Source organism: Crinia signifera, chromosome 2 (genome assembly GCF_055691185.1).
Source record: "Crinia signifera chromosome 2, ASM5569118v1, whole genome shotgun sequence".
Taxonomy (NCBI): Eukaryota; Metazoa; Chordata; class Amphibia; order Anura; family Myobatrachidae; genus Crinia; species Crinia signifera.
In genome coordinates, this window is record NC_139218.1 from 238,136,527 (window position 1) to 238,647,280 (window position 510,754).

At 42.3% G+C, this 510,754-nt stretch overlaps 2 protein-coding genes across 4 annotated transcripts in view; both read left to right on the forward strand.

The window, feature by feature from the left end:
- LOC146060647 (S-adenosyl-L-methionine-dependent tRNA 4-demethylwyosine synthase TYW1-like) overlaps positions 1-21,553 on the forward strand; it is a 173,954-nt gene extending 152,401 nt beyond the window's left edge. Inside the window, exons 14-16 of the mRNA XM_083174075.1 lie at positions 5,500-5,610; positions 12,651-12,818; positions 21,204-21,553. Coding sequence (XP_083030201.1) covers positions 5,500-5,610; positions 12,651-12,818; positions 21,204-21,425 — 501 coding nt within the window. The 3' untranslated portion in view covers positions 21,426-21,553. The remainder of the gene's footprint in view (positions 1-5,499; positions 5,611-12,650; positions 12,819-21,203) is intronic.
- Positions 21,554-182,602: 161,049 nt separating this feature from the next.
- On the forward strand, positions 182,603-452,718 carry CALN1 (calneuron 1). Of its 3 annotated transcripts, none has more exons than XM_083174080.1 (6): positions 182,603-183,284; positions 259,709-259,836; positions 284,567-284,710; positions 308,544-308,656; positions 424,889-425,045; positions 450,223-452,718. In XM_083174080.1, the coding sequence occupies exons 2-6, from the start codon at positions 259,716-259,718 to the stop codon at positions 450,348-450,350; spliced, it is 663 nt and encodes a 220-aa protein (XP_083030206.1). In that variant the 5' UTR covers positions 182,603-183,284; positions 259,709-259,715; the 3' UTR covers positions 450,351-452,718. The 3 variants fall into 3 exon arrangements, with proteins under 3 accessions (XP_083030206.1, XP_083030207.1, XP_083030204.1); XM_083174078.1 differs by lacking the exon at positions 182,603-183,284 and adding an exon at positions 183,973-184,138; XM_083174081.1 differs by lacking the exons at positions 182,603-183,284; positions 284,567-284,710 and adding an exon at positions 183,969-184,138.
- Positions 452,719-510,754: the final 58,036 nt, after the last annotated feature.

Consider the following 510,754-nt stretch of genomic DNA (forward strand, 5'->3'; position numbering starts at 1 on the left):
TGCTCATGAGTTTATGTACAGACAGAGCCGTAATGCCATTCCCCAAGAATGAGAATGAGTGAGTTTTGTGTTTACAATATTCAGCATCGGCTACGTGAACTGCAGGCGGCTAGGGGACCGGGACACTACACGGCCCATTTGCTTGTATTGTACAGTACTGTTGGAGCCAATACAGTGTGTGTGTGTATGTATGTGTGTATGTGTATGTGTGTATATATATATATATATATATATATATATATATGTGTGTATATATGTGTATATATATATATTATTTTTGGTGAATGCAGTCAATATTACATTACATATACCTAATATTCACATTTGTTTTGTTTTTGATTTGTGTTTGTTTTTTTTCTAGCACAAATGCAATGTAATGAATTGTAGTGCTAAAAAATCCCAAACTGTTTATACTGAGGCCGGCATTCATTAGCTGCCCAAATATTCCATGTCAGGAATATTTCACTGCATTCTACCCACGTCTCCAGCATAGTGATTATTTATGAGCAGGGCTTCAGAAATATTAGTGGGGACTTGTGAAAAATGTGTGACTCACACATTGACTGCCCATTATAATCGTTCCAATACAGCTAAATGCATTAACCATGTTGGATTTGTTGAATTCTTTTACATCCGACCATCTGAGATATATATATATATTTTTTTTTTCTTTTTTTTGTGACTGCCTCAAACCCAGTATTTATATAACCGGAACATATGATCTTGTTTTTCTAACAATAAAAGAAACATAAAAGCACACCAGGTTTAAGCTCCTCAACCACACGAAACCGAAAACAATAAAAGCTAAAGAGTGCGCTAATCGGATTTTCTTCTAAAATAGCTTCATCACATGTAGGAGTGAGGGAGAAAAAGAAACCTATGTATGTAGGTGCTGTGCTTTGTCTCTCAATCTATAAATCTGCTATGTTTTATATTCTAATATTGATTTTCTGTGTGACCATTACTATATTTTAGCTCAGCGTAGGAGTTAGAATTATAATCCAGTCATTGATTTTGGATAAGGACAAAACGTTTCCAACAAATGAATGCATATTAAACGCGTACAGTGGTTGCAACAAATTACACTACTAGAATACAAAATAATTAAAACCTATATTTAAAATTTAAATTACAAGTTTTATTATAATGTGCACAAACAAATAGTGTTTAACCCGTTACATGCCAAAATCTGTGACCTGTGCAAAATATCCGCTAAAAATGCCAGCGTAACATCTTCTAAATTCAAATAAATAAAAAATGTTGTATAAAAAAAAAATAATAAGATATCCTACATACAGATGTAGGGGCTGGCGGTGGATTCGCCACGCGCTAGCCCTTGCCATACTTTGGAAGGGGACGCGCGGACGTTCCCTTACAACGGAGCTCCCCTCGCCGCCGGGCCCCGCCACGTTCCCCCACCTCCCCGCTCCCCCCTAAACCCTAACCCTACCCATCTCCCTGAAACGGAGATGGGCAGGGTTCCCGTCCTCCACCGACGGTAAACTGGGATGCGCGTGCGTGTGGGACGCTCTCGTGTCCCAGTCAGATGTAGCGTCCGCTCGCCAGTGGGGGCGTTCTGGCGGGCGCTGGATGAGCAGCTCTACATCTGTAAGGTAAACATTGGGCATTGTGATGAATAAAAATGTTTGCTTGGCAATATTTACACCTATTTTCACAAATTCACTTGGCATCAAAGGGTTAAACAGCATTTTCAGTGGTTTCAAATATTTTAAAGGGTGCTCAAAGTCACAAGTGGTAATACAGTAAACTATAATAAACAGTTACAGCTCACAATCAGGTCAATTTTATGCTTTAAATACTTGTTTTAAAGTTTGCTAATCTGCTCTAATTTTTCACATGAATGTATGTTCATTTTTATGTGTTTTTTTTTATTTTATTTTTTAACCTAACCTTTGTCATTGAAGTGTGCTAGAAGTAGTATACACATGACCAGGGAATGGGAGAGTCTACAACAGAGTTTTGTTTGCAATGGTATAACTTGAGTAATAATAGAAATCCAAAGTACAATGGATCTATACTGCTTTGAGTTCAATTCTTGCAGTAGTAACAAGTTTGTTAGTGTTCTGTATAATGTAATCAATAGGAGCACTCATGAAATACATATGAACACAATGTACTGCAGGGACGCTGCATTCTTTGATAAAGGCAAAGACCAAGAATAAGATTTGTTTTTTTGTATATAGTGGGTGTGTGTTTTCAGAATACATTTGTATGAACTCTAGGCAAATTATTGTTATTATTATTTTATTTTTGATAGCTGCCACATGCAACAGCAGTTGACATACTGTAGGCAGCATACTGTATTATGATGTATGAAGGAATTTATTCTATATGCTAGATCAGAATAAAAATACGACTTTATACATGTAGTTAACCAAGACACTGTTTTATTTCTATTTGTACAGTGTCCCTGATGCAAGCATTACACATTACAGCAAAACACTTGCATAATTACTTGGCATTCAAATTCAGTGTCTGAGATTTGTACACAATTTGTTTCATGTTTTTAAAACTTTGTTTCATGCGCAAATAAAATATATTTGTGTGTATTTCATGTGTTTTGTTGTGCATATACAACATAAAGGCAAGGTACCTCATTCAGATATAAAAAACTCCAGGCAGTTAAGGCCATGTGGTGTTAATAGGGTTCATGTTGGGAACAGCTGGAACTATGACCCATCAGACCACGGTACATGTTTTCAGTTCTCTAGGGTTCATTTACTAATGTCACAAGCCCAGGTGAGATGCTGAGGTTCTTCTGGTGGGTCTACGGCTCCCATATCCCATCGAAGAGGGAACCTGAGGCTATTGAGAAGCTGATATTTTTGATCATTAAGCACATAGCCGGCTACTGCGCAGTCCGTGGTGAGTGGTAATGCGCTCCATTAGGTATTCCCGGTGCACGGCTGACATAGTAGATCAAGGAGTGTTGAATGTTCACACTACTTCGCAAATGGAATGTGCCATCCATCACCCACAGTCATGCCTCATTCGAACTTTGATCATTCATATTCCTTGCCATGAGGAGCCTAGCCACTGACTTGTGTGATTTCAGATTAAAACTGATGTAGATCTGGGCATTTCTAAGGTGTCACCGTATAGTGGCAATAAATTTACTTAGTGCTATCCCATGATTTTGTTTGGGGGTGGGCGCTTCAGTTTGTTAATGATTTGGGAAAAAATATAAATATATCATATGTATTTTTTTATATATTTTTTTTGCTTGGTGGGAAAGAAATAACAACTGGTCACACATCTTTGTTCCAAAATGACCTGTACAGCAGTTTGTGAAAAGTTAGGTGTTTTGTTCTATGTTGTAAGTGAAGAAGGCAGCTGACTACCGCTACTTGATCTTCGATGACAGCAACTTGAGTAATTTGTCATTAAGAGTAGCTGATATTGCTAATTTTTGACAATTCTGCTTCAGGCATTTTAGTGGCAGTGCAAAAACAGTTTTTTGATTATGCTGTTGGACAGAAAAATATTTTCATGAGGGTAACTGGTAATAGGCAGCCTTTTTAAATATTGTGTAGTTATATGATAACATTTCATATTTGTGTGTATAATAAATATAATGTGTATATGTGTATGTATATATAATATATGTAAGTATGTTCGTGTGTGTAATTAGTATATTATTACACACAAAATGGTAGAACAGTCCTGAACTCAAGGCTAGATTAATGTAGAAATACTTGCAAAGGTGCCTTTCCGAGAACCAATCAGGTCCAGAATATAAACCAAGCAGAGAGGCGGCACTCCAGACTATTTAGGTAAAGTAAAAGTCCTTTATTACGTACTACGGTGGGGTGTTAACTCCGCAACGCTGTAGCTGCTTACCAGTTTTCGCTACCAGTCTCTGTTCCTGTCCTCCAGTATCTGACGCCATTTCCGGTGGAAGTGACGCCCTGGGTGACTAAGAGTCATTCGGGCAACACTGGAACCACAACACGATGTTACCATGGTGACTAGTTAAAAAAATTGCACAAACAGGTGTGTACAATGTAAAGCATAAAACAGTGTAGATTAAAAAGCAGCTAGCATCTTATATAATATAGAGGCAGGGACTGCATACTTCCACATGAGGGTGATGCGAAAGATCAAGTCCAGGATTTAGAACAGCCGCAGGGCCAGGGAGTCCCAACCCAGGTTTTCCTAGGATGAATTAGGAATCACTGGCTGGTTAGCCGCACCTGGTGCTTCCTGTTATGTGTGTTCAAGACAGAAGATTGGTGTTCCCAATGGCAGTTAGTGCCTGGGAAATAGACTTGTGGGGGTCCAGAGATTATGTTACTGCTGTCTACCTGCTGAGAATAAAGAACCAGACTTCTAACCGGTTTATGTAACACCTTGTCACTATATAGACCAGTGGTCAGGGAACTCGGTCCTTATTACCCCACGCAGTACATGTTTTGCAGGTCTCCTCACAGAATCACAAGTGAAATAATTAACTCCTTATAAAATGTGTCTGTGAGTAATTAGTACACCTGTGCACCTGCTGGGTTACCTGCAAAACATGCACTGTGTGGGGTAATGAGGACCGAGTTCCCTGACCACTGATATAGACATTGGGCTGCTCCTACCCAAGGATTGCCCTTCTGTGCACAATAAGTTTCTCCACTAGCCTCCAAACATTGAAGTATTCCCTGAAAACTCACCTCTTCAGGCAAGCCTATCATATTTAAGTTCCACACACATAACTGTCTGAGGCACTTATGTATTATATAGCTTTTCTTCTGGACTTGCAACTTGGTAGGACTGCTATGCTATTACTGGTGCCTGTCGTTGTTTTTCCCTCCTATGTCCCTAGGCCCTCCTACCTCCAAGTCCGCCTGTTGTTACCCAGTTTGTTTTATCACTGTCTACTATTGTAAAGCGCAATGGAATCTGCTGCACTATATACGAAACTGTAAATAGATATAAATATAATAATTGGGGTAACAGGGTTGTAGTCCATTGAAATCTGTCCTGGTGCCAGGCCAATAAAGTTAAACACAATGCACACTTACTCCAACAACATGGATGGATTTAAAACCGGGACTCAAGGCTGAAGAAAACCTTCTTTTGTTTCATAGTTGCAAAGATAAAATACAAGTAACAAGTAGTAGTAGCAGCAACTGTTTCAACTGCTCTCAACCAGTTGTTTGATCAGAAGAAAAATTGCTGAGACCAGTTGAAACAGCTGTTGGGACAGCTGCTGCTACCTGTATTTTATCTTTGCATCTATGGAATAAAAAAAAAATTTCCTCAGCCTTGAGTGCCAGTTTTGAAGCTTCCACGTTGTGGGGGTAAGTGTGCATTATTTATAGGCATGTATTTGTGTGTGTGTGTGTGTGTGTGTGTGTGTGTGTATATGTAATATACCATTATGAAACTATTGGGTAGACCATTTTGAAAATGGGTAATTGATCTGCTAAGTGTTAAGAAATGTATGTTTGTCGTTTTTAGAATTTAATTCATTTTAATTTATTTTCATAGCAACAAAGAACAGTATACAGGCTGACTCTTGTGAAGGCTTGGAATGTGGATGAACTGAAAGCCTACTCGGACCTGGTGAGTCTTGGCAAACCGGACTTCATTGAAGTGAAGGTAAGGTGCTAGATTAAATTTTTTGGTGATGTGGTCCATGATGATGCTTGAATGTTATAATTGTATGTGGACTTGATGGTCATTAAAACGGTCTTTACGGTCATGGGTTTTTGTAAACCCATGCATGTACAACCAGGTAATGGGTTCTCTTTCTGTGTATTCTTAAAGCTTGTGATTTACAGTTATCTTCTGATCAGGAAAGTAATTTGTGAAGTTGCTAATTTGTGAAGTTGCTATGTGGTCAGCTGGGAAACATTTTAGATTGTAAGCATGCATTACATTTATAATCTGCTGCATGGTGCTGTTAACATCACTACTATAAATTGAGACTTCACTTGGTATAAACTTTTGTTATTTGTAACAGTCTAAATTCCGTTAACTTGCACATTTTGAGCATTATTTTTCAAAATAACAATTATCCCTAGAGTTGTCTAAACCACTAATAAATGGCAAATCATGAACTGCAGCCCCCTAGTAAAATCCGCCACCTATTCACTGTCAGTAAATCTGATTAAGTTCATGTTACTTGCAGTGATTTCCTATTCGACATCCACCTCAGTCACAAACTCTACAGGCATTCCCATTAAGTGGTGTTTCCAAAATCCGGAACTGCCAGACCAGCCTGCGGTAAGTAGAGGGTGTGCTGTCCAGTAGGAAGCCATTTATTGCCCTTCATGCCCCTCAACCAAGCTTCTAGGAGCTGCAGCTGATGCAGTCCATAAAGCTGCTTTTGCCTTGCTCATGTGCAGGTCCCGCACTTGCCACATCCTTTGTGTCGGAACCAGGCTAACTGGCTGTCTCCTCTTTGGAAACTGGTGGCATTAGTGTCCCTACCACCAGGAAGTAAGAGCCGCTTCTGAATAATACTCCAATTTTATGTACAGGGCAGGCAATATCAGATATATATGATATATATGCCAATTTATTCATTTAATAGACTACATAATGACGCTACAAAGAATCCGTATCAGAAGATCAAAATAACATACACTAGAAATTACAAATAATTAAAAAAATAGCAATTGAATGATAAAGTGTAAACGGGTCACCACTGATATCTGTTTTGTTCCACACAACTAAAGGGATACAATTGTGAAGGTTTGGTGTCCAGTACAGTATGTTTTTTTATTTTTATATTGTTTTTGTTTTATTTATCATGGAATTGGGTTTTAATGACCCTCGCTCTGATTGAGTGGTTTGTTATTAAGGTGCTTAGCATTAATTACCTTTAATCAAGTATGTCCATATAACTGGTAAAAGGTTTTTTGTTTTTTTTTTACACTTCCCGAACTATAAAAAGTGTGAGGTAATTTTTGTTAGGTTTTGTTTTTACTAATTTTATATTAGTGTGTTATTTTAACTTACATGGCGTGGGAAGCTATTGAGAATGCAACTGCCCTTTAAAGTAATACTTTGTCCAGTAGAAGTAACCTGCCTTCTTGCAGAATAACTGCCTTGAGAATAGAGTTAAGGAAGGGCACCACCTAGTGGCTGGAAATACACAAGTCCTAGCTTTAGTTTGAGTATACAGTTAAGACGAGGAAAATCTGACTTATACAATAAATGTAATGAGACCGTTTTCTATGTTAAGCTTTATATTTTTTGACAAGTTATCCTGTGCGTTTCCTCGGAATGGGCCATTCCAGCAACAATATTTGTAATCCTTTACAATGTCTCTATTATTATTATTATCAAACCAACCAATCAAGCATGCAAGGAACATAGCCATACAGGGGGTTGTAATAATATTTAGTACAAGTAGAATGTACAAATTGCATGTATGAGCATTGGTTCATGCCACCACATGGCTGTATGTAGATCAGAAGATTTTTGTATGGCATATAGAGTATATTACATTGCTGATTAGTTCAGCTTCCCCCTAGCTATTGTGTTGGCTACCTTGCACAGTTTGTGCTGAAGTCTCTGTCTAGGCTTAACACAGTGTGCCACATACATATTTATGTTCACATTTTTGCAAATCCATAAATAAAACATAAAAAAATTATATAAGAAAGTGCTACAGCTTTTTCATTTTCAAATTACTTTTTTTAATTCTTCTCTGTAAAAATATAAGGACAGTTCCCATTAAGTTTGTTGCATGATATTTACACTTTTAATATTTGCTTGCAGACATCAGGAATCACATACAGTAGTGTACTCAGGTTATCTGGGTTGGTTTTACACTTAGGGCAGTAAAGTAAAGTTTATCCCACAGAAAATCAATAATGAGGCAGGAACAGGATGCCAGATACATTAAGAAATGTATTGCTAACTCTTGAATAAAACATAAATAACATAATGAAAATAGATTTTCCCACCAATGGATCTGTAGTACAATTTATAGATGTTTATCATCCCAATTTTCTGTGTTTGTATACAATTCCCCCAAATAATTCCTTTTTATAAGAATCAATTATCAAGTATATAGAGATCTGTAGAATATGTACAGTTCTCACTAATATAGCACATCCAGTGTACTGAATTATAATGTTCAGAATTCCAGTCTGAGTAAATGCAAGCCCTTCGATTCTGGTGGTGGCATAGTATGTATAAGGATAAGTTGTATTAGACCCAAAGATCAGTAGTCTGAAATCCTAGATTGAGCCTTGATGGGACCTGGGATCTAATAGCTAAGATCTCTTATCTTGACTGCCAAAACAGCCTGGACTCTTCATGGCATGGGTTCAGCAAGGTCTTTGATACGTTCTGATCAATGTTGACATAACAAGATATGTCTTTTTCGGCTTTATCCTATTCATTGGTGCTCAATGTGCTGCATAAAACCTTGCAATGCAATGCTTATTTGTTCTAGTCTGACATTATTAACACGTGGTAAAATTAAATGCAACCACAGATGGCTGGGCTTTCATTGACATCATCTGGTCATTACACCTCTCTCTCTCATCCATTTCTTAAGGTGCATACACACTACAATTTTTTTTACCAATTTTGTTGAAAGACATTTCCATTGAACCCAGTGTCCTGGAAGAAAGATGTTGACAAAAGATACTGACGACAGACGAAAGATCTAGCTACAGTTTATAGGCTCTTTTTGAAAGGATTCCAAATTGAGCTGCATGCACAGTTGACAAACAATCTTGATGAACTGGCGGGTATGCGCATCATCATTCATTGTTCGTCTGTCTTCAATATCTTTCATCCAGGACACTGGGTTCAATGGAAATGTCTTTCAACAAAATTGGTCAAAATAATTGTACAGTGTGTATGCACCGTTACTCTCACTGTGGGCCAGATGCACTAAGCTTCAAAAGTGATAACATGGATAGTGATAAACAGCCAATCAGCTCCTGTCTGACATTTTTCAAACATAGTCTGTGACATGGCAGGTATGAGCTGATTGGCTGGCGGTTTATCACTCTCCAGTTTATCACTTTTGAAGGTTAGTTCATCTGGCCCTATGTTATGCTTCTGTGTCTGCATTTTAGTTCTCTCCTCTCTTTAGGTGTCTCCTGTCCCCAATCTCCTTATCTTTTTTTCTTTTTTTTTTGTCTTAGTACCTTTTCCTAAGTGGGTTTTTCTACAGTTCTTTGTTATGTCGCTGACACTGGTGATCACATGCGCTCTGCATGATAGACCTAGCCCATGCATACATTAATTGTGTTTTTAAATTTTATGGCTGGCTAGCTTTAATTATGTATTTTGGGGGGTATTCAATCCCATCAGAAATAGTCAGAATAGTAGAGTTTCGCATTTTTTCCTTTTGCTCGACAGCCAAAATGCAACTCGACAATTTGAGTTTCCACCTATTCAAAGTGTAAATCATTAGTGACTCCTCCTGTCGACATTTGATAAATGAGGTGAGCTGTAGGCATGCCGATCTCACCTAACCGCCTTGACAGATTCTTTATAAACCCAATGCATTGTGGGTAAAGTAAACAAAATATGGTAACAACAAACAAAGCATCATGGGATAACCTGAACCTTGGATACAAGGATCCTAAGTGAGGTGATTGGTCCATCCATATTGCCTCATAAATGCATAGCTTAAAAAATTGTATACAAAATACACATGAAGGAAAGAATAAAGTTAGAAAAAGCACCATGTAAAGCAATAAGGCCATATGAACTGTACAGTAAGTAGTTAAATAGAATATCCCCATTACAATAATGTTGAAATGTACTGTATAAGAGGTAAAAGGAATTTAAGCTATTCTAGAGATACATATGTACAGTAATGTGCCACTCATTGAACATCTACACTGTTCATAAGTTTTGTTTCATAATATCAGGTAATCCTCAAGCATACTTATAGAAGGCTACTGAAATAGATGCTCAAGCAGCAAACTTTGGAAATCTGAAGTACAGTATGCATTGCAATAACACAACATTTCTATCACTATTGTAAAGTAAACCATGGAATGAAAGTATTAAAAAAATAAAAAATATGAGCTTAGAAGAGTTGCATAAACAAATATATCTTGTGGTTTAAGAATGGGCATGCTTATGGGGGCAGATTTGTAAATCAAAAGTACCCCATCACGACTCCTGAAAGAGGCGAGTTAAAAAAGGAAAGAAACTGCCTTGAAGCAGTCGAGCACCTAAACAATAATCCACATTGAATAGGCATGTGAAAATATCCTGAGAAATCTCACCCAAATATGCTCGACAATTCGAAAATTGTTCGACAAGCGAGCAAAACGAATCCACAGATCAGACAAGCTTACCTTGAAAATCGAGAAAGTCAGAATGAATAGACGAGCTCTGAAAAACGAAATTTCCATTCGAACAACTTAAAAAGCTTGAGCAAATGACATGCTCGACTAGGATTGAATAACCCGTTTTGTCTAGGACATGGTCAGAGTTGCCAGTACTCAGAGTTGGTTGGATCTTGGGTCCGTTCTTTCTCTGAGATAAATGGGTGTTTCGGGGGAAACGGGGCGAACACAGAACTCTTCTGTGGAAATGTTAAGATTACTTTTTTCTTCATTGTATGTGGTCTGTTCATATTGTTTTATTTCTTCCCTATCGAATTTATACATCTTTGGTTGTGGATAATGTTTCATTATAGTTATTGGTTTATTATTAAGAGTACGTATGAGAAGTAACGGAAGTGTTTGGAGAATGTGTAGATTTTTGTGTGTGTGTTTTGCTGGAACTCTGTAACATCACGGACACTGGTGGGAGGTTTCAGACAGCGGTCACGGAGAGCTCACTTTTAAGAATGAGACATAGGGGTGACATTTCATCGGATGAGAGAATCAGAAAGTGAGAGATTTGGTCAGAAATGTCCAGGTTTTTTAAAGCGGCAATCATTTACACTGCAAAACCAGTTTGATTTTGTAAACTTACCTCTTTAGCACGCTCTTAAAGGAGTTCTATCCTCCTTTCATAATTTAACAAACTGTAGAAAGCTTATCTTACCTTTCTTTCACACTGAACTGCTTAATGCCATTTATAGTATAGTGTTGACACCTCAATAGCCAGTTCATCTGGCTATTTGGGGCCCCTCCACACATTCACATTCAAAACTGTAAGCAAAAATCAAAACATGTCCCTACTGCGGATCTGTGCCCTATCCTTCTACTTGCTCCCATGCAGTGAATGGTTGTCAGCACTCTGATTGATGGATAGTACCAGACAGCATTCTCTGTCTATTGTCTCCCAAAAAGCTGAGGGTGCACACAACCCACGACCGAATGAGGGGGGTCCTTGGTCAATACCCATTGAGTCCATAAGTTAAGATGGCCCTATATCAATAGCTTTTTTTTTTTTCTGGCTGCAACAGCATGGAGGATGCTACAGAGCCGAAGGACCTCGCTGAAGTAATGTTAGATACAAACAGCATATTTGTTAGGCATATTTGGATACTTACGATTCACCCGCATTTCTCTAAATAATATGTGCCACTGGTAATAAGGGGCCCTAAATGCCAACCCAGTACATTATTTTACTGCAGTACGTAAGTAAATTGTGAGCTGAACAGGACAGTGTTCAGTTACCAGGTTTTACAGGGAAGGGGGTATTAATGGGCCTTTTCAACTTTTACTATGCATGGTAACTGTAAAATAGAGCAAACCCTTTAACTAGTGTGCTTTGAGCTCATGTCACAGTCCTTATGCACTGTACAGTATATACGACTTGTCTTTCAGTACACTTGTTTTTATCTATACTTAACAAACCAAAAGCCACCAAAGCGTTTTATATATCTCGTTGGTTAAATACTGTGAAACAGTAAAAGTGTTTTACCAGCACATGCAGTCTTACCTTAGTCTGTGCAGAGAAATTTCTCGTGCTCCTAAATCTGTTGGAAAACTAATTGAAGTGGAAGCAAACAATCATGCCTGACCTTCCAGATTTAATATTAAATATACAGTAGTACATAAATGGAACAATGCTTATCAACCGTAATAATGGTAATTCTATACGCTTAATGTGCCTTAAAATCTATTTAATGCTATTTAAAGTAATTCGAATAACATTACCACATAATAGCTTCTGTAATAAACATCTGAACCTTGGTTATTAAATAAGAAGCAAGATTTAGTTATCAAAGCAAAAATAATCCCAATACCCTATCTTACCAACTAGTGAACACTTATGTTTAGCTTTAGAGCAGGCATGTCCAACGTTGGCCCTCCAGATGTTGTGAAACTACACATCCCAGCATGCTTTGCCACAGTTTTGATATTAGAGAATGCTAAAACTATTGCAAAGCTTGCTGGGATGTGTAGTTTCACAACATCTGGAGGGCCAACATTGGACATGCCTGCTGTAGAGGATAACATAACTACTTTGCGGTGAACAAATTCAGAAATCCCCTATTAGAATTTTTTCCCTCCAGAGTTACTTTTTTGTCTGGGCAATGGCCAATCTTGATGGCTGACTTCTCACATAAAATTTTATTATGGTACCCCAACATAACCGCCTGATACGCCGAAAAAAATAGTGAATCGGAAGCATTGAATACTAGTAAAAGTTTGACTGGTAGCCATGTGTACACATAATGCAAATATTGCAGTATAATTCTTTCATTATTGCTTAAAAACCAACAAACCATTTGTTTTGTGTGTGTTACTCAGGGTGTTACCTACTGTGGAGAGAGTTCTGCCAGCAACCTAACCATGGCAAATGTTCCTTGGCATGAAGAAGTCATTAACTTTGTGCAAGAATTAACAGACCTGCTGCCCGATTATGAAGTAGCATGTGAGCATGAACATTCAAACTGTATACTGATTGCTCACAAAAAGGTAGGTACTTTTTTAAAGGAAATAATTCTACCACAGTGGACTTTTCATTGTTTGAACACCAGTTTTTGCCTATCTAACCTTCATGATTCATTTATTGATTTTGTACCATTTAGCATTCAAGTTCTTATTTTGTTTATCATTGACCGTGATCTGGTATTTACTATTTTGCTGCTATATAGTAAAACTTTGTGGTTATTTATATACATATTTCAGAGTCTCCCTTTTCTCCTTAACTTTGTTTCTGTGCTGCTTCATTATGCATGGAGTTTCCTAACCTGTTTAGTAATAAGAAAATGCTGTTGCTCCTTTCAGCTCTGAAAGCCTGTAATCAAGTGTACATCCTATAGCAGCATCTACTGCCAGTCGCCCATCTGAGAGTTTATGCAAATGGTTTATACCACTTTGCATAAACTAGCAAATGTAACCCAGGATTTTGAGCCCATTAGCTGCTTCTATGCACTTGCCCCCTGTCGGAGTACCGGCGGTCAGGATACAGATGTCGGTATGCTGTCCATCAGCATCCCGATTGTCTGGCCGTCCTATCATATCACCCCATTCTATTTCTTAGTACACACAGCGCCTTCATGGTTCCTGCATTTCAGCCGACTGGTCAGGTGAGCAGCAGGAAGAGGGAGTGCTGGGCTGATGCTAGCAGCCCACTGAGATTGTAAGTAGGTTGGTTGGTCTGTGGAGAGGGGTCAACTACTCTATAAGATACCCTTATGTGTGTGCTGCTGTTAATGAGCTGCTTCTCTTTTGTAGAAGCTCTAAATGCTGCCTGGTCTGAGTGCAGCAGCTGCATATTAATATGAAATGTTAATGGTGTATGATGCACTATATCTGTGTTCTATTTGGGAAGGTCACAAGAACAGGCAGCCGATGCTGCTTCTGGAGACTCTGGGACCACAGCCACAAAGGGTCTACACATGTTTAAGTCACAGGTATCCCTTTCACGCTCATGTCTTTTGGTGCCTTGTGGGCAATGAGGATACACCAATGCATCGCAGACAGAAAAGTGAATGACATTTGTGACAGACATGGCACATGCTTTCTGATTGGGCGGAGAGGTTTGCTCTTCACCTGTGTTTTGGATTTTGCAAGACACTCACTGTCTGCTGATCCGCTCTGCCAGTCCCTCCATTGGTAACCTGCATCTTACCATATTCAATATAAAACACTTCTACTCACATATAAAGCTATTAACCATACTGTACCAGCTTATATCTCTCTACTTCTCACAAAATATCTCCCAACTTGCTCTCTCCACTCTGCACAAGATCTGCGTCTCTCTTCTGCACGGATCACTAGCTCCCACTCACTGTTACAGGACTTTCATAGAGCTGCTCCCACCCTATGGAATGCCCTTCCACGCACAATAAGACTCTCCACTAGCCTCCAAACTTTCAAGCGTTCCCTGAAAACTCACCTCTTCAGGCAAGCCTATCATATTCAAGTTCTATAATACATAACCCTCTGAGGCACGTATATGTATTATATAGCGTCCCTTCTGGACTTGTAACTTGGTGGGACTGCTATGCTATTACTGGTGCCTGTCCTTGTGTTTCCCTCATATCCCTACAGTAAGCTTGCAGCAGGGCCCTCTAACCTCCAAGGGCGGTATTCAATGAGCCTGATTCACCATGTTTTTATGGCGAATTTGTGCTGTTTGGCGATTTTTTGACAAAAACGGTGAATCACCCTATTCAATGACCACATGGCGAATACATTTGAAGGTTTTTTTTCGCCATGATTCACCGAGTAGCAATCGCTATCTTTTTATGGTGAAGTGGAATGTGAACTTTTAAAATAAAGTGTTTTGTTTTTTACATTTGGTGTCAAAAAATCAGGAATTTTATTCTGAGGAGGGGCATGCTATTTTTATTCATGTGCTGTAAGCACATGAATATATATTTATTTAAAAAAAAAAAATTTTTTTTTTTACACAGCAGCCAGCAGGGGGCGCCGGAGCCGAGCCGCTCATTACATATTCATATATTCACTGCACCCGATGTTACGATCGGGTATAGTGAATATACGCGGCCCCCTGCTGGCACCCCCGGGGGCAGCCTGTGCTGCCTGGCACCCGGGGAGCCCACCTGCCCCCCACAAACGTTCAGGGGCAGGCAGAGAGACTTCCATCTCTCTGCCTGGCACCCTCCTCAGGCTCCCTGCGGCATTCGCTGCAGGAGCTCATATTCGCCTGTCAGGGGCAGCGAGCCCCTGACACGTTGAATACCGGAGCCCGCCGGCTCCGGAACGTGGCGAATGTCCAGCGAATCCTAAAAAGGATTCGCTGCACCTCGCAGGTATTCACATTGAATACCGCCCCAAGTCTGTCTGTTGCTACCCAGTTTTATACTATTGTAAAGCGCAACGGAATCTGCTGCGCTATATAAGAAACTGTAAATTAATAAATAAATTCTACAGACCCATAGCTCTGCTGCATGACCGACTCCTCCATCTAAGGCCCCATGGGCGATCTTGACTGGCGTAGTGGTGTGTGCTCATTTCAGTCAACTTCAGACATAGGGCCTAATACAGGGTAAATTAGTTCTCAATATGGGCAAAACCATGTACACTGCAGGTGGGGCAAATGTAACATGTACACCGAGAATTAAGTTTGGATGAGGTGTTTACCCTGCACAGAAACAAAATAACTCACACAAATCTAACCTGCTCTCTGACCATATTACATCTGTCCCACCTGCAGTGCACAAGGTTTTGCCCATTTTGAAAACAAAATTGCCCTGCGGTCAGGTCTGCCTATAGGCAGCTAGAGGTTTTCATCACGTCTCTCCATGGATCCATCTGTATTGAAATAATGGAAATACAAAAGAAAGATACAACATAAATGTGTAGAAATAATTACTTCCCCTAAGTAAAAAGGAAAAGGCGCACTGCTTTAGGTCTTAAGATTGTGTCATCTACTTCTGTTCCCTGCCCTTCAAAAGAGTTTAATTTTCCAGGTCATAGCACCTTCTGTGGCACACAGGGCAAACACTGTTATGGAGCCCACACACGCACCGATGCCGGCGGTGCGATGCTATGCGATGAGGTGAGCGCTCCCACGGCACCTCATCGCACAGTACAAAAAGTATGTGCTGCACATACTTTTTGTACTAGCTTTTTATAGTATAGCATCGCATTGCATGCACAAGGCATACGATGCGATGCTATGTGTGCTAGTTAATCCCACAGCGCACGCCGGGATCGGTGCGTGTGTGGGCTCCTTTAGTCTGTAGCCATTGTGTCAGGCAAGAAACATGGAAGGCATGGTGGCAGGATGATCCAGCCATTCCAATATCCGTATCAGAGAGGCAGATGGTGCAAACCTTACTCCCACTGTGTGTTGCAGTATGTGGGAATACTGGGCACAATGGGCATCAGGAGGGTCTCCAGATAGAGAAGTGCTGCACTTATTGCAGTTGCCCAGTTCCTGATGATAGTGCAGCTGTTTTCTTCCCAATCATTGTTTTCCATTGGATGGTCTGAGGCATCCTGACCTCAACCATGTCTCACTGATTTTATGGTTCCTTAATTTCAGATGTTCTAGGCGAGTATAATGTAAAAAATTACATAAATAAAGGCAACAGTTGTACTTCAGAGTTGAGTATTGAACCCGGGCAATGCCAGGTATCCCAACTAGCAAATGATGAAGAAAAAAAAAATGAACACATACATTGAATTTTAAAAACTAGCACATCATAGATTTCCATGCCGGAAGCATTTGTATTTTGAATACCCCAATTGCTGCTTACAACCTGTATGCAACCAAACACCCCCCCCCCCTCGTCGCCATTTCCCCTCGGATGTGCCTGCAGCTGGAGAAATCATTCGATGGTTGTCGAACATCAAATATTTCTCCTGCCTTTTGCAAATTTCGTCCGTGAAGACTGACTTATATTTGTGGGCAGCAGGATGTAGACAGGGCGGGCGGCTGACGTCCTGTGACATCAGCCGCCGCACTACCCCGACACACCTCGTCCCGCCCACAATCACATGGGAAGGGGCCAGCTTTAGCGGGCAAAGCCGTTTGCTAAAAAACTCTGCACATGCGCATAAACCATTTTGCGCAAGCGCATTACAAAAACAGTGGCCCCTAGTACGAATGCACGAGGGGGCAGAAGCAATTAGAATCACCTCATATATGTAATGTATATACACTAAGGGGTCTATCCAAATACTGTAGGTGGGGATTGGGTCCTGCAAGCTGTGTGCTTACAAAAACCTTTGGGCGTGCACGCCATTTGCAATTAAAGTTTGTACTCAGTTTTTAGTTGAATTCATTTGTAATAAATTCAGTTGCTTTATTAAGCTCAAATCATTCATTTGACCCTTTTTATTTTTTGAATAGCATCCAGAACGTTCCTTATGCTCCTTACCAGCCTTTTATGTGATTCTGCTAACAAGGTCGTCCCTTTTTGGGGGTCCAGGAAAGTCTCCTCACTTTTTTTCTTACACATCTTCCAGGTGGCATTTTGTAGATAAATTGCACGCCCTCGCTGCGGCTACCATGAGCAGACATTTGTAATTGGATCTTATTTCATGCAATGTCATATATAATATGCTATGGCAACTGAGTTTTGTTCATTGTACACCTTCCTTACATGCTATACTAGAGAGGGACTTTTGACTTTCTGACTAATGGTCCGGAGCATTAAGGGTAAATATCCGGTTTCCAGTAAAGGAATTTCACCTTCTCAATGTGAATGTCACAGTCACTCTCCTGATGATATTCTGTTCCATTATTTCTGGCACACATCTCACAATAATAATGGGAACAGCCAAAATGTTGGCAACCTTTGTACAGTTTGGGAAGCTGGTATCAATGCCTGCTATTACAGGCTTTAGCTATTTCTGTTGTAGCTAAGTAAGCACTCTATCATCCCCTTGGCTTCAATGGCCGTCTTGTGTTAATTCTGAATTTTATCAGCATCCTAATCATTATTTTACAACAATTTTGAGTTTCTAAAGGAACGCAAAATCTTTTGTATACAATATTATCAGAGCGGTAATTACCCCAGCATTGTGCAAAAATGTGATCTTTAATCTAATGTTAGTGAGAGATTAGTTCTGAAATGGATGTGGTATGCTTTGCAAAAGCACACTGCTTTCCTCTTTTGTATTTCACTGCCAGGGCTAACAGGAAGAATTTGGCCTCATGTGTTTTTCCCACATATTCAAATTTATTGGATTGGTAGCGATAGGTCTGTGTTTTTTCAAGATTTTGCAGCTAAATTTCCACCCCTATAGGAAATGCTCATGGATATATTTAATAAATGTTGATAAATTCAGGACAATCTATTATGCCTTTCAGGTGCTAAAACACATTTACTTTTATAAATACAATTTTTGTAAATGAAATTTAGCATTCAGTTCAGGCTCGAATATCAGATGTACAGCTCATGGACAACTTGTTTTTCTACTTGTATTTAGTATTTGTTTTTTCTGTATACAAAACTCAAACTTGATGTTTTCCATTCACTATTTGAACAACCAGTTTGGATGAGATCATTTTTGGAGAGCCCTTTCTTGGAATGTTTTTTTTTTTTTTTTCTACTGGGATAGTTACTATAGCCTGTACAAAAACTAGGATGCCCCTGTTAAATAGACTATTCTATGACATTTTATAAGCTGTGCACTGCCCTTCATTTATTTATTTTAGTTGCCACTACAACAAGTGAATAATCATAGGGTACGGCAGAGTTCTCTGTAATTGCTCAACATTGTTGTATGCAGATGTATGCCCCTAACTGTATGCTTGATTACTTAGTCATGGACATATGTATCTTCCAGTACATACAGTATGTGTCCTCTGGTCACACCAGATTGTGTGAGACTGTTAGTGTTGGCTGTTTTGCTTTGGTTTTTTTTTTACTCAAAAAGGCTTTTTAGTCACAACCTGCAGTAGACTGCGCATGTAGTGGTCATTGTTTGCATGCCGCAAGATACCTTAGCAATGCCGCTTGCAGTTAGGAATCAGTAGTATTGACAGGGAGAAGCTATTTTTGGGAGGTACAGTAGTTGCAAGTTTCTCCAAAAATGCAGGCCTGTTTGACTGACTACTGGGCATCTAAGCATGTGATCTCATACACATAAAACATGGTGCTAGCATTGCTATTCTGTGCAGCCATGGAGGTATTCAGGGATCCAATGTTCGTTTGTTGCACAAATGCAAACAAAATCTGTCTCAAATGTGCAAAACCATGTTGCATTGGGGGGGGGAGGGGGGTGCGGATATAACATGTGCAGAGAGAGTACCCCACATTTTTGAGTGGGATACAGTTATATTACTGGCAGTCGGGATGCCAGTGGATGGAATCCTGGCTGCCATCAGAACACCAGTGCCCGAACTTCCATGTTAGAATGCCGACACCAGAATCCCAACAGCTGGCATCCCAAATAGTATGTTTGGAAGGATATGGTCAGGCCGGGGAAGTGTGTGTGTGTGGTTTAAGTTTAGACACTAGAGGGGAACTTCGAGTTAGGTTGCAGGGGGGGGGGGGGGGGTAGGGTTAGACTGCAGGGAGGGAGGGTTAGGTTTATGTACTTGGAAGGGGGGTTAGGTTTAGGCGGCAGAGTATGGGGGTTAGGGTGCAAGCAGGGAGGGATATTGGGAGAGGTTTAGGTAATTTACGTAGCCCCTGTCATTTATTCAAAACCACTCACTTTACTAATTCAAATGTTATCTGCCTTCTATAATGTCCACACCATTGCAACAGTTTTGGAATAATTCAATTGTGGTCCATACTGTATGTTTTGTCTAATATTATACTGTTGACCGTCCATGCTGTAAGTCAACAGCAAGACAGTGACTGGACATTGTATTTAAAGCATTGTAACAGTGTCACCTTTCTAAAGCTATATATAGCAAAATATATAAAACTGCTCAAAAACAGGGGTCTCTTCCACGTATGTGTAGTTTAAATATACGATTAGGAAGAAGTGTACATTCAACTCCTGTGGGGCTGACGTTTCGGTCCCTCAGGACCATTCTCAAGGCAGCAGCAATACAAACAGCGTAGCAGAGTGTCTAACAGGTAACAGGGACCTGTTAGACACTCTGCTACGCTGTTTGTATTGCTGCCTTGAGAATGGTCCTGAGGGACCGAAACGTCGGCAGGCTACTCATTTGAATAAACCTAATGACTTTACCTTGGTGACCTTATCCAAAAAATCTGGTGAGTGCTGTTTTCCCCCTTGGGGAGTTTCTATAGAATATCTATCTATATCTAGATATTTATCTAGATATTTATATAGAGATATATATATATATATATATATATATATATCTTTATATCTATATATCTTTATATCTATATATATATATATATATATATATATATATCTTTATATCTATATATATATATATATATATAATCTATATCTGCAGGTATACTAATTATTAATTAATTGTATTAACTGATCCTTGTTAAACACAACCTGGTTTGATTGGTTTGTTTCCTTGGTTTAAGTTTGCAGATTTCTTTAATTGAATGGAAAAATACCCATTGTGTTGGCAGAACTGTCCCTGTAAAGGCTTTGGGGTGTATTCAATCTCTGCTGCTATTTCCATCAGGGGAAATAGCTGTGGGTGCCTTTTCAATGCAGTCCTTTCTGACCACATTGAAGAGGCAGCTCGTCAGAATGGACCCGACTTTAAAAGCAGTTGTGCCCTTTTTGCCGAAAACGGCCTTGTATTGTCGAGATCACAACCAGATCTCAACAATTCACTGACGTTTTTCAGACACGCCCCGTTTTGCCAATCAGCAGGTGGGACATTGAATCCCACTTGTCTATAAACTGGCGAGGGGGGCAAAAATAGGCCAGGGTCCCGGCCGTCCGGAAATACCTTTTTATCTGCTACCCAGATAAAATATACCGCATTCCTGCTATTTGGTCTTCATGATATTTTAAGTTGTGTAGTGCATTTGTTTAAAGCCCCATACACACTAGACAACTTTTTAAAAGACATTGCTCATTTTGGCTTTCTGAGCAATACGTTTTAAAAATTTGCTTTGTGTGAATGCTCAATATCGTTAACTATGTGCGCGCTCGTACATCATTAACAACCACCCCCGTTGTCTGTGCAGCATGCCCAATGTTGACTATATAGTCAACAAAGTGTGCTGTCAGCAGGGGCCAGGTGACATCCCTGACGATATTGTTTACATATATCGTTCAGTGTGTATCGTTCATTCATAGAGCCGGTTGGCTCGTATGTACAGGGCTTAAGTATTTTTGTTTTAGTAATGCTAGCTAATGCTATTTTGCCAGCCAAACATTTTAAGCATTTGGTACTCTTCATTGTTATTCTATTCAAAATATAATACTATGTAATGTAATTTCTTTCTAAAATTATTTATTTGATTATTTTTTTTCCAGTTCAAGATTGATGGAGAATGGTGGACCTGGATTGATTATGACAGATTCCAAGAACTGATACAGACATATGAGAAGAGTGGCGGGAACAAGACATTCACAGCTTTGGACTACATGGCCAAAACCCCAAAGTGGGCTCTGTTTGGTTCCACAGAGAGGGGCTTTGATCCTGTAGATACGCGTTTTCAACGGAAAAATAAAACAAAGGACATATCTGGTTGTTAGTTTACAATTGCATTTCTTATGAAACTACTAGATCTACTCTGGCGCAATGTGTCTTTTGTTGTTTGGGTTCTTCCTTTTTTTCTCTCCCTTTATTTTAACTACAGTTAGGGAAATATTAGAGCTGTAATAAGGACATTTTAATGTTTTTTTTTTTTTTTTTTTTTTTTTTTATACTGAATAAGGATAATATCCACAAATTTGTGTCTTGAAACTGTTTTTAAATTAACTTGACTAACATTTTTGTAACTAGTTGACTGAATGCTGTGTCCATATTTTTATTGTGGCAGTCATTTAAAAGACCTAGGTTGCCTTGGCCTTTTAAATTATTCTTGCTTTAAAAACACAGGCAAACTCTCACTAGAATTGCGTCTGTGCGTGCGTCTCACAGGATATTACATAAGGCCCTGTATCTTCATGCCAAAGGAAACAAATGTTAATTATAATACATTGAAATCTTTTTTATGAAAGTGAACACATTTAGAAGACTTGAAACTGGTACCAAGCTCAATTTAGATTAATCCACACCATAAATTTTTTTTTTTCGATTTTGAGAAAATACTGTTTATTAAATATAGTTTATTTTGCCTGTCAATGAGACTATATAACTTGCCTTTATTTTAATAAATGTGTATATTGGGTGTCAATTATTATTAGCCAGTAATACTAAGCTCCTATTAGTTTTCTTTAGCAGTTTTTTCGGTACTTGTTTCCTAGCACGGCCACAACGATCTTAATCGCGGTCATCGGTGGTAAAATGGGGGCCATCGCGGGCATCACGGCCGCTAAAAAATCGGGTGCGATGGGCCAGACGCGATGCCCGCGAGTTCCCCATAGAGAACAATGTTAAATGCCTCAATTTACCCGCGATGACCACGATTTTCCATAGGAAACAATGTGAAATGGCTCAATTTAGCCAAATTATCATAGGAACAATAGTAAATGGGCCAAAAACACCCCTGAACATTGAAATGTCCCCCCAAAAGTAGTTGACGCCACCCCGCCATCAACGTGAACCCGAAGCGTGGCGAGCGCAGCGAGCCCGCGACGGGCGGCGGTACGCGTCCTCCGACCTTTTCATGCCCTACTATCCACTAGGGCGTGGAGTGAGAATAGAATAGTGTGGCGAGCGCAGCGAGCCCGAAGCGTGGCGAGCGGACGCGGATACCTTCACAGTTATACGCGTCCCCTCGCGGGCTTCCCAGGTGTCCATGGCGACGCGGACACCTGGGAAGCCCGCGAAGGGACGCGTTTACCTGGGAAGGTATCCGCGTCCCCTCGCGGGGCTCGCTGCGCTCGCCACGCTTCGGGCTCGGTGGCTCGCTGCGCTCGCCACACTATTCTATTCTCACTCCACGCCCTAGTGGATAGTAGGGCATGAAAAGGTCGGAGGACGCGTACCGCCGCCCCTCGCGGGCTCGCTGCGCTCGCCACGCTTCGGGTTCACGTTGATGGCGGGGTGGCGTATACTACTTTTGGGGGGACATTTCAATGTTCAGGGGTGTTTTTGGCCCATTTACTATTGTTCCTATGCTGATTTGGGTAAATTGATCCATTTAACATTGTTTCCTATGGGAAATCGTGGTCATCGCGGGTAAATTGAAGCATTTTTAGGTGCACGCGACGCGACCGACCCGATTTTTCACTGTTTTCAATGCATTTCAATGGAAAAATCGGGGGCATCGCGTTGGTCGCGTCGCAGGCCACTCAAATTACCCCCGATGGCTAAGATTTGTGGCCGTGCTAGGAAACAAGTACCGTTTTTTCTCTCTCCATTTTTCAAGGTAAAGCCCTAAATACGGATGTCAAATTTATAAGGGACCACAAGTGTGAGTGTAGCATTTTTGTGGGACCTTTAAATGTAGCTGTTACAGGATGCAGTGCAGGGATCCCGACACCTGTCAGAATGCTGACACCGTGATCCTGATGACCGTAATTGCTGGTTAGGGTTAGGCTGCTGTGAGGAAGGGTTAGGGGTTAGGTTGTGGGGGATGGGTGGTGGTGGTGAGGGCGGGGGGGGGTAGTATAGTTGAGCTCACCTATCGGGATTTTATGCAGTCAAGATGGTATTCTAACCTCCACCATCTTCACTGCTGGTATCCTCTATTAACACCATGATTTAATTGCAATCTAAATCTGTACCTGCATTTGCTGGCTGCGGCTTATCTAGTATTTTGTTTTGCCTGCCTCAGGTAAGTTAAGCAAAGTCCCTGGAAAAAAGCACAATTTTGCAAGGAAAATGAGGATGCAGCAGCCAAAAAGCATAAGTCCTCCAAAAAACACACAGATTCAGTGAAACCTCTGTGCTTTCAGGACAACTTGTGTGTTTTTTTTTATCAAGTACTCTGTTATATACAGTAGGTATATTAGGATATCGGTATTTGAGTCTCAGCAAAAAATTATGTTTCCAACAATGCTAATGCCATGCTTACTCCTCTGTACAACTAAAAGTATTCTATCTTGGGATAAGTTTAAATTATAAGCAAATGTAATACCCAAATTTACTCAATGCCCAAAGGTATATAGAAATATATAAATCTTCCTGGTTTCCCTAAATGTTTTTTTTATTTGTTAATAGATGTATTAGAAAAAATGGAAAATCTTAATTTTACTAGAAGCTGTTTCTCGAAGTAAAGCAATAATGTATTTTTGGTTGTAAGAGCTTTTTCGTTTTACTAGGAAAAGGCTTCTATAAAGCTTCCATCTAATGAGCATATTCACTGAAAAGTTTATTTGAATTTTTTTTTGTAAAATAATAAAGTTGTTGGCTATAATCGGTGTTACTTTTTTTATTGAGTCATTTTTTTATTAAGTATTCAAATAGAGAAGAAGAACAAGCTAACATACAGGTCCTGACATAGACAAAATGGGCATAAAGCAAGTGGGCGCAGACAATAATTTGTACATACGTATAATAATAGAATGAAATCGGATGAATGAAAAAGTACTGACCTTCGTCTATATAAATGAAACATGGTTGCCCGAAGGAGCCATCCAGGCAACGAAGACAGCAGGAGGTATAGGAGCACAGTAATAGTCCTAGTATTGGAAAATATACTGTATCCCAATAATTTAGGAGAGATCAACTATAAATTAGATGGGTTTAGGATGGGCTGGTTCGGACTCAGGTGAAATCTCCCAGTGCTTGTAGCAATTTGTATGGGACTGTAGATTCCCTCTCCTCCACCAACGTCTGCCAAGAACTCTATACTAAGACCTAAAATACACCTACTTATTACTAACAAAATAAATTCCCCAAAACAAACCTCCCCATAACCCCCCACCCTGTATAACCTACCCCCAAGTTAGGCATACCTGGATCCCATACCCACCAACCCCTATCTCGCTAACTACACTTTCTAAATCTAACCCATTAAACTTAAATAGGTAGTAAGTTAGTGGTCTTAACCAAAACCTAGTCTGTGTTTGCCAAACTTACCAAAAAATAAAAATAATCTAACCTACCTCCTCTATCTCTCCCCCCCCCCCCCCCCCCCCAATTGAAGGATAACCATTTCATGGACTAATTGGGCAATGGACTTGTAGCATCATAGCATCGAAAGCAATATTAATGCCCTGGTTATAATTCAAGTAATGACCTTAAGCTAAAGAAGCTGGAACCCAGCTCTCCCTCAGCAAATATATATGCAGTTCGCATATAGTTGGAATAAATCCAGGATAGTCAAATATTGAACTGAGGAAACAGGAAGCTGTAATCTGGTATTGATCCATCCATAGGAACATGAAGGGGCAGTGACACAGTGGTCATTTAGTATACAAAACCAGGATCCATCTAGGTCACAGGTTCTCAAACTCGGTCCTCAGGACCCCACACAGTGCAAGTTTTCCAGGTCTCCTTACAGAATCACAAGTAAAGTAATTAGCCCCACCTGTGGTTCTTTCAAAATGTGTCAATGAGTAATGAATGCACCTGTGCACCTGCCGGGTGACCTGGAAAACGTGAACCGTGTGGGGTCCTGAGGACTGAGTTTGAGAACCTCTGATCTAGGTCATTAAATGGTGCAGTTGTAAACAACAGAATAGTCACTGTGACAGCATATTTGGAACAGGATATATAAATGCACGGTATTATAAAAAATAACAAAAGATACAAAACAGGTATAGAAGACATCTTAAATTTGTAATATCACGGAAAACATTAATCCGGCCAGCTGTCAATCCCTGAATCCTGGAAAATAGAGCGTCCACCAAAGTCATTTAGCAAAAGTCTGGATGGCACCATTTAGTAGGAGGCAAACTGTTATCAGCTTCCTGATATGCTCATCCCAAGTCAAAGGGTGTATAGGAGAACATCCAGGATATGGTAACATCATAGTCCAGGATCCCAAAATTGAAACCAGAGGTAAAGGAGGGTGCTTTATGTGAACCGAAATACTAATAGGAGAGTCCGGTATGGGGCAGCCAAAAGTTTCTATTCCGGTGAAAATCCATTTGAACATACATGGCCAGAATATAAGCACAGTGTAGCTCTCATCTGTGGTATATGATGAGGGAGGGACAGCACCCTGTGTGCCGTCTAGCTTGTCAAGGAGCCTGTTAGTAGAAGCATAGATTGCATGCAGGATTTGTGAGAAAGAAGCTTCCATGTTCACATATATATATGGAGAGAGAAAAAACGTGTTTTCTGCCAATGCAGTGATATACTCTGTCATACTATGTTTTATGCGAAAACTGTGTTATAGCGATATAACACATCTACTCTTGTGAGTGTTTTTTACCCATCAGTAAAGGATTGTTGTTTTAACCCCTTCACGACATTTGACGTATATATACGTCATGGCCGGGAAGTACTTCCCGACACATGACGTGTATATATACGTCATGACTTCAAACTGTCACTGCGTCTAGAGACGCAGTGACAGAGGGACGATGTCTGCTGTCCCTGACAGCAGACATGTCCCTGCATGCCCAGGGGGGGCTGCGATGCCGCCCCCCCGTCGGCGATCGCTGTGATTGGCTGTTCAGTGTGAACAGCCATTCACAGCGTTTTCTGTGTCACCGGCGAATAACGTTCGCCGGTGACACGGGATCGGAGGTGATTGGTGCTGTAAAGTACAGCACCAATCACCGCGGGGTGTAAGGGTGACACTGGTGTCACCCCACCTCACCCCGCCCGCCCCCAAAGGCCGTGATTGGTTCGTCGGACCGACGGACCAATCACAGCCATGGAGGGGGGTTTAAACTAACGGTGACTGCACTGCAGACGCCATTCCGGTCTGGAATAGCGTGCAGTGCGGTCACCGTGCCCAGCTGCCGCCATACACTGACCAGAACCTTGCTCAATACTTACCTGATCACTGCTTGGGATCTTGCTTCATCTTGTGACATCCTGTGCTGTGTTGTGCTGCTGCAGTGTCATCAGTGTCATCTGATAGAGCGAGAGAGATAGAGAGGCCTAGTGACAGAGAGTGCTATATTTTGTGCTGCTGCAGTGTAATAGAGTTATAGATAGAGAGATAGAGAGATAGTGACAGATTGTGCTATATATTTTTTATATAACTGACTGCTGCCCCCCCTTTTGTGCTGATCAGTATAAATTAAATGATCAGCAACTTTTTGGGGGCGCAGGTTTTTTTTTATATATATATATACCTGTCAGTGCTGCTGCTGCAGTGTCATAGAGTGAGAGATAGAGAGATAGTGACAGAGAGTGATAGAGACTGCTATATTTTGTGTCTGCTGCCCCCCTTTTTTGCACCCCCAGCAACTTTTTGGGGGTGCAGGGGTTATTTTTCATATATATAACTGTCAGTGCTGCTGCTGCAGTGTCATAGAGTGATAGATAGAGAGAGATAGTGACAGAGAGTGCTAAATTTTGTGTCTGCTGCCCCCGCCTTTTGTGCTGATCACTATATCTGAGGTGATCAGCAACTTTTTGGGGGTGCAGAGGTTTTTTTTTTATATATATACCTGTCAGTTGCTGCCAGTTGCACTGTCAGTTGCACCAAAGGTTGTGCACCTGCTGCCCCTCACTGGTAATCAGTGTCGCATCACTGATCACCTTTTTTTTTTTTGTGGGTGCTGTGGGGTCTTTTTTTAATTTTTTTTTTACACACACTGTGATTTTGTGGGTGTCCTGTGGCCACTGTGCGCTGATCAGTGACGTACATCACTGATCAGCTTTTTCGGCACAGGGTTGATCTATTTTTTTTTTTTTGATCAAATTCCTGTTGCCTTTGAGCGCTGTTCAGTGACGGACGTTACTGACCAACATCTGTGCTCAATTTTTGGCGCAGGACCTTTTTTTTTTTTTTAACCCCTTCAATTTTTTTTTTTTTAACCCTTCAATTTTTTTTTTCTGCACTACATACACACTACACACTACATACCCCCCGGGTTGAAATAAAGTTTGTACCCCCCCCTACACTATACACGTGTTGAAACATTTCACTACCAGTAACACAAAAATAAAAATGGCATCCCAAATGTCATCCCAGTCATCCAGAAGAATGTATTCAGTGGAGGAGGCATATGCCATGCTTGCCTCTGACTCTGACACAGCCAGTGAGGCAAGCGGGGAATTTGAAGGATTCGTCTTAAGCTCCTCTTCCTCCTCTGGTGACGCCCCCGTAGAGCAGCTGAGACCCCCCCCCCCAATAATTGATCTCGTATGGACCCCACCACCAGACAATTTTGAGCCCCAGGTTCCTGAGTTTTTGGCCATGCCAGGAATCCAATTTGATTCCACAGGTCTCAGAGAAATTGACTTTTTCAAATTATTTTTCTCTGATGATTTTATAAATTTAATGGTGGACCAAACTAATTTATATGCCCAGCAGTTTATTGCTCAAAACCCCACGTCATCATTTGCTAGGTGGACCCCTGTAGATGCAGTAGAGATGATGACGTTTTGGGGTCTGGTGTTTCATATGGGCATAGTAAAAAAGCCACAAATTAGGTAATATTGGAGTACAGATGTTCTGTACAGCACCCCATTTTACCGTATGGCCATGACTCGGGCTCGTTTTGAGGCAATCCATAAATTTATACATTACACCGATAATGCACAGTGCCCACCCAGAGATGATCCCACCTTTGACAGGCTATTCAAAGTCAGGCCGGTCATTGATCATTTCAGTGCCAAATTTGCAGAGCTATACATCCCTGATAAATGTATTAGTATCGACGAGTCCCTTATACATTTTAAAGGAAGGGTTAAATTCCGCCAGTACCTTCCCAGTAAGAGGGCAAGGTATGGCATAAAAATGTATAAGCTGTGTGAAAGCACCACAGGGTACACCCACAAGTTTAGGGTATATGAAGGGAAGGATTCAAGAATTGAACCGCCAGAATGCCCCCCCTCCCTCGTAGGTGTTAGTGGAAAAATTGTCTGGGATTTAATGCACCCCTTCCTGGATAAGGGTTATCACGTCTATGTGGATAACTTTTACACCAGCATCCCCCTGTTTAAGGCCCTTGGTTCAAGAGGTACAGCAGCTTGCGGTACTGTGCGCAAGAACCAAAGAGGCCTCCCCAAAACGCACATTGCCCAAGTACTAAGAAGGGGTGAAAGCAGGGGAATATGCACCGAAAATATGTTGTTGGTCAAATATAAGGACAAGAGGGATGTCCTTATACTGACAACAATTCATGGAGACAGTACCACCTCCATCCCTGTACGAGGTACCAGTACCCACACCTCAAAACCAAATTGTATCCTAGATTACAATAAGTACATGGGCGGAGTGGATCTTTCAGATCAGGTACTGAAGCCGTACAGTGCCCTGCGGAAAACAAATATCTGGTACAAGAAGCTGGCCGTGTATATCATCCAGATGGCACTGTATAACGCTTACGTGCTATTCCGTTCTACCGGCCAGAGGGGGACATTTATGCACTTTCAAGAGGAAGTCATAAAGGGCCTAATATTTGGGAACCAGCAGGCAGAGGGCCCCAGTACTTCTAGTACTGGCCCCCGTATTGTACCAGGGCAGCATTTTCCCAACGAAATCCCCTCCACTGCAAGAAAGGGCAGGACACAAAAAAGGTGCAAAGTTTGCTATAAAAAGGGAATAAGAAAGGAAACTATTTTCCACTGTGAAACTTGCCCCGACAAACCCGGCCTATGTATAAAGGAGTGTTTCAAAATATACCACACATCTATGGATTATTAGGTTCATCATTTCACCGTGCTTCGGGGGTCTTGCTAATGCCACATAGCACCCACCATTCATTCCACCAGAATCTGAGCTGCAAAATCCAAAAATCACTCCTTCCCTTCTGAGTCCTGCCATGCACCCAACTGGTATTTTTTGGTCACATGTGAGGCATTGCCGTACTCTGGAGAAATGGGGGCACAGATTTTGGGGTGCTTTGTCTCCTTCATTCCTTGTGAAAATGAAAAATTTTGAGCCAGAAGTACATTTTTGTGTAAAAAAATGTAATTTTTCATTTTCACAGCCCAGTTGTACCAAAATTGGTGAAACCCCTGGGGGTTTGAAATGTACACTATACCCCTAGATGAATTCCCTGAGGGGTGTAGTTTGCAAAATGGGGTCACTTGTGGGGGGGTTCCACTGTATTGGTAATGCAACATAGCACCCACCATTCATTCCACCAAAATCTGTGCTCCAAAATCCAAAAATCACTCCTTCCCTTCTGAGTCCTGCCATGCGCCCAACTGGTATTTTTTGGTCACATGTGAGGCATTGCCGTACTCGGGAGAAATTGGGGCACAGATTTTGGGGTGCTTTGTCTCCTTCATTCCTTGTGAAAATGAAAAATTTTGAGCCAGAACTGCATTTTTGTGTAAAAAAATGTAATTTTTCATTTTCACTGCCCAGTTGTATCAAAATTGGTGAAACCCCTGGGGGTTTGAAATGTACACTATACCCCTAGATGAATTCCCTGAGGGGTGTACTTTGCAAAATGGGGTGACTTGTGGGGGGGTTCCACTGTATTGGTGCTTTGGGAGTCTTGCTAATGCAACATAGCACCCACCATTCATTCCACCAAAATCTGTGCTGCAAAATCCAAAAATCACTCCTTCCCTTCTGAGTCCTGCCATGCGCCCAACTGGTATTTTTTGGTCACATGCGAGGCATTGCCGTACTCGGGAGAAATTGGGGCACAGACTTTGGGGTGCTTTGTCTCCTTCATTCCTTGTGAAAATGAAAAATTTTGAGCCAGAAGTACATTTTTGTGTAAAAAAATGTAATTTTTCATTTTCACAGCCCAGTTGTACCAAAATTGGTGAAACCCCTGGGGGTTTGAAATGTACACTATACCCCTAGATGAATTCCCTGAGGGGTGTACTTTGCAAAATGGGGTGACTTGTGGGGGGGTTCCACTGTATTGGTGCTTTGGAAGTCTTGCTAATGCAACATAGCACCCACCATTCATTCCACCAAAATCTGTGCTGCAAAATCCAAAAATCACTCCTTCCCTTCTGAGTCCTGCCATGCACCCAACTGGTATTTTTTGGTCACATGTGAGGCATTGCCGTACTCGGGAGAAATTGGGGCACAGATTTTGGGGTGCTTTGTCTCCTTCATTCCTTGTGAAAATGAAAAATCTTGAGCCAGAACTGCATTTTTGTGTAAAAAAATGTAATTTTTCATTTTCACTGCCCAGTTGTATCAAAATTGGTGAAACCCCTGGGGGTTTGAAATGTACACTATACCCCTAGATGAATTCCCTGAGGGGTGTACTTTGCAAAATGGGGTGACTTGTGGGGGGGTTCCACTGTATTGGTGCTTTGGGAGTCTTGCTAATGCAACATGACACCCACCATTCATTCCACCAAAATCTATGCTGCCAAATCCAAAAATCACTCCTTCCCTTCTGAGTCCTGCCATGCGCCCAACTGGTATTTTTTGGTCACATGTGAGGCATTGCCGTACTCGGGAGAAATTGGGGCACAGATTTTGGGGTGCTTTGTCTCCTTCATTCCTTGTGAAAATGAAAAATTTTGAGCCAGAACTGCATTTTTGTGCAAAAAAATGTAATTTTTCATTTTCACTGCCCAGTTGTATCAAAATTGGTGAAACCCCTGGGGGTTTGAAATGTACACTATACCCCTAGATGAATTCCCTGAGGGGTGTACTTTGCAAAATGGGGTGACTTGTGGGGGGTTCCACCCTATTGGTGCAACATAGCACCCACCATTCATTCCACCAAAATCTGTGCTGCAAAATCCAAAAATCACTCCTTCCCTTCTGAGTCCTGCCATGCACCCAACTGGTATTTTTTGGTCACATGTGAGGCATTGCCGTACTCGGGAGAAATTGGGGCACAGATTTTGGGGTGCTTTGTCTCCTTCATTCCTTGTGAAAATGAAAAATCTTGAGCCAGAACTGCATGTTTGTGTAAAAAAATGTAATTTTCCATTTTCACATCCCAGTTGTACCAAAATTGGTGAAACCCCTGGGGGTTTGAAATGTACACTATACCCCTAGATGAATTCCCTGAGGGGTGTAGATTGCAAAATGGGGTGACTTGTGGGGGAGGTTCCTAACTTTTAGCACTTATGGTGCCTAGAAACCTACATGGTGCCTAAAAAAAAATCTCATAAAAAGGAGGCTCCAAAATCAAGTAGGTGCTCCTTCTATTATGAATCCTGTGGTTTGGTCAACGTGCACACTAGGGCCACATATAGGATATTTTTGAAAACAAAAGAATTGGGGGAATCAATTTTTAGTCACATTTCTCTAGTAAAATCTACTGTATTCGTTAGAAAAATGTATTAAAATTGAAACTCTGCAAAAAAAAAGACATTTTGAAATTTCACCTTCACTTTGTTTTAATTCCTGTGAAACACCTAAAGGGTTAACAAACTTCCAAAATGCTGTTTTGAATACTGTGAGGGGTGCAATTTTTGAAATGGCATCATTTATGGGGGTGTCTCACATACAAGTCCCTCAAAGTCACATCAGAACTGAACTGGTCCCTAAAAAAATCAGTGTTTGAAATTTTCTTGAAAATTTGAGAATTTGCTAGTCATATTTGAAGCCTCCTAGTGTCCAAAAAAATGAAAAGGAGGTTGAAATAATGATTGCAACATAAAGTAGACATATGGTCTTTGTTAGTTATTAACTATTTTGAGTGGTATGATTATTTGTCTCACAAGCAGAAAATGTGACATTTTGCATATTGCTAAATTTTCCATTTTTTCACGATATTTTGGTATTTTTCACAAAAAAACACAGACTGTATCGACAAAAATTTACCACTAACTTGAAGTACAATGTGTCACGAGAAAACAATCTCAAAATCACTGGGATAAGTAAAAGCAAAAAAAAGTTATCCCCACTTAAGTGAGACATGTCAGATTTGAAAAAAAGGGCTCTGTCATGAAGGCACAAACTGGCTCTGTCATGAAGGGGTTAAAATCTAAAATACTACACTATGGTGCGCCTCCTTTCTTTCTACTTTTCTATGCATACAGCTTGGGCTAGTTGGAAGAGCCCTTTGTAAGGAGAGCAGCACAAGCCTGAAATAAATATCTCCTGGATGATATTTGTGATCTACAGACGATCAGCGCTTTAAGGATACTCTTTGTTGCAGATTGTGGACTTCCTAAAATCCTGTAGCAGCGATTGTATGTAGAAAGATTATTTATTGATTGAATTTTTATTACTATTACTGTTGTTATTTATTTTCTGCAGTTCTTAAGTGTATATAGCAGTAATGTCACGTTCTGAATATAGAACAAAGCGGAATGATGAATGTCATAGGATTTTTAATGATTGCTTGAAAAAAAACCCAAGGGGGGACGGTGAAAATCACAAATGAGGACATGGATATTGAATCCATTTGTGATTATCAGGAAAAACTCCTAATTAAAGAAATGAGATTAAGTTGGGAGGTCACTTCTATAGAAAATTATTTAGAAGTAGGACGGATCCCGAGGGGTCTTAGGATTCATAAAAACCCCACCTTTGGCAATGAAAGAGCAGAATTTAAGGAAAAACTGGTTTAATATTTTGGATAATTGCTCAAAGGAGCTTATGAAATTAATAGTCCTTGAAAGAAAAAGGGAACTTACTGAATTGGATAATGAAATGAGTGCATTGTTGGTAAAAATAGAACCAATGAAAAATCTGGAAGATTATAGAGAGATTAAATAATCAATTGATATTAAAGTGGACAAATTAGAGAAGGATATAATAGAGACAAAAGTCTCAAAATGTAAAAGAGATCTAATGGATTATAAGAATGATAAAGTAAGAAATTGGTCAAATTATAGAGAGAGAGTGAGAAATGGTGAAAATAATTCATGGAAACAGGTACCGTATAGAAGGAACTATAGAAGAGAGGAGAATAGAGAGAGAGAAGGTAGATTTGAAATACCCCTGTCAAATAGATATGAAAAAATAGAATCCCCACAGGTTCAAAAAAACGAGAGACAGAGAAATTTCTCCAACAAAGAAAAATTCCCAAAAAGAAGTTTCAGAACAAATTGGAGGGACACCCAACAGGAGAGCCCCTGCCCACAAAAAAGAAAAAAAGAGGTACACGACGGGGAAAGAGAGGAGGAAAACGGAAAAAGGTGGAGAGGGGGGAACAATCGATAAATCACGGTATTTTCAATTTGTCTAATTATAATCTTAAAAAAGAAGATATACCGTATTTATCGGTGTATAACACGCACTTTTTTCCCCCTGAAAATAGGGGGAAAAGATGGGTGCGTGTTATACGCCGATATGCGTGCTATACGGCGGTAATTTCACCCGGCGGGTACCTGTAATGCCTGTAATGCCGGGTGTTGCTGTTATGCGCGTTGCTGTCATCCACGGGACGCCTACTAATCACGCGTTCTCTGCTGCTGCTGCTGCTGCTCAGCGTCGGGTCCTCGCAGCAGCAGCACGCTTAAAACTCCTCCCTGTCATCCACGGGGCGCCTACTAATCGCGTGTTCTCTGCTGCTGCTGCTGCTCACCGTCGGGTCCTCGCAGCAGCAGCACACTTAAAACTCCTCCCTGCACAGTGACTCCTTCCTCCCTGGCTACAGCAGCGTCATCAGCCTTCCCAAGCGCTGGCTGTAGCCTGGAGGAGGAGAAGGATTTCTGTGCTAACTGTGCTGCCCTGCTTCTGTTATTCAAGGTGGATTTTTTTTTTTCTTTTACAGATAATCAATTATGTTAATAAACACTGTAATAAAGTTTTTATTTAGAAATCCCCTCTTAAAATGAAGGTGCGTGTTATACGCCGGTGCGTGTTATACGCCGATAAATACGGTAAATCTTTTAAAAAGAGGACTAAATTTCGCACCTAGTGAAGGTCCCAAGGACTTCGACTTATTTATTGACGCTAATAAATTTATACGAAACATGACACTGAAGCGCCATTTTTTAAAATCAACTAAAACAATAGATAATGTAGAACCTCTAGAAGGTGAGAATATGTCCTTGACAAAATTGAAGAAAAAATCATCTTTTTATCCCACCGAATCAAGGGGCAATTATGTCGATGCATTTTTTGATTTAATAAAAAAAGATCTCAGTGATCTGGGACAAAAGCCAAAAAATAAAACAAAAAATTTGAGTAATTTTGAAATAAAAGCAATGAAAGACCTAGATAAAAATGAATCCATAATTATAAAAAACGCAGACAAAGGTGGAGGAGTTGTTGTGTTAAATAAAGATGATTATTTAAAAGAAGCTTGGCGAATTTTAGGTGATGAAAAAACATATGAGAAGGTAAAGACAGACCTAACAGAAAAAATGGTTTCTGAAATTAATACTGTGCTCAGAAAAGGATATAGAGATGGTTGTATTTCTGAAAATGAACTGAATTACTTGCTGGTTGATTCACCTAGAATGCCAATTTTCTACTATCTACCGAAATTGCATAAGACATTAATTAACCCCCCAGGTCGCCCTATAATATCAGGGATCGGCTCTGCCACCTCAAAACTCTCAGAATTTGTGGACCTGTGTATAAAGGATTATGTTACAACATTAGACACTTATATAAAGGATTCGACACAAATTCTGAAAATCCTTGATGAGACTAGGTGGGATCCATCTTTCAGCTGGTGTACAATAGATATAGAGGCATTGTACACCAGCATTCCTCATGAAAAGGGATTAAGCGCAGTCAATGAGTTTCTTCTTAAAGACAGTAGTTTGAAACAGGAAAAAAGGGAATTTATTGTTGATTGTATGCGTTACATATTGAAAAATAACTTCTTTAGGTTTCAGGAGCAATACTTGGTGCAGAGGTGCGGCACAGCAATGGGCACGCCCTTTGCGCCAAGTTTTGCCTGCCTGTACCTGGGAATTTGGGAGCATAAATTTATCTTCAATACTCTGACAAACCCATTCTTACATCATATAAAAATGTTTAAAAGATACATCGATGATGTGCTAATAATTTGGGGGGGGGACCCCAATTGAATTTGGTGATTTTGTTAAGTTCCTGCATGAAAATGACATGAATTTAAGGTTTACGTCAAACTTTCAAAAAGAGAAAATAGAATTTCTTGATCTAGTCCTTGACACCTCAAAATGTGATTCTGATAATAAACAGATTAATACGTACACATATATTAAAAGTGTTGACAGTAACAGCTATGTCCACTTCGAGAGCTGTCATCTGGACAAATGGAAGACAAACATACCATTCTCTCAATTTGTTAGATTAAGGCGTAATTGCCAAGAAGACACAAAGTTTTTTGAGCAAAGTGAGATATATGGTAAAAGATTCAAGGAAAAGAAATATCCAGAAAAATTTATTAAAGACAGCGTAGCTAGAGCTAATAATATTCCAAGAAAAGAGTTACTAAAATATAAAAAAAGGGAACCCTTATTCTCAAACAATGATTTTTTTTGTACCCTTTGTAACCAAATATAATGATAAAAGCGGTGAAATTAAAAGGATTCTTAAGAAGCATTGGGGCATTCTGTCTCTTGATCCGATCCTTGGGAAGGTAATACCATCACAACCCCAAGTGATCTTCAAAAGAGCCCAAACATTAAAATCACGACTAGCACCAAGTTTCCTTCCAGTAGCTACCAATGATGCCACATGGTTGGGATCATCAAAAGGATTTTTTCCATGCTCCAGATGCTCAGTATGCCAATTTGCCAGCAAGGAAAGACTCACTTTCAAAAACCAAACTGATAATAAGAGCTATCAAATTAAAAGTTTGATGAATTGTCAGACCTGTAGCGTAATATACATGTTAGAATGTGAATGTGGAGCCAAATATGTTGGTAAGACCAAGCGAAATCTAAAACTACGTGTCTTAGAACATAAAAGAAGTATTGTAAATAAAGATCCAAATTCAAGCGTTGCACGCCATTTCTTGAATTGTCAAAAATCCAGCTTAAAAAACTTTTCCTTTAAAGGAATTGAACATGTTAAACTCGATGAGAGAAAGGGAAGTCTCCAAATTAAATTAGCAAAAAGGGAGACCTGGTGGATACACCAGTTAGGTACAATGGGCCAAGGAGGCTTAAATGAAAACTGTGACATTGTACCCTTTTTGTAGAGGTCGGAATGATGGACCCCAACCGATGGTGATAGGTATCTGGATGAGGGGGATCAGTAGTTGTTGGATGGAAACATCCCTACTGGTTCCTAATTAACTCATCTTTGATGCCGTTACCAAAAGGTGTCCTTTCATGATCGACCTTATAGTTGAAGATTATTAAATAATTAGGAATGTACAATATGAATAACTGCATCTTCCCTTTTTTCCATAGATTCATATCTCTTTCTCTTTTTGTCCTCTAAGTATATATATATTTTTCTTTTTTTGTTCTTATATTTATATTCCATTATAATTTATCTCTTTTTTGCACCTTTTTGCACATTTTTGTGTATAATGTATGTATGCATATGTAATTATATATATTTTGTATTTTTTATCTATATTTGCAATCATGTAATTACCAATTTAAGTATACCTCTAGAAAAAGAAACCAGTTTTCATGATAAAGAAATTATGTCAATATACCTTTAAGACAGACATTGAACCACTATTGTATTATTGCTAGATGAATTAACGTGACATATGAAATTGTATAAATTGTTCGTTATTTTTGTATTTTATATGTGCTATTTTATGAAATTTTGTATATGTAATGATTAATGTATATTATATGTATTGGTGCTATAGCTAAATAGCTCAAGGGTGCTGCCTAATTGAAATGCCGTGCTAGATAGAAATAAATAGTATATATCTGAGTTTTCGTTTTTAAAATGGCCGCCATGTGAACTGGGGATAAAATCGCCCAAAAAATGGCCGCCGTAACTACTATTAGATATACCATCTCAACTGAATAATCACTGTGATCAGTATGTCTAGCCTCTAGTGAGGAAAAAACTCGGGTACTTGTTTCCTAGCACGGCCACCCCGATTTACATCGGGGTGGTCGTGTCGGAAAAATCGGGTCGATCGCATCGCATGCGATTTGGTCGCATGCGATGCGATCGACGCGACCGACCGATTTTCGACCCGATTTTTTTATTGAATGAAATGTAAATCGGGTCCCTGGGACCCGATTTTACATTGGATTCAATGTAAAATATTCCCAACCCCCCCAAATTTAATGCTGTAAACCCCACCCCACGATAGACGCCAACCCGAAGCGTGGCGAGCGCAGCGAGCCCGCGAGGGGCGGCGGTGCGCGTCCTCCGACCTTTTCATTCCCCTACTATCCACGTCGGCGTGGAGTTGAGAATAGAATAGTGTGGCGAGCGCAGCGAGGGGACGCGTATACCTGTGAAGTTATACGCGTCCCCTCGCGGGGCTCGCTGCGCTCGCCACGCTTCGGGCTCGGTGGCTCGCTGCGCTCGCCACACTATTCTATTCTCAACTCCACGCCGACGTGGATAGTAGGGGAATGAAAAGGTCGGAGGACGCGCACCGCCGCCCCTCGCGGGCTCGCTGCGCACGCCACGCTTCGGGTTGGCGTCTATCGTGGGGTGACGACGGGGACATCTATAATGTGAAATGGGTCATATTGGCCCATTTCACATTTTTCACATTTTCTCAAGATTTCAATGTTAAAAAATATTTTAACATTGAAGCCTATGGAAAAATCGGGGGGCATCGCGTCGGGACCAATGTTAATGGTCCCGACCGACGCGATGCCCCCGATATTTTACCTTTCCCGACACGATTTCAATGTTAAAATATTTTTTAACATTGAAGCCTATGGGGAAATCGGGGGCATCGCGTCGGTCGCGTCGGGACCAATGTTAATGGTCCCGACCGACGCGATGCCCCCGATATTGTGTCCTAGCCGGCAAAATGGACCTGATTTCAAAGGAAATCGGGTCCATCGTATGGATCGTGTACCTTAACTTAAAGGTACACGATCCATAAGATTGTGGCCGTGCTAGGAAACAAGTACCAAAACTCGGCACTCCCATAAGGCAGCGCTCGTAATGACGCGATGTTAACAAGCACCAATCAACACTGCTATAAATATGCATGAAGTCCGTGACTTAAACACACCCACTGACGAAGTCCCTATAGGACGAAACGCGTTTGGGCGGAGCTGAGAGGACGCTTGCTGTGACGCGGTGACGCTGTGACGCAGCGAGGTCCAGGAGCCAAACTGGAGAGAGAAAAAACGTGTTTTCTGCCAATGCGGTGATATACTCTGTCATACTATGTTTTATGCGAAAACTGTGTTATAGCGATATAACACATCTACTCTTGTGAGTGTTTTTTACCCATCAGTAAAGGATTGTTGTTTTAAAATCTAAAATACTACACTATGGTGCGCCTCCTTTCTTTCTACTTTTCTATGCATACAGCTTGGGCTAGTTGGAAGAGCCCTTTGTAAGGAGAGCAGCACAAGCCTGAAATAAATATCTCCTGGATGATATTTGTGATCTACAGACGATCAGCGCTTTAAGGATACTCTTTGTTGCATATATATATATATATATATATATATATATATATATATATATATATATATATATATATAATACGGTTGGCTGGAATATATAAGTAGAAAAAAAATGCAGAGTAAGATCTCAGGACCCAGTCACAGCCAGCAATCACTAGCAGAACACAGGCTACAGACTGTCAGCAGGGCTCACTATACATATATTATATGCATGGAGCAGAGCTGTCCATATATACATGTAAATTGCTGTCCAGGACAGTATACCCTCCAAGATGGCCACCGCTCAATTAGGCCACACCCCTTCACCTTTGAACATGGATGCCAGCAGCCCTCAGCGGAGGAGGATGAATAAACACTCCCCCACCATATACCGCTACAGCGGGGAGACAGGGCGTGTGGCAGGCCGAGATCGCTGAGCCGGGATCCTGCAGGCGGGCGCCGGAGGTCACCAGGGAGGTAGAGATTGCCGAGCCGCTATAATAAATCTACCCCACAATTCCAGGCACATTACAACTTCCCTTGTTGTAAGGTGAACCTTTTATAGAGAAAAATTGGGACATGCATCTTTTATCTTACACCCTCCTACTGCTAGATTTCAGTCAGAGACCTGAATAAATATCATTGACGTTTGCTACCTGTGCAAGGCATTGGAAAGTGCTGTTCAAGATTTCTGTGAGCTAAGGACTGCTTACTATATATACTGTATTGCAGGGGTGGCCGGACTTTTGTAACATGGGATCTACCTTTTGTACACTTACCAGTGATCTACCTGCATCTCCCCCTGTGCAAAATATTCCGCTCCCAGTGCAATATGCACCTTAAATATTATGATACACAGAATATTCCAAAATTCACATTACAGTATGCCACATGGAATGAGGCAACATTCACATTGTGCCACACAGCATGAGCAAAAATTAACATTCTGCCAAACTGTACGAGATAAAATTCATTATGCCACAGAGCATGTGCCCAAATTCACATATTACAACATGGAATGCGCCAAAATTAAGATTTTGCCACATGCAATGAGCCGAATTCCACGTTATGCCACACAGAATTACGCAAAATTCTGTTAAACGGTGGGAGGGGGTCACAAGTGTAACTTCATCCAAGTTGCTGTCTATGATGGAATTTTGTGCTCCCTTAAAAAAATATAGATCTATAGATACACGCACACTTTTAAGGGAGACACAAAACTTCACCACAGGCAACAACTGGGATAACATACACTTGTGAAGAGACCCCCTCCCCCTCACATTGCATAACAGCATATAGAACCCCCCCCCCATGCAGTAAATGACCCCACTTTAAAATCTTACTGTAAAATAGTCTGTCTGGAATGATCCCTGCTGCTTGGGTGCAGATTTTTTGCGTGCCTCTGCCGCTGAGCCTCCCCGCTGTCACTGAGTACTCCTGCCCCCGGCAATCCTTCAGCAGAAACTTGAATAGCACACTATTGGCATTTGATCGCGATCGACCGGTAGATCGTAATCGACTGTTTGGCCACCACTGCTATATTGTTTATCACAGCTGTCGGTACTTATGTAATATCTGGGCTCCCATTTTTCTTATGAGACCGTGTCCCCTTGCGGGGCTCGCTGTGCTCGCCACGCTTCGGGCATGGTAGCTCGCTGTGCTCGCCACACTATGTAAAATCAACTCCATGCGTAGTTGGATAGTAGGGGTATGAAAAAATGGGGTGCATTTAACATGGGAGCCCAGATAATACATAAGTACCCAGCTGTCTTAATAAAGTGTATATTGGGTGATGATGATTCAAATATTGGAATTTCTTCTGTGGACATCCTCATTCTGTATAGGCTTTCCTCTTGGGGGTGGTAGGGGATAACAAGTTATCAAAGGTGGGGGGCGCAAATGATGAGTTGCCTTATCAAAGCTGCTGTGTACTAAAAAGGGTGGTCAAACCCGTAAAGGTGGACAGGACAAATGGATGGTGTACACTGCGCTAGTGAATGAATATTACAGTTACATTCATAGATAGGTGCCAATATTAATCAACAAAATCAAGTTATTAATACATAATAAAAAATGTAGATAAAAACTGAATGGACGTGAATAACAAGACTAAGTGGCATTGAGTGCTCAAATATATGGAGCTTCTGGGAGGGAATGACACCTTGAAAAAGCCTTTTCTACAGGCGAAACGCTTTGGTGGAGGAGAGGGAATCTACAGTCCCATACAAATTGCTACAAGCACTGGGAGATTTCACCTGAGTCCGAACCAGCCCATCCTAAACCCATCTTGTCCTTTCCCCAAGTTTTGGAGAGTTTGTCCTGAGTCCACTGTGCCAGCCTTACCATCTGGCTGGGGAGTGCTACCCCCTAAAGACATCACCATCCTACTAGGAACAGGACCCCCCATTGAACGGGACTACAACCAGGACATCCTTAAAGGCACCATAGGAACGGATCTCATCCTTTACTCCCTAAAGAAATACGGTACCGTAGGGACTGATCATTAACTGTCATTCCCTCCCATAGGCTTTCCTATATTCTACTTGTAGAGTGGGAATTTAATTGGTTACATAGAGTACCTCTCCTTTTCTAGGTTGATAGCAACTGTTTCAGTACTGTACATAAGTCATATTTCTGTAGTGGTAGGTATAACATTGTAACGTTTTCTACTTTTAATTGTCACTTGCTCCTGAGGAAGCCGAAGGTGTATATTCCGGGGAAACGTGTTGAGCTTTTATATTTGTTGACTCCATCCATCCACCTGCTGTGACCTGTCCATCATCCCTCTGACGTCCCCCACAATATTTGAATACAAATCGTTTTTGGGTTATCTGCATTATCCCTAATTATTCCAGGAAAGAGGAAGACCGTCAAATGGGAACCTTGAGCCCTTGAAAATATAGGGCAATCCAGGACTTTTGAGCCACATATTCTGGACAAACATCCTACCAGAAGAAAACGGATGGTAATTTATCCACCTCACTTGTCAGCCTTGTCTATTAACAAAATCTTATTATGCAAAAGTATTCCTGTGATATTATTTTTAAGAAGTGCACAATTACTTTTTTAAATGTCAAAACGATGCACTTATTTAATTTTTATCTTTATTTTTATTTTTTAATAAAAATGTGTTTAAATGTACTTAGAGAACCTTGTTGTCTAATAATTGGGACAGCCAGCGCTGGCACTCACCCTTTTTCTTTAACCTATTAGGGTTTGACAACCCTGTGCCAGCAGCTGTAGTTTGCACACCACTCACCACCTATTTACCACTGAATGTGTGTTGTTTGTGATAGTTTGTGTCTTTGAATCATGCTCCTGTTTAGGCACAGTAATACACCTACTGTGTGAATAACATGCATAAGGGGTGTAGATTTATATTGGGGGATACCAAATAACCACCTTTCTCTGAGTGACCAGAATCTTAAGGCCCCCATACATTAGGCTGACTTGTCCTAAGGACAAGTCAGACCTGATTTCCCTGGTAGCTCCCCTGGAGGTCTCACACGTGATGAGGCAATTGAATTTATCACATGTAAAATCCATAGAACTTTAGGTGTAGAGAGCCAGGCAGGGGGATGCCAAGGGAGCCGGGATTCGGACAGAGGGAGTCAGGATCTCGGAGTCCCTGCATCGGTTCCACACATCGTAGGTGCTTAAAAGCACCCATGATGTGCTGCTGATGGCTGCACATAACATTTATCTGATGTGCAGCACGTATGATTTCTGGATCCAATGCGCAGGGGGCCGACTTTTAAGGCCCGATCCACAGGAATCTAGTGAAATCAGGCCCAAATCGCATAGTGTATGGGTAGCCTTTAGTTTCAGCACTGATGTAATGGCGATTTTATCAAAAGTCACATAACTGTCAGAAGTGTATCTGATATGCCATCGGGTTTATTACATAATGGTCATATGGCCCTGTATAGGGGGGCCCAGAGATTTGTTGCCGGCCCTGCCTTCCCTACCCTTAATCATGTTCTACCTGGCATGTTTGAGGTAGTTCAGGCATTTCTGCAGAAGTTTACTAGCATGCTAGTACGTGCGTGCGTGCGTGCGTGCGTGTGTGCGTGCATGCGTGCGTGCCTCTCTGACACTGGCAATGGCTTTTCTTTTGCTGTAATATAAAAAGCTTTGAGATTACATTTAATCTTTTTTTCCACACAACATACTACTAAGCTTATATTATCAGACAGATGTTAAAGTACTTTGATTCATATATTACATATGTTTTGTAAATATTGATATACAGTATAACTGGTTTTGTAAGACCTACATCAAAGAAATAAATTAGATTCACTTAAAAATAAAAAATGCGCTTAAAAATAAAAAAATAAAACTGAAATCCATTTCTTTCAAAGAGCAAACCTCCTTCAGTGATGTCTTGTAAAGCTTCTGCGATCTAGTTGTGTCCTTGTTTTCCAACATCAAGTAACATAAAATGAGATTGAACAGCCAGTTGTCATTGGTTTTATATGCCAGTGAAATTACAGTAACACATTTTGACTCGGTTTGAAATGAGAAATCTTCCATGTGTCAGCCGTGGGAATTTAGGTTAGTGTAGTAGCGCTGGGATTTAGTCAGTCAGCTGTTCTACTATAAGCACTACTAGCGTTAACAATACAAGATGCTTAATAGGCTAGACGCTTTAGATTTGTGATGTATTGTAAATACTTTAATATCTGGGCCGTCAAAAATATATCATTCTAGTTATTGTATATCTTCATTTTTCTTCAATAGCGTATCATCTTTCTCCAGTTAACTATAATCAATTCCAGATGTTCTAAATAAAACAACAGGCTGTGTTGCATATTCTTCAGTTATTTCTAGAATATCTATGCACACGTCCCAAAATCACAAGACCGTACTAAAGATGCTTCTTAAATCATATCTGCTTTTGTCTGATATATTGCATTTTAAAAGCCTTTGTCGTTTATCATTTCCAGACTGTTGTGTCTTTACCTTGTGCAGCAGGTCAATTGCAAATTCTTTTGGACAGAGCTAATAGCAGCATGTTATACACTTTAATTTGTGTACACATGGACAGACTATAGATGGGAAGACAATACTTAAGGCTTTTATTAAAAGGTTGCCGGGTACTGTATTTCCCAGGCTAGTAGTTAGATGGAAGATAGAAGGAACAAAAATGCAGTTATCCTTCTGTAGAGAAATGTAGGAACATTGTGACTTCCTAATGATCTTATTAATGATATCACATTGGCACATTGGAACACAGGTTATAGCAGTCCATGTCTGGATATTACTTGCCCTTCTGTACTAGTACACACCTGGTGTGGGGAATGTCACTGGAACATTTTGTGAAATAGAACTGTATATTTTGAGAATATAATTGAGTGTATTTCTTGGCATTCTAATTTACTCATCAAAAAATTGGGTTAGTAGATGAGCGTATGTGATTTTGGGATAAGATCGCATGTCTCCCACATGTACTCTAAACCATGCAGTGTGTCAAATGGATGAACTGATATAGGGCCTAATTCAGAATGGATTGCTCATGTGAGAATTTGCCGTGGAGTGTGGGGAGAAAGCCGATGTCCACACAGAAAGAGATCATGGGGGAAATTTACCATAATAGGCATATTTGTAGGCATTCATATTGAAATACGTGATTTTTTGGCATTTAGGGCCTTATTCTAGTTCACGCTTTCTGACAAAATCCTTCTTAGATGGACAAAACCAAGTGCACTGCAGGGGGGCAGATGTAATATGTGCAGATAGAATTCGATTTGGGTGAGTTATTTTGTTTCTGTGCAGGGTAAATACTGACTGCTTTATTTTTACACTGCAATATAGATCTCACTTTGAAGTAAAACCCCACCCAAATCTGATTCTCTCTGCACAAGTAACATCTGCCCCCCTGCAGTGCACATGGTTTTCTCCATCTAAGAAGCATTGTGTCAGAAAGAGTGAACTAGAATAATGCCCTTACTATGGCTGGTATATGGCCATTTGTATTCTTTCTACAGGCATATTCGTATTCCTAATGAGGAATACAAATGTATACACCAATGAAAGAATACAAGTAGGAATCACCATTCAGTCGAACAGTGATTCCTAATTTACTAACTGGTCATAGTTAATATATGGCCGGTAATTCTGGGGAACATATGCCTGCAACTCATTTTCCAGGCATATTTGGCTTTAGCCTGCACGGATTAGTCAGAAGCCTGCAGGCTTCAGTGTAAAAAAAAAAAAAAAAAAAACTGGAGTGGGGACCCCCCTACAACTGTAACTCAAAGAGCCGGTTCTGATTTAACAAACAAAAGATATAGGGGTTCCCTTGAATTTTTAAAACCAGCACAAGGCTCAAGGGCAGGTCCTGTTTCCCAAATTATGGGGGATAAAATGATTAGGGGTCCCCTGTATTTTGAGAACCAGCATTAGGCCCAACCAGCCAGCAGGGTAATGCTACAGCTGGGGGAAACTTTATTTTAGTTCCCCCTGGCCTAAGCATTAAGCCCCTTACTGGTCAGCAAGGGGCAGGGACCCTGAGGGAGTGGGGGTCCCCCCACCAGAATTAACCCTACCTGGTCTGAAACCCAGGGCTGTCCCCAGTGCCCCAAGGCGGTGGACACCAGACTGATTCTAGTGTAAATAATATATAAATCAACTATTTGGTTCTGCTGTGGTACCCAATAAAAACACATGTAATATCCATAAGGTGCATAAGGAACATAGACTGTGTTACTGTATATTTCTCTTAGAGAATACTGGATTTTTGTGTTTTTATCTATACTGTTGGATCCCCACAGGGGACATTGTTGGTGTGATTGAAATATAGTTATTGATATTTCAATGAGCCTTCACGGAAGGTAGCAGAAACTTTCATAGGAAGCAGCAGGGTTGTTATTTAATGTATTCCCTGAATTCCTGGAGGGGGATGCTACTGGAATAACCAGAGACGGCTCGATGGACTAGGAAGGGACATTGGATGGAATCTACTAATAGACAGCTCAATTAATCTGGGGGAACTCGCGACCAGCGCGAGACCCCGCTGAACCCACTCAAAAATGGTACTTAATAAAGTTTTCTTGCTCGAGGGCAGAGCGGGCTAGGAGTGGGGCGCGTGTTGAGGAGAATAAAATGAACAGCCGTTTTTCTAAGTGCGCAGTTCCCCTGAGAGAAAGACGGGTACCGGCAGAGCTGTGCAGCAGGCAAGGCGGACAGCCGTGCTAAGGAAGAGAGATACCTGCGGCTCCAGTTCCCGTGACGAGTCCCCCCGATATCCACGAGCAGCAGTTCCGGTGTCCGGCTGTGCGCAGAGTCCAGTAGTCAGCAAGGAGACGGACGGCGCCATTGAGTCTACCGGAGGAACGGTGAGAGGAAGGAGGCGGGCGCGGCAGTGGAGAAGCGGGAGTCCGTGACGTGCAGTCTGTGACGGCCGGACTTGAGGAGAAGGAGACCTGGGCCGACGCCGACCGCGTCATCCAAGAGGGCGGAAAGGAGGCGTCGTCAGAGGCGGTAATCAGCCGGGTCCTGCAGTATAGAAGGGGACGGCGAGAGGTGTGGTGAGTGGTAACTCAGCCCTTATTGCAGTACACTCCTCCCATTCCAGTCTTCAAGCCTAGCCTTATCCTAGCCCACACACTTATGTTGAATATAGACTGCATACTGAACAGTCTCACCTGTAGACCATACTGTGCATGAACTGCTAATGACAAACCCCTCTGGGAAGGGCAGCTTCATATCCTCAGCTACCTCTCGGCAGTAATAGGCATACAAGTAAAGGCAGAAGCACACTGACAGGGACAGGTATATTGCAAGGTTAATGCAAGGATTAGGGGTGTTAAACCCGGCTCAGCAGCCAGGGGACACATTCCTGAGTCAGACTCATCCAGAGAGCCTCTGTACTGCAGAACTATAGTTCAAGTCATTTCAACTTGGAGAAAGGGATAGCCAAACCCGGCTACTTTGGCCTGGGGAAGCTAGATAGAAAAAGTTAGAATACTTACTACATTGGTGCAGGAGATTGCCAAACAGAGAGAATACTACAGAGATTGTATGCAAGGAGCCAGCAACTAGAAACCGTAGCCACGGTAACCAAAAAGCTATAGCATCTCAAGTAAAGCAGCTTCTCCTGTCACCGGGCTTGCCCGCTATAGACAGATTGTATTAATAGTAGCCTGTGCCTAGTGGAAACCTATAGTCAGGGGGACAGCTGTACAGTGAGGAACTAAGTTATTCCGTATAACAATCTGGAAGAGTGCTAATGGGCTAAACCCGGCTCTAGCCAGGGGACGCCCTGCAGGACCTCCTGTGATTACCGTATCGGTATTCCTACAGTACTCTAATCTCTACACCCTACAGTTAAACGTGGCTGGTTTATAACAGAACTACCTATATACTTACCAGCGACAGAAGATAAAAGGATTCCTTTCTATCGCATGTAGACTTGTGGGACTCAGGTTATTGGGTGATCACCTAAAGAAAATAAAAAGCGCTTGTTAGTCTTATAGTATATACCTTAGAAGGGATAGAGGGAGTTAAGATATTATTGCGCAATAATAGAGTGGCAATAGACTTGATACACTTATTTAACGTTTACAGTAAATTAAATACTTGATGTAAGGTAATTGCAATATCCGTTTCTAGGAACCTTGTTTATTGCCACTAAACGTTTGTATTAATTGCATCTCTCGGTTTCAGTAAATACGGTAAGGTGTTATGTTTGTTTAATAGAGGAAACCTTGGCAGAAGGAGATTTACGGAGGAAGCATACATGTTCCGGCCTAATAAAAACAACTCGTGTACTGTATTGTTTATCTAATGCCAAGAATTGCTACTGTGTATAGCTATTGTTCTGCAAGAGTATTTGTTAACTCGTAAAAGATAACCAAATTGTAATAAAAAGTTCTAAACCTTTCTGTGATCTTCTGTGGAGAGAAACAACGCATCGCCTTACCACAAGGTACTACACACACACACAAGAAAAGTAGAACTTTATGATCCCATATATACTGATACTCCCCTATAGTACCTTGACCTGAAGAATCGGTTCATAGAATTCAAGTTTGAGTACCTGTAGAAGGAAATTACACTAGCCCATAGACGCTCCGTTTTTGCCGGCTCCGTTCTGTACTATGCGATGCGTGCGCCCGCGCATCGCATAGTACGGTACAAAAAGTATGTGCTGCACATACTTTTTGTACTAGGTATACATCGTATCGGATCGCAGTGCATGCACAATGCATGCACAAGGCATGCGATCCGATACGATGTGTACTTTAAAAGTAAAAAACGGACCGCAAAAACGGACTGTGTATGGGGGGCTTTACCAGCTCCTATGGTGTGGACCGGACCTCTTGGTTCCATGTAAGCATCCACGTATTTGGCAACACAACAAAAGCCATACGTGAAGCCAACATGGACTCGGAGAGGCACAGAATGCTGTTGTTTACATTCTGCACTCCTCCCTCCAAAGTTTTGTTAATCTCATCTCCCGATTTGCTGCATAACACACTTTGGGGGAAGGAGTGCAGAATGTAAACAACAGCATTCTGCGCTTCTCCCAGTCCGTGCTGGCTTTGGGCCTTATTCTAGTTCACTCTTAGAGGCAAATTCCTTCTTAGCTGGACAAAATCATGTGCACAGGTGGGGCAGATGTAACTTGTGCAGAGAGAATTAGATTTGGGTTGGGTTTTTCTTCAAAGTGAGATCTATATTGCAGTGAAAAAATAAAGCAGTCAGTATTTTCCCTGCACAGAAACAAAATAACTCACCCAAATCTAATTCTATCTGCACATGTTACATCTGCCCCCCCTGCAGTGCACATGGTTTTGTCCATCTGAGAAGGAATTTGCCTCTAAGAGTGAACTAGAATAAGGCCCTTTGCGTACGATGTTTGTTGTTTTGCCAAGTAGGTGGATGCTTACATGGAACCAAGAGGACTAATCCATGCAATAGGAGCTGGTATGTATAATTTCCTTCTACAGGTACCCGAACTTGGATTCTACTGGACAAGTGGACTGATTCTTTGTGTCAATGTGTGTGTCTTTTAATTAGGCTATTGGTTATTACTGCAGACAGGGCATCCCAGCATCTCATCTTGCACTAGTGGTCAATCTCCCACAACAGGTATGACAGGTGTTGAAGAATATCTGGCTGCTCCCAACTTTATATTATACACTGCACATAAGGTGTGGTAAGCAATATTGCTTTACTTACCCTACACTAGCACAAAATTCCCTCCCTCTTTCCTTCTCTCTAAACTTGGAGGCACAAAAGTCAGATATGTAGAAGTCTGTGTCTAGCTGAACGTTCCCCGTATGTGCCCTATTAATTTCAGCTTTCTATTGTGATCCAAACATTGTCACACCTCTGATGGCTATTGATGCCACAATATCTCCTTTGCAATGCTGGGGAGCAGCTACTGTTTGTCCTGAAAATGAGTGCCTTTCACATTGATTATTTACTCCTCTGACATGCTCTACCAGACTCTCTTATACCCCTTTCAGACATACTACCTGGGATTTTAGACCCGGTTAAAAACCCAGGTTTTTAAAAATCCCTGGACAATTGCAGGTGCGCAGGACCCGGGATTTTAGAGGACTAAAATCCCGGGTAGAGCCAATTAGACATACGCTAGTCCCGGGATTGTGCGCGTGCACGTGAAAAATCTCGTGATTTTGCCATATGTCTGAAAGGGGTATTATTTTTGCAAGTTTTCATTTGGTGAACGGTGTTTCTGTGACCTCAGCTTTTAGTAAGGTAGTTTGTTTATAATTAGTTATAAAAGAGAGTCTCGTATACAGACATCCTGAGCTTCAATCTTAGGGGAGTATTCAATGCTCCGGAGAGCGCAGGGGCAGTGAACACTTTTATGCGTTCACCTGCGCTCGCTGGGCTTTCATTGTCCTCCCTGTCTGCCGCCAGCCCTCCTTTTCTCCTTATTCAAATTGTCAGAGGCTCACTGCCCCTGACAGCGAACCGGCGGAAGGCAGAGGGATGGCAACCTCCCTGCCAGCACCGCACGCAGCAGCAGGGGGGGGATGGCAGCGGAGGAGAAGGAGGGCTGGCGGAGAGAGCCCTCCTAAATCAAGAGCACCTAAATCAGGCATGTCCAAACTATGGCCCTCCAGCTGTTGTGAAACTACAAGCCCCATCATGCCTTGCAACAGTTTTGCTATTACAGAATGGAAAAACTATGGCAAGGCATGCTGGGATGTGTAGTTTCACAACAGCTGGAGGACCACAGTTTGGACATGCCTGACCTAAATGAAGCTGCTGGCGGGGAGGTGCTGGGAGTGCAGTGAATATTTAATAAGCGGTCCCCCTTCCCCTGGATATTTAATGGGGAACAAAACACAAAAAAAATCTAAATATATTAATGTGCAGCTTGTCAAACAAAAAATAGCAAGATCCTGCGAACAATAAATAAACTGATTTTTCTACACCAAAAAAATGAAAAGAAAACATTTATTTTATAAGTACACATTTCAGTTCTACAAACAAAGAATGCAAAATGATGAGATCACGGTAAAAGCAGTTCTCCATTTTAGCATTGAATACACTTTCGGCGAATTTGAGTCAAAACCCTATTGAAATACACCAGCGAATATGAAACGGAGAATTGGCCGGCGATATCACTGTTCGCTTTCGGCGAACAGTGAACACTGACTACAGTGAATATAATTTTCAGTGAAAAAATTCACAATTTTGATGAAAAACAGCCCTGTTCACCAAAAAAAGCGGTGAATCAAGAGCATTGAATGTCTACCCTTAGACTTGGCTTTTAGTACTGACTGCTTTTGGAGGGGAAATTAGGCGTTATCCAGTCAATAGATCGACTACTGTTTGTTGACAGGCAATAGGTTGACACATGAAAAAATTCGATTAGCAAAAGGGCGGCATGTTAATAGTCCACACAGGAAAATTTAGACCCAAGTTTTTCATGATTTTTGTTTGACTTGTTCTTATATCATGATCCAAGCGGGGATAAAGTGAGAATTTAATAGTGTGCCGAGCGTAGTGAGGCTCTGTGCCCGAAGCATGGCGAACACAGTAGTACACTAATACGATGTACATGTAGACACATGTCGATGTAGCCAATAAAAAAAACCTGTGAAACTTGACCTTTTCCTGTGTCTACCATTTACATGTTCACTTTTTACTTGTCAACATTTTTCTTGTATCGGCCTGTTGACTTATTGACCGTCAACCTAATAATCCACTCCCAGTGAGGCACCAATCACTATCTAGTCTATGGATGGCCAGAATGAAGAAACCTCACTGCTCCAGAGTCCTTTTATAATGGCAAACATGAATGTTCTGCCACTTAAGTGACTCTACAGGTGTCAGAGAAATAATTTAATAATAATTTATTATTTATCAATAATCTAGAACAGTGTTTTTCAACCACTGTGCTGTGGCACACTAGTGTGCCTTGAGCTGTTCTCAAGTGTGCCCCCAGATCCAGAGATGCCCAAACCAGGTTACAGCCACCACCAGTTCAACTGTTATTTACTGGTCTCTTCTTTTCATGTAAAGGGCCAATGTATTTTATTTTTGTTACCTGTGGGGTCCAGTGTGCTTGATTTCTATATGGGGGGGCAATAGGTTTGTTTTTTTCCTGTGGGGGCCAATGTGTTTTGCCCTGTGGGGATCTCATGGTGTGCCTTGGCAATTTTAAAATCTTATTTAGTGTGCCGCAAGGTAAAAAGGTTGAAAATCACTGATCTAGAACCCTGTGCAATGAGCAAGTCCTGATTTGCTTTGTTTTGCATATAGCTGTCCTGATTAGCACAGTACTTTAAGGATGTTTTTTATTATATACTCTTCTTATCCTCCTACTCTACTACCTCTCCTCTTGATCCTCTACCTGCACAAGTCATTAAAAATCTATCTCCTGTGCTTATTCCAACCTTAACTAAAATCTGCAATCTCTCTCTTACTACTGGTACTTTTCCGTTTCTGCTCAAACATGCAGCGATTACTCCCATTCTGAAAAAACACAATTCTGACCCTAACTCTCTCTCTAACTATTGTCCTATCTCTCAGCTCCCATGCCTCTCCAAGCTACTCGAGAGACTTGTCTACTCTCGCCTAACAAACTTTCTTAACTCCAACACCCTATTAGACCCACTTCAGTCAGGCTTTCGCTCTCAACACTCCACTGAGACAGCACTGACTAAAGTGGTGAATGATCTGGTAACAGCTAAGTCTAAAGGCCATTACTCACTGCTTATTCTTCTAGATCTTTCTGCTGCGTTTGACACTGTGGATCACACTCTCCTTTTACAAACACGACACTCCCTAGGTCTTAATGATACAGCCCTTTCCTGGTTCACATCTTACCTATCTGATCGCTCTTTCACTGTTCGCTTCTCTGACTCTACTTCCTCTTCACTACCTCTGTCAGTCGGAGTTCTGCAAGGCTCAGTCTTAGGTCCTCTGCTATTCTCAATCTATACCTCCTCGCTTAGCAAACTAATCAGCTCTTTCGGATTTCAGTATCACTTATATGCGGATGATACTCAAATCTATCTATCAACCCCAGAGTTGTCACCAGTGGTTTTGGGCCGAGTCTCTGAATGTCTCTCTGCCATCTCACTTTGGATGTCTTCTCGCCAACTCAAACTCAATATTTCCAAAACAGAATTACTTATATTCCCACCTGCCAAGAACAATTACCATCCTGATATCTCCATCACTGTTGACAACTCGACAATCTACCCTACCCCACAAGCTCGTTGCTTAGGGGTCATCCTCGACTCTGACCTGTCCTTTGTTCCCCACATTCAATCTGTCTCCAAATCATGTTACATGCATCTAAAAAACATATCCAAAATACAGGTCGAGTATCCCGTATCCGAATATCCGTTATCCGAATTATTCCGAAATACGGACATTCCAGAAAGTTTTTTGCTTAAAACTCACTGGGGACATTTGTAACAGCATCACTGGGGACATGATATGTAACTGGCACTATATATGTGCAAGACAATGATTGCTTGGCATTCAAATTCAGTGCTGAGATAGTACACACATTTTGTTTCACGTTTTGAAACCTTGTTTTTTGAACAATTAAAATATATTTGTGTGTATTTTATGTGGTAAGAAAATATATTTGTGTGTATATTATGTGTTTATACAGCATAAATGCAAGATACTTCAAAATACATCATTGAAATATTAAACTATTCCGAAATACGGAATAATCCGTTATCCAAAATTCTCCTGGTCCCGAGCATTTTGGATAAGGGATACTCAACCTGTACGACCGTATCTCACACAAGACACTACTAAATCTCTTATCCATGCACTCATTATATCCCGCATTGATTATTGCAATAGTCTCCTAACTGGACTTCCCAAGAACAGACTCTCACCACTGCAATCCATTTTAAATGCTGCTGCTAGGCTGATCTTCCTTGCAAGACGCTCATCGTCTGCTGATCCGCTCTGCCAGTCCCTCCATTGGTTGCCTGTATATTACCGTATTCAATATAAAACACTTCTACTTGTATATAAAGCTATTAACCATACTGCACCAGCATATATCTCTGCACTTATCACACAATATCTCCCATCTCGACCACTCCGCTCTGCACAAGATTTGCGTCTCTCATCTGAGCGGATCACTAGCTCCCATTCACTATTACAGGACTTTCATCGGGCTGCTCCCATCCTATGGAATGCCCTTCCATGCACAATTAGACTCTCCGCTAGCCTCCAAACTTTCAAGCGTTCCCTGAAAACTCACTTCTTCAGGCAAGCCTATCATATTTAAGTTCTACACGCATAACCCTCTGAGGCACTTATGTATTATATAGCTTCCCTTCTGGACTTGTAACTTGTTGGGACTGCTATGCTATTACTGATGCCTGTCCTTGTGTTTCCCTCCTATATACCTAACAGATTGTAAGCTTGCAGCAGGGCCCTCTAACCACCAAGTCTGTCTGTTACCCAGTTTGTTTTATCACTGTCTACTATTGTAAAGCGCAACGGAATCTGCTGCGCTATATAAGAAACTGCAAATAAATAAAAAATAATAAATATATATATATTATCTGGTTAGTTTTATTATGTTACACTGTAAAATACGAAGAAATCTGCACCATTTGTACATTTGTCAGTTATCTTTCTCTGAAAAAATTTATTTTATATTCAGAAATATAGTCTAAAAATAGCAACTGCACCAACCTCTTACGAGCAAAATGATCAATTGTACTGTAAAATCCTTTAATAAAAATATATTGGAAATAAAATACCTCATGATACAATTAAATCCGTTCCCAAATTCGGTGGAATATGAAGAGCTAAGATGCCTGGATCTTTGAGGTGAGGTGACTATATAGAGTGCATTACCATACAGAGACCAGGCTTGTCAGATCCAAAGGATCTTAGAGTATTTGTTTCTAATGTTGGTTATCACTATGGGTTTTTGCTTTTTTAAGTATTTCACCTCTTCCTGTAAAATTGTTCTGGAGTTTACAATTCTGCTGCAGAGGAGATATTTTCTTTTTCGGTACTATAACAAGACTAATAACAGCAGGCCACTAACAAAATAACACATCTGGGATATAATGTCTTGTTTGTTTAGTGCTTTGTCTTTAAAAGAGTGAATAATAGCAAGACAAAAATCAATAGTGAGGTAAATCAATAATACAATGCTCATTAACATGTTTATCACATTTAATAGCTGCTCTGAGAGACTTCTCCGTTGCACTTTGATGTGCATTTCTCTTGTCTTGCACACATGTGATTATCTCTTTGGAAGCAGTTAATACAGTAATCCTTTGCCTCAGGCAATCATTGGGGAGCTTAATGTATGATCATTGAGCAGGCTTTAATCATGTTTGCAGTGGCACGAATGAGCTTCATTGCAAAATCATCTTAGATTGTTTTTTAGGAATGATGGTTGAAGAGTATGATACAACTAGAGTCCATCGCTTGGCGATATAGAAGTATTTGTGATTGATGATCTGCGGGGAGCATGGTACCAAATCCCACATGTGCCATCACACCATTATTATTTAGTATAAATTCTTAGTATATGGTGCTACTAGGAAATGTCATTAACTAACTGGAAATAAATAGTAAATGTAAGAGTCTATAAGCACCAAACTGACTTTGGAAATAGCTGTATAGAAGAGGGATACACCTACACTTCTGCAACACAGCGTGGAAACAGATACTACACCACTTTAATGGGCGGCCAACTACCACTTTCTGACTGTTGGGTGATTACATTTTTAGAATAAATGAAATACAGTAAATGTTAGATTGAAGGTAAATAGAAAATGAGTATACACAGGAAAAGGAGTATCACTATGTGGTGCACCAAGAGAAATCACAGTAAAATATAACCTTTATTATTTAATTGGTAAAAAGCATTAGCGAGATAAAAGACAAGATACGTACAGATACAAACATTAAACATGTAAAAATAAAAAGGATACCACTATCCTCACGACGTGGGACTCCACTATTCCACTTATGGGGATTTTAAATTTTCACTGTAATAGTGTCAATTAAATGTGTTTTATTTGTTGCAGTTTATTAATATTAGGTATGGGAGTTGTGGTATCTGATTGGGTTAATAGATAACAAGCCGTCTGTTCAGTAGGTCAGACTGCTATATGACAGCTATGTCTGAAAAAGACCCACGGTCCTCTACTCAAACAGAGGAGTATTATACCATAGAGTGATATTTTATGCGCCAAACAACCACTGCACCTTGGCAAGTGGTATCTCACTGTGCTGGTGTACTGCGTCTGATGCTGTCAGTACGCATTCACAGACCGGGCGAATCGCCAGACGCCAGCCGGACTGTCAGCTCCGTGGATGACGAGGTAGTCGGCAATGAACGCCGCTCGGTCAGTCACCGTGTCTGTGCTGAGGATAGCAGTGCAGACGTCATACGCCGCGTATCCAGCAGCCGCACGTGGTGGTATGGCTGACCGAGTCCAGTCAGGTACCACTAAATATTACGGTATCTCACAACAATTTAAATACACATTTATCAAAGTGGGGAAGGGAAAGTGGAGTCAAAACCATGAAGTGTGCGGTCGGCGCACGCTTCGCTATGGAGCTTCGTCAGGGTCCTGGTAGAACTAAAATCAGCTTCAGTTCTGAAGTAGGTGTCGGAATTGTCGAGGAGACTGAAGATGAAGTAGAGGAAGGGAAGAACAGGGCAGGAACACTGGTGAGGTAAAGAGGTAGGGTGAGTACGTGAGGAAAGAGGGCCCTTCTCAAGAGTTAACAGACTAAAAGGAGGTGGATGGACGAATGAAAAACAATAGGATAAGTAGGAACGGATGGAGCGATAGGGTAGGCAGGATAGGAGGAGCAAAAGTCCCAGCTTGCGGGGGAGGCTTGCTGGGACTCAAAGTGCCCCAGTATTAGACAATAGATTATTCTTTTTTTTACACTTTAATCAGCTCGATGCCCACCGCCCAGGGGCATCGAGGACAGCACCAGGCTTCAGCCTGGTCAGGTAAGTCCTGGAGGGGGGGACCCCTTCATTGGGGGGGTCCCCACTCCCCCAGGGCCCCTGGCCAGGCTGACTGGTCGGTAGGGTTAATGTTTTGGCCGCGGGACCTTATATCATAAGTGTCCCCCGGCTGTGACATTACCCTGCTGGCTGGTTTGGCCTGGGGCTGGTTCTTAAAATACGGGGGACCCCTAATCATTTTGTCCCCCGTATTTTGGGAACCAGCTTCGGACCTGGAGCCTGGGGCTGGTTGTTAAAAATCGGGGAACCCCTATTTGTTGGGTTCCCTGATTTTTAATTACCGGCCCCGGCTCCGTCAGCCTGGTGCTGGTTACAGCTGTGGGGGGGACCCCACGCTGGTTTTTTTTTAAATATTTATTTTTTTTTCTATTTTTTTACACTAAAGCCTGCACGGATCTGACTGATCCGTGCAGGCTTCTGCCAAATACGACAGGGAAAGCAAGGTGTATTTTCCTGTCGTATTTGCGTGGGTGTTTTACACCACTTAGCAGCCGTATTATCAATACGGCTGCTTAGTAAATCAGGAACCACCATTCTTTTGAATGGTGATTTCTGTCGTATTCTATCGATGGTGTAGACATTTGTATTTGTAAATACAAATACGAATGTTCCATCTTTAGGAATACGAATTGTTGTATTTTCGGGATTGTAAATCCCGAAAATACAAATGTGTAAAAAATAGGTGTATTTCTGCCTACGAATACACCTATTTTTTACGAATCCATTTTGGTAAATTTCCCCCATTATCTCTTACAATATAAAAGTGTGTCTCCCACAAGGAATCCTTCCTGTGAACAGCTGCCCACTCTCTAGTGTTTGGCTGTTTCTCCCCCTATTCTAGTACTTGATTCCTGGGGGCACCTCCAACATTAAGTAACTATCGTATATTATCAATATTAAAATAGGTTACATTGGTTATTCATAAATTATTTTGCTCTATGTTTGTTTTTGTCCTGTGCATGATACAAATTCCCCTTGCTACAGGCTACTGATGACGTCAGCAGCCCTCCCTCCCAACATACGAGGACACCCACAAATGCCCGCCGCCTTTCAATCAACTTGCATACGGCCAACACAGTCATTCGATAATAGCCAGTGCTGTGAAATGCAGACATGCGATCAGGTCTGAATTGGGCCCTGAGTTCAGGAATTTAGGTAGATCTTTTGCACCAAGGATAGGGCTGGAGCAAATGTCTGCTGTTACTGATGACTGCTGGTTTCACAAGTGAATGGATACCGGTATGGCAACTGCTGAGTTGCGTATTCAGCCATACACGTTACAATATTCCCATGCGTTTTGAACTAGATTGCATCGTATCGCATCGGGACCTAGTTTAAAAAGCACTGGCTACACAGACTTTAAGTGCTGTGCGATTGGATGCCCGAGGAGTGTGCATCGCATTGCACACTACCCTCGCACCGTGTATGGGCACCTTTATTGTTAAAACACTTTCATTAGATTTAAAAAATAAAACTGAATGTGTAATATGAAATCCTGTGTGTAGGATCTAGGCACATTTGAGACACTTTTTTGCCATTCAGTTTCCCTTTAATTGTACAGAATATTAAACATTGCATTTTTTTTTCTATTGAGATTTTTGTTCACCAAAGTCTTTTGGCTTACAATCTTCTTCCTCTCTCTTTCATGTCTAAAAATGCAGATGGCCCTTTCTCTAAATGGCACATGAAAAGCTGTGCATTACTTTTGAACTACATGATGAAGAACCCATTCATATTTTTACTGCCAATAAAATGTTGTTTCTATGGACACTAACGAGTCTTACAACTGTTGTTGAAAATTCAATATTGGACACAAATGTTTGTAATGAATATAGCAGAAGAGAGATAAAATGAATGGTCTCCCCGCAAGTGTAATCAGGAGTATTCTTCAAACTTACCCAACATCTTTTTTTGGATAGTCATTGTTTACACACTCAAAAAAATAGTAATTAATCTTGCAACTGTGCTTGTATTGTAATCCACATAGTAATGATTGTGTATCAAATAACCAACAGAAAATGTTACCCATTTCAGAAAATAACTTGGCATTCCTTAACACATAATACAGATACAAAATACAGTTATGTACAGTTTTGGCATTGATGCTCCAATTACGTGAGGTGGCCAAAATTCTGGCAGACCGCATTTTGACAGTCAGAAGACCGATAATAGGGTCCCAGCTGTTTATATCATGATGGATCCAGGAGGTTAGGGTTTGCCTGCGTAGATTGAGGAGGATAGAGTAAAAAGGTGGCCATACATCAGAAAGACATTGCACCCATTTATACAATCTCAATGGTTTGTAAAATGGATTGTATGCAGATTGTGTGCACATCGTGTGTATACAGTCATACAATCACACAATCTCCTGACCTCGGGAGATTGGAGGATTGGTCCTCTGATCTGATGTGTTGCACGTCAGATCAGTTGGGAATGGGAGCAGATTGCATGTGCTCTTAAGCACATGCAATTTGTCTTTACATGGCTCATACAGCCAGAGTCATGTGACACTCCCTCCCTGACTAGCAGAGAAGAGAGGTGCAGCTTCCCGGTGGCCATGGCAGTGAACATGCTGGGAGCCGCAGAAGTTTCCAAGTGGCAGACGGACGGGCTGCTGAATAGAGCGGTGGACGTCCTTTTGCACAATTCTGTCACTGCTCTGAAAACAAGAGGATTTAAGAGGATTGCTGCATTAGGGCTATTTAATAATGGCATAACACAGCAGATGTGAGCAGATTGGTAGTTGTGGCAACCTTTAAATTTAAAAAATAAATAAAAAAACAGGATTTTTTGTACTCTTATACTTTTGATCCTAGTAGGCCAGCCCCCTATTTAAATGAAGCTTCAATCATACAATCATGCAGCAGATGGATTGTATGATGGATTGTATGACAGATTGCGAGTACATTATGTGTCCAAAAACCACCAAGCGATCCTTCACTCCCCTTCTTCTTTAAGTATGGTCACTCAAAAAAAGGGGGATAGGAAGACACAATAGTGCAAATACCTTTTTATTTTATTTTTAAAAAGCATAAAATTAAACAATCAGATTTCGAATCAAAGGACTCTCACCATGTGGTTTTGTCCACAAGAGATGCAGACAAAATAGCGCAAGTGTGTAAAACCAAACAGGCGTCCCTGGGTGCTGGTCCACAATGGGGGTCCTTAGAAAAACGTCCTCTGCCTTCCCAAACCAACCGGTTTCGATACTGGATGTATCTTTCTCAAGGTGATGTTAATCACCTTCTATATACTAACCATGACGTAACTCCAGATTAAGGCTGCGCTGTACACCATACACTAGAATGGGCTGCTGTACATTGTAACCAGCAGTTTTGGCCAATCTTTGAATAAATGCCACTAAAATTATATGTGTTTTTTTTTTTAAACTCTTTATTTAGACAAATAGAGCCAGATTAACATTTAGCATATTAGAGAAGGAATAGCTGTATGCAAATAGCTCATACATTAAGATACAACAATATTACGGACAAATAAAGTAAAGGAAGGAAAGGGGACGGGGGGAGGGGGGGGGGGGTCAGGTCATGAATGACAGTAATAGATATGTTATGGTGGTTTCTGAGGGGCAGATTTATTAAGCTTGGAGAAGAGATAAACTGGAGATAAAGCTGAGAAAAGGTAAAAAGGCACTGGCCAATCAACTCCCAACTGTCTTTTTCAAACACAGCTGATTGGCTGGTGCTTTATCTCCTTGTACCTTTTCTCTGCTTTATCTCCAGTTTATCTCTTCTCCAAGCTTAATAAATCTGCCCCTTAATTACTGGAAAGCTCGATAGCAGCGTTGTATAGTAAACGTGGATAGAGCTGAGGACATCATGCGAGCAGACATACAATTGGTAGATCAACAATATCGACAGCTCCTGTGCGTCTTATCAGACTCAGTTAGAGGTAGGATGGTTTGCTAATATCCAGGGGCTCCAGATTAGGTTACATTTATGGGGGCAGTCATGGATGTAATAGCTGATCTTTTTGCATATTTGCTATATATCCAATATAGTTATTTAGTGCCTGTAGGGTAGGGGGAGAGGATGACTTCCAATTTTTTGCTATAAGGGATTTTGCAGCAGCTAACACATGAGAGAATAGTTTGTTCATGTGGGGGTCTAGGTTCTGAAAGGGTCGGGCCAGCAAAAAGGACAGTGATATGTATTTTATATTTGTCAGCAGAACGGGTTCAGGTCTTTTTGCCAGTAGAATGGCCACAATATTTTCCACAAAAATATACAAATACATTGTTTAAAAATCATACAATGTTATTTCCTTTTTTTGTTATAAATTTGTGGTTATAATTGATTTTGTTATTTCCTTTGGTTGATGGCCATCCATATGTAAAAGACCATTGATGGTCCACAATCATCAATGGTTTTTGGTTAATGCAGAATACTGCTGCCCTAGGTCCTGATTTACCCACAAGCCAGTTAGTCATAGTCATCTATGAGCAAAACCACTGATGGTCATCCATTGTATATTATGCTGCCATCAACAAGCATTTGAACTATCACCATCAATGTGGAACACACCGATGGCCATCCCTACTTTTACATAGTTAAATATATGGTCTATTATTTTCCATGCAATTAGCCAATTGAAAAGCAGCTTATAATTCATTAATCTAAGCTTAGACTGCTGCAGTAGGAACCCTAGTAAGATAGAGATTATATAGACCAAGGTGTGGATATAATAAAATGTTCTTCAGTATACGAAATACAAACATAGAATGCTATCTGCAGACAAATTGTAATTTCTCAATGAACAGGATGAAATCAAAAGACTATGAATGGATATTGAGATTTTATGCAAAATACAGTAAAAGCTGAATTCTATTTTGCTTACGGTCACTACTGAAAAATGCTTTCCAGAAAAATCTTGAAAACCTGGAACTTAGGGCAGCAATGTGCTGTGTGCCTTCAATACAGGGCCTAATTAAAGGTTCCCGGTGCTCTAGGCTAATGCACACGTAGCTCTTCTTGTAATGCTGCTAACACACATGTATGGGGACTCAGGGACTCGCCAGTCATACTGCCCAAAGAGGTTATACAACTGGCATGTAGGATCTAATGCTTGTGGTGAGGAAAGTAGGCTTTGGCTTTAGGCTGTCCAACTGGCGCTGTAGCACAATCTACATAAATATACAAAAGACGGTGACACCACTTAGCGCTAATTGTGTGATAAAATTTATATAATAAAATACATATCCTTGTTGAGGAAAACAGCAATCCTGATGTGGCTCAGGGATGATGGATATCTAAAAACAACAAGAAATGATACACCCCTTCTCCCACGTTGGGAATTAGAATAGGGGTATATCAAAGAAGGCGATCATTGTGCAGTATCCAGGGGGTAACAATAACTTTATTTGATACAGGAAACTCACAGATTCGATGATTAAAAATCGCATATAAAACAAGGTCTTTATGTAGAGCTGCTGCAGGGTTTTTCTCCTCCAAAACGGGAACTGGATGTTTCAGGTAAGTGGAAGACTCCGGGCACCGGTATCCCAGTCCTCTATCAGTCCAGGTTGGAGGTTAGCAGTCCAGCATCAAAGTTTCTAAGTGTATGCCTCACTTAATGCATTTCGGACAGGGGTTGTCCTTCTTCAGAAGTGTGAGGCATACTGAAGAAAAAGTCCATTTATACCAGTGTTACCTATAATTGGGGGGATCCTATTGGTGGTTCCCTCCCACATGACAGCAGTGCACGTGGAGACGCGGGGCAGCAATGGCAGCCGTCGACTTCCGCCGGAAGTGACGCACCCGCGTTGTACACGGCTTCTCCTCTTCATTCGCGATACCTCACTTCCGCCGGAAGTTGTATCCCCGACGGCGTCCATGGCAACAAACACTTAGGACGGAGGTATATGTATCCAGGCGTCACGTAGCCATGGATACAGTGGCCATTTTATATCGCTTGAATGTTTGTATATCTAAATGAGATCGAGAAAAGCAGCATTAGGTACAAATAAATATATGGTATAAATGCATAAATATTTTAAAAAGGGTAAAAATGATACAACATTAAAATACAAATAGAAAGAGTAAAAACTGCGCGGAGTGACTTTATTCTAAAAAGCTTTTTAGCTCAAAATCCGTATTTAGACCAGAGGGAATGAGTGTTTTCAATTTAAAAATCCATTCCATCTCTGTTTGTGAGAGTCTTTTTTCTATATCTCTGGTCCTAGTTTTAGGTAGAATTTGAGCAATGCCTAGGAAATTTTTTATATGGCATTCGTTTTTATTGTGAATGAGTTTGAAGTGGGATGGGACTGAATGGGTGTCTAGTCCTTTACGGATATTGTATATATGTTCGGACATACGGACACGAAGGTTCCTGGAAGTTTTGCCCACATAGAACATATTACATGTGCATTCCAGGAGATAGATTACGTTCCTGGAATTGCACGTAATCAAATTATTAATTTTATAAATATTGCCATTCACTGTGAAAGTTAAAAATTTGGATGTGTCACTCCGCACAGTCCTGCACATTAAACAAGACCCACACCTGTGGAATCCCCTAGTACGTATACTTTGACGGGGTTCTTCCTCTATGCTACTTTTCACCAATTTGTCTTTTAGACATGGTGCCCTTCGATAAATAAAACTAGGGCATTCTGGAATGTGATTAGCTAGTATGGGATCTTGAAGAAGTAATTTCCAATTTTGATGGAAAATTTTCTCGATGTTTTTAAAGGATGAGCTATATTGGGAGATGAATGACCATTTGAATTTTTCATCAGTATCCTTTTTTGGTTTTTCTGTTAAAAGGTCATTTCTATCTATATTATGTAATTTTTCTTTTGCCTTGTTAATTTTGGTAATTTCATAGCCCTTATTTACAAATCTATCTGTTAGTTCATTTATTTGCTCTTCACAGACTCCATTCTCAGTGCAGTTCCTTTTTATTCTGGCAAACTGACTGAAGGGTATCCCATCCAGCCAGTTTGCATGGTGTTCACTTGAACGGTCTATGAAGCTATTTGAATCCGTGGGTTTACGGTAGCATTTAGTTAAAATTTGATCATTTTGAATATAAATAAGTAAATCTAAAAAGGATAATTCACTTTGGCTAATGTTAAAAACCAATTTTATGGAGCGGTCATTGGTGTTTAATGTTTGACAAAAATTTGCAAGTTCCAATTCGGAACCGCTCCAAATAAATAAAACGTCATCTATAAAACGTTGCCAGGATACCAGGTTCGCCCCAAGAATGCCATCATGCCAAATCTGCTCTTCCTCCCAATGTGCCATAAACAGATTTGCATAACTTGGGGCGAACCTGGTACCCATAGCAGTCCCCATAATCTGGAGATAAAAATTCCCATTAAAAACAAAATAATTATTATCAAGAATAAAATTAATACTTTCTATGATAAAATTTTGTAACGGTAAAGACAGGTCTGATTGATTTAAAAAGAATAAAACCGCATTAAGACCCTTTTCTTTGTTAATGATGGTGTATAAAGTGCTAACATCAGCGCTTATTAAAAACATCCCATCTTTCCAAACAGTACTAGATAATTTTCTTAATACGTCTCCCGTGTCTTTAAGGAAGGCTCTGGTTTTTCGTACCAGTGGCTGTAGATAAAAATCAATAAAAGCAGATAAGTTGGAGGTAATACTATTGCAGCCAGATATTATGGGCCTCCCTGGAGGATGTAGGGGATCCTTGTGTATCTTAGGTAAGACATACATTGTGGGAGTCGAGGGATTTTTAATATTAATAAAATCAAATTCTTTTTTATTAATCACATTATCCTCCAATGCTTTTTGTGTTAGTACAAGTAATGCTTTTTCTATTTTTAGAGTAGGGTCAGATTTTAATTTACGGTATGTATTTCCATCATTGACCTGTCGATATATCTCAGTGATGTAATCGCTTTTATTCATCAGGACCACTGAACCGCCTTTGTCGGCCGGTTTTATGACCAAATCAGTGTCTTCTTTTAATGATTTAACGGCCAACATTTCTTTTCTTGTTATATTGCACTTTTTGTTATTTTGATATTTCTTTTTATCTTTATCCATCTCAATCCCCAACAGTTTTTCAACTTCATTACAGACAATTTTGTTAAAACAGTCAATGCAACTTCCCTTGGCCTGGGTGGGGTAAAAAGTGGAAGGAGTTCTAAAGTGCGTTGTGCCTATTTGAGGTACCATAGTGTCATCGTTTTTACTAAGGAAGAACCTTTTAACTGTCAATTTGCGTACAAACTTTTGTATGTCTAAATAGATATCAAACGCTTTAGGGCAATGTGATGGGGCAAATTTTAGTCCTTTCATAAAGTAATGGTTCCAACAGTATGTTACATTGGCACAACCATTGGCGCAGTCACCTTGAGAACTTTACCCCCCACAGTACAGCGAGATAAGTGATATCAAAGAAGTGTGAAATTATTTTTTTCCTCGGCTGTCACCTGCAAGATCCCCCCCAGCCCTGGTATCCTAGACTGCAGCCTAATCAGCCTATTGGTTAATCAAGCACTGATTCAATATGTGAAATATCCATATACTGTAGTTATTTTAACCTTTTTTAAAGACACATTTAAATCCCCAGTTTCTGCTTTTAAATGGCAAGAGAGTATTTCATTATTTCAGAAACTCATTTCTGTGTTCCCTCAGGCTATGCTTAAGTATTATATCAATGGAATCAATGTTTGCTAAGTGCTTAGCAATGGAGACACATAATGGGAAGTGCAGTTAAGACACAATGTTGGATAATGTTGGACCTAGGGGCAAAGATACAGTGATGGGCAAAACACCATCATTTTTAGTGAGCACTCCATGTTGAAGTTCAAGAACTGAAACATTTCATTTTGAAACTAGAAAGCTATTGGTTTTTTTTTTCTTTCCTCTGTAACTGCAGTTGTGCTAACTGTCAAAATATCATGCTTGTGAGAAAATAGCTGTTTACGTGCAGGCCGGAGAGCGGGCCAGCCTGGCTACTGCTCGAATGTGGCCTAATTGTGCAACATTGCACAACCCCTTGACAACAAGGGGACAGATCAAGGGCGACCGCTCTCCTCTGCACATCATGCAGGGACAGAACAAGGCTGCAGCTATGAATTGGAAGTATTGTGTATGCAGCTGGTGATGCAGTGTGCAGAGACTCGTGCTCCTTCTGCCTTCTGGATTCGGCCCACAGTGGTGGCAGACTGCCTTTTTGTTCTGTTATAATATCATCTTATTTCTTATAGCAGTGGTGTCAAAATCATGGCCGTCCAGCTGTTGTGGAACTACACATCCCAGCATGCCCTGTCACAGATTTTATATATTGGATAGCTAAAACTGGTGCTGGGCATGCTGGGACGTGTAGTTCCACAACAGCTGGAGGGCAATTGAAGTTGACACCACTGCCTTATAGCGTCAAAAGACAACCTATAAATTACGATACCTATCATTGTAAGTATAGAGACCTCTCTGTTTGTTTTACTTTTCTTACTAAAATTTAGTGAATCAAGAATTTTTCAGAATCATTACTTGTTCATGATACCAGCAAGTAATCAGAGTTTATGAACAGCACATATTTATTTTATTTGTGTCGGTTTCAACAAGAACACAAATTAGGGAGGCCCATGCACTTGGACATTATGGCTGAGCAGCTGCTCATAAACCTAATCACAAAGGTATAATGCAACCCGGTACTTCCGATGGCGTAACGAGCGCAAAAACGGAACTTTAGAACAATTGCGGTGGTGGAGTAATGAATCTGGACTTACACTTTTCAGATCCGATAAACGTGTTTGGATTTGGCTATTGCCAGGAGAACATCTGACACCAGAGTGTAGAGCTGTGGTTCCCAAACCTTGTCCTCAAGTTCCCCCAACAGTGCACGTTTTCCAGTCACCCGGCAGGTGCACTCATTATTCAGGCACATTTGAAAAGATCCACAGGTGGAGCTAATTATAGCACTTGTGATTCTGTGTGGAGACCTGCAAAACGTGCACTGTTGGGGGTACTTGAGGACCAGGGTTGGGAACCACTGGTGTAGTGTATCTACAGAAAAGCATGTAGGTGGTGTTTTGCTGTGAGGCTCTTTTTGCTGGGTTGGCATTGGCCCATTATTTGTAATGCATGGTCACATTAACTCTGATAAGTATAGTGACGGTATTGATAACTGTGCTCCCTACATTGTGGCTTCATTGCCCACCCACCTGCATTCTGCAGAAAACTTCATAAAGAAGCAAAGCAGGAAAGAAATAATGGCAGGATCGGTACAGTACCTGTTTCAAACATCTACTCCATGTTTGAAGTAGTGCTGCTCTGCTATTTTGGTATGTCCCCCTTAGGGAGACAAAGGAATGGCTGAGGGCTCACTCCATTGCAGTAGTTTATATTATAAGACAATTGCTGCTACAAATTAGTTCCCTTCTGTACATCTACACATTGGCGGATTCAGGGGGGGGGGGGGGGGGAGGCACCCGGGCACGTGCCCCCTCTGTCATTTCATTTTGTAGCTGAGGACCAGGGCTTTCCAACGAGCCCAGCCCGTGTCTCTAGCCCCCCCCCCCCCCACCGGGAAGGGAACCAGAGATATCGCCTGGCAAAGCTGCAATGTTTTTCCCCATAGGATAATAAGGGAACCGTTAATTGCGACCCCCACCCAGTTCTGACGGCTGCCAGTTATCCCCCTGGCATCACAGAAGCTTGTGGTTGATCTCATTCAATTCCAAATCGCTGGGCCTTCAATATTTTTTTTAAATGTAATTTCATGGCTGTTTATGTTCTTTGAGGGCAGATTACTCTGGAACCAAACGTTCCAGTTTAACTGGGCCAAAATCATTCAAAGCCCACTCAAAAGTTCTTCAATATGACACTTGTCTCATGTAAATGGGTCAGTTGGTTCTGAAGATATAACCGGTTAAATGAGATAACTGGTTAAAGGGGGGAGGGGTAGTTTTCTCTCCCCCTCATACCAGAACATGCAGGGACTAGGTTGGTGTAAAAGGGGCCAACCTGGGAATGCATTTTCTGGTGTGAAAGGGGTATTATTTCAAATAGACGGGACCTGCAGTGTTCTGAATACAGCCAGGCTCTGCCACTGTCAGTGGCTATCACTTCTGCCTGGCGGTGGCTGTCCCCCATTTACCGCAAGCATGTATTCCCCCTTGGCAATGAGCATGTAATCCCACATGGCAACGAGCATGGAACCTCTGGCAATGAGCATGGAACCCTTGGCAATGAGCATGTAGAACAGCAGCACTTAAGTAGCATAATTATTAATAGGCATTATGGTGTTTGGCATAATACATAATGGACATAATGGCGTGTAACTTAACGTGTAATGGACATTATGGTGTAAATGTTTAATGCACGCCTTTGGTGGACAATGTCCCTGTTTATGAAGCGTATTGTGAATTTTGGCTTAGTCTATGTGGCATTATGTGAATTTTGTCTCAATCCATTTGGCATTATGTGAATTTTGTCTCAATCCGTGTGGCATTATGTGAATTTTGTCTCAATCCGTGTGGCATTATGTGAATTTTGGCTCAATCCGTGTGGCATTATGTGAATTTTGTCTCAATCCGTGTGGCATTATGTGAATTTTGGCGCAATCCATTTGGCATTACGTGAATTTTGGCTCAATCCATGTGGCATTATGTGAATTTTGGCTCAATCCGTGTGGCATTATGTGAATTTTGGCTCAATCCGTGTGGCATTACGTGAATTTTGGCTCAATCCATGTGGCATTACGTGAATTTTGGCTCAATCCGTGTGGCATTACAGTATGTGAATTTTGGCTCATTCCATTTGGCATCATGTGTAAGGGGCAAGTATAATGGGATCTAGTATTTTGTTGCATAATATGTAGAAGTTGTATATGGTGTTGTACACTACACTCAAGGACATGCCCCCCGTTCAGTGGCCACACCCCCTTTTCCGGAGCGCGCCTTTGGCGTGCGCACAACTACAGTCTTCGCTTTTGTCGCCATGGTGGCCCTGCATACTTTAAATGCCAGGGCCTATTTTTAATCCCATTCCCACCCTCTCTCTGCCGCTCTCTTAGCATTTACACTGGCACCACGAACACCGCCCCTCCCCCACCCAAACCCTCTTTTATCCTGGTGCCCCCCCCAGTCATTTTATCCTGGATCCGCCCCTGCATCTACAGTATGTATCTGAAGTGTAAACACCTACTCTCAGCATCCTCATACAACGTAATACTGATTGACGCCCTATCAATCACACCAATGAAACTTGCTTCAGCTTTATAGTAGACGCAGTTTCTTTGTACAAATATGGCCTCCTGTGTGAGTGGTTGAGCAATTATGCAATTACCTGTCTAGCTTTTTCCATGGTTTTGATGCATGCTGCAGTAGAACGTATACTGTACACTTTGGGCTGAGGATCCTATGCAGTCTGCATACAGTCGGCCACCTCCACATCCGCCTGACATCAGCTGGTGTGAAATTGTGAGAGTGAAAATTAGTTTGATTTGGTGGATTCCAAACCTGTGGGTGCTGTGTTACTAAGATGGCATTGGAGATATCAAATTTGTTAGGCCCCCAACCAATTTACAGGAAATGTACTTTGTGAATGGAGATCGTCTCAATACATTGTGCGATGTAAGGGGTATGACTAAGAATGACATACACTGGATCAGGGCTATTTTTCAGCAGGCTCCAGCAGGAACTGAGGCCCTTATTCTAGTTCACTCTTTCTGACAAAATATTTCTTAGATGGACAAAACCATGTGCACTGCAGGTGAGGCAGGTGTAAAACCCCGCCCAAATCTAATTATCTCTGCACAAGTAACATCTGCCTCACCTGCAGTGCACATGGTTTTGTCCATCTAAGAAATATTTTGTCAGAAAGAGTGAACTAGAATAAGGGCCTCAGTTCCTGCTGGAGCCTGCTGAAAAATAGCCCTGCACTGGATATAGATGAAGTCTGGGTCTCTGTTTTGTAGCAGGTAAACAGAATACCAGGATAAAAGCTCGGCAAGCAATGTTACAGCATCAGAGAATTTTCCACAGATTTCGCAGTCAGGGTCCACTCCAAAGCACCTACATTAATATTACTTTACCAGTCTATCACCCAGCTACTTTTCAGCATAGTAACCAATGAAATCCTGCCTTGGACACACATATAACAGGAAACAACTGGTGCTGCTAATCAGCCAAACCTTTATTAGACTAGTTTAGGAAACCTGGATCTAATTTCCCTGCTTCTGCTCTAAAACCTGGACTTGATCTTGCCGATTACCCTTATGTGGAAATATGCTGAGCACTCTGATTATTGGACCGTCGCTACTAATCACATAAGTCTGCCTGGTCAACCTGCACTAATCATATAGGGGAAGATGTACTAAGAGTGGAGAGTGATAAAATGGAGAGATACACAGTATCACCCTTTAGAGTGTAATTTCTCTCGAGCAGGACCCCCTTCCCTCATGTGCTTTTCCTTCTCTTACTTATACCATCTTTGATGGCACCAAATCCTGTGGTTTTCTGCAATGCTGATACTTATTTCAGAGTACTCTGCTGATGCAGCTGTGTCTATGTACTGTACCCTGTAGTTGTCCTCTACTGTATTCAACTGTAAGTCACTGTTTTTCTTATTTGTTTCTGTACTCTGTAATTGGGTGCTGCGGATCCCTTGTTGTGCCATTTAAAGGATAATAATAAATAATAATAATAATCTGCTCCGAACTTCCAGGTTGCAGGCTGTGTTTGAAACAGGAGTTGATTTTTACTTTATGTCTCTTCACTTTATCACCCTCCAAGGCTTAGCACATCTGCCCTTCAGTGCACTGCTTACAGGGCAGATTCTGTTAGCTGTTGTGTGTGTCTGTGCACATTTACAGAAAATACCGTAGATAAAACATTGCTCATTTTGCTTTCCCCACTAAGAGCACAAACAAAATTAAACAATGTATTTATTCCCTTACATCTCATAGACTTTTAGAAGTTTATAAGAAATATTTAAGATTGAAAATGAGATGGAATACGTCATTTTTTAAATCTGTGTTCATGGGGGTCATATTCCCCAAATGTAAAACACTGGTGCAGGAGACATACTGTAGGGCATAATTATCTATAGGCAATACCCAAGGTATGTTTCTTTAACCTGAAGCAATAAAAATGATTGATTGCCGTTTGTCATGTCACACTGGTAACATTCCCCATGGAGGCATCACATTCAAGGTTTTGACATGCCATATGCAGGCATAATTGTGTAGCTTTCCTTTTGGGAGGAAGAAAGGAATAGTTTAATTTTTATTGAAGAACCTGGGAATCTTAATAAAGATTTACAAATTTGTTCGGAATTAAAATAATAATAATAATAATAATAATAATAATAATAATAATAATAATATCCAAAATAGCAAACCAATGCAGGAACAACAGTATTTCCTTGTTTATGCATATAACAGCAGTTGAACATGGATCCAGTCTGGGTTTTGGTTGAGGTCAGGACCGCAGCTAAGTTTATTAGTTACACCCATACACCCAGGGTCGGACTAGCTCGGCAGGGATCCGGAGAAATCCCTGGTGGGCCCTTCCGATTCGTAGCCACACCCTATTTTGCATGCGGGCGTGGCTACCCTCACTATCTGCCGCCGCCGCCGCTTCAGAGGGGAGGGGAAGAGAACGCTCAGCACAGGGCGCATATTTCCTAGTTTTTTCCCTTCACTCTGTCTATGATTTTGTCCCTGTCCCTGCCGTCAGCCAATTGGAGCTTGCAGGCCGGCTCCTGATTGGCTGCGGGACCGTGAGCCAATCAGAGATCGCAGCCCGGCAGCCAATCAAGAGCCAGCCTGCGAGATATGATTGACTGACAAGGAAAGACTTATAAAAACAGTGAGGGGGAAGGAGATATGAGTCCTGCGCTGAGCGCTTCCCTCCCCTCTGAAGCGGCGCAGTGGCACTGGTGGCAAGAGACACAGGACAGCAGGCCAGGGGGGCTCCAGCCTGGGGTGTGGGCAGCAGGGGCATGTTCTGAGCTCTCCCCCCCTAGCAGCAGCAGCATCAGCAGATGGACAATGGTGAGTTGCTGGTACTGTGGGGGCATATGTGTTCTGGCACTGTGGGGGCATATCTGGCACTGTGGGGGCATATGTGTATTTGGCACTGTGGGGGAATATCTGGCACTGTGAGGGCATATGTGTATCTGGCACTGTGGGGGAATATCCTGCACTGTGAGGGCATATGTTTCTCTGGCACTGTGGGGGCATATCTGGCACTGTGGGGGCATATCTGGCACTGTGGGGGGCATTTGTGTATTTGGCACTGTGGGGGAATATCTGGCACTGTGGGGTCATATGTGTATCTGGCACTGTGGATATCTGGCACTGTGGGGGAATATCTCCCACTGTGGGGGCATATGTGTATCTGGCACTGTGGGGGCATATGTGCCTCTGGCACTGTGGGGGCATATGTCATCTCTGCCAGATATGCCCCCACAGTGCCAGAGACACATATTCCCCCATAGTGCCACTGTGGGGGCATATGTTTAATTGACATCACATTGTGCGGTGTAATGGGCATCATGGTATGGGGCGTAATGGGCTTTACGGTGTGGGGAGCATTGGGTAATTGCCATCACTGTGTGGGGTGTAATGGGCATCAAGGTGTGTGGCATAATGTGTAATTAGCATCACAGTGTGCGGTGTATTGAGTAATTAGCATTGCGTCGTGGGGCGTAATGTGTAACTGGCATTACGGCATGTGGCTTTATGTGTAATGGGTATTACAAAGTTCGACAAAATGTGCAATGTGCAGGTACACAATACATTCATGGTACAGACTACGCCCCCTTATGATACACCCCTACTTTTTCACAAGCATTCCATCTTCCAGGAAGTTGGGGGGGGATTTTGACACCATGAATTCCTACACCGGGTGACACCAACCCTAGTGATGCCACTGCTCACATTGATGACCACACCTACCAGTGGTTGACCACACCCCTTCAGTGGGCCCCTGCAGCTACATTTCCCTGTTGTGCCCTTAATGCCCCAGTCCGACACTGGTTACACCTGTTAGCTGCGCATAATAATGCTGTCTCTACACATATATAGGACTCCTGATGCTGGATACATTTTGGATCTACATTAACTAATGTGTCAACATGGTGGTTACCAGTGGCGGCTCCAGAGGTGGGGCTACAGCGCAGTTCAAAATTCAAATAGAGGAGAAACACCAACTGCCACCAACTACTATTCCGAACTGACTCACTAGCAGTTGGTCTTTCTTCTCTATTTGAATTTTGAACTGTGCTGCAGCCCCACCTCTGGAGCTGCCACTGCTGGTTACCATTACTGTGTTCCATCACTGGGTTTAATAACAACCATGCAAAGTTTGTGTGTAATGTTGTGTAGACAGAGTGGATAGTTTTGTATCACTATATATTTGTATTGAAAAGCATCTAAAATTAGAACAAAAAGTTAAATCCGTAAAATCCCCTAAAACTCAAGGGGACTATACAGTTACTCACCCATTCCCTTACAATTACCATACTGCCTCTTCTATGTTTCCACTTTGACCAAAGCCTATACGTGTAATACAATATGTTGCCTGCCGATTGAAGCTTACATTTGCACTTCAAGTAATGCTATATAATCAGCCACACTTGCCAACTTTGAATAATTGCCCTCTGGGGAACCCCAGGGGGCACAACCATGGGGTAAGTGCACAATGCCGCAATTTTTGTTTCAATGCAAAGGGCATCATCATGTTTCCGGAGGCTTTTTTTTTTAAAGTCCAGAAGACTCCAGAAACTTATCACTCTTCTAGACATTCCAAGAAAGCAACTAGACATGAACAATCATGAATTGCACATCATTTCCAGGTGATAAGACCTAAGACCTATGTCTTCCCACTGTCATGTTTATGTAAGACATGAAATAGATTGAGGAGACAAATGAGATACTATAAATAAGCTGGTACTATAGCTTGACTTTGGCATGATCCTTGACTGTTTCACAACAGGACTAGAAGTAGTAAGCATCGCTTCCATGATGTAGAGAATCCCACCATTTACAGCATCTATTCTAATTGTATTTGCTCCTACAGCTGCAATTTGTATTGCAAAGAAAAGCTCTTTTGATAAGAACTTGGTGGCTGTGAGCGTTGGGGCATATCGATATTGATTGGATCCCTTTCTGGGTAAAATGCGGAGAGAAGCACATAGGCTTCTATTGGTATTACAAAAGGTGGCATTATCCACCACATTCCGGTGCTTTGTCCATATGGGAAATGCAACTAAAGACCAAAAACTACAATTTTCGTGGTTTTGGATGCATTTTTCATATAGTAGTGTATATTGTAAAAACTGAATTTATGCGGGTGATTCTAAAGACAGAGAAGTAGGATTAAACCTTGATTTGTACTTGAAACACATGGGGGCACTTTTGCCCACATACATGTAGCCTCCTTGAGCGTTAAACAGCCCTTCAAGTATGGCCATGCTTGTGCTCCAGTAAAACACTGTAGTGTAGCATTTCATATCAGATACGTCTGCAGTTACACAGAATATAGGTACACCCAGGGCTATTTTTGTGCAGGCTCCAGCAGGAACTGTGGCCCTTATTCTAGCTCACTCTTTCTGACAAAATATTTCTTAGATGGACAAAACCATGAGCACTGCAGGTGAGGCAGGTGTTACTTGTGCAGAGATAATTAGATTTGGGTGGGGTTTTACTTCTGCCTCACCTGCAGTGCACATGGTTTTGTCCATCTAAGAAATATTTTGTCAGAAAGAGTGAGCTAGAATAAGGGCCACAGTTCCTGCTAGAGCCTGCACAAAAATAGCCCTGGGTACACCGCATATACTTTTAATCAGCAGAAGCTGATTGTGCTTTAAGTTTTGCCAAGGAAACACATTGTAACAGAATAAATTGCACGCAAAGATGCTCAGAGCTAGCGAGTCACATTGAGCTAACGCGTTATGTGCAACACAACTTGAAACACAGGGAGGATAGATGTACTGTATGTGGACATATCTGTCTCTTTTAAAGACCACTTTACAAAGGTTTAGAAGTTAAGTACATGCATTGTTTGAAGAAAAAGATCTATAAGAATGAGTAACCTCTATTCATTGAGACAACATAGAAGCATGGTGCTCAGGAATGATTTGTCTGAGCTGGAATGGCTTGGAACACTGTAATAGAAGGAAATAATTGAAAAATGATAAACTAAACTAAGTAAACATTATATTTGGATGAATATAAAAGGATCAATTTAAAACAACTAAAGAGCATAATCTGTCAGTAGCAGATAATGGAAAATAGTTAAAAAGAATAAAATAGAAATTATATTGCTGTAGTTGTGTAAGCGTTGCCTGAAGCTTATCATTTAGAAGTACAAATATTTGCTTAGCGACAGCCTGGTCTAGAATTTCCTAATATCCTTAAAAGATTTCATAGTGTTGATGCTTTGGGTGTTAATAGTCTATTACTGTTTTTACCCTCATTAATCTGTCTTGATACTAGATAAAATTTAAAAATACACTGCTTAGTGGGTGGGTGGCCACATTACTTATATGTTGTGTACAGCTCTCTATTGTGTCCCATGCATATTTCTTTTTTGGCCTAAATCAGAGGCGGAACTACCATTGGTGCAGCAGGTGCAGTACACCGGGGCCCCTGAGGACTGAGGGGCCCACTGCTGCCCTTGTCACTCTTCCTGTCACACACCATTTTTCCCTGTCACTCCCCTTGACTCTCCCTGTCATCCACTGCCGACTTGCATATTGCAAACTTGGGTTGGGGTTGAGGAATGGGGCCCAAATATATTTTTGCACCTGGGCTCACCACCAAGTTCCGCCACTGGTCTGACTGATTAGTATCAGTGTTGCCACAGCTCCATGTGCATTTTTTTCCCAAACAAAAAATGTGAACCAATAACTTTTTTACTACCACACAATCTAAACTGGGTTTACATCTTGGTTTTCATAAATGGTGCATTGTGAATAACGGTATGAAATACTGCGTTTGATATTTGAGTTAGGGACAGATTTATAAGCATGGAGAGAGACAAAGAACCAAAAAATCAGCTTCTATTGTAACTGATATTTTTGAAAAAAAAAAAATGGACAGATGTATTAAGCCTGTAGAAGTGATAAAGTGGAAGGTGATAATGCATAGAAACATAGAATGCATTAGCCAATCAGCCCATAACTGTCATATTCAAACCCAGACTGTAACTTGACAGTTGGGTGCTGATTGGCTGGTGCGTTCTCATCTTCCACCTTATCACTTCACCCGCTTAATACATCTACACTACAGTCTGTAAAATGACAGGAGATAATTGGTAGGTACTTTATTTCTCTCCACTATATCTCTCTCCAAGCTTTGATAAATCTGCCCCATGGACAATAAAAAGGTTGACACTGGAAAGTGAACACTGTTAACTTAAGGCCCCCATACATTAGTCCAATTTGCCTTAAGGACAAGTCGGACCTGATTCCCCCCTGCAGCTCCCCGGGAGGGGGACACACGATTTGGCACTTGATGTGCCAAGTTTTGCAAATGATACATCGCATGCGATGTATCATTTGCAACTCCAGGGGAGCTGCAATGTGAAGGGAGCAGGGGGCAGGGGGACATTGAGGCGGCTGGGGGGACGGACGCTGCGGCAATTACTTACAGCTGAGCCGGGCAGGGGGAGCCGGGAGCTGTCTGTACCGAAGAAAAAAAAAAAGCCCATACAATGAATGGGCAGCCTGTGATTGGCTGCTGAGCGCTCTATCAGCCAATTGCTGACTGGCTGAGAGAGCGCTCAGCCAATCACAGGCTGCCCATTCATTGTATGGGCTTTTTTTTTTTTCCTTCCGTACTGACAGCTCCCGCTGGCTCCCCCTGCCCGGCTCTTTGCCGCCTGTGTCCCCCGCAGCGTCCCCAGCCCCCCCTGCTCCCTCTACCGCCGCGCCGCCCCACTAGGTCCCAAGTCGGGTGGTCGGACGTGCAGCAGGTCCGACCACCCGACGCAGATCCGATGCGCACAGGACCGCGCATCGGATCTGAGGGGACATCAAAACTAGCCGATTTTGGTCCGATTTCGGCCAGATCCGACTGATCTGGCTGAAATCTGACCAAAATCGGCTAGTGTATGGGGACCTTTAGAATGCAGGCTGCAGACCTCCTTATAATGGTATTTACAGCATTTTAGGAGTGTCAGCTCAACAACTTCAAACATGATGGCAAATCATCAACTGCCACTGTGATGTTAGTGTATTAGAATGCTTAATATTTGTAGACACTTACTAATATGTGTAAGCCTAAATCTTCGGTGATGGTCCCTAGGACCAGGGGAATGCTGGGAAGTGGGTGTTCCTGTGGCAGTGTTTCTGGAGTTGGATGGAATAAAACAGCACAGCAGTGACCTCACATCTGTGACCTTATGACTGGATTTGCAAACATATGAACAAAACATGGTGTCAGAAGAAGTTTAACTTGGACTGCTAGTGCTCTCAGAGTGAAAGATCCTGCAGCAGTCTGTAAGACTGTGATACTCAGTGTCTGCAAAGCCTGCCGTGTGCTCCTCTCTTCAAGCAGGGAGTAACCATGGATAAACAGGCATGCTGATGTCTGGTAACTTGTCTGAGAACTGGAAAAGATTTAACCAAAGGTTTTATATATATATATATATATATATATATATATATATATATATATATATATATATATATATATATATATATATATATATATATATATATATATATCTGCATGTGGAGCTGATACAGAGGCTGACAAAATGAATACATCCATTTTCCTCCCTGTGATAGGAGAGGATGTGCTGGACATTTATAATAGTTTTCAGTTTGCTAAGGGGCAGAATATGGTGCTATCTTCTATAATGCAGAAGTTTGAAGATTACTTTGTGCCAAGGAAAAATGTGACATTTCAAAGATATAAGTTTTTGACATGTGATCAGAAGTCTGGAGATGGATTTGATCAGTATGTTACAGAGCTGCAATTTACTGATTAGAGATCGTATTGTCTGTGGAATACCTGATAATGGACTCAGAGAGAGACTGCTGAGAGAGCAAGACCTAACACTAGACAGGGCAGTGACTATGTGCAGATCTGCAGAGATAACTAGATTTCAAGCCAAAAAGTTACACAAGGAAGATGATGGTGCCGTACATGTAGTGCAGAAAACAGAGCCAAGCAAACTTCCATTCTCAAGAATGAAGCAGTCTAAGCCACAGTCTAATAAGGAAATTTGTAGTAGATGTGGAAATGCTCACAATCCTGCTTATGGTAAAACCTGCATGAAATGTGGTAGACTTAATCACTTTGCCAAATGCTGTAAAATGAAACAACCAAAGTGCATGCTTTTAAACAAACAGAGGAGTTCTTTGTGGATTGCATTGAACTTTGCAGTGCAGATAAGAAAGAATGGATTGTCCCTTTAACTGTGAACGAGATTGCCATTCCTTTTAAGCTTGATACTGGCGCGCAGGTGAATTTAATATCAAGACTATAAGACTTTTAGAGTAAAACCTAAAATTCTTCCAGCCAAAGTGAAAATTACAGGGTACACGGGATGGAAATTCCTGTGAAAGGTACATGCTTGGTGACTGATATATATGGGACAACAGTTTAAAACATCTCTACTGATTGTGGATAAAAATGTGCAACCGATTCTAGGATTAAGTTCCTGTGAGAAACTAAGCTTGCTAAAAAAAAGTTCTTACGGTGACATCACAAGTAGAAGATGACCGCAAATCAATGTTTACAGAATACAGAGACTTGTTTGAAGGTCTAGGTTGCTTGCCTGGAGAGTATAAAATAAATTCCATGATGCTGTACATCCCTGTAGAAAAGTGCAGTTTGCTCTGAGAGAAAGACTGAAACAAGTGTTAAATCACATGGAAGCCTTGGGTGTGATACAGAAAGTTGATGAGCCTACTGACTGGGTAAGCTCCTTAGTAATTGTTGAAAAGAAAAATGGACAACTCAGAATATGTCTAGACCCCAGAGATTTAAACAAAGCTATTAAACAAGAATATTTCAAACTACCAACTAGAGATGAAATCATGTCGCAATTTGCGGGAGCAAAATGGTTCAGTAAATTGGACGCATCATCAGGATTCTGGCAAATGAAGGCCAGCTCAAAGCTTTGTACATTTAATACACCAGAAGGTCGATACAGATTCCTTCGACTACCATATGGAATTTTGCCTGCTCCAGAAGTATATCACAAAAAGATGCACATGATTTTTGAACATATTCAAGGTGTTGAAACAATGATGGATAACATTATTGTCTGGGGATCTACAAAGGATGAGCATGATTCTAGATTGAGACAAGTAATGGAACTCGTCAAGAAAGTGAATCTAAAGCTAAACAAGGACAAATGTGAATTTGGCCTGAACACACTTACCTTTATGGACGATGTTGTCTCGGATCAAGGTGTAAAACCAGACCCAAGGAAAATATCAGCCATAGTGAACATGGAATGTCCTAACAACAAAGACGACGTCAGAAGATTCCTAGGAATGATTTCTTACTTAGGAAAGTTTATTTCTCAACTATCTGAATGAACAGATGGTTGTTGGCCAAAGATAACGAGTGGATGTGGTCACATGTACAAGAAGAAAGTTTGCAAAATTTGAAACAGATCATTACAGAGAAACCAGTTCTAAAATTCTTTGATCCTGCGAAAAGAATAAGAATTTCAGCAGATGCTTCACAATTTGACCTAGGTTCAGTTTTGTTACAAGAACACGAGGATACATGGCAACCAGTAATCTATGCATCCAGAGCACTGACAAGTGCTGAAACAAGGTATGCTGAGATAGAAAAAGAACTTCTAGCGATCACAGACACATGTGAGCGATTTCATCAATTTGTGTATGGTCAAACATTTACAGTGGAAACTGACCACAAGCCATTGGTAGCTATCATGACTAAATCATTACATAACTGTCCCATGAGAATTCAGTGCTTATAGGACTATAGAAATATGATGTACACTTGCTGTACGTTCCCGGTAAATACATGTACACCGCTGATACACTTTCTCATGCTCGTGGACAAAAGTGAAGGCTCCAAAAGTCTGATGGATGAAGAGATAGAAGCCTATGTTAATTTAATCGTAGCTTCTCTACCAGTGTCTCTTGTAAAACAACAATAGATTAGGAAAGAAACTGAGACAGATGACACAATGAAAGTGTTGAAAGATATCATTCTGAACGGTTGTCCAGCAGAAAAACATGCATGCCCACTGTCTATTCATGATTATTGAATGTACCGCAGTGACCTTACAGTTGTCGATGGTATTATTTACAAAAGGCAATAGGTTTGTCATACCTGCACAACTTAGAAAAACTATGCTGTTCAAGCTTATATGAAGGCCACTTAGGAGAAGAAAAATGCAAGCGGCCAATTATGTATTGGCCAAGAATGAACCAAGACATAGCACAGACTACAGCTACATGTGAATTACAGTATGTTTTACGTATAGACCAAAACAACAAGTCGAGCCACTGAGTCATCATGCAGTGCCAGAGAGACCGTACCAGAAAGTTGGCGTAGATTTGTTTTATTGTAATGGGAAAATGTACATTGTCGTGACTGATTATTACTCAAACTACCCTGAGGTGAAGACACTACATACAACTAATAGTAAAGCTGTAATCAGTTGCATTAAGTCAATCTTTGCGAGGCATGGTGTTCCTATGGAAGTGTTCACTGACAATGGTTGTAAGTTTTCCAGTGCTGAATTTAGACAATTTGCTGATGAGTGGGAATTTGTCCATACTATGTCAAGTCCCCACTATCCACACTCAAATGGGTTGGTGGAAAGTTCAGTAAAAACTGTAAAGAGTCTCATGAAAAAAGCTCAAGAAGGTGAAGAAGATTTAGACAAAAGTATTTTAATCTACCGCAGTACACCTTTACAGAATGGACTTTCTTCTGCACAAATGCTGATGGGAAGGAGGATTAGAGAAAATCTCCCGATACATGATGAACTGCTTAATACACATAACTCAGCATTGGTCAGACCTGAGTAAGGAACATCAACAGGTAAAACATAAACTGTTCCATGATAGGCGAACAAAAAGCTTAACTGATCTAAAATCGGGTAACCAATTCCATCTCAGAGATCATGAGAAAGGTATTTGGGTGCAGAAAGGTATTGTACAAGCACAAGTAGCACCAAGATCTTATACTATACGTACAGAGCGTGGAACGGAAGTAAGAAGAAATCGGGTGGATTAAAGATCTCAACCTAACCATAATGAAGGTAACATGACTGAAGAATACCATTCATCTGACATGTATGATGATCCTGATAATGGTGAACAAACCACGATTCTAGAAAGGTCCAACATGGTCGATGAAACACAGACATGGTATGAAAGACCCAAAAGGGAAATACGCAGACCTGAGAGACTCATTGAAAGGTGTTAGATGATGTTCTTAATATGACGTTGTTAACTAAATTGTTGCATTGAAGCGGACAGAACTTATCTTTAAAGAAAAGAGGATGTGATGTTAGTGTATTAGCATGCTTAATATTTATAGACACTCCCCTACTTATATGTGTAAGCCTGAATCTTCGGTGATGGTTCCTAGGACCAGGGGAATGCTGGGAAGTGGGTGTTCCTGAGGCAGTGTGTCTGGAGTTGGATGGAATAAAACAGCACATCAGTGAACTCACATGTCTCTGTGTCCTTATGACTGGATTTACAAACATATGAACAAAACAGCCGCCATCAGTTCCCTTGTCTACTTTTTCCTTGCTGTGTGTGTGGTGTGCGCTTTAGGCTCAGTATTTTGAGGCCGTCCTCTGCTGTGGACTGCTATTCAGGCATGTGCAAAACTGCTTGCTTGCTGGTGCCAGGCACCTGTATTGGTTTCCAGAGCTTGTGTTCCATTGGCTGTACAGTAGTTCCTAGGAGGTGTTTCAGAATCTGTTTGGCTATCCGGTTCTTCTTGGGGTCTTCCCTGACATTCAGAGTATGCCCTAATGATCTGGTGCTGGGAGTGGTTGTTCTGCAGCCCAAACCTCTTCATTACTGCAATGCCCTGGCTTAATGATGTTTACAGACACAAATGTCTTTATATATATATATATATATATATATATATATATAGAGCAGGGTAGGATTGTTTAGATCCAATAAGGGCACTCACCAGCGTCTCATCATGTAGAATTTATTGGTACATTACCAGTCACAGAAAGGATGTAGGTCTACGTTTCGGCCACCAGGTGGCCTTTCTCAAGACACACAACAATTGACGTCTTCACAGCATGAGGGTCAGGATACACTGACACTGTTTCCCCTTGTTCCTTATAAAGCACAGGTCTCTGATTACATCTAGCTCAGCTGTGTTCAGCTGGTACGGGTGCCTGAGTGTCTCACCACTCGGCGCCCCATGTGACTGCAGCGTGCCTTCTGATAGGCTAATAGCGGCAGTTAATCTCAAAAACAAAATGGCCGTGCGTTCCAGACGCTGTCTGGTGCGTTCCAGACGCTTATTCGTGGTCTGGGGATACTCCATGCGGGCGCAGGTGCCAGTATGCACCTACCTAGATAGCGCTGGGCATCTATTCAAAGGATACAGTATGAAACAAATATGTGTAAGGCGCACTCAAGCCCAGAAACGGAGCCAGACTGCTCACCATGCACAGTAAAAAAATGGCTGTGCGTGTCAGCTGCCGATTTTGCGTTCCAGCAGTTTAGGGCAATTTCAGTAGTGTCTTATATATAAGGAAATCTGGGGGACAGTATCAGTTAACAGTTCCCTGGAATATACAGTGATATTAAATAAATGTTATCATGACATTATTTATAAAAAAACGTCTTTGTAAAAAAGACTAAAAATGAGGATACAGTTGATAAGGAACTTGTCTATTATATGTCAAAAATAGGAGGGGGAAATTACATGAATTCTCTATCTACTATATGGTGCAATTCATTCGTTTAAGAGCTTGTCAAGAGGAGTTAATTCACTCAGTTGCTCTCGCCTGAGTGCAACATATCTCAAACTTGAATATGTGCAGAAAACTATTTCATATATATATGCACTTATATATCATTGAAAATTATATAATAATAAATCAATACTTAGGGATAATTAAGCAAGGTAGGGGGGATGTACTGATGGTCCGTACCACCCTCTTCAGCTCCACACCATTGATCACCACAGGGTTAGATTTTCCAAAAAATTATGTAAATCAAAGAAAACAATTGAGTGGGTTGTTTTCGTTTAAGCCCCTTGGGGCTACTGTATCAAGATCGAAGATCCATCGAGCTTCTAGTTGTTTTAGGGTCTTAATCCTGTCACCACCTCTTGGGGGTGCAGGGACGTGGTCGATGAGCATAGACTTGATTGTTGCCACCTGGTGTCCAAATTCCATGCAATGTTTGGCAACCGGTTTATCTGTTGCACCAGTTTCAAGGGCAAGCCGGATGGTGTAGCGGTGGTTTGCCATCCGCTCTCGGAAGGGTCTTGTCGTCATCCCCACATAGTATGAGCCGCATGGGCATACCAAAATATAGATTATGAATGCTGACATGCAGGTTAGCCGATGTTTAATTTTGTAGCGTTTCCCACTATGCGGGTGTGCCACTGTGTCTCCTGCCAGCATTGCATTGCATGTAGTGCACCCCTTGCAGCGCACACATCCCGGCTTGGCCGAACGTAGCCATTGTGTGCCCTTTGCTGTGGGTTTCATAGTTGGGCGCATGAGAATCTGTTGGATGTTTGCATTTTTGCGGTATGCCATCATCGGAGGGGGGTAATTGCGCAGTTTGAGTGACGTATCGCTTTCGAGTAACGGCCAATACTTATCGTAGACCGCCTTGGCCTCATATGCTGTGTGGTCGAAAGTGTTGACATGTACCAATCTGCCATCCTTACCCTGTATTTCTTTGGGGTTAAGGTGGCGAGCTCTAGCTTTGGTGAGACATCTCTCGATAATCTGTGGTGAGTACCCACGTTGTAAAAAGCGTTCTTTCATCTCTGCAAGTTGTCCTGTGGCCAGTTCCATTGAGGAATTGGTGCGCAGTACCCTCAGGAACTGAGAAATAGGCAGGCTCTCCTTGAGTTGGACTGGGTGCTGGCTTCTTGCTTGCAGTAGGGTATTCCTATCAGTTGTCTTACGGTATAGCGTAAAGCCCAGTTTATTCCCATCTTTAAAGATCGCCACGTCAAGGAATGTGATGGTATGGTGGTCAATGGTGTGGGTGAAGCGGATAGGCTCTGGTACTAGGTTAAGACCCTGTATCATCCCCAAAAAAGTCTCTCTTGTTCCTGACCAAATCAAAAAAATATCGTCTATGAAACGAAAATAACATAGTAATTTATTGCCGTGCGGCGAAACAATATACTTCTTTTCATAGTTGGCCATATACAAGTTGGCGTATGCGGGCGCCAGGTTCGACCCCATGGCGGTGCCGTTCACTTGTAAGAAGTGTTCGGCACCGTACATGAAGTGGTTCTTTGTGAGAACTAGTTCTGTTAACAACATAATGAATTCAATGGGAGGCTGCGTATGCTGGCTAGCCACCAAGTGTTCCCTTATGGCCCGCATCCCATCACTGTGGGGTATCACTGTATAAAGTGATTGTACATCAAGAGTGGCCAACCATGTTTCCGTATCTGGGAGCTGAACACTGCGGATTTTATCCAAAAAATCCGGTGTGTCCCTGATATAGCTAGGTGTCCCATGGACAAGCGGCTGCAGAAACCGATCAACATAAATGGCTAACGGTTGCAACAGTGACCCCCGGGCCGATATAATCGGTCGACCGGGGGGACTGTCCAATCGTTTATGCACTTTAGGTAAAGTGTAAATGATGGGTGTCACAGGGTGATCAACCATTAAATATTTGGCCGTCTTGGCCTCGATCCACCCCGCTGACACTCCCATGTTGATTGAATTATCAATCTGCTGTTTAAGTGACACAGTTGGGTTTTCACCCAATTTGCAATATGTTTCTGTGTCACTTAACTGGCGTTTAATTTCGGTGTCGTAATCGGACCAATCTTGTACAACAACCGCCCCGCCTTTGTCCGCGGGGCGTATTACCACCTCAGTATTAGCTTTGAGAGAGGATAATGCTTGCCGTTGTTTGTATGTTAGATTTTGGTATTTCGGTTTTACGACTAAATTCTGTTTCATGTCATATTCAGTCATTCTAACGAAGGTATTGATGCTGGGGTTAGTGGCCGGTGGATCAAATGTACTAGATTTCAGATTTTTTGGTAGTACAGATCTGGTCATTTCGGGTTGTGAGTCTGGAAAAAATTCACGTAGTCTGAGTTTTCTACCAAAACGGTAATTGTCCACTACCCAGTCAAAATGGTTGTGAGGGGTTGTCGGTACAAAAGAAAGACCTAACGACAATACTGAGGTCTCTTCTTCTGTTAATTTGTGTTTAGACAAATTAAACACTAGGTCTAGGTCCGTGTCTTTTTGTCTTTTTTGTCTCCACCCACCGCGCCTCTGATGGGACCTATAGCGCCTCTGCCGCCCTGGTTGCGTCTGGAGTTGGGGGGCCCTAAAAAAAGACCCTGTTCACCCCTGTTGTCACTGGAATCAGTGAATTCCCCTTCAGAAGAGGATTTGTTAGAGTAATTATTGGGGTTACTGCGCTGTCTGCGGTATCTGGGTGGTTTACGTCCTGTTGGTCTTTGCCCCTCCCCCACAAGCCACCTATAGACTGTATGAGTTTTATAGTCTGTATTTACGGTCTCAAGCTTCTTTCTCTTAAAGTGTAATAGTTCTTGGTGGTATGTTTCAATTTGAGTTTTAATTTTGTCCAACCAGGCCTCCGATTTGTCACTATTGAGTTTTTTTAGGGAGGTGGTCTTAAAACTTTCTATCTCAGCACGCACTTTAGATAGTTCACTCCCCACTTCACCAACAACCAACAGCAGTAAATCAGCAGAACACTTGTTTAAAACACCACACCACCTTGAGCAGAATGATGGATTATTTCTGCCCAAGGTGGGTATATTGGCTATACGGAAACCGCGGGGAATCTTCTTGGACCGATGGTATTCACTCAGGAATTGACCATGCAGCAGGAGATCTGTTTCACGTCTCCTTAATCTTAATAGTTTGTGATACAGATCTGTTGGAGTTTCTGCTGGTAATTCTGCAAAATCTATCTGATCAAAATAGATCTTGTCAGCATCATCGTCTGTTAACGAGATAAAGGTATTCTGCGCTGCTGCTAGTAAATCATCGTCCAAAAAGATGCCCGCGTTCTGTGACATAGTCAAATATCTCTAATCTAAGGTGCAGGAACAAGAGGACCGAGTTAGAGATCAACAATTTTTGAGCCACAAAAATCAAGAAAAACTATCAATGATAATAACTATAATTTATAAAAATTGCAAAAATAGCAAAAATAGAACCAAGGAAAAAATCAACAGAAAAAAAGTACATATAGACAAAGTCCGTGATCAATCCTGTATTAATCCAGAACTGTTATCCTTGACATCCAGCTGTATTCAATGAAGATATAATACAGAAATGTTCATTTTTGTTCGTGGGTGCAGGATAAATTGAACCCAGGTTACAAAGTCCAGGTCAACACAATATATATTTCGAGATTCCGCACTCCCAGCCAGCTTTGAAAAAATGTGGGGTGCTCCTTTAAGGCGACACAGATGTGTCCCAAATATAGAGCAGGGTAGGATTGTTTAGATCCAATAAGGGCACTCACCAGCGTCTCATCATGTAGAATTTATTGGTACATTACCAGTCACAGAAAGGATGTAGGTCTACGTTTCGGCCACCAGGTGGCCTTTCTCAAGACACACAACAATTGACGTCTTCACAGCATGAGGGTCAGGATACACTGACACTGTTTCCCCTTGTTCCTTATAAAGCACAGGTCTCTGATTACATCTAGCTCAGCTGTGTTCAGCTGGTACGGGTGCCTGAGTGTCTCACCACTCGGCGCCCCATGTGACTGCAGCGTGCCTTCTGATAGGCTAATAGCGGCAGTTAATCTCAAAAACAAAATGGCCGTGCGTTCCAGACGCTGTCTGGTGCGTTCCAGACGCTTATTCGTGGTCTGGGGATACTCCATGCGGGCGCAGGTGCCAGTATGCACCTACCTAGATAGCGCTGGGCATCTATTCAAAGGATACAGTATGAAACAAATATGTGTAAGGCGCACTCAAGCCCAGAAACGGAGCCAGACTGCTCACCATGCACAGTAAAAAAATGGCTGTGCGTGTCAGCTGCCGATTTTGCGTTCCAGCAGTTTAGGGCAATTTCAGTAGTGTCTTATATATAAGGAAATCTGGGGGACAGTATCAGTTAACAGTTCCCTGGAATATACAGTGATATTAAATAAATTTTATCATGACATTATTTATAAAAAAACGTCTTTGTAAAAAAGACTAAATATGAGGATACAGTTGATAAGGAACTTGTCTATTATATGTCAAAAATAGGAGGGGGAAATTACATGAATTCTCTATCTACTATATGGTGCAATTCATTCGTTTAAGATCCGCATACGCCAACTTGTATATGGCCAACTATGAAAAGAAGTATATTGTTTCGCCGCACGGCAATAAATTACTATGTTATTTTCGTTTCATAGACGATATTTTTTTGATTTGGTCAGGAACAAGAGAGACTTTTTTGGGGATGATACAGGGTCTTAACCTAGTACCAGAGCCTATCCGCTTCACCCACACCATTGACCACCATACCATCACATTCCTTGACGTGGCGATCTTTAAAGATGGGAATAAACTGGGCTTTACGCTATACCGTAAGACAACTGATAGGAATACCCTACTGCAAGCAAGAAGCCAGCACCCAGTCCAACTCAAGGAGAGCCTGCCTATTTCTCAGTTCCTGAGGGTACTGCGCACCAATTCCTCAATGGAACTGGCCACAGGACAACTTGCAGAGATGAAAGAACGCTTTTTACAACGTGGGTACTCACCACAGATTATCGAGAGATGTCTCACCAAAGCTAGAGCTCGCCACCTTAACCCCAAAGAAATACAGGGTAAGGATGGCAGATTGGTACATGTCAACACTTTCGACCACACAGCATATGAGGCCAAGGCGGTCTACGATAAGTATTGGCCGTTACTCGAAAGCGATACGTCACTCAAACTGCGCAATTACCCCCCTCCGATGATGGCATACCGCAAAAATGCAAACATCCAACAGATTCTCATGCGCCCAACTATGAAACCCACAGCAAAGGGCACACAATGGCTACGTTCGGCCAAGCCGGGATGTGTGCGCTGCAAGGGGTGCACTACATGCAATGCAATACTGGCAGGAGACACAGTGGCACACCCGCATAGTGGGAAACGCTACAAAATTAAACATCGGCTAACCTGCATGTCAGCATTCATAATCTATATTTTGGTATGCCCATGCGGCTCATACTATGTGGGGATGACGACAAGACCCTTCCGAGAGCGGATGGCAAACCACCGCTACACCATCCGGCTTGCCCTTGAAACTGGTGCAACAGATAAACCGGTTGCCAAACATTGCATGGAATTTGGACACCAGGTGGCAACAATCAAGTCTATGCTCATCGACCACGTCCCTGCACCCCCAAGAGGTGGTGACAGGATTAAGACCCTAAAACAACTAGAAGCTCGATGGATCTTCGATCTTGATACAGTAGCCCCAAGGGGCTTAAACGAAAACAACCCACTCAATTGTTTTCTTTGATTTACATAATTTTTTGGAAAATCTAACCCTGTGGTGATCAATGGTGTGGAGCTGAAGAGGGTGGTACGGACCATCAGTACATCCCCCCTACCTTGCTTAATTATCCCTAAGTATTGATTTATTATTATATAATTTTCAATGATATATAAGTGCATATATATATGAAATAGTTTTCTGCACATATTCAAGTTTGAGATATGTTGCACTCAGGCGAGAGCAACTGAGTGAATTAACTCCTCTTGACAAGCTCTTAAACGAATGAATTGCACCATATAGTAGATAGAGAATTCATGTAATTTCCCCCTCCTATTTTTGACATATGATAGACAAGTTCCTTATCAACTGTATCCTCATTTTTAGTCTTTTTTACAAAGACGTTTTTTTATAAATAATGTCATGATAAAATTTATTTAATATCACTGTATATTCCAGGGAACTGTTAACTGATACTGTCCCCCAGATTTCCTTATATATAAGACACTACTGAAATTGCCCTAAACTGCTGGAACGCAAAATCGGCAGCTGACACGCACAGCCATTTTTTTACTGTGCATGGTGAGCAGTCTGGCTCCGTTTCTGGGCTTGAGTGCGCCTTACACATATTTGTTTCATACTGTATCCTTTGAATAGATGCCCAGCGCTATCTAGGTAGGTGCATACTGGCACCTGCGCCCGCATGGAGTATCCCCAGACCACGAATAAGCGTCTGGAACGCACCAGACAGCGTCTGGAACGCACGGCCATTTTGTTTTTGAGATTAACTGCCGCTATTAGCCTATCAGAAGGCACGCTGCAGTCACATGGGGCGCCGAGTGGTGAGACACTCAGGCACCCGTACCAGCTGAACACAGCTGAGCTAGATGTAATCAGAGACCTGTGCTTTATAAGGAACAAGGGGAAACAGTGTCAGTGTATCCTGACCCTCATGCTGTGAAGACGTCAATTGTTGTGTGTCTTGAGAAAGGCCACCTGGTGGCCGAAACGTAGACCTACATCCTTTCTGTGACTGGTAATGTACCAATAAATTCTACATGATGAGACGCTGGTGAGTGCCCTTATTGGATCTAAACAATCCTACCCTGCTCTATATTTGGGACACATCTGTGTCGCCTTAAAGGAGCACCCCACATTTTTTCAAAGCTGGCTGGGAGTGCGGAATCTCGAAATATATATATATATATATATATATATATATATATATATATATATATATATCGTGGTAGGCGCGGCACTCTGTTCTTTCAGAAAGAAATTAGACAATACAGTGTTTGTATATCAACGTTTCAGTGCTTTATTGTATGCACTATCTTCAGGAGACCTGTAGGTATCTTTGGGGGGGGGGGCAAATTATATTTTCTAGGGGTTGTAGATCTCCAATTTACATCAGTTATTGCTTGCTCTTTTTTTTTCGTTATTGGAAATGGTATAATTTTTACATTCCAGTTTATTTCTTCAATTGTTCATTTCAACTATGGCTTCTACTGTGATACAACACTATGCCAGTGTTTATACACTTGAATTTGAACAGTCTTTAGTCTAATGGGTACATTTACTAAGATGGGAGTTCTATTAAAGATGGGATGTTGCTCATAGCAACCAATCAGAGTCTAGCTATTATCCTCTAGAGCACTGGTTCTCAACCTCGGTCCTCAGGATCCCACACAGTGCTTGGTCTGGGCCCCTTTATAAATATATAGTTTAGTGGGGGTGTGGCTACAGAGCTGATGGAGTAGTCTGTGCTCTCCTGTTGCACTAAAACCATTCATCCTGCACAGCGTCCCCAGCCCTAATACTTGCACACTGCCTGTGGGAAGGTGAGAGGGGAGCAGCGGCACCCACCAGACCCAGTTACGTGGCAGATTCCTGGAGTTACGGGCTGTTGCAGCTCGAGACCCGAAAGAGTGTGAAATTTGCAGGGTGCGGCCTTTCCCTTCCTATGGAGCATAGCCACGGCTGTCTGAGCTTGCTGGAGGGAGCCACAGACGCAACAGGGCGGCCACTGACTAGTTTGCCAGAGGGTTCCTGAGGATTGCTGATTGTGCCTGGTCCCTGAGGTCTCTCATTACACTTATATTTGCCTCTATGGTTTAGTGATCCATTATAATGCTGGTGTTTATAGCTGCTGGTCTTCTCTATACACTTGGCGGTGTGCTAGCCACTGCTATCTTCCCTTGTGGCCCATCTGCAGTTACACTTTTGCTGATTCATGTTATTGAGATACCAGCCAAGTGTGTTTTTTGTTTTTGTTTAAACATGGCAGCTTCTTTTCAACATATCCTGCATGCGGTCTATGCCTCTACTGATAGGCTTTTCTCCTGTGCCTATGATAAGTGCCACTGTGTTTGAGGGGGATACGCCTCTGTGTACTGATCCTGTGGTCTTTTCAGCTCCTGTCTTCCCTTTCCCTTGTGGACCTGCCCAATGTAATTTTTAATATTTGATATGTGATAATATGATTCTGCGTTTATTATACTGTACGTTGTCTTTTATCTTGCCAGAACACAGTGAGGACAGTGCTGGGAGTGACACAATTAAGAACCAGTCAAGAATAATTAATAAAAATAATTTTCATTAATAAAAAATAGACAATTTAATACATATAAAGACATAACAAATGTAAATGCAAATATAAAAATATAAAAAAAATTATCAACAAAGTGATGAATCAATATAGTATGTACCGGCCAATACAGTAAAAGAAAAAAAGAAAAAAATCAATAAAAAGAAAAAAATATTTTGTTTTTAGTTAAAAAAAGGAGATATAATTGATCCAATGATAATTGGAGTGAAAGAAGCTGTCATGGTTAATATTGTTAGTATAGTTGCAATATTCCTTAATAAATGCCAACCAGTTGCTGAGAATGGTTTAGTAGGTTATTAGAGTGATTAGCTGATATGCAGCACTTGCAAAAGAGGTCACAGTCTTTTATTAATTAGGCAAGTCAGTTAGTAAGATTTCAAGCAGTATTTGTAGTTGACCAAACTGAGAATGTAATGCACATATGTATTAAAGTGCCAGGGAGACAGTCGTTCATTACTCACAGAATGCAGTATCTGTTGATACATTTTGTATTTGTTGATACATTTTTTTTATATATTTATATTTTTTATGTCTGTATATGTATTAAATTGAAGAAAAGAAAAATAGAACCAGTCTTTACTGGGGCTTGGAACTTGGTGGGCACTCAACACGAGTGGCCTCTCAGCAGCTGCAATAAACAGGTTAGTTACTCCTGTATGATAAAACGTGTAAAAGAGAAGAAAAGAAAGCAGCACTGGAAATAAAAATTAGAATTAAATAATTGGATGATCTTTACATAATATTTAATTGGCAATGAATTAGGAATAATATAACAATTAATACAACTCAGTTAAAAAAGCACAGTAAATATAAAATGCCCACTTCCACAATGTAGCAGCATTAATGGAGAGTCAGTTCCTAGTAAGGCCCAAAGGATCAAACAGTATAAGAGTGAATAGTTACCGCCCCTGGTTTGATATGCTGTTGGAGGTGTCCATAGGTCCAAGTAATCGGCCCAAACATGGCAAAAATAACCAATATCCACTGAAAGGAAATTCCTTTGGGGAGCACACAGGGTGTGTATATCCTAAATCACTGAGAAATGAAGTCTGAGGAGCGGTAATGATTGGATAGATGGTGTCCAGGTAATGAAATGGTGAGCCTGGGTTTGCATATGTATTAAATTGTCTATTTTTTATTAATGAAAATGATTGTTATTTATTATTCTTAATTGTGTCACTCCCAGCGCTGCCCTCACTGTGTTCTGTCTTGTTTTCTATTTGGGAGAGCGTGATTCCATGGTTGGTTAGCAGCTGTAGTGATACATAACCCCTTAGCGCTTGATTTGTTCTCTTCCTATTTTGTTTTATCTTGTCACTTTGCCCCTTCTTTATTATCTTACTCAGTCTGCCCAAATGGTGGTATTGTGCTTTGCTATTAGTTTTGTATTGTGCTTTGCTATTAGTTTTGTTATATATCCTTATTTTCTTTTATTTGTCCCATTCTACAACATTGTCCTGTTCTGGCTATACTCACTGTTACGGACTTGGGGGTTACCCACCGTGGAAATCCGGAGACAGTACGTGAGGATGCAGGAGGCAGGGAGCTGGAGATCAGGCGTGAGCCCGTAGCCGGGACCGCTGGTTAGAACGGCCACAGCGAAACCCTACACTGACTCTGTTGAGTCCCCCGGGCAGATGGAATACCCCTGCGGTAGTGCTAGGCTTCGCCTGTAGCCGCCGCGTTCGAAGGAGCCGGTTAAGCCTGCTCCGACCCCGATGCAGCCAGGTGTTATGTGGTGACAAGGGGTGAGCGATCGCCAGGGGGTATCTCAAAAGGCAGATCTAACTAACGGGCCTACCTGAAAAAACCCCTGACTAACCGGCACCAGGCCAAGGACGGGACAGCGCGACCGAGTCGCAAACACCAGAACAAGCAACAATAGGGTGCCACCAAACCAAACACACGCCAACATAAAAATAGTACTCTTAAAGTGACGGTACCCCAAAATAGACGTAAACCCACAGTTGTGGGCCTCTCCGAACCACGGAGAGCAGAACCAGGATAATAATGATTATAACTAAGGAGGAAGGGCCGCTTGCCCGTAGGAATAAAGAATAAGGAACCAGGCTCCACTGGAGCACTTACGTGACCGGCCCAAGACTGGACACTGACCGCAGCAATCGGGCGGCTGGATAACGGCTGGACTACGACTGCACAGTGACCGCAGTGAGACGGCAGCTGGACAATGGCTGCACCACGGCTGGAGGTCCCTGGACTAGGACAGCAAGGGGACAATGATATTTGATCCAGACTGCAGCAGGATAGGACACTTGACTGGACCCAGACGACACAGGACAAGACTGTAAACAGGACCCAGACTGAAGTGAGGACTCCGACAGAATCCAGACTGAATGGAACAGGAGCAGGACCTAGGACCAGAGAGCAGTATATCTGCAGCTAACAGCAAGCTATCACTGGCACAGATCCCCAGGAGAGCATGGCTTATAAAGGCCTCAGGTGATTGAAACAGCTGGTGAATCTCCAGGCTGCTCCTGATTAACGAGCTAATACCTCACAGCCTGTGAATAATAGCTCAAAGAACACAGGGCTGTAATGGCAACAGGCCTACCACTGGAGGCCACCAGTGAGTCAAAAGCCAAACAGAAACAAAACAGATTGAACCATAAAACCTGGCTCCTGACAGTACCCCCCCCTTGAGGAGGGGTCAACAGACCCCAAAATCCAGACCTCCAAAAAATAATGAGCATCTGGACCCTGGAAAGAAGGGGCAAAAGCAAAACTAAAACAGACACAAGCTGTAACCACAGCTTTGACAGTGCACTCCTGAGGGTGACCACAGGGCACAACAGAAAAAAAAAAAAAATGATGATCCAGGAGAAAGATTAATGTTTCTTTCTTCTCTTTTTCCTAGACTTCGAAGGAAAAAACAATTTCAGACCCCACACATTATCAGATCTGATGGTACCCTCTCCCAAGATACCGCTATGGGTTACCAAATCAGAATCAGAGTTGAAGTCTCGATCTGAGGAGATCATGAGAGTCTTTTTAACAGATGGAATCTCAGAAAGGGAAGAATGTCTTAATTGGCCATAGGCAGAACTCTTATTGGATTCCCTAGACCCAGAATTACAGGTACCAGATGTGTCCAAAAAATTTTTGTCAGGAGTCAGTGAGACAAAACCAATAGCTAAACTCCTGGATTCCGGACCAAGCGATGAGGCAGAAGAATGAACAAACAGAGACTGTGAGTCTCCAGAAGCCAGGTCCTTAAGCCCCTGGCCTATGCTGGGCACCACATCTCCAGGAGCTGGTGGAACCCCATCCCCCTCCTTGGGACTGAACTTCTTAACAACCGCATCACAAAAAGAGGAGAGATCCTGAAGGCAAGGGTCACAACACCTGATCAGCTTGTCTGAGGTCTACCCCTAAAGGAAGAAATGAGGAGGTATATAATATTAGTCCAAGTGACCCCTGAAGCTGGTCCTGATTCAAAAAGGGAAGTATAGTGTTTAACCAGGGCAATAAAATGGGCAAGATCTCCATCAAAAATGATGGACATCCACCTCTGGGACCTCAGAACTGGAATTCTCTATGGGAAAAACAACCTTTGGGTCTAAGATTTCTGAAGCCTCCCGAGAAGCTGGCAAGACAGAAATGCTCACTGGGTTTGCGGCCCTCAAGAGCCTCGCTGAGGCTGTGGTCTTTGGGACCTCAGACAAGGATATGGCCACCCCTTCCGGGGACACAGCTTCTATGATACCACTTGAGGCTAGATGGACTAAGCCCCCCTCAGGGCCCGGACTGACAGAGTCCCCCTCCGGGACCGGACTGGCAGAGTCCCCCTCCGGGACCGGACTGGCAGAGTCCCCCTCCGGGACCGGACTGGCAGAGTCCCCCTCAGGGACCGGACTGACTTGCTCCCCTTCTGGGGCGAAACAGACTTGCCCCCCTTCTGGGGCGAAACAGACTTGCCCCCCTTCTGGGGCGAAACAGACTTGCCCCCCTTCTGGGGCGAAACAGACTTGCCCCCCTTCTGGGGCGAAACAGACTTGCCCCCCTTCTGGGGCGAAACAGGCCTTTGGGCCCCCACTCGGGGCTACGGCCTTTGGGCCCCCACTCGGGGCTACGGCCTTTGGGCCCCCACTCGGGGCTATGGCCTTTGGGCCCACACTCGGGGCTACGGCCTTTGGGCCCACACTCGGGGCTACGGCCTTTGGGCCCCCACTCGGGGCTACGGCCTTTGGGCTGAACACTTTCCGCACGGTTTTTAGGAAACCCGGAAGATCCCTTAGGATGGGATCGTCAGCCTCTATGAGAGGTTTAACCCACTCCAAAGCTCTTCCTCTAAAGCATGATAAGAGATAACGGACAGCAGAAGAAGGAGTTATCTTCATATTATGTAAGAAGTCCATTTTAGCGAGGAATTGCTGAGCAATTGGTCGGAGCTGGGCCAAATCTCCATCGAAGTATGGAGTGTTATGAGTATCATCAGACACGCCCGACGGGCCTTGGGCATCAAATTGGCTCGACTGACCTCGAGCACCACAAACGTTCAATGAGCCCCAAGCGCCCTTGCCGCTAGATGAGCCCCCGGCATCGGACTCGCCTAAGGAGACCGGGACTCCTGGATCCACAACCTCAGAGGCAACACCGAGAACCCCAAGATCGGGGAAGATGTCACTAGAAATCCCGGCTGAGACTGATGTCAGGGATTCTTTTTTCGGAGTTATGCCTCCCAAGGCCTCATCAGGAGCAATGACCTCGATAACTCCATGTGGGGTTAAGTTCCCCAAGACCCTCTTAGGGGCGACTGTTTCAAGGACCCCCTCTGGGATTATGCCACTTGAAACCCCTTTTGAGGGAAAAAACCTGAGACTCCTCTACAGGACTTAGCAACTCCAACATTGAAAGAACGTTGAGCTCCCTGACTGGAAGACTAGCATCCAACGTCTTTCTGTCTGGAATCTTTGTGGATGAATTCCACATTCCCGTCTGATTCCGTACCACAACATGGGGCGCTCTAGTCCTAGGACCCCAGTTGTAAGTCGGAGCGCTACGTATGTGGGGGGTGTGGTCAGGTTCCTCCTGCTTAGAGGAGACAGGTATAGATGTAACCTCCTGATACCACTTGGATTGAGGAAAATCCTTCCCGGTACCACCACCAGGTCTGCGCAATTCGCAATACTGGAGAAAGTGGCCTGATTCCCCACAATACAGACATAGGTTAAAGTTTTTACGCCGTCGCCGCTCTTCTGGTGTGAGCCTTGGCCTTAAAAAACTTCTATGTCCCTTCTGAATCTCCTGATCTGAAGTTTGACTGACTACCCCCTTAGCCAGGGTCTCCCTAGGAGCTGGTTGAGCCCCAAAAACCTCAGACAGATCCAGGAAAATTTGGGTTAAAAGATCTTGCAATTGCAGAAATGACTGCTGTAGACCCTTAACCCGCTCAGGTTTTAATTCTGTAAAGGCCGTATTTAAGGCCATCAAGGAAGCTTGCAAGGCCTGCATGATTAAGTACAGCAATGAAACAAACAGACAAGACCAACTGGGCAAGCTAAATAAAGCAAAACCCTGTAACGGGCAAAATGCGGGAAGAAAAAAAAAATCTTAATATGGACAAATCTATAAGTCCCGCAACCAATCAAAAACACCCAAATCACCTTGAAACAAAATTTTATATATGCATGTATACCTATGACTACTGTGAACACATGCATATATCGGTATGGCCAGTGATAATGTTACGGACTTGGGGGTTACCCACCGTGGAAATCCGGAGACAGTACGTGAGGATGCAGGAGGCAGGGAGCTGGAGATCAGGCGTGAGCCCGTAGCCGGGACCGCTGGTTAGAACGGCCACAGCGAAACCCTACACTGACTCTGTTGAGTCCCCCGGGCAGATGGAATACCCCTGCGGTAGTGCTAGGCTTCGCCTGTAGCCGCCGCGTTCGAAGGAGCCGGTTAAGCCTGCTCCGACCCCGATGCAGCCAGGTGTTATGTGGTGACAAGGGGTGAGCGATCGCCAGGGGGTATCTCAAAAGGCAGATCTAACTAACAGGCCTACCTGAAAAAAACCCTGACTAACCGGCACCAGGCCAAGGACGGGACAGCGCGACCGAGTCGCAAACACCAGAACAAGCAACAATAGGGTGCCACCAAACCAAACACACGCCAACATAAAAATAGTACTCTTAAAGTGACGGTACCCCAAAATAGACGTAAACCCACAGTTGTGGGCCTCTCCGAACCACGGAGAGCAGAACCAGGATAATAATGATTATAACTAAGGAGGAAGGGCCGCTTGCCCGTAGGAATAAAGAATAAGGAACCAGGCTCCACTGGAGCACTTACGTGACCGGCCCAAGACTGGACACTGACCGCAGCAATCGGGCGGCTGGATAACGGCTGGACTACGGCTGCACAGTGACCGCAGTGAGACGGCAGCTGGACAATGGCTGCACCACGGCTGGAGGTCCCTGGACTAGGACAGCAAGGGGACAATGATATTTGATCCAGACTGCAGCAGGATAGGACACTTGACTGGACCCAGACGACACAGGACAAGACTGTAAACAGGACCCAGACTGAAGTGAGGACTCCGACAGAATCCAGACTGAATGGAACAGGAGCAGGACCTAGGACCAGAGAGCAGTATATCTGCAGCTAACAGCAAGCTATCACTGGCACAGATCCCCAGGAGAGCATGGCTTATAAAGGCCTCAGGTGATTGAAACAGCTGGTGAATCTCCAGGCTGCTCCTGATTAACGAGCTAATACCTCACAGCCTGTGAATAATAGCTCAAAGAACACAGGGCTGTAATGGCAACAGACCTACCACTGGAGGCCACCAGTGAGTCAAAAGCCAAACAGAAACAAAACAGATTGAACCATAAAACCTGGCTCCTGACACTCACCTTTTATATAATCACCATAACTGCTTGTTTTTTTTTATTACTATTATTCTGTTGTGGGTTATGTTTTTATTTTTGGAGGAATTTTTTTTTAATTACTCAATTAAAAAAAAAAAAAAAAAAATATATATATATATATATATATATATATATATATATATATAGTTTAGTGCGTGCATGTACCAGATAAATAACCCCAATGCATTGTAGAAAATACACAATAGTTGGTACTTATGTATTATCTGGACTCCCATGTTAAATGCACCCCATTTTTTCATACCCCTACTATCCAACTACGCATTGATTTTATATAGTGTGGCGAGCGCAGCGAGCAACCGTGCCCGAAGCGTGGTGAGCGCAGCGAGCCCCGCGAGGGGACGCGGTCTCATAAGAAAAACGGGAGTCCAGATATTACATAAGTACCCAATAGTTCTGTGCAATAAAAGGTAACATATGTATGATAGGTAATTCATGTGCACAGTCTGGAACCTGATCCTTAAAGGAGGAGGTAGACCTCCTGGTAATCCGGGCCACTGGGGAGGGGTGGGTGTTCCCCTGTTGGCCAGTCCAACCCTGTCCATGCAAAGGGCAATAAATCAGCCCCAGTGCTAATTGGACTGTTTGTCCAATTTTTTATAGATTACAATTACAGTGTACCTCAATTTAATTCTCCAATAACAGAACAATGGATTTATTTTTACCAAACACATACATTTCTGTTTTCAGTTGTGTAGACATTAATTTCTGTTATATATCATTTAGAAGTTATTTGCTTGTTAAAGACTCCTTACAACCTGATACATCAATATGACTGGGTTTAATGCTCTTCTTAGACATGTAAAATAAGTAGATGAAGAAAGCGTGTAATCTTTCTTTTTTAGAGTTGACAGCTCATCTCATGACTGTTCTATAACAGAAACACATTTTGTGATGGAGGAACTGGGAATTGTGTTCTTTTGATTTCTTAACAGCTTTTATGGCATTTTCAATACATTGTTAATAAACAAAGGAGTAAACAAAACATAATAGAGAGCAGGAAAACAGAGAAGAAAATTGGGAATCTTGTATATTTCAATAAAAATGTACCTGTTTTATGGCTTCCATTCATATTTAGGTGTATTAATTGTTTCTTTTGTTTTAAGTCAGGAAACACAAGTGCCATTGTCCTAGTATTATAATTTATTATTACATAAATATGCCCAACAGTATAGAAAGGCATCGTTACAAAAAGTAGTCTATTGGTCAAAAATGAAAAAAAAAGAACAGTGTATTCTGTACTTCTTTTCTGCTTCATTTTTGCCATATCTCCGCTCCTCTTCCCCGTCTTTTTCCCCGCTCCTCCTCCCCGCCTGTTCCGCACAGTGTCCTGGTATTTTAGTCTTAAAATAAAAAGGTTCCTTACCCTCTCTCACTCTCAGTGAGGTGCGAGTTTCTTATAGGATTGGCTTTGTGTTGGTCAGGCTTTAAATTAGATTTCTGTAGTACATTGTTTATATGATGCCATAAATGCTGCTTAAGTTGCATTACATCTGGGAGATGACTGCATGTGCAGAACACTGGGAAAATGTCCGCCGTGACATTTTACTAGTGATTTCTGCAGTGCTGCTGCTGCTGACATGGAAGTCTAGAATGTAAGGACTGGAAAATGGGCACACTCATTCTAAATATGCCAGAGAGTGAAAGCCACTTTTTCTCATATACTGTATGGTGGATTTTTGGCTGCTCTGGTTGTATAATCATAACCTTGGATGGACACACCCAACACACATTATGTGCACACCTATGATACCTTTCCAGTTATGTAAGTTTAATTTATATAGTGCACTTTCTCCAACAGGACTTTCTGAAATCTGAAAGAAAAACAAGATACCCAGCGCAAAAGTCCTCAAAGTAAATATATGTCCACAGTATCAGTCAATGTGTGCAATCTTCTTCCAAAGGATCGTACCAAGATCCGAGTAGTACACTTGCAAAAAAACAGAGAAGAGACGCAACCATGAGCATATAATTCAAGACAATTTTACTGCACAATAAGGCTCACGTACATTAAAAGTTTAAATGAATATGCTTGCCAGCCTAGTAGAAGCCTAATCTCGGTGGACCTTGGGATGTACCAGAGCGCCGCCGCTCAGCCGCAGACCCATTGATCTTTGAACCAAGCCACAAAGACCTTGCCACACACGATCAGGAGCACCGGAACCACAAGTGGAATATAGGACGTCACTCCGTCAGCAGGAATAAGCCACGCCCACGGCAAATTTATCTAGCTCTCATTCCTTTTTTCCCCAAAAATGTAACAGTGTAATTTGGGCTAGGTGTAATGAGGGAGATTACTAGACTAATGATGGAGAGAGAGAGATTGCGTTTATTTCAGGGAGTCTTCTGCCGAATGCAGGAGGGTAGGCAACTATGGGTAGGGGTGGGGTGTGCAAGTACACAATGGGCCCCTATTGCTTAAAATAAAGTATATTCTTATATACAAGTACACACCCACACACTATACACCCACACGCATATACAAGTATACACCCACAACCAGGGGCGGGCTGGGCCGGGGGGCAGAGTGCCGTGTGCCCCCCGGGCCGCTTGATCAATTAGCACTGCGGGCCGCCTGGTGCTCCAGCGTGTATTGTCCTCCTCCCGCTGTCAACGTCACAGAGCGTGGCTTTAGGAACATGGCACCGGCCTCCTGCACTGAGGACATATCTAGTGCAGGAGGCCGCTAGAGAGGGCTGTGCTGTGGGTGGGAAGTAGGAGCAGAGGCTGAACTACTGACCCATGGAGTTCTTGGGGCCTGCTGCGCTGCAGCCTGCACCGTTTCATTACTTTTTATATGTTTTTTAAACTTTAAGCCAGCACTGCTATAACGGAGACGCTGGTGCCTCTGTGCCGCAGCAAGGAGAAGGTGTTAGACACTCAGCGCCGGCTCAGCAGGGAGCTAGAGGAAGAAGCCGACATCGCGCACTCACCAGGTCCACTATGGTGAGGGGGGAAGACACCAGCCCCACTATGCTTCGGCAGGTACTGTAGATGGAGGAAGAAGCTGGCGCTGCTCAGCCCCGGCGGGCTGGAGAGGGGAGAAGACGCCAGAGCTCAGAGAGGGATTAAAAGGGGGGAGGAGGGTGTCTCATGGCCCACTGTTGATAATTCCACTGATGCCGTGGAGGAGGACTGCAGAGGATGTGGCCACTGGCCAGAAGAACTGGGGAAGGGCTGCTCTGTGAATGTGGTCAGTACTTTCATTACAGTGGATTATTTTAAAGCTCTGTTATGCTGCTTTCACACCGCAAAACCTGCTTTAGACCAGGTATTTAAAACGTTTTTTTAAAACGGGTCAGAAGCAGTTTACCCCCTTTCACACCGCACCTAAATGCCTGGTCTAAAGCAGTTTTGCGGTGTGAAAGCGATGTTAATAACGGTAAATTCTGGGCAGCCTCCCCTCCAGATGACAGATGATTTGGATGACACCTGGGCAGCCTCTCGCCCCCCCCCCCCAATACATTAATCATTTGTGCGGGAGGACCCGCAGGCAGCCTCTCGCCCCCCCTCCCCCGGAGATCGGAGCACGGACCGGCCACAGTGCACGGGGAGCAGGACAGAATGAGAGCCCCTGAAACACTCACCGCAGGAGCCGGCTATCTGCAGCACTCCGGTCTCCGACGATACAGGCGAGAGGACGCACGGTATGGACACGGGGGGGGTGGCGGCGGCGAGGGGGACGAGGGGGAGAGAGGCTGGCCGGGGTCCTCGTGCCCACGGTATGGACACGGGGGGGCGGCGGCGAGGGGAGAGAGAGGCTGCCCGGGAGTCCTCCAGCCCCGCAGCATGGATCCTACCTGGGCAGCGCAGCGCAGGGGGTCCCTACAGTGTATGTTATATCAGTGGCGGGGTCCCTGCAGTGTATGGGAACTAGTAACTGCAGGGACCCCGCCACTGATATAACATACACTGTAGGGACCCCCCAGCGCGATTATTCCCCTCCCTGCGCTGCCCAGGGGGGAGGTGGGGGGGTAGTAATCCCGTTTCAGATCCGTTTTGACACCAAAAAAAACGGGTCTGAAACGGGTAGGACCCTGCTTTTTTACCGTTCCCAAAAACCGTTTTTTTGGAAACGGTAAAATCACTCTGCACCTTTCAGACCGCACAGAATACCGTTTCAAAACGGTTAAAAATCGGCAATATACCGGTTTTTTAGTGCGGTCTGAAAGGGGCAACAGTAACTCTCATCCATGTGTCTCATCCATGTGTCTCATGCTATCAGCCATATGTCCCCTCCTCACACCCTTATCTCACTGCACTCTTCCCATTTGTCCTGGTGCCCACCATTCATAAAGTGTCTCCCACAATCTCACTTACTCTCCTATCCCAATGTCTACCTCCCTAGTTTCAACCCTCGCTTAACCAGCCCACTGCCCCATCTAATTGCTTCTCAGCAAGAATTCCCTTCCAGCCAATCCAATCACAGTACCCCCCATTTAGCCCAGTGTACCACCTCTCCAGCCTAGTGTTCCATCCTCTCCCACCATCTCACTGCTCCCTTTCCATCCAGCCCAGTGCCCGAAATATATCACCCACAACCTCTCCCAGTCACCCACTCACTCTCTACTTCTGACACCCACTGCCTTTCCCTATCACTCAATCTGTCTCTACCTGACACCATCTGCCTCTCTGTGTCACCCTCTACCTCTCTATCTCCCACTATCTCTCCTATCATCTACATCACCCACTACCTTTCCCTGTAACCCATTGCCTCTCCCTGTCACCCCACAGCCTCTCCATCTCCCACAATCACGGCAGATCACCTCTCATTCCCATACCCTCTTCCTGTCAGGTTGGCATGCGTTGGGGACGAGTTATGAAAATTATGGAGAGGCTCATGAATGAATGGCATTCACATTGAGGCCATGCCCCTTATAGTGAGGCTACACCCAGTTATTTTGATTTCCCCCTACTTCCCTTGTCATAGGGCAGCCTATGGTGTCCTTGTATTATTATACACCATTGTATATATACAGTATATATATTTTTTTATGAAAAACCTCCATTTAATGATGCGCTGTTACTTATGGGCCAGTGCTCTGGACTTGTCCCCCAGACTAAAAGTTGCCAGCCAGCCCCTGCCCACAACACCTGCAGGGGATTACCAACATTAGTGTACCTTTGTGTGCCTACTGTCCTTCACCAGCCTTTTTTTTTAATTAGTATCTAAGTAGGAGATACAGTACATAAAAGACAATAATAATTATATCTTAACTGGGGGATAAATACTTAAGTATATCTGCTGCTACATCATCATGAAGAGGATTCCGTGACATTTTGCAAATAAAGAAAGATAAATAAGAGAGAATAAAATGAAAGAAGTAAAAAACAAAATAAAACCAAAAAATAAGAACAAAATAAAATACTGTAAAACCAAAAATAGTATATTAATTCCTAAATGCCTATTTCAATTGTTTATCTTGGTTGTACTTGGGAATGTATTGCTCTACCTATTAATGTCCCTGTTTTAAATGTTTTATGTTTTACTTAGAAACATAGAATTTGGTGGAAGATGATAACCATTTGGCCCATCTATTCTGCCCTAACCATATGTACATGCACACACTTACACACTAGGGTTCATTTGTATCAATAGCTAATTAATCTACCTCTATTTATTATTGTGAGAGGAAAGCCATGTTTTACCCAGTGGAAAGCCATGCAGGCATATATACAAACGCCACAAAGTTAGGGCCATGTTGGGAATTGAACCCATGACACTATTGCTGTATCTATCAGGTTGGGTACATCCAACTTGGGTACTGCCCACCACCGTGACTCCACTGAATTAATCAGAAAAAGAGAAAGATAAGTGATGGAAGAAGTTAGGGGAGGAGTAGATATGTGAGGGGCACACTGACAAAAATGGGTTATTAAGCAAATCTAATAAACAATATATACACTATACAAAATGAAACAATATATACTATACACTAAGCGTGCAGCCCCCGTGAAAGGGACTGCAAGCTTAAATGCATTAATCAATTCATGAACTAAGGGCCTTATTCTAGTTCACTCTTTCTGAGAAAATCCTTCTTAGATGGACAAAATCATGTGCACTGCAGGTGGGGCAGATGTAACTTGTGCAGAGAGAATTAGATTTGGGTGGGGTTTTACTTCAAAGTGAGATCTATATTGCAGTGTAAAAATAAAGCAGTCAGTATTTACCCTGCACAGAAACAAAATAACTCACCCAAATCTAATTCTCTCTGCACATTTTACATCAGTCCCCCTGCAGTGCACATGGTTTTGTCCATCTAAGAAGGATTTTGTCAGAAAGAGTGAACTAGAATAAGGCCCTAAATCTTCACTATTTATTCATATCAGTTAATTTGGTGTGTGCAGAGCCCCTACAATGTCTGTTTAAACAATGTGGTCACAAGCCATAGGGCACCCCAAAACTTAGAAAAGTGAGTGCCAATGTTTAGTGTATATATTGTTTATTAGATTATTTTTTTTTAATTAGTCTTATTGTGGTCACATTCTCTCATGCATCCTGTTTTAACCTATATTTCATAGCTTATTTTTTTTCGTTTTAATATAAATTTAATTAGTGATGTACTAAAATACAGAAAATAAAAAAACAGTAAGCACACACACAATGAAGATCCTGCGCAGAGGATCAAAGACTGATTAAGATATAATCAGAAACCACATATAGAGGCATCACTATATTTTAACATTAATTATAAGAATGAAGAAAGAAGAGACCACAGAGGGGGATAGCTAAAGGATATAACATGATAGCCTAAGAGAATAAGGGACATTTATTGGGAAGGAAATATCTACAGAAAATCTAAAGGGAATTAGAATAAGAAAATATGTATGGAGTTAAGGGAGGAGAGGAATAATGGGAAAAGTATAGAGGAAAGAGAATAGGGACGAAAGAAGAGAGAAAGAAAGGGAGGGGGAAGAGGAGACGAAGGGGGAGGTGTCCCACCGACTGGTTTATCTAAACTCTATATGATGTCAAAAATAAAAATTTGGTGGGTCAAAGCCTCAGTTCCTATACAAAAAGCTGTGGGTACATTAAAATGACTGGTCCAAGGTTCCCATATCTTAATAAATTTTTTTGAGGAACATTTCAATATGCTGGTGATATACTCCATCGAGTGGATATGCCAGATCTTAGCAATTACCTCAGTCAGAGGAGTAATTGTTGAAGATTTCCAATGACTCGCTATACAGGTCCTGGCCGCCAAAACCATGTGATTAAACAATTTGTTTTGGGCCCGAGTTGCGTCCGGGACATCCATCGAAAGGAGAAAAAAAAAACAGCTTTAAAGGGAACATTGAGAGATAAAATAGAATTAGCCAGAGCTAACAATTCTTGCCATAAGGGAACCAAAACTGGGCAATCCCACCAGATATGAAAGAAAGTGCCATCCGAGGTCTTGCATCTCCAGCATAGGGGTGATATAGCTGAATTCATTTTATTAAGCCGAGTTGGGACATAGTACCACCTATAAAGAAGTTTGCATGCATTCTCCTTCAACCTTACACAAATCGAGCTGTAAGAGACACTAGAATACATGTCTGTCCATTCTTCATCTTTCAGCGTCTCACCCTGGTCAGATTCCCATGCCCTCTGAAATGAATTTCTAACATTAGAGGTTTGAGGTAAAAGTGAGAGGTATAAAGTCAAAATAAGGCCTTTGGAAGAGGCCCTGCGAAAGACCAGGTATTCTAAAGAGGTAAGTGGTCTGGCAACCAGTTGGGTGTTAACTGAGGCGTGAAAATGGCGCAATTGGATATTGAAAAAAATTCCTGTGAGGGATGGGGTGTTTTGTTTGTATGTCCGCAAATGTAGGTGGCAGTTTGAGAGATGTCGTTAAGGAAATTAATCCCGTTTGTCCACCAGTCTTTAAAGGACCCTGGGGAGCAACCCGGGCGAAAATTGGGATTATCAAATAGAGGGATGAGGGGGCTGGGAGAGGGTGCAAGCTTTAATAATCTATTAGCCATGTCCCAGATATCTAGAGAGTGAGAAATTATTGGGTGGAATCTTATTAATTTTGGGCGGATAGTTCTAGATACCCATAAGAGGGAGGAGATGGAGTGAAGTTTGAGAGCTTGAGATGCGATTCCGACCCAGACCCTCTCAGAGCTGGGCTTGTTCCAAAGGACACACTGGGCCAGTCCCGCCACCAAATAATATGATTTGAAGTTTGGGACACCCAGACCACCGCCGGAAGAGAGTCTTTGCATAACTACACGTCTCACTCTAGGCTTTTTTTTTACCATATAAAGTCCATAATATTCTGCTGCAGAAGTTTAAAAATGCAGGGGGGGATGTGAACTGGCAAAGTTTGAAAATAATAAAGTAATCTTGGTAGAAGGTTCATCTTAATAGCATCAACTCTACCGATCCAAGAGATGTGATACGCACCCCAATCACCTAAATCCTTTTGTAAGCGAGCAATTAATTTAGGATAATTGGCTCGGTAGAGTTGGTGATAATTTTTAGTAATGGCAATGCCCAGATAAGTGAGCTGCTGTCTATTCCAGCGGAAGCCATGGGATGACACCAGCGCGTCCTTTACATGTTGAGGGATGTAAAAGTCCAAGACCTCAGTTTTAGTGGGGTTGATTTTATAGCCAGACAGTGCCCCAAAGATCTCTATCTCTTGAAAAAGGTGGGGAAGAGAGTTAGCTGGATCGGAAATAGTTAATAAGACATCATCCGCATAAAGGGCTATTTTATGTTCTACTTCCCCTATCTTGATACCTCTAATGTTAGGGTTGGCCCTTATACATGCAGCAAGAGGTTCGATCGAGAGGGCAAAAAGGGGGCACCCCTGATGAGTCTCGTTAGTAATAGAGAATGGAGATGAAGCTATCCCGTTGGCCAGCACAGCAGCACTAGGTTTTTGGTAAAGGGCCGAGGTTCCTTGAAGAAATCTGTCCGAAATGCCTACTGAGCGGAGTGTATGAAACATAAAGGGCCACTGAATCCGGTCGAAGGCCTTCTCAGTGTCTAAACCCAGTATCAAGGCTGGCGTCTTCTGTTCATGAATAGCATGGATCAGGTCCATTGTACGACGCATATTATCAAAAGCCTGACGACCGGATATAAAGCCCACCTGGTCGAGATTAACCAAATCTGGGAGCAGGGGCCCCAATCTGTTCGCCAACACCTTTGCATATATCTTGATATTAACATTTAACAAAGAAATAGGTCTATAGCTGGAGACCAAAAGGGGGTCCCTATTTGGTTTAGGTATTACTACTATGTTGGCCAAGGAGGTCAGCGCATCAAAGGAGTCGCCATCTAGAAGACCATTAAAAAAAGGATTTCAAGAAAGGGGTGAGAACTGCAGCAAATTTTTTTATAATATTGAGGGGTAAAACCGTCTGGACCCGGTGCAGAGGAAGATTTAATGCCGCGTATAACTGAGAGGATTTCCTCTGCAGATATATCAGCACACAACTTGGACAGCTTTTGGTCAGTGAGAGTAGGTAGAAGGCCGTTGGAAAGAAATGTAGAGAGAGAGAAGGGGAACCAGAGGTGGGATTGTTAATGTTATTTTGAACTACAGTAGATCTGAGAGATCTTTTAAGTTATACAGTTTCTTATAATAATTATGGAATTCAGCAACTATCTGTGTTGGATCATAAGTAATATTCCCAGAACTATGGCCCTTGACCATGGCAATCAAGCTAGAAAGTTTCTTCTGTTTATTTGCTAAAACTGAGTCAGCTTTGTCAGCCTAGTCATAGTATTTTTGTTGCAGCTTTTTAAGAAGATTAGCAGATCTTTGAGATAAGATTGTATTAAGACTCCCTCTAAGAGCATTAATTTGTGTGAGCAACGAGGGCATTGGGTTTTGTTTATGTTGGTCAAGAAGCAAATAAATCTCCTGTTCAAGACAAGAGATCTCCCTTTGGGCTTGTTTACGCCAGTAGGCAGCTTTACTAATCAGTTTGCCCCTAATCGTGGCTTTATGAGCTTCCCAGAATCACCCCCTTTGCAATTTCATCAGTTAGATTCGTATCGAAATACTCGGAGATAGATGCTTTAATGTCTTGCAAAATAGAGGGATCCAACAATAAATTATCGTCTAGGCACCAGGAGCGAGATCTATGTTGGAAAGTTAGCGAGTCTAGGAGGATGTGAGGGCCATCATGGTCGGTCCACGAAAAGGGGGATATACCTGCTGCCGATACAGAGAATGCTATAGAGCGAGAGACAAAAATCATATCAATTGTCGAGTATAGTTGATGAGGGCCGGAGAAATGAGTGTAGTCTCTGGCAGTTGAATTCTTGAGACAACAAGAGTCAAGGACCGATAGTTTATCTAAGCCTATTCGGAGATTATGTGATGCGTGTAGAACTTCTAGGGAGTGTTTAAGAGGGCGTACAGCTGATTTGTCCAGACAAGGATCTATAACCGCATTAAAATCACTGCCTAAAATTAAATGTCCTTGCGTGACTTCAATTTGTTTAAAAAGCTTAGAAAAAAGAGGCTTGGGTTGGCATTGGGGGCATACAGATTGACTATAGTGATTTGTTCTGAGCCAATGGAACCTATAAGAACCAGAAATCTACCGTCCGGGTCTGTTATTTGTTTATTTAGAACAAAGGGGACAGATTAAGCAAATAGAATAGCGACCCCCCTCTTCTTACAACTGGCCGAGACAAAATGTGTTTGAGGGAAATATCTACCCTTTAGTTGGGAATGATCACCTGTGAGGTGGGTCTCTTGCAAGAGGACAATATCTGCCCTTTCGCATCTACAAGCACTTAAAACCTGGGTGCGAAGTATGGGTGAATTAAGCCCATTAATGTTTATTGATAGCACTTTTAATCCCATGGCAAGAAAAAAAAGGTAGCTACAAGACGGGATACGGGGGACCCCTTGCGGAAAAGAAAGAAAAAAAAAAAAATTAGACTAGACAAGGAAAGAAATATACCAGAAGAAAAGAGAGAAAAAGGGAAGATTAGGAGAGAAAAAAAGAGAGAAAAAGTAGAAGAAAAAGTAAAGACCTAAAAAGGTCGAAACCCTGACAAATATAAGCCCTATAAGAGGGACTAAACATTATAAACTTTAATTATAGTCTATAACTGAAGTAGGGATAGTGTATATGGAGAGAACCCATACACACCTATACTTAAATATGAAGGGGGGAACTATAGTTTTCCCTTGCAAAGAAACCCAGCCAGGGACCCCCACACACATCTAGAACTTCAAAACGAGACTTCCTGAGGAGGCACTCCGACAGGCTTGAGAAAATAAAGGTGGTTAAGTGGCTGGTGCCTTCCAATGAAGGAGCGGGGTCCCAGTCCTTAGCATGTACAGGTTGATGGGGGCGGCGGCACTCAGCAATATTTAGACACGGAAAACCAGCAAGTGACTTGCCAACGTTTCAAAGCCGTGTGGCTTCTTTATCACAGTATGCCTTGATAAAGAAGCCACACGGCTTTGAAACGTTGGCAAGTCACTTGCTGGTTTTCCGTGTCTAATTATTGCTGAGTGCCGTCGCCCCCATCAACCTGTATATGTATATATATATATATATATATATATATATATATATACACAATACATAGCTCAAGTGAATCTTATTAAGGAAAACAATCTCCGGTACTTGTGTATTTTGGCGGCGCCCGTCGTGGGCATCGTGTGCCTTAACTTTAAGGCACAGGACGCGACGCGATGGACGCGATTTCTCCATAGGCTTCAATGTTGAAATATTTTTAACATTGAACCCGATGGAGAAATCGGGTCCATCGCGTCGCGTCCTGTGCCTTAAAGTTAAGGCACACGACGCGACCGACGCGACCGACACGATTTCTCAATATTTTTAACATTGAAATACTGTCGGTCGCGTCGGACTTGTGCCATTATAATGGCACAAGATCAAATGTAGTTGATAAAGTCCATCTAACATAGAAAACAATGGGAAATGGGCCAATATGGCCCATTTCTCATTGTATATGGCCCCGTCATGTCCAAATATAAATGCCCCCCATTGTCAGCGGCACCCCAGTATTGACGCCAACCCGAAGCGTGGCGAGTGTAGCGAGCCCGCGAGGGGCGGCGGTACGCGTCCTACGACCTTTTCATACCCCTACTATCCACGTCGGCGTGGAGTTGAGAATAGAATAGTGTGGCGAGCGCAGCGAGGGGACGCGGATACCTTCACAGGTATCCGCGTCCCCACGCGGGCTTCACAGGTGTCCGCGTCCCCTCGCGGGGCTCGCTGCGCTCGCCACGCTTCGGGCTCGGTGAATCGCTGCGCTCGCCACACTATTCTATTCTCAACTCCACGCCGACGTTGATAGTAGGGGTATGAAAAGGACGGAGGACGCGCACCCCCGCCCCTCGCGGGCTCGCTGCGCTCGCCACGCTTCGGGTTGACGTCAATACTGGGGTGCCGCTCACAATGGGGGGGCAGTTATATTTGGACATGACGGGGACATATACAATGAAAAATGGGCCATATTGGCCCATTTCCCATTTTATTCCATGTAAAATGAACTTTATCAAGTCCATCTTATCTTGTGCCATTATAATGGCACAAGACCGACGCGACCGACACGATTTCAATGTTAAAATATTTTAACATTGAAGCCTATGGAGAAATCGCGTCCATCGCGTCGTGTGCCATGTTAATGCACACGACGCGACGCGATGGACGCGATGGACCAGATTTTTCACACACGATGGACGCGATCCTCATCGTGGGCGCCGCCAAAATACACAAGTACCCAATCTCCTATCTAGAACATCCTAATCAATTATAGCAATAACACGAGCATGTAAAAAAAGCATTCTGTTAATATATTGAAACATTACAGTTAATAAAACCAATATTTAGCAAAACATATTCAAAAGGGTAGCTAGTAGTAGCGGACAACTTTAAATGGGGTAGGATTACCTAACCCAAGTCCCGATCAGGACCCAAAAGAAAGACAATATAAACTTAACCACTTTTCCACTGTTAGGAAAGAGAAAGGGAAATAGACAAACCCCTTACGGCAGGGCTGGGCCACACCGGCCCTCTAGATGTTAGTGAACTACACATCCCAGGATGCTTTGCATTAGTTTTGCTATGTGGCCATGCTGAAACTGATGCAAGGCATGCTGGGATGTGTAGTTCACTAACATCTGGAGGGCCGGTGTTGCCCAGCCCTGCCTTACGGGGTTGTTCATCATTGTTCAGGGAGGAGCCGGATCCTCCCCTCTACTCCTACGGACTGTAGACCACTGGGCCCCAGTGGTGACTTTTAGTTGGAAGGGGAAGTTCCACCGGTACCGTATGTTATGTTGACGTAGTACTCTGGTGATGGGTTGAAGGTCTCTCCTTTTTTGTTTAGTGGATGGGGCTAGGTCCTGAAAGATCTGGATGGAGAGGTCTTTGAAAGAGATTTATATTGTATCTCTGGTTGCCACCATCACTTTTTCTTTTGTACGGTAATAGTGTAATCTAGTGACAACGTCTGTAGGTGGTTGAGCAGGAGCAGGTTAGATGTCGAGGAGGAAGTCCTGTCGAGGAGGAAGTCAGCCAGCAGGAGATCTGGAAGAATATGTCTGAGATGGTCCTGTAGGAATAATGGGAATTCAGAAGGGAGGATAGTTTCAGGGACATTTCTAATTCTGAGGTTATTCCTCCTTGATCTGTTCTCCATTACCTCCTGCTTTTCTTTGAGATCAGCAATCTCGGAGTGGAGAAGGGAAAGCTCTCTGTCTATCGTACCCTGGAACTTGCAGAGCTCATCTGTCTTTGATTCGAGAGCGTCTGTGCGGGTACCAATTGAAGTCAGTTCAGATTTAAAGTCGTCTACGGCTTTTTTGAGCTCCTGTTGGAAGGTAGATTTGATTCCCTCGGCTAGGGTGTTAAGAACAGTATGAATGGATGGGTCAATGTCTGTTTCGGGGGAAGATTCGGGAGAGGATGAGCTGTGTTTTTCTGATGAAGGTTGAGAGCCTTTATTCCTGGGGGTAAACATGGCTGGAGTAGAAGTTGCTGGAGTTTTTTTTATTTTGTTGGTCAGATTAATAAGATGCTCCAAGGATAGGTGTAGTGATGAACGGACTCACACTCTACTATCATACATGATGCATGGGGGGGTCCCAAGGTACACCTTCAGCCCATAATGAGGACATATAGGGTAATATGCTAATGAGAATTCAGATCAAATGACTTGCAGATCTCTCTCCAGGCACAAGAGGGAGCCCTTGTTTAAGGTATTGCAGTGATATAGGGAAAAGTGTTAATATGGGCTTTTTTTGAGGTGTTAAAGCCTACAGAATACTGGGCCTTATTCTAGTTCACTCTTTCTGACAAAATCCTTCTTAGATGGACAAAACCATGTGCACTGCAGGGGGGCAGATGTAAAATGTGCAGAGATAATTAGATTTGGGTGAGTTAATTTGTTTCTGTGCAGGGAAAATACTGGCTGCTTTATTTTTACACTGCAATATAGATCTCACTTTGAAGTAAAACCCCACCCAAATCTAATTCTCTCTGCACAAGTTACATCTGCCCCACCTGCAGTGCACATGATTTTGTCCATCTAAGAAGGATTTTGTAAGAAAGAGGGAACTAGAATAAGGCCCATAGTGAGGTTATTTCGATAGCATACCCAGAGTCCTTAAGTCAAAAAGCCAAAATGTCAAAATTAGAAAGCCCAGAAAGTTAAGCCTCACAGTTTGAGTGAACCGGTGAAGGCAACCCAGAGGGTACCCCGTAGAGGGCTAACATATAAAGAAGGTTATATAAAAAGCACTGTGGGTACTTAAATGGGGGCTTGAGTGTTTGAAGGGGGGCTCAGATCCAGGAGCACCCCCAGGTGTGCCGAGGGCCCTCGCAATAACGGCGAGCCCCAGGTCTGAGTATAAAATATTCCCTTGGTGGACCTCAATAGTGGGGGGATTCCTTAGAGGTAGTAAATTAGGACCCTCTATTAAAGTAATAATGTGGGGTCACCGCATGCTTACTAGACCTCCTTCAGACCCCAAGGCCTTGCTGTGCCTAATTTCGGCGGTAATAGCGGACTCTGGGAGGAGAGATGGGATGTGCCGGACCAGGCCCCGGACTCCAGAAGCCTTCTCCCCAGGTCGTCCCCAGGCACCCAGTGGGAGGCGCGGCTTTGAGGTGAGCGACGGGCATCAGGCGCCGAGAGCAGGCCGCGTCCCTCCAGATCTTCATAGCTTATGTTAACCACTTCCCTAGATGATTAGTGACAGGTGTGTTGGTAACTGCTCACCTTTAAAACCATAGTCTGCTGGGAGCTTTAGACCAGATAGCATGCCTGGAATCAACTATTAATAGTTACATAGTTACATAGTAGGTAAGGCTGAAAAAAGACTTGCGTCTATCTAGTTCAACCTGGTATAGATATCCATTGCTGATTTGGTAGGTTCTGATATTTTACAGACAAATTATATTTCTTATTTGTACCCATGGATGTTTTTCTCCAGTAAATGTTTGTCCAACTTTGCCTTGAATGCATTTAATGAGCCAGCCGTTACCACCTCTCTGGGAAGAGAGTTCCAGAGTTTGACTGTTCTGACCGTAAAGAAATTCTTTCTACTAGCTGAATGAAATCTTTTTTCTTCTAATCTATACTCATGCCCTCGTGCCCTAGATTCCTTTCTAGTAGAAAAGAGGGTGTGTGACAGTTCCTTATATTGGCCCTTGATATACTTGTACATGTTGAGCATGTCCCCCCTTAAACGTCTCTTTTCTAATGTAAATAGTCCCAAATTGCTTAATCTCTCCCCGTATCTTAAATTCTCCATTCCCCTAATAAGCTTTGTTGCTCGCCTTTGGACTTTTTCTAATTCTATGATGTCCTTTTTATAGTGTGGGGCCCAGAACTGCACTCCATACTCGTGGTGAGGTCTCACCAATGCTTTATACAGTGGCATAATTACCCTTGAGTCCCTAGTTTCCATTCCCCTCTTAATACATGCCAGAATTTTGTTGGCCTTTTTTGTAGCTACATTACAATGGGCACTACATCCCAGTTTGCTATCTATTTGGACTCCTAGATCCTTTTCAAGTATGAAATTACCCAGTTCCTCTCTGCTAAGGTTGTAACTTGCACACTGGTTGTGTCTCCCAAGATGCATAACCTCACATTTTATTGTGTAAAAATGTTTATTGTTAAATGTTTATTTATAATGTGATAGCTATGTGTATTGTAGCCATTTTGAGCAATAGTGTTAGAAACCTGCAGAAAAGTGGGGTCCCGTGAAGGGGGCTGCAGGCTTAAATGCATTGATCAATTCCTGAACTAAATCTCCACTATTTATTAATATCAGTTAATTTAGTGTGTGCAGAGCCCCTACAATGTCTGTTTAAACAATGTGGTCACAAGCCATAGGGCACTCCAAAACTAGGAAAGGTGAGTGCCGATGTTTAGTGTATATAATATATATATATTGTATATAATATATATATATATATATATATATATATATGCTGTATGCGCTTTCCACATATAGTTGATTTAAGTAATAAGGGAACTCATTACCGTAATTTGAGGGAAATACATCCCCCCCCAAAACAAAAAAAACAGCTCCATAATATGGATGTTATTGAGACCTTTATTGTTGTTATAATTATAAACTTCTAATACAGCATTACATTGATTGAGGTTTTTTTGCTACTGTATATTGTTTCTTGATGATGGTCTTCTTTGCTTTAATTTTGTATTGTGTATTCTGATATGATCTATATATATATTTTCAGGCCTGTGCACTAACATCAAAATGAAAGAAATCAACTCCAGTGGGTGTGAAGTCTTAAGGGGTTATGGTATTTAATCTCATGGCAGTCATTTAGATTAATGGCCTTTATATGACATCAAGGATAAAGACTATTTTGAAAACTACAGACAAGAACACTGTGATTTTTATTAAATGCTGTGTTTATGCCATCAGTGGTCCAGGGATTTAGATGAGACATTGTTCTCCAGGGATGCAGTGTTTAAAAGCTAATTAATAGCAAGGAGCTGTGGCTTATGCGCTGGTATAGTGTGACAGCTGACATCAATCACTGCTCGGAAAGGTTGTACTCTTATTTATCACACTTGTCATGTTCCTGATTTAAGAGGACAGGATCTGTTTTCATGCAAACCAACTGTATCTACTACGGAACATCTTCTGTCTCCAATTTAGAGTTCATTATAATGCATAGGGATTGCCAAATTGAACTTTATACTGTACGTCTAAGCATAAAAGTGACCTTCAGCCTTCTTGCTTTACAGTACATTGTGTACACTGTAGTAGCAAAATAATTACATTAAAGTCAATGTTGAGTATGGAACAATCTCTATTGGTATTCAGTTTAATGCTATTTAAAGGTCACAGATGAACACTAAAAGAGGACACTAAGTTTATTATAAAGTATATTTGTTGGACTACTTTTGCTGGTTTTGTTCAGGAAATCGTGTAATAGTTGGTCAATGGTTATACTTCCCCTCCATGTACAAAAATTGCGAGACGCAATGTAAAAGGTAAATGCCCTTCCATGTACAACAGATCTAAGAAAGTGATATCGGTACTTATGTAATATCTGGACTCCCATTTCTCTTATGAGACCGCGTCCCCTCGCGGGGCTCGCTGCGCTCACCACGCTTCGGGCACGGTGGCTCGCTGCGCTCGCCACACTATATAAAATCAACTCCATACGTAGTTGGATAGTAGGGGTATGAAAAAATGGGGTGCATTTAATATGGGAGTCCAGATAATACATAAGTACCGTGATATCTTTTATGAAAGCAACATTTCTGAGTATAGCACTACCACAGCCCCAAAATATGACAGATCTAGAGAACATCTGCTTGGAAGTGTGGGCCAAAATACCTGCTACAGTGTGTGCAAACCTGGTCAATAACTACAGGAAACATTTGACCTCTGTAATTGCCAACTGAGGTTATATTACAAAGTATTGAGTTTAACTTTTTGATTCTCCAAATATTTATTGTTTAAAAATCATACAATGTGATTTCCTGCCCCCCCCCCCCCCCCCTGACATTCTGTCTCTCACAGTTGAAGTGTACCTATGATGGAAATTACAGACCTCTCTGATCCTTTTAAGTGGGTCAACTTGCACAATCGGTGGCTGTCCAAATACTTTTTTGCCCCACTGTATTTCCTAAAGGCCAACTTTCTTGCTTGCACAATGCTTGCTACTTCTTTCGCAAACCACACTGGCTTCCTTTTCCTTGTGTTTTTCCTTACTCATTGACACAAAGTTCTGTTGCTTTTAGTATTGTACTTTTTAATTTTTCCACTTCTCCTGCACTCCTTTGAAGTTCCTCCAATCTGCCAAAGAATTGCTTACAGAGTTTTCCATCTCTAAAAAAAATCAGCCTTCCTAAAATCTAACACTGTTGTTTTTGTGTGATGAATCAGTCTCTGTCTTTATTCTGAACCGTACTGCTTAATGGTCACTGGATGCCAGGTTTCACCCACATTTACATCAGATATTCTGTCACCATTTGTAAGTATTAAGTCCAATATTACATCCTTACGAGTGAGCTCCCTCACCAATTGCTTGACGGATGCGCCTTGGAAGGAATTCAGAATGTCCCTACTTCTGGTGGAATGTGCAACAGACACATCCCAGGTCACATCAGGTAGACTAAAGTCTCCCATGATTATTACCTCTCCTTTTAATACCAAGTTCCTCTTCCTGGCTTGGTGGTCTGTAGATCGTCCCTATATGAAGAATCGCCTTTTCCCCTGTTTCTATGGTTCCCCAAAGGGCCTCAGTTTTTTCTTCAATACTTTGTATTAAGGTAATGTTTATGCTATTTTTTATATATACCTTGCTACCCCTCTTCCTATTCTTCCCATTCTGTCCTTTCTAAATAAAGTATATCCTGGTATAGCTATGTCCCAGTCATTGCACCATGACTCTGTAATTGCGACAATATTCAGTTCATCTCTTGCCATTATTGCAATTAGTTCTGGGATTTTATTTCCTAAGCTCCTAGCATTTGCACACATAGCTCTTAAAGTGGTGTTCACCTGGTGCTAGCTATGTTCATCTTTCTGCCTATATCTATTTGGTCTTGATCGGCATTATCTTCTGTTGCAGTGGATAGGCTTCCTATTCCATTTGCCTGCAGAGACTATACTTTTAGGTTGGGGGAGCAGATTTCTTTATTATTATTTGGTCCACTGCCCCACTCTGCTAGTTTAAATCATTGCAATCCTCTTCCCCAGCTTCCACAAGCACACTGGTAAATACAGTATGACCACAAGCATTCAATATTACTGGCTTGTAGTGACAACTTTTCTAAAATAGACCTGTCCCAGCAATGTAATCTTTTCTGGGTTTCAAAACCGGTGTTTGAATTACACGTGTGAAAATTGGCCTGTGCATGTGCAAGTCCCTCTCCATGGATATTTACTAAAATCTCACCATGGAAGGGAAAAGTACATATTTTCTTATCTGTTGTAAGAGCACAGTGCTATGCAAAACCATCCACAAAGCCACTCATCTGCTGGTAATACCAGCAGATGAGCAGCTTTCCCGGCGATGATGCGGGAGTGTGATGATATTTGAAAGCTTATTAAAAGCCCCCGGCGATGATACGGGGGGCTTTTAATAAGAATTGATTAATATCATGTTTACTATTTGCATCTACACTGTATTGTACATCTACATTTGTGTACATATCTTTACTATGCATTGTCCACATTGCTTTACTATACATTTTCCCATTCCCACACTGTTTGGCTTTGTTGGTCATAAGAGTTGGTAAGCAAGCAATTGCGTATTGGTTTGTTTTTATATACCAGTGCATATGCAATATACCCAATAAAAACTGGCATAGTGTCCCTATTTATTATTATTATTTTATTTACAAGTGTTTCGCAACACCGTACAAAGGAACAGTACAGAGAGACAAAACTTCCCGTTACAGTAAATAAATAACAGAAATAGATTAGAGGTAAAATTAATGCCACAGTTCAATACAAATTACAGCTTAAATGTAAGTAGTGAGGACTTGATCAACATACTACGTACATCTGCTTTAATTCATTGGCACTCAGAGCTGTAAATAAACTACTGTAACAAGAACTTTACAGCAGTTCACAGCAGGTTTTTCTAATAGGGTGTGATTTTCTTTAGAGACCTGTAAGTTCCAGAACCCCTAACACCAACCCCTTTCACGCATACCACCTGGCCAGCTTGTCCAACATAAGGGGCCCTGTTTTTGAAAGAATTTTAAAATCAACTAGCTGACAGGTGTATGCAATCAGGCTTGATTTAGATTTGACCACACCTAATTTTTAGCCCAGATTCAATGGAAACATACCTTCCTCTTCTATATCTCTACCAGGTATATTCCTGCTGACCCTGTGACACTAGTCAAAGTTACAGCAATGCTTGGTAATTATGGGATTCAGATCGGATCAAAATTGAACATATTGGTAAATACAGTTATAGGAGGTTAAGTATTAGTGTGTGTGGTCTTTTTCCAGTGATCTTGCCTAGCATGTCTTACAAGTCCATGTCTGCCAATTTGTGGTGAGTTTAAGTCCCCTGCTAGTCAGCAGGGGACTTAAAGATAATATGACCACCTATAAAAACTATATCCATCCTGCCATTATTCCCGGCTGTAAGAATTTTCCAGTAACTTGCTTTTTCTCTGGGTTTTCATTAGCAGTGCTGTATTGGGCTGCTTACAGTATTTTATTTCAGTATTCCATACATGACAGCACAGATACATGTTTAGTGACAAGTCATTTCATTGGCATGAGGATGCTTTTCAAAACTGCAGCATTTGGCAACTTATACTTACTCACTGCCAACTCAACTGGGCAGCCAAGCAATTTTCTGGAGCTTGCTAATAAGAGGCAAAGGAAAACAGTGAGCTCTTCATATATTTTTTCATTGTGCAATTTTAAGATCACAAATACCCATCAAGAGATCCCTTTGTACCATTAATTAATTAAGTAATAAATTGACAATATTGACAGCTGTGGGGATATTTGGTTTTATGAAGCCTGTATTGCAAGAGCCAGCTCTAGGAATAGACAAACTAGGCTTATGCCTAGGGCATTTAGAATGCATAGGGGCATGCAGTTCATACAACTGAACCAGAAGCAGAGAGAGTGCCAGTGCAGGGAGTGAAGACAGTATGGGGTGTGGCGAGCATTAACAAAAATGACCACCTTCCCTAAAGGGGGGCTGCTGAGCATGCCCAGCCACAACAACTCCTCTTCGTTTGCAGAGTCCAACAGAATGAGCTTGCACTTGCTGGCTCCCTATAGTAAGCCTAATCCTTAGTATCTGCAGAGTTCAGACCGATGAGTGTTGTGCAGGGGGGAGGAAAAGGCTTCAATAATGTAAGCAGCATTACTGTGTGCAAATATGTGTATAAGGACATTACTATTGTGCGGGATAATGTTTAAGGGATAATATATACTATGTGAAATTATGTATATAAGTGTAATTATTTCTGTGTGGCATGATGTGTATAAGATGCACTATTTTGTGGTGTAATGTGTATATGTGGAATGTGTGTGGTGCAGTGTTAATGAGGAGACATACCGTGTGGTGTAATGTGAATAAGGAGCAATGGAGTCATGGGTGGAACTACTGACAGCACTAGTGGGCACTAACCAAATATCTTGCCTAGGGCATCAAATTAGATAGGGCTGGCTCTTACTGCAAGGAAAAATAAATGTAAATACTTACACTGGAGAGCTGTAGTTTGAACTGTTATGGGGGCCCCTTTGCTACCAGCAATAATAGAGCAACATCCAAATGTCTACCATTCACAGCACTCTTCCCCCCTTTAAGAAACACCTAACCTAACATCTCTTCAGTAATCAAGTAAGAGAACCCCCACTTCATTAATCATGTAACAGCACCCCCTCCCATCCCTTTTCAATGAACATTAGACATTAGATTAATTCTCGTCCTAGGCTGCCTTTCACTATTCATTGCTCCCAACCTCCTTCATATTGTGGGCCCTCTCATGCTCCGCTATTCCTGGGAATGTCACTTTCAGCATCTGCCTGTTGGGATGCATGCCTCCGCGAAACCACGTCCAATCCCGCAAAGCATTGCCTCTTTCATCAGTGGCAGATGTACCAGGTGTAAAGGATGCCAATGCTGTCACTGCAGCTGTTCAGGGGAGAGTCATTGCCGCACCTGGGGAACGACGGCACCTGGGGAACGACGCCACTTTTTCTTGAGCCTTTCAGGGCAAGCTGGCACTATAATTGTTAGTGACATTGAGAGGAAATTTCTCTACCCGAGCCACCAATTTCCATTTCTGGCACAGGGCACCAAAATGTCTAGTTACGGCACTGATGGTAGATAAGCAATAAATTTAAATTGCAATCACATTTGCTGAGTGGCTAAATAGTAACTGTTTCATGTTTCATGCAATATATTCATTAAGCTGAAACCCCATTAGTACACTCACAAGCATAATAGTGTTGTTTTGCCCTATACTGTACAGGGTTACCGTCTGCAAGAAAATACTGTAACTATCAGGCTGGGAAAATTACCAAGATATTTAAAAGTTTCAGATATATTAACACTAAAAAGAAGCAGGGAAGTTATTGAAAAAGTACATCCTGGGTTTAATGAGGCAGCCCCCCGCTGGTTTTTGCATCCTTTGATTTGACACTGCTTTGAACATATTCTTTTCCCAGAAGAAATAAGAATAACTACTATTTATAGTGCACCTTTGCATTTTTAGGTGATTTTTAAATCAACATTTTTTTTTCATAGAATTCATCAATGCGAATGTGTCAACATTATATAATATACTTTCCACTGTATTTTTCCTGTTGATTTGTATTTCTGGGTACTATACCAAAGGATTATTAATAAGACATTGCTTATTAATATATATATATATATATATATATATATATATATATATATATATATATATATATATATATATACAGCCAGAGAAGGTGCTCTGAAGTCTTCCAGCTTTGGACTTCAGAGCTAACACACCTACCTAGGACCATTGTAAATTCCTTTGTGGTTGTCTGAATCTTTCAGAACCTACTGCTGGGCTGTTTAATCTGTTCCTGATTGTATGAAGGAATTCACTGTTTTGATGATCATCGATCTGTTTTGAATTTCATATTGGATTCTTGTTTAACTAACTCCTAAGAAGGAGATGCTCCTACCTACCCTTATGGTTATATCCATATTGACATCTTACTAGTATCATTCATTTTGAAACTACTATTCGCCCCTGATGAAGTCACCTAGCTGACGAAATGTGTTGGGCCAGATTCATATGTTTTGATCACATGCTGTGAATGAACCACATACAGGATACGAACTGAATTGTATTTGTTTATTTTTAAGGTAAAACCTGTTATAAATAAATATTTTTTACATGATATGCATATTAGTATATCATAAGCGCACTCTGTACCCTCTCTTTGTTCATATATATATATATATATATATATATATATATATATATATATGCTTTTACATGGTGTTGTCCATCTAAGAAGGATTTTGTCAGAAAGAATGAACTAGAATAAGGCCCTTTATGTAGGATGTTGCAGGTGCAATCATACCTGAATGACCCCCCCCCATAGTCTTTAGGCATATAATGTTCCTATAAACCAAAAGGAAAAAATGTAAGTCACGCTTAACTGAATATGTTTATGTTGGATGCGCAAGAAGATGGAGCAATTCCCAATGGCAGATTAACTCCCAAACATTCCAGAAATCTCTGTTACTGTGGGACTACTTCTAGCAAATTCCTTTGCGTATAGTTATCCTCCAACTCAAACACCTGCTTTCTATACATATCCTGGAGGGTTTGATACTAAATCCAGGCGGTCGGAATCCCGGCATTCAAAATCACAACGCCGGAATCCCGACCGCCGAAACCCGACAAGGGGGGGACGTTGATCGTGGACACCCGTAGAGGGAGAAAATGTTGGGATTTCGGCGTCGGGATTTTGAACGCCGGGATTATAACTGCATCCCATCCTGGACACTCCCTGCTGAACTCGCTGCTTGGACACTGCTTGCTGCACTTACTGTATTCCAAGTTTTTGTTTTTTTTCTACACATCTTTGTATCACTTCTGTGCCAAATTTATTTTATACTAGCTGACCCGCCTGGCGTTGCCCAGGAAAACCTTGGGTTTTTATTATTTCCAAAATTGCTGAAAAATGTCATCTTACAGTATGCTGTGCCAAAGACCTAAGATTGTAATTAGTTATAGATTCCACCATAATGTTAGAATGTGCTTGCATTGATACTCAATGATGGCAATGAAATCAGGTGTGGTGTTGTTGTTTGAAACACAGCGCTCCTGAGTTGATAACTTGTATGTGTTGATAAATTCCACATCCACTCCTGAGATTTAGCACCTATGACATACCTTCCAACATCTGAGGGTCAGAAATTGGTACAAAATCAGAAAGGGACGTGGCCACAACTCCATTTCTATACTTTCAATGGTACAGTTTTAGGGTGTGTAATTACAGGCACTGAGTGCATGGAGACCGGGGTGGGCATTACTTCCCGCGCCATAATTAATTAAAAATTCACCACTCCCTGCCACTGACGCTCCCCTCACCGATCCTGCCAGCAACAGTCTCTGAGGTCTGGAGATCTGTAAAGCACATGCACCAGGCATCTCTACCAAACAGTGGGGCAGCCACTGAGTGTGGGAGCAGGTCCGCGGGCCTGGCCACATGACATCATGACTCGATGCACGCTAACCGCACCACTGCAAAGCACCACTGGGAACGGGTGCAATGGGCCAAATTCTTTCCTACACCCACCAGGACAATACACCGATCCAGCCATCGCAGTCATAAATGGGTGCATTGATAAGGTTTGGAGTGTAATAAGTTGAAGAATAAGACTGAGAAAAAGATTTGCCATGTTAAAGTGTACAATTTACACAATAAATTGTGAAAACATATATACGTGTACATAGAAGTACAATTAAAAAATGAAAGTAGGATTAAAAAATAAGTTCTGATTCAAACTGATAATTGTTTGGATGGGGGTGGGTTTCGAAACAAATCTATAGGTGGGTGGGAGTATGGATATTGTGGGCATAATTGGTGTTTGGTACACCTACAGGGGGTCCTCAATTGATGGGATTTTCAGTACAGTGTCACAGTGTCACCATAGCGGGATTCCCAATTGGGGTCCAGGTGGTCTTTCAGGGACCCTTACAATCCCATAGGTCTCTCCTCCTTGAGCCTACAGTCTCCCTAATGATAGTCAATCACTGAGGGAGACCGTAGGCTCCAGGAGAAGAGACCAACGGGATTGTAAAGGGACCCCTAAAAGACCACCTAAACCCCAATTGGAAATACCCCTATAGTGACACTGAAGTGAAAATTTCTCATCAACTGGGGACCCCCTGTGGGTGTATAAAACACTAATTATGCCCACAATATCCATACCCACTCCACCTATAGATTTGTTTCGCAACCCACCCCCATCCAAACAATTATCAGTTTGAATCAGAATTTATTTTATAATCCTACTTTCATTTCTTGATTGTACTTCTATGTACACATATTTATTTCACGATTTATTGAGTAAATTGTACACTATAACGTGACAAATCTTCATCTCAGTCTTATTCTTCAACTTCTTACACTCATAACTTCAAACAAATACATGCAGCGCTCATGCCCATCGACCAAACATCATCTATGAGCCAAAAGAGTCTGGGAAACCCTTAAGGCAGAGCAGTGCCTAACAGTGCAATGGCCAGGCCAAAGATTTCTCAGTGCAACTGGCCGGGGTGCGCAGAGATGGATATGGGAAAAAAAGAAAAGCCGGTACATTAGGTACAGTTTTTATTAGCCGGTACAGACTGTTAAATAAACGGCAAATTATTTTTTTATGTGTTTGTGTGTGTTACTATTTTTGTGTGTGTGTTCTAGTGTATGTGGTTGTGTGTGTTGTGTTGTATGTATCTGTCCAATGCGTAAGTGTGTGAGGTGTGCTATGTATATACAGTATGTGTATGTGTGTGTTGTGCCTTTGTGTATCTGTGCAGTTCTTAAGTATGTGTTTTGTGTGTTGTACTGTTTTTTGTGTGTGTGGTGAATGTGGGTGTGTGTTGCGCTGTTAGAGCTATGTTATGTGTGTGTGTGTGTTGAATGTATCTGCCCAATGTGTAAGTGTGTAAGGTGTGCTATGTATAAATGTGTGTGTGTAGTGTGCTGTGTGTATCTGTGCAATGTTTGTGTTCTTTGTATTGTACTGTTTTTGGGTGCGTGTTGTAGTGAATGTGGGTGTGTGTTGTACCGTGAGTGGTGTGTTATGTGTGTTTGTTGTGTTATGTGTATCTGCTGACTGTGAGGTGCACTACATATATATGTGCGTGTAGTGTGCTGTCTGTATCCTGACAATGCTTAAGTGTGTGTGTTCTGTGTGTTTCTGTATCTGCACAATAATGAAGTGTGTGTGTTCTGTGTGTTTGTTGTACTGTTTTTGGGCGTGTGTTGTAGTGTATATGGGTTTGTGTTGTACTGCATGTGGTGTGTTATGTGTGTGTTTTGTTGTGTGTATCTGTCCAATGTGTAAGTGTGTGAGGTGCGCTACCTATAGATATGTGTGTTGTGTGCATACGTGGTGTACTGTGTGTGTGTGTGCGCGTGTACAATATGTACGTGTGTGTGATGTGTGGTCTATGTATATCCTCAGTTATTCCTAATTGTTTAAAGCCTTCACCATAATGTAAGAATTTGTAATGCATACTCAATGACAGCAATGATATCAGGTGTGGAGTTGTTCCTTCGACAACGGTTTCCCCGATCGTCAATCTTTTCCCCAGATCATCAATGAAGGCAAATTAAAACTTGGTGTTTTTTAAATTTCTAAGTGAAATTTCCCAAAACCGGCTTCGAGGTGCACACCACCAGGTCCAGAGGTACCTTGTTGCCAAATTTGGCAGCTCTGAGTGCCACGGTGTGCCCGCAATGCAACGGACACGCACACAGACTCTTCAACTTAGTTATTATATAGATTTGTAGCATTGTAATTTGTACCTGCATTGTCATTGTTTGTACCATTGTTTCACAATCATACAATTTAACATTATTTTTTGAATGTTATGTTCCTGCACCCATAACAGCTCCAGGCTATTCATCTTCATAATACCTATACTATTGTAAGTGTGCCTATACAGTATATTTACTGGCACTGTTCCTTTTACCTGCATTTTTTGCATTTTAACTGCATTGTTTGTGTATCTCACACTCTCTAATACTGCTGCAATTTATTTAATCTACACTGTGGGCCTGATTCTGGTTCACTCATAAAAGCAAATTCTCTCTCTAATTGACAGAGCCATGTGCATTGCAGATGAGGCAGATGTAACATGTGCAAAAAAGTTAGATTTGGGTGGGGTTTGTACTTCAAACTGATATCTATATTGCAGTGTAAAAATAAAGCGGCCAGTATTTACCCTGCACAGAAACAACCCCCCCCCCACACACACACAAATCTAACCCTCTCTGCACATGTTACATCTGCCCCCCCTTGCAGTGCACATGGTTTTGTCCATTAGAGACAAAATTTACTTTTTCTAGTGAACCAGAATCAGGCCCAGTTTCCTCTCTTTTTCAACTCCCCTCTCACACAGCAACTAGATTCTCCCCTCTTCTCTCACCTGTTCCCACTGATTTCCTCCCCTTATCCTCCCCTTATTGCCTCCTCTGTCTCCCTTACACCCCTCTGGTATTCTCCCTCTCATAATTAGTTCCACTATATTCATATTATTTTTTGTGTGTGTCAATGTCGACAACTGTGGACATTGACACACAATAGCACATAGCTTGCCATGCGTTGAGCACAGTACCTCGCACGTATTCTATTCTCCCTTCCCTGGGATCGTAAAGTATAAACAAGTCCTTTTTTTTTTTAAATGTGGGAAAAACTCATGTCGACCATTTTCATGATGACCTTTTCCATGTCGACCTTTTGCCTGTGTTGCCCATTTGTCTATGTCAATCTAATGCATGTCAACCTTTTTATTGTGTCAACCTTTGGCCTGTCAATCAATAGTCGAAATAATGATTGTAGACCATATGACTGCATCCCCTGCAAGTTTCCCTGCAATAGTCTGTATAGCTTGGTGCTGGTTGCAGTGGGGACCAGACCAGGCTGCATAGTGCTAGTGCTAGTTATTGAATTTAAGAGGGAGGGGGTGCCACACAGTTTAGCATTTATTTAGCTAACAAAGACAGGTACAGCAGCCATCTGCCATCTATTTTTACTGTAGTACCTCCAATATTGTAAGATTTAAGAACACAACAGGTTTCCAATCTAATTTGTGTTAACGTTAGAAACCTCAAACTGCGAAACAATGTTCCTTAAAGCCGTCTCAAGAACAATTTGCAGTATGTATAATTTGGATGTAAAGCTTTTACTTTGTAAAAGCAAAATAACAGTAACAATAATGGTGCTGGGAGTTAAAACAAAAGATAATGGGCCTTATTCTAGTTCACTCTTTCTGACAAAATCCTTCTTAAGCCCCTTTCACATTGCAGTTTTAACACGGCATATTGCCAATTTTTAACTGATTTAAAACGGTACCAGCTGCAATATGAAAGCTCCACAATCAATTTACCGGTTACAAAATACCGGTATTTTGAAACGTGTTAAAACCAGGATCCTACACGTTTCTGAGCCGTTTTCCCTGTAGTCTGAACAGCTCAGAAACGGTATTTGCTACAAAGGATAACCACACTTGATCCCCGCCCACAAGCAGGAAAAAAACATTTAAAATTACATTGTATGGCTTTCTATGGGTGAAACGGGTTGAATCTGAAGGTACAAAAACAGTATTGAAACTGCAATATACCTTTACAACATGCAGTATGAAAGGGATTTAACTGGCTTTTGACCCATTTTAAGACACGTTTGCAAAAACGGGTTGAAAGCAGGTTTTTGCAATGTGAAACCAGCTTTAGATGGACAAATCCATGTGCACTGCAGGTGGGGCAGATGTTACTTGTGCAGAGAGAATTAGGGTGAGGTTTTACTTCAAAGTGAGATCTATATTGCAGTGTAAAAATAAAGCAGCCACTATTTTCCCTGCACAGAAACAAAATAACACCCAAATGCTGCTTTCACATTACAAACCTGCATTCAACCCGTTTTTGTAAACGTTTCTTAAAACGGGTCTAAAGCCAGTGCACATGTTACATCTGCCCCCCTGCAGTGCACATGGTTTTGTCCATCTAAGAAGGAATTTTGTCAGAAAGAGTGAACCAGAATAAGGCCCAATGTCCCTATGCATTATATAACCCTGGGAAGACATTCGCTCTATTTTATGCATGCTATTTAAAAAGTATTTGGCTAATCAAACACTCTAAAGACAATATAAAACAATGAAGCTCCGGATACAAATGTATTTATGTTATAACAAATGATTACCATACAGTTCATCTTGCAGTACGCTTTAAATCATTTATTTCTGCATTGTGTTGGCAGGATTCCAGCGAAAATGGAATTTATTGACTTCTATGGACCCCGTGAATCTATTCAATTTCAACATAAGAAAGTCTGTCATACCATATTGCGCCAACAAGAATCAATGCAGGCCAGCATGTGGTAATCTGTTACCCGCTTTCATGTGCGTTGCCTTAATTATAGCCAGTAATTATGCTGGCATGCTAATCTATTAGCAACCATATCTAGTAAATGGTTAATATATCACAACAGGTTTCCAGTATTTTTCCATGCTATTCCTGCAAATGAGCATTTCTGCCAATATATATATTACAATGAATTGTTATTCTGCTGCTATATCCACTGTTGTGTTTAACATTTATAGCGCATATAGCAGCCATTAATAATTTAACTCCGTTTACAGTATATTATTCCAACGTGTTCTGCTATGAGAACAATGATATTTCCATTACTCAAAAGAGTCAAATTATCAGATGCTGCTGAATGGTTTATTACATCTAAAGATTAGACAAATGTAATCTTTAGAGATCCACGAAAGCATACTGATAATGCTTAGCTTTAACTTTCATATGGCTTTCATAATCTGAGAGACAAGAGCAGTGCCTAGCTTGGCAAAAGTAACTGGTTCAGGGGGTGCTGGAGTAACTTAGGACACTGAGACTAGATAGCAGATAGTCTCTGGATACTGATGAGCGGTTGGATAGCTGATAGTAACTGGATAGCTAACAGCAACTTGATATCGCATAGGGACTGGATAGCTGATGTGCAGCAGACTCCCATGGTTTGTTGTGGAGGAAGTTGTCTCATCGAGGAGGAAATCCTGTCATTGGATTTTAATCCCTTGAGAGGATTGTCATTGGATGAGAGTAAACAGCAGAGGTGTATCATGTGATCAAATTTAGATGGCGACACCCAGACATGCCAGAGAACAAGCCGTTGTTTGCGACCCCTGCTGCCGGACTTGGCCAGTCAGTCACATTTCAATCAAATGAAGGGAGCAATGTGCCCAAAGGATAAGTATGCATGCCCTGGGTGTGAGAAATGTAGATCTAGCAAAATATTGGTTGGTAGAATTACTACCATTAAGGATCCAAGAAGAAAGTTGTCTCTGAAATATATGAATGTTTGTGTTGACTTCTATTTCCAAAAGGAGGGTTTTATTAAAGGAGAGTTTAAGTACTATATAGAGATGTGCGGGCTCGGATTTCAGAGATCCGAGCCCCCACGGACTTCATCATTCCGAGCCCGATTCCGAGCAGCGCTCGGAGATTCCCTCCTGACTCGGTCCGTCCGCGTGATTAGAACGTCATCTCCCGGCGTCGGATTTCGCGAGGCTTTATAAGCGGCTGCCGTGCGCGCCATCTTCACTCCAGTCAAGTAGTGGGTTGGGAGAGGGTGTGTTGGTGCTGCTGCTGGAGCTTAAACTTGAGGTTGACCTTGAGCTTTTGCAATCGCTGGTGCTGTCTCTCAGTGCTGCTGTGTAGTAGTCTAACTGTGTACTTGTAGTACTACTGTCTCCTCTGTGCGGTCTACCTCTGGTGTGCTGCTGTGCTGTAATTAATTATTTTATTTGCTGGGACTGTCTCCCTCATTGCTGCTGTGTACTCTGTTCTCTGCTTAGGAGAACAGTCTAACTGTGTACTTGTAGTACTACTGTCTCCTTTGTGCGGTCTACCTCTGGTGTGCTGTGCTGTAATTAATTATTTTATTTGCTGGGGCTGTCTCCCTCAGTGCTGCTGTGTACTATGTTCTCCTCTGCTTAGGAGAACAGTCTAACTGTGTACCTGCCTGTAGTACTACTGTCTCCTCTGTGCTGGGGCATACCTCTGGTGCTGTGCTGTGCCATTCATTATATATATTAATAATTAATTATATTAAATAAATATAAATAAATATATAGTCCACTGGTGCTGCCTGCACTGAATCTGCCAGTCTGGTGGTCTGTGGTCTGTGGTCTGGGGCTCACTGCCTAATAAATAATACTGCCGTATATCTAGTTACCTGTGTGGTCTGGGGCTCACTGCCTAATACTGCCGTATCTACCGTCTGGTCTGGGGCTCACTGCCTAATAAAATAAAAATACTGCCGTATATCATATTATCATTATCTACCTGTGTGGTCTGGGGCTCACTGCCTAATAAATAATTAAATACTGCCGTATATCTCTACCTTTGTGGTCTGGGGCTCACTGCCTAATAAATAATTAAATAGTAAATACTGCCATATACCTCTACCTTTGTGGTCTGGGGCTCACTGCCTATGTACCGTCTGGTCTGGGGCTCACTGCCTAATAAATACTGCCGTATATCTACCTGTGTGGTCTGGGGCTCACTGCCTAATAAATAATTAAATACTGCCGTATATCTCTACCTTTGTGGTCTGGGGCTCACTGCCTAATAAATAATTAAATACTGCCATATATCTCTACCTTTGTGGACTGGGGCTCACTGCCTAATAAATAATTAAATAGTAAATACTGCCGTATATCTCTACCTTTGTGGTCTGGGGCTCACTGCCTATACTGCCGTATGTACCGTCTAGTATGGGGCTCACTGCCTAACAAATACTGCCGTATATCTACCTGTGTGGTCTGGGGCTCACTGCCTAATAAATAATTAAATACTGCCGTATATCTCTACCTTTGTGGTCTGGGGCTCACTGCCTAATAAATAATTCAATACTGCCGTATATCTCTACCTTTGTGGTCTGGGGCTCACTGCCTATACTGCCGTATGTACCGTCTGGTCTGGGGCTCACTGCCTAATAAATACTTAAACTGCCATCCTGTCTGCAGCTGCAGTGCCACTCTTACATGAGCCACGTGTTTGTGCCGCACACTTGTGTGGCTTAGCATAGTTATCCAGCTACCTTGGTGCAAACTTTTGCCCTAAAAACAATATTGTGAGGTGTTCAGAATATACTGGAAATGAGTGTACATGAATGTTATTGAGGTTAATATAGCGTAGGAGCAAAAAAAACCCCACCAAATTCTGCGATTTTAGCTGTTTTTATGCTTTTTTAACAAAAAAATCAGAACCCAAAACCCAAAAAATCCAAACACAAAACACTTAGGAGGTGTTTTGCCAAAACCCATTAGAACCCAAAACCTCAAGGTAATCAGAACCCAAAACCCAAAACCCGAAAAGTGGCCGGTGCACATCTCTAGTACTACTGTATATAGGAAAAAAGACTGTACACTAAATATTTTAAGAAATTATTTGCAAATACCTGACCAAATCAGACCCATCTCATTATAATATGTTGCAGCCTGCTAAACTAGTTTATGCCAGGGGGGCACTTTTTCAATAGATTTTGTAGTTCTACAAGTTCCTGTGTGGTAAATAATCAATGCAGACTAAGTAAGTGCCAGACAAAGTATGACAAGGTCATTACACAGCAAATTACAGACTGACTAATAGACCCCATAACATCCACCACTGTGCGCTGATTTCTCCCTCTGGCACATGAATGATTGGTTTGCTGCTTTGTACAAGAATAACCATTTTCAAAGTAAAAATTGGAGTTTAGGAGGACCCATGAGTCTGGTTTAATGATTTTCCTGACCTCTATATTTTGTGAGGATTTACTGCTATTTCTGACTACACTTAGGAATGATTGTAGAGCTCTCAAGAAAGAGCACATTCTACAGCACCCCAAATAAAGCAAATTTTGCCAAGTATTATATCCGTCCTTCCTCATGTGTATAATAAAACAATCAGCCTTTATTCTGTACCCACAATCCTTTTTTCTGTTTCTTGGCACTGATCACTGCTGCCATGCAATATATATAAACTACTCCTTAGCCATTGTTCTCAGTTCAGTGTGACAAGTGATTGGCTGTCCAATTCTCTAACAGTCTTGTTCGATTGCTTTTCGCATGTTGAAGCAATGAGTAAATGGGAATGGGATGTCAATCCTTCCACATTCAACAACATCTGGTATTTTCTATTTATCACTCTTTTAATAGACTGAAGTTTATTGAGGAGATTGAGTCATACTAGTCAAACTACAATTAGGATTATTGAAGTAATGTCCGCGATTTAATTGAATTGTAATTGTATTTACCAAAGTAGGAGGATTGAGTGGTGTGTATATATTTTTAAATACATAATAATGAAACAATTTATTAAATATAGAGTTATGTAGGTTCGATCACAGCTTACACTTCCACATTCGCATTCTTGGGGAGGCAGGTCGGGAAAAAGATGGGACACACAAGCATATAGTAGAGTAATGTCATATTCTTGTAAATACAGTATAGCCACAGTATATCTTCATACATAAATACACATGGCTGTCAGTATCTTTTTGCAGGTGCTGATGCAAAAGATAAACCTGGAGTTTACTATAAGTTATAGAATGTGACACATCTTAACCTGTGAGTGCCAACAGATCTGTGAGAGCTGTTCAAAATATCCACAAAAATTCCAGCGTCACTCAAACTTGTTATCTAAATTAAAATAAAAAAATTTGTTTAAAAAATATTTATTTTTCCTATACAGGTTGAGAATCCCGTAACCAAAATGCTCGAGACCAGGAGAATTTTGGATAACGGATTATTCCGTATTTCGGAATATTTTAATATTTCAATGATGTATTTTGAAGTATCTTGCATTTATGCTGTATAAACACATCAAACACATGAAATGCACACAAATATATTTTATTTGTTCAAAAAACAAGGTTTCAAAACATGAAACAAAATTTGTGTACTATCTCAGATATTGAATTTGAATGCCAAGCAACCATTTTCTTGTACATATATAGTGCCAGTTACATATCATGTCCTTGATATGTCCTCCCCCCCCCTTTCTGGAATGTATGGTTTCGGAATAATTCGGATAACGGATATTCGGATACGGGATACTCAATCTGTATAAGGTAAACATTACAGGCCATTATGATGAATACAAATGTTTGCTTGCCAATTTTCACACCTATTTTGACAAATTAACTTGGCACACAAAAGGTTAAGATACAAACACACAAATTAAACTTAACCTTTATTATAAAATGCATATATGAAGCTGTTTATAGCCATGTAATTAGTGTAGAATGATAATAAACATATAATATGGTCAGAGTGATATATTATTGTTATACACTAGATGCCAATGACTGTGGCAACCTGTCACTGTGACCCAAATCTATCTGGAGGAGCAGTGTAAAGTTGACCTCCTGATCTGCACCTATATGAATAATGATGTCAATATAGTCAATATGTCAAAATATTGTACAGACAGTTTTGAAAACCATAAGGCATACAATATCAATCCTATGTTTAATCACATCATACCATCAATAAAATATGCATAACCATCAATTATATAGCTGTGCATTAAAAGCATGAATAACATTGCATCAAAGGCATAAGTCAATGGTTCCCAAACTTTGCACCTAGGCACCATGTGGTGCCTTGGAACACTTGCAGGGGTGCCTCGGGTTGGCGGTCCAAGACCAACTCAAATGATGTATGGCCAATGTAATAGGCAAAACCAGTGCTTGTGGCTTCCCTTAATAAAATATTTGGACAACCAGTAGCGAATCCTGTCCCTCACCACATAACTAAAAGACAAATAATCACAAATTACCTCATTTAATTTTTTTTCCTGAATTTCTCAGTAAGAAACATTTGGCCTAGGGGTGCCATGAAAATAAATTCTTATTCTCTAGGGTGCCATGGCTCAAAAAAGTTTGTGAACCCCTGAGATATGAAATGACGAGCCAAATGTGTGTACTGCAGTATCTACTGTATGTGTCAGATAAATTTACAGTGGGGGAAAAAAGTTAACCAAAGGTGATGAGCTTCTTCTGTCCCTTATGTGTTGCAGTACAGTTAAAGGGGGATGAAGGCACTCCCTGGGAAACATACAGATGACCAGCAATTGGGATACTAGAATACCAACTCCCGGTCCCAAAGGAGGAATTCCCGACAAGGGTCAGACAAGTAATCTTACTTTCCCTCTGCCCTCCACAACACTAACCCTCCCTTCCTGCAGCCCAACCCCACCCCCCTGTAGCCTGATCCTAATCTTCCCTGCTAGTGCCTAACCCTAACCCCCACTCCCCGCCGCCTAAACCTATTCCCCTGCCCAACAGATTAACCCCCCTTTCTAAGTGCCTAAACCTCCCTCCATGCAGCGTAACCTTAACCTTTCCCTCCCCTCCCCCCCACAGCCTAACCCTAAGTCCACCTTCTAGCACCTAAACCTACCCCCCTGGCCTAACCCTAACCCACGCCGGCATACTTACGTTTGGCATCTCCGCTGCCGAAATTCCAATGCTGGCATCCTCATTGATGTCAGGATTCCAGCACCAGTTTCCTGGCGGCAGTCGAGAAGTCGGCATTGGTATTGTAAATGACAGAATCCCGACCGCCGCCATGCTGAACGCATCCCCTATATATGATGAATATATTGCCTGCATTTGCTCTCAGTCAGAGTTATAGGAAGTCAAATGAAGCGAGTTACCTTGTTTCAAAGCTGATGAGAAATAAGAATAAAAAAAAGTAGGTACCTGTATGTAAAGAGTGGCAGCATGAGCTGATGTGTATCAGGAGGGTCCCAATGGGGTACACAAAAGCATATGATGCACGTTTTGCTGTAACTGACTTGTACACAGCATAGACATGTACCGAGTAAGCACACAGTATGCATGAAAACGAGCTTACAGTATCCTGTGTGTGTTGCCTCATCTCATACATGTTCCCAATGTTATGTTATTCCCAGCATTTAAAAAATAAAACATATAGCCTACATTGCTGACAGTACTTATTCCATATGGGCTACTCTAGGCTTCCTTTTGGGGTACAAATTTGGCAAAACAATAAAGGCATAGTCTCACTTATTCTGTTCATAAAGGGACAACAATTTTGTTAAAAAAACACAATTTTTTAATAACAAAAAAATATTCAGTAGCAAATAAACTGGGACGCTTTGGACCCAACATATGTACTAGGAAATGACAACAGCCTGTTTATGAGAAGTGGGACAGTCTCCATATTTACCTAATGCTAAAGAAATATAATGCTTCTAGTCCACAATAATAAAATTCAAATTATCAAAGTCGATATAGTTCATACCATACAATAAAGAAGGATCTGTAAATTGCTATCTGTGCTACATAACCTTTTTCTTGGCACTGAAAAAAAAGACTATAAATGAGATATATATACATCTAATCTCATTTAACGCATACTGCTTCACAATCTTTATCTGTACCTCTCAACCTGTCTGGTAGTCAACATATAACAAAGACCTTTCAAAGGACAAATTCACTGCAGATGCATCAGTTTAAGAAGGTATAATGCTAAATGGCAAAAAAACATGTATTTAAGAGTAGTGCAAACTCCTAGAGTGTGTCTACCGGAAGTTAATACGGCCCGGGGCTAGGAGAGACGGAAAAGGAAGAAAGGGGCTGATTTCCGAATTTGACCCTGTCTCCGATGGTGGAGATTTGTGCATGCGCATATGTTCTAATGCACATGTGCAGACCCCCGCAGTGAATGCCTTTGGGAAATTTTTCATTAGCCAGTGCGCTCACTGCCTGATTGGCAGGCAGGTGGTGTACCGGGGTGGGCACCCGGCGTTTCATGGGTGTGCTGACAGAAATGGGGGGCGTGCACATAAAAACACAGGGTGGACCCCAGCGAAAGCAGCATGCGTGCCCCTACCTGCTCGGGTCATGCGGATGATGTCACATGACATCAGTGCCAATCCCCAATTTGCAGAAGACTGTTCATCTGAAATGTAAGTCCTGGGTAATCATTCAAATGATTTCACCTCTGTACGGGCGCATCCGCTCGCAGTATAGGGTGACGTCAACCTGCTCGCTAGGCTCCAAATATATGCAGACTAGCGAGCAGGCCTGAATCAGGCCAAAAAATGCGGGACTGTTTCCCTGGAATCCGATAGTTGGCATAGACGATATGCTCCTGGTGATTGCTTTACATGAACTCACCCCCGCATGCATGCACTTGCTCCAGGCACCATGACAAGGTCCACAATCACTGAGTATATGTACAATGAGATGTATAGTAGCACCCCACACCCCATACCTTCCGAAAACTGTATAACACAACAAATATAAACCGTATACACACAGTACAATGATATGGCAAATTATCCAAACAAGTGGCCTATAAACAAATGATAATGATCACAATAAATGCAGAAAAAAATACACACTCATCTTCCTGATTTAACCTTATTTAACACACACACACACACACACACACACACACACACACACACACACACACACACACACACACACACACCCCTTATTATGACCAAATAGGTGTAAAGATTTGCCAGGCAAACATTTGTATTCCTCATGATGACCTGTAATGATTACCTTATATTATATATTATATAGAAAATAGAATCCCCCCCCCCCCCCCCCCCCACAAAAAAAAATATTTGAACTTAAATAACAAATGTGAGTGACGGCATTTTTAGCAGATATTTTGAACATCTCTCACAGAGATGTTGGCATTCAAAGGGTTAACATGTGACTTGTGCATGAGTTTCTGGGATTTGGAGTTGTGCTTCTGAGATAACATTAAGAATAGAACACAACAGAGATAAGTGGGATAACATTAAGAATAGAAAAGAACAGGACTACAACTGCCAGCAAATCATATAAAAAATGACATTTGACTGCACTTTCAGACACAAGGGGTGAAATGTAATAGGATGAGAGATTCAGAAAGTGAGAGATTTGGTGAGAAATCTCCAGTTTTTTTTTAAAGCAGCAATCATTTACACTGCAAAATCAAACTGGTTTTGCAGTGTAAATGATTGCAGCTTTAAAAAACCTGGAGATTTCTTACCAAATCTCTCACTTTCTGAATCTCTCATCCTATTACATTTCACCCAAGAATTGCAAGCAATTGCGAGTTACCTTGAGGCTTGACTTCGTATGTATGTGAAACTGATTTATCTGAGTTCAGAATGCTCATCTCTAGGTAACCCTGGGATATGGCAGTTTCTGTTCTAGCGTTCAGTTTTATTTGACAGGTGTTTGGTTCTTGTTGGCAGATTACAAACAAGCAAACAATAAAAAATCGCCAAAAGATATTTGTTATAAAAGGAAAGTAAATATATTATATGCCAGTAAGGAAACGTAAATATAACGGTACATATAGTTATCATTTAGAGCAGTGGTAGCCAACTCCAGTCCTCAAGAGCTACCAACAGTTCACATTTTCTAGATCACATAGCTGGTGCACAGATGCACTCATTACTGACTGGTACATTATAAATGATCCACAAGTGGAGCTGATTACTTTACTTATGATTCTGTGAGGAGACCTAGAAAATGTTAACTGTTGGTAGCTCTTGAGGACTGGAGTTGGCTACCCCTGATTTAGAGCGTATTACACATTTTAACAACTATTGCATTATTGTATACAGGTTAATACTAAACATACAGTACTCACCATCTTGGATATTTATTGTAAGTAATTCAAGATTAAGGCTGTTTTCTCCCCAAGGATACTATACTCAGATGGGTAGTTATTATTACATGCTGCTTTTCTACATGGATATAAAGGTTGTGCATTATTCCAATCGAAAAAGCATCATCCAACTCAGTTTATTTTATAAAATGCAAATTTAATTACCGTATATACTCGAGTATAAGCCGAGTTTTTCAGCCCTTTTTTTTGGCTGAAAAAGCCCTACTCGGTCTATACTCGAGTGTGAGTCTGGGGCAGTAGTGTTTTACCTGTTAGAAACCCAGGGTGACATTTATTAGAGGTCGATGTTGGGTTTTTGGTGATTTTTATCGCAAAAACGGCCGTTTTCGCACTTTTTTCCGAATTCACATAATTAATGAGATGCGAAAATCGGCAAAAAATGCGGGATTTGCAGCGAAATCGCACTTTCTGAAAGTGCGATTTTTTTTTTTTATTATTGAATTCGCATCCAGATGTTTTCCCATTGAAAAATATACAATTTGCATATTTAATGAGATGCGAATTTGGAAATCGCCAAAAAAAATGGTCTAAACATCAAAAAAAAAATAGACCTGATCCTGACTGGCGATTTTGTTAGAAACATGGCGATTTTGTCAGAACCATGGTTCTTTGGTAAAATATGTGTAAAAGTTTAAAAAAAAAAAAACGCATGGGGTCCCCCCTCCTGTACATAACCAGCCCCGGGCTCATTGAGCCGGTCCTGGTTCCAAAAATACGGGGGACAAAAAGCGTAGGGGTCCCCCGTATTTCTGAAACCAGTCCCGGACTCTTGGACCGGTCCTGGTTCCAAAAATACGGGGGACAAAAAATCTGGGGGTCCCCCGTATTTTGAAACCAGCACCGGGCTCCAACAGCCCGCAGTGTCATGCCACAGCCGGGGGACACTTTTTACACAAGGTCCCCCGGCCGTACCATGAGCACTGTGGCTGGTCAGCCTTCGACAGGGTACCTGGAGGAGTGGGGCTGAAGCCCGGGGCTGTCACCGGCGTCCCTGGCCATTGGACGCCGGCCTGATAGCGTTAAATTCACATTCCTAACATTGCTTAATACAGGAGAACTACAAGTGCCAGCAGACCTTCCCCGCATGCTGGGACTTGGAGAACCACAAGTCCCAGCATGCGGGGCATTAATGGGCCCGCTGGGACTTGTAGTCCACCTGTAAAAAGAATGTTAAAATAAAACACACACACAGAAAAGTAAAACTTTGGCCCTTATTCTGGTTGGTGCGGTAATATCCGCGTGCGTTCGTGCCTGTCGATGTTTTGTGTCTGCGCATGTGCAGAGGCGTCTCTGCGCATGTGCGAGCCGGACGCACGGCCACATTCCGCATGAAATGTGTACACTACGAACAGGGGGTGGAGAGGGGTGTGAAGGGCTGTTTGGGCTCATTACCATATGTTTACACCCCGCGTTTCATGGGCGTTCCCATGAAAACGCTGGGCGTACGTATGGTAATGCGGCCGTGACGCACGTGTAGGGGGCGGACATATGACATTGCCGGATGTCAGCTGCCCGCCCAGATCCCTGCTTTTGCACAGAGAAATGCCCATGTGGTCTGAGGTTGCGGGAGCTGCCTGGCCACTCGGTCCTGCATTCGATGTTCTGCGACCATCGAATGATGGGGGAGGTTCCCTGAGATGGAAGTGAAAAAACCAACACACTATATAGAAGGATTTGGCATATTGGATACGAGTGATCAGCGATCCAGCCGGGACTTGAGATAGTATGCCGACACTATAAGAATATACATCTTTAGACCCTAAGGGAATACAGGTTGTTTGCGTGTCAGAACCATTCAATTATCCTAAAAATCAACACGAACTCCCGTCAAACAAAACCGGATATGACGGAAGCTCTCCATGGTTACCGTCAAACAAACTCCAGGACGCGGCGGTGATCACTAAGGTTACCACAAAACTTCCGGCAAAGACGAGACAATACATCACTTCCGGTGACGCTGCCTGCAGACGGGCGGAAGTCATTTACGGACGAACTCAGAGGATAAAAGGAGGAATAGGACGGCATAGCACACACGCAGAAAGGAGCCTTGATAAAGACCGTATACCGGTCGAAACGCGTCGGCGTTCCCCAGAGAGGAGTTACGGGCTGTTTTTGGTACTTACCCGCGGACTTGTGGACCAGAGTATATGCTGCCCGGGCTGCTGCCCTGATTTCACTAATACGCGTTTGAACTGTTCTTTTACCAGACAGTTCCACCACATCTGGTAAAATCCAATACAGCTGTTTGCCTCAAAGGGGGGGACTTTTTGTGCTTGTGTGCTTAAATCTTGTTACTTGTTTAACAGATTTTTTATGTATTAGGAATTTTTCTCTTTTATGTTGTTGAACAAATTAAAACTGTGCTACACTATTACTGCACTTTCTTTTGCATATGAATCTATGATATTCTGAATTATATTGAATGGAACTACATTGATTCCAAAGGATCTATTATAATATAAGGTACGCGCAGGTGGAGGTTTTAAACACCCTTTTTTTGTCACACTTATGCTCGATATAAGTTTTAAGTCAATAAGTTTTCCCAGTTTTTTATGGTAAAACTAGGTGCCTCGGCTTATATTCGGGTCGACTTAAACTCGAGTATATACGGTATATTCTCTGAAATCAGTCCCATGAAAACCTTGGGTCTGTTATAGGCAGAGCTGGATTATCATTATACCCCTTTCACATTACAGCGAAAACCCGGTATATAACATTTCTAGCTGTAATGTGAAAGGTGCATTCTGAATTTACCGGTTTTAGAAAATCGGTAATTGAAAACGGGTTAAAAGCAGTGTCCTACCCGTTTCCGAGCCATTTCAGTGTGTACTGTGAACGGCTCTGAAACGGTATTCTGAACACATGACTGTTATCAGGCAGTTGATAGGCTATTTCCCTGCCTGATTACAGTCAGGGACCCTGCAGAGGATGGGCAGATAGCGACGGGGTCCCTGCAGAGGATAGGAACTAGTTCCTATTTCCCATCCTCCACAGGGACCCCACCGCTGGGTGGCACTGGGGAGACTCTCCCACTGAACATTGACAGGCAGTCCTGCAGCACAGCAGCAGCTTCAGGGACTTATTCTCCGGTAATACACGGCAGCTCATCACCACCTTATGGCTGCCTGCATAGGCCAGGCTGCTGATCAGGAAGGGGACCGCTCCAGATTGGCTAGGCTGAGAGCCGGTATCAGACAGCCTGCGCCGCTCCACCAGGTACAAGGGGGGCATCAGCCCATCAGCTCCCTCTCCCTGTAGGACACGGTGCACAGCACGCTGCACCTCTTCTTGGGCTTGTACCTCCAGGGGCCCATCTCCTTGATCTCTGTGACCCTGTCTGTAGGGGGGGGGGCCACAGCACCCGCTCCTCGGGACGCTGCTCCGAGCTGCCCACTGTCTGTGAGTCCAGCACCCCGGTCATAGCATGCAGGCACAGGGGCTTTGGCTGTAGGCTGGGGCTATGCCCGGGGTGCTGGACTCACAGACAGTGGGCAGCTCGGAGCATGGTTAAAGAATACTTTTGGACCTCGGCGTGTATTGTTATAGGAAGTAAGACTATGAGTAGGTATATCGAAAATATAAACAGTTTATTCAATGAGGGGGTTACACACCAGTGCACATAAACTGGATCAGATTCCTGAGTAAAGAATCCACTAATTGTACAGTTCAAAAAATACTGAATAAAACCTATGTATACAATATGTAAATATACTCCTAGAAACACAATAAATATATAAGAACAGGTTTCATATGCAGAATAAAAAATGTATATATAAAAAACACAGAATAAAAATAGATAGAATGCTTCGCTTATAGGTAGGAAGTGAGGTAGGTCTCAGAAGCTGCCCAACATGTTTCAGCAATTGTGACTTCCTCAGGGGGTAGGGACAAACTGGCAAGCACTCCAATTTAACAGGAAGGCAGAGTTACCTCACTTCCTGTTGTCTCATTATTTAATTAATACCTAAGTGTGCCTATACATAGTAACTAATGTATTCTGTTAGAAACCCAAAGTGCATAGTGCGATTACAATAAGTCCATATTCAAAGTCTTATAGCTAAGTTTTATAACTCAGCAGAGCATCATCCAAATTATATAATTGGTATGTGTGATACGGCGCTGTGGGGCGAGAAGTCACTTCCGCCCCACATCCGCCATCATCACCGTGCATCTGCGCATGTGTGTGTGTTGTCCCAGCCTAGGAATGCTCAGTCAGAGGCTTTGTCATACAATGCTGTCCGTCATCCATGAGGGCAGGCCGGAACACGGACTTTCTCCGGTTACTGTGTGGAACGCAGTTGATACGCAGGGATTGTTTGTGCAGTGCTGTCTGTCATCTATGTGGGCGGACTGGAGCACGGACTTCCTCTGACTGCTGTGTGTAACGCATTTGGCACGCAGGGCTTGGTTTGGAGGACCTCTAGTGATCACATGTGTAAATTGGCACTTTGTCTTTTTTAATCTCATGTAGCAGTGATCGTAATTTGTATAACAAAGAAAGGAGACATAGTTATTCTCATGCAGCCGGGATCGTAATGGGCATAACACAGCAAGGAGATTTGCTTACATATAATTAGTGCTCTCTGTACAGAAGAGTGGACGTACACAGCCTATATACACAAATAAATATCCTGGGCGAAATGTAATAGGGTGTGATTTTTGGACATGTGCGATTTTGGGTCAAAAACGGCCGAAATCGCACATTTTCCGAAAATCGCACATTTAATAGGTTGAAAATCGCGGTAAAAAATCGCACTTTTTACCGCGAAATCGCACTTTTAGAAGTGCGATTTTTAGTCACATTTCAATTCGCATCCAGATGTTTTCCCATTATAAAGTATACAACTCGCAAATGTAATAGGGTGTGATTTTTGGTAAATGTTACCAAAAATCGCAAAAAAAATAGACCAGGTTCTGACAGGCGAATTTGACAGAACCATGCACAGATCATTGAGATCTGTGCATGGTCCTGTTAATAAAAATGTGTAAAAGTGTTTTTATAAAAAAAAAACGGCGTAGGGTCCCCCCTCCTAAGCATAACCAGCCCCGGGCTCATTGAGCCGGACCTGGTTCCAAAAATACGGGGGGACAAAAAGCATAGGGGTCCCCCGTATTTCTGAAACCAGCCCCGGGCTCATTGAGCCGGACCTGGTTCCAAAAATACGGGGGGACAAAAAGCATAGGGGTCCCCCGTATTTTGAAACCAGCACCGGGCTCCAACAGCCCACGGTGTCATGCCACAGCCGGGGGACACTTTTTATACAAGGTCCCCCGGCCAAAACATGAGCACCGTGGCTGGTCAGCCTTGGACGGGGTACCTGGAGGAGTGGGGACCCCCCCAATAAAGGGGTCCCCCCCCCCAGGCTTCACCCGTCCAGGGCTGAAGCCCGGGGCTGTCACCGGCGTCCGTGGCCAGTGGACGCCGGCCTGATAGGGTTAAATCGATCATACATATCATTACATTGCTTTATACCGGAGAACTACAAGTGCCAGCAGACCTCCCCCGCATGCTGGGACTTGGAGAACCACAAGTCCCAGCATGCGGGGCATTAATGGGCCGCTGGGACTTGTAGTCCACCTGTAAAAAGAATGTTTATAAAAAACACACACAGAGAGAAGTACAAGTTTATTACACACACACACCTCACTTTTACACCAGCGTTACTTACCATTCCTGGATCCAGCGCTGGTCTGGCTGCTTTACAGCCGGCTCCCCCCGCACTGACAGGCAGCGGGGAGAACCGGCTTTCTCCGTTGCCTCTAACAGCTTCTGTAGCGCTGTTCCAGCGCTACAGAGGCTGAGAGCGCGATTGGCCGATACGTCTCCATGGAGACGCATAGCTCAGTCCTGATTGGCTGAGCTATGCGTCTCCATGGAGACGCATAGCTCAGCCAATCGCGCTCTCAGCCTCTGTAGCACTCGGACAGCGCTACAGAAGCTGTTAGAGGCAACGGAGAAAGCCGGTTCTCCCCGCTGCCTGTCAGTGCGGGGGGGGAGCCGGCTGTGAAGCAGCCAGACCAGCGCTGGATCCAGGAATGGTAAGTAACGCTGGTGTAAAAGTGAGGTGTGTGTGTGTAATAAACTTGTACTTCTCTCTGTGTGTGTTTTTTATAAACATTCTTTTTACAGGTGGACTACAAGTCCCAGCGGGCCCATTAATGCCCCGCATGCTGGGACTTGTGGTTCTCCAAGTCCCAGCATGCGGGGGAGGTCTGCTGGCACTTGTAGTTCTCCGGTATAAAGCAATGTAATGATATGTATGATCGATTTAACCCTATCAGGCCGGCGTCCACTGGCCACGGACGCCGGTGACAGCCCCGGTCTTCAGCCCTGGACGGGTGAAGCCTGGGGGGGGGGACCCCTTTATTGGGGGGGTCCCCACTCCTCCAGGTACCCCGTCCAAGGCTGACCAGCCACGGTGCTCATGTTTTGGCCGGGGGACCTTGTATAAAAAGTGTCCCCCGGCTGTGGCATGACACCGTGGGCTGTTGGAGCCCGGTGCTGGTTTCAAAATACGGGGGACCCCCAGATTTTTTGTCCCCCGTATTTTTGGAACCAGGACCGGTCCAAGAGTCCGGGGCTGGTTTCAGAAATACGGGGGACCCCTATGCTTTTTGTCCCCCCGTATATTTGGAACCAGGTCCGGCTCAATGAGCCCGGGTCTGGTTATGCTTAGGAGGGGGGACCCCACGCCGTTTTTTTTTAAACTTTTTTTTTTTTGCACAAAATCGCATTTATGAAAATGCGCACATTTTCATGACTAAAAATCACCCGAAATCGCGGCAAATCGCATTTTTTGCCGCTAATTCGCATCTCATTACATATGCGAATTCGCTGCAAAAAACGCGATTTTTAAAGGTGCGATTTCTGGCGAGTTTGGAACTCGTCCAAAAATCACACCCTATTACATTTCGCCCAGGTGTGTTTTCCATACTCTCACAATGAACCCTTTTGTGAGAAATGGATCTAATAGTTTGTAATTAAATATAGTTCCAGACCGGGTAATGTCTGTAATAAATTAATCTGGTCTAAATAAGACCTGTATCATCTATGGATTTCTTCCCTGGGGTTGCAGATATACTGAACAATCAGTGGGTATTTATATGTAATACATTACTACAGTCAAACTTTGACCTGTCGCACCTATGGATTTTTTTCATGTAGTGAATTGTAGTGCAGAAACAGTGAATACACCAAAATTTAAAATATTTGGTACAGTTAAATAACGGATTCTTACTATGCAAGTTTTTCCAGTGTTACAGGAAAGTTAAGGCATGTCAGATTCGTACGTTGCAAGGACTACCCTTATTTATGTGACCTGTCCGTCTTAAATATCATGGAAGACTTCACTTGGAATGAGAATTACTTATGGGCCACCATAGACATACAAATGCTGCATGTCTGCACTGGATATACTCCCATACATAATGTATAACACACAACGGTTACCAGGGATGATATCAGAAATTGTGAGGTCCAATGAAAACAAAGCAGAGAAAAGGCCGAGAATTATTCATATGCTCCAAGAATGACCTTTAGGAGGGATCAGAGTAACAGGAGTAAGAGATACACTCAGGGTAGGGAATAGTGTAACTTGTGCCTTATCTATAAAGTGGACATTTGCCTTTGAACATTGATACCAGACACCAAAATATATATAAGCCTTGCCAGACAAGACAGAGACAAATGTTGTTCCAAGGGCAGTGTCTTCTTCATATAGATTATTCATATCCTTTAAAATTTGAAGTAGCAAAGTATCCAAAGATCTGGATGTCCCACTTGTGAGCATATTACATAATAATTAAAGGTGGCCTTCACAGTACTGCTTAACTGATTAGGCACATAGTACAAGGCATTCCTCCCAACATTTGAAAGTAGAAAGTTAGGATCTGCCGCGCTGAAGGGAGCAGGGTTACCAGTGGGGGTGTGGCTTCGGGTAGAGGGGCTTGGTCTATCACCTCGTCCTCTGTTTTGGCATTTTCAGGGGTGTGCCCACTGCTCCCCTAGCAGTTGGGAAGCCCCCAGGTCCCCCCGTCCCTCCCTGCACTGAAGAGATTACCTGTACAGGCACCTGGCATCTCTTCAGCGATCACCACTGCTTAGCAGAGCAGAGTAGCGGTGATCAGGGCAGCCGAGAGGGGGAAGGAGTGGGTACCAATTACCCAGGCCCAGGCTTGCTGGAGGGGCCCGGCAGGGGCCCTGGTCCGACCCTTCCCTTCCCCCTCCATCCCTCCCAGGCAGAAGCAGCAGCACACACCTTCAGCATGTGCTGTGCTGATAGCAGACTCAGCATGAGCGTCTCACTGACATCATGATACTGTAGCTCATGCTGAGCCTGCTGTCAGCACAGCACATGCTGTAGGTGTGTGCTGCTGCTGAGTTTAGAGTTTTTAGAGTTTTCTTTCACCCCCTGTAAACAATTTTAGAGTTTTCTTTCACCCCCTGCAAACATTTTGGGGCGTGTCCTAAGCGAGGGAGGTGGCCACATCTCCCACACGTAGGCCACACCCCCAAAATTTTACCGAGGCCCGGCATTCTTCTCGACTGCCCTGGCGGTGATATCTGGCTCCCGCAACCGCTCCCCCCACCCGTGGCTGAGAATGTATTTGCAGCCGCCAATTCAGAAACACTTACTATCAACTGGATTTCTCCACCAAGTTTAGACTTCCTCGGCACTGCGATGACCATGGGGAAATCGAGGCCACTGATCGGTGACCGTCAAATGATTTCTCCTGCAGATGAGACATGCTGCGGGGGGGGGGGATGTGTCTTTGTTACACAGCCCCTTGCATGGTTTCGAGGGGAATTGATGGCAGGGGAGGCGAGTACTCGGCAGGATGATGTCACAGGCACTCGGTAAGCTGCGACAGGGGGTATAAATTGGAGGCTGGAAAGACAGAATAGACTGGTTTAATATCTACGGTGCATTGCTGTTATTAAAGTGACACATTATCTCACATCCACTAGTAGTATTTACTATATAAATATATTTCTAAAAGGGCCCAAATCATGCACTGTTATGGTTAGCCAAGCCTCTGCGGCAGCTGACCACACCCACTTTAGAGGCTGTCTATCCCACCATATGTATCCTTACCACAGCATTCCCCCCATGGGCCCTTCATGCCCCAGTCTGACATTGCACATGGGACATGAGTCTGGTTGAACCCCTATTTTATGATGATGACATGGTTATAGTCTTACAGAAAATACATCTTCCAGACCATGTGATTTTCTACATGAATAGTGAATACCGGTTCAATACACTGTCAGTCCTGGGATAAGTTTCTTCAGAGGTTCCCCATTACAGAGAAACTACCATATACTGTAGGTAAGGTGTATTTTGAATGTAATGGAGATGACTGCTCCTAGAGTGAAATCAGTGGGGTACGCAGGGGGGGGTTTTGAGTACCCAGAAACCCTCCAAGGAATCTAAGGGCCCTAGACTGAAAGCTGAGGGTTCCCTCTTTCCAAGGGTGCAAGAATTTAAAAAATCGGCCTTGGGGAACCGGAGATCTGACTTCAAAGCAGTGGTCCCCATCCAAGTCTGTTAATTGCACTTTCCAGTCAGATATTTCAGGTTCTGTCTGACATAGAGTTTTCCTATGGGTATATTCCAAAAGCTGGGACTTTCCCCCTTTGATGGACACTAGTAGCTTGTCATTACTTTGCCCAGAACCGGAGATATCAGCCTTCCAGCAGCTGGTTACTGCTCCAGCTCCACACACCTGGTATTCAGTTTGTATCCTTGTTGGCGGATTGCTCTGCCTCCTGAACTCTGATCCCATAGTCCCCAATATCATTTGGTAGGTGGATTCTCTAGTTTTTAATTCCAATAAAAGCTAAGAAATCTAGTTCTGGGAACAGAAGATATATGCAGTCAAGCAAGCTGTCCTCCCAGCAGAAAATTATGAATAATAAGCACACTCCACTATACACCCCTCCTCTGTGTATTAAACATCCTCTACCACCCTGGAAGTTATGTATCAGTGCCCCTTAATTCAGCCCAATTCCCCCTTCTCCCACCTCATCTCCCACCATCTGTGCAGTAAAGGGATAATTAGTGGAAATTACTGATCCAGGCCCTACATGCTGAGTGGTTGATATAATACCCCCTACCTCCCGAGGGACATCAAAGCTTCCCCCACCCTTACCGCTGGAGGATCGGTAGGGGCCCCAATACATTGCTATGCCCAGGGGTCTACACTGTTGTTATGTATGTATGTATGTATGTATATATATATATATATATGTATCTTATTATCTTATTATTATTTTTATACATTTGGTCTATCTATAATACAGATGGAGCGGGAAACATCTTTGGCCGGCGCTCGCCAGATCCCTTGCACTGGTGAGCGCCGGCGATAGAGACTGGGACGCGCGTGCGTTTAACACGCACGTGCGTCCTAGTTTCCCGTCGGTGGGGGGACGGGAACCCTGTCCATCTCCGCTTCAGAGAGACGGACAGGGTTAGGGGGGGGGGGGTGCGGCAAGGCGGCGAGGACCATCGGTGAGGCTGCGGGGACCCAGGGGGAGCCCTGTTGTAAGGGGACACGCGCACATCTCGTGCGGGTGCTTTCCCTTACGGCGACTGGCGGGGGATGGCGGGTGGCGACTCTTCCGCCATCCCCTGCAAAGATGTCTCCCGCTCCATCTATACTTTAACTGACCCGGCATATACTGGGTCACCTAAGTGTCCATCTCCTTGCTTTGCTCCGCCCCTCTCTGGAAACCCCCTTCTGAAAATCCTGCGTTTGCCCCTGAGTGACATGCCCATCTTTTGAGGAACCATGCCCCTTTTGCACTTGGTAACGCTTCTTGTGAAGTGTGGCCCCTTCATTTTTGTGTCCATGTACAGCACACACTCATGAAACCCTAAGAAATGTATTCTACCAACATCTGTGTAATACTGTTTCAGACAAGAGTCTGTACCAAAACAGCTCTTATACAGAAATAATCAACAGAAGGTGGGGGACATATAGAAATAGCTTAAACCAACTCCAAATGCTTAATCTACTCCCTTAGCTATAGAACAGCTGCAAGTTCTCAACACATCACTAGTTCCATGAAAAGGGGCTTATCTAATTAATGTCAAATTTGCATTATCTTTCAGTTTTTGTTAACTTAAACTTTATTTTCGTGAACCGCATACTGTTGTACTAATTCAAGTTTCTCACTGGTCTTGAATTATTGAGTATGAACCTTAAAATGCAGTGTTATTGTACAAGGCCTGTCCCTAGTTGTATATGCGCAGTGGGATAACCTTGCAGCCTGGGCCATGGGTCAGATGGAGCTGCAGCTCCAGGCCTCCACATAAAAATAGGCCCAACATAATGACAGCATGGTGCTCACCAGACAGGAACCTGCTGGCCATAAAGCATAAGTAATGAAAATGACATTGCTTTTTTACACCTTTATGCAATACTTGTACTTTTATATATTCAGGGAGACGTTGGGGTGAATAATGTATGGGTCCGCATTGGCTGCCCCCCCCCGGTGGCGACTCTGGCAGCAGTTATGATTAATGTAATGTCTGCACTAGGCATGGAGTGGGTTAAACATCCAAGCTGTGTGTACCTTGGAAAGCATGTGACTCGGTTACCCAATAAGGATCCAGGGAACGGCAGTGTTTGCTGGGATATTAATGCAGGAAAGGGAGGAGTCTTCCTCTCTTTCCTGAATTGGTTTTCCCACCCTCCCTCCCCTTTAGGCTTGTGGTTGCGTGGGTGTTAATCGCGTTGGCTGATAGGCGGGAAATAACGGCAGGTTTATGGAATTAGTTCTTCTTTAATTGATGATGCAGCGTATATGTTTGTTTTGTTCCGTGCGCTTGCCTCTCATTGGCTCAGGCCTTTTGCTTGATCACCCGCTCAGGGGCAGCGACCCCACCTGGATGGGTGGTAGTTAATGTAGTAGGGCGAGTGGATACCGCTTGTTAGGGTAGGTTTGTTTACATATGCAGATTGTGGGGTGGAGTTTAGTTAATTAGCCATTCTTTCTGGGCCACCATTAATTAATTAATAATTAACAAATTAATTTAGCTTAAAAGGTTTAAATAAATCAGCTAACAATTTCTGCCAAACCTATGTCTCCGAGTCTTTATTTCAGGTTTAGTGTTAAGTTACGAAATGACACAGTCGACATGGAGAAAGAAAAAAAAGCACCACATCCACTTCAGGCTCGGGCACTATTCTTTTCTCATTCCATGCCCTAGTGGATAGTAGGACATAAAGTACCGCCTGTCGGCACATGTTGGCTCAAAAAAAACCCTGAAAAACCCATGTTGACCTTTTGACTGTTGACCTTACCATTGCTGGCCTAATGCTTGTGTCTACCTTTTGTCCCTGTCGACCTTAGGCATGTCAACCTTTTTCATGTGTCAAAGTAAGGCATGTCGACCTTCAATGGTCGACCCAATGTATGTCAACCTTAATAGTGTCAACCTAACGACCGTATAACAAGTGAATCTCTAGATTCACGGCGCTGTCTTATTCTAATTAATGCATAAAATGGCGAATACGGTAGATGGCTTCTCCCCCAAGACTTCAAAGGTCCAGACTTCTTCTTTTATTAATTAAAGTAGCATAACTGACCTTACTAGAAGGCCCTATAGGCACATAAAGGTATCTTTTGCCTTCTAAATACTTCATACATTTACTCCCATATCTCACCTGCAGACACTGCCCTATGTTCACTGAAAGGTATCTTTTAAGGCGTCCTCCCCAGCAGGTGAAAATTATCTAGGTAAGTTTAAAGGAATTTCTTTAAAAATTCCACTTTATTCCAAAAACACCACGCAATTCAACAAATTAGAGGATAAAAAGTACACAGAGATGTATACCACAACCCACCGCTCACCCGGAATAAGCAGTGGTAGGTTCCTTGAGATGACTGCACAGGACCAAGACAACAGGACCGCAAGGACACCAGCCTCCATGGCACCAATGCGTTACAGGCTTAAGCAGCCCTTTTTCAAGGTGTGGAGGTATAGAGCAATGATCAGGTATATATATCTGTATTATTCTAGGGTTCCGGTAAGACCCGTGATAGACAAACCAATAAACATACATCAATACTGGTAAAACTTAACATACAATCCTAAAATCAGAAAGCACAATACATATTTAAAACCATGATCACAATATACATAAATATTAAAAGTTATATACAGAGAATGTGATGAACCTAAAATGATCCAGTACCCATATTTTCCATAAGCTTGTATATTCACGGTGCCAAAGTCCGATCACATGACCGCAAAATCAGATGCAGAAAGAGGAATTATTCTTCAATATCACTTCCGGCTCCTTGGAAAGCAAGCCACGTACCTTGAGCCACACAACGGCCGGAGGTTGGACGCACAATGTTCACCGATATAATTTCCGGCTCCTTGGAACGCAAGCCTCGTAGCTTGAGCCGCACAACAGCCGGAGCTTGAGCCGCACAATATTCCGGTCTGGTGGAACGCAAATCCTTTGTTATACCACTTTGTTGCAATCTTATAAAGTGTCCATTTTCTTTTCAATTAGGTGTGGTATAATGAATAAACAAAAGTTCATAATCAGAGTGGCTGTTTTATCAATAAAAGAGTCCTCCATTTTATATTTTTAGGTACCGGAAAAGGAATAGAGAAATGAACACAATTCGTAATATATCAATATTAACCAATTAAGGGAAAGTGGAAAAAATATTGGTTATGACAAGGGAATGAAATAGCTATTATCAAAAATGTATATTCCCACACGTTACAACCCATAAAGAATCTCACAAACACTTCATAAAAAGCACTTAATCTCGAAATCTGCATTTAGGCCATGGGGTGCCAAAGTCTTTAGCTCGTATATGGTTCTCATTTCTGTCTGTGACAGAACCCGATCAATATCATTATTCCTCCAATGTGGTTTAGCCACTTTAATCCCACAGAATGAAACAAGATGTTCAATATTAAAATTATGGCATTTTTTTAAATGATCAGCCACATTTTGGCCTTCTAGCACTTTTTGATATGGCGCACACGTTCTGCCCATCTAGTTTTTAAAGCCCTAGAGGTCTTGCCGACATATTGCTTATTGCACTTACATTGAAGTATATAAATGCAATTTTTGGTGTTACAAGATATGAAGTTGTCAATATTATACATTTTATTCCTTTGTTTGGAGCAATACTCTTGGGTTGCTGTCACCGAACCTCTACATGCCCGACACATGCTACATAAACCACACCTAAAAAAACCTTTTGATTTGATATAATTATATGGGGTGGGTGTATTTATGGCACTGTTTACAATAACATCTTTTAGATTCCTCGCTCTTCTATACACAAAAGTTGGATGCAGTTCTATATGTTTTTTAGGTAGAGGATCGTTAGCCAAAACCTTCCAATGATCACCAATAATATTTTCAATTTCCTTATATTGGGTAATAAAAGTCACACTCTGTTTCTGTTTTTGAGGTGATTTTGACGGTCTCTTCCCATACTTCTATCCATCAATAGATCTCTACCCTTATTTTTAGCTTGCTGAATGTTTCCCATATCATATCCTCTGCCCAAAAATTAAGAGTCCAAACGTTTGGCATTAAATTCATAGGTAGACAGTTGGGACCTTGTCTTGAAGACAGTAATTAAACTGAAAACATTGTCTGCTACAACAGTAGTCATTTTCTTTACTACATGAGTCCGAGTGCCGCACCTCCATTGCTTGTGTTATCTTACCTGTGAGGGCACCGGATCAATCTATTATTTGGAGTGCCGGACCTTTCCAGGATATTTATATATATATATTGCTGTCAACCGATGGCAGTGTTTCAGTGATACACAGACACTAGACATATAGATGATATGTCTTTCTTTATTTTCTTTTATTTATCCACTTGTTTATTGATACTGTTGTAACTATCAGTATTGCTGTGTTATTTATTTGTTTTTGTGCATTTACCCTTGAGCTTATCTTTCCTGTTAAATGGCTGGGAAGAGATCCAGGGTTTTAGTAAAAACTGTATATTCTGTGTGTATCTGTGATTTGTTATTTGTTCATATTATCTTTGAAATCACTTTCTACAGGCCACAATGTAGAGGGAATGAGGAAATGCAGAGGGGTAGATCCACTTAGTTAGATTTCAGATGTTTCTTTTTAGATACTTTTCAAATGAATGACATATTGTCTAGATTTAAAGCATATCAGTGAACTGCAGTGTGCTAAACGTAAAATGAAATGCTCAACATCTTAGTGTAAATGGTTAAAGCTCCATAATATAATCTACTTTTCTGACATAACACAGCAAGCAACACTGACTAAGACAAATCTTTCATATTTGTGCATTAAAAGCCAATGTGAACAAAGTACACTGGCAGCTAGACCTGGGGTCCCCTCAACTGTGTCCGGAACTGTAAACTCTGCTGCTGGTAATCTGCAGTCTATTGATTTGTGTTTAAGTACTGTGACAGGAAGCATGACCATGTAACAGCTGGTGCCTGACTATATGTTAGGGGCATACTTAGTACATACTTGCCGACTTTTAAAATAGCCTCTCTGGGAGAAGCCCGGAGAGGACAGCCGGATCTCCTGGTCAGGGGGCGGGGACAGGGCTGATAACTAAAAGCCCTGCCCCCAATCCATGCAAACGCCACCATTCGTGGTTCCGCTCGTAGGAGGCGGGGCTAAAATGCTGTGATTTGCATCATTTTAGTCCAGCCCCCTCCCACAGACCCGCAAATTTCAGCATTTCTTTCCAGGCGGTCTCTGAGGGCATGCAGGAGATTTGCCCACCTTCCTGGGGGCCCATGTGATAGTCAAAACCAGTGCTGGTGGCTACCAATAATAATATTTATGGACAAACAGAAGTGAAGCCTTGCCCACCACCACTTTATGATGACAAGTAAGCAGATTTACTCAATTTAATCATTATTTTCTGAATTGCAGAGCAGTGGTGAGGATAGAGCAGAGGATCAGAAAATATCTCAGATAAATGTATAAAAAATGCAAGCATAAACAAATAAAGTTACTATACACTCACACACACTGCTTTTCACTGACACTTCATATATAGGGCATGATGTACTAAGACGAAAATGTGGTAAAACCCCTGTTTTACCGCATTTTCCAATGTACTAATACCTGACCACCACATCATCGCAGGGCAGGGTATCGCCACCTTTGGCAATACCCTATAGAAGCCTATGGGCTTCTATTGTCACCCGCTACCTGCTCCCCGAGCAGCATGTCACAGCCGGGGATGTCCTTCCGGAGAAGGAGGAGACACCGGGTACCGCCTCAGAGCCCAGGAGGTAAAACCCAGCACACCACATCACAGGTATCGCAGGTGGCCTCCATCACCGCACTGTGATGCTAGCCGCATATATTAGTACGTATGCGCTAGCATCGTGGTGGGAGCATGGCAAGGGCCGGCGATGTATGTTATTACATCCCGCCCATATACTTATATATAATATAAATACCACATTGTTAGCTCCTCAGAGCAGGGCTATTTTCCCTCTTGCTTCCTCAAAGCCCTCTTCTACTTACATTTCACTTACAGCTCTCTCCTGCTACTTACTGTACAGCTAACCTGCAGGATGTACTGAATTGTAATGCTTTTTGTTACCGGCACCCAATTTTTGTTATTTAAATGACAGGTACTGTAAAAGCAGGGATTTAGGGACATTTCTGTGTGAAAGCAGTATAAGACATGTATTATTCAAGTTTCCCTGGTTTTAGAGATCAGTGTTGTTGTTCTAGATTACTCAAAAGCAAAACATCTTGAGACCATGGACTCTGGGAAACAGTAAAATGGTATAATACATGTGGAGATGAGCACCGGGCATTCGCTTAGACTCTTAATTTAGCTATTATCAACAGAACCGTAAAACATTGTCTTACTTTTGTTTCAACAATTCATTTCCTCATGTATAAAAGGAATAAAAAAAGCAATTTAAATAAATAATGGTAGATGACTGCCCCACAATGTGAATGTCATTAGTTTAGAACGAATCTATTTGAACATTTTAGAGAACAATGACAAGAGAAAACGTGATGCACTTACAGATGAGTTACAGCAGGAGTGAAAAACCTGAGAATCAATGTTACCAAAAGAAGAGAGAGTTTGGACTGACAGACGATCACTGTAATAAACACAGTGCAGACGTTTATGGTAAAATATATTGGAGGTAGCAATGGTAAAATTATCACCAAATTGTCTTATACAGTATGTACACTGAGTGCAATCAATTCATCCTTAAATCCAGTCAATTAGTGATTATGGATTTATTGATTGTGTGGTCACTTCTATGATCCATTTTGTTATTTGATGGCAGCAATGGTTTATAGTCTGTTTGACTCTCTCATTTAAATCCAGAAAACGGTTGCACCTCTTATTTACTGTCCCTGTCAACTTTTTCAATGTTCACGTTTCTCACAAATCCAGTCAAGATGGATGGTGCTGGAACCAGTGGCGTAACTAGAAGTTTTGATGCCCCAAGCCAAAAATAGTGTCCGGCGCACTGGGTGTCATGCTCGTTGCCAGAGGTTAATGCTACTTGCTAGGGTTTTCATGCGCTGGGTTTCATGCTCGTTGCCAGTGGCATTTTTTACCTATGGGCTGCAGGGCTGCAGTCCCCCCCCCCCAGGTAAAATCTGCCACTGTAGTGAAGCCAGGTGCACCCTGTGAGACTTCACTGTGACTGGCAGTGACTTTCTATTGGAAGTCCGACCTGCCAGTCACCAAGGCAGTGCCATGGCAGCCCATAAAATCCGAAATCTGTGCATGTGCAGTACCCACGTCTGTACTGCCCATGTGCTGGTCCCGGTGCCTGTACAGGTGCCGGGACCATGATTTCCCTTCTATGGGTTGTTGCTGAAACAGCCCATAGAAGCTGTGGCCGCATGGTCAGTATGGAGGTCCGTACTGCGCATGTGCCAGTCCCCGCGCCTGTCATCTTAGTACAAGCGCCGGGAACGCGAAGGAGCCAGGAGGAGCAGCGGTGGAAGGGGGGTTTGCCAGAATTGTGACCAATGGCAGCCCCCCTCCTGTAAAAAGGTACCAGCCGCCACTGCTTATAAGGGAGCTAAATATGACTTATGTTGCCTAGCCTTAGCACATATAACGTCGTACTTACAACTTTATGGCTGCTCCCTCTGGGCAGGGGACAGCTAAATGTATAGTTATGGCACATATGAACAATAATTGCTTAGATGGCCTATTTTATAGGTTGCATCCTGTATATAAAATATGTATTTATAACCAGTGGCGTAACTATCAAAACCGTGACCCCCCCCACAGTAAAGCTAACAAACACCCAAACTGTCTGCTCTATGGGGGCGGACATTTTATGAGAACAGTCTGCTCTATGAGGGCGGACATTTTATGATGGTTCATTTCAGCAGAAAGCCAGGAGGGGAGACGGCTGCGGGTCCCTGGCACTGAAGGACAGCGGAAAGTAAGGCACGGGGGAATGGGGTGTGTTTGTTTGGCATTACAATAGCCCAGCAGACCCCTGGCGCCCGCACTTACACAGCACCCCCCCACGACCGCGGGGTCTGCGGAGCAATTGTTACGCCACTGTTTATATACAGAAAAAAGAAATAAATGGATTGAGCGCTGATGTTGTTCTCATGAAATATAGTCAATGTGAAAATTCACAAATAAATGTCACCAATGGGGTCCAAGATGAATGGGAATCCTTAAATGTAAATGGATCCTCAATAAACCACGTCCTCTCAGCAGTGGGGTATGATATGGAATGACACAAATGGGAAAATATAGTGCATAACTTTTTAACCAGTGAGCTTTAATAAAAGATGTGCACTTACAATTAGAAGAAAAAAATACAAGCATGTATTAAAAAGGTCACTCAAGGCAAGGCTGCGGTCCAGAAGTAAAGTCCAAGGTGCAGAGTCCCACCAGGTCCGGTAACTGGCAGGGGCTGGATCCTTAGATAACCACAGGGCAGAGTCCTTGAGTGCAATATTTAGACAGAACACGCCACTGTTTATAACCAAAGTCTATGGATAAGATGGTGCATTTTTGTGTGTACTAATGGTTTTAGCAACATTCATGTCTGTAAAAATATTGGGAAAGTTTGGATCTCTGATAATGGTAACTATGAAACTCACCTGGACATGTAGTTGATGTAGACCATGTCTCATTCCTTATGCACAATGGGGGTGATTCAGATCATCTTGTAGCGGGCCAAATTCTGCCCCTTCCACAATGTTTGGGGTTTGTGCATGTGCAACGCATTTATGCACATATGCAAACCCTATATGCAAACCCTGGGAGTGAACAGCTTTGGTGGTTGGCGCTTACCCGCTCGCTAGGCAGCGAATATACGCTGCCTAGTGTGCAGGTTTGAATCAGGAACAATGGGCCAGATGTATCAAGCCTCAAAAAGTATAAAGTGGAGAGTGATAAACAGCCAGCCAATTAGCTCCTACCTGTCATGTTACAGTCTGGGTTTGAAAAATGACAGGTAGGAGCTGATTGGCTGGCTGTTTATCCCTCTCCACTTTATCACTTTTGTAAGTTATATACATCCGGCCCAATGTGAGTAAATGGAACTACTGGCTGGAACTACATTGGTTTAACAATTTGGCCCAAAATATTACATTTAAAGACATGATTAAATAAGAAATAGAAATGACTGCTGGACGGCTTAAATTATTCGGCAGAATAACATGCAGGAAGATAATTCATCACCCGCCATCTTAATTCATTTGATGGAAGATAAGGGCTCTTCTACCTATCATCTTGCCATCTTATTGCCTTTCGCTAAACATAATGTATTTTCATTCCATTTGCTTTTCACTATCTGTGTCTTTTGTTAACCTAATACCACCCTTTAACTTACCCATTTAAAAAAAATATATACTTCTATCTTCAGTCAACCAGATTATAATCAAACTTTCATTTAAAAAAAGATTAAATAAAAAAAGCACTACAGTTGTTATTCTCTTGAATTTGCAAATTACTTTGACATGCTATGTATTACGGACAGTCTATATGTCCAAGTTACCTAGGGGTTTATTTACTAAGATCTGTTGATGATGGGATGTTGCTATGGGCAACCAGATTCTATCTAGTATCTTCTAGAAGGTGCTAAAATATATATATATATATATATATATATATATATATATATATAAGAAGTAGATTCTGATTGGTTGCTATGGCCAATATCCCATCTTCAATAGAACTCACATCTAACCCTCTGGAGCAGTGATAGCCAACTCCAGTCCTTGAGAGCTACTAACATTTCATATTTTCTAGATCACCTCACAGGTACACAGGTGCACTCGTTACTGACTGACACATTATAAATGATCCACAGGTGGAGCTAATTACTTCATTTATGATTCTGTGAGGAGACCTGGAAAACTGTTGGTAGCTCTGGAGGACTGGAGTTGGCTACCCCTGCTCTAGAGTTTCCACGGCACTATATCAAATATTCTAGAATTCAGCTACAATGGAATGCCAGATGCAGTATATTCAGTTGATTATAGAGCTCACACAGTGGCATGATCCTTCACCAAACATATTTTTATCAGCCTTATAAAAACCAAAAAGACTTTTTTGTACTTGTGTATTATCACGGCGCCCACGATGTGCATCGTAGGGCAGGTCATTGCATTGCATGCCATATAGTGGCATGCGATGCGTTTTTTAATTGTACAAGCACCCTGATGGGTGCTTACAATGTGAAATACCCCCCCCCCATTGTCAATACCACCCCCAGTATCAACGGCAACCCGAAGCGTGGCGAGCGGCGGCAGTACGCGCCCTCCAACCTTTTCATACCCCCACTATCCACGTCGGCGTGGAGTTGATTCTAGATAGTGTGGCGACCCGTCGAGCGCAAAGCGCGGTGAGCGTAGCGAGCCCCGCAAGGGGCAGCGTATTACTTTACATGTATTCCGCGTCCCCTCGCGGGGCTCACTGCGCTTGCCATGCTTCGGGCTTGCTGCGCTCGCCACACTATCTCAACTCAACTCCACGCTGACGTGGATAGTGGGGGTATGAAAAGGTCGGAGGACGCGTACCGCTGCCCCTCGCTTGCCACGCTTCGGGTTAACGTTGATACTGGGGGTGGCGTTGACAATGGGGGGGGGGGCATTTCACATTGTAAGGACCCATCAGGGTGCTTGTACAATTAAAAATCGTATACTATCGCATCGCATGCCATTTAATGGCATACAATGCGATGCGATATTTTATTGTACAATATCGCGTCACATCGCATACCATACCATCGTATACCTTATTTTGTGTAATGGTATACGATGCGATGGGCTCCGTGATAGTACACAAGTACCAACTTTTTCTGGGCAATATGAACATTTTGAGTATACACCTATAGATGTTGGGCAAATCTAGCATCCACAATTGTCATGGAAAAACAGCCACCCTATAGAGGTCCTGGTTTATTATTCTGACATTGCTTTCCATCCCAGCTCTGTTATCATGTAACATATGATATTACATCCACGTTCCAGTACATAAAGCTGATGGTCCTTCGGCCAGTATCCTGTTGGGATTTCATACAAAACCTGATTCTTCAGTCACTTTGGTTACTGCGACATCTATGGCCCTGCCTTGATGTATAATAAAACCAATCTGCACAGTCACAGCCAAGTAAGTCACCATTATGTATAATGAGAAGGGCAGGGGTCATAATTAGTTATGTTATAAACACTCCAATTTCATGTGAATTATTCAAATGAACGATACACGGCCATTGTTATATATAAGAGTAAATGAGTGGCTTTACTTGCTTGAATTTGTTATACTGTAAATGTGCAAACAAGGAACCAAAAAGATGAAGGACAGAGCAAAAGAGTGGGCAAAGGTATAAAGAAATTACCATTTTTAATTATTAAAATAGAAATATAAATGGATGGGTATTTCAGAAAACTATGGCTTAAGCCAGGGGTGTCCAAACTTTTTGCGACGAGGGCCAGATTTGGTGAAGTGTAAATGTAAGTATGAATAATTATTAACATCAGAATGGTCCCCCACTCTGCCCCCATTCACTCGATGTCCCCCAGCCTGCCCCTTCACTGTATTTCCTCCAGCCTGCCCACATTCACTGTATGTCCCCCAGCCTGCCCACATTCACTGTATGTCCCCCAGCCTGCCCCTCCTTCACTTTATGTCCCCCATTCGCTGTATGTTCCCCACTCTGCACCCATTCACTCTGTCCCCCAGCCTGCCCCCCCCCCTTCTCTTAATGTCCATCAGTGCCTCCATTCATTGTATGTTCCCAAGCCTGATCCTCCTTCACAGTATGACTCCCATTCACTGTATGACCCCCATTCACTATGTATCCACCAAACACTGCTGTCACTGTGATAGTGGAGTATGGTGATATACGAATGCAGCAGCAGGGGTAGGACGCCAAACAGATCTGACTGTGGTGGCCGGCACCTACTCACTGCAGCAAACAGCATGTTACATAGTTACATAGTAGGTAAGGCTGAAAAAAGACTTGCGTCCATCTAGTTCAACCTGGTATAGATATCCATTGCTGATTTGGTAGGTTCTGGTATTTTACAGACAAATTATATTTCTTATTTGTACCCATGGATGTTTTTCTCCAGTAAATGTTTGTCCAACTTTGCCTTGAACGCATTTAATGAGCCAGCCGTTACCACCACTCTGGGAAGAGAGTTCCAGAGTTTGACTGTTCTGACCGTAAAGAAATTCTTTCTACTAGCTGAATGAAATATTTTTTCTTCTAATCTATACTCATGCCCTCGTGTCCTAGATTCCTTTCTAGTAGAAAAGAGGGTGTGTGACAGTTCCTTATATTGGCCCTTGATATACTTGTACATGTTGAGCACGTCCCCCCTTAGACGTCTCTTTTCTAATGTAAATAGTCCCAAATTGCTTAATCTCTCCCTGTAGCTTAAATTCTCCATTCCCCTAATAAGCTTTGTTGCTCGCCTTTGGACTTTTTCTAATTCTAGGATGTCCTTTTTATAGTGTGGGGCCCAGAACTGTACTCCGTACTCGAGGTGAGGTCTCACCAATGCTTTATACAGTGGCATAATTACCCTTGAGTCCCTAGTTTCCATTCCCCTCTTAATACATGCCAGAATTTTGTTGGCCTTTTTTGTAGCTACATTACAATGGGCACTACATCCCAGTTTGCTGTCTATTTGGACTCCTAGATCCTTTTCAAGTATGGAATTACCCAGTTCCTCTCCGCTAAGGTCGTAACTTGCACACTGTATGTCCCCCAGCCTGGTAAAGGTACGCTCACTGGGGCCCCACCTATAGTGTCCTGTGCTGTGCTTCCCACATCTAATGCTCTGCCCTCTTCCAGCTGGAGGGCAGCACGGGCCGCATTTGGCCCCCGGGCCTGACTTTGGACATGCCTGGCTTAAGCTATAAAACACATGGAGACATCCATTTGGAGTGCAAATGTCATTTCTAGGAAGTGTATGGAATGCAAAACATAATTTTCGCTCAAACAGAACCCGTAAGTATTGGTTTACTGCCATTCAGAACTTAACTGAGGACTAATGAAGAGGGTATGTATATTGTAGCTATGACCTTTCATGACAACAGTAACTATCCGAAATGCGTTGCCTTGAGGTCATGAAGGAAACATAAGGGGGGTTGCTGTACCCAGACCACCTGTTCTAATGTCATCTACTTTGAAATAATTAAATAAAATCTATAAAATTAACCCAATTGATATTTAGATGCCCCATCACTAAATGATAATTATGATGTCAGGCATCTCTCATTATATTTTGATTGGCCTCTGAAAAGGTAAATTCTGGAAATTATTGAATACTATGCTAATAACATATTAGACATATCTGAATATAGCTGATCTCCATAATACAACAATGGCAATATTTGTTGTTTTTCTAAAAACCTACAACCATTGGCAGGATGTAACACAGTCGTAGTTTGCCAGATTGTGAGTGATGCCAGCTGAACTTGGAATTTATTTTTATAATGGCAATCCTTACAAGGCATGCTTTTGCCTTGTGAATAATGCCAAACTCGGACTCTGGGCCTTATTTTGGTTCACTCTTTCTGACAAAATCCTTCTTAGATGGACAAAACCATGTGCACTGCAGGGGGGCAGATGTAAAATGTGCAGAGAGAATTAGATTTGGGTGAGTTATTTTGTTTCTGTGAAGGGAAAATACTGGCTGCTTTATTTTTACACTGCAATATAGATCTCACTTTGAAGTAAAACCCCACCCAAATCTAATTATATCTGCACAAGTTACATCTGCCCCACCTGCAGTGCACATGGTTTTGCCCATCTAAGAAGGATTTTGTCAGAAAGAGTGAACTAAAATAAGGCCCTCTGTTACATACTGCCATATGTGTTCTCCCGAAACAACTGTAAAGAGACTTTTTTTGCTGTTGTTTTTGTGCTGTAACATTGGTTGTGAGTATTTTGGTTTCATCTTCTTATATATTGATGAGTGCACTGCTTGAGCTTTGTTGTGGCCGTCTGGTTCCTATAGTGACTCAGTAGGGTCTGGTGTACGCAAAAGGGCACATTTTTTAAGGAAAAAGGCAAAGCACTGGGTGAAAGCTCTGCCAGGCCATGGTTGCATACCATGACTGTCATGGTTTGCTCCATTTTGGGAGTTTTTGAATATCAGCACCTTTTATGCTTTAGAAACATAGAAACATAGAATTTGATGGCAGATAAGAACCACTTGGCCCATCTAGTCTGCCCGTATTTTAAACAAGTCAAACATATTTGATCTCTATTGTTTTGTAATGATATCAATATGCCTATCCCATGCATAATTAAATTGCTCTAATATATTTGCCTCTGATTGGAGGCTATTCCACTTATCTACTACTCTTTCTGTGAAGTCATTCTTCCTCAAATTTCCCCTGAATCTTCCTCCCTCTAGTTTCAGTGCATGTCCTCTTGTTCTACTGCTCCTCTTCCTGTGAAGAATGTCTCCCACCTGAAAGTTTCTATCATGTCCCCCCTTTCCCTTCTCTGCTCCAAAGTATATATATTAAGATATTTTAGTCTTTTCTGGTACATTTTGGGCCTTATTTTGGTTCATTCTTTCTGACAAAATCCTTCTTAGATGGACAAAACCATGTGCACTGCAGGGGGGGCAGATGTAACATGTGCAGAGAGAATTAGATTTGGGTGAGTAATTTTGTTTCTGTGCAGGGAAAATACTGACTACTTTATTTTTACACTGCAATATAGATCTCACTTTGAAGTAAAACCCCACCCAAATCTAATTCTCTCTGCACATGTTACATCTGCCCCACCTGCAGTGCACATGGTTTTGTCCATCTAAGAAGGATTTTGTCAGAAAGAATGAACCAAAATAAGGCCCTTTGTGATGTAGGCCATGCACCATTTTAGTTGCTCATCTTTGTACAGTCTCTAATGTATTTATATCCTTCAGGAGATATGGCCTCCAGAACTGAACACAGTACTCTAGATGAGGTCGTACCAATGACCTATACAGTGGCATTATTACTTCTTTATTTCTACTGCTGATACCTCTCCCTATGCAACCAAGCATCTGACTTGCCTTCTTCATTGCTTTGTTTCATTGCCTACATGCCTTTAAGTCCCCTGAAATAGTGACACCTAGATCCCTGTCTTCCTCAGTTGTTTCCATTATAGTGCCATTTATACTATATTTAATCTTTGGATTTTTGAGACCCAAGTGCATGATTTTGCATTTTTTGGTATTAAACTGTAGTTGCCATGCTCTTGACCATTCCTCTAATCTACCTAGATCATCACTCATTTGTTTTACCCCTCCTGGTGTGTCTACCTTGTTGCATACCTTTGTGTCATCTGCAAAAAGTCACATTTTACCCTCCATTCCATTTGCAATATCACCAATAAAGATATTAAAAAGCACTGGTCCAAGTACAGATCCCTGGGGTACCCCACTTGTAACCTTTCCCTCCTTTGACTGTACTCCGTTTACTACAACTCTCTGTTTTCTGTCCTGCAACCATGCTCTTATCCATTTAACTATCTTAAAATCCAATCCCAAGCTTTCAAGTTTATTTAACAATAAAATATAAACTACAACAATCGGGCGCGATATTTTTCTATTTACACTCCACTACTTATTTACTAAACCGAATGACATAGGTTACATATAAACTACTATGGCTGCTCCCAAAGGCAATTCTGGATATTTTCGCTTAAAGATACAGAAATTTATTGAATTATAAGGAAGGAAGTTAATTGGCTTTGTATGTACACTATATTTAATCTAATTCAAAAGAGAGCGCCACACACCTGAACATATGTCTTAGAAAATTCATATAAAAATGTATTTATAAAAAAGAAGAAAAGGACATTGAAATCACAAATAAAATAACAGAATACAATATCACAGATATAATTAACCCAATTGGGAATACAATAAAAAAATATATATTAGCCACTTAATCATAGGTTACTATTAAACCCAGCTCTTAGACAATGTCCCTGCATATGAAAAGAAAAATATCCATCAGATGTTACTTCCGAAGAAATAAACATATATGTGGGGCCAGTTAGGAAGGTGATTCTTTAAGGTCTTGGAAAACTTATCCTTTTGTAGAGGAAGATGTGCACATCTAAATGCTTTGTTAGACCGTTATTTGTTGCCAAAGGGTTTCTCAGGAGGAAAGATTGCGCTATTGTATATATTGAGACCAGTACCTCTCTGAAGTTGCGGGTACTCAAATACAGTCCCTGCGGTAGCCTTCTGTGTCGGGGTGCTTCAACCCGCCCGGCTCCAGCTGTAATCAGCGAGCCGATGATGTATTTGGCGTGGCGGGGAGCACCTTTACTGACCTTAGATGTTGTGTAGGTCCACAGTGTCCGGCTTTCCGAGTAGGCAGGTATTGTGAATCAGCTGTAATTGCCGCTTTAGAAAATGTCTCACTCTTTATATTGCGCCGTCTCCTGAAGTGCAGAAAGGATCTCAGCAGGCAAGAGGGGGGATTAAAAGTTGTAGATAAAAATCCTTGACGCGTTTCTCCGCAGGAATATAATGGCGGTTTCTTCAGAAGGAGCATCCTTCTGAAGAAACCGCCATTATATTCCTGCAGAGAAACGCGTCAAGTATTTTTATCTTCAACTTTTAAACCCCCCTCTGATGTAAGGCTCACTGGTCGATAGTTGATTACCTCTTCCTTTCTTCCACTTTTGTGCAGTCGGACTACATTCACTGTTTTTCAGTCCTCTGGGATTACTCCAGTAGCTAGTGAGGTTGAATAATTCTCTTATTGGTTTTACCAGTTCCCTTTTAAGCTCTTTTAGTATCCTTGGATGTATCCCATCTGGCCCCATTGATCCACTTTCAGTTTTGAGAGTTCTTTGAGGACTTTCTCCTCTGTAAATGTACTTGTTTCTCCCTCAGTTTTCTGACTATACTTACAACTTAACTGTGGCCCCTTCCCCTCTCTTTCAGTAGTGAATACTGAGCATAAATAATTATTAATATGATCTGCTTTGACACAAATGACCACCAACATTACAAAACACAACCTAATTTTCTACATGAAAAGTTAATACGAATCTGCCTGGAAAAAGTACACCTCTAACAAAGGAATCAAAGTTAAAATATTAGTATAGCCAGGTGTAAATTATAAACACATTCAATACTTTAATTCCAACAACCACCACAAATAAAACAAATCCCATCTTGAACTTTGTAGATATATTTAATAAGAAAGTGGAATTACAATTTCAGAATTGGGTGTCTTTATTATATGTCTGGTTTTCATCTGTTTTAATGTTTTCTTAGAGTTTCATTGCACTTTACAATTTATAGTTGCTGTCTTGATTATGATGTATAGTGTTCTGAAGCTAGCCTAGTCAATAAATTCCAAGAAATTAAATGCATTTCATTAGAACGAACTCCATACCAATCTATAAAACACAAAGCAGTGTACACAGCTGGCTTCACATATGTCATTTATAATGCATTAATTCAGTGCTTTCCAAACTTGGTACTTGTGTATTTTGGCGGCGCCCACGATGAGGATCGCGTCCATCGTGTGTGAAAAATCGGGTCCATCGCGTCCATCGCGTCGCGTCGTGTGCATTAACATGGCACACGACGCGACCGACGCGATGGACCCGATTTCTCCATAGGCTTCAATGTTAAAATATTTTAACATTGAAATCGTGTCGGTCGCGTCGGTCTTGTGCCATTATAATGGCACAAGATAAGATGGACTTGATAAAGTCCATTTTACATGGAATAAAATGGGAAATGGGCCAATATGGCCCATTTTTCATTGTATATGTCCCCGTCATGTCCAAATATAACTGCGCCCCCATTGTGAGTGGCACCCCAGTATTGACGTCAACCCGAAGCGTGGCGAGCGCAGCGAGCCCGCGAGGGGCGGCGGTGCGTGTCCTCCGACCTTTTCATACCCCTACTATCCACGTCGGCGTGGAGTCGAGAATAGAATAGTGTGGCGAGCGCAGCGAGCCACCGAGCCCGAAGCGTGGCGAGCGCAGCGAGCCCCGCGTGGGGACGCGGACACCTGTGAAGCCCGCGTGGGGACGCGGATACCTGTGAAGGTATCCGCGTCCCCTCGCGGGGCTCGCTGCGCTCGCCACGCTTCGGGCTCGGTGGCTCGCTGCGCTCACCACACTATTCTATTCTCAACTCCACGCCGACGTGGATAGTAGGGGTATGAAAAGGTCGTAGGACGCGTACCGCCGCCCCTCGCGGGCTCGCTACGCTCGCCACGCTTCGGGTTGGTGTCAATACTGGGGTGCCGCTGACAATGGGGGGCATTTATATTTGGACATGACGGGGCCATATACAATGAGAAATGGGCCATATTGGCCCATTTCCCATTGTTTTCTATGTTACATGGACTTTATCAACTACATTTGATCTTGTGCCATTATAATGGCACAAGTCCGACGCGACCGACAGTATTTCAATGTTAAAAATATTTTAACATTGAAGCCTAAGGAGAAATCGTGTCGGTCGCGTCGGTCGCGTCGTGTGCCTTAACTTTAAGGCACAGGACGCGACGCGATGGACCCGATTTCTCCATCGGGTTCAATGTTAAAAATATTTTAACATTGAAGCCTATGGAGAAATCGCGTCCATCGCGTCGCGTCCTGTGCCTTAAAGTTAAGGCACACGATGCCCACGACGGGCGCCGCCAAAATACACAAGTACCCCAAACTTTTTTGAATCTCAATGTCCTAGAGTATCAGCATGGTTTTCACAGCACCCCAGGATAAAATTCTGTTACTGATAAAATTGGAAAAACAGATTTCATTAAGTAATTGTGCCTACCTGTCCTTAAGTTCAGTCATGTGGTGGTGTACATAGTTGTTCTTCTGATGGTCCACATATCTTATAATTGTCAGCCACTGGTACAGGATTCGTCTTTGACCAAAAATAATTTAATTTGTTCCTGGACCACCAATCCAAACCGCCCCTGGTGAAAAACCTTGCAGATCCCCAGGATGCTTAGGTAATTTGGGAGCCAGTGTATTAATCTCCACACAGTAGTACCCCTTATACACATTATGCCACACAAAAGTACCCCTTATCACACTGCCCCATACAGTAGTGTCCCTTAGACATGTTATGCCACACAGTAAGCTTTTTAGTCACAATATGCCACACAGTAGTACCTCTTATAAACACACACAGAGTAGTTTCCCTTATTGACAATGCAAATCACTAATCATATTGCTAGAGGGGGGGGGGGGCATTACAAGTAAGCTATTAATCTTGCTACAAGATTGATCATTTATTTTCATGGCATCAAATACTTCAGACTCCAGCATAAGCTTTTCAACCTCACCTTGAAATTTCCACTTTTTTCATACATACTTTGTGTAGTGAAATTGAGCTGCTCCTGGTGTGTGTCTTGTTTCTTCTCATTTCTCAATCCCCCCGCACTGTTTTTTTTGTGACAGTTGACACTAAGGATGTCCAAACACCAAATTCTTGACATGCCAAACACTGAATCCCACACAAATGAATGTATTCAGAGAACTCCAAACAGCAAAATGGGACGTAGCCAGCATTCCGAGTGTATACAAGTCACCATCCTATTGCATCTACAACCATAGGCGAATCTGGAATTATGGTAATGGGTGGTCCCAGAACCAGACATAATAGCAGGGGGACCTTTGCGCGGCGTAGCCGCGCTGCAAAAAGGGGGCGTGGCCCCATGGAAAGGAGGCGTGGCATCACAAAAAGGGGTGTGGTATTACACTTTAGACCATACACGGTAATGCCCATTACACATTTTAGCAAACTCCGTAATACCCATTACACATAATGCCACACGCCGTAATGCCAATTACACATTAGGCCACACACCATAATGAGCCTTCGCTGCTGCTGCAGGGAGAGATGGAGAGCGGTGCAGCTGCTTCTATGGGGAGAGGAGCAGAGCGCAGCGCAGAGCATGCTCCCACTCCCCTCCTGGTGTCCCCTCTAGCCGAGTGGACATTTGAAATATTATGCGCGCTGTTGTGCGTGACATCGGGGGAGCACACCGGGCGCCGGCACCACATGATTAAAGGGGGGGCGGGCTAAGGTGAAAGCGGGGAGAAGAATTGGAGCGGAAGCTGCAGGGGTGACAGTTATTGACAGCTGGGCAGAGAGCAGGGGGCTGCCCGGCGGTATTCAGAGCACTGCAGGTCACGGCTGTTTGAAATAATACCCCTTTCACAACAGAAAATGCAGGGATTTACCCGGGAATGTGGTACCAGGATCATGCAGGGACATTCCCAGGCTGACCCCTTATACACCAGCCTAGTCCCTGCATTTTCTGGTGTGAGGGGGAGAGACAAACACTCCCCTCTCCCTACACCCCTTTAACCAACAAGCTATATCTTCGGAACCAACTGACCCATTTACATGAGACCAGTATCATATTGAAGAACTTTTGAGTTGGCTTCGAATGATTTTTGGTCCCGTGAAACTGGGCTGTTTGGTTCCAGAGAAATCTGCCCTCAAAGAACATAAACAGTCATGAAATGACATTTAAGAAAAAAAACAAAAAACGGTTTAACCTCAATATCCCTGGAACCAATTAACCCATATGGATCCAGCCTGGTATCAGATTGAAGGCCCGGTGATTTGGGTTTGACTGACATCAACCTTGAGCTTCAGTGATGCAGAAGGGGGAACTGGCAGCTGTTGAACTGGGTGCGGGTCGGAATTAGCGGGTCCAATGTTATCCTATAGGGAAAACGTTCCAGCTTTGCCTGGCAGTATCTCTGGTTCCCAGGGGGCTAGAGACACGGGGCTGGGCTCGTTGGAAAGCCCCATCCCTCAGCTACAAAATGGGCTAATGGGTGGTCCTGTGCACCCTCGGACCACCCCCTAGATTCGCCTATGTCTACAACCCTGACAGAGAGATGCTTCTGAAAATAGGTGAGGAAGCTGCTAGACCTGCCTGCTTATTGTAAAGTCCCAAGTCCCATGCTGATTGGTGAAACCATTTGCTAATAAGTACAAAATATTTCCAATTTGCTGTAACACATGCCATCTTTAGTAGAGTTTGGACAATAGGAAATGGACAGTTTGCTCACACTACACGTAAGATGGAAAACAGTGGAAATGCATTATAAACAAGCATTAGATTGAGGTTCCCAGCAAGCCGCACTCCTATACACGTGCCTATTAGCAAATACACCACTGTGATGGAGCATCTAGCAATGTGGGATCAGTGCACATGTTTAAAGTAATTGTCCATGTTTGCACCGTGGTTACACAGTAGACTACAGAGTTAAATTATTAAAATGAGCTGTTCAGATTAAAAGTAAAGGAAGAACCTTTTATTATTATTATAATGTTTTTGGTATATTTGATGCATATTGGATCATAGAAGAAGAACAAATTATAATAACAATGAGATCATAAAAAGCATATTGTATATCTGCATTAACCTAATCCCATTTCATGATATGGTACAATAAACCTGTTTGTTAGTTCATTTATATTAAGGAAAAATGTAATAAAGACACAGTTGTTTATTACTTCTGTTTTGTTTCTTTGTTTTATTATATGTTTTACTGCCTGTTAGCAGAAACAGTTCTCCCTAGAAGAATGTAAAATAAAAAAAGTTGTTGCTGTATCCTTTTCTAGCCTATAACTTGTATTATTGAACTTTTCTGTATGATTTGTTAGACTATACAACGTCTTACAACCTTTTTCACCAGCAGCATTAATATATTGTGTGACTGTGTAGGTAAGGATGTAGATCAGCGGGTACAACAAATATATATTCTGTCAATAATACTGCATGTATAGCCATTCACCTGCATATAGAAGATATTCATTTAAAACAGGGGTGGCCAAACCGGTCCTCAAGATCTACCAACCTGTATTTCAGGCCACCTGTGGATCTGTATAATGTGTCAGTTAGTCAGTTAGTTCAACAATAGCTGGAGGGCCGAAGGTTCCCCATCACTGGCTTGCACCTATGCATAAGCTAGGTGGACTGAAAAACATGGACTGTTGGTAGATCTTGAGGACCGGTTTGTCCACCCTGATTTAAAAAGTATCTGCCAATAACATAGACTAGACAGATATAATATTTTCTGGACCAGACAGTTATGGGGAGGAACAATACATACTGTATGAGTTTGACCTAAATTGTATTCCGACCCAGTGGGTGTAATGCAGGCATGTCCAACCTGCGGCCCTCCAGCTGTTGTAAAACTTCACATCCCAGAATGCCTTGCCACAGTTTTGATATTAGGGAATGCTAAAACTATGGCAAGGCATGCTGGGATGTTTAGTTTCACAACAGCTGGAGGGCCGCAGGTTGGACATGCATGGTGTAATGTTTAGGTAGAGCACAGATTCTCAAAGTTGGTCCTCAGGACCCCACACAGTGCATGTTTTGTAGGTCTCCTCACAGAATAAAGTGAAATAATTAGCTCCACCTGTGAATCTTTTAAAATGTGTCAATGAGTAATGAGTGCACCTGTAGGGTGACCTGGAAAAACTGTGTGGGGTCCTGAGGACTGGGTTTGGGAACCACTGAGCTAGATAATACTCCATAAACTAGCACCACTAGTTTTATTCCATATATGGCATTTTTTTTTACCAACATTTAAACAGAGAATCTTATTATGCTTAAAGTCACACCAAGGCACTCTGGAGCCACCCCATGCCCTACGCCCGCATAGTTGTGCGCAAGTGCCCAGTGAATAATCTTTCTGCTGTGGCTGCTCGCACACAGTAACTGCATATGCGCATAAATGACTATGCACATGCGCAGTTATGAAAAATCGCTCAGATTTTTCGCAACTGTGCATACGCATAGTCATTTATGCGCATATGCAGCTACTGTGTGTGAGCAGCCACAGCGGGAAGATTGTTCACTAGGCACTTGCGCACAACCATACAATGCTGGGCATTCTCATGGTAATTCCCTGACAACGCGGGTGCGGGGGGGGGGGGTGTTATCGGTTGTCAGCTGCCCGCCCGCTTCCCGCACAGGGCGCCCGCAGATCTGAGACACCGCAGAGGTGTCTCAGATCTGCGATCGCTGGAGAAATCATTCGATGGTCGCTACCATCAAATGATTTTTCTCCCCGCACCCAAGGCTGCAAATGGATGTTTATGTTAAATGTCTTTATATCATGTTTGCATGATTTAATTATTAAATAGTATTAACTATTCTAGTGCAGTGTCCATGTTCTTGTTCTATTCAAATGTCTCTGTGTGGCTAAGTACCCACATCTCACTGCAGCTCTGAATAGGAAAAGAACTATTGATTTCAACACACCAGGTGTATCCAGCGCACAGCCAAAAGAAACCCTCCTTTATTTCCTGTTTACTGTATGTTAAACATCCATTCGCAGCCAAGTGGGGGATCGTGGCATGCAAGGAGGGGGGTGGGCTGCCATGCAGGCGGGTGGCAGGCGGCCTTTGTTGGACTTGCAAGGCAGCAAAATTCACAGCCTTGTGAGCCAAAAAGAATAAGGGCTTCTATCTCTACAGTAGGTTAATGTGCCCCTCTTAAAATAGACTTTTATTTATGTCTTGATGTGAACTACATATTTTTACTTTCATGTAACTATTGTGTGAATAGAAGCATCAGGACTAATTTAATGTCATTTCTATCTATTTTGTTAGGTACTACTGTAAATTGAGTGAAACTGTATTTGTGGTTATGTTGTATGAGATGTTGTGTAGTGTCTTTTTTACAGGCATTGTCGAACTGGGACATGAAGGGCCAGGACCTGATTAAAGGTTCCAGGTGCCCTAGGATAATACACATGTAGCTCCCCTTGCTGCTAAACACACGTGTATGGGCACTCAGAGATCCGCCAGTCATACCGCCCATGTGCATGTAATCAAGGTGATACAACTGGCATGTACTGTAGGATCCAATGCTTGTGGCGTGTGAACGAAACTTTGGCTTTAGGCTGCCCATCTGGCATTGTAGCACAATGTTCACAAATGAATGGTTACATCACTAAGTTACATTGGCAAAGCCATCTGGCATTCACCTTAAGAACGCTCTCCCATAGGACGGGTGATAGTCAACAAGAATGTAAAATATTAGACGTTAATTCTATCTCTCGGCTGTTACCCCCCTCCTGGTGCCCTAGGCTGCAGCCTAATCAGCCTATTGGTTAATCAGACCCTGTGAATGGCCAACCAGGGGAGTTGCAGTGTTGGGGGCCCACACTTAAAGTTTATAGTTAGTTCCCAGAGGGTGTGAGGTCAGCCCTCACAGAGGCTTACCAGGCAGAGGGTTTCTCCAGAACCCACACCAGCAATGGCTGTAGCACAATGGCTGTGGCCAGTATATTGCACATCCGCAGGAGTCCCGGCACTCAAGTAAACACGTGGTAAGGACATGCTACATATTAGTGTTATAATTGCATCCTGCAATGCGAATTTGGCTGGTAATACATCAATGCAACTATTGGCATACAAATATGTGTCAGGAGGCAGTTCAGCAACAGTCAAAAATGAATTATGTTTACTTCGGACAATCAGGGGCCGTTTTCTTGAAAGCTGTATTCTCATAGGAACTAGTCCTTCAGCCACTGTGGGCGAGGCCACTGCTAGAGCAACAAAATACCCAGCTGACAGAAAATCATCTCATTGGGAAAAGTTAATGGGATCATTCATCATTGCAGCTATATATGAGAATTAGGTAAACACGGTATCACAGTGCTGGAGCAATGTGATATTTACATTTACTAAATAGACCCCATATAAATAAAAAGACATCAAACTATGCTTATAAAAAACATTATTACAGTATTCTGACTCCATGCATACTTTATGGTTGTCTGTCAAACATGTACCAGTTATGAATAGCCTCATAAGTGTTTGACAACCACTGTTGTGGATCCTGCAGCATTTATGTACTGAAAATGATAATAATCTCCTATTCTCAAACATATTTTTCCTATTTGATAGAAAACAATTGTCATCATGTCTGTAAACAATATGACACAGCTGTGAGAGTTCAGGCTACAAATATTACTGTAGCCAGGGGCGGATCTACGATAAAATGACAGGGGGGGGGGGCACCATGATAAAAGTGGGTTTAGGTGGGGGAGGGTGCCAGTGTACATGCTAAGAGAGCGGCAGAGAGAGGGTGGGAATGGGATTAAAAATAGGCCCTGGCATTTAAAGTACGCAGGCCCACCATGGCGACAAAAGTGAAGGATGTAGTTGAGTTTCCGCGCTCCGGAAAAGGGGGTGTGGCCACTCAACAGGGGGCATGTCCTTGAGTGTAGTGTACAACACCATATACAACTTCTACACATTATGCAACAAAATACGAGACCCCATTATACTTGCCCCTTATACATGATGCCAAATGGAATGAGCCAAAATTCACATAATGCCACATGGATTGAGCCAAAATTCACATAATGCCACACGGATTGAGCCACAATTCACATAATGCCAAACGGATTGAGCCACAATTCACATAATGCCACACAGATTAAGCCAAAATTCACAATACGCTTCATAAACAGGGACATTGTCCACCAAAGGCACGCATTAAACATTTACACCATAATGTCCATTACACGTTAAATTACACGCCATTATGTCCATTATGTATTATGCCAAACACCATAATGCCTATTAGAAATTATGCTACATAAGTGCTGATTATCTACATGCTCATTGCCAAGGGTTCCATGCTCGTTGCCAGAGGTTCCATGCTCGTTGCCATGTGGGATTACATGCTCATTGCCAAGGGGGAATACATGCTCGCGGTAAATGGGGGACAGCTGCCGCCAGGCAGAAGTGATAGCCACTGACAGTGGCAGAGCCTGGCTGTATTCAGAGCACTGCAGGTCCCGGCTATTTGATATATTGTAATACCCCTTTCACACCAGAAAATGCATTCCCAGGTTGGCCCTTTTTACACCAGCCTAGTCCCTGCATTTTCTGGTGTGAGGGGGAGAGCAAACCACCCCTCCTCCCCTTTAACCTGTTATTTCATCTAACCGGCTATATCTTTGGAACCAACTGACCCATTTACATAAGACAAGTATCATATTGAAGAACTTTTGAGTGGGTTTTGAATGATTTTGGTCCAGTGAAACTGGAACGTTTGGTTCCAGAGTAATTTGCCATCAAAGAACAAAAATAAAAAAATCGGTTTACACGCAATATCTCTGGAACCGATTGACCGATATGGAACAGCCTGGTATCATATTGAAGGCCCAATGATTTGGAATTGTGAATGAGATCAACCACAAGCTTCTGAGATGCCAGGGGGGAACTGGCAGCCGTCGGATCCGGAATTGACGGGTCCCATATTATCCTATGGGGAAAAAACGTTACAGCTTTGCCAGGTGATATCTATGGTTCCCTGGGGGCTAGAGACACGGGGCTGGGCTAGAGACAGGGGGGGGGGGCACGTGCCCAGGTGCCCCCCCTAAATCCGCCACTGACTGTAGCTATACCTAACTATAACACAACAGACACATAAATGTTGGAGAAAAGATGGCAATAATTAATATACATTTCATTTTATATTTTAAAGATACAGCATGCCCCCTCCACAGAGCGAATGACAGATTGTCAAACTGGCACTGTAATTCCAGCTCATTTTACGCTGTAGCTGGGAATGGCAGTCAGTCTGTGATGTGGTACATGGTTCCAAGCACTGACAATAAAATATCCATTGTAACTAGGTATAACAAGAATAGAGGAGGCAGGTATTTGGTGAATAGACCAGAGGTGAAGCTTGGATTTCTCAATACATGGGAGGGGTGCACCTTACAGCATAGAATTTGAAGCATAGAAACATAGAATTTGACGCCAGATAAGAACCACTTGGCCCATCTAATTTGCCCCTTTTTTAAACCTGTTACCTCAAACCATATTTGATCCTTATTTTTTTGTAAGGATACCAATATGCCTATCCCAAGCATGTTTAAATTGTACTACTGTATTTGCCTCTACCACCTCTGATGGTAGGCTATTCCACTTATCTACTATCCTTTCTGTGAAGTAATTCTTCCTCACATTTCCCCTGAATCTTCCTCCCTCTATTTTCAGTGCATGTCCTCATGTTCTGTGCTCCCTGTGAAGAATGTCTCCCTCCTGTACCTTGTTAAAACCCTTGATATATTTGAAATTTTCTATCATGTCCCCCCTTTCCCTTCTCTGCTCTAAACTATACATAGTAAGATCTTTTAGTCTTTCCTGGTACATTTTGTGATGTAGGCCATGCACCATTTTAGTTTACCTTCTTTGTACAGTCTCTAATGTATTTATATCCTTCTGGAGATATGGCCTCCAGAACTGAACACAGTATTCCAGATGAGGCCATACCAATGACCTATACAGTGGTGTTATTACTTCTTTCTTTCTACTGCTGATACCTCTCCCTATACAACCAAGCATCTGACTTGCCTTCTTCATTGCTGTGTTACATTTCCTACCTGCCTTTAAGTCCCATGAAATAGTGACACCTAGATCCCTCTCTTCTTCAGTAGTTTCCATTATAGTGCCATTTATACTATATTTAGTCTTTGGATTTTAGAGACCCAAGTGCATGATTTTGCATTTTCTGACAGTAAACTGTAGTTGGCATTCTCTTGACCATTCCTCTAATCTAGCTAGATCCTCAATCATTTGTTTTACCCCTCCTGGGGTGTCTACCCTGTTGCATAGCTTTGAGTCATCTGCAAAAAGGCACATTTTACCCTCAATTCCATTTGCAATATCACCAATAAAGATATTAAAAAGCACCGGTACAAGTACAGATCCCTGGGGTACCCCACTTGTAACCTTTCCCTCCTTTGACTGTACTCCGTTTACTACAACTCTCTGTTTTCTGTCCTGCAACCATGCTCCATTCAACTATCTTAGAATCCAATCCCAAGCTTTCAAGTTTATTTAACAGTCTGCGATGTGGGACAGTGTCAAAAGCCTTACTATAGTCTAGATAAGCTACATCTACAGCCCCACCTTGATGTATTACTTTAGTCACCTAGTCAAAAAGTAAATCACCGACCCCCGTTTTTGTTACTCTGGTGGTCTAGGAGGTGCTGGGCCTTCTTGACTACTCTTTCACCGGAGCTGGGTGTTGTATGTAATGTTGAAGAGCAGGCCCTGGCTCCTGTTACTGAGCAAGAGAAGGCACTTTAATGTCATGCCTCGGCTGGGCTGGGGACACCTGGGTGCAACCCGCATCCCATAGTGCCATAGTCTATCTAAAGTATCAGTGCCACTATATCACACAGAGTATTTTTTCACTTCATATACAGACGACAGGCAGGGTCCATTAATCACCCATGAATCGTTAATGATATTGAACGTACACACACTGGACAATATGCACTTGATATCGTTAAGGATGCCTATATAGTTCATATCATTAACGATATATCGCTCAGTGTGTACCCAGCTTTATACTTCAACTAATCTGCTAAAGAACCAGACTACATCAGTAAGCAACCATGATTTCTTCAGAGAGACTCCCAAATGCCAGGGCATGTCTGCATTGTTACAAACACACCCAGAAAATGCCAAGTTTCCACCCCTAAATGCTGGCTTCCTGTCAATCAAAGTGCAACTGTAATGTGACTGCTATGTGTACGGCTATTTATTCTCAATATATGTTTGCTAATGCGCAATGCAATCATTTGACTATCGACCATATTGCGAATTCTTCGACCCATGACTTGTTTACCCTCAGTTTCTCAAGGGGATATGTTTCAAGTCTTCTAAAGAGTGGATAAGTAGACAAGTGGAGAAGGTATTTGTAGAAGATACCCATAGAAACCAATCAATTCCATGAAATCACATTGTACAAAATAATACAAAAATGAATATTAGTATTCTGAACCTGCACATATCTTAACATACATCGATCCTCCGTGCGCTTTAAATCGCTTCTCACATTTTGTGAGTGCCATGTGACTCGGTTGCATAAGGCATTTTTTTGGTAAATGATGCGTTGGTACTTGTTTCCTAGCACGGCGCCCATCGCATACCTTAATTAGTGGTATGCGATGGGACCCGATTTTCGGGTCATAAGAGCAGCACTGTACAATTTTAATATTGCATTGCATGCCATTACAATGGTATGCAATGCAATGCAATTTTAAATTGTACAGGCACCCTGATGGGTGATTACTATGTTAAATGCAACCCCATTGTTAACGCCACCCCCACTATTAACACCAACCCGAAGCGCGGCGAGTGCAGCTAGCGCCCGCGAGGGGAGGCGGTACGCGTCCTCCGACCTTTTCATACCCCCACTATCCACGTCGGCGTGGAATTGATTTTATATAGTGTGGTGAGCGCAGCGAGCCTCCGAGCCCGAAGCGTGGCAAGTGCAGCGAGCCCCACGAGGGGACGCGGAATACATATGAAGTTATCCGCCACACTATATAAAATCAACTCCACGCCGACGTGGATAGTGGGGGTATGAAAAGGTCAGAGGACGCTGCGCTCGCCACGCTTCGGGTTGGCGTTAATAGTGCCGGTGGCGTTTACAATGGGGGTGCATATAACATACTAATCACCCATCAGGATGCATGTACAATTAAATCATTTTTTTGATCGCATTGAATGATGCGATGTGATCGATGCAATCAAAATGATGTAATAAGATTAAAATCGTGGGAGCCGTGCTAGGAAACAAGTACCGATGCTTTTTCATTGATTATGAACACCATGGTATACGCATTGATAGAAGATTATCTGAATCTTTTCTCTTCATAATAATAATAATAAAAAAAAGCACACAGACACACCATGGTTTCTATCCTTACTCTCATTTATTGAATATTGTTTATATGGAACTTATATTTACAAGCAATGACTGATTTATTGCACACTGCACACTGACCATCGTGGATAGCTACAGCCTGGTGAAGGCAATGGGGGTCCAGGAACTGGACTCCCATGATTCCAAAGGGTCTGGGGCCACTGGGAATATTGGAGCCCATCACAAGTGTTCCTTTTATCCCTCTGTCGCCGTGCCTGTCCAATGGGCATAGCGGGAGGAGAATAGAATAGCATGTGGAGTGCAGTGAGCCATGCAAGGGGACGCAGTGCACTTGTTCACTATGTACACATATTCAATCTCCATGCCAGATGGTTCTGCTAATGTAACTTACTGATGGAACCATTACTTTGTGTACATTGTGCTACAGCACCAGCGGGGCAGCCTAAAGCTAAAGTCTCCTTCTCACACCACAAGCATTAGATTCTACATGCCATGCCATGTACATGAGCAGTATGACTGATGAGTCCCTGAGTGCCCCCATACACCTGCGTTTAGCAGCATTACTGTATGTATTAGCCTAGGGCACCTGGTACCTTTAATCAGGTCCTGGTTATACTGTTTATAAGAATATTTTTTGCACATTTTTTGCACATTAGAGGGAAAATTTACTAAAACTTCCCGAAAATGATACACAGAATCGATTGGTTGCTATGGGCAACATCAGCTCTCTTCATCAAGGGAAGTGTGTGTGCCCTGGGCTTCTATCTCCTGTGGCCAAACTGCTGGCTGTGGCGGATGCCTTTTTCTAGATTCAATGGAGTGCAGGAAGCTGCAAGACTTATACGGCCTACACACATGCCGATATTAAGGCATTTTCTAAGCGACTTTGCTTAGTTTGGCAAAGTCGCTTAGCAAATGCCCTCACATCGGTGTATGTGTGGGGGCTATATCGGCAGCAGTGCGCATCCCCGTGCTTCTTTATCGCTAGCCGAGATTGATGGACAGTGTCCATCAATCTCGGAATCGGCAGGGTTCTCCCACCGGAGAACACTGGCGCTGTCTGCTCACTTAGCACACAGAGCTGACAGCTCGCTCTGTGTGCGGGCTGTCAGCTCTGTGTGCTATGCGATAGCAGCGCAGCACAGCCCGACCTAGCATAGCTAGGTAGCCCTGCACACATCGCTATGTGTGTAGGGCCCATTAGAGGCAACTTGGGGCCCCTGCACGGATGGTAGTTAGGCTACTGGATAGATATCTCTGCTATTAGGGGTTTTTGTTCACTTGATAGAAGTGAACCAAAGAAAGAAAAAAGCTTTGTGGGCGCACTCTTATTGTATGTAAATATGATATTAGTTTAAAATTTAACTTTTATTAAGATCCTTATAAAATAAAGTAACAAGAGCCGTTACATGGAATGAAAGGACAGAGAGAATTTATAAAGCAAAGTCTATAGTTAGATTTATAAAATGTAGTGTGATAGCACTAGTAGCTTATTCACACATTAATCTCCATTCCGCGCATTGGTTCCTAATCATCATTGGTATGTATACACAATGTGATTATAGGCGAAATTGAATGGTTAGTATCCCTCAATTGGGAGGCTGGAATTGCCTTAAGGGGATATCGGTTGCCCCAGCAACAGGATTTATTGGTATTTGTAGCTTGTATTGCTCATACAGTAGGCGTATCCAGTGCAATCTATTTGGGGAATACACTTGTCCAATTTTTGGATACCACACCAGTGATTCTTCAGGGGTCTCCCACCAAAATACTGAACTGGCCCTTCACTGCTTTGCTTCCAAGTTCGGGAAGTTTTTGGGCAGTTCCAGTGAGGTAAGCTTGTCCGACTAACAAGCTTAAGTGCTGGGAAACTGGCGATCCAGTGCCCACCAGCTCCCTCACCAGTTTGGACACCCCAGCCCCTCACCACGGACCCCCGAGGTCCCTCCACATCCAAACGCCAGGACCCGGTGTTTAAGGTACTGGTGTCCCCTGCCTGCACCTAGCGGCAGAGTGACACCCACTTCTCTACTAACGCACTAATTCAGTGCCCAGTTTCCCAGCACTTAAGCTTGTTAGTCGGACATAAACTCATTATAAGGACTGCCAGCACCTCTGGCAACAGCGCTGGGTTACAGTGCTCCTCTCCTTTCTGCAGCAAAAAGCACAATTTCAGTGCTAAAATATCCAGGACATTAGTCTGCTGATAAACCTGTAATATCATTAACTGCAAAGTACCACTGACAATAACGCTGGGTTACAGTGCTTTTTTCTCCTGCAGCAGCAGCTCCCAATGAAATAACTTTGTTTGCCAGGGGATATTAGTGTTGAGTGGCTGGTATACTCCAGTACTTGAATACAGATTAATAACATTTATCTCACTGCCTAAATACTGGTGACCATTAATTTGTGACTACACCACCCAGACTGTGATTTAAGTCCTGCAAATAATAATTTAACTCCTTATCCACCTATTTTTCTTTGCTCCTCACCCAATTCTTTCTCTCCCCCCCTTCTCCATCCCCTGCTTTCCCCCCCCCCCTACCTAATTTTTTCCTCTTCTTTGTATTTTACTTCACTTTTATTTTTATTTTTATTTTTTTATTTCCTCACTTTATTCCTTTTTATAAATTATTGAATTTTGTGACTGTTTAAAATTTCCAAAGGTACACATGGCTCCCAATAAGGGTAAATCTCTGTTGCCACGTACAGTTGTAATTTGCCAAATACTGACCTCCGTGATTTCCTTTGTAAACCATATGGTATAAAATCAGCGATAAATGCTCTAATTGCAGTTAACCAGGCAATTGCTGAATGGGAATTTAGTCCTAATTATACCACCATACCTCACTGGAACTGCCCAAAAACTTCCCGAACTTGGAAGCAAAGCAGTGAAGGGCCAGTTCAGTATTTTGGTGGGAGACCCCTGAAGAATCACTGGTGTGGTATCCAAAAATTGGACAAGTGTATTCCCCAAATAGATTGCACTGGATACGCCTACTGTATGAGCAATACAAGCTACAAATACCAATAAATCCTGTTGCTGGGGCAACCGATATCCCCTTAAGGCAATTCCAGCCTCCCAATTGAGGGATACTAACCATTCAATTTCGCCTATAATCACATTGTGTATACATACCAATGATGATTAGGAACCAATGCGCGGAATGGAGATTAATGTGTGAATAAGCTACTAGTGCTATCACACTACATTTTATAAATCTAACTATAGACTTTGCTTTATAAATTCTCTCTGTCCTTTCATTCCATGTAACGGCTCTTGTTACTTTATTTTATAAGGATCTTAATAAAAGTTAAATTTTAAACTAATATCATATTTACATACAATAAGAGTGCGCCCACAAAGCTTTTTTCTTTCTTTGGTTCACTTCTATCAAGTGAACAAAAACCCCTCATTCGGTTATAATACTGAATTTTGGGGCGCACCACCAATCAACGACTATCAGAATTTACGATGGATAGTCCTTCATATTGGTTCTCCAATTAATACTTTAGCATAATTTTCAGTCTGTGCGGGTTCTACCACACCCCCCCTTACCATCTCTGCTATTAGGTAGGTGGTGTGGCAGGTAAGTCCAAGTGCCCCTGAGGGGTGACATTTAGCAATTTAGGGGCACCAAAATAAAATGATGTTGAACCCATCTCTGGTTCAGCTTATCCTTTTTTTTTTTACACATTTTCTTTCTTATGCCATAATATAAATTATTGCTCCTAAGGTATAAAAGATTAGAGATAATGTAGATCAAATATCTGGTGCCCTCAACCTCCCTTCACAGTAAAATTAATTGGCAAAATCAGCATTTTACCATCAGCTTGTATCCTGGAATGACAGTGCACATATGGGTCTACACAAGTAGCAATTTTCAGCCATTTTCGAAGCAATCTGACTAGATCACTTAGAAACTTGCCACACACCGCTGTGTGTGTAGGAACCAGCAATAGTGGTGGACGGACCTATACAGCAATATAGCTGGTAGAATAAAATATGAGCAGGGACCATATAAATCGTCATCGCCAGTGTTCTCTCACCGGAGAACAATGGCGCTGACAGCTCGCTCAGCACACAGCGCTACACATCACTGTGTGCTGAGCAGCGCTGTGTGCTGAGCGATCTGAGTGATCTAGCATAGTTCAGATCGCTCATAACACTGACTATGTGTGTAGTCCCCAATAGGCTTCTCCTTTCTTCTCGACTCCATTCTTTGCAAATAATGGAACAGGTCAAATGCAGCAGACAACAGATCACAGTGCATGTGCAGGGGAGAGGAGACTGTGAGAGTGACACATGCATGCTGGAGCTGTCCAATAAATGAAGTGCTGAACTGAGATATTCAACAAGTTAAGCCTCCATCATACAGTGGCACCCTGTTGGTGGATCTTTAGGCACTCGTTGGGCGCTAAGCAACCTCTTTGGTCGCATAGCGATACATCTGCTACTTGATAGATGGCTTACTGTAAGCCAGGCTTGTCCAAACTATGGCCCTCCAGCTGTTGTAAAACCACAAGTCCCATCATGCCTTGCCACAGTTTTTCTATTAGGGAATGCTAAAATTATGGCAAGGCATGCTGGGATGTGTAGTTTTGCAACAGCTAGAGTTTGGACATGCCTGCTGTAAGCAATCCTTCTAAGCAATGCCTTGAATAAATTAGATGAAAGAGGGGGACTAGTTAAAAACTGGAACCAGATCAGACTCTGGAACGCCAGACCAGACAGGCTCCATTCATCAAATTGCCATTCCAGAGCTTTTAGTGTCCCATTCTGGTGCAGCGTTCCCGAGTCTGATCCGGTCCAGTTATCATCTAATTTCGTAATGATAACAGTACAATACCGAGAATTATAACATGGACAAAATTTTATACATATTGTGAAAGTATGTTCACATGTCAAAAGTTTCACCAGGTGACTTATGTTGCCATTATGAATAGAGACCATGTTTACTGTCAACCTGATATACAGGAAAAGGATGTCCTGATGATGAAAATGTACCTGAAACTCCAGTTTTTGGAGTTCTGACCGTATTTCCATGTGGCCCAAGCTCCGGAATGTGAGTCATGATTAGTACATCCCATTCTTTGTCTTGATTGAACTGATGAGTATAGATTTCAGTGGACTCTCTTTGGCATATCTACTAAAGTGCGGGCTTATAGAAGTGGAGATGTTGCTCGCAGAATGTAAGCACATTCACCATCTGCCTAGCTAGACGATAATAGCTACAATGTGATTGGTTGCTAAGGGCAACATCCCAATTTATAAAACCCTGCACTTTAGTAAGTATACTCCTCTGAGTTTATACTATCTCTGTATAATATTTGTATAACATTTCTGCTTGGCAAAATCTGTTTTTGCCACCCTAAGCCATTGGGTCACTAATGTATTCATTGTGTGACCAGAGTGTGTGTGTTTGTGTGTGTGTATAAAATATATTCCTTATATTTATAAGCTTCAATCACACTAGTCTATGACTCATGGAACTCTGGTTCTTTTTTTCATTTATGTTTTGTTGAAAGGCTTTCCTCAGGGCACGCATACATCTCTGTGGCGCATGTATAGAGGGAGGGTGATTGGCAGCCAGAGCAGCAAGCTGTGTGTTTTGGATGCACCTGACACTGTAACATGCAGGTATAACAGGTTGCAGCACAGAGTACACATGTATCTGCCTCCCCCCTACACATACATGTGAATCTCATCTCCTGCTCCTCCTCCTCCTCCAGTGAGAGCGACTGAGCCGGGGAGACACTGAGCACCTCTCCTCCACTCAGCAGCACCAGTAGCAGCAGCAGCTATAGGAGCAGGGGCAGCAGCGCACGTCCAGGACCAGGCAGCAGTCAGTGGCAGCGCTGCCTGCAGGAGGACTCCCGTCCACGCTCTCTGCACCGCGCTCGGCTCTTTGAATTGCCCGCTCCTCCTGCCAGTGAGCTCCGTGTGCCGGAGCAGGGCATGCCTGTTCCGGCTCCATAGGAGAGCCAGCTCCGACACCGCGGGGTCAGGGGAATGGAGTTTTCAGCAAGTGCAACTCGTAGTTGTCCCTCGCAGCCGCTGGATGTATGGAGAGTTGGTGCCGCTGGCTACACAGCACATGAGTGATCGGGAGCCCTGTGTGACACACGCGTTCCAGAGCTGGCGATGGGCAGCAGCCTGTGAGAGATGCCTCGCGTGTACTGAATGCACTGCTGCTGCCACTGCTGTCCCGCTCCACGCGTTCCCCACCACGGGCACAGGACACTGACCTGGAGCAGCCGCCGCCGGGAGCCAGGATCCGGAGAGAGCAGCTATTAGGGTCCAGCATATAGCAGAACACTGACAGGTGAGGAGCCCGCTGTGCTGCTGCCACCTCACATTTATGAGAGGCTCCTACCCATGACACATGTATGAGAGGCTCCTACCCATGACACATGTATGAGAGGCTCCTACCCATGACACATGTATGAGAGGCTCCTACCCATGACACATGTATGAGAGGCTCCTACCCATGACACATGTATGAGAGGCTCTTACCCATGACACATGTATGAGAGGCTCTTACCCATGACACATGTATGAGAGGCTTCCCCCACAAACACATGTATGAGAGGCTCTTAGCCCTAACACATGTATGAGAGGCTTCCACCACTAACACATGTATGAAAAGCTTCAACAGATGACACATATATGATAGGTTTCTACCCATGACACCTGTATAACAGGTTTCTACCCATGACACATGTATGAAAGGCTCCCACCCCTGACACATGTATGATAGGTTTCTACCCATGCATGACACATGTATGAGAGCTTCCACCCCTAACACATGTATGAGTAACAGACTTCTACCCAGGGACATGACACATGTATGTGTGAGAGCTGCCTGCAGAGAGCATGAGGGGCAGAGTATGTACTAATGGGCGATGTGCGAGGAGACCTGTTGGCATAGCAGTGGGAAGCTGCATCGGCGCCGCCGCTGCTGCTGCTGTGTAAGGTGCTTTCATTTCTAATTAGGGAGATGTGTTGTTGGCAGCAGGTAGCGGCAGTAGCGCGCCCATGTGCAGTGGCCAGGGCTGGCGGTAACTCAGTGTCCGCGGCTGCAGCAACTGGAAGTATGGAGCTGTTCCTGTCCCTGGTAACGGAGCCGGCCGCGGTGTCACAGGCAGCTGCCCCGCACTATGGCATACTGGAGGCACAGTAAGCATTGCACCCACATCTGCTGCCCTCCCACCCGCTGCTCATACAGCGCGCCGCTGCGCGTTACACATATGTGTATGGAGGGCAGGCGAGGGGACTGGTTTAGGGGGTGGGGGGGACAGCACACCTGTCTGTCATATAGAACAGGCTCATACTGTATATGTCATGCTTCCATCCCCGCACCAGTGCTCACATGTTCCACCAGCAGCAGCAGCATGGTATGGGCAGATGGCTCACTGGGCAGTATCTGTGTGTGTGTGTGTGTGTGTGTGTATATATATATATATATATCACACATATAGATGTGTTTGTGTGTGTGTGTACACACACACACACACACACACACACACACACACACACACACACACACACACATATATGTTTAATAAAGATTGTGAACATGCATGTAAAAAGGAAATGGAAGGATTGTGAACATGCATGTAATAAGGGGTATCCTTTGATTATCTACAGTGAAATGAGAGGAAATATGGAATATTTGGACAGATATATAAAATACTGTACACACCCTAGCAGCAATGTCCAGCTTATAGATCTCAGTCACTGACTGTAGTGCTTGGATAATTGTGATGATATGATGGTCAGTATGATCAGGGTTAAATAACTGTAACACAACCCCCATAAGAGCAGGAGAACCGAGTTGCTCTAATCTAAAGATGATTTGTGCCAATCACCTGGAGTATACAAAGATGTAACATGCTACATAAGGATCACAGCTTTCTACAATGTGCTTGTCAGATAAGACAGTATGGATCACACCATATTTTTGTGATTTTATCCAGTGTCTTATCTGGCCGGTGTTGTCTCAGCAGCGGACACCTGGAATATAATGTTATGATCCTTGTCTGCAAATTGCAGTGATTGCACTCTCCTCACATCCTCTTCTTGACATCATTGGTCTCTGAGTAAAGGTAAATATGCTACACAGTATGAGAACTCCTGCTCTGCGCTCTAGGTAAACACAGGCTAATGGTGTGCAATGAAGCGTTCCTGATCTGAAGCACTATAACCTCCTAGTGTACAATATGTTTCGAAAATACCTGTTGGAGTAGAATACGTGTCACTACTACCATGATGCCAAGACCTCTTGTGACCCCAAAATAGTACAATTATGTGTACACTAACTCCCGTCTTGACAACATGATGGCTACATTTTAAATGTTTTGCCAATGCCTTCCCATTTCGAAATTAAATATTTGTTATAATACAACCATGAGCATAATACATGTTTTTAATATAAATATTTATATATATATATTTGTGTGTGTATATATAAATATATATATATATATATATATACAGTATATATGTGTGTGAATATATATATATATATATATATATATATCCCTGCAGTTCAATAATGACTGCTATAATAGTAAAAATAATAAAGGTAACATAACAATGTATTGTTTTGAATAGTGATTATCTTTTAGCAGTATTTTCTTTGATAGATATAACAATCAGCTAGTGCAAATATATGCAATACTTTGCTCAACCTACACTGGAACCCCATATCGGCTTCAATTTGCACTGTGAGGGGTCTCAGACAATTTACAGTAACAGGAATGTTGCAGCATGCATCTAGGCGAGATCTGTTCTCAGATCATAATGACTTCCAGTAGCAGCTGACCCAGGCCAGGTTCCAACTTGCTTCCTGTAGGTATAAAAACGACACATCTTAGTGCCAATCTATTTAGGCACCAGTGCTGTTACTCATGCTCTGAGCTGCTTCTGCTACGAGCCAAAGATGAGTCATAACATTTGTGCACAGTGGCATACTGATTAAGACTCAGCTTTATCATGATGAAAACTTTGATTGGCGAACAGTGCTGTGACTTCAAGGGAAAGTGCAGGTTCCTCAGTGAGGTAGATGATCACGACTTAAATGAGAAATCCTTGAAACCTTATGCAGCCCACACACGCACCGATTCCAGCGTGCGTTGTGGGCTTAACTAGCACACACAGCATCGCATCGTATGCCTTGTGCATACGATGTGCATGCGATGCGATGCTGTGCTAGAAAAAGCCAGTACAAAAAGTATGTGCAGCACATACTTTTTGTACTGTACGATGAGGTGCCGCGGGAGCGCGCATCCCATCGTACAGCATCGCACCGCCGGCATCGGCGCGTGTGTGGGCTGCATTAGAATTTGATGACTTCTGTTTAAATGCGTCATTTATTATTTCACTGGATGACACCGTGCTAAATGTTACCTTTAAACAGAAATGATGGCCACTTAAGTTAACAATAGTTATACATAGCAATAAAACAACATAATTAATCTATGTTGTTTTTTGAATAACAAACCTTTCTGCTAGCAGGGTTTCTTGTAATTGTGTAGGCATTTCATTTATAATGTCACTTAGCTACTATAATTATTTTTAAAAGGCGTTCGCTCTCTGTACAGATCTGTCTGCTTCACAAGACTCATTCAGCCGGGAAAAACAAAGTATAGACATTTTTACAATGGATCTTAGCATGTTTATAATGGCTACATAATATGGGTGTGGTATATACAGTAGCTCACAGACAATGCCTAGGTCAGCAGTTATTAAGTTGTTATGCAGAAGTTCCACACTGACAAATGTCTGACGTAAGCAAAAGGTCGACACATGTGTTTAACACATGAAAAGGCCGACATGAGTTTTTCCCTGTTATTTTGTTGTCATTGTCGCCTACTGAGCATGAGGACCCCCAACTATTGTACCGCTTCTCCTCACCATGCTTCGGACTAGGGGCCTCACTTACACCTGCGCTCAGCAAACTTTAACATTCCCAATGTTGATCTTGTACATGTTAACCTTTTGGTGCCGACCAATGAATGAAGTGCAGGGGAGGATCGCTAAGCACACATATACATACATATTATCATGTATGTAATGTGTGCTTAATCGATCCCCTGGGGATAGCCAGTGCTGACTGCATCAGTAACCAGCATAAGTCATTGTACACTGTTAAGCTCACCCCGGGACTCCCATTGGCTAGTTTTACAGGAGCCCAGAGAACGGGTTCAATAGTGTGTAATGGCTTTAAGGTGGCCATACACTACTGCGATTTTGAGTGTAATCGGACAAATCGCATGTGTTTTAGATCATCTCTGATCCGATGTGTAATCCCCTGCATATTGGATTGGAGCCCCTAGATTGCAAATGTTGCACGTAGGATATGTCGGATTGGACAGCCTCCGTCAGCACTTGCTGGGATCGCATGTGATATATCACACAACAAGCAATATATTGCATGTGTTCATGCTGCCCTGGAAGGTTCCAGGCAGTTCAAGGAGGAACGCGTGTAACTTCTCCCCTCGGAGAAGTTGCACAAGTGTATGGGGGCCTTTACTCTTGTTTAGCAGCACCCATTGAACTCAGTGCTGGCAATCCCCAGGGGAACAATGCAGCACATAGATTAAATACATGATAACATGGATGTACTGTATATATGAGGATAGTGATCATCCCTCCCCTGTGCTTCATGGTTAGCGCTGCAGCCCAGGGGTTTTTCACCTTTGAAAAAGCCAGTGTAACTGGCGAAACGCATCAGTGTACTAACCTACCAGCCTCTCCTTGGTGTGTGTGACTACTCTTGGACTAAGGCCGTAGGACCACAAGTTCTTGTAAAGACCCACCAACTACTTCCTAAGAACTCCCTCTGGGTAAAGTAATCTCCACTCCAGGAACTCATTGCTCTGTTCGAGCCAACTACAAGTGAGATCTGCTTATAGTGAGTGTATGGAGGAATGTTATAAGTTAAGCAGTCATTCTAGAGACCGGACTACACCATACAACAATTCACCAGTGTGAGAGATTGCCTAAATGACCACGCCAAAGATTCATGTTTATTATACAAGTTTTAACTCTTGTTTTTTAATGTCATTTAATTTATTTTTAATTGTTTTAACATCATTCTTTGAATAAATATTATTATTTAAATATCCCATGGATTTTAATTTGATCCTTACTCAAAACTAGCACTGTGTTCCCTTGTGGTTTTGTTTTCAGGTATTATTAGTGGGAGCGACTCTCCCCACTTTACACAGCAGCTTGGAATTTTTACCCATTTCAGTGCCTGTATCCCATTAGGGGGAACCTGTACATCCTATTGACTGTTGACCTAGACATTGTCTGTCAGCCCACCAAATTGGGCAAAAACTTAAAAATTTTAATAAAGTACACTTTGTAGTCTTTAAAGCACACAACATAGGATAATTGTGACTTTATACACTAATTACAAAACTTTTTTGAACAAGTACTAGTGTTGGATGCATACTCATTTCGTTACTTCAGGTATGCCTACTAGATTTCTCTGCAGCACTAATATCAAAGATTGGAGAGCGATACAATTGTGAGCAAATAAAGGATTGACTTATCAGCTCCTGACATTTTTAAACACAGCCTGTAAAATGTAAGGCAGAAGCTGAACTGACTGGAATTTTATCTCTTACAATTTTATCTCTCTCCAAGCTTTGATAAAGTGTTATCAATATACATTTTGTATACTTTTAATTACTGTTATTCTTTTGAATATTAACCAATAAAACAGGGAGACAAAACTTGGGTACACACTATGATATGTGTGTACCTGTCAATACTGTTGGTAGCGGGGATCCAGTGGATGATGGCATTGGCAAGTGCATATACACTTTCTGATGCTGGAGGGTGGGAGCTACAGTGTGGCAATGTGGAGTGTTGGCCATGCTGCAGCTGCTGTTCTGAAGACACAAGGGAGGGAGTCATTAACAATGCGTGGGAGTGCGCATCGTTAACGATGTTGAGTGTGTACACTAGATGAGAAAGTAAAAATTTGTGCTCCAAAGGGCCCTTCTGAGGGATATCTTTCACTTTCCTGTCTAGTGTGTATGGGGCTAAAACATGAGGCATTTGAGGTTTCCAGAGATTTTGAAAGTCACTTCATAAAATGAATTATTTCCTGAAGCTCTACATAAAGCAGAAGAATTGTGCAATTCTGTGCTCTTGAAATAACCATGTACGACTAAACTGTGTATACAGTCTGGCAGCCTTCTTCATCCATCATCCGCAGCCTAAACATACAGCTATGGTGTTAGTATAATTTACATCTTTTTATTTTAAACTAGAACTCTTGTGGTGCCAATTTTATATTGGATGTAAATTTATATGTATAGTAGATGGCGTTCAAACTAATACGTCTCCCATTGAATAAAATTAGGGAAATGTGTTTTTTAAAGCAGTTCTTGTGTATTTAAATAAGAGAGAGTATACTAATAACATTAATATTTATTGAAGAGAACTGCCACATACTGTACACACCTGCTTGCATGCCATGAAATTGTATTAGTGTACTGATTTGCTATGTATAGAGAGAAGTATTGCTGTGCAATTTTATTAGTTCATTGTAATGTTTCAGTTTTGTCATGCTTTGCGGTTTTCAGGTTTGAGATAGTTATTCATCCTGAGAATGACATTTTTCCTATACATATTTATGAATGTATTGAGGGTCATTTGTAGGTAGCTATAGATAAGTTATGTGTGGATCTTTCTATAGGTGATACGTTTATTTGCTTATCTTTGTATGTACTGTATATACATCAGTCATTTTTTGCTGAATATTTTTGCGATTCCAGGGATCGGCTGAAAATGATCCCATTTATTCTGTAGTTATTTAATACAGTTAAGGCAATTAAAAACAGCAAAGTTTATGCTGAATCCTGATATCCTGTTGATTGCAGTTTGATTGAAAATATTCCCCCCCCTGACATTGTGATTTGATGCAGAAATGAGATCACTGATACTGGTTTATTTCTTCTCATTAAAGCTCTGTATTTTTTATTCTTTTTACAAGATGACATTTGAAGGTCATTTCAGTGTTCTGTTCCGGTGGCTATTTTAGTTTCTTTATTGCTCTGGTCTATTTCTGCATTTTTATCCTAGAATGTTCTTCTATAATCCTTAAAATTTATGGATATACATTGACTGAGATTTTTAAATAAATTATGTTAAATGGTTTGAATTTCAAGATGTTATGTGAACTGAAATGTACACTTAGGAGGTCATTCTGATTTATTTGCTTCCCCGCGCATTTGCACGGGGGACCGATCTTTTGTTTCTGCGCATGCACATAGCCATTTATGCACGTGCAGACTCTGTGTGTGAATGGACGTTGCGACTTGCATAGTCTCCGGCCCGTTCACACAAAGCAGTGTGGGTGGGGGGCAGGGAGCACAGGTCAGCCCTTGGGAATGCCCAGCATTTCATGGGCATTCCCATGCTAATGGTGGAGTGACCCGGGTGCCGGGGGCGGGTAATTGACGTCACTGGGTGTCAGCTGCCCTCCCTGTTCACGTAGCTGGGCGTTGCAAATCTGAGTCACCAGAGAGTCACTTAGATTTGCAAGCACTTCGAAATCATTAGATGGTTGGCGACCATCGAATGATTTTGGCCTTGCATGCAAGGCTGTGAATGGATGTTTATGCAAAACATCCATCCGCATGCCTGCAGGGAAATCGGCGTATAAGCAGGGGGCGGCCATTTGTGCGGGCACCCATTCTGCCCTATGCCACAGAACACAAAAGTACTGTGTAGATCTAATCAGTGGAAATTGGTAACAACCGTTTCTAGTCTTTTAGACTTGCAGCATACTCAGAAACCATAAGGAGTATAGTAAAGTGAGCTTAACATAAGAACATAATGCAAGATTCTATTACACATGACAAAGTGGTACTTTGGTATTTTAAAGATTTTCATCAGTTTTAATACTTCAATTTTTACTGAATGGATTCTGCTGTGATCATCTCTTTCCAAGTAGAATCTGAAATTGTATATACTGAGAGCACAAAAATCTGATATTGAAATGGTTTTGCTCTGGTTATCTGGTTTAAAAAGTGGTAGATGAAATACATTAAAAGAGATAATGCAAAGTCTGATGTATTACAGATGACACCATCTCAAGCAATATCTGTTATCTGAAGTCTATAACTTTGTTTAATTTATCATCATATGAATATTTAATTTGGACTCTACAAAAGTGTAGGGCTCTCATTATGTAAGTATAGAAGGATTGATAGTAGTATATTATTTGAGCCCCAGGCATCCTTACTGTACATTTAAACTGATTTTGAATGTATAATGCAGTGGTTCCCAAACTGGATGTTGTGGCACCCTGGGGTGCCTCGGAACACTTGCAAGGGTTGATGGCCCAGGATCAATCCAGATTATTTATGGTCAATGTAATATGCAAAATTAGTGCTTGTGGCTTCCAGTCATAAAATGTGTGGAAAACAGAAGCAAATTCTATTCCTCACCAAGTAACTAACACAAGTATTACTTATAAAAAAAATTGACTTTATCTAATAGTTTTTTATTTGATTTCTGAATATGAAACATTGGTGTATTCGTGCCATGAAAATAATCCCTATACTCTAGGGTGCTGTGTTCCAAAAACTTTAGGAACCACTGGTGTATTGCACTCAAAATCAGCAGAGTCTGCTTACCTGCGCAGTTACATCTGCATGACATATGTCTTCCATTCTACTTTTATAATCTGTTTCCTTGTACTATGGAATTGGAAAAAGCTGAATAGAATAGTGGTTCTTTTTCTTTAATTCTATAATTTTATTTGCATATGGTTACACTTTACTAAACCATTCAGAGTATTGCTCCATTGCATTTCCAAAATACAGGTTGAGTATCCCTTATCCAAAATGCTCGCGACCAGAAGAATTTTGTATAATGAACTATTCCGTATTTCAGAATATTTTTATATTTCAATGCTTTATCTTCAGGTATATTGCATTTATGTTGTATAAACTCATCAAACACATGAAAAATTGTATTTCACTATCTGGAATGTATAGTTTTCGGAATAATTTGGATAAGGGATATTTGGATAAGGGATACTCAACCTGCATTCTATTCTGAATAACTAGTGGCTAACTTGTCAACCCTTACACCCAGGGCCGCCGAGAGGCAGGTGGAGAGGGTACAGTTTACCTGGCCCGGCTGGCCAGGGGGGCCCGGACACACACATACCCTTTTTTATTTTGCGGCGGGTGCATAGGCGGGGTGGCCGAGTCTGAAGGAGAGCGGTGTCAGCTTACCATAGAGGCGACGGCACTGCGTGACAGTTATCAGGACGGGAGTTCGGGACACAGCCAGCAGTCCTCCACCGCTGTGGAGCTGTGCTCACACTCTGTGTCTGTGTTTGCAGCTGTAGCAGCGTGTGTCCCGACTCCTGTCCAGACAACTGTGTCACGCAGTGCCACTGCTGAGCGGCCGAGGGACTGACTTAATGCACACAGGGAGGAAGAGGAGGAAGGATACAAGGGATGGCAAAGGGAGCGATCGACTGTCGGGGGAGGGCAGGTCTGAACCCACACACACACACACACAGTCAAACACTTTAAAAAATACATATATTATTTGATTGGCAGCAGGCGCGAGGGTGCGGGACGGGTGCGCAGGCGTGTCTGTAGGTCAGCTGTATAGCAGCGGTGCTTGGCTGCATGCAGAACACTTTTAACAAACTAGCCGTTCCCCTGCTGTCCCTTGCAGCCAATATGACCTGCACGGTGCTAACACATCCACAACCCCCACTGGCATGCTTCCCGACCCAGACTCCCCACAGCTACCATTCCCCATGCCCCCCGATTCCCAGACTCTGCTGCCACGAGAACAAGCAGTGCTCACTCAGGGGCCCACTCCAGCGCGACTCCGCACAGCTCCCCCCCCCACATCCTACGAGTGTCCTGCCACTGCTTTCATGGAAACACCTGTGGCTAAGCTATGCCACCTGGCCTCCTCACATCTGATCTCCCTCACCGACAGTCCGGCCTCCACAATCAGGCCAAGCTTCTGTACTCCCTCTGGACTCGGGAGTAAACATACATATCAGCGCTACAGTGAGTAGGTGAAAGCCTGGACTGGCCCAATTGTTTTTTTGTGGGGAGTGTTTGATAATTCTATTTCTTGCCCAGTCCCCTAGGTTTGCCTTGGTATAATTATAAGGAACCATGTGGGACTACATATCCTAGCATGGACCAACCTCCCCCTGTGATTTATAGCTCCACGACAGCTGGGGCGGGGCACAGGTTACCTCATTTGGTGTGGTATGATGGTCAGTATACAGACCAGTACTCCGACAGGGGTGGAGTGGAAAAAAAGCCCCCTTGCCCTGTTGGTCGGGATCCTGACTGTTGGAGCTGTTGAACAGTCGGGATTTCAGCTTCGGTAAACTGAGTCACCCAGCTCTGACTTTATCTATGGGTGCACTTTCAAAAAAGGTTGATGCAAATACACTTGCGGTCCTGTCCACCTCCTTCTATTGAGGTGGTACATGGTCTCAGGCCTGTTAAGGCAAATGTCTGAGACCGTTTAGGCTCATTTTAACTCTTCTCCATGAGGGGGACGAATTTTCTCTCTGTGAGGGTTCAGATTACTTCCCTCTGTGAGGGGTAACAGCCAATAAATACATTATTGCATTTTAAGCATATTTATTATTACAACAGCATGTTGTAAATCAATTATAACTCTTTGATGGTATAACATAATCCTTGGCAATGAGCATATAGGTACGTGGCACTTGTGTGGTATAATATGTAATTTGCATTACGGTGTGTGGTATAATGTGTAATAGGCATTACGGCATGTGGAATTTGTAATCGGTATTATGGCATGTGGCATAATTATGAAAGGGGCATTACGGTGTCTGGTATGTGTAACAGGCATTATGGTGTGTGGTACAATGTGTAATGTGCAGTACGGTGTGTCGTAAAATGTGTAATAGGCCTTATGGTGTGTGGCATAATATAGTAATGGACATTATGGTGTGTGGTATAATGGGTAATAGGCATTACGGTGTGTGGCATAATTTTAAATGGCCATTATGGTGTCAATTTTTGCTATGTGACTTTGGCAGACAGAGACGGGGACTATGGAACCTATTCTGGTTGATTCGCAACCAGAATACGTTTGATACCCGGGTGGGGTTTGGTGGACTCACAAGGCTGTGAATTTGCAGCGTTACGAGCCAACCAGAATAACCCCCTATGTATGTGGTGTGCATGTGCTGAAAGCATACACCGTCCATACTCTCAGGAATTAGGTGGCACTCTCCGGATTTTTTACAAATTGTATTATTGCTATACAAACATAGGTGGGCCGATGTTTCAGCACCACGTAGGGCATTTGACTCTTTGTGAACATAGAGCATTGAGAAAAACGCCCTAGAGTCTTGAGAAAAACGCCCTCCAGGGGGGCCCCGGGAAATTGTTGTACCGGGGCCCAGGATTTCTCTTGGCAGCCCTGCTTACACCAGATATGCACAATCTTGGACTGTAGTATAGTATATATATGTATGAGCTAATAAATGTTAGAAATAGATTAAAGCTCATCTACAGATGGAGCCGCTGCTGTCCTTGCAGGGGCTCGCGCACCCTGTGGCAACGGAGCCTGCCGGGGTCCCCGCCGCCACCCCCACCGTCACCACCAGTCCCCCATCACCGCTCGTCCCAGCCCCTATCGCCGGCGCATGCCAGAGAGGAGTCTCTGCCGAGCGCCGGGCAAAGTTAAAGCAGGCTCCATCTGTATGGGCAATTTCTCCACTTTATCTCTTTAAAAGGTTTGATAACTCTCCCTTTTGATGTTTTTGACAAAGTATCCTGAAATCCTTGTGGTTTTGTAGTGGTTTACTGGCAGAACTGAATCCTAGAGATCTACTAAGCTCAAACCACAATTAAGAATAGAACACTAAGGGGGTCCATTTATCATTGATCGCATTTGCAATGCGATTTGGGCGTGATACAGTATTAGCATCCAAGATCGCTTTGCAGAAGGCAATTACATTGATGGAATTTATCATCTGGCACTCATTGCTCCAAAAGGGCTCCGTTTCTGGTAAGGGTTGCAGGGAAAGACGCTGCCAACTGCAACATGTGAAGTGTAGCCTATAGTTTACAATAGTCTGCCACCACCTTCAGATGCAGCATTGCAAATCCCATATAAACCTATCGGAGCTGCGGCTGTGCTTGGAAATGGAGAGATCACAGCAGGTATCAGAAATATTTGCTGTGGTCCATTTTACATACTTTTAAGGTGTACTTAATATATGTGTGGATATGCCTTAAAAAGGGGTGTTTTCAGATAAATAGCTGCAAATATTGTTTGATAAAATAGGCCACAAAGGACTTAAGCAGCAGGTTAAGATACAGTTGCAAACGTGACAATAGAACCCACCAGACAAGTAAGGTTTTGACAACAGAGATAGCGCAAACATCATGCATTTTGAGCTATCAGTAGTGTTGGGATTACTCTCCTGATTGGCCAGATCGATGCAGCTGTTTTATGGCCGTTTTGCAGATTTCCAATCAGAGAAACACTAGTATTGTTTATATACAGTGTATGAATAACTGTGAGCAGCAACAACAAGAAGTATATTATCTTTGTAACTTTGGGGGTTATTCTAGTCCATTCTTTCTGACAAAATCCTTCTTAGATGGACAAAACCATGTGCACTGCGGGTGGGGCAGATGTAACTTGTGCAGAGAGAATTAGATTTGGGTGGGGTTTTTCTTCAAAGTGAGATCTATATTGCAGTGTAAAATCATGCAGTCAGTATTTTCCCTACACAGAAACAAAATAACTCACCCAAATCTAATTCTCTCTGCACATGTTACATCTGCCCCCCTGCAGTGCACATGGTTTTGTCCATCTAAGAAGGATTTTGTCAGAAAGAATTAACTAGAATAAACCCCTTTGTGACATGATTAACGTCCTAAAGTGGACATAAAATATAGTGTTTTCTTTAATGTCTAATGATTTAAGAGTCTAATACAGGGGTGGCCAACCGGTCAGAGGTAAAGAGCCGAAAAATATCGGTAGTCAAGCTAAAGAGCCGACATCATGCGCCTAAGGCGCATGCGCCAAAAAAAGGGGCATAGTTTATTTTGACCCCTTGGGTGGGTGTGATACAAATATGCTTCCAATAGTGCAGTGCCATATATACATATGCCCCCAATAGTGCTAGATACACATATGTCCCCCACGGTGCCAGGTATGCACCACATGGTGCCGGGTATGCCCCTATGGTGCCAGAAAGCTGGTATGCCCCCACAGTGCCACAAACTGCTATGCCCCCACAGTGCCACAAACTGCTATGCCCCCACAGTGCCAATTTCCCAGAAGCAGCACTCACCGTTGTTGTTGTTGCTGCTGCTGCCGGGCGGGGAGAGGACAGTCTGGTGTCCCCCTGCAGTCCTCCTGTCATGTCACTGATGGGAGGAGAGCACAGCACACTGCGCGTCTCCTTCCCCCTCACTTCCCTGTGACTGGGCTGTCCACCTATCAAAGCTCGCTGGCCGGCTCCTGATTGGCTGCTGGCCCGCGAGCTCTGATTGGCGGATGGCCCAGTCACAAGGATGCACAGTAAGGGGTAGGAGAGATGCGCGATGCGTGCTCTCCTCCCCTCAGAAGGAGAAAAGATTCAGGGAACCGGCAGCAGGGGGACTGGGACGGACGGTGGGCAGCAGTGGGAGCAGGAGCCTCACTTTACAAGGGGGAGAGCCGCATGAGGCTCAAGAGCCACGGGTTGGCCACCACTGGTCTAATAGATATACTGTAATGGTAATGTGCTTACAATCCATTTTCTAAGGATATTGGATGTTTCTCTGACAATAAAAGGGAGTTGCAGGCTGTGTCTTAATTTCATGAGCCTAATGCATTATTTCTTATTATAGTATCCTAACGAATACTGAGGAGATGACGTTGCAACTTATCGACAATAAACTGATATCAGAACAGCCAATTATGTAATGTGTCCATTATAAATTATTCTGGTTATTGGAAGACACCTCTGATTTTTGCAAGCTACGTAACGTGCAGCCTTGTTTTTCCATATACAGTAAATCAGGGGAATCCATTGCGTTATCAGGTGACACTATTATCTTGTTAACATTTAGCTGTGTAGAGTCGCACCACTATATTCTGTAAAGCTCTACATCTGGTAACAGTAATTTGAATATTTGAAATGTAACTGTAATCAGGATTTCTCAATTACGTTAATTCCTAGTAAAATGTTTAGTATTGTGCAGAAGTGGCTATAGACAGTATTTTTCCCACTTGCTTGGTGTCTGCATATTTCCCATCTGTCCCTGTTTTGGAGAGGGAAGATATCCAACATTTAATTTGGCAAAGAATTTATGTACATGCTCACACCTTGGCAGATTATGTAATTCAACATTAAAAACTGTTACTGTATACAACTAGAATGTACCACACATGTAAAGATTATATACATGATTGAGAAAAAAATATTTAGCCAAATTGTGCTGACTATTAGAACAGTTGTTCGTATAGAGCTATAAAACAGGTTCAGGGCATATTGTATGTGATACATACTATCGCATGATTAGACATGTTTGGGTTTATGACCCAGTGTGCGTGGCCGTTGGCCACAGTATGTGCAAGCCACAGGTAGGAAGAGATCTCTTCAGGTCTCTCTCCTGGTACACCTTGCCGAAAGGCTTCTACTGGCATTGCTATCTACGGTGTTGTCTTTCAGGTAAAGCTCCAGAAAGTTACACTTTCTGTAGCCTGAAACATGTGGGGATTGCAGCAAACCTGTGATTACTGCAGTTTTTGGATGTTTTACTGCCTTCTAGTTTAGTTTTCGCACGTCCTTCCCACAATGAGAGTGACAGAGATTAAATGTGCATACACTGTAGACCAGGGGTTCTCAAACTCGGTCCTCATGACCCCACACAGTTCATTTTTTCCAGGTCACCCGGCAGGTGCACAGGTGCTTTCATTACTCACTGACACATTTTTAAAGATCCACATATGGAGCTAATTATTTTATTTATGATTCTGTGAGACCTGCAAAACATGCACTGTGTGGGGTCCTGAGGACCGAGTTTGAGAACATGTGCACTAAACGATGTATGTAATGAAAGATATTGGTGAATAATTTCCCTTGGACTTTCCCAGTGTCCAGGACTGACGATATTGTGGATACACACTGAGCGATATGATGAACGACAATCGATCTAGCTAGACTATAGCTTTTTGTGGAACGCATCTTTAATAGAGCTGCCTGCACAGTTCATGTACAACTTTGATGAACGAGGGGCGGGACTGTGCATTGTCATTTATGGCTTACACGCTGGCCGATATTTTCACCAATATCGTTGAGAAGGGCCAAAATGAACAATATTGGTCAAGAAATCATATTTATCTATGCTCCTAATATATTATTTTAACATCTTGGGACAAGAGTGTATTAGATGACTCGGGCAGAACAGTAGAACAGTAAAAGCACGTACTGTGTTAGAGCTTTGGCATCTAGCATGCTCTCCTGCTAATAACAAGTAGCTGCCCTTCACAACTGATATGTAAGTGACAGTATGGGTCTGATTCAGACCTGTTCGCTAGGCTACGTATGCTCGCAGCATAGCGAACAGGTAAATGCTGCCTGCCGACCAAATGCCCACCGCACGAATCCCTGCATTTTGCATTCCACTGCTTGGTAAGATATGAAACATTGGTAGGGAAAAAGTATTTTTCACTAGGGCAAAAGGACGTAGTCCATAAACATTGAGACTGAGGGGTAGATTAAGATAGGTGAAGTGATAAAGTGTATGGTTTTTATCACCGGCCAATCAGCTCCTACCTGTCATTTTTTAAACCAAGCCTGTAACTTCACAGTTAGGAGCTGATTGGCCGGTGATAAATACCAGACACTTTATCACTTCACTGAGATTAATAAATCTGCCCCTCAGTTTCTAATGCAGCCCACACACGCGCCGATGCCGGCGGTGCGATGCTGTACGATGGGGTGCGCGCTCCCGCGGCACCTCATCGTACAGTACAAAAAGTATGTGCTGCACATACTTTTTGTACTAGCTTTTTCTAGCACAGCATCGCATCGCATCGCATGCACATCGTATGCACAAGGCATACGATGCGATGCTGTGTGTGCTAGTTAAGCCCACAACGCACGCTGGAATCGGTGCGTGTGTGGGCTGCATTAGATTAAGCAGGTTGTGATAAGCATCCTCCAAAGATGTTGGTTCCACTTGTCCTGTAAGGAATTTTATCTGCATCTGCTTCTGAATAGCATTGTAAGTCACCCACAACATACTGTAAGTCATATATGTATAACCACTGACTTCATCAAAATAAGCTAGATCAATCATACAGTATATAGGTATGACTGATCACAGGACATGATACATTTTAAAATAGCGTTATTTATTATATGGTATAATGGTTGCTCCAAGATCAAAAATGATCAACTGGGAAACAATGTCTTGTTTTACTTTATCACTTCAACAAGCTTAATAAATCTGCCCCTCAGTCCTGCATAAACCTTCCTTGTCCCACTATCGGATAACCACATCCAGAGGAGAGACAGGGGTGTTTGTCACTCGCACAGGACTGTCCTCTGATATTAAAGGGACATGTCTAGGACCCCCCGTAAATGACTAGTAAAGTACTATGTCTTTTGTAGAGACTTGGGAGGTGTGCTACCACTGGACAACAAGAATGTATACAGAAACAGCGTTTCAGAGGAAACAAGAAAAAGGTTGTCCCTGGTGTGGTGCACCTATTACAGAAATAATGATACAATAATATTTAACTTTTATTTCATTGTCTAAAAACTTGCGAAATATAAAACACACAAAAACAAAATAAGAGTGATAGACAAAAAGATAGAATAGGTGTGTTTAAAAAAGGGTGGCTGATTGGCGACGCACTGTCGTCTGTTCTGGTTAAATTATAATATAAGTGTATCCTCACAGGTTTATAGTATTGTGACCGCTCAGAGCAAAAGATACCAATATCCGGCTCTCTGAATAGTCGGTCAAACTGCCTTAGCACTGTATGTCCTGTGTCTCTTATTTATCAGGATAAATGCTATATTGCTAATTACTATCCTAAACAAGGGGTTCTCACGGAAACAGTGTTGAATTGTGACAGTCTCAGGGTTATGGGAACTAGAGTCACCAATTCTGCAAATCAATTGTAGAGTGTTGTGAGCATACAAATATGGTGTGTTACAAATATATTTTGGAGCAACCACCTGCTATTCACAGCACTATGGCCGTGTATCTGTGCTGCGCCCACACCTTAATACTGTATATATGTCCTAGATATTTGTGTCAGCATGACCCCTGATTCCTAGGGTCACCCAGACATTCATATAGATATCGCTGTGTTAATGAGTGGTTGTAATTCCACATATAGGAGGCGATTGTTTAAGGCAAGACACAGTCTAGGGTGCTGATGGAGAAGGTGGTCATAACAAAAAGACACAGAAATTGAGCGCAGTCTAGGATATTTATTATGATCACGTATAATGTGCCCACGTTATCCAGGGTTCCCTGTATTTATATGTGGTTGTAATTCCACATTAAATTGTGTTTTAGGAGTGGTCTTAATTCCACATCGACAGACAGGTGTTTTGGAAGTACACAACACAATTTAATTATTGTTGAAATTAGTGGTTATAATTCCACTACACAGAGAACCAGAGATAGGGCACAGTCCAAGGTGTTTGCGCAGTTACATGTGTATTAAAAGTGGGCAGGCGGATGCAATGCCCCTCAAGTAAATAATAATTACAGGTAGTTTGCAGTAAGAGTGCCCACTTTGTAGATCTCAAATGAGTGAACACTGTGCTGGCTATGACTCGCAAATAGCTGTAGATTCCAGCACCGTGGCTGTGCATGCTGAGTCCCCAGGGTTAGTGTTACACTGTTTGCTACAAAAGATACATTGTATAATTACAGTGTCAAATGTATGTTGTCAGCGCTGTACTGATTCAGGGGCACAGTCACCTAGAACTACGTGTCAGATCTGCTGTCTGGATGGACAAAAAAGAGTCCAATTAATCAACATCAAAATGTATCAGCAGTCGACCATGCAGTGTCGGCACCTGACTTGGTTAAGACTCAAAGTTTATTATCAGTATTAGCACCGTGGCTATGAGTCTACAAGGTCAGTGCTGCAATGTCACACATTCGTAGGGTGACTCTAGTCTATGCCTGAACAGCAGTCAATCAATTCAAGAGTGCATGTCAAAAACTGCCACCTGGGTAGACTCAAATGTCAGTCTAATACCCGGAATATATTAGCAGTTTGGCAATGCAACTTGTAAATTTAAAGTGTTGCAGGCAGAACCCTGTAATCGGGTTTCTGGCTAGTAACCTGTGGGAAAGAGATACAGATCAAAATGCATTTCTATCATAGTGCGTCGCTGTTTGGCGACGCACTATGATAGAAATGCATTTTGATCTGTATCTCTTTCCCACAGGTTACTAGCCAGAAACCCGATTACAGGGTTCTGCCTGCAACACTTTAAATTTACAAGTTGCATTGCCAAACTGCTAATATATTCCGGGTATTAGACTGACATTTGAGTCTACCCAGGTGGCAGTTTTTGACATGCACTCTTGAATTGATTGACTGCTGTTCAGGCATAGACTAGAGTCACCCTACGAATGTGTGACATTGCAGCACTGACCTTGTAGACTCATAGCCACGGTGCTAATACTGATAATAAACTTTGAGTCTTAACCAAGTCAGGTGCCGACACTGCATGGTCGACTGCTGATACATTTTGATGTTGATTAATTGGACTCTTTTTTGTCCATCCAGACAGCAGATCTGACACGTAGTTCTAGGTGACTGTGCCCCTGAATCAGTACAGCGCTGACAACATACATTTGACACTGTAATTATACAATGTATCTTTTGTAGCAAACAGTGTAACACTAACCCTGGGGACTCAGCATGCACAGCCACGGTGCTGGAATCTACAGCTATTTGCGAGTCATAGCCAGCACAGTGTTCACTCATTTGAGATCTACAAAGTGGGCACTCTTACTGCAAACTACCTGTAATTATTATTTACTTGAGGGGCATTGCATCCGCCTGCCCACTTTTAATACACATGTAACTGCGCAAACACCTTGGACTGTGCCCTATCTCTGGTTCTCTGTGTAGTGGAATTATAACCACTAATTTCAACAATAATTAAATTGTGTTGTGTACTTCCAAAACACCTGTCTGTCGATGTGGAATTAAGACCACTCCTAAAACACAATTTAATGTGGAATTACAACCACATATAAATACAGGGAACCCTGGATAACGTGGGCACATTATACGTGATCATAATAAATATCCTAGACTGCGCTCAATTTCTGTGTCTTTTTGTTATGACCACCTTCTCCATCAGCACCCTAGACTGTGTCTTGCCTTAAACAATCGCCTCCTATATGTGGAATTACAACCACTCATTAACACAGCGATATCTATATGAATGTCTGGGTGACCCTAGGAATCAGGGGTCATGCTGACACAAATATCTAGGACATATATACAGTATTAAGGTGTGGGCGCAGCACAGATACACGGCCATAGTGCTGTGAATAGCAGGTGGTTGCTCCAAAATATATTTGTAACACACCATATTTGTATGCTCACAACACTCTACAATTGATTTGCAGAATTGGTGACTCTAGTTCCCATAACCCTGAGACTGTCACAATTCAACACTGTTTCCGTGAGAACCCCTTGTTTAGGATAGTAATTAGCAATATAGCATTTATCCTGATAAATAAGAGACACAGGACATACAGTGCTAAGGCAGTTTGACCGACTATTCAGAGAGCCGGATATTGGTATCTTTTGCTCTGAGCGGTCACAATACTATAAACCTGTGAGGATACACTTATATTATAATTTAACCAGAACAGACGACAGTGCGTCGCCAATCAGCCACCCTTTTTTAAACACACCTATTCTATCTTTTTGTCTATCACTCTTATTTTGTTTTTGTGTGTTTTATATTTCGCAAGTTTTTAGACAATGAAATAAAAGTTAAATATTATTGTATCATTATTTCTGTAATAGGTGCACCACACCAGGGACAACCTTTTTCTTGTTTCCTCTGAAACGCTGTTTCTGTACACATCCAGAGGAGACCAGTGTTAGTCTACATCAGGGGTGCTCAAAAATGTTGCTCTCGGACCCCATCAGACAGTACAAATGATTACAGGACCTGAGCAAGTTACTACTGAATTGCCACCACATGTGTGGTCAGTGAAGTAAAGTGATTGCTATTGTGACAGGGAGGCAGTAGGTAATTGGGGGGGATGGAAGATGGAAGCAGTGGGTGTTTACTTTATGAGTTATACCCTGTCCCCCCTCCACAGACACATTTGCCTGATGGTCAGCAACATAGTTGTGACCCCATGCTGAGGTGGTCGGGTCCCACTTTGGGGTCAGGACCCACAGTTTAAGAACCGCTGGTCTACAGTATGTATGTCAACCTTCCCCAATACCCACCTTTCTGTGTATATGTATGCCGGTATTAGTTAGGAGTAATACCATTTCTGCATATAAAAAAAGTTGTTTAAATGAAATATTTTATATTCATTTAGTTTTATTTTTATTCAAATCCTTTTACTTTCACTTAATTGCTTGATCTATTTAAGTTTTAACATAAGCATTTTAAGTAAAAAAATTGTGTTCCAAAAACACTCAATAAAATAATTTTTGATATGAAAACCAACTGAAAGAGTCTGATTATGTGTGATGGTGTGTACACACGGTACTTTTTGCCTTCCGATGTTGACGATATAGTCAACATCGGATCGGAATCAGATGCAGATCGCAAGGATTTTAACCCTTGCGATCCTGATCCGATTCCGATGCGCATTCACGTATCGCAAGGCAGAAAGTCTTGTCTGCCTTGACAATATAGTGCAGATCTGCACTATATAGTCAGACTTGTATGCAAATCGGATGTGCCCTAAGATACTATCCACGATCTGATCTGATCGTGGATAGTATCTTAAGGCACATCTGACCGGCCGTGTGTACACACCATTAGTTTTGAGGCGTCTCATGCGCAAGGTGCCACCGTAAGGTGGAAAACAAAAAATCCCCCAAGATATGAAACATTTAATAACTCTATTTCAGGCGCATGCTGTAGCTTTTATTACATTTCTTATACAAGTGCTGTGGATTTTCTGTGTAGTTTTATCTTTGTCAGGGAAAACTGCATTGCCGGTGTGCTGTGTCCCTACTGCTGTATTGTAATGATTTCTTGCAGATCTTCCCCACCCCATGTCAGTAGATCTATAACTGTCAGTTTTATTAGGTCATGTGTGACCAAGGAGAAATTGTTGCCTGATAAAGTAATCTGTCTACAGGCTGCTTGTGTTTACAGTTATTGACAATGCAAATTGTGATATGAAAATTATGTCAGTGTTAATCTTTGTTCCCATTATACAGGAAGGGGATGCTTAAAGGGAACATTACTCACATACACGTCTTCTATTCTGAGACACCAGGGTGATATTAAAATAAGTTTACCTACATTTTACATGTTTCTTCAGAGAGATATGTCGGTGGAGCTAGGAGATAGGATGTTACCCATAATCAGAGACTATCTATTATCTTCTAGAAGGTGCTAAATATATAAGAAATAATATCTGATTGGTTGCTATGGGCAACATCACTTCTTTAATAGAACTCCCATCTTAGTAAATTTACCCCTGGAGTCTATGAAAACATACAAAACATAAGGACACCCCACAATCATTCCACAATCTGAAACATGTATCAAGTCTTTTAAAGAGTGAAGAAGTGGAGGAGTGGATAGGTTGCCCTTAACAACCAATCAGTTTCTATCTATCGTTTTATAGAATGTATTTGATAAATGCTAGCTAGATGCTGATTTGTTGTTATGGACAACTTCTCTACTTGACCGCATTTCCACTCTTTAGGAGGCTTAATACATCTCCCTCTTTGAACCGCTGGAAACTGAAACATGGCCATCCTGCATCTGGCTTTGCAGCCAAGGAGCAGTCGGTAAATGCATGAGCGTTTCACTGCCCCACCGCTGCATTGTTCGCATTTCTCCGCAGTTCCCTTGCCAATGTGCGTTTGCAGCCATGCACACAACGGGAAAATCACTCACCATCGAGTGTTTTTCCACCTGCTTGCAGCACCGAGTAAGTCTAGACTTACTCAGTGCTGCAGTGGTCATGTGGAAAACCCCGACTGGGGAATGCCTGCGGTTTCCTGGATACTCCCAGTAAATGCTGCATTTTTTGCTCCCAAATGTCAATCATCCTGCACCATCGCAGGCTCCCTTCAGATGAATGGCTCATGTATGCGAATATCATTTGATAATGGAAAACGCAGCCCTGCGAGCCAACCTGAATTGGCCCCACAGTGTGATGAAATATTGCATCGTGTGTATGACTGTAACCTGATTTAAGCCGGGTTGTATTCCAATTTTGTCTCAGTATTGAGTAAATGTTAAATTGTGTTGTAATGGCCTCTGTGCACTGCTTACATGGTACAGCAGTGAGATGGTGGTACTTACAGTTATGCCCAAGTACATCGTGGCTGCGTTGCGCATAAGGTGCGCCATGCAAATCGCGCATGGATCGCGCCTGCTCCTTGCGCTATAGTCCCGTTATAGATCGCGTTATAACGTAACGTAATCTTGTAAATGTAACCTGCACTTACACTCATTGACCACCAGATGTCACTTTTCCCAAACAGTACAGCGCATGCGTAAAAATCTCCTCTACAAAACAGTGGCCACCACGACTTTTCACTACGGATTTTGTCCTTACTTTACGGACAGAGTGTTTGTATTTACTCGCAGAAGCAGCTACGTACGGTCATTTATGTAATTGGTACAGAAGCCATGCTAACCTTTGCTATTGCTGGATGACTACTTAACACATTATTTTAGGTGTCTATCATTGTGCTGTACTGCGCCATGAAAACAGCGCAATCTACTGGGCATGTCTCATACTTGACTATACAGTATATTGTACACCAATGGAGCAGCTGAGATCACAGGTTTCTGTGGCCTAGCGGTTAAAGACACAGTTACTGTATACTGCTAGCAGCAATACTGGTTCGATCCACAGTGTGGTACAGGTTTTTTTTTTAAACGTACTACTTTTTTTTTTTTCATTTTTTTAACAATAAAGTAATTTGGTGTTTTGCAAATTCCTTTTGCACAAAAAAATTAACAATGGCAGGCTGCAATTTACATGATACAGTTATTGTCGTTACATACTGTAAGTTACAAAGAACATTTTTATTTTCGCAAGAGAAAATTTTCCACTTCAGGTAAAAATCCTTAATTTAGGGAAAGAGTACTTACTTTACAGAAAGAGTTCTTGGATTAAATTCGCAGGAGGAGATATGATCAGATATACATGTCATTGGTACAGATTGCTACTGTATAAATATGGAATCCATGCTAACCTTTACTTTTTTTTAAATGCACTATTTTTTTTTTTTTTTAAATCAATAAAGTAATTTGGTGCTTTGCAAATTCCTTTTGCACAAAAAAAATAACAATGGTAGGCTGCAATGTACATGATACAGTTATTGTCATTACATACTGTAAGATACAGAGAACGTTTTTTTTTTCTCGCAAGAGTAAATTTTCCACTTCAGGTAAAAGTCCTTAATTTAGGGAAAGAGTACTTACTTTACAGAAAGAGTTCTTGGATTAAATTCGCAGGAGGAGATATGATCAGATATACATGTCATTGGTACAGATTGCTACTGTATAAATATGGAATCCATGCTAACCTTTACTTTTTTTTTAAATGCATTTTTTTTTTTTTTTTAAATCAATAAAGTAATTTGGTGCTTTGCAAATTCCTTTTGCACAAAAAAATTAACAATGGCAGGCTGCAATTTACATGATACAGTTATTGTCATTACATACTGTAAATTACAAAGAACGTTTTTATTTTCGCAAGAGTAAATTTTCCACTTCATGTAAAAATCCTTAATTTAGGGAAAGAGTACTTTCTTTACAGAAAGAGTTCTTGGATTAAATTCGCAGGAGGAGATATGATCAGATATACATGTCATTGGTACAGATTGCTACTGTATAAATATGGAATCCATGCTAACCTTTACTTTTTTTTTTAAATGCACTATTTTTTTTTTTTTTTTAAATCAATAAAGTAATTTGGTGCTTTGCAAATTCCTTTTGCACAAAAAAAATAACAATGGCAGGCTGCAATGTACATGATACAGTTATTGTCGTTACATACTGTAAGATACAGAGAACGTTTTTTTTCTCGCAAGTGTAAATTTTCCACTTCAGGTAAAAGTCCTTAATTTAGGGAAAGAGTACTTACTTTAAGGAAAGTTCTTGGATTAAATTTGCAGGAGGAAATATCAGTTATACATGTTGTTGGTACAGATTGCTACTGCATAAATATGGAATCCATGCTAACCTTTACTAATGCTGGAAACTTTCACATGGTATATTATTTACGGAGGTGTCTATCATTATGCTGTACTGCGCCATGAAAACAGCGCAATCTACTGGGCATGTCTCATACTTGACTATACAGTATATTGTACACCAATGGAGCAGCTGAGATCACAGGTTTCTGTGGCCTAGCGGTTAAAGACACAGTTACTGTATACTGCTAGCAGCAATACTGGTTCGATCCACAGTGTGGTACAGTTTTTTTTTTTAAACGTACTAATTTTTTTTTTTTTCATTTTTTAATCAATAAAGTAATTTGGTGTTTTGCAAATTCCTTTTGCACAAAAAAATTAACAATGGCAGGCTGCAATTTACATGATACAGTTATTGTCGTTACATACTGTAAGTTACAAAGAACATTTTTATTTTCGCAAGAGAAAATTTTCCACTTCAGGTAAAAATCCTTAATTTAGGGAAAGAGTACTTACTTTACAGAAAGAGTTCTTGGATTAAATTCTCAGGAGGAGATATGATCAGATATACATGTCATTGGTACAGATTGCTACTGTATAAATATGGAATCCATGCTAACCTTTACTTTTTTTTTTAAATGCACTATTTTTTTTTTTTTAAATCAATAAAGTAATTTGGTGCTTTGCAAATTCCTTTTGCACAAAAAAAAAATAACAATGGCAGGCTGCAATGTACATGATACAGTTATTGTCGTTACATACTGTAAGATACAGAGAACGTTTTTTTTCTCGCAAGAGTTAATTTTCCACTTCAGGTAAAAGTCCTTAATTTAGGGAAAGAGTACTTACTTTAAGGAAAGTTCTTGGATTAAAATTGCAGGAGGAGATATCAGTTATACATGTTGTTGGTACAGATTGCTACTGCATAAATATGGAATCCATGCTAACCTTTACTAATGCTGGAAACTTTCACATGGTATATTATTTACGGAGGTGTCTATCATTATGCTGTACTGCGCCATGAAAACAGTGCAATCTACTGGGCATGTCTCATACTTGACTATACAGTATATTGTACACCAATGGAGCAGCTGAGATCACAGGTTTCTGTGGCCTAGCGGTTAAAGACACAGTTACTGTATACTGCTAGCAGCAATACTGGTTCGATCCACAGTGTGGTACAGGTTTTTTTTTTAAACGTACTACTTTTTTTTTTTTTCATTTTTTAATCAATAAAGTAATTTGGTGTTTTGCAAATTCCTTTTGCACAAAAAAATTAACAATGGCAGGTGGCCATGTACATGATACAGTTATTGTCGTTACATACTGTGTTGCAAAGAATGGGGTTTTTCGCACAAGTAAATGTCCCACTTCAGGTAAAAGTCCTAACTTTAGGGAAAGAGTACGTACTTTAGGGAAAGAGTACGTACTTTAGGGAAAGAGTACGTTTTTTATCTAAAGAGTACTTGGATTAAATTCCACATCTTTTTGGTTATGCATGTCGTTGGTACAGATTGAGTTTGAAAGTCAATGCATGCTTCTGCACCTTCCCCCACGATCATTCCCATTGAGCTCACTGTTTACTGTAAACAGTATGTCTGTAGCAAAACACCTCCCCCAGCTCCTATGTGCATAGTCACATGAGTAAGTGAAGAACTACTATCAATGTTGCAAAATGACTATGTTCACCCTATTGTGTGTTTGTCCCTACATTGTGTACTCAATCCGGGATTGCAATTGCAGACAAAGCAGTGTCATTTTCTGAAGAGTTTTAACTTAATAAAGATACTGTATTTAGTATGCGCTATTCACATGGTACTGTATTGTTTCCATGCTACAGTAGGCACCTGCTGCCCTGTGGTACAGTTTGAAAGTCAATGCATGCTTCTGCACCATGCTTCTGCACCTTCCCCCATGATCACTTATTAGTAGAGACAGGATTATATGCCACATAAAAAGCTTGACATATGCATGCAAATATGCATGAAAAATACTTAAAATATGCATGAAAAGTGTTAAAATAAGCTACATTCAATAATAAAAAAATTAATTTTAACTTATTTATTTAAAAATCAGCATACAATTACTGTAGTTGCAAATAAACCTCCAAAAAAGGCCCACAGCATTTGCAGATGTCTAGTGCTGTTCACAGGAGTTTTTTTCTTCCTGGCTGTTACAGCAGACTGCAGCATCCAAAGCTTTTCTTGCATCAATATATGGACCCTCATCTCCAGCTGTCACGGTTAAAGGTTCTGATGGGGTCGTGTGGTGATCAGGGACTGGAGACGAGGCAGCAGCAGTAGGGTTAAAACGAGCGGGTTTAATAAAAGATTTCATACAGGGACTCAAATACTTCTTTGAGGAAAAGACAGGCAAAATAATAATAAATAACAAGGATGAATGTCCAGATAAAAATGATGAGGAATATCCAGATAACAATGAGGAGGAATATCCAGATAACAATGAGGAGGAATGTCCAGATAACAATGATGAGAAATGTCCTGATAAAGAAGTGGGAAGATGGCAACAATAGTGGATCCGGTGACTGAAAGAATTATGAGGAATGGCTGACCTGAGGATGCTGGAGACGAAGTGCATGGCACAGAAGACTTTTTGCACTGACACTGAGCTACCAAGGCAGATCCCCTTTATGCAAAGAGGGCGGCTGCCATTGGCTGTCACAGTGAAACAGGTGAGAATACCTGACCTGGCCCAATCCCCTGTTTGCCCTCAAGCAAGATGGCGGCGCTGGCCTCCCGGCATCTATAGCCTTAGAGCGGGACCATGCTGCAGATTCCCATGTTGCCTTCAAACACTGCCAGACCTCTGCCTGCCGCCTCACCTGACATGGTGGCCTACACACGCCAGCCGGCGGCGGACACGGGCGGGTGAGTACAGTACCCGCCGTGTACCACCGTGTCGGCGTGTGACAGTACCCCCCTCTTTTCGGGTAACCTCAGGATGCTTGTGCTTCTTATGGGAATTCTTCAGAAAAAAGCCTTTAACGTGATTTGGAGCGTGTAAATCAGCCTTATCTACCCAAGAATTCTCCTCTGGTCCGAAAACAGCCCACTCCACCAGAAATTGATGCCGGGAGTTGCGATAACGAGAGTCTATGATTCGTTTGACTTCAAACTCTGCATCTTTCTCTGTATTGACTTTTGAGGGTCTGGGTACTTTCCTTTGGATGATGCTCAATTTTAAAGGTTTAAGAAGAGATACAAGGAAGGAATTGGATATCTTCATGGAAGATGGAAGTTGCAATCTGTAAGCCACCGGATTGATTACTTGAGTGATGGGAAATGGCCCAATAAAGTGTGGGGCAAATTTCATGGAGGGTACACGAAGATTGCGGGTGGACAGCCATACTCGATCCCCTACCTTTAATGGTGGAACCGCCTTTCTTTTCTTGTCAGCTGCCCTTTTATATCTGGAAGAAGCTTGAAGAAGAGCTTTATGGACCTCAGCCCATATTTTTGCAAAACCATGAAGAGAAGAAGCAGCTGCGGGAACCTCTGGGGACGGCAGACTTGTGAAGTCAGGGGACCGTGGATGCTTGCCATAAACTGTAAAGAAAGGTGTGGTACCTGAAGAGGAATGGTAGGAGTTATTGTGTGCATATTCTGCCCAAGGTAAAAGATCCTTCCATTCATCCTGAGAGGAGGACATGAAGAGTCAAATGAATGTCTCTAGATCTTGGTTGACACGTTCGGTTTGCCCGTTAGTCTAAGGATGGAAGGCGGTGGAGAATTTCAGTTTTACTTGAAGAGCAGCACATAGAGCTCTCCAGAATTTGGCGACAAACTGAAGACCCCGGTCGGATATAATTTCTTTTGGCAGACCATGAAGCTTGAAGATGGACGATATGAAGAGTTGAGCAAGCACAGGAGCAGAAGGCAGGGACTTTAGGGGCACAAAGTGGGCCATCTTTGAAAATCTATCGACTATCACCCAGATGACAGTATACCCGCCAGATGGCTGTAGTTCAGATATAAAGTCCATCGAGAGATGCGTCCACGGTTCCGTTGGGATGGATAGTGGTAGCAGAGCTCCAGCCGGAGGATTTCGAGAGGTCTTGTGCTGAGCACACTTGACGCATGATGACACAAAGTTTGGTACATCCTGACGAATGGTCGGCCACCAATATGAATGCAGGAGAATTTGCAAAGTCTTTTGAATACAGGAATGTCCAGCAAAACGGGAGGCTTTTTGCGTAAATTGGGTGGCACAAAGAACTTGCCTGAAGGAGGTGTAGGATGAGGAGTGACATGAGCGAAGACTACTCGGTTCAGGATGGGCTGCTTTAGAGATTCAGAGTCTGAACTGGCATCGAAGGAACAAGATAAAGTGTCAGCCTTGTTGTTTAAAACCCCTGGACGATACTTGATTTGGAAGTTAAATCGTGCAAAGAACATAGCCCAGCGGGCTTGTCGAGAAGTGAGACACTGGACATGACGTAAGAAAGAATCTGAAAAGACTGTAATCTGGTGATGAGCCCCCTCCAACAGGTACCGCCACGCCTCAAAGGCTAACTTAACTGCTAGCAGCTCCAATGGGGTAATTCTTTTCTGCCGGAAGAAATTTCTTGGAGAAATATGCACAAGGGTGAAGCTCTGAATCCTCTCCTTTTTGCAAAAGGACTGCCCCTACTCCTTCTGAAGAGGCATCAAAGAGATGCGTCCACGGTTCCGTTGGGATGGATAGTGGTAGCAGAGCTCCAGCCGGAGGATTTCGAGAGGTCTTGTGCTGAGCACACTTGACGCATGATGACACAAAGTTTGGTACATCCTGACGAATGGTCGGCCACCAATATGAATGCAGGAGAATTTGCAAAGTCTTTTGAATACAGGAATGTCCAGCAAAACGGGAGGCTTTTTGCGTAAATTGGGTGGCACAAAGAACTTGCCTGAAGGAGGTGTAGGATGAGGAGTGACATGAGCGAAGACTACTCGGTTCAGGATGGGCTGCTTTAGAGATTCAGAGTCTGAACTGGCATCGAAGGAACAAGATAAAGTGTCAGCCTTGTTGTTTAAAACCCCTGGACGATACTTGATTTGGAAGTTAAATCGTGCAAAGAACATAGCCCAGCGGGCTTGTCGAGAAGTGAGACACTGGACATGACGTAAGAAAGAATCTGAAAAGACTGTAATCTGGTGATGAGCCCCCTCCAACAGGTACCGCCACGCCTCAAAGGCTAACTTAACTGCTAGCAGCTCCAATGGGGTAATTCTTTTCTGCCGGAAGAAATTTCTTGGAGAAATATGCACAAGGGTGAAGCTCTGAATCCTCTCCTTTTTGCAAAAGGACTGCCCCTACTCCTTCTGAAGAGGCATCGACCTCCAGGATGAAGGGCCTATTCACATCTGGCTGAAGAAGGATTGGGGCGGTTATAAAGGCCTGTTTTAGTTGTCAAAAGGCCTCGGAGGCCTCGGGTGGCCATTGGGCAGGATTGGCCCCCTTTCGGGTGAGTGCAGTCAGAGGTGCTGCTATGGTGGAGAAATTTCAGATGAAGTGGCGATAGTAATATGGCGGAGGCAGGGAGTTTGGAAGAGGATGCTTGTGACTCACTCAGAAGGACGGGTATGACTCGAGATAAACAAGAAGAAAAGCAGTCTTTACTCCAGGCCTTAATCTCCATAGTTAGCCACTCAACATAGGGGTTGTGCAAGGTAAGCAACGGCATTCCCAGAACTACAGCGTGAGAGGACTGTGGAAGGACCAAAAACTCTAACCTTTCTTGGTGCAGCGCTCCAACTTGAAGATGTACTGGTACAGTCTGAGAGGTAATTTGACCACTGGAGATGTGGCTACCGTCAACGGCTGTCAGGACCAAAGGCTGCTCTAATGGCTGGAGGGGTATGGAGAGCTGTGCAGCGATATCGGCCGAAATGAAGTTTCCCGCTGTGCCTGAGTCTAGCAGAGTCTATGGTAGAGGGAGATGGCAATAACACTCCTAATCTACGGTAACCTCCCTCATGGGGATTAGAAGCGGTCGTTTCCCGGACGGAGTGGACAAGAGGCTAGGAGATGGGAGGAAGAGGCACAGTACATACAAAGATTGTCTCGACGTTGTCGGTTCTTTTCTTCAAGGGAAATGTGAGACCAGTTTATGTGCATTGGTTCTTATGTGGCAGAAGTAGTAGACAATCCACTTTTTACAGGAGTAACAGCAGGGGAGGGACGAGGACAAAGCGATCAGAACGAGCTCTCTCCAGTTGTAGCTCTTGAATCCGCAGATCAACTTTATTGCACAAGAAGATTAGATATGTCAGGGTGGAGGGTGTATCACGGGTGGCCAATCCATCCTTGAGGCGACCGGCTAGGCCATTCCAGAAAGCAGAGACGAGTGCCTCTTCATTCCATCCTAACTCAGATGATAGCGTCTGGAATTGCACAACATATTGACCCACTGGTCTGCTATCTTGACGAATTCTCAGAATCTCTGTAGCTGCAGATGATACTCGACCTGGTTCGTCAAAGATTCGCTGGAAGGAAGTGATAAAATCGTCATAATTATTCAGCAGAGCATCTGCTCGTTCCCACAGAGGCGAAACCCAATCCAGGGCTGGACCAGAGAGGAGTGAGACGATGTAGGCCACTCGTGCCTTGGCAGTTTTGAATTTGGATGATTGGTGAGTGAAGTGCACATCACACTGATTCAAGAACCCGCGACATCCTTTAGGAGACCCATCATATTTGCTGGGGGTTGGCAGATGCAGATGAGGAGGAATAATAGACCCGGCTGGCAGCGTGGCAGAGGAACTTCCTGAAGGAGCTTATGATGTTGCTGCAGCAACTGGAGGAGCAGCTGGTGGAGAAGTCAGCGTTTGTAGGAATTGCGCCACTTGCCACTGTGAGGACTCCAACTTTTCCAGGCGGACCATGATGCCTTGCAATACATCTGCCAAAGATCCCTGCCAAAGATTTTCACCCGACTCCATCGGGTCAGTGCAAACTGTCACGGTTAATGGTTCTTATGGGGTTGTGTGGTGTTCAGGGACTGGAGACGAGGCAGCAGCAGTAGGGTTAAAACGAGCGGGTTTAATAAAAGATGTCATACAGGGACTCAAATACTTCTTTGAGGAAAAGACAGGCAAAATAATATTAAATAATAAGGATGAATGTCCAGATAACAATGATGATGTCACGATCACCATGGCTGCTACCCAGTTCCCCTGTGCTGTGCCTAGCCCTGGGTCCTGTATCAGCGTGTCGTCTACCCTGGCGCTCACCTCCACTCCTGTTCCTTGTACTGGTGGGGTGCATGTTCCCGCACTGTCACCACGTGGTGACAGTGGTGCTAAGTGCTCCGGTGCCATACAGGACATAGGTGGCGTGAGACATGAGCCGCCATGTGTGTCTGTGCCTGGTTAGGCCTCTGTCTGGAAACGCCGGCAACTGCACAGCTGCGCACACTCACCACCGGCTGGTTTTTGTCGCCTCCGCTGGCGGCCGCCATCTTTTGGGATCCTGCAACCTGTACTGTGCGGCTCCACCTTGCTGTCAAACGGCTATCCAATCGCCGCACAGCTCACTCCTTAAGTACTGACTTGCCCTGCAAGACCGGCAGCCAGTACAATGATGTCCATGCCTAAGCATCATTGCTCACTCCTGGCTGTCTGTAGTAGTTACTACAGTTCCTGCGCCTCTGGTGAAGTTCTCTTCTATTCCTGCTGATCGTCTCACTGCTACACCTGTGTACCAAGGAACCTGCTGCCGCCAATACGGACTGGACAAGGTTAGCCCCCCAAAGGGGTATTATCTTTCTCCTCAATCCTGACGGTTATTCTCCACGGTTACTCCTGGTTCTGCAGCCACGATCCAATTCAGCAAGGACATTCAAACTTCATCATTTAATCTTCATCCAACCATCCCATTATTCTTCCAATCATCCAATTGTTCTTCCAACCATCCAATCTTCATTCAATCCTCCAATTGTTCTTCCAATCATCCAATTGTTCTTCCAACCATCCAATCTTCATTCAATCATCCAATTGTTCTTCCAATCATACAATTGTTCTTCCAACCATCCAATATTCATCCAATCATTCAACTCTTTATTCAATCATCCAATTCTTCATCCAATCATCCAACCCTAAGAACAATCATCCAATTCTTCAATCAATCCTCCAATACTTCTTTCAATTACCAAGCATCTCCATCCTCTTCAATAAAGTATTGTATTATTGATTTTTATCATTCCATAACTTACAGTATATTATTGTGCCAGACACTTTTTAAATAATGGGCTGGGTTATGTGCCTAAAGGTGGTCATACACGCTGCAATTGCGCTCCCGCGGGCATCGCATCGCACAGTACAAAAAGTATGTGCTGCACACACTTTTTGTACTGCTTTCGGATCGCATCGCACACACATTACATGCATGCCGTGCGATGCTATCTAGCCCATAACGTATGCGATTCTCATAGCGTGTATGGGCACCTTTAGTGCCTGCAACATTTTGTGGACACAGCACTGAGATGGTGTATGCAAACATGTACATGCACCCGAGATCCTCCATAGGATTGCATGCTGCATACGCTCCCACAATCGGGCTGCAGCTTGTTGCATTGGCAATGTGAAAGGGCGCAAAATTTATGGTTTGCATGAGGGCGAAGGACACCCTAGCACCGGCCCTGGTGCCCGGGAGAACTTACGCAAGTTTTGACTGACTGCGCTATTTCCATAGCTTAAGCTTATTCCATAGCTACGGTAACTGAAAAACGTCTATCAGTACTCTATTCATAAACTACTGAGATCGCATTGCATGGATTGCATGGCACTAATGTGACCATGCACAGAGTGGCTGGGGGAGGTGTTTTGCTACAGACATACTGTATACAGTAAACAGTGGGCTCAATGGGAATTAATGCTAATGAGTGATCATGGGGGAAGGTGCAGAAGCATGCATTGACTTTCAAACTCAATCTGTACCAACGACATGCATAATCGAACAGATCTACTTGTGTGGAATTTAATCAAAGTACTCTTTCCCTAAAGAATGTACTCTTTCCCTAAAGTTAGGACCTTTAACTGAAGTGGGAAATTTACTTGTGTGAAAAAAACCCCATTCTTTGCAACACAGTATGTAACGCCAATAACTGTATCACGTACATGGTCACCTGCCATTGTTAATTTTTTTGTGCAAAAGGCAAAAGGAATTTGCAAAGCAAATAAATTTATTGATTAAAAAATTTAAAAAAAAAGTAGTACGTTTAAAAAAAAAAAAAATTGTACCCCACTTTGGCTCGAACCAGTATTGCTGCTACAAGTATACAGTAACTGTGTCTTTAACCGCTAGGCCATAGAAACCTGTGATCTCAGCTGCTCCATTGGTGTACAATATACTGTATAGTCAAGTATGAGACATGCCCAGTAGATTGCGCTGTTTTCATGGCGCAGTACAGCATAATGATAGACACCTCCGTAAATAATATACCATGTGAAAGTTTCCAGCATTAGTAAAGGTTAGCATGGATTCCATATTTATGCAGTAGCAATCTGTACCAACAAATTGTATAACTGATATCTCCTCCTGCAAATTTAATCCAAGAACTCTTTCCTTAAAGTAAGTACTCTTTCCCTAAATTAAGGACTTTTACCTGAAGTGGAAAATTTACTCTTGCGAGAAAAAAAAACGTTCTCTGTATCTTACAGTATGTAATGACAATAACTGTATCATGTACATTGCAGCCTGCCATTGTTATTTTTTTTTGTGCAAAAGGAATTTGCAAAGCACCAAATTACTTTATTGATTTAAAAAAAAAAAAAAAATAGTGCATTTAAAAAAAAAAGTAAAGGTTAGCATGGATTCCATATTTATACAGTAGCAATCTGTACCAATGACATGTATATCTGATAATATCTCCTCCTGCGAATTTAATCCAAGAACTCTTTCTGTAAAGTAAGTACTCTTTCCCTAAATTAAGGATTTTTACATGAAGTGGAAAATTTACTCTTGCGAAAATAAAAACGTTCTTTGTAACTTACAGTATGTAACGACAATAACTGTATCATGTAAATTGCAGCCTGCCATTGTTAATTTTTTTGTGCAAAAGGAATTTGCAAAGCACCAAATTACTTTATTGATTAAAAAAATGAAAAAAAAAAAAATAGTACTTTAAAAAAAAAAAAACTGTACCACACTGTGGATCGAACCAGTATTGCTGCTAACAGTATACAGTAACTGTGTCTTTAACCGCTAGGCCACAGAAACCTGTGATCTCAGCTGCTCCATTGGTGTACAATATACTGTATAGTCAAGTATGAGACATGCCCAGTAGATTGCGCTGTTTTCATGGCGCAGTACAGCATAATGATAGACACCTCCGTAAATAATATACCATGTGAAAGTTTCCAGCATTAGTAAAGGTTAGCATGGATTCCATATAGCAATCTGTACCAACAAAATGTATAACCAAACAGATCTGCTTTAATTTAATCCAAGTACTCTTTCTCTAAAGTACTGTAAGTACTTTTTCTCTAAAGTAAGGACAAAATCTGAAGTGGGAAGTTGGACAAAATCTGTAGTGGGAAGTTGCGTGGCAGCCTGACATTTCGTTTTGTAGAAGACAGATTTTTTTTTCTTTTATAAATTGAAGAATGTTGATTGGCCAGCTTCTCACAGATCAATGTCAACTGCAACATCATTGTATTCAGCACCGTAGTCTTAACGTGGAACATTTGTCACCCAGTGGTTAAACTATGTATTACATGGTGTGGGACATAACGCAGGACATAACGCAATCTACAACTCGCGACTCAGAGACCTCAAAAGCGCGTTGTAAACCACGATGTACTTGGCCACATCTGTAAAATATATAACAATAATATTAAATATAGTTTCCAAGAATATTTTGTATATTTGTTTTAGATGTATTACCTCATGAGGGAATTATGTTAGTTCAATTTCCTCCCCCCACATATTCCAGCATTGATTGGGGAAGAGGTGTACTGTACTAAGCCTTGGAGGGCGATAAAGTGGAGAGAGATAAACTAACAACCAACCACCGGACTACTTACAGGTTGTGTTTAAAAAATGAGAGGAGCTGATTAGTTGGTTGTTTATCTCTCGCCACTCTATAACTCTTCAAGGCTTAGTACATCTGTCCCTGGGAGTTCCTCTTCAACGACCACCAGTCAGCGGTGTCCTGTTGCTTTTCTTCACATTCATTCATTGTATCTCGGATCCATTGTTCAATACTTTTCTGTTAAACATATCATTTCAAATTACTGTGTGCACTAATCTGAAATGCTTGTTCAATTACAGTGTGTGCCCCTGAGGCACTTTATAGCTGTCTGATTACAAAGACAGTCCTGTGTCTATGCTGCAAATGTTAACTCATTTGTGATTCAGCTATTTTTCACATCATCTGGAAGATCTGGACAAAATACTGGTTTATGAGCTATTTTTACTCCATGAGTCCTTTAACAATCCTGACCGTGTGACTGTTCTATAATATTACAAATGTAAATACAGCAATAATAATATATTATACAAACTAGTAAGCCTGCTCGAAGCAAAAGCCTCAAAAGTCAGCAGATGGCAGTGTTTCGGTGACTCACGGACACTAGACATATACAGTACATATATATAGACATATATATATATATATATCTGCAATTTTGCAGTGTATCTGTAATTTTCAGGGTGTGATATATCGCATTTCAGAATGAATGTTGATTGCATGTCTTTGGAAACACCCGTAAAGTCAGCCTGCAAATTTATTAGCATTGTAGGATTATCCCTTTATTTAAAGCTTTCCACCTAAAATACTAATTTGTTTATTTGTGCTGTAATTTAAATTAAGCGAAGAGACATCTGTCCGATTTAGACCTGATCTCTGGGTTTTCCGAGCCCAGCGATCAGGTAAACGCTGCCTGGCACACACGAATCCACACCCATGTGCACAGTTGCGAATCCATTTGCAGCAGTGCACATGAGGGGAAAACCATTAGAAATCACTCACCATCGAATGGTTTTCCCCTCTGTTCGCAGCACCAAGTAAGCCAATGCTGCACTGCAATGGCGGTCAGCGGCCCTCCCACCCAATGGCTGGGGAACGCCTGTGTTTTCTAGAGCAGTACTTGAAATGCAGGGTTACAGGCCCCAAATGAGGGCAGGGTGTCAATCACCCTGCGAGAAGCCAGAACTTTACCATGCGCATGTGCAGTCATTCAAATCCGCAGCCCAGCGATCTAGTCTGAATCGGGCCCAGTGTCCATTTTATGAGTGTATCTGTGCATATTCCAGAACCAGGGCAGACGTAAGGCTTAGCAAAGTCCTAGGTAAAACTTTAATCTGTTGCCCCCACTCAACCTCACTCTGCCACCGACACCCACTTCCGATACCCTCAACTGGAAGTGTTCTGGTGGCATCTTAGACGCTCCAAAGCTGCCACCTGTTTTAAGTACAACAAAGATTTCTTCCTCATAGACATCCTTAATTTTGTGATTGGCAGATTTGGTTGTGCCCTCCCAGATCCTGGAGCCCGATGCAGCTGCCTAAAGGTAGAGCAGGTCCCATCCAGAACCAAATGCTTTACTTAAGGGCAACACAGAGTTGTAGGTATCTCGGGTGCATCGCCACTTTCTTAGGTCTGACTGGGCTGTAATCTAGCAGGAAGAGTTCAGAGCGCGTGTTATGGAATCACCAGCTTGGCAAACATGGAAACATAGAATTGGATGGCATATTAGAACCATTTGACCTATCTACTCTGCCCATTTAGTTACAGTCTATATTTTTGCACTGGGAACTGAGCAAGTGCGCATAAATAGTGATGACTGATTTCATAGTATGCGCTGGGTTGGGAGTGAATCGATCACATAGTTGTACATAAATCTGTCAGCGCATTTCAAACCTTTCTGTCAGTCCATGGAATGAGTGATTCTTGGTGTGAGCTGAGCATACACATAGCACATAGAAATAGATGTATCTACAGAATGCAGCTGCAGTTATACCATGTATGTGTAAGAATCAAGCCTTTAGTACTGGGCATGAAATGCTGGAGCAAATGCATGTGATTTTAAAGGTCATAAAAATATGTTTTGTGACGTTTGAAATCACACCCATTTGCAATACATTGGAGTCAAAGAGAGAAAGATACCTTGATGTGATTTGAACCTCCTTTTCAATTGTTGGGGGACACCCATAAAAGAAACCTTTATATGTTTCTCCTATTCCCATTGTAAGTGAGTTAAAGGTACGTCTACCAATCCCAATCACTGGGTGAACCCTGATGAAGGTCTCTTCCAACATAAAGATACCTTTATGTATATAATATCGCATTCACAAATGTGAGTATGGTACATCCTCTATCCCTTTTTGTCCATTCCCCACTTATTGAGGTCGACATTTCTATGCATGTGGCTATTTCCTTTTCTTCTCTTTTCATATGAAACATTGGTGAGGAGAATCCAAGAATAAAGGGAAAGAGACCACCTCACGGATAGCGCTTTGATACATCTCAAAACCCTTGTTGTATTATGGTCCTTGTTTGGTTGAACAAGTCTGGTTTGTATTGGAGCTGCATATATGTGTATTTGCGCCCTGATTTTCTCTGCCTGTCACAATCATTTTGGAACAACTGCCCTTGTCAAGAATGAGTTTAGTGCAGAGAAGGTCACTAGAAATATTGCTAGGATTGATGTGCAGGACATCAAACCTAGCAAGTAATCGCCCATACACACCTAGTGATGTAGGCATTTTGACATTGGAGAACAGCTAATCAGCTTAAGACTTGGCAAGTGTTTTGATAGCTGTGCTGGTCCAATTTACTAGTATTGTGTGTGGCCAATGCAGGGAAGTGTGGCCAGCCCTCCGCCTTAGGAAATATAAAAAATATTAGTTTCTGTGCATCCTCAAAGCTTCCACATGCACTGCACTAGAGGAACACTGGTGTGCGGACAATGGACATGGATATCAGGTTGTACTCGTTCACCCTCAGCACATCACGCAGGGAAAGTGAAGACTGACTGCAGCACACACAGTAGCAGCGTGTTCCGTGTGATGGTCTGGGGAGAGAAGCTGCAGTAGTCAGTCCTCTCTCCTGCCCCATGTGTCACTGTCTACAATGGGGAAGGGAAAACAGTGAGACCCAGCCAGGCCCACACCCCGGCCCTTTCAACAGACATGTTCTGACCCATTCTGTGCAGTCTAGCTGTAAATCTGGAAGAAAAACCCAATTTGTCTTCTGCAGCCAAGTGGTTAAAGGGAAATAGCTGTAGTACAGCTGTCAAAGTACAGTTAGTCACAATTGGTAAAGTATGTAATTTGTTTTAATGGCCCTTATAAACATACCAATACTAACAATGATTTAAAACCATGCATGCTGTCGGTCCTGGCTGGTGCTGCCATTAGCTGGACTAAGATGATCACCTAAAGTGCTCACCTTTCAGATGTACCTGAAACAGTTAATGATGGCCACATCACAGGACTTTTTGTTTTCTTTTCTGCGCCCCTTTGATTTTCTGACCCAAGTGGGTTAAGAAGGTTATGTTATAGGGGCTCCTATTATACAAATATATATATATATATATATATATATATATATATATATATATATGTAGGGAAGAACAGGCGGCACTCCAAGGGTTTGTGTAAATAGTTGTATTAAAGCTGATACGATACGACACAGGTGTCGTATCAGCTTTAATACAACTATTTACACAAACCCTTGGAGTGCCGCCTGTTCTTCCCTACTTACCTCTTCATCGTGGAGGGCACCGAGGTCGAAACTGCTGAAGGGAGAGTGCCGGACCGCACGTTACTTTGTATATATATATATATATATGTACAATACAGTAGAACTATTAGACAATTTATTGAAACTCCCCCTACTATCTGTTAGAAGAAAATGATCCCTTTCTCTCACATAATCGCACTCAGCAGACTCAAAAACTGAAATAAGTTTTGTTTATAGTTAAAGGACTGTACTCCATTAGTATCCTTCACTCATCATGATGCAATCATGTATATATGTGAAGAAAGAGTATTCATAACCTGTGTTAACATTTCTTTTCAACACGCTATAGCTAAAGATCAAAATTCATGGATTGCTCTAATGAGCACAAAAAAAGACAACCAGTGGAGAAGTAAAAAAATATTTAGTTTTTGAGACTTTTCTACGTATGTTAAGATCCGGGCCCTTCTCTGTTAAAGCACTGGGATCTGTAGGGGGTGAAGTTCTATGCTGTGGTCTATGGTCTCGGGAAGGGTGGTGAATTCTCCACATCTTAAAGTCATGTAGTTAATAATAAAATGAGTACATGAAATAGTGCTACAATGGGATTGGTGCCAGATTAAATAATTAATTCCTGTAACTTTAGCGATTTATTAGACTTTTTAACTATTACAATACAGATGTGTCCACGTACATCTAGCATTCTTTTGCGTTAGACAGCCCATCTAGTCACGCCATGCCATGGTGCGACTTGGTAGTGCAGAGTGTCTTTTTTGTGACTTTTTACGTTAACATGCCTCCTATTTGCAAAACTGCGAACCAAATGCACAAGCAGCGTTTGCTGAATAAAATGATATGCAATATCCAAATATTATTTGTGACTGCGGCTGTATCTGAATAAGAAATGGAATGCTACAACAGAAACTGCTTGTGTGTCCTGTTTGTTCTGTTTTGAAAATAATGCATGATACAATAATGCATTTTAATGGAAAAAGTTGCAAAAAAGGCGCCTGGCGCTACAAAGTCACAGGTAGCTCACGCTTTATATATAATGTGACTTGTATCACATGGAGAATACACGTATGTGGACACAACTGTTATTCCAAATCTTTGTCAAATTGTATAAATCTTAAGGTGCCCATACACAGGGCTATATGTGCGATATGATCTAGTACAAAAGTACTGCCTGTACATACTTTTTTGTCTTGCGATATGAACGACGCAGTAGCCCGCATGACATCGCAATCTAAAAGAAACAATGTGCGAGTTGAACTGTAAGCAATGCGTTTTGAACTAAAAAGTTCAAAACATATCCGAGAGTTGCACCCTGCGTGGGCACCATTAAAACAGTAGGACATTTTATTGCATTATATAATTACTTTCTAAGGTAAATCTCAATAGAGATTGTCTTGCATATGCTATTAATGGCTCTAAACCTGATTCTAGAGCTGGGGAATAAACTATGCATAACAATGTAGGTTATTCTGGTTGGTGCGTAATTTTCCGAATTCTTTCTGAGCGGTCCGCGCGCTACGCTGTGCGGACATGGTACGAAGAAAAACCCACCGGTCCTCCGCATTCGGACGGACCCACACTTTAAGAAGAGGGCGTGTTTACGGATGACATCCAAACCTTGCGTGTGTGGTGGACACACACATTCTGCACGGTCTTACAGCGTCTGCACGGTCTTACCGCGTCAGAACGGACGGGAACCTGCCCGTACACACCGATGTAATTGGTGAATGTAAAAGTGACATGTACATTTATATTAGTGATAGCAAGTTCTGTCCATTGCTTGCAGTGTAAATGTGTGTAACAAATGCAGCCGTGCTTTCAGCATAGATTTGTGTGTTTGGTAATGGTCCATTTAAGCTGCAAGGTTTCCAATTGAAGCAATGAAAATAATGTAATTAATGAGTAATGAGTAGAGGAGTGGATTGTATTGTGTTCAGGTGACATTGGTTCAGGTGCGGGAGTAATAATTGGGCGATCCGAATGCCTAGCGCATGACCGAGTGGTGTCCGCAAAGAAATACTTGCTTATGGACACTGCATATTTCTTGCCTTTTGGTTCGTTTGCAGTCAGTGTTCAGTCCGAATGCACGCCTACCAGAATTAGTGCACTCCCTCGTGTACGCCCATGTTTACGCCCAGTTTAGCCCACTTTGAAACTACGCCCCTGTGTACTTCCGAATGACGCCCATAATATGCCCATATCTCCCGAGTGAATGCGGTGCACATTTCTGTATGGTATTAGTGAGAACAAGTACGGAGACCATGCGTGGCACATGCGCATAGCGTTGCCCACGCATGCGCAGACGGCTAAATAACGCCATCCGAAAGAATTCGGAAATTTACGCATCGACCAGAATAAGGCCCAATGTTATTTCTGGGTCAGTGCTATAAAGCATCTGTATAGAATGTACACTCCAAACCCTAGAGTCTTCTGCATTCAGCATACAGAACATGTGCTACAGAGAGCTACCACCTGTAGTCATTTTAAATTCTAAAACACATTTGTTCCTTACACTCATTTTCGGTGTTCCTTTGAAAAACCTAAAATGGAAGTCGTTCACTCTCTTCATTTACATACTGTAGTTCTCATGATGCTGATACTGTGGAGAAAAAAACAAACAATTATTTTAACAATGAAAGGTTTTTAGTCATGAACAAAAAATTGCTCAGGCATTTATAGCAAAGCAACTTGTTCCAATTGCCTTGTCTTGCCCACCTTGAGATTACGTCCGCTTGTTCAACCGCTTCCTTCTTTCTGAAATAGGTTTTTCTCTTGTGTCATATTAAGAAACATGTTACTGTTGATTAATGTTCTGTCAAAAATTCATACAGCAAAAATCAGTCAGATCACACAGGTGGGAAAGAACAGGATGGATTCTAATAATATTCCTTCAATGTAATTTCACCACAAAGCAACATTTACATACAGACAGGGTAGTGAGATTTCAGGAGTGTGATTTAGAACATAGCTGGCCCAGGAATAGATTGGTATAAATATTCCATAGTGATTTTATTTATTCCATATTGAACAGCTTTTCTGCTTGGAAAATAACTCTTGGGTCAAGGGGAACTCTGCCATTAGTAAAATGTTACATATGATTTAATATATGTGCTTTAAAACACAGTTTGTGTTGTCTACAACAAAAAATGACATGGAGTCAAAACATACAAAACAAGCACACTTTTGTAACAATACAGTACTGCACATGTTCTCAAAGTTGGTCCTCAGGAACCCCTACACAGCGCATGGTTTGCAGGTCTCCTCACAGAATCAAGTGAAAAAAAATAGCTCTACCTGTGGATCTTTTAAAATGTGCCAGTCAGTATTGAGTGCACCTGTGCACCTGTTGGGTGACCTGGAAAACATGAACTGTGTGGGATCCTGAAGACCGAGTTTGAGAACCACTGCAGTACTGCATATCCAAATAAAGTGAATGGGAGTAAATGGAGGAGATAATGGGAAAAAATTACTAAGATGGGAGTTCTATTTAACATGTGATGTTGCTATGGGCAACCAATCAGAAGCTGCTACTTATTTATTTAGCACCTTATAGAAGATAATAGATATTACCTGATAGGTTGCCCATAGCAACATCCAATGTGAAATAGAACTCCCATTTTAGTAACTTATGCCCTACTGTAAATCCTTTAAATATAGGCAAAAGCATACAAACGTAAATATTAAAATGATCAGGCAAGCAGGCAGTATAACAGCAATAAAATACTGTATAATCAAAACATCTTTGTTTTAAATCAGAACACTATTACCATACAAACTGTTTAATATATGTCACAACTACAATATATAGTTCATCAAGGCACATCATTACTGAATTCGTTTTGTATAGTTCTCACAATACAAATATAATTTAAATTACAACATCAGTGTAATCAAGGCCAGCTCAAAACAGATACTCGTTAGACATTTATATAGTTGAGATCTGGGTTTCAGCATGCTCTTTGCCAACCACTTTCTTGTCTTTTCTCCCCAACCCCCCCCCCCCCCCCCCCTCTATGTTACACAACACCTGGGCGCAGCATCTTAATAATAAACACAGCTGAGTGACTTCTGTTCTATAATTACCGTTCCCATTGTAGCATTGGGAGCTGTCAGGGGTGGTGGTTTGGGGCTGAGACTTCATCCACACATTGGCCCTTATTCAGATCTGATTGCAGTACAAATTTGTTTGGAAATTGGCATACCCTCCAACAGTACCAAATTTGCCGGTACAGTACCTTTTTTTAACGGTCTGTACATCAAATTCAACCTGTACCGAATGTACCATTTTTTTAAAGAATTGTCAGCGGGGCAGAGATCGCTGTCTGTGCGCGCTGCCCGGCTGGATCTAGTCTGTACCATTTAGTTAAATCAGCAGCAGCCTTGCCTTGTGACGATGCTCAGCTTTGTCGCTATTATCAATTCTTCCTAGTCTGGACGGCCACAAGCCAATAGGAGCTCGCGGTCCAGCAGCCAATCAGGAGCGGCTACCGGATCACGAGCTCCTATTGGCTTGTGACCGTCCAGCGGTGGGAGAATTGAAAATAGCGACGGACCAGGCTGCTGCTTTGACTATACAGCCGGGCAGCGCACAGACAGCAGTGCACTCTCTGCCTGGCTGTCATTTCTTTCAACTGTGTGAGTCCAGCGGCTTATCAAATAAAACCCATTATTTAAATGGCCTGCATTTGTAATAATGTCTTAATGAATGTTATCTTTTACAGCATAGACCAGTGGTCTCCAAACAAACAAAACCTCCTGGAGAGATACATAAATTTGTCCAATGCCCCTGATACTATGCCGCACACCGTAATGCCCCTGCACAATATGCTGCACACTGTAATGCCCAACACATTATGCCACACACCGTGATTCCTCTGACACATGATGCTGCACACCACAATGCCTACGATACTATGCTGCATACTTCCCAACTTTTGCAGTGGACAAAGGAATACATGCACCGTTTTTGTCACTGTGAGGGCATGACCAGTGCTGTCTGATCTCCACAGGACCTTCCCCCAAAAATGGGATGTTCCGCAAAAATCGATACAGTTGGGAGGAATGCACACACTGCAATGCCCAACACATTATTCCACACCACAATGCCCCTGACACAAGATTCTGCACACAATGTCCCACAGTAAGGCTTCTAATAAATTGTAAATTACCTGCTTATTGCCAGGGGTCAATACTCATTGCCAAGGGGTCAATTCTCATTGCCAAGGGGTTACTGTCCTTTGCCAGGGGTCAATGTCCATTGCCAGGGGTTAATGTCCGTTGCCAGGGGTTAATGCCCATTGCCAGGGTTAATGTCCCTTGCCATGGATTAATGTCCTTTGCCAAGGGGTCACTGCCTGCCCACCTCCATCATCTTCCCCCACACCCCTCCGCCTCGAAGGAAACAGAGGCTAAAAGTCATATTTGACTTCTAGCGTCTGACACACCACTGAAGAGTTACCAGGAAGTGCCAGGAGCACTTAGTGCTGTGCTTCCTGTCAGACGCTAGAGGTCAAATATGACCTCTAGTGTCTGTCTCCTCAAAAGTGAGCAGTGCGTGTCTGCGGGGGGGGGGGGGGGGGGGGGACGGATGGACGATATTGTCGGTGGTGGAGGAGTGTGTGGGGGAAGATCGCGGCAGAAGCAGGCGGATGGACGGGAGAATAACAGTGGTCGAGCCTCCAGGCTCAGGCGAGCTACCGGTAGCTAACGAGCGACAGGTTGGCGACCACTGGCATAGACTATATGAGTTCTTATTGTGTTACAAAAATTATTTGTGAATGTTGAAATGTGCTCTTATGTGCTGCAGGAACAAGCTGTACAAGCTATAAATATACCTTAATCATAATGTAGTACTGTGGTTGCATATACTGTACTATTTTAATGGTGCAGTAAACGGTCATTTTAAAAAAGAAATACAAATATGTAGGTGTAGATAAGCATTGCTTCTTGATGTGCTAATTGGAAGTCCTGTGTTTTTAATGACACAGTGCATTTGGCCAAGTGGTGCAGCTAATCTGTGCAGACTTCTCTGTTGGAATCTGTACCTTCTGTACTCTAACGTAGCAAGGATAGACAGCGGCATTAGCAACTACAGAAATCAATCATGCTTATTCTGCATTAGCAATTCTCCAATTGTAGTCTTGGCCTGTGCTGGTAGACGAGCAAGATAATAGCAAAAATGTGCATTTTTAACTGCTAAAACAAAACACAGCTGATGATGGATTTGTTAAAACAACAAAAAGATCAACCAAACAAGAAAACATTTAGGAATCAAGAAATGGAAGTAAATAAAGTGTTTGATGCCTAATTGAATGCAAATTGGCCATTGTGTGCACAGAAATAAAAGTGTATAATTCACTTGTATAATTCTCATGTAGAGTGCTTGTAAAATGGTGATGGTGCAGCATATTAGATTACTTTCCCGGATTGGCCTGGAGGCTCCTGAAAATCTAGTGGCTATACTGGTCGTCCAAAAGATTGGGCAAGTCTCCCGGATGGTTGGCACTCCCCTCACACCCGCACATTACTCCCTGCCATTGGGAAGGGGACAATTACGCTATTCATGCCGAATCTTATCCTCATGACTCCACCCCTTGCAAAACACTTCAGGGGGTCTCTGCTGTATGTAGCAGGAATCACACCTGCTGGCACGCCCTCTCATATACCGAGCAAACCCCCCCCCCCCAACAATGCTAACCTGACAGCCTGAGAGTTGGCAAGTATGCCTTGCAGATGTGTTCTCATACATTATTGGATCAGTAGGACCAAACAGACCCTCTCTGCACCACACACAAATGTGTCAAGGATACGGAGTCAGTATATGGAGCACAACAGAACTTAGCATATAAAAAGCTGCGGCTGTTGTATTGTAACCCTTTGGGGCAAATGGACTAAATCTTTTCTAAAATTAAAAATAGATCATGTTGCCCATGGCAACCAATCAGATGTTTTTCATTTTCTAGGATGCAATAGACAAATGATAGACAGACATTGTTGTGCGCAACATAACCCCCTTTCATTTTAGTCCATTTACCCCAAAGGGTTACAGTGCATCAGCCGCAGCTTTTTATATGTGCTCCATATACTGACTCAGTGTCCTTGACACAGGTTTGTAGATAATCACACCTGTACAAAAATAAAGCTACAGTACCTCTCCATACACATTGCTGACCCAAGAGGATACAGGCATGTGGATAGATGAGGTAAAAGAGAAGTTGTTTTCGACATTATTGTCATGGTTATGGTCTAATCAAGATAATAATAAAGGATTACTCCACAAAAAAATAATATTTTCAATAATATTGCTGCCAGGATTTGTTCAGTAAGCACACAGGAGTTTAATATTTATATATATATATATATATATATATATTATGCATGAAAAGCTTTAGCCTATTACATACAAGAGATCAATCGAGTGGGACCCCATCAGCCATAAGAAAGAATTACAGGACCCCAGCTAGTTACTGCAGAAGGTCATAACATCACATGTATAGTCAGCAGACAGCACCTACATGGCAGCATTGTGGAGGCACAGAGTGATGTGAGAAGTCTAAAATAACAGACAATTCAACAGACTTTTCAGACTCCTTGAATCACTGATAGAGATTATAAAAGTCATCAGCCTGATGGTCAGCAACATGGATTAGCGACCCCGTGTTGAGAAGGTCGGGACTCACTTTTGGGTCATGACCCACAGGTTTAACTAATTGTCTTCAAACTTTGCACACTACCATATCATGTTAAGGTACAATCTAAGTTCAAAGATGGGTTTAATCGGACGATCCCCTAAGGGTGCTGTCATAAGGGTCCATGCTATTTCTGTTGATTTCATGCATTGTGATATGTCATTGGAAAGCTTATGACTTTCTGTAGAGCTGGCCCTAGGCATAGGCAAACTAGGCAAATGCCTAGGGCATCTGGAATTCATAGGGGCATCATGCATTCTATGCCTAGGGCCGGCTCAGCTTGAGAGTGTGCAGCAGGGAGACTGTGACACTGTCAGCGGCTCTGCTGCCCTAATGCCGGGTCTGAATTATGGTAAGGTAAAGTGGGAACCTGCGAGCAGATAAGAAGCTTCTGACCGGAGCAGCGGGGTACAGCTTCTAAGGACTCTGCTCTGACTGTCTCCAACACTTGCAATGAGACAGGCAGTAGGAGATGCTGCGAACATTCATGATGTACCCTCCCTGCATTGCGCCCCACAGACTGACAGGCAGGACACAGCGCAGAGTCACCTCCTGGCCGTTCCGCTTCCCCAGCCTACTGACAAATGGAAACCCGGGACACACGTGATGTGATGACATCACTCTCTGTGGCAGGGAAGACATATCTATGCCCTAAGTATATCCTGTAAGCATGTTTTGCATCTGGCTTTTTTTTTATAGTATTTTTCTTCCTTTCTTCTCAACTCAGTCCTCTCTCTTACTGGCACACAGCTAAAATTGACCTTGTCACAGTCTGTCACGCCACAGCCATTATCCCCACTTATCACTACCACCCCATACCCACTACCCCACCATCCTGCTCACAGCCTTTCATCCAACATCTATCATCCCCATTCATCTTGTCACCCCAACACCCACTCCCCTCACCTTCCTGCTCATAGCCTTTCACCCCAAGTCATTATCCCCACTCATCCTGTCAGCCCACATCAGCTATCCTCAATTTCCTGGTCACAGCCTTTCACCCCACAGCCATCATCCCCACTCATCCTGTAACCCCACACCCACTACCCCACCATCCTGCTCACAGCCTGTCACCACACAGCCTCCATTCCCACTCATCTTGTCACCCCCCACCCGCTCCCCCCACCTTCCTGCTCACATCCTGTCACCCAAAGCCATTATCCCCACTCATCCTGTCAGCCCACACCAGCTATCCTCAATTTCCTGGTCACAGCCTTTCACCCCACAGCCATCACCCCCACTCATCCTGTAACCCCACACCCACTACCCCACCTTCCTGCTCACAGCCTGTCACCCCAAAGCCATTATCCCCATTCATTCTGTCACCTCACACATGCTATCCTCTCCTTCCTGCTCCCAGCCCGTCACTCCACAACCATTGTCCCCACTCATCCTGTCACCCCACGCCCGCTACCCTCACCTTCCTGCTGGCAGAGGGGCAATGGGCTAGAGACTGAACTACTGTAGCAGAGGTCTTTGGGGGCACCAAGCAAAATCTTGCCTAGGGCATCAATTTGGTTAATGCTGGCTCTGACTTTCTGAATACAACCAGGAACGCTGAAAGCACTGCTTGGCCCTGGTAAAAAAATGGGGCGTGTCAACAGGGGGCATGGTCAATTGGAGCGGCGTGGCCACACCCCTGCAGGGAGTCTGGGCTGTGTGCCGGCACACAGGGTTATGCTCTCCCCCGTTTAGCACATGCCACTGAGTAGCGAGTACTGAGCAGGGGAGAGAGGCTGTTCTGCTGTGTCAGCCTCTGCTCTTTACTCCCACAGCACGTTCTCTACTGCGCTCTACAGCTGATATGTCGTAATACACATTGCTAAAGAACTGTATCAAAATTTGTAACCATTGAAACTAACCATATGAAAGTGTCCTTACTATATACCAGCCCCATAAAAAAGCTATAGGGCCTACTGTACTTCAGACCTGTTAGCAAGGCATGGACAAAAACATGTGCAGAGAGAATTAGAGTTAGGTGGGTTGTATTCAAACTGAAATCTAAATTGCAGTGCAAAAATAAAGCAGCCAGTATTTACCCTGCACAGAATCAAAATGACTTACCTAAATCATACTCACCCATACACACTGAGCAACTTTGAGCTGAAAGCAGTTCAGTTTACTCGTTTGAGCAGCGATGAGCATTGATGCGCGCTCCCTCATCATTGCTGACCAGCCATTCATCTGCTGGTAGCACCAGCAGATGAGCAACTGGGTGGAAGTCTTTCCATAGCGTCTTGCCAAGGGAAAATCGCTAAAACAGGCAAAAACCGCTCAGTGTGTATGCACTGAGCATTTTTCAACCCATTGATTTACTCCATCATTGGTCAGCGTACACGCTGGGCAAAATCGCCCATTGTGTATAGACCATAACTCTCTCTGCACATGTTACATCTGTCCCACCTGCCGTTCTGCAAACATTGCTGCCTTGCTAACAGTTTGGAACCAGGCCCATAGTGTCAATTCTTCTGTCCAAAAGATTAATACTGTATAATCATGTTTCCTATTGATATGTGTATAAAATTATACTGTATAATGTATACACTGTCACACTGTCATGTGACATCAGCCGCCCACCCCAAGGATGCGTGGGCACACCTGAGTTCGCATGGGTACACCCACTGTTTCCATGGGCACGCCCATAAAACACTGGGCAGTCCCCTGCATCTACATATTCGTGCATGTGCAAATGCGCACCATCGGTTGGGGGAGGCAATTCGGACTTCAGCAATCATGTCTAAATCGCCCCCTCGGCCCTTACTTTCTCTTGAAGAGCCAACCAGTGCAGATAAAAGTGTTAAACATCCAGTTGAATTGAGAATTTAGTGTAACTGATATAATGAGTCAGGTCAGTGTGCTTGAGGTATCAGTGACTCCTTACCTTGGAGTCAATCCAAACACTTCAGGGCATGCCATTGAGGGAAGAATTGTGTTAAATCTAAAAGCATTTTGGGAATATTTTTAATATCAGTATTAATAAGTCAGCTGGATGGTGGCCAGAACAAAGCTGTGATCCTTTTTTCCCTTCGGGATATTCTCAATGTTTCTTTGATGTAACCGATTTGTCTGAACAAGTCTTTTTTCCAATGTTTAGGATTAAATGGTTGATTGTAATTTGCTCTCATATATTACCAGATTTTGATTCCAACCAGCCAGATTGGACAGATGATATGCCAGATAATTATGTAGTGTTTGCCCAGCTTTACATTTCTATTCCAGGTTGAAATATCAGAAGATGTCTTAATGAGAGAACCAAAGGACAGTTATTGAATTCCTCATGCCAGTTAGTAAAACCTCATGGTATTGAGGTTATCGAGGTGCAAAAAATAAAAGGAATTTAAACCAGGTGCTGTTTTAAGTTCCTTATGGATTAAATGCTGTTCCAAATTTGTTTCTGGCTGAGGTTCTTTGCGAGGATAAAGTCAGATTTTTCGCTCTTTCTATAATTTTTTTACTTTTTTTTAGAGCTTCTTTCACTACTGCATGCCCCTACACTGGGTATTTGGGAAACAAGAAGACCTCATAATTTAATTAAAGATTTTTAAATTGCAACTCAAGGTTAGCAGTGGCCTTTTCTGCTGCCACAATACGTTTTTTTTTGTGGCTCTGTGAGCTTTCCAATCTGTCCAGACTACAGCTTGAGTATCCCTTATCCAAATATTCGTTATCCAAATTATTCTGAAAACCATACATTCCAGAAAGTGAAAAAAAAATATTTTTGCTAAAAACTTACTGGGAACATCTGTTTTGACACTACTGGGAACATGATTTGTAACTAGCACTATATATATGTGCAAGACATTGATTGCAAACATTGTTTTAAACCTTGTTTTATGCACAAGTAAAATATATTTGTGTGTATTTCATGTGGTTAATGTGTTTATATAGCATAAATGCAAGATACTTCAAAATACATCATTAACATTTTAAAATATTCCAAAATACGGAATAATCCGTTATCCAAAATTCTCCTGGTCACAAGCATTTTGGATAAGGGATACTCAACCTGTACTAGTTATTCACACTTGGTAAGCTTAAAAAAAATGTAATGTGATCTTTTGTACGTTTTACAGAAGTGGAGAGAATAAGCTGAAGGAGTACATTAGGCACTTGTGTAGAGTTCTTTTGTGTGAAGATTACAATGATCAATTTTGAAAATACAAAATATGTATCAGGTGAGTAACAACCAGTTGATAAAGCAGCTGTTTGAAGGTGGATGCTACCACTTTAAATACATTTTGAATTTAATATCTGAGTTATTAATCCAGGTGAATGGAGTTCATGAGCTCTAATCGGTTTCTATGATAGGGTGGTGTCTGGAAATAAAAAATAATCTACACAGAGATAAATTTTCTGAATAAAGGAATAAAGGGACTATTCTCCAGTCCCTTCTTCAGCTGGCTGCCAGGAGTTGACTAGTTGGTGTTGTGGTGGATTTTGAGTTACTGTAGTGGTGCTATCTTGCAATTTAGTTTTTACAAGAGGGAAGGCCTACTACAATGCGGTTGGCATGAGCCAGCACATCCTCTGTAGCTACAAGAGGCTACAGAACCAGAAGTTAGATTGTGGATGATGGAAGACAATGAACTGTGCTGTGTTATCTCAGTTGTCAGGACCCAGTGTACAGTGAAAGTATGGCAGTACGCTGAGCTCATTGTGTAACCTGCAACATGTCCAGCCGAAATGTGCTACTCTCCTTGCATCTTCTGTTCTCTGTCCTATAGAGCAGTGGACATGCCCCTGAGTGTCTCCTGTGCTGAAACTGCATAGTACAGCAAGGACCCTGCTTTGAATACTGTGTCACCACCACTAACTATATTATATACTAACTATATCATCCTATATAATATAATCTAAATGCTGCCCCTCATCTCTATGGTACGCCAATAGGTGGTCGGCCGATTAAGCTCCCATGCATACACACTCTCACTCAGCATGACAGATCCCAGCAGCTCTCATGCTGATGGCTGGTGACTAGTATATTTTACTGGCTGGCACAGCTGTGCTGGATTAGATAATGTGCTGTGTGGCTATACTGAAGGGATTTTAGTCAAAATAGTGTTAGCAATTGCATAAATGTATTTTTACATTTATTGATTGCACTTTTAGTTTGACCCTTGGATACTATTTAAAAATACTATTTTGCAACACAAATACAGCTAATAACATGATACTTAAGTATTTGATTAACCGAGTGGTTTCATCCAGCTTTGCTAAGTTTGAGTTTTCCCGTATGTTGGAGTTTTCTATTGATTTGTTATTTAAATCTCCATAGATAGTTTGGATAAGTATGGTGTATATAGCTAGGCATACAATTGACAATTTTCTGGCAGATCATCTGTCTAATCTGGCTGGTTGGAAAGAAGACTTAGTAATGGATGAGAGCAAATGAGGATGGATCATTTCCTCCCATACACTGGAAACTGACAAAAAATGTTGTTCAGACAAATTGGGTAAATCCACGATTTGACCAATTTGTCTGAACAACCGTTTTTATCCTTTTTCTAGTGTTGAATTGTGCATCCATACATATAAGATTTTCATTCCAACCAACCAGATTGGATGGTCTGCCAGATAATTATAAGGTGTACAGTATGCCTAGCATTAGCATAGATGCACTGCATTGTCCTGTATTGTCTCTGTATTCAAAGGATGAATGCAATTGACATTGTCGATTCACAAATTTGTATAAATACACTTTTAAAAGTCATTGTTTTCTGCTGTGAGATTTTAAATGAGAATATGTAGAAATATTATTATTATAATGATTACTAGCTCTTTATAAGATCAGCTCAGCCTTAGACCTCAGTTGCTACACAGTAACACCCATCACACTCAGTCAGCCACAAGTGGAGATATGGATGAAATGCTTAAGGGGGAGATTCTCTAAAGCAAAACTGCGGAAAAAAAAAACGTTATCGGGGTATTTACCGCATTTCTGTTTGCTCTGTCCCCCCACCGCAGTTGCAGCGCTGTGGAGGGAATAGCCAGCAAAAGCTGGCGATTCCCTGCAGAAGACTATGGGCTTCTTACCACAGTGCGTTAATGATCACATATGCGATCATTAAGAATGCGGTGGCTGGCGAAGGGGGGCGAAACAGGACTGCGGATGTTAGAACATCCCACCCTATATCTCTGAATAGCCTAAAGTTGCTCAAAGAATAGTTTCTATCATTGCACAACTGTGTATATTTCAAAAGCTAAAAGTAATACAGTAGTTTGTTTTGCATTTAGTATTTACAAATGGCTATATTTTGTAATAAGTCCAGCACAGTTGTGTCCTGGAAAAATGATATGGGCTTTTCAGTGATGGAACGTGATCTGTAGACTGAATTTTCAATAAATTAGAACCATTCATTTTGCAGAGGCGTAAGATCACTCAAACAAAAGCAGCCGCATTGCTGCCTCTGGACATTTTCAAATGTCCATTAACAGGAGCTCAATCCATTACACGCTACTATTATAATGTCTCTCTTCAATGGGTCTGAGAGGCAACAATTATGGTTTCATTTTTTTTTTTCATTTCGGCTGTACGGTAACATTATAAGTAGCATTTAATCTTCATGAATTATAGATTTGGTACCATGAGACTGAATAAAAGACAAACACAAACTCAATTGTCAAAGTGAGTAGGGCATTTTAAAGAGTTTAGTTTCTGTAAATTGTGATTGATGTCTAGCGTTCAACCCCCACTGTTGTCTGCCATTCGTTGACATTACTCTGTGTGCAAGCATGTTATTTATTGGCTACTATTAAACATAAAATATATTTAAGCTGAATTTGAACACAGTTCAGAGTGATGGGTGACTTCATTTGTGGGCTGCATGTAGGGCCATAAGAAGTGGGGTTTGTGTGGGTGGTACCAACACCCAGGGCACACAGCCATGCTGTATATAGAATACCACCTGGAGCGTTTGGTTAGCTCTTCACACTTCTCCTGCCAGCAAGTCTTCATGGGTTCATTGACATAGCTGCTACAGGACAGTAGGAAATACTATTCTGGTACTGGCTACATGCAAAAGCAAACAGTATTTAGCTTGGATGCAAAACATCTGAATGTATTTCTTTGGTTTATACTGTTTACTCTGTCAGCCCCAGTGTCTGCTTTCCATTTGAGCAGTTTTATAGCTTCATGAGACTAGGCAAATGGAGAGATCAGTTATACAGTTATAAGGTAAGAGCTTATAGATAGCACTTCAATAATCAAATTTAATAATGCTCTGTTCTGTATAATCCTCTCTTGATGGCAAACAAATATTGCATCCTAGCACGTCACACAGTAGTTATTTTGAAGGAACTGCAATGAGTTAGTGACTCTCCTTCATGTATTTTGAAGCTGCCCAATGATTTTTCATTTATGGAAAGAGGTTTTCAATCTAATTTGCTGTCAATGAGACATATCTTTCAATTTCACCTAAGATTTCTCTCCATCATAATCCTCCTCAGCTTCATTCTCAAAACATATTTTGCAGGCCATATACTGTACTAACTGCCACTAGAGAAGTGATGGCCCAGTTTTGGAGAAATACTGCCCCACCTCCCTTTTCCAACTTTATAGAAAACATCCAATGAACCTATAATACACCCACCTGCCCTGCATAGTCGCATTGGAAGTGGTCACACCAATTTGATGCTACAGGTATATGTCAAAAAGCACACTGTGCAACTCCGGTCCCTCTGCTTTGTGGTTCCCTCCCCCAGTGCCAATCGATGAGCCTGACAGCACCCTCAACCAGTGGCTCAGGTGCTGGGAAACTGAAGTAGTGAGGGCTGCAATGTTCTGACCATCCATGTTGTACTGATATTCATAAAAAAAAACAACAACAGTTTTTGCAAAAAAAAATTTGTCCGATAAGTGCCACAAGTGTCCCTATATACATGCTTACTTACAATCCTGTGCCAAATGAATATTCCAGATTCCTGCGTTTTTATCCTCCAAATTTCTTCAACACCTCTGATCTTTCCTTGAGAACCAATGCCAATTTAATACCTAATTGGACAGTGGGTGATCTCCTAGATCAAAGGTGGTCAACCCATGGCTGTTGAGCCAGATGCTGCTCTTTTCTTAATGAGATGTGGCTCCCACACCCACAGCACTGCCATGGTAGCTGGCACACAGCAGAGTAGCGCACAATCACTTTGGTCTCTTAGCTCTTCCAACTGCCCCCACGCTGACGCACCACGAGTTCTCTAGTGAGACAGGTGGGCGTGTTTTAGCTTTCTCGTTTTGGCAAACCCATCCCTCTTGCTTATATGAAATTATAAAAGGAGAAGCCAGGGCGGAGCCTATTAGTGGCCATCTTTTCATCAGCTCCTCAGTGGTGTGTTTATGCTGCTCTTTCCAGTGCTTCACAATGTCGGACCAGCTTCTTTCCTAGACTGACTTGTAAGTTATTTTAGTCACTAGTGGTGGAGACTGATTTAGGCTTAGACTGTAATAGAGTGCTGAAAACATATTATAGCAAGTCTCACTAGGTGGATTGTAGTGCTTAAATGGGTTGGTAAGTTTAAAATAAATGTATCATAATGTGCCTTATATGCATTATCTGGGCTACTGGTTTAAAATAAAGATGATAAAAAACATAAATGTGCTGCTAGTTTGAAGTTGAGGTGTCAGAAGTTGGTTTTATATAGCATAAATGGTTTTATATAGTCTTGTAGCTAGGCCATGCCCATTTTTTCCATAGTATCGGCTCTTTGTCTTAGCATCACTGCCTCTGATTGGTTTGCCACCCCTGTCCTAGATATTTCTTTTTTGTTTCCCTTCTCTCAACTTCTCTCAAGAATTATTTTCCATACCCAACTCCCCAATAATTTCAATATTTTCGATTCCAACACTGGTATAACAGTTGAAAATGTCCCCATGGAATTATCTGACCTCTGAACTCGGCTGCGGTGGCTCATGTAGTTTCGAGCAATGATAAAATGATATTTCATTTTTGTAGGGGGGGGGTGTCTTAGAATGCACCCCCTAACTATATGAGGTGCTATCATGCTGGGACTTGTATTTCTGCAAAGAAAAAAACACATGGTGTAGATGCACGCTCCACATTGTTCATCAAAATTCAAGGTTCTTGGTATCTTGGCCAATAAATATTTGCCCACCTAGCAGCTTCACTGTGAGCTTGTTATCTCTGGTGGGTCCCCAATACTAAGCTTGGTTCATGGGTGTGGGACCCTCATAAAGACGGCAAAAGCCTGTCACCCCAGGGCAGCACACAAAAATCTAAAGTGTTAGTGGGTACTTGTTCAGTTTCACGGTGGCAGATATCGCATGCTAGGGGACGCGGATGACTTTACATGTATTCCGTCATGAGCCCCGCGAGGTGACGCGTAATACATGTAAAGTAATCCACATCCGCTCGACACGCTTCGTGCTCAGTGGCACAATGCGCTCGACACACTATATAAAATCAACTCCATGCCGTAGTGGATAGTGGGGTTATAAACAAGTACTAAATCACATCGCACATCGCATCGTATGCAAATTGCATGCAAATCGCATGCAATATATCTGCCGCTGTGAAACTAAACAAGTACCTGTTAGTGTGTTAAAAAGAAGGAAGCAGAAGCTAGGGGTTAGAAAGTGTTATAAAACTGATAGTGCTAGAAAGTATAATATTAGTGAAAAATAAATAAACAGTGCTTTAGACTTACTGCCTGATTGTAAATCAAATGCTCAGAAATGAAGGGGGGGAAGATTTGGGTATTTCTCTCTCAGGTCTTCAGTGGAGACAGATTTATACTTTATCTTATCATACTGTATGTCCCAAAAGTTTGAATTATTTGTAGATACTGTACACAATAAATTACTTTAGAAAGTACCTCCAGGAAGTTTCAACCTCCATCATTCAAATGCCTGGCATGTACTCTCTTGCATTCCCAGTTGTAAATTTCCCATTAGGCACCTGAGGTACGTGCCTAGGGGCAGCACATTTGGATACTTGTGTTGGTGCTGTCAGCTGGAAATGTACCATTAACTGCAATAGGTTTGCACTACACTGTACCATATGCCATCTAGAATGCAGTGCAAATAAGTAGCACATGAACATACTGCACCTGTAAACTGTCCTTTTTAGAAACTATGTATTCATATTTAAAAATAAAAAAGTATTTTGTTTATTATTTTATAATGAGGGTTTATGACCAATCAATGAACATAATAATAAAAGGAAGCAAGGTGGTTGGCACATAATGTTGTGCCTAGGGATGCCCTCATCCCTAAATCTGCCCCTTTGCTTTGCCCTCCATTGTTGGACACACATTGGGGTACACACACTCCTGTTTACCACATGCTCTGTCCTAGTCCAGGAATATTTGCCCAGCAGTCCACCCCTGATGGCGACGCTGACTCAAGGTTGGCTGCAAAAGATGGTCAACAGTAGAGTTCATTCATATGGTTTCATGATGTACACATTCATTCATAAGGAGCAGATCTAGAATATGTACTTTCTAGATGCAGACTTGCATCAGTACTTTGTTAATAGTACTATAGTTACAGTAGAACTAAAAAGTGCAGGCTTCATTCAAAGAAAAAAAAAAACCCAGTGTGAAGCAAAGCAGATGCTCTTTGACAGGATGCGTATAAACTGATTAAATAACATTAATATTTGTGCTTTGTGTCAACATCCAAAACGGAGTTGAGGCTTCTAATTTTAAAACACCCATTACTGGTATGATGATGCATCAACTGCAATAGTATACTAATTAAGATACCAATGTGTATTGTACAGCATCTGATTTGGACCTTATAGCAGGCCAGTAATACTATACAGGCAATTGTGAAATTAGATTATTTTGAATAACCATAGATGATAATACTTAAGCTTTGTACACATGGGGGCGATTTCAGCATATATCGCAGGCAATATGGTCGCTGAGTGACCATATTGCCAGTGATTGGAGTGTGCACCGGCGATAAATCGCCATATACGTGCTCCCGTTTTTAGCCCCCTTATGATCGCTGGTCAGCTGATTCCCTCTGCGGCTACCCCGGCAGAGGTTCCCTTTCATCAGTGACCATTTTTGGTCACTGAGCAATATATCGCCCCCGTCTGTACACAGTTTAACTGATTTAATTTCATAGCGGTGTTGTTATATGTACAGTAGGTATTTTATTGTTTTCTCTCTCACTTATTTTGAAACAAAATACATTTCTGTCTGACATATAATAAAAAAGCAACAACATGGCTGACAAATGAATGTTCTTTATTGAATTTGCGGTTAATTGGTCATTACACAATTTTAGATCTAAGAAGACTGAAGTAGACTGGAAATATAATTGAGATTACAAAACAATTTAGAATATATATTAATTATTTATGACTTTTCTCACATTCTACCTAAAACCGAACACCCTCTGCAAGGCTGCAAAAAGCCTGCAAAAATATTGTAGATTGAGTGTGTGTGCAGTCTGTGAGTAGCCCAGAACCCACTCAGCCAGTGCCATAGACACAGGCTGATCGAGGCCGGAGCTGACGTCACACGCCTTCCCTGAAAGCACCTGGATTTTTTCTGACACTCCCATGATGGTTGACCCATGAGGAAGGTGCTAGTAAGCACCGAAACGACTGTTTGTATTGCCTTCCATGATGCTACAATTTACTTGAGATGCCATCCTGTCTATGAATGGTGGTGTGGATCTTTATGCATGGGCACATGGACTGTATTGACTTATGTATCATACAGGGTTTATTATTATTTGATATTCTGGAACCCTGATTGAAGATTTCCATATAATATATATATATATTTTTTTTTATTATTGTTATTACTTTTTTTTTTGTACCAAGCCAGAGCCACTTGCTTGTCGTCGACCATTGAATGGTTTCTAAAGCGTTTGGAAATCGAAGTCACTCTCTGGTGACTCAGATTTGTGGCGCCCTCATACGGGAAGAGAGCGGGCAGCTGACATCCGATGACATCAGCTGCCCACCCCTGGCACCCCCGGAGCAGGCGAATTACCATGGGTGCCCATAAAACACTGGGTGTTCCCATGGGCTTTACCTGTGCTTGCCGCCCCATGCCTCCAAGTTGCCACATCGGTTTGCAAACAGAACCTGCACATGTGCAAAAAAGTGCTTACTGTACATGCATGCGTAATAGCAAAACATCACTCCCCTGTGCAAACGCACTGGGGAGTGATCAGCCTAAAAGGACCTCCAAAGTCTCGATAGCTATGATAATGCATCAATCTCTGAACTGAGCCCTTTGTCAGCTATTTATAAAAAGTAACATACTGCAGTCCCCAAAGAAAGATTACGAGGAGGTTTGTTTTTCTATGTATTTCTTTTTTAAACTGTACACCGTATTCCAAGAAACAAGACTATTTTATTACAGTACATTAAATAGAATATGTGTTATTTTACAGTAGTTGCCTTGCAGGCAATGTACTGAGTGAAGTGAAGAGTATCAGTAATTACCCACCGGCGCTGCACCTTCAGGAGCTGCAGCCATAACTTCTTTCTCTCTTACCAGTTTTGTTAATGTTTGCGGAAGGTAGAAACATTTCGGCAGGTGTTTATTAGTAGAAATTAAGCAATCAGTTACTGTGTGTTCTACCGTCATGACTAACAGAATTGCATAAACTCTAATGTTACTGCTGATTGCTTGGCAGATCCAATTTAACACCTGTTCAGGCCTAGTTCAGCAAATAATTAAAGTAATTACATCCATCAAAGGAATTTTAAAGCCTACATTTTGTTGTATTTTCTTATTCCTCATATCTTGCTGACATACTTTGACGAATTTCAGTGACTGTAATGTTATGTGATTGCTACTGTAACAAACACACTGAGGGCCAGATGCATTAAGCATTGAAAAGTGATAAGGTGGAGAGTACCAGCCAATCACCTCCTAACTGCCAAAATACAGGCTATGCTTGAAAAATTACAAGAGCTAGTTGATCGATAGTTTATCACTCTACACTTTATCACTTTTCAAGTCTTAGTACATATGGCCCTGAATGTATAGTACTTCATTTTTGTTAAATACCTTTTTATATTCTTTAGTGTAGATATTAATTATTTATGACTTTACTCACATTCTACCTAAAACCAAACACCCTGTGCAAGGGTGTACATTTTCCCGTCACGGCTGGGGTATGGCCCTCTTCAGCACATAACAAATAAATAACTGTGCAAAGCCATGTTAATAAAGGTACATTACATTTTTCAGTTGAGGGTGTATTACAGATGGGGCAGGTCCCATCTCGGCAGGGGATGGCGATGGCGACGCCATCCCCTGCCGTTTTGTTTTAGATTTTAACAGATTTTTCTCTACTTAGTGTACCTGCTGGTGATAATTTAGTTGTCCTAACTTTAACTCTATATTCAGTTTGGGAGTGGGTACTTAACCCCTTCCCGACAATTGACGTACATTTACGTCATGGTCGGGAAGTACTTCCCGACACATGGCGTAAATGTACGTCATGGCATTTAACTGTCACCGCGTCTATAGACGCGGTGACAGTTTCAACATGTCTGCTGTCCCTGACAGCAGACATGTCCGTGCATGCCCAGGGGGGGCTGCGATGCCGCCCCCCCGTCGGCGATCGCTGTGATTGGCTGTTCAGTGTGAACAGCCAATTACAGCGTTTTCTGTGTCACCGGCGAATAACGTTCGCCGGTGACACGCGATCGGAGGTGATTGGTGCTGTAAAGTACAGCACCAATCACCGCGGGGTGTAAGGGTGACACTGGTGTCACCCCACCTCACCCCGCCCGCCCCCAAAGGCCGTGATTGGTCCGTCGGACCGACGGACCAATCACAGCCATGGAGGGGGGTTTAAACTAACGGTGACTGCACTGCAGACGCCATTCCGGTCTGGAATTGCGTGCAGTGCGGTCACCGTGCCTAGCTGCCGCGATATACTGACCAGAACCTTGCAAAATACTTACCTGATCCTTGCAAATATCTTGCCTGCTTCATCACTGCTTGTAGTGTGCTGGATGCTTCCTGGATCCTGTTACTTGTGACTTCCTGTGTTGTGAACTTGTGCTGCTGCAGTGTAATAGCGTTAGTTAGATAGAGAGAGATAGAGAGAGATAGTGTCAGAGAGTGCTATATTTTGTGCTGCTGCAGTGTGATATAGTTATAGAGAGAGAGATAGAGAGAGATAGAGAGAGATAGATAGAGAGAGATAGAGAGAGAGAGAGATAGAGAGGCCTAGTGACAGAGAGTGCTATATTTTGTGCTGCTGCAGTGTGATAGTTATAGATAGAGAGATAGAGAGAGATAGAGAGAGAGAGATAGAGAGAGATAGAGAGATAGTGACAGATTGTGCTATATATTTTTTATATAACTGACTGCTGCCCCCCCTTTTGTGCTGATCAGTATAAATTAACTGATCAGCAACTTTTTGGGGGCGCAGGTTTTTTTTTATATATATATATACCTGTCACTGCTGCTGCTGCAGTGTCATAGAGTGTTAGATAGTGAGAGATAGAGAGATAGAGAGAGATAGTGACAGAGAGTGATAGAGAGTGCTAAATTTTGTGTCTGCTGCCCCCGCCTTTTGTGCTGATCACTATATCTGAGGTGATTAGCAACTTTTTGGGGGTGCAGAGGGTTTTTTTTTTTATATATACCTGCCAGTTGCACTGTCAGTTGCACCAAAGGTTGTGCACCTGCTGCCCCTCACTGGTAATCAGTGTCGCATCACTGATCACCTTTTTTTTTTTGTGTGTGCTGTGGGGTCTTTTTTTAATTTTTTTTTTACACACACTGTGATTTTGTGGGTGTCCTGTGGCCGCTGTGCGCTGATCAGTGACGTACATCACTGATCATCTTTTTCGGCACAGGGTTGATCTATTTTTTTTTTTTTTTGATCAAATTCCTGTTGCCTTTGAGCGCTGTTCAGTGACGGACGTTACTGACCAACATCTGTGCTCAATTTTTGGCGCAGGACCTTTTTTTTTTTTTTTTAACCCCTTCAATTTTTTCTTTTTTAACCCCTTCATTTTTTTTTTTTGTATAAAGTATTTTTTTTTTCTGCACTACATACACACTACACACTACATACCCCCCTGGTTGAAATAAAGTTTGTACCCCCCCCTACACTATACACGTGTTGAAACATTTCACTACCAGTAACACAAAAATAAAAATGGCATCCCAAATGTCATCCCAAATGTCATCCCAGTCATCCAGAAGAATGTATTCAGTGGAGGAGGCATATGCCATGCTTGCTTCTGACTCTGACACAGCCAGTGATGCAAGCGGGGAATTTGAAGGATTCGCCTTAAGCTCCTCTTCCTCCTCTGGTGATGAGGGACCCCCTCAAAGACGCCCCCGTAGAGCAGCTGAGACCCCCCCCCAATAATTGATCTCGTATGGACCCCACCACCAGACAATTTTGAGCCCCAGGTTCCTGAGTTTTTGGCCATGCCAGGAATCCAATTTGATTCCACAGGTCTCAGAGAAATTGACTTTTTCAAATTATTTTTCTCTGATGATTTTATAAATTTAATGGTGGACCAAACTAATTTATATGCCCAGCAGTTTATTGCTCAAAACCCCACGTCATCATTTGCTAGGTGGACCCCTGTAGATGCAGTAGAGATGATGACGTTTTGGGGTCTGGTGTTTCATATGGGCATAGTAAAAAAGCCAGAAATTAGGCAATATTGGAGTACAGATGTTCTGTACAGCACCCCATTTTACCGTATGGCCATGCCCCGGGCTCGATTTGAGACGATCCTTAAATTTTTGCATTACAACGATAATGCACAGTGCCCACCCAGAGATGATCCCACCTTTGACCGGCTATTCAAAGTCAGGCCGGTCATTGATCATTTCAGTGCCAAATTTGAAGACATGTACATCCCAGATAAATTCATTTGCATAGACGAGTCCCTTATACATTTTAAAGGAAGGGTTAAATTCCGCCAGTACCTTCCCAGTAAGAGGGCAAGGTATGGCATAAAAATGTATAAGCTGTGTGAAAGCACCTCAGGGTACACTCACAGGTTTAGGGTATATGAAGGGAAGGATTCAAGAATTGAACCGCCAGAATGCCCCCCCTCCCTCGTAGGTGTTAGTGGAAAAATTGTCTGGGATTTAGTGCACCCCTTCCTGGATAAAGGTTATCACCTCTATGTGGATAACTTTTACACCAGCATCCCCCTGTTTAAGGCCCTTGGTTCAAGAGGTACAGCAGCTTGCGGTACTGTGCGCAAGAACCAAAGAGGCCTCCCAAAAACGCACATTGCCCAAGTAATGAGAAGGGGTGAAAGCAGGGGAATATGCACCGAAAATATGTTGTTGGTCAAATATAAGGACAAGAGGGATGTCCTTATACTGACAACAATTCACGGAGACAGTACCACCTCCGTCCCTGTACGAGGTACCAGTACCCACACCTCAAAACCTAATTGTATCCTGGATTACAATAGGTACATGGGCGGAGTGGATCTTTCAGATCAGGTACTGAAGCCGTACAGTGCCCTGCGGAAAACAAAAATCTGGTACAAGAAGCTGGCCGTGTATATCATCCAGATGGCACTGTATAACGCTTACGTGCTATTCCGTTCTACCGGCCAGAGGGGGACATTTATGCACTTTCAAGAGGAAGTCATAAAGGGCCTAGTATTTGGGAACCAGCAGGCAGAGGGCCCCAGTACTTCTAGTACTGGCCCCCGTATTGTACCAGGGCAGCATTTTCCTGATGAAATCCCCTCCACTGGAAAAAAGGGCAGGACACAAAAAAGGTGCAAAGTTTGCTATAAAAAGGGAATAAGAAAGCAAACTATTTTCCAGTGTGACACTTGCCCCGACAAACCCGGCCTATGTATAAAGGAGTGTTTTAAAATATATCACACATCTATGGATTATTAGGTTCATAATTTCACCGTGCTTCGGGGGTCTTGCTAATGCCACATAGCACCCACCATTCATTCCACCAGAATCTGAGCCGCAAAATCCAAAAATCACTCCTTCCCTTCTGAGTCCTGCCATGCACCCAACTGGTATTTTTTGGTCACATGTGAGGCATTGCCGTACTCGGGAGAAATTGGGGCACAGATTTTGGGGTGCTTTTTCTCCTTCATACCTTCTGAAAATGAAAAATTTTGAGCCAGAACTGCATTTTTGTGTAAAAAAATGTAATTTTTCATTTTCACTGCCCACTTGTATCAAAATTGGTGAAACCCCTGGGGGTTTGAAATGTACACTATACCCCTAGATGAATTCCCTGAGGGGTGTAGTTTGCAAAATGGGGTCACTTGTGGGGGGTTCCACTGTATTGGTGCTTTGGGGGTCTTGCTAATGCGACATAGCACCCACCATCATTCCACCAGAATTTGTGCTGCAAAATCCAAATATCACTCCTTCCCTTCTGAGTCCTGCCACTTTTTGGTCACACATGAGGCATTGCCGTACTCGGGAGAAATTGTGGCACAGATTTTGGGGTGCTTTGTCTCCTTCATTCCTTCTGAAAATGAAAAATTTTGAGCCAGAACTGCATTTTTGTGTAAAAAAATGTAATTTTTCATTTTCACTGCCCACTTGTATCAAAATTGGTGAAACCCCTGGGGGTTTGAAATGTACACTATACCCCTAGATGAATTCCCTGAGGGGTGTAGTTTGTAAAATGGGGTCACTTGTGGGGGGGTTCCACTGTATTGGTGCTTTGGGGGTCTTGCTAATGCGACATAGCACCCACCATCATTCCACCAGAATTTGTGCTGCAAAATCCAAATATCACTCCTTCCCTTCTGAGTCCTGCCACTTTTTGGTCACACATGAGGCATTGCCGTACTCGGGAGAAATTGGGGCACAGATTTTGGGGTGCTTTGTCTCCTTCATTCCTTCTGAAAATGAAAAATTTTGAGCCAGAACTGCATTTTTGTGTAAAAAAATGTAATTTTTCATTTTCACTGCCCACTTGTATCAAAATTGGTGAAACCCCTGGGGGTTTGAAATGTACACTATACCCCTAGATGAATTCCCTGAGGGGTGTACTTTGCAAAATGGGGTGACTTGTGGGGGGGTTCCACTGTATTGGTGCAACATAGCACCCACCATTCATTCCACCAAAATCTGTGCTGCAAAATCCAAAAATCACTCCTTCCCTTCTGAGTCCTGCCATGCACCCAACTGGTATTTTTTGGTCACATGTGAGGCATTGCCGTACTCGGGAGAAATTGGGGCACAGATTTTGGGGTGCTTTTTCTCCTTCATACCTTCTGAAAATGAAAAATTTTGAGCCAGAACTGCATTTTTGTGTAAAAAAATGTAATTTTTCATTTTCACTGCCCACTTGTATCAAAATTGGTGAAACCCCTGGGGGTTTGAAATGTACACTATACCCCTAGATGAATTCCCTGAGGGGTGTACTTTGCAAAATGGGGTGACTTGTGGGGGGGTTCCACTGTATTGGTGCAACATAGCACCCACCATTCATTCCACCAAAATCTGTGCTGCAAAATCCAAAAATCACTCCTTCCCTTCTGAGTCCTGCCATGCACCCAACTGGTATTTTTTGGTCACATGTGAGGCATTGCCGTACTCGGGAGAAATTGGGGCACAGATTTTGGGGTGCTTTTTCTCCTTCATACCTTCTGAAAATGAAAAATTTTGAGCCAGAACTGCATTTTTGTGTAAAAAAATGTAATTTTTCATTTTCACTGCCCACTTGTATCAAAATTGGTGAAACCCCTGGGGGTTTGAAATGTACACTATACCCCTAGATGAATTCCCTGAGGGGTGTAGTTTGCAAAATGGGGTCACTTGTGGGGGGGTTCCACTGTATTGGTGCTTGGGGGGTCTTGCTAATGCGACATAGCACCCACCAAAATTCCACCAGAATCTGAGCTGCAAAATCCAAAAATCACTCCTTCCCTTCTGAGTCCTGCCATGCACCCAAATGGTATTTTTTGGTCACATGTGAGGCATTGCCGTACTCGGGAGAAATTGGGGCACAGATTTTGGGGTGCTTTTTCTCCTTCATACCTTCTGAAAATGAAAAATTTTGTGCCAGAACTGCATTTTTGTGTAAAAAATGTAATTTTTCATTTTCACTGCCCACTTGTATCAAAATTTGTGAAACCCCTGGGGGTTTGAAATGTACACTATACCCCTAGATGAATTCCCTGAGGGGTGTAGTTTGCAAAATGGGGTCACTTGTGGGGGGGTTCCACTGTATTGGTGCAACATAGCACCCACCATTCATTCCACCAAAATCTGTGCTGCAAAAATCACTCCTTCCCTTCTGAGTCCTGCCATGCACCCAACTGGTATTTTTTGGTCACATGTGAGGCATTGCCGTACTCGGGAGAAATTGGGGCACAGATTTTGGGGTGCTTTTTCTCCTTCATACCTTCTAAAAATGAAAAATTTTGAGCCAGAACTGCATTTTTGTGTAAAAAAATGTAATTTTTCATTTTCACTGCCCACTTGTATCAAAATTGGTGAAACCCCTGGGGGTTTGAAATGTACACTATACCCCTAGATGAATTCCCTGAGGGGTGTAGTTTGCAAAATGGGGTCACTTGTGGGGGGGTTCCACTGTATTGGTGCTTGGGGGGTCTTGCTAATGCGACATAGCACCCACCAAAATTCCACCAGAATCTGAGCTGCAAAATCCAAAAATCACTCCTTCCCTTCTGAGTCCTGCCATGCACCCAAATGGTATTTTTTGGTCACATGTGAGGCATTGCCGTACTCGGGAGAAATTGGGGCACAGATTTTGGGGTGCTTTGTCTCCTTCATACCTTCTGAAAATGACAAATTTGGAGCCAGAACTGCATTTTTGTGTAAAAAAAATAATTTTTCATTTTCACTGCCCAGTTGTACCACAATTGGTGAAACCCCTGGGGGTTTGAAATGTACACTATACCCCTAGATAAATTCCCTGAGGGGTGTAGTTTGCAAAATGGGGTCACTTGTGGGGGGGTTCCTAACTTTTAGCATCTTATGGTGCCTAGAAACCTACATGGTGCCTAAAAAATAATCTCATAAAAAGGAGGCTCCAAAATCAAGTAGGTGCTCCTTCTATTATGAAGCCTGTGGTTTGGTCAACGTGCACACTAGGGCCACATATAGGATATTTATGAAAACAAAAGAATTGGGGGAATCAATTTTTAGTCACATTTCTCTAGTAAAATGTACTGTGTTCCTTAGAAAAATGTATTAAAATTGCAAATCTGCAAAAAAATGAAATTTTGAAATTTCACCTACACTTTGTTTTAATTCCTGTGAAACACCTAAAGGGTTAACAAACTTCCAAAATGCTGTTTTGAATACTGTGAGGGGTGCAGTTTTTGAAATGGTATCATTTATGGGGGTGTCTCACATACAAGTCCCTCAAAGTCACATCAGAACTGAACTGGTCCCTAAAAAAATCAGTGTTTGAAATTTTCTTGAAAATTTGAGAATTTGCTATTCATATTGTAAGCCTCCTAGTGTCCAAAAAAATTAAAAGGAAGTTGAAATAATGATGGAAACATAAAGTAGACATATGGTCTATGTTAGTTATTAACTATTTTGAGTGGTATGATTATTTGTCTCACAAGCAGAAAATTTAACATTTTGCAAATTGCTAAATTTTCCATTTTTTTACGACATTTTGGTATTTTTCACAAAAAAACACAGACTGTATCGACCCAAATTTACCACTAATTTGAAGTACAATGTGTCACGAAAAAACAATCTCAAAATCACTGGGATAAGTAAAAGCAAAAAAAAGTTATCCCCACTTAAGTGAGACATGTCAGATTTGAAAAAAAGGGCTCTGTCAGGAACGCAAAAACTGGCTCTGTCAGGAAGGGGTTAAAGGAACAAGACCATATCAATGTTTTCATTGAGGCCTCTGGGACTTTGGAGTTGTGATGAGTTTAAAATTGGCAGTGGAGACTATGGTTCTGAACATTGTTCTTAATGTTTCTTAGATGTTCTTGTATTCTCAATTTAATGTTCTTCTTTATTTTCTCGATGGACAACAGGTTACAGCAACATCGGATATGACGTAATTTGAATCACAGTTGATGATGTCTTTCATTTTGTTTTTAGATGTAAATCTGTGGTCTTTTTCAATGTGTTACAGCAATTGCAATTGTTGCAAGGGGTCACTTGCCTATTTGGAAGGGAGCTCCTCGCTTTCTGTGCTTTTTCAATCAGTTTCAATTTGCTCGGAGCAAGGATGTTTTTAAGGTTGAATTTGACCACGGGTCTTTGCGGAAGATGTGGGCCCAAGATGGGGTCTTTCAGCAGAAAATGCTAGTGTAGTTGAAGACACTTTTTGATTTTTAAGTTTGCTTGGTTAAAGTTTGTGATAGAGAACCTATGCTGTCTGTTGGAGGGGGGACTGGTTCTTTATCTTCTAGCAAGGTTTCTCTCGCTAGTCTGGATGCTCTTTATTGGTCTTAGATTATTCTATTTTTTTTGTAGCCCCAATAGAAATGGCTCCATTAGTATGTTGGATTGAGCCCAATATGATTCTACAGAGCTGCAATTTTTTCTGATTCGGAGGAATTGGGAGTAAGGTACAGTACATTTTCCTTCCATTGGGGTAGGTGACAACTCTCCGATGGAATATAACTGTTTATGTCTGTTGTTTTAAATGGGTCATGGTGGTGATCTTTTTCTCATTCTTGATCTCAAAAAGGACATCTAATACCACTTTTACACCAGAATGCTGGTTAGGACCTGGGAAATTGAACACAGGAAATTGCCAGGGCATACCCTGCCTCAGATCCTATTTACACTGCACTTCAATCCGGGTTATTCCCGTGTAATGCCCTTTTACACTGAAAAGAGATCAGCTCTGTCTTTCCTTGCTGGTGTCATTAAAAACAGACCTTTTGGGCTGTTTGAGATGAGGTCACAAGAAAGGGAAAAGGGAGGGGATGGGGTCTGCTCCCAGCATTGCAGCAAAGATGGCAAATAGTCAGGCTGAGGGTGATGCTGTGGGACACACTGTGTGACAGCCAGCGTGTGTTGCTGCAGATGAGGCTCTAAACACACTGGGGAGGGGCTTCCAGCACAGACTGTTGCTGTAGTGTAGGGTACAGGCTGGCATGTAGTGTAGGGTACAGGCAGGCGTGGTAACACCGCTTCTGCTGCTGCTGTAATGCTCCATGTGCCCTGTGTGGGTCTCCGGCAGATGACATCATCTGCCAGAGCCGCAGAAGCACCAATCAACTCTTTGCAGACTTCTCCCCGCCAAATAACCCGGGTAATGACCATTTACACCACCCTGAGCCCCGGATAAGCCCGTCCCCGACCCTGAACATTTGCCGGGTCAGATTACCAGGGAACAGTACCCGCGTTATTTGTTTTCAGCCCATTTACACCGCACCCCACCCCGGACTGGAGCGGCAATATCCCGGGTCCAAAATGGGTAAAATGGGTGTAAGAAGTCAATCTTGGTCTGATTGTGCTTATAAGTGAATTTAAGGTTGTATACATATATATTTGGTAGAAAATATGGGCTGTGACTGAATCGCCTGAATTGAATCTCCGTCTTACGGTACCAATTTTGGACACCCTTCTGCACTGCCTTGGTAAAATTGCATTTTATGACATTTTTTATCTATAAATATGGCCGAGATAATTAATTCTGCTCTGTGGTAAATATAAATGATAGTTAAAGCCAATTTCATTTGATATTTTGTAAGTATATTTAGAATTTTTTGTACTTGTTTTTGAAAATGTCAGCTCTACAGTAGGTAATTAAGTATATAGCAAAGTTAAAAACGTCTAAACTGGATGGAAGACCTATGCTAAATTATTCTTCTCATTTATACTACACTGTATTCATTTTTGATAAGTTGAATTAATTTAAATGCATTAAAGGGTATATTTAAACTAACTGTACTTAGTGATGCCAATTTAAAGCAGTATGGCATGCATGTATTAATGGAGACCTGAAATTAGATTGTAAAAGAAAAAAGTGCAAGTCAAAGTGTAATAACCTAGAAGCGAAATCAGGAACTTTTGCTGTGTGAGAGGAATTGTAAAAATACATTCTTGTTTTTTATATTTTAAAAAGAATGATATAATGAAAAAGTTTTTACAGAAAGGTTATGTTATTCTTTTCACTTTAAATTCCCAAAATATATTTGTACTAGCAGGTGTCAGCGTACCTGTCCCATTCTTTGTATTAATAGAATATATATATATATATATATACAGATGGAGCGGGCCTTGCTCTTGTAGGGGATAGCGGAAGATTCGCCATCCCCCGCCAGCCGCCGTAAGGGGGCGCCCGCGCGTCGCCTTACAATGGGGCTCCCCCCCGGATCCCCGCCGCCTTACAGCGGGGCTCCCCCCGGGTCCCCGCCGCCTCGCAGAGGGTGGCCCCGGGTCCCCCCGCCGCCTCGCCACCCCCCCTAAGCCTGTCCGTCTCCCTGAAGCGGAGACGGACAGGGTTCCCGTCCCCCCCGCCGAGAGAAACTGAGACGTGCGTGTGAAACACACGCGCGTCTCAGTCAGATGGGGCGTCTCTTCGCCAGATTCTGGCGCTGGCGCAGTGCCAGCAATGAAGAGACCAGCTCCATCTGTATATATATATATATATATATATATATATATATATATATATACTACCAGAAGAATAGAAACAAGACTGCGCTAAAATAAAAGACAATGTAATAAAAAATTATCAGTTTTTTTTTTAAATAATAATGGACATAAGTAATAAAAAAAAACATTTACTTGCTTAAAAATAAATATTGTCACTGTTCACGGTGAGGTTAGTAGCATGGGATGTATATGTTAAAGTCACTGTAATGGTTTGGATGATGATATGGTTAGTAAATTAGACCTCAAAAACTTTCCATTAGAACATGTTCTTCCTTAGTTGGTATCAGTGGCGCCAGAACGGGGGGGGGGCGAGGGGGCAGCTTGCCCCCCCCCAAAATTACTGAGGCGCCAGTATCATCCGCCCGGCCGCCTATATTTCATACCAGGCGCCGGGGATGGCTGCTGCTGCTGCCGCCAGGGAGATGTGCATAAGACGCGCCAGCCAATCACTGCCGGCGCATCCCCTCCACATACACTGTGATTGGCGGGCGCGTCTTCTACACATCTCCCCGGCGGCAGCAGCAGCAGCCATCCACGGCGCCTGGTATGTAATATAGGAGGGCGGGCGGATGATGATACCAGAGGCGTAGCCATCACGCCCGCTCAGGTGCCCAAGTCAGTGCGGCTCCCCCGCCGGCTGCCCGCTGCCCCCAGGAGACGTGGTATATTTAAAAGTCACTCACATCTCCCGCTGGACCGCGCTAGCCAATAGGCGCTCGCGGTCCAGTAGCCACCAGTTGATTGCCTGCTGGACCGCAAGCGCCTATTGGCTAGCGCGGTCCAGCGGGAGATGTGAGTGGCTTTTGAATAGCAGCACTGTGCACAGCAGGGAGCCGGGAGCCGGCAACCCCGGCGACAGGGGGGAGGGTGTGCGCGGAAAGCACCGCTGCTGCTTTGCCGACTGGGGGTGGGGTGCACTAATCTCTGCACTATCCTCGCCCACCCACCCACCCTGCTGTGCACTATCCTCGCCCACCCACCCACCCTGCTGTGCACTATCCTCCAACACCCACCCACCCATGCACTATCCTCACCCACCCACCCTGCTGTGCACTATCCTCACCCACCTGTGCACTATCCTCACCCACCTACCCTGCTGTGTACTATCCTCACTCACCCTGCTGTGCACTATCCTCACCCACCCTGCTGTGCACTATCCTCACCCACCCACCCTGCTGTGCACTATCCTCACCCACCCACCCTGCTGTGCACTCTATCCTCACCCACCCACCCACCCTGCTGTGCACTCTATCCTCGCTCACCCACCCACCCTGCTGTGCACTATCACTCCCACCCTCCCTGCTCTGCACTATCATTTACTCACACCTTCCCGCCCTGCGAGCAAATTTCAGTCCCCCTTGGCAACGAGCAATTTCAGTCCCCCTTGGCATCGAGCATGAAGCCCATGGCATCGAGCATGAAGCCCCTGGCACCGAGCATGTAGGTAAGTGGCACTTATGTGTTAAATGTGTAATGGACATTACGATTTGTTAAATAGTGTGCGATGGGCATTGCGGTGTGTTAGTATGCGACGGGCATTACGGTGTGTTCTATAGTATGCAATTGGCATCATGTGTGGCCTTATGTGTAATTGTCATTATGGCATGTGGCTTTATGTGTAATTGGTATTACAAAGTTTGCTAAAATGTGCAATGGGCATTACGGTGTGTGGTATAATGTTGGGCCGTGCCCACTTTTCACGGAGCAGGAGCCTCACCTACTACAAATTGGGGGGGGGGGGGGCCGCGAAACATGCCCTTGCTCCGGGCACTGTGGCACCTAGCTACACCACTGGATAATACAAAAGAAATATAGGGGCGGGCGGGCGGCTGATAATAAATCAGTTATATAGCCTGGCGGGCGGGTGGGCAGCTGATTAATCAGTAATATAGCCGGGCGGGTGGCAGGGAAGATGTGCGCCCGCCAATGCTGCTTCTCTCACCCTCCCTTCCCCAGTGACTGACACATCCAGGGGTTGTCATTTACCCCTGGATTCACACCCAAACAGGTTTATGTAATTATGTCTGATTATCATAATCAGACATAATCACATAAATCTGTTTGGGGGTGACACTGCCACTTTTTCCACTTTTTACGAGTAAATGACAACCCCTGGATTAATGTCAGTCCTGGTGTCTCTGGCCACATGTATATGCCGCTGCCCGGTGTATAATGCCCACGTGTATATGCCACTGCCCTGTGTATAATGCCCATGCGTAAATGCCGCTGCCTTGTGTATAATGCCCACGCATATATGCCGCTGCCCTGTGTATAATGCCCATGCATATATGCCGCTGCCAGTGTGTATAGTGCCCGGGGGTAACATATAGCAATTTAGGGGGCGCCAAAATGAGATTATATCTTGCCCCCCCCAACCTAAAAACGTTCCAGCGCCTCTGGTTGGTATTAGAAGTTAGTATTAGAATGACATCATGATGGAAACAGCATATTTAGAGAAAATCATAAATGTTCATATATTTATTCCCTCCTATTGGGGTGGGTGCAGCAAGATTGGATTAAAATAAATGCAGTAGAATGTGCATAGGTGGCCACCTGGATGTTGGTTTGAATGATGGTTCCTGGCTCGGTTAGCACTCCAATCAGCCCAAAAAAATGGAACTCCACCTTTGCATGTTTTGGGGTGAAGGTGGTTGTAGGTGAAAGAGCTGATACCAGACAAGTCCTCTTATGCATTTCTCTGCCTTTGAGACTCGGCAGCTTCCTCCGAGAGAGGCTATACTCTCTATAGTATATATTTTGTAGCTTGACCACATTGGTCAAGCTACAAAATTTTCAGGCAATCTCTCTGCCTTGAAAAACAAATATGTGGGGAGTGCTATTAACAGCGTCTGGCAAGGGGTTGTCACTCCCCTAATAGTCCAGGAAGAAATATATACAATCTCTCTGCCTTGCTCACCTCTACTTGTGTCATCTCTCCCAGCCCTCCAGCACTTTCCACAGATCACCCACCGTGGCTTCTTCCTCCTCCCCTAGCTTCACCATAGGGTTTCTTGGAGGATCGATTCTTCGAAAGCAAGATGTAGTTTCACTTGCTGCCAACAGATGGCAATGTAGGTCCACTCAAAGCAAATGCTTCAAAACCTAGTAGATGTAGTTTCACTTGCTGTAAATAGATGGCAGTGTTTCGGTGACACACGGACGCTAGACAAATATATAGATGATAATTAGTTAAGGCAGAGGAAGAGACTTTCATTCCAGATCCTTAGCATATTCCAGCTATATTTCTCACCCTCAGAGGTTGCTGAATTATAATAGTAAACTGCTGTGTTTAAGCAAATTTGGATTTCAAGCTGTTGTTCTGCATTACCACTATGGGATGCAAAACAGAGAAATTCAATTGTTGCTCCGTTCAGGACAAATCTCCTTATCCTGATCCTGAGACAAAGATATCAAGACTTTACACAGAATTAGCCGCTATTTGTAAATGAATCTTGTCTATTTGAGAGCTTAAAATGTAATGGTGACCCTGATCAGAGCATGGACGCCAATTAAAATATTTGAATTGCCCCCGAAGAACAGTTATTTATTTCTAGCATTTCTTTGATTTCTTTTTATCTTTTGTCTCTCAAGATGGTTGTCTAGAATCTCTCAACAACCAATTGCCAAATTGGAATAAAACAATTAGAGAAGAACTCTATTTGTTTGATTTGTAGTTGCTTCATTGCAAAATTGATTTCTTGTGGTATGGCTAAATTTGGCCAAATTAAGAAAAATGCGTATAAATGTTGTTTTTACAGTATTTAATGGAAATATATTAAAGTGCCTGGTAAAAAACTACTCCAAAATGAGTTAATATAATTGTTAATGTGTACTGTCTGTGCATTTGCTATCATTGATCGCTTCTACTGTATTGATCTCTTATCTTGGGAACAAAATAAACATGTAATAACTGTCTAATGGGACCTAAATACGTAGCAATTTAGCAGCATTTTCTAATCTCACCAGATTGCTTAGAAATTGCCCCTACATCGCACTGTGTGGAGGGGCCATAGCAATAGCAATGCTCGGCCCTGCGTGGCAACATCACCAGGGCTAGTGTTCTCACTGGAGATCACTGGCTCTGACAGATCACTCAGCTGCACATTGGTATGCAGCAGTGTGCTGAGCGATCTAGCATCAGCACATCTCCTCATGTGTAGGCCTCATTACAGTACTTGAAGACAGAAATCAGCATTGAGAAGAAGCATATATCAAAATGGTCTTTGCCGAGAGGCAAAGAGAAGTAGACTAAAGAGTCCACTCCACACTTATTAAATAAATAAATTCCAGATAAAATTAAACCTTTATTTAATATTCTTCAAAATTTCTAGGCAAAATAAGACTTATTTGCTATTTCTTAACATATTTTGTCTAGTGTGGATTCAAAACCCATGTTTCTCCTAGAAAATAATCTGCTTGTATACTAGAAAATACCATAGGATACAATTGGATGCAATCAGTAACTATTGTAATTTTTTATTTAAGTGATTACAATACATTTTCAACTTAAATGTGAATAAGTATCTGTCTAATCCTAGTATTGTACATTATGGTATATTTCATTCTTTAAGAGTAGAGCCAATTGCATTTGTGCTGTATTCCACAGAAAGGTGTTAGGATACAGAAAGTAATTCAGTGTTAATTTTTATTTTTCTAAGAAAGATACAGCATAATTATATTTTATAACAGATAAATGATAAAATCCAAAGCTACATATTATAATATCATTATCTAGTTTATTATTAATTTATCATTTTAATTTAGTGAGTGACTTTTTTATGTGGGTTTTTTAATATTTGCATAGTCATGCTCAGGTTGCATATTTAGAATTATAAACTAGATTTAATTAGTTGTTCTTTTTCTATCGTGGACTTAATTTATGATTGATGGTAAAGTTTCCATTAGCTGAAGGTTGTTGTGTCATTTTGTTTGAATAAATAATTAATGCATTAAGGGAGTTTTGCATAAGTGTTAATATTTGTTTGAGTTTTGAGATATATATATTCCTCCATTGATGTCCGGCACTCCCATAATGGATAAGTCTTCTTAATCACCCGGTGCCCTCCAGTATGGGCCAAATGGTCCTTCTATAGCCAGTAATTCAGGCGGCACTCACAGATTTCTAACGGTGTTTGAAGTGTTTAAATAAAGGTCCAACATGTTTCGGGCGTCCTGGCCCGTCCTCAGGGATCAATACACACAGTGCACATAACCAATAAATACAGAAACCGGACTGCCCCTACCGCCGGGTCAATCCAGCACCCATCAGCCACCTGATGTGCGGCGCTGAGGGCTTCTATCTGCAGGCAGCTGATAAAACCTTCCCAGACACGGCGTTCTACTAACACCTGCCGTGCCGTTATTGAGGAGTGCACCCTGCAGACATCTATTGGAGCCTTACAAACGTCCCACCAAGTACTGCCTAGGTTCGGTAAGCTCCGGGTCAGAGACCTTTTGAACATCATAGGTGCGTGGAACTACAAGAACATTAATGCAACAAGTGGTGAGATATCTTGTTCTACAATAATCATAATATTGTCTGACTTTACAAAGGATTATTGACTTTTATCAGTCCCAGAATTTAAAATAGAGACTGTGGTGCACACCAGTCTCTGGACATTGACACTAAATTAAGGGACATTGCCCAAGGGTACGCTATATATTAGTTTTATCCAAGATAGCTTATAAACATCATTTTAATATTGTTCCTTTAATAAATTTTATACATTGGTATACATGCGCTTTCATAGTAATGTTTATTCTGTAATATTGTTGTTTTTTGTTGGGAGCTGCATATATATACCAATTCGAAGCACCCCAGTGAATTGGGATATATATCCACTTAAGCAATTTATCTGTATATTTTTTTTTTAAATCTGCGCCTGATTTTTTAGTTCTTCACAATAGTAGACAGTGATAAAATAAACTGGGTAACAACAGACAGACTTGGAGGTTAGAGGGCCCTGCCGCAAGTTTACAATCTGGATAGGTTAAATGAAAGACCAGATTTTAAAAGTCGTTAATTAATCCGAGTGGTACCTTTAGAGGAAATTGCTCTCTTCCATTTTTCAGAACCCTACTAGTTAACATGATTGTCTTTCTACCTTCTATATACTGTATGTTCTATTGACACTAAAATATTAACTATTCAGAACCTATCTATAGGGATTAGTAGTCTTCTACCTTGTTATTGCCCCTGTGTTTCTGTATGTGTGATTGCCTCTGTGTTTCTGTATGCGTGAACAAGAAAGAGATACAGTTTCACTCACTGCCAGAAGATGGCAGTGTTTTGGTTACACATGGTATATGTGTATGTATATATATATATATATATATATATATATATATATATATATATATATATATACACATATATTGTAATAAATACTTAAGGAACAATCTCAAACAGTATTTCTTATTTAAATGCAGGAAGAAAATGCCATTCCATCATGTCACTGCTGGCTTGTTGTACAAGGGGAATAACTACTTGAACCGATCACTGTCCGCAGGAAGTGACAGTGAGCAGCTTGCGAGCATCTCAGTGGAAGAACTAGATGGTAAGATTAGTAATATAAATTGTGGCTATAATAAAACACTTAGAAAAACCAAGGCTATGGTTTTAAAGAACTAAAATACATGTAGCCTCTACTGTGCAATACATTTTAAGGATTACAGTAGTTAACATAGAATGAAGCTGGAGCTCCAGGGTGCTCTAATCCCTGCATTACAATAGAGTTTTTAAACCTTGAATTACAATAAATGACTGTTTTAATGGATAGTTTTGGACAAATGACATTTTAGTATTTAAGTTATAGTTTTAATAAATCATGTTTCTGTTCAATTTCAGTAAATAAGGTGGGGCACTAGGCCACGCATTTGTGACTTGTGAGGGAACTGTGTTGCTGCAATGGTAAAGGATTGCAGCAGGAGTAAGTGCACAGGGTGTGCTGCGTATGCTTGCCAGAATGGCAGGCTAATGTAACCTTCATGAAGTAAAGGTAACTGAACTGCAGAAGCTCTCTGTATTGTTCCATATCTGTCAGTTAGGAATGTTGTGGTATCATGAATTGGGATGCCTTAAGGAGATGATCCTTGAAAATATTGTGGTGTTTTGCCACAATTTTGTGCTCTGGAATGTCGGAAAGTTTGTTGTGCAAACACATAGGATGGAATACATACGGATGATGGGGGATGGGATGTTGATGGTCAGAAGATTGACACTAGCATCCCAATGGAGGAAATCCCAATAGGGGTCTTGTAAGTATTCTTACCTTCTCTTTCCCCCCTTACCCTAACCCTCTCTTCTTGCAGCCTAAATGTAATCCACCTCCTGCAGCCTAACCTTAACCCTCCCGGTTAGTTCCTAAACTTCCTATCCACCCTCACCATGCACCCCCCCTAAAACCTCCAAGATACCGTAAGGCTGTATCTCACGCCTTCTTATGTATTTTATTTACATGCCTATTTATACTCCTCACCTAGATTTCTGGGGGCCCTTACTGAAATGCATTTTTATGAACTGGAAAGTTATAATTGGCTCTGGAAAATTTAATGAAAGTTGCATTATATGAGACCAAAGGTGGCCAAACCTGTCCTCAAGATCTACCAACAGTTCATGTTTCTCAGAATGAATGCAGCATGTTTAAAAATGTGACAGTTAGCAATGGCTACAGCTGTGCATGCATGGGGCATGGCTATGTCTTTAGACTTGGCTGACCAATACTTGGCTGAATAAAGCCAGGGGAAATAGATGCTTGAAGTTAGCCAGCCATAGAACCTGTGTAATACATTAGTGTCCCAGTTTAAAGGTATAGTATATTAAGCCTACAGTAGACAGATACATCTCCTTGCATTTCTTCAAACAAACCAGCAGTGCTATACTTACCACTGTGAAATGCACACTTTCATTGTAACTGGTAGAGCAACATGAAGATGTATTGTATTAACTCCTCTTGGAACAGTCTTCATATCATGCGACGGTATTGAGCACTTTCCCAGCAGAGGTGGCAAATCATCTTTTTCCTACTTGTTTCAACTTGCAGTTTATAATACATTTTGCTTGTAGTGTGTTAAACTTGGTTACAATACAGCATATCAGCACCATGAAATATTTACGTCCTGCACAGCCAGACAGTGAGTTTAGACGTGCCTTGGCGATTTTACGTTAAAAGCAAAAATATTTAATAAACAGACCCTCATAACCCCAATCCTCCCCAACATTATTTAATTCCATTACCATTTAGTAAATGGTCCGTAGCATTGATTCTGTTATTTTTACAAAGGTATGATACAAAATAAATATAAGCTTATGATTTTTCAAAGATTGACAAGTTTCTTTTAATATGAGTAGGGACTGTAAGGTGTTTCATTATTAAGGCAGGTTTGAGAACTTTTTGTTGTGTTAATAACACTATATTATGTTTCTAATATTATTACTATAGTTTTGTGTTGCAGTTACTGAAGCTATATTACTTGCAGATTTTTGTTTTGCATGTGTGAGCCATTGCAACGCTTTTTTATCAAATTATTTGGATTCAGTGTTTATTTACCATCACATTGAAAGTTTTGATGGGGCGCAAGACCAATCATTATTCCGATAAGCATCCCTATCGATATGATAATATTTATTTTAACTTAAGGTTTTAGTTTAGATGCACATTTGAGCTGATCACTGCTCATTTAACATTTGGAGAAAGGAAACACTTTTCATTTGAAATTGATTTATACAATTGGTGAGTAGGAACTTCCACATTTGTGTAATTTATTCTAAAGACACTCTATGGGGTCAATACTATTATCCTCAGTAATTTTGCGGGTGCTTATCATCGCGGCAGCCGAAATTTGCACAAATATGCTCTCGGGAGAGATTGGGTGCTATTGCCGCAGTTTAAATGCCGTTGTCACAACTGTACAACTGATATTAGTGCATGCCGAAACCATTATGACTTTAGCCAACCAATGGCAGTATGGTTGTAAAAGAGTACATGGAAATGAGGAAATTAGGTAAAAAAGATCACATGGCCAAGGCTAATTATGAGATCAATGATCAGTTAATCAGATACTTCAATTTAAAACTGGTTATGTTCACATCAGCTGCCACCATGAAGAATTACATTTAGAACCCTTATGTTTTGACAATTACAATACACAGTTATTTTTTCTCAAACAGTAATGTCAGATGTGTAGCATAGACATTAGCAGTCCTACAGGTTCAAGTATAGGTTCATGGATTAAACGTTAGAAATCATGCTATTAAAATTACTCCAATTTGTGTAATAATTTAAAAAAATATTAACCCTTTGCATGACAAGTGAATTTGTAAATAAAGCTGTAAAAATTTCCAAGCAAACATTTTTATTCATTATAATGACCTGTAATGTTTACCTTATATAGGAGATATAATCTTTTTTTACATAACATTTTTATTTGTATTTATATAACAAATATGAGCAATGTTGGCATTTTTAGCGGATATTTTGAACATCTCTCACATAAATGTTGGCACTTAAAGGGTTAAATAAAGGACACCCTGATTAATACTGTATATAAAAGTAGTTTTAAGAAATAAAAAAGGGCTAATACTAAATAACTAGCAAATAGTAATGACACTGTGAATTTCACTATGGAAATGGAATGGTGTGCCTTTGTCTAAGGGGGCTTTCCAATTACCTTTGATCACTGAGCATGGATAATTGGCTGTCGGGGCTATCCAATTGGCGAGGCCAATTCACCAAAAGCAGCCCAGCTTTCAAGTGAAAACAGGGCTGTGGCAACCAGAAACACACAGGTTTTACCGCTGCTACATGTTTTCGGGAGAAAATGTGTTTCTAATTGTGCATTATAATTGGATAGCTCTATAAAAAACATTGGCAAAACTTGGTGAAAAATAGGAAAAAAATGTGTTATCAGGAATAATTGGATTCCCCCCTAACTATCCTTGAAAATGGACAATAGGTGAGAGGAGAAGTCGAGTCTCATGCTCTGCAGGCCAGTGCCGTAAGTAGACATTTTGATGCCCTGTACCAGAAATGTAATCGTTGCCCCCCCATACTCAAAACAAGGACAATGCGCGCACAAAGCAAATGTTTAGGGCATGGCTTTGTGGGGAATTAGTGACTGTTATTCACATAACACCACACAGTAGTGCCACTTCTACACAATTTGCCAGTTAGAGCCCCTTAGATGCACTGTACCAGGTAGAGCCAATTAGAGGTACTGTGGCAGGTAAAGCCCCTTAGATCTACTGCACCATGTAGAGCCCCTTAGACACACTGCACCAGGATTAAGCAGACCTTTAATGCCCAATACACATTGTCATACATTGTAATACCCATTATAAATTATGCCACAAATTATGCTACACGTCATGCTGCCCAATATTCCTGCTTATGCACCTAATGCCACCAGTAGTGCCCCTTACACAGTGCCTCAGTAGTGCTCATTACACATAATTCCCCCAGTAGTGCCCCTTACACAGTGCCCACATTAGTGCCCCTTACACATTGCCCACATTGCACAATGCTCACATTAGTGCCCCTTACACATATTTCATATTAGTGTCACAATGCCCACATTTGTGCTCAACATGTAGTAGGGGAGACCAGAGATCTCACCGCCGCAGACCTGTATATGGTGTGCGCCCAGCTCTGTTTGGCTGGCCGGCCGACGTCACATTTGAAATGTACGTGGCCCTGGTGTAAGCCGCTCAGCAGCATAGGAGCATACATATAGGGCATTGGTGATGAGCGGCGGTGGGTGGCCCTTTCGGTGGTACTGCCAGATGTGCTTCACAACTGGCTAAACCTAGTTACTGCACCGCTGCAGACTTTCTCTAGCTCCCACTCTCTTGATTGATTTTCTGTGAAGATGCAAATTTCCTCTTGTCACACCAATTACTTTATAAGAGGTTTAGTTTTCTCAGTCAAGGGGGAAAGGTTGCACCACACTTGAAGGAATTCGGGGTCAATTTTGGCCATTTTCACAAGCCTTTATTGTTGAGTATAGTATTATTAATGATTTATTTATTTTGTCTGATTCTAAATATGTTAACTTACAACATTTGACCAAAATCAAATGTAATAAAGCGCAACGGAATATGCTGCGCTATATAAGAAACTGTTAATAAATAAATAAATAAAATCCAAAGCTGTAATTAAACAGAATTATAAAGTAGGAAAAATAACAATAAGTTTTTTAAGGATAAATATTTATATCAATATAGAGGTTTTTTTTTTTTAAGCATTCTACTTTGATTAATGGTTTTAACTGTGTGATCAACATAACTGTCCCCTCCAACATTTCTGACATACATCATGGCTGTGTGTTACATATTAGTAAGCTCCTGCTACCCTTCCTCCACATAACTAAATAATCTAATGTTGTTTACTTACGTGCCTGTGGGGAGGACACACTCCTTATTAAATCCAAATAATGAAGTAGAAATTAACTGTAGAAAAATGTAGGAAACACAGATGGAGACAAAACACTAACAGTGTTCCCCTCTTTAAACACCTGGGAGCACTAAAAAAATGTACATGTTCCAATGTTGTTTTGCTTAGGGCAAACAGTAGTTAACAGTTGTCAGCATCGCTGAACTGAAGATAGTGGCAGCCAGATGCTCATCTTTCTGTTCAAGTTACGTAAGGAAGGGCAAGAGCAATGTGTATTTACAAATGCACACATTTATTGCAAACAACAAACTTGTTTTTAAGTTTTTTATGCTATAAATATATGTAAAGTACTTAATTATTTAAAAAAATAATAGTTTTCCTTACAGTGTTATATAAAACAGAATATGGTGCTGTATATAAATCAGAATGCAGTTGTAAACTTTCTAAAGTACGGAATCAAAATTCCTCAGCTTGAGCATTTTTCTTAAATTACTCTTTTAAGATATATTAAGTTGACTATGTCCAACACAATTTAGATTAAATATATTATAAATGAAATCCATTTTGTCATCATTCATATTGTTGACATGATCGTACCATCTACTTATAATGTTGACTTATATTGTAGTGTCCAGTCTAGCATTCCAGGTATTGTCCGGGTCCAGTTATTTCCCATACCCAACAATTGTAGCAGTAATTAGACAATACTCCAACCTATGGAGTGCTGGAATGCTGGACTGGACACTACAAGCTCCGGAATGCAGAGTTTGATGTCCGGTCTTGTCAGGTGTCCTGTCCGGGGGGTGGCCTGTCCAGTGGGGCTGTCACCAGGGAGAGGAGGAGGAGAATAAAGCTTCCTTGTATGGCCAGGGTATGTAGCAAAAACCATAAGGGTCCAGACCATACAGACCATACAGGAAAGCTGTAATCTCCCTTTCCCCATGTCGCTGGTGAAAGCTATCACAGTCACCCCCCCCCCCGGACAAGACACCCCACAAATGCCCCTCCCCCCTCCCCTGGACTGGACACTACAAGCTCTGTGATGCAGAGTTTGATGTCCGGTCCAGCGTTACAGGGTCTTGCCTGGGTCCGGGTTTTACTTAGTCCCAGAATTGTTTATCTTGTAACCTGGGAAAGAAGTTCAGGTTCGAGTTTGCTTGTGTTGCAGAGGATTGCATACAACCTGAATACTGATTTGGCATAAGTTGTTACACATCTCAGTCTTTTGGGAATACGCCCCTAAACACCTGAGGCATCCAGGTGCACAAGTTGGGATCCAGCCAGAGAAAACCACTCCCCCAGTGGCTATTGTTCAGCCAGAGATAATGGAGAGATGCAGCATCTCGAGAGGGAGAGTAGGAGACAGTCGGGAGGTGAGTGCACCAGCGGGAGTGACCAGCAGTTACATTGCCCACGGTAGAGAACAGGTGCCCCCACCACGACAGCCGCACAACATCACAGGCTCAGATCCTCCAGAGTCGACAACTGATTCCTGACGGCAAGGCATCACAGTGCATGAAGGTTGGGCCTTGCATGCTCACTACAGGCTATCATATGAACCTGCTGGAGCTGGTCTCTTGTACATGCGGTAACTATACTTTGCAAAAAAAAAACCTTTAAAGAACTTTATTTACCTGTGAGTCCAGACTGACCTATAAAGAAAATAACATCTAAATGGAAAAACGATATATAAATTGTGAAACCCCATGATAAAAACAATGCATATTTCACGAACTGGACTGGACATTTTTTTTTTAATGAAATAATACCACCACAAGCAGACAGAAATCAGGTAGTTATTGTATCAACTACAGTAAATCACTCATGTGCTGATGATACATTGTTCTAAAAACAGAGAGTTACTAAGAAACCTTTTTTCTTCCTTGTACCTGTGTTATAAATTGTGTTTGCCCAAACCTTTGGCATGTGTTGTTTGTTTTATGGAGCCTGAGAGTGCCGCCGTCACCCACCGGAATCGGTACATCTGTCAGAATGAACTTAGGTCTACAGTCATTAGGTCGACCCCACTAGGTCGACTGGCAGGAAGGTCGACCTGACTTAAGGTCGACATGGGCCAAGGTCGACATGACTTAAGGTCGAATTTGCATAAAGGTCGACATGAGGAAGGTCGACTGGTCATAAGGTCGACATGGGTTTTTCACTGTTTTTTGATCCGAATGTCGACACAGTCGACATGGACACAGTTGGCAATGAGAATCGGACCCTCGCATCGCTCGCTTCGCTCGCAATGCTTCGGGCACGGTGCCTCGCTGCGCCCGGCACACTATTTTATTCTCCCGCCACGCCCTAGTGGATGGTAGGGCATGAAATACCGCCTGTCGGCACATGTCGGCTCAAAAAACAGTGAAAAACCCCATGTTGACCTTATGACCAGTCGACCTTCCTCATGTCGACCTTTATGCAAATTCGACCTTAAGTCATGTCGACCTTGGCCCATGTCGACCTTAAGTCAGGTCGACCTTCCTGCCAGTCGACCTAGTGGGGTCGACCTAATGACTGTAGACCTAAGTTCATTCTAATAGATGACCGCTTCCCCACCCACCCACCAACATATATATATATATATATATATATATATATGTGTATATATATATATATATATATATATATATATATATATATATATATATTTATTTTACAGATGTGCATATTCTGATTTACTCTGATTTACTCTGATTTCAAAGCAGGATCTTATTGGTTATCAACTGTCAACAACTGCCATGTGATTTAGTATAGCCAATAAGATCCTGCTTTGAAATCAGAGTAAATCAGAGTAAATCAGAACCTGCACATCTCTAATATATATATATATATATTCTCTTTCTTGAATGTAATTACTGGGGAAACAGCACCCAGTTTGCTAGGGCTGCAACCTGGGACCAATTAATAGATCCAGGGTTTTAACAAGTGTATTGCCTGCTAACAGTGGGACTAGCACCCTCATTTTTCTTCTTTTCTTGTTTCTTTCTTGTTATTTACTCGTTCTAGGGCTTGTTTTGTTCTACAAGCTGATAAGCTATGCTTAGAAAATAAGGACAGCAGAGTAAAGTAATACATACAATGAATATTTACATATTTAACATATATTATCATTTAATTTTAATATTTTATCCTATACCATTACCATCTGATCATGCATGATTTCCATAGGTTGGGTCGATGTAGTAGCCATATTTGCATTTAGTTTACTTTAAAATAAAATGGTTTAGGTACTTGTTTACTTTTCAATTTTTGTAAATGGTAACCACCTGTGGCTTTATCCTACCTGTCCAGGTATGTCTCAGATCACTTTAAATGTTACATCCCATTAATAGCCCGTTCTCACTGCCGCAAAAACCTAGGATTTTGCCAGGGAAGCAGTAATTTAACTGTCTCAGTGTAAATGGGTGCGAGTGAAATGCCTGGGTGTAATGCCCCTGTAATTGCACATGGGCTTTTTGCAGGGTTATTCTTGGGAATTACATAAGTGTCCACCAGTGTGAACAGGCACAACCCGGGTTTTTCACACAGGCTGTTAAAATGCAAGCTGATTGAGGAATAAGATAAGATGACATGTGGAGGGATGAGGAGGTGCTGGAGTTGCTGGTTGTGAGAGGGGAGGAGGAAATAAAGAAGCAAGTGACAGGCAATGTCAAGGATTCTACAGTGTACTACAACATATCAAAAATACTATCCACCAATGGCATCCATAAAACCGAGCAACAGATTGTGAACAAACTTAAAGCACTTTGTAAGCAGTACTCCAAGGTGCATGATCTCAGGTGGAGGAAGAGTGGTGGTGCCAGTATGGACAATCAAAGCTGCTCTTTAAACAGCCAATAAAAGCTGCTCTTTCAACAGCCAATATTAGCTGGTCTTAGATTCCTCAAACTTGTTGGCAGGGCAGACCAGGGAAGCAGTGTGAACGGGGCAGACACAGGAATTTCATGGGTCTAATGTGCAGTAGGAACGGATCTGTGAGCTGTGATGTTCTGTGCCCTGGCAAAAACACAGCAACAAATATCCGGGTATTCGCAGGGGTGGCAATGAGAACATGGTATTATATTAATTTACTGTAACATGCATTGGTGCAATCTGGCAGACTTTCATGCGAAACAGTGAACTACTCATACATTATTAAATGAACAAATATGTTTTTATGGAAAGCTGAAATTACATTAAACGTTACCCTCCTCTACAGTGTATAAAACTATGTCATGTTTGGATCCAATTTAACTGTGTAAGTTAAATGAAAATAAATCTTATTTTTTAATCAGATTTTCATTACCAGATTTTAATAAATCTCTTTCACAATTATACTTAAAATTTCCCTTTCTTTGTGATAGAGGTGTTTGAGATTGTTGAATGTTTGATTGGTGTTTTTAATCTTTTATTGAATGTTTAAATGTTGAAACATGCAAGTATCTATTTATCTTCAAGCCAAGTCCCTGAGAGTTGTGACTAAATTAGTCAGCTGTGGAAGTTGAATCACCTTTTCATATAAACGATCTGACTACAAAGATGAATGATAATGTAACAGACTGTATTTTTAAGTAAATGACTGATCTATTTCTTATGAGGTCTGAAATTAATTTTTATTTTTAGAGAAGTACATTTTTACTCTAAATGTAAAATCTAATTTGATATATATTCCTTCTAAAAATTTCTCACAAATAATAAAACTTTCATAAGTGATAATTACTGTTGTGTAGTTTAGATTGCTTTATGATGAGGTTTTGGCAGTATTTAATTACCCACAGTAAAGTATACCCAATAGCCTTGTTAACACATTAAAGTAGCTTGTTAATGGGTGTTAACATGTAGAATCTTTAAAAGGTTCAGTTAAGGTTCAATTAAACTAGTTTATGTGACACCGGAAAGGGAAACAGCAAGCACCCACGGGTGGGGTCCCCTCTAATTGTCTGGCCTGCTTGCAGGGGTTTCTGGCTTCCTGTGCAGCCAGGGCACCATCGCCGGATTGCGGGGAGGTGACAGTGAGCAATCCTGCACTGGGTCAGCTCCTGCCAGGTACTTAGCTCCCTGTTGCAAAGCAGGTGTATCGAAACCTGGACAGCTGTGCAGGTAGGGAACCGAGCTGCGGATTGATCATTGCAGCATCTGTGCCTTTGTGATCAGCCCCTGTGTGTTTTAACTAGCGTAATGATACGCACCTTCAGTCCATAGATGTGAGGTTCCAGGAAGCCCCGGTTCACACTCAGTAGCCATTTTGTTAATCCGCTCAGTTCACAAGTGTGGCCTGCCCGTACTGTATGTCATTCAGACTGTAGCGTAATTCTGTGTTTAACCTGTATAGCATAATGAGATGCATGTACAGCAGTGCCCTTACACAAATTTACCCTATGCCGCCATAGATGTGGGCTCCCATGAAGTCCTGGCTGACACCCGGTCACCATTTTGTTAACCCCTCAGCACTTGAGTCTCGCCTTCTCGTACTGTATGACATTTCTTCTGTAGCGTAAATCTGTGTTTACCTAGTGTAGCGTAATGAGATGCATGGACAGCAGTGCCCTTGGATCCACAGTTGACTATGCTGCTTTTGCACCACAGCGGCCCTTCGCAGCGTGCCGTTTGCTGAGAATGGGAGTACTGTACGAGTATCTCACATGCACGTTTGTCCCATTCTCGGCACAGTACTGTATACTCACTTATCCCCACAGCCTACTATAAATAGCGTAATAAGATGCACGTCAATGCAATAGTCTTTTTAGAAAAAAATGTCTATCTAACAAACTGAACAGTACAGTATTATACAGTAAAGTAGTTCTTGCACTAAAGTGCATTTCAATTGACACTTCACGTACTGTTCATGTTATCCGGATTATTTTTCTGTAGCATTGCATTAGCGATTGCTAGTATTGCACCCACGCGATAAACCCATACACGCCAAACACCAAGCTGTGCTACTTATTGCGCTGACTTGTGACTGCCTTGATTTGGCGGGCGAAACGCCATAGACAGGCTAAATGAGCATGGCTCTATCTGTACAGTAGTGTGCCCAGTTCATATCTTATTATGCCTACGTTCTTATCCCCTGGTACCACCACTTACTGGTAATTATACCACGATAATGACCTCTGGTCATATATTATAATATCAGACCATTTAGTCTTTTCTGAAACTGCATTGGGACCAACTGGATACACCCTCCACCCTCCCCTATGCAACAAAATTGTTCCTAAGTCCAACTCATCTACACTATTCTATTGGCTGTTTAGAATATGAGACAGACCTATTTAATATGAAATGACCCTTGCATAGATCTGTTATTTTTGTATATAGAGGAGATGGATATCCTAATGCTGGCTAAAACTTAAGGCGTCTAAAACAGAAGTTTAATTTGTCCCACTTTCGAGAGACAACAGTTCCCCTCAAATCTCCTCCTTACTTGTAAAAGAACAGATTCATCTTTCGCCATACTGTACCTACTTTGTTGCTGTAATACTTTAGTAAACCCTCTGCTTTAGTCCCATCCCACACCAAATCAGACTCTCCCACAGCCTTTAAATCTTAAATGCTCTCTGAAATCGATACATTTATAAGAGCTTACCCCAGGGCCGGCGCCACCACTAGGCAGGACTAGGCATTTGCCTAGGGCGCCGGCCACTGAACCGCCGAGGTACCATAGAGAGGTACCAGAAAGCAGGGAGCGGGGAGCAGGTGAGTATGTAATCCTCCTCCCCCTCCCCGACCCCCATCCCACCCGTTAATTAACTCTGCCTCCCCACGCCGCCCGCCGCCCGCTTCCTGCTCCCCGCTGGGGGGATTGCAGCGCGGCAGTATCGCCCGCACACACCCCCCCCATGCCATATCGCACCCGCCGAACCCGAGACCCCCCCCCTCCTTGCCGTATCACACCCGCCGTACCCGAACCCCTCCCCCCCCCGTGCTGCAGTATCGTCCGCACCATTCGGGCGGCGGGCGGCACAGGGGGTTTTTGCCTAGGGCAGGCGGGGGGCTTGCACCGGCCCTGGCTTACCCTACATCCTACAGTAATGCATTCTCTCAAGTGTGATAATCTCTACTCTGAATCTCACCCACTTTTCTTTCTTATACCCCTTTTAGACATACTACCCGGGATTTTGGCCAGGTTTACCCGGGATTTTCAACCCAGGTCACTGCCGGGATTTTAGAAACAGACCACATTTCACACTACACCTCAGATCCGGGAAAAACCCGGGTATACCCCTTTCATACATAAGCTAGGCTTTTCAAGCATTTCAGTGTTTCATCATTAAAATGGGCAAAGACCTTTGCAATATTTGCATACACTATGGCATCCTTCAGAGTGCCTGTGATTTGAGATTTGATCTCCTCTTCTCCACGCACATGTAACAGCTCCCTGACCTCCTCTTCCTTCCAATGATGTGCCATGCCACCTGACTTCCCACAGGACTCTGCACTCTGTTGCTGCAAAGGGACCAAAGAAGCAACATGCATCCACTGATTCTGCAAGCGCCTCCGCACATGTGCCAGAGGCGCTTTCCTCGGCTGCAGCTGATGACCTCATCAGAAGATGCCTCGGCAGCAAAAAAAAGCCACACCACATGTTTAAAACAGAAAAACCCGGGTAATACCATTCAGACATGAGCCAGGTATTATACCCGGGAGTAAAATACCAGGAAAAACCCTGGTCAATTGCAGGTGCTCAGTATCTGGGAGTGAAGTCCCGGGTATACCCTTTCAGACATACGCTAGTCCCGGGTTTGGGCGTGTTCATGTGAAAAAACCCGGGATTTTTGCGTATGTCTGAAAGGGGTATTATTAGCTCTTCCATTTATAATGTACTCTCTCATGAGCAGGAACCTCCTGGCTCTATGTGTTCAAATTATTAGAATCTAATTACGTGTAAAAATTCAGTATACATCTTTACAATTCATCTATACAAGTTTAGTGAAATGATAGCTATACACACGTGTTGCAAAGGTAAGCTTCTCCTTAAGGAAAAGCTAGTTCATGTTTTTGAAATTGTAATTGTACATTTTTGAGTGGAAACTATAATTGTAAGCTAGCAAAGCTTTCTGAGACCTAAGTTATGAGGAACACTTAATAGCACTTCTGCTTCAAGGAGAGATTTTTTTTTAACAGTTTCTTATATAGCGCACACATATTTTGCAGCACTTTACAGTGAATATATGAACATTCACATCAGTCCCTGCCCCAGTGGAGCTTACAATCTACATTCCCTACCACACGCACACAGACATTTTACGGTTCATTTTTGTTTGAATCCAATTAACCTGCCTGTATATTTTTGGATTGTGGGAGGAAACTGGAGTACCCAGAGTAAACCCACGCAAACACGGGGGGGAATATACAAACTCCACACAGTTAGGGCCATGGTGGGGATTGAACCCATGACCTGAGCGCTGTGAGGCAGTAATACTAACCATTACTGTCCGTGCTGCCACAAACTGAAAGTATGCCTAGGTTAGTGGGGCTGCAATAATCAACAGTCACTTCCATCGATGTAATGGGTTAATTTTATTTAGATGGGAGTTCTATTGAAGATGGGATGAATCTAGCAACCAATCAGATTCTACTTCTTATTTGTTTAGCACCTTCTAGAACAGGGGTAGCTATCTCCAGTCCTCGAGAGCTACCAACAGTTAACATTTTCCAGGTCTCCTCAGAGAGCATAAGTGAAGTAATTATCTCTACCTGTGGATCTTTTGTTATTTGCCAGTGAGTAAAAAGTGCACCTGTGCACTAGCTCGGTGGTCTGGAAAACATGAACTGTTGGTAGCTCTCGAGGACTGGAGTTGGCTACCCCTGTTCTAGAAGATAATAGAGTTTAATTGGTTTCTATGGGCAACATCCCATGTTCAGTAGGGCTATTTATACTCCGTTTTCACTGCGCAAAAACCTGGGTATTTGCCAGGGCAAGCAGTAATGTCCTGTGTCCTCTCTCAGTGTGAAAGGGTCTTTGTGAAATTCCCGGGTGTTATGCCTTGGGAATTAGACACAGGTTTTTTGCAGGGTTTTTCCTGGGTAATACATGGGTGTACGGCAGTGTGAACAGCACAGACCTGTGTTTTTCACACATGATGCAAAAAAACAAGCTCATTGGGGGATGTAATCATGTAATATGTGACAGCCAGCCAATAAAAGCTGTTTTTTAAACAGCCAATCAAAGCAATTTGTACAAATTTCCCAACACCCAATCAAATTCCACACACTTGTTGGAAGGTAGACCATGGAAAGCAGTGTGAAAGGGGCAGACCCAGGAAATTCCCGGGTCTGAGGTGCAGTATGAAGGGGGTCTGTTGAGCTGAGAAGCTCTGTGCCCTGCCAAAAAATCCGTCAAGAAAAACCCGGGATTTTGCAGGGGCAGCAATGAGAATGCAAAATTAGTAAATTTATCCCAATATGTATGTTTTTCTATAAAAAAATCAGATTATCTTTATTTATGACTTAAATGAAGTGATGCCTATGAATCCTATTGCTACATGCGACATTTTGCATTTTTATTTTTCCTCTGAAAATGGGCTTACTGTAGTGGCAATAACAATATCAAAGAGGATTTTCTTCTGTGTGTCAGCCATTTTGTGCTTTGTAAATTTCTTTTGCTGCGTTCAAAATACTAATTATTCCTTCAGCTAGCCATGCTTAAAGGTGCTAGAATATGTATTTTGAGTTTGCAGTTTTCATTTAATCTTTATTGCAGAGTATGTAGTTCTGATGTACTAGGTCTTATATCAGAGATGACAAGAATATTTGCTTTTTTGATGACAATGACCTTTATTTTCTTGTACTGTCATAGCTAGAATGTGTACTGCAAAGCATGCCATATAAATATGTCATTAGAAATAACTTACTAGACTTTATGTGATAAAACCCATTCATTGACTGCTCATGAATGCTGAGTTTTTTGCCCAAAAAAATGGTCTGAAAGAAGTGCTGAGTGTATTATTTATGCAGTTTACGAATCAGTTACCTTTACCATCGATAACCAACCAACCAAAACTATGAGTTGTTAGATGTACTTAAGGTGCCCATACACGGCACAATTATTGTATACAATACCTACTTTATATATATCATAGGACCCAATGAAGTCTAAAACAGCTATGTGTCACAACTATCCCAATTTGAGTAGGACAATCCTAAGCTGTGTATCCAGGAATGGATAGAGAGTTTATGGACCTCCAGTTAATTTTTTTTCTTTGCTGCAGCATTAACTCAGTTGTAGCTGTTGGGTCCCAGATGTCCCTCTAGATCAATGGATTTCCGCCTTTTTTCTCTTCCATACCCCTTGATTAGGCTTTTCATTTATGAGTTTACTAACTAACGAGTGGAGTGGAAGTGAGCGGAATGCGTGTCTTTACATCAAGGAGTGGCAGGGGAGTAGTGTGCGGTTAGAAATCAGGTTACTGTGTGTGGCCTTTGGCTGTGTACTGTCTCCAGGGTTCCGGCTAACACCTGTAGGAATAATGCTGCTGCTTCCTCCATCTGTGTCAGCATGGGGCAAAGGACCACTGATGTGTGAGGGCAGTGCGGCTAGCTCCAATTGGATTGCTGGTCGGGCAAAAGGACAAGAAGACGCTGATGGTGCTGCAGTCTGCACCAGAAGTGATGCGACTAGGTTTGTCTCCGTGGCATTGGGAGACTTCTTCCACCATCTAAAAACGTCTTCTTACCAATCACCAAAATTATTTTCAAGTACCCCAAATCAGTCTGCAGTGTACCTGCATGGGTACTAGTACCCCAGGTTGGGAATCGCTGCTCTAGAGGTTGGATTTACAGAAATTGATATTGAGCAGCCTATTGCCACTTCATGTTGGTATCGGTCTGACTGATTGCTTGTCTCGCACTTTGATGCCAGCTGCATGGGATTATAATGCAGTTTCTCTGATGGCGGGCAGCTGTGACTTTACACCCTGGTGATTCCAGAAGGAACAGGCAACAGGACAACTGGAAGGTTTCATTTCTCACTCCATCAGAAAATAGCACAGCCAATGGAGGAACACTTCTGTAGCAGAATTCAGCCAGAAAGTTCATCTATTGCTAATGGTTCAGGTATGAGCCAGCAGGCTCCTGGATGCCAAATATACTTGCCCGAATTGGGAGTAGTGGAAACCTGTTGCTTTGGTGAGTGGGTGCAGGCCTCAATCATAAGACGGAGTTCAGACAATATCCCTGCCTAAGAAATGCTTGGAGATTAGCGGATGGAAAAGGTATCAAACTATCAATTGTAATACTGTCTATTCCCTCTATGTGTATACTGTGTATGATTGTTTCAATCAATTTGCACAGCGGGTGCTCCCAGGAATATGTATTATTTGAAACAAAAAAAAAGGAAAAATTAATTCCTACATGGTGCACTCAGGACAATGATAAATTGTTTCGATCAATATTCTCGTTATATGACAAATTGGCCCAAGGAAATGGTTATAAATTGCAACTTTTATTGTTTGTTAAAACAGTCCACTATATGTGATTTTGTTGAAAGGTTTACATGTATTTGAGTTTGGTTCAGTACAATTTATTCGATATATAATTCCTCAACCAAAAGGGGTATCATGAAGCCCAATACTCCCCAGGGATGTGTAATTCACTCTGAATGGTATTTATGATTCAGCGTAGCATGTGTCAACTCATATAACTTGGGAGTTTCCACCCCAGTATTATGATAGATTAATACTGATGTATTACATCTGTGGATCTGATGTATTAAACTGTCTCACTAATGCTGCTATGAGATGAAGTAGTTGAATACTGTCTACAATGTTTCTCAATAAAGATGGTTACAATATGAGTCTGTTTATAACAGTATCCACTCTGTTTCCAATTGCCCACACTTAATATGTGTTCTGTAGTGAGATAGATTTTTCATTCATTTGCATGCCTTAGCTTATCTCTGTTCCCATGTCTCATGGGTCATTATGTCATTCCGGTCATATGGAAAAATACATAAAGGTGAGTAATCACTTATAAATCCACATTTAGAGTGATGTACATATTACTACAAAGCCATCAGAATATATAATGATGTTGGATTTAATGATTACACTCAAACAATGGTATATTAGGCAGACTGAGGATAGCAGCAATATAAAACATACCGTCCATTAATTATTCATTGCTTTCCGCATCCACGACAAAGTCTGCACATTAATATGAATCACAATTAACAAGCCATCAATAATGATGTCATATATAGGACTTTACTGACATTTTTCATTGATTAATGGTGCGGGATCTGTGCAACTTGCAAAGAGAGTGTTGCAGGAAGACCTCTGACAGCATTTGGATTGGGAGACACTGAAGAATTGTATTGGCCAAACACAAACAATAACATTCTATTAGCCATAGTGCATCCTTTACGAAGTGTGCTTCCTTTATGCCTATAGTGCACACAAGAGGCACTATGGTGGCCCAGTGCAATCCCTGTCTTAATGTTAGGACTTTATTTTTTTTGTCCTGTGTAGTACTGGTGTACACCAGTAGAGGCTGCTGCCTGTAATCAGTCTTTTTTGGACTATTGACCTGCTACCTGTAATTTTTGACATTCCTGGATCTGGTGTTGCCTTCTGTCTGAACTTTGGACTAATCTGTCTGCAGCCTGCCCCTGATATACACTTTAACTTAAACTTTGCTTATCCACCTGTCACTGCTGTCTTCACATTAGTGTGCATATATATATATATATATATATATATATATACAGTATATATATATATATATATATTATACACTGTGGGGCTGATTCAGGATTGCTTGTAGCGATACAAATTTGGCCCCAGCACCAATGGTCTGCGTATGTGCAAACCCTGATAACAAACAGCTTTGGCGAGGACACGCGCCAGGCCGTTCACTGCTGGGAGGGAGGGGTGGACACAGGGCAGGGACCAGGGAAACGCCCAGCGTTTTACGGGCATCCCCATAAAAATGCTGGAGTGTTCCCCTGGAAATGCAGGCGGGCCGATGCCTGCCGAGGACGGGCTAACGTCACAGGTTATCAGCCGCCTGCCTCGTCTTCATCCTAGTGCCTGTAAATAAAAGTCAGTACAGACTTCAGTGGTCGGCAACTGTTGGCTAGAAGCATATTGTTACAATCTACTTTTTTATATGTGTTTTTGTTTTTATAATCTTTTGCCAAATGAAAATTTTCAAATGTAGAAATATTTTTTTTTTAGTGGTTTTAGTTGTGAATTCCAGATTCAGGTAACTTATGTGAATAAATTTGATAAATTCCATTCATTGTCCATGTTGCGGTGACATATTAGTCACCATGTTCCTTTGTCTGATTTTCCCGTATGTGGTCATCTTCCCATTTGGTGGCAAATAAGTTTGCATAACTGGCTTCAAATCATGTTCCCATAACAGTACCTTTTGATTTGTTATTAGAAGTTGTTATTATTGGCCCTCATACAATTATGCTGGAGTATTTAGTCTATGTCATCCATGATCAAGTCTGTGCATTCAGTGGTGTTCATTGTGTGGAAAGATTAATGTATGAAATGATTGCATCCTTTTCATGTCCTATGCACATCTACAGTAATTTAATTTGTGTCCAAAATATATGTCTTTTCATTTTAGGTTGTTGTTAATATGTAGAATACTGTATGCGTGGTGATTCCAGCCAGAGCTGGGGGCTTTGGGGGTTAGACTGCAGAAAATGAGGGTTAGATCTAGGGTTGGGAGAGAATTAGTATACTTACCCACCAGGTCTCAGGATTCTAGCCATTGGGATGGCACTGTTGATTATTAGCAGTTAACGAGCATTGATGGCTGCTGAATATACATTATGACTATATAGCCAAATTGACCTGCATGTTCAATGCAGGTCAATTTGGCTATATAGTCAAACGACCCCCAAGTTCGGTGGGTCCCGGCGATGTCGCTGAACGAAACTGATAGAATCGCCAGCCCCTGCAAAGATGGAGCCTGCTCCATCTGTATATCAGCGGTGGCGGCCAGGGTCAAATAGAATGGAGCTTTACCTATACAGTCAGAGGCCATGTCGTACTTGTTGACGTCTTTGGCCTTTTCTTGGTTATTGAAATGTTTACTGTCAGCCCTGGTTCTAATGTACAATTTAGCCTATAGTCCATGTAGTCTGCATACTCCTATGCTAAGATGACCCTTAGATAAGCCCTAACACTTTTGCCCCAAAATACTGGGTCATCCAAGTACTTGTGAGCATTACACTCTATGGGTACAGTGATTTCTATAAGTTGTATCCTTAACAAATAAAATATTTTTGGTCCTATTGTTTACCTGCAACAATGTGGAGAGTCCCAACTTGCCAGAAAGAAAGTTTTTGACCTAATTTTTTTAACATAATCTATATTAAAATTGCCGTATATGTTCGTTATATTTTGAATTTATAGTTTATTTTAACTATACTAACCTTCATTAGGCCTTTTAAATGAGTTACCTACCAGATTTTTTTCTAGCCATAATTAATTGCTAGCAGATTCTTTAGTGTGTTCATGCTGCAATATTCCCAATTTATTTAAATGTAAAGCAATTGTGTGCATATCATTAGGTAACTAATTAGTATGTTCCAGTTTTACTTTTGCAGACATTATATTATGTACTGTGCTACTTAGAAGTCTTTGATCATTCTTTTCCCTTCGAAAGGCTGTTTCTTCGAAGACTTAAAACAAAATATGTTACAAAAACTATTAAATGCACATGAATGAATTTTACCACTATCCAATTTTATAAAACAGAACTGAGAATGATTGGTTCCAAATGACTGAAATTCAGAGAATCTCAAAATTTGCAAAGAAAATAACTTCTCTAATGTTGTGCAGGAAAACCAAAAGCTACAAATCAAAATATCCAAAGTATAGGGCTTTATAGAATGTACTGTACTTCCTATTATACAAAGGTGCACTGTGACATTTACCAACCATGTTTTTTGTATAGTGTAAAGAAACTTGCATTATCCATAAAGAAGGGATTTGGAGTACGATAGTTGGAAAGGGTACATCCTACAGCAGGCATTCCCAACCAACAGTGCATGTTTTAGTGATATCCAGGCTTGAGCACAGGTGACTTAATTAGTACCTGAGTGATTCTGATTAAACCATCTGTGCTGAAGCCTGGAAATCACTAAAACCTGCACTGTTGGTGTGCCTTGAGGACCGTGGTTGGGAATGCCTGCCCTACAGGCCCATACACACTATAAAATTATCTTTCTAATCTGGCTGGTTGGAATAAAAATCTGGAAATTTCTAGGAACAAATTACAATCAACCATCTCCTACCAAAAGCTTATAAATGGACAAAAGCAGTTACAGTATCTGTGTAAATTGATGTAAACAATTTGTCTGACTGACCATTTTTGTCTGTTTTCTAAATTTAGGAGCAAATGGTCAATTGTCATTTGCTCCCAAAATCCAGACAGATGGGAAAGATAATCTTATAGTGTGTATGGACCTTTAGGCAAGTGTCCAATTAGCTGCAGTAATTTACTGAATTATATATCCCCCCTTTAAGGCGAGGTGGCAACAGGGGAAAGTTACTACTCCGCTGTGAAAGCAAATGGATAATGAAATTAGATACCCTGGCCCCACGGGGACTTAATGAGAAACTAGGGATGCACTGTTTCCTATAATATATTATGAAGTTCAAATTAACTTCTTATGATCTATAATGGATATTGAATATTATACTATTTTTATACAATTAAATACTTTTTCTCAACCCTTATTAACTGTTATTTATTATATACATCTGTCTTTGGATTTATCTCTGTTGCGCAGCAAAAAATATTTTTTGTATATATTTTTCTAAACACTTGTTATGTGATTATATATATGTTATCTTTTTTTATTTTCTTTGCACTGTTATTGTGGGTTGAATTAGTTAAACTGATTGGTCTGGCCCCTGCTCTCCCTGTGGACTTGACGATTAAGTCTTGACTCACAGGTGAGCACAGGTGTTCACACTGATTGGTGAACGCTGCTCATTGGTGGAGGTACTGAGTGTGATGAATAAAGTTTGGTTTGTTTGCACTTGTAACTTATCCCTGACGACGGGAGTATCGTCTCCCGAAACATGTTGGAATAAACTTACCTGTTTTTCATGAAGACTCCTGAGTGCCGCATATTTCTTCCTCTGTACATGGACATACTGTTCAATGAAGGCACCTGAGCATTTGGTTCAAGCTGAACATTGGGAGTGCCGGATATTGCAACTATCTATATATATATATATATATATATATATATATATATATATATATATATATAAAACGGCGATAATGCACGCACCCACGGAGACTAAATAAACTTTAGAGACACTCAATAGTGATCAAACGTTTTCGATGCTTTAATGCATCTTCATCAGGATCCATGTTATTATATGTTATTACATGTATCTTCAGTGCACATTGAAATTGTGCATGGTGTGATTTGAATGTCATAAATTGCAACAGCCACCACTGTATTTTGATGCGTTTGTGGTAAAGGAAAGGAGAGTGGGTACAGAAATGTTTAATAACATGGACAAGAAATAATTTTAATTGCTTAAAATATAGTTTCATTATAAACTGGATTATATTACATAAATCAATTTTGATCAGTTGTCCCTACAGGATAGTAATGTATTTTTAGGGGTTTATGACATATTAACCATTTAAATGCCAACATCTCTGTGAGTGATGCTCAAAATATCCACTAAAAACCTCAACATCTCTGTAAGTGATGTACAAAATGTCGGCTAAAAATGCCAGCGTCACTCACATTTGTTGAATGTATTCAAATAAAAAAATGTTGTTTATAAATAGATTATATTTCCTCTAAAAGGTAACCATTACAGGTCATTATGATGAATAGAAATGATGGTACTTGTTTCCTAGCACGGCCACACCGATTTACATCGGGGTGGTCGTGTCGGAAAAATCGGGTCGATCGCATCGCATGCGATTTGGTCGCATGCGATGCGATCGATGCGACCGACCGATTTTGGACCCGATTTTTTTTTTTAATGAAATGTAAATCGGGTCCCTGGGACCCGATTTTACATTGTATTCAATGTAAAAATATTCCCAACCCCCCCAAATTTAACGGCGTACACCGTACCCCACGACAGACGCCAACCCGAAGCGTGGCGAGCGCAGCGAGCCCGCGAGGGGCGGCGGTGCGCGTCCTCCGACCTTTTCATTCCCCTACTATCCACGTCGGCGTGGAGTTGAGAATAGAATAGTGTGGCGAGCGCAGCGAGCCACCGAGCCCGAAGCGTGGCGAGCGCAGCGAGCCCCGCGAGGGGACGCGTATACCTTCACAGGTAAACGCGTCCCTTCGCGGACTTCACAGGTGTCCGCGTCGCCACGGACACCTGTGAAGCCCGCGAGGGGACGCGGATAACTGTGAAGGTATCCGCGTCCCCTCGCGGGGCTCGCTGCGCTCGCCACGCTTCGGGCTCGGTGGCTCGCTGCGCTCGCCACACTATTCTATTCTCAACTCCACGCCGACGTGGATAGTAGGGGAATGAAAAGGTCGGAGGACGCGCACCGCCGCCCCTCGCGGGCTCGCTGCGCTCGCCATGCTTCGGGTTGGGGTCTATCGTGGGGTGACGACGGGGACATCTATAATGTGAAATGGGTCATATTGGCCCATTTCACATTTTTCACATTTTTTCACTATTTCAATGTCAAAAAATATTTTAACATTGAACCCGATGGAAAAATCGGGGGCATCGCGTCGTGACCATTGTTAATGGTCCCGACCGACGCGATGCCCCCGATATTTTACCTTTCCCGACACGATTTCAATGTTAAAATATTTTTTAACATTGAAGCCTATGGGGAAATCGCGGGCATCGCGTCGGTCGCGTCGGGACCATTGTTAATGGTCCCGACGCGACGCGATGCCCCCGATATTTTATCCTAGCCGGCCAAATGGACCTGATTTCAAAGGAAATCGGGTCCATCTTATGGATCGTGTACCTTAACTAAAGGTACACGATCCATAAGATTTGTGGCCGTGCTAGGAAACAAGTACCGAAATGATTGCTTGGCAATTTTTACACATATTTTGACAAATTCACTTGGCATTCAAAGGATGAAATGTAATAGGGTGATAGAATCAGAAAGTGAAAGATATGGTAAGAAATTTCCAGGTTTTTTAAAGCGGCAATCGTTTACACTTAAAACCAGTGTAATTTTGCAGTGTAAATGAATGCCATTTAAAAAAAAACTGGCGATTTCTTACCAAGGAGGAGATTCTCTAAACTAAAAAATGCGGTAAAAACCCAGTTATCAGGGTTTTTATCGCATTTTGGGATGCTCTAAACATCCCTGCCGGGTTACCGCGACAGGGGGCATTGCCAGAATGGCGATGCCCCATAGAAGCCTATGGGCTTCTACCGCGACCCACCGCCGCCCGCACTGACCCACTGCAGCCCGCACCGACCCCTGCCGCCCCGCACCGACCCCCCTCACCTGTGTTCGAGCAACACAGTTGTGCTGCCCAGACTTGTGACCTCCTCCTCCCTGCATTATAATCCTCTTCCGGGTGCAGGGAGGAGGAGAGCCCAGAGCAGCAGCAGCAGCGCCGGGTAAGGGAAGGAGGGGGGTCCCGATGGGACCCGCTGATTCACCGCAAAGGACAGCTCTTAACGCAAGAGCTGTCCTTTGCCATAATTATCGCATATGTTAGAGCATATGTGATAATTATGTATGCGCTAAGTGGTGAAGGGGGACGGAGCTGGGTTGCAGATGTTAGAACATCCTGCCCCAAATCTCTCACTTTCTGATTCTCTCACCCGATTATATTTCACCCAAAGGGTGAAATATTGCCTTTCCTTTATCTTTATAGTTTTGCTACTAGATTATTGGTGTGAATGTCAGCATAATCATTTTACACAATAAAAAACAGTATAGGCTTTATTCTAAGAAGTAAGCCCGGACTTTAACAATAGGGCAATTTCATATTTGTATAAGCAGACAATTAATGTAAATTTTCTGCAAAAAAACCCCAAGTGAAAACGAATTTCCTTTCAAAACTTTCAATTCGTTATTTACTAAAGGCTTTGTTACACTGGTGATTTTCTCTGTGCATTTTAATTAATGGCTAAATACCATGCCATAGAAATAAATGGTTTTATATGTCAAGCTGTCCCAATAGCTATGTTGAAGCCAAAATTGTTGGGTACAGATTTTCAGCAGAGAAAGATTATTGCTGGAAAACAATGTAAACCGCTGAGGTCATGTCACATTGAGAAACCAAACTGCTAAAATCTTTCATTTTATTAATGAATTCTATTGAAGATAAGGGTCTTAAGCAGGCATTGATTCTACAATTAATGCCAGCAACAAAATTACTGCTAGATATTATTGGCAGTATGACACAATGCAATTTTTTTGGTCACCTGCCTGGATTTGCAGGCCAATGAAAGAATTTCAAATTTATGCAGCATAATATTTTCTTTTATTACTGCGAGTTGGTAAATATATTATTGTATATGCTTATTATTACTAAATAGGTTATTATTTTGAAATCCGTATTTTTATTATAAATGGAAAATGTCCTAATTTTAGAATATGTATAGTACTAAATAATATTGAATCATTGTCGTGCTTATAGTTACAGCAGAACTATATTAAAAATGTATTAAATATTCTTATAGTTATGTACTGACATCAAAATAAAGCCTATATCAAGGTTTACATTGTACTGTAAATCTCAAATTCTATATTTTACATGACAAATCCCATAATGCATGTCAGGAAGAGCAATTAAATATATTTTGTAATGACAGAGCTTTAGATTAAATTTCATAACATATCTACTGTATGCTTTTATTAAATGATTTTGAAAAGTGTACCTTCATGTACTTGAATTTCTATTTTAATGTGTTTTCATTTAACACAATGAAGTCAAATGGAGCATATTGAGAATTTTTCCAATCTCTTAAAACAGAAATCCGTGAAGCCTTCCGAGTATTGGATCGAGATGGGAATGGTTTCATTTCAAAACAAGAACTGGGCATGGCAATGCGATCATTGGGTTACATGCCTAGTGAAGTTGAGTTGGCCATCATTATGCAACGTCTTGATATGGATGGTAAGTGGCAATGAGCAGTTATCCTAATTTGCAAGCCTAATAATAGATGCTGCTAGACTGGAATAAAAAAAATGCTTGCAGTATTATCCTTTTTTTGATCCATACAAATAGAATGTATTTTAGTAATGTCTCTACATAATGTTGAGTTTTAAAAGGATCCTTTTAGTGATCCTTATAGCCAGGGCTTAAAGTAGTCTTGGAGAGGTGGTGGGTTTTCTTTCCCCTACCCCCCCCCCCCCCCTCATTAGGCAGATCCTAGACCAGTGCCACTGAATTTGTGCCCTACCTCCCACAAAGAGATAATGGTCCCACAAGGAAGGGGTGTGGTCACACAATAGTAACTCCAATTAAAATGACAACACACAGTAGCACAATCATGTACGCATTACACTGCATGTACTGTAGTGCCCTGATTCATATTAAATCACACTGTAATGCTCCTTAAACAAATAATGTCTACAGTTTTGCTGCTTATACACAAATGTCTCTGTCACTCCAGCAGCTCAATGTCCATGTCACTCAGCAGCTCCATTTTCTGTGGCACATAGCCCTTTATCAAGACAAGGTAAAGGTGTCTTGATAAATGGCTATGTGACGGAAACGTTGACCAACCCACAACTACTTGTGTCTTCAACCTTTATTATTATTCGTTTCTGCCGCTGTGCAGACTTGAAAAAGCTTATGAGTGCCCCCTCTTCGAACTATATATATATATATATATATATATATATATATATATATATATATATATGCTGACTCATACGTAACTTGCTTGGCCAGCCTTTCGATTTTTCTTCTTCATTTATTACTGCTTTTAGATTTCATAGCCAAACAATAACCAAAAAGTTAATTTTCTAGTTTAATCTCTAAAGATATTAGTTCATCCAACACCATCATACCTCTATCATTCACATTTGTGATTTGACTGTTTAATGGGTTACCCTTGAATCATGGTACATCTTTCCATTTCTCAGCTGTCGATAAATACATAACTGCTGCATGGCCATTATTTATGTGCTAACTTGAAAACAGCAAACGCATAAATTGAACAAGGCCCCAAAGCATAGCAGTGGTAGTTTACACTTGTTAAACTTATTACATTTTTGGATTTGCTATTGATGTTCTATTTTATGCTTTCTGAATGACATTGCAAGGAGAGATGTAGCCTGTAATTTATCGCACAAGTTCCAATGTCTGACAACCACTTGCATTTTAAGACTGGAAGTGAGTGCTGACTGGAGATATATTGTTAGAAATGTCATTGCATAATGACTTCCCTAACCATATTATATCTTTGAATGCTAAATGTAGAAAATAATGATTCCTGAGTAAGTAATATAAAGAAACCAAAGTTCTTTAAATGTAAGGCAGAACCCAGACATTACAATGTGTTATGAAAATTGAAGCTATAATTATTTTACGTATCCTTCAGCAAAAATAACTTTTATTTTATTGATGTATTTCATAATCTGATAATAGTGGTGTGATTATTTGTATTAAGCTAAAATGATATTCTTTAAGTAACAAAAATATGTATTATAATAAGCTATTCTATGGTTTACATGGGAAACAGTAAAATCTGGAATTGTGGTGTCAATGTGCAGATCGCATACATACAGTAGGTATTTCTGTCCCTCAATGTCCACAACATCAATTTATCACTGCTTACTTGTTTGATGCTCCATATAGTGGTACCCCTCAAAATCCAAATCAGTAACAAAAAGAATGAAATGAAGAGCTAATGACAAAGAAAGAGACAGACGACAAGGGAAAGAGAAAGGAGGGAGTAAGAGTCTTGGAGATGGTTTTTGAGAGAAAGCCGGGGAGAAGAGAGAGATGTGGAAGTGAGTGAAAAGGTTATCAACGTGGAAAGAGATAGGGGAATGGGAGATAGACTGGCATAGAGAGTAGAGACGCTAAACCAGATAACTGAAAGCCTAGGTAATATTTGTGGCAGTTCGTGCTAGGTTAATGGGTGAAAACAAAAATATAATATTCTTTCTATTGGGACTACAGGTACCAGCAAGCCTGCTCCAGCATGCTGCCAGTTGTGGAAAAGCAAGTGCCAGAATGCTTTAACTGCCTGTTCCCACCTGTAGTAAGTCTGTACAGAAGATGTTAAAATAATGACAGTATGTCATACCAAAAGGGGAAATATACTTGTACAAATGCATGGATTGGATCTTCTTTGGTCAAATAGAAGTCCAGTGGTCTTCAAAAACAGAAAAACACATATACCAAGATCAAATGGACAGTACTGTGAATGCTTTACAGTAACAGCTTGTAATTAGAGGTCATTGCTAATAGGAATGAATGCGGAATGCACTGATTGTCTGAGAGCATGGGAAGTGGAGCTTCTGAGCCAATCAGTGCATCGCCCAATCTGGGCTGACCAGTTTAGGACTCTCAGCTGGTTCAACATAGTGCTGATTTTCAGAAAGTCGTGAGACTCAGAGCAATTTTTCCACCTCAACTTCCAGTAGCAGGCCAAGCTGAGAGGTCTGGGGGTTAGTTATGGCTTAAGGGGTGTGGTATTTTTAAAAGAATAACTATTTCTTTACTGTTTTATAAAACACAACAAAGCTTGCACAAATGCTGCGCTTCAGCCAAACCTGCTGCTCACAGGCATGTCTGTTTATTTCTTCTGTTGTGATGCAATTTTTCTGCAGTTCTATCGGTTTTAACAACATGATTCATATTAAATACTGGATTTCTATTGCAGTTTATGTAAAGAATATGCTGTTTGGTCTAAAATTCGAATTGCTTTCTAAAGTCGGATTTTTCATAGGATTTCTCTGGTTCTCTGGATTTTTCATAGGATTTCTCTGGATATTTACTAAATCAATGCAGTACAGGTTGAGTATCCCTTATCCAAAATGCTCGGGACCAGGAGAATTTTGGATAACGGATTATTCCGTATTTTGGAATATTTTAATATTTAAATTATGTATCTTGAGGTATCTTCATTTATGTTGTACATATACATCAAACACATGAAATAAATACAAATATATTTTATTTGTGCATAAAACAAAGTTTCAAAACATGAAACAAAGTTTGTGTACAATCTCAGGCACTGTATTTAAATGCTAAGCAATCATTGTCTTGCACATATATAATGGCAGTTACATATCATGCCCTCAGTAGTGCTGTTACATATGTCCCCAGTAAGTTTTTAGCAAAAAATAAAAATGTTGTGTTCACTTTCTGGAATATATGTTTTTCGGAATAATTCGAATAACGGATATTCGGATACGGGATACTCAACCTGTATCACTCAAAAACACCATATTGTTCTTTAGTAAATTTAGCCCAGAATGAAAGATTTGAATGGCACAAAGACAGCGAACAACGGTATGACTGAGGCAGCTGAGTATTGCTATTTCCATTAATTATCCATACTTTTTGATAAATAATACCATTAGGAATTACAACCTATTGGTCACAACAAATCAAAAAGATATCTTGCTTATTTCAAAAAGGTACTGCTACAGACCGGTAAGCTTAACATCAATCAAGGGGAAATAATTTGAGGGAATTTTAAGAGATAGATCCAAGACTCTTTGGCATAGTATAATAAGTGGAAGCCAGTATGGGTTTGTTAAAAGTCATTCATGCCAAACCAAACTAATAAGCTTTTCTGAGGAGGTCAGCAAGAATTTAGATATTGGAATGCATTAGACATGGTCCACCTGGATTCGGCAAAGTCCTTTGATTCCGTACCACACAAGAGCTTGATTAATAAAGGAGGTGGGACTAGGGGGAACAATCTGTAGCTGGGTGAGGAGCTGGTTGCAGGATAGAGAACAGAGAGTGGTGGTTAATGGAGAATTTTCAGGTTTGGTACCAGTACTAAGTGGGGTACCACAGGGATCGGTGCTTGGGCCTCTTCTATTTAACTTATTCATTAATGAGATAGATGAAGGATTACTCTGCAACTGATCCATCTTTGCAGATTACATAAAACTGTGTCGGGTGATCAGTACGGATAACAATGTCTTTACATTACAAAGGGATCTAAATTATCTAGATGAGTGGGCAAAAAAAATGGAAAATACGGTTCAATGTGGACAAATTAAGGTTATGCATCTCGGAAAAAATAACCAATGTGCTATGTATAACTTAAATGGTGTACAGTTGGGGAAATCAGAGTTGGAAAAGGACTTAGGAGTCCAAATTGACAGTAAACTGGGCTGCAGTGCTTAGTGTCAGGTAGCAGCAAATAAGATACTAGCCTGTATAAAAAGGGACATGGAATCTAGGGATGTCAATGTAATCTTACCATTATACAGGGCACTTGTTAGACTTCATCTAGAATTGGAGTGCAATTCTGGTCCCCACACTACAAAAAACACAGCATAGGCAACCAAACTAATAAAAGGGATGGAGACGGCTTAGGCTATGAGGAAAGACTAGCCAAACTAGAAATAATCACACTAGAAAACAGAAGCCTAAGGGGTGACATGCTTAACATGTACAAATACGTTAAAGGACAATTGCAGTGATCTGTCATGCAGCCTATTTACTTCAAAATCAATTACTAGGAGACAAGGGCATGCATTTAGAATGGAGGAGAGAAGGTTTACAACACTTAGAAGGAAGGGCTTTTTTAAAGTCAGGGCTGTAAAATTATGGAACTCTCTTCCATGTGAGATGGTGTTGGCAGATACAATAAAGTCATTTAATTTAAAGCTAGACAATCATTTATTAGATAAAAACATCCAGGGTTATAACCGGTAATCAATGGTTAACTGGAAGTATTTTTTCAACATAAACTACTATGTAACTATTTAACTATGTAAGATTAGTGGCTCCCAAGCTTGGTCCTCAAGGAGCACTAACCATTGAGGTTTTAAGTATATCCATGGCTCAGCAGAGATGGTGACTTCATGTGTACCTCAGTCATTATGATTTAATCTGTGGCCTAACATGGATATATAGTAAACACCTTGTTAGTGCTCCTTGGGGACCATGAAGGTTATTCAGACCTGATCACAAAGCTACATTTCTCTCAAATGGACAAAACAATGCTGCACTGCAGGTGGGGCAAATGTAAAATGTGCAGAGAGAGTTTGATTTGGGTGGGGTGTGTTGAAACTGAAATCTAAATTGCAATGTAAAAAGTAAAGCAGCCAGAATGGGTATGGATCATAGAATAGACAATAGGAAGGGCGTCAGGAGGTCGTCATGGGATTAGGTCGACAGAGTCAGTATGTCGACAATAGCACTAGGTCGACATGGGGAAGGTCGACGGTCAAAAGGTTGACATGTGGCTTTTCACTTTTTTACCTGAATGTCGACACAGATGACATGGCATGCTTCGGGCACGGTGCCTCGCTTACCTCAGCACACTATTTTATCCTCCCACCACGCCCTAGTTGCCTCAACTCAAAATAAGTTAAAAATATAATGTCTTTGACTGCCGACCTTTCCCATGTTGACCTAATGCTTTTATCGACCTACTGACCCTGTTGACCTTACCCAATGTCGATCTTCAGTCATGTCAAGATTTATGCATGTCGACCTTCAGTGTTCAACCTAATGACTGTCGACCTTCCCCTTGACCTAGTGTCCATATGCCGCCAGAATTTGCTCTGCACAGAAACAAAATAACTCCCCCAAATGCAATTCCCTCTGCACATGTTACATCTGACCCACCTGCAGTGGTAAGGCACAATTAACCTTGATGGACCTACAAACACTTATTTTGACATGATTTTGAAGTGGAACTTTTGAAATGAAAAAAAGATCACATGGCTGAGAATTCATGCAGCAGCCGATTATCGATACACTGCGCATGCGTGCGGACACCGAACATATACATGGGGCCCTGCTGCAATGAACTCCTGTTTTCTGTTTTCTTACCATTCACAATGATTGACAGGGAGTGGGCGTGTAGTGGTGGAAGCCAACCATTTTTTGGTAATGAAAAGAAAATCGCTGAGCGTGCCGAAAAAGCGTGGGAGTGTCAGGGAAAATGCTGGTGTGCCAAATCCTGTTAGGGGAGGGGAGGGTGTGTGACAGCAGACCGGATGTGCCTTTATTTATCACAGCCCCCGTAAGTCCTGGGTTATGTGGCGGCTTCGATGACTTGTGGCCAGCAAAAAATTCATTAGATGGTGGGCCTGTTACAATGGGTTTGGACATTTTTGCTCAGTTGCTGTACACATCCATTCGCACAGCATACGCATTAACTTGCAAGGCGGGTTTTCCCTGGAGCAGGACGGAGGCTAAACTGATTGCTGAACGTACGCATTCACGGCCGTCCATTGCTTCATAGTGTTTGCATAGCTCTTGCAGTTTACACTTTGGGCAGTATTCAATGCTTTATGCGAGCTGCGACAGCGAGCAATGATGACACACAGTAAGTATTTCACTGACCCTCTGCCACACGCTGTTTCCACCTCGTTGGGTTTTTACAGCAATGTGGAAATGGCATGTACGGCCGCCAAAACAGCGAGGCTTGCGGCTACATGCAGCGGGCTCCCTGCATTAGCCGCAAGCCTTGTAGTTTGGAGGATATCCTCGCCGTCATCTGACAGTGAGGGTTACCTCAGAACGTGGAATAGGGTGAGCGGCCGGCGCGGGGGTTATACGGGGAGGGTGGCTGTTTTTAGTGATGCCTGGTATTTAACCCCAGCATTGAATACGGCCCTTTGTGTGGCACGCGTCTGCACTGACAGGCAATGCAAAGTCCTCTGTGTCTCAGGCACATTTCCACTGGGGACTGAATGGGCATAACTGGGCTGTAATAGGCTGTTCCCAGTGGTCAGATAGGGTTTACTCACAGATTAGTGGCCTGTGCATGGTTGTGTGTATATGCACATAGCAGTGTTTTCCAATGTGTATTTTTCATCTATTAAAAGGTCTTGTACAACTATGCATTGATGGTAATGATGACTAAACAAATGTTAAGCTAAGGGAGGTTTGGCTGTGAGATACAAGTTACTCTGCATATGGGGCGGAATACTTTAAGCCTTGTTTTAGATTTAGACCTGTCTCAATTCACAACTGAGTTTCCCTAAATATTGGATATCATGAAAACAATAGTACTTGCCTACTGTATGTGTGAATTTGAAAAGAAAAAAACCCTCTTTTAAAAATTTTTTTGACTGCTATTAAATAGTTAGATACAGTACTTTATACACAGTCACCAACAGTATTTTTGGGGTTTTTGTGATTTTTTTTTGTATTATATCGTTTTGCAGATGTACAGTATTTACAGTAGATGATGTATTTCAACAACAGTACCCTTTATACTCTTGAATTAGGACTTTAAAAAGCTTTCTCTTTCCCTGCAAATGCTTGCTGTTTGTGGTAGCGGAATTGACTTATCACTCAATACTAGCCCCTGGAGTTAAAGATGTCCTTTCTAAACTGGTTGTCATATCATTATAGAGCCTCTGCTTGTAGTCTAGGGTCAAAATACATCAATAAAGCTGCATGGACACACTACGCTGGTAATGTATACATTAGAGTCCATGGGAAACTGTCAAACCAATTACACATCTTGGGAAATGCTTTTGGTAACTCTATAGTAAAGGGATGTGAAGCTGATTGTACAAGAGAGATTGCTTTTCTAACAGATTCCTTCCTTGAACAAACAATGCAGTATACACATAAACAGTGATGGATAGTAATTATTTGTTGGGTGATGAATTTTAATAAAAGCCATCCAATGAAATTGAGAAACATTGGATAGAAGATGTATTAACGTTACCAAATATAAGATTTGTTTTATTCAATATCTAAATTATTTTCGGATGTGTTAGGGGTGAGCCTATGTTCTCTACTTTGCAATTTTGTTAGGGCAGAGGAGCTGCAAGAAACAGAAGAGATGAGTTTTTTTGCGGTCATTTTGTTTAGTGAAATGTGAGTTAATATGGAAAAGGTTGTGTTCGTTTTGGGAAGGTTGTGTGTGATTAATTGTGTACAGAAGTTCAATTAATGTATTCCCAACGTTAAGACAATAACAATGGTTAATGAAACAATTGCCTAATCACAGAGGTGGTGTTCTCCTGAGATCAAAGATCTGCTGCTGAATTTGTAATACAGCAGTGCATAGTAATGTAATCCTGCACTTCCCAGCTCAAGGTTGTCATCTTCCACATGGGTGGCCTAAGATCCTTATCCTAAATGTCCTTGCTTTACCGCTTACTGTAACTGGATAGGTTTTTTTCCCAAAAATCTTTTTGAAAATGTAATAATTTTTAATGATCTCTTTAAAACTTATCTAACATGATTTTATAGATGGTCATTGCACAAGTTCCTTCCAATGGCTGTATTAGTTAAATTAATTTGCAGACAACCAGAGATTGTGCCTGCGGCACATGTTTGTGCATGTGTACTGATGGAGCTACGCTTGTGTGATGAGCCAGCTTTCCAATATATTAACAATGTTAAGGGTGTCCTGAATTCCAAGAAGATTTAATGCATGATTCCATACATAAATGTCCAAAAAAGAAAATAAAATAAAAGATGGCAAGGTGGTAGAGTTATTTCTTCATGTCCACCAGCACACTCGCCCATTTTGCGAGGAAGGTCGAAGGTAAAACCAAAGATTCTTGCTATACTTCTTACACAACATTATAAATAACCTGAATATGATTATATTCTGACAGCGAAAATAACTTAAATCAGGGCTTGACAAATGTTCTTAAAATCTAGGAGCCAGCATGAAAGTGTAGGAGCCATTTTAAATTCTGCTGCCGCTGGCTGCAGGACTGCTCAGAACTTCCTGGACACTACGGATTGCCCGCCCCACTCACACCACCTGAGCGCTCAGCGCAGCACAGACCCCATCGCTGCCCAGGATTCAATTTCCCCTGGCAGCTCCCCTGGAGACCTTGTGAATGATTAGGCACTTGATGTGCCATTTTTTTTACATTGAGATAAATCACATGCGAAATTCCCGGGGAGCTGAGGGAGCAGGAGAGTTAAAAAAAAGACAAAAGAAAATTCAAAAGTTCTGTCGGCCACTGATTCGTTAAGAGTGCTCTCTCTCAGGTAATCAGCGGCGAGGCAGCATGGAGGTTGGTACAGAATGACAGGAGATACACTAGGTCCAGTCTTCTGTGTGGCAGGGTTTGTGTAAGAACCCCAGTGGAAGGACCTGCAGATTTACTATAAATTAATTGTTTTGCATATTAAAAAACCCAAAAAAACAAAACACATTTGATTTCATATCCAATAAACTATTGAAATAAGATTAATGTTTAAAAATTAATTTAAGGGTCATAACCCTAGTCTGGCTTGCCTGTTGCATCCCTAAATAGTGAAAATAAAAATTACATTTGTACCTTGTTGAAAACAGCATGCACCCTCTACGTTTTGAGCTGGCATCATCTGATCAGTGCTGCTCCCACCAAACCTTCCATTGGCACTACAGCCCTTACTGGCACCAGGCAGGAGAGGGGGAAGGGGGAGGTCAGGTATTGCTGCCCATGCTGACCTCCAGCAGGAGGAGGGGGGGGGTCGGGCTCTACCTCCCATCATTACCAGAAGGAGGTGAGTCAGGCTCTGCTGCCATGGACCTGTATCAGGTGGGGGGAGGGGGGGATGCTGCTGTCGCTGGCCCTCCAGCAGAAGGGGAGATGGGGGGTTGGGCTCTGCTGCCCGACTCGAGCTGCCACTGACCTCCAGCAGGAGGGGGGGAGGCTCTGCTGCCCGCGCTGCCAACGACCTCCAGCAGGAGGGGAGAGGGGGGTCCTAGATTCTGCTTCCCTCTCCCTGCAAAAAAACTAGTCGCCAGGAAGCAGAATCTGGTCGCCATGGCGACCTGGCCCCCGGGATTTGTCGAGCCCTGACTTAAATAGTATACAATTTTTTGTTACATAAAACTATAACAGTTATTAGGACAAGACAAAGGGGGGAAAGGAGGGGGGAGGGAGGCATTGGCAAAGGTAGAAGTGAGGCCTCTTGTGGTAAGGGCATCTTCTCCAAATGTGGAGGCGAACAATGTGTCAAAATTTGTTTCTTGGCTAGAGTAATAATTACAATTAATATAGAGGACATTTCTGAGACAGAGGGTGGCAGGTTTAATTTATCAAAGTGTAATGGAACAAAAAAGTGAGATGAGAGTGAAAAATAGAATTGATGAAACAAAAAACTTAATGCCAAAATTTTTGTATCTTCGGACATTGCCAAAATGGGCTAAAGAGGCTTCACATTTATTGCAGCTGCCAGACTGGGATGCTTTTAGAGTTTAACTGATTCCTATTAAGGGCTTTATTTATTGACAACCACGCCAGATATGTGCCCCAAAAGAGGTGGTTAGTACAGATGTGAAATGGTATCTTAGATTTTGGGGAATGTAATAAGGCTCTTAGGTCATATGGGGAGACCAGGGCCCGCTCACAAAAGTTTTACATTGTTAAACACTGCGATATAACAAATAACCAGCAGAGTTTTGCTCTCAGTATAAAGGAGCCCATACACGCTCCGTTTTCGCCGGCTCCGTTTTGTACTATGCGATGCGCGCTCCCGCGCATCACATAGTACAGTACAAAAAGTATGTGCTGCACATACTTTTTGTACTAGGTAAACATCGTATCGTATCGCACTGCATGCACAAGGGATGCGATCCGATATGATGTGTGCTGTTTCAGCACAGAACGGATCCGTGAAACTTACCGTGTATGGGGGGGGGGGGGGGGGGGGCTTAATACTCATCTATGGTCAAGCAACATTATTCATAATTGTTTTATTACCAACTGCCAATGTCTTAACATTGACAGTACTGATTCTGTGTCCTGAGCTCACTCCACTGTGCATGCTCTCTTGTGGTTTCTGTGTGCCAGCATTTAGACACAATGATGCCTCTGTGCAGTAGGCCCAACATACAGTAGCTGAAAAACGACAGCGTATTAGCTGGAAACAGCAGAGTGCTTACAAAGAGCAGACTGCTGATCCTGGCACAATGCCCCCTCTTCCTAGGAACTTCAGGTTTCATTAGGTGTTAAATAAACATGTTCAAGAAGTTCCTAGGATTTTTTCACTCTTCTGTGAAGGCCCTCAAACACTATGCGATTTTGGGCAGATTCCATGCGATGGGCCAATAAATTGCTTGAAATTGGCCCAAAATTGCATTTGTGTGACATTTGATCCAATCCAATGCGCGATCCCATGCACATCGGACAGGAGGTCCGACGTGCAGCATGTACAATTACGTCCGACCTCATGCCACGGGCAGGCAGCGGCGGCTCTCAAATGAGTGGCTGGTGGGTGCAGCGGGGGGGGGGGGGGTGTGCCAGTGAGGAAGCAGTCCAGTCGCGGCGATGATCATAGCAGTGGGGCGGGAGGCGGTGATCATCATTGTGCATCGCTGCTGAGGGCTGACTGTTCAGCTTCTGGCCGCCGGGAGTGAGTCCGCTGATTGGGTGACAGTGCCCTATCTCAGCCAAACAAAAGCTGGACAGTCATTTCACACATTTTAAAATTCTAATAGCCGCTGCTGCCAGCCTGCTGCGGCGCTGCACACTGATGATCACCGCCACCCGCCCCACTGTTCTGATCGCGGCTGGACTGCTTCCTCACCGATACCCCCCACTGCACCCGCGGGCCACTCATTTGAGAGCCGCCGCTGCCCGCCACCACTGCTCCTCACACAGGAACAGTTGCTGCCTCCCGCCTGCTCTGACCGGCACTGCCGCTGCCTGCCCCACTGCTCCTCCTCCCTGCAGTTCCCCGTTTTTTTTACATGTGATAAATCGCTGGTGATCAACTTGTACAGCTAGCACTCCAAATATTAGCTGGATTTTATCGCAGGATGGCCTTGTGCATGTGCTCTATATTCCAAATGGAGGATAAGTGTCAGAGACCAAAGGTGTCTGGCACTTTAAGAAGCGCAATCCTGCTCAGTAATTTGAATGTCCTTGCAAGTTTAATACAAAGTATAAATCATTTTATTTAAAATAACACATTAAATGGAAGCAACTTCCATACAATAATAATTCATCAATAATTGTGCACAATATAACATACAGACAGGACAAACAACATATAACATATAATAAAAGCTTGAATTAGCTGGGATTGCCGTATGTTTCAGTCAATCAATTAGAGCATATAGAGGCTTTTAAATAGATTCTATTAGAGGCAGTGGGTGATTTTTCATAGTTACCAGTCCTGCAAACACTTGAATCCCTTGCTCTATATTCCGTATGCATGCGCAGTATACCGATAATCGCATGCACTGCTAAATCATGTCTGAATAACTTCCAATTATGTTGTTGCTCTTTACCAAAAATGTACAAAAACTCTTCTAAATATTAAGTTACTCACTTTGTTGTGTCCGTTTGTTTGTAAATGATATCCAAATGTGATTTGTAGAGCCTCCCAAAAGGCTGGATGTGAACTGAGGACCTCTATCAGAAACAATATTTTTCTGGAAATTCAGAAAGTCATATTGGCCCTTATTCTGATCGGTGCGGCCGGAGCCGAGTATGCGTCCAGGACCGTGCGTGCGAAACCCCGCCTTCCATACGGATCGCCAACTCCGTCCGTATGCGGTAAGAAGCTGGCCGAACGGACCGCACGTGTATTTTTCACGGAATACGCCTCCTCCATCTAAGGGAACCTCCCCCATCATTCGATGGTCTCAGACCATCGAATGCAGGACCGAGTGCTCCACCAGCACCCGCAACCTCAGACCACACGGACATTTTTCCGTGCAAAAGCAAGGATCTGGGCGGGCAGCTGACATCCGGCGATGTCATATGTCCGCCCCCTACACGTGCGTCACGGCCGCATTACCATATGTACGCCCAGCGTTTTCATGGGAACTCCCATGAAACGCGGGGCGTATGCATATGGTAATGAGCCCAAATAGCCCTTCACTCCCCTCTCCACCCCCTGTTCGGAGTGTTCACATATCATGCGGGATTTGGCCGTACGCCCCGCTCGCACATGCGCAGAGACGCCTCTGCACATGCGCAGACACAAAACATCGGCGGGCCGAACGCACACGGATATATCCGCACCGATCAGAATAAGGGCCTAAGTGTTCTTGAAAACAAGGCTGTCTATGATTTGTGGTCAATTTGGTCAATGGCATTATATGGGATATTTTAGAAAAGCAGTCAATAAATGGCAGAATAGTGGTGAAGCCTTTTGAGGAAGGTAGCTCACAAATAAAGGTTAACTTAAAAGTCTGTCCAAGATCTGAGTGGCTGCATTTGTTCACTAGAAACTTTGTGTTGAACTTTCTTTATTCTCTTTTCTGGCAAAGACAGATATTTATTTAGTTTTTGATGGTGGATTCACGTTTGAAAAAAAAAAAATTCAGTGTACTGTAATTTTGGGTATAAACTTGAGTTATTGTATGCATATACTACCCAGACTAGTAGGCTGACTGAGAGGGTGAACCAAGTACTTCGGGTGCTATGTGTCATGATTGGATGGCATTCTGCCGCCAGCATAACTGTAAATAATAATATTATTGATAAGTGACCTGCATTTGCCTGGTGTGGTTATGAAGAAATTGTGTGTGCAAAGGTCATGATACCAGTGCCTCTACAGCGAACAGCTGGGCTAATATCTCCTTGCAGACACTGAGCTTCAAAGAGGGTCAATAAGGCCCATATCAGAGCTGGGATCTGGAGGTAAACAGAGCTCAGATCTGGAGATGTGCACGCTGCCCTGGCCATTGTGTGGGTTGAGGGCACATAGATTCTTAAACAGACCAGATTTTGCCTGATAGTTATATGGATTATTGATCAGCCCATATTGCTCAGCTTCAAAGGGACTGAAGTTCTGAAAGCTGACCCCCCCCCCCCCTCCTCCTCCTCCCTCAGTTTTAGACTACTTGGGATTGAGAGGAGTTATGGGTGAGCCCATTGTCCAACACTGGGATAGTTTGTAACAGAAAGGGGGGAGAGTATTTTGGAAGGTATAACTACCCTGCTCTACCAGAGCAAAGGGTTTATTGTCATGGAATGGGTCAGATCGCTAGATGCTCTGTCTCTGAAAGAGCGCTACCTTAATAATTAATAATTGTGTAGGAAAGTAAAGGCCGAAGTGTACCTTCAATTATCATAATTCTGTGGCTAGTGGCAAAATTGTGTTGAGATACACCTTCGCTCTGGTATCTAGTAACGGTGTCACGTGGAAGGGACTCGCATCTGCGGAATTGCTGTACCTAGGAACATGACACTGTGTGTTACATCTTCTTAACAGCATGGCCAAAACTCTTCTCTAAGTGGAGTTTGCATGTTCATGGAGTTTCATGCAGTTTTCTCATTCATTATCCATCACCTTTGTGTTTATGTACTACACCTGAAGGTTTTTTATTTGAGAATGTGCAGCCTGAATCAAGAGAAGTGTGTTATGGCTTAGAGGAGTCTGGAGGAAAGTATAGTCGGCACTTTCTAGAGCAGGCATTCCCAACCACGGTCCTCAAGGCACACCAACAGTGCAGGTTTTTGTGATATCCAGGCTTCAGCACAGATGGTTTAATCAGAATCACTCAGGAACTAATTAAGTCACCTGTGCTGAAGCCTGGATATCACTAAAACCTGCACTGTTGGTGTGCCTTGAGGACCGTGGTTGGGAATGCCTGTTCTAGAGCATTATCTTTACTCTCTGCCGGCTACCTGCCCTGTTTTGGCCCTTTTAATAATGTATGCTGTCTTTGCCAATACATGACCTTGGAATGAACTTTTACTAATGTAGATGTCTGCCTGGTATGACCATGGGACTTGCATCAACCTTGTTTAATTAACAGAATACAGATTTTTCACCCATGTCTCCTGTCAAAACTGGTACTTACCCAAGGGGCCATCCTTGTGCCATAACAGCAAAGTCCATATACCCTTGAGGAGACACTGGTGAACCCCTGTACTGCTTTAACTTTTTGTGCATTTGGGATACATTGCCCCAGATTGGGATGACGAGATTGACAAACATTTGACCAGGTGAATGGTTCATAACAGTATAATGTTATTGTCGTGTCATAATTTTGTCCCACTGTGGATTCTGGATGTTTACTCTGGTGGTGGTTGACAACCTCACTGTCTACAGCACTCCGGCTGCATAATCTTTTATTTGTGCGCTTTACTGTTTGAGATATTGTTTTGTGAAGCCACTGTGGATTGTCTAACTCTAACCTCAACTGCTGTTTCGCTAGCTGGCCTGTCCCTGCTGGCCATACATTTTAGGATCTTCCTGTTTGTTCTACTTTAGTATTATGCTGCTGTTATCTTTACTGAGGTCAGCTAACACTATTGCAGCCACTCACAAAAACCATACTACTTGCATTGCATGAATTCATTGTCCAACTCAGGTGCAGGGGGCTCTAAATAAATCATTCTCTGGCACCTGAGCTTTGTCAGTTCAACTTGTAATCTTGCAATTTATTTCTTCTTGTCATCAGCTCTGACTACTTACTCCTTTAGACTGTATATACCACTGCTCATCACCCTGCCTAGATTCACCAACTGAGCAGTGTGTTTTATGATCAGTTCCTCAATGCTGCCTGTATTGTGCACATTACACTGTGCACTGTAAGTGCAATTACTTGTTACTTTATTACAAGCAGTGTGTATGTTTCCAAGCACTAATGCTCTTGTTTTGTTCTTGCTATTCAGATTGGTGTTCAGTATTCCCCAATTACTCAACTGTTCTATTTTGTCTCAGCATAAATACTTGTCTGTAGACTTACAGTACCCTGCTCATACATACCTGTGAACTTGCCTGTACTTGTGTGAGCAGTTTCCACCAGTATATTTCTGCATGCAGTTCGCCATCATCTGCTAAACATAGTAAAGTCTAATGGTTTGTACACTTGGTACAATTCAGCATACAATTATGACTATACAGTATAGTCAAAATTGCATTGGGATCACATGCATTTTTTAACCTACTATCCACGTCGGCGTGGAGTTGAGAATAGATTAGTGTGACGAGCGCAGCGAACCACCGAGCCCGAAGCGTCCCTTCGTGGGCTTCACCGGTATCCGCGTCCCTTCGCGCGCTTCACAGGTATCCGCGTCCCCTCGCGGGGCACGCTGCGCACGCCCCGCTTCGGGTTCGGTGGCTCGCTGCGCTCGCCACACTAATCTATTCTCAACTCCACGCCGACGTGGATAGTGGGGGTATGAAAAGGTCGTAGGACGCATACCGCCACCCCTCGCGGGCTCGCTGCGCTTGCCACGCTTCGAGTTCACGTTTATAGTGGGGGGGTGGCGTGGGGGTGCATTTAAGCACCCATTAGGCTGCTTAACATTGTATAAGCACCCATTAGGGTGCTTATACAATGTTTAATCGCATCGCATCGCATCGTATGGCATTGTATGCCATGTACAATGGCATACAATTTGAAAATTGGATGCCATCGTACACTAACCAACGAAATCGCGTCGCATCGCATACCATCGCATGCGTTATGGTATACGATACGATGGGCGCCGCCAAAATACACAAGTACCCAATTTATTAAACATTGTAACAAAAAGGTCATCTTATGGTTACATAAACATCAGAACATTATATTTGCACACTTCAGGTAAACATGTTTCTAGAGGACTGAGGAAATGTTATGTAGCTTGAATTCTAGATAATTTGCTGGCACCAACCTCTTTAAATACATATTAGCAACTTGTGGCATTAAGAGTATCCCAAGAGTAGTTACATACCTTTTTAGAGAAGCAAAATACAACTTGTTTTATGGGGTTAACCTTAACATGCCCTCTCCAGAAGGTCGTTTCTTGGGCCAGACGAGCCATACAATTCAATACAACCACTGTCTCTGTCAGACAGTATTCTATTTGGTCTGGCCGTCCGCATGGATTACCGTTGAAAATGCACCCCCCCCCCAAAAAAAAAAAAATAATAATAATGGCTACCTCATCATAAGTGAAACTTCTGAAGCATCCCAGAGGAGGCAGTGGTCGTTTTTGGAGGGTAATATACTAGACAGAGTCTAGGAGGAGACAGACATGAACAACAATGTCTGGATGGCAGCAGTGGGAAGAGCACCACCAGCATGATGAAACAGCCCCTGACAATGTGCAGTTAGTGTGACAATTGTAAGCAGCATTACTATGTCAGGGATGCCATATAATGTTGTGCTGTTTGCATTAATGGGGGAAATTTACTAAAGGAAATTTGTAAAAAATAGGTGTATTTGTATCCAGTGTATTTGTATGATAGCATATCAATACAAATTGCCATATTTTCGGGATAGTCAATGTCAAAAATAAGTGTATTTCTGGATACAAATACACCTATTTTTTACAAATTTCCTTTAGAAAATTTCCCCCAATGTGTTGTGTTGGTTTAAGATAGTCTTTCCTGCAAGGCTATGCCCATTGCAGAAAGACTAAGCCCCCTTGCAGTGTGGCCACAACTCCTTTTGGGGGCACGTCTTTTTGTGCGTTCGCACTGAGAGCCAAATTGTCTAGAAACATCCATGCCTTTACAAATCTTAGGCTAATATATATGCTTGTGTATAAGAAACCTTATGTTTTATGTAGTCTGGTATATATCTGCAGGAAGTAATTCTATGCATGCATAATTTAATTAAGATAGTTGTCTATTTCAGATTAAGAGGGAGCTTTTTCAAGCAGTGTAAAGCATTAAGAATCAACCAACTAGTAGAGAAGTTGAACCTACCAACCTGTGTCAGATGCAGGGGCAACCATGTAGTGCAGCTGCTTTTACCAATCAATTAGATTTGAGGTAGCATGTACCAAGTACTTTTCACTGCCCTACTTCTTCACTCCTTAAACTGCTTGATTCATTGATTCCTTAGTTTTAAGAAATTTAGATGAGGAAAAAGTTTCCCTTTTTACGGTTGTTTTGGTAATTTACTGTTGTGTTGTCATGAAATGAGTTTGTGCAGTTTGTTTTAAGGCAAAGGTGTTTTTACAGTATTTGTCAATACTATTTAAGCACAATTATAGTTAATGGCATTAGTTTGTTTTTGAACAAGTGCATATATTTAAATAATACAATTATTTTTTTTCTTATAGCAAAAGAAAGCTCTGTCATAATTACAATGTAATTATTTTGTAAATTAGCCTAATCAACCATACAGTCATGGGGCTTAAGTCTGTTATTGGAAACATTACCAGAATTGTACTTTTTTTTCCCTCTTTTTCTTCTTCTTCCTCTTTTTCTTCTTCTGCTTCTTCTTCTTCTTCTTCACACCAGAACATGAATAGTAAAGGGACGTTTGAGTCCCGAAATGTTGGATATGCTGATTTGGTGACCACAATACACTTTCTGATTAATTTGCTCGGAGTGCCGCTGTTTGTTTTATTGCTATTCTATATCCGGTCAGCCAGTTCAGCAGTTCTGGATGTTCTATTATATTATGTGTTCCTGCACTCCTCTTAGAAAAAAAAAATAATAAACTTCCTTGTGCTCTACAGAAAGTGGCACCCCTGGTACCTTCCAGAACACTGACAAGTAGCAGTATCAGCTTCCTCCCAGATACACAGAGCACTGCATCAACTGACTTCTCTGCCCCCGGCAGTGCTACTGCTGTCAGCAACTGTTGTGGGCGTTATGTATAATCAGCGCTGCTAATGAGGGCAACAGTGGGCATTATATATGAGCAATGTTACTAATGTGGGATACATTGGGCATTATGCATAAGCAATGCTACTACTGTGGCCAACAGTGGACATTATGTGTAAGCGGCGTCACTACTGTGGACATTATGTATGTGTAAGGGTTCTACTACTGTGGGCATCATGTATGTGTAAGGGTTCTACTACTGTGGGCATCATTAATGTGTAAGGGTTCTACTACTGTGGGCATTATGGGCCAGATTCTCTAAGCTTTAAAAGTGATATAATGGAGAGTGATAAACAACCAGCCAATCAGCTCCAACCTGCCATGTCACAGACTGTGTTTGAAAATGTTAGGCAGGAGCTGATTGGCTGGCTGTTTATCACTCTCTATTTTATCACTTTTGAAGCTTGTCGAATCTGGCCCTATATGTTTAAGCAGCACTAATACTGTGGACATTATATGTTTAAGCAGTGCTACTACTGTGGACATTTTGTGTAAGGGGCACTACTGTGAAGTTGAATGTGAATAAGGGGCACTAGGTGCTGTGCACGGCCATAAATAGGTGTGTGCCAGTGGTGCCTTGCCCACTTGCACTGTGGGTATACCATCTGGAAGCACCACTCCCCACCATTTGCCAGTTGCCACTGCTATCGGAGCTTGTGGTCCGGCAGCTACAGTTATTGATTGGCTGTTGGACTGAGAGCTCCGATTGGCTCATTAGCTGGTACCATATTTGAAAATCAATTCCACGCCTATGCAGGCTCAGCTGGGCTCAGCGCTAGACTGGACTGGATTACACAGCAGTACTGGGGGCATACTGCGATGGGCACTACTGGGCCATTGTTTAAGGGGCACTATGGGTGACATTATGTATATAAGCAGGAGTACTTGGCGCATTGCGCATAGCTACAAAAAGAGGTGTTTTCTGGGTATTTTTTGGCCATTTTTGTATCTTTTGTATCTATTGTATCTCCATTTGGGTATTTTCTGGATGTTATACCTTTTGGTGCAATCACACTAGCTGCACTTTGTTTTAATTGTGCACGATTGTTGGTACTCTTCCTTTGACTCTGCATTGCGCATAACATAATGTGTAAGGTGCATCACGATGTGTGCCATAATTTGTAATTGGCATTACTGTGAAGCATAATGTGGAATCGGCATTACGGCATGTGGCATAATGTGTATAATAACGGTGTTATTGGTACTGTTATGTGGCCATGCCCCTACACATTTTTTTTGCACAAGCTTTTGGCGCGCACTCTCCCTTTTTTCTCTGTAGTGGTGGTGGGGTCACAATTCCATTTCTGGCACAGTTACAGCTCTGGTGCTGTGTGATGAGAATAAGATTGTGCTATTCTGTGTCATAATTTGAATTGGGAGTACTATTTTGTGGCCATGCCCCTTCCTTGTGAGACCACACATCTTTTTTTTTGGTGTGCTCTATTTTGGTGGCCCTTTGTAAAGTATGAGGGGGCTCAAATTTAAAGTTTGCAGGAGGGCGCCAAAAACCCTAGCACCGGCCCTGATTATAATTATTGTTCTGGAGCAGCAAATGATATTTATTAGTTTAATACAGCATGCTCTGACATGCCCTTTGTTAATTATATTCTTGAATAATTGACAACATTCTTTGACGCTGTGATTTTTTATATATATTTTTTTTTACATCCAGGAATACTTTTGGCTAATTATTTAAAAGTTGAAAATTAATTATTTAAGTGGTGCTTTGCTAATTAGATATTATTAAAGTGTGTGTCTTTTCTTGTTTAAGGTTGGTAGGAACAGATGCCCTAATTACTTGAAGCTGTACTTTTTCCTGTCAGAACTGTTGTAAGCACTGAACACAATTTTTTATTACTTATAATTACAGTGCTGAAAATTGTAAATTAGCCTATAAATAGCTCTAGAACTCACCCAGAAGAGCAGTTTGATATAGCTGAATACACTTTGTATTCTTGTGTAGAAAGTAAAAGTTGAGATCTAAATAGGTGCAAGTGATGACCTACTGCAGACATTGTGCAATTATTATGTCAAAGAAATTTTTGAGATAAATCACTGCACTTGGGGGCAGGCTCAAATACTGTCCGGTAAGTGTATCACCTAATACACTGGGGATATACAAGTACAGAAAAAATACCGACAGTGTTTTCAAGCGCTCCCTGTGTTTCTGTGTCCCAATTCCACTCCGTCCTAGATGTCTCTGTCGTTTTATTCATATGACATGGAAAGGAGAGAGAAACCACATATAGTGTGATATCTTCAAATGCAGTTTCTATCACACAAGAAATGTATATGGTGAAAACCGTACCCCGTGCTGTGGTCCACTAATTTAATGGTGGACTATTCACACTTTGGGTCTGAGGGAGTGATGTAACTCCAATGGATGCTTCAATCGTCTCCAAGTCGTTCCATATAGAAAAACCAGAGAGATATACTTCCAAAATGGTGAAATTCGTTTGTAATGAGTTAAAAAACAATATATAAAAATGGGTGTAAACAATGGACTCTCACCGGATGGAATGGTCCACTATAAATAGCAGACATACAGCGCATAAGATGGTAAAACCACAGGCGTCCCTGGATGCTTCCTGTAAATCTCCCAGTCCTGGTGTATTGTCCAGTGTCCACAGGTCCCCTCTGCCAGAAAACATTGTGCAATTATTATCTATATGCACCAATTCCGTGGACTCAAATTACAGGACTCTAAACCTTACCAAATTATCATGAGCTAAAGATTGACTTCAATCATATCCTACCTACTAAACATGTCAACAGATCTGGCAGAAATAATATAATGGTCATTTTAGGCAGGAGCAGACTAGCCAAAAGGGTACATTGGAAATTCCTTGTGGACCCAATGACTGAGGGACCACAACCTCCTGTAATGTTAGGTTCCAGACTGCTATACATTGTTACTATATTGTTATATAGAAAATACAGTTCGGTTAGCAGATCTAATGTTTTCTTGCGTGAAAAGAACATTTAAAATACAGCATATGCAGTTTTAGAATGTAGTTGTACAACCCTAAAAAGTAATGAACACTCTTCCTGATAATAACTTACAGTTACTTGGGACAGTGCATCCAGTAAGTATTCACAGTACTTAACTTTTTCCACATTTTGTTACAGCCTTATTCTAAAATCATATAAATTTAATTGTTTCCCTCAAAACTCTACCTGGTAATGACAATGTGAAAAGTTTTTGAAATATTTTGCAAATTTATTAAAAATAAAAAACTAAGAAATCACAAGTAAATAAGTATTCACAGTCCTTGCCATGAAGCTCAAAATTGAGCTCAGATGCATCCTGTTTCCACTGATCATCCTTCAGATGTTCCTACAGCTTAATTGTAGTCCAACTGTGGTAAACTCAGAAGTTCAGAACCACCAGGACTTTTGAAAGAGCTGGCTGGCTGTCTAAACTGTAAACTGAGCGATCAAGGGAAAAGGGCCCTAGTCAGGTAGGTGACTCTGTCAGAGCTACAGCATTCCTTTGTGGAGAGTGGAGAACCTTCCAGAAGGACAACCATCTCTGAAACAATCCACCAATCAGCCCTATATGGTAGAGTGGCCAAACGGAAGCCACAAACACATGGCAGCCTGTCTGGAGTTTTCCAAAATGCACCTGAGTAAATGTCTGGTGTCAGACTCTCACTAACAGGAGAGCCTTATCGGAGTAGCAGCTTACAAAAATAATTTAGCGCAAGATGAAGGCCATATTGTAATATATATATATATATATATAGTAAAGCAAGGAAGGGTGTCACTCCGGGGCTTCTTGCGTAGCAAAATAGTGTTTATTAGGGCGTTATGTCAACGCGTTTCGAGTATAACTCGTCATCAGGACATTAACACATACAATAAAAACATTGCATTAAATACATACCAGCGTGTGGGTGTTCCCCCTCCGTCGGCGGTCCTCCGTTCCGGTCATTGCTCTGGCTTCCGGGTTGTAGCCCGGAAGTGACGCTACTCCGGCGGTGGAACGCAAACCGGCAGCCGGGGGGACACTGTGTGAATAACAAAAAACTTTATTAATACGTGACAGTGTAATACAACGCTTAGCTTAAGAAAGTCATAAGCACTGTCATCATAGGTGTATATTTACTAAAATCTATACATTTAATAGGACAGGTACAGAATCGTGTGATAACCTAAGAAAGGGATAATCAGTTCATTTAATAGTCGTGATTGTGCAATAATATATATATATATATAGACGTCCAGGAATCGGCACTCCCAGTGAAGGTAGATAACTGTAGCCGGTGCCCTCACAGGATAGGGTATGTAGGTGGAGATGGTGCGGCACTCACGGCGAAATAAAGTCACTCTTACAAGAGATGTGATCAACGTTTCAATTTTTATGGAAAAATTGTCATCAGTCCTGATATATATATATATCTATAGATATAGTGGGTCGACTGACTGGCACTCTCCTCTCCTGGGTCAGCCGCCCTGGTGCTCGGCTAAGCAGTAAATAGATGGACAAAAAAGCAGGCACTCCAGGGACTTGGTGTAAAAAGTATATTGAAAAATCAGCAATAAAACACAGCCAACGTTTCGGGGCAACAACGCCCCTTTGTCAAGGCAATATTAATGGTGAAACACATGTGTTTCACCATTAATATTGCCTTGACAAAGGGGCGTTGTTGCCCCGAAACGTTGGCTGTGTTTTATTGCTGATTTTTCAATATACTTTTTACACCAAGTCCCTGGAGTGCCTGCTTTTTTGTCCATCTATCTATAGATATATATATGAAAATTTAGGTTTTACTATATACATTTAAAGAAGGTCTCATACAGGGCAGTGTAGTACTATTTCATCTGTATTGGATTTATAAGCCTTTGTGGTGCCTTGCCACACCCCTTAAGTATGGGTCCAACCACTACATTCCCTCAGTGTGTCCTTACCAAAGTCCAACACTGATTATAAACGTTATAATAAACAATCTCTATCAACCTTAAATTTAATAAAAATGGAATAAAAATTGAATTTTTATAAAACTAAAAACAGTAGCACAAGCACAAGGGAAGTGTATAGCTATTAAAGACCCATTCCAAAGGAATCCTTTTCAAAAATATTCACACTGTTATTTTCTGTAGGGTAATAAATGTTACACCAAAAGGGATTCTTAACAAAGCCCTACAGAACACTAGGATAGAGTTCGAGTGATTGATAAGCATAAGAAGTTTATAAAAAGATAAAAGAATTGGCAACAAAACTTACAAAAGTAAGTTTCTGTTAATTTGAAGGTGTATGGATTCAGTCACATGATATTGTACACATGTGGATAATATGCATTATTTGTTGTAGGTGATGGCCAGGTAGACTTCGATGAATTTATGACAATTCTTGGTCCAAAACTTGTATCCACAGAAGGTCGGGATGGATTTCTTGGAAATACAATAGATAGTATATTTTGGCAGGTAAGTCAGTATATTTTTCTATATTACTGGGACTGGATATTACAAAATATGGAATTCATAAGGTATAAACTATATAATAGTTAATATGAGCATTATTGTATATATCAACATGATATTTCCACCAATGTGTGTATATTACAATTGTGTTCTGTATACAACTAACCAAGTAATACAATTGATGATGAACTCTTTATTCATTGAAAAATATCCGGCTGTCACTGTGCATGACAAAGACTGGCACAATAGCAAATACAGATGGAGCCGGCCTCGCTCTTGCAGGGGATGGCGGAAGATTCGCCATCCGCCATCCCCCGCCAGCCACCATCTGATCTGCGAAAGGGGACGCATGCGCACGAGATGCGTGCGTGTCTCCTTCCGACGGCGCTTCCCCTGGGTACCCGGGGTCCCCACCGCCTCCCCACTCGGCCGCCTAACCAAGTTAACCCTGTCCGTCTCCCTGAAGCGGAGACGGACAGGGTTCCCTTCACCCCGCCACCCGGAAACTGAGACGCGCGTCTCAGTCAGATGGAGCGGATCGCCAGCGGAGACAATCTGGCAATTTGCCAGCAAGAGGGAGGCCGGCTCCATCTGTACAGCATATATGAAAATCACAAACATCCAAGCAATGCCTTTTATAAGCAATATTTGTATGTATGTGAGATCAATGTTACTAAGTTATATCAGGGTTGCCGACTTTCAAATTCTCCTCTCCAGGAGAAGCCCGGAGAGGAGACCTTCATTACCCGTTCGGGGGCGGGGCTTGAATGTGACGTCATTAAGCACCGCCCCCATTACGGAAATAGTCTAAATCATGGAGGGGGAGGGGCTAAAAGGACACAAGTGTGAGACCCGCGGATTGCGGCATTTAAATGCCGCGATCGGGGGGCTCAGTGGGGGTCCCCCTGACTCCAGGAGGGTTGCCCACCCTTCCGGGGGGTCAGGAGGGGGACCCGATTTTCGGGATACTCCCGGTAATTCCGGGAGGGTCGGCAACCCTGAGTTATATCAAATATCATCCGTAAATAATTAGAAAGTTATACGGATGAGTTAAGAAGTTAACAAATAAAGGGTGTTTTTAAAAGATAATAAAACTCCTGAGAAATGTTCAGGTGCTGAGTGCTGCATGTAATGTTACAGTGCAGCACCCAGCTCTGGTCACTGAGCAGGATTTAGCATTTCGGTATCACTCCTTGTTGTGTGGCTGCCATGCACCCCTGTAGAAAAACCACTGACTTCATATGTCAATCCATTTTTAGTCAGTCAGTATTGTGGTTTTCCTTTTAATTAACATGCAGTATCTACAGTATGTTCTTAACAAATTAATGAGTCAGATACACTTGGTTGTTATAATACTACTATTAAAACACAATATTTGGATTTACAGTAACTGCTTACATTTTATTGTGTTGAGACAATTTTCTCAGGTTGTCAGCTCTGGAAATAAATCTTAGTAGGGGCAGAACTGGGTTGTAAATAGTTAGTGTGAAATGTCATTGGGGGTTGCAGTTTTATGGTGTGTACACGTTCTGAGATTTCCTTGCTATTCAACTTAAGATTCACTTGATATGCAATCTTTGCTAACTGTACTATTTACATACAATTCATGCTATCTACATTCGATTTGCACTATATAGACATTGCTGCCCTGTCTATATGGGTTTCGATTTGTGCTGTCGATGGAGCGCGCATCGGGATCGCAAGGTAAAAAACCTGTGCGATCTGCATAAGATTTGGACTATCTAGCCAAAAATCTAATGTCAAATCTCACCGTGTGTACAAAGCATTAGTCAATTTTAGACTTTGTTAGTTTTTTTTTACAGTAGATCAAATGGCTTTTTCTTAACCCTTTCACACATACCCGTCACTCATGCTGAAGTGGGTATTGTCATGAGATATTGTTCACATAGACTGAGAGAGATACATTTATGAGTGATAAAGTACCAATCAATCAACTTCTGTCATTTTTCAGTTTGTAATATGTAAGGTAGAAGCTGATTAGCTAGTACTTTATATCTCTAAGTTGTATCTCTCTCAGAGCTCTGATAAATATACTCCTTAGCATTAAATAAATATTGTAGGCTTTTAAATTGTAAGTAAAAAGTTTTTTTTTCTAACCAACTAGAATAGATAGTATTTCTGATTATGTTTATGTGCCAGTACACATTATCATCTATTTAATACACTTTTAAAAAATAAATGTCATGCTTAGTTTCAGTGGTAATTGAAAAGTTATAGATTAGCATGATAAAAATTTCTCCTTTGAATGGAAAAAAATACATCAAATAAAAAATTCCTTTAAAAATAACGTACTGTACAGCCATTTTGTTTTTCTCATGCAAATTTCCAAATGTGAACTTTGTCTTTACAGAATATTACTCCCAGCGTCCAGCCAAAGAAACATTTTGCCAATTAAATTTTGTATGTTATAACAGTAGGGGTCTAGTTAACTCTCTGAGTGTCAACAACTCTGTGAGAGATTTGCTAAATATCTGCTAAAAAGGTACTTATATGTTAGTTGGGCGCCCACTATAGTTAGTACGCTCATACCCCCACTATCCATGTCGGCATGGAGTTGATTTTATATAGTGTGGCCATCGCAGGGAGCCACCAAGCCCGAAGCGTGTACTAAGTACTGCTAAAAATGCCAGCGTTGCTCATGTTATATAAATTCCAATAAACAATGTTGTGTAAAACAAAAATATATTTCTTATATAAAGGTAAACATTATGGGGGAAAATAAATAAGATGTGAAATACACTTCACAGGTCATGTTGCTATGGGCAACCAATCAGAAGCTACTTCTTATTTATTTTTCACCCTCTAGAAGATAGTAGACAGGATCTGATTGGTTGCCCATAGCAACATGACTTGTGAAGTGTATTTCACATCTTAGTAAATATCTCCCTATAGGTCATATGATGAATAAAAAGGCTTACTTGGCAAATTTCACACCTATTTTGACAAATTCACTTGGCACTCAAATGTTTAATAAGCAAAGTGAAAACTGGCACACAAAAAACTTTTTTGCTTTGTTTGTATCTCCATATTTAAGATAGTTTTTGTGGTAAAGATCTGTTCCAATGAGGGGATTTAAGACATAAGACATGTTTTGTGCATGAATTGATCATTTTTGGTGACATCAGCTCAAAGATGACCAGAGAAACGGGCTGGCAACCAGAAGAGGGAGCCACCGTGGAGAGCAGAGGGGATGGTGCCAGTGAGAACAGGAATAGAACACCTCTTCCCTGTTTTCCTATATTTATATAGTTAAGAACCATATAGTAATATACCATTCCTGCACAGCCCCCATTACAGTATAATCAAATAGAGGTAGCAGGACTCTAGGGAGAAATTAAAAGGTGGAGATGTTAGTGATTAGTGATGCGGCATGCCTTTATTCTGTGTCCAGCAGCGGCTGTATCTGCACACAAAATGATACGCTACAGTGTTTTACTGGAAAATACTGTAACATTCCATTTCTTAAGCAAATACAGCAGCAGACACACCCAGAATATAGGCATGCTGCATAGTATTTTTTATCAGCAGAAGCTGCAGTACATAGTATTCACATAACAATGCGAATAAGACACATTTTCAGCAAAAATAGATGCCCAAGGCATCTTAAAATGTGTGGCGTATTGAGACAAGATGTATGGGGACATGTTGTATCGAAAAGCTATACCAATCATTTCATACTGTGTTACCTTTGCATCCCTTGGTGCAATATCTGTGTTTGTAAATCATTTTACTAAAGGTTTTTAGCAATTGCATACAGTTTTGGTATTGAGACATATTACTAATATTTTTATTTTATATAAATTGATACAGTTCAATTTTTACAAGTAATTACTAAATGCATAGAAAATGGGATTGCATTTTTTTTATAATGAATATATTGCATAAATACATATTTTAGGGTAGATTGAAGTGTGAAAGGAGACAGTGTTGGGTTTACCAATAATGTTCTATGTAATATGCCACTTTTTTTGCATTGTTCATGGAAAAGAAAAACATTCTGCCATATTGTGCATCATTTTAGTACTATTTTCTATGTTGTTACCAATATGCATTTTATGCTTCTCTTTAATCATGTATTTGATTGAAGTAAGACACATCAGAGTTATTTTAACCCCTTCCTGACAGAGCCAGTTTTTGCGTTCCTGACAGAGCCCTTTTTTTCAAATCTGACATGTCTCACTTAAGTGGGGATAACTTTTTTTTGCTTTTACTTATCCCAGTGATTTTGAGATTGTTTTTTCGTGACACATTGTACTTCAAATTAGTGGTAAATTTGGGTCAATACAGTCTGTGTTTTTTTGTGAAAAATACCAAAATGTCGTAAAAAAATGGAAAATTTAGCAATTTGCAAAATGTTAAATTTTCTGCTTGTGAGACAAATAATCATACCACTCAAAATAGTTAATAACTAACATAGACCATATGTCTACTTTATGTTGACATCATTATTTCAACTTCCTTTTAATTTTTTTGGACACTAGGAGGCTTACAATATGAATAGCAAATTCTCAAATTTTCAAGAAAATTTCAAACACTGATTTTTTTAGGGACCAGTTCAGTTCTGATGTGACTTTGAGGGACTTGTATGTGAGACACCCCCATAAATGATACCATTTCAAAAACTGCACCCCTCACAGTATTCAAAACAGCATTTTGGAAGTTTGTTAACCCTTTAGGTGTTTCACAGGAATTAAAACAAAGTGTAGGTGAAATTTCAAAATTTCATTTTTTTTGCAGATTTGCAATTTGAATACATTTTTCTAAGGAACACAGTACATTTTACTAGAGAAATGTGACTAAAAATTGATTCCCCCAATTCTTTTGTTTTCATAAATATCCTATATGTGGCCCTAGTGTGCACGTTGACCAAACCACAGGCTTCATAATAGAAGGAGCACCTACTTGATTTTGGAGCCTCCTTTTTATGAGATTATTTTTTAGGCACCATGTAGGTTTCTAGGCACCATAAGATGCTAAAAGTTAGGAACCCCCCCACAAGTGACCCCATTTTGCAAACTACACCCCTCAGGGAATTCATCTAGGGGTATAGTGTACATTTCAAACCCCCAGGGGTTTCACCAATTTTGATACAACTGGGCAGTAAAAATGAAAAATTACATTTTTTTACACAAAAATGCAGTTCTGGCTCAAAATTTTTCATTTTCAGAAGGTATGAAGGAGAAAAAGCACCCCAAAATCTGTGCCCCAATTTCTCCCGAGTACGGCAATGCCTCACATGTGACCAAAAAATACCAGTTGGGTGCATGGCAGGACTCAGAAGGGAAGGAGTGATTTTTGGATTTTGCAGCACAGATTTTGGTGGAATGAATGGTGGGTGCTATGTTGCACCAATACAGTGGAACCCCCCCACAAGTCACCCCATTTTGCAAAGTACACCCCTCAGGGAATTCATCTAGGGGTATAGTGTACATTTCAAACCCCCAGGGGTTTCACCAATTTTGATACAAGTGGGCAGTGAAAATGAAAAATTACATTTTTTTACACAAAAATGCAGTTCTGGCTCAAAATTTTTCATTTTCAGAAGGTATGAAGGAGAAAAAGCACCCCAAAATATGTGCCCCAATTTCTCCCGAGTACGGCAATGCCTCACATGTGACCAAAAAATACCAGTTGGGTGCATGGCAGGACTCAGAAGGGAAGGAGTGATTTTTGGATTTTGCAGCTCAGATTCTGGTGGAATTTTGGTGGGTGCTATGTCGCATTAGCAAGACCCCCCAAGCACCAATACAGTGGAACCCCCCCACAAGTGACCCCATTTTGCAAACTACACCCCTCAGGGAATTCATCTAGGGGTATAGTGTACATTTCAAACCCCCAGGGGTTTCACCAATTTTGATACAACTGGGCAGTGAAAATGAAAAATTACATTTTTTTACACAAAAATGCAGTTCTGGCTCAAAATTTTTCATTTTCAGAAGGTATGAAGGAGAAAAAGCACCCCAAAATATGTGCCCCAATTTCTCCCGAGTACGGCAATGCCTCACATGTGACCAAAAAATACCAGTTGGGTGCATGGCAGGACTCAGAAGGGAAGGAGTGATTTTTGGATTTTGCAGCTCAGATTCTGGTGGAATTTTGGTGGGTGCTATGTCGCATTAGCAAGACCCCCCAAGCACCAATACAGTGGAACCCCCCCACAAGTGACCCCATTTTGCAAACTACACCCCTCAGGGAATTCATCTAGGGGTATAGTGTACATTTCAAACCCCCAGGGGTTTCACCAATTTTGATACAACTGGGCAGTGAAAATGAAAAATTACATTTTTTTACACAAAAATGCAGTTCTGGCTCAAAATTTTTCATTTTCAGAAGGTATGAAGGAGAAAAAGCACCCCAAAATCTGTGCCCCAATTTCTCCCGAGTACGGCAATGCCTCACATGTGACCAAAAAATACCAGTTGGGTGCATGGCAGGACTCAGAAGGGAAGGAGTGATTTTTGGATTTTGCAGCTCAGATTCTGGTGGAATTTTGGTGGGTGCTATGTCGCATTAGCAAGACCCCCCAAGCACCAATACAGTGGAACCCCCCCCACAAGTGACCCCATTTTGCAAACTACACCCCTCAGGGAATTGATCTAGGGGTATAGTGTACATTTCAAACCCCCAGGGGTTTCACCAATTTTGATACAACTGGGCAGTGAAAATGAAAAATTATATTTTTTTACACAAAAATGCAGTTCTGGCTCAAAATTTTTCATTTTCAGAAGGTATGAAGGAGAAAAAGCACCCCAAAATCTGTGCCCCAATTTCTCCCGAGTACGGCAATGCCTCACATGTGACCAAAAAATACCAGTTGGGTGCATGGCAGGACTCAGAAGGGAAGGAGTGATTTTTGGATTTTGCAGCACAGATTTTGGTGGAATGAATGATGGGTGCTATGTTGCACCAATACAGTGGAACCCCCCCACAAGTGACCCCATTTTGCAAACTACACCCCTCAGGGAATTCATCTAGGGGTATAGTGTACATTTCAAACCCCCAGGGGTTTCACCAATTTTGATACAAGTGGGCAGTGAAAATGAAAAATTACATTTTTTTACACAAAAATGCAGTTCTGGCTCAAAATTTTTCATTTTCAGAAGGTATGAAGGAGAAAAAGCACCCCAAAATCTGTGCCCCAATTTCTCCCGAGTACGGCAATGCCTCACATGTGACCAAAAAATACCAGTTGGGTGCATGGCAGGACTCAGAAGGGAAGGAGTGATTTTTGGATTTTGCAGCACAGATTTTGGTGGAATGAATGGTGGGTGCTATGTTGCACCAATACAGTGGAACCCCCCCACAAGTCACCCCATTTTGCAAAGTACACCCCTCAGGGAATTGATCTAGGGGTATAGTGTACATTTCAAACCCCCAGGGGTTTCACCAATTTTGATACAAGTGGGCAGTGAAAATGAAAAATTACATTTTTTTACACAAAAATGCAGTTCTGGCTCAAAATTTTTCATTTTCAGAAGGAATGAAGGAGACAAAGCACCCCAAAATGTGCCCCAATTTCTCCCGAGTACGGCAATGCCTCATGTGTGACCAAAAAGTGGCAGGACTCAGAAGGGAAGGAGTGATATTTGGATTTTGCAGCACAAATTCTGGTGGAATGATGGTGGGTGCTATGTCGCATTAGCAAGACCCCCAAAGCACCAATACAGTGGAACCCCCCCACAAGTGACCCCATTTTGCAAACTACACCCCTCAGGGAATTCATCTAGGGGTATAGTGTACATTTCAAACCCCCAGGGGTTTCACCAATTTTGATACAAGTGGGCAGTGAAAATGAAAAATTACATTTTTTTACACAAAAATGCAGTTCTGGCTCAAAATTTTTCATTTTCAGAAGGTATGAAGGAGAAAAAGCACCCCAAAATCTGTGCCCCAATTTCTCCCGAGTATGGCAATGCCTCATATGTGACCAAAAAATACCAGTTGGGTGCATGGCAGGACTCAGAAGGGAAGGAGTGATTTTTGGATTTTGCAGCACAGATTTTGGTGGAATGAATGGTGGGTGCTATGTTGCACCAATACAGGAGAACCCCCCCACAAGTCACCCCATTTTGCAAAGTACACCCCTCAGGGAATTGATCTAGGGGTATAGTGTACATTTCAAACCCCCAGGGGTTTCACCAATTTTGATACAAGTGGGCAGTGAAAATGAAAAATTACATTTTTTTACACAAAAATGCAGTTCTGGCTCAAAATTTTTCATTTTCAGAAGGAATGAAGGAGACAAAGCACCCCAAAATGTGCCCCAATTTCTCCCGAGTACGGCAATGCCTCATATGTGACCAAAAAATACCAGTTGGGTGCATGGCAGGACTCAGAAGGGAAGGAGTGATTTTTGGATTTTGCAGCTCAGATTCTGGTGGAATGTTGGTGGGTGCTATGTGGCATTAGCAAGACCCCCGAAGCACGGTGAAATGATGAACCTAATAATCCATAGATGTGTGGTTTATTTTAAAACACTCCTTTATACATAGGCCGGGTTTGTCGGGGCAAGTTTCACAGTGGAAAATAGTTTCCTTTCTTATTCCCTTTTTATAGCAAACTTTGCACCTTTTTTGTGTCCTGCCCTTTCTTGCAGTGGAGGGGATTTCGTTCGGAAAATGCTGCCCTGGTACAATACGGGGGCCAGTACTAGAAGTACTGGGGCCCTCTGCCTGCTGGTTCCCAAATACTAGGCCCTTTATGACTTCCTCTTGAAAGTGCATAAATGTCCCCCTCTGGCCGGTAGAACGGAATAGCACGTAAGCGTTATACAGTGCCATCTGGATGATATACACGGCCAGCTTCTTGTACCAGATTTTTGTTTTCCGCAGGGCACTGTACGGCTTCAGTACCTGATCTGAAAGATCCACTCCGCCCATGTACCTATTGTAATCCAGGATACAATTAGGTTTTGAGGTGTGGGTACTGGTACCTCGTACAGGGACGGAGGTGGTACTGTCTCCGTGAATTGTTGTCAGTATAAGGACATCCCTCTTGTCCTTATATTTGACCAACAACATATTTTCGGTGCATATTCCCCTGCTTTCACCCCTTCTCATTACTTGGGCAATGTGCGTTTTTGGGAGGCCTCTTTGGTTCTTGCGCACAGTACCGCAAGCTGCTGTACCTCTTGAACCAAGGGCCTTAAACAGGGGGATGCTAGTGTAAAAGTTATCCACATAGAGGTGATAACCTTTATCCAGGAAGGGGTGCACTAAATCCCAGACAATTTTTCCACTAACACCTACGAGGGAGGGGGGGCATTCTGGCGGTTCAATTCTTGAATCCTTCCCTTCATATACCCTAAACCTGTGAGTGTACCCTGAGGTGCTTTCACACAGCTTATACATTTTTATGCCATACCTTGCCCTCTTACTGGGAAGGTACTGGCGGAATTTAACCCTTCCTTTAAAATGTATAAGGGACTCGTCTATGCAAATGAATTTATCTGGGATGTACATCTCTTCAAATTTGGCACTGAAATGATCAATGACCGGCCTGACTTTGAATAGCCGGTCAAAGGTGGGATCATCTCTGGGTGGGCACTGTGCATTATCGTTGTAATGCAAAAATTTAAGGATCGTCTCAAATCGAGCCCGGGGCATGGCCATACGGTAAAATGGGGTGCTGTACAGAACATCTGTACTCCAATATTGCCTAATTTCTGGCTTTTTTACTATGCCCATATGAAACACCAGACCCCAAAACGTCATCATCTCTACTGCATCTACAGGGGTCCACCTAGCAAATGATGACGTGGGGTTTTGAGCAATAAACTGCTGGGCATATAAATTAGTTTGGTCCACCATTAAATTTATAAAATCATCAGAGAAAAATAATTTGAAAAAGTCAATTTCTCTGAGACCTGTGGAATCAAATTGGATTCCTGGCATGGCCAAAAACTCAGGAACCTGGGGCTCAAAATTGTCTGGTGGTGGGGTCCATACGAGATCAATTATTGGGGGGGGGGTCTTAGCTGCTCTACGGGGGCGTCTTTGAGGGGGTCCCTCATCACCAGAGGAGGAAGAGGAGCTTAAGGCGAATCCTTCAAATTCCCCGCTTGCATCACTGGCTGTGTCAGAGTCAGAAGCAAGCATGGCATATGCCTCCTCCACTGAATACATTCTTCTGGATGACTGGGATGACATTTGGGATGACATTTGGGATGCCATTTTTATTTTTGTGTTACTGGTAGTGAAATGTTTCAACACGTGTATAGTGTAGGGGGGGGTACAAACTTTATTTCAACCAGGGGGGTATGTAGTGTGTAGTGTGTATGTAGTGCAGAAAAAAAAAAATACTTTATACAAAAAAAAAAAAAATGAAGGGGTTAAAAAAAAAAAAAAAATTGAAGGGGTTAAAAAAAAAAAAAAAAAGGTCCTGCGCCAAAAATTGAGCACAGATGTCGGTCAGTAACGTCCGTCACTGAACAGCGCTCAAAGGCAACAGGAATTTGATCAAAAAAAAAAAAAAAAATAGATCAACCCTGTGCCGAAAAAGATGATCAGTGATGTACGTCACTGATCAGCGCACAGCGGCCACAGGACACCCCCAAAATCACAGTGTGTGTAAAAAAAAAATTAAAAAAAGACCCCACAGCACACACAAAAAAAAAAAAAGGTGATCAGTGATGCGACACTGATTACCAGTGAGGGGCAGCAGGTGCACAACCTTTGGTGCAACTGACAGTGCAACTGGCAGGTATATATAAAAAAAAAAAAACCTCTGCACCCCTAAAAAGTTGCTGATCACCTCAGATATAGTGATCAGCACAAAAGGCGGGGGCAGCAGACACAAAATTTAGCACTCTCTATCACTCTCTGTCACTATCTCTCTCTATCTCTCTCTATCTCTCTCTATCTCTCTCTATCTCACTATCTATCACTCTATGACACTGCAGCAGCAGCACTGACAGTTATATATATGAAAAATAACCCCTGCACCCCCAAAAAGTTGCTGGGGGTGCACAAAAGGGGGGCAGCAGACAAAATATAGCAGTCTCTATCACTCTCTGTCACTATCTCTCTCTATCTCTCTATCTCTCACTATCTATCACTCTATGACACTGCAGCAGGTATATATATATATATAAAAAATACCCTGCGCCCCCAAAAAGTTGCTGATCAGTTAATTTATACTGATCAGCACAAAAGGGGGGGCAGCAGTCAGTTATATAAAAAAATATATAGCACGATCTGTCACTATCTCTCTCTATCTCTCTCTCTCTATCTCTCTCTATCTCTCTATCTATAACTCTATTACACTGCAGCAGCACAAAATATAGCACTCTCTGTCACTAGGCCTCTCTATCTCTCTCTCTCTATCTCTCTCTCTCTCTCTCTCTCTCTAACTCGATGACACTGCAGCAGCACAACACAGCACAACACAGCACAGGATGTCACAAGATGAAGCAAGATCCCAAGCAGTGATCAGGTAAGTATTGAGCAAGGTTCTGGTCAGTAAATGGCGACAGCTGGGCACGGTGACCGCACTGCACGCTATTCCAGACCGGAATGGCGTCTGCAGTGTAGTCCCCGTTAGTTTAAACCCCCCTCCATGGCTGTGATTGGTCTGTCGGTCCGACGGACCAATCACGGCCTTTGGGGGCGGGCGGGGTGAGGTGGGGTGACACCAGTGTCACCCTTACACCCCGCGGTGATTGGTGCTGTACTTTACAGCACCAATCACCTCCGATCCCGTGTCACCGGCGAACGTTATTCGCCGGTGACACAGAAAACGCTGTAATTGGCTGTTCACACTGAACAGCCAATCACAGCGATCGCCGACGGGGGGGCGGCATCGCAGACCCCCCTGGGCATGCAGGGACATGTCTGCTGTCAGGGACAGCAGACATCGTCCCTCTGTCACTGCGTCTCTAGACGCAGTGACAGTTAGAAGCCATGACGTATATATACGTCATGTGTCGGGAAGTACTTCCCGGCCATGACGTATATATACGTCAAATGTCGGGAAGGGGTTAAGCTGTGAATTCTACAATAATGTAGAACTAATCACTTTATTTTCTGCAAGTGACAACTTTTTGCAGATGCACTTTTTTTAAGTACAAATGCAGTTGAAGATGCCTGTAGTCTGCAAACAAAGGTCTAGTTTTAAATTCAAGCTATTATATACATTCTTCCTTGCAGAACAACAAGGCAGCCATTTGTGTCATTAACTGTAATTTAATACAAATTGCACCAAATTATCTTATTGTCACTTAGAAAATTCACATCAGCAGGATTTCATCTCTCTTTATCTGTCTCTAGGAGAATATTTATCAAAGCTTGGCAAGAGATAAAATTGTGAGAGATACTGTATACTGCCAACCAATCAGCTCCTGTCATTTTTCACATCCTGGGAAATGTAAATTAACATCTTATTGGTCTATACTTTATCTCTCAAAATAGGGAGCTAAACCATGCCTCATTACTTTTCAGGGTGTGCAGCCTAATTATGGAAGGTGTGGCCATGCGCCCTTAAAATAAAATACAGTAAAACAGCACTTTAAGCAATTTCCTGGCCACTCTACAGCCTATCCCACAGCAAGTGCTGGGTTGAGAAGAGCTACTGCAGCTGGTGCTGCCACGTAATGGGGGCCTCACTGGGCCCCTCCATCAGTACAAGGCCAGGTTGAATACTAACCACCTCTCTCTGCGCCACTGACTGCATCTCTCTCCAAGCTTTGGTAAATACTAGATCATAAACATTACCAATCATAACTACAGCCATTAGACTCATTTATTGGTTTGTGAATTTTTTTCTCCTTTTATTGACGATACACTCCTTTTTTGTTATTGTATTTTGTGTAGTGAAATTAAATTGTGTGAAGAATAGTTTACTCTTTATTGTTTGTAATCCTTGCTGTTATCTTCAAGGCTGAAACAGAATAGATCACTGAAGCGCAAACATTTTCAGAAGGGATTTGCACTAGACATAAATAAATAGCTTGTTCATGTTGTTTACAAAGGAATGGACATTGTTTTCTAGCAATCTCTGGGGCAAATTCAGTTAAGCATTTCTGGCAAGCCATGGTAGCGGATTCCTGCTGGCAGCACAATAGGCTATTGGCAGTATTCAATGTGAATACTGGCGACGTGCAGCGAATCCTGTTTAGGATTCGCTGCACATTCGCCACTGCTCGCCACGTTCCGGAGCCTTGCCGGCTCCGGAATTCAACAAGTCAGGGGCTCACTGCCCCTGACCGGCGAATTTGAGCTCCTGCGGCGGACGCCGCAGGGAGCCTGAGGACGGTGGCAGGCAGGGAGATGGAAGTCTCCCTGCCTGCCCCAGAACGTTTGTGGGGGGGAGGTGGGCTCCCCGGGTGCCAGTCAGCACAGGCTGCCCCCCGGGGGTGCCAGCAGGGGACCGGGTATATTCACTACACCCGATCATGCATATGTAATGATCGGGTGAAGTGAATATATGAATATGTAATGAGCGGCTCGGCTCCGGCCCCCTGCTGGCTGGTCTGTGTAAAAAAAAAAAAAAAAAAAAATGTAATTAAATATATATTCATGTGCATACAGCGCATGAATAAAAATAGCATGCCCCTCCTCAGAATAAAATTCCAGATTTTTTGACACCAATTGTAAAAAACAAAACACTTTATTTTAAAAGTTCACCTTCCACTTCACCATAAAAAGATAGCGATTGCTACTCGGTGAATCATGGCGAAAAAAACCTTGAAATGTATTCGCCATCTGGTCATTGAATAGGGTGATTCACCGTTTTAGTCAGAAATTCGCCTTACAGCACAAAATCGCCATAAAAACCTGGCGAATCAGCCTCATTGAATACCGCCCTATGAGTAGACATCAGCCACCATGAGTTAGTAGGTATCATGTTTTATTAATACTGCCCCCAGTATTTACTACTAATATTTTTTTTTAACTTCAGATATAAAACACATCAACACAAATATCTGGATACCTTTGAAATATATATATGTATACGTTAATGTATATACAGTACAATAACTATTTTCTAAATCGCGCCTCGACCCTCTCCTGCTCTTCTGTTTTTCTCTTTTCTTCCCATTTTCTTTCATGCCTCTATATGTCTGGGTCTCTCTCTTGTGCCTTTTTCTTGCTCTGCTCTCTCACCCCCCCCCCCCCTCTCTCTCTCTCTCTCTCTCTCATTTTTATAAACCAGTGATTTTAGTATATAGATTATCCTTATTGCATTTCTTTTTCTTTTCTTCTTTACTGTTGGAGTTATTGAGAGGACACCCCTTTTAATTCAGTGTACAGTATGTGGCCTAAGCATCTCTGTGTGTCTTTTCTATTTTTCTATATTGTTATATATATTTGGCTGGGGATAATATTGTGAAGTTATGTTGGTTCATTTGTCTTTGTTTTCAATAGGTATATTTGTGGTCAGTTAGCGTGGAAACTTACAGATGCGGTATAGCTATGTACAGTAGATGCAGCTCCAATTAGTGTAATACATTTTAAAACAAATTTACAAATACCAACACATATTTAGAGGGTCGATCCTATTAGGTCCGTAGGGTGCGAGGTGCCATTCTGTGCCATTTTTTTGCATTTAAACGCTGAAAATGGCACCTGATTCAGCCTGATCCCGCACCCTTCGATGGGCCAAATTTGCTTTGAATTGCTCGCACCCCTATGGAGGTGCGAGCGTTTTAAGTGAATTCAGCCCATCGTGAGGTGCGCCCGGTGCCGTGATGATTCGCACTAGCGAATCATCCCCACCCAATAGGATCAACCCCTTAACCTACATTAATATGATGAACAATAGATGATTCCAACAAAGCTTATTTGAGTGTCAGAAACATCACAGGTAAAGTAATGGAAGGTACCAAAGAGAATTGCTTCAATCCAGACTTCATCTCAAGGAGGATGCATTACACTATATTATCATTATTGTTATTTGCTACCTGTATAAAAATTGTAGTTTCTATGAAGATTCTGACTTTAAGATGTGTCACAGATGTACACAAATCACATGAGAGATAAACCCAAGGTAAGTTTGTGGCTGATGTGTGTATTTGCTATCACTTTGCAAGTTTCACTGATTTCATCAGCTAGTGTACTCCCTTTGCCTTTATTTTTTGTAGTGTATGCACACACATACACACGCACGCACGCACACACATACACAGATCACTGTCTTTGTTACCCACTCACATGGTTGAATTCCCATTTCTCACTTACTGTAGGTTGGGAAGTATCAGGGCCAGATGTACTAAGCTTGAAAAGTGATAAAATGGAGAATGAAAAATCACCAGCCAATCGGCTTGTAACTTATGTCACCTGCTGAAATTGAAAAATTATAGGTAGGAGCTGGTTGGTGGTTTATCACTCTCCATTTTATCACTTTTCAAGGCTTAATACATCTCTCCCTCAATCCTTAAAATGCAGTGTAACCTCAGAAAACAGTACTTTTGGTAAACTTACCACAGTATATGTAGATATTAGGGATATCTGCTATGAAACTGCGGCACAGCAAGCCCCACAGCATTCCATTATGCAGCAATGTGCCCATCTGTTGCAAGCTATGCAAATGCATACCTTTCTGGTACTTCTACCTTCTATAGATGGCACTGGGATACATATACTATCCCGGCATTTAGGATGTCAGCGGTCAAAAGTTCCTGGCATCCCAATACAGAGAATTTCAACAGGTTCTCCGTAGGCACCCTAACCCTCTCCCGTTACCCTCATTACTCTATCCTTTCTTTGCAGTAGCCCCTTTCCCCCGTAGCCTGACCATAACCCTCCCCATTTGTGTCTATCCCTGTTTCCTGGCCGCCTGCTCCCGCTCCCCGCACAAGGGATGCCAGCTGTTAGGATTCCAGCATCGGCACCCTAATCTGTTTAATATTATGACGCCGGTCTTCTGATGGCTGTTAGGATGCCGGCATCTGTATACTGAGTGGTGGCATCCATGACCACCATATGTTGATGAATCCCATGGTGTTACCTGTAGAAGTCTGTTGTAATATTTATTCAAATCTTCCTCTTTTAGGAATTTCATAAATCCACTATTGTATATATTTTCTTGTTTTTATGTGTTATTTCATATTGAGCACTGAATAATTGGGTATTTTTTATGGTCACCCACTTCTTGCGCATGCACATGTTCATTATGGTTCATGGGTCTTAAACGCATAGGTCTATACTCAACGATTTGTCCCAGCAGCAAAGTATTTATGTATATTGACATTGAAAAATTCTGTTCTGCATGTAAAATAGGGAGGGGTGTATCTCAAAGTGTTTTTTTTTTCATACTTTTCCTGTATTGGACCCCGTTGTGGGTTGGAAGCAGCAGTGATGTCAGAGGCAGCGGATCAATTATTTTCTTTTGTGAATAAGTCCATATTCAGTTGGATATGCTTTACCTGGTGCAAGCTTCCAAGGTGCGATCAATTGAGCATCTAAGTTGTATTTGCGCATCTGAAGATACTGAAGTGAGGTGTTAACTCCTTGCACAGGCTGGTGTAAGAATATACACCAGAGAAGAACTGGTAGCAGTATTTACATAAAGTTACAGATGCAATACAAGTAAAAGACACACCAGACCAGAAACATTCCTACTACCTTTTCCAAGACAGTAGCAGCATAAAGCACTATACTAAACCTAAATACAAGCATACATCTTACAATGGAAGTTGCCAAGCAAGAACACTAGTGTTTATCAAAAGCAATACCTACCATCTGCATACCTGTATTGCTCATCTGGCAAACACAATCTGGCAAACACATTCTTAGTTTTAGATGGTTTTCTAAGCACACACATTCTTGCAGCACTCTAAGCTATGCAATGCTGAGAACAAAGCAAAGTACTGTAAATTCATATCTGTATGAGCCAAGGCACCACATTTAGGGGGACATTTACTAATATGTGTATTCTAATTCACATGTGATGTTGCTATCAATTTCCCCCCAATTGTTTTAAGTAAAAGTAAAGTTGAGTATACTCTGAGTCAGCTCTACAGTAGGGCCGACAGATGACATAGCTAACGAGAGCCATACTGCTGAATGCAGCATGAATGCCTCCATTATGCCATCACCAACTTGGCCGTTGGCAGATATATCACGAATGGCATCGGCAAGTTTCTATGCTATTTCCATTGCTCATGATGTTAGGCAGGGTAGACATTATCTAATGTATACCCAGCTTAATACATGACCTCATGTAGGAATTACAATCAATCCACTCCCTTTGAATACAGTATTTTCTTTTTTTTTCTTCTTTTTTTTACATTGAGCACTAAAGAATTGGGGAGTTTTGTATCAACACAATAAGAATCATCTATAATATATGTTTGTTGCAGTCTGCTTTAGAAGTATCAAATATTAGATTAACACATTGAAACAATGATTATGATTATTAAAGTTATAGAATATTTATAGTATGATATGTTCTCTGATGACGGGGGGATGTTTTGCAAACCAGATGTAGTGTACAAGTCGAAGTGTTAATTAAATGCTTTGGGTATGCTCATTGCTTATTAATTAAAGTGTTACCAGACACCAACAAATTAACTCATTTAATCAAGTGAGAAGGAAATTTGCCATTCGGGTGTTGACTCACTGGAACATCTAACACACTAAGCATATCTATTGCACAACAGAGACTGAAGTCAGTGAGAAGAGTTCATGCCTATTAGTCACATGTACCTTCCTATGGTACAGTACCTGTCAGTAATGCTAGATGACATTAGGCAGTTTTTTTATAACTATTAGCACTTACATTCTGGACAGAGAGCTTTGTGTTGACAATTATGCATTTAGAAATGGCACAACTGTAAAAATAAGAATCATACAAAACATATGGTGAGAACACACCACACACATATACCCACTAAAAAACGCACACACTAGATTTTTAACAGTTTTATTGTTCTTCATAGGAATACAATATTTTTGTTGAAATAAGGTATCATGGTACTGTATTTGTAATTACAAATACAAAATGATTTTTCCTTGAACATACAATATAGTACTGTAAATTATAGGCAGATTACTTTATCCAAAATAATGTATAAGAAATTAATTACAATGGAACTCTGCCTATTGATGCAAAGCAAAACCAATTCAGCTAAGAATTGATTAAGCCCAATGACATACGGTGGTAGAATGATTTGTTTTCTAGGCAAGTTTCATTTTACAATTTTCTCAGAAGGTTGAGTTGCCAAATATAAGGTCAAATATAATTTCAAAAGCCAGAAGCTATATAATTTCTTTAGTAATTATTACACAAAATTATAAGTGATCAATATTGTGAAACAGATTTCAAATATTATTTAATGCAGCACATTTATCATTTTAATACAAAGTTATCTATAATATGCAGTATACATAATTAAAAATATTTTTCTACGATTGTAAAATAGTTATTTAACATTGGTTCATATAATCTAATATTAAGGCTCACATAGGGGTATATTCAATGCCCCTGACAATGAGCTATCAAAGTCAGTATTCAACTCCCTCCCCTTAACTTGCGGTTTCCACTTGGCTTGTTCCCTGAGGCAAGGTGCAAACAGCGAGTGTGGCCATTAAAATGGCGGGGCTCGCCACAAAATGTAGCGGACTTGCTGCATTTGCAGCGAACCTCGCCATCCTCTCACGACCGTACACTGAATAAGGTGAGAGGGTGACGAGGGGGTTTGACAGCAAGAATGGCTTGTTTTTGGTGAGGAAAATCCATCCTCACCGTACAATCCCCCTCGCCCGGCGCATTGAATACCGCCCTTAGGCTTGATGCACAATAGTGAATGTTTGTCTTTGTTATGCATAACTACACCACCAGACACTTGGGCCGATTCAGAGTTGGTCAGAGACATGGCTGGGGCTGCGTCCTTTGCAGAAGTCGTATCTGGGTCTTTAGCCTAATAAAACTACAAAGCCCCTTCCTGGTGTTCAAATAAGGAGTGAGATACAGTACCCACTGTCAGCATCTATATATATGCTAATAAATTGCTTAAGATAGAGACCCAGTGTTGGCTGGTGCTGGAAAAAGATACATTGTGTTGGGTGGAGATGGACAAACACAGGGAGGCTGGAGAGAAACAAGGGAAGATAAAGCGGTGTAGAATGGGGAGCAGAGCAATGCAAACTACACCACCACCATGGGGCCATGCCTTTTTTCAGGTGAGATCAATATAGGTCTAAGGATCCAATTGTATTGGGTAGTTCTCTGGTTTCAGCCACACTTGTGACACTCCTAAAAGAGGAGGCGTATAAACTTGGAGTATGGTAAAAAATTATATACTGTAGATCTTTCAACTTGTGGTTGGCCTCGCAAAAAAGTAATTTTTCCTGCAATGGTTGCCTTTATATAGGATCTATGTATGGTCATGCTTCCTTTGAACATAAATATACACACACACACACGTTTAGCTCCTTCCTATCACACACACACACACACCCGTCTGACTTTCCTACTTTCCCTAATGGCTTTATTCTTAGATCTCCCACTCTTTACCCAAAGCCCTAGTTCAGTGTTCCCATATCCACTCACCATGATGCTCCCCCACTAGGGAAAGACTCATCTGATCTCCACTCCCCGGTACCTGGACACTACACAGCAGTTCTCACACCCCATCAGAAGGCCACTAGCACACCGGAAGAGGTTGGTGCATGGCACAAAAATTCTTGCTAACAGAGCTTGGAAAAAATGATGATCATCATACAGAGGCTTTCTTTTAAGAAGAAAACGACACAGACTGGAACTATCCACGCAAGATACTGTTTTACCTATATTTTGTATATATTCGAGATGTTTTAGTGGTTGTAGCACTGTTAGTGATAGAACGGTGACCTGCAGCAGAGGTAGTGTTAGATCTTTAGTGTTCCCTTTTATCTATAAGACTTATACCCCTGGCTGGATTTGGATTGGCCACAGGTTCTGTGAGCTGTTTGAGTGCAGCCTGTCAGCAGCTCACACTTCCAGACTGTGAATGAATTCAACACACATAGCGGATGATTCTGGTTTGCTTGATATGCTGCGAAGCCCACAGCTAACAAAGCTACAGAGATGCCGCCTCGACGATCACCCCCCCCCCTTGCGCCACTGATCCCCCTTGGTACCATGCAAGAGTATATGTAACGAAAACACATTACCTTGCATGCCTCCACTGCAGGAGAAATCATTTGGTAGTCGCCTACCATCGTATGATTTCTCTTGGCTTTGCAAATAAAAGTCAGTCCACGTTCGCCGGCACACCAATTACCAGCAGCTGGTGCGCTGGCAAGGACAAAGAAATGGCTCCTTCTGTAGTGCTGTTTGTGTCAGAAATGGCTATCTGTGTAGTTTATTTTACTTTTTTATTAGTCTCCAGCCTGCTGTCCCTAGAGGATGGCCAGCTGTGATCGACTACACTGTGCAGCTGTGCAGAAGCAGGATTATTTAGAGGATGGAGCACAGGCATCGAAACTTAAGGCCCCATACACTTTGCAATTTAGGCTTGATTTCACCAGATTCCGATGGATCGGGCTGTAAAATCGGCCCAAATCGCATGTGTATGACATCTGATCCAATGCGCGGTCCTGTGCGCATCGTATTGAATCCGGAGATCATACGTTCTGCACATAAGATAAATGTTATGTGCAGCTATCAGTAGTACATCGTGGGTGCTTTTTTTAGCACCCACGATGTATTGCATCTGATGCAGGGGGTGGGGACTCCAAGAGCCAGGCGGTGGGAGCTATGAGGGGGGGACATGAGGAGCAGGGTTGCAGAGAGGTTGTTGGCGGGAGCCGGACAATTGAAAAAAAAAAACCATACAAATAAATAGACAGTGGCAGATGGGATGCAGTTAAAATCCCGGCGGTCGGGATCCCGGCGTTCAGAATCCCGACGCCGGAATCCCGACCGCCGACATACCGACACATTCTCCCTCCTGGGGTGTCCACGACACCCCAGGAGGGAGAATAAATTAGCGTGCCGAGCGTAGCGAGGCACCGGGCCCGCTGCGTGGCGAGCGCAGCGAGCCCGCAAGGGGGGGCGATCCACGTCCCCCCCTTGTCGGCATTTCGGCTGTCGGGATTCCAGCGTCGGGATTCTGAACGCCGGGATCCCGACCGCCGGGATTCAATGCTGAATCCGGGCAGATTGACTGAGAACTTTCTCAGCTAAGCAGTGGCCGCACATTCATTTGTATGGGTATTTTTTTATATTATCCTGCAGCCCAGTTCTCGGCTCCCTCCACATGCAGCTCCCTGGGAGTTGCATGTGGTATGTGATAAAATCGTACTTGAGCCCTCCTGGGGAGCTGCCGGCGAAATCAGGTACGACTTTGGACAAGTAGGCCTAATGTATAGGGGCCTTAAGAGCCTCACTTTTCTGATGCATGACTGGGTGCAGAGGTAAAGGCAGGCCCCACAGCAACTGCTACCATGGCTGTTACACCATTGCAAATGACATTTTAGAGAATCATTCATACAAATGCATTTACCAAGTTACACCCTCAAGTAAATGATGTATTGTATGACTTTGTTGGGCTGTAGAGGAGATAATATAAAATGTGTGTCCTTATTTTACCTAAGCCATTTACTGCATTTAAGAAATTAGACTTCCTGTTAGAACCCTTACTTCACATATTTTTGGTTTATTGTAATACAAATTAATTAAATTAAAGTATCAATGGCAAATCTAGTGATAGTGATATAAAAATGTACTCTATTTAAAACAGATGATTGAGATAATGCTTTATGAAATCCCAACATAATATGATGTATTTTCCTTATATCACCATCGGGTAGCCTCTTCAATGAATTGCAGCTTGAGATACGCATTTCAATGCTTAATGCATTTGTATGGATTTACAGCAGCATCTACTGTATTTCACTATCATTCATATGGTATACTGGGTTCTCAATACATTGGGGAAGAAGAGGTCCTCCACAGGAGACAGGCAGATAGAACTCTTTACAGTGGGTGTACTGGCTCCTCCCCTCTACTTCCTCCTCCACCTCAGTTTACAAAAATGTGCCCTCAGAGAGGCTGCACTTACAGAGCTCCTGAAGAGTGTTTTTCTTCATTTAATTCTGTTTGTTATTTTGAGGAGCTGGTTTTGGACTAAACAGCTCCCTGCTTTGTGGGAAGCCAGGGGAGGGTTACAGTTTCTGGCCTTTCAAGGTACCGAACTGTCCCTGCTGCAGGACCACTGTCCTGTGTGGTTGATTGTCGTGGCGAGCATTGCGCTGCAGCACTTCACACCCCCAGCTTGCCGCACACCCTCGCTCAGTCCGAAGACGTCTGCGGTGAGTGTTACCCTCGGCCCCCTCTAGTGGGGTACCCCGGTTGATGTGCGGCATGATGACGGCGTCGGCAATGGCGGTGTCCCTGCATGGGAACCGCACAGCCCTCTGTCAACACTGGATGCTTTACCCTGCCTCTAGACCATCAGGGCAGGTGTTAATGTGTTTGCTAGGATTAGCAACAGCGCCAGTATAAAGATTAGTAAAAGCACCAGCACCATTGTAAAGGGCAGGGCTTTACTCAAAGTAGGGACACCGCTCTCACACCAATTTCCTGCTTCTCTCTGCATGCTTTGGGGGCCATTATACAGCAGCAGACACTCCTCAGTGGTGCTGGGAGCTCATGAATGGGTTGGAGCGAACTTCAGCAGAGACAGCAAGTGAATTTAAGCTTATAAAACGCTCATTACAGTGTTTATAGCCTTGCATACTTATATAGCTATTTACTCTGTGTATTTATATCTATTACTGCTAACGATCTCCTCAATCTAGGAGATCAGGTTAAGGGTGTGCTGGTCCCCCCAATATCTCTGAGTCCTTTCCCCACTTGCTTGTTAAGCATTTCTGGGCACACATCATAAGTGTTAGAGACTGCACATAGGGCCTTATTCTAGTTCACTCTTTCTGACAAAATCCTTCTTAGATGGACAAAACCATGTGTACTGCAGGGGGGCAGATGTAAAATGTGCAGAGAGAATTAGATTTGTGTGAGTAAATTTGTTTCTGTGCAGGGTAAATACTGGCTGCTTTATTTTTACACTGCAATATAGATCTCACTTTAAAGTAAAACCCCACCCAAAGCTAATTCTCTCTGCACAAGTAACATCTGCCCCACCTGCAGTGCACATGGTTTTGTCCATCTAAGAAGGAATTTTTCAGAAAGAGTGAACTAGAATAACCCCCCTAGTTTCTATACACTTCACATTGACTCTGACTGTTAGGTGTTTCCTGTGTGTGTTGTGGGGTGATAAGATTTATAAGATGGTTAGAAAGTTAACCTGTATGATTTGCAGCACTGTTTGCCCCTGCATCTACTTCACAAGACACAATGTATGTCTCCCCAGACTAGTGGGGGGTCATCACAGCTTAGTGGTATTCCCACACCACTGTGTGGAGGATCACAGGGGGAGCCTCAGGAAACAGCCTGGGCTAGCAGCATTAAGAATATGCTGAAAGCTGTGTCCACGCAGCTGACTGCAAGTACCCTGCAGACTAAGAAAATGCAGCAGGATTTAGCAGTCCTTTCTGCCAGGGTGGATATCCTCACTCCTGTGGGTGGCTTGTCACGCAAGCATGGTTTAGCTGCAGTTATGCCTTACTCTGAGGAGGAGGCTATAGAAGAAGGGGAGGATGTGGATGATCCCCTAACAGATTCTCAGGGGTCTCAGTCTCTGTTACAGAGTCTTTAATTTAGCCATCAATTTAAGTCCTTGACCTTCCTGGCTGCACCTGTAGAAGGTGATCCCTTTTTTGTGTCTCAAAAAAGACAGGATTTGGTATTCCATGAACAGGCTGATTTGGAAGATGCTTTCAAATTGGCTTGGAAAAATCCTGAAAAGAGATATCAAGTGTCCACTTTCCCCATTGATGCTGCCGGCAGGTGGGTGTGGGAGGAGCCTCCAGTTGTAAATGTGTCTATGTCCTATTTGTCAAAAAAAGATGGTACTCCCAGTGCCTGGGACTTCCACACTTAAGATTCCAGTGGATTAAAAACTAGATGGTACCCTCAAGTGTACGTATAGAGCCAGTGGGGCGGCTTTGCGCCCGGTACTTGATACTTGCTGGATGACAAAGTCTATTCATACCTGGATGACCCAAATCCAAGGGAGGGATTGCTCGGTGATATGTCAATGGCTCAGGTGGCTAGTTACTCCGTCACATACAAGATGTGGCTAAGGTGCTTTGTGACGCACAAAAGGAGGTGCGCACTATTAATGCAAGTAACTCAGCCATGGCAGTTTCCGCCCGCAGGGCTCTATGGCTGCGTCAGTGATGCTGACTCCAAGCATAGCATGGAGAACCTTCCGTTCAAGGGAGAACGCCTGTTTGGTAAGGAACTAAATGAGTTGATTTCTAAGGCTACTGCCGGAAAATCCACTTTTCTCCCAACTGCCTCTAGCCAGCCCAGACGGCCCTTTTCAAGTCAGAGTCAGCAGTCCTTTCGGACCGGCAAATTTCGCCCTAAGGCGAGAGGTGGCTCTAACGCTAACAGAGGCACGCGTGGTAAATTCAGAAAGTGAGGGTCCTCTGCACCTTCAGACTGCAGCTCAGGCATAGCACCCCAAAAGTCCTCAGCATGATGGGCTATGCCCACCACGAGATCTACTTGGGGGCATTGCTGTCGTTTTTCAGCCAGGTGTGGGAGGATTCCTGCCTCAGTCATGGGTAATTATTTTGCACGGCTACAAGCTGGTGTTTGACAGGTTGCCGCCACACTGATTCTTTCAGCTCCCGGCTGCAGCAATGGATCAGCTGGTCCTCAGGCATGCTGTACAGAAGCTGCAGGACACCCAGGTTATAATACCTGTTCTGGAAGAGGAACAGGGCAAAGGGTATTACTCCACCCTGTTATTAGTACCGAAGCTGGACGGCTCGGTGAGACCCATCCTCAACCAGAAATCCTTGAACCCCTTTTGAGGGTGTTCAAGTTCAGGATGGAGTCTCTGAGGTTGGTTGTGGCCGGCCTCAAAGGAGGGGAGTTCCTAGCGTCCTTGGACGTTAAGGACTCATACCTTCACATTCCCATATGGCATCCGCACCAGGCTTACCTCAGGTTCACAATTGGAAACAAGCATTTCCAGTTCCAAGCCTTGCCTTTCGGCCTGTCCACGGCTCAGTGCATCTTTACCTAGGTGATGGCGGAAATTATGTCCTTGCTAAGGGCTCAAGGGGAAAGTGTTATCCCATACCTGGACAATCTGCTGATAAAGGCGAGAACAGAGCAACGGGGCGGAGGGCGAATATCACCACCACAAAGCGGGTACTGTCTTTGCACGGGAGGATTTTGAACCAGCAAAAGTCCTAACTGATCCCATCCAGGCGTCTCCAGTTCTTGAGGATGATTCTGGATTCAGTGGAACAGAAAGTGTTCCTGCCGGAGGAAAGGATGGTAGCCATTCAAATGCTGGTAGTGGCAGTCCATACACCGGTACTGGTGTCAGTCCATCAGTGCATCCATCTACTGGGAAAAATGGTGGCCTCCTTTGAGGTGCTCCAGTTTGGAGTTTCCACTCCTGGACTATCCAGTTGGATCATTTGGCCAAATGGTTGGGTTCCCACCTGCAGATGCACAGGCGTATACATCTGTTGGCCCAGGCAAGGCTGTCCTTGCAATGGTGGCTTCACCCACAAGACCTCTTGGCGGGCAGATGTTTTGGGATCTGGGATTGGGTCCTTCTGACGACAGACGCCAGTCTCCTCGGCTGGGGAGCAGTGACACAGGGAAGACGTTTTCAGGGAAAATGGTCTCTGTGGGAGTCCAAACTTTACAGTAGGAGCAAGTTTCATCTTTGCTCCTTTGCCCATGACTAGCCATGGCTAGCCATGGCTATTCTATTGTTCTCAGCTGCAATACGTATTGTATTGCAGCTGAGAACAATAGAAAAGCCATGGCTAGTCATGGCTAGCCATGGCCAAAGGAGCAAAGATGAAACTTGCTCCTACTGTACATCAACCGTTTGGAACCCCAAGCTGTCTATTATGCGCTCCTGCAGGCAGCCCCCTTGTTGCAGAACCTGGCAATCCAAGTTCAGTCAGACAACGCAACAATGATTGCATACATCAACTGGCAGGTAGGGACAAATAGCAAGTCCTGCATGAGGGAGGTATCCATGATCTTGGTTTGGGCAGAGGCTGACGCCATGACCTTGTCGGCCATATTCATTCCGGGTGTGGACAACTGGGAGGCGGACTTCCTCAGTCGTCACAAGTTGCACCCAGGAGAGTGGGGTCTCAGTCCCCAGGTGTTTGCGCAGATTGTGGATCGGTGGGGATTACCACAAATCGACCTGATGGCGTCCAGGATCAACAATAAGGTGGACAAGTATTGCTAACGGTCCAGTGACCCTCAGACAGTGACAGTCGATGCACTAGCGACGATTTGGTAATTCAACCTTGTTTACCTGTTTCCTCCCATCCCTTTATAAGTCGTGTGCTAAAAAGATTTCGAAGCCAAGGAGTGGATGCGATTCTGGTGGCCCCGGACTGGCCTTGAAGGGCATGGTACGCAGATCTTCAGGCCAAGGTCGTAGGGACCCCATAGCATCTACCTCTCATAGTCGAGTTGCTCACTCAGGGGCCCTTTGTTTACCACTACTTAGTGCGGCTTTGTTTGACGAACTGGAGGTTGAGCGACAGATTTTAGCTGGAAAAGGCCTTCATGCTTCTGTCATTTCCACCATGACCCAGGCTAGGAAACCGGTGACGGCTTCCCATTATGATAAGATCTGGAGAAAGCATGTAGCCTTGTGTGAAACTAATTTGTTTCCACCTGCGGATTTTAAACTGGATAGTTTTCTACGGTTTCTGCAGTCAGGCTTGGACCTGGGCCTACGGCTCGGTTCCTTAAAAAAGTACAGATTTTCCGTTTTCTTTCAAAGGAAATTAACTAACATTCCGAAAGTACAGACCTTTCTCCAGGGGGTTTTAAGGATTCAACCCCACTTTGTGCCACCTACGGCTCCCTGGGACCTTGATGTGGTCTTACAGTTCCTGCAGTCGTCTTGGTTTGAACCACTGGCATCAACTGATTTAAAGTACCTCACATGGAAGACTGTGGTGCTTCTGGCTCTGGCGTCGGCTAGACACGTGTCAGAGTTAGGTGCTTTATCTTGCAGAAGTCCTTATCTGGTTTTTCATGCAGATAGGGCAGAACTGAGAACAAAACAGCAGTACTTGCAGAAGGTTGTTTCAGCTTTTCATCTGAACCTGGCTATTGTGGTTCCATCTAGTAAGGGTCACTCTGGGATTCCGGAATCCCTGGATGTGGTTTGAGCGCTTAAGGCCTATGTTGGTAGAATGGCCAGGCTACGCAAGACTGATTTGTGCTTTATGATGCCCAGAAAAAGGGTTTGTCGGCCTCATAACACTCTATTGCACGTTGGATTTGTATTACTATTCGTCAAGCTTATGGAGCGGCTGACTTACTGCTTCCATCTTCTGTGAAGGCTCATTCCAGGAGAGCGGTGGGTGCATCCTGGGCGGCTGCTCGGGTTGTGTCAACTCTGCAATTATACAGAGCTGCTACTTGGTTTGATGCCCTGGCCAAAGAGGATACCCAGTTTGGGCAGGCTGTGCTGCAGCAGTCTACCTTCGTACCCTCTTTCTGCAAGCTCTGGGACATCCCCAATGTATTGAGAACCCAGTATACCATATGAATGATAGTGAAAATAGGATTTTTATACCTACTTGGAAATCCTTTTCACAAAGTTCATATGGTATACTGGGAACCCGCCTCTGTGCGGAGTTCTACTGCATCTGTTTGTCACTTCAAGGGGTGACTTATTTTGACTTGTTGCCTTTGTTGTCACTTAGGTGATATTTGCTTGTAGTGTTCTACAAGGAGTTAACTGTTTTATTTACCAGTTATAAATGTATAAGGGTGTGCTGGTATGAATCTCACCGCACTCACATATACTTATATCCTTATCTCACACACGTTCATTCTCCTCGGCCACAGTTTTTACCGTAACTGAGGTGGAGGAGGAAGTAGAGGGGAGGAGCCAGTACACCCACTGTAAAGATTTCTATGTGTCTGTCTCCTGCGGAGGACCTCTTCTTCCCCAACGTATTGAGAACCCAGTATACCATGTGAACTTCATGAAAAGGATTTACCGGTAGGTATTAAAATCCAATTTTTATTATACACCATATGATTTTTTATAGTTGGTTAGTATTTTGATAGCATTGTGAAAGCTCAAATTCCAATTCTATTTATTTCTGAGACTATAGGAGGACGGGATGCACTAAGAGGAAAATGCGGTAAAACCCCTGTTTTACCGCATTTTCAAATGTACAAATGTACTAATACCCGGCCGCCGCATCATCGCAGGGCCGGGTATCACCACCTTTGGGTGGCGATGCCCTATAAAAGCCTATGGGCTTCTATTGCCGCCCGCTGTCCGCCGCAGACTCCTACCCCCCTCCCCATCCTCCATGAAACTCCTTCTCCTCTCCCTAGCATATGTCACAGCCGGATGTCCAGCTGCACGGTGGGGGGAGGAGGCGCTGGGGACAGCCGCGCTGAACCGAGATTAAATGGAGACCCCGTGCACACCACATCACAGGTATCGCGGGAGGTCTCTGTCACCGCACTGCGATGCTAGCCACATATGTTAATACATATGCGCTAGCATCGCTGTAGCGGTGCGGTGAGAGATGGCAATGTATTTTAATACATCCCACCCAAAGAGCTCCACATTGTGCAACAGATGTATTTGCTGACTGCTTGTTTTCTCTGTTATTAATTTCAAACAGTATAATTTTCCCCTCTGTACCTGCTCATTTTATTGATAATTTACAAGCGTGTTAACGTGTGAATGTTAACGTATGTCACTGCCCATGTACATGCATAATCAGTTATTTTTATCTAAGGAAAACATTGAGGGTCTTATTAGAGGTGTACACAATGGCGATATTAGACGTAATGGAGTGTTTTGCTGCTACTGTAAATGTGTCTACACCATGCATGTGACCAATGGCGGTGTTTACGAATTAAACAATCCTTTTTACATCATGCGTAGATAGTGTCTCAGTCCTTACACAGATGTACACATACAGATGGAGCACCTCTCTTCTTGCTGGCGGCTGGCGATACTACGTAAATTTCTGTTCCACCCCCCTGCAAAAGTCTGTAGTGATTCATTTTTATCCATTGACCACAAGTGACTTAAGAATGTCATTGAATTGTGCTGACTTGTAACAAATCAGCAATCCAAAGCTGGTTTGGCATAACCGTACATAAAGAAGTCACCTTTGAGCTCATCAACATCTGCTCTCGAATTTTAATTACATTTCTTTGCATCAGGGTATCACATAACATAAGCGGTTATGGCATCTGTACAATATGGTGTGATAGTATCCAAGGACCTTTGGAAACAAGTTGGGTGGTTTCATCATAAAGGTTTGTCAGTGCTACAGACATACACATACACAATTTATGGCTTGACTGATTTTTATTTAAACACTAAAAATATAAGTAGCAGTTTTTAAGTTATGTTTAGGTATCATATTACTAGAAGTTCCATGACCACATAACCATGTATGTAAAATGAACATAATCATATAAAATGTAAAATTTTGATAAAGCAGATTACTATGCAGTGTCCCAATAGCACACAAAACAAGTTAACAGAGGTTTTGCCAGGAAAGTACTAGACGTTGTGCATCTGTCACAGGTCCAGATGCTCTAAGCTTCAAAAGTGATAAAACGGAGAGTGATAAACAGCCAGCTAATCAGCTCCTGTCTGACTTTTTTCAAACACAGTCTATGACATGGCAGGTAGGAGCTGATTGGCTGGCTTTTTATCACTCTCTATTTTATCACTTTTGAAGCTTAGTGCATCTGGCCCTCAGGCTAGCACATATCGCAGTGCAATACCTGTGATGTGGTGTGCGGGGGGTCTCCGTCACATCCCGGCTCAGCGCTGCTGTCCCTGGCACCTCTCCCCTGCAGCTGAAAGGACATCCGGCTGTGACATATGCTAGGGGGAGGAGGAGTTTCACGAAGGACAGGGGGGGTAGGAGTCTGCGGCAGGCGGCCTATGTGACCCTCTGCTTCAGAGAGAAAATGCTCTGTTCCTGGACTTCCCTGGTAATGCATGATTGCCATCACCTGTAGGGAGCTAGGTAATTGCTAAGAAAGGTGTTTCCCCACAGGTGATGGCAATCATACATTACCAGGGATGTCCTGGAACAGAGCATTTTCTCCCTGAAGGAGAGGGTCAGGTAGGCAACCATGATTTATAATAAAAACCTTTATTATAAATACAACAGCATGGTTGCCTAGCTGACCCTCTTCATGATGGAGAAAATGCTCTGTTCCTGGGCATCCACAATAATGTATGATTGCAATATGCCGGCGGTCCGAATCCTGGCGGTCAAAATACAGATGCCGGAATCCCGACTGCTGCAATGCCGGCATTTTGTCCCTCTATGGGTGTCCACACACCCATAGAGGGAGAATAAAATAGTGTGCCGAGGCCAGCGCAGCAAGCCTGCAAGGGGGGGGGGGGGGGGATCCACGCCCCCCTTGTTGGCATTGTGGCGGTCGGGATTCCGGCTTCGGTATTTCGGGATTCCAAATATCGGCATATCATACCGCACCCAGGTAGGCAACCCTGTACAAAGCACATAATTTCCCTGGGGACTGCCCTATTTATGTATGTGTATCATTTTGTCTTAGATCTGGTTGAATTAATAAAAACAAAACTGTTACAGAAACAAAAGGCTGTAAATCGTTTACTGTAGTTGATGGCAAGAACCTCCAAGAGGGATTTTCTTACAAAGTCTGTGCTGATTGCAACTACTGTATAGAAAACAGCAAACCATAATATCCCCCCCCCCCCCCCCCCCCCAGTAACTGATTGGTGCCAATTAAGCCCTAAAAGATCACAGTCCCTGTCTGTGGGATTTGATTCAGAAGTACAGCAGACAGAATCTGAAATATTCGAGTCTTTAGGAGACTTTAGAGGAATAAATCTTTTATTCAGATATTTCAGATAGTATTATTTGTTGACCATTCTATCTAATTTCAATTTATAAAATCATGAACATGTTAAGATGTTAAGGAGCAAAAATCATTACAAGATATTTTACAAGTAACAAGGACAAAGTTTCCTTTTAATAAAATAATAGAGAATATTTTTAGGGATGAATGAAAACATTCTGCTAAACAACTGTGCAATACAAGTGGGACTGCAGTAGAGGAGAGGAAAACCTATGGGAGAGCAGAAAATTTTCATTTTAATCGTTAATAAAAATCCTGAATTTGTATTTTTAAGACTTCTGGGTATCCTCCTACCCGGGGAGCAGCTGCAATTCCCCTCCAAGATCTCCGCCAGCGAATTAAAAAATAACAAAAATGGAGTTTTCTTCAGTCACAGATTCTCAGAATGTGCTGCATGCCATATGGGTAGATAAAGTGTACTATATTGTGTACAAAAAAATGGAGCAAAAGAGGGTAAGCAGCGCTGTACAGTATGTTGAATAAAATTAAATAAAAAGTGATAATCAATTGGTTAATCTATCACAATAATTTAATAGCTTATATATGCTAAAAGGTGTTTTCCACCAACAATGTTGAACATAAATGACATAAAAAATGCTCAATAATCAATAAATGAGGAACGTAATAAAATGATGCAATAGTCCTCACCAACCATAGAACTCTGATGTAGTGGAAAGTCCCGGATTTGTAAGTCCAAGGATTTGTATATCCAAAAGGAAAAGCTTACTTCCAAAGCACTAGTCCAGGGGGAGAACCACTGTTTTGGGATTTTCTGGGGACACCTCCCAACATGACCCTCTCCAGGAGGGACTGAGGGGTAAATTTATTAAGCTCGGTGAAGTGATAAAGTGGTTTTTATCACCAGCCAATCAGCTCCTATCTGTGAAGTTACAGGCTTGGTTTGAAAAATTACAGGTAGGAGCAGTGGCGTAACTATCATTTGAGTCCCCCCCCCCTTCCCCTGGCCGCTCATGCCCCCCCAGGCCGCCCATGACTCCCCCCCCCATTACCCGCAGATTTACCTGTATTCGCCGCTGCGGTGGTCCCGGCTCCCCTCCCCTCCTGGCTTCATTCTGACCATCACAAAATGTCCGCCCCCATACAGCAGACAGTTTCAGAGAACTGTCTGCTATATGGGGGCTGACATTTTATGATGGTCCGTCTCCAGTCCATATCATCAGAATGAAGCCAGGAGGGGAGCCGGGACCACCGCAGCGAATACAGGACCGCAGCGAATACAGGTAAAGCTGCAGGGGATGGGGGGGAGCAATACAATAGCCCCACAGCCCCCTGGCGCCCGCACTTACACAGCGCCTCCCTGCGACCGCGGGGGCTGCGGTGCTATTGTTACGCCACTGGGTAGGAGCTGATTGGCCTGTAAAAACCAGACACTTTATCACTTTACCGAGCTTAATAAATCTACCCCAGAGTGCTCTATTCCTGGACTTTAATCTTAATTTATGAACACCATCACATGTGTTGAAAATCCTTTCTTATCAATGACCCTGCTTAAAACAGGTGGAGGCAATCATACATTAAGAAGGAAGTCCAGGAACAGAGCATTGTGTCCCTCCTGGTGAGGGTCATGTTGGGACGCAAGTGTATGCATAACTGCATGACCAAACTACATGGGTGTTAAATCATACAGGGCAGACTGCTGCATTTATGGTGAATCACACTGTCCAGTTGTTTTTGATCAGGATGACAATAGTGATATTATTCACGTAGAGGAATTTTATATACACTTTACATTAAGTGAAATGTAATCAAGAAGATTTGCATGTGCACATATGATTCCCTTCACTTTGCTGCAACAGTAAAACCTGCTGCCTATAGAAATTTCTATGGTATTTAAATTTAATGTTTCCGTCTCCATTCTATCATTTAAATTGGACTGTGAGCATTATCTAAATATGGATATCAAATTAAAGAGCTTCTCGTAAAACATTAACAGCTGTATGTGGTAAGCAAGTTCAGACAATTATTGTCTACAGTATGTGCTACAGCTGTGAGTTCCTGGTACATTATTTTGTTAATAACTACTCAATTTTCTTTTCAAATGTATGACTCACGGTAATAAAAATAGAAATAGAAATCTTACAGATTAAGGGGGAGTTCAATTGCCGGCAAATGGTGCAAATTGCCGTTGCCGCGGCATTTAAATCTCGCACTCTTCATCCGTCCAACCAAATGTTCAATTCACACAAAGGTGCTTTGTACCAGTGACACCTCCAGAGGTGGGACTTCAAGGCAGCCCAACATTGAAATAGGGGGAGGGGGGAACACAAACAGTTATGTTATAGGACTAATGGTCGACAGTGACTCGGTGGACATCTGAAAATGGTCAACATACCATAGGTCCACACTGATAGAAGGTGGACATGTTGACACTCAAAAGGTCAACACAAGTTTTTCACGTTCTTTTGTCTATGTCATCATAGATACCATATAAGTCTACCGCATGCCCCTCCATGGCTTGCTGCTCTGGCCATGCTTTGGGCACTATTTATTTATTTTATTAACAGTTTATTGTATAGTGCATACATATTCTGCAGCGCTTTACAGAGAATATTTGAAAAATTCACCTCAGTCCCTGCCCCAGTGGAGCTTACAATCTATGTTCCATAACACATGTACACACACAGACATTCTAGGGTTCATTTTTGTTGGAAGCCAATTGACCTACCAGTATATTTTTGGATTGTGGGAGGAAACTGGAGTACCCGGAGGAAACCCACGCAAACATGGGGAGAATATACAAACTCCGAACAGGCAGGGCCATAGTGGGTACTATTATATTCTCACCCTCCCGGCCATTCTGACTTTATCTTTTGAGTTATACTGTTTTTTTTTTATTTACGTGCATTCTATTTTGTTATGTATGTATTCCCAGAGCCAGCTGCTATCACTTTCTATGGATTTACTGTGTAATTGGTAATGCCACTATATGTATTTTTGTTTATTGCTAACAAGCTTTAATTAAAACAAATTATTTCAAGCTGGATGTCATAATTTTTGTTGTGAACTTGAAAAGGATTTGTGACTAAACTGGTATCTCTTGATATGCATAACAAAGCTTGTAACTCTGTCTTTCGCCACCTGGTTTTTAAATAAAATTAAATTGTAGTCCTTTATCATAAATCTTCTGATTGTTTTTCAGAGATCCTATTGGAATTGCATTGCTTTAGAAGACGTTTAGGTATTTAGATGATTGCCCAACGCTGCAGCTGCCATAAAACATTTTTTTTTATATATAATTAGGTTAAATTATTTATTTTTTTGGTTTGAATGCTTGACTGCAAATCATTATAAGTAATTTATTTTTCATTTAAATGTTTTGTTTCACAAACAATATTAATTTCAAAATGATAAAATGATTGCTGTACCATCTATTATCACTCATGTATGATCTTTGCTTTATAAAAGTTTCATGTAAGCTTATAGTTTTAGGAAATGTTTAGAGCAAGGGCGCCCAAATCTTTTTCTTGTAGTGCAATATTAAGAAAATGAGTCTGAGTGGAAGGCCACAATTTTCTCTAGCAGTTACTGTAGCTTCCCGGCAATTAGGCAAGGGCTCTTTGCTGGTAGAATCTTAATCTGAGAGACACTAAAACGAATTCAATTGAAATAAACATGTTTGTGCAGCTCTGTCACCCAGCCTACTCCTGCGATCAGGTCTGAATTAGGCCCATAGTCTCCAGTTTTCCCTACTCTGCAACATTTTAAAGGATCAGATCTGAGGTTCATCTAATGCATGGGTCCTCAAACTGCGGCCCACCAGATGTTGTGAAACTACAAATCCCAGCACGCCTTGCCACAGTTTTGCTATAAGGGAGTGTTAAAACTGTGGCAAGGCATGCTGGGATTTGTAGTTTCACAACATCTGGAGGGCCGCAGTTTGAGGACCCATGATCTAATGCATCGGAAGTGTTCACCATTCTCCCTCCCCAACATCATTGTACCCATGTGATATGTCATGGTCGCTCTAAACTGTTTTTTTTTCCTCTTGTCCAATTCTACTGTATGTGTTTTACACTTATTGAAAACTATTTTATTTCCCCTTCAAATGAGTAATGTTGCCCTATCACACATTGTTGTACCATCTTAGCCTATCCAGTTTCATTGACTATTCCTTTGCCATATCCGAAATGCCAGGGATTAAATTGGTCCTGGAGAGGTGGTGGAACTCATTTCCCTCTGCCACCTAATTCTTCCCCCTCCCCCTCTCCCCAAGAGGCAGAACCAGGACCAGTGGTAGGTTTTTGTCACCCCCATGCAAACAATATTGCTTTTCCATTATAATTTTATAATTACTGTGCAGGGCCATGGTGGAAGTTGAACTACTTTCACCTCGCTATTACAGGTGGTGGAACTCCACCCCCCCCCCCCCCCCCACACACACACACACACACACACACACACACTCACACACTCACACTTTAACCTCTGCTTACCTTGTGGGAAATAGATAGTTACAACCTGGTTATTGCTGATTTTACACTGGTGCAAGTTTTCAAATTGGTGAGCCTGTATAAATGTCACTGTGTGCACCTTGCTGTGCCAGAGTATTACTTCTTATCCCACAACTCCACAATCCTGCCCAAATATGTAATTTATCTGATTCTGATCTCTCCCTGCTTATACAGTATCTTGTTTCTCATCCTTTGCTTGTTAATCGGCTCTGATCTTAAGCTTTACTTCTGTTTTTAAATGTTTTCAAATCTAAGCCTGTGGGAACAATGACATACAACAATACCAATATATACCTCACATACAAGTACACCATAATATCCACACGTATACCTACCATATATTGTATCCATGTAATATACAGAGATATTCCCTATATAATGTACTAAGACACCACTGCTAAAATGTACAAGACACCCACTATACAACATACATCCAATATACCCAAAGACCCCCTCTTATATAATATACAACAACAACACCATCCATAATGCACAAAGACACCCACCATATAACATACAGAGACACCCACCATATAATATATAGTGATATACCCATATAATAGATACTATATAAACACTACTGTATAATATACAGACACACCCACCATATAAAATATATAGACACTCACCATATAATATACAGAAAAAACCCCATATAATATATAAAGAGAGCGATATACCCATATAATAGATAGAAACACTACCATATAATATACAGAGTCAACCTTTGAGTCCCTATATTATACATATACACCACCCCATAATATATAAAGAAACACCACCTTAATAGATACCCACCATGCACAATTGAAGTGTCCAGTTCAGCTCACTGGTAAGCCCTTATATTAGTGTCCATTCTACTTCTTCACATGTTCCTGTGGTCGGACTGTGGTCGGTCAGTGGCTGTGTCTTTATTATGATACAGTGTCTGTCTATTACCAATCAGGGTATTTAGTCACTCTATTGAGGCTGCATCGTTAACAATCATAGGTGCTCTCCTAATTCTTCCTTCCCCGGTGTCGCCTGGATGACACCTGGTAAGAAACTGCTGTGGACACCTATACTAGAGTGTCCTGACAGCCCTCATGGGGCTGAGCAGTGTTCTGAACACATAAATACAATACCAATCAAGATCAGGGTAGGAAGAATACCTTCCCAGCATTTTTCTGCCGGCCTGCCTAGGTAGAGGGACAGAGGGACAGTCTGCACCATTGAAAGTTGGGGGCTGGGTCGACGCTCCCTCAAATTCTGTGTTCAGGGCACTTACCCATCCTCCTCTCCCCCAGTTGCAGCTCTGACAAAATCTATCCATTTAACCATCTAATGACAAGCCCTTATTAATAAAAAGTTTGAAACTCTAGTTTCTTTTTCAGGAGAAATAAGCTGGTATAAATTTTTTTTATGATATATCTTAAAATTAAGGGACATTTGTACAGCTGAAAGCACAACGGCTATATATGATTGCAATTCTCCCATAACACCATCACATCTGTACGATTTTCAAAGAGAGCATTTTGTATCAGTGCTATAACTTAGGGTTAGCTCAGCACCCCTGCACTAAGGGTAAAGCTAATACTGTAATACTAATAATATGAATTTCCTTAATATATGGACTATACCCTGTATTAACATGTGTTTATGGCCATTTAGAAGGTTAGAATAGACCAGTGGTTCTCAAACTTGGTCCACAAATTTCAGGTGCACTCATTATTCACTGACATATTTTAAAAGAACCACAGGTGGAGTTATTTCACTTCATTCTGTGAGGAGACCTGAAAACATGCACTGTTTAGGGTCCTGAGGACCGACTTTGAGAACCTGTGGAATAGACTATATTGCTAGTACCAGAATTCTATGGATTAATTGCACTGGGTAGGAAAAATGTAATTGTAAAACATGTTTTCACTTAGCCTTGGTTATAACTAGGATAGAAATGCACTCCAAGAGCACATGGTGGCAGATGGTAGTCCTACTTCTTATTTGGCAGCCAGAAAGAGCAGGAAGGAGAGAAGCTGATCTAGCTGTATAAGCAATACTATGTAATGCATCTCTTATCATGGCATGATATCCTTACATGACCTCAGGCTACTGTAGAATAAGACAATCTTGAGTTACATTAATGTCATTAATAATGATAATAATAATACTAATGACTCTTTATTGATAAAGGACTGTATTGAAAGTTAACCCCACCTCATTCCACCACCACAATTTTATGCTCAATAACCCCCCCCCCCCCCACACACACACACACACACCATTTTGGCAGTTAAGAAAAAAAAGTTGACCAAAAAAAAAACACCTGGCCTAGCAGTGGTATTGTCCTACGTATCTGAGATTATATGATATTTTGAAGGATACTTTAATTATATTTTACTACACGGTCTGTAACAGGGGCACACAAAAACAGCCTGTGGATCAAAACTATGGGGTTTATTCTAGTTCATTCTTTCTGACAAAATTCTTCTTAGATGGACAAAACCATGTGCACTGCAGGGGGGCAGAGTTAACATGTGCAGAAAGAATTAGATTTGGGTGAGTTATTTTGTTTCTGTGCAGGGAAAATACTGACTGCATGATTTTACACTGCAATATAGATCTCACTTGTTGACATAGGTCCCGTTGGAAATGGGTGCCATCCATAGAGAGGGAAGGATTCATTCTAAACTCCCCTAGATCTATCTTTGTCTTGATGTCTGACATAGATGAGATGTGTTTTTCTGTGCATGAATCCCGATTGCGTTTATACAGTCGAGATTTCAGATGCATGTGTAAATAAATGTGTATTTAAAATGTATTGGACATTACTTAGAGGTTGCTATTCAGATACACAGAGAGGGGCCTTCTTATGGGCGTGTTTTGGGAGTGTTGCTGGTGTGACGCTGAATATTGACAAATATCTGGGGGGGGGGGGAGGCCATCTTAACGTATACTCAAACTGGGCATCACAGTTCTAAGGGCCTTCAAGCAGGTGGGTCTGGATTAAAGGGTCGACAGTGCCTAGATAGACAGTCAATAGGTTGACACCAAAAAGTCAACATGCACAAGGTCAACATTGACAAAAGGTTGATATGGAAATGTTCAACACAATAAGAGGTTTCTCATGTTTTTTATGTCATCGAACACGTGAACCCCCAATTCGTGTAGTGCATACTGTACCCTCGCATTTCAGGCCAGACGCCTCACTCCGTTAACACTGCCCTTGACACACTTTACCATTTCCATGTAGAGTCCACATAGATGATAAAGTATGTAAATGTCTAGAAAATGAAGAAAAAAAATCATGACAACATGGTAACCTTTAAGGTGTCGACCATTAACATGTGGACCTTCTTGTGTCGACCATTTGTCAATGTAGACTGAGTGCATGTCAGCCTTTTGTCAGTGTCGTCTTTGTGTATGTCAACCAAATGACTGTGTATCTAGAGACTGTCAACCCATAATCTGGATCCCCAAGCAGGTACTGGTGCTGGTTACACAGTCAGAGCAGCAAGACAGCATCCTTTACCTGCCTCCCAGCCTTCAGCCAGACAGTGAATGGCTTTAGTAGAAAAAAATTGTCTTTGGCGCTAGAGGTTAAGGTAGTGTAGCTTGTCACCCTGCAGCCCCCACGTAAGAGGGTTGCTAGCCTCCACAAATGTTACAAGATAGAAAGAAAACGTGGGGCGCTCAAAGGTGAACAAGATGAATACACAATTTATTAAAAAACAAAAAACAAACACACTTAAAATGACAATACATTAATTAAAAATTAATTTGTATACACTGGATGTGTATGCATTTACACAGTGAGCCTTTGTTGTATAATGGCTTTTTGCTAGGTGGTAACCTTATATCCTTTGGACTTGTAATGAATTAGCAGTTAATAGACCAGTTCAAGCCCAACTAATTCTAAGTAGTGGGTCCGGTTTCCTTTGAACCATATATCATCCAATTTCGTAACCAGTATACACACTGTCAGATTTGGGCAGCACCACAATGTCTCTGTGTAGATGATATTAAGTAGGCACCAGTTGAATTTAAAGAGAATTACCTCCTTTTTTGCAGAGTGATAGTGCTTGGCATCAATATCCGTCCTGTATATTCAGGTTACTCTTACCACTCTGCAGGGCACGCTATTCAGGGCAGTTTCCAAAAGTGTAGTGAGCAGTTGCGCCCGCTGCGTCCCGTTTCTCTCGGCTGAACCCTCTATGTGGATCCAGACGGCTGTAATACTCCCGCAAGAGCCATCTCCTCGCCACAGCTGGTGGTTGGACTTGAGCAAATCCAAAAAACTTGATGAGGTGGGGACCACTTCAGGACACTCTGCAGACAAGAAGACACAAACCCCATGTCAACCTTTTGTCAACCTAGCCCATGTCCACCTAATGCTTGTGTCGACCTAATGACCTTGACCCATGCCGACCTAGACCCATGTCGACCTTGCTGCCTGTCGGCCTAGTGGTGTCGACCCAATGCTTGTCGACCTAGTTGTGTAGACCTAACAGCCCACACCCCTCCGACTGCAGGAGGAGCATGTTATAATATATATGTTTTTTAATTGGTTCCCTTGAATGGCTCTGTAGGGGCCCCAGTGCATTGCTTTACCCAGGGCCTACAATGCCTACAATGCTGTTGAGATTGCCCTGTTGGGGGGGGGCATTATGCTGTGAGTTACATCATTGTGGCCACATACCCATGGCCTTTTGATTACTTGTATTGCTCTAAACAGATGTCTGGCTATGGCATTCTATTTTTTGCATTGATTATTGCTATTGAAAATGTGCTGCTGCAGCATTACAGTTCATATTTATAATATTTTGCAAATGAAGATTTTTCCATGGAAAGAAACAATCTCTTAGTGAAAAGTGACAATTATATATTTAGCATAAATACATAAATCAAGTGCATTTTTATTACACTGCAAGCAAACTGTCAGCACAAGAATTGTGCCTTGCTTATATTATAGATTAAAATCATAGATCTGAAGAATGAACAGTGATACTATTTAATTCCATGGAAAAATATCTGAGAACATTTTATTGCTGATTATTGTTCTGATTATTGTCAGAATTTGTTCTAGTTCTGTCCGTATACAAAATCTTATTAACAATTATTGGTTATAGATTAAAGAGATACAGTAGCTATATATATTTGTCAATTAATGGCATAGGGGAAGAGGGTTTGGGTATGAAATGGGGGGTCAGCATACAGTAACAATGGTCAGAATCCTGACGTTAATATACTGACAGATTCCAATCACTAACCCACCAATCAAACAGCCTGAGCCTAAAGGTGGCCATACACATGCAGATTTATCTTCAAATCTGGCAGGTTGGAACAAAAACATGGTTATGGATGAGAGCAAATGACAGTTGACCATTTGCTTGGAAATGCTGGAAAATTGACAAACTGTCACTCATCCATAACGATGTTTTTGTTCCAACCAGCAAGATCTGAAGATAAATCTTACTAGTGTATGGGCACCTTAACCCTAATCCTCCACCTAGTTGATGTCTAACCCTAAAACTAATCTTAAAACCTAATAGTCACCTTTGGGATCCATTGGCATTGTGAACATTGGGATGTTATTGTCAGGATTCTGACTACATCCTACTTGTGACCCTTCAGCAACATACAAAAACTGAATGCAAGTATCCATTACATTGTCAGAAATCCAATTTTTATACAGAGAAAACTCACTGGTCATCAATCCATGTCCATAAAGATATTTCACAATAAAAAGATAAATCCCCTATCCTACCACCACTTCTCAATTATATTACCTACACTACCTCTCAGATTATTCATCTGACTATTAAGATTAAACGAGGCACCACAAATATACTAATATTAGTATGTCTTTATAAATAATAAAGATGTTTAAATGCATTAATTGGGTTAATTAATTAAATGCATTAATTGGGTTAATAAAGCAGTCAGTATTTTCCCTGCACAGAAACAAAATAACTCACCCAAATCTAATTCTCTCTGCACATTTTACATCTGCCCCCCTGCAGTGCACATGGTTTTGTCCATCTAAGAAGGAATTTGCCAGAAGGAGTGAACAAGAATAAGCCCCATATACCTGACTACCAATCTTCAACTCAGCCACTGCAGAGGCATCTTCTCAGTGGCTGTGAGCAGTCATGTGTGCTTCAGCTGTGTTCCACCAAAGCCCAATAGCAACTGTATGGTGCCCGATTATACTATATCACTATAACCTATTGTGGCAGGAGTGTCACAGGGCCACAGCAGTTATTAAGGTGCAAAATGAGTTGGGACATACTCACTTGTAACTTGGACGGAGAGTGTAAGGCATGTCTGGTCCAGGTTTTGTAGCTGGCCGGGGACTGACAAAATAGGAAGGCCCCACCACCACCTATTGTTACACAAACTATTTTAGTCAGATATTTTGTCTCAAGTCTGCGCCTCACGTATGGCGATAAATTTGATTTGCACAAAAAACCTAAATGACACATTGTTAAACACTGCAATGCCCATTACATTTTATGTCGCTCACCTTATACAGCACACCGTAATGGCCATTACATATTATGTCCCACACTCTAATGCTCATTACATCTTACACCCCACACCGTAATGCCCATTACATATTAAGTCATACACCATAATGCCCATTACATATTATACATATTATACAACATGTCATAATGCCTAATACAGATTATGCCACACACACCATAAAGCATTTAACACAATATGCCAAACACCATCATGCCAATGACATTATGCCACATACCTGCCGCTTACCTACATGCTCGTTACATGCTTGCTGCCAGGATTTCTTGCTCGATGCCAGGGGTTTTATGCCTGCTGCCAGGGGTTACATCTTGTTGCCTGGGGGTTACATGCTCCTTGCCTGGGGTTAAATGCTTGTTGCCATGGAGGGAGGGGGTGAAATGCTTGTTGCCAGGGGGTCACATGCTCCTTACCATGGGTTTCATGCTCCTTGCCAGTGGTTTTATGTTCATTGCCACGGGGGGTGGGTTTAAATGCTTGTTGACATGGGGAGTTTACTTGCTCATTGCCATGGGGGAATAGGAGCTTCTTGCTTGTTGCCAAGGGGGCCTTACTTGCTCATTGCCTAGGGGGACTTACTTGCATGTTGCCCAGGGGAGCGCACTGCAGTCAGTGTTACATGCTCATTGCCAGGGGTGCGCAGTCCAAGTCAGCACTCCCAGAATCTGCACTTCTGGGTAGCACTGGGCACTCTGCGCTCTCCTGTCACCTCTAGCGTCTGTCCCTGCCTCTGTGCATCCTCCTATGGCTGTTTAAGTGGCAGGCGGTGAGCAGCAGATGACTCTCCACTGATTACATAATGTGGCTCCAGCTGACGGTGTTTTGCAGAGTGGACTGTGCCCTCCCCTCTCTTCAGAGTGGCAGGGCCCAGGACAGCTGTACCTAGGGTTGCCACCTCATCACTTTAAAACTGGAGACATATTAATTACACAGGTTCTGTGGCTGATTAAAAAAATACAGTTGGAATGAAGCCTGATGGCTGTTTAAAAAAAAACAGTTGAAATTGAGTCTTGAAGTGAGCCAGCCACAGAACCTGTGTAATTAATATGTCTCCAGTTTTAAAGGGATGAGGTGGCAACCCTAGCTGTACCTGTTGCATCCACATGACGGAGGCCCTGACCACAGGTGACCATTTAGCCCCTTGAAAACAAACTTGCCCAGATGAAATATCCAACCGGTCTCAAGTTTCATAGCCTGATTCCCAACCCCTATAGACTTTGGTACACAATGTTAATATGTATCTCTGTGTTGCAAGGAGATGATTAGCTTGGCACTTTTAGCCTTGGGCTCCTCACTAAGGGGCAGATGTATTAAGCCCTAACAAGAGATAAATGCAAGGGTGATAAGGAGAGATAAACGTCCAGCCAATCTGCTCCTTACTGACTTTACAACACATGCTGTAACATGGCAGTTAGCAGGTGATTCGCTGGACGTTTATCTCTCTGTGGGGCAGATGTATCATAGCAGCGCTTATCGCGCCGCTATGATACTTCCTGCTTCGCCTCAATAGCGAGGCGAAGCAGGAAGGGACATCGACAAGATGTATTAACATCTTGTCTGCCGAAGTGGGGGAGCGTTAACTCCCCCCTCCGGCGATGTCCCTTTCTGGAGATAGGGCATAGCATAGCATAGCGCCCCTGTCCTTTACCGCATCTCACCTGCTTCATACATGGGGGAGAAGCGGTATCAGTGCACATAACGTGCGCTGATACCCCTTCTCCCCCATAACGACCCTTCATACATCTGCCCCAGTATTACCCTTGCATTTATCTCTTGTTAAAGCTTAATACATGTGCCCCTATATTCTATATTAATGGCAGCTCTAATGGCAGACTTGTGAGCGGTCATACTTTCTTTGAACATTCATTATTTTTTTCCTATGTATGACAGCCCAGAGGAGAACATCAGTTTATATATCAAAACCTTAGAGTAACATTTTAATCTGTGATAGATATAATAGGTTTTAAAAGACTGAGGGTGTTGAAATGTACCTCCTAGTCTCATGAATTGGCAGGTGGTATATTTGCACATAATACATCCCTTTCTGATAACCAGGATTTTTTTATTCTCATCAATTCTCGGGGTACCATCAGTTCTGTCTCTAAAATTCTTGCCACGAATGTAACAGGTCATCAGTTTAATGTTGTTCAATACAAGTCCCTATCAGTTTGGACTAGGGACCATAATGCTTTAAACATTTTAATAATGCCCCCACTAGCTTGATTAAATGTGCATACCCATGGGCACATAGGTTATCAGAGCCAGCCTTAGGCAAAGGAAAACTAGGCAAATTCCTAAGACATTTGGAATGTCTAGGGTCATACCTTCCATGTTCAGGGCTGGCTCAGCTTGGCAGCATCAGTTTGAGAGGTACCTGATGGGTGGGCAGTAGATTTGCTCTGGCTACCTGCTGTTTACATGGCCTATCTTTCCATTGCTCATGCTGGGGGTTACAGTAGATTAATAAGGGAATGGGACAGCGATAGTTCTGCTAATGTTGCATCACAGTGACTGCTCTCATTTCATCCCAATGAGCAGGATGCAATTAACAAGGCTTCTTAGCATCTGAGTACTGCCATAGACCCAACTCTGTCAAGCTGGGTAGTGGGAATTATTTGAGGGAAAAATGAAATCCAGCAACTATAAGTTAATAGTAAGTTGTGTTATTCTAGCCTTTTTGGGGAACACACTTTCACTATTTGAATAATGTGGAGATGGGGGTGCTAATGTTCTTGCTGACGTAGGGCATAAAAGTAGCATTGCTATGGGTGAGGGGTGATGAGTGCACATTGACCCTTGGACCCAGGAGCAGGGCAGGCAACAAAGGGAGTCAAAGGGAACACCTGTACTGGGCCTCAAGCTTGTGAGGGGCCCCAAGGTTCTGAGGCGCTCAGGGGCTGTAAGCATTACTGCGGCAGTGCAGTGCCTACCACTGGTTTATAAAGGCACCCCCTGGTTCCTGTAAGGGTACTTACTCGCACTGTCCTCCGGTATTAGTGAATATCAATTATGTTTCTTTTGTAACAATAAATAAAAAACACATTCAATATGCAGTATACTAAAAATGTTTTGCTCAAGGGGGCGGCATAAGGGGGGCCTGCCAGAGATATCAGTGTACCGGGCTCCAAGCTTTCTGTTGCCGGCCCTGCCCAGGAGTCCATGTGCACTGCACACCTTGCACCCTTTAGTTCTAGATATGACATTTGTATTTGCAGCTATATCCTCTAAGGGCTGTTTCACACAGTACGGTTCCTGCCGCACGGTGAAATCCCGTACGGCCAGGGAGCCGTGCCGCACTCAGCAGTTGTGAATGGACACTATTGTGTCCATTCACACGGGACGGCCACGGCCCGGCCGCACGGCTGCAGCCGGATCCCCCCACTGGAAGGGACGGCTGCCGGGCTGTGGCCATCCCTGCCATTATAAAATTCTGAGTGCGGCGTGGCTCCCTGACCGTACGGGATTTCACCGTGCGGCAGGAACCGTACTGTGTGAAACAGCCCTAAGGCAGTGGTTCCCACCCTGGTCCTCATGTTTTTCAGGTCATCGGGCAGGTGCAATCATCATCAGACACATTTTAAAAGATCTGCAGGTGAAGCTAATTGTTCCACCTGTGATTCTGTGTGGAGACACCCCCAAAAAATATTCAATGCTAGGTGTACTTGAGGACTAGGGTTGGGAACCACTGCTCTATGGAATTATACTCCAGTTTAGTCAAATTATTTGGATATATGCATTATACAGAATGTTGTGTAATTTTCTAGTAATCACATAAATGTGCATATAGATTCATTATACGATTGTGGTTGAAATATAGGCTTAGTTGTATCTTAAGGACTTTGGTAATTTGTTACTTAAGTTTAGTAGTGGATAATGTGACAGTACCAACAAAGGACAGGCCTTTGGAAAAGTACCTGCAATTTGGAATTGGTAAATGTTGTATTAGATTAATAACTAAGGGGGTTATTCAAACCTGATCACTGATGGGCGATTCTGCAGAGCGCTGCAATCAGATAGTTGCCACTCAGACAGAGTAAAATCCCACCATGTGCAAGAGACCGACATTACACACCCTCCCTAAAAACACCTGGATATGAACGCGTTTTTCTGACACTCCCTGAAAACGTCAGGTTGCCTACGATAAACAGCTATTTCCTGTCAGTCAAGTGACAAGAGGGATACGATTAGATTTATATTTTTTGTCGCTGCGTGACCTTGCAAATCTTACTGTGATTTGTTTGCATGTCCAATCATTCGATAAGCTATCATCTCTGAATAACCCCATACGTTTTTCAACCCATGGAAAGACTGTACTGTACGACCTCCTCCTCTGCCATTGCTGCCCACATCTTGTGTAGGGATCTCCTGCTTCAGCCCCTCTCGTCCTTGTGGGATGGGGAACCTTCAGCCCTCTAGCTGTTGTTGAACTACACATCCCAGCTTGCCCTGCAACAGTTTTAGTAAGGCCAAATAGCAAAACTGTAGCAGGGCATGCTGGGATGTGCAGTTCAACAACAGCTGGAGGACCAAAGGTTCCCCATCCCTGCCCTAGAGGGTGGTTGCCACTAGTTGTGCTGTTCCTCAGTTCTGTATCACTAGCTTTTGAAGTACTCAAAATCTCGTTACCGCCTCAACTTTCTATGGGATAACTTTTTACTATTGTTGCATCTTTTAGAGTTTTCTTTCCACTGGTACACATTGTGATTTTTATAATCCATGTTCACATTATTCCTCTTATCATTTTTGAATTTAATTAGTGCTTGTTTATACACTTGTAGTTGATCATTGAGCTTTTCATACCAGTTGCTAGTGGTATTTGCCTCCAAACTTGGTTTATGGATAGCTTCAAATGCTGCATTGTCTTTTTTAAGGTGTTCATTTCTTTATTCGATTCCTCAATAATAGTATGAGATCCATATAATATTTATTTAATTTCCTGCCTATTTCTCACAGAATGTCAGGTCATTGCGGCCAATAGTTGTGAATTTCTCATTCTTAGTCCACATGGTATATTTTTTTAGCACCATAGTAATCACTGTAGTGATAATACTGAGGGGTAGATTTATTAAGCTTGGTGAAGTGATAAGGTGTCTGGTTTTTATCACCGGCCAATCAGCTCCTACCTGTAATTTTTCAAACCAAGCCTGTAACTTCAGTTAGGAGCTGATTGGCCGGTGATAAAAGCCAGACACTTTGGGGGAAATTTACTAAAGGAAATTTGTAAAAAAATAGGTGTATTTGTATTCAGAAATACACTTATTTTTGACATTTACTATCCCGAAAATACGGCAATTCGTATTCGTATTGATAGCACATCAATACGAATACGAATTGCCATATTTTCGGGATAGTAAATGTCAAAAATAAGTGTATTTCTGAATACAAATACACCTATTTTTTTTACAAATTTCCTTTAGTAAATTTCCCCCTTTATAACTTCACAGAGTTTATTAAATCTGCCCCTCAGTTTCTAAGATTAAGCATCCTCCAAAGATGTTGGTTCCACTTGTTCTGTAAGGAATTTTATCTGCATCTGCTTCTGAATAGCATTGTAAGTCACCCACAACATACTGTAAGTCATATATGTATAACCACTGACTTCATCAAAATAAGCTTGATCAATCATACAGTATATAGGTATGACTGATCACAGGACTGGTCACACAACTGCGACTAATCACACATCCTGGAGGGACCAATGATATATTTTAAAAGAGCATTTTTTATTATATGGTATAATGTTTGCTCCAGGATCAAAAATGATCAACTGTATAAAAGCAGCACAATTTATCATAGCTACAGTATGAATAAAGATATTGTGTAAAATGTCAATAAAATCATCTTGATAAATGAGAGCTGTTGCTGACCAATGTTATATCATTTGTAGAATATGAACTAGTATCTCGAATTAGATATAAAATATTTTGATAAAAAAAAGTTTTTTATTCTAACTCTACTTCAATTTATTAACCCCTTCCTGACAGAGCTAGTTTTTGCGTTCCTGACAGAGCCATTTTTTTCAAATCTGACATGTCTCACTTAAGTGGGGATAACTTTTTTTTGCTTTTACTTATCCCAGTGATTTTGAGATTGTTTTTTCGTGACACATTGTACTTCAAATTAGTGGTAAATTTGGGTCGATACAGTCTGTGTTTTTTTGTGAAAAATACCAAAATATCGTGAAAAAATGGAAAATTTAGCGATTTGCAAAATGTTAAATTTTCTGCTTGTGAGACAAATAATCTTACCACTCAAAATAGTGAATAACTAACATAGACCATATGTCTACTTTATGTTGACATCATTATTTCAACTTCCTTTTAATTTTTTGGGACACTAGGAGGCTTACAATATGAATAGCAAATTCTCAAATTTTCAAGAAAATTTCAAATACTGATTTTTTTAGGGACCAGTTCAGTTCTGATGTGACTTTGAGGGACTTGTATGTGAGACACCCCCATAAATGATGCCATTTCAAAAACTGCACCCCTCACAGTATTCAAAACAGCATTTTGGAAGTTTGTTAACCCTTTAGGTGTTTCACAGGAATTAAAACAAAGTGTAGGTGAAATTTCAAAATTTCTTTTTTTTTGCAGATTTGCAATTTTAATACATTTTTCTAAGGAACACAGTACATTTTACTAGAGAAATGTGACTGAAAATTGATTCCCCCAATTCTTTTGTTTTCATAAATATCCTATATGTGGCCCTAGTGTGCACGGTGACCAAACCACAGGCTTCATAATAGAAGGAGCACCTACTTGATTTTGGAGCCTCCTTTTTATGAGATTATTTTTTAGGCACCATGTAGGTTTCTAGGCACCATAAGATGCTAAAAGTTAGGAACCCCCCCACAAGTGACCCCATTTTGCAAACTACACCCCTCAGGGAATTCATCTAGGGGTATAGTGTACATTTCAAACCCCCAGGGGTTTCACCAATTGTGGTACAACTGGGCAGTGAAAATGAAAAATTATTTTTTTTACACAAAAATACAGTTCTGGCTCCAAATTTGTCATTTTCAGAAGGTATGAAGGAGACAAAGCACCCCAAAATCTGTGCCCCAATTTCTCCCGAGTACGGCAATGCCTCACATGTGACCAAAAAATACCAGTTGGGTGCATGGCAGGACTCAGAAGGGAAGGAGTGATTTTTGGATTTTGCAGCTCAGATTCTGGTGGAATTTTGGTGGGTGCTATGTCGCATTAGCAAGACCCCCAAAGCACCAATACAGTGGAACCCCCCCACAAGTCACCCCATTTTGAAAACTACACCCCTCAGGGAATTCATCTAGGGGTATAGTGTACATTTCAAACCCCCAGGGGTTTCACCAATTTTGATACAAGTGGGCAGTGAAAATGAAAAATTACATTTTTTTACACAAAAATGCAGTTCTGGCTCAAAATTTTTCATTTTCAGAAGGTATGAAGGAGAAAAAGCACCCCAAAATCTGTGCCCCAATTTCTCCCGAGTACGGCAATGCCTCACATGTGACCAAAAAATACCAGTTGGGTGCATGGCAGGACTCAGAAGGGAAGGAGTGATTTTTGGATTTTGCAGCACAGATTCTGGTGGAATGAATGGTGGGTGCTATGTTGCACCAATACAGTGGAACCCCCCACAAGTCACCCCATTTTGCAAAGTACACCCCTCAGGGAATTCATCTAGGGGTATAGTGTACATTTCAAACCCCCAGGGGTTTCACCAATTTTGATACAAGTGGGCAGTGAAAATGAAAAATTACATTTTTTTACACAAAAATGCAGTTCTGGCTCAAATTTTTTTATTTTCAGAAGGTATGAAGGAGAAAAAGCACCCCAAAATATGTGCCCCAATTTCTCCCGAGTACGGAAATGCCTCACATGTGACCAAAAAATACCAGTTGGGTGCATGGCAGGACTCAGAACGGAAGGAGTGATTTTTGGATTTTGCGGCTCAGATTCTGGTGGAATTTTGGTGGGTGCTATGTCGCATTAGCAAGACCCCCCAAGCACCAATACAGTGGAACCCCCCCACAAGTCACCCCATTTTGAAAACTACACCCCTCAGGGAATTCATCTAGGGGTATAGTGTACATTTCAAACCCCCAGGGGTTTCACCAATTTTGATACAAGTGGGCAGTGAAAATGAAAAATTACATTTTTTACACAAAAATGCAGTTCTGGCTCGAAATTTTTCATTTTCAGAAGGTATGAAGGAGAAAAAGCACCCCAAAATCTGTGCCCCAATTTCTCCCGAGTACGGCAATGCCTCACATGTGACCAAAAAATACCAGTTGGGTGCATGGCAGGACTCAGAACGGAAGGAGTGATTTTTGGATTTTGCAGCTCAGATTCTGGTGGAATTTTGGTGGGTGCTATGTCGCATTAGCAAGACCCCCCAAGCACCAATACAGTGGAACCCCCCCACAAGTCACCCCATTTTGCAAAGTACACCCCTCAGGGAATTCATCTAGGGGTATAGTGTACATTTCAAACCCCCAGGGGTTTCACCAATTTTGATACAAGTGGGCAGTGAAAATGAAAAATTACATTTTTTTACACAAAAATGCAGTTCTGGCTCAAAATTTTTCATTTTCAGAAGGTATGAAGGAGACAAAGCACCCCAAAATCTGTGCCCCAATTTCTCCCGAGTACGGCAATGCCTCACATGTGACCAAAAAATACCATTTGGGTGCATGGCAGGACTCAGAAGGGAAGGAGTGATTTTTGGATTTTGCAGCTCAGATTCTGGTGGAATTTTGGTGGGTGCTATGTCGCATTAGCAAGACCCCCCAAGCACCAATACAGTGGAACCCCCCCACAAGTCACCCCATTTTGCAAACTACACCCCTCAGGGAATTCATCTAGGGGTATAGTGTACATTTCAAACCCCCAGGGGTTTCACCAATTTTGATACAAGTGGGCAGTGAACATGAAAAATTACATTTTTTACACAAAAATGCAGTTCTGGCTCAAAATTTTTCATTTTCAGAAGGTATGAAGGAGAAAAAGCACCCCAAAATCTGTGCCCCAATTTCTCCCGAGTACGGCAATGCCTCACATGTGACCAAAAAATACCAGTTGGGTGCATGGCAGGACTCAAAAGGGAAGGAGTGATTTTTGGATTTTGCAGCTCAGATTCTGGTGGAATTTTGGTGGGTGCTATGTCGCATTAGCAAGACCCCCCAAGCACCAATACAGTGGAACCCCCCCACAAGTGACCCCATTTTGCAAACTACACCCCTCAGGGAATTCATCTAGGGGTATAGTGTACATTTCAAACCCCCAGGGGTTTCACCAATTTTGATACAAGTGGGCAGTGAACATGAAAAATTACATTTTTTACACAAAAATGCAGTTCTGGCTCAAAATTTTTCATTTTCAGAAGGTATGAAGGAGAAAAAGCACCCCAAAATCTGTGCCCCAATTTCTCCCGAGTACGGCAATGCCTCACATGTGACCAAAAAATACCAGTTGGGTGCATGGCAGGACTCAGAAGGGAAGGAGTGATTTTTGGATTTTGCAGCACAGATTCTGGTGGAATGAATGGTGGGTGCTATGTTGCACCAATACAGTGGAACCCCCCCACAAGTCACCCCATTTTGCAAACTACACCCCTCAGGGAATTCATCTAGGGGTATAGTGTACATTTCAAACCCCCAGGGGTTTCACCAATTTTGATACAAGTGGGCAGTGAAAATGAAAAATTACATTTTTTTTACACAAAAATGCAGTTCTGGCTCAAAATTTTTCATTTTCAGAAGGAATGAAGGAGACAAAGCACCCCAAAATCTGTGCCCCAATTTCTCCCGAGTACGGCAATGCCTCATGTGTGACCAAAAAGTGGCAGGACTCAGAAGGGAAGGAGTAATATTTGGATTTTGCAGCACAAATTCTGGTGGAATGATGGTGGGTGCTATGTCGCATTAGCAAGACCCCCAAAGCACCAATACAGTGGAACCCCCCCACAAGTGACCCCATTTTGCAAACTACACCCCTCAGGGAATTCATCTAGGGGTATAGTGTACATTTCAAACCCCCAGGGGTTTCACCAATTTTGATAAAACTGGGCAGTGAACATGAAAAATTACATTTTTTTACACAAAAATGCAGTTCTGGCTCAAAATTTTTCATTTTCACAAGAAATGAAGGAGACAAAGCACCCCAAAATCTGTGCCCCAATTTCTCCCGAGTACGGCAATGCCTCACATGTGACCAAAAAATACCAGTTGGGTGCATGGCAGGACTCAGAAGGGAAGGAGTGATTTTTGGATTTTGCGGCTCAGATTCTGGTGGAATGAATGGTGGGTGCTATGTGGCATTAGCAAGACCCCCGAAGCACGGTGAAATTATGAACCTAATATTCCATAGATGTGTGGTATATTTTAAAACACTCCTTTATACATAGGCCGGGTTTGTCGGGGCAAGTGTCACACTGGAAAATAGTTTGCTTTCTTATTCCCTTTTTATAGCAAACTTTGCACCTTTTTTGTGTCCTGCCCTTTTTTCCAGTGGAGGGGATTTCATCAGGAAAATGCTGCCCTGGTACAATACGGGGGCCAGTACTAGAAGTACTGGGGCCCTCTGCCTGCTGGTTCCCAAATATTAGGCCCTTTATGACTTCCTCTTGAAAGTGCATAAATGTCCCCCTCTGGCCGGTAGAACGGAATAGCACGTAAGCGTTATACAGTGCCATCTGGATGATATACACGGCCACCTTCTTGTACCAGATTTTTGTTTTCCGCAGGGCACTGTACGGCTTCAGTACCTGATCTGAAAGATCCACTCCGCCCATGTACCTATTGTAATCCAGGATACAATTAGGTTTGGAGGTGTGGGTACTGGTACCTCGTACAGGGACGGAGGTGGTACTGTCTCCGTGAATTGTTGTCAGTATAAGGACATCCCTCTTGTCCTTATATTTGACCAACAACATATTTTCGTTGCATATTCCCCTGCTTTCACCCCTTCTCATTACTTGGGCAATGTGCGTTTTTGGGAGGCCTCTTTGGTTCTTGCGCACAGTACCGCAAGCTGCTGTACCTCTTGAACCAAGGGCCTTAAACAGGGGGATGCTAGTGTAAAAGTTATCCACATAGAGGTGATAACCTTTATCCAGGAAGGGGTGCACTAAATCCCAGACAATTTTCCCACTAACACCTACGAGGGAGGGGGGGCATTCTGGCGGTTGAATTCTTGAATCCTTCCCTTCATAAACCCTAAACCTGTGGGTGTACCCTGAGGTGCTTTCACACAGTTTATACATTTTTATGCCATACCTTGCCCTCTTACTGGGAAGGTACTGGCGGAATTTAACCCTTCCTTTAAAATGTATAAGGGACTCGTCGATACAAATAAATTTTTCAGGGATGTACACCTCTTAAAATTTGGCACTGAAATGATCAATGACCGGCCTGACTTTGAATAGCCGGTCAAAGGTGGGATCATCTCTGGGTGGGCACTGTGCATTATCGGTGTAATGTATAAATTTAAGAATTGTCTCAAATCGAGTCCGGGGCATGGCCATACGGTAAAATGGAGTACTGTACAGAACATCTGTACTCCAATATTGCCTAATTTCTGGCTTTTTTACTATGCCCATATGAAACACCAGACCCCAAAACGTCATCATCTCTACTGCATCTACAGGGGTCCACCTAGCAAATGATGACGTGGGGTTTTGAGCAATAAACTGCTGGGCATATAAATTAGTTTGGTCCACCATTAAATTTATAAAATCATCAGAGAAAAATAATTTGAAAAAGTCAATTTCTCTGAGACCTGTGGAATCAAATTGGATTCCTGGCATGGCCAAAAACTCAGGAACCTGGGGCTCAAAATTGTCTGGTGGTGGGGTCCATACTAGATCAATTATTGGGGGGGGAATCTCAGCTGATCTACGGGGGCGTCTTTGAGGGGGTCCCTCATCACCAGAGGAGGAAGAGGAGCTTAAGACGAATCCTTCAAATTCCCCGCTTGCATCACTGCCTGTGTCAGAGTCAGAGGCAAGCATGGCATATGCCTCCTCCACTGAATACATTCTCCTGGATGACTGGGAGGACATTTGGGAGGACATTTGGGATGCCATTTTTATTTTTGTGTTACTGGTAGTGAAATGTTTCAACACGTGTATAGTGTAGGGGGGGGTACAAACTTTATTTCAATCCGGGGGGTATGTAGTGTGTATGTGGTGCAGAAAAAAATAAATACTTTATACCAATAAAAAAAAAAAAAATGAAGGGGTTAAAAATAAAAAATTGAAGGGGTTAAAAAAAAAAAAAAAAAGGTCCTGCGCCAAAAATTGAGCACAGATGTTGGTCAGTAACGTCTGTCACTGAACAGCGCTCAAAGGCAACAGGAATCTGATCAAAAAAAAAAAAAAAATTGATCAACCCTGTGCCGAAAAAGCTGATCAGTGATGTACGTCACTGATCGGCGCACAGTGGCCACAGGACACCCACAAAATCAGTGTGTGTAAAAAAAAAATTAAAAAAAGACCCCACAGCACTCACAAAAAAAAAAAAAGGTGATCAGTGATGCGACACTGATTACCAGCAGTGAGGGACAGCAGGTGCACAACCTTTGGTGCAACTGACAGTGCAACTGGCAGCAACTGACAGGTATATATATAAAAAAAAAACCTCTGCGCCCCCAAAAAGTTGCTGATCAGCACAGATATACTGATCAGCACAAAAGGGGGGGTAGCAGACACAAAATATACACTCTCTATCACTCTCTGTCACTATCTCTCTCTATCTCTCTATCTCTCTATCTCTCACTATCTCTCACTATCTATCACTCTAGGACACTGCAGCAGCAGCACTGACAGTTATATGTATAAAAAAAAAACTGCACCCCCAAAAAGGGGGGGTAGCAGACACAAAATATACACTCTCTATCACTCTCTGTCACTATCTCTCTCTATCTCTCTATCTCTCACTATCTATCACTATCTATCACTCTATGACACTGCAGCAGCAGCACTGACAGTTATATATATAAAATAAAACCCCTGCACCCCCAAAAAGGGGGGGTAGCAGACACAAATCTCTCTATCTCTCTACCTCTCACTATCTATCACTATCTATCACTATCTATCACTGTATGACACTGCAGCAGCAGCACTGACAGTTATATATATATAGAAAACCCCTGCACCCCCAAAAAGGGGGGGTAGCAGACACAAAATATAGCTCTCTCTGTCACTATCTCTCTATCTCTCTCTATCTCTCTCTATCTCTCTCTCTATCTCTCTATCTCTCTATCACACTGCAGCAGCAGCAGGAAGTCTCAGGAAGTCAGATCCAGGAAGCGTCCAGCACGCTACAAGCAGTGATAAGGTGATCAGGTAAGGTATTTGCAAGGATCAGGTAAGTATTAGCAAGGATCAGGTCGGTATTCACGGCAGGCAGGCACGGTGACCGTTCTGCACGCTATTCCAGACCGGAATGGCGTCTGCAGCGCAGTCACCGTCAGTTTAAATGTCGCGCCTTGGCTGTGATTGGTCCGTGGGTCCCACGGACCAATCACAGCCTTGGGGGCAGGTGGGGTGAGGGTGGGGTGAGGTGTCATCGTCACCGATGACCCCCTCATGCCCCCTGACGCCCGGCGGTGATTGACACCTGTGTTACCGAGCGTCCGATTCGCTGGTAACACAGGAAAACGCTGTGAATGGCTGTTCACACTGAACAGCCAATCACAGCGATCGCCGACGGGGGGGCGACATCGCAGCCCCCCCTGGGCATGCAGGGACATGTCTGCTGTCAGGGACAGCAGACATCGTCCCTCTGTCACTGCGTCTCGAGACGCAGTGACAGTTTAAACTCATGACGTACATTTATGCCATGTGTCGGGAAGTACCTCCCGGCCATGACGTAAATGTACGTCAAATGTCGGGAAGGGGTTAAAGAAAAAATCATTTATACTGAAAAAATAATACATAATCACGTTTTCTGACATATTGGGAATATTGGTAGAACTATACTGCCCTTTAGCAAAAAGCATATATGAAGAAGAAATATATAGAGTATTCTACAGTCAAATTCTAAATACAGTGTATTGCATACACAGATCACTTTATGACTCATTGCAGTGACCTATACAGACTGCCACTCTGTTTATGAATAGGTGATGATGAAGAATACTAGTAACTACAAAGAAAATATCTCACCAGAATATCTTTCTTTCCAAGCCCAAAACCTTTATTATGTGTTAAAATAACTGCCTTGTATGCAGTTCACATACAATAGAACAGTGCCCTAATAGTTCTCTGTGATAGCTGAGGTTTAAGAAAGATAAGGCAGCTGCAGGAAACGCTTGTGTGACTACATAACCATACTAAATAAATGGTACTAAGCCTTGCATCATTTAACAATTTGGAGCAGCTATTTATACATTTGCTATATCATGAATTGGTTGTCAATGTTGTCATATGTGATCAAAGCTGCAACTAGACATTTTGGTGCCCTCTGCCAGAGAGTTGGTTCCCCACTCCTATACTTAAAATAGGGACAGTGCATGCTGAAGACATGGTAGAAAAATATAGGGGTGTGGTTTCATGGGGAAGGGTGTGACCACATAATGGTACCAATTCACATTGCACCACACAATAGCCTTTTATTCCTCCTACACCACTTAGTAGAACCCCTTGTACATGTTACTCCACACAGTAGTGCCCCTTATACACATTATGCCCACAGTAGTACACCTTATAGCCCTTTATACATGATAAGCAACAAAAGAGCCTTTTTATACACATCATACTAGAGCCCCTTACACTTATTGCACCACAGTAGATTCCCTTATACACATTATGCCTTGTGGAGCCCCTACACTTTTCTCCTCCTCCATATCACCATTCCTCCCCGTTCCTTCCCCCAACACCCTTTCCCCCGATTGTGAGCCCTATCCTGTTTCCCCCCAGTGTCAGCCATGCCCTTTTCCCCTTTGTCAGCGCTATTATATCTATCCTTCCCCCTTGTGTTGGGTCACATGCCAGTGCCAACTTAAAATCCCCTCCGCATCCTCTCTACGCTGCCCTTAGCATACCTTCCATACTGCACTGTTTCCCATGCTTTGGTGTCTCAGATACCTCAGTCAATCACAGCACCGCTTGCCGAACAGAGCGTCTATGGCACAAGGGGGAGCCCCGATCAGCTTGGCACTCCCCCTTGTGTCCTAGACTCAGGTATTTGCTCTGCCGGTGGCTGGGAAACAAAGTGCAGAGCAGAGGGGACGCACTGTCACTTGCTCCACTGCTGACAGGGCTGGAGGGTGTGTGCCATAGGATGCACCCACAGTGCAGGTGAACTGTGGGCAAGGTACCACTGGCACACACCTAGTTATCCTATTACATGGATGAGAGTCTCTGACTATGACTACCCAGCATTGCCAGCTGTAATGGATACAGCTGCTAGCATTGCAGGGGTCGGTGCATACATAGTAAGCTAATTGGGGTGAATGTGGACTGTGCACCAAGAGGGAAAAATTCCTTGTTTATTATGCACCTCTAAACCCCTCTGGTTCCATCCCTGTTTGTGATTGTATTCTGTTAGTATTCAGATTCATTGCTTTCTCAACATTTGTATGTTTATTTACATTTTACATACTTTCTACTCCTTGATGTACCCTTGGAATTGTTTACATCACAATGTATGGTTGTTGTTTAACCTCAATAAACACTGATTGCTTAAAAAAATATTCAGATTTAATTTGCAGAACAAGATGGGGGAATTGCTTTACTCTATGATTTAAAACATTACCATGAAGTTACAAAGCGTGCACTTTTACCCTTTTTAATAAAAAGCATGGAGTCTTAATGCCTGGTTTCCCCACTTCCTCTCCTCTGACCTCCCTATTACTAACTCAGCCTCCACTAATTTCCATGCCCTCTCCTCCTCCTTTGGCATCTCTCAGTGGATCTCCACCCCCACTCCTCAAGGCCACTCCTTTAACCTTGTCTTCTATTACCAATGTGATGCTTTTAACTTCTTTAACTCTACCTACCCCCTTCAACCACTATCTACTCCCTTTCACCTTTTCATCTTCACCAGATGCATATTGGGTCTCTCGACTCTATCCTACACTCACTTGATACTCTCCTTTCTCCATCACGTTGTTACACCTGCCTCACCTGCAGTGCACATGGCTTTGTCCATCTAAGAAATATTTTGTCAGAAAGAGTGAACTAGAATAAGGGCCACAGTTCCTGCTAGAGCCTGCACAAAAATAGCCCTGCCTGTCTCCCATTTTACTGGCATCTTTCCCTCACTATTCAAACATGCTCCTGTCTCACCTACTCTTAAAAAAAAAAAGAAAAAAACCCTTGAACTTTTCTCACCCGTTAGCTACCGCCAAATCTCTCTTCTCCTGTTCACCTCCAAACTACTCGAGCAGCTGGTTTACAGCTAACTCATCAGCTGCCTCTCTGACAACTCCATCCTTGATCCTCTTCAGTCAGGCTTTCACTCCACTAAATCTTCCCTTATCAAAGTCATCAACTCCCAGTAACTCCAGTCATTTAAGTGCTTTGGGTGCCCTATTTAATTCAGGAAGTGCTAATAAGAAATTGGGAGTACAGTATCTCAGAGGAACATTACCCTGGCTCCTGGCTAAGTACTTGTGTAAAATTGCGTCACGGTATTCTTCCTCAGTGTGTTCCAGCATACCTACTCCAGTTTTCTGCAAAGCATTCATCTGCAATGTAATTCAGCAAACTAGCTTCTGTATTTCCTCACAGAATATATCACTGCATCTTTCTCCAATACTGTTCCAGCACAGATTCAGTGTTTCCAGTAGCTAGCTTCAATTGTGATTCAGGCACCCAGTTCCAGTGTAATTGCATTCTGCTCCAATATTTCCTACAATACAGCTACAGCCATAGACTGTCCTGCTAGTCTGTAGCTGTTATAAATCTGCCCTATGAATTCAACTGCATCCGTCTGTTGCTACTACTAGTGGCCTGAATCAGGAATAGCATTACTAGGCCAAACAGATTCACTCACACTTCTGCACATACAGCTAGCCCATAGAGCCCCAATCTGAATTGGCAAACCCCTAGTGCATGACAAAAAAATGCCGACATGGAACACAGGTGATTGAACATAAATGCAAAAAATGTTTAAAAATTCATGAAGATATTCCTAAAATAATGCTCTGACATGTTGCAATCACAGCTTCTCCTGGACCATACCCATAATTTTCCTATTTCCAAAATTGCACCTAAGTAGTCAAATAGAGGCACCATTTTGAGAATGGATTACTATCATTTGAAAACTCTAGCCTATCCATTTGATTTTGCAAAGTTAGAGCTGGGGAATTTGCAAGTATACAGAGAAGCATTTAAAGCCACATTGACCCTAGAGGCACTGATTCTTTAAGGTCACTTTGTCCTAGAGAAGAGTAAAAATGTAATAATGATGGGGTTTTGTCTGCTCAGTGATTGTCTCATGTGAGGGACCCACAGTGATTTTTTATAATAATGATGAGGAAGTTAAAGTTTTGTTCATGGAAACTACTTAATGTTTTATATTGTTCTAGTGGTGGCTTGCCAGTATCCGGCAAGTTTGCCTATTTATAGTAGCTGCAAAGTATTTGCAGTCACTTTTAAACCTCTTATAAGAGTGCTTTTGGTTTTTCTATTTTGTATTCTGCACTTGAATATACCTTCTCTTATCTTCCCCACCTACTGTGTTTGTTTATTCATTGTGTCATTGCACCTTATTCTGGTTATTCACATTCATTTCTGTGCACATGCAGACGCAGGGTGTGTCTGGCCACGAGGAACAGGACTTTGGGGGGTGTGGGGGGGCAGGCCATTCCCATGAAAACACTGGGTATTCCCATTGAAATCACCCGGTGACACGGGTGCGGGGGGTGGGCAGCTGACATCACTGGATATCCGCCCCTTTTCTGTCCAGTGTGCACGCATATCTAAGTGACCTGAGTCACTTAGTTATGTGTGCGCCCTCCACGTCATTCGATGGCCGTCAACCATCAAATTATGTGGATATTTACACATAAGCCGCAAATGGATGTTTATGTTAAACTTCCATTTGTTGCCCTTGCAAACGAACCCGGCATATGGGGGGGGGGGGGGGGGGGGCGGCAGTCCAGCATTGAGGGGACGTCATCTGAGGGCAAATTCACAGCCATGCAAGTGAATCAGAATAAGGTCCTCCAAGGCCTTCCAAGGTTTGGTACAGTTAGCTTCTATTTACCTGTCAATAAGTGACAGTGTTATGAAAGTAAATGGGAAGGGCCTAAACTTGGCAAATAAATGAATATTGACTGTTATCTATTTTGCTAAACATACGGTTGATATTGCTTAAATTCAAGAAAAATCGTCTGTTCCCATTGTTATGTATCCAATTACCCAGTCAAAAAGGGTGGGATTGTCCAGATATCTAAAACAATGGCAGACACCTAATTGAAGGTAGAGCATTACTTTGCAGATCCCATATTTCTCTCCAGGGAGACCTCATTCCCTGTACCAAGCTACCAATACTACTACTGCACATGCACAGTCCCATCGTGTCACTATTTTAGAGCCCCACATTGCGAGATGCAAGTCTTCCACTTAGATTTAGATGGATCTGCAATATATTGCTACCCTAACCACTGTTCCACCATATATGCTGTGTATTATATATGGGGGGTTGCACAGGTTCACTATATGCAGTGCAGCTGCTGCATGAGAAAATGGGAAGTGCCCTGCATCCATTCAGATGCTACAGTATGTGGCACTCCTTCCTTCTATGTGGCCCTTCTTTTTCTAAGTGACCATGCTGGTGCTTCCCCTTGACATCAGGAGGCATGTGCATCTGAGTTACATCATTGCATATACATCAAATTTCTTCAAATTTTGCATTGATGGAGACTTCTGAAATTGTCATTTTGCAACAAAGAAAACACATTTTTTAAGAGCTTAATTCAGTATGGATCCCAAATCACAGAATATGAGAATTTTGAACACCTACGCATCTGCAGTGTTCGTATTGCGCATGCATTGGATCAATTTGCGAGAAAATTGATCCATAGAAGTTAGGCATAGAAGTTGCCACAATTTGATTGACAGGAAGCTGACCTTTTAGTTGCAAAAACATGGCATCTTCTTGGTAATTCCAAGGTGTTTTTCAATGGGGGTCTCCGAGATCAGCGATGACCACTTCCAGCATAGTTCTTGAGCAGATTAGTGGAAGCCCTATACTGGCTCAGATGGAAAAAAAAAAACGTTTTGATGGTTCAGATTTTGTGAATGGATCTAGGAATACATTGTTATTTTTGATGCATTCGCAATTTTTTGTGTTTTTTTCTTTCTGTCCGGGTGATGGCTTTCTGCTTGCAGTCCACTGAGTTTTCTCCAACTAGCGATCCATATTGAATTATGCCCTGTGGGCCTGATCCAGATTAGATCGCTAATCAGAGAATCCGCAAATCGAGCGATTCTCAAACAAATGTTCATGCATACCGTACGGATCCCGAGGGTAAATAGTGACAGAAATGCATATGGATCATAAATGGAATCCCCTTGTCATTTGACTTATGGGGAGCTAGGAGTGGGGGTGGAAACCCAGCGTTTTTTGGGAGTGGCTGGAAAAATGCAGACATGCCCAGGTGTTTTTGAGGAGGGTGTGTGACATAAACAATGACTTCTTCCACCCTGTCTCAGTTGCAGATTAGCGTAAACCTCAGATTTACAATTGCACAGAATGCAAAAAATGTTCAATGGTTTAGGAGTTGTATATGGATTTGTAAGTAGATTGCGATTAGTGATCCAAACACAATTCTCCAGCATTTTTGCAAAGGGTTAATTTTGCTCTTAATGTCTGGGGGGCATGTATCTCTTTACAGTCCAAAGCAAATTCTCACATTAGCACTGAGGTCTGAATCAGACCCTATGTGTGAGATTTAATAGGATGAATGATTCAGAAAGTGAGAGATTTGTTGAGAAATATCCAGTTTTTTTAAAGCGCAATCATTGACACTGGAAAATCAAACTGATTTAGCAGTGTAAATGATTGCTGCTTTTAAAAAAAACTGGAGTTTTTTTTTTACCAAATCTCTCACTTTCTCAATCTCTCATCCTATTAAATCTCACCCTATATGTGGTTTGTAAACAGTGATACACTATCTGCTAAAGCCGTTCAGGAAACAACCATCCTGATTTTTTCTACAGTACATTTAAAAATCACAAATCATACAAAAGTTGCAGTTTGGAAAGCTGCAAAACAAATCTCCAGAAAAATTTTAGGGTTTTCAATTTTCTTTAGCAATTTTGTACGTTTTACTAGAACAGATTGTGCCAACTACAATTTTGTCAGTTATAGTATTTTTCGGTATTATATACATTTAGGACTTTTATGCTTTTTGCAGACAATCACGACTCTAATGTTTTTACTTTTGTTGGAATCATGAATTATTAAGCAAAACAGTCGGTAATGATTATACGGTAGACTTTACCCCATGTTTTCTAATCAACACATGCCCGACTTATATGTACACAGAACAGCACAGATAAGTCTAATTGCACAATTGAAAATAATGTCTGCAATGATCTTGCTTCATATGAAAAATAATTTATGCTTCCAATCAATTTAATATTTTTCTAGCAACAAAATGTAAAGGATGTTTTGTAATAAAATGTGTCTTTCCCCAAATACAAATTCCACGATTGGTTTAGCATGGAAATTTAAATCTGTGTTGAACCAGCTGTGACATAGCAGAATTGGTATTTTAGGGTATATATGAGAACAAATGAAAAACTGATGCCAATGTGACTGATTGATATATCTTAAAATAGTGTAGGCATCGTAAGAACAGGTTGTACAGATCAGTGCTATTGGCTGAAAACCAGCACTCTCTAGCCAAAAGCTGCAGTACAAAGATGCTAATTTGCCAATAAAAAAATCTAAATAAAAGGCTCCACTAGGAAATACATTTGCTACTGATCACTTGTTATGCTAAAACCATTCATTTTAGTACCGTATGTTACAACATTAAATGTTACATTCATTTACATCTGACTTCCTGCATTACACGACTCATTTATATTGTTTCACTTTACATCTCTACCAATGCCTTCTTTATAAGTATGTGTTTCTTAGGGTCTATTAATACAGCTGAGAAAATTGATGTTTTGCCGAAAACAGGGCTTTTCTCGGCTTCATGTTATTCCCACAGTGGGTTAGTGTGGACAAATTCCTGACTTCACCAGCGGTGCCCCCACTCCATGGGTGAATCACATAACTATACTTTTTTATGGGGAATGCAATTCATAAAAGATTGGAGAGCTCCGCTTTCTGTTCCACAGCTGTGTGCACTCTCCATTTCAGGATGGTGAGCCTCTTTCTCACCTTCCACACTGGTGTGTCTGCATAAGAGACCCGCCGGCTGTCTCCAAGCAACACAGAGAGGACCACAGTCAAAGACCACACCACTGGAGCCCAGGATACTGGGTTGCTGGAAAGGGGAGTATATATGAATTGCTACTTATCAAAGCCATATATCGCTATCAAGTGATGAAATGTACAGTCATAAGTTACAATTAATTTTTGGTTATATACATGAATATACCCCTCTATCTGTATAACAATGCACAGATGTTACATTAATTTACTTGTCCTCTTAGTAGAAAGGGAGCATTGCATTTCTGCACTTGTTTGATATAGGTTATTGCCCAAAATATTAAAGTGGCTGGAAGGCTAGCTTTCATCAGGTATTTAGGATATGTCGGAAATGATCTGTTTGGAGACAAAGATTCAGCCAGATACTCTGCATGTTAGAGCTGCTTAGCTCTGGGATTTTATGGCAGCTTACAGTATGAGTAATCTTGAAATTGTCTACACAATGTATACTTTACGCCAAATGTAAAAGCCTGTGATTTGCGAGAGCTTTCCAGCACGATGAAAAGCTTTAGGTTAATCACAAAACAATCCTGGTTATGTCTTTAAAGCACTTGCTACATGTGGTTGCATCAGATAAGACCACACCAGGCTGGGCTTTCCATAACATGGTCATACCTGATGCCAGCAGTCAGAGAGGAGAGGGCATGTGAAAATGCAAGTTCATGATGGTTGCAGAGTTTTAATCATTGATGGTCTGATATCTCGCCCATTGTAATCCTTTGTCAATTGTTATTTACACCCATATATTACCAGATTTATGTTCTAGCCAGCAAGACTGGACAGTAATGGTCAGTTTAAAGCCCCGTACACACTAGACACTAGATGATATCCTTAACGATCTTTTACATTCACATTGAACAATATTGTTAATGATATCATTTAGTGGCGTCACACGTCTTCCCTGCTGAACATGCAGTTGTCAATATTGAGCTGCTTGTTCTGGCGATGGAAGGACACTGGCAGTGATGTGTGGGGGCTTGCATTGTTAATGAGTGTTGAGTGTACACACTAGACCGTATGAACAACATATTGTTAACAATATCGTTATTGTTCATATTGTTCAGAAAAGATTGTCTAATGTATATGGGGCTTTGGTCAAATCCTAATTAAATCATACAAAAGATGCAGATTGGAAAGCCAGGACAGTTCCTAGAGCCTGGTGATGGTTTTGGAAATATGGGGGAACACTATTCAATTTTTGACCTGTATTTCTGGAACCAGGACCGTCTCAAAGAGCCCGGGGGCTGGTTATGCTCTGGAGGGGGGACCCCATAAAGTTTTTTAACATTTTGCGAGAAACCACACATTCCCCTTACTAAAAGTTTGCAACTTGATGAAAACAATTGCTAGAAATCGCAATTGATTTTAGTTTTGTGCAAAAAAAAATCCTATTACATTTGTCAATTTGAGGCAAAAGACTTGGGCAATTTTTTTTAAGATGCCTTAAAAATTGCACCCTATTACATTTGGCCCCCTATTGCTGATGTCCAAAAATTGGTACTCAGCAATTTTCGGAGATCTGCATATGCGTGCACGTGCATTTAATTTACAGCAACTGCAGTTTGAGTAGCGAAGGGGGCAGCAACAAAACAAAGTCACCAGGACCCACTGAACAGGCAGGTCCTTTGACTATATAATCAAATTGACCTGCATATCCACAAGACATTAATTAATTACTTAATGATATTAAGTGTACACGCTAGACAATATTGTGAACGATATCGCTCTGAAGCCCCTTCTGAGCAATATTGTTCACAATATCCTCTAGTGCGTATGGTAAACATCACCTTGAAATTTGTTAGAAAAAATCCAAAACTTAATTAAAACAATAAAACTCTAACATATATTGTATTCAACAATAAAGGTTGGTTCCTATGAAATTAGTGTCACACGAAGACCATGGGGGTTATTCTGGTTCACTGGCAAAGGCACAATGACTATCTAATGGATAAAACCATATGCACTGCAGGTGGGGCTGATATAACATGTGCAGAGAGAGTTAGATTTGTGATCAAATAATGCATTTCAACCATTATTACAGTAACTAGTAACCCACTGGCCAACCATGTTATCCACTGGTGACTGTGCCCAGAACATTACTAAACCAAGTACCTAAAAACTGTCATTAAGGAACACAGAGGGGAAATGTAATATGATCTTTTATGTTTCTCTGTGTTTCTGGCAAGTTTAAGGTCACAATATTTAATAGAATGTGAATACATGTAAACTCTCCAATTATTAATCTTGGCACAACCAAATTTAGCATCCCTATTTTTACTGTGGTAAACCTAAAACTCACAAGATCATATAGGCAGTGCCTTGCAGAATAATATTCCAAATAATAGATGTCCTCGGGCCAGAGAGATCTATGTGATTTCAAACTTGAGGCCTAGTAACACACACACATGTGCTTCACAATCTAAAGATATAGACGATTTTCATAAAATGATATAAACCTGGCCACCACATATATTTACTTTTACCTTTTTAATTAAACGTGATGCCATGAACACAAAAGAATCTTTATTAATATGTATGTTCTAAATGAAAGGGTTGGACAATGGATGACTGATTATTATTTTCTTTTTAGTAACAATAATACAGTGTGATCCACAATATTGCGTGGTCTTTTTGTTTGGTACTTATGTATTATCTGGACTCCCATGTTAAATGCACCACATTTTTTCATACCCCTACTATCCAACTACGCATGGAGTTGATTTTATATAGTGTGGCGAGCGCAGCAAGCCACCGCGCCCGAAGCGTGACGAGCGGACACGGTCTCATAAGAAAACTGGGAGCCCAGATATTACATAAGTACCTTTTGTTTGTCACATCGGATTGGCTGGATCCTTATTTACTGGAAATCCAGCTGGATAGTAAAGGATTGTGGTTTGAGCGGTGTTGGTAACACTTGTTGAGCACCAGTTATATTGAATAACATACTGGCTGTATACAGTATGTTTCTACTGCTGGAGCCAGCAGTAGAAAAGACATTAGTCACACTGTCATGTCTTCTACTCTACAGAAAACATAGAAGAAGTGAATGGATATGAAACTGGAAGAGATAATTGTATTATTGATTTGATCGATTAGAAGCATTTTGGCTTCTATAGGGAGTATTCAATAAGTTCATTTTTTTCCATAGGTGAAAAAAACGGAACTAATCCAACCCCCAACTTGGCATTGAAGGAAAAAAGCCTCAAAAAGGATAAAAAAGGATGCAATTTTGCTGGATTGGTGGCTTATTTGCAGATCAGGTGCTTTTTGCCACTTCAGAATTTTCATCTAGGTGATGGAGAAAATGGAGAAACGTGCCAATTTTCCCCCTAAGCCTTATGTAATTAGGTGGCCGATAAATGTTGATGGTGCTCTGGGCTACACTTGGGGTTTGTCACAATGTATGAATAATTATTTTATTTAAAAAAAAGTGTATTTAATGTAAATTCTGATGGTGGTAATGTTCTTCCTCGTGCCTCGTGGCCCGCCACAATGTTGTACAGTAATTATGCTACATAGGCACTCATTCAGTCTCAGGGACTTGGTGGGAGAAATGTTTGCTGATCGTAGCCCACTCTTAAGGAGCTAAGCTCGGCATGCATTTATTTCCCCACTGAGTCTCTGGGGCTCAATGAGTGACTATGTAGCATAATTGTATGTAGCTAATTGGTTGTTGCATTCTCAGCTTTCATTTTATCACTTCTCCAGGATTAATACATCTGCCCCATCCTGCTGCTTGCTCAGTCAAACTAACAAACTGGGCTAATGCTTTTAGTTGTTGCATTGGTTAATTGCCACACTATGTATTTGTGCTAAATTAACAAAACTAACAAAAATTAGACACCATAGAATTTGCCATTAGCTCTTTTTAATGTTGCTGTTGGCAGTGTTAACATTTAAAGAAATGTTTTACCAAAATAAATATATTTAGTACATTTTTATTATGTAATGTAAAATATGCATACAAATACTGTATATAACATCTTATTTTTGCCTTTCTAAGCATGGAATACTAGTAAGCATATCTGCAGTTACTTTTTAAGTACAAAATTCTATTTATTAGTAACAACTGCTGGTGGGATTGTGTGATAATTATAAGCCAGCCGTGAATTGGCGTTCTTCTCTGATCCGTAAAGGCAGTTAGGTCTTTAATTGCCTTATTGGCTGCCTTCCTGCATGCAATTTTATTTAGCTATTCTACATCTGTGAACACATAGTACTTACCAGAAGCACAGAACAGAAGCACCCTTTGACATGCTAATTTGATCAGTATTTTTCTTTATATTTTAATTTTTTTTTATTTTGTATCTAAATAGAAACTTGTGCCATTTAAATTAAAATAATATTTAAGATAAAAGTTAATATCTTTGTCATTTAATCACCTATTTTTTTTACATTAAATATGTTTACCTAACACTGTTTTCCACCAAATAATTAATGTCTGTGTTTAGTATCTTGTAGTTACTGTATATGCTATTTATCTTTCCTCTGTTGCCAATCTATGTATTACAGTATATAACATTAAGTAGAAGGTGTTGTTGTTCAGACACAGTACAGTCTTTAGAAAATAACATTCAATAAATGCCACTATAAAATACTCAATTCAATAAAAGACTAGTAACTGCATCCCAGTGCTAGCGCTGAGGCTGCTTCCAGTCATAATGATAGTACATCAATATATTCAAAATGTGGACCATGGAGCAGAAAGTTTAAGAAAGGGCACCTGTAATCTAAATATTTCATAATGTTAAGAAAAGAGGTTACCTTTAAAACAGACAGATCAGGACTAAGGGCCTTATTTTGGTTCATTCTTTCTGACAAAATCCTTCTTAGATGGGCAAAACCATGTGCACTGCAGGTGGGGCAGGTGTTACTTGTGCAGAGAGAATTAGATTTGGGTGGGGTTTTACTTCAAAGTTAGATCTTTATTGCAGTGTAAAAATAAAGCAGTCAGTATTTTCCCTGCACAGAAACAAAATTACTCACCCAAATCTAATTCTCTCTGCACATGTTACATCTGCCCCCCCTGCAGTGCACATGGTTTTGTCCATCTAAGAAGGATTTTGTCAGAAAGAATGAACCAAAATAAGGCCCTAAGTGTAAGTCTTATAGCTAAGTGTAATATCCTCTGAGTTACTGGTGGTATGGAATTTGTGTAAGTTGCCTGGTTTGTTTTTAAAGCAGCAATCATTTACAAGGCAAAACCAGGCTGGTGTGAGGTCAAAGTTAGTAGAGGTAGGGGTGTTAACCATCTAAGAATCTCCTCTCTGTTAAATCATTTGCAGTAAGTTAATTACATTTAATTATAGTTATAATAATTTGTAAAATAATAACAGTCTAGTATCAGCTACCAGCATTTCTGACAAGCACATGCAATCTCCAGTGCCATTACCCTCATCATCAACCTACTCAGTAATGATTGGGGTTAGTCCATTTAAAAATGTTTTGTGGGGGCCAAAAAAACCAAGCACTTCTGCCACTTGTTGGGAGTGTACAAGAACAATTCCATTTTGCACCCATTGTGGACTATATGAATGAAATTAATCAATAACTTTCAACCCTTGACAGGAATACTTTGGCTATTAATAATATTTGCAAAACAGATTCTTGTGATTTTTTTAAATTATTAATTAATCAAATGAATAAGTTTCAACCATTTTCAAGAATCCATGGCTATTAATATTGTACTCTTGTTTTATGAATGGACTTTCTCTTAATGGATGCAAAACACATTCTTGAGATTTTTTTGTATTCTGACTGAATTAAAATAGTAAGATTGTGCTTCCTGTCTTAGCGGTTTAACAACCTCTAAGGGTCTGATAAGTCTATATTTAGCCTAAAAGAATGCAAGAATTGAGTCAGTTCTTGGAACAGTTAGCAATATGTCAATGGCTGGGTTTTCTACCATATTAAAATCCCCACTTATGATTAATAAATAGTGTGTTCTGCTTTGAAGAATATGGCCAAGGTCTTATATTAGTTCCTAATTTTATTTGATCGAATCTGAAATTTGAGTAAAACCACAAACTGCAATGAAAGCTGTCACAGTGGTGACAAAGAGCAATGGGGAGTATCATGATCATCTGTATTTCACTACTGATTATAAACATTAAAAATTCATGTTTAAAGCAGGATCTGTTAATCTTGATTAAACATCTTAAAATAGCTGTTTTCTCTTTCTTGTCATTAAAAACTGCAATTGGATAACAGAATGAAATACATTTTTTTGTGTATTTTACATTATTGGCATCAATAATAAATGTTTATGTAAGAAAGTAAATGACATTGCAAACTAGACTTTAAGATCATATTTGTATTCCCTTCTGAACTTTGTGATTTAAAATACTGACACTAATTCAGTTCACATGTCAATTTTCTCCAAAATAAATTATGACTTTCTTTTAATGCAAAGTTACATTTATCATAAAAGTAAATGCTTCATCTGTTTCTGACATAATGGATAACATTTAGGAGAGTCACAGAAATATAATTTAAAAAAATTCACAAATGTCTCATGTTACTCAGCCTATGTCAAGTTTATCTAATATCGTGGTAACTTGCTGTCAAAAGTGTAGCATCGTACTATGGCAAAGTACTCTTAATTGATTAGTAGTTAATATACCAGAACTGGAATTACTGGTTCAAAATGCGCTTTATACTGATGCCACTATGCATATAATAATAATAATAATAATAATGACAAACAGAAAAGAGGTATAATCAACCCTCACGTCTGCCACAGTTAAGCAACAGAAACAGAACACAACAGTCTAATGTACCAAGTATTTATGACAAGAAAAGTAAGTATAGTGTAGGTGCACTGACAGTCACAATATCTGTTTTTAAGATTTAACTTTTATTATTATTCTTTAAAAAGGTGAAATATTAAAATATATGAAAGAAATAAATAAAGAAATATAGAATTTTAAAATATCAATGACCACTGCTCCCCAACCTAGGTTGTTGCAGGGTTTCTCTTTTCCCTGTAAGTTTCCTATATGTTTTAATTTTAGCACTTTCTCTTGTAATTTTAGGAAGAGATGTCTGTGCTTATGTTGCGAACTCCTATATTGTTACACTGATGTATCAGAGTTTAGTGTTACAATGCAGGTTCCTAATAATGTGTATCCATTCCTGTTTTTTCAAACAAATCCTTACACATAAGGTCCTGACATTTTGAATATTTTCTATCAAGAGTTCGAATATAAAACTGATGTGTAAATTGGAGTTATGTTCAATCGTGATAATTCAATATAACTAACTGGCCTCTCCTATTTCTGCAGACAGATTTTTGTCAAAATATATATAATATATATATATATATATATATACAAACTCCAAGAAATGATTGGCACTCGGGAGGCAGAAATAACAAAATAAAGGATGTGTATTAAAGCTAAGCTTTCGGGGTTTGACCCCCTTCGTCAGAGCACAATCCTACAGCAAGCAAACAGTGCACAATGACCACATAAATACCTTCTTCCCCGTGAGTACCTCCGACATTCCGCTTGCGTCATCAGCAGCCGCACACGCAGACGCCGGGACACAGACGGCAGCCGCCTCACTTCCTGGTCCGGCAGTCAGCGTGGTTGCCTAGCAACCTCCGGCTGTTTGCGTTCCACTGTGGTGTGACGGTGACATGCTCATCTTCCGGGCGCTGTGTCACTGCTGCTGAGAGCTACGGAAAGGCATAGAAGGACACAGATTAACATCATTACTACCACCAAGTATTACATAAATATATACACTAATATATATGAATGAAAAAACATCATAAACAGGAAAAAAATAAGGATAAAGAAATATAAAAAGATGGAAAAGAAATATATATAAAAAAATATATATACATACATAAAAAAACCAGAAGCAGTACATAGAAAAATACATGGAAAAAGTACATAAACGATGCAGGGACAAAACTTACAATGATAGCAAGTTAAGCTTATTGCCAAATGGAATCACGTATGGTCACACCAATTTAAGAGGTTACAGCGTTCCAACTAATTTTATCGTTGAGACCAAACGGGTGAATCGTGTTTAAGCGAAAGATCCACCTAGATTCAGCGATGAGCAAACGCTTTGCCCGATCACCTCCTCTAGGTGAGTCCTTGACAGTATCAATCATAAAGTACCTCAATGAAGATAAGGCATGACCTGCAGCCTTAAAATGCCGGGCCACCGGCTGGTCAATGGTTCTCCCACCGATCGCCAAACCAATGGCCGATCTGTGGAGACCCATTCGCACCCGAAACGACTGTGTCGTCTGGCCGACATAATAAAGGCCACAGGGGCACAAAATAATATAAACAACAAATTCAGAGCGGCAGGTCAAAACTGACCGAATAGCAAACATCCTATCTGAGTGTGGATGTTTGAAATTCTTGCATGTCACCATGTGTCTACAGGTGGTGCAGTCATGGCAGCTGTAACAGCCAGGAGGCTTCACATACACATTAGGGGCCCGGGGTATATTCATCCCGGTAATGTCCGTCTTGACAAGACGGTCGCGTAAATTACGACCCCTTTTGAAAGCTGCCAAAGGCCGCATCTCCCTGAACACAGGCAAGTCGGGATCACTTTTAACAATAGGCCAGAGCGCTTTAGAAGCTAGATGAATTACTGGACTGGCTACTGTATACGTGCTGGTCCAGGGCAGAACCATCCCAGACTGGCGTTTACTAGGCTGGAGTAATTTAGAGCGAGGCATAGCCAGAACTTGCAATTTCTGTTGCTGCAGGTGGTCATAGTCATACCCACGAGCAGCAAATTTGACAATGAGTTGGTCGAGGCGTTTGGAGACAATCAGGGGGTCACTGATTACTCTAGCCACCCTCAGCATCTGAGAGCGAGGAAGACCTCGCTTGAGAGCCGGAGGGTGGTGGCTAGAGGCCATCAGAAAAGTGTTGCGATCCACATTTTTATAATAAACATCTGTAGATAACCGGTTATCAGTGTTCGCAACGGCTACATCAAGGAACTGTGCCTCAGACCCACTGCAAGAGTAGGTGAACTTGATGGTCGAGTCCCTACCATTAACCTCAGACATCAAATCATCAAAACGCTCCTGTCCACCCGTCCACAAGATGAAAATGTCATCAATGTAGCGGGTGTACAGGAGCATATGCTGTTTAACATCAGGCCTACCAAGGAACATCTCATCCTCCCGGTCAAACATGTAGATATTAGCATACGAGGGTGCTACCGCCGACCCCATGGCGCACCCTCGCAGCTGCAGGTAAAAATTACCATCGAACAGGAAGAAGTTACGCTCCAAGGTAAGGCCTAGTAACTTCAAAAAAAGATCATGGTTAAAGCAAGAATTATCCAGATGCCTGTCTAGAAATGACCGTACTGCCCTTAACCCCCCGGAGTGGGGTATGGACGTATACAGACTTGAAACGTCCAAACAGCATAGTAAAGTCCCAGGTGGCACCTCAGGAAATTGTAGCAACAGGTTGAGGAAACTGGTAGTATCCTTAAGGAATGACTGTTGCAGACCAAGCAATGGCTGCAAAACATAATCTAATAATTGTGACACTGACTGGTACAGAGAACCACGAGCTGAGATAATGGGACGGCCCGGTGGCTTCCTGGGGTCCTTATGCACCTTAGGTAAGGTGTATAGGACAGGAACCACCGGAGCCGCTACCATAATACGCTCACAAACCTTGGCAGATAACTGACCCTCAGCCACAGCAACTTTAAGAATCTGTCCCAGTTCATGCTGGAACTTAATGGTGGGGTTTCCTGGATGTTTAGAATAAACTGCTTTATCGGCCAACTGCTGATAGATCTCATCTCGGTACTCTTGAAGATCTTGGATCACAATGGCCCCGCCTTTGTCGGCGGGCCTAATTGTGATATCTTGATAGCTGCCAAGATTCTGGAGGGCTTTAGCCTCAGCCGAAGACAGATTCTTAGAAACTTTTCCAGGAGCAGCCAGGAATCGGTGAACGGAATCGTCCATCAGACGTCCAAACGTTTTAATCGACGGGTTCGTCTACACAGGGTCAAATTTGGATCTTGAAGAAGATGCAAGAAATTGGTCAAAAAAAACTGTTTGGGTCATGGATGGTTTAGCCTGAAAGAATTCTTGGAGGCGAAGTTTTCTCAGTAATCGATGGTGGTCACATCGCCAGTCGAACTCATCAAAAAAGTTATTGGGCACAAAAGAAAGTCCTTTGGATAGTACAGCAAGTTCGATGGGTGTTAGGACACGGCTGGATAAATTGAAGATTAGGGTTTCTTCTGACCCGGAATCCGGGGCGGATTTCTTCTTAATTCTGTGGTTTTGCTTACCCCTGCGGGTGGCCTGCCTCTTCCGCGTTTGCCCTTGGAGGAGGCTGCCTCGGCTAAAGGGACAGCTTGACTATCTGTGGCGTCATCAGACTCGGATATCGCAAACTCACTATCACTCAGACCCTGAGGGTTCTGGTGCGGGTTGCGATTCCTGCCATATTTCTGCTGCCACGGTTTACGCCGCCGTTGTCCAGGGTTTTGTCGATGTTCAGGATAATCACCTGACAACCAGCCGTAGACCCTATTATCATCGTAATCGGAATCAACCGCACTCCGTTTACTGCATTTAAATTTCAACAGGTCTCTCTTATAGGCCTCACACTGTTGCTCAAGTTTTAACAAGCAACCTGCATTAGCTGGATCCGCAAGAGCCTCTTGGTGCTCATTCTGGAATGCAGTGATTTTAGCTTTAGTCACTTGTAATTCTCGGCCTGATTCCTCGATAACGAGGACCATCAGGTCCAGAGATGCATGATTCAGAATCCCAACCCATTTGCGCACAAAATCAGGGCTGTGGCGCCCAATAGTGGGAATGTTCTTGATACGAAAGCCACGGGGCAGTTTCCTGGCCCGGTAGTAATCCGACAAGGAGGATCCATGCAATTGGAAATCAATCTCCCGCCGGCGTAATTTGAATAAATGGTGTTGTAATTCCTCGATACCATGATCGACTGCAGCAAGTGCAGGATCAATCTCAAACAGGATATCATTGATCTCTGCTGGTGTGTATGTAAACGAGGTTCCAATGGCAATAGAAACATTCTGGCATCCAGGAGCATCCTGGGATGTCGGTACTGCTGAAGGCTCCATGATGTTAATTGAAGGAGCAGAAAGTACAAAAGTAGATGCTGTGCAATCCAGGACAAATCCACAATCGATCAAAGGGGTGCCTTGCAACCAATCACTGCATACAAGCAATGAAATAGATAAAGTTCCAAACCTGCCGGCACTCAAAAAGGTATCAGACAACGGGCCTCGGTGCCCCAACGGCAATCACATACAAACTCCAAGAAATGATTGGCACTCGGGAGGCAGAAATAACAAAATAAAGGATGTGTATTAAAGCTAAGCTTTCGGGGTTTGACCCCCTTCGTCAGAGCACAATCCTACAGCAAGCAAACAGTGCACAATGACCACATAAATACCTTCTTCCCCGTGAGTACCTCCGACATTCCGCTTGCGTCATCAGCAGCCGCACACGCAGACGCCGGGACACAGACGGCAGCCGCCTCACTTCCTGGTCCGGCAGTCAGCGTGGTTGCCTAGCAACCTCCGGCTGTTTGCGTTCCACTGTGGTGTGACGGTGACACGCTCATCTTCCGGGCGCTGTGTCACTGCTGCTGAGAGCTACGGAAAGGCATAGAAGGACACAGATTAACATCATTACTACCACCAAGTATTACATAAATATAAACACTAATATATATGAATGAAAAAACATCATAAACAGGAAAAAATAAGGATAAAGAAATATAAAAAGATGGAAAAGAAATATATATAAAAAAATATATATACATACATAAAAAAACCAGAAGCAGTACATAGAAAAATACATGGAAAAAGTACATAAACGATGCAGGGACAAAACTTACAATGATAGCAAGTTAAGCTTATTGCCAACTGGAATCACGTATGGTCACACCAATTTAAGAGGTTACAGCGTTCCAACTAATTTTATCGTTGAGACCAAACGGGTGAATCGTGTTTAAGCGAAAGATCCACCTAGATTCAGCGATGAGCAAACGCTTTGCCCGATCACCTCCTCTAGGTGAGTCCTTGACAGTATCAATCATAAAGTACCTCAATGAAGATAAGGCATGACCTGCAGCCTTAAAATGCCGGGCCACCGGCTGGTCAATGGTTCTCCCACCGATCGCCAAACCAATGGCCGATCTGTGGAGACCCATTCGCACCCGAAACGACTGTGTCGTCTGGCCGACATAATAAAGGCCACAGGGGCACAAAATAATATAAACAACCTCAGACATCAAATCAAAAATTGTTTAAAGTGATCCCGACTTGCCTGTGTTCAGGGAGATGCGGCCTTTGGCAGCTTTCAAAAGGGGTCGTAATTTACGCGACCGTCTTGTCAAGACGGACATTACCGGGATGAATATACCCCGGGCCCCTAATGTGTATGTGAAGCCTCCTGGCTGTTACAGCTGCCATGACTGCACCACCTGTAGACACATGGTGACATGCAAGAATTTCAAACATCCACACTCAGATAGGATGTTTGCTATTCGGTCAGTTTTGACCTGCCGCTCTGAATTTGTTGTTTATATTATTTTGTGCCCCTGTGGCCTTTATTATGTCGGCCAGACGACACAGTCGTTTCGGGTGCGAATGGGTCTCCACAGATCGGCCATTGGTTTGGCGATCGGTGGGAGAACCATTGACCAGCCGGTGGCCCGGCATTTTAAGGCTGCAGGTCATGCCTTATCTTCATTGAGGTACTTTATGATTGATACTGTCAAGGACTCACCTAGAGGAGGTGATCGGGCAAAGCGTTTGCTCATCGCTGAATCTAGGTGGATCTTTCGCTTAAACACGATTCACCCGTTTGGTCTCAACGATAAAATTAGTTGGAACGCTGTAACCTCTTAAATTGGTGTGACCATACGTGATTCCATTTGGCAATAAGCTTAACTTGCTATCATTGTAAGTTTTGTCCCTGCATCGTTTATGTACTTTTTCCATGTATTTTTCTATGTACTGCTTCTGGTTTTTTTTATGTATGTATATATATTTTTTTATATATATTTCTTTTCCATCTTTTTATATTTCTTTATCCTTATTTTTTTTCCTGTTTATGATGTTTTTTCATTCATATATATTAGTGTATATATTTATGTAATACTTGGTGGTAGTAATGATGTTAATCTGTGTCCTTCTATGCCTTTCCGTAGCTCTCAGCAGCAGTGACACAGCGCCCGGAAGATGAGCGTGTCACCGTCACACCACAGTGGAACGCAAACAGCCGGAGGTTGCTAGGCAACCACGCTGACTGCCGGACCAGGAAGTGAGGCGGCTGCCGTCTGTGTCCCGGCGTCTGCGTGTGCGGCTGCTGATGACGCAAGCGGAATGTCGGAGGTACTCACGGGGAAGAAGGTATTTATGTGGTCATTGTGCACTGTTTGCTTGCTGTAGGATTGTGCTCTGACGAAGGGGGTCAAACCCCGAAAGCTTAGCTTTAATACACATCCTTTATTTTGTTATTTCTGCCTCCCGAGTGCCAATCATTTCTTGGAGTTTGTATGTGATTGCCGTTGGGGCACCGAGGCCCGTTGTCTGATACCTTTTTGAGTGCCGGCAGGTTTGGAACTTTATATATATATATATATATAATTGTCCCACGAATATAAGAGACTGGTGCGGGAATCATTTTTGTCTTTGTGTGTGGTAATGTACCAAGTATATCAATGGTAGATTGTTAAAAAGGACAATATACTGTAGTACTCCTAAAGAGTAATTAAGGCAGATTGATTAATGAATAAAGAAAAAGCAGTGAAATTGAACAATTTCTTTTTGCAGTGTTTATTAGAGAGGGACAAATGTTGGGAATATTACGAAACAACAAAAATTGTAATGCCCTGTTACATAATACTTGTTGGACTGAGGAAAAAGTCTGTAAGCGGCTATACAAAATTAAGATAAATAAATCCCCAAGGCCAAATAGCTTACACTCAAGGGTTCTATTGGAGCTGAGCTCAGAAATAGCTAGACCATTATACTTAATATTTACAGAATCAATTTCAACAGGCTTGGTATCAAGGGACTAACGGATAGCAGATGGTGTGTCATTATTTAAAAAGGGAAGTAATACACATCCAGGAAATTATAGACCTGAAAGTCTGACATCAATAATGGGGAAATTGCTGGAAGGTATATTAAGGGATAGCTTTGAAGAGTACTTGGAGTGCAATACGATTATTAGTAGGAACCAGTCTGTATTTGTGAGGGATAGATCATGTCAAACTAACTTAATTAACTTCTGAGGAGGTAGTTGGGAACTTAGACCATGGCAACACGGGGAATGTGGTCTAATTAGATTTTGCTAAGGCTTTTAATACAGTACCTTACATGAGGGAGCTGGGTCTAGGAAGCAATATTTGTTCTTAGGTCAAAAATGTACTGTATAATAGGGAACAGAGAGTTGTATTAATATAAGCATTTTCAAAATGGACTACAGTAGTAAGTGATGTACCTCAGTGGTCTGCAAAATGGAAGATGAGGTTTAATATAGATAAAAGTAATGTTATGCATTTTGGGACCAGAAACAAAAGTGTGATCTGTAGATTAAATAGGATAAATGTAGGGGAATCAGTAAATGGAGAAGGATATGATGGTGCTCATTGACAGTAGATTAATCAACAATGTCAGCGGGCAGCAGCAGGGCCATCTTAACATATAGGCTTAATGGGTTAGCTGCCAAAGTACCTCCAATTCTAAGGGCCTTCAAGCAAGGGCAGATTGGGATTTGAGCATCTGCCTCCTGATCTTCTTGGGAGGCAGTGGAGGATTTAAGAGCGGCTTGGTTGCATTCTCTTTCACCAATAAGAATGCAACATTCTTTAACTGCTTCCCAGCCTGCAGTTAGACAATGAATGTCTGTCAGCATGCCGATTGGTGGATGCCTGGAACAGTCTGCCTATCCTATTGCTGACCACCATTTATTCGAAGGAAGCAAGTGGAGAGATGGTGCAGGACTGCAGGAAGGGCATGTTATGATTTGTTTTAAATTTAAGTTTCCGTAATGGTTGGGTAGTACGGGCAGTAAAGATAAGGAATTCTCTGCCACAGAAGGTTGTGAGTGCAGACCAGTGTTCCCTCTAAGCTGTGCGCTCGTGCGCGCGCACACAACTCAACGAGTGTGCGCACAGACATGACAACAGAGCGCACAAAGCAGAAGTGGTCCCTTTTTGCAGTTGTGCACTCAATTAATGTGTGTTTCACCCATTAACTACATCATGTGCTGTGTTTTGAATGTTTAAATGTTTAATATCATATTGAAGTAAAGTTAACACAAATGCTGAACATCATTTTCCAGTTATATATAAGTGACGCACAAAAATAAAAATTTCCTTCAAAAGTTGCACAGCCTTCGTAAAATTAGAGGGAACATTGGTGCAGACTCAATTGATAAGTTTAAGAAAGGGTTAGACAAATTTTTAGCAGAAAAAAGTATCCATAGTTATATCCATTAATTATTATGTATAGTATTGGACCCACAGAGAAATAGGAGAAACATTTTGGGTCATCTGGGATTCTGGCTTTAAAATAGACAGGTAGTATCCTTATGTTGGTTATTTATATTTATAAATATAAGCTGCATCACCAGCGGAGATCAAATATATCGGATGAACTTCATGGACAAATGTATTGATTTAAACCTCAGCAATTATGTTACTATGGGCCTTATTCTAGTTCACTCTTTCTGACAAAATCCTTTTTAGATGGACAAAACCATGTGCACTGCAGGTGGGGCAGATGTTACTTGTGCAGAGAAAATTAGATTTGGGTGGGTTTAACTTCAAAATGAGATCTATATTGCAGCGTAAAAATAAAGCAGCCAGTATTTACCCTGCACCGAAACTAAATAACTCACCCAAATCTAATTATTTCGGCACATTTCACAGCTGCCCCCCTGCAGTGCACATGGTTTTGTCCATCTAAGAAAGATTTTGTCAGAAAGAGTGAACTAGAATAAGGCCCTATGTTACCATGGTTTTAGCCAATGTAAAATGAATGTTTCTAAATTGTATAGCTTTCAGAGCTTTAAGGGAAATAAACAAAGTCTTTTATTCCCAAAGGTAACAAAAACATACTTCTGCAAAAGAACAAACCCATTTTTATGAATCTAGAAAAGTACTGTAGACTAAATGATCATTAAAAATACAACACAGTATATGTGACCCATATATAGCCAAGTGTCATTCCCCTGGTTAATTACATCTATTTCTCAAAGTCAGGAATGCCCTTGATATACAACTTGGCATGAGTGTTCCACTGATTCTACAATCACACTTTAAATAATCCTTGCTGGAATTAAACCTTCTCACCTTGTGCTATAGAAGATACCCAGGCATCATTCCTTCTAATTAAACCGATATCATAAAAGGTCTTAATGATCTACTTGTGCTAATAAATTACTCACCCTTGAGACTCACAGGCCTAAGTAAACTGCTACCTTGGACTTACAGATAACTGCCAGTTATTTGAAACAGTTCCCAAAGCTGGCTATATGTCTAAGGATTAAACTGGTTAACAGCAATTTACACCTAAGGGTTTTGCTCTGTGTATACCTTTTAAGATGAGTTCAAATGTGCAATTATATTTATCCGATCAGGATTTTTGGCTCCATATTTTTTTCCTATATATGTATTTATGTATTTATATATTATTAATTTCTTAATGTTGAACGAGTAAGTATTTTATAACCCTTTAATATAACGGCAAATGCTGAAATAATTGCACGACAACACAAACTTGTGAATGAATGACAATGCTTTACTTAAAGATAGCTTGATTAGGGGGCGTGGCCTGGCTGTAGAAGGAGCAGGACGTGTACAGCCTGAGCTCCGGCTCTGTGACGGCCTAATCTGACCATAACCATAGGCATCTGTGCCCATCCATCTCCCCAGGCACATTCACCCGCTTGTAGAGACCCATTGAGAGGCGTGGGAAAGGCTGCGGAGTCGGGGGACCTCTCTAGGAGGTCCCCGCGGATTGCGGCCTAGTACCCCCTAGGAGCCGGGGCCTCAATTACGCCTGTCGCCCGCCGGACCCCCAGAGATCGGACGGAGACTCCCCAGAACCAAGCGGGCGGCCACCTGCCCGCCGTGAAGAACCCCCAGCCCAGCGGCACCCGAACAGCAAGCGGCGCCTCCGCCTGAGAGGTAGGAAGAGGCGCTGTGTACAGCGGCGCGCAGGTCGCGGCCGCCATATTGGATGGGGCAGGCGCAGCAGCCGGATCCCCGCACAGCACAGAATCACAGCTGTGCACATTAGAGATTGCTCCACCATACCCACTCCGGCTGCTACAGCATCTCCCCCCCCTGCATTCACAGAGGGGCAGTCTGGGTCGAATAAATCTGACCCCCTCCTCCCTTTCCACACCAACACACTTATACTGGGCCTGAGTAACGATCCCCAGAGGAGATTAGTAAAAGAACTCTGAGCGTTCCTACCTCTCCAGGAGACCCTAGGCACCCCAGGGACCCCCAGAGACTGTCCTGCTTCCAAATACCCACAGAGAAGTCGGGGTGGAAGCTGCAGGGTAACCTGTGACACCCGGCAAGCATAATACCAGACCCTCAGTCTCTTAAGACACCTTTAAGCATAAAGTCCAGCAGCAGGGATCAGATATGTGTTACCTGATGCTTAAAACAGTGCCGCCCCATTAACAAATCACATTCAGACCAGCTTACTGTAAAATCAACCCTCCATTGTCAAATCACAAGACAGAGGATAAATATTGCAGTTATTCTGGAAACAGACTGGGAAACTGGAGATACACTATCTAGATTAGCCCAACAGCTCCACCAAGTGACATAAGGGCAGAACAACACCCAGTGACTTTTCCTTCATTTCATTATTTAAGCATCAATGAGCAGCACCAGTGTAAAGGTGCTTCCATAATGTATTAGGGAGGTGTGTGCAGCAGCGTAAAGACCCTCCGACCATAGTAGCTCCCACAAAGGGCCCAAATAGATGTGAAAACACCACAAGTAAAAATGTGATGCATTAACAGGCCACGTGGGGGAGGCCTTACGCAAAGTAGCCCACCAACTATGCATACACTGAAGTGAATCCATGTATTGATTGCTTAGACTCTCCACACATGACTAAACGCCGCCACAACAAACTCAAAGAAAAGACGACAACCAGACCAACACAAGCACAAGCCTTCAGCTCTCTGTTTGGTACAGCGTCACGAGAACCCAGTACATTGTCGAACATTGCGCACGCTTCAATTCCAAATACAGTAGACCAAAATACCCAAAACTCTCCATATCTGACTACTTCATCTGAAGTCGACATGGCCTCATCAGACTTAGCCTCCATACTTTCCAAACTCAAGGAGATCCCTACTCGGCAAGAGATGCAGGAAGATCTTCTCTCCTCCGAAAGGAGGTTACAGGAGTCCATACAAGCCCAAATTGCATCAATCAAGACAGATTTCAAACATCTGGCCAACCGAGTAGTGCTCCTAGAAGAACAAGCGGAGGAAGTGGATACTCGGATGTCAGATATCCACGATCTGGTATCGCGACAGTCTAGGGCCCTGACTGAAATGGGCCGCAGACTAGACGATATGGACAACCGCGGGAGAAGAAATAATCTAAGGATTAGAGGCATCCCAGAAGACACCCCCCCTCAAAACATCGAAAGTGTCCTGTCCAAGATCTTCAAAAACCTCATAGAAGCAGACGAAGATCACCGAATAGTCTTTGACAGAGCTCATCGGGCCCTTAGACCTAAGGGAGCCCCATCTGAGAAGCCAAGAGACATTATATGTAGATTACACTACTTCCAAGAGAAGGAGGAAATCCTAAGGGCAGCGCGTCTTTCTCCAGGTCCAACCTTCAATGGAAACGACATCCAAATTTTTCAGGACCTCTCATGGACTACCCTACAACAGAGGCGCTTGTTACGCCCCCTCACTGATGAGCTTAAGAAAAGAAACATCAAGTTCAGGTGGGGATTTCCAATAAGTATACAAGTAGTCCACAAGGGTAAAGTCAATACTCTACAAGACCCTGAGGGAGTGGAATCCTTTTGCAAGTCCCTAGACATCCCTGCTCCAGTACTGTCAAACTGGTTGGACCCAATGGAGTTGTCGACCCAACCGAGGCCACGCAGAGAACGCTGGCAAGAAGTCCAACATGCCAAGAAAAAGAAGTCGGGGTCTCAATCGTCCACGGCGCCAAGTGGCAATCCAAAGGACCCTCTTTTGATCCACCAGAAGTCACCCTTGGCCTTGACATCGGACACGTAAATATCTATCTACCCCAGAAGAGACTCGTTAGATTCTCTTAGTGTTCATAAAAGGCCAGGGTAGAAATATGACTATCCTCTTCTGATATGCTTTACTTAAGCATATACATATGTAGTTCTTTTGGTTATTTTGAACATGTTAGCGACACTCTGGGTTGGTCACCACGCGGCAGACTAGAAGGCCCCTCCTACCTAGCTTAAGGCGGCTACATGGATTAACCTCAAGGCCACCAATAACTCAATAGATGTTTCTGGATTGAATGGTTGAGACTAGTCTAATAGGAGACCGCGCAGTGTGACCCACCCAGATGTAGTGGCGAGTTATAGACTCAAACTTGGTATTAGTTATTTAATTTAAGTTATACTGTCTAAATGTTTTTTCTTCAGAATGTGTTGTGAAGAGTTTAAAACGTTTTATTGTATGCTTCCTCTTGGAGGTTGCTTGCTTTTGCCTCCCCCATACCCCCACGCTCTGCTGTAGACCCGTAGCCCATGGGACGACACGGGCTTCCCATGGCTACAAATGCAGAGTTCCCCAACCCTCGGGCTTGGGTTTATTGCTTACGCAATAACAGTTTCACTCCCCTAGTTGTTAAATCTCCTTATATGTTCTCCTATCTTTCCCCCTTTCTTGTCCATAAACCCTTACTAGGGGGCCCAAGAGAAATAAATTTCCAAAGGGTTAGACATGGTGGTTAATCTAAAGATAATATCGCTGAATGCGAAAGGTCTCAATACCCCTGAAAAAAGATCTAAAATCCTACATCTAATGTACACTGAAAAAGCGGATGTAATATTTTTCCAAGAAACACACTTTAAAAGAGAAGCAGCACCTAGGCTGTCATCTCGCCACTTCCCGACGGGATATTTTAATAACTATTCAGATTCCAAAACCAAAGGAGTGGCGATCTTATTCTCTAAAAATGTTCAGCTTTCTGATGTCTCAGAATTTCCTATAGGGAATGGTAGAGGACTGCTAATTAAGGCTACCATTTACAACCAGATCTTCTCCTTCATCAATCTTTACCTCCCGAACAAAGGACAGATACGCTTCTTTAAAGAGGCAATGGAATCAGTAGAAAATAAGTTAGAGGGAATAATAGTGACTGGTGGGGACTTTAATTGGGCCATCGAACCTACTATAGACACAACAAACTTAACTACTACCACTTCTCAAAAAGACATAAGACGTTTTAAATCCCTCCTTCACGATTTTCAATTGATTGATACCTGGAGGCTTCTACACCCTAGGGACAAAGATTTTACTTTTTACTCTCACCCACACAGATCATACACCAGAATAGATTACCTTTGCCTGGGACATAGATCACTGGAAGTGATTAAGGAAGCCTCGATAGGGCAGATAGTGGTCTCTGACCATGCGCCTGTTACACTAACCCTGACACTACAAAATCTCCCCTCACGTCAATGGACCTGGCGGTTTAATGAACAGTTCCTAAGGGATGACGAATGCAGAAAACAGATTAGGGATGCAATAGGGGACTATATCGAGACAAACGTGACAGACGAGATATCGCCAGTCACAATCTGGGAGGCGCATAAGTGTGTAATTCGAGGTAAATGTATACAATTAGGCTCGTTTTTGAAAAAAAAGAAGGCAGAATGCAAGGCGGCTCTAATAGACAAGATCAGGACCTTAGAACTAGCTCATAAATCCTCCATGACACCCGATACCTTCCTGGAATTGCAGGAAGCAAGACTAGCATTGAACAGCCTGCTTAACGAGAGCACCCGTAGAGCGCTCAGGCGGTGTAGGCACAAATTTCATAGATGGGGTAACAAACCTGGAAAGCACCTGGCGAGGGCCTTACGTACACAGAGATCTTTGACCTATATAAAAGAAATGAAAGACTCTAAGGGCCAGACACATGCAAGCAACTCACAAATAGCGCAGATATTCCATAAGTATTATACTGCTCTTTATAACCTTACTAAAGATGCTCATCCAGGAGAGGCGTCGAAATTAGAAAATGATATACAGAAATACCTCTCAGAAATTCAATATCCCTCCCTCCCACCAGATTTAACATCCACGCTTAACGAACCGTTCACAGAAGAAGAATTAAAAATAGCACTAAAAAACACTCCCTCAGGCAAGAGCCCAGGCCCTGATGGTTTTCCCATAACATACTATAAAACTTTCCAAGAAAGGCTCCTCCCCCTCTTTTTGCGGGCGTGTAATGCTGTCTCCACAGAACAACCGCTATCACATCAATCACTAACTGCCCACATCACGATTTTACCGAAGGAAGGGAAGGATCCTACACTCCCTGCAAGTTATCGCCCTATTTCCCTCCTTAACATAGACACTAAGTTATTCGCAAAGCTCCTGGCAAACCGCTTGGCAGCTTTGGTTCCACTGGTGGTACATGAAGACCAAGTAGGGTTTGTGAGAGGCAGAGAGGCAAGAGAAAACACTATCAGGGTCTTTGATATAATTGCTCACGCCCAAGCAACCCATACGCCTGTCATGTTTCTCTCCACCGACGCTGAAAAAGCGTTCGATAGGGTGGATTGGAAATTCATGGAAATGATATTAAGACACTTAGGAATAAATGGGCAATTTTTACAAAAGATTTTAGCCCTCTACGATTCCCCCACGGCACAAATAAGAATAAATGGCACATTATCCCCCCCAGTGTCCATTTCAAATGGGACAAGACAGGGTTGCCCCCTGTCTCCCCTAATCTATGTTCTTTGCATGGAAGCGCTGGCTAGGGCAATTAGGAGCAATCCAAATATTAGTGGACTTAAGGTAGGAAAGACCGATCACAGACTAGCGTTATTCGCTGACGATCTATTAGCAATAATCTCGAGCCCAGTGGTGTCCCTGCCGAATCTCATGGAGGAATTTTCACGTTACGGGAAATTATCCAATTTTAAAATAAATTACTCAAAATCCATAGCTATGAATGTATCCCTCCCGTTCCCCACAGTGGAAGCCCTTAAACCCAAATTCCCTTTCTTATGGGCTTCGTCTCACATCAAATATTTGGGCATTCACATTCCAAATTCCTTGTCCTCCGCTGTATCTCTTAACTACACCCCCTTACTTCGAACTATACGCCGAGAATTGTCTCAATGGGCATCACAGAAATTCTCTTGGCTGGGGAGGATGAACATTATTAAAATGAATGTCCTTCCTAGGTTCCTATACCTCTTTCAGACAATCCCTTTGAGGATCCCGGCTCAATATCTAGGAGAAGCTCAGAGAGTTATAAGCCAATTTGTGTGGGGGGGTAAGAAGCCTAGATTTAAACACGCATACTTATACTATAGCAGGGATAGAGGGGGACAACGACTGCCAATGTTACTAGCTTACTACCAGGCTGCAGCCTTACATAGAGTGATGAATTGGTCTAGGGCGGACTCTAACCCCAAGCAATGGGTAGAGTTGGAAATGCATGCATCCACTGCAAGCTTACAATATATCCCATGGCTGGCTAAAATTCCTTCAATCAAACATCCCACGATAGAACCCACTCTATTGATATGGAAGAATCTTAGATATAAGCTTGGTATCACAACCCCAGATACTCTACTTCTCCCCTTTATTGATAACCAAGAATTCCCACCGGGGACCTCTGGGCGACAAGCATTTGGGTGGAAGCAACAAGGCCTCACTAGAATTATACACTTATTGACAGGTGGGAAAATTAAACCCTATGCAGATTTGAAGGCAGAAAAAAAATTGGCTCAGTCAGATGCTTGGTTTTATTTTCAAGTAAGACATTTTATACACTCGAAAAGGCTAGAAGGCACACTTAAAAAAGAACTTACACAGTTTGAAATATTATGCTCCCGGCCCTCTGAACCTACGCATGCCCTATCAGCAATATATAGAATAATACTACAGGGCCATTTCCCTGATGTACCCGCCTTCTGTGAGAGATGGGATGGAGAACTGACTCCCAGGGGTATTACAATAAATTGGGAGAAACAATTAGAGGTCATGGCGAGTTGCTCTTCGAGCCTTGAAGTGATAGACACCCAATATAAATTACTAACCCGATGGTACAGATGTCCAGACATTCTCCATAAAATATACCCTTCGGTGTCGCCCAAGTGCTGGAGATGCGGCGCCTCCAGCGGCACTCTGATCCACATTTGGTGGGATTGTGCCAAGATCAGACCCTACTGGGAGAAAGTTATACAAATATCCTCTACTATACTTGGTTTCCAGGTTCCGGAGGGACTTGATTTCTGGCTACTAACACATACCAAACTACCATTACATAAATACAAAAAGTCCCTATTAAAACACCTGAATAATGCAGCTAGGGCTGTAGTGCCGACACACTGGAGAGACACAGAGCCTCCTACAATATGGGAATGGTTTTGTAGAATCGACTTTTATTGTACTATGGAAGACATCTATTTTGATGTTTTAGGCAAACAGGCAGACTACATGTCGACATGGCTACAGTGGATCGATTTTAAATCAACGACAACATACAAAGACCAAGCCCACACAGATTCACGCCCCTTGTCACGAGAAATTATGGCACTCTCCCAGTAAAGAGAACACACGAACTGGAGACCCTCAAGACATAACGCTACCTGACCGACCCATGAGTATTGAGATAATTTAAGGCCCCCCATCACCACACTCTTCCCCACCCCACCCCTTCCTAGGCGTTCTCTAGCCGCGAACCCTCCTATTCCCCCCGTCCTGTCTGTTCATCTCCCCCCCAGACATACGCCTCTCATTCTTTCAATTATTGTTGAATGGTCTAGTGGAGAATATAGGTTATAAGGTCTCAATCAATCTTACTTAGAAGGACTGTCAATTTATGGCCAGCATGTGCTGAGAGGAGAGGCTGAGAAGTTCCTATTCATGATATGCTTTGCTTTACAGTATACTGGCCATACCCGTGTCTGTTGAGACATTGTACCTTCCAATTCTCCTGTAAGATTGTAATGTCTGTATTTTTGTATTTTCTTGAAAACTTTAAATAAAGAATATATAAAAAAAAGATAGCTTGATTAAATGTATTTGCAAATGCAGACTAACATGAGAAACATAAAATTGATTGGCTAATACTTCAACAATAATTCTAAATCAAAATCAAAATGGAAACCTAACATGGACAGTAATCAGCCAGTCACCTTATCCACACATTACCCGACACCTCCAGCCCCTTCTCCACATATTTGCCTCTTCTTCCTAAACTGCCTAGTCACTTGCTCTTGCTCTGGAATTTTTAAACCTTCATTTAATTTCATTACTCATATGTATGGGTTTTAAAGGAAGAAAAGTATTCCTATAATTGGGCATTCTTTGGATTAATAATCAAAATGGTAAGCATTAGCTTAGCTAGTCAAATTGGTTGCAGACAATTATTCTTTATTAAAATTTAACTTTGGTTAGTCCAATAAAAAGGCTTTTTCGAAGCTAGCGAGATATAAACAAAAATGTGTATAAAGTGTTGAAAAAACAAGTGAAATTTATTGATGTACTGTACATATGCACTGTGTCCTGAGCCCAATTATAATTAACATAAGTATTGTAGAAATCTAGTCAGTAATTGATACAGTGTTTATATTAAACATAACATTGTTCCTGCAGTGTTACCAATTGTTGCAAACAAATCGCCGGGTGCGCGCTCCCGTTTTCAGCCCCGTTCTAATCGCTGGTCGGAGGAGCTTGCTCCTCCGACCAGCTGATTACATCTGCGGCACCGCCGGCAGAGGTTTCCTTTCATCATCAACCATCTCTGCTCGCTGATGAAAAGGAGACACTGAGCAATATATTGCTACCAATATATTGCTCAGCAATATATCTCCCCCATGTGTATGCACCTTTAGTTATAATAATATGTACAATCAAGGAGTATTGTGTCTGGGGAGCAGTACCCTTGCCCTCACTGACCACTGTGTCCACATTCAATTACAATGTGCAGATTTTATAACCACATTAAATGTTTGCAAGGTAGTTGTTATAATAGCACTGATCTGAATCTACATATAGCGCTCTTTTGATCCCAATCAGTATAAAAGAGATGGTATAATGTCCAGATTGGTTAATACCTTGAATATAATTTATGCAGAAATAGGGATCCAACTTATCTGCACTAAGTCACCTTATGTAGCAGTATTATGGTAAATAGCGCTGTCTTTACTCTGTTCTCAAGAGCAACGCTGATATCTCTGCTAGTCAGTGCTACTGAACAGTACGCTTTCTCAGGTGCTAGCCCCTGGAGCGCCCCAGGCGGGGGGGAGGTGAGGGGGGATGGATGATGCGGCCGCTGCGGGAGGGGGGGGTGGATGATGCGGCCGCTGCGGGAGGGGGGGTGGATGATGCGGCCGCTGCGGGAGGGGGGGTGGATGATGCGGCCGCTGCGGGAGGGGGGGTGGAGGATGCGGTCGCTCGGGGGTGGGAGCGGTGCGGCGGCAGCCGCCGTGTTTGCTGGGGGTGTGTGGGAAGCAGCTCATCTGCCGGGTGCGGTGTCTCTCCACAGCGGTGTTAGGCGGGTGGGTTGTCAGAAGTGACAGGGGGAGGGTGTGATGCATCGGCAGCTCCGGACTACCGCCTTCCAGTGGCGGGCGCCCTAGGCAAATGCCTAGACCTGCCTAGTGGTGGCACCTGCCCTGCTCTTTCTGCACTGTTGTATGTTACAAGATTATCGCAATATCCACTTTAATATGTGTTTGTGTCCACACTAGTGAATGTCGATAAGCAGCGGTGCTGTCCTTGCTGCTGACTCAGTCCACATAAATTTGTGTTCCAAAACCAGCTTTTTAATATATGTGAGATGGATGCAGTTCACATCACAGCGGAGTCTTTAAATACAGCAGCAATGTGAAAATATGCCAATGAAGGAAAAAGGCAGCTCCTGCCAACATGACAGATCAGAGACATATATACTTATTCTATTCCAAACTACATATAGGGGTATTTGTAATGACAAAACAGGTGAGCTATGATGGCAAGCAGTGCCTATTGCTCACCGTCATAGCCTGCTCTCAGTATTTAACCCACCCCCCTGGGGAGGTGGGCAAGTCCCCTGCTTTCCCTGGAGGTCCCCTGCACCCTACGATTTGCCACCCGCAACAGAGTACAAGGAAAAAGCAGCAGCAAAGTTGGGAAGTATGCCTCAAGGAAAAGTATGGAGGTGTGGTCTTAGAAGTTCCACAGCCTCCACCTGCATTAAGTACAACAAGAATCTTCATAGACATTCTTGATTTTTTGATCAGAGATGGTGGCGCCACCCAGATCCCAGCGCCCTAGGCAGCTGCCTAAAGCTACCTAATGGTAGAGCCGGCCCTGGGTGGAGATGGCAAGTGCGGTCATCAAAATGGTGAGGCTTGCGGCTATATCCTTTACAGAAAAAAAGAACCAATGGAATCCTTCTGTACACTAAAACAATTTAATAAACAATACACAAATCACAAAAGCATAAAACAATAACTTTGCATGCATGCAAAAAGCAAAAATGTAAAAAAAAAAAACATTTCAATGCGATTGCATAGTGGTAAAAAATGTAACTTATAGTTACCAAGTCCTGATTGGATGGTGTGGTTGCTGAGGTTGGACCGATATTACAGTCCCGCAGTTCGTAGGGATTTTTTCCGAAAGCACAGTTAGGTTGAATGTGGGCAAACAGATCCCTTTCTCACTGCCCGGTGCGAGATGACCAATAGTAGTTGGTGGCGTTGGACTTTTATTGCTGGATGGCACTGTCTCCCACGAGCTTATTGTGTACGTCAGGCAGGTCGTCTTGCGGTGTCAGGTGTTGTACAGCTACTGCTCCAGCCAGCACGCCGACTGCAGGCTGGCGTGCACCGGCTCCTGCGCTTGTACCTCCTTGGTTCGTGTACTCAGCTCTCATGTGTGATGTTAATGACACTGTCCTCCGTGCGTGCGGCGGCTCCGTGCCAGCTGTGGATGTCTGCAGCAGGGATCGAGCTCCCAGGGGAAAGATACAGCCGATTGGCCGGTTGGTGTTGCCGGTCAGGTGCCGTTGGTATGCCCCTCAGATCCTCAGCTGCAATTGCTCATGTTAACTCCTCACGAAGACGCGTTTCGCCGCGCTCAGGCGGCTTTGTCAATTCAGGCTATATGCGTTTGGGGGAATGAGGATTTCCCCGGAACATGGAGTAGGCCGAGCGGCTGGTGAGGGGGTTAAATGGCGAGGATTGTTTATTTTCGGCCATAAAAACCCCCTCGCTGGCCGCATTGAATATACCCCATAAAGTTTGAAAACACCCCATGTTTGCTAGATATTTATAAATATTAAAAGACACAAAAGATGTGCTGACTGCGAAGAACTGATGATAAAAAAGAAAAGTAAAACACCTCTTCATGGTAGAAATGTATTTGGGTACTTGTATACTATTAAGGCTCCCATCGCATGCCATCGCATGCCATATGTAATGGCATGCGATGCGATTTTACCGGGTTTTTAATGCATATGTGAAAAAATCGCATGCGATGCGATCGCATGTGATGCCATTTTTCACAAAAATCATGGACATGTGTTCAAATCATGTAAAATGCACCCCAAATGGCATTTTTCACACTGTATCACCCCCACTATCAACGCCAACCCGAAGCGTGGCGAGCGCAGCGAGCCCGCGAGGGGGCGGCGGTACGCGTCCTACGATCTTTTCATACCCCCACTATCCACGTCAGCATGGAGTTGAGAATAAAAAGTGTGGCGAGCGCAGCGAGCCACCGCGCCCGAAGCGTGGCGAGGGGACGCGGATACCTTCACAGGTATCCGTGTCCCCTCGCGGGCTTCACAGGTATCCGCATCCCCTCGCAAGGCTCGGGCTCGGTGGCTCGCTGCGTTTGCCACACTTTCTATTCTTAACTCCACGCCGACGTGGATAGTGGGGGTATGAAAAGGTCGTAGGACGCGTACCGCCGCTCCTCGCAGGCTCGCTGCGCTCGCCACTCTTCGGGTTGGCGTTGATAGTGGGGGTGATACAGTGTGAAAAATGCCATTTGGGGTGCATTTTACATGATTTGAACACATGTCCATGATTTTTGTGAAAAATGGCATCGCATGCGATCGCATGCGATGCGATGCGATTTTTCCCTGTACGATGCCCATCGTGGGAGCCGTGATAGTTTACAAGTACCTGTATTTGTATTGCTATAAATATTCTTCATCCCAATTTATTTTGCTATTTGACAGAAATTAGAAAATCTAGAGGTGCAGATGGCTTTCTCAAAGCATCCAGAGCCTTTGTGTGTGTCACTTTCAATGCCTTGCTCAATTCATTCACCTCTTTCAGCAAGTGGAATTTCAGTCCAGTGCAGACAGCAGCAGCAGATTCCTATTTTAGATTCGTCTTCATAGGACATCTTGAACTTGGCCGCTAGCTGCTTCTACGGAGACATTTTCAGAGAGCAAAAGGGAATTCAGACTTTATTCCCAATTAAAACGCACAAGCTCATTCCTCAGAGAATATGCTGCAAAATGGAGTTTAAATTAAAGATGTAAAGATCAAGTTAGACATTAATTCATTTTCATTTGGAACTTTTCCAATTCCCTCTTCAGCTGGGACATATTCCACTTGGAGAACTATCATATTCTATGATCCTTCAAATTTTATTAAAATTATGTGATTCTTAGGGTCATTTATGTGGTAATGGGCAGGATTTGCTTCTGTTTGTACCCATTTTGTGACTGGCAGCCACGAGCACTGGTTTTGCTCAAAAATAACAAACCATTAATAATTTGAGTTGGTCCTTGTCCACCAACCACGGGCACCCCTGCCTGTGTCCCAAGGCACCCCTGGGAGCCACGGCACACAGTTTGAGAACCACTTCCTTATAGAATCATTATACCATAGTGCCCATCATGCAGTTACAGTATGTGTGTGGTTCTCTGGGCAGCTGCATCCCAACTTTTCCAGGGAGAGGGACATTTGAATGGATATTAGGGAGCATGGCTATGGGGCATAGCCTAATGGGAAACACTGTGCCCACAAGTACTGCATACTGTACTTAGAGTCCCTGGAGCCTATTCTGCAATTTGCAAGTTCAAAACTAGAGATTAACAGTGTTAAATAAGTATAATAAAGACTACATTATAGAGCTAATGTTTCTAGCATTTAACACACAAGGGGCGAAATGTAATAGGTTGCGATTTTTGGACGAGTTCCAAATTAGCCAGAAATCGCACCTTTAAAAATCACGTTTTTTGCCGCGAATTTGCATATGTAATGAGATGCGAATTAGCGGCAAAAAATGCGATTTCGGGTGACTTTCAGTCATGAAAATGTGCGCATTTTCAGTCATGAAAATGTGCGCATTTTCATATATGCGATTTAGGGTAAAAAAATAAAAATAAAAAATAAACGGCGTGGGGTCCCCCCTCCTGAGCATAACCAGCCCCGGGCTCAAAGAGCCGGTCCTGGTTTCATAAAATCAAAGGAACAATCAAGTTGGGGCTCCCTGGATTTTATAAAACCAGCACCAGGCTCAAGGGCTGGTCCTGGTTACCAAAATACGGGGGACAAAATGACTGGGGGTCCCCCGTATTTCAAGAACCAGCACCGGGCCCAACCAGCCAGCAGGGTAATGCCACAGCCGGGGGGAGACTTTTTATACAAGTCCCCCCGGCCAAAGCATTCAGCCCTCTGACTGGTCAGCATGGGCAGGGGCCCTGGGGGAGTGGGGACCCCCCCAAAGAAGGGGTCCCCCCCCCTCCAGAACTTACCAGCCCATGCTGAAGCCCGGGGCTGTCCTCGATGCCCCTGGGCTGTGGGCATCGAGCTAATTAATGGTGTAAAAAAATAGAGAAAATCCTATTGTGTATTGCTGTGGAACTATGAGTCCCAGCAAGCCTGCACCAAATGCAGGGACTTGGAGAACCACAAGTCCCAGCATGTGGGGCAAAAAAGGGCCCGCTGGGACTAGTAGTCCCACAGTACTACAAATAGTTAAATAAAAACACACACACACAGACAGTACAACTTTAATACACACCAAGCCAATTCATCCAATACTCACCTATGTTGACATGAAGCTTCGGTCCCCTTGTCCAGTAGAATCCAGAGGGGAGGCTGTGGAGAGAAATCATACTCACCACAGACGTCTTCAGCGCTTCCCCGGGAGCCCTGCAGCATTTTTCCCACGATCACCGTCCTCCGGTGTTCTGTTTACATCTGGGGCTCCGCCCCCAGACCGGGACTTAGCCCCGCCTACCAGCCAATGATGGTCCGGGAAAACCCCCATGCTGGACCATCATTGGCTGGTAGGAGGGGCTAAGTCCCGGTCTGGGAGCGGAGCCCCAGATGTAAACAGAACACCGGACCATGTGAGAAGCGCTGAAGACGTCCGGTGAGTATGAATTCTCTCCACAGGCACCCCAGTGGATTCTACTGGACAAGGGGACCGATCCTTCGTGGCAACATAGGTGAGTATTGGATGTATGGGCTCCGAATGTAATAAAGTTTTACTGTCAGTGTGTTTGTGTACTTTTTTAACTATTTGTACTACTGTGGGACTACAAGTCCCAGCGGGCCCTTTATTGCCCCACATGCTGGGACTTGTAGTTCTCCAAGTCCCTGCATGTGGTGCAGGCTTGCTGGGACTCATAGTTCCACAGCAATATACAATAGGATTTCAGCTATTTTTTACACCAATCATCAGCTCGATGCCCACAGCCCAGGGGCATCGAGGACAGCTCCAGGCTTCAGCATGGGCTGGTAAGTTCTGGAGGGGGGGGGGCCTTCTTTGGGGGGGTCCCCACTCCCCCAGGACCCCTGCCCATGCTGGCCGGTCAGAGGGCTGAATGCTTTGGCCGGGGGGACTTGTATAAAAAGTCTCCCCCCGGCTGTGGCATTACCCTGCTGGCTGGTTGGGCCCGGTGCTGGTTCTTGAAATACTAGGGACCCCCAGTCATTTTGTCCCCCCGTATTTTGGGAACCAGGACCGGCCCTTGAGCCTGGTGCTGGTTTTATAAAATGCACGGAACCCCGACTTGTTTGTTCCTGTGATTTCTGAAACCAGGACCGGCTCTTTCAGCCCGGGGCTGGTTATGCTCTGGAGGGGGGACCCCACGCCGTTTTTTTTCCCGTTTTTTTTTTTTAAACCTATTTTTGGACAGAACCATGCACAGATCACAATGATCAGTGCATGGTTCTGTCAAACTCGCCAGCCAGAACCTGGTCTATTTTTTTTGCGATTTTTGGTAACCTTTACCAAAAATCGCACCCTATTACATGTGCGAGTTAGATGCTTTCCAATGGGAAAACATCTGGATGCGAATTGAAGTGTGACTAAAAATCACCACTTCAATATGTGTGATTTCGCGGCAAAAAAATGGGAAATGCCCGAAAACGGCATATTTTGTGGGAAAAAACGCAAAAAAAAAAATCGCCACCCATTACATTTCGCCCAAGGAGTCTGTATTTTCAAGGTGTTTTAATATACTCAAGATTTCTGTACAATATACTTCCTCCTTTCTCACCCTTAAAGGTTGCTTCCCGTGTGGAAGATGCAAAATTTGTCCCTTTTTTCAAAAGGGTGTCTGTTTTGGACCAGAAAACACACCCTTTAAAATTGGTCAATTTATAAATTGTAACTCTAACTACATTATCTATTTGTTGACATGTACCTGTGGTTACCAATACGTGGGTAAAAGAAAATGATGCCTTAAAACACGTATCCTGGAGCACATCAGAAATATTAAGCACGGCATTACCAACCACAGCGTGCCCAGGCATTTAAAAAATCAACATAATTGTAACCCAGCAGGCCTAAAAGTAAGAGGGATTGAAATGGTACCCCAAAATAAAAGAGGGGGTGATCGAGACCGCGCTCTGTTAAGACGCGAGACATATTGGATCCTTACCCTAAATACCCTAGTCCCGGGGGGACTTAACGAGGGGTATGAGATCACCCTGTTCATAAACAAATAAATATATGTTCCTTTTCTCACATAAGAAAATTTTCTAAAATGGGTTAAAATTGCCTATAGTTCATTGTGCCCTGTACTTGCCTTATCCTCTTATAATTGTTTTTTTTTTTTGGTGTATTGTTATGTCCAAAAACCATGATTTGTTTTTAACTGTACATACAGTATAATGTTATTTCAAACTTTCTATTATATGTTGTGCACGTGTCGGCACTTAAATATATTGTGAGATGTGCACAATCCAAAGTGTGCCCCATAGAATCCAAAAACATTATTTTTAAGGAAGAAAAAATAATTTATTGCTTTTGTCGACATAGCTCTGTCGGTATTGGCGCAAGAAATATATAAATGGGACCTCTATTCTTGTCCCCTTGGACTCTATGTGTTTACAATGGAGATTTATTTCCTGCATTTGCCAACTTGTCCAATTACATATATATATTTTCTCTCCATTAACTGCCGAACTAGAGATTGTCGGAAATTAATTGTCCTCATCTTAGAAAAGGACCTCCTCTGTATTCGGGTGGATAACACTGGATTGAGCATATCATCTGCTTCTAAAAATGTCTATTTGGGTCATAACTGAGGAGAATATAAGATACAGAATTTCCTCCTCCCTTGTAGCTTTGTGCTGTATGTCATGTGCGGTCATTTCTCTGTAAGACCGGTATCGTATGTGCTGGTGCAGATACGTGCATACTTTGTTCTCATTGTTCACTGTGTTTTTAGTCTGGAGCCGCCGGTCACCAGGCACGCCCTCTGACGAAGTTGATTACGAAACGCGTTAGGGCGGGCCTTGGTGACGGCGAGCTCTGTGTCTGTTGGGATTCCCCTGCCGCATCTGACCCTATCCAGCCTGACGGTACACCGCTTCCCTCGCAGAGTGTTCGGTGAGGTTCCGTGTCGTGCTGCAGTTGCCCCGGATGGTGGTAGGAGGCTTGCCTGGCTTGTTATATTAACATCATGTGGTAACCAGCCCACTGCTGCTTTTAATACGGTACGAGTACTGATTGACTGTACCGTGGATATTTTATATCTATTAAATCACATTGGTTTTACACTATGGAGCGCTCCTGTGTTTCTTTTTGTACAGATTGTCGTTTGTTCCTGTGAGTCCCAGGAATTACTTTGGAGGAAGCTGCAGTTCGAATTTGGAACTTTTAGTGTGGTTTTTAAAAAGGGTGTTCATATCCTTTTTTCTTCTGACTGGTGCTAGCTGACCACTCAATTAGCGCTGATTGGATCCACCTATACCCCACCTTTCCACATATATATATATATATATATATATATATATATATATATATATATTGGTTTTTAGGATGCTGAGGCTTCAAAGCATAAGATCTGTGAATTGGTAAATTTTTCTGTTTCTCTTTGTTGGAAGAGGGTTTTATATGGCTCAGGTGCTGGCATGCTTAAAATAGTGATTTGCTCTTTAGGGCAATGGTGAGATTTCAATGTTTGGACCATGAGTAAGAACCTAAGGCCCGATCCAGTAGTACATGCTGATTCAAAAGCCCGTGCAGATCCCTGATTATCGGGAATCTGCGCAGATGCAGGACCTTTCTGCACATGTGTAGAATGGGTCCTGAGGAGTTGCACACAGTCTCACTTCTTCCTATAAATCAGGAATCTGTGTGGGCATTTGAATCAGCCTGACTGACAGGCACAGGTGTTCGAGGGCGGTATGGGGATGGCCAGCAATTCTGTAAACAGGGCATGTTGCGACCGTTTTCTGGGAGTGGCAAGGCAAAGGTCTGTGCCTCTGAATGCATATTTCCTAGCCTTACATGGTGACTTGCAAGGGCCATCATAACACACTGCAGGCTTTCTCAGCTGGCTATCTGTAGTAAACCTTGTCTTTACGTTGATCTCAGGCTGTGACCTTGTTTGCAATGCTGGTATTGCAAGTGCATATTTAGTGTGGCTTTGCAAATCCATCTACTTCTGAATCAGGATACTATATTTCAAAAGCAGCAGCAGGGTGGTGGTGGGGGGGGGGGGTGTCGCTAAGCACATACATGCATGTTATCATGTACAGTATGTAATATATGTGCTTGATCGATCCATCTGGAATGCTGAGTGCATCGGACTCCAAGCTAGTCTGACTATACCTGTTAGAGACTTTATTTTCAGACTAGGTGTTACGCTGCCCGGGCCTGGGCACCAGAGACAGCACGGGTTCCAGACAGAGAGATGATAAGGCGTGAGCCCACAGCCGGGACCGCCGGTTAGGACGGCCACAGCGGGTCCTACACTCTCTCTGTTGAGTCCCCGAGGCAGGTGTCAAACCCCTGCAGAGCTAGGCTTCACCTGTGGCCGCCGCGTTCGAAGGAGCGAGTTAAGCCCGCTCCGACCCCGATGCAGCCAGATCTTATGTGGTGACAAGGGGTAAGCGACCGCCACGGGGAACACTCAAGAGGATAAGCTGACTACTGGACCTAACTGGAAACTGGCCCCTAACTGCCGGCACCAGGCCAAGACGGGGAGTGCGACCTAGTCGCAGACACCAGCGGATAGAAGGGAGTCCCCAAGAATACTCCAAAGGGACCGTGACTCCCAAAGCAGGGATCTGGAAGAACGGTGACACTCCTGCCTAAACGGAACACTAATGGCAGAGGGGGGCCAGGGAACACATACAAAAGGACGGGGACAAGGAAACAAAGAAGATGACAAAGGACAGTCCCACGGAGGGGCTAGCCACGGAGGGCCGGAGAACCAAGGAAGATAAAGACCAGAGCTCCACTGGAGCACTTACGTGGCCCACGAAAGATGGAGACAGTGGGTCCGCTGCAGGCTCACAGGCTGATGGAGGAATACAGCAGAGGAGTCCGGTGAAGTGCTGGAAACAAGGGATCCACAGGAACACACAGCTGACAGGCTGGGAGACAAGACAGGCTGCAATGGAGATCTGCAGCCAGGAGAACTGGGACCAAGGACCCAGGGGACCGGAGAGTGACAGCAAATAGCACAGGGTGCATAAAGCTATAACCGGCGTCTGTGCCCAGCAGACGCCGGCTATTTATTTAAACTTCGCGCCGCCTGACTGACGTCAGGCGAGCGCGTCTCTGGCCGCCGGGCGGAAGCTCGGGGACGTTGCCTAGCAACGCCCCGACGCTTAGCCTCAGAATGAGGCTTGGGACGCTGCCCGGCAACGTCCCCCGCCGCGTCAGATGACGCTGCGTCCGCAGCGTCAGATGACGCTGCACTCGCCGTCCATCCGGGTGCAGGGATACCCGGACGGCGGCGTGCAACACTAGGGGCTAGATTCTCTAAGCTTCAAAAGTGATAAAATGGAGAGTGATAAACAGCCAGCCAATCAGCTCCTACCTGCCATGTCACAGACTGTGTTTGAAAAATGTCAGACAGGAGCTGATTGGCTGGCTGTTTATCACTCTTCATTTTATCACTTCTGAAGCTTAGAGAATCTGGCCCTAGATGCCCAAAGTTAGACAAGTGCAAGAAGTGAGTGCACTGAATGGCGAATTGACATTTGTTATTTTCTATTCATTTGTGTTGTTTCATTTTTGTTCAATGTAAAGCACCATTCTGTTTATTATCGCAAAATCTGGATTCTGATTAACCCCTTCAGTGGTGTTTTTTTTGGGGTGAGCGCTCCCCACTGGGCGAGTTTGGGGAGCGCTCCCTTAAAAAAAACCACCAGGTAGCTCCCTGCCCGGCTCCAAACAGTGGCAATCCCGAGAATATTCCGTTCTTGCCAGACTGGGCACGGAGGCACAGCCTGGAAAATTCTCGGGATTGCCACTGAAGGGGTTAAGCACCCAGACAAAGCAGATGTTCCCCCTCTGCCAAGCTAATTACCCCAAGTCTGTTCAAAATATGTGTGTGTATGCAAAAAATACTATGGGGGAAATTTAATAGCATGAGAGATTCAGAAAGTGAGAGATTTGGTAAGAAATCTCCAGTTTTTTAAAGCAGCAATCATTTACACTGCAAAATCAAACTGTTTTGCAGTGTATATGATTGCCGCTTTAAAAAACCTAGAGATTTCTTACCAAATCTCTCATCCTATTAAATGACACCCTGTATATACAGTACTTCTGCTACTTGAACCGTCGAATTCGTACATGGGTGTTTAAATCTGGTTCTTACATTAGCTAGTGCCCCACCATACATTGACCTCACTGCACATCACTGCAATCAACATACTGTACATTTTGCAAATTAAAACCATCCTAATTGTTTAAAAAAAAAAAAAAATCTGCAATGAAACTTTCTTGTTTTGTAGAATAAGCACCACTGAAATATTGTAAGCTTATACCTAATGATGCTGAATGTGCCTATTACCCAGCTGTCCCTATAATCAGCTATTGGTTTGTAAGAAGCCAGTTGGCTTCAGATCATTGTGTGTACCTCTCTCTGTGTACTGTGTCCTTACATTACCAAGAAATGATTCGATAATCTGTTCATGAGTATGTCATTTTCTATGACAGGTTTCTGAATCATGCTTTATTCATTCAATGTTCTATACATTTTCATTTACAAAATGTGTTCTGTGCTTGACCATTTCATACTAAAATTGCTATAACTACAGGATTGCTCTAATTTTATAGTGATGTGAAGTACATATTTTGAACTACCATTGAAACCAGCAAAATATAGAATAAATCATTTGCTTGGGTGGAAAATGGTGCTACTAAATATTTTTTCTTACTGAAAACTTAATGAAAATTATGTTTGTAACGCACATACTAGTTATAGGCACTTTCCCATATAATGTTTTACTGAGGTAAAATAATGGTTCCTTCAAATGTAGCAATACATCATACAATTGGATATATAAATGAGCTGCAGTACATTTATCAGTTTTGTCCAATAGTGGACAGTAATGAAATAAAAAAAAACTACTGTATTTTTTCTGTTATGAAACAAATATATAAGGAACCAAAAAGATACCCTTGTAATATGTTGTTGATAAATTGTGGTCGAAAGGGATTTTTGTATTGGTGCAATGAATGTTCAAAAAAAATTGTCCTCATCAGTGGACTAGGCCATGTGCTTTATACATTACACCACTTTGGATGGGCCACTGCTTATGGGCCAGTGCTTGCCCCCTTGGGCTTAAATTTTACACCCAGCCCCAGTAACATGGAAAAGCAATTTTTATGCACCCTGTAAATAACTGTCCCATTAAGAAAACTCTGAGTATTTCCCAGCATCCCGCATTGGCCGCCAACCTCAGAGGCTATTACATTTGGCCACTGGGGTTTGTGAACGTATTGTTAGTAGTTGTAGTATTAGGGACTGGGATAGGATAATAGGAAACTTGTAACAAATGGTGGTGGTAAAAGTAGTAGTAGTAGTAGGGACTGCGTAGGGGTATTAGTAAAGATGCAAATGGTAGTTTAGTATAAGCAGTATTGACACAGGAGACAGGGGAGTATACTTGGAGGAGTGAGTACCTACAGCTCAATGAAAGTGTGGTGCGGGGAGGCGGCAGCAATCGTCGGGGACCGGTGGGGAAGTGGCGGGGACCGGCAGGGAACTCCATTGGAAAGGTACACGTGAGCATCTTGTGCGTACATGTCCCCTTCCGGCGGCTGGCAGTTGGTGATCGGACCACCAGACCCCGCTGAATGAGCGGCACTACATCCTTATATCTTGGGTCACAATATTATTGCTACTCGACTGGCTTTAATGTAAATTGGGAAATATCTAGACTCCCCCTCCCTTTACTAACATCGAATCTAATGCCCAAAGAAGTATGAAGGGAAGACTTTCGATACCCTTATTTGTTATGTGTCCCATTCCTACTAGTTACATGGAGACCTTGGTTTGTTTCTTACTTGGAACACCTTTGCCCTTGTTTCTGTCCCGCTAGTCTATTAGGGGTGTGGTATAGCTCACAGACAATGTTTAGGTCAACAGTCAATGGGTCAACAGAAAAAGGTTAACATGCTCAAGGTTGATGTTGACAACAAATGAACATTGAAATGGAAAAGGTTAACACCTAAAAAGGATCCCATAAGTATTTCATGTTATTTGATGTCAACATCGACATCTGAGCACGTGGTTCCTAAATGAGTGTTCTGCACTTAGCTCCCCATGCTTCAGGCCAGGTGCCTTACGTCACTAATGCTGCGCTCCCACACTTTACTGTTTCTGATCTGAAGTCACAAGGTTGGTAAAGTAGAAAAGAGTAAAAAATATAAAACATACCAAAAAACTCATGTCGACCTTTTCATGTGTTGACCTTTTCCATGTTGACCTTTTGGTGTCGACCTGTTGACTGTAAACTAGAGATTGTCTATCTATAAGATGTTTAGCTCCTTCTGTATTGTACCTCCTGATCTTATTTGTAAGCCCCATGGCTCCATCCATAAAGTGGACTGTTTTTGTGGTTACTGTCTAGTCTTTCTTCACTTTCCCTTTTACCCACCCTTGTTCCACTTATCCTACCTGTTCATTTTGAATACATGAGTTTCTAGCTGCTTCAGTTTATGCTTTGAAGTTAAATTTTTTCTTTATCAACAAAAATAATTACTTTTGTAAAAAAAATACCAGTCCATTAAAGACTACCACTTTTCACGTAGTTTTGTCTGTCCTTACATTCCCAACTGTTTCATCTTCATACAGTGTAAGCTATCAGAAGAAGGGACCTACTGTAATCTCTCATGTTGATTTTTCCACCACCCTGTCATCAAGATGTCCGTTCTTGTGTTTGCTTCTTAATGCTGTGGATTATTGTTGGATTAAACAATATTGTGGTTTAGTAAAGCATTTTAGTGCTGTTTAACTTGTAAGTAAGTAGGTTTTATTAATATAGTGCACTTTCTCCAAGAGGACAATTATTATCATTATTATTATATTTTTATTTATAAGGCGTCACAAGTGGTACGCAGCACCGTACATATAGAACACATTAGAACAGTACAAGGGGACACAGAACTAGACATAAAACAATTAAAGCACAATTCTTAGTACACAATACAGCTGAAATATAGGGAAGTGAATGAGAATAGATGCAGGTATAGATTGTAGGCGAGTAAGAGAGCTGCAATTGAAATGCAAGAAGATTGCTGTGAGAACAGCAGGGAAGTGGACCCTGCTCTGAGGGGCTTACAATCTAGAAGGAGGGGGAGACAGACAGGTGACATGAGGTGCAGGTAAGGAGACCTGAAGGCAAGAAGTGAACATGGCAGGGAGTACAGCTAGGGTTGCCACCTCATCCCTTTAAAACTGGAGACATATTAATTACACAGGTTCTGTGGCTGATTAAAAAAATACAGTTGGAATGAACTCTGATGGCTGTTTAAAAAAAAAACAGTTGAAATTGAGTCTTGAAGTGAGCCAGCCACAGAACCTGTGTAATTAATATGTCTCCAGTTTTAAAGGGATGAGGTGGCAACCCTAAGTACAGCCCTAGATAAGTCACATAAAAGAAAGCCTTATGAGTGCAATAAGCACAATGCAGTGTTGGTGCAGGCATTTTGGATAGTAACTTCTACGAGTTGTGTTTTCCACCCTAACAAGGTGCCAGGTGAGGGAGCCATCTTAGGCGCACTGCATAGGATTACCCTGGTTGGAAAAGGTTACCCCAAGAAAAAATTAGGTTAACCATGTTTTATGCAGAATATTTTTTTACTGTATTGCACTACAGAATACTTTGCTTCCCTAGAAGTAAATGATAAACATAATAAATGAGCTAAACTAATCAGTCACAGGATTTTCTACTTAATGTATATTTGGTGTGACACATTCACTGCAATAATCTCTACCTGTATGTATATTTGATTGTAAATCTAATGTGTAAATTTACTAACCTTCTACAAAGGAAAAGAGGTGATGATGCTGATAGCAATCAATCAGATTATGTCTATCCTTTCTCTATTGCATCCCAAAAAATTATAGACAGTAAATTTACCGCTACATCTTTACCCCTACACCATACACGCTGCGATTTCAGCATGCGTTTTGACCTTTTAACATTCAAAACGCATCGCATCGGCTTAAATCGCACATTGTACCTGCAGACATTGCATCGCATCCACTTCAAGTGCCAAAATCGCATGGCAGCTTGAAGTTCAAAACGCACAGCACACAAAATCGGTGCGTGTATGGGCACCTTTTGTCCTTTTACACACTGGAGCAGATGCACCAAGGTTCAAAAAGTGATAAAGTTTAGAGTGATAAACAACCAGCCAATCAGCTCCTAGCTGCTATGCTACAGGCTCGATTTAAAAAATGATAGTTAGGAGCCGATTGGCTGTTTATTTATCGATAGACTCTCACTTTTTGAAGCTTGGTGCATCTGGCCCAATGTGTTATTTATATATCACATCCTACCATCTGAAGTAGGCAAATCCCACGTTTAGTGTAAATGTACCTTAGATACTGTATATTGTAGTCTATTGTATTATTATATTTATTTACTGCATTATTTATAATGGAATTGTTTCAGTAGATATTAATAAAAACATATGGAGTATTTAATCTAATGTTTGACATTCTTTATATAGTCCTAAATATTCAATATTTAGAAGCTGCACGGTACCATGTATTCTCTCCTTTTCTACTTCAACATTACCTGCATCTTGGCATGTATGCATACAATGGTAATCAGGGCCGGTTCTACCATTAGGCAGCTTTCTGCCAACCATTAAATGATTTCTCTCCCCTTTGGAAATAAAAGTAATTCTAAAGTGGCTTTTATTTCCGTCGGAGTCTGCTATGGAGGGAGCAGGTGCTGAGGTCATGTGACGTCAACTGCCTGCCTCTGGCAGGCATCGGCCCACCAGGGTTGCCCTGCTTCGGCCCCTGCCCACACTCAGCCCTCCCTCCCCGCAGTTCCGGCCCAGCAAGTGTGTAACTCGCAAAAGCCTTTCAGTGCAAGGGTTTGCACATGTGGAGAAATGCGCATGCGCAAACCCTGACCATCAGGGCTAGGGCCGAAGTTGGATCGCTACGTTACGCTGGTAAACTTGCAAGAAACTACCTTCAGGCTTTCACCTGGGGTTCTGGAAAGTCGGTATTGATCTGTGGGTGGTGGGAGCAGTTAGTTGAGGTTTTTTCTAGGGTGAATATAAACCTTGCACCAGCCCTGATGGTTATGTTATGGGCAGTATGGATGGTGTAATGGTTAGCATCACTGCCTGACAGCACTGAGGTCATGGGAACGATCATGGCTGTAACTGTGCAGAGTTTGTATATTCTCCCTGTACTTGCGTGGGTTTACTCTGAGGGCTCCGGTTTCCTCCCACAATCCAAAATTATACTGGTAGGCTAATTGGCTCATAACAAAATGAACCCTAGAATGTCTGTGTGCGTTTACATGTGGTATGGATTATAGATTGTAAGCTCCACTGGGGCAGGGACTGATGTGAATGTTTGAAAATTCTCTGTAAAGCGCTGATGAATATGTGTGCGCTATATAAGAAACTGTTAATAAATAAAAAAATACATGTTCATAATGCAAGTATAAAAATAAAATATGTATTTTCTCCAAGTTTCAGGACCATGGCCAGCACCTACCTATTTTACACTGAAACTGCATGTTGAACAAAAATGGATGAAATAAATACAAGCTCATCTGTATACTATACTGTGTTTTGTAATAACAGAGTAAAGTGTTGTTGACAATCAGAAAGACTTAGCACTTGTATTTGTCATGTTATGTGTGCAAAGCATAAACCTTCTGTACACTCAGAAAGAGTTACTGAAATAGTTGGATGCAATCTCAGTTTAATATATTTAAAATGAGTCACTGTTTAACGGTGACGCAAGCAGGTCCTTTGTTTCATGCCTGTTCCCTTTTTTTCTCACAATCAGTTGGCAGTTTTCCATTTATGCAACAATTGATTCCAGAGGGAGCATAAATGACTCAGGATGCAAGAATAGCACATATCAAGCAACTGTCAGTTTTTTAAACATGATTTGAAAGCCATGATAGGCAAAACATGATTGGGACATATATGCAATTGTAATTAGAGGGTATACTAAAAAGTGCATATTGCTCATTCCTGGAGAGCAATTATACAGTGTAGTAGCCGTTGTCATGGTGGGATTCCATAAACCTGAAAGAAATTATTGTGTACTGTACTGTAGTAAGACATCTGTATGTTCAACTCCATGCCACCCCTGCCCCTCTTCCTGCTGTCGCCACCTTCTCCCTTTATATTTAGCCCATGTTCCTCATCTGTCCCTTCTGTTAGTCGTGATGTGCACATGCTGCAACCACTGTTGTAACTATACAAACCTGATAATATTATTTAATTAAGTTATATAATTAAAGACATTTTTAAATCATAATATGTTTAAGCAATGTAATATTAAATTCTTATGAAGATTTTCTAAAAATTATTTAATAATATAAATAATAGGATTTAAAATTGTTTATAAAGGAACAGCTAAGTCTTCAAAAATACTGAATATTGAATGTTTTATTTTTATGTATAGCAAGGATCCTTCAGAATATGGAGAATTTAAAATCATATACAGTAAATAACAGTCTGTGCAATTAATTTTTTGCCTTATTTATGAGACATGCTTTTGAAATCCCCATTTGGCAGAAGTTTTAAGGTTGAGCTAGGTTTTTCTTCATAGTATAGACAACATGCAAACTTCAATCTACGTCTCACAGTTTGCCTCATCACTCTCCAAAACTCCCAGGGCGAGATTTATTGTGAATACATAAATAGGGGGAGGGGGGTTGGGGATATAGTTCTGCACAAGATAAATGAAAAAATGGATCGGGTGTCCCCAATATTAGATTGCCGTGTTGTAATTGCAATTAGTACATAACTGGGGGTGCTGCCAAAGACAATGGTGGTCATACGAGAAGCAAAAAAGAAAAGGATTGTCTTTGTTGCTGGCGCACTAAAGAAGAAAAACTGTGTTATATTAAAATTTAACTTTTAATGATATCAATAAAAAGAAAGCCATTAAGGTGAAATAAGGTTTACATACATGACTGACAAAAACATTGAACAATAATAAAAATGCACGTGCAGTGTGTGTGTCAATTATCTGGTGTGTAATTGGGTATGAGTGTTACTGTTGGTAAAGAAAATTGTACACTATGGTACACGGAATGCTGAGGTCCACAATGATGATACACAAATTGCTGCGGCCCAGATTGGATGTTGGGGGTCGCTTGTGACAAAGGTCGTGTGGGTGGCCAGACATTAAATCATGTCTGGCTCCTCTATTGTTTACGACTATGTATCTTGATAATATCGAATGCGTCTCATACAGACTGACAAGATGAGATGGCGAATGTCCACTGTATCTCCCAAGGAGATTTTTAGTTTAATAAGAATAATTAGTGTCCCGTACTTAATATACAGATCATACTTATAACAGTTCAATACGTAGGTAGAACCATGTGTCCTGCGTAGACATAAGTTTTAGTGTGCACAATTCGGCAGGCAGATATAATTCTGTGTCCAGATGTGCACAGTGTGCTATAGCCATTCAATAGTTGGCTAGCAGGACTAGGACACAGAATTATATCTGCCTGCCGAATTGTGCACACTAAAACTTATGTCTACGCAGGACACATGGTTCTACCTACGTATTTAACTGTTATAAGTATGATCTGTATATTAAGTACGGGACACTAATTATTCTTATTAAACTAAAAATCTCCTTGGGAGATACAGTGGACATTCGCCATCTCATCTTGTCAGTCTGTATGAGACGCATTCGATATTATCAAGATACATAGTCGTAAACAATAGAGGAGCCAGACATGATTTAATGTCTGGCCACCCACACGACCTTTGTCACAAGCGACCCCCAACATCCAATCTGGGCCGCAGCAATTTGTGTATCATCATTGTGGACCTCAGCATTCCGTGTACCATAGTGTACAATTTTCTTTACCAACAGTAACACTCATACCCAATTACACACCAGATAATTGACACACACACTGCACGTGCATTTTTATTATTGTTCAATGTTTTTGTCAGTCATGTATGTAAACCTTATTTCACCTTAATGGCTTTCTTTTTATTGATATCATTAAAAGTTAAATTTTAATATAACACAGTTTTTCTTCTTTAGTGCGCCAGCAACAAAGACAATCCTTTTCTTTTTTGCTTCTCGAGATTTATTGTGTTTACCCTTTTTCCGAAAATGCGATTTAAACTCAAATCGCCATATATCACCGTTTTTTAAAATCGCATTTTTTTCCAGAATTCGCATTTTTAATGAGGTGTGTATTCCGGCATGAAAAGTGCGAGAAAGTGCGATGAAGGGCGATTTTCGGGATGAAAAGTGCGATTTTTTAGTCATGAAAAGGTGCGATTTTTTTAAAATGTGTGATTTTGAGAAAAAAAAAAAATTGGCGTGAGGTCCCCCCTCCTGGACATAACCAGCCCCGGGCTCATTGAGCCGGACCTGGTTCCAAAAATAGTAGTCCACCTGTAAAAAGAATGTTAAAAGAAAACACACACACAGAAAAGTACAACTTTATTACACACACACACACACAAACACCTCACTTTTACACCGCTATACATACCGATCCAGGATCCAGCGCTGGTCTCTCTGCAGCAGAGCCGGACAGCCCGCGCTGACAGCGGGCTGAACCGGCTTCCTCCGATGCAGCTAACAGCTTCTGTCGCGCTGTCCCAGCGCAACAGAGGCTGAGAGCATCTCCGGCTTATGTGTCTCCATGGAGACGCATCGCCCAATCACTCTCTCAGCCTGTGTCGCGCTGGGACAGCGCGACAGAAGCTGTTAGCTGCATCGGAGGAAGCCGGTTCAGCCCGCTGTCAGTGCGGGCTGTCCGGCTCTGCTGCAGAGAGACCAGCGCTGGATCCTGGATCGGTATGTATAGCGGTGTAAAAGTGAAGTGTTTGTGTGTGTGTGTAATAAAGTTGTACTTTTCTGTGTGTGTGTTTTCTTTTAACATTCTTTTTACAGGTGGACTACTAGTCCCAGCGGGCCCATTAATGCCCCGCATGCTGGGACTTGTGGTTCTCCAAGTCCCAGCATGCGGGGGAGGTCTGCTGGCACTTGCAGTTCTCCTGTATTAAGCAATGTTAGGAATGAGAATTTAACCATATCAGGCCGGCGTCCAATGGCCAGGGACGCCGGTGACAGCCCCGGGCTTCAGCCCTGGACAGGTGAAGCCTGGGGGGGGGGACCCCTTTATTGGGGGGGTCCCCACTCCTCCAGGTACCCCGTCCAAGGCTGACCAGCCACGGTGCTCATGGTGCGGTCGGGGGACCTTGTGTAAAAAGTGTCCCCCGGCTGTGGCATGACACTGGGGGCTGTTGGAGCCCGGTGCTGGTTTCAAAATACGGGGGACCCCCAGATTTTTTGTCCCCCGTATTTTTGGAACCAGGACCGGTTCAAGAGTCCGGGGCTGGTTTCAGAAATACGGGGGACCCCTACGCTTTTTGTCCCCCGTATTTTTGGAACCAGGTCCGGCTCAATGAGCCCGGGGCTGGTTATGTACAGGAGGGGGGACCTCACGCCATTTTTTTTTAATACTTTTACACATATTTAACCAAAGAACCATACACAGATCACAATGATCTGTGCATGGTTCTGACAAAATCGCCATGTTTCTGACAAAATCGCCAGTCAGGATCAGGTCTATTTTTTTTGGAACTTTAGACCATTTTTTTTGGCGATTTCCAAATTCGCATCTCATTAAAAATGCGAATTGTATCTTTTTCAATGGGGAAAACATCTGGATGCGAATTCCGGAGTTAAAAAATATCGCACTTTCAGAAAGTGCGATTTTGCGGCAAAAAACGCGATTTTGCGGCAAAAAGTGCGATTTATGCCGCAAATCGGCACCCATTAAGTAGTCGATTTGGGGGAAAAAAAAAACGTCCATTTTTGCGATATAAATCGCCAAAAACCCAACAGCGATCTCTAATAAATGTCACCCCCAATCTTCCGCACTATAGGCACTATCCTATTAGCCTCAATGCTGATTCAGCCAATAACAATGGATGGATATTGCAAATAATAACCTACAGTATTATTGCAGTATCCAATTAGCATCCGAAAATATACCCACATTCCGGGGAAAGTACGTGGGATCAGGGCTAATAGGACAGCCCACAGCGAACCTATTAGCAGCACTGCTAAAATGATATCTGCTCCAGCTGTGTTTTTAGCAGTTATTATGGACATCTATAGATAATCAGGAAGATAATTTATTCCAGAGATTAGAAATAAAGTCTGGGTGTCGAGTAGTTGTATGGTGGAACATCAAAGCCTACTCATTTCTCTATGGAACAGGAAAGTAGATGTCAACAACTACACTTAGCTGTACAATACAGTGAGAGACAGAAAGGAATAGTTAGACACAGTAATACAGACAAGACTGAACAATATTTGCCTACTTTTTAGACTTCCTGGATGGGTGCAATGACATGACTTGCATCAATACAACCCTGACCACACCTTTGCAATGAGAAAATTAGCAACATTCAACATGAAGCCCCAACACCCCAATGGGCAAGGCAAAGACATACTGTAGCATATTCCATCATCAAACCAAACCCTACTCAATACACAGGAAAGAAAACAGGATTTAGGAGGAGTATCTGCTCTCCCAAGAGTCTGAGAGGGCCCCTAAATTGTGTGAGTCTGTCAGACATTCTGAGAGTAGATCACAATCGAGTTTTTGCGATTGAACTCATAGAACGCATTCATTACAGCACTATCAATTCATTTCAAATTGATTTACACTACATTAATAGAGTGTCTCATACCACATGGCGTACTGAGGACACATCTGTACAAACAGTCCTCAATCTGGCCTTGAAAGTATTAACAAAAAAAATAAGTCAGTACAGGGTTAACCATTGTTTAACCTTGAAAGTATACTGTGCAGTGACATAGAGAGGGCTGTTAACACCTGGCGTAAAAAGTTCATGAATATCCTAGAGTTCATTTCACCCTGAAACGTGGCTTCTTCCTCAAGGCCAGGAGACTGCTGCTAACTACCCTTCAAGATTTGCAGGCGGCTGAGCAAAAACATAGACGTTTGTATTAAAGCATGATACAAAATTGTCAGTCACACCTAGGCTGGAGCAACATCTGTGACATGAGAAGAGATCATTTATGCCGCTCATGACTGATGCTATTTTTATTCGATCAGCATGAAAAGCTATTAGCCTCAGAAAGGGAGGTCACAAAAACAGATGGATGGACATCCAGTAATTTGATTGTAGCACCGTTGAGAGTATATTATTTCATGCATATACAGTACACGTTATGGTAATTTTTTCCTGTTCAGTGTTTTGGTTGACATCAAGCAGAGTGGGTCAAGAAAGAAACGAAGTCTCCTAATTAATCATTTTAGAGATTTTGGTAACCTAAAATCATCCATTTGAAAGCATTGAGGAGAAAACAGTTTTAAAACAGCCTCATCGTTATTTTCATTTATTTTAAATGTTGTATCCTTTTACAAGATTAGTAGTGACCGTCCAATGTCTATGAATTAGGCTTCTTCCTAACTATCAAGGTCTACTCTTCTGCAACTGCAGGTGGTGACTATTGCCAGTCAGTGATTGCAGGGCTTCTCTGGTAAAGTATGTCTCACTCAAAACATGGGGGAGTTTTGCACAGCTACAATCTCCTTTTGCTATTATCATGCGAAGATGGTTATAGCGGGGGATATACATATAGTGAAATAAATTTACATTAATTAAATCAAAAAATGTGTGTAATACTGTGTGAGGGTGTGTTATAAAACTTTAACCTAAAATGCGGATGACAATCCTTCATCCAGTGGTAAAAAAATTGATCTCCAGTGGGACTTCTAGTTGCTCCAGAGAGGCCAGCAGAATGCATTCTTTTGGAGTTTTATAACTCCAAACAGAGGAGGCTAACAGAAATACTAAGACCTGTCACACTATAGGCCACATAAGACTGGCATATTAATCAACTAATTGATATTGGTATATTCCTAATAAGGGTCAAAGAATACCATGTCCCGATAACAGAAAATCTAGGAGACGTCTTTATAAAGAAGAAATTGGTCCACTTTATTTCATAATCTTTGACCAAAAGACTGTTATATTCCCCTGATGAAGTCTCTATGAGACGAAACGCGTTGGGATTCTCTACAAGAGTTTTTATCATGACAATCCTGTGAAGTCGAATAAACAAATATTGGAAAAACATCTGCTCACTTCACTGGATGTGGATTTTGAATAAGTGTATTTGGACATTTAGCATTTCAATTTTGCGCCATACCACTATTGGGTAAAAAAAAAAAAAAAAATATATATATATATATATATAATTTTGGTTTCTTTAATAAGTGAAAGCAGAAGTCAAAGGCATGGCTTCTACTTCTGTGCATATGGGATTCAGATCATGCAGATGCATCAGGACAGGCCATTCCAGCTATAATATCAGCTAACTGCCCTCAAAGTTGGCTTTCAGAACTTTGTGATCCTACTGTATGAATATGGAATTGCTTAATCATACTTGGTGGAAGATTTCATTAACCATGGTACAATACCAAGGGTAGAAACTTGACTTAGCCTTCGACTTTAATACCCAAGGCTATTCAAGTAGCCTCAGGACTTTCGAAAGTAGTAGTAGTACGTTTATTTATAAGGTGCCACAAAGTGTCCGCAGCGCCGTACATAGCAAACAAAAAACAAATTACGTATAGGGTGTGTTGATAAAATACAGCATACATAGGTGTATAGCTGGTAGAACTAAAATCAGCATCAGTTCAGAAGTAGGTGTCGAAATTGTCGAGGAGACTGAAGATGAAGTAGAGGAAGGGAAGAAAAGGACAGGAGCACAGGTGAGGTAAAGAGATAGGGTGAGTACGTGAGGAAGGAGGGCCCTAATCATAAGAGTTAACATACTAAAAGGAGGTGGGTGGACGAACGAAAAACAGTAGGATAAGTAGGAACGGATGGAAAGGCTTGTTAATGCCCATTAACTTAATCTGTTAACAGGGGTTAGCGGGCGGTAACTCACAGAATTTGTGAAACTTTCTTGAATTCATGCATTAACCCAACGGCTAGTCATGTGTAATATAATTTACCCCTTAGAATTGTGCTAAACATATATACATTTACTTAAACATTTGATTGTTGTTTTGCATATTTAGGAAAAATTCAATTATGTGTGAAGGGGCGTTTCAACTACACCAATGGCAGCTAAAATTGTCCTACCCAATTTTCCCTTCTTTCACCTAGAAGTAATGGTAGTGAACACTTTTGTGTAAGTTCCCACCGCAATAAAGTGCAGAGAGTGTCAGACGAATTTTAGTGTTATAGACATATTGCAACAGCATTAACTGCATTAAGTAGTTAATTGTAACATATATATGTGCCTCCTAAACATTAAGATATATAGAACAGTGACAGAATAATCCTAATCCTCTCATTCTCTACCACAATCTAACCAAAAGCATCCACTATTGGTGACATGCCCCCCACGATTTGTAACTACAGTATGTCACTGAAATTGTGACAGTTGGACTCTGAGGTATTTACAGTCTAGATAAGGAAACCCATTTAACTACAAGTTTTAGCTATTTAACTCATTGCAGATGATAAATAGTGCTCCAGCCAATCAACTTCCAACCAACTGTCATGTGTTGGAAGAATGATCTGACTGGCTGGAGCACCATTTATCAAATGCAGTGAGTTTTAAATAGCTTAACCTCATTGATAAATGGGCTCCAAGGTAAGGTAAAGGTGAGTCAGATGATGATAAATTTAGTGAAGTCATACAAACTTGATTCAGACTACAGTATAATGATTTAAAAATACACGGTAGGCAGACTGTGATATAAGCTACACAGACATGTGGAAAACAAGGTAGTGTTCTGTGAACAAATATATATATTATACTAACCTTCATGAACTATATAATTCCTTTCTCAGATAAAACAATTGGGTTTCTACAATGATATCCTTTGCAAATGTTTTGGAAGCCTATTTAAGAAAGATGGTGGTATTAATAGCTAATTATAGTAAAACAGTACTTTTTTTTTAAATGTAAAATTTGAATATCATCTAGGTAAATTTTTATAGCGCTTTTAAAATGTATATAAATGTTTTTTTTTTTTTCATTTTCAATTCTTTTCATGTGAAAGTTGAAATAGAACTCCATGGGGGAGATTCTGTAAACTAAAAATGTGGTAAAAACCCCGTTATCGGGTTTTTACCGCATTTTGGGATGCTCTAAACATTCCCCGCCGGGTTACCGCGACGGGCGGCATCGCCAGAAAAATCTGGCGATGCCGCATAGAAACCTATGGGCTTCAACCGCGACCCACCGCCATCCTGCACCGACCAACCGCCACCCTGCAGCGACCACCGCCGCCCCGCACCGACCCCCCTCAACTGTGTTCGAGCAGCACAGATCTGTGCTGCCCAGACCTGTGACCTCCTCCTCCTCCCTGCACTATGATCCTCTTCCGGGTGCAAGGAGGAGGAGAGCCCGGCGCAGCAGCGCCAGGGAAGGGAGGGAGGGGGGAGCCGCCAAGACCACTGGGACCCACTGACTCTCACCGCAAAGGACAGCTCTTAACGCAAGAGCTGTCCTTTGCCATAATTATCGCATACTTTAGAGCATATGCGATAATTATGTAGGCGAAGGGGGGCGGAGCTGGGCTGTGGATGTTAGAACATCCCGCCTCATGTCTGGGCTTACAGTCCCACTGTGCATTTGTGAACAACGCACACCGTTACATACTGACTGAAAGAATGCATCCATAGGCTCCCACTGTATTGGCGGGACACCCAGGCAGAGCAGTCAAAGAGGATGACTACTGCCTGCAGAAGGAGTAATCAAAGTAATACAGTGAGGAGAAATGGAATGGGTTATGTAAGGAAAGGGGAAGTACTGAGTACTAGCACTTATATAATACAAATATCATAATGTAATGACAGTCAAATTCTGCTCCTCCCCCCTGTGTCACAGATCTACAGTACACAGTGAGGGGGCAGCGATAGAGACAGTCTGGGAATATGAAAGTGAGGTGTGGAAACTGTTTGGCAGGGGGAATAGGGATAAGAAGCGGGTGGAGAGAGATGGGGGGGGGGGGGGGACAGACAAGGAAAAATAAAGCCATGAATGCCTAACATTACAGCTACTATTGATAAAAACAAAATACACCAGGATTTACTAAATGGATAAATGAGTTCTCAGCATATGTTTGTTACTGTATAACAGTTATATTATGTTCATGATGTTTTCAAACGGTTTTCCTACTGTAGTTTTACAGGGGAATAAATCAGTTGCATATGAAAAAAGAGGCAGGGATAAATGTATAAAATCTTTTCTGCTACATATTTTGTGCATATACAATGAAGGTTGATAACAGATTCAATTATTATTTATTCTTTATTTTATGAGTACTGTATATTTAACATTATAATGCTTTCTTTCTTATAGACTCTGCAAAGCCAATAGCTAGTTTTCAGGTATATTGATTGTTACTATAATTATAATAATTATCATCACCTGTTTTAATGGTGCCCTGTGGCATCCCCCCAAAAATAAAAGGGCAGCAGATGCCCTGTCTATACGCCCCGATTAAGGTTCCAGCCTCTCACAGGATCTCCTCTTCCTGACGTCCCTGCCTTGGTGATGCCAACAATCCCAGCATGCACCTTTGCTCCCACAGTTCCTGGGAGAGATCTCATGAGATCTTGCTTGGCCCCAACTCCAGCAGCACTAGGAAATTCTCCACTCTCAATGCAGTCTATTGTGGTGGTACTGTGCCCCCTTCGTCCCTGTCCCCCCCCCCCCCTCAATACCCAGTGGTCCAGGCTGCAGCCTAATCAGGCCCTGCCTGTACAATAGTTCCAGTACAACTGTAAATTATGTTTGTAGCTTGGTTGTGTCGTCTTCCTCTTCTACTTCTTGACCTACTGTACAGTATGTAATATAATTAGTTTCATGGAGCATCTCCTTCACGTTAGGCTCAACTACAAAAATCCCATTTGACAGCACAAGTTATGTTACAGGTGTTTACCTACAATCCTTAAATGTGAGGGAGACACTCTTTTTTTCAGGTAGTCGCACAGACCCAAGAAGAGTGGATGGATCTCACACCTGTTTCCTAGTAAAGTGGGAGAAAGGAGAGATAATCCCGACATATATAATGTACAGGTGAAACAGTCAACATGACTTTCGGTCGACAGGTCGCGAGGTCGACATTGGTTTTTTCACTGTTTTTTGAACTGACATGTGCCGACAGGCGGTATCTCATGCCCTACCATCCACTAGGGCATGGCGGGAGAATAAAATAGTGTGCCGAGTGCAGCGAGGCACCGTGCCCGAAGCAAAGCGAGCGATGCGAGGGGCTGCGGTTCTCTTCCAACTGTGTCCATGGCGACCTGTTGACCGAAAGTCATGTTGACTGTTTCACCTATGCATTATATATGTCAGTATTTTGACCTTGTCGGGATTTTAAATGTTGGGATTTTGTCCTTGTCAGTATTTTAAATGTCGGGATTTTGACCTTGTCGGGATTTTGTCCTTGTCGGTATTATGACCCATTCGGGATTTTGACCCTGTCGGGATTTTGACTGTCGGGATTTCATACTGAAGCCCCTGAAATTTAGTTTTTTTTTTATAGAACTGCAGCTGGAACTGACAACTGTAACTATGCAAACCACCATGCTGTGTGTTCCTACAATACTATACTACAGTACAGGGTACAGTACTTTCAGTGTGAAAATTTTATGTTTACCTTTCCCTGCAGTTTGACATGCAAAGGATAACACTGGAAGAACTAAAGCACATTCTATATCATGCATTCCGGGATCATTTAACAATGAAGGACATTGAAAACATAATCATTACTGAAGAGGAAAGTTTAAAGGAAAATTCGGGAAACTATCATACAGAATTTGAAGGAGGTAGGTTGTTTTATATTCTGTAATTAATGAAACAAAGGAGATACTTTGTGACATTTCATGAGGTCAATGTTGTATTCATATCACCATGATCTACATATACAGTATTAAGAGAATAAGGCCTATATTCTTCTATTTAAATTTACAATAATTGTTATGCCTTTTTGACCCATATAATGTACTTACTAGAAGCAAATTCAGTATTCTTAAAACGAATATTAGCTAACTGATATTAATTGAAAGCATTGTACTCTTCAATATAATGTAATCCACATAATAGGATTATACTGTTCCGCTTTTTTTTTTTTGGTAAGATACCGTGTAACTATTCTCTGGGGCTCTAAGGGGGTGTACAAATTACAGGGCCTGTTGTGAATATGGGGCTGCAGGGGTTAACCCAAGTCAGTGTGGCCCTGCCCATCTGGTGGTGCTGCGGTGTGTAGCTATTACAGAGGGCCCCCGTATTTACAATGACATCTGCCCAGGCACCCACACACTTGGCCATAACCCACTCATAGTAGAGACTAGGCAGATCCCTTGGTGGCCAATGGATAAAATAACAGATGATGATTGGTTTCTTTGGGCAACTTAACTTTATCTCTCTTAACTTGATACAGTACATCTTCCCATTAGAGTTTTAAGAAAAATATATATTTTTTTAAATCTCTGCCAGTTCTTCTGAATACACTGCACACAAACAAGAGAATACAATTACATGGCTATCAACACATACCAAAGATAACTATCTAGATTTATTGGATATCCTGGACTTACAATGTTACAAATGTCATCATATCACAGGCTGTCAAAATCTCTCTGGCATTATATTCCCTGTGGCTCAGATTCTTTTTTGCAAGCAGGCAGTAACGTAATTGGCAAAAGGCAAGGCTTGTCGATTTCCAGTAGTATGTTTCACAGAGTAAAGGGCCTGGATAATGAGCAGTCACCGCAGCAGTACTGTTACCGTGTAACTCCACTTTTACAGAAGCTCACTATTGTTTTTTGTAAAAATGGGGACAGACATTATTTTAATACATACAGAAATTAAACTATTCCATGTATTCTGAAAGTGCTGTATAAATATGCACAAATGTAGCATTACTTATCTATTTATTGGAAGCATTCATCACTAACCACTATTTGCATGTTATTTGTGTGCGATCAGGACCTAGTTAAAAAAGCACGGGCTACACAGATTTTCTGTGCTGTGCAATGGGATCGCACAGCACCCTCACACCATGCATGGGCACCTTCAGGGCCGTTTTTAGAGGCGGACAAGCCGTGCAGCAGCCCGGGGCGCCGCACGGCTTGTCAGCCTCTGTTAAACAGCCGGGGCGCCTGGCAGTTCCCCCCAGCGCCGCCTTTGCCCCCTCTCCCTGTCCGCGGCGCCACAGCTTTTTAATTTCCCAGGGGAGGGGAGGGGAGCGCATCGCGTCTCTCCTTCCCCTCGCTCACTTGGCTGTCAGCCAATCAGAGCTCGCGGGCGGCAGCCAATTAGGAGCCAGCCCGCGAGCTATGAATGACTGACGGCTCAGGCAAACACTGTGAAGGCGAGGTGCGTGATCATGTGCGCTCCGCTCCCCTCCCCTCCGAGTCCCCAGGAAAGCAGCAGCAGCAGCGCAGCAGCAGCCAAGACACAGACAGTGAGTTGTGGGGGCATATATGTGTGGCACTGTGGGGGCATATCTGCCACTGTGGGGGCATGCCACTGTGGGGGCATATATGTATGGCATTGTGGGGGCATATCTGTGGCACTGTGGGGGCATATTTGGCACTGTGGGTGCATATATGTATGGCACTGTGGGGGCATATTTGGCACTGTGGGGGCATAGCTGTCACTGTGGGGGCATATGTGTGGCACTGTGAGGGCAAATCTGCCACTGTGGGGTCATATATGTTTGGCACTGTGGGGGCATATCTGTGGCACTGGGGGAATATTTGTCACTGTGGGGGCATATATGTGTGGTACTGTGGGGGCATATATGTATGGCACTGTGGGGGCATATATGTATGGCACTGTGGGGGCATATATGTATGGCACTGTGAGGGGCGTATCTGTGGCTCTGTGGGGGCATATGTGGCACTGTGGGGGCATATGTGTGGCACTGTGGGTGCATAGCTGTCACTGTGGGGGCATATGTGTGGCAATGTGGGTGCGTATCTGCCACTGTGGGGGCATATATATATGGCACTGTGGGGGCATATCTGGCACTGTGGGGGCATATTAGTAAACGGCGGCAGCGGTGCGTGGGGCAGAATGTGTGGTACTTATGTATTATCTGGGCGGCCAATTTTCTTCATCGCATGCGATGCGATTTTTCATTGTAAAGACCCGATTTTTCATTGTATAGCCACCCATGGGTGATTTCATACCCCCACTATCCAACTAAGCATGGAGTTGATTTTATATACTGTAGTGTGGCGAGCGGACGCAGATTACTTTACATGTATTCTGCGTCCCCTCGCGGGGCTCGCTGCACTCGCCACGCTTCCGGCTCGGTGGTTTGCTGCGCTCGCCACACTATATAAGATCAACTCCATGCATAGTTGGATAGTGGGGGTATGAAATCACCCATGGGTGACTATACAATTAAAAATCGGGTCTTTACAATGAAAAATCGCATCGCATGAATTGTATGCCACTATATTGCATGCGATGCGATGCAATACAATGAAAAAATCGGGCGCCCAGATATTACACAAGTACCGAATGTGTAATAGGCGTTACGGTGTGGGGAGTATTGCGTAATTGCCATCACAGTGTGGAGTGTAATGGGCATCACAGTGTGGGGTCTAATGGGCATCATGATGTGCGACATAATGTGTAATTGTCATCATGGTGTGCGACATAATGTGTAATTGTCATCACAGTGCTACGTAATGTGTTATTGGAATCACGGATAAATAGTGTATAATGATTTAAGTAGGCTGTCATTGGCCTTGATCTGTGAGGTGTACTAGGTCACTGTGTGGCCTTCAGCTGGCCAACTTAAGTGCGGGAGGACAATGACAATTCCTGCGGTAACCAATGTCTGGTCATGCAGGTCGCAAAAGTGAGATGTAAGGTAATTGTTGTCCTGCTAGACCAAACCCCTTATATTAAGCCACGCCCCTTTCGACAAATAAACCACACACCCTATTTTGGCGCGCGCAATTTCTTCTGTACCATGTTATATATTTGGGGGGGGGGGCGCATTTTTATTTCTTTGCCCTGGGAGCTAAACTGTCTAGAAACGGCCCTGGGCACCTTTAGGTCTACAGTCATTAGGCCGACCATTATAGGTTGACAGTCACTAGATTGATACATGAAATAGTTCAACTTGCATTAGGTCGACATGGTTATTGGGACAACACAAGCATTAGGTCGACAGTCATTAGGTTGACCACTATAGGTTGACATTCACTAGGTTGACACATGAAATAGGTCAACACAAGCATTAGGTTGACATGGAAAAAGTTGACATGAAAAAGGTCTACATGAGTTTTCATGTTGTTGTTTTTTTTAAATAGGTGGTTTTTCCAGACTTCACTATCCAAGTGGACATAGAATGAGTACATGATAGTGCCCAAAGCGTGGCGAGTGAAGAAAACCATGTGAGGGGACCCGGGACACTTATATTGTGTCCATGTTGACTTAAGTTAATATACACACCAAAAAAAAAGCATAAAAATACTCATGTAGACATTTTCCATGTTGACCTAATGACCATGTCAACCTATTTCAATCACCTATAGTAGTCAACCTAGTGACTGTCGACCGAAGTTCTATTGACCCTATGACCCATACTCTATGTATTATGTGTACTCTTTCGTCACTCTTATTTACAAATGTAATTTTTCACATATTAACAACTTATTTTTTTAAACATGTTGGTGACATGGGGGTATTAAATTCATTCAGATTTTGCAGATAGATGAAAAAAGTAAACTAACTTGATGCCCAAGTATTGAATTACGGCCAATTTCACCAATTTTAAAGGACTTTTTGCAACTCTACATTTTCTTTTAGGGAGGCCAAAAAAGGCACGGGCAAAAAATGCCTGAAAAAACAACAAAAATGGCTGCAATTTCACCCAGAACGTGTCAAAAACACATGTACTGTAGCTGTGGCTAATTCACGGATCTAGGTGTTTTCCGTCTTTGGGCAGTATTCAATGAAAAAAATTCTCTGTGCATGGCGAGAGATTTTTTCTCTCGCCATGCACTCTCCCTGTTCTGGAGCCTCCTGCTCCCACTATTCAATGTATTTAAGACTCGCCGCCACTCGCGGCGAGTCTTAACCCCTGCAGCGGACGAGCGTCCGCGGCAGGGAGCTTTCAGGGAGCCGGGGGACGGAAGCAGCCAGAGAGATTAAAGTCTCCCTGGCTGCTCCAGAGGAATGTGGAGGGGAGGAGGGCTCCCCAGGACCCAGGCAGCACAGGCTGCCCCCCCCCTATAGCCAGCGGGGGACCCAGTATTCACTGCACCCGATCGTGCATATTAACGATCGGGTGCAGTGAATATATGAATATCTAATGAGCGGCTTGAGCGCTCCGGCCCCCTGCTGGCTGCACTGTGTAAAAAAAAAACAATTTGAAAAAAAAAAATTTTTTTTAAATTAAATATATATTCATGTGCTATAAGCACATGAATAAAAATAACATGCCCCTTCACAGAAAAAAAAAACCTTATTTTTTGACACCAAAATTAAAAAAAAAAAAACCTTTTAGTTTAAAAGTTCACATTCCAGCTCTCCATCAAAAGATGGAGAATTTCTACACGGAGAGAGACGGCGAAAATCACTTAGAAAGACGGTGAATATTTCACATTGAATAGGGTGGTTCACTTTTGGAGAGCAAAATTCTCCGTCCAAGGCGAAAAAAGCAAAAATTCTCCATAAAACATGGAGAATTTTTCTCATTGAATACTGCCCTTTGACAATTTTTTTGCCTAGGCCATCGGCCTTCCATTTGAATAGGGTGAATCCTGATTCTCCCTAAATATCTGAGAAAAGAGCTGATTTTTTTTGGCTAGGCAAAAAATCGGCACTAATTGAATACCCCCATAGATGCTACCATCTGTTCTATGAAAGGGTGAAAATTCCACTTTGTTTTTCTGTCCGGTAACTCTATCACCCTGCCAAGAAGCAGTAACAAGCAATAATGCCATTTAATGAAAGTAGTTCATTAATTCTTTTGAGAAAGTGATTCCAGAGTTAGTCTGGGTTAATATTGCAAAAATACCATCCCTCTTCCTCGCCATATTTGTTGTGGCTTGTATTTGGCTAATGCCTAATAGTTTTGAGGTGTGCTCGCAGACTTACCAGATACATTATGGGCATACAGTCAGAGAACAACACATTTACTTCCCCAATTATTTGTATGGTTTTCTAAACCCCATTGGTTGTGATCTTTGGCCTAAGTGAAACAAATCCAACATATACTCATAACCATGAAGGTAGTGGGTATGGAGAAGAGTAACAACCCTAGTGCTGTGTCCCCTTCTTAAGTATGTTTTTACAAAAGCAAACAAAGCTATGTACAGTTTTCTTTTTGGTTGAAGCTATGTTTCTTTGTTTATTGTAAGTAATGCAATATACCTTTGTATCATGAGCAGGCCACTGTATACCTTTTTTTTTTATGTCTGCACCTTCTTTGTCATGCTGTCATACTGGTCTGTATTTGTTCTCATTTTATTGCTGGCGTATGTATGTTTTGTCACTGTAACTCGCAGTTGCTTCAGTAATGTGGCATGTTACAAATAAATGATGATGATGAATCGGGAAAATCTAGTGGACCTCCCCAACCTTACTTCGTGAAAGTGCACAATGGGAACAGTTTACCCTCCCTGCTGGGTCAGGACAGAAAAAGAAGATATTTTTTGGAGATATGTATAGCCATACCTCATTCCTTCCTATGGCTTCTTTTCCTATCCTATCTTTAGAGGATGTCTAATTAAGTTAATGGGCATACCGTACTTACACAGCTAAAGGGTATGATCCTCAAACAAAGGTTTATTTTCCAAAGAGTGCCGTTTCTACCAATAAGACACACGATAGTTAAATATTTAGAGGGAGAGGCATACCCAACTTACAGCTTTACTGGCTGTCAAACTCATGTAGCGGTTTCTTTGTGGGTGTCCAGAACCCTTAAGTGTTCTGGACACCCACAACAAAGCCGATATATGGCACTCTTTGGAAAAGAAACCTTTATATGAGTACCGAATGCCCCCAAATTTAATTAGACATCCTCAAAAGATACCATTATATGCGGAAGTTACTCCACTGTGGAGTGAGTACACTACACTACTCATATAGTGCTATTGATACATAGTTTCCAGTAAACAATATTCCCCATTTTGAATATAGATATACTACACTATGGCCCTTATTCTAGTTCACTCGCAAATTCCTTCTCAAATGGACAAAACCATGTGCACTGCAGGTGGGGCAGATGTAACTTGTGCAAAGAGAATTAGATTTGGGTGAATTATTTAGTTTCTGTGCAGGGTAAATACTGGCTGCTTTATTTTTACACTGCAATATAGATCTCACTTTAAAGTAAAACCCCACCCAAATCTAACTCTCTCTGCACAAGTTACATCTCCCCCCCTGCAGTGCACATGGTGTTGTCCAGCTGATTACCTCTGCGGCTCCCCCGGCAGAGGTTCCTTCTCATCAGCGACCAGAGATGGTCGCTGATGAAAAGGAGACACTGAGCAATATATCTTCCCCAGTGTGTACGGGGCTTGAGGCAATTATAACAGTGGCAGAGATATATTCTTAGTAAAGGAGAGAGGACCCTGCTCCTTAGAGCTTCCATTCTAAAGGTCTGCAACTCCCAGCATCTGATAATCACAGGACCACGCATCATCATACCTAAACCCCCTCACAATATGCACAAAAAACACACACAATTCAGGCCTGAAATCGTTCTGTATGGCCAGCATTAGATCTGATGTTGCTGCTAACGACCAGCATGCTGGGACACATAAGATCTATCGTGTGTCAGGGAAGCTGCAGGGGAACTCGTGAGATGATTCCGATCTGATCCTGGTCTTCCTAAAAGTAACTTGTTTCTTTTTCCACCTATGAATGCCCAATTCAGAATAAAAATTATACATTCATTATTTGAGTTCTTACTTTAAAAATATCTTTACATGAAAATACTACACCTGGGTGTAGGCATAGGTTGTTTTTTTTTTACTAGAGACTTATGTCGTCTCTGTGTCTGTGCAATATATTTATACAATAAACATAAAACAAATAAATGTATATCTTTAGCAGAAATGATCTTCTTTAGAAATGTATTGAATAGAACAAAAAAAACTATAAAACATTTATTAAAGGCATAAGCATTGAAATTGGGTACCACATTTGCATTCTAAAAGAGACTTAGGAGGAAATTCACTAATATGGGAGTTCTATTTCAGATGTGACGTTGCTATGGGCAACTAATCAGATTCTATCTATTATCTTCTAAAATGTGTTAAATAAATAAGATGTAGATTCTGATTGGTTGCCCATAGCAACATCCCAGGTGAAATAGAACTCCCATCTTAGTATATTTACCCTTAAATCAAAGAAAACCCTAATGTGTATGTTTTTCCTGGGTATAAAGGGCCCACAAGGGGAACGCAGTGTTAGGGGCCCATATTTATGGGGTGTGGTCATACTTCAGATGGGATGTGGCCAGCTGCCATAGAGGCTGTGCTAAGCATTACAGAGTGTATGGTCTGGGCCCCTTGATATATATATATATATATATATATATATATATATATATATATATATATATATATATATATATATATATAAAGAGTAGATGGCGGCACTCACGGCGTTTAAGAAATAGATGACGCTGCTACAAGCTGAAGCTTAACGTTTCAATTTGTGTTAGGAATTTTCATCAGAAGCTTCTGGAAGGCACCTGGCAACAGAAATCAGCTGAAATCAGCTGAGCGGAGAGTGCCGATTTATTGGACTTTATATATATATATATATATATATATATAGATATATACACTAATACACATATATAGATATATACACTAATTACTGTTTACTAGAGCATGCATGATAATGGCAGATTAATAGCAGCATTGCACTGTTCAAAATACACCATAATCCTGTGCAGTATAATGTAAAATATGTAAAATGTATGATTCAAATGTCTTCAATCGATCCCTGGACGATAGTGTGGGCTCTCGGGCAGTGAGGGCCACCCAGGGGTTTTCCCTGAGGGGCAATCCAGCTCTGTGTATCCATGTGATAGGGATATAGGAATCTGTACTGGAGCAGGTACTGATGTAATAGATTAAATATTCTTAGTAAATGCGCTGCATAATTTGTGATCACTACAGTATATGGCAAACTGTTACTAATCATAATAAATTGAAACTGGTGTCCGGAAAGCCTTTCAGCTGAAATGAAACTTGTGAAACTGGAATCCTGCCCTTTCTGAATCAAACTGTATGTGAAGGGATAAAATGTACCCAAGACCTAGAAATAGCACAGACGTAACTTTCCAGCTGCTTTGTTATTGAATGCATTCCTTTCAGTTACCACTGCCAGGCAGTGCAGGACTGACTTATCCAAACTAAATATTGTCCTTCTGGAACCCTTATTGTGCACCAGCACTTCATTGTCCATCTGCAAATGAATTCATTCTGTGGAGTTTATATTGTTATAAATTGTATAAATTGTATGTGGAGACAAATCCTCCTTGTTATACTCTATAAAGGCAATCGCCGCCTATTGCAAAGCCAATTAAGGCAATTTATAACAAGGTATCCTTCTCATTTTTCATCAGTGTTATATTCTCAGTGATAGAGGCACCACCCTGATGGGATTTATCCGCTGAGCTATAAAAAACGCATCCTGCAACCACATCTGCCTACACATTTTTTAAATCTATAAACACACTCTTTATCCTCTTTTTTCGTCACCATATTTGTATGTGTATGTCTTGATCTTAACCCCTTACTTTCGCTATGAAGGTGGGCATCTCCTTATCCGAACTACATTAAAAAACATATTAGGACCTCCCACGGTTTTAAAGAAATGGTCTACATTGACACGCCATATAAATTGTTCATATAGGAGTGCATCCGCTCACAACTGCTTTTTTCTTTCTTCTTTTTTGACTATTGTTATATCTCTTATGTTATCTCTTATGTTATTTTGACCTAATTCCCACAGAAAATATTGCAACAAAACCATTATCATCCCCCATATTCGCGTACTCATCTTCATGATATCTATGTAGTTACTTAAATGTTTAAAAAAATCATGATCAAAAAACTAATGCCAATTACAGTATGTCCATGCGTATGTAATTGTATTCAGCTATGTGGAGTGTATTCATGAAGTAAAGTACATAAAAGTAACACAACAAATACAAATTACTAAAATACTTAGCTTAGCTTTGTTATACAGTACAAGGTAAATTGTGTCCCGGCATACAGAGGGATGTATTGGCATCTCAGTGTCAGGATGCTGGTTGATGGAAGACTGGTGGTGGAATCCTGATAGCTGACATCCTGAACGTAAGTACTGGAACAGGAGTATGTTAGGGTTGGCTGCAGAGAGGAAAGGTTAGGTATGGGTTTGAGGTTAGGGTTAGGCTGTGGGTTGTCGCAGGGCCATCTTAACATTAGAGCGGGCCTCTGGGCAAAATAATTATGTGCAGCAGCGTCCGGCCAGTCTTTTCAAAATCAGCAGCGCTTCCCGCCCTGCAAATAGCACTACAAGCTCCCAGCCGCCGCTGCCTGGATCCCCGCTGGTTGCCAGGCAGAGGCTGGATGCTGATTGGCTGAGCGTCCGACCAGTCAGCGTCTGGCCAGTCTTTCCAAGATCAGCAGTGGTTCCCTCCACCCGCAGCCGCATCAGCTCCCCAGGGCAGTGTTGGCTTGACTATATTATGACATTCATTACAGGGAAGTAAGTAGAGATTTGTGAGCAGGACAGAGGGCATGGCATTGAGGGTAGCACTGTCGCTTGACTACATTATGACATTCATTACAGGAAAGTAAGTAGAGATTTGTGAGCAGGACAGAGCGCATGGCACTGAGGGTAGCACTGTCGCTGCCCCACAGTTCCTGTATCCGGTTAGAAGGAAGCCTGAAACAGTACCCTGCAGCCAGTGTCACTGCTACAGTCGGCAGCCTTCCTGTACAAGCTCCTGCAGTGCTGCTGTTCTTCCTGACATTGGTCACTGCATAGACCCCCCCACCCCTGTCATGACATCATGTGGTCAGGCAGGGGGTGTGCCTGGCACAGAGAGGAGGAAAATGCTTTTAATGGCACTGCACATACTTTATGATACATGTGGGTAGTATATTCAGTACAGTGGCTTTGCAAGGAAACCTTCTCAATCTTTTTGTGTGCCCTCATTTGTAAAAACAATTGTGACCTTACATGGTTTTATCTACTGTGCCAATCCCAAATTATTTGCATACCCACCATGCATTTTAAAATTTTAATTGCATTTTTTCTCACATCTTTGGTCTCAGATTTATATATAAACAATCATTCATTAAATATTTTTTTTTTGTAAAATGCAATTAGTAAAGCAGCAGTAAGTTTGAAAGGTCAATATGTTCTAAATAATTATATTGATACAATTTGTAAAAGCATAATACTGATTATAAGAAGCTTTAGTGTATAAAAATATAAAAGCATTAAGTGAAATATTTTCTACATTCTCCTATTTAATGTCCTGTCTTAAATCTTGACTTACATGGCTAAGGTGGTTCTTTTGCTTTTACACATTCTGTTCACAGAAACAGGGGCACAATGCAGAATGTTTTCATCATTCGTGTCCTGCTTTTACCTGCATGATTTCTTTGAAGATCAAAAGTACTGATCTGAAGAGGGAGATGACTGAAGGCATCTCAATTTATTTTGTGCTAGCAATTGTTTATACAGTATATGTAAAAATTCAGTCTAGAATAGTTTCATTTTAATTGCCAGTTTGCTTTCTGAAAATGGGCATTGTCCATCCTTTTATGCATGGTATGCCTAAAAAAAACAGCATTAGAAACCCATCTACTAAAAATGATTACTCAATTGCTGACAAATATATGTGTGCGTGTGTGTGTCACCACTGTGAAATTACACACTTAGCAAAGTGAAAAAATATCCCCGTACCGGATAATATAAAATGATTTCTTATCTGAACCTAACGTAAAATGAGCCCATCTGGGTCCGTAACTCTACAAGTAACTGATTTCAATGGAAGAGGCAAAGTTTAATACAACCACAGTGTAGTAAAGGGTACTTGTTTAGTTTCACGGCGGCAGCATGGCCGCGCGCTACTTCCGGGTTTGGCGCTCGCCAAACTTTCTAAAATAAACTAAATATACTCCATAAAGGTTTAGAAAAGTGTGACAACAACCGTGCGCAATTAGACACAATGTGCAGCTAGTGTTACCACCTCAGGGTATAACATCCAAAGATACCCAAAATGACAAAGCAATATAGAGGATACAGGTGATTAGACACAAAAGCGCTGAGAGTGAAACCTTTAAGGGGTATTAGCAATCAAAACAATATCACCATTTGACTTGGTAGGTACTGCATAGGTTCAATATGCACAGCTTACAATCTGCAATGATAACCACCTCTTCTCACAATTCTAGTGATAAAGGTGGAGACAGAAAAAAGCGAAATAGTGCAAATTATCTATTATGATATAGAATTCTATCCTTGACTGTTTCCTGTTTGCCTTGTGGTGATACCATATCATGCTGTTTTAACCGTCTACATGTGTAAGTGTGGACTGATATTAAATTATTTTTAAACTGAGGATAATTTGCACTATTTCGCTTTTTTCTGTGTGTACACAGCATTACCCTGACCCTCCAGTCATTGGCACAACTTTTTTTTACTGAGAGGGGGGCACCAAATGTAATCTTGCCCTGCAATTGGCATTGTTGCACTCCCCCCCGAGTCCGGACGTCGGGCTAATGTCTGTCAGAATCCCATCTGTCGATGTGTTATACCACACCCGTCTCTGTGGCCTACCTCTCCCCCATCTGTCTCACTGTAGCCTACGTTCCCCCCTTTTGTCTGTAGCCTGCGTCCCCCCCTGACGCAACTGTATAAAATGTATCAACATGCCCTTTGAGGAGGGCTTCTCCCGCGGTACTCAGAGGAAGGATGACGCCGGCTGGTGGCTGCTCACAGGTGTTACTTGTGCAGAGATAATTAGATTTGGGTGGGATTTTACTTCTGCCTCACCTGCAGTGCTCATGGTTTTGTCCATCTAAGAAATATTTTGTCAGAAAGAGTGAGCTAGAATAAGGGCCACAGTTCCTGCTAGAGCCTGCACAAAAATAGCCCTGCAGTATATATAATATACTGTAAAATTTCAGAAAAACAAAGTTTCCCTTTTAAATCAAGCTCTGAGAAGAGATCATCCTTCCCTGTCAACAGATCCCGCCTCTCAGCAGACCCCGCCCCCTATTAGGGCTGCTTCCAAAAATTTCCCGGGCTGGTTTTCTAACCCAATCTGCCCCTGATGTGTCCTCATACTTGGTGGATATGCTTTTTGCTTAATTTGTTACAGAGATTGTCAACGTTAAGTCCAAAATAAGAGGTCTAAGCTAGAGAGTGCGTCAAATAGTTATGGGGGGTTTGTGCATATCAAAAGGGAGGCTGCCAGACACAATATGGTTGCATTTCTAATCAGGGCCGGCTCTAGCATTGGGAAGCTTCAGGCAGCTGAATAGGATTCTGGGATCTAGGTAGAAGGAGCCAATGAGCTGCCTATAACACCCCGAAATTATTTATTGGCATATCATAAAATTTGCATATTGCCACAGCCCTAGAGGCTAGAGCAATACATCCCTATGAAATAACAGTATTACACAAGGGGGATAGTTTTTGTGTTTCCTTGATACAGATATTATTCTAAGAACCAGACCTGGTACCTGAGGAAATAAATAACATCAGGGAAGTGATTTGCAATTTTTTAGCGCTATATGATTGGTGAAGGGCCTCCCTATCTGTCTTGATCTTCACATATAGAGGGGTGGTGCTTCCCTCTTGGCCTCTTTCACCATACATTTCAGCAGCTTGCGCTGTAGGAACCCCCTTCCCTCTTTCAAACTTCTGCCTATAACACTATTAAGGATATTTATGAGGAAGACATCCTTGTTGTACTTAATGAAGGTGGCAGCTGTGGATGTTCTAAAATGTTGCACTCACAGTTTCACTTGAGGGGCTGCAAATTAGATATTGGTGGCAGTGTGGTGTTGAGGAGGGGGCAGTAGGTGAGGTTTTGCCTAAGGTAGTGAGAAGCCTTAAACCGACCCTGAGTTTTGTAGATGCAGAAATTCAGATGTTTTACCACCATTGAAACATACAGAATTTTTTTTTAATTGATTTATAATGCACCTGTCACAAACAGTCTCAAGATTGAGTAGGACCAAGAAACAGCTCTCATCTAGTGCAGTTTAAATGTAAGGGAAATAATTCCAATAAGCCATGGTAATTTACCATGGCCAACTAATACCCAAGAGGTATCCAAATTGCTACAAAAGCTGGCACTATCTGGGATTTTTTCCAAAAATTAAAATTTTCATGATCACAGCCACAAATACACATTCATCTGAAATTTATCCCGGTTCAATTATTTTATCGCTCCCAGTCTCCAGTCTAAAGTGATGGGAAATCAGGAAGCTGTATTCAATTGTTGTTCATTTAATTGTTCCTATTTGTACATAGAGGTCTGCTTTATCCATGTAAAGCAGTTAAACTTGGTCAAAGTAATAGGTGCAAAGTCTGATTGCTCAAACAGGATATTTTGCCCATTCCAGCCCTCCACCCCAAACTGAAATGCACATGCCACCAGCTGATTGTGCCTGAATCAATCAGCAATTTAATGCCATCTGTTAGCTGCCTACAATTCAAACAATTGAATCTTGTATGTGTTTTCTGGTGATTTTTTTAGGTGAAAAAAATGGGCCACAACTGAATTGGCAAAAAAACCCTCATAGTGCAAAAATGACTGTAAAAACCTATTTATTTTTCAAAAAAATTGGCAGAATGTCTTAGGGGGAATTCAACTGTGCCTAAAAAAATGTCAACGTATGGAGCAATAAGGGCAATATTCGAGAAAATAAAATTTAATATATTAATTTATATCAGCACAGTTCACTGTAATTATAGGTATGGGCATTTGTACCAGAAGGGTTGGTTATGCCATCAGTCATGAGACAGAGATGGCAAGAAAAATAGTCTGCTTTTCAGGAAATTTTTGTGCCCATTAGATGCCAATTGTGACAGCTGCTATGAGTATGGCACAGCATTACTGGTGGAGATTAGTCTAAAAGCCATACATTTATTATGTAAAGAACACGCCCTTATTCTGGTTCATTCGCAAAGGCAAACTCCTTCTCAAATGGACAACTGCAGGTGGGGCAGATGTAACATGTGCAGAGAGAGTTAGATTTGGGTGAGTTATTTTGTTTCTTTGCAGGGAAAATACTGGCTGCTTTATTATTACACTGCAATATAGATATATCTTTGAAGTAAAACCCCGCCTAAATCTAATTCTCTCTGCACAAGTTACATCTGCCCCACCTGCAGTGCAAATGGTTTTGTCCATTTGAGAAGAAATTTGTATTTGCAAGTGAACCAGAATAAGGGCCACAGTCCTATAGACCTTTCTTTTAAAGCCTTAGAAACTGCAAAGAGTTTCTAAGAGTGTGTGGTTGTCCAGTCTTTTTAACTATCAGCAGAGAAGGTACAGTAGGTAACATGGACTGTAATCAAGTCAGTTAGTAAATCAGGTGGAACCAAAAGACAGCTTTATCCAATCTCTGCTACAATATCTCCAAACTCCAGAAGTCAACTCCTCCATGGCCAGAGAGCAGAGGCAATTCATGAGGTCAACAGGGTTCCACAATTACATAAATATTATCAGAAATAATGGCACTGTTGGGAAGAAAACATTGAACGAATTTTACAGTATGTAACTCTGTTGCTGTGCTTTTTAATAGTATTTGTTTAATGTATATATTATATATTGGATTTGTCCAGTTAACCAAAAAGCTCCATTTTTAATTTATATATATATATATATATATATAATATATATATATATATATATATATATATATATATATATATATATATATATATATACTGTAGCATTGTAAACAACTATTCTCCATTGTTTTTCTATTTGCCTTATTTCTCTTTAGTATCTTTTTACCTTTTAGGATAATGGCAGCCTAATAGCAAATACATAACGACTACAGAAAAATGACAACTGTTTAATTAATATTTACTATTGTATCTGTTGAATTTGAATTGTGTATTTAGACTAATTACTGTGTTGACATTCATTTTTCCAAATATTTTACAGCTGAGTACTGTATTATTTATGATTGCTATGTACAGTTTAGCAAGCCAAATGAGGTCATAGAATTATCTATGAAACCTCTCTGTGCCTTCTTGGTTGTGTCATCATTCTAGGGATTATTGTGACTTGCAAAAAGGGTTTACAGTATCTGAGGGGAGAAGCACAGAAAATTCCAGACTTAGGGGGTGATTCAGGTCGGTTTGCAAAGCACATTTGTTTTTCTAATGGACCATGTGCACTGCAGGTGGGGCTAATGATACATGTGCATAGAGAGTTACATTTTGGTGGGGTGTGTTCTTCCAACTGATATCTATATTGCAGTGTAAAAATAAAGCAGGCTATATTTACCCTGCACAGAAACAAAATAACTCACCCAAATGTAACTCTCTCTGCACATGTTACATCAGCCTTACCTGCAGTGCACATGGTTTTGTCCATTAGCAAACCAGGGACCTTATTCTGGTCCATGTGCACCCAAGTGAATTTGCACGGGTGTGCAATGTTTCTTTGCTGCACATGAGTATTTCTGTGCATGTGCATACACCGGGTGTGAGCGGCCATGGCGAACAGAGTGTTCGCCGGGCACTCGCACCCACCAGTGTGGGAGAGGGTCGTGGGGAGGCGGCAGGTAGTCGCGCCTATGGGAACACCCATCGTTTCATGGGCGTTCTCATGCTAATGGACGTATGACGTGGGTGCTGGGGATGGGCAGCTGACATCACCAGATATCAGCTGCCCGTCATGTTCCCCTCCAGCACACATGCAAGCCTAAGAGTGTCTTAGATTTGCGGGTGCGCACCACATCATTCGATGGTCAGCATCCATCGAATGATTTCAGTGTCACCTCATAGGCTGCGAATGGATGCATATGCAAACCATCCATTCATAGCCGTGCAGGTGAATTCATCATGCGAAGAGGGCAGCGGCATGTGCGAGCAGTGGGCGGGTTAAAAATGACAGGCAGCGCTGTGAACTTCGCAGCACTGTGTGTCAACCAGAATCACCCCCCAAATGTACTTTGCAAACCAACCTGAATCACCCCCTTAGAACTAAAGACCCACTTTAGTTTTTGTGGACACAAAGTACAGTAGTTGTATTACTTGAATAGATATTTTGTGACTTTCTGATACACTTTTCTAGCTATTTATATTTATTTGTGAGATATAAAAGTACAATCGCTGAATTTAATGAACAATGATGTACAGTAGATTACTATTGTTATACAGTATGTTGCTATTGTCCACTTTCAACCAATCACAACAGTAAGTCTAAAATATTTCCATACTTCTCTTTGTGCAATAAAGTGCACCCGAAAAGTCTTTTGACAGATGAGTTTCAGTGTTTTGAGTTGGCAATAGTGGTGTAAATCTGAGTTGACACACAAAAGCATATCAGAAGTACGCACACTTCACTTCTGCATTGGGTCTTCACGGGATAATCATAAGAACATTTTTTTTTTTCAAAAAAAATGTTTTATTGATCCTCATAAATCACAAATTATACAAGTAAAAAAGACATAAAACAGTGGTATTAAGGGCCTTATTTTGGTTCATTCTTTCTGACAAAATCCTTCTTAGATGGACAAAACCATGTGCACTGCAGGGGGGGCAGATGTAACATGTGCAGAGAGAATTAGATTTGGGTGAGTAATTTTGTTTCTGTGCAGGGAAAATACTGACTGCTTTATTTTTACACTGCAATATAGATCTCACTTTGAAGTAAAACCCCACCCAAATCTAATTCTCTCTGCACAAGTAACACCTGCCCCACCTGCAGTGCACATGGTTTTGCTTATCTAAGAAGGATTTTGTCAGAAAGAATGAACCAAAATAAGGCCCTAAGTGAGGAGCAATCCACAATTTCCAAACAAACATCAACAAAAAAGAATTTAGAAAGAAGATATACATGGCAAATTAGCCTCAGTGTCTAAATAGTTGGAGATACTAGCACAGGATTGTCGATGTCATCCACACGAAAACAAGAGGGTGCATGGAACAACCCTAAAGGAGGCATCAGAATATAACGAGAACATGAGATAATGTAAAAGATAAAGGGGGAAATTTACTAAAGGAAATTTGTAAAAAATAGGTGTATTTGTATATAGAAATACACTTATTTTCGACATTTACTATCCCGAAAATATGGCAATTCAATACGAATACGAATTGCCGTATTTTCGGGATAGTAAATGTCAAAAATAAGTGTATTTCTATATACAAATACACCTATTTTTTACAAATTTCCTTTAGTAAATTTCCCCCATCGAGTCAAAAAAAAAAAAAACAGTATACAATGCCCACCCTTTCCTAAGCCCAAAACATGCACTTTGTGGGGTCCTCAGGACCGACTTTGAGAACCTGTGCTCTAAGGCATAGTCAAACAAGTATTGCACTCAATTTTAGAATTAGGGCCAAGGGTGTTGTCAACATGAAGCCATAACAAGGCAACACAGGAAGGTACAGGTTGAGTATCCCGTATCCGAATATCCGTTATCCGAATTATTCCGAAAACCATAAATTCCAGAAAGTGAAAAAAAAAAATGTTTTTTGGCTAAAAACTCACTGGGGACATTTGTAACAGCCCTACTGAGGACATGATATGTAACTGGCACTATATATGTACAAGAAAATGATTGCTTGGCCTTCAAATTCAATATCTGAGATAGTACACAAATTTTGTTTCATGTTTTGAAACCTTGTTTTTTGAACATATAAAATATATTTGTGTGCATTTCATGTGGTAATAAAATATATATGTGTGTATTTTATGTGTTTATACAGCATAAATGCAAGATACTTCAAAATACATCATTTAAATATTAAAATATTCCGAAATACGGAATAATCCGCTATCCAAAATTCTCCTGGTCCCGAGCATTTTGGATACGGGATACTCAACCTGTACAACCAGATTAGCACATGTTACGGTTTAAAAAAAAAAAAAAAAACATTGAAAAGAGTTATCACACACTGTTGAGTCAAAATGATTCAGGACCATGTCTACATGAAATTTTCTATGAAAAACAATTATTTTGGATATACTGTACTTTACAATATAAACAAGTATATTGAACCCCTTAATTAACTGTAAACGGCAAACAATAAATACTTTCATTCATTACGGCATTTGTTTTTGTAAGGCTTTTCATCATAATTAGAAATAAATATATGGTAAAAAGAGGTTAACTAAATTCCAAAGTGTTCTACTTTTCTATGTATGTTTTTGGTAACAGACTATTACAATGGGCTGACTTTTTACAGGGCTCTGCTGACTTGATGGATTATTTCATTGTTCTGAAGGTCTGGGGTTAAAGTGATTTTAAATTTCCTTTTTAAAGATCTAATAAAGGCTTTAAATAAGAGGCCAGATGGTGCTGTGATTGAAGACTCTGTGTAAGTAGAAGGACACTATGTGATTTGGATGGATGGAAGGTAAAAGTCACAGAGGTAGTGGATAGTTGGTTCAAAATATCCTTCATAATCATATGACAGTAAGAAAACCATTTTCTAGATGAAGAACATGACCTTGAAAGAAAGTTAGCAGTAATTCCTTTGTAAACGAACTAGGAGAATTGTATTCACAGTGACTGCATATAATCTGTACACAAGGCTATATAGTGTAAATGGTTCTGTCTTGTTATCACCACCTCAGTATAACAGCAGTGGTGCCATTGCCTCTAATAGGCTGTTACATAAGCCCTTGGTATGAATCCTTATTTATCATGTGCTGTCTGTTACATTTGTGTAACTGTTCAACAACTCTTTTCTGTTAGGCTTATTTCATATTGTGTCCTGTACTGTATTTGCAGATGTAAAGCACTTTGATCCAACAGTATTATTATTATTATTATTATTATTATTATTATTATTATTATCTGTATAAATATCTACCTATGCAATGTAATATAAGTATTTTTTTTTTGTAAATTATTATTATCAGTTTCACTTTGTAAAACCATGTCTTCACTATCCAACAGAATATATTATTTTATCTATTGGTTTTTAATACGTTGGTTAGGGTTACTTTAATAAATGTTATTCAATTATTCATTACACAAGCTGTAAGTACTGTACAGGATGAGACGTTACTCACATCATTAGTAGATGAATGTTTTGGGGTGTTCTGTGCATCGTGAGATTGAGCTCCCAGTATGTCAGATTTTAATTGCATAAGGTTTTGAACTAGATTCATTAACATTTTCGGTTTCTGTTGCATAGGACTTAGGTGGCAATCTGTCATCAACTAACTTAAAACGTTTATATTTTTAAAAAAATGTTAACTACATAAGAAATATTGTTATACATTCAGGACAGAGTGGCATTTTCAGTACAGGTCCAGCTAACAGCACTGTTGGGAAGAAAACATTGAATAGAATTTATATCTCCTAACTCTTTCTGTTGCTGTGATTTGCCAGCTACTTTTCTATTACTGTACAGTATGAGGACATGAAGATGATTTACATTTGGGAGGCCACATTCCCAACATCCTAGTGTTAAATCAACTGTGACCACAACCAAGGATCTATAGCAGCAATGACATCAATACAGAGCATCAATTGTTTTGTGACTTTCCTATATCTAAGGTTTGGACACATACTGTATTCATAACTAGTAAGCCCACTCGAAGCAAATGCTTCAAAAACTAGTCTTCTTACTTGTGATTGTAGGTCGACACCAAAAGTTAGACATGCAATAGTTAGGCACTGACAAAAGTTAGACATGCATTAGTTAGACACTGACAAAAGTTAGACATGCATTAGTTAGACACTGACAAAAGTTAGACACTGACAGAAGTTAGACATGCATTAATTAGAAACTGACAAAAGTTAGACATGCATTAGTTAGACACTGACAAAAGTTAGACATGCATTAGTTAGACACTGACAAATGTTAGACATGCATTAGTTAGCTATTGGACAAAAGTTACGCATGCATTAGTTAGACATGCCAATGACTTTTTTTTTAAACCGACTTGTTCATACTTTACTATCCCAGTAAAAGAATAATGTGCTGAGCGCAGCAAGGCACTGTGTCTGAAGTATGATGAGCTCATTGAGCCATGCAATGCACTTATACGGTGTCCATGTACACATATTGATTTTCCATGTCAATATTTTACTTAGGTCATTACTTTTGTCACTGACTAATGCATGTCTAACTGTTGTCAATGTCTAACTAATGCATACCGGGGCCATGGCCTGCGTTTACAATGCAAATTATTGCATCGGACATACTGTGGACCCTCAGAGGGCCTATGATCTGATGCTGCGTCTTCATACACAGCAGCAGATCTGAGAAGACTGCAGGTGGAAAATGCATCCTGTAATATTAGCATAATTTTGCACAGCAGAAGTGTACAAAGATACTGCTGCAGTGTGAATGAGCCCAATGTTTTTTAGAATCAGAATCAGCTTTATTGGCCAGGTATACTTGTGTATACTAGAAATTAGATTTGAATTGCTGTGCAACAGCTATATATCACACGTACAGACAGCGGCGTAGCTACGTTTTGGGCCCCCCCCCCCGCCGTTAAGGAGGGCGCCCCCCACCGCCCATTCAAACCCCCCCAATCCCCCCGCAGCCTTACCTTTCGCGCTGGTCCCGGCGGCTCCGTTCTTCTGCTGAGGACCACCACAAAATGGCCGCCCCCATACAGCAGACAGTTTCAGAGAACTGTGTGCTATATGGGGGCGGCCATTTTGTGGTGGTCCTCAGCAGAAGAACGGAGCCGCCGGGACCAGCGAAATAGGTAAGCCTGCGGGGGATTGGGGGGAGGTGTAACTATAGCACCGCAGCCCCCGGCGCCCCCATATGCACAGCGCCCCCCCGCGGTGGCGGGGGCTGCGGTGCTATAGTTACGCCAGTGCGTACAGATATGCATTAGATCAGGGGTTCCCAAAGTTTTTGAATCACGGCACTCCAAAGCATCAGAAATGTTTTCGTGGCACCCTTAGGCTAAAGGTTATTGATTGAGAAAGTTAGAAACACATATTAAGTTAAATAAATTGTGTTTATATCTCATCCTTAGGATTCGTTTTGTGGTAATGGACAGGATTCCCTTCTCTTTGTCTACAATATGACTATTATAATGGACATAAAAAACTTGAATTGGTTCTGGACCACAAACCCAGGGCACCCCTGCAAGTCTCCCAAGGCACCGAGGGTGCCACGGCGGTTTGGGAACCACTGCATTTGATGTATCCTGGTGATGGACACAGACATTGGGGACATATTTACTGAGCTGTACAGCAACCAGGCAGCCATTCAGCAGCACCACTTGGTGATTGCACCAGCCAGATAGGTAGACAGTAAAACAGTACAGATATAGAACATGACAGGGGTGACATGGGGTACATATTTGTCTAGCAGCACAGATTCTATGTAGCCATCAGCAGTGCCATCTTGATGTTGCTACTCACAGGTCTGCAGTGGAGGTGCTCAATAGAAAATCTCCCCTTTAGCACACTACAGGAGACAGCTTGGATGGATCCAGAGGCTGTCCTGCTGAAGGGTTTTTTGGGAGGGCCAGCGTTCCAGAGGCCCTGGGTTGAGCCACGGCTGGAGGGAGAGCCAGTGTGGGTGGTGGTGGGGGGGTGGTGGCTTTGGAAGAGTCAGTGAGGCCAGGGGAGAGAAAGTGAGGTTGAGGAAATCTGTGAGGCCGGTGGCCGGAGTTGGGCCCTCTCTGTGTTACACTAGTACACTGAGCTGACATGAGTGAGCAGCCTCTGAGCATGCTCACACAATTTCCACCCTGCCCAGCAATCCTCCGGCCTCCTATTGGAGGCTGGGCAGAGGAAATTGTACACAGTGAGGCATAGTCAGAAAACACAGTTGTGCACAGGGTATGCTAATAAAGATAATGACAGGGCTGAGTGCAGCAATGCAGTGGGTGTTATAAGCAACTAAAAAAGAGTCTGTTATAAGCAACATTGCTTAAGGTGTTATTAGCAACAAAGCAAGAGACTGTTTGTAAAGACAGGTGCAACAATGTATAGGATGTTATAAGCAACTTATGTAAACACTTTGCAGTGTGAATAATGCAACAATGCATACAATAGAAAGACAATAAATGAAAAGGTTAGGACCGGCCTGAGTGGAAGCTTCACACCAGGATCTGGGCTGCAGCACAGCTGGGACAAACTGGAGCAATAGCAAGGTTGCTGACACATAGGTACACCACAACTGACAGTTTCAAACAAGAACTATAACCAGGAATTTCGTAAGTGGCAACAAGAGACTAAAAAGGGTGTGCAGCTAATGAGCAACTGATTACAACTGAGTGTAGCTGCAGCAACCCTAATTTTTCCTGGACAATGGGAGATGCTGCTTGCACCTGGCATTCCTGTTGCCAGGCAACTGGCGGCCCTGAGCGTCCGGCCTCAGCCTGTTGCTAGGCTCTGGGTGGAGAACCGCAGCACATGCGCCCACCGTCCACCAGACAACAGGCGCCAGGCAGGGAACAGGAGACACAGCATCCCAGTTACCAGGCAACAGCCGGAACATCCATCTGACACTCTGGGCTGCACCCTATAGTGTAGCGGTACCTCCTCCCTTGGGGGCCCCCGCCGCTGCTGGGTTCACACTGTGCTGGAGCACCTCTGGCAGTCATTGCTGGGGCCGCAGCTGATGCCGCCGCCTGTCCCGGTCAGGGGGGGTAGCAGCAGGGACACTCGGCAGTCCTCCTCGGCACTCCTGTCCTCAGTCCACCTCCTTCATCTACCTCCTCTGCTCTCTCCTGTCCTCCATCCACCTCCCCAGTCCAATGTTCACCTCCTCCACTGCGCTACTCCTTCAGGGGCTGAGGATGGGAGCTCGGAGGAGAGCTCCACATGCATGCGACCATCCCCGGCCCCCACTAAATGTACATATGTTAATTAAATAATGCTAAATTTTAAATTGTGAAGTTTAGTAATACTTTAAGCTTGAACAGTGTCATAAAAATGTGTCCTGTCTTTATCATTATTAATATTATCAGCATGCACTGGCTAATAAATTGAAAAAAAAAATTATAATTTATACAAAAATGTACAAAGTTATCTGACATAGGGCCAAGTTTAGACCTGATTACTGGGCTGCTCATTTTTGGAGCCCTGCGAACAAGTTTACACAGCCCTGAGAATTGCTTAGTAGGGCTTGTGAAAATATTGCAGCCCTGCGATTAGCTGCAAATCCATCTAATGATTTTCCAGTGTGTGCATTCTGTGCGTAGCCCAGGACTTACTCGGAGACTGCATTGGAAACAGTCATATCGGGGCCAGAGCTGGCGTCACATAACTTCCCCTAAAATGCCTTCATTTTTCCTGACATTCCCAGAAAACAGATGTTACCACCCCCAAACACTGGCTTTCTTTTAATCACCTTGCGAACGGCTATTGATTTAAATAAGTAGCAGGTTTTTATATCAGGATTTCCTCGCGCATGCATACTACTATTTTTATTATGGTTTGAGAGTTGTCCCTTTCTTTAATGTATCCAATACAATTGTTTTAATGTTTTCTTTCAGTTGGTTTAATAAAAAAGATACACCACACTCAGATTATTTATCTGTTTTTTCTTTTTCTGATAATGTATTATCCTGATTCCGGCTTTCATTAGTTATTGGTCTACTTGATTTTAATGAATCCGTCTTTTAGCTCAGTTTTATCCTGTGGGATTATCTTTGCTTTACAACAAACTGAAATGATCTGTAATGGGAAATGTGGTAAACCACATATGACGTGCAAAGTGTAGGGCTAAGCAGGGAGAATGTGGTCTTGTAACATGTCTGTTCAAAACAGAATCTGGTAATTGAGCAAGCTTCAATAAATATATATCGTTTTCATTACGATCTGTAGTACATTAATGTATTGCATGTTATAGCAGATGTGACATTATTTACCGGCAGGTTTGGTTTGTTATAAATGTCATGCGTTAATTTAGTTTTTTCTTTTTTTATCACATCTTGGGGGGGGGGTTATGCAAGATCCTGGGGTGATGTAGCAATCCATACCTGATGTGGTAAGCGGTGTCTCCTCTCCAGGCTTTCCTGGAGAGGAGACAGAGACCGTAGGCAACTATGTTTTAGTGGTAGCAAAAAGTGTTTTGCTGCATAAAATGTAAGGTAATAAATAAGGCAATAGCCGGACGTGGTCATATGCAGAAATCCATCTGATCTCAAGCATATAACTGGTGCAGTTGTGTGCTGATAGTAATAACAGATGAATGCATGTGCAGCTGTATAGGGGCAGGAACTCTAAATTCAGGCTAATTCTTTTTTCACCAATTTTTTTTTTACCAATTTACATGTAACTTGGAATTCACCCCTTTAGGGGGGTATCCAGTTCCGGGTTCCAACTGTCGGAACATTCCGACAGTCGGAACCCTGGCCCATTTTCAGTCTACGCAACAGTTTATCAGTAGGGGAGCGTGTCTGCGAAAATGGCCATGGATTGTCGAGATCCGGCCGGGAACTCGACAATCCACGGCTTTTTTCGGCCAAACAGACCCGACTGGTTTTAAAGTCGGATCCGTACTGTCGAGCTGCCTCTTCAATGCTGTCGGAAACGCCGCCGCTATTTCCCCTCGGAAATAGCGGCTGGGATTGAATACCCCCCTTAGCCTCTAACAAAAAGTATCCACCTTGAAGTACATAGATTAGCATTTAAATTTGGGTGATTTTTGAACCGTCTAAAAATGTATATATTAAACTTTACTTTCTGTGGCCAATTACTATGTAAAATGACAGTACTTTAGTAATAAGTTACTATGTAGTTGGATTTAACAATGCATTGTTATGTACTATATTATATTGTTTACTAATGCCAACTGTTCTCTTTTTTTTTTCTTTTACAGTACATTCCCAGAAGCAGAACAGGCAAACCTGTGTACGGAAGAGCCTTATATGTGCATTTGCCATGGCCTTTATTATAAGTGTCATGTTGATTGCAGCCAATCAGATTCTTCGGAGTGGCATGGAGTAGGTCTTTCACCATAGCACTGTGAACACAATTAACCATGCATGCGCATGCCTAGGTGAACATTTTTCTTAATGAATATTTAATGGAAACTGCTGCGAGAAGAATTGTTCTGCAACCCGTACAAGGCCAGCAGTTCTGAAGTGATGTGCGGAACAATTGATCCTTCTCGGCAGGGACACAAAAAGGGCTGTCTTAATGCTTTAACAGTTTTGTTTCCTAATGCAATAAACCCACAGGAGTTCTGAATTATTACTTCAAAGTTAAGTGATAAGATCACCTTGTGAAACTGTGCATAGATGCCTATGAACGCTGACAGATAAAATGTGAATGGTGTTTAACTATGTTAGCATTGATCTATCCAGACCTGACAGAATTTTCCCTCCTAGCTGTACCAACTGTTTTTCAGGAATACACCATTCTAGGTTTTGCACTAAGCTGTTTTAAAATGGCCAATGGCAACCAAGGAAGCATTGGGAACAAATTAGTATACTCCATGTTCTATTTATATCTACACCTTAACATTAATATTTTACTATGTATATAAACTACTATGATTTGGTGTTTGCTCTTCTGAGGTAAATCTCTTGGCAGACGCCGGACAATGATGCATAATTTGGGTTAGCAAAACATTCTGGTAATTCAGTAAGTTCACTTTTGAAACTAACATTGTTTTATGTAATTAAATACATTTATATAATGATTAAAGCAATAATAACAATGGCACAAAAGATTTGGAATAAATCCATTTTGGAGACATTGTCTTGATCATAGTGACAATATTATCCAGCTACAGTAATGCATTAACCTCTGGATATTCATGTATTAAACAATAGAGTGTGATAATGCAATGCTCATGACAAAGAATCATTGCACTAACTTCCATTTGTTCATGTAATGAATTTAGGAGAGCCAAAGCCATACCATTATTTTTCTCTGATTCTATACAAAAGTGTTGAACCTGACATTTCCTGGTGGAATCTGGACGATGAATGTATTCTCTATTTTCCAATAATAGGACCTAAATCATGTGTGAAGTGTATCTTGCTTTTGAACCAGTGAATGATTTACCCAGCACACATCAGGGTGATTCCCTTTGCGTGTGTCATAAGACAAATGGGCAGACTCAAACCCAGAAGTCCACACAGCAAAGCACAGCTCTCTTCATAACAGCTGCCCTTTACTTCATTGTTCATGTGTAGGGCATTTGTAAACACCAATATGCATGCAGTGAGTGGCGGGATGCATCACATTGAAAATGCTGTAGTACATAGACATGCAATGCTTTTTAGTACATAGCTCAGACTGCACCTAAAATTGCATTTCTTGTCTGAGGTGCAACAGAGAAACACAAAGTTTGTCCCGTTAAAGTATAAGCTAATACTGTACCTGAAGACCAATCTGAGCTGAAGAACACTGCCTTTGTGCAGTATAAATGGATGCTTGATCCTCTGTACAACATGTTTCTAAAATTTTGCCCTCCACTTTTATTTCTATCTGTGGTCTTGGAGAGAGATAATGTTGAGAGAAGTAAAGTAGCGACCAAACAGCCTGTAAAATGAGAGCTATGCTGATTTGTTAGTGCTTTATATATCTCCAGTTTATCCTTGCAGCAAATTATCTCACTACTCTGCAATTTGAGGTCTATCAGGGTGCATACTTAGCAAAGTCTACCATACCCTTATCAAACCACTCCCCTCATACTGTACAAGAGCCTCCTGCAAAAGGCACCATATTTTCCCTCAATCCTGTGCCCTTAAACAGAGTTGTGCAAATTAAAGGTTACACAGGGACCAGTGCTAGCTGTGGATGGGTGTTTGTCATTTTGTGCTTCACAATTGATCTCCAGAGTGTTTCTGGTTATGGTTGCTGCAGAAGTAATGTCTGCAATAAGTATTGTGCTTTTCAGGTGTGTTTTCCTTTTTCAAGTATAAACTAAATATATATTTGAAAATAAACTATATTTGGTTTACTGGGGAAACAAATACTGTATGTATATTGAGCGTAAGTTGTTATACTGCTAGTTTCAGTTCCCATAAGGCACCTAGGTTGCTATTCTTAGTCTGCAAAGATCAGAATTGTTCTTTTGAATGAAAAAAGTGCCAGTATTCTTTGGTAGAACATAAAGAAATATACTGAGTGGCTACAACTGTGCTCACAAAGTAAGAATTCAATGCCAGAAGCTGCAGGTTGCTGCTGATTTCTCCCCATTACATTTGGCAGTCAGTCTATTGTGATTTTCATTTTCACTTCTACTCTGCATAGTATGAATGTAGTCAGATTATAATAAAATAAAGATTAGCGTCCTTTGTGCACAAAAGCATCATGGACTATATAGATTTTTTTTGTCTTTGTCTCAGGCAAAAAAAAACAACAACAACCAACTAATTGTATGTGATTTTGTAGAACATAAGCAGGGTGCTAACTGCTAATGGACATTTGTTCCGAAAGCAGCCGTGGGAGGCGAAGGACTGGCAAGGCATATCAATTTTGAAAGAAAAAAATCACTTTAAAGCAATTGAGTCACTGTGTTTGTGTGGTAATCTGCGACTTTCTAGATGTTGTTTATCTACTTTTTTGTAATTTAAAAGCTGTGCAACTGTGCTAGCATTTAGTGGGGAATCGGATTTGGAGATTGTATACTTTGAGAGTTACTTTTACCACATTGTCACATATTGCTTTTGTCTGAGTGATCTTATGTTTGCCTCTACTCTCCAGGTGAAAGTATATAATTTTGAATATAGTCGTTGTTACTAATTTACAGAAATATGTGACGCCAATTATCTTTGTCTGATCACCCCTGTAGGGTGTAGGTATGAGGAAAACATATGATGGCTACAGGTGTGTACTGTACAGACTTTTACTTAATATGCTTCTTATTTAGATAAAGTGCATTATGCTGCATGATTAGAGGCTGGAAGAATGACTGGCGTGACCTACTGGTCTAACAGCATACTGTAGTAGAACCTGGCCAAAGCAATGTATAGGTGCTCCTACACACTAGAGTTGTGAGGGTTCGGTTTTACCCAGATTTATTTGGTTCATGTAGCAGGATCTTATTGGCTGTACAAAACACGTGACAACCGATAGCCAATCTGAAAAATATGAACTTGCGATAATTTAGTGATACGAACCGAGTAAATAGGAACCTGCACATCTCTACTACACATGCATTCACAGGAACCAATTCAATACAATTATACAAGCCTCAGCCAGCCTGCCGGCTCGCCATGTCGCATTTTCTGGCGGGCGGTGGGGGTGTGCGATCGTGTCACTCACTTGTGCGTCCCACTGTACCTGTATCTCTACCTCAGCTGGTAGGGAAGGAGCCATCATCGGTGTTTCAGAGCAGGGAGCTGGGAGCAGGCTTTAGAGCAGGGAGCGGGTGCTTCGGTGCAGAGCTCCTGGGAATGATAAAGAGAATGTTGCACGAGTGCGCTCCCTTTCTGGTGCACTGCACTGGATGGCGATAATCGCATCGGGAGCTGCTCCATCTGTAACTTACTCGCCCTGCGGTCCCGCACCATCTCTCTACATGCTTCTATACAACGAATGCCTCTCAGCACTGCGATTGGTGGAGCGTTTCAGCCATCCACTATTCAGCATGCTGATAGCCATTTGCTGTTTGGTTGCAGTATGGCATGCACCTACAAATGTGAGGTACAGTGTGCCTGTACATTAAGTTGGCCCTAATTCTGAATAGGATATTATTTATAAGTATTTATGTTTTAGATCTTAGATTTGAGTAGATGGTGACTCAGCCCTAACAACTAGATCATGTTAAGGTGCCAGATAAGTCAGTAGTACAGTATATGGTATAAAGATGCACGGTGCTCCATTCTTCAGAAATACACCAATGTACAGTATTTATTAGTCTTAAAACATAGCCAAAGATAGCAGTATGGTTTCAGGCATAGCTCTGCCATTTACCAAGCACTGCGTGTATTTGTGTCTAAATCCCATTATGTAAACAAAAAAAAGGGAATGAATGGGAAGTTGTGAAGTTAGTAGTTTTTAACATTTTTAAATCTTTCCTCACATACTCTCACTTTGTTATTACTGCTTCTAAATGCTGATATTAATAGGAATTTTTATTCATAGGGCCACTGTAAATAAGGGATTGTAAACAGTCAAATGATGGATATAGACAGAGCGGCACCTTTGATTACATAGTTTTAACAGTGCCATATTTTCCCCTTAAAATTTAAACTACCTGTACAACTATACAAAATCGGTACAAAATTAGAGGCGTGGTATATATTGTTGACATAAGACTGTCGACACTGACCATTCATCACATAGACACTGACAAAATGTTGACATGATTAGTATGTTGGCAAAATGTTTCTGGTGGTCTAGCAGGGATAAAACTGGTGTCGCAATTATAGTGTCTCCATTGTTGTCTTCTGTTACAAACCTTAAATATGTTTCTAAGATTCGGTTAACTGTTCAAAAAGATACTTTTTAAATACCGCTTGTTGTATATAAAATGTATAAATAAGCAAACAATTTTATATCATGCTCGCCTACATCTTACTCTGGCCTTCTGAGAGATCTTGTTATAGTGGTCCTGCCACAATGTGTACAATGCTACAATTCACTGAATTGTGTGGTAGGGGTTAGACCAGGGCTTGGCAACACCGGCCCTCCAGATGTTAATGAACTACACATCCCAGGATGCCTTGCATCAGTTTCAGCATGGTCACATAGCAAAACGAATGCAAAGCATCCTGGGATGTGTAGTTCATTAACATCTGGAGGGCCGGTGTTGCCCAGCCCTGGGTTAGACTATCACAAAGTGAGTGTACAGCCTGTCACTGAGACCATGGGCAGTCCTTTTTTCTGGTATACTGGAGGCTTTTTTCTACTCTCCAGGAGTCAGAAAAGTGAGATTTATTACTGAGATGATAAATCCAATTTTACGGTTTGTTTGCAGTGTAACTAGTGGACACTATACGACAGAGTAGATGATTTCCTACAGTAGATCAAGAAAAGTGAAGGACTTAAATATCTATCTTTACTATATTAGACAATATGGAGGCTGTGGAACAATATAAAAGTGTAAGCCTTACTGGATTAAAGACTTTTACAAAAAAATTGTATTACTTTCTTTATCTCTCTTTTAAAGGTATGGTCACTGAAATGCATCACTTTATGAATGAGCACTGAAGATTTAATGGCATTTCTTAGGTCATCATGGAAGGTGTCAACTGCTTATTTAAATGTGTGTATACTTATAAAGTGTACACCCCAAAATACCCATCTCTAAAATGTAACTAGTTTTGGGGAATGAAATTGGCATATACTTATCTGCACAGCAAGGAAACTCAGATTGAAAAGTCCCTGCTAGTGGGCAAAATGTGTAGCTGTCCCTTCACAGACAGGCCTTCTCTATTAACACAGCATGCTGGTTAGGACATTACAAGTCTGCTGACTCCTTTACCCAGAGGGCAGATTGCCTGCTACTACAGTACCTACAGTATTGTGTTTCTGCCCATCCAATCCGTCGATCCTGCTAGAGTGGAGCAGTAGGGGGCAGTGTATAGAACAAGAGCCATAATCCCTCATTTCCAAGGCCATTCAAGCTCTGTCCATGTGTAATTGTGCTAATAGCCATGGCAGACAATAGATTTAACCAGACTCCAGGACACTGAAAAATGTATCTCATGTGGATCAGAATTTAGAAAGCAGTTTATTTTGATTCATCTGGAGAACACAGATTACATATATTTCTTAATACTATACCATATAACAAGTCTTAATATATATTTTTATCCTCCTCTGGACATCCAGTACTCTGAACTAACTAATGAATCAATCACTGTGTGCTATACACAGGTTTCACTTGGCTTTTTTTTTAATAACACCAGGGTTGCCGACTTTTACAGTCTCCTCTTCGGGAGAACCCCGGAGAGGAGACTGTCAGCATCACTTCTGGGGGCGGGGCCTGATGGAGACATCATCAGTCCCTGCCCCCAGTGATGCAAATCACGCAAAGTGCGGGTCTCAAATGAGGGGGCGGAGCTAAATATGCCAGATTTGCATATTTAGCCCGTCCCCTTCCTCTGAAAAGCCGCGAATCGCAATTTCAAGCTTCTTCTGCACCCAGGTACATCAGGGGGGGAAGGGGACCACCGGAATCCGGGAGGGTTGCCCACCTTTCCGGGGCCGGGAAGGGGACCCGATTTTCGGGATCCTCCCAGCCATTCCGGGAGGGTTGGCAACCCTGTATAACATGTCGATTCTATGGGGGGGATATTCAATTGGCCGATATATTTTTAGGGAGAACGAAATAGGGGTTCAGCTTCAGAAAATTCAAGGAAATCATATTTTTTTTCTCTAGAAATATTTAACATTATCAAGGTGAAAAGAAAACACATAGGACCTGTGGTATATAGGCTGGTTACCAGGGATTTGTTTTTCATCCTGTCTCAGACATGTGAACAAAAAATCCCCGATGCCAGCAGTATCAGCCTCCTTTTTGTTTGCGAAGGGTGAGGGATCATTTAGCTGTGGTAAATTACCAGAGCTAATTCACTATGAGATACCATGTATAATTATATGGCCAGTATTCAATGAGAAAAATTCGCTGTGATTTCTGGAGAGTTTGTGCTTTTCACGCGGTGGAGAGAGGTTTTTTTTCTCCAAAGGCGAGCCACCCTATTCAATGTGAAATATTCTCCGTCTTTCTAAGTGATTCTCGCCGTCTCTCTCCGTGTAGAAATTCTCCATCTTTTGATGGAGAGCAGGAATGTGAACTTTTAAACTAAAAGGGTGTTTTTTTTAATTTTGGTGTCAAAAAATCAGGTTTTTTTTTCTGTGAAGGGCCATGTTATTTTTATTCATGTGCCTATAGCACATGAATATATATTTAATTGTAAAAAAAATATTTTTTTACATTTTTTTTTTTTTTTACACAGTGCAGCCAGCAGGGGGCCGGAGCGCTCGAGCCGCTCATTAGATATTCATATATTCACTGCACCATATGCACGATCCGGTGCAGTGAATACTGGGCCCCCCGCTGGCTATAAGGGGGGCAGCCTGTGCTGCCTGGGTCCAGGGGAGCCCTGCTCCCCTCCCCATATCCCCTGCAGCAGCCAAGAGAGACTTTAATCTCTCTTGGCTGCTACGTCCCCCGGCTCCCTGACAGCTCCCTGCCGCGGACGCTCGTCCGCTGCAGGGGTTAAGACTCGCCGCGAGTGGCGGCGAGTCTTTAACACGTTGAATAGGGGGAGCAGGAGGCTCCGGAACACGGAGAGTGCATGGCGAGAGAAAAAATCTCTCGCCATGCACAGACAATATTTCACATTGAATACTGCCCTATGAATGATACTGTATATTTTGTTGTGTTATTTTATATTTCTCTCCCTTGGTATCTTTATAAACAGTGACCCTACAAGCTTTTAAATGTGACATTCTAATGATCATCAACAAGCTTGTGAAGCATAGTAATTATAAACAAATGTGGAATTGTTATGTGTATTATGCCACATTTAAGTGTCTAGCTCTGTTGTGATCTTTTATTTAATGAATTCTGCACAACAATTTGTATGTTCTGTATTGTATGCATACACTGTATGCATGTGTATACATTGTGCTACACAGTATATGTTTGTAAAAGCATACAAGTAATTTCGAATGCAATACGTTAGTGATCTAGACTGAATGACTATTGATTACATGGCCTAGAGTCAAGTGCATATTAGGACATGTCTGACTACTGACCTACAGATGCAATATGGAAAGGCTGCTGTTGTTGCTCCACCTGCTGGACAGTAGTGATTAAGCTATAATACTGTCAGTTGTCAGTAAGTCCGTATTTTTGTGTAATGCTACAGCCTTCTTGTATACGTTGACTTACACGTTAACTTACGTTGACAATACTTAAATAGTATTGATTTGTTGTTACTCTAACAAGCTTAGTATAACTGGAGACAACTTTGAAATGTTATGTGCAACATTTTGACAATGTATATTACTCTATTACTACTCTATTTTATAATAGTCACTCTTCTGTTTTTGAGAAACATCATGCATCTGACCACCTAAGGAAAGCTGCTGTCTTTATATAGATACGTATTGCTTAGTATCCCAGTCACCTGTAAAGACTGAATTAAAAAAGTAAGACAATTTAAAAAACAATAAATTGTGTTCATACAGTACGTGCACAAAGAGCAAAATGATGTGTAAATATATACATCCTTCATCCAGCAACCACATGAACACTGATTCCAGGCTGGGGTTATGGCTCTGTTTCTACTGAAACAGTGTTTGGAAAAAATGCTTTGGGATGCCAAGTGGTGATTACCCGTCAAGCTAATGTCATTGGTAAGGTGTGGAGTTATAATTAACAAACAGTAGAGGCTTATTTGATTTATAATTCCTTATAGATGTAAAGATAAGGGAAGTTAACTAAATAGTTCTTAGTAAATCTCCAGAAAATGGTCAAGAGCGGCTTAATTGGTAGGCAATGTGAGAGGCTGCGTAGAAGATCTGTTTTTGGAGATTTACCCTGTACATTTTAAGCAGGAATAGCCAAGAGGCACTCAGCCAGGTAGGCTCAGCAGAGAGCAGCTGAAACATTTTCCTTTAGTTCTCCAACCTGCTTTAAAGGTAGTCATAATCCAACGACTTTCACCAAAATGGTCAGAAATGAGAAAACAGAGGATGACTAAGGAGTAGGGAGATGACGGGATTAGTCTAATCACAACTTCAAAATAATGGTGCTACATTACCAGTGTTGGGCCTGTAAAAATGCTAATATGAATCATGCTACAGTATTACTGGGAAAGTTCCAATCACTTATTGAATCTTATTCCAAGCATACATTGCCCAATTGCAAGGCAATCTTGACATCAGTATAAGGGTAGGCAAAGCAATGCAGTGAGACCCCCAAACCAGTCATACTGTAAATGGGAATAAATGTAAAAAAATTGTAACTTATTCCTTCTGAGATCCCATGCCATTTTCTCACATGCTTCCATATAGTAAATGGCTGTCAGAACTTTGATTGGTGAGTAGCTTCAGCCATCTACCAATCAGCATGCTTATAACTACTCTGTTGCCCAGTGTGCCCATTGGTTAAGGTAGCCATGCCCAACTGTATGGATACCAGCCACTTGCCAAAAACATATTTCAATTTAATATAATCTATGCTCAGTGCCCATAGTCTACGTATGTATAAATGTATGTACACTATGGGCAGGATTCAATGCCATTTTTTGGCATGTGAAGCGAATCCTGTTTTGGATTTGCTGCACATTCACCACGTTCCGGATGGCTGGAGCATTCGCTGCCAGCCCTCCTTGTCTCAACATATTCAACGCCGCAGGGGCTCGCTGCCCCTGACGGCAAATTTTAACCGTCGCAGGGAGCCGGGGGCCGCGGCACGCATGAAACGGAGAAGTGGCCAGCATTCACTGTTCGCTTTCGGTGAATCAGATATTCAGTGAAAAAGATTCACCGCAAGGAGTGAAAACAGCCCGATTCACTGAAAAAAACGGTGAATCGGGAGCATTGAATACTGCCCTATTTATTTATATAATCATTTAAACACATATGATTGTTCTCTTATTGCTGAGATTTTGATAATCAATGTTAATTCTAGAATTTAGAAGAAGCAATTTAGGATAATACTATTAACCATTTAATATTATGGACAAAAATAGATTTCAAATGTTTCCTCATTGAAGTAAATGGAATGTATAAATAAAAAGATATTAAACACTGATATTTCAGCAATATGACGACTGTCATTCTGGAGGATGGGGAACAAACTTAGCATAGAATTCATTTTCTTGCTTTTAATCTGACAAATATGCATACATTGTTGCAGAATTATTCTAAATGTCCATGTATATTGACTGCGTGCATGATAAAAATAATCCTCAGCTCTTTCCTCTTCGTAAAATTCTTTAAAAATTTTAAAAAATGTTCAGTGTTTCTGTAAAATGTGATCTTGCATATTTCATAGAGACAAAACAATGCAAAATAGAATGAATTCTGTAAAAATAACTGTACAGTTCTGTATACTGATGCATGACAGAATTATTACAAATGTAATATTTATTCCGTCTTAGTCTAAAGGAAAAACACCTACGGTTAGTCCAATTGGATGTTAGCTACAGTATGTGCACAAAGCAAGTTGCGACAATGTTATGACTTGCTCGCACCTCCATGTTTTTCAATGCTAATAATTGCACAGTACAGTACACCTTAATGTGTAGCCGTCATCATTGTTTAATAAATATGTATTTGGGATTGTAGAGTTTCCAAATACCATGTTGACAGTACTGCTTATAACTTTCCATTCACCTAACAGCAAAGTATCCCTAGAAAATGTTATACTGTGGCAATGATGAAATATTCTGCATTTTGAATTGGAAAATGGCCTATGCAATGTAATGTACAGTACTGTCAGCACGGAGATGGGTGGATTCCATAGAGTACTGTGTCTTCTATTTGTCATCATGCTTCCAAGATAAAAGACAATGGGATAGATAAGCTTATGGCACTCTTTACTTTTTACTTTTAAAATAGCTTTACATACAAAATATCAGCCTGCTGTTCATTTGTATTTTTACGTACAGTACAATTTTACTAAATACTACATTAATACTACATTATTCATATATTTCAAGTAATTTTTCTGGTACTTGTTCCCTAGAACGGCCACACCGATTTTGATCGGGATGGAAAAATCGCGTCGATCGCATGCGATGCGACCGACGCGATGGACCCGATTTTTACATTGAATCAAATGTGAAAGGGTCCCTGGGACCCTATTTTACATTGGATTCAATGTGAAATTGTCCCCAGACCCCAATTTTAACCCCACTGATGGCTCAAATTACCCCATTGTGAACGGAACCCCATGATTGAAGCCAACCCGAAGCGTAGCGAGCCCGCGAGGGGTGGCGGTACGCGTCCTCCGACCCTTTCATACCCCTACTATCCACGTCGGCGTGGAGTTTAGAATATAAAGTGTGGCGAGCACAGCGAGCCACCGAGCCCGTAGCGTGGCGAGCACAGCGAGCCCCGTGAGGGGACATGCATTACATTACTTCACAGGTATATGCGTCCCCTCGCTTCGGGCTCGCCACACTTTATATTCTCAACTCCACGCCAACGTGGATAGTAGGGGTATGAAAAGGTCGGAGGACGTGTACCGCCGCCCCTCACGGGCTCGCTACGCTCGCCACGCTTCGGGTTGGTGTCAATCATAGGGTGCCGCTCACAATGGGGGGGGGGGCATTAATTTATAGACCATATTGGCCCATATCCTATTGATAGCTATGTAAAATGTGCTTAATCGCATCCATCGCATCTTGTGCCATTATAATGACACAAGACCGACGCGATGAACGCGATAACAATGTTAAAAAATTTTAACATTGAACCCTATGGCAAAATCGGGTCCGTCGCGTGCCATGTTAATGCACGCGACCGATGCGATCAACGCGATTTTGCCTTTGCCAGCAAAATGGACCTGATTTCAAAGGAAATCGGGTCCATCGAGTTAATCGTGTACCTTAAGTTAAGGTACACGATTACTCCCGATTGTGGCCGTTCTAGGAAACAAGTACCATTTTTTTTATTTCTGTCATGACAAGTAACTGGAAACCTTTTTTAGAACTGGCTTCTGGTAATCTCTTTACCATATAATGCTATTGCTGTTGTATTTTAATAAATAATTCTAGATGGATATGTTAAAAATAGCACTACATGTATCAGTACTACAGTATGTAATATACATGGTGGAGAGAGAGAGAGAGAGCCATATGGTAGAAATTGAATTGTACAGCTTTGGAGAACACTAGCTAGAGCCACCCCATTTTTGTTGTGGGTCTAAGCATTATCTACATATCATGTAAATCTTGCAGTGTACTGAATAATAGAGGATTAACATAATGCCTACAGTATGTATGGGATAGCTATGTATTAAAATCCATATAACTAGTGGTGTAAAATTAGTGGTGGTACTCAGTATGAGCTTCATAGTGTTAGTATAAGAAGAAAGCAACAAAAAATGGGAATCAAAGAGACACCATAGCAAAAGTTCTATTGATATCACTTTTCTGTAGGGAAGTGTCTTACTGTCACACTGCACAAGAAATCCAACCTGGGTAAAAAGGCCTTTGGAAAAAACCTGGGTCTAGCAACTCGGCAATCTGACCAGGGTAAAAAGAAGGGTTTTACCCAGGTTGGACCTGAGTTGCTGGGCAGCGTGAACGGGTAACCCGAGTTGAGAGACCCATGTCCTGTTCACTTCTATGGAGGAGACAGCAGCGCTAACTTAGTGCTTTTTCCTTTTCTGTCCCCGTCTGACATGCCTCCGCTCCATCCTGCCCACCAGATGACGTCAGTGACCGGACAATAAGCCGGTTGCTGTGACCTGCAGCTAGCGCAAAGGTCGGGTCTCTCCCAGGATGGACCCGTGTCCTTATCCCGTGTGCCACCCAGCATTTGCGATCTGAAAGCGGTATAAATGGGAGCATTTCAAGTTGCCAAATGCCTACATTTCTGCCCTCAGAATTGAAACAAAACTATCACACACCTGGTTTTGCTCTTAATTGCATTAGTGTTTTAAATTCTGCAGGAAAAACGCAGTTTACTAAATAACAGTAAAAATCACCTACTATTATAAATTAGTAGATTGAATGTTTTAACAATTTTGTGGACTTCACCTTAATATGTACATTATGAATTAATACTAAAAGTTTCTAATGTTTCTACCTATCCGTCATTTACTAATCTGTTATTGACCAATAACTCAAATAACTGTACTCAATTGAGTCTTATAGAAAGGAGAAGAACATACAATAAAGGTGATTTATAGGGAATTCTGTAATGTGCTGGAGTTGTTTTGTTGTTTCATCTGAATATCAACACAGATTTTGGTTTATTTATGGGACCTATCATCTACACTATATAAGGATGAATGCAGTACACTTAATAAAGTAGCACAAATACATTACTGTTACCCATTTTAAAAATGAATTTTGTATATTTAATAATTATAAAAAGTTGACAGAGTCTTGTTGAACTTCATTAAAGGAGAACATAAGCTTACATTTCCAGGTTAAACATTTGTCTTCCTTGGTTGCCTGCAGATCAAATTTCACTTACTGTACATCTGATACCTGCAGTAGTTGTGAGCACTGTACTATAAGTATTATTGCTTGTATAAAGCTTGGTAAGAGGATTTCAGTTTCATTAGGTGATTTTCTTTTTTTAATCTTCTTAGAAAATTGTCTTCTTAGTTCGCTGAAACTGCTTTCTGGAGGATGGTTCTTGATAACTATCCCCTGTTGTAACACAAGCTTTCACATTAATGTATACTTTAGTATTACAGTTTACTGTAACCATGAATTATATAATAAGCCTACTGGATATCACAGTGACGTAACAGTTATTGCCTTGCAGTGCTGAGGTCATGAGTTCAATTCCTAACTAAGGTCATATAGGTGTGGAGTTTGCACATTTTTTCTCTTTGCGTGGATATCTCCAGATGCTCGGGTATCTGCCTACATTCCAGAAACATGCAGGTAGGTTAAATAATTCTTACAGGTTGTTAGCTCCACTGGTGCAGGGACTGATGCGGATAACTACAGTCAAGTAATATGTATATCTGTGCACTCAGGGCTGCCGTCAAAAATTGTGGTGCCCGGGACTGACAAAATCCCAGGCCCCCCCATTCCCCTAGCAACCCCCCCTCCCTGCCGTGTATTAAAAGGATACCTGCAGCTGCGGCAGTAAAAGCAGCTTCTCCAGCTCATCCTCCCGAATCCTCTGGCACCTGGCATGCTGGGCGCCTGCACTGTAAGCCACGTAATGACGTCACACCATGTGCGGCTTACAGTGCGGGCGCCCAGCATTCCTGCTGCCCGCTGCACTGCCTGTGTATGTTCCTGGGCAGCAGGAGGATCCGGCTGGGCCTGGGGACTGCTGTGTATGTGCAGCGGGCTTTGAAGTGGGGGACAGTGGCCAGCTGACCCATGGGCGAGGGGCGGCTGCAGTGAATGGGGGTGCTGGCGGGCTGCTGCCCGGCCCTACGCTCTGTCAGAGCAGCCGGGCCTGGGACAGTTGTACCCATAGCACCTCCCTGTCGGCGGCCCTGTGTGCACTATATATTTAAAAAAAAACGTTTTAATAAAGAAATACATTTTTTTCCCAATTTGGATTATTTGCTCAGACACTGTAATAAAGCAAATGTACAAATACAATCATATTGGAAGATCATTATGTGTCATTCAGTAGATATAGGTATTTGACAAATACAAACCTTGTTCAAATGAAATGTATACAATGTTCTTAAGTGAAATATTAAATGTGTTTATGGTATGGCGCAGCAAATGATTCTAATAGATGCACTGTGCTTTGATTTAAATAATTAAGAACTCCTGTTTAATAAAAAAAAAAAGAAAAACGCAAATACAGTATACAGCACATGTCATATAATGTACATGATGTTATTTACCATTTCATACTTATGTAAATCATTGTTTTTCAGTCATTGTTGCTGCATCCAAAATGAGGAATATAACTTTCAATTGATTGCCAGCAACACAATACTGTGTACCCCTTTTCTTACAGACTCCTGCAGAGCCTTATTGCCCATATAGCCCTTTGTGGCAGTCTATGTGCTTAAAAAGTAGTGACGGGCAACAGTTGTCGCTGAATTACCCATAATTCACAGCCAGTTGATGCCCATCCCCGATGTTAGATTATTATAGAATCGTTACAAAGTGGCTACTATGGGTTAAATAACTCTTGTGTAAAATAAAGAAAAATACTCTGTAAATATTCCAGATAATAAATCTCAGCATGCTACTTATTTAATGAAACACATATATATATAGATATATATTTAAAGTATCTCAGCATATAAAGGGAAATATGACTGCCATATGTACTAGAAATTTACTATAACCAAACAATATGTAAATACAGAATATGTATAAAAATTTAATTTTGTCATTATTTCTGAAATAGAATAAAGTTTTTTTTTTTTCTTTTGGATATTGTGTTTATTTGTGAAAAATATCGAATTACTTGCAAGCATATATTGTAAATGTCTTTTAAATGTATTTACTGATATACAGTACAGTATTTTACCGATCCCAATTCCTATGTCAACAATGATACCACAATTGTACTTTATTTTCTCATAGTTTTATATGCTGGGCCTAATTCAAATGTGCAAGTAAAGCAAAAAAAGCTAGCAACTGCAGGTGGGGCAGATGTAAAGTGCAGATACAGTTACATTTGGGTGGGTTATATTTTTTTTCTGTGCGTGGTAAATACTGACTTCTTTATTTTTACACTGCACTTTAGTTTTTGGTTTAAACTCACCCAACCCAAAACTACATTTTTCTGTTACATCTGCCCCACCTGCAGTGCAAAATGATATGACAATATAGTAAAGGTGTAAACAATTCAGAGAGAGTGCAGCTTAGATAAATGCATCAGAGAGCCAAACCTCCATAGATTGCTCAAAAGAACTGACAATTTACAAACAAAATAATGTGCACAGCCCGAGTGCATTATGTGTAACCATAATAAATGAAGTCTGTTGCAAAATAAATGGGTCCAAATATAGCTTTGGTTGATTCACCGGATTTCATCGGAATACAGTATGCTTCCAATCTGAAAAGATAGTCTCCCATATCACACACTTGGGGTGATATGTAATAGGATGAGAGATTCAGAAAGTGAGAGATTTGGAGCTTTCCGACCAAAATCCACACAGTAACTGCGGCAATCCTCAACAAGGAAAGACATGCGTCCAAAAACAATAAGTTTGGACTGAAGTGCATTTGCACGCAGTACCGATGTTGCGCATCTGCGCATGCGCAGGCGGGTATCTGCGCATGTGCAGGCGTATGGTGCGTGCACCCACAGCGACCTTTCGGTTCACCGGGTGCACGCACACATGGGGGGGTGGGGGGGGGTGGAGATGGGCGGGGGCGCTGGGCTGCCCCATTACCATATGGGAACGCCCAGCGTTCCATGGGCGTTCCCATGAGAACGCTGGGCGTTCTCATGGTAATGAGGCAGTGACGCGGGTGTGGGGGGCGGGTAGCTGACATCACCGGATGTCAGCTGCCCGCCCATATCCACGCCAGTGTGCACACAAATGTAAGTAACTGAAAAGTCACTTATATATGCGTGCACGCTAAACATCATTCGATGGTCGGTGACCATCGAAAGATGTGGGCGGTTACCCGAGCCATGCGAATGGATGTTTATGCAAAACATCCATTCGCAGCTGTTCGGTCTATTTCTACTTTCAGGTGTGGGCAAACACGGTACAATTTGCACTAACTTGCTATCGATTTAAGCTAGTCCCAAATTGCACCATGTGCACACACCTTAAGGAAATGTGTTATGATTGTTACAGGCATGTATCCAGAGACAGCCTTGAGTGAGGGACTATTCAGACAGGAATAAAACAGTCCCGCAGATAGCAGTGTCCCCTCGGTGGGGGTCATTTGGGAGTCCAGCAGTGGGGGGACATTTGGGAGTCCTGCAGTGCGGGTTCATTTGGGAGTCCCGCAGTGGGGGGACATTTGGGAGCCCCTCAGTGGGGGGTCATTTGGGAGTCCCGCAGTGGGGGGTCATTTGGGAGGCTGCTTTATCTAGCACAGTATCTAATCATTTGAGACAGAGGGACTGGGGCATGCCCGCAGCACATAGCACACTAGACATGCCTTCACAATAACAAAAACAGGGACAAGCTCATGAGCTTGGCTTGTCGAGGCCAGGCTCCCATTTGAAGAGAGTGCAGTTCCTGCATCCCATTGTCTAAATGTTGGGAGGTTCAACACCTCTCACTGACCTGTGAGAGGTGTTGAACCTCCCAACATTTAGACAAAAATATTATAAGGATCAGTCCTTTCTCACCCAGGATGGTACAAACACCCTCATCCGCTCACTAGTCATCTCTAGAGTGGACTACTGTAATCTTCTCCTTTCTCTCCAAATGTAATATGTTTACCTGCCCTCTCTTACAAGTTCTACACTGGCTCCCATTTCCCTTCAGAATACAATTTAAGCTCCTCACAAAAGCAATCACCCGTTCTTCTCCCACCTACATATCTGACCATATCTCTCATTACCCGCTCTCTTCGCTCCACAAATGCACGCCACCTCTCCTGCCAACTGGTCACTTCCTCACATTCCTGCCTCCAAGATTTTAGCCATTGTGGTCCTTGTCTCTGGAATTCTCTACCTCTCCCTATCAGACACAAAACTTGAAATGGTCTCTCAAGACCCACTTCAATAAAACCCAGCCATCTCTCATCCTAACCTTCTGTTTTTGCAAACTTCTATCCCTTCTGTGTCACTTCTGTCGGCCTACCCCCCCCCCCACCCCCACCCCCACCCCTTTAGATATAAGCTCTTATGAGCAGGACCCTCTCTGCTCCTGTGCTTTTCTTGAAATATATATATATCTCTGCCACACTAATAATTGCTTTAGTTTTCTGTCCCCTGATGGAACTGTCTTTGTTTACCATGTCCTAAATTTCCTTGTATTGTTATTCATTATTTAATAATTCTTTTTTTGTGCTCATTTATGTGTTGTTAGGCACTGCGGAACCCCTGTGGCACCATATAAATAAACAATAATAATAAATAATAACAATATGATAAATGTGTGCTGCGTGTAATCTCCCTGTAACCTCATGTGTGTATGGAGGTGCCCCATAATGGAAACTTCATTCAATATAAAAGTGTGCACACCCAGCTGTACCACCTGCTGCATATATTAATGGTATCCGGTCTCTTTACTATCCAAGTGGGCATAGAGTGAAAATATAATAGTGTGCCGAGCACAGCATGGCGAGTGCAGTGAGCCATGCAAGGAGAAGCGATACACTTATACAGTGTTCATATTGACATGTCAACATACACACAAAAAGGTGAAAAACTCATGTTGACCTTCTGTCAATGTCGAACTATGGTATTTCGAACATTTTTAGGTTTCGACCTAGTCACAGTCATCCATTAGTGGTCAACCTAGTGACTGTCAACCTAGAAATTGTCGACCCCTATACCATAACCATATTAACATACCACTAACATCACTGTGTATTTTACACACTTTTGCATATGTCTGCATCTGTATTCTGCATAGACGGTACTGTATCTATCAGGCCTGCATCAACCCAATGTTACTCTGCATCTGTATTCAGCATACACGGTACTGTATGTATACCTGCTCTATCAGGCCTGCATCAACCAAGTGTTTCTCTGCATCTGTATTCTGCATAGACGGTACTGTATGTATACCTGCTCTATCAGGCCTGCATCAACCAAGTGTTTCACTGCATCTGTATTCTGCATAGACAGTACTGTATGTATACCTGCTCTATCAGGCCTGCATCAACCCAGTGTTACTCTGCAACTGTATTCTGCATACACGGTACTGTATGTATACCTGCTCTATCAGGCCTACATCAACCCAGTGTTTCTCTGCATCTGTATTCTGCATACACGGTACTGTATGTATACCTGCTCTATCAGGCTGGCATCAACCCAGTGTTACTCTGCATCTGTTGCTGCCGGTTAATAAGCATCGACCCTGGTTAATACATTCAATATGTGAACTCACATCTGTCACCTATCAACATCCTGCCAATGAATCCTCTTTCATTATAATTGATCACAAAAAAATCACAGCATTATTATATTGACATTTAATAAACTATTCATTTAAATAATGAATGTATATAAAAAAAATTATGGGCTTTCATACCTAGGATTTAACATATTTTTGTCATTAGTATATTAAAAGACACATTAAAGCACTGATTCGTACAAGCTAATAAACATGTCAGAGATTAGTAAGAAACAAAACAATATGCAGTGTTTATTTATAAAAATAAAAAAATGAAAAAGTTCACACTGACATTACTTAACTTATAATGTAAAACAGCTGTTCATAAGCTCTTCCATGGGCACTCTGTTGTTCAGGACCAGGGGTTAAAGTGAGGGGGGAAGAGGAGAAACATAGTTCCACAACTTCCAATGGTAAGGGGGACTGAGTTCTACCTCTACCATAGCCCTGAACAGTAATTCCAACAGAAAAGCCTGTCCCAGTGGCTTCTTCTTGTGGCACTGCATATGTGATGTCAGGCCATTACCGCTGCTAAAGTCAAGCCACTAAGTGTTGTAATTTTAATTGGAGTTATTATTGTGTTGAACACACCCCTTCCTTGGGGGACAATTATCCCTTTATAGGAGGTAGGGCACAAACTCCTTGGCACTGTCTCTGCCTAATGAGGGGGGGAGGGGGTCGATGTTAGGGGAAAGGAGTTCCACCACCTCTCCAGGTCCACTTGAAGCACTGTACAGGACTAAAGCAAAGTAAAGTCAATGTAATATCAGTACTAGTGGCTGCAATCATAAAACATGGACAATCAAAAGCATAACTGTACACCAGCACATAACTTACCCTAAGGATAGCGGGTACAGTAGGCAGAATTTACTTAATTTAATATATTTTTTATTTAATCAGTAAGATACTTTTGTACTAGTGATGCCTTAAAAAAAATCCTTTAAGAGAAACTGATGCTCAATTCCCCTTTTCACATTGCCAATTCCAGGACATACACCGGGATTTGGACATGGGTCTCCCCCTACCCTGAAAGCGATCCAGCATTTGCAGGGTGAAACTACCCCGGTGCTGACATCAATGGAGGTGGAGGAGCATCGCATCATGGGGGGGGGGTTATTCAGTGGATGAGTCCTGCACTTAGAACTGCCGCTGCCTCCTCCAGAGTGACTCAGATTACCCTTTCACACTGCCCAGCAACCCAGGTTTGACCCGGGTAAAACCCTTATTTTAACCCAAGTCGGATTGCCGGGTTGCTGGACCTGGGATTTTTTAAAAAGGCCCTTTCACACTGCAGAGTGACCCTGCTTGACCGGCAACAACCAGGGTCAGTCTCAGGTTGTTTGTGTGGTGTAAAAGGGGTACTAGAGAGCTGTGATTGCAGAAAGTTTGGGAACCACTGATGATATAATGACATACAAGGCTGAAGACAAAAAATAGAGAGCGGGTGAAATATATATTATTGAGAGAGTTAAGTAGAGGGGACACACAATGAAAATGTAAGGGTGCAAAATATGAGGACAAAAAGTTATTTTGATTCTGCTATTATTGCCTTCATGGATATTCCAATCTTTCATAGATGCAATCCTAGATCTATGTTTATGCAATATTTCACTTTTCAGTTCTTATCTTTTCATCAGAAAAAAATGGTCTTGTAGGATGAATTCATCAAATGAAAAAATAGAATAACTCTCATGTTATGATTAATACGGTAACTGTGACCTGGTAACAAGATGATTCCTGAAATATTTAAGAAAAGACTTAAAAGTACTCTATTCTGATTAGCCAAGCAGACATAAATCCAGATATTCTATTTACCTTGCTTGCAAAAGGACAAGTTTAACTCAAGACTGACACTATAACACACAAAACTAAATAAAAGAACAACTACTGTATATACTCGAGTTTTTCAGCACATTTTTTGTACTGAAAAATTCCACCTTGGCTTATACTGGAGTGAGGATTACATTGCAGGGACACAGGTAGAAGGGAGGACGCAGCTGCCACTGCCGGAAGTGCGGGGCCGGGATGTGCGACAGCCGGGACGCATAAAACAGCACGCCCACTATTAAGAACAGGCCGCACACAGCCCAGACCAGTAGCGACCGTCCGTGGGAGCCCGCCTACAATCTGCCTTCCGCCCACCTCCCGCAGCTCGTCGGTCAGGGTGACAAAGATGCTGGAGCATCTTCTCACTGGCCTTCTCTTCCTGGGGCCCCGAATGCCTGCGCTTCACACCGTCCTGACATGGCCGCCGTTGGCTGTCTCCTGTTCCAGGTGGGTGCTGCAGGACTCTGTTCCCCTAGTGCTGCTGATCATTATGTCAGGGAGATGGAGGGGACCGACCCACCTACTGTCCCCAGCTGGGCTCTGCTCCCTGCCCTGTGCCCGAGGGGTCTGCTGTGGTGCTACTCCCTCACTGTCTGCCTCTAGTCCTGGTGCTGGGTACCCCCTCTAGTCCCTCAAGGTGTAAGGTGTCCTCTCCTCTGTCCCTGATACTGGACCCTCAGTGGGTACTGGTCCTCTGTCCCTAGTGCTGGACGTGCTATCACACGTGCCTGGATGCCTTCTTCCTCCACGTGGTCCCTCACTGCAGTTCCTGGGTACTGTGGCCCCTTGGGTCCCCCTCACAGCTGCAGCCTGAGCTTATACTTATACTCGGGTCAATGATTTTTCCGAGGTTTTTGGGGTAAAATTAGGTGCCTCGGCTTATATTCGGGTCGACTTATACTGGAGTATGGGCCTTATTCTAGTTCACTCTTTCTGACAAAATCCTTCTTAGATGACAAAACCATGTGCACTGCAGGGGGGAAGATTTAACATGTGCAGAGAGAATTAGATTTGGGTGAGTTATTTAGTTTCTGTGTAGAGTAAATACTGGCTGCTTTATTTTTACACTGCAATATAGATCTCACTTTGAAGTACAGTAAAACCCCAGCCAAATCTAATTCTCTCTTCATAAGTAACATCTTCCCCACCTGCAGTGCACATGGTTTTGTCCATCTAAGAAGGATTTTGTCAGAAAGAGTGAACTAGAATAAGGCCCTATATACGGTATTAAATGTAGAAAAAATTAAATCCTTAAAAGGACTTTATGTAAAATGATGAAGCTCCTCCCAAGCTCAGCCTTAGTCGAATATTGTTAAGAAGGGACTTCTGACCTAGGGGTATATTTACTAAGATGCAGGTTTATAGAATTGGAGATGTTGCGCACCACAACTAATGAGATTGTAATAATAGCTGGAATATGATTGTTTGCTATGGGCAACATTTCCATTTCTTTAAACTTGCATCTTAGTAAATCGACACCTTAGCCACTACACTCAATATGATTGGCGACTGGTATATATACTGTAGTCCTTTAAGGACGCTATTGATAAACATCACATATTAAAAGGGATAACTGACCTCTATATACCCCCACTACGTTACTGACCCCTCTATACCCCCACTACGTTACTGACCCCTCTATACCACCACTAAGTTACTGACCCCTCTATACCCCCCACTACGTTACTAACCCCTCTATACCCCCACTATGTTACTGACCCCTCTATACCCACCACTATATTACTGACCCCTCTATACCCTAAACTACATTACTGACCCCTCTATACCCCCACTACGTTTCTGACCCCTCTATACCACCACTAAGTTACTGACCCCTCTACACCCCCCACTACGTTACTAACCCCTCTATACCCCCACTATGTTACTGATCCCTCTATACCCTAAACTACATTACTGACCCCTCTATACCCCCACTACGTTTCTGACCCCTCCATACCCCCTACTACGTTACTGACCCCTCCATACCCCCTACTACGTTACTGACCCCTCTATACCCCCACTACGTTACTGACCCCTCTATACCCCCCACTACATTACTGACCCCTCTATACCCCCACTATGTTACTGATACCTCTATACCCCCACTATGTTACTGAACCCTCTATACCCCCACTACGTTTCTGACCCCTCTATACCCCCTACTACGTTACTGACCCCTCTATACCCCCCACTACGTTACTGACCCCTCTATACCCCCACTATGTTACACACGTTGCTTTTACTGGAGACTACTGGACATCACTGGGTAACCATAATTACCTTGGAGTTACAGTGCATTATATTGATGAAAAGTGGGAGCTGCATTGCTCTGACTGTAATGAAAGCAGAAGAGAAACATTTTGCTGAAACTTGCAAAGAACATTTTATTCATGTTGCACAGGAGTGGGACATTTCACACTTACAAATGGAGCCGCCTTCATTCAAGGGGGTCTGTCAGTCGGATCGCCCACCACCAGCTGCCGGAAGGGGACATGCACGCACTAGAAGCTTGCACCACCTCTAGGCAGCTTTAGGCATTTGCCTAGGGCGCCAGCCACTGGAGGGCGGAAGTTGGAGCAGGTGTTGTCCCCTGGATGGGATGGAAGTGAGCGGACACTCTCCAGCATCATGTCTAAGGGACACTATTGTGTGTTGTAACATTTATAAGGGACATATAATATAAATCAGGGACACTGAGCAGTGGAAGATGAATAAGATTGTGCTACAATGTGGTATATTTTGAATTGGGGATAATATTGTGTGGCCACGCCCATTCCTTGTGAGTCCTCTTCCGATTTGCAACAAACTCCTTTAGCATGCATTTCATTATGAGGTATGGAAGGTGGGGCACAAAATTATATTATTTTATTTTAATATTTTATATTATATATATAGTTTGAATAGGGTGCCAACACCCTACAAGAGGCTTCCCCTTATTGGAGGGTGGGTAGATGGTAGGGGAAATGAGTCCGTCCACCTCTCTGGGACCACTTTAAGCCTTGCTGACCATCTTGTCTAAAGCTCAGTTCATACAGAGGTACGTATTCACAAATGGGTGAACTGTACAAGACTATTAATTAACTGATAACTACAGTAACTAATGACAGAGCCATTCATTATTAAGGTATAAAATAATACATTCTACTATACATTTTAAATCAACTGTAGTGGTGTACATTGCATTTTCTTTCTTTTGAATCAGTTTATACAGTATTTCTGTAGATATTGCTTTATATATAATTTTTTTATAATATAGGTGTCTACATATTTCAATGTTTTCTCATGATTTTCAGCGGTTCTTAGTATATTATGTGTAATCAATTAATAATATTTGTCACATTTCCTTACTACTGTATATATTTTTATCTTTTACCATTCTATGTGATCTATCTGATCTTATTGAGCATCAGGCTAACTTAATGACGTTACGCTCCTATGGTAATTCACTTGTTTTTACCTGATTTTCTGGTCTGATAATTCAAAGGTCCCTTTGAAAAGCTGTCCTGCATGACAGCAAAACGCGTCAACCCTGAACTCCCACCTGCCCATCACTGCCCCTTTTGCACTTTGCACTTATTTGGATCCCACCTGCCTCCGCATATTGGAGGACCCACCATCACTTGCCCCTGATTCCACCGGGACACCTGTTTTTGCCATCATCATCAAAAGGAGGATATCGCTGCAATGCAATCCTAAATCAGATTAAAAATCCCCAGGTGAACTGCATCAGTAAATATATCTACCCTGACAGCTTGAACTCTGTTGGAAACTGTGCCAACCTATGTGATCAGAATGGTTACTTCCTCCATCCTGCAATATCATATGGCGGTGTACATAGGAGCGGATCCCACTCTTCTTTTTTAATGCTTGTGGCATGTTTTGGTCAGCAATAATGTTTATTTGATTATATGTCTCTATGTCATTATATGTGCACATTAAATGTATTTTTAATAAATGTTTCACTCCTCATTAGTTTAGCTTAGCGCTATTTCCTTTCTTTCTCTGTTCCTGCAAGCAGGAGGAGGAGTTTGCAGGTGCACACTAAATATAAATGCTAGACCTTTTAATATCTTTGCTATATTGCATTTCTGAGGTTATTAGTATAATGATGGCCATTATTATGGGCTTGTCCACCGCGTCCAGGTTACCTCAATAGGACAAGTCCCTAACACTACTCTGAGACAGGTCCAGGGCACAGGACCCCCCAGGCCAGCCCAGCAGAGCCAACCCATGGCATCCCATTAGTGTGAAATTGAAGTGAAAGTAAAAGGGATAGGGGAAATTATATGTGATAAGACTTACCTAAGTAAGAGGCAGTGGTGTAGTTAGGTGCCATGGCGCCCGGAGCAAGGGCATGTTTTGCGCCCCCCCCTCCCCCCCAATATGTCATAGGTGAGGCTCCTGCGCAGTGAAAAGTTGGCACAGACCAACATTATACCACACACCGTAATGCCCATTGCACATTTTAGTGAACTTTGTAATTCCAATTACACATAAGCCCACACATGATGCCCATGACATACTATATAACACTCCGCAATGCCCATGACATACTATATAACACTCCGCAATGCCCATGACATACTAGATAACACTCCGCAATGCCCATGACATACTATATAACACTACGCAATGCCCATGACATACTAGATAACACTCCGCAATGCCCATGACATACTATATAACACACCGCAATGCCCATGACATACTAGATAACACTCCGCAATGCCCATGACATACTATATAACACTCCGTAATGCCCATGACATACTATATAACACTCCGCAATGCCCATGACATACTATATAACACTCCGCAATGCCTATGACATACTATATAACACTCCGCAATGCCCATGACATACTAGATAACACTACGCAATGCCCATGACATACTATATAACACACCGCAATGCCCATGACATATTAGATAACACTCCGCAATGCCCATGACATACTATATAACACTCCGTAATGCCCATGACATACTATGTAACACTCCGCAATGCCCATGACATACTATATAACACTCCGCAATGCCCATGACATACTATATAACACTCCGCAATGCCCATGACATACTATGTAACACTCCGCAATGCCCATGACATACTATATAACACACCACAATGCCCATGACATACTATATAACACTCCGTAATGCCCATGACATACTATATAACACACCGCAATGCCCATGACATACTAGATAACACACCGCAATGCCCATGACATACTATATAACACTCCGCAATGCCCATGACATACTATATAACACACCGCAATGCCCATGACATACTAGATAACACACCGCAATGCCCATGACATACTAGATAACACTACGCAATGCCCATGACATACTAGATAACACTCCGCAATGCCCATGACATACTATATAACACTCCGTAATGCCCATGACATACTATATAACACTCCGCAATGCCCATGACATACTATATAACACTCCACAATGCCTATGACATACTATATAACACACCGCAATGCCCATGACATACTAGATAACACTCCGCAATGCCCATGACATACTAGATAACACTACGCAATGCCCATGACATACTATATAACACACCGCAATGCCCATGACATACTAGATAACACTCCGCAATGCCCATGACATACTTTATAACACTCCGCAATGCCTATGACATACTATATAACACTCCGCAATGCCCATGACATACTAGATAACACTACGCAATGCCCATGACATACTATATAACACACCGCAATGCCCATGACATACTAGATAACACTCCGCAATGCCCATGACATACTAGATAACACTCCGCAATGCCCATTGCATACTATATAACACACCATAATGCCCATTACACATTTGACACATAAGTGCCACTTACCTAGATGCTCAATGCCAGGGGCTTCATGCTCAATGCCAAGGGGCTTCATGCTCGATGCCAAGGTGGACTGAATTTTCTCGTTGCCCAGGGGTGCAGAACTGTGCAGCGGCCCACTCCCGGCCGCTGTGCAGCAAGGTGGGAGGATGGGTGCAGCAGGGTGGTATTGTCGGTGTGTGGGTGCAGCAGGCTGGGAGGGTTGGTTGGTGCCGCAGGGTGAGTGGGTGCAGCAGGGTGGGATGGTTGGTGGGTGCAGCAGGGTGGGTGGGTGTGTGCTTGCAGCAGGGTGGGTGGGTTAGTGCAGCAGGGTGGGTGGGTGCAACAGGGTGGGTGCAGCAGGGAGGGTGGGTGCAGCAGGGTAGCAGGGTGGGTGAGTTTGTGCAGCAGGGTGGGGTTATGCAGCTGGGTGGTTGCAGCAGGGTGGGTGGGTTTGTGCAGCAGGGTGGGTGGGTGTTTGGTTGCAGCAGGGTGGGTGGGTTTGTGCAGCAGGGTGGGTGGGTGCGAGGGTGATGCAGGGTGGATGCAGCAGGGTGGGAGGGTGCACCTTACCTCCCCCCTCCCCCTGCTGTGCTGTGCTGTGCTGCGTCGCGTCCACCCCTCCCTCCCCTCCTCCTGGCTCCCCGCTGTGTCCGGGAGAAAGACGCGCACTGCTGCTGTGAATTTTACATAGCCGCCGCAGCAGCAGCAGCACGTCTTTCGCGGGGGAGCGGGCAGGGCAATGGCGGAGGTGGGCGGGCGGAGGCGGGCGGGCTCGCTACGCCTCTGGTAAGAGGTAATAATAAATGTGAAGGGTGCTAAATATATATTAAACAAATTAAAGGGGTGATGGAAAGTGTACGATATATACATATAATTAACCGGAAAATGCAAATGAACATTAACATACTTTGTCACAGAACATTTATGCACACAGCATTGCTTGTAGTAATTATCATTTCTCAATTACTGACACTAAACCCTTCAATGACCACTTTGACCCTTCCCTACAGATATTTCTCTTATGGCCACCTACCCCTTATAGCTTCTCTATGCCCACGTCACCTCCCCCAACTCTCCACACTCACACACACTCAATATTAGTTTTCTGACACTATAGTTTAACAATGGCAATTACATTTCAAATTATTTGAGTTCTCAAATTATCCCTTTTTTAGTTTTGTAAAAGTGCACTTTACATGTTAACTCAAGCCCGGGCTGAGGATGTCCTGCAGGAGTTTATTCAATGGCTGATGTAGTTACTGTATTAGTCGAATTTGAGGCAAATGGTGGTTATACACCCATAGTCCTGCAAATTAGCTATATTATACAGCTGCTTAGTAGTTTGTGTCTATTCATGGAACGTTCTAGGTATATAACACGCCTTAATGCTGGTTGCTGGTTAGATAACTGAAGCCATTGATGACTGTGGAGAAGTTATAGGCAATCCTGTATATTTAGTGATGATAACCTGTATACTGTAGCGCCTATTAGTCTCTGTCTATGGAACAAGGCAGATTAAGGGGTCAGTTTACTTTCCTCCTTTCTCTGTGCTCTCTGATAAAGAACTGTCAGGGGTGTTCAAGAGATGCCAGGTCTGTCAGTCATATGGAAGCAATATCCAATCAGGGAATATGATGGTTTAGAGCTGCAGAAAGGGGGTACTATCACTAGTATAACAGCTGTTATTTTGCCTCAGCCCAGGTGAATTGTAGGATCAGCTGTGCAGCACTGTACTGCTTTACAGGATACACTGTCCAGCGAGCATATAGACTGTGCCTGACTCCTTATACACACTGCTGTATACACTGTCCAATGAGCATATAGGCCGTACCTGTCTCCCTCTCCCTGAGGTAGTTCAGTTAGTGAGGGGAGTCCTGTGACAGGGGGCTGCTCTATGTGGTAATTGGGGAGTCCTGTGACAGGAGGGATGACTAAGAGTCTTGTTGATGAAGGAAACAGCACTTTGGAATGCTGATAACACCTAACCCAATGTGATTTGTGGTGAGGGTTACCTTAATGTCCCTTTGTTACCTCAGGATATTCGCTCTGCAGGCAGCTACAACGATAGTCTCTTGTCTAAACTCTGTCTTACTACCTCAGTCACCGTATACTGGTCCTGATAAAGAATTCAGGACTGGTCAGCTGCTGCGATCAGGAAGGGAAAGGGTGCAGAGCAGGACCTCATAATCAGCTGGATACAGGTCACTGGCCCCCTGTCACCAGGCTGTTGTACTTCCTCACAGGATGGTTCCTCAGCTCTATTCTCTCATTTCTCTAGTGCCAGTCACAAACAGGGCTGCCTTCACTGCACACAGTAGCCTGTCAGTCCCTCACTATGCTGCTCTGAGCCGTTTCACTCAGGACTCCTGCCAAAGGTCACATGCTGACCCCTCTAACTGACTTTCTGCTGAGGGGAGGGGCTAAGGCTCAGATGTTTGCCGCCCAGCACTCACTCCATCAGGGAGCCTTGAAAAGGCACACAGTCCCAGATCCCACCTCTGCCAATGGCGCATGGGCTCCTAACAAGCCTTTAGTGTTATTAATTGAAGCACCAACCAGTCACATAGTGTCCTTTGTTTAACATGAAAATACCTATAACAATTATTAAACAATTTAAATATTCCTGTATCCACCATTATATGAATACCTCCTATGCCATATTTACATAGAATGTAAACCTAACAGGCGGATAAATGCAATTAACTGGTTACACTCTCCCCCCGGGTGGCTGGCAGATGGGAACCAAACTCGCTGCCTAGACACCATTACAAATTAATTCACAAAAGTCTTATTAAACTGTTTGTATCACTCACACCACATTCATCCTCCAACTCCCTGTGACCACCCAAAATATGGCCAAGTAAATACTATGTTTGGGTGTATTATTCGTGGTACTTCTGTAGACTCCCCTAAAGTGTCATATGTTAATATCAGTGGGGGCCTGGTAGCTCTTTGTGGCTGACCTGAGGACTCCCCTATATTATTCTCACTGCCTTCCAGTCTATAAGGCTCAGACCCTAACCTATCCAAACTCTCTGAACTTTGTGAAGTTTCCTGCTGAATTGGACTAAAAGTTATCTCCATTGAGGAATCATTGGTATCTTCACTTTTGTCTCTTTCTGGGAAACTAGTGCCAATTGCTTCTGTTTCCAAGTCAGTGCTGTCATCTTTCAGTGGCTTATAAGGGTCTTTTGGGCTTGGAGTGATTATGTAGTAGTAACCATCTCCTCTTTCAAATTGTGAGACATCCTCCTCTTCCAAAGAACCTTTATTATGGACTCGGGCTCGCCTTGAAGGGTTTCTTGTGTCTTTGATTTCGGGGTTAAACCTAATCTCATGGCCAAGGTGAAGCAAATGTTGTCTGTGATATGTTTTGATTGGAGCTGGTGCACCTTCAGGACGTAACTTGTATGAAGGCACTCCTGGGAGCTGTTCAATGATAACCCATGGCTCAGTCTTCCACCTATTATTCAATTTATATCGGGATGAAGGGCCTAAATTTCAAACAAGAACTCTGTCACTTGGGAGTAATATATGCTCATGTACTTTGGAGTCATAATGTACTTTGTTCTTCTTTCCCAGCTTTTCAGCAGCTATTTGGGCCAATTTATAAGCCTCCTGCATATCTTTTCTTAACTGTTCCACATATTTGGTATGGGGTATACCGCAAGTTTCTCCTGTGGTTATTCCAAAACAAACATCTATGGGAAGTCGAGCTTCTCTTCCAAACATTAAGAGGTAAGGGGAGTACCCAGTAGCTCCATTTTTTGTGCAGTTGTAAGCATGTACCAAAAGTCCAACATACCGACTACACTGATACTTCTTACTAGGATCCAAGGTGCCCAGCATATTGAGGAGTGTATGATTGAAACGTTCTGGTTGCGGGTTTACTTGGGGATGGTAAGGAGTGGTCCTGGATTTTCTGATACCACAGACTTCACACAGTTCCCTAATGAGTTGACTCTCAAATTCTCGACCCTGGTCTGAGTGCAGACGAGCTGCTAATCCATAGTGGGTAAATAACTTTTCCCATAAAGTTCTTACTATAGTAATCGCTTTCTGGTCTCTCGTTAGATAGGCTTGTGAGTAGCGAGTGAAGTGATCAGTTATTATCAGCAGATGTGACTTTTTTCCATCCTCAGATTCTACAGATGGGTCTTGTCCCATCCTTGCTGAACGTACGCGCTGGCGACCCGCCAGCAGCCTCGCCAGCGAGGAGACTCACGCACGCGCGTCTCAGTCTCTGTCGCTAGCGCGGCGGAAACCCTGTCCATCTCCGCCTCAGGGAGACGGACGGGGTTAGGGGGGGTTAGGGGGGATGCGGGCAGGCGGCGGGGACCCGGGGAAACGTATGGAAGCGCCGTCGGAAGGGGACGCGCGCGCCTCTCGTGCGCGCGCGTCCCCTTCTCACGATCGCCATGGCGCTGGCGGGGGATGGCGGCTGGCGACGCCAGCGCCATCCCCTGCCAAGATGGGAACAGACCCATCTGTATAGTCAAGAAGTCTAAGCAAACCAAATCCAGTGGACCATTTGAGGTAAAATCTATTAGGCTTGCATTCCTGCTGGGTAAAGAATGCAGTTACAACATGACTCACAATAGTGAGTTATTATCATTCTCCATCCGGGGCCAATAAAATCGATCTGCAATTAATGCAAATGTCTTATCTACCCCAAAATGACCATGGTCATCATGCAGTGACTTAAAGACCATTGAGTGATATTTTTCTGGCAGTACTAGCTGTTCTATGAACCTTCCAACTTTAGTGGTTTTCAACCGTAATAACAATCCTGTCAGCGCAGGCGGGTTCTGTGTTCCCGGCTGTGACCGTGGTGGACCAGTGGAGGGCGCTGGAGAGCCAAAGGCAGAAGGTTTGATGTAGGACATACACGGGGAGATCAGGGCACAGCGAACCAGAGAGTTGGCGGAGACCAGGAACAGGGGCGCGGAGTCTAACCTGCCAGCGGTATTCACCAGGGAGCCCCGCAAGGAACTTTGGACTTAGCTGCGTCTGACAGGCAGGTTGCGGCCCCCTGCCCTGGTCCTCTGGACGCAGGCAAGGGAGATGATACTGGAGGTAATAATAATGAAGAAGGAAAGGCAATCTGGAAACTGCGGAGGATTGCACAGGATGTCGACAACTGAGGTAGACTGTGGTGCCGACAATGGTGCCGACGGCTGGTAGATGGCTCAGGTATATGCTGGAGTAATAGGACGCAGGTGGCAAAGTCTCTATAGAGCACAGCAGATGAATGTCGACGCTGGTGTCGACGGAGCCAGTCGCTGGTTCAGGACAAGATGGAGAATGTCGCTGAAAGGCTTGGAAGCCAATGGTGGTAATGGCGAGGCACCTGTACTCGACTGCAGAGGTGGAAAGGCAGGAGTCTTCTGGAGATGGATAACCCAGGAAGGTATAGCGGGTGCAGGTAACGCTGGAGAGAATCACAGGGGAGCCTGGAGATCTCGGAGTCTTGGGAACTTCTCTGTCACAGGAGAATACTGAGAGCAGGTAAGCAATTGTTCAAGACAAGGAAGGAAGGCCGCAGGCCGGCTTTATCCCCCTTGCTTGTCTGTGATTGGCTGCCAGCTGTAGCACCAATCAATGCTGGGAAAGAAGCACACACCTTGATCCAGGTACAGGTGTGTGGGTCAGAGGTGACGTGGATGGACAGCGGGGATTGGTCTGGGGAATCAGCTGACTTGAGAGTGTCATGGCGGCACCCATGCTGCCCGTGAACGGCGTGCGCTTGGCAGGGAACTATGGCAACTGACCGCGGGGACACAGGGGACATCGCGCCACACATCAGAAGCCATGCGGATGACAGGCCTCTCACGCAGTACCGACCATCGAGATGGTAATGAGCGATGTTTCCGATGGTAAGATCTGCGGTTTGTGACAGTACCCCCTCCTTTTAGGGATGGCACCGAACACCCTTTGGGCTTGGAAGGATGTTCCTGATGGAACTTTTCCCTCAGACGAGGAGCATGAACGTCTTCAGCATTGGTCCAACTTCTCTCCTCAGGACCATATCCCTTCCAGTCAATGAGATACTGAAGGCGTCCATAACGATGGCGAGAATCCACAATCTTTTTTATCTCAAACTCCACTCCTCGCTCAGTTCTGACTTGTGGTGATACCGGGGATGAAGACTGGAAGCGATTAAGAATTAGAGGTCGTAGCAAGGAGACATGAAAGGAGTTGGGAATGCGTAAAGACTTGGGTAATTTTATTTTGTATGCTACCGGGTTCATCTTCTGTTCGACAATATATGGACCTATGAATCGAGGTGCAAATTTCATTGAGGGGACCCTCAGTCGTATGTTTCGGGTAGACAGCCATACTTTGTCACCAGGACGGAATTCTGGTACTGCACGTCTCTTACGATCCGCAAAGAACTTGTAACGAACAGAAGCTTTCTTAAGATTGAAGTGCACTTTTTTCCAGATTTGTGAAAAGTGTCTTAGGGCTGCGGTAGCTGCTGGCACTTCGATGGTTGTTAATGCCTCGAAGGTGGGTGGCCTGGGATGTTGGCCATAAACAATGAAGAAGGGGGAGTGACCTGTGGATGAATGGTACCTGTAATTATGGGCAAACTCAGCCCAATGGAGTAGCTTGGACCAATCATCCTGGGAAGATGAGACGTACAGTCGTAGGAATGTCTCGAGGTCCTGATTGACCCTTTCTGTCTGGCCATTGGACTGCGGATGATAAGCAGATGAAAACTTCAATTTAATTTGAAGGGCTGAAGACAGGGCTCTCCAAAAGCGTGCCACAAATTGCACTCCTCGGTCAGAGACGATTTCTGTAGGCAGGCCATGGCTTTTGAAGATGTGCTGCACGAATAACTGCGCCAACGTAGGAGCGGAGGGTAACCCGGAGAGAGGTATGAATCGGGCCATCTTCGAAAAACGGTCAACTACCACCCAGACGGTGTTGTATTCTTGGGACTTGGGTAACTCTGTGATGAAGTCCATTGAAATGTGCGTCCATGGACGCGTTGGAATAGATAAGGGGCAAAGTTTTCCAGCAGGAATTTGACGAGGGGTTTTATGCTGGGTACAGACAGTACACGATGCCACAAAGTCTTTGACGTCTTTTCTCATCTGGGGCCACCAGTAAGAACGTTGGAGGATTTCAAAAGTGCCCTGAACGCCAGGGTGTCCGGAGAATAAGGACTTGTGAGCCCAGGACAGCAGTCTTTGGCGGAGCTCAGGGGGGACAAGAGTTTTGCCAGGAGGAGGTACCGGAGAAAGTTGCGTGGGAGCAAATGCGATGGGGTCAATGATGGGATGATTCTCGGGTACTAGAGGATCCTCTTCCATGGAGCGAGATAAGGCATCAGCCTTTATATTTTGAGAACCAGGACGGTACAAGATCTTGAAAGAAAATCTGGAAAAGAATAAAGACCACCGGGCCTGACGAGGATTCATACACTGAGCCGACTGCAAGTACAGGAGATTTTTGTGATCAGTGTATATGATGACTGGAAACTTGGCGCCTTCCAGGAGATACCTCCATTCTTCGAGTGCTAATTTAATAGCCAGTAACTCCTGGTCGCCTATGGAATAATTTCTCTCTGCTGGTAAGAATTTGCATGAGAAAAAACCACAGGGATGCTGTTTTCCATCCTCGGATGTCTGAGACAGTACTGCACCTACCCCTATGTTGGAGGCATCGACTTCTAGGGAAAAAGGTCGTTCCATATCAGGCTGGGACAGGATGGGTGCAGAGATGAATGACTGTTTCAGCAACTGGAATGCCGACAAGGCCTCTGGGGACCAGACAGACGGGTTGCTACCCTTGCGGGTGAGAGCTGTAATAGGGGCAATCAGAGTGGAGAAACCCCGGATGAATTTTCAGTAATAGTTGGCGAAGCCAATAAAGCGTTGTACGGCTTTCAATGTAGTGGGTTGAGACCACCCAGTGATGGCTTCCAATTTCTCGGGGTCCATGCTCAATTGTGACCCGGAAATTAGGTATCCTAGAAATGGGACTGAGGGTACCTCAAATGTGCATTTGGAGATCTTGCCGTAGAGTCGATTTTTTCTGAGACGGAGGAGGACCTCTTTGACTTGGGAGCGGTGTGAATGTAAGTCTCTGGAGAATATTAGAATGTCATCCAAATAGACCACAAGACAGACGTACAGCATGTCCCGGAAGACTTCATTAACGAATTGTTGAAAGACAGCTGGGGCATTGCAGAGGCCGAAGGGCATCACTAAATACTCGTAGTGACCATCCCTCGTATTGAATGCAGTCTTCCACTCATCACCCTTGCGGATACGTATCAAGTTGTATGCCCCACGGAGGTCCAGCTTGGTGAAGACGGTGGCACCTTTCACTCGATCGAATAATTCTGTGATCAAGGGGAGCGGATAGCTGTTTTTGACTGTGATGTTATTTAACCCTCTGTAATCAATACAAGGTCGCAGACCACCATCTTTTTTTTTTACAAAAAAGAATCCTGCGCCCGCTGGGGACTTTGAGGGCCTGATGAAGCCTTTCTGTAAGTTCTCACGAATATATGTAGACATGGCTTGAGTCTCAGGAACCGATAGGGGGTATGTACGTCCCTTGGGAGGAGTCTTTCCAGGGAGGAGGTCAATTGGACAATCCCACTGACGGTGGGGCGGCAGTGTGTCGGCTGATTGTTCACAGAACACATCAGCAAAGTCTCTGTAAACTTCGGGGAGACCAGGCACAGAGGTGGCCACGGCAGAGCGCACAGGTATCACAGGGTTAATGCAATGCTGATGACAATGATGACTCCATTGCTCTAATTGTAAAAGCGACCAGTTGATGGTGGGGTTGTGGAGCCTGAGCCAGGGAAGGCCCAATACAATATCATAAGACGCTTTAGGAATGACAAAAAATTTAATGTGCTCTTGATGTAATGTGCCCACTTTCAGCAGAACCGGTTCGGTACTGGCACGTACCTCACTGCCCGGAATTTTACTGCCATCCACTGCTGTGACAATGAGATGAGGATGTAGAGGCATCACGGGAATTTGTAACTTGGTAACAAGATGCTGAGAAATGAAATTTCCTGCCGACCCGGAGTCGACCAAAGCGGAGCTTGATCTGAGTCCAGCAGGGGTCTCTAAGGACACTGGAAGGGAAAAGTCAGTACAGGGAGGAGACTTTGAGACATGACCTAACCTAACTCCTCCGTTACAGGTTAGGCCCTGGAGTTTCCCGATCGCTCGGGACAATCGTTGATGAAGTGACTGGGAGTAGCACAGTAAATACAGAGTTTGTTGCGCTGTCGACGGGAACGCTCCTCAGGAGTCAGGCGTGATCTACCTATTTGCATTGGTTCTTCACTCGCAGGGGACTCTGAGCGTACTCGAGGAGTAAACTTGGGAATCAACTTCTTTTGTTTCTCTAGACCTCTTTCTCTGAGGCGGAGATCAATCTTTACACACAGAGAGATTAAGTCTTCCAAGGAATCAGGAAGATCGCGGGTGGCCAGTTCGTCTTTAATGCGGTCTGATACCCCTAGCCAGAACGCGGCTGTCAGGGCTTTGTTATTCCATTGTAACTCAGAGGCCAAAGTCTGGAACTGGATCACATATTGTCCCATGGATCGGGACCCTTGTTTGACCCGTAGTAAATCTGTGGATGCTGAAGTAGAGCGTCCAGGTACATCAAATATACGGCGGAAAGTCTGTAGGAATTTGCCATAGTCTGACAACAGGGGATCAGATCTCTCCCATAACGGTGATACCCAATTGAGGGCGGAGCCAGTTAGCAAAGAAACCATGTAGGCTATTTTAATTCTGGCGGTAGGGAAATTGTGTGGAAGAAGTTCAAACTGGATCTGACACTGGTTGATAAACCCCCGGCAGAGTTTTGGATCGCCGTCATATTTGCTGGGAACAGGTAGCTGGAGACGGGAAGGTAAAGCAGCGGGTGGAGATAGATTCCCCTGGGTAGTTGACACAGGAGTCGGCAATGACTGCTGCAATGTGTCCAAGCGATTGTATACTTTTTGAAGGAATTTTATCACTCGCTGCTGTGTGGCTTCTTGAGTCTCTATTCGGGCGGTAACATTTTGAATGACCGCTGGTCCCACACTGGGGTCTTGAGCCGAGTCCATCGGTCTTGAACAAACTGTCAGCGCAGGCGGGTTCTGTGTTCCCGGCTGTGACCGTGGTGGACCAGTGGAGGGCGCTGGAGAGCCAAAGGCAGAAGGTTTGATGTAGGACATACACGGGGAGATCAGGGCACAGCGAACCAGAGAGTTGGCGGAGACCAGGAACAGGGGCGCGGAGTCTAACCTGCCAGCGGTATTCACCAGGGAGCCCCGCAAGAAACTTTGGACTTAGCTGCATCTGACAGGCAGGTCGCGGCCCCCTGCCCTGGTCCTCTGGACGCAGGCAAGGGAGATGATACTGGAGGTAATAATAATGAAGAAGGAAAGGCAATCTGGAAACTGCGGAGGATTGCACAGGATGTCGACAACTGAGGTAGACTGTGGTGCCGACAATGGTGCCGACGGCTGGTAGATGGCTCAGGTATATGCTGGAGTAATAGGACGCAGGTGGCAAAGTCTCTATAGAGCACAGCAGATGAATGTCGACGCTGGTGTCGACGGAGCCAGTCGCTGGTTCAGGACAAGATGGAGAATGTCGCTGAAAGGCCTGGAAGCCAATGGTGGTAATGGCGAGGCACCTGTACTCGACTGCAGAGGTGGAAAGGCAGGAGTCTTCTGGAGATGGATAACCCAGGAAGGTATAGCGGGTGCAGGTAACGCTGGAGAGAATCACAGGGGAGCCTGGAGATCTCGGAGTCTTGGGAACTTCTCTGTCACAGGAGAATACTGAGAGCAGGTAAGCAATTGTTCAAGACAAGGAAGGAAGGCCGCAGGCCGGCTTTATCCCCCTTGCTTGTCTGTGATTGGCTGCCAGCTGTAGCACCAATCAATGCTGGGAAAGAAGCACACACCTTGATCCAGGTACAGGTGTGTGGGTCAGAGGTGACGTGGATGGACAGCGGGGATTGGTCTGGGGAATCAGCTGACTTGAGAGTGTCATGGCGGCACCCATGCTGCCCGTGAACGGCGTGCGCTTGGCAGGGAACTATGGCAACTGACCGCGGGGACACAGGGGACATCGCGCCACACATCAGAAGCCATGCGGATGACAGGCCTCTCACGCAGTACCGACCATCGAGATGGTAATGAGCGATGTTTCCGATGGTAAGATCTGCGGTTTGTGACAAATCCTTTACGAATCCGTAATGCAGAGTACTGTCTGCTTAGTAGTCGAGCTTTAGGATCATCTGTTTTAATCAGTGGAGATCGCGTCTGGCCTCTAATAATGGCTCTTCTTACTTCCTTAATATATGGATCCTTACTTTGTTGCTCTACAAGTTGACTGTGGCTTATCCTTTGAAGGGTCTCCCATTTCCAGTCTTGAAATCCAACAATAGGTTAACGGGAGTGCATCACTTGAAGCTCCTAGAGTATCCACATAGGATTTACTCACTCTCTGGACTAAGGCTTGATGACATAATCCTCTCACATCAGATGCCGGAACTTCAATTCAGTCTTCCTCCTGGGTTCCATCAGTCTCTCGCTTCAATCTCGATAATGTATCTGCATCAATGTTATGATCACCTGGTCGGTATTTTAAACGAAAATTGTACACGGACAATGCTGCAAGCCACCTATGTCCTGTAGCATCTAATTTTGCAGTGGTTTTAACATAGGTGAGGGGATTATTGTCTGTGTGTACCTCGAAGGCTGCGCCATACAGATAGTCATGCAGTTTATCTACCACTGCCCATTTTAAAGCTAGAAATTCTAGCTTATGGGCTGATGTAAGACACTGGACGTAATTGAGAGTCATGTAGTTGGTAAAGTACTCCCCCTAATCCTTCGAGGGATGCATCTATATGCAGGATATAAGGCTGAGTTGGGTTGGCATAAGCCAGAACAGGTGTGTGTGTCAAACTTTCCTTCAACCCCTTGAATGCCTGTTCACATTGCTGCGTCCATCGATCTCCAAACTCTTCATTAACCCTGAAAAAGGGACCACGCTCTTTTTTTTTCTTTCCAGACCAAGACTTTTTTGAAGGGGGATACCCCTTGGTGAGGTCAGTCAAAGGTTTGGCTATCGCAGAAAATTGTTGTACAAAACGTCTATAATAACTGCAAAATCCCAGAAAGGAACGTAACTCTTTCAACCTGTTCGGCCTTGGCCACTCTTTTATGGCTTCTACTTTGGCAGGATCTGCAGCTATCCCCTCTCGGCTGACTATATGACCTATATAATTCACAGTTGTCTGACAAAGCTTGCATTTTTCCAATGATAGTTTGAATCCATGTTCCATTAGACGATCAAGAACTTTCAACAACCTTCTACTGTGCTCATCCAGGGTTTTACCAAATACTATAATATCGTCCAAATATACCACCACTTCTCTGAGATTCATGTCTCCAACTGTCTTCTCCATGCTCCTCTGAAAGGTAGCTGGAGCACCATTTATTCCCTGAGGCATACGCAGAAACTGGAAAAACCCCAGAGGACAAATAAACGCAGTCTTCTCTGCATCTTTTGGATCCATTGGGATCTGATAAAACCCACTCTTGAGGTCTAAAACAGAAAACCAGTGACTACCTTGTAAACAATCTAAAGCTTCGTCCACTTTGGGTACTGTATACTGATCTGGAACTGTGCATTTAATGAGGGTGCGGTAGTCAATGCACATCCACACTTCGCCATTTTTTTTCCTGGCAACTACTATGGGTGAAGCAAATGGACTCTCAGATTCTGTAATTACTTGGATATCCAATAGTTTTTTCAGATGCTGCCTTACATCTTCTAGATCAGCTGGGGCTAATCTATGAGACCTTTCCCTGAATGGGGTCTCATCTGTTAGACGAATATGAGATACATCAATGGCAAGTCCCAAATCCCACTCATGTTGTGAAAACACAGCATCACGTTTTATAAGATCCATCACCAACTCCACTCTGCTATCGTCTGAGATATCACTGCCCTGAAAACATTCCTCAAAGTCATTGAAGGTTCTTTTACGAGACTCAATGTGTTTTTCCTCCTCAATCTTCTGATAAACTCTCAGACAAGATGGATGTATAGTCAGAGAATTCGAATAAGCAGCTCCTCCTGCTTCACGACACCATTGTGCCAGGGTTTTAAACAAGTTTGCATTAGTCCCGATGATAGCAGAAGCTGATTGGTCTCCTCCACCTGATCCTGGACAGATCAGAGCCATTGTGTTTATTTCTCCATTCACTCCAGTCACTTCTTTAGGGAACTTTAATGTGATTGGTATGTACCCCAAGTAAGGGTAACTATGATCACTCAATCCCCATATAATCAATCCAGACAGTGGTAATATTGGAACATTAGCCAAATTCTGCCTATACCAGTCCTCAAATATGATGGACACCTGGGATCCACTGTCCAATAAGACAGTACATGGATTTCCATTAACAAATGCTGGTATCAGTGGAGCCGGTCCCATCAATCCATCAGGAAGAAAGCATTGTCCACTGTGATTCCCCATTACCTCAAGAGGATGATTTAAGGAGCCAATGCGGGGTTCATCGGTCTCCCAACAGCGTTTCCCGATGCTGTCCTGTTCCTCCCATTATGAGAAAGGGTTATTTCCTCTTCATTATTCCACCTTTATTCCACATTCAAAGGCTCTGTGGCCTAATCTTCCACAGCGAAAACACCTCTGCTGCCGAACATTTATTCCTCTCCTAGTATCACTTACAAGAGGAGCCCTTTCAAACATTCTAGTAGTTTCCCTCTTCTTGACCTCTTCATTCAATTGTAGTGTTAGCTTTCCTACTTCACCTCGTAATCCTTCCACCATTTTGGTTAAGTTCTCAATTGGACTGGTTGTCTCTTCAACTTTAGATGTTGCTACCTTAACTTTCTTAACACTTTTATCTCGTGCTTCTACTATTGCTTCTTCCTGTTTAACTTCCCGCATCAATTTCATAAATGATGGAGGCTGTCTACTAACTGTAGTATATCTTAAGCGTTGGGCTATTGGATCGGTAGTAAGAGCCCCTTCTATTAACTGCTGCATCCGCTTCTCATTCACTTCCCCAATAGTCAGGCCTCCCCTGTCCACTATTCGATGGATCAACCTATCAATGCAGTAAATGTAAGACGTCAACTTTTCACCTACATTTTGATAAGTGTGTCTTAGTCGGTACGTCATATCATCCACATTCTCCATTGTTTCGAACTCCAGGTCCAAAGCTGCTAGGTAATCTCGAAAGCTTGCAGTAGGGTCATCCCTTCTTGTGGCATTTATCACTTCCCTGGCTGGTCCTCTTAGGCTCTCCACTAATTGCTGTTTCTTTACTGCATCAGCACAATGCCATTCTTCAGATAGTTGATGTACCGTTTCCCTCCACTCTTCATAGTTATCTTCTCCAGCAGGTACTGGAAGTATCCCAGAAAAGCTTCTTAGTCGCCTATAACCCCCCTCATAGTGGATCCTTCCAAATTCATCCACAACAGATTTCATAACGGTCATCATGGTATCGTTCTGTCCTTGATCTGTTTTAGATTGGGAGTCTTGGCTATCTTTACTTGTACTCTGATCATCCTTTCCTTTAAAAGAGGCTATATAATATTCCATCTTTGCCCTTCAACGCCTAGGGCAGGGATCATGGAAGGTATCAAACCTCTCTCCAAGGGTTCCTTGGTAGCTACTAGAACTGCACAAATGTTTCCCAATTCTCCTTCCCTAATATCTACCACATGTGGTTCTTTGACTCCAAATAGCTTCCCAACTGCTGATTCAATTTCTGCACTTCGAGCATCATTAAGATCACCCGCTATTGCTAAGCAGTGCAGAGGAGGAACACCTTTCTTTTTACACCACTCTAAAATATCCTCCCCCAATAATTGATCCATATTAAATAAACAAACAGGAAGTATCCTGAGAGTGTATGTATCTCAGCAGTGCCTCCAAAATGTAACAGGAGTTATCCCTGCTAGATTTTGAATAACTGTAATGTGCCTCCACCCAAGCCTCAAAGGTTATGTTCCTCAGGAGAAGGCTTGGGACAATCCCCTGAGGTCAATTAATATGCAATGGTAATCAATATACTGTAGTACGTAGCATGTAACAACAATTACATTAGTATATGAATTAGACAGGTAAAGATGAATAAATAAGGTTTTATTTTCTCAGGAACTCTTCTTAGACTTTGACTCCTTTAAATGAGATCTCATATTAACCGGAAAATGCAAATGAACATTAACATACTTTGTCACAGAACATTTATGCACACAGCATAGCTTGTAGTAATTATCATTTCTCAATTACTGACACTAAACCCTTCAATGACCACTTTGACCCTTCCCTACAGGTATTTCTCTTATGGCCACCTACCCCTTATAGCTTCTCTATGCCCACGTCACCTCCCCCAACTCTCCACACTCACACACACTCAATATTAGTTTTCTGACACTATAGTTTAACAATGGCAATTACATTTCAAATTATTTGAGATCTCAAATTATCCCTTTTTTAGTTTTGTAAAAGTGCACTTTACATGTTAACTCAAGTCCGGACTGAGGATGTCCTGCAGGAGTTCATTCAATGGCTGATGTAGTTACTGTATTAGTCGAATTTGAGGCAAATGGTGGTTATACACCCATAGTCCTGCAAATTAGCTATATTGTACAGCTGCTTAGTAGTTTGTGTCTATTCATGGAACGCTCTAGGTATATAACACTCCTTAATGCTGGTCGCTGGTTAGATAACTGAAGCCATTGATGACTGTGGAGAAGTAATAGGCAATCCTGTATATTTAGTGATGATAACCTGTATACTGTAGCTCCTATTAGTCTCTGTCTATGGAACAAGGCAGATTAAGGGGTCAGTTTACTTTCCTCCTTTCTCTGTGCTCTCTGATAAAGAACTGTCAGGGGTGTTCAAGAGATGCCAGGTCTGTCAGTCATATAGAAGCAATATCCAATCAGGGTAATATGATGGTTTAAAGCTGCAGAAAGAGGGTACTATCACTAGTATAACAGCTGTTATTTTGCCTCAGCCCAGGTGAATTGTAGGATCAGCTGTGCAGCACTGTACTGCTTTACAGGATACACTGTCCAGTGAGCATATAGACTGCCTGACTCCTTATACACACTGCTGTATACACTGTCCAATGAGCATATAGGCCGTACCTGTCTCCCTCTCCCTGAGGTAGTTCAGTTAGTCAGGGGAGTCCTGTGACAGGGTGCTGCTCTATGTGGTAATTGGGGAGTTCTGTGACAGGAGGGATGACTAAGAGTCTTGTTGATGAAGGAAATAGCGCTTTGGACTGCTGATAACACCTAACCCAATGTGATTTGTGGTGAGGGTTACCTTAATGTCCCTTTGTTACCTCAGGATATTCGCTCTGCAGGCAGCTACAACGATAGTCTCTTGTCTAAACTCTGTCTTACTACCTCAGTCACCGTATACTGGTCCTGATAAAGAATTCAGGACTGGTCAGCTGCTGCGATCAGGAAGGGAAAGGGTGCAGGGCAGGGCCTCCTAATCAGCTGGATACAGGTCACTGGCCCCCTGTCACCAGGCTGTTGTACTTCCTCACAGGATGGTTCCTCAGCTCTATTCTCTCATTTCTCTAGTGCCAGTCACAAACAGGGCTGCCTTCACTGCACACAGTAGCCTGTCAGTCCCTCACTATGCTGCTCTGAGCCGTTTCTCTCAGGACTCCTGCCAAATGTCACATGCTGACCCCTCTGACTGACTTTCTGCTGAGGGGAGGGGCTAAGGCTCAGATGTTTGCCGCCCAGCACTCACTCCATCAAGGCACACAGTCCCAGATCTCACCTCTGCCAATGGCGCATGGGCTCCTAACAAGCCTTTAATGTTATTAATTGAAGCACCAACCAGTCACATAGTGTCCTTTGTTTAAAATGAAAATACCTATAACAGTTATTAAACAATTTAAATATTCCTGTATCCACCACTATGTGAATACCTCCTATGCCATATTTACATATAATTTATATATTTTTAGAATGTAAACCTAACAGGCGGATAAATACAATTAACTGGTTACAAGTATATTTCCCCCTATTTGCATGGCTAACTGCTAACTGATCTCGGCTAACTATCACAGGGCTGCAAAAAGTTGCAGCCCTGCGATAAGGTCTGAGTTGGCCCCTGTGTCCAGAGAGAGTTAGATTTGTGTGAGTTATTTTGTTTCAGTGCAGGGTAATTACTTACAGCTTTATTTTTACACTGTAACATGTTACATTTGCCCCACCTACAGTGCACATGGGTTCTGATTAAGACCCGCTCGCTGGGCTGTGAATTCAACAGCTCACATGCATGATATGCAAAACAAAAAGCATGATATGCTGGGCTACAAACATTTTTAGCCCAGCAAACATGTCTGAATCTGGCCCATGGTATTGCTCATTTTGAGAACAAATTTGCTGTGCAATTAGGCCCATGGACCCATGTACACTGAACACCATAAAGATGCTCAGTGTCGGACTGGGACATGAAGGGCCCACCAGGGAAATGCACCTGTTTTTAGGGGCGTGGCCAGCCATTCCAAAGGCTTTGTTAATCATTAGATGATCTGTGCACCATGATAATTATATATATAGTAAATTACTGCTAGTGCAAGTATGATAATGTACCAGATTAATAACAGCAATGCACTTTACATAATCATCATCCTGTGTAATATAAGGCACCATACAGTAGTGTATGTATAATTTATAACTGAAGTGCACAGTCTGGAATCTGATCCCTAGAGGAGGTGGCCCACAAGGCTTTGGACCAGCGTGGGGGTTTCCATTGTGCCCCTGTAGGCCAGTCCAGCCCTGGATATGCTACTATTTCCTATAAAAACAGCAGTCTAGTAAGGATAAGCTCATTCTGAGAGGGAACAATTTCATTACTGTTTAATTAAGACATCTGTCCAAACAGTTCTAAAGCTATTGGAGTTTTTACATCAATATGGTCACATGGAGAGCTATACAAAACCATCACATACAATTTCCTAAGGTTTCTAGCCTACTGTAAGCCCCTTCTGCTAAGCAATTCCTGAAATTACTGGGGTATCAAATGGTGGCACTATGAGGTGGCACTATGACATGCATTATAGAAATTGGCAATATAAAAAAAAATCTTCATTCAAAATATTCTGGTTATTAACAGGCTGATTATAACAAGACATGAATAATTTATTGCTAGACTCAGACCAGCTTGACAAGCAATAAAATAGTTTGAAACAAGTTAGGCAATTTCACTATAAAAGCAGCAGGGTAGTAAGAATAAACCACGGACAGCACACAGGAGACAGAAACATTTCACTGCTGCATATATTCACATAGCTGCAGGTATATTTTCTTTTTTAGTGCAAAGCTTTAAGATTTTCCTGAGCTTAGCTCATGCATTAAGACCAATGGACGTGGTCCTGCCAGATTTTAGAAACAAAGAATATGCTAATTATGTGCTGTTTCAATCACTGTAATTCAATTATTGCTCAGTTAGCCAGTAACCGCTTCCCAATCCGTGCTGAGAAAGAGCAGAATTATGATGGAAATAATTTGTATGTAGGGAATTTTAATTTTCCCTGGACAGTTGCCTTTAGTTCCCCATGCACAGAAGCATGGATAATAATTATCGGGAATTGATCCCAGTAAATAAAGTTTTATGCACTACTTAGGGGGAAATTTACTAAAGGAAATTTGTAAAAAATAGGTGTATTTGTATCCAGAAATACACTTTTTTTGACATTTACTATACCGAAAATACGGCAATTCGTATTCATATTGATAGCACATCAATACGACTACGAATTGACGTATTTTCGGGATAGTAAATGTCAAAAATAAGTGTATTTCTGGATACAAATACACCTATTTTTACACCTATTTTTTACAAATTTCCTTTAGTAAATTTCCCCCTAATAGTCACAGACACACTTGCCATTCCATTAAACAAACAAAGATTCTCAGTTCGACAGCGCTCTGTCAACCGCTGCTGGGTCACTATCCAGGAGCACCACCCCTATACATGTGAATCGGAAAAAAAAATAGAGGATAGTTTCCCAGCGCTGGTCTTTTTTGTTGTTATAGATGATATCCACCCGATATAACAGGTTCCTAAGCTGGGGGACTCATGGGACCACACTGACCTTGGTGTTGGTCCCTATGTTCAAAACAAGGATTCTTTAACCATTGTGCTCCCCAAAATTCTTATGTCTTTATCCAGGGTGAGTAACCAACTACTCTGACTGACCCCCTGATACCTTGATGTCACTGGTCCCTATGTGCACATCAAGGTATCTTTGACTTCTATTTTCGTGTCAACCACACAATAATTATGATAGTACAGACCTGGGGACAATGCCCTATGTTCCCATCAAGGTTTCTTTGCCACGCTAGACAGCAAACAAATGGATTGTCGACTCCGGACACCAAGTTATCCAAACGATTGTAAATTTATTAAAAATAATTAATATAAAATATATTTCAATAAAGAATAAAAATAAAAATAGAGTGAGGGGTAGAAAGCTCCAAAAAACCACAGTGTATCCTCCTCATCCGGATTGAGAGGGAAAACAACGGGTGGGACCGATGGAAAGGGTCTGACTGGGAGCTATCAATAACTCACCCTCCACACACCAACGCGTTTCAAATAAGTCCTTCCTCAGGGTGTGCTCACACCCGTTGTTTTCCCTCTCAGGGTGAGATGTATCAAATGGAAAATGCGGTAAAACCCGGGTTTTACCGCATTTTCCAATGTATCAAAAATTATACCGCAGTGTAGGGTATTGCCACCTTTGGGTGGCGATACCCTATAGAAGCCGATGGGTTTCTTTTTGCCGCCCGCCGACGCAAACCCCCTGCCTCGCCGACCCCCCCTCTCGCTTACCTTCCTGAAGGTTCCTCCTGGACCCTGGAAGGTAAACCCCTTCTCCCCCTAGTGACGCAGCCGTACGTCCTTCCGGCTGCAGGGGGGAGGAGGAGGTGCCGGGGACAGCTTGCTTAGCTGTCCCCGGCGTGAGGGATGCAGGAGCTGGCTGGGAGGTGACGGAGACCCCCCGCACACCACATTCCAGGTATCGCGGGGGGCCTCCGTCACCGCATCGCGATGCCAGCCACATATGTTAGTACATATGCGGCGGCATCACGGCGGGGGGGCCACGAAGGGCGGCAATGTATTTTAATACATCCCGCCCTCAATCCGGATGAGGAGGACACCAAGGTCAGTGTGGTACCATGAGTCCTCCCAAAAAAGACCAGCGCTGGGAAACTATCCTCTAGACGTAACCAGCACCAGGTTGAAAGAGCCGGGGCTGGTAATAAAAATTCAGGAAACCCGGCAAATAGGGGTTCCCCGATTTTTTAAAACCATCCCCAGGCTCCAGGGCCGGTTCTCAAAATACGGGGGGCAAAATGAGTAGGGGTCCCCCGTATTTTAAGAACCAGCCCCAGGCCCAACCAGCCAGCAGGGTAATGCCACAGCCGGGGGGAGACTTTTTATACACGTCCCCCCCGGCCAAAGCATTCACACTACCGATGAGTCAGCCTGGCCAGGGGCCCTGGGGGAGTGGGGACCCACCCAATAAAGGGGTCCCCCCCCTCCAGGACTTACCTGACCAGGCTGAAGCCTGGTGCTGTTCCCGGTGACCCTGTGCGGTGGTCACCGGGCTGATCTTTGTGTTAAATTAAGAATAAACTATTGTTTAATACTGTGGAACTATGAGTCCCAGCAAGCCTCGCCCGCAAGCTGGGACTTGGAGAACCACAAGTCCCAGCAGGAGCCGACTCCTGACACATCTCTGCGTCTCTCCTCAGTTCGTCTCGAGTACCAGCTGGAATAGCCGGTGTTTGTTGTTTTCTGAAGACCAGGACAACGTCGGACAAAAGAGGACAGATCTTCGCCGGATGAGCTTGGTAAGTTGGATTTCCTTCCACAGGTACCCCTATGGATTTTTTCGGATCCTGAACCCCGGACTCTACAGCCCTGGAGCCCCCCAGACCCAGGAGCACTGGACCCCAGACCCAGGGACCTACCGACGGGATCAAGATAGGTAAGTATCAGTATGTTTGGGCTTTGGATGTATTCAAGTTTTATTTTTCTTGTGTCTGTGTGTTTATTTTACTATTTTTCCTACTGTGGAACTACAAGTGCCAGTGGGCCCTTTAATGCCCCGCATGCTGGGACTTGTGGTTCTCCAAGTCCAAGCTTGCAGGGGAGGCTTGCTGGGACTCATAGTTCCACAGTATTAAACAATAGTTTATTCTATTTTTTTTTCACTTAATCAGCCTGGTCACCACCACTCCAGGGTCACTGGGGACAGCACCAGGCTTCAGCTTCAGCCTGGTCAGGTAAGTCCTGGAGGGGGGGACCCCACTCCCCCAGGGCCCCTGGCCAGGCTGACTGGTCGGTAGGGGGAATGCTTTGGACGGGGAACTTGAATAAAAAGTCTCCCTCCCTGGCTGTGGCATTACCCTGCTGCCTGGTTGGGCCTGGTTCTTAAAATACAGGGGACCCCTACTAATTTTGTCCCCCATATTTTGGGAACCAGTCTTGGCCCTGGAGCCTAGCGATGGTTTTAAAAAATCGGGGAACCCTTATTTGCCGGGTTTCCTGATTTTTTATAACCAGCCCTGGCTCTTTCAGCCTGGTGCTGGTTACGGCTGTGGGGGGGACCCCACGCCATTTTTTTTATTTATTTATTTTTCAATTTCTTTTTACACTCTGCAGCCTGCACAGATCTGACTGATCCATGCAGACTGCCTGTACGAATTCGTATTAGCGGCTGTATATACGACCGCTAATACGAATGTTTACGCCATCGGAGGGTTAAAAAGCAGTCGTATTTGACTGCTTTGTATATTCCCCTCCGGAACACGATTTTGCATACGGCTGAAGTATGCAGTCGTATTCATTCGTATTAAGAATACGAATATGATTTTAAATCTGTTTATTGTGAATTTTTTCAAATACATATTGCAATCAAGTGTAACGGTAATATATAACGAGCATGAATATAATACACAAAATGTATACATTTGTCCATAAAGGATTACACAAATAAAGAAATAAAGCAAGTGAGTCCAATACAGCTGTGTCATTTACTCTTCTTTGCTGTATCTGCACTTAGGGTAACTTTAGTGGATGTCAGTAGTGGGTTTTAGTTAGAGATATAACTAAGTGGAATATCCCAGAATTGAGAATTAGCTTAAGCAGGTATTTACCCTACGAGGCTCCGTAGCTGCAGAAGTATTTATTGTTTATACCCCAGGCTGAAAAATTCTCAACACACATCTCCAAACCACAACAATATCAATGTAGAGGTAACTATTACTCAATTTAACCCACTTGTTTATGACTTCAATGAGAACCATACATGTAACACGACAAGGGGGAGGTTACAAAGGGGTAGAGAAGGGTGGGGAGGTGGGTAAAAGTTAGACACCGTTAGATTATCTAAAGTTTCTCAGTTGGAAACAAGTCCAGTGGGTTTGGTTATTTGTCTTAATAAGACCCGTTCTATGTTTCCGAAAACAGAGAAGATTTCACATTGGGTCGTTTGGTTCAATCTGTCTATGTTTGGACCCCATATTTCATAAAATTTAACTATACCTGTTTCTATGTTTGGGACCATGGCTGACCTCCTAGCAAAATATAGTAATTGCATCATTTTCCTATGTACTTCTGCAATAGTTGGAGAAGAGTGGGATACCCAGTGTTTAAGAATGACTTTTTTTGCTACTGTAACGAATATTGTAATCCATGGTATCAAGTGGCGAAGTTGGCGATCCAATTTCCATCCGTCAAAATTGGCACAGAGACAAGCCAGAGGATCAGGGGTGAGACGTATCTTAAACATAGAGTATAAATTCCCTAAGAGCTTATTCCAAAATCACCTAATCTTATGACATTCCCAAATGCAGTGATAAAAAGAGGCTTTGGATATGTGGCATTTCAGGCATTCTCCAGTGACTGAAGGCACGAAGTGGGATAGACATGCTGGAGATATATATGCACGCTGGGTGGTTTTAATGTGGACTTCTTGTAAGTACGATGAGCTCAATATTTTGAGAGTAGTCTCGTACCTGGCACTTATTTTGTCAGGGGATTGTAGTGATGGGATATCCTGAGCCCACTGGTCGTACAATTGAGACCAACGTGAAGCGCTAGTGGTTTGTAGTAGTAAGAGGTAATATAGTTTTAGTCTAAAAGTGGTAACACTGCTTTGTATTAGTAGTTGTTGTAGGGTATCAACCTGTGGTGCAGAGGCATCTGTTCCACCGGAAGTCCGCAAGGAATTCAAATAATGGCGGGTCTGGAGGTACATATAGGAGTGTTTTTGTGGGAGTGAATATTCCTCTCGAAGTTGTGAGAACGACTTGAAAGTGCACCCGGGGTCGAAAACTTTTGAGGAATCTGTTAAACCTACATCTCTCCACAAGTAGTACGCTGCCGTGGTCAACGAGGGGGGAAAGTTGGGGTTGCCCCAGAGAGGGATTTTATGAGTGACTAAGGGGTTTCTTTTTAGCTTTCGGTTTATGTTTTGCCATGCATAATAAATATCATGAAATAGTGGATTGGATAATATACAGTATGTGGGGGTATGTCTGAGGCCTTGGAATGCAACAAAGCACTGGGAGAGTAAGGGCGCAGTAGGGCAGCATCTAGTTCGTTGTTGGTGAATAAGTTTGTGTTGTTGATCCAGTCAGAAGCGCATCTTAGAAGGGTAGCTATGTTGTATAAGGCGAAGTCTGGGACGCCCACTCCACCACAGCTCCTAGGAGCAGCCAGTTTGGAGAAAGCTATCCTGGGCCTCTTTCCGCCCCACAAGAAAGAAGTTACTATTTTCCTTAGTGTTTGCAGGTCTCGTTTGGTTAGTGAGAATGGTAACATCTGTAAAGGGTAAAAGAGTTTAGAGAAAATTACACTTTGGAGAACTGCGGTGCATCCCAGGAGGGAAAAAGGGAGAAGGTTCAAACTTGCCAGTTGAGATGTGATTTTGTTTATGAGTGGGGAGTAGTTAAGTGTGTATGTGGAGGATAAGTGTTTGGGGGTCAATATCCCCAGGTATTTGATGTGAGACTTTGCTGTGGTAAATGGGAAGTTAGAAGGGGGGTCTAAGGGTGTGGGGTCGGGTGCGGAGAGGTGAAGAAGTTCAGATTTAGCGTAATTTACTTTGTAACCAGAACGAGTGCCAAAAGAGTCTATAATGCGTATGATGTCAGGGATCGAATTGTTTGGGTCTGAGATGAAAAGGAGCATTTCATCCGCAAACAGAGAAAGTTTTAATTCTAAGGAACCTATTGTAATCCCTCTGTATATTTGGGAAGAGCGGAGAGCTATGGCAAGTGGCTCGAGTACTATGGCAAAAAGTAGGGGAGAAAGGGGACAGCCTTGTCTCGTGCCCTTATGTATAATAAAAGGGTCGGAGAGGAGGCCATTACAAGAAATTTGGGTATGGGGATTGTGGTTGATAAGGCGGAGAATGGAGGAGAAGCCTTCTGGGAAACCAAATTTTGAAAGTGTTGCATACAAGACCATTCCACTAGGTCAAAGGCCTTCTCGGCGTCTAATGCTAATATCATGGGGTCTGAAATTGAGGATGGAAGGGAAGTGTTTGTAGAGGCTGAAATAACACTAAGGACCTTTCGCATGTTTAGTTCCGAGTGACGGCCACTTATGAAACCCGTCTGGTCTGGGTGTATGATAGTGGGAAGGTGGGAAGGATAGGTTTTAATCATTCAGCTAATATTTTAGTGAAAAGCTTATAATCCAGATTAAGAAGGGAAATTGGGCGATATGACCCTGGGAGTGCTAGATCCCTGCCCGGCTTAGGAAGCACTCTTAATATGGCGGAATTATAATGTGGGGGAGGGGCATTAGAGGCCATCAAACTGTTAAAAAACAGAGTGAGTGCCGGGATGATACGTGAGTGTAGGATTCTATAGAAATGTTCACTGTATCCATCAGGACCGGGTGCTTTATCGCATTTCAATTGTTTAATTTGTTTTTTCTACTTTATCTGGTGTTATAGGGGCTATTAGTGAATTAGCCTGAGTTGCATTAATAGTGGGGGTTGGCAAGTTGGACCAAAAATCTTTTGGAAGTGGGGGGAGGGTGGGAGATGGGGTGTGGGTAGGGGGAGGACCTGAATATAATTCTGTGTAGAAGGAGTGTAGTATCGCAGCAGTGTCTGCGTCCGTCGAGGTGAGGGTTCCCTGAGCTGTTCGTAAGGGGTGGATTCGGGTAGGGGGACGGGCGCCCTGTAACAATGTAGAGAGTAGCTTCCCTGATCTGTTTCCCATTTTATGAAATTTGTAGTTAATGTTAAATAGTTGTCTGTCACCGGCTACTTGCAGGTAATTTTCAAAGTTAGTTTTAGCATTTATATAGGATTGTTTGTTGTGAGTATCGGGTTTTAACTTGAACTGTTGAAATGCTAATGTTAGTTCATTTTGCAAGGCTAAGTATTTTTCGGTAAATTTCTTTTTAGTGCTTGCCGTATAGGATAAAATCTCTCCTCGCAAGACCGCTTTAGCGGACATCCAGAATAGTTTTGGGTCAGATTCGGCATGTTCTTTATTATATGAAATAAAGTCCCAGGCTGACTGAAGTAGTATGGAATTTTAATGATTTGGCCAGGTAGGAAGGAAATTTCCAAACCCCTGTTCTGTGTGTGGGTTGTAGCAGCTCCAAGGTAATGGAAATAAGGGCATGGTCGGATATGACAATTGGGTTTATGCAGGCTTCACTAACGAGTGGGAACAACGTCTGTGAAACTAATATGTAGTCTATCCTAGAGAGAGTGGAGTGTGCAGCGGATAAACAAGTGTTATCACTCTCCATGGGATGGAGAGCCCTCCACACATCGACCAATTGCAGGCTATTAGAAAAAGCCGGGATTCCTAACTTAGGAAGTAAGGGGGGGCGTGCTCGGGGAAGAGGATCGATCAAGAGTGTTTGATGAAATCAGATTGAAGTCTACACAGACTATGGAAGGAACGGGGCCTTTAGAGATAATCAGGGCTGAGAGTTTTTGTAGGAATTCTTTGGAATATTTATTTGGGGCATAAACATTATATATCATACAAGGTTTAGAATCTATCAGCAGGGAGAGGGCCAGAAAGCGGCCTTCAGGGTCAATAGTCGTGTCCAGAACCTCGTGAGGAATATTAGATTTAATAAGGGTAACCACCCCTCGTGCCTTGGAGTTGTAGGGGCTTGCGCCCAGTACCTTCCAGCCCAACATATTGAGCTTTTGCACCGCCGCATGGACCAGATGCGTCTCCTGTAGGCATGCCAGCTGGATATCTCGATGGTTCAGACACAGGAGAATCTTACGCCTCTTCCATGAATTGAAGCCAGCCACGTTCCATGAACCAACTTTCAGGTTAGACATCTATAGTCAAGGGTGCAAGGTAAAACATCAGCGCTTGAAGAGATATAGATATACATCACAAAATTGGAGTGGGGAGGGGAAAGAGGGAAAGGGTGGAAGACAAACAAAAGACAGGGGAAGACAATCAAACTTATACAGTATACAAAACATGAATGTTAAGACTCAGGGTGCTCACATGGATCACATGGAGAAATAATACACATAGGACTGGCGTGACTTCAGAATCTGTGAGCAACCCACTCCCGGGAGAGCTAAAGAACCCAACACTAGAAACCTAGGCACCCAGAATATCAATCCTGGGTGTCGTTGTAAACACATGGGGATTAGGAAACATGAAGTAGCATGGCGAACGCCGCCGCCTACACCAGCCTAATATACCCTAGGATGTGGGTATATAGAAAATATAGAGCAGGGTCTACCTAATATAAGAACAGGTTAACATAGTATATAAAGATATCTATGCGAATTGATATACACTATAATCATTTTTTTTTTTTGGTTATGTATTAACTCTTAATGCCCAGAATCTTTAGTTAAATGGGAAGGGAGGGGGAGGGGAAGGGTGCAAAATGGGTGCCGGATCAAGGAAGGTGGGAGCAGTGAGTGTGAAACAACAGTTTTATAAACCCGCATAAAAGTTTCCAGACCTCACCCCCTTTACCCCCGCCGCCCAACCTGTAGAACGAGGACAGCTATGACCATTTTACAGGGGATTCCCCCTAAATCTGTAGGAGAAAGGAGGAGCGGAGTGAAACAAGAACCACAAGTAAAGTCAACTTGAAAGGATAAAGATTATCATCATCCATGCTTTAAAAACATTCAGCAAAGTTCCCTAGGATCTGGATTAGAACTGAAGCAGAGGGCTTCAGGGCGCGATGATCATGCAGGAAGTGAATTTATTCCGCCTGAAGGAAGTCTGTCCTGGTGAATGTCGCAGAGACATCTGGAGGGATGTCACCCATCATGGAGGGGTGGGATGCGATTTGGTGATGTGCGAGATCGGGTCACTGATATCTTGGTCATCCTGTGTGGTGCGAGAGCGGTCTCTAAGGAAGGCCTCAGCGTCGGCGGGTGATAAAAAGTCCTTGTGGGAAGTGCCATCGTATATGCTTAAGCGTGCTGGGTATAACAGACCAAACTTACGGTTCTCAGCAACTAGGCAGGTGCAAACTGGGGAGAATGCCTTGCGAGCCTTAGTCAGCTCCACAGAATAATCCTGGAAGATGTACAATCTATTCCCTTCCCACTGCAGGTCTTTAATGCATCGTGAGGCAGTCCAAATGATCTGTTTGTGAAGATAGTTTAGGCATTTGAACAAAGTGACTCTCGGTCTCGGTTTGTTGGGGGATGGCACCGGTCCCACCCTATGAGCCCTTTCAACGACCATGTCCCTGCATTCTTGCTCGATTTGCAGGATTCCCGGCAGAGTGTTGCGGATGAAGTGGACTAGGGCAGGTCCCTTGATGGATTCAGGGAGGCCCACCAGACGTATATTATTGCGTCGGGCCCTGTTTTCGATATCATCTAATTTATTCCAGATATGATAGTTATCTGTTGTAAGGGTTTTGACTGAGTGCTGCAAGTCCTTAATATCGTGGACCGCCGCACCTATTTGATTTTCTGCATGTGAGACTCTCTGCGTGAGAGCCTGTATCTGAATAGTAATATCAGCCACTGCTTGCTGAAGAAGTGGGGCCATGGTGGTTTTGATAGCTGCTACCACTTCTTGGTAGGATACAGGGGCGTCGGGAGAGCGCGGTACCTGAGACACTGAAGCCTGTGTGTCAGCAGCGGCTTTCTTGGAGGCGGGTGCGGCTGGGTGTGCTCCGGCTTCAGGCGCCATATTGGCTTCCGCCCGCCTCTTCTCCTGCCTCGGCGCAGCTTCGGAGATCGGGGCAGTCGCAGTTTTGTCCATCGCGGTCACTGAGGGCTTGCAGTGGTGTGCGGCAGACCCTTAGAAGCTCCGGGGTGCTGAGAGAAGGATTATTGCTGGTGGTCAGAGACGGAGCTCAGCTGTGTGCCTCCTCAGTCCATCAACCCGGAACCGAAAGTCTAGTATTCGTATTCTTAGTAAATTTCCCCCAATATAACAAGCCCCATCTGTACTGTATATTGAGCATACAATATCTGTAGCAAATTTCCCTGCAGATGTTATTGTACTTTATGCACACAGACAGACTGTAGATACAGTAGTAAATAGATTGCAAATTTCATTTCCCCATAATGATAACAATGAAAGTATATATATCTCACCTGGGGATGCGTTCAGAATCCCGGTGGTCAGTATGCAGACATTCAGTATACTGATGACGGCATCCCAACTGCCATCAGAAGACCTGAGCTGGAACTACAAAACCATCAGGATGTCAATGGCGGAATGGTAACAGCCTGCATCCCAGTCGGTGAGTATGTTGGGCGGTCTACCATTCAGTTGGAGATGAGGTGGGTAGGTTTAGGCACTAGTGGGGAGACTTACAGTTAGTCTGCGGGGGTTTTTAGGGTTAGGCTGCTGGGAGGAAGTGTTAGGGTTAGGCACCAAGAAGGGGGGGATAGGTTTAGGTAGCAGGGTGTGGAGGTTTAGCACTAGTGGGGAGGTTTAGGATCAGACTGCAGGAGGGTATGTTTAGGATGGTGGTACCTTATGGAGCCCCAGTCGTGATTCATCTTATCAGGATACTGGGGTCAGTCTTTTGACCACCGATACCCCCACTGCAGGGATATTGTATTTATCCCCTCACCTGTACATTAAAATGTGCAAACATATTCCCTAAATATTTGATTTTTTTTAAATATTTTTTCAGTCAAACTAACTAATTCTATCCTGTATTAATTACAGTATGCAGCATATACTGTAAATAGTATTTTTTTTGCAGCACCAAAAATTCTAGTGTATGAACTCCCAGTGCACACAACTTGGCTTTGAATGACAGCCTTGGGTATGACCGCTCATATTATCTGCCCCATGCACTGTAGCTGCTACTCACAATACTATGGTGCACAATAATAAAAGGCTGTACTTTTATCTCCACTTTCCAAATTTAATTTACATCTGTACATCTATTCACTCTGCATGCTTTCTGCCCCTAGCAGGGTGTGTTGTGGCATGGCCCATGGTACAAAGCTGTTAGGGGTCAAGGGTGCAGGTGGAGGGGGAAGAGGAGGATAGGAGGAGAGAGAGGACTACTTTGTCCATTCTCTTTACCTGCTGCCTCCTGTCCTGACCATCCCTACCACGGCTTAATTATTGCCTCAGGTCTCCTTACCTGCACCTCATGTCACCTGTCTGTATCCCCCTCCCTCTAGATTGTAAGCTCCTTGGAGCAGGGCCCTCCTCCCTCCTGTTCTCACAGCACTCTTCTTGTATTTCAACTACAGCTCTTTTATACCCCTTTTCCACTAGCAACCTGGGTCAGACCCGGTAATTTGTACCCGGATCGATATCGGGTTGGACCTGGGTTTAAGACACATTTCCACTACAGTGCTACTCGGTAAATTGCTGGACCAGCCCCGTTTACACTTAACCCAGGTAAAGCCTGGTTTTTCCTATAGATTACATAAGAAAAGGCCTTTTTAAAGGGGAGGACATAAAACAGGGCCACCATTACCCAAAAGGGCCACCATTAAACAAAACATTTTCTGATTAAAGAATAGACCAGAAATATTTATTTGAAAATGTTTTGCCTTTATTTTAGTCCCAAATATTCAATATGAAACTTTTTCAAAAGTGTCTTCACAAAGTTCACACATGACACATAAATCTATTGTGAAAACTGTTTTTTGCAGTATACCTGAGCCATTGGTGCACCTAGACATGTACAAAGTGCACATAAACATACCCCAGAAGCTCCAATCATCTCTGTTTTTCAAATATACCGGGTTGGGAGCGTTTCCACTAACCCTGAACCCAGGTGCAAACCTGGTGCTACCCGGATCATTACCTGGGTAGGATTACCGGGGAATCCAAACCGGGTTATTTGACATGGAGCATTTCCACTAGCAGAAAAACCCGGGTAGATGTGCGTCCCCGCAGAGATTACCGGGTTATTTCTGCTAGTGGAAAAGGGGTATGACTCATCTACAATCTATACCTGCATCTATTCTCATTCACTTCCTTATATCTCAGCTGTATTGTGTACTAAGAATTGTGCTTTAATTGTGTTATGACTAGTTCTGTGTACCCTGTACAGTACTGGCTGGTGCATTCACCATGTGGTGCCGCTGATTGGCTGCCTGGGTGCTGCACAGCTCAGTAATGGTATGTTCCCCATGTCTGTGTCCCTCATTAGAGTACATCTAGTGTATATATCAGTACTGTTACTGGCTGTGCAATCACCATGTGGCGCCGTTGAATGGCTGCCTGGGTACTGCACAGCTCGGTAAATATGTTCCCCATGTTCGTGTCCCTTATTAGAATGCGTCTTGTGCATATCTGTATGTGTGATGTACATCTGTACTGCCATTGTTGCCTGTTCCTTGTACTGATAACCCTTTGTATTGCAGTATGTGCATTGTTATTTTTAATGTCTGTAAAGCGCCTTGAGTCCTGTTGGAGAAATTGCGCTATATAAATAAAACTTACTTACTTACTTAATCTGTAGACAGAAGACAGAAATGTCTACTGAGAAATGTATATTGGTCGTACCTCTCCATTTATATTATCTGTGTATTTCCTGAACCTGTAAACTGCCCTTTTATATTCTCTTAGCATCTGTTCTAAATATTCCCCATAAACTTCTCTGTCCTTATGTTCTCCGTGATGTTATAATCTGTTAGTAATGTATCTATTCTTATAGTTCTCCAATCTAGAAAGCAGAGATGCCTATGCAAGGTTACTGGTTATTCTCAGCGGTGGCCCTTACCTGGATGGAGGAGGAAGGCTGCTGCTGCCCAAGATTCCAGAGAGGATATTCACAGCCCAGGCTGTCAGTCTCAGAGGAAGGAAACACCTCCCAATTGTCATTCTGTTTTAGCGTATTCTTATGTATTCATAGTTGAAGTTATTGTAAAGATCACAATGTCATTTCAATTTAATGCCTTTTTTGTAATGTTACATAGGGGGGTTATTCTAGTTCATTCTTTCTGACAAAATCCTTCTTAGATGGACAAAACCATGTGCACTGCGGGTGGGGCAGATGTAACTTGTGCAGAGAGAATTAGATTTTGGTGGGTGTTTTCTTCAAAGTGAGATCTATATTGCAGTGTAAAATCATGCAGTCAGTATTTTCCCTGCACAGAAACAAAAAAACTCACCCAAATCTAATTCTCTCTGCACATGTTACATCTGCCCCCCTGCAGTGCACATGGTTTTGTCCATCTAAGAAGGATTTTGTCAGAAAGAATGAACTAGAATAAACCCCATAGTGACAATAAATTTAAATTGAAATTAATCTCCCCAACCTCATACTTGGTAGTACAAAAGTTTTCCACTTAGATAGGTTTTGGATAACTTCCACGCTAGCAATAATAAACCAATGTTCTCCATACAATGTTATACTGTATCTACTGTTCAACAATTCTGCTGAGGTTTTACTCTAATAATTCAACAAATCTGTTTGTACGTTTATGGAATGGGTCATGGCCGGGTCCTAGCATTTGTTTACATAAATTGCAATAGTAACAACTGTCAAATTGATTTCTGGAAATTCTACAGTATATGAGCTGTGTACGTAATAGAATTTTTAAATCAAATTTGAACCTGGCAAAACAAAAAATGGTTGTGCATATATATGTGTGTGTGTGTGTGATAGAAATCCAGTTTGTGGTGTCAATCCTATTATATGCGACGGGCACAAGGTACTATTGCCGTGGCGTTTAAACGCCAGTAGCGGCACCCGATATCGCACTCTTCTCGGGCTGGTGCAGTAAACACTTTTGTGTCTGTCATAAAGTGTGAATTCTTTGCAATTATTAGGAATGACCCCAATTACTGTTTTTCAATCTACAAATGCAAATGATGATCATGATTGGTTAATCATACTTCTGACAATAACCCTTCAAAATCCCTGACTGTGGCCCTTTTTCTGGTTCACCCGCAAAGGCAAATTCCTTCTCAAATGGACAAAACCATGTGCACTGCAGGTGGGGCAGATATAACATGTGCAGATACTGTAGAATTAGATTTGGGTGGGGTTTTACGTCAAAGTGAGATCTATATCGCAGTGTAAATGCAGTCAGTATTTTCCCTGCACAGAAACAAAATAACTCACCCAAATCTAACTCTCTCTGCACATTACATCTGCCCCACCTGCAGTGCACATGGTTTTGTCCATTTGAGAAGGAATTTGCCTCTGAGAGTGAACCAGAAAACTTGAAGGCACTTTACAAGAGGAAACAGTGATAAAACAAACTGGGTAGTAACATAGAGGTCATTCACTTAGCATTTTGCTCATTTAAAATAAACTATTAGCACTTCTATTTTTGAAAGCATTCTTCATTTGCATTATCTCCTCCACACCTGCCAAAAACTTTTGCACAGTAGACCTTATTCTGGATAACACACACAAAGCTGCAAAATGTGCAGCTATGCGTGTCATTTAAATGCCGCCCACATGAACGCCCACCCCCGCTCGCATGCTGAATATCCCCACATGCATGCATATGGATGTTTAGCATAAACATCCATTCGCAGCCTTGTGTGAAGGGACAAAATCATTGGTTGGTTCATTGGTTGCTGGCCATCAAATGATTTTGCAAGCGCTCGCAGATCTACGGCACCTCTATGTGATCTGTAGGCTCCCTGAGAGGGAAGAGGGCTGGCCCGCACCCGCTTCACCGGCGCATTTATATGGGAATGCCCAGCGTTTTCATGGGGACATCCATGAAACGCGGGGCGTTCCTATTGGTGCAGCCCCTCGCCACCACCCCACACCCCCCGTCCGCACTGCTAGGTGTGAACAGGCTGTCGCAAAGCAATTTGGTGGGCCCGCTCAAACCAATTGGCTGCACATGTGCTTAAAAGTTTATGTGCACGCACGGTCAGGAAACATCGCAAATGGACAACAGTGAGGTCCTGTGTATATATATATATATATATATATATATATATATATATATATACACACAAACACACAATATTTATTTTCTGATTTTTGCTTTTCCATCACACAACATTTGATTATCCATTTTCTTATTTGCCTGTTGTAGATTGCTATAGTTACTTGATTAGTATGTTCATGAATGACACAACAGATCACAAGAATCGCTGTGCTGAATGCCTGTGGTTATTTAAAAAATGTGAATGCTCAAGTCTTTGCTATTCATGCCACATATTTCGGCACATGCAAATGAGTTAAATTATATTTAATCAGCCTTGTCAAGTTGCAATCAGTTGATAGCCATTCTGTGCCAACATACTCTGATTAGCCTCATTGCATGTAACTTCATTTTCTGCTTGTTCGCTAATGCTGTTTTATTATGAGAATGCAATGCAGACAGAATTTATTAATATATATATAGCTCACATCTTCAATATGAAATGAGGGGTACTCCAAACTCGAAGGGATTTCCAGAGTACTATATCCAGAGAGAGGTGGGCACTCACCATAGCCAATAAAAAGTTTTTTTTATTAAAATATATCCTCCATATATATCGACGTTTCGTCAGTAGTATGACCTTTTTCAAGATCGGAGTATAGATAGACAGCAGATCACCATCTTGGGTGGTTATCCCATAAGAACAAACACAGGAGAAGGGG

Excerpts from the sequence above, each read along its gene's own strand:
- CALN1 (XM_083174078.1), top strand. The coding sequence starts at position 184,056 with ATGGAGCTGTTCCTGTCCCTGGTAACGGAGCCGGCCGCGGTGTCACAG. Across the intron at positions 284,711-308,543 it reads GCAACGTCTTGATATGGATG|GTGATGGCCAGGTAGACTTC; the intron begins GTAAGTGGCAAT and ends TATTTGTTGTAG. Across the intron at positions 308,657-424,888 it reads TAGATAGTATATTTTGGCAG|TTTGACATGCAAAGGATAAC; the intron begins GTAAGTCAGTAT and ends CTTTCCCTGCAG.